Source organism: Aethalodelphis obliquidens, unplaced genomic scaffold (genome assembly GCF_003676395.1).
Source record: "Aethalodelphis obliquidens isolate GAN/ISIS:26980383/991018 unplaced genomic scaffold, ASM367639v1 scaffold79, whole genome shotgun sequence".
Classification (NCBI taxonomy): Eukaryota; Metazoa; Chordata; class Mammalia; order Artiodactyla; family Delphinidae; genus Aethalodelphis; species Aethalodelphis obliquidens.
In genome coordinates, this window is record NW_020838023.1 from 7,598,929 (window position 1) to 8,161,682 (window position 562,754).

At 39.8% G+C, this 562,754-nt stretch overlaps 4 protein-coding genes across 16 annotated transcripts in view; 2 read left to right on the forward strand and 2 right to left on the reverse strand.

Annotated features, from left to right (window-relative positions):
- The window catches only part of COL14A1 (collagen type XIV alpha 1 chain), a 257,518-nt gene extending 139,589 nt beyond the window's left edge, over positions 1–117,929 (forward strand). For 3 of the 4 annotated variants that reach the window (XM_027092562.1, XM_027092564.1, XM_027092563.1), the window contains exons 24-48: positions 6,881–7,027; positions 11,322–11,378; positions 21,770–21,909; positions 24,779–24,902; positions 25,094–25,237; positions 26,422–26,586; positions 27,173–27,211; positions 27,392–27,530; positions 38,023–38,165; positions 42,396–42,505; positions 44,662–44,820; positions 51,624–51,701; positions 54,424–54,510; positions 60,347–60,400; positions 62,017–62,112; positions 63,272–63,325; positions 63,702–63,755; positions 75,662–75,715; positions 76,453–76,524; positions 88,406–88,441; positions 89,444–89,510; positions 92,442–92,630; positions 113,551–113,628; positions 115,283–115,438; positions 117,069–117,929. In XM_027092562.1, the coding sequence (XP_026948363.1) occupies positions 6,881–7,027; positions 11,322–11,378; positions 21,770–21,909; positions 24,779–24,902; positions 25,094–25,237; positions 26,422–26,586; positions 27,173–27,211; positions 27,392–27,530; positions 38,023–38,165; positions 42,396–42,505; positions 44,662–44,820; positions 51,624–51,701; positions 54,424–54,510; positions 60,347–60,400; positions 62,017–62,112; positions 63,272–63,325; positions 63,702–63,755; positions 75,662–75,715; positions 76,453–76,524; positions 88,406–88,441; positions 89,444–89,510; positions 92,442–92,630; positions 113,551–113,628; positions 115,283–115,438; positions 117,069–117,148 (2,522 nt within the window). In that variant the 3' untranslated portion in view covers positions 117,149–117,929. Of the gene's footprint in view, positions 1–6,880; positions 7,028–11,321; positions 11,379–21,769; positions 21,910–24,778; positions 24,903–25,093; positions 25,238–26,421; positions 26,587–27,172; positions 27,212–27,391; positions 27,531–38,022; positions 38,166–42,395; positions 42,506–44,661; positions 44,821–51,623; positions 51,702–54,423; positions 54,511–60,346; positions 60,401–62,016; positions 62,113–63,271; positions 63,326–63,701; positions 63,756–75,661; positions 75,716–76,452; positions 76,525–88,405; positions 88,442–89,443; positions 89,511–92,441; positions 92,631–113,550; positions 113,629–115,282; positions 115,439–116,245 lie in introns of all 4 variants that reach the window. The other variant, XM_027092565.1, reaches the window with a different exon arrangement.
- Positions 117,930–131,255: 13,326 nt separating this feature from the next.
- MRPL13 (mitochondrial ribosomal protein L13) lies at positions 131,256–166,957 on the reverse strand. Of its 2 annotated transcripts, none has more exons than XM_027092583.1 (7): positions 166,833–166,957; positions 163,244–163,367; positions 157,990–158,083; positions 155,249–155,309; positions 149,533–149,619; positions 142,939–143,060; positions 131,256–131,542 (listed from the first exon to the last, which is right to left on the reverse strand). In XM_027092583.1, exons 1-7 carry the CDS (start codon positions 166,857–166,859, stop codon positions 131,521–131,523), a joined length of 537 nt encoding a protein of 178 aa, XP_026948384.1. In that variant the 5' UTR covers positions 166,860–166,957; the 3' UTR covers positions 131,256–131,520. The 2 variants fall into 2 exon arrangements, with proteins under 2 accessions (XP_026948384.1, XP_026948385.1); XM_027092584.1 differs by lacking the exon at positions 166,833–166,957 and adding an exon at positions 166,066–166,330.
- Positions 166,958–167,157: 200 nt separating this feature from the next.
- Positions 167,158–321,908, forward strand: MTBP (MDM2 binding protein). Of its 7 annotated transcripts, XR_003429893.1 has the most exons (24): positions 167,158–167,349; positions 168,390–168,470; positions 171,370–171,443; positions 171,539–171,690; positions 173,332–173,390; positions 175,337–175,481; positions 176,505–176,622; positions 178,492–178,626; positions 180,662–180,756; positions 181,585–181,657; positions 185,994–186,111; positions 201,489–201,662; positions 202,858–202,965; positions 211,882–212,037; positions 216,750–216,888; positions 223,551–223,706; positions 226,468–226,563; positions 232,514–232,780; positions 234,362–234,611; positions 235,341–235,454; positions 238,732–238,797; positions 296,474–296,532; positions 317,376–317,536; positions 321,561–321,908. XR_003429893.1 is itself a non-coding variant. In XM_027092575.1 (22 exons), exons 1-22 carry the CDS (start codon positions 167,232–167,234, stop codon positions 240,113–240,115), a joined length of 2,733 nt encoding a protein of 910 aa, XP_026948376.1. In that variant the 5' UTR covers positions 167,160–167,231; the 3' UTR covers positions 240,116–240,343. The 7 variants fall into 7 exon arrangements, 4 of the variants coding, with proteins under 4 accessions (XP_026948379.1, XP_026948380.1, XP_026948376.1 ...); XR_003429892.1 differs by lacking the exon at positions 321,561–321,908 and having other exon boundaries at positions 317,376–317,654; XR_003429894.1 differs by lacking the exons at positions 317,376–317,536; positions 321,561–321,908 and adding an exon at positions 298,266–299,039.
- SNTB1 (syntrophin beta 1) lies at positions 257,809–487,270 on the reverse strand. 3 transcript variants are annotated; one of them, XM_027092580.1, is made up of 7 exons: positions 486,282–487,268; positions 388,551–388,767; positions 346,573–346,780; positions 304,636–304,775; positions 269,215–269,411; positions 262,227–262,417; positions 257,809–259,313 (listed from the first exon to the last, which is right to left on the reverse strand). In XM_027092580.1, exons 1-7 carry the CDS (start codon positions 486,853–486,855, stop codon positions 259,221–259,223), a joined length of 1,620 nt encoding a protein of 539 aa, XP_026948381.1. In that variant the 5' UTR covers positions 486,856–487,268; the 3' UTR covers positions 257,809–259,220. The 3 variants fall into 3 exon arrangements, with proteins under 3 accessions (XP_026948381.1, XP_026948382.1, XP_026948383.1); XM_027092581.1 differs by lacking the exons at positions 257,809–259,313; positions 262,227–262,417 and adding an exon at positions 262,439–263,133 and having other exon boundaries at positions 486,282–487,270; XM_027092582.1 differs by lacking the exons at positions 257,809–259,313; positions 262,227–262,417 and adding an exon at positions 263,089–263,200 and having other exon boundaries at positions 486,282–487,270.
- Positions 487,271–562,754: the final 75,484 nt, after the last annotated feature.

Sequence of the window (562,754 nt, forward strand, 5' to 3'; positions counted from 1 at the left end):
AGGGACCATTAATCCTCTTTTCACATTATCAGCATGCGTAATATTCAGAAGATGAGATCCAATAATGAAAATTACTTTAATCAGATTTGTATTATCAGTAGAAGAGATGCGTCTTGTTATTTTGGGGGAGGACATAGACACTAGAGAATCCCAGATGATTTTTTTTAACCTTTCAAACTTGCTAATAAGATCGTTAAATATTTTTTCTTTCTGGGTAAATGATCATGGTTTCCCCATTTGAAAAAGCAGAAAGAGCTAATTTTTCGGGTCTGGATAGGACTGAGTTTAGTTTGTAGCCCACATCCCTGGCTATAACTACATTCAACATGCAGAAATCCCACTTTTGATCCAATCCAGAAAGTGGAAAACACAGTTTAGTAGAGTGCTGAGAGTGTTTGGAAATATGCTGAAAATACGAGAATAGGAGATGAGAACAGGAGAAGAGATTCCTGCCAACACCAGCCAAGGCATTGTCTCCGCAGGCGTGCTTAAGCTATTAATTCCTTGATTCCCTGCATGTGATCCCATAAGGGTCTCTTTAGCCAGACACTGGCTAAGCTTACGGGAGTGGCTTTAATCTGGAATAAACATTGAATAAGGGAAAGTCAGGACAAACCATATGGGTTTTATGGTGGTTTTATGTGATTTATGGGATGCTTAAGCAGAATTAGATGAAAGATATGCAAGTGTTTGAGAAACAACTATAAATCTTGAGGAGTTATGTTTCATTTATCTTTTTAAGGCTAGCTAAGTCGCACTTTAATATAGAACGGTTGACATTTATCACATTTTGGTGGTATTTGTTAAGCTTTAACAAAATAGTAGCTATAAAAATCACACTTCCAAACTACTCCAGAATATTTTTATCTTTTATATCATTTAAGAAGTTGGCATTGAGACATAGGTTCCTGTAGATATTCACTGGCTTTCATTAATAATTATAATTATATAGATTGACATAAAGATATCAAAACTGTCTATCATGGGATTAGTGAAATCCATCAGTTTATTATTATTTTTTTTTAATGATTTTACTTTGGCATATTTGCAAAATGGCACTGGGATTTTTATCAGAGGATGTGATTGACGGGTCTGATAACATTGATCTGGCAATTTAAAACCTCAGTATGCTCTTTCTGATGCCAAGATTTTTACTAGCAAAAAATGCAAGTCCCTATTTCCTTCTTCCAGTTAAGTTAATTTGTACTCTCCCAGGATTGTTTTCAGGCTGCCAAAAACCTCTTTGACTGAGCCTCAACAGTCTCAATTCAATAGGAATGGACAAAAGTGTTGCTCAGTTTATTTTTCATCAGCACTTATAGCTGAGAGATTTATAAGCCCAGTTAGCCTACATCTTATTCACTCAGGTGTCCAACTGAATATTATTAACCAACTAGACAGCAACAGATTCTAATGGATGTTTGGGGTGGGGAGTTAATGTGGGGAGAGCAGTAGGGAATATGTTTAGACATTTTAACTTACACAATTTAGGTCAGGGAATAGTCTTTCCACACTGGAGTGGAGAAGAATTAGGTTGAGTTTCTTTATCTCACAGAGAAATGTGATCATTATCCTGATCACTGCCTTCGAAGGACTTGTGATCAGATGCCCCTTCTTCCATGGGCACAGAAGTCCCAGGGCTCCCGCTGTTTTAACTCTGTAATATCTCCCACTGGCTACATATGCTACCTCTGCAGAAATTTTAGCCCTTCCCCCTCAATCAGAGGAGAAACTAGAGAGAAATGGGACCCAATTCCTCCATGTGATGGAGAAAAGCCTCATCCCAGGCTGGCTTGTTTATGAATATCTCTGCCAAACTCCTACTGTTTGACAGGTAGTTTTCTCAGTGTGTGTGTGTGTATTTCCCATGGTCTGATCAGTGCACTTTTATCCTGAGGTGAAGTCGGTGGGTTTGCGTCTGCTCTGACCACAGCTGCTGGTCAACTTTTTTCTCTGGGCTTCAGTTTCTCCTAAATGACTTCTTTTGAGGCTTTCACCTGAGGTAATACCTGTAAATTTCCAAGGTTTTGTGAATAAAGCAGCAAGGCCGTATCATTCAGGTTTGCTTGTTTTGTTTGGGAATGGTAGAAACACGAATAAAAGGGACTTAAGCGAAAGGGTCAATTTCTTGGCTAACATACTGAGAAGTTCAACAGTATCTGGCTTTAGGCATGTCTAAATCTAGGTGTTCAAACAATTTCATCGAGATGAAGCCTTGCTCCATGCTTCTGCTCTGCTCTCCTCTGCCTTCGTTCTCAGCCAGATTGTGAGTTGGCCCCAGTCTAATCCAAATTACGTACTCCTAGCTTCCAGCTTAATAGTTTTACTGAAAAAAGAACTCCTCTTTCTCAATTATTCCTACAAAAGTCCAGGAACTGAGTTGTATTGGCCTGGTTTGGGGTCACATGCTCCTAAATCTGTCATTCAGTTCAAGGGCATGAAATAAAATTATGGGTGAAACCTGGTTACTTCCCAGCCCTGTGTCTGGAGGGGGAGGTGGGTGTTCTTATTCAGTCCTTTCCAAATCAAAAAAACTCAGAGCGGGGAGGAATGGATTCAAAGAAAGAAAGATTAGATGCAAGACAGGCAAAAACAACAGCTGCCCTCTACCCGTGTAAATATTTTGACTTTTTTTTTTTTTTTTTTTTTTTTTTTGCGGTACAAGGACTTCTCACTGCTATGGCCTCTCCCGTTGCGGGGCACAGGCTCCGGACGCGCAGGCTCAGCCGCCATGGCTCATGGGCCCAGCCGCTCCGCGGCATGTGGGATTTTCCCGGACTGGGGCACGAACCCGTGTCCCCTGCATCGGCAGGCGGACTCTCAACCACTGCGCCACCAGGGAAGCCCTTGACATTTTTTAATTGCCAATAAGGAGAAAAAGAAAGGTTACCAAAAGAATCAAGTCCTCTTAAGAGAGACTGAATTCAGATCTGCTTTTGAGTCAGTCATCCACTTTCCAAATTAAATTGTAGGCTTTTGGTTAATCGTAGGACAGACCAAAGTCAGAGACTTTGGGGTGGTTTTGAATAATTCAGGACCCCATGAGAACCTCCGTTTGTTCTGCAGATGCTCAAGAGTTCTGTCTCTCTGTCCAGCTGTTTCTGAGTTGAAGTGACACCCGAGGATGGATGTAGTTTTTCCCTTCAAGTTCATGTATTTATACACCACATGGACCACGATACTGTATTCCCTCCCTAATCGCATTAACTTGGTGACTTTCTTTTTAGCCTGATTTTTTTACGTTTCAAAGGATGCTCAACTTGTCTTCTATCTTTAGGTACCAAAATGTCAATTTTGCTGTGTCATCCATTAACAAGAATAGAGAATTGCAGCATAGTGGAGAGCTTACCTTATCAGGGAACAGATCCCCCCCAAAATGATCATATGAAACAAAAACCTATTCTCAAGATTAAACTTTTTTTGAAGCAGTGATATTATGCTTGGGGGTCAGGGTATTTGAAAGACCTGGAGAGTGGAAACATATATCATCAAATTCCAGCTGACTATCCTGGATCCTGGATATTACTTGCTTGTGGATCTCAGTAACCACTCATAGGACATTTTGGGGAGTCAATTTGGTGTCATGATGATCACTATGACAGTAACTCAGAGAATATATTTAGCCTTGCTTCATAAGAATGAATGCACAATGACAGATTTTTTCCCCCATTCCAAAAAAATAAATTTAACTCCTGGCTTTTGGCACAAGGTGTTGAGGAAATTAATCATCATTTGATTGCGTTAAATGTTTTTCTTTAAGGCAAAGCCATTAGACCTGAATCACACATGCCAAAAGCAACATGGATGCATCCCCATTCATGTAACCCTTCATTAGCACTGGGATCAAACTGATACTGTTTCCCATTAATTTTCCTGTATCTGTTCCAGTTTTCCAATGATTTGTAGATTTTTTGTTTTTCGTTTTGTAGTAGTAGTGAAGCCCATTTATATTCTATTGTCAAGGGTCTGTGACATGGGTATTCATGAGAAATAGAGGAAATGACAGAAAAGTGCATTTCTAGGATTGATTCCTGGAGAGTCCTGGAAGCTTTTGTGGAGATAGATAAAGATGATCTATGCATGGATTTGGGAAATGTTTGTATTACAGGTGGCTCACAGAAGCTTGCAGGAGGCTCCAAAGAGTGGTTAATGGTCAGAAAGAAGCAGCTATTATGGGGTTCTGAGCCTGGGAACCACAGACTGAACTTGGACATCAGCAAAGCAGAGGGCAGGCTTTACTAATACTTTCTTACTATTAAACTCCTTTCACAGCAGTACATAATCTCACAAACACCTTAACAATTTTTGTATTTCATTATTTTGAATAATATATGATAAAATATTGAAGTAGACCTTAAGTCATTCCACATAAATATATTACTAGAGATTACATTATGTTCACTTTTGAAACTCTTTAATATTCACAATTATAAAAATACATTTCAAATTGCTTTCAACAAATGGCCTTAATTTCATTATATTTAAAAAAATCAGGATTTGTCCATAGACAAAATTTTAAATGACATATATCATGTTTGTTCTGACATGTATGTTATAATAAATATATTTTTGTTCATATATGTATTTGAGATATGGATTGAAATTTACTAGGTATTATACTTTCAAAATAGACCAAAATCACTTTTTAGCATTTTCGTGTTTTATGCTTAAAAAAGCAATTTTTTTTTTGCTCTTTTTTAAAATTTATTTATTTTTTATTGAAGTATAGTTGATTTATACTGTTGTGTTAGTTTCAGGTGTACAGCAAAGTGATTCATTTATATATATGTGTGTATACATATGTATACACACATATATACATATGTTTATATGTTCTTTTTCAGATTCTTTTCCCATATAGGTTATTACAAAATATTGAATATAGTTCCCTGCAACTGGTATTTTTAAATATTTTCTATATTTTCATATTTAATAAACTATAACATTTTACAGGAGTTCTCAGAAATATGTATAATATTTAATCAATGTAGTTTTTAAACACTGGTTTTTAAATTCCTAGAAATAAAACTATATAAGGCTTTGACTAGCATGCAATTTGTGGATCAGATGAAAATCAATCTAGAGGGAAATTTGCATGGTAGTTTTTTTCATGGTAGCAGGGATTCTTCTTCTTAACCAGTTATCCATGGTTTATTTATAAAAAATAAATAATGGTTAAAAAATAAATAAATAAACACTCTATGCCTACGAGAAATACCAATTTTAAATTCTTCAGTAATGGAATCCACCAAGGTAGGTAGCTGTGTCCAATGGAGCTATAAAGCCCTGAGCCACAAGGACTCATGTGATCTCCCTACTATCATGCTTACTAATTTCATATGTACTCAGCAGCTCTCCAACTCTTTCATTTTGAAAAAAATTGTATATTTAACTTATATTATTTTATGATATATTAATGGAAATTAAAGCAACATCCTCTGAGACTGGGCTTCAAGTTCTGAATTTACATTTCACTTCTGCTATTTAGTGTATGGACTTGGGTAAGCTACTAACTTTCCTAGCCTTCAGTTTCTTGTCTTTAAATTGGGGATAATTATAAATATTGTAAGGATCCAATGAATTAATACACATAAAATAGTGCCCGGTACGTGGTACGTACTCACTAAATGTTGGCCATTACTACCTTTGCTCTTATTTTTATCATTAAATACCAAGCACTGAACCAGGTACCATAGTAAGCTCTCAGGAAGTGACTAATATAATTAATCCAACTTCTCCCAGTCTCCAAACCTGAGGGCAAGCACTAATTCTTCTAAGAAGGCAAAGATATTTTGCTGTGGATATGGGAATGAAGAAATTAGCCAACAGTTAATCAGGCCTCCTAAATTCTTTGTCATGCCTCTGCCATGGTAGAGCCAGGACAGAGAAGGTGGCAGTGGACATGGCTGTGTGTGGCATGTCTCCTTGGTAGAACAAAAAGAATATCGGAACCAGGAGTTGGGAGACCAAGATGTATGGGATGATTTATGGTCGTAAGCCACTTAAGCGCCATGTCCTATTTCCTCAATTATGATTTTAAAAGAATAAAAAAGGATCTTTAAAGTGAATCCAAGGAATTTGGAGAGCCTCCTCCTAGCTTCCTAGCAGTCTCCTTTGCTATCGAAAGAAATCCTGAGTGTCAGTGAAAAATCAAGACTGAGAGGTATGAATTGGACAGTCCGGGGACACCCTGGCTGTCCTAGTGCTGTTCCAAGCTCTCGCCTGCATTTGTGGCAACTATGCAAACCGCCTGGACCCATAGATGAACCTTCTGAGACCCTGGAAGCCCACTTCTTAGCCCACAGGCATGAGACCTGCTTAACACCCGACAATTTCTAACTCCATACTTATATCTTTAGGCCATTGGCAAGAAGGGCATCCTATTGTATGGTAATAAGTTGTATGGGGCCAAAAGGATGTATCTTTTTATGTCAAGTTTTAATTGTTCGACTGTGTTCTGAAGAATCATACTGAATAAAAGGGAATTCTAATTTTTAGAATTATATAAATAAATATATATATATAAATATACTCACCTTGACACCTGTTCAAAAGGTCAATTAAGATGTGTACATATAATTATAAACATGAACAGTTCTCCATTTGTTAAAGGATTGACCTCAGCAGCCTTTTACTAGTCAGTCTCATTTCTAAACATATAAAATGTGAGTTTCAATTATGTAAAAAAAAACAGTGGAAATGTTAACTCTTTAAAAAAAAGATACACCCCTTCAAACAGGTTTAATTCATTCTGGAGTTATCTGAATAGGCCATGCGTATTAAGCATTTTAGAAGCAAATCATCTACTGATGGCTGTTTTTAAAAAAAGTTCATGTATGTATGTTTTGTTCATGTATGTTTTGTTTTGTTTTTATTATAGATACACAAAAGCAAGAATCCACTCTGGGTGGAGGGACAAACAGACATTGCTTCTATGGACTTCAGCCAGATTCAGAATATAAAATCAGTGTTTACACAAAGCTCCACGAGATTGAGGGACCCAGTGTGAGCATAACGGAAAAAACACGTAAGTCAGGGCTTCCCTGGTGGTGCAGTGGTTGAGAGTCCACCTGCCGATGCAGGGGACACGGGTTCATGCCCTGGTCCGGGAGGATCCCACATGCCGCGGAGCAGCTGGGACCGTGAGCCATGGCAGCTGAGCCTGCGCGTCCGGAGCCTGTGCTCCGCAACGGGGGAGGCCACAGCAGTGGCCCGCGTACCGGGAAAAAAAAAAAAAACAACACGTAAGTCAAGTGTGTTCTCTCCTGATCCCTGTCTTCATGAACAAATGGTATTTTAGGCGTCCTGTTTTGGTTCAAAAATCTTATTCCATTTAGAAAAATATTAGCCATTGCTGTGTGGGAATATCTGTAATACAATTTTGTGTGTCTTATTCAATCCCAGAATTCCCTGCTTGTGGCCCACTAATGTCATCTGTATGGTTTTTTTCCATCCTCCATATGTTGTCACAGGGACTATAAGGCCATAGGATGGCAAAGTGCTTGAAACAATGACCTATATTGTGATCTATTTCCATTAGGAACATCTGTGGAATGTGGAGTGTGAAATGAAGTGTAAGGACTGGGTCCCGACATTAAAACAATGGCACATTACTACAGCCATGAGGGTGGGAATGGAGCCAAGACGTTCCAACTGGCTGACCCTAGACTTGCCTACTTAAGAGGCTCTCGCTCTTTTTCCAAGCTGGCTGGAAATCTGATGCACTGAAGGGAAAGGCAAACTATAAAATGAAAACAAGGCACTTTTTACATGTTCTAAACAGCAAGGAGGGTATCAGCTTCTTGGTATGTCCACTTCTTGGTATCCTTTTAATCAAGGATTCCAGACCTAGAGGCCACAAACATTAAAATGGTTTGAATGGTAGTGAATTCCAGGGGACATATGTGTGTCCCCAACTCAGTATCTTGAACTTAAACTTGAAATCCCCAAAGATTGGTATCGGAATAGGTGGTGGGTGATGGGCTTTCTTCGTAGCCCCTCTATCATGCATTTGATGTTTAGAAAGTTCTACTACCCGTGTATATAGGCCTTTCAGTTGCTCTGAACATGCAGAAAGAAATCATCATCAATATATAATCTTCCAACAGATAAGGTGAAAGTATAGTTAATGGAATCGTCTACTTTCCAACACAGAGACTTTATTTCATAACACTGAAATATTCAACAGTTTACAGGACACATGTATTTTTGAGGTATAGTTTACATTCCATAAAATTTACCCATTTTAAGCATACAATTCAGTGATCTTTTTTTTTTTTTTATTTTTTTTTTCCGTACGCGGGCCTCTCACTGTTGTGGCCTCTCCCGTGGCAGAGCACAGGCTCCGGACGCGCAGGCTCAGCGGCCATGGCTCACGGGCCCAGCCGCTCTGCAGCATGTGGGATCTTTCCGGACCGGGGCACGAACCCGTGTCCCCTGCATCGGCAGGCGGACTCTCAACCACTGCGCCACCAGGAAAGCCCCAATTCAGTGATCTTTGGTACATGTAAAAGGTGGTGCAGCCATCACTACCATCCAATGTTAGGACATTCCCATCAATCCAGAGGGCTTTCAAGCTCATCCCCAGTGAGTCTTCTTTCCTACTGTCTGCCCCAGGCAGTCTACTTTGTTTTCTTGTACATTTCTAGACATTTCATAGAAATGGAAATATGTAATATGTAGTCTTTTGCATCTGACGTCTTTCACTTAGCATGTTTTTGAGGTTTATCCACACTGGAGAATACATCAGTTGTTTGTTGCTTTTGATTGCTCATTAGAATTTGTTTTATGGATAGAGGATTATATAATTTCAAAATTATTAGAGGCCTGGTAGTGCACGAGATTTAGAGTCCAATAGGCTTGGTTGGGGTCCTTTTTAGCATTGTGGCCTTGGGCAGTTTAACATCTCTGAGCTGCTTTTTGCTTACCAATAAAATTAAATACCTACTCTCTTACCTCCTTTGGTGCTGGTAAAGATCCAATAAAAAGAGCCTGCTGAGGAACTTCTCAACCTGTATCTTATTGAACGAGTACTTTTGTTATCACCATTGCTGTCTTCCTGGAAGTCACAAACTGATGGCCATGGGATTAGATCTCACTGTCAGCTATGTTTTTCTCTGGGCTATTTTTTTTTTAAGTTTTAAAGTATTCTTGAAAATGCGAAAGATCTGACAACACAGGGCACACAAATCCTCATTGTGCTAAATCTGCAGAAACTCAGTAACTGCTGTCTCTTTTAGACAGCGTTATGTGCTCTTAAGTTTGTTATTCCTTAATGTTTAGGCTATGTTCTTTGCTCCCACTCATTACTTGCCTGACCTCTAAAACTATTTGAGTTTGGGGACTCTGGTCTCCTTCAAATTCCCCTAACCTTAACCTCACAACTATTAACTGCCAGTCCAGGGTTATTTTGGAAAGCTCTGTTTGGTGTAAATGTTGTCCTTCTGTTGGGGACATGTGTCATCTTATAGCTTCTACCCACTGGCTCTAGTTCAACCTTCTGAAGCAAATGCAGATTGAGACTGTTCCCTCTTCTATGTGACAGCTTCTCACAAACTTGAACACAGGGACCATCTGTGTGCCACACAGAGTATATAAACACATGTTCCCAGTTCACTGTGGTTCTTCTTACCCAAGAGACTCTTAGGCCAGATGTTCTGACCAAACATATTGATCTGGCTTCCAGAACCACTCACTGATTTTCTTCTTGATTTATTGACTAAAGTTAGGATATGCCTCAGTTTTTCACATTAAAGAAAATGCACCATTGTAAAGATGACCCAGTGCTTCCACAGATTTTAAGATAAATACATCTGGCTCTAGAAGGATTTTATGGTGCTTTCAAAAAAGTTTTGCAGTCCTAGTTTTAATATTAAAATGTCTGAAATGTTTTTACTTTTGAAACTTTTTAGTTTCCAAAAAATTGCCTTTTAAAGAAAAAAGTGATATTCTATATCTGTAATAATGCAACAGAAGGTATATATTGTGTTGTCACCTTCCCTCTTTCCTCATTCTTTCTTCCCAGAAATACCCATTTGTACCATCTTGGTCTCCTTCAAGAAATTCTACCTGTTACCTGTTTGTGTGTGTGTGTGTGTGTGTGTGTGTGTGTGTGTGTGTTTATAACCATATAGACGTGTATAGATAAATCAATATTATATTTATCAGTTAAATAGGATTTTTTCACAGATGGGATCATACCATGGTTTTCTGCTTCATTTCACATAAGGATTAATCTCAAACGCTTTTCCATTTTTCCATATCAGTAATATACCTCATTCCTTTAAATGTTGAATCACTTTACTCAAATAATATTATTTTATTGGCTCCTAGAATTGGAAGAGACCTTAAAATTTGTCTCTTCCAACCTTCCTGGCAGTGAAGGAATTCCTTTTACAACGTTCCCAGCAAACAGTCTGCTTGAGCTCAAATCCTTCCAGCTAGTTGGCGCTTACTGTCTGCAGAGGCTAGACATTTGTCTGTGTGAATGACTATGATTCTTTGAGGGTTTTCCCTCATATTAAACTGGAATAATAAAAATAATTTTCTCAATTTTTCTTAAGTCTTTAGCGTCAAATAAGAATTAAAAAAATAATATAAAAAATAATATTAGGATGTTTACCTAATGACGCCATAGCTTCCTGGTGCTTTAACATGTGAATTGGTAAGAAAGTCACTGCTCTGATGTGACTATATCTGTGACCTTTAACCAAACCACACCTCCACGTATTACACAGATTTCTCATCCCTCATCATCCAGGTTAAACTGATCAGGACACACCATAGCCTCCCAAGGTCCTGCCATTTTGTTCTCAAAACTGAAAGTTTCCCAGACACAGTCTGAATGTAGTAGAGAGTAAATCAGATTCCCTTGGCGACCACATCCTGGGGATGCAGGGTCAAAAGGGAGAAAGTGCTATTGAACATGGATTGATGGTCAATCCTTAGGCAGAATGGAAATAAAGTTTATTATATGTGTGAAAGCAACCAGAGACTAATCTGAAATAGGTTGGCAGGGTTCCAGCCTTAAATCAGCATTAAAACCACTTTGTAGTTGACAGTTTGATTGCATCGACTCCCACTGGGTAAACTGAATTGGGGCAAAATGACATTTCAAGCCTTCAGTCTGATGTTGAGGGGATGGTTGGAACCAGTTTGCACAGACTTTGGCTGATTTGTAGTGGGTACTAAATTCACTAAATTCTCAAAGAAGACAGTTGTCAAAATCACTGACTCCCCTGAAGAATTATGACTCCATGACCTCCCTCTCTTCGCCACAGATGAGATGCTTAATTGATGTTGTTTCTCCCTCTCCTTTACAGAATCACTTCCTACTCGGCCACCTACTTTTCCTCCAACTATTCCACCAGCAAAAGAAGGTAAAAGAATTATACAATCATGATGTAATTTTAGGTTTTGGATTTCTGTTGGTATTGTTTGCTTGTTCATTTAAAAACCAAGGTATTAATGGAAGATATTTTCTCCTTAATACAAATGCTTATCAAACCCTTATGGGGTACAACTTTGCAATGAGTAGTAAATAAGACATAGAGATCTAATATGCAGTGTAATGAATAGAGGCAGCAATATTTTACTATAATTATGTGATGCGATAGAGATGCTAAATGTCACTATATCAACAATATTGCAATATATAAATGTATCAAATTAATATGTTGTACACTTTAACTTTATGCAGTGTATATGTCAAATATATTCAACAAAAAATCATCTAATATAGACTCTGTACACACAGAATAAATTTTCTAATAGAATTTCTTCATATTTATTTCATCAAAAATAGAGTAGTACATGTTTACCAAGGAAGAGTAGTTACATAATTTATGAGTGAGAATGTAGTTTATAATTCTGTAGACAAGGGTAGCAGTGTTCCAGCTTACCTCCAAATGTCTCTCCCAGTTGTTTCTTTCTATCTTCATCACAAGAGTTTCTCATCACCTCTTACTTGAGCCATTAAGGTAACTTTCTAAAAACCTTTCAAACACAGTAGTGATCATTAATTTTTTTATTCCATTAATGAACATTTATAAACCCTACTATTCATTCTCAAAGCTCTTATGCCAGGTACTTGGAATACAATAACAATCTATGATTACTGCTCTCTGCTTATTTTCAGTATTACAAGAGAGATAGGTATTTGCCTAGGTAATTACCAGCCAAGGAAATGAGTTAAAAAGTGGAGATTATACTATGGTAGCCCAGAAATGAGAAGAGTTTATGCTGCTGCAGGTTAATTACCTGTAAAGGAAGAGGAGGAATTTGATTTACATTTTGAAGAATGAGTTTTACAAGTAAATAATGGAGAGACAAGCACTCGAAGTCATGGAGTGATCTAAGCACGTAATGTGTTTGGGGAACCATAAGCACTTTAGTGTGACCCATAGAGAAAGGTGAAGATAGAGTTATGAAGTGGTTTGTGTGCCTGAATAAGGAGGCTGTGCTTTATCCTATAGGACATGGTATGCCATGAGGAGTTTTATGAAGGGAGGGTGACCTGCAGAAATCTATGTTTAAGAAAGATAACCTTGGTGAAATGGGGAGGAGGGATTAGGGCAGGAGAAGATAAAGCTAGAACACATAGTTGGAAGGTTGTTTTGGAAGACTTCTTCCATTTACCATGCATTTTAAAGTACCTATTACGTACCAGAGATACAACGAAAAATAAGTTGTTCCCACCTTTCAGAGTGTTAGCAGACATATGGTCCGTGCCAAAAGTTCCTTAATATTTGGTTCTGTCCAAAACAATTTGGCATGGGCCAAATATGCTCATAACATTTTGGATAGGATCAAATTTCAAGAACCTGTTGGTGTAGACCAAATGTCTTATCAACGTTTTGGACAGGACCAAATGTCCTGCAAGGGGCAGGAGCATAGTCAGAGGGGTCTGATGCTGGAGAGTGTAAGGATCAAGGAAACAAAGAGGTAATGAGAAACTGTACAAAAATAAAGCTCAACATCCTTCCTAGCATACCAGGCAAAGTCTTCAATGATCAACCTATGTTGTGGTATCATGTCCCAGACTATATTAGTTAACAGCACAATTGTATAACTCCGGGTTCTGCATACATGCCTTATGCTATCCTGCATCTTTTAATGCTATTGGTTCTACCTGGAATGCCAGACTCTTTCTTCTTCCATCTTCATATCTAGCTTTTGCTAGTCTAACTATTTATGATGACTTTCACTATTGGAACTGGAAACAGAATCCTAATTGATGAATTTATCAGACATTTCTGATACAGATATTACAGGGCTCTCTGAAGTCAGAATATTTTTATTTATAGCAGAACATGAGTATCATGCAGTCAACATTCATGAATGCTCATGGGAGGCATGTGATTTGGAAGGGTCTATGAGGGTGAGGATTGACAATGTAGGAACATTTTTCCTGTAGTTTTCATCATGATGGTTTTAGAGAGTGGGGCTTCTGCAACTTTAATGCATTATTCATCTTAGTTTCTATTTGTCCTGGCTGTATTTAATTTAAAAGCTTGTAAATTTTTATTATTCAAGTGATATTGAGTATTTATTAAACAAACATTAAGAAACAGAAAAGAGAATGAGATTGCTGGTGGGGGTTGAGGAAAGAGAAACCGAGGGAGAGAGTGTAAGCCAGAGAGGGGAGAGGGAGAGAGCAGGGGAGAGAAAGAGAGAGAGAGGGAGAGAGAGAGAGAAGTGCTGCACGCTTCATATTGGAGAGGAGGGGAAAAAAAAAAACCTCAGTGGCAGTTTTGTGTTACTGTGTCTGGCTTAAAGAAAAAAATTCTGGACATCCAGGCTGAAAAAAATCAAAGCTCAGTGGGGACTACTTCTATCAAGAGAATTCTATGATCTGAGTATGGGCTGGATCAGGTGGTTTGAGAAGACACTGATGAGGACCATGGAAATGTGGGAGAAGACGTGTGGCTTCTCTGCTTCCTTTGAACAGAGCTCTAGGCACCACAGGGCCACATAAGGAGGGTGAGGTTCCTGGAGTGGACTATATTTTCATCACTGTTGAAGATTTTACGGAATTGGACAAAAGTGGTGCTCTCCTACAAAGTGGGACTTATGAAGACAGACCTTCAAGATGGCGGAGGAATAAGATGTGGAGATCAACTTCCTCCCCACAAATACATCAGAAATACATCTACATGTGGAACAACTCCTACAGAACACCTACTGAATGCTGGCAGAAGGCCTCAGATTTCCCAAAAGGGAACAGACGCCCTCAGGAGACCTACACACAGAAGTGGGGCCAAATCCAAAGCTGAACACCGGGAGCTGTGCAAACAAAGAAGAGAAAGGGAAATCTCTCCCAGCAGCCTCAGGAGCAACGGATTAAATCTCCACGATGAACTTGATGTACCCTGCATCTCTGGAATACCTGAATAGTCAATGAATCATCCCAAAATTGAAGCAGTGAACTATGGGAGCAACTGTAGACTTGGGGTTTGCTTTCTGCATCTAATTTGTTTCTGGTTTTCTGTTTAACTTCAGTTAGTATTTAGAGTTTATTATCACTGGTAGATTTTTTTTATTGATTTGGTAGCTCTCTTCCTTTTTTAAAAAAAAATAAGTGTATATTTTTTCCTTTTTCCCTTTTTGTGAGTGTGTATGTGTATACTTCTTTCTGTGATTTTGTCTGTATAGCATTGCTTATACCATTTGTCCTAGGGTTCTGTCTGGTTTTTTTTGTTTTGTTTGTTTTGTTTTTTAGTATACTTTTTAGCACTTGTTGTCATTGGTGGATTTGTTTTTTGGTTTGGTTGCTCGCTTCTTTCTTTTTTTGTTTAATACTTTTTGATTTTTATTTAAATAACTTTATTTTATTTTATTTTATTGTTTTTTTCTCCCTTTTCTTCTGAGTCGTGTGGCTGACAGGATCTTGATGCTCTGGCCAGGTGTCAAGCCTGTGCCTCTGAGGTAGGAAACCTGAGTGGAGGACATTGATCCACCAGAGACCTCCCAACTCCACATAATATCAAATGGAGAAAGCTCTCCCAGAGATCTCCATCTCAACACTAAGACCCAGCTCCCCTCAATGGACAGCAAGCTACAATTCTGGACACCCTATGCAAACAACTAGCAAAACAGGAAAACAACCCCACCATTAGCAGAGAGCTGCCTAAAATCATAATAAGGCCACAGACATGCCAAAACACACCACCAGACGTGGACCTGCCCAACAGAAAAACAAGATCCAACCTCATCCACCAGAACACAGGCACTAGTCCCATCCACCAGGAAGCCTACAAAACCCACTGAACCAACTTTAACCACTGGGGACAAACAGCAAAAACAATGGGAACTACGAACCTACAGCCTGAGAAAAGGAGACCCCAAACACAGTAAGTTAAGCAAAATGAGAAGACAGAAAAACTAACAGCAGATGAAGGAGCAAGGTAAAAACCCACCAGACCTAATAAATGAAGAGAAAATAGACAGTCTACCTGAAAAAGAATTCAGAACGATGATAGTAAAGATGATCCAAAATCTTGGAAAAAGAATAGAGAAAATACAAGAAACATTTCACAAGGACCTACAAGAACTAAAGAGAAAACAAACAATGATGAACAACACAATAAATGAAATTAAAAATTCTCTAGAAGGGATCAATAACAGAATAACTGAGGCAGAAGAACGGGTAAGTGACCTGAAAGATAAAATAGTGGAAATAACTACTGCAGAGCAGAATAAAGAAAAAAGAATGAAAAGAACTGAGGACAATCTCAGAGACCTCTGGGACAAAATTAAACACACCAACATTCGAATTATAGGGGTCCCAGAAGAAGAGAACAGAAAGGGACTGAGAAAATATTTGAAGAGACTATAGTTCAAAACTTCCCTAATATGGGAAAGGAAATAGTTAATCAAGTCCAGGAAGCACAGAGAGTCCCATACAGGATAAATCCAAGAAGAAACATGCCAAGACACATATTAATCAAACTATAAAAAATTAAATACAAAGAAAAAATATTAAAAGCAGCAAGGGAAAAACAACAAGTAACATACAAGGGAATCCCTATAAGGTTAACGGTTAATATTTCAGCAGAAACTCTGCAAGCCAGAGGGAGTGGCAGGAGATACTTAAAGTGATGGAAGGGAAAAACCTACAGCCAAGATTACTCTACCCAGCAAGGATCTCATTCAGATTCAACGGAGAAATTAAAACCTTTACAGACAAGCAAAAGCTAAGATAATTCAGCACCACCAAACCAGCTTTACTACAAATGCTAAAGGAACTTCTCTAGGCAGGAAACACAAGAGAAGGAAAAGACCTACAAAAACAAACCCAAAACAATTAAGAAAATGGTAATAGGAATATACATATCAATAATTACCTTAAACATAAATGAATTAAATGCTCCAACCAAAAGACATAGACTGGCTGAATGGAAACACAAACAAGACCTGTATATCTGTCTACAAGAGAGCCATTTCAGACCTAGGGACACATACAGACTGAAAGTGAGGGGATGGAAAAAGATGTTCCATGCAAATGGGAATCAAGAGAAAGCTGGAGTGGCAATTCTCACATCAGAGAAAATAGACTTTTAAAAAAAGACTATTACAAGAGAAAAGGAAGGACAATACATAATGATCAAGGGATCAATCCAAGTTGAAAATAAAACAATAGTAAGTATTTATGCACCCAACACAGGATCACCTCAATACATAAGGCAAATGCTAACCGCCATAAAAGGGGAAATTGACAGTAACACAATAATAGTAGGGAACTTAAACATCCCACTTTCACCAATGGACAAATAATCCAAAATGAAAATAAATAAGGAAACAAGCATTAAATGATACATAAAACAAGATGGACTTAACTGATATTTATAGGATATTCCATTCTCACATTCCATCCCAAAACAGCAGAATACACTTTCTTCTCAAGTGCTCATGGAACATTCTCCATGATAGATCATATCTTGGGTCACAAATCAAGCCTTGGTAAATTTAAGAAAATTGAAATCATATCAAGTATCTTTTCTGACCATAATGCTGTGAGGCTGGGTATCAATTACAGGAAAATAATCTGTTAAAAATACAAACACATGGAGGCTAAACAATACACTACTGAATAAGCAAGAGATCACTGAAGAAATCAAACAGGAAATTAAAAAAACACCTAGAAACAAAGACAATGAAATCACGACACCCCAAAACCTATGGGATGCTGCAAAATAGTTCTGAGGTAAGTTTACAGCAATACAATCCTACCTCAAGAAACATCTCAAATAAACAACCTAACCTTACACCTAAAGCAGTTAGAGAACGAAGAACAAAAAAACCCCAAAGTTAGCAGAAGGAGAGAAATCATAAAGATCAGATCAGAAATAAATGAAAAAGAAATGAAGGAAACAATAGCAAAGATCAATAAAACTAAAAGCTGGTTTTTTGAGAAGATAAACAAAATTGATAAACCATTAGCCAGACTCATCAAGAAAAAAAGGGAGAAGACTCAAATTAACAGAATTACAAATGAAAAGGAAGTAAAAACTGACACTGCAGAAGTACAAAGGATCATGAGAGATTACTACAAACAACTCTATGCCAATAAAATGGACAACCTGCAAGAAATGGAAAATTCTCAGAAAAGCACAACCTTCTGAGACTGAACCAGGAAGAAATAGAAAATATAAACAGAGCAATCACAAGCAGTGAAATTGAAACTGTGATTAAAAATCTTCCAACAAACAAAAGCCCAGGACCAGATGGCTTCCTAGGTGAATTCTATCAAACATTTAGAGAAGAGCTAAAACCCATCCTTCCCAAACTCTTCCAAAATATAGCAGAGGGAAGAGCACTCCCAAACTCATTCTACAAGGGCACAATCACCCTGATGCCAAAACCAGACAAAGATGTCACAAAGAAAGAAAACTACAGGCCAATATCACTGATGAACATAGCTGCAAAAATCCTCAGCAAAATACTAGCAAACAGAATCCAACAGCACATACACCATGATCAAGTGGGGTTTAATCCAGGAATGCAGGAATTCTTCAATATAAGGAAATCAATCAATGTGATAAACCATATTAACAAAATAAAGGAGAGAAACCATATGATCATCTCAGTAGATGCAGAAAAAGCTTTCATCAAAATTCAACTCCCATTTATGATAAAAACCCTCCAGAAAGTAGGCATAGCGGGAGCTTACCTCAACATAATAAAGGCCATATATGACAAACCCACAGCCAACATTGTCCTCAGTGGTGAAAAACTGAAACCATTTCCTCTAAGATCAGGAACAAGACAAGGTTGTCCACCCTCTCCACTATTATTCAACATATTTTTGGAAGTTTGAGTCACAGCAATCAGAGAAGAAAAAGAAATAAAAGGAATCCAAATCAGAAAAGAAGAAGTAAAGCTGCCACTGTTTGCAGATGACATGATGCTATACATAGAGAATCCTAAAGATGCTACCAGAAAACTACCAGAGCTAATCAATGAATTTGGTAAAGTAGCAGGATACAAAATTAATGCACAGAAATCTCTTGCATTCCTATACACTAATGATGAAAACTCTGAAAGAGAAATTAAGGAAACACTCCCATTTACCACTGCAACAAAAAGAATAAAATACCTAGAAATAAACCTACCCAAGGAGACAAAAACCTGTGTGTAGAAAACTATAAGACACTGATGAAAGAAATTAAAGATGGTACAAACGGATAGAGAGATATACCATGTTCTTGGACTGGAAGAATCAACATTGTAAAAATGCCTCTACTACCCAAAGCAATCTACAGATTGCATGCAATACCTATCAAACTACCAGTGGCATTTTTCACAGAACTAGAACAAAAAATTTCACAATTTGTACGGAAACACAAAAGACCCCGAATAGCCAAAGCAATCTTGAGAAAGAAAAACAGAGCTGGAGGAATCAGGCTCCCAGACTTCAGACTCAACTACAAAGCTACAGTAATCAAGACAGTACAGCACTGGCCAAAAACAGAAATATAGATCAATGGAACAGGATAGAAAGGTCAGAGATAAACCCGTGCACATATGGTCACATTATTTTTGATAAAGGAGGCAAGAATATACAATGGAGAAAAGACAGCCTCTTCAGTAAGTGGTGCTCAGAAAACTGGACACCTACATGTAAAACAATGAAGTTAGAAGACTCCCTAACACCATACACAAAAATAAACTCACAGTGGATTAAAGACCTAAATATAAGACCAAACACTATAAAACTGTTAGAAGAAAGCATAGGCAGAACACTCTATGATGTAAATCACAGCAAGATTCTTTTTGACCCACCTCCTAGAGAAATGGAAATAAAAAGAAAAATCAACAAATGGGACCTAATGAAACTTCAAAGCTTTTGCACAGCAAAGGAAACCATAAACAAGACGAAAAGACAGCTCTCAGAATGGGAGAAAATATTTGCAAATGAATCATCAGACAAAGGATTAATCTCCAAAATTTACAAGCAGCTCATGCAGCTCAATATCAAAAAAACAAACAACCCAATCGAAAAATGGGCAGAAGACCTAAATAGACATTTCTCAAAGAAGATATACAGATTGCCAACAAACACATGAAAGGATGCTCAACATCACTAATCATTAGAGAAATGCACATCAAAACTACAATGAGGTATCACCTGACACCAGTCAGAATGGCCATCATCAAAAAATCTACAAACAATAAATGCTGGAGAGGGTGTGGAGAAAAGGGAACCCTCTTGCACTGTTGGTGGGAATGTAAATTGATACAGCTACTATGGAGAACAGTATGGAGATTCCTTAAAAAACTAAAAATAGAACTACCATACAACCCAGCAATCCCACTACTGGGCATATATCCTGAGAAAACCATAATTCAAATATCCTCATGTACCACAATGTTCTTTGCAGCTCTGTTTACAATAGCCAGGACATGGAAGCAACCTAAGTGTCCATCAGCAGATGAATGTATAAAGAAGATGTGGCACATATATACAATGGAATATTTCTCAGCCTTAAGAAGAAATGAAATTGAGTTATTTGTAGTGAGGTGGATGGACCTAGAGTCTGTCATACAGAGTGAAGTAAGTCAGAAAGAGAAGAATAAATATCGTATGCTAACCCATATATATGGAATCTAAAAAAAGAAAATTGGTTCTGAAGAACATAGACCCAAGACAGGAATAAAGACGCAGACGTAGAGAATGGACTTGAGGACATGGGGAGGGGGAAGGGTAAGGTGGTATGAAGTGAGAGAGTGGCACGGACTTATATATACTACCAAATGTAAAATAGATAGCTAGTGGGAAGCAGCTGCATAGCACAGGGAGATCAGCTCTGTGCTTTGTGACCACCTAGAGGGGTGGGATAGGGAGGGTGGGAGGCAGATGCCAGGGGGAGGAGATATGGGGATATATTCATATGTATAGCTGATTCAGTTTGTTATAAAGCAGAAACTAACACACCATTGTAAAGCAATTATACTCCAATAAAGATGTTTAAAAAAAAAAGAAACAGAAAAGAGCACACAGAAGATAATTAAAAACACAATTTCATATTCCAGGCGTAATTCCTTCCTGTATTTTGATGTATATTCTTTTTTTTTCTTTGTTGTATTAAGTTTTTCAATTTTAGTATGTTTTCAAATAGATTTTGCTCCCATTTCGAAGGTAAAACCTAATCTAGATTTTGTCTTTCCTTGAAAACAGAACACCCGGTTTTCTTTTATAAGCTATAATTATAGATCTTGTGGTCCCCTTCAGCTTCAAATTCAAACCATAAATATGTAAAATGTTATACATCGTGGAACTCATGAGAACAACCTCACCAAATCCTTATTGTCCCTCGAGTACTAACTCAGAGATGATTTATTTTACATCGTAAATAGCTTTAAGGGAATAAAGTTCCACTTAATAAAATAAAAGTCAAGTAAATTTTTTTTTCTAAAGAAAGGTGAAAGGTACATTAGCTCACAGAATATTTGTGTGCAAATGGCCTAAGATAAAAAGGTTCAGATTATTAAAGACTAAATTGTTTGTTTCATCATAAAACAGAGCTAACCACCGTGGTCTACACTAATGAAGGGGAAGAGAGGCATAGATAATCTGAAACAGCATGTGATACAAGACTATTAAAAAATGCTTTCAGTGGAATAGGTTTTTGTTAATGTGATTTTTGCCTGTTTTTCAACATTGATATCAGTATTACCTGCTGATAAAAGTTTCCCTGAGCTGGCATAATGTGCAATTCTTGATATGCATGACTGGGTGTCAGAAGGGCATAGACAGGATTTCTGAGCAAGGCTGGAATTAAAGTTTGCTTATGGCCTCCGTCCAAATGCATATCAAGTTTTAGATTAATCTGCTTCCATTGTGTGGTATGCCTTCCTCCAGGAAGCTGAATCTCTCCCACATTGTTAATTCAATCAGCAGAGGGCAGGGTGCACAGAGTGGTAGCTTGGATTTCCTTCTAATCAGTAGGCAGTAGAGTGTTTGCTGATGCTTCTGTCTCTAAATCACTTTAGTTCTACACTTTTCATTCTTCCCATTTCTGTTCTTTGGGGCTGAGATTGGTAGATTTTTTTCTCTTTAATTCCACACATTTGATTGAAGCTTCTTTGTCATGACTAGGAAACTTGGGTGTAGGAGAGCCATGATGGTCATGAGCGAGAGGTTGGAGTAAGATGTATATCTTTCCTTCGGGCTGTAGCTACCAGAGGGAAACCATTATCTGCTTTGTTGGTGTCATAACTACTGTGTTTTCCCCTTTTCCCTGATTCAAAATTAATTCTTGGTCTCCAGTATGTAAAGCTGCCAAAGCCGACCTGGTGTTTATGGTGGATGGATCCTGGAGTATTGGTGATGAAAATTTCAATAAGATCATTAACTTCCTGTATAGCACTGTTGGAGCTCTGGACAAGATAGGTGCAGATGGAACTCAAGTAAGGCTGATAGATCAATCATTAATTCATTCTATGCATGAAAAAATTATTCCAAGCTCTTATTATGGCTACTTGTCAGGGAATATGGGTAAAGAACTATCCTGATTGGATCCAACCCTAAATGAGAGTATAGACAAGTCTGAGTTTAGAAGCAGCTTACTGGTGTGTGACAGAGCTTGAGAAGAGGCTAATCCTTAAAAGCGCTTGAGTTCAGCAAACTAAGACAGATTAGAATGACCATGTCAGCAGATGTGTCTTCTATATACTAGGATAGAGTATCTCTCTAAAGGAACATCCAATGTTTTCTTTGCCCTCGAGGATGTTAAAATCTTGAAAGAGAGAGGTCATCATCACAAATTACTACAGAACAAGTAGAACATAGAAAACTAATTTATTCATTCAACAAGTATTTATTGAGAACTTATTTTGGTTAGTACAGTACTGTCATAATGGGTATGACAGACATGTCCCTAATTTCATGTTGCTCATATTCTTTTTTTTTTTAAAATCTCAAGACGATAGTATATTTTATTTATTTATTTATTTATTTATTTATTTTTGGCTGAGTTGGGTCTTTGTTGCTGTGCGCGGGCTTTCTCTAGTTACGTCGAGCGGGGGCTACTCTTTGTTGTGGTGCGCGGGCTTCTCATTGCAGTGGCTTCTCTTGTTGTGGAGTACCGGCTCTAGGCATGCGGGCTTCAGTAGTTGAGGCACGGGGGCTCAGTAGTTGTGGCTCACAGGCTCTAGAGCGCAGGCTCAGTAGTTGTGGCGCACGGGCTCCGCGTCATGTGGGATCTTCCTGGACCAGGGCTCGAACCTGTGTCCCCTGCATTGGCAGGCGGATTCTTAACCACTGCACCACCAGGGAAGCCCGCTCATATTCTTAAAGGTAGGGAGAGGAGGAGGATGAGAGACAGATACAAATTGGCAAACAAATAAATTCACAAGGTAGGGATGCGAGCTTTCGACCTGAGATTTGAATTTACCAAAGTTTATTTTAAGCTGAGTGATCCACAGTCTTCTTTGAGGAGGTGGCGTCTGAACTGAGATGTGAATGATGCTGAGAAGATTTGAAAGTAGAATTTCTAGACAGGGAAAGTAGTAAGTGCAGAGGGCCTAAGTCAAGAATGAGTTTCGAGGCTTCAGGTGCTAAAACTTGGGGCTGGAATATAATGGATGAGCATGTGGGGGGCTGGGGGGAGAAGAAGAGGTGGAAGAAGGAGACAGAGCTAGATCACCTTGAGTCTTATGACCCACTGAAGAAGTTGGGTATCATCCTAAATACAATGGGAAGCCACTGGGAAGTTTTAAGGAGAGAAGATCTGATATGCTTTTTTTTTTTTTTTTGCGGTACGCGGGCCTCTCACTGTTGTGGCATCTCCCGCTGCGGAGCACAGGCTCCGGACGCGCAGGCTCAGCGGCCATGGCTCACGGGCCCAGCCGCTCCGCGGCATGTGGGATCTTCCCAGACCGGGGCACGAACCCGTGTCCCCTGCATCGGCAGGCAGACTCTCAACCACTGCGCCACCAGGGAAGCCCCTGATGTGCTTTTTAAAAAAGATCATTCTGACTGCTTCGTGGAGTGTGAGTACTAATAAAGGTGAGAGTGGAAGTGGAGAGACCACGTGGGATGCTGCTCTTATGGTCCAACACAGAGATGATGGAGGCCTGGGCTAGAGTGGTAGCAGTGAGATGCACCAAAGTGAACAGATTGAAAATATGTCTTGGAAGAATGGCCGAGAAAACTTGGATGTAAGGGGAACCAGAAGAGAAGAATAGATAAAATGCTCAGGCATTTCAGGGAGGGCGAAATTTGTTTTGAACAGAGGTTTCCTAAAGATGATGACATTTGCAATAGACCTTGATAGGCTGGTAGAAATTGAAGGCTCACAAAGCCAAAAAGAAGCCCTTTCATAATTCTGAAAAACAAACAAAAAATACAATAAATTTAAAATGTCCCCAAAGTTGCACAGGAATAGAAGCAAATTGTAGGAAATGAAGCCAGGATGGTTTATACTGCAGTGATTCAGAACACAGATTTTAAAGTAGAATTACCTGGCTTCAGCTGTTGGTTCTGCCAGTGGCTACTCTGGTAATCTTGGGTACATTACTTGGCTTTCTATCCCTCAGTTTCCTGATCTGTAAAATGGTAGAATAGTAGTAATTATTTCATAGGTTTGTTTCATAAAGAAATCCTTGGAAATAGTCCAGCTTCAATTCTTTCTCTGAACTTTGTCAAGTTAGAAGATCTAGGCTGCCATTTTCCCATCTGTCAAATGAGATGGTAAAAGGTCTTCATGCTTTAGAGAGAGATTTTTAAAATAAAGTACTTCCTGAAAAGTACTTTGTTAAGACGTCGTCAGATTTGGTATGTAACTTGTATGGTTTAAACCAAGGAAATTGTGGACTGGGTTAAAAAAGAAATTAAAACTGTAGTTGTAGGACTTCCTGGTGGTGCAGTGGTTAAGAATCCACCTGCCAATGCAGGGGACACGGGTTTGAGCCCTGGTCTAGGAAGATCCCACGTATCACAGAGCAACTAAGCCTGTGTGCCACAACTACTGAGCCTGCGCTCTAGAGCCCTCAAGCCACAACAACTGAAGCCCACGTGCCTAGAGCCCATGCTCCGCAATAAGAGAAGCCACTGCAGTGAGAAGCCCACACACCATAACAAAGAGAAGCCCCCGCTCACCGCAACTAGAGAAAGCCTGCATGCAGCAACAAAGACCCAACACAGCCAAAAATTAAAAATATAAATAAATTAATTAATTTAAAAAAAACTGTAGTTGTAATCATTCTATAGTGTGTGCTCTCTGGCAGAGAGGAAGTCTACAATATACATAAAAATGAACACACCTTCTCTCTCTAGGTTGCAATGGTCCAGTTCACTGATGACCCCAGGACAGAATTTAAACTTAACTCTTACAAAACCAAAGAGACTGTTCTTGATGCAATTAAACATATCTCGTACAAAGGAGGAAATACAAAAACAGGTAAGACCACAAGAAGCCCAGGTAAGACCCGAAATAATTATTACTAATTACTGAAATGACTTCTTTTTGAAGCATAGTAATATAGATTTTTTTAAAAATAGGTTTTTCATTGACTTAAGAACTTCATTCCCACTCTTCCATCTCTAGCAAGGGAGGAAATGAAATTGAATTATTGCCTTCCTTTGTTTCAGGAAAAGCAATTAAGCATGTCCGAGATACCTTGTTTACTGCAGAGTCAGGAACCAGAAGAGGCATCCCGAAGGTCATCGTGGTTATAACTGATGGAAGATCACAAGATGATGTGAGCAAAATCTCCAGGGAGATGCAATCAGATGGTAAGTTTTACACAGATAAGCAACAGTGGCTACCAATAATACCGTTAGCCTTGTTTTCTGCATAGACATTTATAGGCTACATCAGCATGACTAAAGTGTTTCTAAATCTTTCTTAATATTAACTGGACAAAGTGATTTTTAAAAGTTTCCAGGTTACAAATCTATGATTTTGCTGTATTTTCTCCAGTACTTTTGTTACATACAGGATGCCCTATATAAGCAACTCCATCAATTAAGTGCACTATAGGACTTCCTTGGCAATCCGTTTGTTTAAGATTCCATGCTTCCACTGCAGGGGGCACAGGTTCGATCCCTGTCATGCTGTGTGGTCAAAAAGAAAAAAAAGGAAAAGAAAAGAAAATTAAGTGCAATACTATGAAAAGGACCAGGGGAGGGAAACTGATCACAGAAACTCCTCAGCCTTTGTTCTCCATTTGTAAAATGGAGAACACAAAATGTGAAGATTGCATTCTATAAGATCTGTATGTGCAAAGACTAGCTTAATATGTATTTGCCAAGCATTGAACTGTGACCCACCTCAGGCTTCTAAGCCTGTAATATCTCAGTTTCTACTTCTGAAAATGAAACAAAACAAAACCAAAAAAACCCAAAACTTTTTTTGTTTCAATTGCACTTTTTCCCATAAATACTAAAATCATTATTAAAAATATGCAAAAATAAAGATGTTACTCAAATGGTAACTATTTTGTCTCAAACACTGACTCTCTTAAGCTTCTTTAAAGTGGAAACTTTCGGGGCTTCCCTGGTGGCGCAGTGGTTGAGAGTCTGCCTGCCGATGCAGGGGACACAGGGTCGTGTCCCTGTTGGGGAAGATCCCACATGCCACAGAGCGGCTGGGCCCGTGAGCCGTGGCCACTGAGCCTGCGCGTCCGGAGCCTGTGCTCCGCAACGGGAGAGGCCGCAACAGTGAGAGGCCCGCATACTGTGAAAATAAATAAATAAATAAAAATAAAGTGGAAACTTTCTTTAGGGGATGATGGGTTAATTATCATAGAGTAAATTATGTGCATGCAGAATTCTGAAGAACTGTAAAGAGTGCATTATCCACCCCCACTGGCCCTCCTAAATAAACATGTTTTAAATATTTGGACGTGTCTCATATTGCATTGTTTGTTTTTGCTGCGATTTAAAGTCATCAGAAATCTGTTCCCCTTTTACCACAGGCTACAGCATTTTTGCAGTCGGCGTGGCTGATGCAGATTACTCAGAGTTGGTTAGCATTGGCAGTAAGCCCAGCGCCCGGCATGTCTTCTTTGTGGATGACTTTGACGCCTTTAAGAAAATTGAAGATGAATTGATTACTTTTGTCTGTGAAACCGCGTCAGCAAGTTAGTTCTTTGGAATTTGCACTTACATTGCTTAAATGCTGAGATATTTATACCAGTTACATAATGAATACCATCCTGATCCGAAGGGAGAAAATTGACTTGGAGAAGCTATTTGTTATGCAGACATTAAGTTTTGTGGTTTCAAGCATATGGGAAGTAAACCTTACCTCTCCTTGGTTCAGGGTTTTAGGTTGATAAAGACTTTCCCTAAAAAGACGAGGGTCTGTATTTAAAAGCAACTCTCTTGAACAGCTATAGCAGATAGTTTTCAAAAATGTGTTAAGTCTGCTCATCAGGGTAACACATTAGAAGTGGGACTTCTCCCAAGACATACTATCAAGTGACCACCATCGATTTTAATGGACCCAGGAGAGGAGAAGGAAGTTGGGACCCTTTGGTTTTAAAACGAAAAGTGAGAGTGTTTCAGTCTTTACGAATCCACAGAAAGCTGTAGCCACATGTGGTGTGGATTCCCTCCACAACTGACTTCCGTCAAGATTGTTAGCTTCCTGTTCTCAGGACAAGGAAAGAATATGTTTGGAAAATATCTGAATTAGGGTTTTATCTTGTTTGTTTTGTCTTCCAGCCTGCCCACTGGTGCATAAGGATGACATTGATCTTGCAGGTATGCCATTTCACAAATTTTCCAAATACAAATATATTAAATAACTCCCATTTTGGGTCCAGATTTTTTCATCCTTAATAGACTAATTTTGAAATTTAAAATCCTAAAGTGCCTGTTTATTCTTTTTCTCTATCCCTGTTTTTTTTCTTTTTCTTTCTTTCTTTCTTTTTTTTTTTTAAGGATTTAAGATGATGGAAATGTTTGGTTTGGTTGAAAAGGAATTTTCATCGGTGGAAGGGGTTTCTATGGAGCCTGGTACCTTCAATGTGTATCCTTGTTATCAACTTCATAAAGATGCCCTGGTTTCCCAGCCAACCAAGTATGTTTCCATTGCAAGATACTAAAGTCAATTATTGTTTATTATATCGCACTGTGGAAATGATATCAACTAGAAATATGCTGTAATAATTCCCAGCAGGATTTTCCATGATGGATAGAGCAGATGATGTTTAGATTTCTTTAAAAATGTTAGACCTACACATAATGCTGCTTGAACTTTCATATTTGTTCATCTCAGAAAAATATAAAGATAGTTAGTACTTACATAGCACTACCACAGACCAGGCATTGTTCTAAATGCTAGTAACTCACTCAAACCTCCCAATAACTCTATGAAGTAGAGTCATTTATTATCTTGGTTTTATAAATAACAAAACTAAAGCATAAAGAAGCTAAATGACTTGAGTGAGATCACATATTTTGTTGAAGACCATGCTGGGATTTGCACCTGCAGATCCCAGAATCCACACCCTGAACCATTTTAAGATAGTGCCATGAATTCAGATGGTTTTTATCCTGGAGAAGTCACAATAGCAACTCCATATAGTTGATGTAAAAATCACATTATTGGGGGGACCTTCAAGATAGTGGAGGAGTAAGACAAGGAGATCACCTTCCTCCCCACAAATACATCAGAAATACATTTACCTGTGGAACAACTCCTGCAGGACACCTACTGAATGCTGCAGAAGACCTCAGACTTCCCAAAAAGCAAGAAAATCCCCATGTACCTGGGAAGTGCAAAAGAAAAAAGAAAAAACAGACACAAAAGAGTAGGGATGGGACCTGCCCCTCTGGGAGGCAGCTGTGAAGGAGGAAAAATTTCCACACACTAGGAAGCCCCTTCACTGGTGGAGACGGGAGGTGGGTGGCGGGGAAGCTTTGGAGCCACGGAGGAGAGCACGGCAACAGGGCTGCAAGGGGCAAAGCGGAGAGATTCCCGCACAGAGGATCTGTGCCAACCAACACTTACCAGCCTGAGAAGCTTGTCTGCTCACCCGCCGGGGTGGGCGGGGCTGGGAGCTGAGGCTTGGGCTTCAGTCGGAGCGCAGGGAGAGGACTGGGGTTGGCTGTGTGAACACAGCTTGAAGGGGGCTAGTGCGCCACAGCTAGCCAGGAGGGCATCTGGGAAAAAGTCTGGACCTGCCAAAGAGGCAAGAGACCATTGTTTCAGGGTGTGCGAGGGGAGGGGTTTCAGAGCACTGCCTAAACGAGCTCCAGAGATGGGCACGAGCTGTGGTTATCAGCGCGGACAACAGAGCCGGGCATGAAATGCTAAAGCTGCTGCTGCCACCACCAAGAATCCTGTGTGCGAGCACAGGTCACTATCCACAGCTCTCCTCCTGGGAGCCTGTGCAGCCCGCCACTGCCGGTCCCGTGATCCAGGGACAACTTCCCCGGGATAACACACAGCCCGCCTCAGGCTTTTGCAACGTTACACTGGCCTGTGCCACCGCAGGCTTGCCCCACATTCTGTACCCCTCCCAACCCTGGCCTGAGTGAGCCAGAGCCCCCTAATCAGCCGCTGTTTTACCCCCTCCTGTCTGTGTGGGAACAGATGCCCTCAGATGACCTACGTGCAGAGGTGGGTCCAAATCCAAAGCTGAACCCCAGGAGCTATGCAAACAAAGAAGAGAAAGGGAAATCTCTCCCAGCAGCCTTAGGAGCAGTGGATTAAATCCCCACAGTCAACTTAATGTACCCTGCATCTCTGGAACACCTGAATAGACAACAAATCATCCCAAAATTGAGGCAGTAGACATTGGGAGCAACTGTAGACTTGGGGTTTGCTGTCTGCGGCTGATTTGTTTCTGATTTCTAGGTTTATCTTAGTATAGTTTTTAGCGCTTGTTATCATTGGTGGATTTGTTTATTGGTTTGGTTGCCCTCTTCTTTTTAAATTATTATTATTATTTTTAATTTATTATTATTTTTTCTTTCTCTTTTTCTCCCTTTTCTTCTGAGCTTTGTGGCTGACAGGGTCTTGGTGCTCTGGCCTGGTGTCAGGCCTGAGCCTATGAGGTGGGAGAGCCGAGTTCAGGACGTTAGACCATCAGAGAGCCCCTGGCCCCATGTAATATCAATCGGCGAGAGCTCTCCCAGAGATCTCTGTCTTAACGCTAAGACCCAGCTCCACTCAACGACCAGCAAGCTTCAGTGCTGGATGCCCCATGCCAATCAACAAGCAAGACAGGAACACAACCCCACACATTAGCAGAGAGGCTGCCTAAAATCATAGTAAGGTTTTACTATGTGAGTTTTGTTTACCCCAAAACACACCACCAGATGAGGTCCTGCCTCCCAGAAAGACAAGATCCAGCCCCACCCACCAGGACACAGGCACCAGTCCCCTCCATCAGGAAGCCTACACTAGCCACTGAACAAACCTCACCCACTGGGGCAGACATCAAAAAAATGGGAACTATGAACCTGCAGCCTGCGAAAAGGATCCCAAACACAGTAAGTTAAACATAATGAGAAGACAAAGAAATATTCAGCAGATGAAGAAGCAAAGTAGAAACCCACCAGATGAAATAACTGAAGAGGAAATAGACAGTCTACCTGAAAAAGAATTCAGAATAATAATAGTAAAGATGATCCAAAAACTTGGAAATAGAAGGGAGAAAATAGATGAAACATTTAACAAGGGCCTAGAAGAACTAAAAGAGAAAAACAGTGATGAACAATACAAAAAATGAAATTAAAAATTCTCTAGAAGGAATCTATAGCAGAATAACTGAGGCAAAAAAACAGATAAGTGACCTGGAAGGTAAAATAGTGGAAATAACTACCGCAGAGCAGAATAAAGAAAAAAAAAATGAAAAGAATTGAGGACAGTCTCTGAGACCTCTGGGACAACATTAAACGCACCAACATTCAAATTATATGAGTCCCAGAAGAAGAAGAGAAAAAGAAAGGGGTTGAGAATATATTTGAAGAGATTATAGTTGAAAACTTCCCTAATATGGGAAAGGAAATAGTCAATCAAGTCCAGGAAGCACAGAGAGTCCCATACAGGATAAAGCCAAGGAGAAACATGCCAAGACACATATTAATCAAACTATCAAAAATTAAATACAAAGAAAAAATATTAAAAGCAGCAAGGGAAAAACAACAAGTAACACACAAGGGAATCCCCATAAGGTTAACAGCTGACCTTTCGGCAGAAAGTCTGCAAGCCAGAAGGGAGTGGCAGGATATGTTTAAAGTGATGAAAGGGAAAAACCTACAACCAAGATTACTCTACCGAGCAAGGATCTCATTCAGATTTGACGGAGAAATTAAAACCTTTACAGACAAGCAAAAGCTAAGAGAATTCAGCACCACCAAAACAGCTTTACAACAAATGATAAAGGAACTTCTCTAGGAAGGAAACACAAGAGAAGGAAAAGACCTACAATAACAAATCCAAAACAATTAAGAAAATGGTAATAGGAACGTACATACTGATAATTACCCTAAACGTAAATGGATTAAATGCTCAACCAAAGGACATGGACTGACTGAATGGATACAAAAACTATACCTATATATATGCTGCCTACAAGAGACCCACTTCCGACCTAGGGACACATACAGACTGAAAGTGAAGGGACAGAAAAAGATATTCCATGCACATGGAAATCAAAAGAAAGCTGGAGTAGCAATTCTTATATCAGACAAAATAGACTTTAAAATAAAGGCTATTACAAGAGACAAAGAAGGACAATACGTAATAATCAAGGGATCAATCCAAGACGAAGATAAAACAATTATAAATATTTATGCACCCGACCTAGGAACCCCTCAATACCTAAGGCAAGGGCTAACAGCCATAAAAGGGGAAATTGACAGTAATGCAATAATAGTAGGGGACTTAAACACCTCATTTTCACCAATGGACAGATCATCCAAAATGAAAATAAATAAGAAAACAAAAGCATTAAATGATACATAAAACAAGATGGACTTAACTGTTATTTATAGGACATTCCATCCCAAAACAACAAGAAAGAATACACTTTCTTCTCAAGTGCCATGGAACATTCTCCATGATACATCATATCTTGGCTCACAAATCAAGCCTTGGTAACTTTAAGAAAATTGAAATAGTATCAAGTATCTTTTCCAACAACAACGCTATAAGACTAGATATCAATAACAGGAAAAAAAACTGTAAAAAATACAAACACATGGAGGCTAATCAATAGGCTACTAAATAACCAAGAGATTGATGAAGAAATCAAAGAGGAAATCAAAAAATACCTAGACAAAGGACAGTGAAAACACGATGAACCAAAACCTATGGGATGCAGCAAAAACAGTTCTAAGAGGGAAGTTTATAGCAATACAATCCTACCTCAAGAAACAAGAAACATGAAACATCTCAAATAAACAACCTAACCTTACATGTAAAGCAATTAGAGAAAGGAGAACAGAAAAACCCCAAAGTTAGCAGAAGTAAAGAAATCATAAAGATCAGATTAGAAATAAATGAAAAAGAAATGAAGGAAATGATAGCAAAGATCAATAAAACTAAAAGCTGGTTCTTTGAGAAGATAAACAAAATTGATAACCATTAGCCAGACTCATCAAGAAAAAAAAGCAGAAAACTCAAATCAACGGAATTAGAAAAGGAAAAGGAGAAGAAACAACTGACATTGCAGAAATACAAAGGAGTGTGAGAGATTACTACAAGCAACTATATGCCAATAAACTGGACAACCTGGAAGAAATGGACAAATTCTCAGAAAAGCACAACCTTCCGAGACTGAACTAGGAAGAAATAGTAAATATGAACAGACCAATCACAAGCACTGAAATTGAAACTGTGATTAAAAGTCTTCCAACAAACAAAAGCCCAGGACCAGATAGCTTCACAGGCGAATTCTATCAAACATTTACAGAAGACCTAACACTTATCCTTCTCAAATTCTTCCAAATATATAGCAGGGGGAGGAACACTCCCAAACTCATTCTACGAGGCCACCATCACCCTAGTACCAAAACCAGACAAAGATTTCATAAAAAAAAACTACAGGCCAATATCACTGATGAACACAGATGCAAAAATCCTCAACAAAATATTAGCAAACAGAATCCAACAGCACATTAAAAGGATCATACACCATGATCATGTGGGGTTTATCCCAGGAATGCAAGGGTTCTTCAGTATATGCAAATCAATCAATGTGATACATCATATTAACAAATTGAAGGATAAAACCCATATGATAATCTCAATGGATGCAGAAAAAGCTTTTGACCAAATTCAACACCCATTTAGGATAAAAACTCTCCAGAAAGTAGGCATAGAGAGAACCTACCTCAATATAATAAAGGCCATATATGACAAACCCACAGCCAACATCATTCTCAATGGTGAAAAACTGAAACCATTTCCTCTAAGATTAGGAACAAGACAAGGTTGCCCACTCTCACCGCTATTATTCAGCATAGTTTTGGAAGTTTTAACCAAAGCAATCAGAGAAGAAAAAGAAATAAAAGGAATCCAGATCGGAAAAGAAGAAGTAAAAGTGTCACTGTGCGCAGATGACATGATACTACAGAGTATCCTAAAGATGCCACCAGAAAACTACTAGAGCTAATAAATGAATTTGGTAGAGTAGCAGAATACAAAATTAATGCACAGAAATCTCTTGCATTCCTATACACTAATGATGAAAACTCTGAAAGAGAAATTAAGGAAACACTCCCATTTACCACTGCAACAAAAAGAATAAAATACTTAGGAGTAAACCTACCTAAGGAGACAAAAACTTGTATGCAGAAAACTATAAGACAGGGATTAAAGAAATTAAAGATGATACAAACAGATGGAGAGATATACCATGTTCTTGGATTGGAAGAATCAACATTGTGAAAATAACTATACTACCCACAGCTATCTACAGATTCAATGCAATCCCTATCAAACTACCAATGGCATTTTCCACAGAACTAGAACAAAAAATTTCACAGTTTGTATGAAAACACAGAAGACCCCGAATAGCCAAAGCAATCTTGAGGAAGAAAAACAGAGCTGGAGGAATCAGGTGACCTGACTTCAGAGTATACTAAAAAACTACAGTAATCAAGACAGTATGGTACTGGGTAAAAACAGAAATACAGATCAATGGAATGTTATAGAAAGCCCAGAGATAAACCCACACACATATGGTTACCTTATCTTTGATAAAGGAGGCAAGAATATACAATGGAGAAAAGACAGCCTCTTCAGTAAGTGGTACTCAGAAAACTGGACAACTACATGTAAAACAATGAAGTTAGAAGACTCCCTAACACCATACACAAAAATAAACTCACAGTGGATTAAAGACCTAAATATAAGACCAAACACTGTAAAACTCTTAGAGGAAAACATAGGCAGAACACTATGATGTAAATCACAGCAAGATCCTTTTTGACCCACCTCCTAGAGAAATGGAAATAAAAACAAAAATAAACAAATGGGACCTAATGAAACTTAAAAGCTTTTGCACAGCAAAGGAAACCATAAACAAGACGAAAAGACAACCCTCAGAATGGGAGAAAATATTTGCAAATGAATCATCAGACAAAGGATTAATCTCCAAAATTTACAAGCAGCTCATGCAGCTCAATATCAAAAAAACAAACAACCCAATCGAAAAATGGGCAGAAGACCTAAATAGACATTTCTCAAAGAAGATATACAGATTGCCAACAAACACATGAAAGGATCCTCAACATCAATAATCATTAGAGAAATGCAAATCAAAACTACAATGCGGTATCACCTGACACCAGTCAGAATGGCCATCATCAAAAAATCTACAAACAATAAATGCTGGAGAGGGTGTGGAGAAGAGGGAACCCTCCTGCACTGTTCGTGGGAATGTAAATTGATACAGCCACTATGGAGAACAGTATGGAGGTTCCTTTAAAACTAAAAATAGAAGTACTGTATGACCCAGGAATCCCACTACTGGGCATATACCCTGAGAAACCATAATTCAAAAAGAGTCATGTACCACAATATTCACTGCGGCACTATTTACAATAGCCAGGACATGGAAGCAACCAATTTGTTTGTCAACAGATGAATGGATAAAGAAGATGTGGCACATATGTACAATGGAATATTACTCAGCCATAAAAAGAAACGACATTGAGTTATTTGTAATGAGGTGGATGGACCTAGAGTCTGTCATACAGAGTGAAGTTAGAAAGCGAAAAACAAATACCGTATGCTAACACATATATATGGAATCTAAAGGAAAAAAAAGAAGTTCTGATGAACCTAACACAGGACAGGAATAAAGACGCAGATGTAGAGAATGGGCTTGTAGACACGGGGAGGGGGAAGAGTAAGCTTGGATGAAGTGAGAGAGTAGCATGGACATATATACACTACCAAATGTTAAATAGACAGCTAGTGGGAAGCAGCTCCATAGCACAGGGGGATCAGCTCGGTGCTCTGTGACCACCTAGAGGGGTGGGGTAGGGAGGGTGGAGGGAGACTCAAGAGAGCGAGGCTATGGTGATATATGTATACATATAGCTGACTTGCTTTGTTATACAGCAGAAATTAATGCAACATTGTAAAGCAATTATATTCCCATTAAGGTGTTAAAAAATTAATTATCTAGTTATTCTACAGTCTATGATGCACCTAGGGATTCCTGGCGCTATTTCAACAGTTCTGAAATCTCCAGATTTACTTGAAATTACAAATTAGGAGTTCCTGGTTTAAGGGGTTATCTCTCAAGATGTCACCTGCAACTTTACATTCCAAATATTCATTTTTTTGTCTCAGAATGCCTTCAGTATTTTAATGTGAAACTTTTTCTGTGCCCACGTTTTGATATAGTGTGCACATATGCATGAAAAGGTGGAGGAGATCATTTTCGAGTATTAAATTAATCTGTCCAATTTGTAAACAAGTTGCATTTCTAACTTCTTCCAAAATACTGTTTATTGAATTCAGTACTAATTACAGTACTATCTGTAGTTTTAGATAAATCCAACATCTGACGTTACCTTTTGACAGGTTTTTTTACACTGTCTAGTGATGACCATTAAAATGGATATTTGAAAATCATTCCTGGAGGCCTAGACAAAAATGAGAATTGCCGAAGGAAAATCTTCTACCACTCCACTGAAATTGTTCATCCGGCCAGCAATGCCCTCACCCCCCACCTTGCTAAATCCATTCATTTGTTGTTCCCAGCCTTTATCTCACTCGACCTGTCACCAGCATTTTATACAGTTGATCATATCTTCCTCCTGGATTCACTCTCCTCCTTGGGCCTCTGGGATACACACTGCTTCTAGTTTCTGTCTACCAGGCTGTTCCTTTTCAGTGCTGGCTCTTCTTTTCTCTTCCACCTCTTCATGTTGGAGGGACCAGGACTTGCTCAGAACCTCCTTGTTTTCTCTGTCTGTCCCTGCTTCCCAGTGATCTTTTCAGTATCGTAGTGTTGAACCCCATCTATATGCCAAGGACTCCTAAATTTTATACTTCCAGTCCAGATCTACTTCCCCAAATTTAGCCCTACATATTTAATTGCTTACTAGATATCTCTACTTGGATGTCTCGTAGGTATTTCATACTTTATAGGTTCAATACCACATCCCTGATCTTACCTCCAGAACCAGCTTCCCCTATGACCTTTTTCATCTTAATGTTAACTACATTTAACGAGTTTCTTAGGCAAAGAAGCTGGACTCCTCTGTTTGTCTTATGCCCCACATCAATCCACCAAGGAATCCTAATTGTCTGTTCCTTCTCACTGCCTCTATTGTCATCACCCTGATATGAGGTACCATCATCTATTCTCTACATCATTACAGCAGCCTCCTAACTGGTCTTCCTGCTGCTACCCTTGCCTTCTTGGAGTCTGTTCTCCAAGTAGCTGTCAGAATGATTTTTTTTTTTTTAATGTATAAATCAGATCATGTCACTCCAAAATCTGCCAGTGATTCCTCATTCCCCTTGGCATAAAAGTCAAAGCTCTTGATTGGCCAAAGAGCCCTACATTATCTGGGTAGCTATTACCTCTTTGACTTTACCTCTTGTGTCTTTTAGTCCGTTCTCAAAATATACGAGGCACACCCCACTTTAGTATCCTTGCACTGGCTGGATGTCTTCATCTCCTATGAGTTTTTCTTCAAGTGTGACCTTCTCAGTGAACCTTTGCTCAAATGCAGTCTTCCCAATGAACCTTCTAAGTGAAGCCAATGCTGATGACTTTAACTAAAATGGCAAAATAATGCATTCTAGCATTCCCAGTCCCCATTATGCTGCTTTTTGTTGTTGTTTTTGATAGCGCTTATTACCTTCTAATAAACTGTATAATTCACCCTGCTCAAATTCAAGTGCTCATACAAAGGTTCCTTGCCAGTTTGATTCACTGATGTATCTTAATGCGTATGACCATGTCTGGTACATCGTAGGCACTCAACAACTATTGAATGAATGAATACATACATATTTAATGTATGCAAATCAAACATTCACTTTTACATTTATGCTAAATTCCAACCTGTTCACCAATCTGTCAATTTGATTAATAAATATTATGGGTCTATATATCTAAAAGCCTGTATCTGTTGTTTGAGGAAAAAATTTTAAAGTACGTAAGTGATCCAGTTAACTGTTAGAGAGGTAAGATGGTGTAGCAGGTTGGGTTCCCCAGGAAGCAGATCCGAAGGTGGAGATCAGTGTGTGGGGAGTCGATGAGGCTGTGCTCTTCTGGAAGGGAACAGAGGGAAGCAGGGTAGAGGGCAAAGGAGAGAAGTCAAGCTATGAAGCAGTTTCAGTAGAAGCCTCAGTTGACCCCCACACAGCAGTTCTTAGAATGGAGTTATCTCCTTTGGAATGAGAGGCTCTGGTCCTTATATTCCCTCAAAGACTAGTCATTAAAAAGAGGCACCATAATAAAGTTGGCATGACCTTGGGAGAGGCACCCCTCATCTGCTGAGGCCATTCCCGAGGGAACTGGTATCTGAGAGCTGTCTGCAGACATCACTCCCAGAAGCAGGATTAGTCGTTCTCAGTTCTTAAAGGTGGATTTAGATGGTACATCAGAGCACGTAGCACAGACAGGAATGCAACTAACTACAACATGTGGTAGAAAGTGACAGTGTCTTAAGTTTTATAAAAGGACTGTAGATAAACATTATTTATAATACTAAAACTTGAAACTACTTAAATGTTTAATAAGATAAATTATGGAATAGCCAAACACGAGAAGGTTGTGCAGATATTAAATATCATGCCCTTAAAAATATTTAAGGAATGTGAAATATGTAGTAAATGGTGCTAAGAAAAGAAAGGGGCAAAATTATATAAATTGGACAAATACTTACAGACGTTCTTTAAAGGCTGGAGGGAAATGCACAGCACCAAAAGAGTGATCACTTCCGAATGGGATAATGGTGATCTGTTATTTTCTTCTTTTCTGTTTTTTCACAGCTTGTATAATGAAAGTGTATTTGCTTTTATAACCATATAGATAACTTCTTAAAGAGGGATACAATAAAATATACTATTTTCTTTCTATTTTCAGATATTTACATCCAGAAGGATTGCCCTCTGACTATACAATCAGTTTTCTATTCCGGATTCTTCCTGATACTCCAGAGGAGCCATTTGCTCTTTGGGAGATTTTAAATAAAAATTCTGACCCATTGGTTGGAGTCATTTTAGATAGTAAGTATATTTATTTATAAAACATTTGCACACACATGTATGAGTAATGTATGTGGCCTGTCATCTTGCCTGGTTTGTGTGTATTGTAGAGTAACTCACTTATTTTAAGCTGTTTGTAAATACTAATGATGAACTATGTGATAGTTGATTCATTCATTTATCTACTCATTCTTTCAACAAATATTCATCGAGTTCCTACTATTTGCCAACACCAGGCTCTGGGATTCAGTAGTGAGCAGGGTGAGACATGCCGACTGCAGGAAGAGCATGCAACTTGATGCAGAAGAGGATCAGTGTGAGGGGTGGAATCAGAAGTCATTTTTCCTATATGGATAGGATAAGTGTAAGATGCCTCTTTTGGGTTCCTGGGCCCAATTCCAACATGTGTGTTGGGCGTGGCGGGTGGAGGAGAGGCTCCCACACAACACCAAGCGATTCTTGGACACCAGCAGAGTATGTGAGAATTCAACTCCAATCTGACACTGTGTACCAGAGGTAGCATCAGATTCCACAGGTTGAGGGCTTGTTCCTATACGACTGCCCTCCTCCCCCTCCATTTCAGCCACCAGTGGCAAGCTCAGGCTGCTACCAGCTACGCATTGGAGGTTCCAATGACCCGCTCCAGCTCAGGATGTCAACTGAAAGTCCAGAGTTTTACCTGTACTTCTGACCCACAGTCTAAATCAGAGGTTCCCACAACTTCCTCCTCGGGTTCAATTAATTTGCTAGAGTGGCTCACGGAACTCAGAGAAGCATTTTGCATACTAGATTACCAGTCTATCATGAAAGGATATAACTTAGGAGAAAGGCATGGGGAAGGAGGGCGGGAGCTTCCATGCCCTCTCCACCTGCACCACTGTCCCGGCACCTCCATATGTTTACCAACCTGGAAATTCTCTGAACCCCATCCTTTTGGGTTTTTATGGATGCTTCATTACATAGGAATGATTGATAAACTCACTGGCCATTGGCAATTGAACTCAGTCTCCACCCCCTCTCCCCTCCATAGAAGTTGGAGGGGGTAGGGGGACTGAAAGTTCTAACCCTCTCGTCACATGACTGGTTCTCCAGGCAACCAGCCCTTATCCTTAGGTTACCTAAGGGCTTTCCAAAAGCCACTGTATTAACATAACAAAAGGCACATTTTTTTGTTCTGACCACAGGAAATTCCAACGGTTTTAGGAGCTGTGAGGCAGGAACCCTAGACAAAGACCAAGTATATATGAGAAATATATTTTGGTCATCTGAATAACAAATATATATTTCTTTTAAGTCACAATGTTGCAATGCCTCTTTCATATCCTAGAAAAGAATGTCAGATTGGCAGCGGCATATTCTGGGAAGAATTCTGGGGTGGAGATATAAAATTGAAAGTTGCATATGTGAGATCATCTAGAGAGTTAGTCCAGAAAGAAAAGAGAATAGTTGTGAATGAGAAATTCCATTGTTTGGAGATTGGAAAGTTGAGGAGGAAACAATAAAGGAAAGTTCTTAACCTTTACTCTTGGATGTCACAAATGATTATCACTTAAGAGAATTATCAAGTTTTTGGTTAATGTCCCTGAGTTTTCTAAATATATTTTTAGTTTAGGATCCCAGTCAATCTGGGAATGAAATTTTGGTGGTTATTGTTGGGTATTAACTCGAACATTTGGATAAGAAAAGTATTTTAAGCTATTTCCAACTAGTATTTGTTAAAGGACATTTCAGTACATGGAAATAAATCAACAACTAAACATTGTGAAAGCATTTTGTATTGATTTTGAAACTAAGGGAAAGCTGTAGATTAAAAAGGTGTAAATTGCTAACTCTATATCCAACCAGGACTCGAAAACAAAGAAGTCTCTTGAAATGATTAATACTTACTTGCTCCTATAGAAAACAGAATGAAAAATTTAATTGTAACGGGGGAATGAATTAGTGAGAAAAATGTTCCTCTCTTTTTGTAATAAAATATTCCTTGTAACATGAAGTACTCAAGAATAGGAAGGTTTTTTTTTTTACTTGTTTGTTTGTTCATAATAAAAGACATGCTGAAATATCACTATTTTGGGGCAGTGTAAGTTACATGTCCTGGGAAAACTGGTTGTTTCAGTGGTTAAATAAGGCAAAGAATCTGGTTTTTATTTCTTAAGATTTTGTTACCGAATTAAGTTGTATGAACCCTGCTCAGGGCCTAGCCTGGCCCATGCTCTCTGCCTTGGAGGGGGAGGGTTCTTTTTCCTTTCCGGTTTAAGTAGGTGAATAGCAAAACCGAAGCCGAGATTGACACAGCACAAGCTTTATTCAGTGGCTAAAGAAAGGAGAAGTGGAAACTAAGTTCACAGATCAACTTCTCACCCACCTGAAGAGAGAGATTTAAATTTTTTTTAAACATCTTTATTGGAGTATAATTGCTTTACAATGGTGTGTTAGTTTTTGCTTTATAACAAAGTGAATCTGTTATACATATACATATATCCCCATATCGCCTCCCTCTTGCATCTCCCTCCTACCCTCCCTGTCCCACCCCTCTAGGTGGTCACAAATCACTGAGCTGATCTCCCTGTGTTATGCGGCTGCTTCCCACTAGCTATCTATTTTACATTTGGTAGTGTATATATTTCCATGTCACTCTCTCACTTCATCTCAGCTTACCCTTCCCCCTCCCTGTGTCCTCAAGTCCATTCTCTACGTCTGCGTCTTTATTCCTGTCCTGGCCTTAGGTTCTTCAGAACCACTTTTGTGTTTTTTTTTTTTTTAGATTCCATATATATGTGTTAGCATACGGTATTTGTTTTTCTCTTTCTGACTTACTTCATTCTGTATGACAGACTCTAGGTCCATCCACCTCACTACAAATAACTCAATTTCGTTTCTTTTTATGGCTGAGTAATATTCCATTGTATATATGTGCCACATCTTCTTTATCCATTCATCTGTTGATGGACACTTAGGTTGCTTCCATGTCCTGGCTATTGTAAATAGTGATGCAATGAACATTGTGGTACACAGCTCTTTTTGAATTATGGTTTTCTTAGGGTATATGCCCAGTAGTGGGATTGCTGGGTCATATGGTAGTTCTATTTTTAGTTTTTTAAGGAACCTCCATACTGTTCTCCATAGTGGCTGTATCAATTTACATTCCTGCCAACAGTGCAAGAGGGTTCCCTTTTCTCCACACCCTCTCCAGCATTTATTGTTTGTAGATTTTTTGATGATAGCCATTCTGATTGATGTGAGGTGATTCAATTTTAAAAAGTAAAGACAAAGAGAGGAGGAGGAGTGAGGCTGATGCTGGGGAAGCATATGCATTAGTCTACCAGGGAAGGGGCAGGGCTTTTTCCAAGAGGCTGGGTGCTACCTCCTTTTTATCCTTTTTTAGTCCTTAATGGCTGCCAGTAAGTAGGTGTAGGTAACATGCTGAAGTAGTAAATCACCGTATAACGGGACTCAAGGTCTGTTGGAGGTCAGATTCATCATCATCTTGGTCCCAGCTGGTTCCATCTGTTTTTTTTGTGGTTTTTGTACCTTCCTTTCTTACCTCTGGACTTTTTTTTTTTTTTTTTGGTGGTACGCGGGCCTCTCACTGTCGTGGCCTCTCCCGTTGCGGAGCACAGGCTCTGGATGCGCAGGCTCAGCGGCCATGGATCACGGGCCCAGCCGCTCCGCAGCATGTGGGATCTTCCCGGACTGGGGCACGAACCCGTGTCCCCTGCATCGGCAGGCGGACTCTCAACCACTGCGCCACCAGGGAAGCCCACCTCTGGACCTTTTAACTTAAAAATTTATGTTCACTCCTGCTAAAGATGGGGGGTTGGCAGCTTTTGAGCACAGGCATTTCTGCCAAAGGTGCGGGTTAGACGGTTGATGGGTTTTGAACAAAGATCTGGAGCAGCTCTGGCAACAATTTGACTAACTTCATTTTTCCTTTTTGTCTGCCTCTACTTCCAACGTCAGACAACCATCTCCCAAAAGGGTAGTGGGAATGGGAGTATAGGCAAGGAACTACAGAGGAACAATATATGTCAGGGTCCTTGCCTCATCATCACACTACATGGTTAAGTTAGTTAATCTGGCCAGTTGAAAGCCTGGGGCAACCCAAGGACTATAGGTCATTTCCTTACCTACTCGTCACTTTGCCCTAAACACAGCCTGAAAACAAAGGTTACATTATTTTGAGTTGACTTTTTAAAATATTACTCCTTTTAATATTTTCTCAAATGTTTATCTTTTCCTTTCTTTGATTAGATGGTGGGAAAACCCTAACATATTTCAACCATGACTACAGTGGGGATTTTCAAACTGTTACTTTTGAAGGACCTGAAATTAGGAAAATTTTCTACGGAAGCTTTCACAAGGTGAGTAATGCCTTGTATACATATATTCTTTATTCTATTTGCTGTGGGCAAAGCAACAGAAGATAGTAAAACAAAAAATCTGTAGAGCTTTGGATCTCATACTTCACCTGAAGTAAGAATTACCTGTGGGGCTTGTGAACAATGCCCTGACCTTCTGATTTGGTAGTTCAGGGATGGGATTCTAAAATGTGCTCTTTTTTTTTTTTTGTGGTACGCGGGCCTCTCACTGCTGTGGCCTCTCCCATTGCGGAGCACAGGCTCCGGACACGCAGGCTCAGCGGCCATGGCTCACGGGCCCAGCCGCTCCGCGGCATGTGGGATTTTCCCGGACCGGGGCACAAACCCGTGTCCCCTGCATCGGCAGGCGGACTCTCAACCACTGCGCCACCAGGGAAGCCCTAAAATGTACATTTTTATGCAGTACCGCAGGGGATATTGATAGTGTCGGAAGGAAGATATTTTCCTCTATCCTTCTAGGTTCCTCTAGCTGGCCTAAGAATTAAATTGACATGAGACGGATTAACGGGAAAAACTCAAACAAAAGTTTAATAACATGTATACATGGGAGAGACCCAGGAAAAACTGAGTGTCTCACCAAAATAGCCGAAAGCTTCACCTTCTTCAGCTAAAGACAAAAGAGGATTTTGGGGGTGGTAGTTTGGGACTTCAAAGGGAAGGAAGGTAATTCACATGGAGATGGAAAAGCCAATGTTTGGTAAATAAATATTTGCTGGGCCTGCAGAGACAATGGGACACAGATTTCCCCCCACCATACCTAGCCTGTATTCTTTGCAGATGTCTGTGGTGATAGGTCTGTTCTGGGAACAGGACTTCTGTCTAAATCCTTTTAGGCAGTTAGAAGGAAGGTCAAAGTTTCTTCCTGAGTCTTTTGGGCCTTGATTGTTTTCAGCTTGAAACAATCCACATACCAAAGAGACATTTTGAGATGGCAAATTTTGGTGCCTTACCACAGAAGTGGTCCAGGTTCTTACTTTGAGGAACCATGTAGTAGAAGATACTGTAGTATTTAGCAGATAGTTGTTAGTTCACTACATTATGTATGATGTAGGAAGGATTGCTGGTCTACCTGGCCACCAATATAGATAAATACCAGCAGCCAACTCATGTTGAAATATGTAGACAGATTGCACTGAGCCATATATATATATATACACACACACATACAGACAACCCATTACTGCCATTATATAAGTTACCTGGAGGAAACTGGTAAAACCTGACTTTAGTTGTTCTTATTTTAACCTGGCGCTTGTGATAGAACTCTGTTCATTCACATTTCACATCTCTGAAACACTTTGTTTTGGTGATCACTGGAGTAGACATGCTTCCTTCCAAACTTTACCGTTTCCTTTGTGTTTAGTGAATAAGCCCGCTGATCTCTGGGCTGTTAAGGAATGCAACACCAAGAGTGCCGGAGAGCAGAGAGTTTACTAAGTGGTACTGCAAAAAGCTTTGCCTCTTAACCGTGCCCTTCTTGTACTGTCAGAGGGAGGGAAGGGGTGTTGCAAAGCAGTCTTCATCTTGCCTCTGTCTCCTGATGTAGAATGTGGTCAGATCTATCTAATCTACACAACTTTGCTACTTTCTGGGGTTTTGAATACCATAACTGTATAAGAACAATTGCATAACAAAAGTCTGACTCTTTTTTGCCTAAGAAAAGTTGCATAAAAATGGTTTTTTTTTTTTTTCTGGTTTAATCGGACTGTGCAACCAGAAGTACAGGTATCTTAAAAACACGTGAGATGCAGATGATTTATTACTTCATGGTTCAAAATAGTCCCATTAGCATTTCTTTGGAATTATTGTCATTTATTTACCAACTTCCTCTAGACATGATTCTTTTCTTGGTTAGGCAGAGTCAGTCACAAAGTAGCCAAGAAATATTACAGGGGAAATGAAAAGCTTGTGAGATTTCCTTAGTGTTTAAAAAAACACAACAACATAGAGATGGTACCTGAATGTGGGACAAGCATGGAAATGGTAAAAGTAGAACCTTTTTCCTTAAGCAAAACACATAGTGACAGAATTCCTTCTTTTCTCTTCCATACTTTTTGGTGAGGGGTCATGCAATTATGTAAGTTTGGTTGATATTTTCTCCTGCTTCTTACCTTCTAAAACATCTTTACTTTTATCAGCTGCATGTTGTTATCAGCAAGACTTTGGCCAAAGTGGTTATTGACTGCAAGCAAGTGGGTGAGAAGGCAGTAAATGCATCGTCTAATATCACATTAGATGGTGTCGAAGTCCTAGGGAGAATGGTTAGATCAAGAGGACCAAATGGAAACTCTGCCCCAGTAAGTGGATAAATAAGTGAATCTGTGTTATTGTTAAAGAAAAAAATCCTCTTGAAATATAATTATCTATCTTCCAGGGGAAAAATTTGGTAAAGGGATGGATGGAGGGAGGGCTGGATGAATGATGGATTGATGAATGGATAAACAAGTAGATAATGGCCTCTTCAGATGAATTAAAACATGAACGTTCAAAGCTCTGGCAATATGCTTCTGCTGTATTATAAGGAGAATGCTCTGAGAATTAGACTAGTTTGTTTTCTAAATGGATTTTAAAATTCAAATAGTAAAATATTCATATTTTAAAATTCAAATAAAATAGTGTGGCATAAATGGTTTGTTAATGAGAATCAAAACTGTAAATGAAACTCATTTATATAAGCAGATACAAATCCGAATAAAATGTTATTATTATACACAGTAAATTGACATAAGTCTCTCATTTGAGTTAGATTTGGGCATTTTAAAACTAGATTCTTGCTATTGCTAATGTAAAATTAACCCTTTAATTGTTAATAGTTATTTAAATAACAAATCATTCTAAGATATATTTTTCATCATACAACATGGAGTTTTAGACGAGGAGACTTCAAATTGACAAAGAAATCACATTGCCTTCAGTCACTACCCGCAAAAAAGAGCAGTGTACACAAGCTTTTGTTTTCACACCACACATTCACAGCTAATTAGCAACTTCTCTAATTTGAGTCATTCTATAATTAGAACCAATTAGCCTGGAGGGAATTTTATTCTTGTAAGCAATTCCAAATATTCAAATCTACACTTCTCTTCTGTGTAGCAGAATAATCAGGTTAATTATTATTTACTCTTATTGTCTTATGCTTTCAGAGATCTGTAGAACTAGCCAGCAAATAGGAAGTCATCTATTTGAATTATATCATGTCTTTTCTTAAAATGTTTTGCATGTATAGTATTCCATGTGTGGTATTGACAACAGTCCACTAATATATATCATACCATCTCCTAATTATAATTCATACTTTACAACTACAATTTTATAATCACAGTTACAAATTAATTGTATTTCAAATGATACTCTACATAGTAATTTTACTCCAGTTGTGTGATGAATTAAATATTAAAGAATTTATTTCTGAAAGCAAAAATGACTGTAGGTGTCAGGTCTACTGGTGATAAATCTTTACTTTTGACCATGACAGAAAATCAATTAAACAGAGCACCCTCTGTGGTAACTTCCACCCAGTAGGAGACAAAGGGGAATTTATAGAAGTCAATCATTAAAGAGTTCTTTGTAAGCCTAGTAGGAAAAAAGTTGTAGCTTTTGCTAGAATCTAGAAGTCTACAAAGGATTACTAAATAGATTTTTAGTCTACCCACTTATTGAGGAATTTGATTATGTTGAAATGGATGATATTAGAGTAGATCTCAAGAATGTGATTGAAAACTCACTTGCTTTTTTGGTTTATTACTTAACTGTTTCAGGGCAAGGCAAGAGAGAAGCTTCAGTCTTCAATTCTCAATTTAGAAATCATACATTGCTAATATAATCTTGATATACATATGCAAAAGGGAATGTGTAATGTACACGTTTTGGGTCATTCCAGGAGGGGTAATTATCATCTAAGAGGGATGAGTAGTTTATAGGTAAGCATTCCCTGGCAAATTCAGCAATGATTCAAAAACTGTCAAGTGATGGAAGAACTCTAAATTACCAGTCTTTAAGACTACAGATTTTTTAAACCAAAGTTGAGTGGAGGAGAGATTAATGGATTTAGGGATATAGTAACTACTGTATTGAAATTACTCATATTCATAATAAAAACAACTTGCGTTCAGCAATGCAAGATTTTACATGCAGCAAAAGTCCCTAGTGGGACTAAACTAATAGGCAGGTTTAATTTAGCCGTCAAAACACACATGGGAAGAAACTTAACAACTGTGCTTCTCCTTTCCAATCTTCTTTTTCCTGAGAAGTTTCTTCTACCTTTTCTGATACCTAATGAAATTATCATGCTGCCAATCAGAGATAATTCAAGAAAAAATTTGAGCTTCTGGCATTGATTATGTTTGTTAGTGTCTTTTTTCCACCTTTTCAAATCTAACTCTTATATAATTATACAACTGACATTTATTTGGCCCTCTGATGTGTAAATAAAGACAAATACAAGTTATGTTATGGAGTTTTTAGTAATTTTATTTAGAGTTAAACTTTTATGTAGGAATCAATAGTAGACTAGTCAATGATCCTCTAGAAACAAGTGTTTTTAAATTGCAAGGACATGGTTGTGTTTTCACTGGATTGTATCTTTTACTCCTTAAAATGATGATAGTGGCTAACATTTATTGCCTGCTATGGACTAGGCAGTGTGAACATTTCTGATATTATCTCATTTAATCCTCCAATAACCCTAGGAAGAGATACTTATTATTATCCCCATTTTACAGATGCAGAAACTGAGACTTGAATAAGTTAGGGAGGAATCCCCTTTCAAAAGTGAGGAAAGTGAGATATGAGCTTGTATCTGAGTTGCATGTGGTTACCCAATTTCCATTCTGAGCTCTTTTCCCTTGGTTCAGACTGATTATGATAGACCTTAAGGCAGAGGAGGGAATCTGGTCTGTAACAGTGACCATACGCCTTGTCTATTCAGGGGCAGGTTCAAAAACTCACCATTATTTGAATTACAGCCTTGAAATAAACGTGATCAAAATGTTCCCCCCAAGCATGTCTACACCTAAACATTCTCGTTACTACCAACAACTACAACAGCTGTTCCTTTTCATCTCCTAATTGAATAGTACCATCATGGTTTCCCTTAAATTCAGCAAGCTGATGGCGAGCAAGTAAAAACACCCTGTTCAATAGGTGACAAGTGATAAAGGCTTAATAAATCTTAGTTTGGAGGTGGAATCAATCAAATTTACACACCAATTTAAAAGCAGGACATGGCCTAGGTCCTCAGGACTCTTTCTTCTATGTTCTTGGGCAATGTAAAGCTCTCTAAATATTTGTATAAGTTCAGGTACAGCTTGACTTCAAATTATAAGCTTAAAAATGTTATACTAGGAAAAAAATCAACAGATGAAAACTGGTACTGAGTGGAAAGTTGAGCCAGGGGTACATTTTAATTTCCATTCACAGATCACAGTGACTCAACTGCCAAGAAATATTTTAATCTTATTTTCATGCTAACATCTGACCCCAAATGACTTGCCTTTTGTGCTACACCCAAACAAAAATGTCCAGTAATGAAAAAGTGTTTGTAATTGTCTAAGTATTCCCGTGAAAGAGATTATAAAAAGTGAAAGTGGGAGGGTACTTTTTTTTTATTTGGCCAGATATTTTTTTTCATAATGTTCAGTCAGTTACAAAGGGAAAAAGTTGCAGAAGTGAAAAGGGGCTGCCTCTTAGTCACTTGAAGTATGATTTATTTTGAACCATATTGTCTTGCACTTTTAGGCACTCAAATATAAGATCTTTGGACATGTCATCTCTGTAATGTTTCCTCCATAATTTGTATAAATGTGTGTGTAATTGCTTCTGGAATAAAAGCCAGATTTTTAAAGAATAATCCCCAGAAATGTGCCTTGGAAAAGAAGTCTCTAAATAAAGGCTGAGGAATCTAAACTATTACGAATGCAAAACAATTATGAATAAATTTGTTGTACTCACACAAAAAAGGCTGCTGACTTCATCTAACTTGAAAAAGAAAAGACAGCCCACAAGCATTCTTCAAATGATAGTATCAGCCTCATTCAGCATTTAGTAGGTATTTGACCTCTTGAATAAATAAAATGAACTCAGAAGAATCTCAGTGACTCAATAGGGTAGGGGAATTTTAGCCAAAGGTTTGTATGGAGACATTATACTGTTATAGGTGATTGGGCAGTGAATTCGAAAAACTTCAAGAAAGCCTGGTATATCCTGGGACTAATAAAAAGACTTTGCTTTAAATAAATCTTTCCATTCACTAAAATGTGTTCACACTGAGGGCTCTATTCAGAAATGGAAAATTTCTTAATGGATGAATGACTTACAGAATTGACTGAATCTATCTAATGCTGTCATAATGGGACCCATTTAATAAATGTTCCCAGACAAATGGCATTGTCAAGTTAGGCTGGGGTATCTACATTTTAAACATTAGACTAATGATCTGTTTACTGCAGAATAAACCCCAAGAAAATGAGGTGTGCTGTTCAAATCCCGGCCAGAATTCAGCTTTCAACATGTGCTTAAATTACTTTGACTTTTTCGTCCCAAGTCCTAATTTACAGAATGGGGTTGACATTACTATTATCACACCTCATAGTGGTGATTGAAAGATTAAATGATATAAGCAAAGTCCTTAGGGTAATGCCTGGCACATAGTAAGTTTTTCAACAAGTGTTTGCTGCTATTGTTATTTGCCAAGACTTTTCTCAACCAAAACGTTGATTATTGGGGACACAAACTACTGTTATATTTCTGCTCTCAATACTGCATCACTTTCATTTTCATTCTACTATTTTGGCCTCTGTATTATATACTCCTACAGCTTAAAGATCAATTATAAAAGGGCTTTTGTACATGTTACATTAAAATAATATTTATTAAAAAAATAATTAAAGAAAAAAGAAATAATATTTATTATTTATAACTGTATTCTGGGAACTGTTCTAAATATTTCCCTTTATGAGTTCATTTTATTGTTATGGCTACTATTATTACTCTAATGAATAGCTACTATTATTATCCTAATTTTATAGGTAAGGAAAATTGAGACTTCAACACATTAAATAATTTGTTTCAAGTGACTTAGCTTGTGAGTGGATTACACCCAGGCAGCCTAGCTCCATAGCCTCCTAATCTCTATGCTCCTTGAAATATCTTTGTTGCTATTGTTGTTTATGAAAATCAGCAGCCGTGTTCTTTAAAAATGCTTTAATTTTAAAAACCTAATTTTTTAATGGTCATAATTTTGTTGTATGGTTTCCCTGAGCAGACTTAAATATCATGCCCTTTGGGAAAAAAATTTTTTTTAATACAGAAAAAAAAAGAATAGTGAATCATGCAATATTTCTTCAAATAACACAACAGTTTTATATTGAAAAAAGAAAACAGGATGTCTTGATTTATGGATCTGCTTTCAAAATTTGTGTCATTTTATGAATCTTGCAAAACTCACTTAGGGAAGGATGTTTGCAGCAAGGCACAATTCTTCCTGGGTATAACAAGAGAAAGCCTGACTTCATTTTCTTTACTGTGAGATAGGGCAGGCTCTTTTGTGATGCTGGAAGCATTGTTAGTAACCTATTTCAGTCATACCAACTACTTGAGTATTCTCGTCTTCATCCAGGGGACCCTTGACAGGGATGAGAGAAAATACGGCACCAAGAGTTTCCAGCTTTTGCTGAAAACACCACTTGCTGAAGGAAAGTTACAGATTTAAAATGCAAAGAATTTCATCCTTCTCCTAGCTCTGTAATTGATGATACATTTTTCTTTTTTGTTTTTTTAAATGGAAGTATGGTTGATTTACAATGTTGTGTTAGTTTCAGGCATACAGCAAAGTGATTCAGTTATAGATAGCTAGATAGCTAGATAGAGAATGTCTATTCTTTTTCAGATTCTTTTCCATTATAGGTTATTATAAGATACTGAATACAGTTCCCTGTGCTATACAGTAGATCCTTGTTGTTCATTTTATATATAGTAGTGTGTATCTATTAATACCAAACTCATGATGATATTCGATATTTGAAAATAATATAGGAAGAAATATAGTATTAGAAATGGTCACATCATGAAGCTAGTGTGAGCCCTTAATGATATTATAATGATGTTTCTAAATGTTTCAAAATATACATTAACTTGTTGTCAACATAAATGAGTAGAACAAGACTGTCTAAATATTTATGGTGTGATTGATGCCTTAAATAAAAATACGCTTAGCACAGATTCTCACAATACCGTATGAGAGCCTGTCATGACACCACATTGTAAACAGTATTTATGTGTCTGTCTCTTACTCCCTATAAATTCTTTGAGGGCAGAACTCTGGTTTTGTTCATTTTCATATCCTAAAGGAGGTCTACATGGTATCTGTCTGGCATTATGCACTAAAAAAAAGTAGCCAAATATATACATGAATGATGAAAGTCAGAATTAATTCAACAAGTCTTCATCATGAATACCTACTACATGCCACATGTTTTCACAAGTTTTTGTCTTTGTTTTTGTTTTTTTGGCCACACGGCATGACATGTGGAATCTTAGTTCCCAGACCAGGGATAGAACCCATGCCCCCTGCAGTGGAAGCATGGAGTCCTAACCATTGGACCACCAGGGAATTCTCTACATGCCACATGTTATGATAGGGGGCACAAAGATGAATAAGTGGTTCTATGTTCTTTGATGACCTCCCAGTCTGAGGAGAAGAAAATATAAATAATTGTACTGTATGGTGGGACATACGCTATAAAAGATGTATGGAGCATTGTGGGATTACAGAGGCACTTGGAGTAACTGTGATGGACAGGACAGGGAGGATTTCAACAGAGGCACTAAGCTTTTTTAGGTAGAGACGGAAGGAGGAATTGTGCTAAATAAGGGGGTTTAGATGGTGGATGGAGTAACTACTGACAAAAATCTTAAATCACTGTATGTTTGAGGAACAAAGATTGATATTATTAGAATGACTTTTTAATTTATTCACTGTAATATTATGTTATAAATGTATTGGTGTTCTATTATGTAATACATACTATGAAATCATTACAATTATAAACACAATGTATCTATATATCTTTTATTGAATGACAATTTTCTTTTTAAATTGAAGTTCCAGTTACAGATGTTTGATATTATTTGTTCCACATCATGGGCCAGTAAAGACAAATGCTGTGAACTTCCTGGCCTGGTAAGAATTCTTCTTTCGTTATTTGATCTGTTCTTTACCGAAGTTTTCTAAAGTTATATTTAATTTTCCCTGAAAATGAAATGCTGTTTCACAAAACTCATGTCACAGATAATTCATTGTGATGATGATGATGAAAATTAGAAAGAGATTAAGAAGGAGGTGTGTCTGAAATCAGCAGGACATACTGACATACGCGGTGGGGAGCGACACAGCTCCACAGAGTGCCTTCTACAGAGTCCGGATGTTCCCAAATTTCAGGTTCACTGAAGCCTTTGGTGTCACAATAATGTTTTTCATGGCACCCCGAGCCCAAAGAAATACCTAACAATTCCATACATAAGGTCATTAGGTCCAAACATCTTCATAAGTCTTTACATCCTAACAACTCAGTAGCTGTATGAAAAAATGATAAACATAAATCGAAAATTTTAAATGATGAACTTTTTTTTTTTTTTTTTTTGCGGTACGCGGGCCTCTCACTGCTGTGGCCTCTCCCGTTGCGGAGCACAGGCTCCGGACGCGCAGGCTCAGTGGCCACGGCTCACGGGCCCAGCCGCTCCGCGGCATGTGGGATCTTCCTGGACCGGGGCACAAACCCATGTTCCCTGCATCGGCAGGCGGACTCTCAACCACTGCACCACCAGGGAAGCCCAAACTTATTTTTAAATAACCACAACTACTTACTAATGGGATGTGTGTGCCTGTGGAGAATGCACTATTTCTCATGTCTTGGAATCTGATCAGACATCACCATTCTCACTTCTTTTTCCACATTGATTTTCCCCATGGTACTTGCCTGCCTTCATAGCTACTGCTGAAAAACCAGATTTGCAAATATATGACGTCAAAAATCTAGTGTTGAAGCTGTGAACTCCCTTGAGCTAGTCATTCATACGAAGTCCAATGGGTGCCGAATACTGCTGTTTCTCTTAATTCTTTTAAACACTCAGAGTGCCCCTGTGAGTTTGCTGTAATGCCCCAGGCCATCTTTCCACACAGTTTGGGAATCATAGTCATGATCTATATAACCTATGCAAGGCTGCTAGAAAAATAAACTTTTCCTCATTATTAATACCAAGTGTAATTCACAGGGAGGGGGTACCTGTATATATAAAGACAGATTGTTCATAACTAAGGGTCTTTAGGACCAGTGAGCTGAAATGTTGACCCTGTTATGGTTGGACAGACATCATATCTTAAGAATTCAACTGGGAGAATGGGCATGGGGAAGACTTTATCAAGTCTAAAAGATTTGCTTTTTTTAAGACCTTCCACCAGATCACATCATCTGTTGCAGGCAGTAAATTCATGGTGACTATGTTTAAGAAGGAAATAACTTTTTTTTTCATCAAAATAAGTTTCCATTAAACTGTGGTGAGGAATTACATCAGAGACACTGTGATGTTATGCTTATGGGCAGGTGGATTGGAAACTGTAAAGGGAAACACTCAGAATCTTATGGAAAATGTGATCACCACATCTCCTAGGAAGGACCCAGCCCTTCTCAAAACTTTCCTTTTCATTTCTATCACTGAAGATGTGTAAATCCCGCGGTAGAAATACATGGATGGAGACACAGTCAACAGCCATGGTGAAACCATTCCCGAGTCTGTGGTCATAGGAGGTCTGCTGTCAGCCTAATGTGGGGGGATCTTTCAGGATACTTAAGTTTGTATTTCACTCAAGCTGCCCAAGATATCAGGCCAGATATGTTAGCAGGATTTTTATCCTGTAATGAGCTGAAACTTTTAACTATCGTCCAACATTTAGCGAGAAGCATATAAAGGCTCTTTGCTCAAAATTTTTGGGTTTCTGTTGTGAATATTTCAGAGACTGAGATCATTTTCATCTTGATAATTTAATTATCATCTGTGCTCTATTCAGCTCTAACGTTACATTTCCCCAAGGTCTTAGAAAATGAAGCTCACTTTCTCTCTATCCAAAGGGACAGATGAACCCTTCAAAGTTCTGTAGTTTCTTATCCCAGGAAAGACTTCTTTTTAGCTGCGACTCCAAATGTGACATTCACAAATCATTCAATAGCCCTTAGCAAGTGCTCTGTCTTGGTTTACACTCCAGTAACTCATTCAGATACATTCAGCCTGGTATTCATCATCTATCTTGTAGTGTTACCTGGCAGCAAAATTCTCCAAGAGGAAATGACCTCCTATCCCAAAGCTTTAGATTGATGCTGTGATGTTTTCTTACTTTCAGTCACAGAAGGTGAGCAGTAGTTAAAATTGTTACAGGGATGATGTGTTTAAACACTGTTTTTGTTTTCTTTTGTTTCTTTGTTTTAGTGTAGATGCAGTTGTTTTGACGGAACATTCCACAAGTTTTCTTTTATCCTTTGAAATGGAAAAAAATGTTGTAACACAAAGGAAGTGTTCAGGACCTTTAGTCCATAGAGTACTACTCCTCCAACCGAATTAAATAGTAACCAGAATTTTTTTTTTTTGCACCCACTTCTGCCTTTCTTTCTTCACCTGGATTCCCAAGCTCGTTTTATCAACATCCTTTGATAATAATGATGATCTAGAGAGCCATTCATTGTTTCTTTCAAGAAAAGATTTTGTGGTCAGAAGAGAATATTCTCTGCCTTTCTAGACTAATGCTCACTTACTAATTTTTTTGAAGTGTCTTAAAGTGTTTTCTTTGAGTCCATAAAGCCATTTGTATAGACCATCTTGTTAATAGTTATGCTATTTCTTTTTCTCCTCAGAGGGATGAAGAGACCTGCCCAGAGCTTCCACATTCCTGCTCCTGTTCTGAAATCAATAAAGGGGCTCTGGGACCAGCAGGCCCACCGGTAAGTATTGCCTAGTTTGAACTTAAATTGTTCTTCAATAATATTTATAACTATCACTTGTTGCGTGTCTGTGCCCATCACTGTGCTAAATACTTACTCACTTAATCCTACAAGGAAACACAGAGAGGTCAAGTAACTTGCCTAAAGAACACAGCTTGGAGGAGCTGCTCTTCAAATCCAGGTCTCCGGGACTCCTATAGATGATGCTCTTAACTGCTGCAGCACACTGTGTCTCACAGTGCTATCTATTCAGAATCTTCCCTTTGAAGTCCTGTGGCTTATTTTCAGTGTGAATGTTGCCAACATTGGCCCCCTGCTTGTTGCTGTAAGATTTGCATACATTCCCTCTGCCCATTCTATATCAACATTGATAGTGAAGGGAGGTTTTTCAAAATCACTGGGAAAAGTATCCCATGTGAGCATGAAGTTCTCCATTACTGACTGGAACTTCATACAGGAAAGAAGGGGGCAGGGAAAGGGGAGAGGAAGGAAAGGGGAGAGGAAGAGAGGAAAGGAGAGAGAGAGGGAAAGAGAGAGAGAAAGAAAACATTTTTTTCTTATAAACATTATATATATATATAGATTCATACATGTAAACATACATGTAAAAAGTAAACATAACCTTTTCTCATTTGGTCAAATACTACAAAAGGAAGGGTTTTTATCGTTGGTGTTGATGTTAATTTGCAAAATCATGCTAATTTATATCATATTTCACTCAAAGAATACATTTAAAAATTCTTAGCATAGGTTGGTAACTGTCTATATATCTCTACAAATAGGTCTTTAAAAATTTTTTTATACAATTTTAAAGGTTACTTTCCATTTACAGTTATTATAAAATATTGGCTGTATTCCCTGCGTTGTACAATATATCCTTGAGTCTATCTTACACCCAATAGGCAAGAAAATATTTTTAAAAAATATAAAATGTATATAATTGCACTCTCTGGGTCTTTGAATTGACTGTGATAGATCTTTTGTAATAAGTCGAAATACTTATGTCTAACCTGCTAACCTGGGGTTATCAGCGTTTCTTTAAGATAAGTATGATATAGCTGGTCTTTGGTTAGGAAGTGGCAAATAGATCAAGGCAGAAAGACAAAGGAAACAGGGAGAAGATGCAGGAGCACATGAAATCCAGACCTTGCAGGAGGAATGTTCTGAGGCGGACCTGTGTTTACACGTGGCTTGCTGTTGGCAACCGGTGCGGTCAGTACGCATGCATAGACACCCCTCGCTGACAGCTGGCGTGCAGCATGGACATTTGCTCCAGGTCGGCCCCACCAACATAGTTTGTCTTCATTTGTGTAGCACACTTACAGAACTGAACAAAAAGGAAGAGAACCTGCTGAATGTATCTGGAATATATCCCATCAGTCTCTCCTTTATCTTTGGCACATAGAACACTCTTTCAAACTCTGGCCGTAGACCCGAATATTGATACTTTTTTTTTTTTTAACAAAAGACTCTTTATCCCAAAGAAGCAAATGTGGAGTTAATGGTAAAAGCATTAAATTTAAATAAGACTAGGTAATACATGGAGCCACTATGAACCTCCATTTCCTCATGTATAAACAACACCCACCTCTTGAACTGGTATTGTGAGGAATACACAGAAAAATATATATCAATGTATTTTGTGTATTATAACCCATTGATCAGATGTAAGGAGTTGTCTTTAGTTTAATCTGAGAATTGAAAACAAAGATTTATTTTCGACTGTGTGTGGCTTGCTTTTTTTCATCCCAAAAACTTTATCAAGGTTAATCACATTGTTTAGTTTATTCGTTGTACCTTCTGTAAGGAATTCCACTATAAAAACAAGAGTTTATTGACCCATTACTGTGGAGTATTTTCCTACTACAGTATCATTACAGTGAATGTTCTTTGTATGTCTCTTTGCAAGCTTGAGTAAGTGCTCTTGCAATAACACTTAGAATTAGATTTGTTGGAGAAAAAAGAAGGTGCATGTTCAACTTCACGAAAAAACCCCAAATTACTCTTCAAGGTGGTGGTCCAATATCCTCTCCCACACACTCTGTATGAGAGGTCTAGTTGCCCTGCCTCTCACCAGCACTGTCTGATGTTGCCAGGTGTGAGAGCTTTCACTTATGATGACTGTAAAACTGTGTCCTTGTTCTTTTTTTCTTTTTTTTGGTACGTGGGCCTCTCACCGTTGTGGCCTCTCCTGTTGCGGAGCACAGGCTCCGGATGCTCCGCGGCATGTGGGATCTTCCCGGACTAGGGCGCGAACCCGCGTCCTCTGCATCGGCAGGCGGACTCTCAACCACTGCGCCACCAGGGAAGCCCCTGGGTAATATTTCTTAGTGAGACATTTACTACCCCTCCCATAGCTAAAGTGGAAAAAACGTCTTGATCCTCCATCTGCTACTGAGACTTTTTGTTGTTATTCTAGCTCATTCAGAGGGCAGCCTTTCAAGTTCCTCAGCTTTAAAGGATGTTTCATATTCTATGCTTCCTCCACTTCTCATAGGTCCCAGTTCACATTTCATTGCCTTGTGTGGGCTATAAAATACACATTTTCCAGCAAACCCACAAGCATCTTCCCCTTCCTCCCCCAAGGCAGCCTCAGTGTATGTGCCTGCTGCTCTGGTGTTTTGTTTCTTCTTCATTCCTGGTATTTAAGGTTTCAGTTCTCTTAATTAGAATAATGTTTATTTTATTTTAAGTAGCATTAATAAGCTTTTTTAGCTGGAGGGTTATCAAGTTTTTTCATCTGCAGTGCTGCTGGAACAAGTTACAAAATATTTACATATGACCTAAGAGTCAAACTTCATAATGAGAAAAAAAGCAGCAGAGAAGTGAAAGAGAAGGGTTGAGTTCTGACTTGGAGAGAAAGAGAGGTAAAACAGAAAAGCTACTGACATTTTCAAATATTTAAAGTATAATAAACCATTGAAGAAATAGTATCCCAAACAATATGCAATAAACCCCGTCTGATGATTTAACATAGTCGTGATTATTTTCTCACTCAAGAATTTACACAGTGGTATTACGTGCCAATAAAACTCTAGTAAAGCCATAGGAAGCCATGGGTGAAAGAACCATATTTCTTTTGCCTAGACTAACCCTTTCTTATTAAAAGGATAGAAGTTTATATCCACAAACATTTGTTGGATTCTTGTCATCTACTCCATGATAAGGTTTAGGGGTAAGGTGGAAAATAAGTATAAAAAGGTTCCTGGATTTATAGACATGGTACATCATGTGTGGATATCTGTGAGCCACATTGCCACATTTGGACAAAACCTTCAGTTAAAAACCAATCATTTGGGGCTTCCCTGGTGGCGCAGTGGTTGAGAGTCCGCCTGCCGATGCAGGGCACGCGGGTTCGTGCCCCGGTCCGGGAGGATCCCACATGCGCGCGGAGCGGCTGGGCTCGTGAGCCATGGCCGCACAACAGGGAGAGGCCCGCATACCGCAACAAGACAAAAAAAACAATCATTTAAGATGAGCAAACAAAATTAAAGAGGTGTGCCAGAATGGGTATGTTAATTGGGATGCATTGGGCTTGTTGCAAGAAACAGAAAATTTGACTAACACAGTGTAAATCATTGGGGCATTGGGACATTTATTGTTTGCTCAACAAAAGACCTAAAGGTAGACGATCCCAAGCAAATACGGCGCTCAGCAACTTTATCAAGACCCAAGCTTGTTCCAGTTTCCAAATATGCTTTCCTTAGGCTTGCGGCTTCTTGATCAAATTGGCGCAAACCAGTTAACGTGACCATTCCTGGTTTCAAAGGAGGCTGAGCAAGCAAATCTCTGTCTTTATAGCTGGAAAAATGAAAGGAGTCAGAGAAGACTCTTTGATAGTCAACCAACAGTGTCTGCCACAGTTGGGAAAAACATTTGCATCATCTATAACAGTTAAAGATGTAGCATCCAAATATATGAAGAATTCTGTACATTACAGAGAAAAAGACTTGTAACCCAATAGAAGACTGGGTGAAGTATATAAATTGTTAGTTGTATTGAAATAAAATGTAAATGGACAAATGTTATGAAAAGATGCTCAATCACAGTAGCTTTAAGGGAAATAAAAATTAAAATAGGAGTAAGGTATTGTTTTTACGAGTCAGGTTCATAAAAATGCAAAGTTTAACAATATCAAGTGCTAATAAGGTTTAGAGAAGCAGAGACCCTCAAACTCCTAACAGATGAATAAATTGGCACAGTTTTTTTGGAGCACAATTTGGCAATATATCTGCCTATCCATTAAATTTCATTGAAAATTCTACTTGATGTTATGTTAAATATTAACATTTGTACTTAAATCTTAAAGTTTGTACTCAGGGCATGTATGAGGATGTTAATTGTAGTATCGTTTAGACAGCAACAAATTGTGGGCAAAACTCCTCCATTTCCAATAACGAAAGAATGGTTAAACAAACTATCCACTGTACAGATAACTATGCAACTCATTTAGAATAAGTTAGTCATGTTATGGAAAAACATATTAACTCAAAAATATATGTAAAGTGTTATATCACATATGCAATCTATATATATCAAAGAATACCACAAAAACACTAATAATAGGTAATATTTTCTATAGATACACATACATAAAACACAATTTTTTAATTGTATTTTAAAAGTCTGGAAGGTAAGCAACCAACTAATATTGATGGGAGCGGGGGAGTGAATTTAATTGCTAAACTGGAAGAAGCCTTAGCTATCACCTGATCCAGTCTTTTCCCAAGTGATGCAAGTGTTTTGCTGATGGTACACAAAATGATTTTCAGTAGTCATAGACATAGCAGGAAATCAACTGGACTCACATAGTGAGAAAGCTATTCCATTTTCAATGATCTTTTCATCCTTCTGCTCAAGTGAAAGCAATATTCTCAGACTGGTGCCCATATGACCCTTCTAATACTTACCCATGCCCCTTTTTGACAAAGAGCAAACCAATTGCTCACAGACTTCACTAGGAACAAAATCTAGCTAAATTTACCAACATTATTTATAGCATATTTTTAGGTTTATCTTACATTCTTAGTAAGTATATAAGAATACTTATATACTTACTAAGTATTATATAATACTTATATACTTAAGTATATATATGTTTTTCCATCTACTATAGTACATAATATTTGCTTTCAAAATAGATTTAAGTGAAATATGAGTCAATTAAAAAATATTCAGAGTATATTTGCATATATGTATGTACACATATACAAAGCGTATGTTTACAAAGAATGCATATACACATATATACATATATACATATTTATTATGTATGTACATATGTATGTATGTATATAAAGAAAATGCTATTAAATAATAGTACAGGCAGTGCATTAATATGACAAAAATTTTGAGGGGAAAATGCAAATACCTGAAGTTTCAGAAACACTAATGTAATTAGCTTTTTATGGTATAAATAAAGAAAGTTAAATTGTTACTGTTTTATATGCTTTTTACAATTTAATTAAATAATTTAATCTCAAAGTCTTGGTATAGGACATGCATAATTTTAGATTAACAGTATATTTTTATTATTTGCGTCATCAATAGCTGTACTCTTACACACTCAATTAAAAGATCCTGTAGCTTTTTTTTTTTTTTTAATTTAAAGGGATTTTGCATAGAACGTTTGCTCCAATTGTGTAATCATCAGCAGGAAAAGGTGAATCTGGGGGGTAGATTTCCCGTTCAGGATCATGATGCACATACACCATTACACAATGTGTTGGCCTTTATACAAAATGAGAATTACATAATCCATATTATTAAGTAAAATGAATGAAATATATTGCTTTCAGATTTGTCTTTGTGCTAATACTTAACATCTGTTTGCCAGGGTGGTCCAGGACTCCGAGGACCAAAGGGCCAACAAGGTGACCTGGGCCCAAAGGTAACGTTCTTTCTCCCTCTCACATCGCTAGCCATAATGTAATTTTGGAGTTAAGTAATATTCACCCTTCGCAGTTTAAAGCTCCTTATGTTTTTATGAAAGTTGTGTTGAAGCCTTTTCCCTTATTCTTAAAAGCTTGTGTTTTTTCATCAAAAAAAAATTTAGTAACTTAAGTGAAAAGAAAGGTTTCTGGGTCAGAAATAGAGTGTCAGTGTTCCAAGTGGTTTAGTTGCTTAGGCAGTTCTTGCTCATATATAGTCTTCTTTTCCTCTATCTGCAAAAAAGATGTATCGAGGGAGCACTGAATCACAACTAGGCAGCAGTCCTCCAGGTAATTTCTTAGGTTTCAGCTTCCTCCTTCTCCCCTCCCACTATGTACTGTATAATGAAACACACAGCTCTATTTTCCATTCTCACTGCCCAAGGCCGTCAAATGTGGTGGTTCAGGTTGTACACTGTACAAAGGCACCAACTAAGAGGACCAAGTTGGTGCCAATCCATGTCAAGGCACACATTTTTCTACTTTGCACGAAGGTGCCCTAAGGGATGGCAGAAGCCCAGCCACTAATTGAGTTCAGGCCCCATCATCCTGTACCTGGCTTTTGGCAAATCTTCTAATTGTTTTTCTGGCTCCAGTGGGTTGATTTTTTGATTGGTTCTTCACATCTGCCCCCAGATTCATTTCTTTAAAGTTATACTGGATCACATCATACTCTTAAAACCTGCAGTCATGTGTGATTGCTTTGAGAATACAATTCACCCTCCTTAGCATGACCTTCAAGGCCCTTTATAATTTACTATCTCATTTTCACCATGTTGCTCCGAATCATCGCTCCAACCACCTTGCTTGACTTACTGCTTCAGTGTGGTGACTTATTAAATTTGCATAGTATTTATTCATGGAGAAGAGAACATTGCAATGTTGTTTTACTAGAAAATTGGAAACAAGTAGAGCAAGGTAAGAGCGAATGTGGAGGGTGGGGGCAGGCTTACAGGGGAGAAGTCAGTGAAAGAAGGCTGAAGATAATTAATCAGGTAGTACGCAGCTCAAAACTCAGACCATAAGATATCTTCTTTTTTTGTTTTGTTTTATTTTTTGAGATTGTGACACATTTTCTTAGGCAGATACTTGATGTCTTGGCTCCATCTCATACACTACAAGGGAGGCAATGTCTTCAGTAAACGCAGACGAGTGCCCCAGAGATAGATAGTTCACAGTAGTGAAGGGGGAGAGACTATAGTTCGGCTGGATGGTGTGAACCTTCACAAGCCAAGAGGGTAGTCTGTATCACTTACATCTTTTGGGTTTGTTGTGGAGTGTGGGCATCTAGTTACTCACATAATGGGCACAATGTTCCTATTTATGTAAGCAAAAATAAATAAATGAAGTTGCAGCAACTACTGTGTGTTTACTCTTTTCTTTACTGATGACACTTTGCCTGGGAGGTGGATCATCTGAGGCTTGGTGTCTTGTTATCCTATGAGTGTTTTATGTCTTAGGAAAAATTAGTTAATGAAATAAATTATAAACGCCGTAAGTAGAAATATCTGGGTAGCAGATATTTCTGGGTACCAGAGGGTTTAACTTACCTTTGGGATGACTTCTTGCCTTCCAGGGACCAGATGGCCCTCGGGGTGAAACAGGCCCTCCGGGACCTCAGGGTCCTCCTGGACCCCAAGGACCAAGTGGTCTGTCCATTCAAGGAATGCCTGTGAGTCGTGTGTAAACATTCAGATGGGTTTTATTGTTATTACTTCTCCATGAGTTATATAGAATGAACTTTTGTCTTCTGTGCCTTGATAATGATCCTCAGCCTCTTCCAACCCCTAAAAATAAGAACTGAGAACTGAAAGTAATAATTGAGACTTCATTCATTAGCCAATTTTTTGTTCAACGAAGGGGGTCTTTTACAAACAGATATGTGCCTAGGGAGTAGGTAATTTGTCTATAGAAAAGAAAGCAGGGCTTGACATGTATGGCCCTTTTTCTTGTTTGACTAAGTCCTTAGGGGGTATGATAAAATCTAGAAAGTGACAAATGTTATACAAATTTAAGTTATTCATTTTGCATTTGTAGTAATTGTGGAAATAGCTTCATGAAAGCCTTTTAATTATGATCTTTATCTCAACAGGCCTCAAAGTGTGGTGCTCTGAGTTTTAGATTATAGACAGTATACTCTCTACAGCCACATTTTTTTTGTATAAGTTGTACCAATGAAAACAAATTCAATCCCACTCACTGATTTTCAGTGATCTTACTAGACGGATCTAGATTTAAGGAATAAAAGCCAATCTCTGTCATTAGTATTTGAAGCATGATGCTGTTAAGCACATTTTTAGCAATCTTTCTGTGCATATGATTGTGTCTCCCTAGCTAAGAAGTCTTTTCCAGAGTTATTTTCACATCTTAGAAAGCATTAACATGCCAGTTTGTATAATTACTACCACTATTACTACTACTAACTATTTGTTGAGGTCCTGCTACTTGTCAGGTACTGTGTTTGCTTTTCCATTCTTATAAATTTCTGGCCAAAACAAAACAAAAATATAGAGAGATATAAGCTTTAAAATCTAAACTATAAATAATACTGAAATATTCAACTCCCCTCACGTATTTACAGTATGAGCTTAGCCATATCAGACTGTATACACTGTGTTTAAACTATTCTGCTATATAAACGTTCTGGTCTGTAGGCATGCTTACCTAGGTGGTGTAGCTTATGTGAAAAGTGAAATACGCTGTATTTGGATGTTAGTGTGAAAGCAATTTAATGTTGGAAATGTTAAAAGAGTCAGTGGAGAAAAAGAAAAGACTGAGAATTTACCTATTTACCTATGTGAACTTAACCCCACGTCCTTTTGGTTGTTCAGGGAATGCCAGGCGAAAAAGGAGAGAAAGGAGCGACTGGACTTCCTGGCCCACAGGTATTACTTTTATTCTTTTATTCCGTTGCTCTCAGCTCTAGAGCTTTGCCAAGAAGAAAGAAGACTGTAGCTTCTGAAGTCAGTTGTGATCTTGGCAATGAGTGGTTTCTACACTGAGGACCATTAGCGTGTATTCGTTTACTTCAGCCCCCTCTTAGGTCCTACTGATGCTCCCCTGGGTGAGCCCTGGTGGGGGACACTTCTTTTCCTTCTGGTGAATAACTTCTGGGTTCTGAATGCTCAGTCAGGAAGGCCTCACCTTTATGCTATCAGGTTTGTTTGGAGGCCTTGATTTATTTCAGGGAAGCTGGGTGAGAGGGTAATTGGTTTCGATAACTTGATAACTCTGCCATTTTCCTGTCCTTGCTGTATCTAGGGCATCCCAGGAGGTGTTGGTTCACCAGGACGTGATGGCTCACCAGGCCAAAGGGTAAGGACTTGCCCAAGGTTGCTCGTTAGCACAGTAGATTTCTCACCAAGTCACTCTTGCTGTTGGCAAGTTCTATGCAAGGAAGGCAAACCAGGTGTTTTGTTTTTTTTTTCTTTATTTTTTCCTCCCATCTATCTGCATTCTACCAATCCTGCATCTGTTTCCCTTAACTGGTATTCTTCCATGTCTATAACTTTCCTCAAAATCTAGAAACTTTCATCAAACCTTCCCAAATTAACCACACCTCTTTCTGAATGTTCCCGTAACCTGAATATAGTTTGCACTGAATAGTGTGCTTTGGTCTAACAGATTTTCCAGTTGTTTCAAATTCTCAGGGAGCAAACCTAAAGGAAATCAAGAATCATATGAATTGGAATTTAGTAATTATGACTCTCTGTAATATTCTCCATTTATTTAATATGCATCAATTATCAATTCCTGTTCAAGTGGACAGCAATAAAAGAAAGTATAAGGATGGTTGAGGGACGAGTTAACAACTAGAGTTTGTTTACTCAACATGTCTTCACTGAGCCAGGGTTGAGGTTCTTGTCCTCAAAGAGTTTATAGCTTTTGGGGGGAAATAGAACCAAATAAGAAACATATGCTATAATGGGAGTATTGACAGAGCCCTGTGGGAGCGCAAAGAATAGATAACTAAGCCAGACTTGGAGGGTGAGGGAAAGCTTCCCAGAGGGGGCACCATACAGACTGGATTTCAACTGAGAGATAGAAATTAGCCAGATACATGAGGAAAGGAAAGCTATTGCAAGTAGAGAGGACAGCCTATATGGCATATAAAGGAGTGGAGTTGAAGAGAAGGTGGGGCATTTCCATTTCTGAACCTAGTTCCGTATGGCTGGAGATTAGACTGCAGTGTGTGTGTGTGTGTGTGTATACGTGCACGAGTGTACACGTGTGTGCACACAGGTGTGGAGAGATTGTCAAGAGATGAAACTGAAGTGGTAAAAACAAACTCACAACAGCTATCTTTTTTTCAGACCAAGGATTTTGAGCTTTAACAGGAAGGCAATAGGAAGTCATTACATGTTCAGCAAGGGAGAGAGGCTGGTCTTCCTTAAAAGGACACTGATGTAGACATGTGGGCAGCTGCACAGTTTCTCTCAAGACTGAATTATATATAGTGTCCACCACTTAGATCCAATCCAGTAAAGGACAACACATTTGGTGACATTCCCTGGTATTTCTGGGGACAACTAACCCACTAGGTTAGCAAACGATTGGCTGGAAGACACACTTCTCTACTCAAACAAGGCTGCCTTTAGCTATACTGCTCAAGAATAAGGAAATCATTTTTTCTATAGGAGTGTAGGCGTGTGAATTTAAATTCCTTCCATGTTGGGTTGTTTTTTTTTTTTTGGTTTCACATCCAGCTTTCATTTGCTTAAAATCTCAGTTTAGTCTCTATCTATCAAATGGAATTAGTTTGTAAAGCATGTCCAGGTGAAGGTATCTAAAAGAGGCATTCTCTAAAAGTTAGATTTATGTAGGTTTCTTGTACATGTGGAAGGAGTGTCTAAAAGTATTTGTATGTTTTGGCAAAGGGCTTAGGCTAAAATCCTGTGTGGTTACACACCTAGATTCCTTCATGATTTCTGAAGCTCTGAAAACAGCAATTCTAAAGATTTGGTTCAGTGAATTTACTTGATTTATCCATGCGTAGAGGCTAGTCTTGGCAAGGAACTCCCAAATCAAACATATTGGATTAGTGTCTAGATCGTTTGGGTTTGGAATTTTTTTTAAAACCAATATACCAATGCAGACTTTTTATAAATATTTTGCCATTCTTCCAAACATGTTTTATTCTATAGGATAAAAAGTCTTAGCGTGTAATAAAGCGTTAATATATATGTACATGGATTTTATTTCCCTCTCTCGCTCAATCTGGAGGTAAAACTTTCAAGTGTCTCTAATTCCTATTTTGAAAAATTCTTGGATGGGAATGGAATTGCTTTTTAAAACTGGTTTCCAGAGGATACTCTTTCTTTATAGGGCCATGTTAAAAAAAAGATTGTGCAAATCCTGTGACAACTGCTTTAGAAAAGATATTGAGGGCAATACTATTCCAGAGTACAACCTGAGGGGGTGCCGAAAACACAGAATAAAATATAGTGGTGCCGCCTAGAATTGTGTAGTGTGAGGAGGGGCTGCCCTGCTTGAGGAAGGGACCACTTATATATTGGGTTGGCCAAAATTTTGTTCGGGAATGAACTTTTTGGCCAACCCAATATTCTTTTCAATATCGTAACATCTTATTTAATAAGATATTAGTTGAGCACGTATCTTAACTGAGTACATACTATGTGCCATGTTCTATGCTCAGCCTAGAGAGAGTTGTTCATTACTACCTCCAGAAGGAAAATATCCAGAACAGGAGAGACTTTCAATAACTAAAGGAGGCAATTTGTACATCATCTACCAGGAAGAAATAGAAGGAGGAAGTGGAATCAAGACCATGACTCTTCCCTGGGGCCAGGAAAACCAATGGGTCTTCATCGGAAACAGTCAAGCTGGGAGGAAAGATGGGTGAAAACAGAGTTATTTAGGAGGCTCTGATCTGTTTAGTCAAGTATCTGGGGTCTTAATGAAAGTAAAGGGTCTAAAACAATTAGATAGTTATTTAGCAGGATTGTACAGTTGGAGGTCCAGGACCAACTTTCATAGTGGTAGGAACAGATCTCAGACGTGGAGCTCCTTCTTTCTGGTTGGGCTGTGGGAGAGGGTGTTGCTGAAAGAGAGCTAAGGACAGACACTTAAGATTATTCCTGCTCTGCCTTAGGCTATCCTAAAAGGCAAAGTTGCATTCAGAAAGGAAATAATAATAGTAGTAGTAATAATCATAATAAATTATAAGTAATAATAGTGACAGTAACAACCATGGCATAGAACAGACTGAGAGCAAACACACTGGATGATGAAACTTACTGCTGAAATGCCTGAGAAACTAATTCCAGAAAACTGGGGAATCAGGAAGACAAGGTTATTTTGTCTTTTCTTTACTCGAAGCCCTGAAATGACTTCCCATTACTGTGCCTCATTTCCTCTGATCTTGAGTGAGTAAAGACCACTCAAGGCAAAGAAGGAGGAAGCTGGGGTAAATATTCATGGTGATGTCCAATCAGTGCTTCTAGCTCCTTGGAGAGCTGCAGAGAGTAGGTGAGTGAGGTGTGCTGTAGGAGTGAGGGGCTCTTCCTTACTGGTCATTCTTCCTTTTTAATCATTGTCTTTTCTTATAGACTGTTAAGAATTCATAGCCCAAAGCTAGAGCCATCACCTTGACTATTAGCTTAGGGAAAGGTTAGCATCCCTTACCCAGAGCCAGTGCCAATGTCACTTATTCATTTAGTCTACAAGGAAGGAGGGTTTAGCAGAGACTGAAAAAAAGATTAAGCATCTCCTCTTTAAACAGGAAACATGTTTTCTAATGTTTCTAGCTTATTCTGGCTTTTCCCAAGGGGAATCTTTGACTTGTAGAGGCAATCCTGGGCCTCAGGCTATAAGCAAGTCCAGCAAAAGTTGGACTTCTTCATTGAACCAGTCTCAGCCTCTTGCTGGGAAGCCAGTAGAGCACAATGCAGGACCACACCATATAAAGCAACAGTGCAAGTGCAGAGTTAACAGCCAAATGTATTCAGGCATCAGTTTTCATTCTGAGTCATTGCAGCCAACAGCATCCTTATCTCACCTTTCTTTTCCACTGTCAATCTTGCCATCTCCCTTTTTGCCTCCTTCCTCTTCTTTTCTTGGTGTCTCTGACCCCAGGGTCCACCCTGTGATCTTTGGGTTCCTCTGATGTAGGGTGGATCTCTCATCCCCCACCCTAGACACCCAGGTGGTCCTTAGAGAAACCAGGAAAAACGGGCAAGACATGGATGATAAGTATAAGCAGTGAAAGAAAGAACTGAAAAGGAAAGGAAAGACTACCTCTTTTCTAGTTCTGAGGCTCCCTCATATCCAAGACCACCAGCTTTCTGTCAAGCATTCCAAATAGAAACTTTTAAAATTATTTTTATTTTCCAATTCTTACTATGGTTTTCTAAAAAGTCAGAGAGACAAGAAATAAAAATGACCAGGAGATATATATGGTATGGCATCTGGAAGGTAGCAATTCCTCCTTTGTACCAAGGGTGTTAGTTTTAAAATTCCAAGTAAACTGAAATTGGAATGCTTCCTTCCCCCCAAGTTACTGCTCCCTGCCTCTCCTGTCTTCATGCCATAACCACAGCCTTCCTTTTTCATCTCTAAAAGGTGAAATACTGTTAAAAAAGTTCTACATATGAATTCTGCTGAACTTGTGTGGTTACGAGAAGCAGGATGGTCCAGTGGTAAATATCAGAGACTTGGCCAGTTAGCCAGACCTCAGTTTGAACCCCAGCCATGTGACACTGAACCAGTTACTTAAAAAGCCCAAGCCTCACTTTCCTCATCTGTGAAGTGGAAAAAATAATATTCGACTCCATAGAGCTATTGTGGGAATTAATTCATATAAAGAATTTCTATATAAAATTTCAACTTTAGCTGATACAAGTATCCACTATTTTCAGTGTAGACCTAATGAGTCAGGACAGTGCAATATTTTATAATGCCTGTCCTTAACATTATTAAGGCACCTTAGAAGATTTTAATGAACTATGAAAAAAGTCTAAAGAAAAAGCAAGTGGCTTGTCGTTTAATTTTCTTGGAGTCCACATTGAAAGGACGTTTGGAACACGCTTCCTTTTTATGTGGGTTTGATGTAAACAAAGGCCATACTTGTGATGAATGTCCCACTTCATCAAAGCGAGTTGGACTTAAAATATACTTGAAAAATTGAACTTGAGTCAACGATCTGGATTTAATTCCTATCATAAATGTCAAGCTATGATGAGCGATTCATCTAAGGACTGTTTTATTAAATACTAAGATTCATGATAATTATCCCCTTGAGTATCTTCCTTCCTCCAGAAGAGGAAATGTAAAACTCATCACAAAGCCAGTGGAGAGAACGATACGATTTTCCTTTTCAGGGATCTAAACGGGTTTTTATAAAATCCCAGGAAAACATTCTCCCAGTCAACCACAGTGATGACAGTATATGCAATTGGGATTTGGCAGATTATTTTAATAAAAAGGGCAGCGGCCACTGTCATTGATTCTTGACTAAGTGCAGTGCTTTACAAATGTTATGTTCTCCGATCCTCAGAATAATCACGAATGCTAGGCACTGTGACCCCATTATATAGACAAAGGATCTGAAGCTCAGAAAGTTGAAGTCACTCAAACAATGCCACACAGCAAGCCAGCATTGCAGCCAGGATTAGAATCCACTCTCAGGCGCCAACACTGCACTCTTTCCTTCCACAAAGTTATGTTAAAGGGTAAAGTGGGATTTTGTTAATATGGGCAACTCTTCCAGTAAAAATATGAATAAGAAGGACTCCGTCACTGAAGATATCTCACCCAGCATTTTTTTGTGGAGAAGGAACCCAGTTTGGGTGACTTTCTTGAGGAAGTAGAAATTGATTGTTCACACATAAGAATATGTTTCTGTGATTACTTTTCACTTTTACTTGGATAGTGGCCCATCCGAGGAGGGAACTGTTACTTAGGAAATTAGTATCATGTTATTACTGGCTTTAAAGATGCTTCTATTGGGGCATAGGGTACAAATGCTATCTGTCTTGCACTCTGGTTCTAACGCTGTCCCTTGGGGTCAGGCGAGACATTTTTATATTTGTAAACCAGCAGTTCCACAATTTAAATGACCAAATTGTTGTTTTGTGTTTTGTTTTGTTTTTTTAAATATGCAGATTCCTGAGCTTCTGCCTCAGAGATTCAGATACAAAAGGTCTTGGGTATGACTTAGGCACGTATAGTTTTAAAAAAGCTTAATGAGGGCTTCCCTGCTTAATGAGGGCTTCCCTGGTGGTGCAGTGGTTGAGAGTCCGCCTGCCGATGCAGGGGACACGGGTTCATGCCCCGGTCCAGAAAGGTCCCACATGCCGCGGAGCGGCTAGGCTTGTGAGCCATGGCCGCTGAGCCTGCGCGTCCGGAGCCTGTGCTCCACAACGGGAGAGGCCACTGCAGGGAGAGGCCCGCATACCGAAAAAAAAAAAAAAAAAAAAAAAAAGCTTAATGATTCTAATAATCAGCTAGGTTTTAGAATCATTGGATAGTATATTATGTTAAGCCCTTTGTGTGTCAAAGTAGTTTCTTGGGTAGAATATTGCTGTGGTTGTAATTCACTGAAGTCACCGTTGCAGGTTACTAAAACTATACACATGTTTATATTTCTATATATACATTTAACTTATATATGTAATATATATATATTTGTACATTAAAAAAGTAGTGTATTGTGTACATATATAAAATATATGTATATATAAACATATATATACACGCATACGTGCTGTGTGTGTGTGTGTGTGTGTGAGAGAAACTGAAAATTCCCCAGTGTGACTCAACATAGTATCACACTCAGGATTGATCTTGGATCTCTAACCTGGGCCAGTGTTTACAGAGTCTGCGGCGTTTTACCCCTTGGCCTCTTCATCTGGTGGTTGGTCTTAATCCTTAGTTGCAAGTAAAGCCTTATTTCCTATGGCTGACTGCCACGCTGGTCTCTTGCCGTTGCTCTCAGGGTTGAAATTGTGCAGATGGGGTTTCTTCAAGTGTGTCTTTAGTCTTCATTGCTTGAGTTTGTTCCGCTTCAACAAACTCATCAGATGCCAGCTGCTTACAGATCCCACCCTACCTGAGAGTGTGGTGTCCGTCAAAGGACCTTAACAATTGGCTGTGTTACTGCCAATTACGGTTCGTGTCCGTGGTCCACCCTTGCAGGCTTCAAAGAAGGCATGGATGGTGAATATCATAACTGAGTCACTAGCTCTGAGTGCTATTTCTGTTATCTACATAAACATAAATATTCTAGCTTCTAACTTTAGTTACAACACACTTTGTGGGCACATCTGTTTCATCCTTTAGATGCCATAGACAGTACCTTGAAACTACAAACTTTTTAAGAGCCTACGAAAAGTGCTTGCCACCTGAAAAAAGCATATGTGTTTGCTCTCGTGTATGGAAAAGAAAAATGAAAATTAATAAATTAGTTAAATGTCTGTAAAACATTACACTTTGCTAACTTCAACCATGGTTAAATTTAGTATTTATTCCAACATCAGTGATTTTTGAAGACACATTTTGGATAGATTTCCTTTTGCTGACAAATCATAGCCCACCATAACTTAATAAGTTGCTCAGAGCCAGATGTTTTCCAAAAAAATTATAAAAAGCCTTTCAAGTTTTTATAGCAAAAATTATTTTTAATGTGGGTTGTTGGTGCGTATTAATATTTTGAGGTGGGAATCTCAAAAAGGAAAAATGATTGGAGCTACTCATGTTATAAAACACCCCTGTTTGTAAGTGGCTGATTTTATGCGCTTTAAAAAATAAACGTATCGGTTTAAGTGAATTCTTACATTATGCTTATTGTTTAATCTTCTATCCCCTAATATACATTCTTCATTGCTTAATTAAAGTTTTCTGTTTTTTATGAGGGTGCTTAATCCGCAAACACACATGTACTGAGATTGGCTTCCTGATATGAAATGGATAATTTATAGATCTAGAAATGTTTGGGGAAGTGCAAACCCATTTCTAGCTGTTTAGGGCTGAAAACCATTCAGCTGGCTTTGATTAAAGTGAAGCTGAATCACAAAGCTAGAATTTGCCGATGATTTTGCCATGTAAAATGCAGACATTTTACGTGGTTTTTCTTTTCATCAAGTTTATTGCTTTGATATAAAGAGCTGACTGGCATGTGAGGATGGGCTATAATGTGGGTGCTGCAGTGGTACCTGAGCAGGGAGAGTGATGCAGTGTCCCAACCATCCTGGATCCCTTGACTTAAAATCCACCTCTCCTGTGAAACCCCACACCTGGATTAGGTGCCCTTCCTGCATGTTCCCATGGAATCTTCTAGTCCATCATCATAGCTCATTGTCATTTACTTTGAATTGTTGACTTTTCTCAAAACCGTCACCTCCTTGAAAAGAAACTGTCTTGTTCATCATTGTCTACCCCAAACCTAGCAAAATGCCCAGCACATAGTAGTTCTGCAAATATGTTTCAGTAATGTGACAAATGTGAGGCTTACAAGTAAAACAAATCTTTCAAAGATACATTTAAAGCGTGATTCCAAAGTTATAAAATAAAACTATGTGATGAAATTGTGAACTTTTTTAGGGTTAGGAAGAGATTTGGGGGAAAAAGGGCTTTGCTAATGTTTCTAAAATAATACTGAGCCTAACATCCTTTTAATTATAACCAGGTATAGCAAGTAAATTTTAATTTGGAATGAGAGAAACAGGAAACTCACAGTACCCTGAAGAACGCCTTTATTCTTGAACTGTTATATGTAAAAATGTGCAGTCGTTCATGACATTCCATGAACGAAAGAGCTAGAGTAAAATGCACTGGAATGGATGCTACTGGTGCCCCGGTCAGAGCCCCTTTACCTGGCAGGTGTACTCCATCCCCCGGCTGCTGCGGGTTTGACTGCTAACAACTCAGTTACCTCTTCTACAGAGAACTACCCTTGGAACTGCCACCTTGGCTCCAGTCAATGACTAACTGATGTGGGTATATAAAACCTTGTGGTAGGTCCACTCTGAGGTGTAACTCACACTCCAGAGCTCCCCATGGGGTCAGACTGAAGCCAGTCTTAGCTAAATCCAATTCTAACCTAACCTCTCTGCCTGCACTCTCCTGCCTCCTTCATACCTAAAAGCTTTCTCCCAAGAACACTCCCGCTATAAATCAAAGGAACAACAACCCAGTCTGCTTCTAGGAAACCACCTCTCAGATAGTCACTGAAATGAAATTTCAGCTTCCGATCCCTTTCCTCCAGGCTTGTGGAGGGTTCAAGAGCAAAGACGGATAAGATTGGCATCCCCCACCCCTCAGCCCACCCTATGCTTTTCCGGACTAATTATACCTGCAAATCATATTTATTTATTTTATAAATGATAAATGTATTTTATACATGATAACCAGAACACTTCTTCCAGGTGCCTCAATTTTATTCAAATTTAACTTTTTATTAGTACCTATTTTGTGCCAACCATGTGCTAGGGAGGAATTAGGAAAGGAACGGTGAATAAGACATGATTTCTGCCCTCAAAAAAAAAAAAAAAGAAATCTCAGCTTCTGAGGATGTGCTTTCGGTGGAAGAACACAGAGTGAACAAACATGTAGTCTCTTCTTTTGATTTGATCGCACAGAAGCAATAGCCTCTCGGCCCAATTTAGCGCCTGTATAAGAACGACATTTCATCCTCTTCGCTTCCAGATGATACACGCATGGTGTCTGTAAATCAACTGAATTCAAAACTGTTCTCTAGAGCATCCTTCCAGAGCCACGATGAAGGAGAGCGCTGACAGATCATTGCTTTGTAAACGTGACTGGGAGAGGGGAGTCAATGTATTATTTCCTGCAGGTCTTCCTTGGAATAATACAGTTTTCTTTTCAGAAAGTATGACATGGCTTGCCTCCCTCTGAATAAAATTGCCCTTGCTTGTTTTTGAGATTTTTTTTCTCTCTGGGCACAGCCTGGAAAAGAGTCAGGGAGGGCTTCCTGCAGCAATGCTATCCTTTTGACTGCTGGGCCATGTGTGTCATATGTGGCCTTACACACGAGTGTGTGTTTGCTTCCCCTCCAGTGCTGGAAGAGTTTTAAGGCAGGAAGCAAATGATGTCCTTTGAAAAATGTCTTCTTAAATTATTGACTGTGTGCTCAGAGTCCCTTTTCTTCGTATGTGAACTTCATCTAGAAAATAATAGTAGATTAAAAAAATTTTTTTTTAATGGTAAGGCCTCCTAAGTTTTCTCACTGACCAGATGAGGGAGTTGGGCTGGAGGAGTTCTAAGGTTCTGTTTTTCTTTTACAAATTCTGATTTTTTTACACCCTCTTCCTGGATATGCTGTATTTAAACTCCATGTAAAATAATTTCTTTCAGCCTATGTCAGTATTAATTTTTGTTGTTTAGCTAGCAGATCCAAAGAAGGATGTATGTGTGTGTATGTATGTATGTATGTGTGTGTGTGTGTGTGTGTGTGTAATTTAATCTGTATCAGGGCCTATCACTGAAGCTTTCTGACTTAATAATATTTTTGAATGAATAACTAAAGTGAATGAATAGGAGTAGTAGAGAAAAAAACCACTAGCCTTTATATTAGTATAGGATAACTGTTATAACAAAGACCCTAAAATCTCAGTGGTTTCAAGCAATTAAAAAAAATAAATGAAATGAAATGAAAAGTCTGTTGTTTGGTCACAGCCAGTGCTGTCGACAGAATAGGTAGAGGAGTGGGGCTGTGGGGTGGAGCTAGTCTATAATCCATACAGTCACTTAGGGACTCAAGGTCTTTCCGTCTTGGGACACTTTGATCTTCAACATGTGGGCCCTAAAGTTGTTAAAGAAGGGGAAAAGAAAGTGGAGGATTACCCATAGGAAATTGTTATGAACCAGAAGTGGAATTGGCCCCTTTCCACAGGCCAGAACTCAGCCCCATGGCTCTAACAGAATTGCTGGAACAGGAGGCTGGGAGATGTTACCTCATAATGTGCCCAGGCAGAAAAGGAAAACCATCAAGATTGCTGGGTTCTAGAATCCTCTGCCTTAGCTGGTTTAAAGACTTGCTAGTATTCGAGCTTGAGAGCATGATGAAAGGGCCTTGCTGACCATTGCTTTTCCTATCCTACTCCCTCTTCATGCCAACTTTCATTTCGTACCTTTTCTCCCAACTCACACCATTTCCTTTCATCCAGCCTCATCTTGACTCTCTTTTATTTGATACCTTGACATAAGGAGACATAATGTGAATGTGGATGGGCACCCCTAAGGAGAAGGATTTTCATGAGCCAGATAAATGGAAAAGACAGCTCACTGGAAAAGTGGCACACATTTCAGAAAGGGAATTGGGAGAGGCAGCAAGGAAGCCAGGAGATGTTGGTTTGAGTTGACTTGAGATGAGAATGGGTTATTCTAGTAGGGGACAAATCCCAAGATGAAAAGTCCATTTCTCCATGTAGTAGAATGTAATGTCTTGAACAAAATTTTATAAACTTATTATAAAATTCAGATGGAAGATCCTCTCTCATGTTTTTAACTGCATTGGAAGGACCAGCACCCACAATTAAGAACTACAACCTTTTGAGAGTAAGTCACCCCAGCTGTTCTATTTTTTTTTAACATTCACATAAAAATAACATGCACATACACACATTCAATAATTGAGGAAGATACTTTTATAAAGAACATCGTTTGCTTTCTGCCTTAAACTCTTCCATCATGGAATGGGAAGCAAACATGTACACACATTCAGTAAACCTGCTCAGCAGTCAAAACTGTATCATTACAGCAGGAAATCCCCCCACATTTCCCCCAGGCAGCTCCTGAAGAGCTGTAGAGTTGCAGATATTGTAATACTCCTAATTTGTAATATAGATTCCTGTGATAGGGATTCCCTGCCCCCGACTCCCTTAGGTCCAGAAAGACACTAATTCGTCTTTTTGGCTGGTCATTAATGACCAGAATTGATCTCCCTTCTCACTTGTTATGCTTAGTTTAATAAAAAACACTTTCTGGAAACAAGTTCCTGTTTATGTTTGTAAGTGGTATCTCTTACACCTAAAATTCTTACATCGGACAATTTCATAGAGCCAACAGACACAAAGTCTTTGCCAAGAACAATTCCCATGAAGGGTATAAAAGCAGTGAATCCTTGGAAGTCCAGAGTAAGTGACAGGACTTGCCCCCGGATATTGAATGGGATTAAGTGCACCTTTTCTGAAAGCCATGTAAAGCAACTGCATAGTTGACACACCATGTTTTTCTTCCCCCAGGGCTTTCCTGGAAAGGATGGATCCTCTGGCCCTCCGGGACCACCAGGGCCAATTGTAAGTATTTCCAGGAACTACTGGGATGTAGTACTGCTTTAAAGCAATTCATCTCTTTTGTGAGATTTTCTTCTGCCAAACCTTTCACCTTGGCGGCCATCTTTGCTATAGTATAACAACTCGTCCCTTGGTACAGAGCTCTTCCTAAAACATCCTTAAAAAATAATGTATCCATGTGGCTTGATTATTCTACCTCTGAGCCACTTTGCCATAAGATCACCTGCATTGATTTACTTTTATTAGACACAGATAAGACTTGAATTATTTTTTCTTTTTAAATTTTTATTGGAGTATAGTTAATTTACAATGTTGTGTTAGTTTCAGGTGTACAGCAAAGTGAATCAGTTATACGTATACATATATCCCCTCTTCTTTAGATTATTTTCCCATATAGGCCATTACAGAGTATTGAGTAGCATTCCCTGTGCTCTACAGTAGGTCCTTGTTGATTATCTATTTTCTATATAGTAGTGTGTATATGTCACTACGATATATAAAAAAGGCTTGAATTTGAAAGAACTACATCTAACCGACAGAGTGGAGACTTTTCCAAAACTGTCTTCCTTACTTCTGTGGTACGTTAGTTGGAAACAGGAATGAGCAGTGAATCCGGAAGACTTGGTGTTGGGCGGGGAGGTGAGGTTAACTGTGCATGTTTGCTGCTCTCTCTTGAGAGCTAGCTGTTTTCGATGAGAATGAGTGAGTCCTCACCTTTGCTCCGTATTCCTGTCTATTAGGGCATTCCCGGAGCCCCTGGAGTCCCAGGAATCACAGGAAGCATGGGACCCCAAGGCGCCCTCGGACCACCTGTGAGTATGTGGCTGTAGCCAGTCAGGATGGTTGCCCAGTTATCCCTCTGGTTTATTTATGTGTTTAAATTTACAGCATCTTCTTTGGTCAAAATGTTTTTTTCAGGACTGGATTCTGTGGGAATCCATGAGGAAAACAGAGAATCTCCTATAGGATAAAGATTAAGATCAGACTGTGCATGTATCATGGCTAAAGACAAATGGTCCCAACAGGGAATCATCTGCAGCTAAGCTTCTGCTTATATATATTTCCATTGTTTGTTATTCTGTATTTGGCTAAGTCAACTCAATGCCATCTTTACAGGGACTGGGTACAATACTATCTGTTAATTAGGCCTGTCTCCTGGGTGAGAAATACAAGGCTGGAGAAAGTCCAGGATTAGTGAAAATGGGAAGAGATTTTTCTTTTCTAAACTCTGCAAGAAAGACAGACTTTGCCATTAAAACACACACTCACACATTCGCGAATAGTGGTGTAAATGAAGGCCCAGTGAATGGAACTAATTACCTCCCATTTTTGTGCTTCTAATCTCTTAAGTTGGTGCTTAAATGTGATCAGTGGAGGGGGTAGGGGTAGGATGGGGGAGAAACAGATGAGCTTATCTGGGCCTGTTTCCTCGTCTGTAAAATAAGGTTGTTGAAGTACAGCCTCCAGAGGCACACTTGGCATCTTCTGCGACTTGCAAATTGTTCCTTCTGGGTTTAATTATTAGTCAGCCTTCTGATATTATCTGCGAGGTACCAAATCTGTATCCATAAACTAAAGCAATTGAGAAGTGTCAATGTATATACATTGCAGATGTGCTAAGGATTCGTGGAACAGTGAAATCTGAAGGGTGAGGGTAGGAGAAGTTAATGAAGTAGATTTCTACTCCCTGCTATAACAATGACCACAATCTCAGGGGCTTAAAACAACAAAAATTTATTATCTTACAGTTCTGTAGGTCAGAAGCCTGATATAGTCTCACTGGGTTTTAAAATCAAGGTGTCAGCTTTTCCTTTCTGGAAGTTCTAGGGGAGAATCTGTTACCTTGCCTTCTCTAGCTTCTAAAGACTTCCCACCGTCCTTGGTTTGTGGCCCACTTTGAAGTCAGCAGTGTCACATCTCTCTGACCATTTTTCCATAAGCATATCTCCCCCAAACATAGCCCAGAAAGTTTCTTTGCTTTGAGTGATGTATGTGATTACAGTTGGGCCACCCAGATAATCCTAGATAATCTCCCTACATTACTTCAAGATCCTAACTAAATCACACTTCAAAGTCCTTTTGCCACATAAAGTAATATATTCATAGGTTCTGGGGATTAGGGCATGAACACTTCAGGGACCTTTTTCTGCCTACCACACTGAAGAAGGCATAACAGAAACATTGGTTCTCATTCAGAAAGAAACTCTCTCCCTCTAGCTACTCAGATAGTCGCTCTTTATTCTTGAAACCCATTTCAATAAACTGATTTTGCCCTCAGGGTCCTATTCTAGGCTGTGATTCACATGACACATATGCAGGTACACAAACACACATAAGACATGAACATAAAAAATGCCTCCAGATTTTAGCAAACACATCCTAATTTGCACACTCAAAGCTCTCCTTAGTTGTCATTTTACAAAGCCATATACTTATTTAAGATAGCTACATTATCATGGTGCAAAACCTTTTAGATCTCCTCTTTTCATATCAAATTGCTAACGGGTCACAGAAGAAAATTTGATTGCTTTATCCTCACACATCTTTTTCTGTTATCTCTGCTACCAGGCTTCAGTCCACTTCCCAAAACGTGCTCCAGGAAACAAGAGTTCCAGCATATGTCAGCAGGGCTCAGAGAGCAAGGCGTTCTGGGAAAGAAGTCTCAGAGGCAGTGTATACTAAATCTGTTTCTCAGAAAGTCATGACAAGTCTTAGGATAGCAAAGACTTTGAGGCACCTTAAGGTGAAACAAAAAACCAAAACACTGGTTTAACTAGGTTAGACAATAAACAAATGTATTTGTGCAGTTTCCCTTAACCCAAGCTGGGTTGACCCTAACTGCAGAGGGATGGAATGCGATAGGAAAGGACAGGCTCTAGGAGTACTTGGGAGAGAACAGTGGGGTGTGGGAGGAGTAGAGTGAGATATGAAATACATTAGGTAAGTAGGACCCCACCCTGCTTATCCATCTGGCCTTTTGTAGCTCTAGAATAGACTTTAAATATGGGGCATAGAAAAATAGCAATACATTTTTTCCTGGAAATAAAACACTCGTTAATAATATTATCTTCTATTGTTATAAATCAACAGAAAAGGTCCAATGATGGTGGCATTTATATCAGAGACAGCACTGGGTATTCTCTCAAAAGCCAGTTGTTCTCTGAACCGTCCAGCCCAGACTTTTCCCTGTGTTTTGGGCTGGGAGGAGCCATATGCCTACTGGCTGCCAGACTGGCGTGTCTAGTAAAGTAGGCTCAGTGTCACGGTGTAAAGGCCTTGATTGATTTCCCATGGATGTCTGTCTAGGAAGGCGGGAGGGAAAGAGACCAAGAAAGACACACCGCCCCACTGAAAATAGCAGTGTGTTTCCTATAGTCGGTGCCAGGAAAATGTTTGCTTTCATGAACCCTGCTTTTAGCTGCTGACTTCCCAGGACAGAATGGGCATTAATGCTGTTGCGGTCATAATTCCTACCTGAGGCTTAAGCATAAGCTAAAATATGGTATCTCCCCTCGCAGAAGAACTGCAGGAGGAATGTTGTGTCATTTCCTGGCTTGAATCTCCTCAGTGGATCCCTGTCACCAGGGGATAGGGCCCAAATATTCAGCCACGTATACCTAGCCCTTGACGATGAGCCCTTACTTTACCCTCCAACTTGATCTGGCATCGTCCTTTCTCTTGGAGGTATGACAACATCCCTTGGAGTTGTCACCCCAAATTATTTAAAGCTCCCCCAATATATGCCATCCTGTTTCACACTTTTTTTTTTTGCCTTTTGGGGATGCTCTTCCATTTGTCTGGGTTGCTTTCTCCTCCTTTCTCTACCTGGTGAGCTTCTGGCTATTATCTCTCTTAAACTGTGCACTTCCAGTGTGAGGCCACCCTCATGTCCTCAGGCTGAGAGACTTCATTTCAACTATTGATGTCCATCTCTCCACGAAAGGAGAGTTCCTTGAGGGCAGAAATTTTATCATACTCATGTTCTGATTCCTAGACCCCAGCTCAGTATCATAGAGGGTACTTAATAAGTGTTTGTTAAAAGAAAGAATGAAGGTATGATTGCCTTCCAGTTAGGCTGATGTGCAGGTGAGTATGAGAAGGTTATTCTTACAGATTGGGGTCAGATGTGGGAGACATTTAGAGCCGAATGAGGGATGTTTTGATTTTGGTTAGCAGACATCTAATATTTGGAGCTTGGACCATGAGATCATTCTTCTTGCCTTCAGGACTAAAATTCTGTGAATCTATGAATGTAGCTACTGTATTTTCTTTTCTTTACATTTCAAGGTTCCTGAAATTAAAGGAAAATGTGCCACTTTTTCTCACCTACATGTACAGGGAATGTGTGTTTTCCCTCAAAGCATACTTTGGTGGAGTTATGAACCTTAACTCACTCAGGAATTTTTAGTTTGTTTTTGTTTTACTTTGCAAAAATCAAAGAAAAAATGTCAGAGAAGTTGGAATAAAAAATAATTTCTTGCCATTCAGATATAGTCACTAAATGGATGGTTCTTGGAGACTGCCTAGCTATGTCCTGCAGCTACTTAGTAACAAGCATTGTGAGGCTGAGTTTGAGGAATTTCAGGCCCAGTTAAATACATCCATCCCTATATACCAGAAGGTGCCCACAGCTGATGCTGTCCATTTACCTTATCACTCAGGTTTGCATTGTAGTTTTTTTTCTTTTTACTTCTTCTTCTTTTGTTTTTTTGGCTGCGCAGCATGGCATGCAGGACCATAGTTCCCCAACCAGGGGTCGAAACTGCATCCCCTGCCGTGGAAGCGTGGAGTCTTAACCACTGGACTGCCAGGGAAGTCCCTGTAGTTTCTTTTTCTAAGTTTCAAGCATTTCAGACAAGACAACTTAATAAATGATAGCTAGCAGTGGAAATATCAAAGAACACATTGGTTCAGAAACAAAAATATTCAAGATAAAATAGATTATAAGAAACGACTCAAACAAAATGATAAGTCACTCGAAAAAAACAAACAAAATGAAACAAAACAAAAATCTAATTCTGAATGACTGCTGTGAGGTTTGGGAGATATATATTTGCTTTTTAAATTATTATTTAATTAGGCAAAATATTATCTTCACTGAAAAAGATGATTCTGGCTAGCAGATTTGTTGAGCAGTGTTCTCTTTCATGGCAGCAGTAGTGTGTTCTGGGGAGAGTGCAGATTCTGGAGCTTAGCTGATTGGGTTCAGGTCCCAGCTTTTCCATTTTCTTATTGTATGACCTTGGGCAAGTTATTTGTCTTCTCAGTACATCACTTCCCTTATATGTAAAATGGAAGTAATATCTCATAGGGTTCTTATAAAGAATAAATATATTTATCTCATAGGAATCTTACAAGGATTAAATGAGTTCATTTTATAGGGCTGTTATAAGAGTTAAATGAGTTAATACACCGAGGACAGTGCTTGGAACATGGTAAAATCAGCTTGAGAATTAAACTACTAGTACTTACAAACAGTTTCTTAATATATTAAAAATGTGGGGCTTCCCTGGTGGCACAGTGGTTGGGAGTCCGCCTGCTGATGCAGGGGATGCGGGTTCGTGCCCCAGTCCAGGAGGATCCCACGTGCCGCGGAGTGGCTGGGCCCATGAGCCATGGCCAATGGGCCTGCACGTCTGGAGCCTGTGCTCCGTGACGGGAGAGGCCACAGCAGTGAGAGGCCCACGTACCACACACACACACACAAAAAATGTGAAAGAGTTACTTATTCTTGTTTGCTGATTTTTGTTTTTGCTTTGTGTCAAATACTTGCAAAGGAAGTAGGCAGCAGTCCTAGATATATAATAAATATATAAATTTAATATTGGACTTAGTTGAATGTTCGAGTGACTCTTTTATGCAAAAAATGGGCTAGGTGGTTTTGGAAACATAAAGTAATATAAGTTATGGTCCCCAGTATTAGAGGTCTTACCATCTGCACAGAGAGAAGAGAAATCCATGCAATGACTTGTAGCTATACTACAATGAAAATTTAGTGTCAGATAGGTGATACTTGAACTAAGTATTGCATTAGAATATTCCTATTGTTGATACCTAATTTATAAGGTATATGCTTAATACCTTTCTCACATTTCAAATGTTTTTATACACTGACTAGACCAGGTCTGTGAGAATGAGAAGTTGTAATTTTGATGAGCAGGAGGTGGGGAAGATGGGGCTAAATAACGAGACATTGAATTTGAGGACTTTGACTGTGTCACATGGATGTCTAAGAATCACTGAATGATTTCTGAATAGAGGAAGAGCTGCCATCAATCAACAGTCACTGAGCTTTCTAAGTTGTATGCTGGTAGTATCTGAGGAGGATGAGACTAGTGGTTTTGTAGAGGATGAACTGGAAGGGAGGGTTTTTAGTTAGAGAAGCCAGCTAGAAGGAAGTTGCAAATGCACTGGTGTGAGATGGGTAGGGTAGCACCTTGGTGGTGGAGTGGAAGAGATAGATATGAGAGGAATTGCAATGCAAAAAGTGTGCATGTACGTGTGTGTATGTGTGTGTAATAGACATGCAAGAGGCAAGGGAATGGACATTCACAGAAAGATAGACAAGATGAAAAGGTAGAGGGCTATGTACCAGATGAAGGAACAAGATAAAACCCCAGAAAAACAACTAAATGAAGTGGAGATAGGCAACCTTCCAGAAAAACAATTCAGAATAATGATAGTGAAGATGATCCAGGACTTTGGAAAAAGAATGGAGGCAAAGATAGAGAAGATGCAAGAAGTTTTTAACAAACACCTAGAAGAATTAAAGAACAAACAGAGATGAACAATACAATAACTGAAATGAAAAATACACTAGAAGAAATCAATACCAGAATAACTGAGGCAGAAGAACGGATAAGTGACCTGGAAGACAGAATGGTGGAATCCATTGCTGCAGAACAGAATAAAGAAAAAAGAATGAAAAGAAAAGAAGACAGCCTAAGAGACCTCTGGGACAACATTAAATGCACCAACATTCGTATTATAGGGGTCCCAGAAGGAGAAGAGAGAGAGAGAAAGGACCCAAGAAAATATTTGAAGAGATTATAGATGAAAACTTCCCTAACATGGGAAAGGAAATAGCCACCCAAGTCCAGGAAGCGCAGAGAGTCCTAGGCAGGATAAACCCAAGGAGAAACATGCCAAGACACATAGTAAGCAAATACACAAAAATTAAAGACAAAGAAAAAAAATTAAAGACAAAAATTATTGAAAGCAGAAAGGGGAAAACGACAAATAACATACAAGGGAACTCCCATAAGGTTAACAGCTAATTTCTCAGCAGAAACTCTACAAGCCAGAAGGGAGTGGCATGACATATTTAAAGTGATGAAAGGGAAGAACCTGCAACCAATATTACTGTACCCGGCAAGGATCTCATTCAGATTCGATGGAGAAATCAAAAGCTTTACAGACAAATGAAAGCTAAGGGAATTCAGCACCACCAAACCAGCTCTACAACAAATGCTAAAGGAACTTCTCTAAGTGGGGAACACAAGAGAAGAAAAGGACCTACAAAGACAAACCCAAAACAATTAAGAAAATGGTAATAGGAACATACGTATCAATAATTACCTTAAATGTGAATGGATTAAATGCTCCAACCAAAAGACACAGACTCACTGAATGGATACAGTGAAAGGAGGGAAAAAGATATTCCATGCAAACGGAAATCAAAAGAGAGCTGCAGTAGCAATTCTTATATCAGACAAAATAGACTATAAAATAAAGACTATTACAAGAGACAAAGAAGAACACTACATAATGATCAACAGATCAATCCAAGAAGAAGATATAACAATTGTAAATATTCATGCACCCAACCCAGGAACCCCTCAATGCATACGGCAAATGCTAACAGCCATAAAAAGGGAAATTGACAGTAACGCAATAATAGTAGGGGACTTAAACACCTCACTTTCACCAATGGACAGATCATCCAAAATGAAAATAAATAAGGAAACAGAAGTGTTAAATGATACATAAAACAAGATGGACTTAGCTGATATTTATAGGACATTCCTTCCAAAAACAGCAGAATGTACTTTTTTCTCAAGGGCTCATGGAACATTCTCCAGGATACATCATATCGTGGGTGACAAATCAAGCCTTGGTAATTTTAAGAAAATTGAAATCATATCAAGGATCTTTGCCAACCACAACGCTATGAGACTAGATATCAATTACAGAAAAATGTGTTTGTATCTGTAAGAGATACAAACACATGGAAGCTAAACAACACACTACCTAATAACCAAGAGATCACTGAAGAAATCAAAGAGGAAATCAAAAAATACCTAGAAACAAATCACAATGAAAACACAACGACCCAAAACCTATGGGATGCAGCAAAAGCAGTTCTAAGAGGGAAGTTTATAGCTATACAAGCCTACCTTAAGAAACAAGAAACATCTCAAATAAATAACCTAACCTTACACCTAAAGCAATTAGAGAAAGAAGAACAAAAAAACCTCAAAGTTAGGAGACAGAAAGAAATCATAAAGATCATGTCAGAAATAAATTTAAAAAATGAAGCAAATGATAGCAAAGATCAATAAAACTAAAAGCTGGCTCTTTGAGAAGATAAACAAAATTGATAAACCATTAGCCAGACTTATCAAGAAAAAAAGGGAGAAGACTCAAATCAATAGAATTAGAAATGAAAAAGGAGAAGTAACAACTGACACTGCAGAAATACAAAGGATCATGAGAGATTACTATAAGCAACTATATGCCAATAAAATTAACGACCTGAAAGAAATGGACAAATTCTTAGAAAAGCACAACCTTCTGAGACTGAACCAGGAAGAAATAGAAAATATGAACAGACCAATCACAAGCACCAAAATTGAAACTGTGATTAAAAGTCTTCCAACAAACAAAAGCCCAGGACCTGATGGCTTCACAGATGAAATCTATCAAACATTTAGAGAAGAGGTAACACCTATCCTTCTCAAACTCTTCCAAAATATGACAGAGGGAGGAACACTCCCAAACTCATTCTATGAGGTCACCATCACTCTGATACCAAAACCAGACAAAGATGTCACAAAGAAAGAAAACTACAGGCCAATATCACTGATGAACATAGCTGCAAAAATTCTCAACAAAATATTAGCAAACAGAATCCAACAGCACATGAAAAGGATCATACATTATGATCAAGTGGGGTTTATCCCAGGAATGCAAAGATTCATCAATATATGCAAATCAATCAACATGATACACCATATTAACAAATTGAAGGTGAAAAGCCATATGATCATCTCAGTAGATGCAGAGAAAGCTTTCGACAAAATTTAACACCCATTTATGATAAAAACCCTCCAGAAAGTAGGCATAGAGGGAACATTCCTCAACATAATAAAGGCCATATATGACAAACCCACAGCAAACATCATTCTCAATGGTGAAAAACTGAAAGCATTTCCTCTAAGATCAGGAACAAGCCTAGGATGTCCACTATCACCACCATTATTCATCATACTTTTGGAAGTCTTACCCATGGCAATTAGAGAAGAAAAAGAAATAGAAGAAATCCGAATTGGAAAGAAGAAGTAAAACTGTCACTGTTTGCAGATTACATGATACTATACATAAAGAATCCTAAATATGCCACCAGAAAACTGCTAGAGCTAATCCATGTATTTGGTAAAGTTGCAGGATACAAAATGAATGCACAGAAATCTCTTGCATTCCTATACACTAATGATGAAAAATCTGAATGAGAAATTAAGGAAACACTCCAATTTACCACTGCAACAAAAAGATTAAAATACTTAGGAATAAACCTAACTAGTGAGACAAAAGACCTGTATGCAGAAAACTATAAGACACTGATGAAAGAAATCAAAGATGACACAAACAGATGGAGAGATATACCATGTTCTTGGATTGGAAGAATCAATATTGTGAAAATGACTATACTACCCAAAACAATCTATAGATTCAATGCAATCCCTATCAAATTACCAATGGCATTTTTTTTATAGAACTAGAACAAAAAAACCTTAAAATTTGTGTGGAGACACAAAAGACCCCAGATAGCCACAACAGTCTTGAGGGAAAAAAAACGGAGCTGGAGGAATCAGACTCCCTGACTTCAGACTATACTACAAAGCTACAGTAATCAAGACAATATGGTACTGGCACAGAAACAGAAACATAGATCAATGGCACAGGATAGAAAGCCCAGAGATAAATCCATGCACCTATGGTCAACTAATCTATGACAAAGGAGGCAAGGATATACAATGGGAAAAAGACAGTCTCTTCAATAAGTGGTGCTGGGAAAACTGGACAGCTACATGGAAAAGAATGAAATTAGAACACTCCCTAACACAAAAATAAACTCAAAATGAATTAGAGACCTAAATGTAAGACCTGACATTATAAAACTCTTAGAGGAAAACATAGGAAGAGCACTCTTTGACATAAATCACAGGAAGATCTTTTTCATCCACCTCCCAGAGTAATGGAAGTAAAAACAAAAATAAACAAATGGGGCCTAAGGAAACTTAAAAGCTTTTGCAAAGCAAAGGAAAGTACAAACAAGACGAAAAGACAACCCTCAAAATGGGAGAAAATACTTGCAAACAAATCAATGGGCAAAGGATTAATCTCCAAAATGTATAAACAGCTCGTGCAGCTCAATATTAAAAAAAACAAACAAACCAATCCAAAAATGGGCAGAAGACCTAAACAGACATTTCTCCAAAGAAGACATACAGATGGCCAAGAAGCACATGAAAAGCTGCTCAACATCACTAATCATTAGAGAAATGCAAATCAAAACTACAATGAGGTATCACCTCACACCAGTTAGAATGGGCATCATCAGAACATCTACAAACAGCAAATGCTGGAGAGGGTGTGGAGAAAAAGGAACCCTCTTGCACTGTTGGTGGGAATGTAAATTGATACAGCCACTATGGAGAAGAGCATGGAGGTTCCTTAAAAAACTAAAAATAGAACTACCATACGACCCAGGAATCCCACTACTGGGCATATACCCAGAGAAAACCATAATTCAAAAAGACACACACACCCCAATGTTCATTGCAGCACTATTTACAATAGCCAGGTCATGGAAGCAACCTAAATGCCCATCGAGAGACGAATGGATAAAGAAGGTGTGGTACATATATAGAATGGAATATTACTCAGCCATATAAAGGAACGAAATTGGGTCATTTGTAGAGATGTGGATGAATCTAGAGACTGTCATACAGAGTGAAGTAAGTCAGAAAGAGAAAAACAAATATCGTATGTTAACGCATGTATGTGGAACCTAGAAAAATGGTACAGATGAACCAGTTTGCAGGGCAGAAATTGAGACACAGATGTAGAGAACAAACGTATGGACACCAAGAGGCGAAAGTGGCAGGGGCGGTGGTGGTGTAATGAATTGGGAGACTGGGATTGACGTATATACACTAATATGTATAAAATGGATAACTAGTAAGAACCTGCTGCATAAAAAATTAAATAAAATAAAATTCAAAAAGAAAAAAAGGAGGCAAGGGAAGGAAGGGTAAAAGATATAACCAGTGATGGGCTTGGACTGGCTTGTACGTGCTTGGGAGAGTAGATTTTGTGCTTCTCTTCCCTTTGAAACTCCATCTTCAGTGACAGCACATTTGTCACTTGAAATCAGCCATAGTACAAGCATTTACACCTCTGAAAACAGTACAAGTGAGGGCTTTTCATTTTTCCAGAAAGCCAGTTTACCTGCACACCGTGGAGTGAACCCAGAATTTTGAATTTGGATGACTAACTGAATAGAGATTTTGAAGATGATATGAGTTTGATTTGGGACCTGTTGAGATTATAGTAACAACTGGGAACAGTCTGACAATGTGGCAAATTCCATCTCTAAATGGCACTCACTATCCTTTTGATAGAGAGGATAAAATGTTGTTCAGTAAATCTATTACGCTGCCTTGGAGTTGAAACAAAAAGATGAAATTATTCTGAAGACACATGTTTTGCATTATACATGTAATTTCATTGCAGAAACACGAAAAACGCCATTGTTTTATCAGTAAAAGTTTTTACAGATATGGTAAAGTTTCCTATGGATCAAAGAGTAGCTAAGCCACAAAACAAAATGATTCAGCTGACAATTCGTGTTAACACAAGCTCGTATCATCAGGGAGACTCAGGGAGAAAGAATTGTTTGCTGTTATTCTGGATGGAAAGCAGAGTGAGGATGTGGGATTTCACAGATTTCGTCTTTTACTTGAACTCTTAAGTTGGAAGATCTTTTCCTTTCTGTGAGAGATATTCTTTCAAAAATTAAAACAGTTTATCTTTTCAGCAGAGATTTGTGAAATCAATTATGCAGCATCGGTAAAGTACAATTCAGAGGGTGGTGTTTTGTGTGAAAAGATGTGAATGACTTATTCAGTGACACTATGTTGCAAAGCAGTATTGCTGCATGATCCCAATTTTGTATTCAAACCTATCGTGTCTGTGCATTCAAAGGCTGGAGGAGTAAAATGTTTAAAACAGCTATCTCTGCTTGATGCGTTTACAGGTTGCTGTTTGTTTAACCCTGTTGCTGTGTATCTATTTTTGCTGTAGAATTATGAGAGCTAATAAAAAATGTTGATACAATAAGAAAAGATACACTGTCATGCTTGGCCGAGTGCAGTGTCACAAGTAACTTGACAATTTAAAATTTTACAGGGTGTCCCTGGAGCAAAGGGAGAAAGAGGAGAAAGAGTAAGTATCCTCTGGAGTGTTGACCAGCGGCAGCTGACTGCACACCTTTTGTTGCATAAGCGTGATAAAGGATAACCATTTACTCTCATGATTACTCATTGCTCTAATACCACTCCTCTTCCCCCTCTCCTCAACTCGCTTGGCTCTGAGCACATTTTCAAGGGAAAACCACCCTGTGGGCTAGAAATCAGGAGTGCTGACTTCTAGTTGCAGATCTGCTACTATCCAGCTAGATGACCTTAGGCCATTTCTTTCAGGCTAACATGGAGAGAATCAAATTCATCTAACTCACAAAGTGGATTTAATGAAGACATAATATAATGGATGTGAAAAGGCTTCAGAAAAGTAAAAGCTCTATTCAAAATGCCAAGCGGTAGATTGAGGCTTGTGTATTTCCAATATGGGAACCAAGGAAGACAAAGGCAGCATGGAATCAAAGAACTGGCCGCGAAACTTAGATCAGTTTATTTTAGGGGCCTTCTATATCCTTTGAGAAATTGTGCCACTGCTCATATAATTGTGCTGTCGGCTCTAGTAGAAACAGCAGTGACCTTGGGCTCATCCAGTTACCTCTGTGAAAAACTTGGGCAGTATGTTTAACTCTGTTCATCTGTAAGATGGATTTAACATCTTTCCTCTGAGTTGCTATTAGTATTAAGTAAGCCACTGGTTGAGAAATTGCTGTATTTTCAAACTCTAAAGAGCGATAAATAAGACATTAAATATGTATGGGTTTATTACAAAACTAGTAAATTTTTTAGAATCTGGGGCCAGAAGCACTTGAACTTTTTAATTTCATAAAGGCTCTCAGGAACCTTGTACCACGAGTGCCAGATTGCTTACACCTTCTCCGTGTGCACCATGGTGGTCAATCCTACCTGTTGCTAGGAGACAAAGAGCCCAGGTTGGGAACAACGAGTCAAGTCCCATTTCCATCCTGGAAGTCCTGCCATTGGCTGGGTTTGTGGCTGAGAGTCAGCAGTCTGCTTTTTTCTCATCCAGGGTGACCTACAGTCTCAAGCCATGGTGAGGGCAGTGGCACATCAGGTGTGCGAACAGCTCATCCAAAGTAAGTGCGTTATAGTTACAGATGTTTTTTTATTACACGTCCAAATGGGAATTTGCCTTTCACACAAGCGTAAAGACTAAGCTTTGTCTTGTTGCAGAAACATAAGCTTTACAGATGGCCATCACTAACCCATCTAAGTGATCATTACATATTACCCTAGAGTTCTGCATCGATAGTGCAGAGACCAAATTCCTCTCTGTTGTTTGTCCAAAAACTCTCTGTTTGCCCATATAGGTTTAACTTGACTGTCCATATCAAATCTTTTATTTCTTCTTCATCTCTCCAAATAGATAGATTTTTTTCTCAAGTCCTCAGCACTTGAAAGCTGCCAAACTAAGGCATCAGAAGCTACCTTCAAGCTTTTCATCCACCTTTTAATTTCATAAAGGCTCTCAGGAACCTAAGACATCAGAAGCTACCTTCAAGCCCCTAGATTTAAATCCATATCTCTTTCTTACCCATTGCTTTTGGTTAGCCCAAGGCCCTTCCCTTTATTCTTTAAGATTTATACCAGAAAAAATGCAGACACACAAACATACATGCACACATGGGGACAGGCTTCATGTGAACATTTGACATGATACTTGGGCTCCGTGCCAAAAATTACACTGGAACACACTTTATATCACACCTGTCCCATTTCTTCATTTTAAACTTGAACTTTCCCACAGGCCAGTATTTCAGTTACTGATTCATGCTCATTCACTTCCATACCCACGCATCTGTGCATTTCTCCCCTGCCCACTGACTTTGTATTTTGTCTCAGTAATCTAACCAGAGGGTTACTAGAGTGGGCCCTTCTCTCTGCCAGTCATTTGTTTAGTTCCACAAAGATCTGAGGCCACAAGGAGATGAAATATTCCTCTCAAACCCAGACAGCTCTGGCCTAGCTCTGCTGCCAAGCCCCCTGGTTCTGTAGCATCCACCATCTCCAAGGCCAACATTACCTAAGCGGCTGCCTTAACAGCTTTGAGGTTATATTTTTTTAACCTGGGAAGTTTGGGAATCCTGTAAGTGTCCAAGAAGGTGCTATTGGCTGGGTCCAAAATTCCATCTGCAGTAGATAAACCCAGATCTCATCCTGCAGAAAGCATGGAGTGAAGGTCTACAGGGGTTTGGAAGAGTTTTCATTAAGACGTAAATCTTAGGGCAAACTGAATACAAAGCTACTCTCTTCAGATGTAGTAGTAATGCTCCCTATATTTTAACTTTATTTCATTTTGTATTATATTGCCCAAACTAGTGGTTGTGAAAGAATTTATCAGTTAAATGAAACTACTTAAGTTTAATGCCAAAATAGGATCTCTGAAGATACAATTAATTATAAAAGGGAAACAACATTAAGTAGAATATGTCCAAAGCTAACCTGTACCTTGGATTATTTTGTAAGTTTCTCATTTCAAGTATACACTGTAAATGGGTGGGTAATGATTTTAAGGAAACCTAAGGGTTAAATCCTAACATGACTCACTGACTATAATATAAGGAAGATTTCACAATAGTTGCTATCTTATTCCACTGTAGAATAAAAATCTTATATAAATAGGTGATTATTTGAAACATGCCCTAAAAATTGAGAGTCCAAAATGCAGTTTTTCCCATCAGCAATTCTCAGATTCTTGTGAATAACTTCTAGGAAATAGAAACCAACAGGGGTTATACAAGAGCTGAAATATGTCAGTAAAATAGGGAGGCCCTGCCTGTCAATGTCCTTGTCAGAGGAAAAAAATAGAAGAGATTTTATGCCAGTCTATGAGCAAAACCCAACCCACCCAGAAGCTTTATTTCTGGTACCTCAATCATCTGCCCACACACCCCTTCACGTTTCTCTGGGCTTCTTATTTCCTTCCTTAGGCTTCACCTCAGAACTTGATTATCATTTAGCATAGAATTCCTCACATGCTCAGTTACCTGGTTTTTAGTCCAGATCTGAATTATGCTAGGAAAGTTTATGTGGGAAGCTGTGTGAGGCTGAGGTGATGACAGCTAGAGAAGTATCAATAATAAAGGATGGCCCTTTTATCAAAGGAGGAAGCTGAAAAAGCAGATGTGGAAATGTCTGATCCCACCCAAACATTCATGGACATGCCTACTAATGGCTCCTGGGTCATTAGGAGGCCAATCCTACTTACAGTCATGGTCCTATGCTTAAGAACGCATTGACTATATCTTAGAAATCATCCCTCTAAAAATGGTTACTATTCTTTATTTAGGGTTCAGTGTTTACAAAGGAATAAATGACAGTCATCTGGAAAGTTCACTTCTTTGGGAAAATGTTATCTCCTGATGATGCTGAAAAATGGGGCATTATGGTATCAAATACTTTCTCAATCTATACTTCTAATTATTAAAATACATTCTTCCAGGCACAGCTGAGTTAAGGGATTCTGGGAGAGAGCGCCAGATTTTTTTTAAAAATAAAGCTATTCAGAGTTTCTGCAGCTGGGACCCAAGTAAAGGTTTCTGCAAAAAGCCTTGGCAATGAAGAAATGAGTTGAAACAGAGCACTTGTCTGGGGATTACTGAGCAAGAGGGTGGGACAGGCTTTGTGGGTTGGAAGAAAGACATATTACTTGGGTGGAAATCGCTGGGGAAAAGGGGCAGCTGGGTGAGGATTTAGGGGTCAGATAAATGTTGGGGGTGAAGATAAAATTTATGATTTCTGGTCAGTGATGTTTACTGAGATGCTGACGTGAGCTGTGGAATTCCAAACACATGAGATGCGACTTGAATACAGTCCAGCTGTTAATATCATCCGAAGTAAAATGCAAAAAGTTTTCAGTTGGAAATCAACTTATTTCAGAGGGATGTGCTTCTTCCTGTTGGTGGGTGTCTAACAGAATTGTTTGGAACCTTGACAGATAATACCTTCAGTTCTCCCTTTCTAAGTGTGACAGTTCATCGAATGCTTCTTTGTCCTTCGTGTCTCAGGTCATATGGCCAGGTACACAGCCATCCTCAACCAGATTCCCAGCCAGTCAACATCAATTCGGACCATCCAAGGGCCTCCTGGAGAGCCTGGGAGACCAGGCTCCCCTGGAACCCCTGGTGAACAAGGACCCCCAGGTGCCCCAGGCTTCCCAGGAAATGCGGGTGTGCCAGGGACCCCAGGAGAACGAGGTAAGCTGGACCACTCCTCTCGCTGAGTGCGCCGAAACAAGAGTGTAACGGTGGTGCTTATGCAATGATAAAGTTCCAAATAATGGACCTAAATTAATTCTATTCCAGCTATTCTTCAGCTTCTTGTTTATTAATTCCCAATATTGAGAAAATTGAATAATCTACAAAACATTTATTAAGAGCCACGTCTGCTTGTATGCAAAGGGAGGATCAGAAACCCCAATTCACCTCTAAAAGGCTTTTGAGCTCATGAGAGAAAGAGGTCCCCACTAGATGGATGAATTAAAAAAAATATGCCCATCCAGGTAGAATTACAACATGATACCCCACTCTGGACAGATGTAGCATCAAACATATGTGTCAACTGAAAAAAAAACACACACACAACCTAAAAGTTGAGAATTATGTTTTATTTGGCGGACTCACTGAGGACTTAAACCTGGGATGCAGCCTCTCAGATGGGTCTGAGGAGCTGCTCCGAAGAGATGAAGGAGGACCTGGATTTCTAGGAGTTTTGCAACAAAAACCAGGTAGTGGGAACATCAAAAGAGAACTGTTAATTAAGGAAAAACAGGCATCTCAAATTAATGAATTTAGCACTTTCCTATGAATGGGAAGATGCAAGAGTCTGGGCTCATTGAAATCATTCCTTTGATACGAACCTTAACTACCTAGAGCCAGTATTCTGTTCCTTTCCATCCTGAATCTCCTCAGGGTGCACTGGTGGGGGCAGCCGTAGTGGCTGCTGGCTTGATGGACACAACATCTTTTGTTTGCTCGTATGGCAAGCAGCATTCTTTGTCCACATGTGTCATGGCAAGTAGAGAGCTCACTTCCTAGGTCTGGTACATTTTTTTGTGCAGTGCCCATACCAGGCAACGGTCAGCCTTGAGGTAAGGCATGAGTCATATCAACATATGATTTACATGTGCTTATGTAGACCATGCCAGTTCTAAACTTCAAATTAAATACTGTTTGTGGCTCATCTTCCTATAACATGAGGCAGTATTTTATTTAACAGTTCCATGGGCCAATGTTTAATCTTTCCTACTAAAGTTTCTTTCGAATAGAGATCCTACTTAGCCTTTTCTTCTACCCTTTACAGGTCTTAGCAGTGTTGTGTAATACAATAATGGACTCTTTCGATTGAATTTAACCCTATCCTGTAATTGGCCAAGATCTCCCACTCCAGAAGCAGATCAGATGAGAGAGAAGTGGGAAAAGGGTTTACATATCAGACACAAAGAAAGTGACAGGAAAAGAGATAACCAGTAAAAGTATTTTCTAGGACACAATTTTATGGAATGTAGATTGGGAGAAAAGCTAACTAGTACCTATCTGCTCTTGTGAGTCATATTGCTTTAATGAGATGGGTAGGATATACTTCTTTGATCAAATTTGAGATGTAAAATGCAGATTACCAAGATAATATCTCATGTTTATTCTTGATCCATGCCAACAGGCCATGTGCATTTCTGCCTTTGCACTTTGGGACACTTTGTTCTTCCCCCTTTGGAAATGTCCTTTCCTTTCCCTGCCTTATGTGAATCTCACTCTTAGTTCAAGGCTCAGCTTAACCCCTGTCTCATGCATGAAGTTTTTGTTGATTGTTCTGGACCAACAGATGTCTCCACCCCCTGAATACCTAATGCTCTGACCATCTCTCCCACCCATTTTAGCAGTCATCACATGTTAATGAACAGCACGATGGCAGAAAGCAGGGCTCAGGTCTGAATTGCTTTGCAATAATAGGTCCTCATCAGATAATTGTTGCTTTGATTGCAACCCAGTTCTGATTTTCCTTTCTAAAGGGTTTTCCTGTGCCAGGGCACTAAATCAGCAGATGTAGAGAAGGACATAATTTCCTCGCAGTGTACCAGCGATCTGGCAGCCAGGAAGGTGGCCACCTCTGTCAACAGGACACCCTCTAATGGGGTTGGTGATGGATCAGCTGTGACTCAGGGAGCACAGAGCCAGCGCCTGAGTCACTCTCGGCAAGTCACAAGTTGTCTTTGTTCTTTTTGGAAGTCCTGTCCTCGTTCCTGCCAGACTGAGTCTTTCCTGCTCTGCAAGAACACTTGAATGCTTAGATCAGAGAAAAGTCAGCCAAGGATCCTCAAACAGTGGTCCAGACAGCCCTCGAAATATGAATTTCCATGATATAATTTTCTGACATACATGTATGTATGTATTCCGAAAGAGTAGAGTAGATAAGCAAAATCCTGTATTTCACAAACACAGGTAGGATGACAGTAAGAGAAAGTGAGAAATGCCCTCTGAGCATGAGGGAAGGTGATTTCGGTTGATCACCAACTGGGAGGGTGCGCTTTGGGGTTTAAGGTAGGGGTTTATAGGCCAGCGCCCAGGGCACTTTTCATTCCCAGCAAAGTATTTCAGTCCTGTTGCAATTGGGATTCATGGTTGCAAGGAGAACAATAATTTTTTTAAAAAAGTATTTATTGAAGTATAGTTGATTTACCATGCTGTGTTAGTTTCAGGTATACAGCAAAGTGATTCATGTTTTGATATTAGCCTTGTGGTCCAAAAACCCAGAAAAGATTGATGCAGAAAAATGTCTGCCTTTCCACGAAATCAAAACAATAGAATTTTAAAACTGAAGAAACTTCAGCCATCTTTTCTCCTGACCCTCTCATTTTATATAAAAAAGAAACTTATAAAGATATCAAGGCCCAAAGAGGCTAGAAGTCAGCCAATGTCAGGACTGGAAATAAAAACCAGAGATCAGTTTGATTTTTTTTCTGTATAAAATATGATTATCACTATAGTGTAGAATACAATTTTAAAAGGACACTTTATTATAATGAGTAAAAATAAGTGCTATTACTAGGCGGTGCACTTAGACAGATAATAAGCTACAAAAGTAAGACTGAAAGAAATATGGGTGTTGAGATTCTGACATAGCATTGAGGGGAACCTCACTTTCTGCTGAGTCTTCATAAAAAAAAAATTCATGACTCTATTGATATGGCTAATTTTTCACCAGAAGTACTCCATCTGATTTCTCTATTCTAATTTTTCAAAAGTTTTTCAAACTTCTTAAAACATAATGAACAAGAAGAAATACACTTTACATCATGATGCTGTATGCATGTGCATGTGTGTGCATTCAAACTTATATAACTGAGGCAAATAGAAATAATACTTTCCCTTACTATTGTTTCCTGTTTTCTTTTGTTAAAAGGCTGAGGGGCAGCATGGGGAATTCTGTTCAATACTCTGTAATAACCTATACGGGAAAAGAATCTGAAAAAGAAGAGATATATGTATATGTATAACTAAGTCACTTTGCTTTGCACCTGAAACTAATACAACATTGTATATCAACTATATTCCAATATAAAAATTTAAAAAAAATGGCTAAGGGGCACCTTTGGGTTTTATGACCTCAGTTTGAAATACACTGTTCTAGTTCAAGATCTTTGATTAACGCCATTCTTTTTTTTTTTTTTTTTTTTTGCGGTACGCGGGCCTCTCACTGTTGTGGCCTCTCCCGTTGCGGAGCACAGGCTCCGGACGCGCAGGCTCAGTGGCCATGGCTCACGGGCCCAGCCGCTCCACGGCATGTGGGATCCTCCCCGACCGGGGCACGAACCCGTGTCCCCTGCATCGGCAAGGCGGACTCTCAACCACTGCGCCACCAGGGAAGCCCCTGATTAACGCCATTCTTATCATTGAAATATCCAAAGAATATGCATTTTTAGAGAATAGAAATTGCAAACATTCCTTCCACATCAGCTCGGCGAAGTAGACGACCATTCACGACTTGCCTTATTTCCTAACAGAAGACTGTATTTTCACTCCATCTGATTGTCTTTCTCGCTCTCATTAACCCTTTGTCTCCTTTAACTTAAAGTATTTTTCATAAGATTGTGTGGAACAGTCTCTTAGCTGTCTTCTCCCATAGGTTGTAGTAGAAAGAGAATCCTCAGACCTTAATGATTCAGAGAGATCCTGCAGCCCACATTGTTCCTCCAAAGCTTAAACTCCAGCTGAGACTTGGCTCATTATTGGCACCCAGAATTGAAGGGGTTCCACGTGCATCACAGAAGCAAAATGTGACGCGCCTGCTTTCTCTCCTCACTGTTAACTTATGTCAGAGAAAAGCGATTCCTCCATGGACTAGGCTACATTTTCGCTGCCTTTCCCCATTAAACCCTGAACCATCTTCAGGTAAATGGCTCTGTAGCCTGGCTTCCAAAATTTAGAAAAATGGGTGGGATCAGCTCTGAGGTTCCTCTGTTGTTCCCTGAACCTGGACAATTGAGTCCTAACTATTCTGACTTAAACTCACTCTCCAGTTAGCCTTGTGTGATTCTAACGAGATCGTCTTGACAACTCAATTTCTAATTGTGATCTCTGCATGTCATTCCCAGATGATCAATCTGTTGATTTCCTTTTTCCATTTATTTAAATGTTCATTATCCACACTGATATCTTGGACCGTCTATGAACCCAGACAACAGTAGCTTAGTTGGTCTAGAGTCCACAAAATTCAGTTTACTTATTTATCTGAAAAGAACTGGGAAATTTCCCTGATTTCAGTCTTCATGCAACTCCTTCAGCTTCCATGATTCTCCAAAATATACTGGATCAGAGGAACCATCCAACTAAAGATTTTCACGTTTAGATTGTATATCCATAACAGCTGGAATTCATAGCTGGTTTATTTTCTATAATAAATCAACAAATATTTATGAAATTCAAGGTTTATGTAAGGCTCTTGGCTGGGCAGTGTGTGAGATAATACTATGATTTATGGCTTTTGCTTGTTATGTTAGGTGCCAGATGCATCTGGCAATATTGTGCTTGGTCCCATATATACAATCTCATTTGGATAAAATAGAAGACACGGTTTGGATAAGGAAAGAATATGATATATTAACTGAATGTACAAGTAGGGAGATGGCAACTGCTAAGCAAGTTATATGGAAAGTACATGCTGTCAGAATTTACAGGAAGACAGCACTGTGGTCTTTGATAAGAAATGGTGCTATCGTTTATTAAGCAATTACTTAATAAACCAGCAGTTGCTTAGTATATTTTTAATGTTCATAAAACTTTTATGAGATCCGTATTAGCTCCATTTTTAGGTGAGGAAACTGAGGCTCAGCCAGATGGTCAGTTGTCACAAAGGCCACACAGCTGAACAGCAGGGGACCAGAATTCGAATCCAGATGTGTATGATTCCAGAATATCTGTGCTTGCTTTCCTCTGCCCTGTTGTCACCTTTAAATTCATTGCTTGGCGGGGGTTTCACAGAGGAGGCCAGCACTGTGCAGGGTTTGGTGAACCCTGTTTCATTATGGCTCCTAATATCCACAGTTAATAGCATGTGAACTGCTACACTAACCAGTGTTTTAGTGGGTTATAGTTGTACTATTTGCAAGCTTCTTAATGCACTCTGTTCTGCTGTGTTTGGATAGCCTTGGGGCATCCGTGACCTGGCAGATGACCAGCTTTGAGAAGTCAGGTGACCTGTTTTGGGTACCTATGAACATGATAAAGACACTTTTTAAAAAATTTATTATTTTTGGCTGCGCTGGGTCTTCGTTGCTGCACGTGGGCTTTCTCTAGTTGCGGCGAGTAGGGGCGACTCTTCGTTGCCGTGCGCGGGCTTCTCATTGCAGTGGCTTCTCTTGTTGCGGAGCACGGGCTCTAGGCGCGCAGACTTCAGTAGTTGTGGCACGTGGGCTCAGTCGTTGTGGCTCATGGGCTTAGTTGCTCCATGGCATGTGGGATCTTCCCGGACCAGAGCTCAAACCTGTGTCCCCTGCACTGGCAGGTGGATTCTTAACCACTGGGACATGAGGGAAGTCCCTGATAAAAGCATTTTTTACGGTTATATATTTTGGCACTTGACAGTTCTTCTGGATTTTAGCATAGGCCCAGTAGGGCGGTAACCTATAGGGAAATTGGTCATGGGTCTGGCCATAGAAGTTATACTTCTATTATAGTGTCTCAGCCTGGGGGCAAATAGGGAGAAACCTGGAACAAAGTAATTTAATCTTGTTTCACTTCTGATATTTTAGAAGAGAAACCGTTTTCACCTTACTATGCGTGATGCTGCTTTAGCTGGAAACAGCATGATGGGAGGGAAAGAATGCAGTTTGGGGCATCAATCACATATGGGTTAGGATCCTAACTTTGCCACATACTAGCTATGTAATCTTGGCTGCTTAATCTTTCTGAATCTTCATTCATTCATTTAACCAGCACTTACTGAGCATCTACTACATGTCAGGCCTGGTGCTGGGTGTTAACAGCACAGTGGTAAACAGGGGATACAGCTCTTGCCTTTTATGTACTTTGCATAGAGACAGATATTAAACAAAAAAATACATGAATAGCTTAATTTCAGTTTTTATGTGTTATGAAAAAATGTAGGTTGCTCTATGAACATGGAAGAGGGGACTCTGACTTACTCTGTTGAGTCAGTGCTGTTTTAACCGAGACCTGAAAGTTTAGGAGTTTGCCATATCAGTAAGAAAGAAAGTCAGAAGAGGGCATTCTAGGCAAAGACAGCAATAGCATGTGCAAAGGTCCTGAGGTGGGAAGGGACTTGAAACCTATAAAGCCATGATTCTCAGCCCTAGCAAACATATTGTCTCCTATTTATAACAAATAATTTGCAACATTTCTGTTACTGTTCTAAACTGAAACTTATAGATAATAAATATTACCTGCCTTCACACATAATTTTAAAAAAATAGAATGTCGTACTATGTAATATAAAGAAGTAAAAGGAGAGTAATTTATGGTCAAATACTTTATTCCAATATACAGATTTCCAGCATAACTACAATGGAAACATAAAGAATAAATCAAAATGTACTTGTATTTAAGAATTATTAAAATGCAACAGTTCCAAATTCAAGGTGATATAGTTGAGCTTTATCAATTACTTATGTCTCTGCATTTGTCTCTATTGTGTTCACAGTGAAGATCTATTAAGATAGCAAGTACATCACTGGCATTATGCAAATAAATGTAAATTACCTTCTCCTACTTTTTCAGGCACATGTTTTTTGGTTAACACATCTCTTGATTTTTCATTATGTCCTTTTTCCTACTAGACGGGGTCATGTCTTTCCCTATGCCAGCACCTGAAAAAAAGTTTACTGGAAATGACTGGAAGTTATCATTGCAAAGACTTTCCCTTTGCTGGACTTCATTAGTTTCTGTAAATTTCATGAGCACTTTACGTCTACTCTGTGGGATCAAATCTTTTGGATGTAAGAGCTCTAGTCACTCCAATATTATTATTGAGGATTAAAAAATATTAATATTGGAATGTCATTTTTTTTTTTTTTTTTTTTTGCGGTACGCCGGCCTCTCACTTTTGTGGCCTCTCCCGTTGCGGAGCAGAGGCTCCAGACGCACAGGTTCAGTGGCCATGGCTCACGGGCCCAGCCGCTCCGCGGCATGTGGGATCTTCCCGGACCAGGGCACAAACCCGTGTCCCCTGCATCGGCAGGTGGACTCTCAACCACTGCGCCACCAGGGAAGCCCTGGAATGTCATTTTAATCAAGAGAAAATATCATGTTTGTCTAAAAGCTTGACGCTAGGGCAGTTTCTAACCTCTGTTGGCTCTCAGGATTAATTTGTTATTGTTCTTTGAGGATAAAATCCCTGAGTGACTCTTGAAGTTGGAAAATGTCTCTCCTTGAGCTTTCCCTGCCACCGAAGACCAAATTTCTAATGACTGGATGTAAAGAAAGACAATCTTTAGAGATCAATTTTTATCAGTCAGGTTCTGTGGTTAACTTGAAAAAGATTGTCTTCGTTTCAGAAAATGAGAAAAGGGGCATGGGAGAAGGATAAGATGAAACACAACTGAACTCCCCTAAGCAAACACAGATAGAAAAGGAATCGGCCATCTTCTGGTTGCCGTTAAGTCAGTGACACCACCTTTCAGAGACAGAGAAGTGGCTGTCAGGGCAGCAGATGACACACTAAAGCTAACACTGAGTCCCTTATGCTCGTGCCACAGTTTACTGTGAATCCACAGGGCTGAGAAGTCTAGAGAAAAAGCTAGGTCCCCAATGGATTCAAAGCTGGGTGAGAGAAGTAGGGTTCTTATGTTCAATTCCTGTGGCTGAAAAGAGCTGTTGGCATAGACGATACATTTGGCAGAAAACTTGGGTCACAAATTCAGAAGTGAAGCATAGTAGTTGTGAGCCAGGAATGCCTCAATGGTAAGCATCTGTGAAACTTCTTAATGTCCCTTGTATCCTGGTTTATTCCTGGAAAAATTCTCTTTATGGGACAGATCAACGTGATGAAAGATAGAGGGCCAGTAGAGCTCTCATAATAAGTTACTGGTTGATGCTTAAATATTTACAAGTCTTCCCTGTGATGTTGTGTTATGGTTGATACTCAGCTGCATGAGACATCGTCTTTTCATTGCTGATAAAAATCTGCTGAAATACATGTTTGTCTTCTTCCTCTCTTGCTTTCCTATCCCCTCCCTCTCATATCCTGAGAGATGAATTCCAGAGAAATAGTTTTCTCTTTTCACACCCATTAATTATCCGGTAAAGTCCAGTTTGAATGTCCTTTGGAATAAGACCTTTCTCTGAAGGTTTGATGGATTGTGTTTTCCTAATGTATAGTGACCTTAAGGCATTGACAATGAATGCTCTATCACTTTATCTCTTTGTACCATCTTTTATTTTGTAGATTGTTGTGTTTTTTTTCCTGTTACAGAATGACCCTTTGCATTTACCATGGCTGCAGAAAGAAGCCCTATGTATTGATCTATTACTATGAACAAATTACTCTAAAACTTAGAAGCTTAAAACAACAAAACATATATAATCGTGGATTTTATGGGTCTGGGATTCAGGAATAGTTTAGCTGGGTGCTTCTGGCTCAGGGTCTCTCATGAGGTTGCAGTTAAGATGTCAGTCAGGGCTACAGTTAGCTGGAGGCTCAAATGGGGCTGGCAGAGCTACTTCCAGGATGGCTGGCTCACTCACTATCAGGAATGATTAGCAGGGTCTCAGGCCCTCCCTGACTACTCTGCTTATATTTGCATGGGAAGGACAAGTCTCTCCATAGGGATGCTTGGATGTTCTCACAGCATGGCTGCTGCTTTCCTCAGAGCCAGTAATCCCTGCAAGAGAGCAGGGATGAGTCCACAGTACCTTTTGTAACTAGTCCTAGAAGTCACAGCTTTGCTTTCATCATATTCTCTTTATTAGGAGGGAGTCACTAAGCCCTGCCCATGCTCAAGTAGAGGGGGGCTAAGCTGTACATTTGAAGGGAGGAGCATAGAATTTGTGAGTATGTATTTAATCACATTGTTCTAAATTCAACCAAGGTTTTCTGCCCTTGCCATGTAACCACGGTGATGCTTTCATCTGTAAGAATGATTTCCACGCAGTCTGACTTCTAGTGCACTTGTGAAGGGTTGGCTCATGCTGTGTCTGCCTGTTTTTGCCATTTAAATGGGTGTCTTTCTCCCCCTCCTCCTTTAAAGTATTCAAATGCCAGATGCAGCTTTTTAGAGGGAAATATAAGATGTAGATTTAAGCACCTTGAAAGAGTAGCACCTATTGGAAAAGGCTTTTTGTAGACGAACACTTTTCGTGTCCCTATTTCTGGAATTCATTGTAATCAGGATAAAATCATTTGCCAGTCAAACACAAAGAATTATTTTAAAAAGTCATTGACAAATTAAAATTATCATTAAATTGTGTCCCCACTCTTCGTACTACTGTAATATGACTATTACAATAACAAAAGACTGTAACTGTTGTTTTGTTTACTTTTTGCCATGAAAACTGATATCGTTTCTGTAGCTTAAATTTTTTTTGAAATCCTTAATTGGAATGTCTGTGTAGTAGGCTGTAGCAGATTTTTTGCATTGGATTTCAGTCCTTGTCTTAGGTGATGGGTAATATGCTAGAAATACTGCCCAACGTTAATGCCATCTCAGGAAGATATCTTTGTGTAGTCCCAGGTTATGTCTTCCAGTCAGCTTCACTTCAAGTCTGTACCCTTTGCTCTAGCCAAACTGAACTACTCAGGGCTCTCAGTATGAGTCAGCTTTTGCTGCATAACAAACCACAAAAATCTCAGTAACATACAGCAATAGATATTGTTTCTCACCACATGTCTGTGGAAGGCAAGGGCAGCTCTGCTCTGCTGGGGCCCTGGCTGGGGGGGCAGTAGCTCCCTAGACTATGTTCTCCTTATGGCATTGGCAGAAATAAACAGGGCAACCCACCCACCAGTCATATTTCAAACCTCGGTTCACATCATTGCCCACTGATATCCCATTGGTTGAAGCAAGTCACACGGCCAAGTCAAAATCCAAGGGCTAGGGAGATGCATGAGCCTGTTGCAAGAGAACAGATGCATAATTCTATCGCAGAATAGTGAAGCATTCAGACCACTATTTCGGTTTACCACATCTTCATACATGACTTTTCCTTTCCATACTCAGGGCTAATTCCTGTTGTGCCCTGTTCTTTTAGCCTTTCATGGATTTTCACATGTTATTCTGACTCCCCAGAGCTCTCTTTCCTCCTCTGGCTCAACCAGACTCAAATTTTGAAACTCATCTCAAGAGTCAACTCTGCCAGACCACTCATCCCTCACTGTGGTTTATTTGTTTGGCCAGTGTGTTTGTTGTTGCTACACTACATTATTCCAACTGGATGAACAGGTGGAAGATCTGAGTAACATCTCTCTCGTTTGTACTCCCTGGTCCCCAAACACATGCCTCCATCATAGCAGTTTCCCGTTATATTGTAATTGTTGGTGTACTTGTCTGTCTTCCCACTGGACTGTGAGTTCCTTGAATGGGACTGTGCCTTTCATCTCTGCATCCTCCACAAAGGAGCTGAACACATATTTGACAAATGAATGGATGGCCGATCCCTACCTCATTACCGTGTAAAACATGTTGTTTAGCGCCAAGGTAGAATATACTTTCTTGAATTGTCCTTTATTGGTTTCACCTCTGTTAATCCTGTTTCACCAATGAGACTACATGCTCCCCACAAACCAAATTTAATGTCTGTTTTCCTTTTATTCCTCATAATACCTGTTATCTGATAGCTATTTCATGACTCATAAGTGATTTATGGTGTTAACTACCACTTGGCTAGCTTTTTGGCTGCCATTTCTCATTCAGCCCTAGAGCCATGATAAAAGCAGAAGCCCATGTGGTTTAGTTCATCAATCTAAAGACATCCTGTTAATAGCCAATGACTGCCAAGTTGACAGCGTCAGCATTTTCTTCAAATCATCATCATATAATTTTAGCCGGAAAAGCAGGGTGAAATTTTTAAATAGAAGTTTTGGTTATACTGGATATATTTTATATGCATTTCCTAAATGCATAGAAAAAGCATTGGATTTTTCAGTGCCCAGATTTAAGTGTGTCTAATTTAGATGTCTGTGGTAAAAAGGTCAAAGGATCTTCTGCCTATATTGCCTCTGTGTGTGTGTGTGTGTGTGTGTGCGCGCACGTGTACACACACAAATCTGGAAATAGAGAAAGAGAGAGACTCCCTTTACTTTATTTTTTATCATTTTTTCTTCCAGTTTTATTGAGATATAGTTAACATACACTGTATAAGCTTAAGGCATATAGCGTAATGATTTGGCTTACATACGCCATGAAATGGTTACCACAGTAAGTTTAGTGAATATCCATTATCTGGTATATATACAAAATTAAAGAAATTGGAAAAAAATGATTTTTTCTTGAGAAAATATTTTTCTCTTAGGATTTACTCTCTTGACAATTTACATATATAAGCACAGCAGTATTAATTATTTTTATCATGTCATACTTTCCATCCCTAGTACTTATTTATCTTATAAGTGGAAGTTTGTACATTTTGACGTCCTTCATCCAATTCTCTTTTCCCCACTCCCTATCTTTTAAATGTAGAAATGTGTTTTGTCATTTTCTAAATTTCTGGCCTTGAACATAAACAAGTGAAATGGAAGTATACCATGTACTAGTTTATAGGATAAAACTAAAGCTGTTTATATTAGCTATGATAAACCATTTTCAGTGAATTTTTTGACATGGCTTTTAAAGCAATAAATACATTATAATAAATAAATATACCAAATGCATTTGTGTAGATGGGTGAAAACATACATAGAGAAGATATATCCATTAACCCTTTCCATTTTCATTGGTTCTAGATTTAACTTAGACATTAAATTATTATGTGAATATAGCAAAGTAATTTGACTTTTCTGGACTTTTTACTAGCTCAGAAAAACATGATGAGGATCCTAGATATAGGATGTATTTACCTTAATAGTGATTCTTCATGCTTATTATGAAGGGCTGTTGGCCATAACACATTTTGTTTTAAACTCCATAGACCCTGGCCTTGTCCCAATGCCCTGACAAAACTCCCTTCTTTTCCGAGAGTGGAGAGCATCACATCACTTTTCAGTTCTGTAAAGAATAAAGACCAGACTAAGCTCTAATTTAAATATCTATTTAAATACCATCAAATGGCTGAATATGCATGCTGAACCTACAATACTCATTTTTTAAGCTATAGCAATTGGCTCATTTTCCTGCTAACTTTGTATCATTTATAATTTTCCCAGCAGTCAGTGCTGGAAATGATATGGCATTTGAGGAAGAGCAATCAGAACTTTGGAGCTGAAAGTGATAGATTGGCGTTTGGTCTGACCTTCTTATTATGTACCTATGAGGTCATAATATCAGTGGCAAAACTAGATGGACAAAACACCAGGATTCCTGGTGCCCTATTTAATCCCTGTTCTCTTTTGCTCCACCTCTGCAGCTGTGAACTGTCAACCTGCAAACAACGAGATAGGGTTAGTGTGTGATGATGAGCTGGGTACCTCATCATCTTCTCTCCTCTGTCCTCCCTTCTCCCTCCTTCACTGCCTCCTCCCTCTGTGCTTCCCCCTGCCCTCCACTGCCCAAATGTAAGTGTGTCTAATTTAGATGTCTGTGGTCAAAAGACCTGAGGACCTCCTGCCTATACTATCATGTCTCTGAGCGATAGAAAACATTGAAGTGCAAACTATCCTGTTGTCTTGCTCTTGATCTGGTGAGTGGGTTCCTTTGGCTACTGGGTAGCACTACTTAATGATTCAGTGCATTTTCCTCAACTTTTCAGTGGGACTACCACAGTGGTTTTTTTTGGTTTTGTTTTGTTTTTTGTGTGTGTGCAGTACGCGGGCCTCTCACTGTTGTGGCCTCTCCCGTTGTGGAGCACAGACTCTGGACGCGCAGGCTCAGCGGCCATGGCTCACGGGCCCAGCCGCTCCGCGGCATGTGGGATCTTCCCGGACCTGGGCACGAACCGGTGTCCCCTGCATCGGTAGGCGGACTCTCAACCACTGCGCCACCAGGGAAGCCCGCACAGTGTTTGTTGGTGGGGTTGTGCTCTGTGGGATTCTGGTCCATCTCAGCTAGTTGTATTGCTTTGTAGCATCCAGCAGAGGCAGACCCATGTTTTGTGGGTCCCGAAGCTTAAACAGTTTGAGTTCCTCTTTAAGAAAAATAGTATGACTTACTACAAACAAAAAAAAAGGGGGGAAAAAGGGTAGGTAGAAAGTATTGAAGGAGTTCTCTGCACGTAAGGGCCCATATTCAAATTCAGTCTGATACACAAAATTTGTCCTGACGTGACCTAGACCACTCCCCAGCCAGCAGCCACCAAAGCTCTTCCAAACCATTTCTAGCTCCCCAGGCGCTCCCTGTTCTCTCTCATCAGCAAGCCTTTTCATGTGCATTTCCATCCATCCCTTCTTTCCTTGCCTAATGCCTGCTGTTCAAGACTTAACTCCGATGGTCAGCTCTATTGGAAAGCGTTCTGAGATCCCCCACAGATGCCTCAGTTTGATGCCCTCATATTTTGTTGTTGCAATTCTCATACCGCATTATAGCTACTCGTTTGTCTCTTTACTGCATGGTGACCTGTGACAGGCAGGAAGGATGCTTTTGACTCTGAATTCTCAGTACCTGATATTAGGACTGGACTGGGAGTTTGCTTTCGGTTTGCTCCTCTCCCTCCTTTAGCTGTGCATCACTGTGTTTCCAGGCTTCTTTGCCCTCTGCTCCTGAGCAGGTTCAGCCAGTGGGAGGCACCGCGGAGGATTAGAGGGTAAGAGGAGGAGAAAAGTCAGACTATTTCTCCTCTTAGCCCCACCCCTGCCTCCTCTGCCACTCCAGCTGTGGCTACAGCCCCTGTGTGGCTCCTGCTTCCACTGGAGCATCTCTTACTCTCATTCTAGATCCTACCAGAAAGCTCCAGGCACACCATTTCCTCTCTTTGTCCCTGCACACCTAGGGGTGATAGTTGCTTCCTGCTGTTGCTAATGTTATGGGTTGCCTCATCATTTCTGTTTGGTTTCTCAGTCCTTCTGTCACCCATGTAACCAAATCCCTGTATTAAATTCCCTCTGCCTGAAAGATCTAGAGTGGTTTACCATTCCCTGGCTGAGCCCTGAATTATAGAGGCATACTAGATGACTAGTTGTTTTATGAAAAAGGCAATAGGGAGAGGGACCCATAGCAGTGGTTTGCAAAGATTCTTTTACATTTAAAACCAATATGTAGGGGCTTCCCTGGTGGCGCAGTGGTTGAGAGTCCGCCTGCCGATGCAGGGGACACCGGTTCGTGCCCCGGTCCGGGAAGATCCCACATGCTGCGGAGCGGCTGGGCACGTGAGCCATGGCCGCTGAGCCTGCGCGTCCGGAGCCTGTGCCCCGCAACGGAAGAGGCCACAACAGTGAGAGGCCCGTATACCGCAAAAAAAAACAAACAAACCAATATGTATTTTCCAGTCTTGGCCACCATAGCACAAAATGTGGAGCTCCACATGCTGGTACTAATCCTATGGGCCAAGCATGTAAAAATAGCAGAGGCTGGAAAAGGACATTAAATACTTGTTGGATTGAGTCCAATTAATCTGCCACCTTGTAGCTAGGTACTTGATCCAGTACCTTGTACCTAGCAGGCATTCAAGCATACATTGAATGAAAAACAAACTATACTTGGAATTTATCACCAGCCATTTCCCAGGCAACAGACAATATAATAACATAGCTGAAGCCTTGTCTCACATTTTCTGTGGCTTCTTGGTAGAATTACAATGAAAACATTACCCAGGCCTTGCATATCTGCCTGGGCATAAATTCTGAGAGTTGCTCAGAATGTCTGGAATAAAGAGGGAATGTCTCTGCTCCTCGGAGTAGCATGAGACTCCAGCCTGAGTGCTTGGTGTGGTCATGGGACCATAGGAATGGGTAAAATCTTCCCACTCAGAGGCCAACAGGCCAAGGAAAATAGGAAACTGATAACCAAACGCCAGATCCTGGGCAAGTCATCCGTGTGAGCAGGATAAATCCTATTAAAATCAACCCCAAGTATTGCTCTGAGCAGAGGGCAAGTGTGTGAACCAAGGGAAGTAAGCTGAAGAAATATGATAACCACAGGGCTGATTTCTGAGTGTGGGACCAGAGAAAATGTGCAGATTGATTGGACAGGCAGTTCAGGAAGCCATGACTACAGCAAACAAGACAAACTCAGCCTCTAGGTCCAGCTTGGGACGGAGAGGCCGGGAGTGTTGTGGTTAAGTGTATAGGCCTCAGAATCAACCTGCCTATGTTGAAATCGTGGCTCTGTTACTTACTAGCTAAGGACAAATGACTTAACCTCTCTGAATCACAGGCCTCTTTTAGGGTTAACAGTAGTGGCTGCCATCTTGGTTCTTGTGAAGACTAAGTGAGTTTGTTCATGTAAAGCATCTAGCATTCAAAACCTGGTGAGGCCATTTATAGGGGTAGCTGACACACCGACTGTTCACATCCTTGGTTTGTCAAAATCTGTAATCAGACCTTGTATTTCATTCATTCATCATATTTCTTGAGTGACTAATATGTGCCTGGTACTAGGAATATAACGATGAACTAGAACAAACATGTCTCTGCCTTAGTAGATCTGTAAGAGAAAATAGTGGAGGGTCAGTGTTAGATTAGTAGTAAGGGAGAATCAGGTAGCCCTGATGTGGTTTCTCATGAGACTTTTAAAAAAGAAAGAATATGACAAATATACCACTCTACTGAGGGATGTTGATAATGGCGGAGGCCATGCAAGTGTAGGGGGTGGGGATATTCGGGAACTCTCTACATTCTATTCAGTATTGCTGTGAACCTCAAAAAGTAAAGTCTATTTTAAAAGTTTCAAAAAAGAAAGAAAGAAGAGAGCAAGATCTTAAAATTCTAATGAGAGTAAGATCTAAGAGAGTAGATCATAAAAATTCTCATTAAAAAAAGAAAAAAAGAATGAACGAATAAATAATAGAAAAGATTTTATTCTATTCTAAATATTTTTGGTAACTCCACAGAAAACTAAGGATATTTTAATCTTAGCTAAATCATATTTTTAGTAAGTTAGATCTTCATTTATGTCATCTATGCTCAATTTTTTAAAAAATTTTATTTATTTATTTTTGGCTGCGTTGGGTCTTCGTTGCTGCGTGCGGGCTTTCTCTAGTTGCAGCGACCAGGGGCTACTCTTCGTTGTGGTGCGTGGGCTTCTCGTTGCAGTGGCTTCTCTTGTTGTGAACACGGGTTCTGGGCACACGGGCTTCAGTAGTTGTAGCGCATGGGCTCAGCAGTTGTGGCTCGCGGGCTCTAGAGCGCAGGCTCAGTAGTTGTGGAGCACGGGCTTAGTTGCTCCACAGCATGTGGGATCTTCCTGGACCAGGGCTCAAACCTGTGTCCCCTGCATTGGCAGGTGTACTCTCAGCCACTGCGCCGCCTGGGAAGTCCCTATGCTCATTTTTTTAAAAATGACAGAAACTTAAATTTAATTGGAGTCCATGATAGTCATCTCTAAATAACGCTAGTAGTTAATATTGCCACATAAGGAGCTTGTCAGAAAAAAACAGTTTTCACAAAAGCCAGACATGTGAAAGTAAAAGCAGAGTTCCAGCCTAAGGAATTTTTTTTTTGATCCTTCAAAGGTCATGCTTGCTTTTTAACAGTCAGCTGCGTTTTGGTGTAGACCATCAGTCATTCAGTTAGCCTTCCAGTATTTACTGGACACCTACTATGTGTGAGATTGTGCTTGGATCTGACACCAGAGCAATAAATAAGGCATGGTCCCTGCAGTCATCAGGCTCATGGTGCCGGGCGAGGTGAACATGAGAACAAGCAGTGCAACGGGATAAGTGCCAAAGGAGGCACAGGTAATACGGAAGCAAATTATTCATTCATTCATTCATTTGTTCATTCAGTAAATATTTGTGGGTTAGGTACTATGTGGAAGGCACCATGGAAATGTAGGGGATATAGCCATGATTGAGATAGATAATCCTTGAATTTGTTGTGCTTCTGCCTGTTGTGGTTGTAAAGAAGCTTTGAGTTGAGTCTTTAAGAATGAGGAGTATTTACGGAGACACCCAAGGTGGAAAGGGTATTTCAGGAGGGAATATCCTGTGAACTCAGGAGTTCCCATGTCTTTGCTCTGGTGACCCCATCTCAGCACCAAATGGCCCCACCTTGGACCCTCACAAAAGAGATGTATGAGGGAGCCCTTATTATGGGCGATGACTGCATTTTGTCTGTAAAGAATGACTATGCCCAGACTTTATTGTCATTTCATGGACAGTCACAGGCTGACATTTTAGAACATTTGATTTCCTTTCTTTTAATCACAGCCTACAAGGCTTATCAAAAGTATATCCAGTTCTATTCTTAGAGATCTGAGGCCTCTAAGCTTAGCTTTCAATTTCAGTCCTCATCTTAGGTACTTAAATAGTGGTTGTTTGGTTTTTTTTTTAACTCTATGTATGTATGTATGTATGTATGTATTTATTGTTGGCTGCGTTGGGTCTTCGTTGCTGTGCGGGCTTTCTCTAGTTGGAGCAAGCGGGGGCTACTCTTTGTTGCGGTGCGCAGGCTTCTCATTGTAGTGGCTTCTCTTGTTGTAGAGCACGGGCTCTAGGCTTGCGGGCTTCAGTAGTTGTGGCACACGGGCTCAGTAGTTGTGGCTCACAGGCTCTGGAGCACAGGCTCAGTAGTTGTGGCGCACGGGCTTAGTTGCTCTGTGGCATGTGGGATCTTCCCGGACCAGGGCTCGAACCCATGTCCCCTGCATTGGCAGGCGGATTCTCAACCACTGGGCCACCAGGGAAGTCCCTTAAATGGTGTTTTTTAACATGTTTTTTTCATTCCAAAAGAAAGATTTATCGGTTGTCATGGACCTGAGTATTCCTTCAGTCTGAGAAACACAAGTGAAGACATAGACAAATATTGATATATTAGCCTACATGTAGTTGGAACATTTCATAACTTCAAGGATAAGGAAATCTAAAATTCTCTGTTAATATATAACTACATCCTTAAAAGCTTTCTTTTTTTTCTTTTTTTCTTTTAAGGCATCTTGAGGGGCTGGACTATTCTTTTGAGGACCTTCCTCTCTTACTTTGACTTGTATTGCAGATAATAACAAATGCCACTTGCTTTTCTCTACATAATTAGAAAATTAAAGCAACCAGACGTTCTACTCCCCAGTCTTCCCCACCTTTTGCATTCTTTGTGAATAAGCAAAGGATAGGTCAGGAAACTCTTATCAGGGGCTTATTCCCAAGGATACTGTCCTGGATGTTGTCTTCAGCCTATGTCTTCCACTTGTGGGGAATCCCCGAGAAGCCATGTCCTTACCATTAATCCTTAGGTACTGTAAGGTCACGGGAGGCCTCTGAATCACCGTGCATTTAATCATGCAGCCTGCTGTTAGTCATTTTCTTGTGTTCTAATTCTTTAAAAATCAGTGGTTCCCTGTGGGGAAAGCAACTCCAACTCTCACAGAAGAAGAGGCTATTTCTGCTAAATTTCCAGATGCACGTTAGGGCACAATTGTTCGCAAGTGAGGGAGCATCTACCTCCTATTAAAAATAGTACTCACAGGACTTCTCTGGTGGCACAGTGGTTAAGAATCTGCCTGCCAATGCAGGGGACACAGGTTTGAGCCCTGGTTTGGGAAGATCCCACATGCTGCGGAGCAACGAAGCCCAGGCACCACAACTACTGAGCCCACGTGCCACAACTACTGAAGCCCACACGCCTAGAGCCTGTGCTCCGCAACAAGAGAAGCCACTGCAATGAGAATCCCACGCACCCCAACGAAGCGTAGCCTCTGCTCGCCGCAACTAGAGAAAGCCCGCATGCAGCAACGAAGACCCAACACAGCCAAAAATAAAACAAAAAAATAAAAAGCAAAAAAACAGAAGTACTCACTCCAGTTATTACCCAGTTAGCTAAACCAGTAGCTATTTGGGTAACGCCCAGTAGACGTACTCGTGGTGATTTGCTGTCTGAACAACTCGGTTTAGCAATTGAGCATTAGATGTTGGCTTGTCTATGTGATTTTTAAACTCAGATATGATTGTAGTTTTACTTCTGAGAAATAACTCTCTTCCTGTCAGTTCCTAGGAGAAGAGTGAGTCTCAGAACAGGAGGTCAGAGGCTTGGTGGTCAGTGCCCTGCCCTCTTCCTGCAGTACTGGTCTTTCCTGAGTTCAGAAAACACCACCAAGGCCACGTGCAATAGGCATGGATATTAGGGAAGCATTGAGGTGGATCGAGCAGCCCTGAGGACCGCTAACAAGGAAGAAGGGCTTTTTTAAAGGTGACAGGTATACCACCTTGACCCCAAGAGGTGGTCAACAAGGAACACAGCAGGCATCAAAACGTCAAACGAAAGGACCATCAGTATATGTGCAGTGTAGAAAAACACTGCTATTCCCAGAGCAAATACTACATCAATACCTTTCTTTCTGGAAGTTACAAACCAAGATGTTAAAAGTGATTCTTTTCTAGGACTGGAGTCCTTGCTTTTTGTATCTTCTAATTTGCCTACAGTGAACATGCCTTGCACTTAGAAGGGAAAAAAAAGCTATTTGTAACTATAAACACTTTAGATCACTTGCATGCCTGCTGCCTATCAAATTATTTTCCTTTATTTATGTTCCCTCCTAGGCTTTGCCAGTTCACACATAATTTCTTTGTAATTATGAAGAGATGTATATCTGCATTCTATTATTTCGAAGTATTATTGTACATGAAAAACAGATACTAGAGACTTTCTGTGATGCGAGCCAGGGTAACCCAGACCCCAGTCTGATTCTTCTCTCTGTCTGACGAAGCGGGCCTCAATATAGCATGCTGTCACCTGTTCAGCAGTCTTGTGATAGGACCCATTTGGACGATGAGGTGTCAGAGCCTGTATTTCTCTGTTTTTCTGCCTGTAAAAATCTATAGTTTGTTAACACCAGCGTAAATTATTTGGAATAAGAAGTTTGTTCAGTGGAAAAGAAACATGAATAGGTTTAGATTTTTATGGGGCTGAATCAGCCAAATCAAACACAGGCCGTCCTGAAGCTTCCAAGTTTTTAATGGAAACTCACGCTCTTTAGAACTTTGCTGCCTAATTATAATTCATGCCTTTTGCAGATACATTACAGGGTGGACCAAAAGGAAAATGTTAGATATGTCCACTTGTGATTTCTATTGTGTTACTCGTGGGGTGCCAACTGCATGCGTCCAATGGCCTGGTGCGTGCAAAGACACAGGCCAGATCCCTGCAGGCTGAGCCACTTCAGTGGGAGGGAGAACGATAAACTTGCAGTATTACAAATACAGAAGACAACTCAGATACAGAGCCAGCCTTCTGTATGTGGTTGTGCAGAAGTCACCAGTGTCAGGATTCAATTTAAAAGTCCCATGACAACCGTAACCCTAAATCAACCCTCATCATTGCCTTCATCAGCGATATCCTTTCGAAACCCAGAAAAACAGAACCACCCAGATGTCATTTTAAGGAGAACTTTCTTTTCTTTCTTTCTTTCTTTTTTCTTCTTTTTTTGAATAGGTTTAACTGGTGTGAAGGGAGATAAAGGAAATCCAGGCATTGGAACTCAAGGTCCAAGAGGCCCCCCTGGGCCAGCAGGTAACTGTTCCTACCTAACAGGAAACTGTAAGGTGGAAATCCTAAATCTCTATATTCACTTGACATTGCAGGTGAGGCAAATGGCCATATTACATCCTTGTGTCCAACTGGAATGGCTATATTTCTCGTTCCTTTCATTGGAAGGCTAGTTTGTTAGTAACGAACCTCCCAATACACAAACCCCCAAAGACACAGCATATTCTGGGATCTTATTGGTTGCGTGAGTTAGGCTGGGCTAGGCTATGCTGTAGTAACAAATCAATCCCCAGTGCTTAGTGGATTGATACTTACCCAAAGTTTGATGTGGGTACGGTAACTTTCCCCCCATTTTGGAACAAAAGGCCTTGGGAGAAAGATAAAGGAGGCACATCAGCTTCCTGAATGCAGGATGAAAAATGTCATTTCCAGTCATATTTCACTGGCTGAAACTAGCCGTATGGCCCCAGCCGACCTGTAAGGGAGTCTCAAAATCTAGGGGAACGCATGGATATTGGATGAACACTCGTAGTTTCTGCCACCATGGTCACCTTACTGAATGAGTTTTGTGTATTCTACTATGTGCTTTTAGAATGGCTTCCAGATGATCATACTCTGTTATTAAAGTTATAAGGTTACAATCCAACTGTATATTTACAATCCCCGTCTTAGCCATATTGAATCAAATGACTTACCGATTTTTCTTTCCAACCTAATGATGATTTTGGAAAATACCTTCTGTAGGAGAGATTCCTAATGCAATGGATTCACCTTGAGTATAAATACTCCTGTTATTAGAGATTCTATGAGGAACTGATCTAGCTCATGCCTTACACAGAATGAGTGGTTGGTGAATGTTGATTGAATGAAACGGAATGCATCTGAGAGTCACAACGCTTTTCAAATATAAGGTGATACGTGTTCCTAATTTTCATTGTGGTTCTAGTTGAAGAGTTTCATTTCTAGTTGAAAAAGGCCTTCTAAGCACTGTTGGAATCCAGGCCTAAAGCAAAACAAAGCAAACGCATAAACCAGAAAAATTCCAGACTGACATACTTCTTAAATTCACAAAAATTTTAATCCCCGTCTCACTTTCACTCAGTGTAAGTTCTCAATTGATTCAAGCTAGCCTAAAGAAATTTTGGATTCGTATATTGGGTCCAATTTCAGAATTCTCATTTTTCTCCTCCAGTATAATTTCTTTCAAATTTAGACTAATTTATTCCAATTATCTGGGGCCATAAACCAGGATAAGTTATAAGGTTGAGATCGAGTGTGTTCATGTGTGTGTGCGTGTGTGTGCATGGCCATACATTGAATTCATAAGGAACCTGCATTGGGAAACAGAAGCTACGTAAAGAAAACAAGGTTGACAGTGGTATGCTCCTTTCCCTTTCATATCCAGGAGGTGATTAAAAAAAAGACTACATTTTGCTTTCTGGTTTCCTGAGCTGATTGAAAGTATTGACCTCCAGGAGAACATGTGATTGCAGTATGATCCTCTGTCCAGGAAATCCAGTTCAGGAATAGAACTCAATGAGTAGAGAGAGGCAGATCATCCCAGTTGTTAAGATGTGTAATATGGCTTCTTGTAAGAGTTAGTTTACTTCTTGGTAGTCTGAAAACTCACCCTGCGATAATAAAAGACCAACTGTTTTCATTGGTGGGTACTTCGTAGGACCTTCTGGGGAAAGTCGGCCAGGAAGCCCTGGACCCCCTGGCTCTCCTGGACCAAGGGGTCCACCAGGTCACTTGGGGGTGCCTGGACCACAAGGTCCTTCTGGCCAGCCTGGATACTGCGACCCCTCTTCATGTTCTGCCTACAGCGTAGGAGGTAAGTGTCAGCCCTTGTGGGCTTTGAGCAATGTCTTGCTATGCTTAGTATCATAATGGTGAGGGTGCTATAAAAGCAGACCTATTATGCACAGGAAGCAGAGCTTGAATTGCTCACAACCTTTTAAATTATCCAGAGGCATCTTCTGTAAAGTACAAATTAATATAGAGGTTACCCCTGAGGAGGAAATTTAAAATAATACCACATTTAAGTCTTCCTTGCTTCCAAATGGCGATCCACACAGATTTGGCCTCTGACCTCATATCTGATCATTGAGGGACATGTTTGAACATTCTTTGGGGCCTCTCATTCTGTGTTATTTCTGTGGTGTGGCCATGAAGTCCTCTAAAGTTTTACTCTTGTTTTGGGGAAACCTCAAACTTAGAACTTTCCCCGTAATTAGGAGGGCCCTGGAGATACTGTTGGGTGACATCCTGCCCACCGCATGCATTTTAGGTCACCAAGGATTATTTTAAGAAACAAAAGTGGCCATGCTGTCCTTGCCTCTTCCTAACCACTAGACTGAGATTCTGAAAAGATTATGCTTCCTGAAAACATCTGTGGTCTGCATGCTGGAGGGTTGTGTAATGGGACATTTTCTAACATAGTCACACTTGGAAGCATCAAGAGAGAGGTTCAAAGACTGCTTTGGGGCAATGAGCTTATTAGCCAATGAATTTAAATTTTCTGCTTTAGAAGAAATTTAACCTTATTTGCCAGAGGGACTGGTCAAAGTTTTGCTGATGTGTTTTTCTCTGTTCATCTCTTCCCTCCCCGTTCTCTCAAATATCCCTGTCCCTTATTAAGATCTGATCCCTTACAATGATTACCAGCACTGATGTGGAACTCCTCCACTGATTACGTTGGCCTGGGCAATTGGCTGCAGATACAGAACTGTCCTGTTGACCACCACCACCCATCCCCTGCCCCTAACAATGGGCACTCTGTTTCCCTGCCTCACCTGCTTCCCTACCTGCCCACTGTCACATTTCTTGCCCTCCCTGCTCCAAGCACATACAATGATAAGACTGGAACTTAACCAAATCACATGTGTCGGTTGTTATAGAAACTGACTGCTGCATATCAGCCTGAGCGTAGGTATAAGATTGTCTACCAAGAATTATCCCAAGCTTCCCTAGGTGAAGGCCCAGGAATAGTTACTTAAATGTGTCTTCTCCTCTTTCCTGTAGCCACACAAATTGCTGGGCACCTTTCTCCCTGACCACCCTACTATCCATTCTTCCTCTGATCACCTCCCCTCCCTACTGCCCCCTGGTGTTGGACTTCTAACATGAGATGGGTTTTTAAAATTTATTTTTCTTTCATCATTCTGCTGAGATTTCAGGGTTTCTTTTGTAAATAAAACATGTAATATTTAAGCAGTTGGCTGTGATTCTAGTTTCCTAACAATTTCTGCGGTATATCTGTACCTTCCTTCTTTCGCTAACCATCTGAAACCTCCTGGCAAAGGTGCAAGCACTGTGGTGGATAAAGGTAGCTACTACTTTCTACCCGAGCAGGATATCTCTGTACTTTAGAGACTATGTCTCTATGGACCCATATAAGGGGAGGATATCAATTTATGGTTCCTGGGTTCTATCACGTCCCCACCCCCACTCTTCCTCTCTAGTTCCCCATCCTGATGAGCCAGAGTTCACCCCTGTCCAAGATGAGCTGGAAGCCATGGAGCTGTGGGGCTCTGGGATCTGATAGTCTCAGGAGAACTTGGAGGACCAACCGCAAAAGCTCCTAAGGCAACTTATTCAAGAAGAATGTCATTATGTGGTTTGTATGCTGCCTTTGGGAGGGGACTCATTTCACCAGCCTACATCTCCTCCTTGGATATTGTTAATAATATTGTTATATTAACAAAAAGTATGTTTAAAACAATTCCCCTAATCCATGACACCATAGGATTGATTTCTCTTTGTTGTTTTAATGGCATGCTCAAAGAAAAATTGGCCAAGAAGTTTGAACTCTGGAATCTTTTCTGTGGTAGATGATCTCAAGTCCTAAAATGCAACAAGACAGATATGACTGTCTTTGAGGAAAATGGGGTCCCAGCAGAACAGGAATTCAAAGGGACTCGAAGATTATGCTGTTTATCCTTATCCCCTCTAGGAATGACCTTGCTGAAAAGAAAGGAGGGACATGATTGGAGAAACTACCTCTTGCTAAATTGATCTGTCCAACTCTGAGATCACTTGGTAACTAGCTCCACTGGTATCCAAGAATATGTGTTAGAATATAACCTTTCCGAATTTGGTGATTGTAAAAATAGATTTAGTTTTTTCAGTGGCTTTTGACATGTAAAATAATGACTTCCCACTGATTCTGATGGAAAAAGATCCAATTTTGTTGAATAATTTATCCAGCAGTATGTTCCAGAGCTTGCGCTCCTTAACCACATGGATTACTTTGTACATGCAGATATATTTTTGCAAACCTATTTCCATTCTTTTTTTAAGCAAATAAAAATTTTAAACAATGTATGTGGATTGTTTTTATTTTATTCCATTTCTATATGTCACCTTAAACTTTTGTAGTTGGCTTAGGTTTAACCAGAAAAATGACAGCTGCCTACCTTTAGACACTCATTCAAACATTCATTCATTCATTCATTCATTCTGAGTGTGGTAGGATACTTAACAGGAAAAGGCAGCTGACTTGAGCCTAACAGACTGACAGAATTCTATTATTCCTATATAACCTACCAGACAGACTTGACTGTGAAAATGTAAGACTGATGCTAAGTAAATGTTTGCCTAAAGAACTTATCTTTCAGTTTTAAGAAAAACTCTAGAAGACAAAGAAGAAATGAGGTTGAATCTAATAGATTCTAATTTCTAAACTATAATTTGTCTTTTGCTCATAAAGGAAAACACTAGGTGTTTGAAAAAGATTTGGGTTCTATTAATTGTTTGTTGAAAATAGAAATGAAAGAGAACCATAAACTGAACGTATATTCCTTTTCCTCTGTAACATCTCCGTGATAACAGGTAATTGTCAGAAGTAGGGATGGGGTCATTTATCACCAGAAGCTGGAGTCTTCCTGGATCAGGAAGGTCTCTTGAGATTCTTTGGGTCCCCTCACCACACAGATTGGTTTAAGACCTTCCCATCCAAAGTATTCAAACAAAAGGGTCTATGTGTGCCTTTGGGGATCCAGGTAAACATAAATATATTTTTTGCTGCCTTTGCAAGAAATGAAAGAAGACAGTGAGCAGATAACCAACAGTGGTTCCCTTGTAGTTATGGCGCATGCTTCCACATGTAGAAAGCAGGACTAATGAGGAGGAAAGCTTGCACAAGATTGAATGGCACAGAATCACCTGAGAGAACTCTTTAAATGACTGGGGTGTGTCACTAGTCATAGCATTCCCGTGTATCTCAGATTTCTTGGTCTTCAACAAGTGAGTAGAGAGGATATTCTGTATACGTTAGTGTTTGGCCCTTGGAAATGCAAAGACTTCTTATGTCACTCAGAAGACCTTCAAAGTTTGATATAAATGGCGAAGTATAAACACTAGAGGTTCTAGTCCATTCGTATCATTCTTTTTTTAAAATAAATTTATTTATTTTTGGCTGCGTTGGGTCTTCATTGCTGCGCACTGACTTTCTTTAGTTGCGGCGAGCGGGGGGCTATCTTTGTTGTGGTGCGCGGGCTTCTCATTGTGGTGGCTTCTCTTGTTGTGGAGCACGGGCTCTACGCGCATGGGATTCAGTTGCTGTGGCACACGGGCTCAGTAGTTGTGGCTCACGGGCTCTAGAGTGCAGGCTCAGTAGTTGTGGCTCATGGGCTTAATTGCTCTGTGGCATGTGGGATCTTCCCGGACCAGGGATGGAACCCGTGTCCCCTGCATTGGCAGGCGGATTCTTAACCACTGCAACACCAGTGAAGTCCCCATATCATTCTTGAGTTGTGCAAATACACTTGGCTTTGATTTTACTTGGTGATCTAAATTTGTTTATTTAAGCTGTGGGAACACTTCATTAGTTTGGAATTTGTCATCACTTGGACCCAGTTCATGAGATTTTTATTGAGTGAAATGTTCATAATAAAAGGTGTAATCCAAATTCAAGGTTTTTATGTTTACAGTACATTGCCTTGTCATAAAAGCTTATTTTGAAGTACATTTTTATTGACTTACCTATTTTGGCAGGAATATACTTACATTTTAATTTATACTTTATATCATTTCTGAAAGTAATAAAGTGTAATTTCATAAAAGGACATTACTCCTCAGAATTTTCATCACTTTGGTTAAAAACTCTTGATTCCTAGAATTACAGACTCGGGGCAGAGTGGTTGAAAAGTTTAGTTTAGGAGAAAACTGAGCATAAGTCGGAGTTTGGGAGAGTAACCAGGGCTAGAGATATAAATTTAGGAGTCAGGTGCACGTAGGTAGTATTTAAAGGCTATGCAAATGGATGCGATCACCTGGAACATTTCCCTACCTTCTACTATCCCTTTTTCATTTTTGTTTCCACAAGCTCTCCAACCTGGTTTTTCTTATTTTATTTTGAAATGTATCTCCCAGCTAAATATTCTCCAGACTACAGCCACAGTGAACTAGTTGCAAAAACCCTTGATGTGTGCTCTCTCTTACTTATCTTTGGCATGCTTTTTCTTCCACTTGGGAAACCTTCATCTTTGTCCCACCCCAGTTTAAAGGACCTATTTATTTTTGTTTGTTTGTTTTCACTTTTATTATGAAACATGTTAAACATATTGAAAAGTAGAGAGACTAGCAAATAAACGTATACCATCTCCTTTAAAAAATAATTTTTACCATTTGGGCATATTTGTTTCATAAATTTAAAGTATTTTGATACAAGTTATGGACATCATGACACGTCACCCTTAAACGCTTCAACATGCATCTAGGATATTTTCCTCAAATCCACAATTTCATTATCACACCTTATGAAAGTAACAGTTATTCCATAATAACATTTAATTTCCAACTTCCCTCAGTTGTCCCGAAGAAGTAAAGGACCTACTTTTATTCGTATTCACCATTTGAAACTAAGCCAGGCTCCTCCTCCTGTGTGAAGCCTTCTCTGAACCCCACCATCACCACCTGGACAACCTCCATAACCATGACACCATAGTCCCCTTTTCTAGTGAGTTCTTTAACCTCTGAGCTCCCATTTTACTTGTGTGCATACTTTAAGCGGTCTCAGACTGTCCACAGTGTGCTTAGCACTTAACAGCTGCTCAGTAAATGTTTGTAGAATCATCTCACCCTAGCACAGTTTGATTTATAATCCGAGTCAAATCATATACTCAGTCTACAGTGGGAAGAGTTTCCTCTAGCTATAAGCCAGAACATTTGGGAGACAGCAATAATGCCTAGGAATGAATGATCAGCTTCTTAGAAAGATCTATTAAGTATTTCAGAATGTGAGGAAGAGGTATTTAAATCTTGTCTTTCTATACATGTATTCATCCATCTCTTTGTGCATGCATCCATCCATCTATCAAACTTTTAATTAGTATCTGCCACGGGTTCAGCCACGTATTAGGGTGCAGGGAAAGAAAAGGTGGATATGATGGTGTAGGAGCTTCCTAACTTCTTGCTCTAAGTTGAAGCAGGTAAGGTAATTTGGACAAGATTGTGGAAGATCTATCCCATGAAAAAATGTTCAGATTTCTGCCTGAAAGCAATAGGAAGTCAGTAGGGGTCTTTAAGTAGGTAAGTGACCTGATTGGGCCTATTATTTGCAGACACAATTTTTATATAGTGTAAATTTAAGATTGACTGGTGTGGGGAAAGATCAAGAAAAGAAAAAGACATTTAATGAAGACCTCCCACGTATTAGCCTCTATTCCGGATTCCTTATATTAAGTTGATTTCTACAAGTTAGGTAAGTATTCCCTTTTTACAAACGATCAGACATGTAAGTAACATGACACACATACAGAGAAGAGGAAAAGAAGGAATTCTAACTCTAATTGGTTTGCTCTCGTAGCTCATGACCCCTTCCCTGTATGTACCACGCTGCCTGGTGCAGTAGTTCAGATGACAAGGGCCTGGACCACAGTGGTGCAGTGAGGAATAAGAAGAGGAGAGAGATTTGAGAGCTGATGAAGAAGTATGTACTATGGGCAGAACTTGACTGATGGGATAAGGTTGGGAAATGACAGGCAGAAGGTAAGAATGACTTCAAGATTGCAAGTTTGGGAGGTTGAGTGAGTGGGAATTTCACTGAGTTAGAAACTTGAGGAGGAAGAGAGAATGATTTTAGAATGGCATGCTGGTTTTGAGGCTTTTCTGCTTTTTTCAGAGTAAGTACGATATTAACGGCAGATAACAACTCAAGAAGGTTGAGACAGTGAAGAATGATTTTGGATGACTAATTTAGTCTGTGACAACCACCAGAACTTAATCCCTTTGGGCCTGTCCCCCCAAAGAAGGGCTGTTCAAATGCAGAATGGAAGTTTCCAAGGTATGAACCAAAATATTTGGTTTAAAAAAATCATAACTTTTGGTTCTGATTTGCTGTGGCATTGGAAACACTGATGTAAATGGTCCATTTGTGCTAGACAAGCTCAGAGTTCAGAGAATTCTTTTGTCACGAAGTCCTGGTTATTCTGTACTCTCTAGAATAACTCTATCCTTAACAAAAATTAACTACACGAATATACTTGCAACAGTTTTACGTTATTTATCAGACTGAATAATTTGATTAGAAATTCGGCTGACACGAGATGCTTAAATCTAATTGATAAATGAAAAAAGCAAGTAGCAGAACAATATGTACAATATTTATCTATTATTCTGTTCATCTATATTGAAAAATTGGGATGAATAAACTCCAGACACTTAACCAGGCTTACTTCCTGGTTATGGGATTGTGCAAAGTGTTCATTTCACTTAACTGTTCATGTTTAACATTTCTGTATTGTTTGAAAAATATTTTGCAACAAGCGTGTGCTCTCAGAAATTTTACAGGAAAATCACAGGAGATTTCAGAGCAAAATTCTACTTTACAAAAATAATCTATTACCTTTTTAATAGTCTCATCCTAATGAATGATGTGAATGAATGAAGAAATATGAGTCACTGATGTTTAGGAAAGTGGAGGCAGGGCTACTTTTAAAAGCAGAATAAAAGAGGCAGGAGGAGGGCTGGGATAATTTGCTTGTTTTGGCAGCATATCTGAATGCACAGATGTTAGTAATGATTTACTTTTTTCTCTGTATCTTGCTAAGTAATAAAAAAACATACACTGGCATAAATAACCATATTTCATTGTTTGTTTCTAGAATGTTTAATTGCATTTTATCTCATTGATTAAAAACATTACCATGACCAACGTAGTGAAAATCAACTTTTCTAACCTAACTTAAAAGAAGTTTTATAATGGAATCCAAAGAAGTAAAAATATCTTTTCTTCAGCTCTAAAATGAATTTTGTATGGTAACAAAACAAAACTGAGTCAGACAGAAAAGATATGTATAATTACCGGAGACATTTCATCTCCATTTTTCCCTGTCCTGTCATCTGGCCCACATTCAGTGACTCCTGATAAAACCGTATCCCTGTTATGCCCTAAAACTCATGTCACAAAATCGTTAACAAGCTGGGCTTTCCCTCTGAGAAATCACTGTTATTTGAATGTCCTCAGTTATTGAATAGATGTATTGAAGAGGATTTGGTTATTAGAAAATTCATGTGCTTGCACTTTACCTGTCCTTTCTCATGTATATGGTTATATTATGCTTCTGAGCTGACAAGTTTGCAGGCTGAAAGGATCAAACTTCACAAATAGAGTTCTTTTTACAAACATTCCAGTTATCAGATTTGGACACCACAAGTAGAAGCCTTGCTAACTAAATCTCCACTGTTACTGGCCACCTGCTCTTGTTCTTGGAGTGTTGCCAACAAGTTCTATCTCTGATTCCACTCTCAAGTGTGAGCATGTTTTATCAAATCGGGAGCAAGCCACAACTTGAAGGACCAAGGCCACAGAAAAGCTAGAAAAATGGATACAATTCAAAAGCTGATTGTACAGGTAGCAATAACAGTCTGTCTAGAGCATTGGGAAAGTTTACTTTTCTTCTCCTGAAATATCTACAGTCCACATGTGGAGTGCTTTCTGAAGGAACTGGGTCTATACCTGCATGGCTAAAGACAGCTTTGAAGAATGGAGAGTAATTAAAAAGACTACGAACCCGGTCACGCATCTACCCAGCAGCCTGGCAGTGTGCGAATGTCCTGATGATTTCTGCTGTCAGATTTCTAGACAGCTGAACAACGACATTTGTGGTCACCAGAAAGATTATGGCTTGGACACCATTTCTGAACCCTAACATTTACTTGTTTTTTTGTTTTTTTTTTTGAATTTTTGTGCCTATCAAAGCAGGCTCTGACTGCAGCAATATCAGGTGTGTTTGGAATCAATCACTTGCTTTGTCACTCATTAGGGACCTATATTAGCTTGGAGTTGTTGACCATACATTCTTCCCTTAACTGATTAAAGACTGGCCTTCTCATCTCCCTAAATCTGGTATCACTAAAGAGACACTCTGTACGGTCAGGCAACTCAAGGTGACTGTTCTCTTGCTCTCTGTACGTCCCCTGATCGACCGGTGCCTGCTTCACCCACACCCCACTCACATGACTGACCTTCCTACATGCTTGCCCCAGGCCCCAGCTAGTGATTGTTCTTATCCAGGGGGTGGTGAGGGGCGTGCCCCTCTGCAAATTTCCCTGGTAACCGATGAGCCAACCTGAGGTCAATTCCCCCTGTAACTGGCAATCTCCACGTTCCCCCTGGGAGTGAAAACTGCGCCCTGTCCTGCCCGTGGTCTGCTGCACATGGTGGGGTGTTGCTCCAGGACCTTGCTTCAGAGAGGTAGGCTCCCCCATCCATTAAACCACTGATGTCTCTGTCGCTGACTCTGGGCTCTTCTGTCTTGAAGCTGGGTGAGTAGAGGCCTTGCAGGCCTGCAGGGTGCAGCCCAACACCAGTGCCAGATAATTCATATTGGTTGCTGTGTTAGAGACAGGCTAGCTTCAACTAAAATTATATTCTCTTCTTCTTGAGCACAAATTATTTTCTCATTTCCAGACTCCCTCAGTATGGCCACGTGACGTGTTCTCAACCTATGAAATATGTTTGTGGCTTCCGAGTCAAGGGAGTTAAGAAGTATGTGTGTGTTGTCTACCTGTTTCTTTCCCATTTACCACCTGAATGCAGGGGACTCCAAGGTCTTCTAGGAGGCTGGAGTTATAAGACGGAGGGTGTTTGGGTTCCAGAACTGACTTGGTGGGAGGCCATGCTAACTTCTTGCTGTTCCTGGAATATGCCAGGTAATGTCCTATCACATCTTGCCATTCCCACTGCCTGGAATGCTCTTCCTCCAGATATAACCTCATGGATCACTCCCTCTCCGTGGAAGCTCTCCAGGTGTCCCACAGGTTTAACTCAATTCTGACACTAGCATCAGAATTGGACTAGCGTCAGATGCCACAGGTTAAGGGCTCAGTCCCACAAGAAGGCCCTCATTTCAGATGACAGTCACAGGGCCAAGTTATCACCTGTGCTTCTGACTGACTGCTATAAATCAAAGGTTTTCATGATCCCCTCCTTGGGTTCGATTACTTTGCAAGAGCGGCTCACAGAACTCAGTAAACTTCAGTTTACTTACTTGATTATTGGTTTATTACAAAGAATATGAAAGGATACGAATCAACAGCCAGGTGAAGAGATACAGAGGGCGAGGCCTGAGCAAAGGATCCTCTGTCCCCATGGAGTTTGGGGCTCAGCACGTTGACATGTGGATGTGTTTTGGTTCCCCAGCCTGGAAGCTCTCAGAAACCTGACCTTTGGGTTTTTATGGAGGCTTCATTACATAGGCATGACTGAGTAAATCATTGGCTGTCGTTGATTATTTCAAACTCCATCTCCTCTCCCCTCCCTGTCATCCTTAGATGTGGTCCAAAAGCACCTCATTAACATAATAAACGACACCTTTATGGCTCTCATCACTTAGGAAATGCCGAGGATTTTAAGAGCTCTGTGCCAGAAAGAGGGACGAAGACCAAGTATCTATCTATATATAGATATATATCAGGTATATATATATATATATATATATATATACACACATCAAGTATATATATACATCAAGTATATATATATCAAGTATATATATCAAATATATGTATATATATCAAGTATATATATATATACATCAAGTATAAATATATATCAAATATATATACATATCAAGTATATATATTAAATATATGTATATATCAAGTATCTATATCAAATATATATAGAGTATATATATATCATTTTTTTTATTATAAATCACAACGGGACACCATGATAGCAGGAAACTTTTATTCACGTATGCATCTCAAACACCTAGAACAGTTTCTGGAGCATAAATATTGGTTGAGTGACTGTGCAACAGAGCAGCTGATTCCTTGTTAATATAGACTAGAGAGCTGGCTGATGAATCACTGCTTCCATGGTTTAGACTTCCAGATTAGATTTTCTGAAGGACACACATACGCATATTTCTCCATGATTTATTGGCTCTGCATATCCACCGTGCCGGTAACAGTGCATAATAATAAAGTAACTGATAATATTTTTCTAACAAGTTATAAAAATATTTTATTTGGACTTTGTGAATTTGCCCAAAAGTAAAAGAAGGATAGGCTTTATGCTCAGAATTTCCTCTAAATATTAAAAACCCTAATATGTATAAAATAGATAACTAATAAGAACCTGCTGTAAAAGAAGTAAATAAAATTCAAAAAAAGTAAAATAAAAACCCTTTTTAGTTTCACGATTGGTAAAGAAGATGCCAGATGGCATCATCATTTTAAAGTGTTGATTCTCGATGGTTTAATACAGGTTGACGAGTTGGAGCTCCATAACCCCAACAGATAAAGCACAGGTGTGCCACGAGCAGCAGTTGCTCTTCTGACAGCCACTGTTTGCAAGACTTTAATAGGTATTAACTTTGGAATTGAAAAGTGAAGGCAGTGAAAGCAAAGTCAAGACTTGAAATAAAGACTTTGTTGAAAATCGAAGAGCTTCTCATGGACCAAATGGCACTGGCAAAAATGTGTGTCTCCTTCAGTGGTCCTGTTTATGCCATCTTCATGTGGAAAATGTATCCTAAACCTTCCTGGCAGCTACAGCCTAATAAAAATTGGCCTCAGGTGGAGTGACTGGCCGTTTTACTGGTAGCTGATCTCAGGTTAACATTCATCTAAGGTGAAGCCCTGAGCAGCAGTGATGCTGCAAAACTACTCAACTCTCTTATTTTAAGTTTTTGCGGAGAGACGGGGTTGGGGGGAGGGAGAGAGGCTATTTCTCTGCAAGAACCTATATTTAAGTTGATATGGAGTCTTAATGTCTGTCTTGGAAAGATCATACCTTCTTAAATAGGGTTCTATCCAATTCAAACTTAGCATTGTAGAGATAGGCAGCAAAATCCCTCCTGGGGCTTTTAGGCTTTGCAGACTCAGAACTTGCTACCGGTCTATGGGAGAATTTTCAGCCAGGAGACACCTGGACATTTAATGTTGTTCTTGGCCGACTGTGGTACTAAACCCCTTTTCCAGGAGAAGGTAGGGAAACAAATCATGCAGCATAGAAAAAAGATGGAGCACAGGCATAGTGACGGTGCCTGGATCTAGCAAGGAGGGAATTAGCAAGAAAGGAGAGGAAGGGACTCTAGTAAGAATCTGATAACTGCAATTTACATGCATTTTTTTAAAAAAACTTCCTTCGTTTGGGTTACACCTGACAAGTAAAACAAAATTCTGCTCTTCAGTCACTTTTAAAGATGGCAGCATTACTTCATCACTACGGCCCTAGCCTCTGGGCCAGCTTGTGGCCCAGTTTATCTAAACAAAGAGACATTATTTATCAATCTCAGTGCCCATAGTTCTTAGTATTCGTTTTGTAAATTTAGAGTAAGAAGTAGGATGAGAAAAGAAAGGATTGCATTCCGGGTAAAGGATGGCTTTAAAGACCTGCTTTAGAAGTTAGCTCTAACTTGGCCCACCTGCTAGGTCCTAATGGAACCCTGGGGATACCCCAGGCCTGGAGATGAGGGCAGGCTGTGGCAATGACGTCACTAGTAGGTGGGCCCTACTCCAACCCAGACGTGATAAAGGGATGGCAGCAGACTTTTGTACAGTATATCCTAGGTGGTGACTTCTGCTGGGGTTGAGCCAGTGTGACCTCGTAGGACCCTGGATGAAGAGTCCGCCTGATGGAAGAATGAGCTAAACCAGGATTTACAGTGAGTACACCTGTCTGTCCTATAATGCGGCATATGCATTCCTAAAAAATAATCCCTGCATGATGGATTATGGGTTTATGGGAAAAATGGAGTTGAGGCAGAAAAGCTCAAACCTTATACCGTCTTGTAAGTGATACAAGGAAACTATCACAGTTTTAAATATCACAAGTTCCTAATAAGGAAACATTGTATTAAATATAGTATGCTATTGTGACAAGACATGAAGTTTGCTCGGCAGAGGTGTTGATGGTGAAGAGTTGTGGTTTTTGAACCATGGAGAATAGCTGGGAGGAAGGTTATATTTTTTTAAATGAAACAGGAAATCAGAGGTAGATGGCTGTGGTTTATTGTTGCTTTTCGTTCCGCTGAATGGGCTTAAGACAGAAAAGGGACCTGGAAAGTGGCAATTCAGAAACTTGATAGGGGACTAAAGCGTCATAGAAGGGCCCACCCTCCTCTACCCCAAACTCTGTGTATGGTGAGTTGGATCCAGGAAGCCCCAGGTAGACCCTCCCCAACTGAGCCTGTTTGGTTCCTCCTATTCCTCATTGGCCTGAATATGTTTTTTATCTCTCCTTCAGGAGAGAAAATATTGGGTTGCTGTTTTAAAGAAACAATAGTTCTTTTATTGTTTTGTTAATTGACCCCTCTCAAAAGGAAGCCATTTGTGGGAACCCAAATGAGATCAGATGACACAAAGTGCTCTCCTGCTGCAGGAGGTTTGCAGTTATCCTTACCGACTGCAAATGAGTGCTTTTCGGTTTTCAGTGCCCCAGGAAGCAGGTGATTATTGGGAGGTTAAGATTAAGCTCTTGTCTTTTTTTTTTAGTGTTGTTTCTGTATTCATTCATGTGATTACTTTATGCGCCGCCCCCCACCCGCTGGCTACTGCAAAATCACATTTTCTATGTTTCAAAACTCTGCAATATTTAAGGCTTTTCCTTTGCTATTAGAATCAGGACACTTATGTTTTACTGAGCAGACAAAGCAGGCAATGCATGTAGGTAAAATGGAGAGACAGGTGTTGTGTATTATTCTTTCACAGGTCATTATGCTCAACTGGATGGTGTTTTTCTCATTTACCTGGTGTTAATAGCATAACACATAGCACCTGGTGAAAAACTGCATGTGGACAAATATAACTTTGGTTTTAGTGACTTCATTCCTTATCTGCGCTAATTTGCACGTTACAGGCACACATCGCAACAGAATATATATATATATATATATATATATATATGCTTTCTTTTCCTTCCCATGTGATGTTGGAATAACTAGGGTTTCCTTCTTTTTCTGTAAGTGTTCGTATTTTTTAAAGTTCTCTTCTGTTTCTTCTGTTCATTCTACTTTAATTGGAGCTACAATTCTAGCGGTTCAGCTTGTCTTCCCCGCCTCAAGTTCCTGGGTCCTATACAGCGAGTTGTTTGTTTGTTTGTTTGTTTTTTGCGGTACGCGGGCCTCTCACTGTTGGGGCCCCTCCCGCTGCGGAGCACAGGCTCCGGACGCGCAGGCTCAGTGGCCATGGCTTATGGGCCTAGCCGCTCTGCGGCATGTGGGATCTTCCCGGACTGGGGCACGAACCCGTGTCCCCTGCATCGGCAGGCGGACTCTCAACCACTGCGCTACCAGGGAAGCCCGCGAGTTTTGATTTTTATTTGGCTACTGTGTTTGTGTTCTCCTAGGAAACGCACAGATCTGGCTGTTAAACTCTCAAGCAATGGCAAATGGGCAGGATTGGGAAGTCTGATAGCTTCTGCTTCTCAAGGCCACTTGGTGCAAAAGCCTCTTTGCTCTGGTTCTCTCCGAATGCAAAATGGAGCTAACTCCCAACAGCAGGAGGGGCAGTTCAGTCCAACAATATAGCCCGTTTAGGTCTACTTGGGTCTGTAGTTCAGGCAACCCCTCCCCCTACAAAAGGACTCTCGCACAGCAAGTGAGAATGAGGGTTATGGTGATCAGTCTCTATTCTTCCTGAATATTCAGTACAGTCGTCCCTCAGTATGTACGGGGAAATGGTTCCCAGGACTCCCTGCAGATACCAAAATCCAAGGATCTCAAGTCCCATCCATACAATGGTGTGATACAATAGGCCCCCTGAATCCGTGGGTTCTGCATCCATGGATGTGGAGGGCTGACGGTATGATGACTGGGCTCAATATTATTATAAAGCATGTCGCTATGATCTCACCTTTTCAAATCCTGCAGCTGTGTTAGAAACAAGGGCTTCCTTCAGTGAGCCCTTCTCAATCAAGAAATATGTGCCAGGCATTGTTCTAGGTGCTTGGGATATACCAGACAAGAATTCCTCCCTACTAAAGCTGCTGCACTGGGAGCTGGGGGCTCACACCCAAGAGCACCACATCAAAAGGGATGGGGCTTCTTTTTGGTCCAATAGTTTAAACTGTAACTGCCACTTCCTTGAATGGTAGCTGTTGACCTGTACCAGGTCATGCTTGCTTTATTACAGAATTTGTGATACATAAATACTTTTTCTCGCCTAGTGGCGACTAAGTCCATGGACTTCTGAGGCAGACTGCCTGGATCCAAACCTCATTTTGCCACTTAGCAGTTCTGTGACCTTGGCCAAGTTACTTATTGCTGCCTCAGCGTGCCCAGTTTTAAATGGGGAGGTAACATTATGTACATTATAGGGTGATATAGGGATTAAATGAATTTTAATGTATATAAAGCAGTTGTTTTTGGCATATTATCAGGTGCTTACTATCAGTACTTTATATTTAATGTTATACTGCTTTCCCCTAAATGTACTTATATCACAGCTCATACATAGTTTTATCAGCATGTCTGACACCCAGGTGCACTTATTTACAAATCTATCTACAGCTCCTTTCCGCCCTGCAATAGACACTCTGCTCTTTGGTGGGGCATGGAGGTGTTGCGGGAAGACATGTGTGATTTCTGTTTCCCCAACACCTGGCATATAGCAGGCACTTAGTACATGTTTGCTGCATGAACGGGAGAAGGGGTCAGAGACTCCTTGATTGGCTAGGGCAAGAGAAGAAAACTACCGTAAAAATGCCCAAACGCAGTGTCTCAGCACTTTAATTCCCAGGGAGGAGATTTTGCTGGACACATTGATCCCGGCGGTCCAACCTCAGTGCCCAGCACAGAGGTGAATAGGAGCCAACAGGAGAGATATGGACACACAGTGCAGGGGTCTGCAAACAGCATCACAGGTGGGGCAGTGAGATTTCTAGGGAGCAGATAGGCATTACTTTGTTATTTTGGTGTCATGGAAACCAAGAGGCTCTATGGGACACAGAAAAAAGTGAAGCAGTTTGAAAATACCTCAGGACAAACCTTACCCTACTGAGCTGGAGGGATGAACTCAGATGATGCGAGGTTAGATAAAATAGTCACTGAAAAGAAAAGTGAAGGTGGGCCTTGTTTTCCCAGGTGTCAGAAACAGGGAGCTGGAACGTGAGGAAATCTGCATGAATGGGCACTTGGCAATTTTAACTGCAGTGCTACCTAGGTTTTGGTTTTTTTCATTAAGTGAGAAATTGAATAGTTAACCAAGTAAGCAGTTTTATTCTTATCATTATAACATTCAAATCAGATTACATAATAAAACAATTCTATAAAAGAATGTATTTTATTGCAATTTCCTATTGAAGGAATATCCCTTCCTGACCTTTCCTCACAAACATTCAGCGCCCAAAACAGGTTTCTTGTCAAAAGGCAGCAATTGTTTCACCCTGCCCTGTAGGAAGGAGAAACTCATCAGGAAGAAGTTTCAATCACCGCACTGTTATTTTCTGAAATTTTCCTTCTCTTACAGCCGATAATCTTCAGGTCTGAAAGACAAAAATCAACATTTATTTTTTCACAAATCAGTTTCATTTTCTCCCGCATGATGCAAGAAGATTATTTTCCAATTTAAAATGAAAGTAACTGTTCATCAAGAAATATCTACAAATATCATATCTAAATTTTTGGTGAAAAACATTAAGGCCAAATCATCGCAAAGTAGACAGTTAAGGGACAATTCTCAAGTTCTTTGCAGAGTATAAATATAGGCCCCCGTGTGCCTATGCATGAATGTGTGTAGTGACTTAAAAGCTTGAATTCAATTTCCCAAAAGCCCTTTTAATAGAAAGGATTATATATAAAGATATGGATTTGCCTAATAATGGCAAATTCTGAATGAGCAGTTTCCCTATTTGTATTATTTTATCATATGCTAAATTTAATTTTCATTACAGGAGCATACAAAACACATGTATAAACACCAGCCCTTTGATATTTTAATTACACACACATTTATTATATACATATATGGTCTTTTAATTTACTATATACATATATAGTCTTTTCTTTGTTTATATATTTATAGGATTAATCACACCTGAAAGTTCCTTCCAGTAGTAAATTAAAACAAAGAACATTTTCAGAGAAATGTTAAATTTTAACAATGGAGAAAATGAGGAATAGGAAATTATGGAATGCGAAAACTGTTAGTGTCCTGTTACCTTTTACAGAGTAGTGTAATTGTAGGTATTGAGCTCCTACAGAATTTTCAGAAGGAATTTAGTGATTAGTAAACTAAATAGATATTTTTGAAACAGCTGTAAAAATATTCAACAGTTTGAATTCCTTTTAAAAAAAGGAAACAGGTGAACTCTGTTTGCCCTGAAACAACTTATATCATCCCTTTCTACATTTAAATCATGTTTTTCTTAAAAAAAAAAAAAAAAAAAAAAAGAAGACAAAGAGACCAGATAGCCCAGATAGGAAGACCAACAGTCTGGTAACTAAGTAAATGAACTATATTACAATTTAAAATTATTATTTAACTATGAGGAACACAGGCACTGATCTGGGAAACTAACCAAATATGCTTCACCATATCGTCATTCTGTAACAACAAGAAGAGAAACTGCAGCATTTTGTCACTGTTTCTGAAATCTCTTTTCAAATGTAAAAACTGAATCCAAAGTCTGGGAAATGACAGTTTGATACAATAGCTGGAAGTGCACCCTTTGAATCTTGGGTATGTGACTCAATACAATCAAAGCTCCTAGTCAAGAGACACCAGTGCATTTTAAGAAACAATTTATTCTCTTGTCCAGCTGGTTCATATAATTACAAAAGGGTGGCGGTGATGCCACTGGAAAGAAATCTTCTAAGATTTCTAACAAGTAGCCCTAACAAGAAGTCTCTGCAATTCCACTCAATGAAATTAAACGTGCTTAGTCACAGTCTGGTTGTTTCCACACCAAAAGTTAATTTATTAACAATGAGATGAGGAAAGTACCCTTTAGTGGAATTTACAAGTAAAATAGGAAACATGTACGAAGGGTGTAATCTGTCACGTAAATAATGTTGACAGTGACCTGAAGGCAATCGGGGGCTAATGAAGCCCAATTTTGTTTCAAGACATTTTGGAGGAAGTGAGGAGGGTTAAGATGATGGCTCTGTTAGGGCTGGGGCAGTGATGAGTAAGAAGAAAGGATGGATTCAGGATTCAAGAAGCAGAAAATTAACTTGTCCAGGGCAGGGAGGGGAAGAGGGAAGAGACCAGGCGCATGACAGAGGAAGGAGCTACTGGAAAATGACAATTCAAGGATGACTGTTAATTTTCACCTTGAAGAACTCAGGAAATGGCAACGCTATCTATTTGTTCAGGAGAGGGTATACAGGCAGGAGAACAGATTCTGAAGGGAAGGATTTTGTTTTGAATATGATGAAATCTGGCCATGGCAGGCAGCTAGTAAGTAGGATTTGGAGTTTAGGAGAAATGGGGCAAAGGGAAAGACATCTGAGAGTCTCTAACATAGATTCTTTCTTATCCCACTTCCATAGAGTGGAAGAACTTTCACTAGCTCTCCACTGCTTTGTCAAATTCAAACACAGAAATCAACACATAGCCCTCCAGGACATGGTCCCAGTTAACCTTTCTGAGTCATTCTTTCCACACCCTGTCCGTTCTGGTCCCATTATACTACTTGCTATTGCCCAGATAGAAACTTTCAGACCTCTGGACTTGGGTACTTGATATTTTCTGCACTTGGAGTATCTCCTATCTCTTCTCTGCCTGGTGGACTTGACTAATCCTTCAAAATCCACCCCCCAAGTCACATGTTCTGGGAAACCCTACACAACTCTTCCTTTCCTAACTTAGGCACGGCTCTTTTCCCTGAGATTGCCAGAGAACTTCATGCATACTTCTATTACGGTGTTTCTCAAATTACACTTGCCCTAAGTAAGTGAATAAGTGTTGTTACGTATGTAAATAACAGTGCTGTGTGCTTATTAGATGCCATGAAATATACTAACTACCTCACATGCACTATCTCATTTTACCCTCCTAACTATATAGTGAGAAAGACACTGTTATCAACCCCATTTTACAGTTGACAAAACTGATGCTCAGAGGGGCTGAGTAACTTGTCTAAGGATACACAGCTAGGAAGTGGATGGTAGTGATCTAGTGCAGACCTTCTGACTCCAGTGTTTGCAAACACCATTTTATTCTACACAACTCCTATCCTTTGAAGGCACAGTCCCAATTTAATTGATCTTATACTACCAGCAATTAGCACAGTATCTTGCACGTAGTGGAGGCTTGTAAGATACTTGTAATTATAGTGACCGCCTTGAAAATGCCACTTTGTTTGCAGACTCATCCTTTCCGCTTTTGGAATCTTTTGCAGATGGTTAATTTGCTTCTAATGGGCGGAGGGGGAACAGTATCATAGCCAAGAGACTAGGTACATTGGATGTTCGCAGAGCTAGAAATATCAACTCATGTGCGAGACAATCAAACATATTACATGGCTACAGGAGGTACCCCTGTGGGGAAAAGTGATGTTTTTACACTAAATATGGTTCTATTTCTCTCTCCACCTACACAAATGAAAGCAGGTACACATACAACACATTTGTATTGCTTACTCCCACTAAAAGAAGGCAATCCAAGATAATATAAGAAAGGGGAGGGGAGGGCTATTTAGCTGAGTGGGTCTCAAACTTCAGTGGGCATACAAATTGCTTGGGCTCTTGTAAAAATGCAGATTTTGATTCAGTTAGTCTGTAGAGGGTCTCATGATTCTGCATTTCTAACAAACTCCCATGTGATGCAGTGCTGGTCCGTGGACCGCACACTGACAAGCAAGCCCAGACCTCCGACAGAGCTGTTCATAAGACGGAGGGGGCGACTATTTGAAGATGCTGAAGAAGCAAAAGAAACACTTTCAGTAGGAAGTTTCTAAAGCTGTGCTGTGCCTAATAGAAGGTAACACACTTCCTCATTAGCTAGACATGATTCTAATAGATACATAGTATCCTTCTGGCTCTTTACCCACCAGAGGACTTTATTAACAGGCAGTTTTATGGTCTTCTGATACAACAATAACTAATTGTAAATTATGATAACATCAACAGAGGCTGGGTACTAAAATTCCTTTAGCATCTATCATGAAAGAAAGATTAACTTGGACTTCCCTGGTGGTGCAGTGGATAAGACTCGGCGCTCCTAATGCAGGAGGCCCAGCTTCGATCCCTGGTCAGAGAACTAGATCCCACATGTGTACCGCAACTAAGAGTTTGCATGCCATAACTAAGGAGCCCGCCTGCCGCAACTAAGACCCGGAGCAACCAAATAAATAAATAAATATTAAAAAAAAAAGATTAACTGTATCTTTAGTAACTGAGCAAATGTCATTGTAGTTAGGTTCTTAAAAAGTTGCTAGTCTATGTACAGCAACATTACATTAATCAGAATTGAATTCTCAGGGACTTCCCTGGCGGTCCAGTGGTTAAGACTCCGCGCTTCCAAGGCAGGGGGCACGGGTTCAGTCCCTGGTTGGGGAACTAAGATCCCACACGTGGCGTGGCCAAAAAATTTTTAAAAATTAAAAAATAGAAATAAAAAGTCCTGGGGATGTAATGTACAGCATGATGACTATAGTTAACAACACTATATTGTATATCAAAAAAAAAAAGAAATACAAAAGGTCAGTCTGATTGAGTTTTAAGTCACTTCCACTGTAAGAATGGAACTATTTAGAATAAACCATTCCAGGAAATCTGGTCACATCACATACTCCTTGAACTAAAGATGTTAGCTGTACAGGTAATAGAGCAATGGTGCTGCTACACTCATTTCCCCAGACACTGTACCACTAGCCTGATCAGAAAAAGTTCAACAGTGATTTTTTAAAAACTAAACTCACTTCTAGGTACAATGGAATATTCCTCAGCCATAAAAAAGAATGAAATAATGCCATTTGCAGCAACATGGATGGATCTGGAGATTATCATACTAAGTGAAGTAAAGCAGACAGAGAAAGACAAATATCATATGACATCACTTATATGTGGAATCTAAAAAAATGATACAAATGAACTTATTTACAAAACAGAAATAGACTCACAGACATAGAAAACAAACTAATGGTTACCAAGGGTAAAGGTGGCAGGGGGGAGGGATAAATGAGGAGGTCAGGATTAACATATACACATTACTATATATAAAATAATCAACAAGGACCTACTGTATATAGCATAGGGAACTCTATTTGTACTCTGTAATAACCAATATGGGAAAAGAATCTGAAAAAGAATAGATACATGTATAACTGAATCACTTTGCTGTACACCTGAAACTAACACAACATTGTAAATCAACTATACTCCAATATAAAATAAAAATTAAAAAATAAACTCAAAAGATTGTTAAAATTTTTTAAAAATCAAAAAATTTTTCCAATTAAAATTAATAGGAATTACTGTTACATTCAATTACCACTTTTAAGTCATAAGCTCTATTGGCTAGGAGATGTAAATGATTTGGTTTTGGTTGTTTATATAAAGATTGCTTTTTATTTTAACAACCAGTCCTAATGTGTTCATATCCAAAAGAACAGTATAGTTTAGAAGGCTTAATATGAGCAAAATTCAGGACTGGAAATACTGAGGTCTATGGTTTAAGCCAACGCTGTGCTGGTTGAAATGATGGAAAAGCTGGAACGTAAGCTTTCTCCCCAGGTCCAGCTAATAACTTCTGACTGTGAAGAGTAGCAAATTAAGTTAAATCTTGTACGAAAATGCCACATGACTAGACTAGCACACAATTATGGAAAATCTTGAAGATGTCCAGGTCCCTGATCTTTATGGGTTTTGAAAAGGTAAAAATCCTTCTCCACCGTCTTTAACTAAGTCTCTGATCTGAAGCACATTTTATAAAGCCATAGGTAAAATTATTTTTCTCTGGGCATTCATTTAACTAAAACTGAAAATCTGTACATTTTTGGGATGGGTAGCTTTTATATCGAAGGGCAAGCCGAAAGCTGAAATCCTTGCTGACTTCCAGAGCTATAGACTGGACAGGATGCTCACCAAGTCCCTTCTGCAGTGCTATCATTCCTGGCACCCGTTTTCTTTTACAGAGCTGCATGGATTACCTATTAAACTCCCTAAATCTAATCCTACTTTCAGCAAAGACAATTCCAAGGCCAATCACGGTTGTCCTCAAGCCTTCTCACTGTCATCCTCATATTCTCTCTCTCTCGCAGGCACACTTCTAACAGCACACTCTGTAAAGAGAGTTAGACCAGGAACGTAGGTTTTCATCATAAACGTCTGTTTTCAAGCGTTTACTGATGTTGAAACTTTCCACACTTAGTTTCTCTACAAAGGTGAGGGTTATGCTTAAAATAAAGCATTACTGATTTAACAAGTGAGGAGTAAAAAACGTATTTCTTTTTTGATTTTGTTTCATCAATCTGTGGATAATGTGAAGCAACTCTAAGTTGGAATTTTCTACATACCTAGTTTTTCCTAAGAAAAGCTCTCCTACAGAGTTTTGTAGAAATGAAAATTAAAAGTTTCAAATGAACTGTTTTATTTTTACCCTACATAATGAAAAATTTCCATTACAGTGACAGCATTATAATTTCCATGATTATTGTGGTTTTGTAATGTGTTGGCAAAACTGCAATGACCATGGAAATAATTATTGACAGAATGAAAATAAGTTGACCATTTGAAAGCTACAATCTCAGGCAACTGAACTGTGAAAAAGAGATAAGTGCTACTGTTTTATCTTTGAGAAACAAATTCTAAGTGTGTACCCTACAATCACCACTTGCCCATGGCAAATGCACATTTACTCTGTACCATCAAGAAACACAAGATAAAACCTTATAACATATTCTGACACAATTTACATATCCATGAGATGTAAAAACTACTAATACACCAAGTATACACACTAGTTTAAGAAGTGAGGTGTATAGGCAATACTTCTCATATGAGAAAGTGGCTTTTAGTTATAAAACAATATTTATAGTTTCCTCATAAATATTAGTTTCTTTCCTTCTGGTCTACCATGGTTTTAAAAATAAATAAACAACTAGCCTAACAAAATCTAGAGTATGCTGAAGTTAGCCCTGAGGGAATATAACTTTTTAAGTGATTGAAAATAACTTAAATGAAATCCCAACAATGGTAGCTGTTAACTGAGATTAAAATAATTTTATTAATCAGCTACTGGTTTCAAAGCTTAGTTTGTCAATTGTTACTGTTGCTCAGAAGCTTTTTGTCTCTAACAGAAATGGTAAAGAACTTACATTGAACCAAAAGCTAGTAACAGTTGCAACTAAAAAATGTACATTTTTATAACATAAACATATGTTAGGTTTTATTGCTAGGGAAACAAAAACCAAAGCAAGCTATCTTTGTTTGTATTTATTTATGGTGCAATCCAGGTACATCTGCTTCAGTCAAGTCTCTGCAGGTTCACCATCAGATCTATCTTGAATAATTTCCAATTACTACATTCCAAAGGAAGGTTCTATTCTTGGCTTAGCTATTTTGAGTGGAACAAAAAGTATATTTTAAGTAGGTTCCTTCTCCAAAAGGAGAAAAAAAATTTTTTTCTCATAAAAGCAAATCTATCAGTAATGAGGAATCTCACTTTCAAGGGATTGCACTGCATGGTGTATCAAATATTTTAATTGTAGTTCTAATGTATATACTATTTTACACTTGAACTTTATTAACACATAATATTAACAGATATAAGTTAACATAAGTTAACAGATATTGTGTGGCCACTAGTGAGGAAGGATCACAACTTTAATAAAGCATAAAGGAAAGCCTGTGTCTAATGTATATTCCTGCCAGAGGGAAATTTGGAATGAAAAGAAGGGGCAGGAAAATCCATTTCAAAACAGTAACTCCATAATGCATCAAGTGGCTCTAAGTTTCACTAAAAGTCTCCTTAAAAATAATTATAGAAAAACCCTTTCTAATTCCATTAATATAATGAAGGCATTCAGTCACCTTCTGATTTGTTTTAAATGAACCAGTAATCCCTTAGTAAAATGAACAGTTTGATGAGTACTCTTTGACTATAATAACATTAAATATAATTTGTTGTGAATGGTTGTTTCATTATTATACTGCCTGGATTAACTGATTTAGAATACACTTTAGAATATTCATGATATATAATTCTACATGAATAATATGTGTTTGGTCACATAACTAACTAAATAGCACCTTTGGTATTTCCAGTTTAAAAAAAAAAAAAGTACCACATCCATCTTGGTTAGGAATATAAGTTCAATTATGACACAGTTTCTATAAGAAAATCAGATATGACATATTTAGATTTACAGAATAAAACTGATGTCATATCCTGCAGCCATTGAAGATCATGCTTGTGGGGAAAAAAATCTTGTAAATTGGGAAAATGTGCAGTGAGACCATATTTAGAGAAAAATCATAATTTCCGAAATTTGTAAAACACACAAACGTACATACAACATAAAAACTAACACAAAGAAGCAGGAAGTTAGCACACCAAAATGTTAAGTATGGTGAAATTATTTACTTACCTATATATCTTATTCTTATTTTCTACAATGAACGGTTAGTAGTTTTTTTGTTGTTGTTGTTGTTTTTTGCGGTACGCGGGCCTCTCACTGCTGTGGCCTCTCCCGTTGCGGAGCACAGGCTCTGGATGCGCAGGCTCAGCGGCCATGGCTCACGGGCCTAGCCGCTCCGTGGCATGTGGGATCTTCCCAGACCGGGGCACGAACCCGTGTCCCCTGCATCGGCAGGCGGACTCTCAACCACTGTGCCACCAGGGAAGCCCAAACATTTAGTAGTTTTTAAAAACCCCCAGATTAAAATATTTTTCAACTGAATGCCTGAGTTTACTTTCCAAAGAGTATTATGTTTCAAGTAAATGTTGTCTATTTTATGTACAGTCTATATTATTGTGAATTTTTAGTAAAGAAAAGGTTCCAGGGTGGTAAATTGAAGCTAATAAATGATTTCTATAAGTTAGGGATTAATTTCAATTTGTGGCAAATCCCACGTCTCTTTTAAGGAACTTGTAAAAATGTTAACATCTTCCTAGAAAAATGTTCTATGTTTATATGGACTGAGTTTTAAGGATAAATGTAAGTTCTATGTAGTTTAAGTAGGAAAAGGTACATTGGATATGTCTTGACTAAATGACCATGTAAATCTCTAAGAACAAGTTAAACTAAAATGATTTTTCCTAAAGTTTAAACATCATCAAAGTAGTTCAGAAGCTTCATTTCTCAGATGCCAAAGGAGGGAATAATTGTAACTATCATAGCATGTGGAACAAACTTTAAAACCTTTTATTTACTGATTTATCTAAATAAACCACTATATGATCTGGAGGAAAAAAAAGAATTTAAATAAAAAGAATTAAAAATAGAATCTTAGGTTTTGACAAGAAGGCAAACTATTAAACAGGTATCTAAAAATTAGCCAAGGAAAAGAGAAAAGCACTCCACACTTAATTCAGTTGTTAGAATCAAATCAGGTCACATAATGTATAGTTTCTCGTCCATAAGTATGTCAATGTCAAGCAATCAAAACCAGAACATAAGGGAATAATAGAAAACGTACTTCCTTATTTTAGAGAGAAGTACTTAACATGAGAATGTATCCTAATAACTAGCTGATAAAAATATCAGACATCATAAAGCCAATTTTTTCAATTTTTCACATAGTTTGTTAATCACTTGTTTGATATCAACTGAAAAGCAGCCGGATAATTCAGATGATACAGTGAACAGGAACAAAAACAATAAAACAAAGGGTTTTATAAGTTGGTCAATTTCACTGATTCTGACATGAAGAATTAGTATTAAATTGGAGCATTTTACTACCTTCATACGTTCTAAAAATTATTTCTAACCTCATTTATAAAAGCTGATAAAAGGATACTCTATTTCTTCATTTATTCATTCAGTAAATATTTGCTGAGTGCCCACTTAATGAGCCAGTCACTGTGCTCAGTGCTAAGCAAGACAACATACACGTCCCTCATGGAGTCTCGTAAGGGAATGACGTTAAACAGGTAATCATGCATATATTTAATTACATTAGAATAAATACAGTAAAAGAAAAGGAACATGTACAATGAGACCCTATAAAGGGGGCCTAACCCAGCTCAAGGATTATAGGAAGGACTTTTGGAGGAAGTTTCATTTAAATGCTTCATCATCTGCATTTCCTTGGCATTTGTCAAAAGGTATAGCATGTAGTATAAACTCAATAAAAGTTTGTAAAATGGAATTAAATAATTGCTTTAATGGTAATTTTTCAAATGTGTGTCCTAGTGCTTATTATAGTGTCTTGCACATAAGAGTGTCTTGCACATAATACATATTTGTTGAATAAATAAATTAATTAATGCAGCAGTTTACTTTTGTGGAAGGAACACAGGTTTTGGAATCAGCTACAATTAGTTTCAAATTCAGGCTGTACTACAAACCAGTCAACCTTTGGCTTAGTCTTAAAAACAGGAATAATGTATTTTATCTTATTGGTAAGAGAATTAGGTACAATGTATGCAAACCACCTAGCACAGTGCGGACCAGCTGGAAAGTGTAAATGATCACTAATAATATTATTTTGCTCATTATATGCAGATTTAGTTAAAGGTGAACTTTATACAAGTCAGCAAAGTCAAAAAGATTTAAACAGAATACCCTAAAGACCTCTGTGTGCAAAGAGTGAAGTTATATACACACACAATGAAAGTCAAGGATTAGATTCCTGGACATACTGGTAATCCTGGGAAAACTTAGGTTTTCACAAACCTATCTGGCCAAACAGCCCATCAAGAGAGATGGATTTTCAGAGTACAATGGTTAAGTATCCTGTGGGAAGATTAGCTGTCTTTTGTAGATCAAGTAATGAGGATGCGTGGCTCTCTCTAAACCTACTGTGTAAATTCTGTAAACATTTCTGAGGCCCTATCAGGTGAGGTACGGTTCTATGCACTGGGGATGTAACAATGAACAAAATGCAGCCCTTGCTTTTAAGGAGGTAAATGTGGTAATGACAGAGCTACACGGCAGGTGCTACAGCAGAAGATGGTTGAGCACTTAGTCTGCTCTTGATGTTTAGGTGAGGCTTCTTAAAGGAGACTGACATCTGAACTAAGGCCTAAAGAATGAGTAAGAGTTATTCCAGAGGAGGAGGAGGAGGAGGAGGTGAGGGACGTGTTGTTTTAGGCAGAGGTAACAGCAGAACAAAGTCATGGAAAAGTTAAATTGCATGAAAAGGGTGCCAAGCTTACACAGTCTGCTATGCTAGACCAGCACAGTGGAGTGAGAAGAATTGAAGCTGATGAGGTTACAAAGAGCCTGGTAGGCCAGGCAAAACAGCCTGGAAACAATTAGATAGGACAGTATGTCAAAGCTAAGCAGCTTTCTGGCTCATAGGTAGAGGAAATTGTAATAGAGGAGAGCAAAAGTGTTTTTTTATTTTGTTTTTCTATTTGGATTGACTCTAAGTATCCAGAACTAATGACTTTCATTAGATCATATTCTTGGCTTAGTGAAGCAATCTGAAAAAACAGAGAATCACTTTGTTTTAGGTAAGAACAATTCATTTATTATCCCAAGAGACTACAATCGATCCAAGTTGTGTCATCCCAAACAAAATATCTGATAATTTATAGGCATATATGAACATCTTTGCACTTACCTAGCAAGGTCTTAAGACTCCGAGACTTTTGGTTCTACCATCTACATCTAGAGCTTATTTGTAGGTAGAAGCTGCAAAGAGTATCCGAGAGAGTGAAAAGAAGTTCATTCTTCCTACCCTCAAGGATCTTATCATTTGGATATGAAAACAGGAGAAACTAAACTCAGGTTAAAAAACAAAAATAGGAAGGAAAAGAAAGACTTACGGAGACCAAACTCTTGGGAAAGCCTCTATTTCTTCTTGTGTGTACTCATCTAGACGTCTGGGCACTTTTCGTGGTTGAGGAAGCTCTTCCACTAAATTCTTAAGAATATCTTCTGGTATATCCTAGAGTAAATAAAAACTTAGGCTTAATCTTCTTAAAATATATTCCCTACTAATAAATTAGTAATTCTTAGTATTAAAAAATAATAAAAGAATGTTTATAAAATGAGAACAACACAATCTTCAAATTAAAACTTTGTAAAAATCCCTGAAAAATACATTAAATCCGTGACATAAGTAATCTCATTATAGTAATACATTCTATATTTTAATCTTGACAAACCTATTCCTAATGATACATTAGATGTCTTCAATTTTGACAAGTATCTGGTCAATAAATTCTACTTTTTCTGAATATTGTTACATTTCCCCCCTCCTTTCAACTGCAAAAAAGGCACTGCTTTGGCTCATTCTCACAATGTTTCATCTGATGAGTGTATGCACAAGGTCTGTTGCTTCCAGTGCCACAACCTTTTTCAATTAATGCTCCATGTTGTTGCCAAAAAAAACTTTCGAAAATGAAAATCTGCTGGATCTTTGCGTCATTTAGCCAACAAGCATTTACTGAACTCCTTCTATGAACTAGAAATTGTGCTAGGTGCTGAGTATATAAAGGAAAATAAAAAGATCATGGCTTCTAAAGGCTTGCAGTTTTAAAGAAGTCACCCCTTAGCTAAAAATCTCTCAGGATGAAGTTCTAACTCCTTAGCTAAACCAGGAAGCGCACCTCTCCGACTTCACCCCTCCGCAAATGCCCATGGCTTCTGAGTAAACAACCTCCTCACCTTTCAGGCGTTGGTCTACACTCAAATCCCGGTGCCTTTATTAATGGCACTTGCCCAGAACTACCTTCCCCTGGAAATATATCCAAATGTTCAGAAAAATAAAAGGAAAGGTAAAATATGAGAAAGTCTGAACTTGGGTAACGAAAAGCAAGCTGAAGAGTAAAGCATACATTTGAGAGGTATCTTAAAAGAACAGGAAGTGGACTAAATAAAGGGAATGATAAGATGAAGAGCATGAATAACCAGAAGAATTAACATTTATACTGTGCTCATGGAACAAAAATAAGGGAAAGAGAATTATATTGTGGATCTGAATGATCAGTTAATTTTGGAGAGTCTATCAAAAAAATAGTAAGGTATCAATATGGAAGTGTCCTATGGGCATTTCCCCAGGGATCGTAGACAGAATTCCCTCTTTTCATTTTAGTGTGTTCCTAAACATTTTCAGAAAAGAAGGATGATGATACAGTAAATTACAGTTGTCTGCAGAGAGCAACAGTATAATTGGGAATCAAATATCTGGGCGAGGACATGGCATCAAATAAGTTATTCAAGATGTCAAGAATCAAATACAATTTAAAAATAATTTTAGAGAATCACAGAGCTCTACTGCACTATAAACTCATTCTAAAACCTAATATGGCAAAACTTAAAAAATATTTTTTAAAATTTAAAATGACTTTAAAATTATGGTTTGGATAGGCTGGGTCACTATCAACATATACAAAACACAATAAATACTACTGAGAAGTGTTTCTTCACTGAAAAGTATTTGAAAAATATTTAAATTCCCTTCCCCAGCATATTCAAATATGCAAGTGTAAGCACACAGAATCAGAACAAGCAGAGAAAGCCTGGACACGTGAAATACTGTTAAGGGGTCCTTATTTTTTTACTTACTAAAGAAGTCTATCTGCCAGTTTGGTATTCACGAAAATTTATGACTATTTCACACTTCTTTGGGAAGCCATTAAAAAAAATCCTTAGCTTGTATTTGCAAAGACAATTTTAAAAGTTGCCAACTGCTCACTCAGCATAGAGAGTTTGGGACATAGTGGGTTCCTGGTAAATGTTTGCTGAATTGAATAGACTTTTCACTGAAATGAGCTTAGCAAATTTCACCACTATTAAAGGAATCCACTGAAAGAATGGACAAAATCAATGCAAAGTTAGGAATTAAAGATGCTGATTAGGCATTACACATGAAACCAGAAAAACTTTCTTTTTATGCGTTTATGTCCTCTGCACAGAGCAGGTGGTGAACCTAAGAGGGAAATAAGGAAAAGAATAAAAGTAGAAAAAAGAAACACAGGGGTGAGGTGATCATTTACTTTTTTGAAATTTTTCCTCTTTATACTTTTTTTTTTTTTTTGACCGTGCCACGCAGCTTAAAGGATCTTAGTTCCCTGACCAGGGATCAAACCCAGGCCCTAGGCAGTGGAAGCGTGGAGGCCTAACCACTGGACCACCAGGGAACTCCCACTTTTTTGCAATTTCTAAAGGAATTTCAAATCTACCGAAAAGTTGCCAAAATGAGTGAACACTCATCTAACCTTCACCTAAATTCACTGACTGTTCAAATTGGACATGATTGCTTTCTCTCTTTTTATCTATTCATAAACACATACACCAAAAACATTCTTTTTGACTGCACCATTTGAGAGTAGTCTGCAAATATTTCATCCCTAAATATTTCAGCATATATATTTCCTAAATATAAGAATTGTCTCCGATGTAACCGCATTACAAATTCATGTTCAGGAAAACTAACATTGATGAAACACCTTTTACTCTAATATACAGTGTATATTCAAATTTCCCAAATTGAATTTTTCCAATCCAAGGTCAAGGATCACATGCTACAGCTATTATGTTATTATGTTGGTTAACATACATAATATATTTAGTCTAGCTTCCTTTAATCTGAAGAGTTTCCTTGTTTTATCTCTTTTATGAAATTAACATTTTTGAAGAGGTCAGGCCAATTATGTTGCAGAATGTCCTTTTTTGGGATGTGTAGGACTCTCTCCTCATCGTTAGATTTAGGTTAAACAGTTCTGACAGGACACTATATAGTTTATGCTGGGTCTTCAGTGCTTCATTCATAGCAGGAGGCACGTGATGTCAGTTTGTCCCATATTGATGATATATTTAATATCTTGGTTATGAGTGGTGGTTCACCAGATGGCTTTAACGTAAAAGTATCTTTTCTCTTTTTAAATAGTAAGTACTTGGTGACATGATGTTTTGAAACTGTGTGAATACCCTGTTCTATAATGCTTTACTCAATAGATACAGAATATGCTGATAATGGTGGCTTTTCTAATTCAGTATTATTTCTACATTTTTTAGATGACATTCTTCTCTAAAGAAGAGCTTTTCCTTCTCCAGAAAGAAGGGAAATTATAATCAGTTAAAAATAATTTTGGGACTATCATTGTGGGCTCATAGATTTTTGTTTTCTATTCAAGGTAATCCACCATTATGACCATTCAAGGCTCACACAGTCCATATTTGGTCAGTGGGCACCACTTCAAGCTGCCTCCTCTGTTCTCTTGATATTTCTCCGTCGGGTTTTGATCACTGTCTTACTTTCTGTTACTTATTGTTTTACTATTATAAACAATGCAGAAATAATAATCTTGTGCATGTGTGCACTCCAAAATAACCTTCTTCTTTGTTCCGGACCTAGAAACAACATTTCTAAGAAGAACCACATTCCTTTAATAGGGAATAGCACTTAGAAAACACAATCTGTGCACTACTTCTGCTTACTTCTATTGGTATTGTCCTTTTATTTTTTGAATATATAAAACCTCAACATGATAAAAAAGTTAAAGTAAAAAAAAAAAAATCTAAAAGGTATTCTCCAAAAATCTCATTCTCTTCCCTACTCCTTTCATCTTTTTGTGTCCATCATCTAGTAAGTAACCAACTTCATTTTCTCATTTATTCTTCCTGTGTTTCTTCACGCAAAAAGAAGAGAGATAAATATATATGTGTGTGTGTAAACATACATATGTATAAATGCATATAAAAGGTAGTATGCTATCTATATTCTTTTCCACTTTGCTTTTTTAAACTTAGCAGTACATCCTGGAAAGCATTACTTATCATTACAATGATATCTGTCATTCCTTTTTTATAATTGCATAGTACTCAACTGAATAGATATAGCATAATTTAGCCAATTTCCTATGAATAAGCATTTATTTATTTCTATTACTTTACTATTGTAGATAATGTGGAAACAATAATCTTGTATATGTGTATCTTCAGGGTAAATTGCTATAAATAAGATAGCCGGATCAAGCATGAATCTCCTTATGTATGTATTTTTGTTAAATGTTACCTAATTCCCCGATTCCTTGTGGGTTGCACCATTTTGTACTGCTACCAGCAATGTCTGAGTGCCTGTTTCCCCATGGTCATGACAATAAAAAATCTAGCAATCCATTTTTGGAGAAATGGGCTCATTTATTTTATAGTCTGAAATTATTTAAGTAATTTATGCTGAAATGTATCTACCTTATAACTGGTAAAAATAACATTACTATTTTTTTGTTCCTTGTAGAAATTATGGTTCCTAAAAGCATGTGAAAGTATAATCAGAAACAGGAGTTTTAAAATTCTTGTGATTTCATGCCCAAAGTCATTTATCCTTATATAATGATACTGCTCCCATACTTGTTACCTCAGAGGTAAAGTGAATAGTGGGAAATTATTCTACTCATTCATGCAAAGTAAAGGTAATAAATTAGCCACTTTGATAAAAGCCTGAATAATTTACTCATGCATTATTTAAACTAACAACAGAACATAAAAGTGTCTTGAACAGTTGAATAACTTTATAGCCTGGAATGAATTCTACCTTATTCCTCTAGTAGGAACTATAAGGACAACAATTATAACCCATAATATTGATAGCAACTAGAACTTACTGTTCCAGGGCCTGGTCTAAGTACTCTACGAATGTTATCTCATCTAACCCTTACAGCAATCTTATGAAGTAGGTACTATTATTATGCCCATTTCACAGATAAGAAAACAGAGATAATAATGGCCATGAAGTCAGTAGATGGTGGGGGCATGTATTCAAACTCAGGCAGTCCGATTCCATGGCCTGGACTCAACTGTTTTATTATAGAACCTCTATAGTGTTTCATTATATTATACCAGAGAGAAAAACCAAGTACTTATACCAGTACAACAGTTATGGATAAAAATGTCTATTTTTATTTTCAAGTACTTTTTAGCTGAACAAATTCTGAGTAGGAATAAGTATTCTCAAGTTAAATCATGGGAAATAATTAGCAACCAAAGCCGAGCTATTAATCTATGATTCATAGAAGCTACAGGTCACAAAAAAAGTAAACTAAATTCATACTTTTTTGTAGTTCATGAAATTATCTATGAGTACCCTCAATTTAACAGGGGCTCTAATTATAATTTCTTATTCCAAACAAAGTAGACCATAGTTCCTTCTTCCAAAGAAAGCAGTTATTAAAATGAAAATATAGAACTTACAGACTTTTGGTTTTTAGTCCAATGATGGCTCACTTTATGATTTAAGATAGAAGCAATTGTTATTATAGTGCATTCACTATAAAATGCAAAAAATATTTCAGAAGTTGACATAAAATTACTGAAAATACAACAATTTTTAAAATGAGAAAACATTTAATTAAAAATTTAAGAAAGCAGCTCAATATCAAAAAAACAAACAACCCAATCCAAAAATGGGCAGAAAACCAAAAAAGACATTTCTCCAAAGAAGATATACAGACTGCCAACACACACATGAAAGAATGCTCAACATCATTAATCATTAGAGAAATGCAAATCAAAACTGCAATGAGATATCATCTCACACCGGTCAGAATGGCCATCATCAAAGAATCTACAAACAATAAATGCTGGAGAGGGTGTGGAGAAAAGGGAACCCTCTTGCATTGTTGGTGGGAATGTAAATTGATACAGCCACTATGGAGAACAGCATGCAGGTTCCTTAAAAAACTAAAAATAGAACTACCATACAACCCAGCAATCCCACTACTGGGAATATACCCTGAGAAAACCATAATTCATGTGGTACAAAAGAGTCATGTACCACAATGTTCACTGCAGCTCTATTTACAATAGCCAGGACATGGCAGCAACCTAACTGTCCATCAACAGATGAATGGATAAAGAAGATGTGGTGCATATATACAATGGAATATTACTCAGCCATAAAAAGAAACGAAATTGAGTTATTTGTAGTGAGGTGGATGGAACTAGAGTCTGTCATACAGAGTGAAGTAAGTCAAAGAGAAAAACAAATACCATATGCTAACACATATATACAGAATCTAAAAAAAAAAAAAGTCATGAAGAACCTAGGGGCAAGACGGGAATAAAGACGCAGACCTACTAGAGAATGGACTTGAGGACACAGGGAGGGGGAAGGGTAAGCTGGGACGAAGTGAGAGAGTGGCATAGACATATATACACTACCAAATGTAAAACAGATAGCTAGTGGGAAGCAGCCGCACAGCACGGGGAGATCAGCTCGGTGCTTTGACCACCTAGAGGGGTGGGACAGGGAGGGTGGGAGGGAGGGAGATGCAAGAGGGAAGAGATATGGTATATATGTATATGTATAACAGATTCACTTTTTTATAAAGCAGAAACTAACACACTATTGTAAAGCAATTATACGCCAATAAAGATGTTAAAAAAAATTTAAGAAAGTATCATCAGTGACTTACTTCATCTGGGAAAAGATGCAACCTCTGCATCAGAGTTCTTCGGTGAAGGTTTTTTGGCAGCATGCCATAAATAGCTAGTTTAACAATCTGAAAAACAGATACACGGGGGACTCAATAAGAAAAATGTGCTGGGGATATAAACACAATAAGAGATAGTGATGAAAACGAGTGGGCTAAGATTCAATGTGAATACGAAAGAAATGAAACTGAGACCTAAGCATATATGTGGCAGTAACAGAAAAGTAACTTTTATTGTTTTGTACATTACTATTTTCTTTCAAATCTGTTTATTTTTATTTAGAAAAGGGACAAAAGGAAGAGATAACAGATAACTTGTTTGTGTGTCAATTTTAGATAGAATAAGAAAAAATTCTTTAAGCTTATACAAGAACCTGTGGCTCAAATAATCTATTACAGGGCTTCCCTGGTGGCGCAGTGGTTACGAATCCGCCTGCCAGTGCAGGGGAGCAGGGGACACGGGTTCCATCCGTGGCCCAGGAAGGTCCCACATGTTGTGGAGCAACTAAGCCCGTGTGCCACAACTACCGAGCCTGCTCTCTAGAACCTGCGAGCCACAACTATTGAAGCCCACGTGCTGCAACTACTGAAGCCTGCGTGCCTAGAGCCCGTGCTCCGCAACAAGAGAAGCCACCGCAGTGAGCAGTCCGCGCACCGCAACGAAGGCCCAAGGCAGCAAAAATAAATAATTTAAAAAATTTATTAAAAAAATAATAACCTATTACATACAGATTAGAGCAGATCCTAGGGAGGCTTAATCTCGTTTCCTCCAGGTGGGAGATCAGGAGGTTTCCAATTCATAAACTGTGCCTGACCATACAGTCACGCGACTGACTCTGTAAGTCACCAATCTGTAACAATGGTAATGGCTAGCATTCACTGAAAACTTACTGTGTGTACAGCGGTCACTGCACTACATTCGTTATCTTGTTTACGATACTAAGGCCAACTTCACAGATGAGGAAACAAATTTAGTGAGGTTACAGAACCGCACCCCGTAATTTCATGTATCTATTAACTGGTGGTGCTGGATTCAATCCAGGTAGGTTTACTCCCAGAACAGACATACAGGACTTGCAAACACACACTATAATGTGTTTCTCTCTGTAACTTTTCAAGAAGACAAAGTCCCTTCTCCCTGTTATACCCACTCCCAAGACGGCAAACTAACCTTTTCATGATTTACTTTTCCCCTTGTTAAGGTTATCCTCACTGTTGGCCTGAATGTGATTTTATGTATGTTTTGTCAAGAGAAAGGCACGCAGTGTCACCTTGTGCTCCATAATTTCCTGGGGGCCTCCTGGTATACAGTGTATACAAATATACTGCAAAAGCTTCATAAAACTAAGAGACATTTGGAGAGTCAAACTGATTTTTTCCATCTGTACTCATATTTCAAGGATATCATTTGGCATGTATGAAACTAAACCCATTAAAACAATACACATTGGAATAGGATTGCACTATAAGAGGATTTCCTGATCTTTTTATTTTCTCATCACATCAGACTACCTCACTATGTACTAAAGCTAATGGCATCCCATATATATTTTCCATCTATTTTCTGTGTTAGTGCTGTTGAGACTTTATGTTCTGGAGACTATTTAAATACAGACTTACATTGTTAAAATTAAGAGCAATTAGAAATTCAGTTCCTGAATCACATAAGCCACATTTCAAGTGGTCAGACAAAGAACATTTCCATCATAGCAGAAATTTCTCTTGGGCAGCACTGATATTAGTCTTTAAAATTTTTAATGTTTTAAAAGTCTTTAGTAGAAAGTGACAATGTTAAGACTACTCAGCATCTTGTCTGGATAAGCAAGTCATTGTATCTTCTGTCATTATATCATCCTAACAGCAATTTTGTTGCATTAGCAGGGTTACTTGGCATTTGGTTTTCATGTTCTTAAAAACATTTAGTTGTATTTACTTGAATTAACAAGTTGGTATTTTTAAAATATGCCCTATTAAAAAATGCAAACATAACACTCAAATTAGAGAAAGCTGGAAAGTATGAAAGGGTTACAAGCTGCCAGGTGAGCGAAAAAGGGGATGACAGACATACAAATATACATACCCCAAAAAATAAATGTGACACAACTTGCATATGCAATGAAGTAATTCTAGCTGTATAGACTTAAGCATAAACTCTAAGGAATTCAGAAAGTGAGAAAGATAGAACAAGGTAAGGTTAATAAGTATTAAATACTTTCCTCATCTAATGTGTAACCCAGGCATGTGACATTTGTTTCACATAAAGTATCTTTATAAACTATAGGAGAGGGAATAAACATAAGAAAGGAACCATATTAGAAGAAAAATACAAGAACACAGAGACTCCTAAGGAAACTAAAATGTATGACAGAGGGAGAAAGGATATAAGGAAAGGGCTGAATCAATATATTTATTTGAGTTTAGAATTAGTGATCTTCTATGTAATTATAAAAATATATTGAAATATTTAAAAGCCTACTATTTAAATATGTTAATCAATGTACTTTACAAGTAATATTCCAAGATCGTACTAATAATCAGAAAGATGCTTCATGAAACAAATTCTCCTAAAAGCCACATATACCAAGTACTGATAAGCAAATTATGTCTGCTGGAAGAAGACCTACTGTTCCAGAAAAACACTGAGTGTTTCAATTGGAAGTAAAATAACTGACCTCTTCGTTAACGTGTCAGTCTTTTTAGAAACACAATCAAAATTAAGACTTAAAAAAAAAATTAAGATCTTTTAATGAGGTAAAAATTCAAATGGATTTAACTCTAAATATTTTCCAAGCCGTCATCAAACATTTTGCAATGCATTTCAATCTTTGTTCATAAAAAATAATTTGAAACAATTTCTACAAATGTTATCCAAAGCCAAATTCTTAACATCAAAAGTTGGACTATACTGCCTCCTAGTGTATAGTTGGCATACCTGAATAAACTAGAAACTAATTTTAAAAACATTGAAACATATTTATAAGTATTAAAACTATAATTTGTTGTAAAAGTTGTAGTATATATTACCAGTAGCCCTAACAACTTTTTACTATTATATGCAATCCATATTAATAGTCAAAATAGGATATTTTATTTTGACCCGTGATAATCTAAAGACACATGAATTATAAAGCAGAACATTAAATATTTCTTAAGAAGCAATTTCTGAGCATGTTTTTATAATTATGAAAAGTAAAAATAAACAGTAAAGCACGTAACGTCTAAATGCCATGTCAGACCTTATAATAATAAACATGCCCTTCCCCACCACCACCTTAGCCAAGAAAATTATAGGCAGTACAACACCAAACAAATGGTTGCATCCTGACAATAGACATTTTTATTCACCATTTTAGGGAAGTAAAAAGGAGTGTCTTCACAGTCTAACACTTTGCTCATTTAAGTAAAAAACTAAAACAGGTCCCAATGGGGAAAATGCTACCAAATCTAGGAGTACAGTTTAAAGACTAGGTTATCAAGAGTTAAGGAAGAAAAAATAAAACTGTGAAATGGCAAAAGGAGGATCTGCTTTTAGCAATACTGAGGACAAGCATTTGGTTTAGAAATTTCTCCCAGTATATAACTCTAATGATAACATAATAAACATCAGTGAAGTTAACAGTATTGCTTTTTAAATCCTTTAAAAGCATGGGACTGACTAGAGGCCAAAAGTAAAAGAAAGGACAAAAGAGTCCTAGGGCTGGCATTGGCCTTGAGGGCATCAGTTTAGTGCAGGGCTTGGGTTTTACAGGACTATGACTTTGGGGTTAGGAGGTAGGATCAAGATGACCTCATAAACCCAGCTTCTCAACAGAAAGGCAATACTCAGGGTGCTGAGTGAGGAAATGAAAAAACAAAAGTCTTTCCTGACAGATAACTGCTAAACTATGAACCTGACCTTACAAGGCCCCAAATTCACCCTTTTTATGGGGACCAAAATCCAGGGGTCGAAAGTATAGCTTAAAGAGGTCTTAGGATGCCATATATATACATATATATATATAGGTATATATATAGGTATATACGTATATATGGCCCCATGTACCTGCCAGAAGCTAAGTAAATCTTTTTTGAAGAAATTCATTTTTAACGTAGGTCTCAAAAATTCCCAGAGATGAAGTTCCAAGGTACATATACTTTCCAAGTATCCTGAACAGAAACAATAAATTGCAAACCCACAAAGACCACAAATATCAGAATCAGACATAAATGCTAAGAATTACGTTTAATATCTTTAAAGAAATATAAGAGGGAACCAAAGTATGACAAAGGGAACAGAAGACTGTCAAAACCGACCAGCAAATTTGAAAAAGAAACAAACAGTAAAAGCTTCAAGAAAAGAAAAAAATACAATAATTGAAGTTATTTGTATATGTATGTATAATCTGATTTCCAAAGGGAAAGGACAGAGAATAAAGGGAGCCGATATTAGAAGATACATAGAAGAGCTGACGAATTTTCGGAAGACACCAATCCGCAAGCAAAACAATGACAAAGCTCAAAAAGAAACATATAAAAACCAAAGTCGACGAAAAGATCTTAAAAGTATTCAGAAAGAAAAGACAGAATACACACAAAGAAACAATTAAAGTGACATCTGATATCAACAGTAATAACGGACACTAAAATCTATGTGAATCATAGTTTCAAAAAGCTGAGAGAAAAAAATCGGTTATCCTAGAATTGCATATAAAAGCAAAACTATCTTTCAAGAATGAAGGCAAAAATATAGCTTCAGACAGAAAAGGAGAGTTCACTATTCAGAATGTTATGATAGGAATGTCAACAAGAAGTTCTTCGAGGAGAAGGACATTGATCCCAGTTACAAGAATTGATCGTAAGCAAAGAAGACCATAAAGAATCAGTAACAGTGTAAGACAATAACAAGAATGCTGAATTTTAAGAGTTTTTAAAAATCTTGAACAGAGAAAACATACAGGTTGAAAGGGAGAATAGGTATTAATAATCTTCTAGGGGCCTTGATTTGATTTTGAGGAAAGTAAAGATATTGATTAATCCTAGACTTCTAATAAGCAAACTCAGTCAATCCAAAAGAAGGCAAGAAAGAAGGGGATAAAAAAGAAAATAAAATCTAGCTCAGTAAATTAAACTGTAAAATGAAATATGAGGCAAACAAAATTTAAAAACTGGTTGATATAGCTATATTAATATATAAAAAGAACAGACCTCAAGTTGAAAAGCATTATTGGAGATAAAGAGAGTCAGTATATACCTTGATCAATTCCTTAAGAAGATTATAATCCCAAACTTAAGTTAATTCATCTAACACTAAATCTTCAAAACATACAGAACAAAAAACTGACAGAACTACAAGGAAAAATTAATAAATCCACAACTGAGATTTTAACATAACTCGGGTAATCAGTAAATCAAGTGAACAACAACAACGAAAAAGTCAGTGAGAATATAAGATTGGAACAACATACCTAGCATATTTGATATAATGGAAATATAAACATATATACACACATACAAACATACATCTGTCTCCCCCAAACATTTTCAGCAGTCATATCATATTCTAGGTGATCATGCAGATGTTAAGAAATTAAAAAGAAAAGCATCAAAATTCTTTGATTAAATGCAAAACATACTAATTAGAAAACATATAGAATTGAATGATAACGAAATAATACCTATCAAAACTTGTGTGATATAATAAAAAATACTATAAACTTACTGCCACTGGATCCTTCTGGTGAAGCTGAGCAGCTGTTACTTGTCTAAATCCACCTGGGTAGCTATTAAAAGAAACAAAGACATTAAAATTGGGAGTAGGCTATGGTATAGTATTCTTGAAATGAACATTCTTTTATAATATGAAAACTATTTTTATTATGAAATTATACTTGTTTCTCGAAACTATGCTGTTCATCAATGTCTTAAAAATTAAGCAGTAACCTATGCTATTTGAAATGCTATTCTCTTAAGTGGTCAAATTAGCAATCATTATTTCATAAAAAGTTCCACATCTTAGAAAATTTCTTGGCTAACTATTTATATTTCTACTGGAAGTTAAAGTTATTCATCATTCATTCATTCACTCATTCAGTCAAACATTTTTATCACTGCTTAGTTTATCACTGCTTGAATTAAAAAAAAAAAGCAAAGTGCCAGAATGTTTCACATTCCCTGACAAATCAGACAAAGTGAATAAGCTAGGGGTCAGGTTTGGAGAAAACAGTGGTAGACTACTTGGTTCTGAAGGCAAGTTAATACTCTAAACAAGTCGTGCTCCTGTTTCCTATTAACAGGAAGTCATATGTTGGTTCTAAGTAATAAAATATTTCATTGTGTTCGGATCAAAATTATATATAAAATGTAGATTAAAAAAAATATTTGGGATAGTACTGGAGGCATCTTGGTAACTTGAATACCCCAGATCCAGGTCTGGAATCTAGGTTTTGCCAGTGGCTACCAGTATAATATTAGGCAACTCATTTCATCTCTTTATATATGAGTTTGCTCATATAAGGAAAATGATAATATCTGCCCCATCTACCTCTCAAGATTTTTATCAGAGTCAAGTGACAGTGCTTAAGAAATTTAAAACAAAAACAACATACAGATGCAAGGTTTTATTACACTGAATGGTAATGATTTTTGAGGAAGGGAAAAATAAAATGTAAAGGCAATAGACTCTGCAAGAAAAATGTAAGGTTACCTAAATATGATTCCTTTTATAAGTTTCTTTCAACAAGACTTGAAAACATTTTAAAGATGATTTAGAGAACCACGTTTTAGGAATAAAACTTAAGAAAGCAAATTTAGAAATTTGCTGAGAAAGATGGATAATTTTCAAACTGATGCTCTTTCATTTGCTTCATGGAATTTCAGCCTCAAAAAAAGAAATACCTGTCTAGACTTCTATTCCTGTATTCTTTCTCTCCAGGAAAAAAATACTTTATGTTTTATCACATTGTTATCTTGTATTTTCATATTTCTTTCCCAATTACCTGTAAATTTTATAAAACTTGGTTTGTATATAGAGATTTACCAACAGTAAAAATTACTAAAGATGGATGTGAATTCATTTTTGTTACATTAAATAAAGAGTTCACGAAAGTGTTTAAGTGTAGGAATGGGCAAAGGCTGGCTAATGGAAGCAAAAAAGTTATCCCAAGCATTTAAGACCTACTTGGGCAAGAGAGGAAAAGAAACAGATGGGAATATCAAAAGTCTGCCTGTCTAAGATGAAGGTGCACTTGGAAATAAAAAATAATAATTTTGATCAAGAATGAAAAGCCAACATTTTTAATCATATCTTGCATGATACTGAAGAAGGTATGCTTAATTAAATTTGTACATGACCTGAAACTGAGGGGTTAACTGACACATTACATGACATAATCAACATCTCAAAAGATCTTAGAAGGCCAGAGATACAATTTACATGGAGTAAACTTAAGGTACTACAGTTGATTAGAATGCAACTAAAATACACAGGAAGGAGGATACATGGTTGAACAGCAGCATGTTTGAAAAAGACCTATAAGTTTTAGCTGATGGTGAACTCAATGTAGCACATAGTGATATGGCCTTGAAGAAAAGTTCTACTACAATAGAAGATTGCATAACTGAAAGATGGAGTCACATTATACCACAAAACCACTAAAACGCAGCCAGGTGAGTGTATTTAGTTAAGAAAGATACTGATAAGCAGTGATTGCACCCAGAGAACAGTGACCAAGGTATAATGGAGATAAGACATCTGAATGGAAGCCATAAAAAGAACTTTGAAGGAACTACAGGTGTTTAGTCTAGAGAAAAGACAGATCAGTGGGTACTTGCTGATCATTGTCTCAAAACTATCTGAAGGATGTCATGTGGAAGATATAATTTTACACTGTCCAAAAAAGGACTAAGACCATTCTGAAAGCTAGAGGAAAACAGATGATGACTCAAGAGCATTGAGATCTTTCTAAAGTTTAGACCACATCAAAGGCAGAATGAATGGGCTGCCTCATGAGCTAGGAGATAGCTACTATTCAGATAGGCAGACCTATAACTTGAAAGGCATGTTGTGGAGATTTTAGGTATCTTCCAAACTTGGGATTTCACTCACCATTCTTTCAACATCTCATGTGCTTTTAGAAGTTCAAGATGGTTCTGGAAACAGCAGCAAGATGAATTATAGGAAACAGAAAGAAAGAAGTGAGAAGACTGACTAAAAAATGAGAAGAATCTAGATCAGAGAGGTTATATGAAAAGCTTCCAGGAAAAACGAATGTTCTCAGGTAATCATGAGTATTTGGTACAGTATTGCAGTTTTTTTGACTGAGTAAATCATACATGTGGCATGAACAAAATTGGTATTTTCTTAAATTTCGAAAAAACCTTTTTTCTTTTAAATAAGACCAATAATATTCTTAAAGTAATATATTCAACTGCCTATCTTCCCTGACAAAAGCATTATCTTACCCAGTATGTGAGGAGTATACTTTTTGTTCCCATTTGTTTCCAGAAAATGCAATGTGCCTTGTGTTCATTATGACAACATGATCTCCACAGTCACCTAGATTTAAAAAGAACAAAGAAAAAAAAAAGATTTTATATGAAAATTCTTGACTTTAAGAAAAAGTGAGCTTGGTTTTTTATAAAGCTTATCAAAGTCCAAAAAACACATCAAAAAATATAAAGCAAGTCACAGTGCAACATCAAAATCATTGAATAGATTTATGTTTCTCTTTCACATAACATCTAAGCATTGAAAGAGTTGGCTGGACAGTTGGAAAATCTCAACACTGGAAGGTAAAAGAGAATTCAATAAAGATGCCAGTAACAATGACACATCTTTTAAAGGCAAACTACTGTTACTCCTATTTTCTCTGCCGATCAATAATTACATTTCATTAAAATGTACTATTAATTACACTTCACCACTTTTAAATATCTCATACAAATTTTCCCTTAAAAATAAAAGAGAAAATGAAAACCATATGCATATAGATGAAAAATGGTTTGTTTTACCAACAGGTAAATTGGAAACAAATGTAAAACATCATAATTTATTATTCTTTTCAAATTCAGAGAAAAGAATACTAGGGTCTTATGCTTAACTACTAACCCAAGGTTTTTTTCCAAACACATTTAACTAGCTAAATTTAAACCGCGACTAGCAACTATGAGTACACATATACTTGATGCAACAGATGATCTGAAAATCAAAATATATGTTTTGGATTAATTTTCCAGTGAAAAGTACCCCTAGGCCTGGCTGTTCATCTAAAAAAAAAAAACCTAAGAAGTCAACGTGTAAGTTTTCACCAGTCACTGTACATGACAAAATCAAGTAGTCAGAAACATTTATTAAGTGCCTATTCTAGTAATAGAAAAACAAACTTCAAAAGATTCTTGAAGGTTATCTATTTGAAAAAAATCACCGCTGAAAAAATAAGTATAAATAAGTACAGTATCTCAAAACTGAAGATTACATTATAAGAGTCTACGCAGAGCTTGAATTTGAGTGACAGAATTTTCAGTGAGAAGTTCCTAGTTTATATAAGGCAAGGGTAAAGGAAAGAGGATAAAGCAGGTGCGTTTTCTTCATTAGCGTGTAAGGGAATCCAGGGGTGGGAAGGAAAGATCTGGGAATGGGAAGCTTGCTGTTAGCTGGTTGAAAAGGAAAGTTTGACTATTTGGCAAATTAAGTGACTAAAGTTCCCAAAAGTGACCCATGGTGGGCTACTAAGGCAGTTGGGCAAATGAACCTGAAGAACAAATGAAGAGGGTGAGAAGATACCTACACAGTCCCAAATAATGCTGAAATTACATTAGCTTTCAACCGGACACTTAGAGTTGAAGAAGCTAAGGCTTGTTAAGATTAAGTGATTTGTCAAAGCTCACAACAAGGTATTTAACTCCCTGTTCAGGCTCTTTCTGTGACGCCTATTTGGAGGAAAAATGGAATCTTTAACTTTCTAATAAACCTGAATTTATTTTTTAAATGTTGTTTAAGCTTTAAATATGCAAAAAGCATTTTGCGCCATTCAAAACACATTTTTACTTCAAAAAGGATCTTTCAAGGGACATTAGAAAGAATACCACAAATCAGGTGACAATCGTGTTCTTTCAGCTCTAAGGTATGAACATCTAATCTGGGAAAAATTATTCTCCCTTAATAACTTATGCCAAATCTCTACTGTATTTAATAATTCTTAGAAGCACTTCTTCACTGTCTCTAATTAAAACCAACCAGCAATTAAATCTTTTTTAACTGCACTAGGTATTAAAACAAAAGCCAATATTATGATTAAAGCCTAAAATCCTGGATACAGTGCAATCATTTCTATCTAAATTTCTGTTAAAATCCAAATAAATAGATATATGTCATTTTAAAATTTTAATTGAAACATTTTACATTTTACAATATGCACCAAATACATATAAATTGGAACTCTACTGCCTGATCAAGAGATGGTAGACGTTAATTAATATCTTTCAAACTTAAAAACTTTTTTTAAAAGTTAAAGTTTAGTAATAAGCAATTTTTAGAAAAAGGAATTGAGTTTATTTACAAAAATTTATCAGCTTAGATTTCTGACCCTATTTGATTTCTTTTTATAATATTAGGTGCTAAATTAAATGGCCAAATAAAAATTCAAACTAATACAATCAAAGGGAAAACTCAAAGGTTTATGTCAGGGAATCTAAGGTCTCCTTCATCCAGTGCAACACTGCTTTTACATATTGGGTCTCCTTACAAGATTTGGTTTGAGAAACGTTTGAAAAATAGCTGTTCCAATTTAGTAAGCAACAAAGGTTGGCTTTGGCCTTTATGTTTGTTTCCAGCCTTGAAGGACAAATGTCCAAATGCCTACTTCAACGTTTTTTTAGCATCCCTGAAATTCTGCAGGGCTAATGTGACAGAGGATCATGTAAGTTACCACAAAATCTACTGAGTGTAAAGACGTTGTGAGAGGAACAAGGTGTGTTGTTCAAATTTATGATAATATGTAAATATTCCTTTTAAAAGAGGCATGTATTCTAGATATAACCTGGAGCAAAAGCTTCAGTGCTTTGTACAATGATATTCTAGGAGCGAGATGAAGAATAAATGTGCGATTAAGACTGTAAAATTTAAACGATGCAGAGTTAACATTTGAAATAGACTGACACAACTGAATAGTAAGAGAGAAACATACATTAGCTGTGTAACTTTAAGAAGAGCATTCTAAACTTTTTTTTTCTAACAAATCCTTAAAAGATTTAAATAAATAATGCAAGGCAGAATACTAGTGAATACTAGACTAGTGAATCGTTAGAATTGTTTGGTGTGCTAACATTCATAACATTAACCTTTAAGAACTGTGTGAAACTTTCGTTTGATTTCATTCCATGTGCACCAGAAGTATTTTAAGATGATCTAATAACTTTAGATAATGCTTAAGAAAGGTTTCCCTTTGCTTCTTTTAAATGCTCATATGGTTCTCCTTAACTGATTAATTTGTAGGCAGTGAAAAGAATGGAATCCTCAAGAAGAATAAGGCACAATCCAAAAATCACCAAGTGGCCTTCCTTTTCCTGTATCAGTGAAAAGCAAACATGTTCAAAGAGCTCCCAAGTCTCCCATTCAGGAGGGCAGCTCTAATCAGAAGGAGAAGGGAGTGCCTATAAAATAGTTCAAATATTGTATACATTATGTATCTGAACATACATACAGGTCCATGGACTTTGTGAGATGCTGTGGCAAACCAACGTTCTACTTATAAGGTTATTTTTTTATGGAAACTGTGGTCTGGGTCAAGATCGAGATGATCTGGAGTTAGGAGAAGAATGCCCTCCTTTCACAAAATTTGGGAGAAGGTGGAATCAGTAGTAGCCACCTAATTCTTCTTAAAGTGTAGCACTTATCTGTCCACTGAATTAAAGTTCTGCTTCCTTACAAGCACGTCATTACTGCAAAAGTATTCCTTAAGTACTGATGAATAAGCGTGCTGCTAGAACACCAGAGGAGCTTTTGGGGCTGCCTGTCGGGCCATCCTTCCCTGGTAATGGAGAACAGCTTTTCTATGAAATTAGAAATTTACTTCTTAAAGAATGAATTGCATTTTTGTTTCACTATATTTAATATTTGGTTTTTATCAGCAAAACTTTGGACTTTTCATGCTATAAGATGTCACTAAAATCAAAACAAACTGCACGCAATTTTCAATTTACAAATATGTTGTTTTAAGTTTTTTCTAACATATACTGGGTATGTTTCATGTGTTCATAATCACTGTAAACATGTTTATTTGAAAACTGGCATACAATTTCCCAGAAAAACAATATGACAAACGATGGCCATATATACAGGAAGGGCTATAAAAGTTAATATTTAGGTGTGATAATGGCATTTGGGTTACATAGGAGAATATCTTTGTTCTTGGGTGACATATGCTGAAATATTTAGGGGGAGGTATAATGATATCTGTAATTTATTTTCAAATCATTGAGTAAAATATATGATAAAATATTAATAATTGGGTAATCTAGGTGGCTGGTATAGAGAAATTCACTGTACTACTCTTTGAACTTTTCTGAAAATGTGAACATTTTTATAATAAAAGTTAGAAAGAAGTAAAGGACAAACAACTCAGTGGAAAAATGGGAAAAAGAAATGCATAGACCTTTTACAAAATGGGAAATGACAAAAGGCCAATAAACAAATGAAAAGATTCTCAGCTCCATGTGCAATCAGGAAAATGCAAATTTAAACCACAAAGAAAGAGCATCTCCCATTTACTAGAGTAGTCAGAACTAAAAAGAACGACAACATCAACGTTACTGAGATGAGGAATAATGAAAACACCTGCATATAAAGACTAACTAGGTTCCCATTTTCAACCCAGTAATTCCTGTCCTGCAGACAGACCTCAGAGAAACTCTTCCACATGTGCCCTGGGAAAAAGGTACAAGAATACTGATAGCAATGTTGTTTGTAACGGCAAAAAAGAGGAAAACAACCCAAATGCTGAGTGTATGGGTATTCATTTCACCACCATTATTATTAATTTTCTTTAAAATATTATCTATATTCATATATAGGTAGAGGAATACATCTCTATCTATCTAAATATATCTTTGTATATTTCATGTTTCAAAATAAAGTTTAAACTATGATCAACTACAAAAAATGCTGTTGACAGGTCAGGCAAGATGAAGAGTAAGAACTGATACTTGGATCTTACAGGGAAGTCCTGCCCCCAACAGGTTTTTAACAAGAATGGAATAAGGGATCCTCAGTAAAAAACAGATCCTTAAAACAGCCCAGGGCTTCCCTGGTGGCGCAGTGGTTTAGAATCTGCCTGCCAATGCAGGGCACACAGGTTCGAGCCCTGGTCCCGGAAGATCCCACATGCCGTGGAGCAACTAAGCCCGTGCGCCACAACTATTGAGCCTGTGCTCTAGAACCCGTGAGCCACAACTACTGAGCCCACGTGCCACAACTACTGAAGCCCACGTGCCTAGGGCCTGTGCTCCGCAGCAAGAGAAGCCACCGCAATGAGAAGCCCACGCACCGCAAGAAAGAGTAGCCCCCGTTCGCCACAGCTAGAGAAAGCCTGCGCGCAGCAACAAAGACCCAACACAACCAAAAATAAAAAAAAATAAAAAAAACAGCCCAAACATCTTCAAAATTCTATCCTGACATGAAAACTGTGATTACCAATAACAGGTCTAAAATGATACTCACTCAGTTGATGGTACACAGGCTTATGCAATCCTTGAAGTTTAACTGATGCCAGGGCAGCAAGTTTGCCAGGGGGCTGCATTTTCCCATCTAAGAGATACCAAACTCGAGCAAAAGTGGCCCATTGCTTGAAAAGACAGAAGAGGAAACAAAGAAAATGCTAATTAAATGGAAACAGCTGAGTTTGCTATTATATACCATCACACATAATCTACAGTTAACATCAATAATTATTATGGGGCTTCTCTGGTGGCGCAGTGGTTGGGAGTCCGCCTGCCGACGCAGGGGAAACGGGTTCGTGTCCCGGTCCGGGAAGATCCCACATGCCGCGGAGCGGCTGGGCCCGTGAGCCATGGCCGCTGAGCCTGCGCGTCCGGAGCCTGTGCTCCGCGACGGGAGAGGCCGCGGCGGTGAGAGGCCCGCGTACCGCAAAAAAATATATATATATTATGAAAAAAGATCCTATCACTAAATAATTTTTTTGTTTTGTTCTCATTTCTATTTCTGTAAAAGGGGGATCTGTTCTCATTACTCTGCAAAGATTAACATAGTGATCTTTCCTGCTTGCTTTTCTATTAGCAATATGGGTTATGCTCTTTTAAAAACATTCCAAAGATATTATTTCCCTTTACATTATGACTTATATTTTTTGTACCGCATAGAATAGAATCTGGAGGGGTCACGAAAAGCTCTTATGAAAGTAGAAGTTGTTTATGAAGGTCTTCAAAAATATTTTGAGATTGGAAGGTACATTAACATTGAAAGATGAGTGGCCAATTATGAACTGAAGACTATTCAGGAGTTTAATTCCAAGGGAGAGTTAAATAGCAGAATGTAGCTGGAAAAGCATAGATGGATGATGTTGAATAAACTTAAATTTTAAAACACTGCCTTAGATAGACATCTTAGGCTGGCTCAGGCCTAAACCGCTGTCTTTGTGTCCATCACTGCCTTCAAACTCTTAAGAAAAGCACAGGCCAGAAAGATCTTGATCAGATGCTTTCTCTATGGATATACACAAGCAGCCAAACAGTGCTGGAAAAAGTACAACTAGGCTCTCTGGTTTTATCTTAAATTTAATTATCACAAATCTCAAATCAGCTTATAAAACTGCTTACCAATCTGCTGTTTTCCTGTTCTCATTCTTCTAGTCTCTACCCCATTCCCCTTTTATATCTTTTGTCAAGTTTATTTCATATATTTTGATGCCATTGTAAATGGTATTGTATTTTTAATTTAAATTTCTGATTGTTGCTAGTATATAGAAATGCACTACATTTTTGTATTTTGGTCTTGTATCCTGCAACCTTGCTAAACTCATTTATCAGTTCTAGTAACTTTTTGTAAATTCCAGTTTTTACATAGATGATCATGTCCTTTGCAAATAAAGAGCTTCTAGCCCATATACTTTCCATACCTCTCTCAGCTTATGAACTAAAAAAAAAAAAAAAAAAAAATTCAATTCAATTGTCTACAGGACAATCTTGTTTCTTCAATAAACTGTAAGAAAAAAAGACAGGAAAAGGAACCTATTATTAAGAGAGACATAAAAAAAATAGCAACTTATTGCTACTTTGGATCCTAATCCAAAGGAAGAAACCGTAAAAATATTACATATTTATATAATATACATGATATGTGTAAGAAAATTGGAAACGTGAACACATACTGGATATTTGATGATACTAAGGAATTGCTGTTAAATTTCCATTTAGCTTTGATAAATGGTAATGGGATTTTTTAAAAAATCCTTATCTTGTAAAGAACATATTGAAATATTTACTGATGAAATAATATGAGTCTGAGATTTACCTCAAATTCATAAGTAAGAGAAATAAATGAATGGGGGTACAGATTAAATGATATTGGCTGTGAGATTTTTGAAATTGGGTGATATCTACTTTTATGTATGATTAAAATTATCCAAAAAAAAAAACAAACTCCTGACCTCCCTTCCCTACCAGCGACTGCCTCATTTCTTTCCTCTTCTTTGTAGCAAACTCTTGCAAAGAGTTGTCTTTACTTTAATTTGTCTCTCCTCATTCTCTCTTCAACCTACTCCACCCTGGCTTTTATCTTCCCACACCATCACCAGCACACTACTGCCTGCCAAGTTTACCATGACCTTCACATTACTAAATCCACTGGTCAATTCTAAGTCTTTGACACAGTTGATCATTCCCCTCTCCCGGGTATTCTTTCTTCACTTGATTTCCAGGACACCACCCTCTATTGCTTTGTTTTGTTTTGTTTTCCTGTCATGCTAGTTCTCTCTTTCTCTTGCCTCTGAAATGTTGAAATGTTCCAGAACTGTTCTTGGTCCTCCTCTCTTCTCTTTACACATTTCCACACAGGCTTCATCCAGACCCATAACTTTAAATGCCATTTGTATGTTTATGATTCCCTAATTTACATCTCCAGCCTGGACCTCTTTCCTGAACTCTACACTTGCATTCAATTGCCCACCTGGCATATACACTACAGTGCTTCTTAAACCATATGCAGCAGAAGACTAGTTTTTCCCCAATCCACTGCAGACCAATACCTGATAGAAAAAACAAAACAAAAAACAAAACCTTTGATAAAACAATTAAAATACTGCCACAATGTCAAATTGCTACAGTTTTGTTGCGGAGCACTAGCTCCAGACGCGCAGGCTCAGCGGCCATGGCTCACGGGCCCAGCCGCTCCGCGGCATGTGGGATCTTCCCGGACCGGGGCACGAACCCGTGTCCCCTGCATCGATAGGCGGACTCTCAACCACTGCGCCACCAGGGAAGCCCTGCTACAGTTTTTTAATGTTTAATTTTACTTCCTGTATTTACCTCATTAGGGACAGGTAACAAACAGTCCAAGGAAGGAATCACACTTGGAGCAGGACTAGACTAAGAGGCGGCTTAGACCAACTCCTGCTCTTCCTCCTGAAACCTGCTTCAATCTCAGCCTTGCCTATCTCAGTTGATGGAACGTTCTTCCGGTTGTTGAAACAAAAAACCCTGGAATAATCCTTGTTTTTTCTTTTGCTGTCGGCGCACATACAGTCCTGCAGGAAATCCTGTTGGCTCCACCTTCAAACGGAACGTGACCACTTTTCAATACTACACAGTTACTAAGTCTGGTTTGTGCCACCATCATGTCTAGCCGGGATTATTTCAATAGCCTCCAAACAGATTCTTTGGTTCTCTTCTCCACCAATCCCCATCTCTGTACAGTCTATTCTCAACTCAGCAGTTGGAATGCTCCTTTTAACACTTAAGCGAGATCATGTTACTCCCCTTATTTTGCTCAGTAAATCAAACTCTTACAATAGTCTACAATGCCCTATATGATCCAGCTTATTACCTCTCTGACCTTCCCTCCTTCTTCCCGAGGGGGGAGGGGGAAAGAAACAAGAGAGGGGTTGACTGAAAAGGGGAGGGTAGGAGTACCAAGAAAACGACAGCAAGTGGTGGTCAGAATCACCACCCTTTGTGCTTCACCGAAGCATCTCCTGGCCCAAGGACCCGGCTTCCCATCCTACTCAGCTTCACTAAATCCGACCTCCTTCTGTCAGCGTAATGAATGCCATCGAGCTACAAGAGTCCGATCTCACCTGGGGCGCCCTAGAAAAACTCGACATGTTTCCTCAGTAGCAAGACAGTCCTTTTTCCAGGATCCAAGACCTGTCCCGCAGCATCAAGGGCCCGGCGGGAAACGCATGTAGCCGAACATGTCAGACCCTAGACAAGCCAGCACTCGTCTGCTTCTCTGCTTTTCCTGCATCTCCTCCAATCTTGCCACCGTAGCAGCTTCGTCATGAAGGGAGGAAATGATCTAGCTATTGAGAGAATAACCCCCGAAAGTAACTCGCTTGCTGGAAAAGCTGCGGAAAACCAATGGAGGGCACACAGTTTCCAGCCGACCTAAGTAGAAGGAACCGGAAGTGCGTCAGTAGCGCGGGCCTGTTTGGATGTGGAAGCAGAGACCTGAAACGGGGCCTCAGCCCTGAGAGATGGATCGGTACCTACTCCTAGTGATCTGGGAGGAAGAAAAAGTCCCGTCGGCGGCGGGTGCGGTGGCGGAGCATGGGCCAGGGGCTTCGTCCTCCGAGGGTACCGAGAAACAGCCAGGTAAGCGCTGGGCTGAGAAAGAGCGGGAACGGCTTGCAGGGAGGAGAAAAAAAATGTGATCAAGTTCTGCTGGAGTGACCTGTATGGAGTTGTCCCAGGAAGCTGTGACTCTATCTGGGATCGACCTGGTAAGGGCTGATAAAAGTATTTTCTCCGTAGAAAAAATAGGGACAAAATTGTGGATGTAAGATTCATAAGTTTCCGACACAGTAAATATTTAACTGTATAAATTCCCTACGCCTTGGAAATGGAATTTCTGTTCTTTGGACATATATGCATTCAATAGGTCGTTCTGCCTCCTGTGTTCCAAATGCAGGTAATACAGAAAGGAACAAGATGGAAAAGGATCTTACTCTCTTAGAGTTTACATCCTAACGGGAGGAGACGTTCCACACATAAACTAAGTTAAAAAAACAAATTATAGGGCTTCCCTGGTGGCGCAGTGGTTGGGGGTCCGCCTGCCGTTGCAGGGGACGCGGGTTCGTGCCCCGGTGCGGGAGGGTCCCGCATGCCGTGGAGCGGCTGGGCCCGTGAGCCATGGCCGCTGGGCCTGCGCGTCCGGAGCCTGTGCTCCGCGGCGGGAGTGGGCCGCAGCGGTGAGAGGCCCGCGTACCGCAAAAAAACAAACAAAACAAATTATAAATTTAAGACAATTACGACCGTTTGAGAATGCACAGCTTTTTGGTGCTCCTGTCTAGAATCTGTATTGCATTTTATTTAGCTTGTTTTGATAAAGCGGCGCTTTGAGGAGGAAGTGTATGGGGTTGTGTACAGAGTATTGTAACAGGATTTTCCTTCTCCGTTTAAAATTATTCTTTTGGGGGAATTTTGGATTTGTGTTAACTGGCAGGCATGTGCAAACCGGGAGCTTTACCTATTTTCTCTGCTTGCTTTAGATTATTATATCAAAACTTGTACAGAGTGTAGTTCTTTTATGTACAATATAGTGTACTTGAGAATCTCTGATGGTGAAACTGGAATAGGTCTACATTGTGTAACTCTTGAGCCCAGTTGACTTAGTTTGTTTTTTTCTTTTTCAGACTTAAGAGCAGCAAATGTTTATCACCTCCTGAAAAGAAGCATTAATGCTTCAATTAATCCAGAAGATAGTACCTTCCCTGGTAAGTAAAACATAAACCTCTCTTTTCACTGGCACAGCATTTGCATTGGAAATAAATTTAATTAATCTCATCACATGGGAGTCCAAGAAACACTTGTTGACTGTGTACAAGTCACTGGGATAGGGAAGCAATGAAAGAAATACAAAATGGAAAAGACACTATCCCTCTCTTCCTGATGCTTGGATGTCATAAAGTTGTTATGAAAATTATTTTAGGGTCTCAGTTTGAGTTTTGTTCCCTTTATGAGATTTTCTTGCCCATCTTCAGCTCCATATAAGATAGAGTAATGTGGCATTATAAGGAGGATTTGTGATTTTGTCGTGAGTACAAATACATCATTAATCTTATACCCATTTCCTTACCTTTTATTTTTCCATCCTTACCTCTTACTGATTCTTTTAAAAGCACTTCATAATTGTTAAACTCAGTAATCTTTTCTCCATTCTTATCTGCTTTAACTTTTTCAAAGTATTTGACTTTTTTGAAAATAAAATACTCTTTACTTTGTAAAAATCTTTTCTCCTTTGGTTTCTACTGGCATTATACAGATCCATGTATTTACATCTTTGTTAGTTATCCTCTTTTTTTCTTCCTTTTCTTGGCCTCTATCTGAGAGTGTCTTTCAGAGGCTCAGAAAAAAGGAGATATCAAAACAGGTCTAAAAGCTGAAGGAAGTTTCTGGAGATGTCAGGGAGAGTGTGCTTGTTTTGATACCTTTATAGTTCTCATGACTGTACAATCTGTTCCTTTCTCTTTCATCAGAGAACCTGTCTCTTGGATTTCAACTGTCACCTTTGGGAAATTATTTCTAATATCTATATGCTACCTTAGCCAGTTTGCCAAGTGCTGATAATACTCATTAATTTTTCAAGTTGGTATAATTTAAGTCAGTACTAGTATTGCAAGAAAGATTTTGATGGACTATGACATGTTCAATTAAGAACATGTGATTAGTTGCCTGTAAGATTGCAAAGTGAAAATATTTTGTAAAAGTTGGATACATGTGTCTGGAACTCCAAAGGAGAGTGAAGCTGGAGAAACAGATTATAGAATCATCAACATATAGATGTCAGTTCAAGCCATGAGAAAGGATGGGATTGTTTTGGATAGTGAGAATAGCAGAAAATCTTGAAATGAATCCCAGTATTTAAAGGAGCTGAACACCAGTTTTTAAAGGAATGAGAAGGAGCAGTGGGAAAGATAGGTTCCACAGAAAGCAAGTGTTTTCGGGAGAAAGTAGTCAAATGTGTCATTTTCGATTCCTTTCTTAGTCTTACGTTGAGAGGTCAAGTACCAACAGGACTAAAAACTGTTAAATTTAGAAACACATTAGTCATTGGTGACTTTGGTAAGTGTAGTTTCAGTGGCATGTTGGAGACAGAAGAACAGATTAAATTGGATTAGAAGGGGAATAGAAAAGGTAAACAGGAAATAGAGACAGTCAAGTGTAGATAGTGCTTTTAGAAAGTTTATCTTCCTGAAGAGTAAAGAAAGAGATATAGTAGTAACTGGAAAAGGGAGGTGAATTTAAAAGTGATTAAAAAAAATAATTTGAAAAATACTTGTGCATACTTAAATGCTAATGGGAAGGAAATGGCAGAGAAGGAGAGATTGAAGATGCAGGAAAGTCAGTGGCCTGGGGTCCCGGCAGAAGTCTGAGTGATAACCTTGATCAGAAGGGTAGTGCCTCTTACATGTAACAGGGAAGAATGAGGAAAGACCTAATGGGAATGCAGGAAGGGCAATATGTTTGCTGACAGGATGTTATGGGAGTTATAATGGCTTCTGTTTTCTTTATTTTTAATTTTTTAAATAAATTTATTTATCTATTTTTGGCTATGTCGGGTCTTCGTTGCTGTGCATGCGCTTTCTCTAGTTGTGGTGAGCAGGGGCTACTCTTTGTTGTCGTGCGCGGGCTTCTCATTGCAGTGGCTTCTCTTGTTGCAGAGCACGGGCTCTAGGCCCATAGGCTTCAGTAGTTGCAGCACGTGGGCTCAGTGGTTGCAGCACAGGGGCCCTAGATTTCGCGGGCTTCAGTGGTTATGGCACGTGGGCTCAGTAGCTGTGGCTCGTGGGCTCTAGAGTGCAGGCTCAGTAGTTGTGGTGCATGGGCTTAGTTGCTCTGCAGCATGTGGGAACTTCCCAGACCAGGGCTCGAACCCGTGTCCCCTGCATTGACAGGCATATTCTTAACCACTGCACCAGCAGGAAAGCCCGGCTTCTCTTTTCTTAAGGAAGTAGGAGGTAAAGTCTTCTGAGATTTTGGCAGTAACTGGTAATAGGCACTTAGCATCATTCTTAGCTTCCAAAGGTTCGGCTCAGTTATCACATTTCTCCTTCTCCCTCCTTTGAATACAATTTCTGTAGCTCTAAATTCTTCATTGCTCTTTTGATTCACACCCTGGGGTGACCCTTAATTTTGTATCTTCATGTAATATTCCAGCCTGCAAGAAGAGCATCTTCTTTATCTCTAGGCTGAAGTTACTCTTTAACTCCTTTCTCTTTGGCAAGGCTGAACCAAACCTTCATGGTCTTTGAGGAGGGAACCATTTTCCTTAAAATGACTTGCACGGTTTTGTATTACTCAAGAGTAATCGAGTGGGTGTATTTTTCAACATCTTTATAGTAGATTTTAGTGTTTGACATGATGATTAATATAATGATGTAGATTTTGAATTGTGATGAACTAAAGCAGAGTATTCATAGCGAGTGAATAATTTTGCTCTTTAGGCAGCTTCTCCTGTTTGAATTTTTAGCAGAGATTTTTAAAGATCCATATTTTATATATATGTATATATATATATATATTAAAATTACATAACTCTCTAAGTATGTATGCTATAACATCTGCTTATTTGTGGTATGCCTTTCTTCTAATAAGTATGATTTTGTTTTCAAGGCTGTTTGGTAGGCGGTATACCAGGTTCCAGGAAGTGGTTCTTTGCAGTGCAGGCAATATGTGGATTTTATCAGGTAATATAAATAAGAAAATAGTCACTAGTGAATGTCTTTGTTAATATAAATAATTCCATGAACCCATTATTTAATGCAATCTTTTGCTATATTAGTTTTGTAGTTCTGACTGGGAAGAGATACATTTTGGTGTGGAAAAAGATGAAATTGAAGATGTTCTTCAAAGAAATATCGAAGAATGTTTGAGTGCTGTTGAGTGTTTTGAGGAAGAAGATAGCAATAGCAGGGAATCATTATCCTTGGCTGAGTATGCTTATGTACTTTCTATCATGTCTTTAAAATATTTGACATTAGATAGTATTTTAGCCGTGAGAGTGAAGATTTGATATGTTAGCAGCTATCGTGAGGGAATTTTACATAATTCAAATTTTCAACTCTTTGTTTTGGAAGACAGGCAATTTGGGCCTTTTATTTGAATAAAATTCTTTAAAATGCACAAACTGGTATCTGAAAATGTTTAGCTTCTTAAGCTTGCATAATTGCAGGAATCATAAAAATTGATATTTTTATTAATATGTCACTTTCTTGAAGCAAACTTCTGCCTGATGTTATATTTCAAGAGCTTGAATAGAAACTTTATTTAAGGTTAATAACTGGCATTCAAACCACAGTATCATTTTCATTTTGCTGTTTGAGACTGAAATATATGATTTCTTCAATTTATATGTATCTTCAGCATTTCAGGCACCTTTAAAATCCATAGTTTCTGAGGTGTATGTAGATGATTGAATTCACTTTTAGGTTTTTTGAATTGTGGTACAGTATATAAGATGATCCGGGTGATGTGAGTTTTGATAATTTTTTTTTCTTCATGAAATATACCATCTCTGAACCATAATTCATTCTTGTCATTTCAGTCTTCTGTAATACTTCATTACAAAAAACTCCTTTGTTTATTTTAATATTCAAATATTATACTTCTATAAATTGCTGCAGATTTTCAAATTGTGTTTTCCTGTTTTCAAATCATATTTGTTTATACTGATTAATGAAGGGAGACATTGTAGAACCATAGAAAGGGCATTTTAACAGAGGCTAATAGAAGTGGTCTCTAATTATATAATCTTGGGCCAGTCACTTAACTTCTCTGGTGCTTTATTTTCTCATCTGTAAAGTGTTGAGATCCTTTTAGATGATTTCTAAGATGCCTTCTAGCCTTAGGGCTCTTACCATTCCATATGTTTTCTCACCACTATTAGAAGATGACAAGTATAAAAGTGATTATTTCTAGTAAGTGACCTAATAATTATTTCCACAAGAGGGAGCTTGAAAACTATACTTTACCGTAAGGCACCTTAAGTTTTTTAGACAATGGTGAGTTTATAATAAAGGATTTAAATACCTTTATGTTATATAATAAACTATCTTGAGAAAAAAAATTCATCATATGGGTAAAATGAATAGATTTTAAAGAATTGGAGGAGAGTATCATATTTTCCTGTCAGGGCTGTTATGTGCCATTCAGAGAAAAGCAGTAGCCTTCTTTATTAAATACTTAGTAATACCTTACTTTTAAGGTTCAGAAAAATGGTCTATTAGTTATGATTTATATTTAGTATACTAGATATAATTTAGGGAGGGCTTTTTTCCCCTTTTTTGTTAATGCTGTTTGTTTGTTTTGGGGGTGTGGCTAAGAACTTGGACTCAGGGTAATCCTAGCTTCCACAGCTACAGCTTATGTGGACTTTAGGTGAATCATTTAAAGTGAGGATAAAAATCGTATTATAGTAGTGCCTCTTGGGATTGTCATGAGGATCAAATGAGATAATGCTGAATGCTAAGTATTTAATAGTGTATGGCACATAGATCCATTTAATTAATATTACCTATTATGATTATATGTAATGTGTGTATATATATTTTTTCCTAACCTACTGTTTTATTTTAGCCTATATGAAGAATCTGCAGAAAATTTGCATCAGTTATCAGACAAACTTCCTGCTCCTGGTAATATTTTATGACTACTTTCAATAATTTGTACCTTATCTTACACTTTCTGTGAATGAGTGATAAATTCATTCTTTATGCTAACTTTGAAATGAAAAATGAAAAATAATTTTCTATATGAAGTTGTTAAAAAACATACTCTACTACTTTAATAAAGTACCTTGTTGAGACATCACAATTTTCTTAATTGTTTTCATTTACTTAGACAAAAATTAGAACTTAAGAAATTACTCATCTGTTTCCTTCTTCAGTTATTACTGAAGAAGCAGCTTTGCACTGTATATACCATTGTTTTCCACAATGTTCTATAGAACTCTACTTCCATGAGCAAATCCTGGAAAAAGAAGTTCTTTAACCTAGATCATTTGGATAACATACTTTTATGGTGTGAAGTCACTATACATATTATCAAATAGAAAGTCATGCAGTAAAAGAAGCCCTTGACTCAGCATTTTTTTACACAATCCATTTTTTTCCTATAATAGAAAGCATATTTTATGAAATACTGCATCATACTATTCTTAAAACTGTATTTTGTCTTAAATTAATCTTCCTTTGTGTGAATCAAGTAGCTGATTCATCTAAAGCTTGGTACGCTTTGGCATCCACAAATACTTTTGAATACTTTTCTGAATATTTTCATTATTGGAGGTCATTTATTAGGCAGATAGTTATTGTGTCTGTTAACATGTCAGGCGTTGTACTAGGAGCTGAGTATATAATGATGAGTAAAGCATATGTGATTATCATAAAGGACTTTATAGCTCACAGTCTAATCCTTATATTCAAGATTATATTTTAGTATAAAAGATCCTATATGGAAGATAACTGAATATATTGATAAACAAACATGTCAGATTTTTATATGAAGTTCAAAGAATGTACAGTTGCTATTTTGGCAAATTGGAATGCTTTCATTATCAAACTTTTATTTGGTTTCTGTTTCATTTTGATTTTTCTGGTCCTTCAGTAAAATTTATCATTTTATAAAATTTAAAGTTTCATGAAGTTAACCTTCTTTCTCAGGAACGAATGATGTTGTCAGTATAATTGAGTTTTCTGAGTGCTTTATTGTTCTTTAAAAAGAGAAATAATTTATATGAACATTACAGTTTTATACTAATTCATTCCCTTTTATATAACAAAATAAAGTATAGAACATAATGAATTGCACAGGTTTTTTTCCCTCTGTTCAGTACAACAATAGCATTGATGATCTCAAGAGCAATGTATAATTAACCACTGGCACATAATTGGCAAGTAATTATGATATAGTTCATTGTTTTTCTGACATATGCTAGCTATTTCAAGGTAACATGGCTTTAAATCAAATGTGAACATTTAAAAATTTTGAACTCCTGAAGATGTATATTGTTTTGAAGAATTTCAGCAATTAAAGTTAAAATCCTTCTTCATCTTCTAAATAAACGTAAAATTCAGTTGTTCAAGGTACTGTTTTGAGACATTTCAGATCTAACATCTTTTTTTTTAATTTATTTTTATTTATTTATTTTTTGAACTTACTTATTTTATGTATGTATTTTTTTGGCTGCACTGGGTCTTCATTGCTGTGCACGGGCTTTCTCTAGTTGTGGCTAGTGGGGGCTACTCTTGGTTGCGGTGTGCGGACTTCTCACTGCGGTGGCCTCTCGTTGCGGAGCACGGGCTCCAGGCGCGTGGGCTTCAGTAGTTGTGGCTCACGGGCTCTAGAATGCAGGCTCAGTAGTTGTGGCATACGGGCCTAGCTGCTCCATGGCATGTGGGATCTTCCCAGACCTGGGCTCGAACCCGCGTCCCCTGCATCGGCAGGCGGACTCCCAACCACTGCGCCACCAGGGAAGCCCCCAGATCTAACATCTTTAAAAAATTATAGTTAATCAACTATGCTCCAATATAAAATAAAAATGTTTTTAAAAAATTACAAAAATGCCTTTATCTCTTTCTAGGTAGAGCAATGATAGATGTAATACTGTTGCCTTCTGACAAAGATCCACCTAAATTGAGAGACTGTTTGCCTACTGTAGGAGCATTAAAACATTTGAAGGAATGGTATTCAGCAAAAATTACCATAGCAGGAAATCATTGTGAAACGTAAGCTTCTTTGTTCATATTTGACCACTATCTGTGTTGTCCGCTTTTACAATTAACTTGCTACCCTGTTTTTAATAGACCCGGCCTTCGAAGATTTTTAAAAATGTGACAAGATAGTTTTATGTCATACTGTGATTAGAGATTTATCTGTTGAGAAGAACCTACATTTTTCTTATTTCATACTTTATATTTCTGAGAAGTTTTAAGTTTTTAGTAACTGTTGTTGATGTTTTCTTACAACTATTATTGAGCATTAATTCTCCAAACACATTATGTGTTTTTAAATAGGTTTGTATTGTCCAGTGAACACCGTGATAAATACCATGGATACATGGATACACCAGATTTATAATGTCATATTTGTTTTTTGTTTTATGTGCAGTGTAGAAATAAATATATACTGTTGTGTTTTATGACATTTTAGTAAGGATCAACTGTGTATTACAGTTTTGATCCTTAAATGAGTATTAGATTTGTTAACTTCATGATTTTCTTCACTCAGCAGTTGTTTATTGAGCACTATCTTTATGCCAAGCACAGCAATATATACTGATAATAAGAAAGTGAGATTTGATCTTTTTCATTGAAATACAGGGAGGAACAGGAATGCAAATAGTCATGATAGTCTGTGATAAGTGCTATTATGAAATTCCATACAGAACTGTGTGGGAACAACTGAGGAGAGCAGTTCTCCTTTTGAAGATAAGAATTCATTCAATCTGTGTATATGTGTGTACATATGTGTATATCTGACGTTAAAATTAATAAATAATAATAGGAAAATCTGTTCATCTGTAGTATTAAGGGTAATTACTCATAATTCAAGGGGATGTTGAGATTAAATGAACACACGATAGCAACTTCTTCAGAGACTGACTTAATGAATGTTCTATAATATTAGTTGATAAAAGCAGCAATATAAACTTTGCATTTTTGCCTGTTTGGCTTGTAGCTAACTATAACCATTAAACCTAAGTCAAATTTAAAACCCTATATTTAATTATCATAAACTTTTATTTATAGAAATTGTCAGAAAATTGCCGAATACCTTTCTGCTAATATTGTGTCTTTACAAGATCTCAGAAATGCTATTGATTCAAAGGAGTTATGGAGGGGAAAGATTCAGATATGGGAAAGGAAGGTAAGTGGATTTCTGTTATCACAGTTTGCAAAGCAGGCCTTTCGACCTTATTTACAACACAGATAGTTTAAATGAATCCTAATGAAAAGGTACCATATAAAGATGTTCCAGAAAAGCACTATCTAAGTAGAACTTTCTTCATTAATGGAAATGTTCTGAATTTATCCTTATACAATAGTCCACTGGCTTCATGTTGCTACTAGCACTTTATACTTGACTACTTCAAACACAGAACTGAATCTTTTACTATATTTTACTTTAATTAATTTAAATTTAAATAGTGACTGTGATTGTTTTGGGCACTGCAGTTCTAGAATGTAACATTCTTTTAAAGCAGAATTTAGCATTAGTTGAGTTCATGTTTATCCAAGCTGCTTTAGTTCATTGCATATGTAAACTCCTGGAAAACTGCTTAGAACATGTTTTCTTACCTATGATACCACCTTAAGTGATCAGTGCTTTCTGCTAACCAGCTGATTTTGAACAATTTTTTTTTAACCTTACTAGACCCCAGATTTCTCAACTATAAGATGAGAATATTAGATTAAACCCCGCTAATGTTAAATTTCTATGAGGCTCCAATTCTATTTTGCGATCCCTTACCGTGAATGAATATGTTTGGTGGTTTTTATAAGCTGTGTCCATGTTGAAATCAGTGTTCCTGGTATTTTATGTGTTTCTGTCTATAGGCAAAACTAAAAGAAAGTTTCTTAATGTTTGTTTAGTATGGGAGCACGAGTAGATCGTTGTGTTCCTATAAAGATTTATTGTACTAATTACTAGACTTTTTTTTTCCTTTTCAATTCACTCTTAATTATAGTTTAATAAAACTTCTAATAAGACAACAGGAATTAACGTGGCTGGGCCCTTCTTGTTGATTTGCACGCCAGCTCTTCTTTATCTCGGGGAAGTTAAATCTGCAGATAAATCTTCTTTGCAAGTGGTTTTAGTGTAAACAAGTCGTATAGCCTACAAGAAGAATGCAGGATACAATTAGCTGGGAGAATTACTTTTGTATACATTTTTTGAAATTGCATGTCTACATACAGACAGATAATGGCAGGGTTCTGTGATTCTTTTATTCTTTTATGGATAAGAAATTAAATGTCCATATCTCCCCAGGCTGCATTTAAAACTTGAAATCACTTTTTTTGGTGGAGAATAGCTTTTAGCCTAGGGGCATTATAGTGATTAAGGACATAGATTCTAGAGTTAAGATTGCCTGCATTCAAATCCTAATTCTGTTTCTTGCTAGTTTTATGTGAAATGTTAGATAACATTTAGCCTCTTGGTGCCACAGTTATCTTTATCTGTAAGACAGGTATAATAGTAATTCCTAACTCAGATTTTTATGAGGTTTAAATTATTTAAAGCACAAAGTAACCATTCAGTAAGTGTTACCTATCATTGTCATTACCATTACTGTTAGTACCCCTATTATTACTACTTCTGCAGGAATTGATCTTTTTATCAACAACTTATATTGAAAGCAAACTATGTGTGAGGCACTAAGGATCTAGTGGTGAATGAGATAAGCAAGTTCTATTTTTGCAGAACTTAAGACAGTAGGAAGCAGGTACTGAACAACTATACGTAAAGGGGGTTGCTTTGTTCTCTGGTTGCGGAGAATGGGCTTAGTATCCTCTTGTGGGCTAGTGAAAGGCCAAGGAGAGCTTTTCATGAAAAATTCATGTGAAAGTTGAAATACGAATGATATGTACATAAATGGAAGAACTGCATTTTGAACTGAGGATCAAAAATAAATTTACATATGGTTTTCCTCTCAACTTTTGCATTGCAATAAGATGTATTAATCTTTGTAACTTAATTCATGATGCCTGTAACTGTGTTCTCTTCATTTCTTTTCAGTTTGGATGTGAAATTAGTTTTCCTGAATTTTGTTTAAAGGGAGTCACACCTAAGAATTTTAGTACATCTAATTTAAAAACTTGCTTTCTTGACAAAAAGATAATACCATCAAAGGATAAGAGTATTTTGCCAAAGGTAATCTATGTTTAATTGTTTTTGCCATCATCTATTCATGAATATTTTATAAGATATGTTTGAATCTTTAATTAACATTACTAATATATGTGCTTAAGTGTGCTCACTTGCATAACTTTTACTATAATTATAATTAAGTGCTTAAATTATACTGTATTATCAGTATTGAATGTTGGCAAAACTATCATTGTTTTAAATTGTTTTCAAAATGGAACGATCCTAACTTTAGATCAGTATAGGCCTGAAACCACTTATTTTTTTATTTTATTTTTTGGCGGTACGTGGGCCTCTCACTGTTGTGGCCTCTCTCGTCGCGGAGCACAGGCTCTGGACGCACAGGCTCAGCGGCCATGGCTCACGGGCCCAGCCGCTCCGCGGCATGTGGGATCTTCCCAGACCGGGTCACGAACCCCTGTCCCCTGCATTGGCAGGCGGACTCTCAACCACTGCGCCACCAGGGAAGCCCCTGAAACCACTTTTGATTTGAACTTTACCATGTGACCTTTCTAAGACTCAGTTTGAAGGGCGTATGATACAGTGGAAAGAGAACAGGCTTTGATGTTAGGTAGACCTCGGTTTGAAACCTGACTTTGTCACCTATGAGGTATTGTCACCTTGGGTAGATTGATTAATTCATTTATGAAATGGAGATAGTAATAAACACTATCTTACAAAATTATGAGGGTTAAATGAAGTAAGAGATTAGCATCTGATATAGTACCTGACATTTGCTTCATTTACAGTTTAAGAGGTATTGATTCTTGTCCCGTGTCTCCATAGATTTATTCTTAAAATGCAATTATAAAGTATAATAATTAAGAGGGGTTTGGTTCACTTTTTTTTTCACATTGGACAAATAATATAAGAAGAAGTATTTATATAGAAGCACTTTAGAAATTCACTTTGAAGGATGCATTTCAAGAATGCACAAAACATAGTGGTCATGAAGTTGCAAGGATGTCAGAGTGATGGGTAATATTTTCTGATCAAAGGGTGGTACAAAAGACATATTTCTGATGTTGACACATTTCCTAATAGTTCAGAATTACTTACTTTAAGTAACTTATCATGACCATCTTTCACAGGAATATTAAATTCTTTTCTAAAGATTATAATCATAAGATTGATGACCTCAACTTTTCTTCTTTGGTAGTACACCATTCAAGTATGAATAATGTGTCTGATATTTGCTGCTATTGAGAGAAATTTAGGGTTCAACGTCTTAAATAAATGTAAGCCTCTCTATGCATAAACAAATACATGCATACATACATATATATACACACTAGGTGTGTTGTGTATTTATGTGTACATACACATACATACACATAATCATATATGATGAAATTACTCAGCTTTCTGCAAGTTTAAAACTTTGTGTGTTTGAAGATGTGTCTGCTTTTCTTTGCCCTTCTTGTGAAGCACTCTAGCCCCAACTCTTGAATTACTTTCTTCACTAGCTCACTCTTAGTTTAGTTTTAGACTCTGTCCAAAGAAATACTGAATTTTATTTCTCTGAGTGGAGCTTTCTTTGTTAATTAGTATTCTTGTTTTACTAGTTCTCTCTTTAATTACTTTAGTATTTCCTCCAAGGACTTTGTTTTGTTTTTTGTTTTTTTTTTTAATCTCAGCATACCAAAGTTCATCCTGGAGTGTCTTTTCTTTCTCTTTCTCAGTTTCGCAGACGCTCTTCAACATCCTAGCCTCCTGGCTTATCTGTCTGTCTTCCTAGAGATAAACAGGAAAAGTTGAGAACTCTTGTCCTCTGTTGCTTGCCTCTTTCTATACTCATTTTCCTCCTGTTAAAACTCTTTCCAGTTAGTAAGAAATCTCCATATCTCTCCACTCGTAAAGGTAGAATTGATATGGAAGAAATTCTTATCTTTGATAGAGAATTAAGTGTTTGTCTTGCATAATATGTAAATATGTGCTTTTTAAGACCCATTTTAAAGATTTAAACCCTGATCACTAATTTGTTCACTTTCGTTTTATTTATAGTATTTAAAGTCTTACATAATTTTCATTTCTTTTTTAGGTTTTTCATTATTATGGCCCTGCTTTAGAATTTGTGCAGATGATAAAATTATCAGACCTACCTTCCTGCTATATGTCAGACATTGAATTTGAGTTGTATCCTTTTCATTTACATGTTCATTATAGATCACAATTTTTCTGTGTCAAGTAAGACTGTTTCCTGGTACCACCACATTTAAATATTTGCCCATACTTTTGTTGTTGTTTTTCTTTTTTATAATATCAGTATACTTTTCATTGCCATTGCTTTAAGAGAAATTCTACAACTTGCAAAAAAAGAATACTCCTTCAGGCACGATATTTATGCCTCTAGAATAGGCAGAAGACTTCCTGAAATTATTACTCATTGCTTATGGGGTAGGTAAGAGGGAGAAATGTTAGGGATCTGTGAAGAAAAACAAAATAATTTATATACTATTGGAATGTTCAGATGTTTCTCTTGCCATTGGCAGGATAGATACAAGTGCCAGTCCACTGTATCTTTTTAAATACTTAAGTAAATAAGAATGCTATCACATATGTCTGTAAATATTCAAAATATTTTAGACTCTTTTTTAAGAAAATATATCTAAGAAGTTTTAGGAACAGATCTAAGAACAATATTTTATATAAAAAGAATTTGTTGTTGGCCAGAAATGAAACCCTAGTACAGTGTTCTTGAATTTTTATTCAGAAGCTCCAGTTTGTACAAATCTCTGGTTCTAATAGTTTAGAGTAATGCTATTTATAGTATCACTATTTCTTGATGTATTTTTAGAATCAGAAAAATAATTGTCCTTGGAAAGGAGTAATTGTGAGTTCCCACAGTTAAAAATGTTGATCAGTGAATTTAAGCACCTTGTGAATTGGAGAATCAAACTTATTTTAGGGAGTTGAATTATTTGACAATTACCATTTCATCATTTCTTTAACTCCTTAGTGCAGAGGACTGACAGAAAACAATACCAAACAGAATTCCAAGCTGCTGTTGGAGCAGGTTTCTTCCCTGTGTGGCAAGGTATAGAGGGTGTTTTTTTGTTTTTGTTTTGTTTTTGACTTAACATTTACAGATGTGTGAGAAAAGGGAATGTATTTTTTAAAATCTGTTTCTGTGTGATGATTTGGTTTCTTTAACTTAACATAAGGTTTTGGTCCTAATTCATGTTAAGATACTTTGGACTTTTCCTAATAACCCCAAAGTCTTCTGCAGACATGAAGTGATGTTTTTTTTTTTAGAAGAGATTTTCAAAAATAAGCTTCATGATGATAATTGCTTTTAGAACACATTAGATTATTGTTAACCTACCCCTTTCACATCTGATTTCAGTTCCGTGGCAAGATATGTATATGCTTGCATTATCTTTTTCATGGTAGGATGGGTAGGTGGAGGTGAGGAAAATGCCTCAAACTTCACTAAATTATCATTTGTAAGTTTTCAGTTCTTCTTTTTTAATTTTGGTGATGTTTAGAAGATTTTCAGCTATTTGACTAGTTTATATATATATATAAAACATATATAATGATATGTAGTTAAAAATTTTTAACTACAACATAAAGAATTTTATGTGGAATCATATAAAGTCAAGTACAGTTTTCAATAGGAAAAACTAAAATTTTCTTTCTGGTTATTTGCTCAACTACCTTGTTTCTATGAAAACAATTTTTAATGCACAAAATGTTCATTGGCAATATTTGCATAACATTTTCTTATTATTTTAACAACAAGTACTCAATTATCAAATAGTCCTGCAGGGAGAAAAATGATTGTTATAATTATGGTTTCCCCATGGCACTATTAATCAAATCTTGGTTATAGTTCCCTTAGAAAATTGATGTAGTAAAGAAAATATGATTTTGGCCTTAAGATGCTTGGCTATATAATAACTTAAAATCTTGACTTGCAGCCTCAAAATTTTGACTTGCAGCAGTGTATCAGAGTATTTATTTGATGAAATGGCCTTTAAAGGAACAGTCTGAAGATAATGTTAGCCTGTTTTTTCACCTCTGAAGTACTCAATGTACTACATTTTGAAATTTAAAATTTCTTTTTTTGTTTATTCAACATTAGTTCTACTTTATGCATTGTATTAGATATTAGGGCTCCAATGATGGATTGTACAGATGAAGACTCTGCCCTCATGGAACTTACATTTTGGTAGGAAAAATAGAAAATAAGAGCTATGAAGAAAACAAGCAGGCTGAGATAGGGTAGTAGGGTGGATGGTGTACTTTAAACAGGCTAATAAGATCGTACATCTCTACAGAAATTTGCACACAGAAGTCTTGTGAAGTGGTATAGTTAAAAAAAAAAAACAGAAGAAGAAAAGGCACTAAGAATAAAAACAAACAAACAAACAACGCTGTTCATATTTTAACCCAAGTAGCTAAATAGTTCACTATGTAACCCTATCCAGGAAATGAGAATGTCATTTATCATTAATCATCTCACCTATATTATCAAATAAGGGAGGGAGGGAATATGATATAGTAGAAAGTCTCAAGTAAAAGAACATGTACTTTAGAAAACTTTGATTTAAGTCCTAGCTCTGCCACTCACTGGTTTATAGCTTTTTAAATTGTGAACTGGAAATAATAATTCCTGTTTTGCCTATTTCAAAAAGTTGTAATGAAAACCAAATTGGAATATATTTTATAAACTGTACAGTATGATACAAATGATGGTTGCTATCTAATTCTTGTCTTTGAAGTTTATGTGGCCCAAATGATAGACACACTTAAGTGAAACATTTTCCTGAAATTTATAAAGCACTAGATATCCTCTAGATATTTTGAAGTTATGATGAAATTTTTAGGAATTAGTTTTATAGGTAATGTTTCAAGTCAAAATCAGACATATACCTATAATTTAACTCGGTTATAAAATAATTCTTAACCCATCTAGATATTGAAAATAGGCAACTCTAATCCTAGAAGAAAGCTAAACTATTGATATCTATTAATATAGTATTTTCAATTGTTTTATTTTAAATTTGTTGTATTAGATTGTCATTTTTATTGCTTCTCGGACAATGACTGAAATATTGGACTACACTTTATCAGTCGGGGACAAATAAATAGAACTTTAAATATATGTTCCTACTTTAATTCAGCAAAGGGATAACTTTTAGAAACATACATTATGTAATTTGGCTAAATCTCTAAATGTGAAGCAGTTCACTGTCCTTTTACACTGTGTCATAGTTAGTCTTTTACATTTTTGAAAAAAAAAAATTGAATTCCACACTCATTCCTTGAAATAATCCCAGTGCTTTATAACATGGTTTTCATTTATTTATTCAACTTTTCTTTTTGTTTTTTGGACTGCCTGCCAGTTGCTTGTTGCAACTGGAGAGAATACTGGAGAGAATAAAGTGGACAAGTTCCCTCCTTGGGAAGCTGTCAAAGTGCTTAAATTCTAGTGCTTTATGTGATCCTAAGTCAACTTTTGAGCTTAAAAAAGATGTTTGATTAGCCTCAGAATAAAAATAAAAGCCTTTTAGAGGAAAACTTATTTTATTAGATTAGAAAAGGCAAGATAGGGTTGTTAGGGAATCATGACGTCTATTAATCACATGGACAGGGAATATTTTTATTAAAGAGGAGAATTTATAAGGCTAAAAACATGATTGCCATAGTGCCTGCTTGTTTGGGGGTTTGCCTGCTGAAAAGACTGAATCAAAGTTTTGAAACTTGGGTTTGAAATGTTATTTGGCTGTTAAATTTTGGAATAGAATGTTAACATAAAAGGATCATCCTCAAGTCTCTCAAAGTATATCTAATGATTCGTGTATAAGTGAGAACAAGTTATCAGGATCCAAGTTTGTTGTGAATGTAGTGTAAACTATTGACATAAATTTATTTTGTAGGGAATTATAGCTTATGGGATTTAGAAAAGTTTATTTTCATATTTGTAGCAAATGTTTAATCAAAAATAGGCTGTCTCAGAAATGTGGTCACTTCCTTTGCTGATGGGTCAGGACACATTTATGTCAGGCTATAAATTATGCAATGAACTGCATTTAGTATCTTTACATTGTTAAGCTGTAACTATAATTGTAACAGTTTTATAATTGTTAAGCTGTAATTGGGCCCTGATCTGGCATACTCACATTACAGCTTTGTCACCCTTTGGGCCAGACAGTTTTGTTATGCATTTTGGTCTAAGAAGTCTTACTCAAGCAAGAACTAGGACTTAGTGTTTAGGAAATTAAATATATATCTTTTATAGTTAATGATTATTTTCCATTCCTAAATATTTTTATTTTTAATATCTAATGCTTGACTATGTAAAATACATTTGACTTAAAATAAAAAGGTTATGGCTATAATAATCAAGAAAAATAAGCATATTTAATTTTACCTTCCTTGTTTTACTCCCGATAGACTTATTTTCATATTCGTTAGTTAAGAATACGTAAGTAAAAATAATAAATAGCAACTAAAAGTATTAATTAACTTTGTGTCACATATCTCATGTAACCCTTCTATCTACATAGGACAGTTAAAAGTGATTTTGCATTAGATTTGAGATTGATAGCAAATGCCTTGCCTAAATTTCCCCAAAAGTAAAAAAAAAAAAAAAAAAGTATTTATTGGGATGTGCTGATTTTGTAGCTTACATTTCTAAAATAATAACAGGCAAAATACAGCTTTCAAGGTTGCAGTTTGTTTTATTCAGTGCTTAACCAAACTGAGAATTTACCTAAATATATTATGGTGGGTTTGGGGGGACAAATATTTAACAAACATCTGTGTGCCCAGCACTGGGAATACAAAGATGAATAAGTTGAGTTTGCTCATCAATCAGTTAGAAGCTGCTGTATGTTTTCTGGCATATGATTCATGGTTTCTCTAAATTTTTATACCTACTAGCATTAAATCTCTGATATCTAGCAACAAAAGTTTTGAAATTGCCTTTAGATTCTAATTTTGAAGCCAGACCAATAATCCATCCAGTCAGAAGTTTATAAAAATATAACTCGGTATGACAAAATCTTTTGAGGATAGAATTCGTGACCTCTCATTGATTTGCAAATATATGAAGAAATTATACCCACAACCTAAACTTAAACATTGTGAATACGGTTTTCAGAGATACATGACTCAGTGGAAGTAAAACGGATACCTGTAACTTTGAATCCTTTCTCTGTTTTCTGGCTTTTTTTTTTTTTTGGTGGAGGTAGGGCAGTGTTCTTGTTTTTTTCTTTTTTTAGTTTTTATAGTGGAATTCTTGGGAAAGAATGTGATTAAATACGTGTTACGTAGGTGAAATATGAGTGGAAAATTGTCAGATGACGCTATTTTAGAGTTGATTTCATTGTGCACTCACTAAAAATATGTTCTGTTTTATCCAGGTTGGTGCTCTTTTTGTATTGCCATGTACCATTAGTAGCATACTTACTCCTCCTCCCAGCCAGCTCAGTTCAAGAAAATGGAAGGAATATATAGCTAGAAAGCCTAAGACAATCAGTGGTAAGTAGTAAATTTTTAAGTTTTAATGGTGCCACATAAATAATGTATTTATCAACTTTGAAATGGAGATAACATTTCTTTATGAGAAAATATATTATTACTACTGATTAAGAGGACCCGTATCATTTTAAGATGTTTTTCTTATCTAACAACCTACTGCAACAGAAAGTATATACAACGTTATTCATTCATAAAATATCAGTGTTCTAAAGGCAGAAATTTTGGTTAATTAGATAGTTAATTATATTAAACATGGGTTTCTTAGAGACATTTCAGGAATAAAATTTATGGAAATAGATTAATTTATTATATAGTATATTAAAAAAACAAACTTGTGATTACAATTTTCTGTAGAATTTATTTAACAGCTTTTTATATGCTATGCAGTATTCTAAGTACTTTAGAAATCTTGATTCATTTAATTTTTATAATAACGTTATAAACTTAAAATAACCTTATAAACATTTAACAGATGAGGAAATTGGGACTTGGAGAAGTTACAGAGCTATTAACTGGCAGAAACAGGATGTGAACCAAGATTCTGCCAATTAATAGCTCTAACATCTCCAAGGATTTGAACCCAGGAACTCTGCTCTTAACCCCTGCACTGTGTTGCCTCTCTAATAATCTATTACATTCAAGATGTCATTAATTTCTATTATAAAATCAGATTATTTAAATCCAATCTCTAATACTTCATTAAGTACTTGCAGGTCAAAATGTTAGTTACTTGTCCAAAGTCACATAGCTAAAGTGTGTTCCTTCGTACTTTGTTTCAGTGTTTTCTGTTTTAATTGGACGATGATTTGTTTAGTTTAATTCTGACCTTATACTTAGTTTTTGTGACCTGTGATATTATGGGACTAAGAACTGGAATTGAAACGTATCTACCCAGATTGTAATCTCTAGAAGTACTCTAGAACCTTAGAATTCTGAGGAATACAATTTTAAAATCAGCGGTTTACACAGTACTTTATAGGAAATAGGTAAGATACTAAAATTCATTTTAGCAAGTGTTGAATTTAAAATGTAGATAATATCTATGTGGAAATTTAAAGTTAGTGTTTGAAGTTTAGATGTATATCTCTAGAGAGTGGTCAGGGCAGGAGATTTAGATTTTTAGTTTACCAGCTCTTTTGTTTATCTGTTTTACAGCAAATTACCCTAACACTAAGTGGCTTAAAAGAACAAACACTTTATTTGCTCATACTTCTGTGTTTGAGCTAGGTTCAGCTGGGCAGTTCTTCTGCCAGTCTTACCAGTGGTCACTGATATGTGACTGCGCTGAACTTGTGGATTGTTTGGAGGATGGGCTCAGATGGGATGCAGGGACAGCTGTCTTTCTCTCTCCATGTAGTCTCAATGCCTTTTCCTTGCCACGTGCTTTTTTCTTGTAATCTCTGGAGCAGGTGAGCTGGAATTTTTTACATGGCTACTCAAGATTCCAAAATGAAGAAAAATTGAGGTGACAAGGACTTTTTAAGGCTTATTCCCAAAACTGGCCAAGTGTCACTTCTGCTGTATTCTTATTTAAAGCTACTCACAAGAATGGGCCAGATTCAAGAGGGAGGTGACTATACAAGGGTCTGAATACTGGGAAGCCCCCAGTGTAAAAGTCCACCGCGGGTGTATAAAGGTGATAGTGGAAACAGGAGTGGTTGGGAAAAAACACATAGACAACATGGCTAAAGAAGAGAGCCAAGGACAGGACCTTTAGAAATACCTGAATTTAAGGTAAAGTGGAGGAAAAGTTAGAAAATGGTTTAGTAAATGGTAGTTGGAAGACGCTAAAGAGTTATAATCATTAACATCAATATCAAAATATCACCATTTATTGCATAATATAGAGTATTGTGCAAAATGTGGGAAATAAAGGGAAGTCAAACTGGGTTCTTACACTTGAGGAATTAGAGGCATGGTCCTTTTCTTTGTAAAGTTTATAGTCAAGTGAAGAAGGCACTTTGAAAAATCATTATAAATCTCTTTATCCATCAGGGTGAAAGTAAAGTGGAGGATACTTTCAGAGTGTATGACCTAATGTAGCCTTAAGAATTCAGGAAGGCTTCCTGGAGGAAGAGACATAGTTAATGTAGTTTATTGCACTGCACTAATTCGTGAAGAAATGTGGCTTTAACCCTTCTCAGCTCACAGGGAATAAGTGTATACCTGGTGATTTTGGCAGATGCTAAAACAAAATCAGAAGTAGACTTACTGGGTGGCAGTAGAGTCAGTTTCACTATACTACGTGAAATCACAGGATAATATCCATTTCTCAATATTACATAGGTTTACAACTTATTAACATGAATAGTAACATCTCTTAACTAAACTTGAGTGTATTCTGGACAACTCTTTATTTGTTTTTCCTCTTGTAACTTTTTCTAAGGTAATTTATTGATTTAGAATTTACTCTTAGTTTTTTTTTTTCATGACTTTCATTGCAACTTTAAGAAAATACCTTATCATGATGCTTGATTTGATTTTTTTAAATTATCACCTCTTAAAATTTGGGGATTAGTATTAGTAACTTCTGAATAATAATTAGACATATATCACATGACCATCTTCGAAGCCAAGTTGTTGATTAGGCCGTATCATTAAGGGCTGATTAAGCTGACACTTTACAATCTTTTTTTTTTTTATCTCAGATGTAGAAACAATCAAATTGAACAGTTGATTATTAAGTTCTATTTTACCCATAGCCCTTTCTGTAGGGGAAATTATTTATCCCATTGACAGAACTTCTTTTGTAAAGAGTAGTCAAGTTTTAGCTAGTGTAAGTTTTGATGCCTCTTACATAAAAAACGTCTTATCCCATTCATAGTGCCACTACTAATGGCCTCTCTCACTACAAAATAAGGTATTAACTATCAGCCTCCTAAATCAAAACTCTGTTTCCCCATAACCTACTGAATCATGCCCAACTGTTCTTGGCTGTCGCCTTCCTTGTCCCCTATCCTCCAGACTAAACTTTGTACTGTTTCCTAAAACTATTCCCTGGTTTTACACCTTTATCATGTTGTTATTCATGCATTCAGTCGGTCACGTTTCTATTCATGCTTTATAGATACTATGAATCAGGTATGTTACTGCAATCTGGGGGTTGCTGGTGAGCAAGACAGACTTGGCTCATCCTCTTCTATGTTACATTATGTTACATTATCCTGTAACATAGAAAAGAGGCACTGAGGGGGGGCTGAAACAATCCCTAAGAGATATTACATAAATAAAACAAGGTGTGCAAATGTTATTATGCTACCTTTTGTGGTACAGATAACAGTTCAGATGTGTGAAGTAAGCATTTATATGTTTGTATATGCATGAAATACTCAGTTTTTCAACAGATATTTTTATTGAGCACCTACAGTATACTAGGCAGTGTTTTACATGCTGGACCAGCAGTAAATTGAACAAAGAACTTGCTCTTGGGGAGCTTACATGTTAGTGGAGGTAACAGGTTTAGTTCTTGCCCCAGATAGGCATATGGCTGGGTCTCTCAGTTTCAGAAAACCTTTACTCCAAAGTCATTTTCTCATTCAGGACCTAATTTTTGCCATCCCATCTAAAATTGCAAATCGACTCTTTTCCTGACATCATCTCCATCTTCCCAGCTCTAATTTTTCTCCTTAGTGCTGATTACCATCTAATATACTAAATGTGTGTCCGTTTCTCTCACTAGAAGTGAGAAGAGACAAAGTGAAGTTTTTTTACTTTTATTCATTGCTTTATTCTCAGTGCCTGGAACAGTGCCTGACACTTAATAGGTACTCAAAAATATTTGTAAAATAATAAGTGGAATATGTAGTGTATCTCTAGTTAGTAATAACTGCTGTCTGGAAAAGTAAAGAAAGACTGAATGGACTGCAATGTGAACCAAGATTTGTGCTCCAGTTTTTATCAGTTGCTTAAGTTTAATGTATCATCCCTTGATGAAATAAAGGGATGTATCAATGTATTATACATAGGACATATGTATTAGTTTGAACCTCTCTTTGTATATCAAAAATTGTTAAAATATCAGCAATTCATATGGTTTGACCTAAAATAGAAGAACAATGGCCAATTTTAAAGAATGATTTTTAAAAGTGTTTTGCAGTGAAATACCCAGAAAGTATTATGGTACTGGGAAAAGCGTAAAAGAACTATATGAACAAATGCAATTAACTAAACCTTATTACATTTCTGAAGAAAGGCTTCTATATTTAAAACTATATTGAAAAGCCAGTTGTATAATGAAAAGAGCCTGGCTCACCATATGTTCACAGAGATGTTTTATGAAATTGTCAAAAAATTGGATGTTGATCATTGCCTAATTTTATATAACAAATGAAGAAGCTAAGGTACAGAGAAATCAACAAATTTGTCTAAGGTCACAGGGTGAGATCAGAATTTCCACTCAAGTTTTTCTACCGGTCATCCATGATCATTTCATAATCCTGAGTTCTATTGTTGCCTCATTTTTTAAAAAATTGGAATTCTTTTGAAAGGAAACATTTTAAAGGTACTCGGCAAAAATATTATTAGCAAGGACTAATGAAGCATTTTGAATTGAGGAAGCAAGTGCCTTCCTCATACTCAAGTCAGTGTGATCGAAGTGTTTCAAAATAGTGAGCTGAAACTAAGGTTAAAATGACTCAGTGTAACTGATTTATAAATAATTTTGATCTTGAGAAAAGGTAAAGGACTTAGATAAAGATTTTGAAAGAGATTTCAGTGGCAGAGTCAAAGTGTTCTTTCAGTCAGCAAATATTTATATTTATCGTGTGCCCGTCGTGTTCAGGGCATTATTCTAGGTGCTAGGAATTCAGTAGTGAAAACAATCAGCCAACTTTACTGTATTAACTTTTATTAAACACACCACTCAAGAACATACTGGTTCTCTTCAAGCACATATGGAACATTCTTCGGGATAGACCATATATCTGTCAGGCTATTAAATGAGGCTCAATAAATTGAAAAGAATAGATATAATACACAGTATGTTCTCCAGTTACAGTGGAATTAAATTAGAAATAACAGAAAGAAATCTGAGAACTACTTTAAGTACTTGGAAATTAAATTTTAAACACACTTCTAAATAGCACATAGGTGAAATTAAAAACAGTTTTAACTGAATGAAAATAGAAACATATCAAATTTATGGAAAGCAGCTAATACAGCACTAAGAGTATTCTAAATGCTTATCTTAGAATGGAAGAAAGATCTAAAATCAGTAATTTAAACATCAACCTCAAGAAGCTAGAAGACTAAATCCAAGTGAAGTAGAAGGAAGGAAATTAGACCAGACACCAATGAATAAAATACTGAGGACTATATCTAACAAGAAGTGCAAAACCTGTACACTGAAAACTACAAAACATTGCTGAGAGTAGTTGAAGAAGATATAAGTAAATGGGGAAATATACTGTGTTCATAGATTAGAAAACTCAGTATTATTAAGATGGTCCTTCTCTCCAAACTGACCTATAGATTCAATCTAATCTCTAACAAAATTCAGGAGGACTTTTCATAGAAATTGACAAACGGATACTAGATTTACATGAAATTGCAAAGGATCTAGAATGGCCAAAACAATTTTGAAAAGGAAGAACAACTTTTGAGAACTTACACTGCCTGATTCACAACTTGCTATGAAGCCATAGTAATTAAGACAGTGTGGTGTTGGAGAATACACATATGTCAGTGGAACAGAATAGAGACAAAGATGCCAATGGGAAAAGGATAGTCCTTTTAACACAGTACTGGAATAATTGGATGTCTGTATGTAAAAACTCAAAAATTACATATATATGTATATAAAATATGTAATTTTTAGAGTTTTATCTTATATAAAAATGATCTCAAAATGAGCCATATACCCAAATGTAAGCACTAAAACTACAAAACCTCTATTAAAAAACATATATACCAAAAGGATGATCTGTAAAAAGAAAAAAAAAATGTATAAATTCACCAAAATTGAAAAATACCTCCATTTTGAAATCTAAAGAAAAAAATGGTTTTGATGAACCTGGGGCAGGACAGGAATAAAGACACAGACGTTGAGAATGGACTTGAGGACATGGGGAGGGGGAAGTGTAAGATGGGATGAAGTGAGAGCGTTGCATTGACATACATGCACTACCAAATGTAAAATAGGTAGCTAGTGGGAAGCAGCTGCATAGCACAGGGAGATCAGCTCAGTGCTTTGTGACCACCTAGATGGGTGGGATAGGGAGGGTGGGAGGGAGAGGCAAGAGGGAGGGGTTATGGGAATATATGTATACGTATAGCTGATTCACTTTGTTATACAGCAGAAACTAACACACCATTGTAAAGCAATTATACTCCAATAAAGATGTTAAAAAAAATCTCCTTTTTGAAGAACTATTAAGAAAAAACTTTTAAAGGCTACTAAGAGAAAATAGTTTCAATCATATGTCTTACAATAGGCAGGTATATAAAAAAAAATTCTTACAACTCAGTAATAAGGAGAAATTGCAATTAATAAGTGGGTAAGAGACTTGAATACACATTTCTCTAAAGATACATGAAGAGCTAAAAAAACACATGAAAGATACCCAACATCATTAATCTTTTGGGAAATGAAAATGAAAACCACAATGTGATTCTATAATAACTGTCTAGAATGGATATTATTATTACTATTTTTTGCTGTACGCGGGCCTCTCACTGTTGTGGCCTCTCCCGTTGCGGAGCACAGGCTCTGGACACGCAGGCTCAGCGGCCATGGCTCACGGGCCCAGCCGCTCCGCAGCATGTGGGATCTTCCCGGACCGGGGCACGAACCCTGCATTGGCAGGCAGACTCTCAACCACTGTGCCACCAGGGAAGCCCTAGAATGGTTATTATTAAAAACAGTGACTATCATATTTTGATGAGGATGCAGAGAAACTGCAAGTCTCACACGTTGGTGGGGATGTAAAACGGTACAGCTACTATGGAAAACAGTCGGGCCGTTAAACTTACACTTAACTCTGCAGCTCAGTTCTTCCATTCCTAGGTATTTATCCAGGAGAAATGAGAGCATATGTTCACACATGCTTGCAAGCAGCTGTTTATAAAAGCAATATTCATAATAACTAAGAATTGGAAACTATGCACATATCCGTCAACTGGTGAACAGATGAACATGGTTTGTTTTGTCCATATAATGGAATCCTCAGCAGTAAAAAGACATGAAAAGTTTTGAGTATACCTAAATATTACTGAGTTTATAAAGTCAGGCTTAGAAGACTAGTACATGATTTTACTTATATGAAATTTCTAAAAAAGGCAGAAGGACCAGAAAGCAGATCAATAGATGCCTGAGGCCATGAGCAGGAAAGGAGATTGACTACAAAGAGATAATGGAAGCTTTCGAGACTGAATTATAATCATGGATAAACAATTGTATAATTTCCTTAAACTAATCAAACTTAGACTCTGACATGTGTATGTAAATTATACCTCATTAAAACTTTTTTTTTTTTTGGCAAAAATCACCTGAAGGCTCTTAGACCTGAATGCAGAGTTTTGTTTCTATCCTAGTTCAGTAATTCTTAATACCAGCTCACATTAGAATAACCTTGGCAGTTATCAAAAAAGAAAAAGTCAAGCTGGGCCCTACCTGAAAACAATTAAATGCAAGTCTCTGGGGAGGATCAGGGCACAGTAGTTTGTAAAAGCACCCAAGTGTTTCAAATGTGCATCCAGTATTGAGAGCCTCTGCACTAGGCGTGCTCTCTTCAACTCTAGGCTGGAGAGCCACTGTTTCTGAAAGTCCTTCAGATGCTTTGAGGCAGAAAAAGGTTTAAGGATAACTACTTTAGACCTTTAATTCCTTGGCTAGAAAATGAGGATAATATACTTGTTTAGTATATCTTGCAAACTTGTTAGACACTATTGGTAATGAAGGTAAACACTTTGTAAACTCTGCAATAGCTTTTTGTTATTCTGTCCTATCTTAAATCCTTTCTATGTCTTTGAAACAATAAAGGATCATTGTTGTTCATGATGGTGAGTAAGATCTTGAAATATCTTCTGAATAACTTCTTTATTCACTGTAGCTTTCATATTGTGTATTTTACTGTGTTTCAACTAAGAAGAAATGTATACAGTTTATGATCCTAATGTTATTTAATTGGTTGAAATAGTCATAGTGGAATCTATAAATCCTTCTACATTTTTGGAATCTTCTCAGTAGGAGGCTTCCAACACCTATTCCACAATACTATTATTTCTTAAACCATGTTAGATTCTTTCTAAAATTGAGCCCCAGGGCATTTTCTTGGAGAGTCTCAGTGGCAGTTTACGATTTATTTTTAAATTTACGATAAATTGTTCAAAGCTTAGTCTGATGAATAAGGTAGGGGATCAAGCTAGGCAATACATTTTTTGGAATTGCTTTATCAATGTAAAGTAATTAACATTTTTTTCTTGTTATTCCCTAGCTGACCTAAGGACCATTTCAAAAGTTGAGTCTAGAATTTACAGTGATGTAACTGTTGGAAAGTGTATAGCTTCCTAAAATGCCTACATTGAATGCTAGATTTTATTTTATTGTTTAATTTTTGGCATAATTATCAAAATAATTGGGTATATTATTTAGTCGCTTCTTAAGAAATATATATAATACTCATCAATAATTTAGACTATTCACTTAACCAGAATATCCTGTTCCCCTAATCATCCTGGGATATTTTTCATTTTATAATATGGAATATTATTTCCTCTGTACATTAATATGATTTTGTTTTTATATTGTTGAGCTGTTATTTTTTAACATCTTTATTGGTGTATAATTGCTTTACAATGTTGTGTTAGTTTCTGCTGTATAACAAAGTGAATCAGCTATACATATACATATATCCCCATATCCCCTCCCTCCTGCGCCTCCCTCCCACCCTCCCTATCTCACCCCTCTAGGTGGTCACAAAGCACCGAGCTGATATCCCTGTGCTATGCAGCTGCTTCCCACTAGCTATCTATTTTACATTTGGTAGTGTATATACGTCAATGCTACTCTCTCACTTTGTCCCAGCTTACCTCACATCCATTCTCTGCATCTGTGTCTTTATTCCTGTCCTGCCCCTAGGTTCATCAGAACCATTTTGTTTAATTCCATATATCTGCATTAGCATATGGTATTTGTTTTTCTCTTTCTGACTTACTTCACTCTGTATGACAGACTCTATGTCCATCCACCTCACTACAAATAACTCAATTTTGTTCCTTTTTATGGCTGAGTAATATTCCGTTGTATATATGTGGCACATCTTCTTTATCCATTCATCTGTTGGTAGACACTTAGGTTGCTTCCATGTTCTGGCCATTGTAAATAGAGCTGCAATGAACGTTGTGGTACATGACTCTTTTTGAATTATGGTTTTCTCAGAGTATATGCCCAGTAGTGGTATTTTCTGGGTGGTATGGTAGTTCTATTTGTAGTTTTTTAAGGAACCTCCATACTGTTCTCCATAGTGGCTGTATTAATTTACATTCCCACTAACAGTGCAAGAAAAGAAAGGGTGTTACTGGCTTTTAAGAACCACTGAGAAACTTATTGATATAAAATATGACTTGATTTTTATTATACTAGAATTTTGTTTGCTAATGAAACTAATAGTGGTACATCTCATTATAGTTCATATGTTATTCGTAAAATTTGATACAACTAAAGGACACTTGGAATTTCTGCTTCTCCCATTTTACCTATATAGTAGATCAAAAGTGGATGTTTTTTTAGTGGGAGAGGGGCATGCAAGCCAATCAATCTCTTATAAGTTGATAGTATAAAAATAACAGATGAAAATAGAAATGTTTTGTTGTAATCATTTTCCCTTATTTCTTTAGGAAGAGCTATGGGAATTGAATAACTATGCTAATTGTAAATCTGTTAGTCTCTGTGGTATTTACATAAAAGTTATCTGATAAGTCTTCAGTTAACACCTGCCAAATCTGGAGCAAAGTTTTTTAAATGACTGCATGGTCGTTATGGTTAGGGGAGTTCTTTAAAATAAACATTTTTCTCTTGAGGAAAATAAGATTGTTGTAACTACAGGCTTCAGTGATTAAAGTGCTTTATAGTACCTTCATTGGGTGACAGGATTTAAAATAAATGTGGAAAGAATGCCATGGATTGAAGAGGCATATAACTTGAATTGGCAAGGTGCTAAATTGGTAAATGAATTAAGGTCACTATAACTCTTGGCAAATCTTAGTTTCAAATACAACTGGTAACAGTGTTGTTCCTTTCTGATAACCTTTATTTAAATTCCTTTTCTAGGACTGATGTTTAAGAACAGGATTACTGTTTCTATTGCTAGTTAATTGCAAAAAATTTTTTTGTACTTCATGGTTTTTTGGGGGGATAGTCTTTAACCCACAGTGTGTTCATATCTGTGAAATAAACTGTTGTAATAAAGTTACAGTAGATTTTTTCTTAGCATATATATATATGTACCCACACATACTATATATATACTGTATATAAATACACACATATATATTATGTATATATCTCAAAACGCTAAGAACTTTTTTAGTGAGCAGAACCTTACATTCCTAAAATCATTATAAATTTTAAAACCTCAGCTTTATTGAGTTATAATTCACACACCATACAATTGAACCATTTAAAATACAATTGCATGGTTTTTAGTCTATTACAGGATGGATTACGAGTGTGCAACCATCACCACAATCAATTTGAGGACATTTTCTTCTCCCCAGAAAGCAGCCCCACGCCCATTAGCAGTTACTCCTGATTCCCATCACCTGCTTCTCTTCCCAGCCCATAGGCAGCACTAATCTATTTCTGTCTGTGTAGATTGCCTGGACACTTGATCTAAGCATAGTCATACGGTATGTCGTCTTTCATGACTGCCTTCTTTCAAGGATAGCATAATGTTTTCAAGGTTCATCCATGTTGTAGTATAGTACTTCATGTCTTTCTATTGCTGAATAATATTTCAGTCATTTGGATATATCACATTTTATTTATTCACACATCAGTTGAAGTGTTTGACAGTTTGGGGCTATTATAAATAATGCTGCTATAAATACTTGTGTATATATTTTTGTGTGAACATATGCTTAAAATTATTTTAGATATAAACCTAGGAATGGGATTTTTGGATTGTATATTAACTATATGTTAAACTTTTTGAAGAATTGCCTGAATGTTTTCTAAAGTGGCAGTACCATTTTATATTCCCAGCAGCAATTTACGGGGGTTCCAGTTTCTGTACATCCTCATCAACACCTGTTATTGTCTGTATTTTTGATTATAGTCATCCAAGGGATGTGAAGTGGTATCTCTTTGTGGTCTGGATTTACGTGACTGTATTGGCCAATGATGTTAAGAATCTTTCCACTCTTTCCACATGCTCATTGGCCATTTGTATATTCTATGGAGGAATGCCTATTCAGACTCCTTACCCACTTTTTGAGTTGTCTCTTTGTTATGAGTTGTAGGAGTTATTTATATATTCTAGATACAAATCCCTTATAAAATACGTGATTTACAAAAATTTTCCCTTATTTCATGGGTTGACTTTTTTTTAATTGGTACTATTGAGCAATTAGAATACTTTAGGCAGTGATCTAAGCACTTTCCATGCAACGTCTCACATTTAATCCTAACAGCAGCCTTGTCATATGGATACTTTTTTTTAAATTAATAAACTTTATTTTTTTAGAGCAGTTTTAGGTGCACAGCAAAACTGAGTGGAAAGTACAGAGAATTTCCATATAGCCCATGTCCCCACACACGTATAACCTCCCCCCTTATCAACATCACACATCAGAGTGGTACATTTGTTACAATTGATGAGCCTACATTGACACATTTATCACCCAAACTCCATAGTGGATTGACTTTTCATTCTCTTGATGATGTGCTTTGAAGCACAAAGATGCTTAATTTTCATGAAATCCAATTTTCTATTTCTTTTTTTTGCTGTTGTTGCTTGTACTTCGGGTCTCATATTTAATAGATGATTGCCTAATCTAGGGTCACGAAGACTTATGCCTTTGTCTGTTTTCTTCCAAGAATTTTAAAGTTTTACCTCTTACATTTACATCTATGATCCATTTTGAATTATTTTTTTTTACATATTGGGAGGTAGGGGGTAAGAGTCCAACTTCATTCTTTTGCATATGGATGTCCCGTTATTCCAAGACCATTTTTGAAAAGACTGTTCTTTCTCCATCAAATTTTCTTGGCACCTTTATTGAAAACCATTTGACTGTAAATGTGAGGGCATATTTCTGGACTCTCAGTTCTATTCTATTAATCTGTATGTCTGTCCTTATACCAGTGCCTCCCTGTCTTGATTACTGTAGCTTTATAGTAAGTTCCCACACTGAGAAGTATGAATCCTTTTTCACTTTGCCCTTACTACACACTGACATTCTTCTCATTTCCTTTACATTCTTCCTCATTTCACATTTTCTTCTCAGTCCTCCCAGAATGATCATATAGTAATTTTAGATTAATGTTCATTGTTTTAATTATTATGATCTAATCATTATTCACAGTTGAGCCATGTACTATATTTTATTTTTCTTTCCTGTACAATAGTTTGTTTTACCTAGAGTTAATGATTTTTTTAAAAAATTCAATCACAAAACCTTCCCCTAGTTGTGAAACTCCTTTCAGTACATTAAAGCATATTAACCATCCTATCAATCATGTATATGTAAGAAATCTCTTCTGGATCTTTATGACCTGCCTAATCTAGACTGGTTGGTTTTACTTTCCAGATTTGTTCCATAGCTTTTGGATCTAAGACTCTTTTCATCATAGAAATTTTGTTTGCTTTCTTTGTTGGTTCCTGGGATCCTTTAATCTTCCTGTTTTTTTCATTTTCCCATTTTGGTGGAGCACATTCTCTAAAATCATCCTGAGAAAAGGTGCATAGGAGGGAAGGTGCATAGGAGGGAAATTTTTGAGACCCTCTATGCCTGGAAAAGTTTTTATTCTACCGTCTCATTTGAATATAGCATTCTAGGTTGGAGAATATTTTTCCAGTGGAATTTTGAAGGCATTGTTCCCATTGTTCCCAGTTGTCCCATTGTTTTCCAGCTTTTAGTGAGGCTACTTAGAAGTCTTGTGCCATTCTCATTTTTAATTTTTTAAATAAGAAACCTAAGTTTTCTCTGGTATTTTGTAGAATATACTTGTTCTTCTTAGTCTTCTGAATTTTCATGATGATGCACCTTGGTGGGTCTATTTTTATTTTTGGTGTGTCTATTTTATTCTAGCATGCCTGGAAGCTTGTCTTTTTATTGGGAAAAAAATTATTATTATTATTATTTTTGGCTGTGCTGCACAGCTTGCAGAATCTTAGTTCCCTGACCAGGGATTGAACCCTGGCCCCCAGCAGTGAAAGTGCCGAGTCCTAACCACTGGACTGCCAGGGTATTCCCAGGAAAAATGTTCTTATCATTATTTTATTGATAATTTCCTTCCCTCCATTTTTTTATGTTCTCTCTTCTAATATTCCTGGTAGAATGTTGTTCCTCATGGTTTGTGTGTGTCTCTCTTCCTATTTTCCATTTCTTTGACTTTTTACTCTACTTTCTGATAGATTCACTGAACTTTATATGCTAACCTTTTAGTTGAAATATATATTTCTGCTTTCTTAATTTCCATGAGCTCTTTCTTATTTAGTGTTCTTTTCTTACAATTTCCTGTTCTTATTTAATGGATGCAATATAGTCTCTTCTCTGAGGATTTTAGTGCCTGATTTATCTGTTGTTTGCTTTTGTTTTATGATTTCTTTTTACTGTATATTCTTTGCTTCCCTACAAGTCACTTTGTTTCTGTTTGCTTGCTTTGCCATATGGTTTTCATACTAGAGACTTTCCCTGACGTCCCATAGTGTTTGGCTGCCTGGTCCTATTTAAGAGGGGGTATGAGAAAGCTGATTGGAAAATCTGAGCGCATGTTTGGAGCTTGTTGACTTCGATCTTCATTTTAGGGTGATCTCACTGAGACATTAGGCAATCCCAAGGTTGGAATTCTTTGGTCCTTCCCCTAGTACTGACCGTATTTCTAAAAGAAGGCTCAATTCTGCTATCTGGCTTCCAGAATGGTGGAAGTTATGTAGGTGAAGAAAGGTAAAGGGCCTCAATATTCACTATACAAGCATTCACTTAATGCAGTGATATTCAACTCCAACCCTAAACTCTGTCCTGTATCTCCCAGGCCAGAGGCATTTTGTTTTACCTTCTCCAGAGAATAACCACTAGTCTTCTGGGCTGGGGAGAGGACAATCTTTTGCCTGAATAGAATAAGAAGAGGTCAGGAGCCAAACTGCTTCTCAGGTAGACTTTCAACCTCCTTTCCTATTTCACCTTCATTTTGTTTGCAGTGCCATCCCAGAGTCTCTTGTCAGGGGCTATAGTATAAATTTTGCTGCTTCCAAGCTTTCCCTATTGTTTTTCTCAGCTTCCTTAACAATTGAGAGACTGAGGTCTGTTACCATTTGTTCATCTGCTTTCCTGCTTTCAAGGTTTAGTTGCTATTGTCTCTTCTCTCAGACATTGGTTCTTGTAGTTTTATGCTATTTTAAAATTTATTCTCATTTCATGGAATTTCAGGAGATAATGAAAATAAATGCTTATGTCCAATTCACCATCTTCAACAAAAGGGATTCTACTTCTATCTTTAGTCTCAAAGGCTTCACAGTTTTTCCTCAACCTTCACTGTAACCCTCACTTGATTTGTTTTTAAAATGCACTGCACTGTCTTAACTGACCTTCACGTTTCTGGCAAGCCAGATTAATGAATGCTCTCCAGTCCTCCTGTAAAATACATTATGGATGCACACTGCAGGGACCAAAAAGCTACCCTTAAGTATATCTGTACACTTCTGCTCCCACAGTTGAGCTGTGTGTGCTTGCAGGCGTCAGTTTGTTCCACTTTAAAGAAGGAGAGGCTGGAAATAGTAGTTGATATGTTACGGGTGTGGATATATAGGAAAGACATATGGAATGCTAATAAGCCACATCAAAAGTTAATGAATGAGTACACATAGTTTTAATTTAAAGTAAATATGTAAATTTTAAAAGTAAATATGTAAATTTTAAAGTAAATATGTAAATTTTAAAGTAAATATGTAAATTTTAATTTAAAGTAAATATGTAAATTTTACTTTACATTAATGTAAAGTAAAACGTATATGCTTTGTGAGTATCATTTTTGTTATGATTCTCTGGTTTAACAGCTTCCTCAGTTAAATGAACAACTACTGCCCCCAATGTATTGGGTAACACCTTGTTTTGAAATAACATAGACATGTCATTATATCCTATGGATCAAATGTATGATTCTGCTATGTTGTCTGCTGAATTTTCACATACTTAACAAAATAATTGTTTTTGTTTAGTTCCAGATGTTGAAGTGAAAGGAGAGAGTTCTAGCTATTATCTCTTGTTACAAGGTAATGGCAACAGAAAGTGTAAAGCCACATTGATTCACTCAGCCAACCAAATCAATGGCTCATTTGCACTCAGTTTAATTCATGGAAAGATGAAAGCAAAGACAGAAGAGACCAAACTGAGTAAGTGTTAACTTTAGGTGGAAAACAAAACATTTTTACATTTCTTTGTGTACATACTTAACTTTTAATGAACTTATTGTCTCCAAACTCCATTTCACTTTCAGTAAATTTACTTTTATTTTAAATATTTTATAACATATTTGGACAGTTTAGAGTGCAGAGAATTAACCCCTTATACATTGTACTTAGTAAAATTTAGTAGGCCAGCCTTCAATTCCAAATAGGAAAATTTTTAGTGTTTTCCACTTTAAACAAGTATTATTTTTCTAGAATTTATTTCTTATTTTCACTTACTTTCTCTCAAGCGTCTCGTTCTATTTTATTGCCCATCTTTTTATTTTTCTCTCCAAGCTCCATGCTTTGGTTACGTATCACTGTATGACGAACTACCCCAAATGCAGCTTAATAATGACGATTTACTATAATGTCTCATAGTCCTGTAGGTTGACTGGGCTCAGCTGGATGTTTCTGTTTTGAAGATCCACATATGACTGCAGTCACACACAGCTGGGGCTTCAATCATTTTGAAGACTTAACAGGGCTTGGTGTGTAAGATGGCTCTTAACCCGCACGCGTGGTGCCTGGGTTAGGATGGCTGGAACAGATGCGAGCCTACTTCCTCTTCACGTGACCTGTCCTCCTGGCCAACTTGGGCTTCCTCATAACATCATGGTCTCTGGGGAGTCTGATTCCTTCTATGGTTGCTAACTGCTCTTAGAGCAGTTGTTCTAAGAAGCTATAAGGCTTCCTGTGACCTAGCCATTCATTGTCACTTTTACTACACCTTATTAGTTACGTGAGGCCAACCTAGATTCACTGTGGAAGGACTGCACGGCGAATGAGTGGCAGGAAGTGTGATTCACTGGGAAGCCATCTTTGGAGACCAGCTCCCATACTCTGTCTGTGTTTTGTGTAAGAGTTTCAAGAGCCAAGCAGGTAGAAGAAAAGGTGGTGGAAGGAATTCTATTCTGCTACCTAAATTCTCTCAATTTAAGAAGGAGGTCAAAGTTTAAAATGCAAAATAATTTAGTACACTTATTTTCTGCTGCTCAATTATTATTATTTACTTTGAAATATGCAAGGTCAAGAAAGATGAGTAATTGACTTTTAATTATGTTATAACACATTTCTTGAGGACTGAATATTGATTTTTGTTACAAATCGTCTTAAATACTGACTTTTTTCTGTTTTTCAGGCTTTCCTCTTGACCTTTTGTCACTTCCAAATTTCTCTGGGGAGCAGCTTATACAGAGAGAGAAACAGTTAGCTAATGTTCAGGCTTTGGCTTTGAAAGAATGTCTGAGTAAGTAATGATTGGTGCATTTGATTCTGGTGTAGGAATATTGACTTGTTCAGACCTAAGGCATTGTTATTTTGTCACTTTTTCTTATACACTTTGTCTTTTAGATATGATATTCATTTGTAGAACTATTTATTTGTTACACTGAGTCTTAGTTGCGGCTTGCCGGCTCCTTAGTTGTGGCACGTGGGTTCCTTAGTTGCAGCACACAGGCTCCTTAGTTGCAGCATGCAGGCTCCTTAGTTGTGGCATGTGGACTCTTAGTTGCAGCATGCATGCGGGAATCTAGTTGCCTGGCCAGGGATCGAACCTGGGCCCCCTGCATTGGGAGTGTGGAGTCTTAACCACTGCACCACCAGGGAAGTCCCTGTAGAGCTGTTCTTGATAGAGGTGAGGTAGGGTAGAAAAGGTCTGTAACTTTTTCCCCACCAGATTCAGTATATTGCTATTGTACATTGCTTTTAACATTTATAATAATATTTGTCCAGGAAAATTTTGTTTCTCATTATTTTTAACTGTATGCTAGAAAAGACACCTAAGTTTTATTATTCTGGTTAATGTAGTAATTTTTACAAAATTTCTCTTTATATCTTTTTGGCTATACTGGAGGATAGAGACTGCAAATAGAAGAAAATACAAATCTAGAGAAATTAATATGTTAACGTGAGCATTGATCCTTAGACTTTAATCATAACTAAGCACATTTCACATACTGAGTGAAGTTGGCACTATGGATTTTTCTTTATTCAAGAAATTGACACTTTTTTAAGGGTCGTTATTTAAGGTTTTTCCTCTATTACTAAATGTTAACTTGGTTATCAGTCTTAACATTGTTTTTATAAATAATCATTCATTAGTACCTAATCTGGACTTATTTTAAGCTAATTGATATAGAATTTCTAAGAAACTAATTCAAATTGTGAGGCCTCATTAGTTACATATAGAAAAAATGATTATTAAGTAGATACATTATAAAATGAAAAATAGATCACTTTTTTTTTTTTTTGGCGGTACACGGGCCTCTCGCTGTTGTGGCCTCTCCTGTTGCGGAGCACAGGCTCCGGACGTGCAGGCCCAGTGGCCATGGCTCACGGGCCCAGCCGCTCCGTGGCATGTGGGATCTTCCTGTACCAGGGCACGAGCCCACGTCCCCTGCATCGGCAGGCGGACTCTCAACCATTGAGCCACCAGGGAAGCCCCACTCTTTTCTTTAAAAGCATTTAAAAAATACCTTGGATTCAGTATTTTGTTTTATTCAATGGAAAATAATTTTAGAATACTTGGTCTTGATTATTCATATAAGAATTATCTACTTTTTCAATTGTACAAAGGTAATTGTGTAGTCTTAAACTCCTTGAACCACTTTTTTTTAACTATGAAAATGATATTAGCTCAAGGAACGTATAATTAGGAAAGGCAAATTAGTTTCAATAAAAGGTACTACATATTAACCCAAGGGAAAAAAAGTAAAAATAAAGTTACCATATCATCCAGCAATCTGACTCTTGAGCATGTATCTGGAAAAGGTGGAAACTGAAGGGGGAGAGGGAGGTCCAAGAGGGAGGGGATATAGTTATACATATAGCTGATTCACTTCATTGTACAGCAGAAACTAACACAACACTGTAAAGCTATTTTACTAGAATAAGAAAAAAAAAAAGATACATGTACCCCAACGTTCATAGCAGCACTATTTACAATAGCTAAGACATGGAAGCAACCTAAATGTCCATCAGCAGATGAATAGATAAAGAGGATGTGGACTATTACTCAACAATAAAAAAGAATTAAATAACGCCATTTGCAGCAACATGGATGGACCTAGAGATTACCACAATAAATGAAGTAAGTCAGACAGGGACAGATAAATACCATATGATATAACTTACATGTGGAATCTAAAAGAATGATACAAGTGAACTTATTTCCAAAACAGAAAGACTCACTGACATAGAAAACAAACTTACGGTTACTAAAGAAGACCGTGGGGTGGGAGGTGGGGGCGGTGGGGGGTGGATAAGTTAGGAGTGTGGGTTAGCAAATATAGACTACGCTACATAAAACAGGTAAGCAACAAGGCCCTGCTGTAGAGCACAGGGAGCTATATTGAGTACCTTGTAATAACCTGTAATGGAAAAGAATCTGAAAAAGAATATATATATTTATATTTATATTTATATGTATATATCTGAATCACTTTGCTGTACACCTGAAACTAACACAACAGTGTAAATCAACTATACTTCAATTAAAAAGAAAAAGGAAAAAAATGCTGAAATACTAGTATTTTTGTGGATAAAACTCCTTTATTTCTAACATCTGCTAGCTTAGTGTTATTCACTTCTTGACTTTGTTCTAGCCCTGCTAAACCCCCTTTAGGCTTTGATTCTTTGCCGTAAGCCTCTGTCAGCTCTTTAAACTGAGTTCCTTCAACATCTCCCCTCTCTTTCATCTTCACCTCTCTTCCTTACCCTTCCAACCAGAAAAACTGTGAGAGTGGAAGAATGGGCAGCTATCTGAAGTTGGTGTATCTCTCCTTTGGGTAAGAAGAGTTAAGCCCAGTAAGGCCATCCCTCCTGCTTGGTTGGGAAGGGAAATATAATTATAATTAGGTTGTTGCCTAGTAGTTGTGATTGGAAGCTCTGCTGGGGGTGGGGAGGGGGAAGAAAGTGCTAAATAAATGCTGAAAATGTAGAAGTTACCAGCATCTGAGCTGTAAAACAGGCAGCAGCTGTAAGGATGCCACAGCACTGGGCAAGGGCAAGTAGGGGGCCTGAAGTTGAAGGAAGCCTCAGAGCTAGTAGCTGCTGGAGACATCAGCTCTGGGGGTATCCATGTACTAGCCAGTTTGTAATCTAGAGCATTAAATCTTGATTAAGATTAATGATCCAGTTAATCTATTTATGATGCAATTATTTGCTTAACCAATCTCTCCTCTACCCAGAGAGTTAATAATGAATTGAAAATCTGGGGACAAAGATGCATCTGTTTAGATTTCAAATATCTCTAAAGACAGAGGAGAATGACAACAAAATGAAGTTTCCAACGTAAGACTATCTTAGTGTCTATTTCAGTGATTTTCAAAGAAGTGAATATAAATATAAAAATATTTAAATCGATACAGTTAATTTATACATGATGAAAACTGATATAATAGGAAAAGTTTTCTTTGGGAAAAAAATTAACAGTTCAGTATCAATACAGATTGTAGTCTTTGCTGGAAAACAAAAAGTTGTTCAAATTTTTTTTGAAAATTATCAATAAGACATGGAGTAAACTTATTCTTATCTCCCCCACTGTTTATCTGAGTATACTGCATCAGAACAAGCAACTGGAAAAATCTGCATGAAAATTTACTCACATTAATGAGGTACTCTGTGTTTTAAAATAACACAAAAATCAAATAAAATTTCTGTTAGGGTTTAATTTTTTAGAATAATTTATTTTTATTCTATTCTTAAAATTTATATCTAATTTTTATTTATTTGTTTATATTTTTCATTGTAGTATAGTTGCTTTACAATGTTGTGTTAATTTATACTGTACAGTAAAGTGAATCAGCTATATGTATACATATATACCCTCTTTTTTGGATTTCTTTCTCATTTAGGTCATGACAGAACACTGAGTAGAGTTCCCTGTGCTGTACAGTAGGTTCTCATTAGTTACCTGTTTTATACATAGTATCAGTAGTGTATATATGTCAATCCCAATCTCCCAATTCATCCCCCCACACTTCCCCCTTGGTATCCATACGTTTGTTCTCTTCTTCTGTGTCACTGTTTCTGCTTTGTAAATAAGATCGTCTATACCAGTTTTTTCAGATTCCACATGTGTGCATTAATATACGATATTTGTTTTTCTCTTTCTGACTTACTTCACTCTGTATGACAGTCTCTAGGTCCATCCATGTCTCTACAGATAACCCAATTTCGTTCCTTTTTATGGCTGAGTAATATTCCATTGTATATGTACCACATCTTCTTTATCCATTCCTCTGTTGATGGATATGCAGGTTGCTTTCATGTCCTGGCTATTGTAATAGTGCTGTAATGAACATTGGGGTCCATGTGTCTTTTCAAATTGTTTTTCTCTGGATATATGCTGAGGAGTGGGATTGCTAGATCATATGATAACTCTATTTTTAGTTTTCTAAGGAACCTCCATACTATATCTAGATATAGATGTATAGATATTTAGATATAAACATTTAGAATGATATATAAATTTTATAATTTATGTTTTACCTGATCTTTATAATTTATAAATTTTGTATTTAGAAATATTAAGTATCTTGTTTCACTGATTTTTAAAGAAAAGGTTTAAGAATGCTGAACAATTTTTAAATAAAAAACTGTTCAGTGTGATACAAAACAAATACCAAAATAGCAGTATTGACATTTTGCTCCAGGATTGTGGTCACTACTCTGAGTTTCCCACATCTTTTTTAAATCTATAGAACCCCGTGCAGCCCTGATTGGTGGTCCATCTACTGATACTTTTAGATATTTTACACTCTATTTTTCTTAGTTAAGTCCTGAGTTATTACTAGCTTTCTTAGGAAAAGCATTCTTTTGCTAATTCGTTTTTAGACTTTAGTCCAGTATTTTTCTCCCAAATCTTTATCTGCCACTTGTGTTGCAAACTCACTTGTGTAGAGATTATTTTTCACCTAGGTAAATTATCCTGCTCATAACCCTATTAAACCTTATCTGTTTTCTCTCTCTATTGCCCAGTCATCAAGGTCAGTAGGAAGTCATATCCTGCTCTTCAGATTGCCCGTTATTGTAATATAATTGACAGTTTTAATAAGCATAGGTCAGGTTCATTATTTAAGTATATTTTTAGCATTAATAAAAATTTGGGGCTAATTTCTGTAGCACATTACTTACTGTGCATCTTTCAGATGAAAGCAAATCTTTGACAACTTTTCATTTTAGATGGCTCCCAGAAGATGGTAAGAAAATAAAAAGCTTCAACTGAAGCTTCATCTTCACTAAGAAAATGTAATAAAAGCAGCATTTATTACAACTCTTACTTTACCATTACTAATGTTCTTGACTGCAGAAATCATGTGTTACTTATTTTGGATCAGAACTGGATTGAGCCTGGCAACATCCAGGTTGGTGAGGTGGGCTTTTACAGAGGCGTCCAGCTATTCCCTTGTATTATTTATGTGCCAGCCTTACACAGTGTGATGGAATATGCTTTACTCCTCTGTATCTAAGGGCACAGCACAGTGCTTTGCAGACAGTACATACTCAATAAATATTTGTTGAATTGAATTCTCTACGAATTTATAGTTCACTATTTTATTATAGAAGAAAATGTTATTAGTTCAGAAGTGTTTTAAAAATGAAATATTTTTATAAAAGTAGTACATGGGTATAGTTAAAAATTTCAAATGCTATTGAAAAACCTAAAATGGAAAACAGCAGTGCCCTGCCTTCTCCCCATCTTTCTGTCTCTGTCCACAGGCAGCTGCCCTCAGCTCTTCCGGCTGGTTTTCCTTGACCTTTCCTCCAGCTTTATGAATAACATATGTATGCTGTTATTTCTTGATTTACCAGTTTTAGACATTATCTTAATGCCTAACTATGGAACTGAATACTTAGCTTTCTCACATCAACTTCCCTTTCCCTTTCCATCCTTTACAGTGAAATCATGAATTGGGGTTAAACTAATGGTTAGTTTTAACATTTCCTCCTCCCTCTGTCCCTCCCTCTTCCTTCCTTCCCTCCTTCCTCCCTCCCTCCCTTCCTCCTTCCCTCCCTCCCTCCCTCCTTCTCTCCCTCTCTTTCTTTCTTTCTTTCTTTGTTTCCCTCTCTCTCTCTCCCTCCCTCCCTTCCTTTGTCTCTTCCTGTCTAGCTATCCATCTACCTACCTACCTATGTACCTATGTATAAGTTTACTGCTGAGTCATGCAGTATATGATGATGGTCAACTCTCCTTTCTTGTATAATCTTTTTTTTTTTTAAGGTTGATAATCACCTTATTTTTAATTTGCCCATTCTTCTGTACAGGCAAAATACTGTTATGTTTTCCCAGAGCCTCCAACATTTCTGCCACACATCTATCAGTAAATTTATTGCATGTTCAAACTCAGTAGTTCCTTTTTATTTCTCATAGTTTTTTTTTTCTGGAGTGTTTCATATTTTACTGTATTTTAGACAAAATGCTTCCTTAGACCTACTGACATCTTAAGAGACTCCTGTTTCCTCTTCTCTTCTTTTGGAATCTCCTGTTTTCTAGACCCCTTGTCCTCTCTTTTTCTTTGAATTCCCCTCTTGTTTGGTTGGAGCATATCTTGCAGTAGCTTCCTGAGTAAAAGTTCATTCATGGGGTATACATTTTTCAAGCTCTTGCATGTCTGAAAATATCTTCACTAGATTGATAATCCATATAGACTTCCAGGTTAAAAATTGTTTACCCTTAGAATTTTGAAGACATTGTCCCATTGTCTTTTTTTTTTTTTCTTTGGCCACGTGGCACGGCATGCGGGAGCCCTGACCAAGGATCACACCTGTGTCCCCTGCAGTGGAAAAGCAGAGTCTTAACCACTGGACCACCAGGGAAGTCCCTATCCCATTGTGTTTTATGTTGCTGTGTTCCTGTTGACAAATCTCATACTAGTCTTATCCTTTGAAGTGGCCTATTTTTGGTTTGTTTTTACCCCTTCTAGAACTTTTACCTCCAGAAGCTTTGTCTCTGAAAGCTTTACTCTGAATCATAATGTGCGTGTTCCCCTTTCCCCCCCTCTCCAATGTATTGAGCTGTGTATTTTTTTTTTTCTTTTTTTTTGGCGGTACGCGGGCCTCTCACTGCTGTGGCCTCTCCCATTGCGGAGCACAGGCTCCGGATGCGCAGGCCCAGAGGCCATGGCTCACGGGCCCAGCCACTCCGCGGCATGTGGGATCCTCCCAGACCGGGGCACGAACCTGTGTCCCCTGCATCGGCAGGTGGACTCTCAACCACTGCGCCACCAGGGAAGCCCTGAGCTGTGTACTTGATGAGCCATATCAACAGAAGATTCACGTTCTTAAGTCTGAAAATTTTTACGTCTGTAATAATTTTTTCTCCCATTTTCTTTTTTTCTTTCTAGAACTCTAATTAGTTATATGTCAGCTTTTTTTGGACAGAATGCCTGCTTTTCCTTCCTGTTTCCATATTATTATCTCTTCGTTCTAGTTTCTGGGAGATGTCTTGCAGCTTTTAAAAATTTGAGCTCTCATGTGATTAATTTTAAAAAATATTTTCTTGTTCATTGACTTCCTTTATCAGAGCATCCTGTATTTGTTTCATGAGTATAGTATCTTCTCTTATTTCGACGAGAGTATTAATTATGGCAAGTTTTCTTTTGTTCCCTGGAATGTTTTTATTTCTGCTGGGCTCCTGTTTTCTTTTTGCTTGCTTTAGCCTCTCCTTTTCATCCTGGACTTTTTTTTAGCTTGGAGGGGCCTAGTAAATAATACCTGTTTTCTCTCCCAAATTTGGAACCAATTGAGAAATAAACTTAAGAAACACACTGATGGAGATAAATTACAGATAAATTACTGAGTTGAAGGATGTGACTTTTTAGATCTATGGTGGGTTTTCTTCTACATATACCCAGAATTGAATTTAGCCCCTGAATGATAGCCAGAGCGGGACACCTGCAGATCAACCCTGACCGGGCAGGGCCCTCACTGCATTGCAGAGTGTGTATCCTAAGAACTTGCTAGCTCAGATGAAAGTTGGAGAGGAAAGGTTTAATCAGAACGTGCCTAGTTTCTTCTCCAGACTAGCTCAGTGAGTGATGGGAGGGAAAGGGGAGCTGGGAGCATTACTGAATCAAAGTCCTTACACGTCTAAACATAAGACCATGGAAATGCAGAGTCCCTTCTCCCCTCAGTACCTTTCTTTAGATGTCTAGTGATTTTTTTTCTGTCTGTCCTAAGTGGGAAATTTTATGTCTCACTATAATGTAATATCTGGGAAGCTTCAAGAGTGGTGGAGTAGCTACTTAACATTTTGGTTGTGAGCTCCTATCCTTAATTCCACTGTAATGTCAGTATCAAGCTCTTTTCTATGGGGGCATTCAGTTTTTGAAAAGGAGAATCCTTTAGTCTTTTCAGTGGGGCATTTGTAGCTGCTAGCTTTCTGGCCCCAGGGTTGGAGTCTGACCTTTCAGGATGTAGACTCTTACTTAATCTCTTAGTTGTAACTCCAGCATCAGTACCACCTTTTAATGTTCCTGACATTCTGCAGTCTGAGACTCCTTTTCTGTTTCTACCCAAAAAAATGAGAGCAGAGTCATCTGGCTTGAGGGCTGGAGGCTAGATACAGAACGTCCATGTGTGTCTAGTCTTGTTTTAGCTCAGGACCTTCCTGATACCTCTGCAGGCACCCAAGTTAACACTTCCTCTGCTCTGCAAACTCTCAGTTACCACTCCAGCATTATCTTATCTTCCAAAATTTGTTGAAAACTGTCACTATTTATTGTCTTCTTTTGTTGTCCTCTTTTATTCCTCTGTTGTGATTTTAAGTTTTGGGTGGGAGAAGAAATAGATGGAAATGGCCAAACCACCACATTTAACTGAAAGTCTTACAGGTTTTATTTTCACATAAACACCAACATAAGGCTGTTCTTCATGCTCTGCAGTGTATTCCTGAAAAGTTCCGTAAACTTGCCTTTACCGTTGGTCACCTTTTAGTGTTAACAAGTCACTGTATTTCTGTTTATCTCACAAAACTGGAAATTCTACCGTTACCTTCAAATGGGACTAAATTGAAAACAGGCCTACCCAGGAACGTTGATTTGCTGGAGAGATTCATTTGTTTTATTTTTGAAAATATTTCCCATAAAAGACTAGTAGATGAGCTTGCAAGGCTTTAAAATGACAGTTATATTGTTAATCATATTGATTTGTTGTCTTACAGAAAGGAGAAAGTTAGCAAAGCAGCCAGAAGTACTTTCTGTGGATGAACTCAAAAGTCTATTAATACTCACAAGGGAATGCTTTTTCAATCATTTTGATGCTATTATCCCTAAAACAAGTCTAATAAAGACAGACAACACCTCCAATAGGTTAAATGGTAAGTTTTCTGTTACTTTAAACATTAGTTCTTTTTTGTGTGTAGCATTTATGATGGTTATTTATTATTAAAACTAATAAAATATATCAATCAAATAAAAATCTATCATAAATTTTAATAGTGATATATACTTGTATATACAAGTATGTATGTATATATAATAAGCTGTATTTTTCATCATTTAAACAGTAGAAATTCTCTGATAATTTCTTTCTTGAAGCATGTTCAATATAATTGTTTCTGAGCAGAGGGAGAAACACTTTAAGGTGATTCCCCTTAAAACTGTTACTAAGCTACTAGAATGGATGGATTTCCATTAAGCTATGTTTTCATAAGATAAAAAAAGTAGAACCTACTCAGTAAATTTAATATAGTTAAAAGTACATATAATAAGATGCTCCACATTTGCCATTTATTATAGCAGGAACAGTACCAAGCTTCTACTGAGGGAGCAGGAAATAATTTCTATATTAACTTGCATTTCTTTCTGTTTTCCTGGTTTCCATTCTTGTGATGAATTTGAATAGAGTGAAGCTTTTCAAGATCTAACAAAGAAGCATTTGAAGATTGCCTGGCATTTTAAAAGTACAGGATAATTTTTTTGTTTTTATTCTGTGAGAATCATTTTTATTCGTACATTAATAAGAAAATGACCAAAGAATCAAGTTAATAATAATGTTTGTTGAGTGCCTTTTCTCTGTTTGATGCCATGAAGGCACACAAAGAAGTAAAAATTTGGGTCCTTGGCTTTCTACAGGCTTATGATCTGTTTGGAAAACAAAATATAAATACAGCATCTAGTGCCACATTTAAGGGCCCAGGCTTCTGGAGATAGACTGCCAGGGTTTAAATCTCAGCTTTGTCACTTGTTAGCCGTATGTCTTTGGGCAGGTTATTTAATCTCTCCATATCTCTGTTTCCTCATGTTTCAAATGGGGATGATAATATTACCCAGTTACTAGGGTTATTATGAGGATTAACTGAGTTGATACATGTAAAACACTTAGAACACAATCAGTGCCAAAAAATTGTTACCTGTTGTTTGTATTTTCATTATCACTATTGTTAATATCAGTACCAAAGTTAAATAGTGCGTAGTAATCTGAAAGATGTTGGAGACAGTATAAGGTTACTTGTAAGTGCAAGATATGTTCAGTAAGTGAGAGAGCATGGCTTCTTGGTTATAGCATGGGCTCTGGAGCAATACTAACAAGGCTGAATCCCAGCTCTGTACCTTACTCCTGTCTTTTAAATCATCTCTAGATTACTTATAATACCTAATACAATGTAAATAGTTATAAATACAATGTCAATGCCATGTAAATAGTTGCCAGCAAACACCAAATTCAACTTTTGCTTTTTGGAACTTTCTGGAATTTTTTTTCGCCCAAATATTTTTTATCTATGGTTGCTTGAATCTGTGGATGCGGAACTCGTGGATACAGAGGGTCAACTGTACACCTACATGCAAATTACAGCAAAAGAAGCAGCAAGGTCAATTATATTTCATATTCTGACCCATTATTTGCAACCATGCACACTAGGAGTTATTAGGAATTGTTAGGGTTATTGATCCGTTTTTTTTTTCTTTTTTTTGTGAAAACTCTAGCATGTGTAACAAATGAGAGTATAGACATACCATTTTATTTACTCATTGCCATAACTTGCTAAAGACTTTCATAATGCCAAATGTGATATCTGAACTCAAAAAACAGTGTCCTTTACCTGGGACTGTTGGGGCACATAAACACTGCATAAATGACTTTTCTGGATAATGCTATAAGATCACAATTTTCTGATTTCAAATACTTTAATAAGAATCTTCTCGTGTATGTTTATAATTCTTGCCCTATTAATAAACACAATCTACCAATTATAACCTTTTTTTGGTGATTCATTCATATTTTGAAATGTAAGGCTATCATGGCCTGTATTCATTAGCCACATATTGTTATCTGAAATATTACTTTCCTTTTTGTTAGCTGTGATTTATGATTTTGTAGGGCAGTTTTTGTTTGTTTGTTTGTTTGTTTTTTGTGGTACGCGGGCCTCTCACTGTTGTGGCCTCTCCCGTTGCGGAGCACAGGCTCCGGACGCGCAGGCTCAGCGGCCATGGCTCACGGGCCCAGCTGCTCCCCGGCACGTGGGATCTTCCCGGACCAGGGCACGAACCCGTGTCCCCTGCATCGGCAGGCGGACTCTCAACCACTGAGCCACCAGGGAAGCCCTGTAGGGCAGTTTTGAGTCCTTACTTACCTTTTGTATCACTTCCATTTCTTTGTTTCTCCTGTAAAGTAAAGCACTTTTTTTTTTGTGGTACGCGGGCCTCTCACTGCTGTGGCTTCTCCCGTTGCGGAGCACAGACTCCGGACGCGCAAGCCCAGCGGCCATGGCTCACGTGCCCAGCCGCTCCGCGGCACGTGGGATCCTCCCGGACCCGGGCACGAACCCGCGTCTCCTGCATTGGCAGGCAGGTTCTCAACCACTGCGCCACCAGGGAAGCCCCTAAAACACTGTTTTAAAATGAAGTGGTAGGGCTTCCCCAGTGGTCCAGTGGCTAAGACTCTGTGCTCCCAATGCACGGGGCCTGGATTCGATTCCAGGTCAGGGATCTAGATCCCACATGCAACAACTAAGAGTTTGCATGCTGCAAATAAAGATCCCGCATGCTGCAACTAAGACCCAGTACAGCCAAATAAATAGATATTTTTTAAAAATAAATAAATAAAATGAAGCAGCGTATTTGGTTTCTCAGAGGCTCCTTTTTGATTGTCAGCATGGCTCCGTGTCCTGCTTGCCACATAAATAAAATATTGTATTTCATTTTATTGTAAGAATTAAGTTATTCCCCAAAAGACATGATACATATGAATGTTTGCCTATCCATTCCTTAATATTTAGCCTGTGTCACTTATATTTATGTAGATTGTATAGTCAAAGTTAATAATTAATTATATTGTAATATTTAGGAATAATTAATGTTAACTTTTATTTAAAATGGCTTGTATTCTTTGTGAACACAGCCTGTAACTGTTCAGAACTGCTAATGATTTTTTTCTCTATACTTTTTTCGAAAAGCCATGCCAACATTATAAAGTAGATTATTTCATCATAAAGCTCATTATTCTATAAAATAGTATTTCACCACCCTTATTAAAAAATGGGAAGTGCTATATTTGGATGGTCTTTGGTTGGGGCAGTCCAGTATAGGCATTAAAAATATTTTAAGCTATTTGACTAAATAGTTTAATAAGTAAAGGAAAAATACTATGCAGTTGGCTTCTGTTTTCATTTATGATTAATTTTTTTCTTTTTTGTTGAAAAATTTCTTACCAAATCATTATCACTTTGTAAGACCCCAAACTATAAAATGGGTGTTTTTGTCAGGGTTGATGGTTAGTCAAATAGCTAATGTCCAGTAATTTTCAGTCAGTTTATTAGTGTGTAATAGTTCAAACAATTTAAAACACCAGATAGTTTTTGAATCCAAAATGTAGTACAGTTAGTTATTTTGCCAGTGTTAAAACAATTGGGATGTACTCATAATTTATAATGAGAATGGAAGGTGTCCCTGTATGTTTTTGATGAGAATTGCAGTGTTATCAACAATCTCAGTGTTAGTTCATTGAAGCATACTGGCTGGAAAGATAAGCACACCCTTACATATAATATTTTATTAGTGGTAGAATAGTATTTAACGTTAGCGATTTACTTGAAAATGTGTGTTAAGGCATCTTACACTAATACATAGTGAGAATTATTTCTAAAGTAACCTTTACCTGCAAACATCGTAAGTTATTTATGGTATTACTGTACTTTTGAGAATGAGGTAATCTCTCTTTTTTTTTTTTAATGATTCTCACTTTTTTTTAATATAAATTTATTTATTTATTTATTTTTGGGCGCTTTTGATTTTCGTTGCTGTGCGCAGGCTTTCTCTAGTTGCAGCGAGCGGGGGCTACTCTTCGTTGCGGTGCGTGGGCTTCTCATTGCAGTGGCTTCTCTTGTTGCGGAGCACAGTCTCTAGGCACACGGGCTTCAGTAGTTGTGGCACGCGGGCTTAGTAGTTGTGGCTCGCGGGCTCAAGAGCACAGGCTCCGTAGTTGTGGCGCACGGGCTCTAGAGCGCAGGCTCAGTAGTTGTGGCTCACAGGCTTAGTTGCTCTGCAGCATGTGGGATCTTCCTGGACCAGGGCTCGAACCTGTGTTCCCTGCATTGGCAGGCGTATTCTTAACCACTGCGCCACAAGGGAAGTCCGATAATCTCTTTTAAAGATATGAATTTCTCAGGATACTGGTGATAATTCCTCTTTGTAGTATGGAAATCACATAATATATCCAGTATATTCTCCACAGAGTTGTCTCCTTTCCATTTAAAACTAATTTCACAAAAATAACAAAGTTATGCTTTCATTCCATATGAGTTTTTACAGTGCTAATTTATCTTCTGAATTCTAGCTCATAACTTTTATTATGAGGAGATAGTAAAATAAAGCTTAATACTGATTTTTTTTTTCATTTCCAAAAAACTTTTCTATGGTATTTTGCACAGTTCAGGCCATCAGAGATATCCTTAATAAATGCCCGAGGTAAGTACTGTACAATTAATCGAATTTGCCTTTATACACATGCACATGTGCACACACACACAATGTATGTATGTATCTACATACATTTTTATATAGCAAAATTCAGTATGTTAACACCTTTCAGTACTTACATATTTCTCTTCAGATTCTAATCCAGTGGAACGTATTTCTTCAAGTCTAGTGGAAACCAATCCTCTGGAGTGGCCAGAAAGGCATGTTCTTCAAAACTTGGAAACTTTTGAAAAAGCTAAACAAAAAATGAGGTAATATTTAAATAGCTCAGTATTTTTTAATGACTTTTTAAATCTTAATCCTTGTATTTATGAGATATTAGTAGTTTATGGTTTTATTATAAAAGAAATATATGCTTACTATAAATCCATAGATAGATAGATAGAGCACTACAGAGTAGTGTGTCCACGAAATGCTCTTTTTCTACTACCTTCTACTTGTACTTTCTAGGTGTACATAATCACAGTTAACATTTTAGTGGATGTCTTTCCAGACCATCTTCTATAGATATACACAGGTATATGAATATGAAAGAAAAATTTAAACAATACAGGAACATGTAAAATGAAGAAAGAGTACTCTTCTTCTTTGAGCTATTTTAAACTCTTCCTGTTTTACATTTTTATGTTTGTATAGTATCTATTAACTATCTCTAAGAGGCAGAGTTTATTTTTGTTTTGTTTTTGGTTCAATACATAGTCGGCACTCAGTACATAATTGTTGAGTGGTAGAATAATGGAATAAAGAGAAGGGATTTGGCTCTCTTGCATTGCCCTCCTCCAACTCACTTCCCCCAAATCACATTTTTATCTTTAGATCCTCTGCTGATAACATTTATGACTTGCTATAATATTTGTGACTTGCTATAACAACATTTTGTTCATAGATGTCAACAGATTTATTGAGTACCAACTACGTGTCAGGCTCTCCTCTTAGAGGAGTAACCAGACAAGTAAATGTAATACTTATAAATTACTCTATGTGTAATGACTGAAACAAAGGGACTGAAGGAGAGTAATTTTACTTGCTGTGGGCGTGGAGAGATGAGGTGGATGGTCAGGGATGGCTCCCTGAGGAGGTTACATTGGAGCTGAGACCTAATGGATAAATGGGTGAAGCACATTCAGTCACACAGGACCTTATAGGTTTTCATACAGACTCTGGATTATATTGTAAGTGCATTGGTAAACTTTTGATGGATTTTATACCAAAGAGTGACGTGATCTGATTTTGCAAAATAACTTTTACTCTTTCGTGGCGAATAGATTGTAGGAGGAAGATACTAGGAACAGACAGATCAGTTGGGTGGCTTTTTCTGTAGGCTGAGAGATAACTTTGATTTCTAACTAGAGTAGTAGTGGAGAACAAGTTTGGGATATATTTTGGTGCTTATTAGCTGGGGAAAAAACCTTCCTGTGATGGACTGGATGTGGAGGACAGGGAAAGAGAGGCATCCAAGACAGTTTAGATTTCTGGCTTGAACAGCATGTGAGTGGTGTTCTCACTTATGGTTTGGGGAAGATTGGAGAGAAGTTGGAGTAAGGACAGATTTGGGGAGAAAAATCAAGAGTTCTGCTTTAAGGATGCTAAGTTTGCTCTATGGCTTATGCAAGTGGACATGTTAGGTGGATCAGAGGAGAAATCTGGAAGTCAGTTTGCAGTTGTCATTAAAAGGGTTTTTCTAAATACATGCTAGTGCATGAGATCACTTGGTGAGACGATGTAGAAAAAGGAAAGAGGGCTTAAGACCATTCCTTGAAGGTTTCTAACATTTATAGGTCAGGAGGGAAATGACAATCTAGAAAGAAGGTTGAGAAAAGGACAGGTTACCCGTAAAAGAACTTGCATTTCTTGCCCGTGATTATTTATTTTTTTCTAAATGTCTATTTATTTGTTTTTATTTTTGTTTGTATTGGGTCTTTGTTGCTGTGTGCGGGCTTTCTCTAGTTGTGGTGAGCGGGGGCTACTCTTCACTGTGGTGCACGGGCTTCTCATAGTCGTGGCTTCTCTTGATGCAGAGCACACGCTCTGGGTGCAGGGGCTTCAGTAGTCGCGGCATGTGGGTTCTAGGGCACAAGCTCAGTAGTTGTAGCGCACGGGCTCAGTAGTTGTGGCTCGTGGGCTCCAGAGCACAGGCTCAGTAGTTGTGGCGCACGGGCTTAGTAGCTCCGTGACATGTGGGCTCTTCTGGGACCAGGCCTTGAACCTGTGTCCCCTGCATTGGCAGGCAGATTCTTAACCACTGCACCACCAGGAAAGCCCACCCGTGAATTTTAGATTGTATATTTTAACTTCCCATTGTGAAAGGGGAGGAAATTAACATCTCTACTTCTCTTCACCATTTATCCTTCTTCCTTCTCTGGCACCTTATGTTATTTGCAATAGGCAATTTTTTTTTTTTCTTGAAGTCATTTTTCTTGCACCTCTCTGACTTGCTACTCTGATTTGGACTGACCCTTTCTACCTGCACAACTGTTATCCTGGTATTTCTTTTGAATACATTTCTAGATTAGAACTGCATTTTCTTGGATCTTGTATCTTAATGAGAAGTCTGATGCAACATGGATTTTTGTTCCTTAATAGGTATTTTACCCTGTCTGGGACTTTTAGAATTTTCTATTTTCCATAATGTTCTGAAATTACATGAGGCCATCATGGTGTGAACTATTCTGGTCTCAAGCCTTTTGTCTTTTTTTCAGCTCTGGGTGAAGCGAGAATTCTACCATTGAACCACCAATGCCTTACGGCTCCGGGAGATGTTTTTCTATTATTTCTTTAATAGTAGTCTTCCTTCTGTTTTCTTTTTTCTTCTCTCTTCTCTGTAATATCTGTTTTAACTAATTTTAGATGTCCTGGATTGATTTTTCATTCAAATTTGATTCTTCTCTCAATAATCCATCTCTTCATCTTTTCTGCTCTACATTCTAGGGTATTTCCTTGACCTTCACTTTCATCGTTTCTATTAAATATTTGGCAGCCATTTTTAAAATTCCTAATAATTCTTTTTTGTTATCTACCCTATTTTTTTCATAGCTACCTGTTCTTTTAATAATGAGAATTGAGAAGATACTATAAGGATATTAATTGGAGTTTTCTTTTAACTTGTTTTATCTGTTCCTTAAATGATCCTTTCGATCTGTTTTATTTGCTCCTCTGGTGTTTTTCTCTTAGGTGTAGTTCTTTAGTGTCTGGTGGCCCTTGATTCTTCATAGCTAAGAATTTAGTACTAGGCTATGTTATATTGGTAGTTGCATACATTTTCTCTCTATATGTGTAGTTCTGTTCCCTACCTGCTCACACCTGAATTAATGTTGGGGGAGGGGAGATATAGGGCCCCTGGGGGTATCAAAAGGCAGGTAGCCTTGGTCCTTTACCCATAACTAAAATAATGGGGCTATATTCTGGGGGCTCCACCACCAACAGTAGGACAGGCACATAGTTCTGGATTTCATAGTTTCGGTTTTTGACTTGGAGGTAAAAGCATGGGGATAAGATTGGTGTGGGAGGGTCGTACTAGAACAAGAGTTCTAGTAGAGTTCTGAAAATATGTCACCTGATTTCTGCCCGTTGCCACTCCAAGCTCAAGTTTAGAGTCCCTCTGTGGCTTTGTGGGGTGGAAAAAAGAAGACATGTTCTACCTTTTTTGTAGGTTTCTCTCTAATTCTTGTTGAGGCTCTTGTTCTAGTTTATTCCTGAAATTCATTGAACTCTTTGGTCCACTGTTTTTCCTTCTTCCTTTTTTCAATCCTTTTATAGACTTAGTGCCCAGTACTTCGATTTTTATTTGTTTGAGTGGAAAGGTTAATGTGTATGTTTAATCCACCATCTTGAACTAGAAGAAGCTTGCTTGTCATTTAAGTCTAGCTCAAATAGCACCTTTCTCTTAAGACTTTTATAAATGATGCAGTTAAAAAACTGTGTTATTACTTCTTCCATGGAACTTATTTTATTGTACCTTTTCTACCTCATTCTACATTGGTGTATTTATCTCTTTTCACTCTCCTCACCTTCTTTCTCCTACTTCAAGTCATACCTCTACACAGTTGAGAGCCGTGATTATGAGTCTGTAAATTATCATCAGTGAACTCTTTTTTCAGTACCTTACAATGATAATTGCAGAGTAAATGCTCAATCAATATTTGTGGACACTTCAAAATATGGGAAGATACCATCAAATTCTTGGCTGGGGACAAAAGTTATGTCATATATTTTCATAATTTGTTTTGTGTTAAAGCAGGTTCAGCTGGAATACAGGACCATTACATAGTGAAATTTAAAAGTCATAAGAATTTGGTTTTAGACAAACTCAGTCACCTGTTGTGTGACTTTGTTGCCTCATCTTTAAGCTGGGGATAACAATCCCAGTTCTACTCCAAAGTTGTGAAAATTTAATGAGATAATGTATGAAAAAATACTTTGTAAGCTTGAAAACAATAAACAAAGTGTTGTCAGTAATTTTTGTTTTGTTTTTAACCTAAGACATATCTTGATAGTATAATTCATCACAAACTGGGCTTTTAAATTGCTCTGATATTCTTGTGTCCTGGGTTCTATGTAAATGCAAAGTATACATTTCCCCATTGCAACTGGCTTATAAAATGATTGAGAGTAATATTCATTAAGATTTTGTGAGTCACTATTAAAGAATGGCCACACAGAAATTAAATTAAACTCATAATGTAGTTCCTGCCCTCCTGGAGTATAAAGTTCAGAGAAAATATTTAAGTGTTTGACTATTTTTATTAGATTTATATTTTCAATTTAAAAATAAAGGGAGGGCTTCCCTGGTTGCACAGTCATTGGGAGTCCACTTGCCAATGCAAGGGACACGGGTTCCAGCCCTGGTCTGGGAAGATCCCACATGCCATGGAGCAGCTAAACCTGTGCGCCACAACTACTGAGCCTGCGCTCTAAAGCCTGCAAGCCACAACTACTGAGCCCGTGTGCCACTACTGAAGCCCATGCGCCTAGAGCCCGTGCTCCACAACAAGAGAAGCCACTGCAATGGGAAGCCCGTGAACTGCAACGAAGAGTAGCCCCCACTCACTGCAACTGGAGAAAACCCACGCACAGCAACAAAGACCCAGTGCAGCCAAGAATGAATAATAAATAAATAAATAAATAAATAAATAAGGGAATAGGAAGAGGAAAGAGGCACTGTCATGTTTAGAAATATGTCTAAAGCCATAATGTCAACATTTTAATCATAAAATTATCAGTAAAAATGCTTGATTTGAGTGATTAAATAATCAGGAAATAGTTGAATTAATATAAAGTCAGGAAATTAATGTTCTGTGTAGGTATTGAAAGATTTTATTTTTGCTTTGGTGACAGAGTAATGTCATGATCTGTGACTCAGTGCTTGATAAAACCTTTAGCATTCTCTGAAACTATTTTCCTCTTTACCGTTTTTAAAACTTTCTGGAACTTTTTGGGTTCATAGAGTTATAGAATAGAACTAGTATCTAATTCAGAATCAGTCTAGTTCTGACTCTGTCTGTTTATTGATTGATTGATTGATTGATTGTACGCGGGCCTCTCACTGTTGTGGCCTCTCCCGCTGCGGAGCACAGGCTCCGGACGCGCAGGCTCAGCGGCCATGGCTCACGGGCCCAGCCGCTCCGCGGCATGTGGGATCTTCCCGGACTGGGGCACGAACCCATGTACCCTGCATCGGCAGGCAGACTCTCAACCACTGCGCCACCAGGGAAGCCCTGACTCTGTCATTTTAAATAGCTTGTCACCCTGGGTCTGTAAGGCACTATTGTGTGTTAGTGTCTTTATATGAAAAGTAGGAACAATGATTCTTTTTTAGGCTTAGTATGATAAGAATTTTACAAAGTTCTTATTTTCAGGTGTTAATTTCATTTTGAGATAAGACCAATCTTTTTTCAAGGAAATTTGTAGTAAGAATATATTGTATGTAAAGTAGTTTGAAAAGTATAAAGTCCTGCATATATTTCAGGTATAATGATTCAGTGCTTATTCAAAATGCCATAATCATGGCTAGAAGAGACCTTGGAGAAATTTCGGATTACCATCTCATTTCATGGTGTGCTTCAAGTAATCTTTCAAGTTCATAGATAATTGCAACATTCAGTTTCTGCCCTCAAAATTTACAGTATTGTGAGGTTTTGGAACATACAAGAGAGTTTAGATTTAAATTTTATAGAATTGATGACTTTGCACTACTAAATAATTAATCATCATTTATAAAGAATATAATTATGGGGCTTCCCTGGTGGCGCAGTGGTTGAGAGTCCGCCTGCCGATGCAGGGGACACGGGTTTGCGCCCCGGTCCGGGAAGATCCCACATGCTGCGGAGTAGCTGGGCCCGTGAGCCATGGCCGCTGGGCCTGCGCATCCGGAGCCTGTGCTCCGCAACGGGAGAGGCCACAATAGTGAGAGGCCCGCGTACCGCAAAAAAAAAAAAAAGAGAAAATATAATTATGTTTATTTTAGTTAAGTAGTAGCATTGTTGATATGGTAACTGCAAGTTTTACTGTGACCTACAGATTTTTAAAAATATACTTTGATACTAAGTGATTTGCAATGACTTTATTTTCTTTCTTAAATGTGTAGATCTTCAATTTTTTTGTGTGTATTTTTCTGGTTTCTGCTCATAGCAGCTTTTCCTGACCATGGTGAATTCTAATCCACTTTTTTTTTTTTTTTTTTTGCTGTGCGCGGGCCTCTCACTGTTGTGGTCTCTCCCGTTTCGGAGCACAGGCTCCGGACGCGCAGGCTCAGCGGCCATGGCTCACGGGCCCAGCCGCCCCGCGGCATGTGGGATCTTCCCGGACCGGGGCACGAACCCGTGTCCCCTGCATCGGCAGGCGGACTCTCAACCACTGCGCCACCAGGGAAGCCCTAATCCACTTTTAATAAATCTACATAACATTTTTTTCTCAGAACTGGTTCATTACCTCGTTCATCTGAACAGTTACTGGGCCACAAAGAGAGTCCACGGGATTCAGTCACATTATTGGATGCTAAAGAATTGCTGAAATTCTTTACCTCAGATGGATTACCAATAGGAGATCTTCAACCTTTACAGATTCAGAAAGGGTAAGTTATAAACTTACAATTTCAACTAATTTTTAAGCAATCATTTAAAAAACACATTGCATCTCATTTCTCCAGTTAACTAATGCTCTGTGACACTTTGACAAATTCTACAAGTTTGAGCCCAGCATTTATCAATTGGCCTTAATCCTCACATTTTACCTTAGCCAAATGTCCTACTGTTTTGTAGTATTGACTATAAGGGAAACAGGAATAATAAAAGCAACCTCAGCATATTTCTCTTAGAAATCAGCTTCTACTTTGTATACAGATGGCAATACTTTTTAAGAAAAAATTGTAATTTGACTTGCAAATATTTTTAAAAATTCTCTTTTCTGTATCACTCTCTAGTTTTGATTTTGCCACTACTTACCGTGACACTGTCAGTTATGTCTCATAGCAAAAAGGACAGCCTTTCAACTGAAGAGATTGGGGAAGTGTAATAAAAATGCTTTCAAAGCTATACCATTACCAAGGAAGAACTCAGTGTCTACATGAATAATTTACAACTAATTTGACTTCCAAGAAAACTTCCACTAAGTTACTAATTAATTCTGGATATTACTGAAGTTTACTTAATTACAGATAAAATTATGGCATCATACACTTGTGAGATTTGAATAATTTGTTCACTACCCCAATTTCTTTTTTCTATTCCATTATTCTGAGAACCTTCCAAAGGACCTTAAGAATTATAGAACATTTTGATTACTTTTTCAAAGCTCGTTTTGGCAAATATCGAATTTAAGGGTTAATTTTGGAAAGGATTTATTTGAAAATAGTTAGCTCTCAAAAGTAATGTTAGAGCATATTGCCTTCATGTGTGTGTTCACTAAAGAGAGAGAGACGGGGAGCAACTGTGAAAACACGAGGATCTTAATAATTTGGAGTCTTAATGACTTAATGATCTTAATGACATAAAAATAGTGTGATTTTAGAGTAATTTTCTTTTTCTCATAGCTTTGAGAGATTGATAGTCTTTTTCGTGGGAGTCAAGAAAGGGAAGAACTATGTACACATTTTCATCTGTTTAGTTATTGGATTACTGTCCTTCCAAATCATTAAGCGTGAACTGGCAGAGTCAGATGGGTTTGCCAAAACTGATTATGTAGGTTGTACTCTTTTTGACCAGAATGTCTTTCTGGCTGCAATGTCTAGGGGAGATGCTATTAATTCTTTCTGTAGTTTACCAGTGATTTATTTAGGGAAGTTTGCTATAATTCCTTGATGTTAGTAAAGAACTGTGTCATTATCAAATATATCTTCTATTAAAATTAAAGTTGAAGGATGAGCTTTCATGGTAATGAATCAAGGACCTGCAGACTTTTATTAAATGTCTACCCATGCAAGGAACCACCGAAATGCAATACTAAGTTAAACAAAGTACAGGAGTGACTCCTATATATACACCAGAGGAATATTAAACATTGACAAAATACATATGTATTACAGTGTTACCTTTAGAAAGAACAAGGTGTGAGTAAAATTAAACAAAAATAGATAGAGCTGCTTAGAGAGATTAAAATAAGAAATGGAAGACAACATGGCAAAGGAAAGAAGTGAAATGCTAGGTACCTAAATAGTTCTATATTACAAAATTATTCACTTTAATAATTAGTCATCAAAATACTGGGATCATTGCAATTTATTCATGTTATTTATTCAGAACTGTTTAAATGGATGCATTGAATATAAATTCTGGTTTTTGGGATTCATTAACTTGCATATGTCTTACATTTTAATGTAATAATTTCAAGCGCTTATCTTAGTACTCAGAGATAATTTTTAATTTTCAGTGGCATATGGGCAGTTTTCATTACTAAAGCCAAGGGGGGAAAATGTGATAGCCAATTTATTCATGGTACTCTACTATCTACTTGTTTTTATGTATACCATTTCTAAGTCTTCTGAATTCAAGCCCCTGGTATTTCATTCTGCCTCTTAACTGTGTAAAGACCACTTGTATAATTCTCCCATTCCCATCTAACCTGTTCTGAACTCTAGGAACATGATTCAGTTCATTAGAACAGTACCTCCCAACTCAGGAAGAGAAGGAGAGCACTTATTAGAACAACTAGGAGAGTTTAACCTAATTACAGCAGGCTTCTTCCTGAGATTTTGATGTACCCCTGCAGGTCTAGGTGTGGAGGGGTAGAACATGAATATTTTATGTAAGCTCACCACATGATTAGTTCCAACATAACTGCTGATTGGAAACTTACTTCAGAAGAAGAACTGAAATCAGCAGTTCGTCTTTTTATCCTCTGATATTTAAAAGGTCACTGATTCTTAAAGTAGGTGTCAAAATGACTTCATTCCCAGGCAAAGAAAAATCTGCATTCCCCATGTGGTTATAGGAGGAAGTAAATACTTCTTTTGTCACTAAAGATTGGAGTTTGACTTTATTCCCCTAGAAAAAAGAATTTAGCTAAATTCATAAACATTTTCCGACACCAAGAAAAAAATATTCTTCAGGAATAATGCTGTTTCTTGAACTTCCACTAGAAACCATTTTCTATTCTTGATTTAACCATTTCTCAGAATAGTTTTGTGAAGCAAGTAGCATGGTAACTTCCGAAACTTGGGACACAGAAAATGTAAGTGACAAAACCCATAGGCTTAACCTCACTTCATTTCCTTCTTTGTCCCATATGAGATCCAGTTATAGAGAAGGAAGTCAGATTTCCTTCTTTAGACAGTTTCTGGAACTTTCTCTTCATCACTAAATAAACTTTAAATACAAATGAAAAACTTTTTGTTTCAGGGAAAAGACTTTTGTCCTGACGCCAGAACTTAGTCCTCGGAAACTTCAGGGTTTACCTTTTGAAAAAGCTTCAGTATGTCATTATCATGGAATTGAGTGAGTTTTTTATTTTCACTTTACTCTTCTGTGTGTTGTTGATGTAGCTTATCTTAGGTGAGTGTGAAGAGTGACTGTAATAAAATGATATAAATTGGGACAGAGGAGCAAAGAGAAAGTATGTCAAAAAAACCTCAAAAAACTAAGCAGTACGTACACAAATAATTTGTCTTCTGTTGGAAAAAAGTTATTTGATGATTAATCAGTTTTACATTTAAACATCCTATTATTAGTTACTAGATATTTTAGTCAAAATTATTTTAGTCCCTACATTGTAAATGTGTATTTATACTACTGGTCACATTAATATTCCCTGGTCATTGTAATTGCTCAGAAACTGTTAGATAAAATGCATTCTCATTTGCAACATGTTAATTATGTGTACATTTTTATGGAATTCTAATTGACCAGATGAATGAAATTTCCAAGGATTCTTTTGCTTAGAGGTATTAGGAGTTCCGGAGGTCATGTGCACATCTACCATTTTCACCAGGACAAGAAATGGAATGATAGAGATAATGTATTTTAGGTTAAATTTTCAAGACCTTAGTGACAACAGGTCATTCTAGGAATGGTTAGGTTTCTTGTTATGCTTAAATAAGATTTATTTTATTTAAAGAATATGTAAAGTTATGTCAAATTTGATACTAGAAGCAAAAATTTTTGGTTATTTTTGAGCATCAAAATTAAACTCTCCGTTAAAGTCAGGGGCAAGAAAAAGATACCTGCTCTGACCAATTTTTTCTTTTTAATCATTTTTCTATATGTTCTAGCCAATCAGTTAAAATAAGAAAAACTAAAGAGTTTAAAAGAGTTACATGTAGTAAAACGGATACCAAAAGGTTTTTTTGTATTAGCTTTTTATTTTGCAGAGAAGAGACCTGAAAGACTTACAAGTAGTAGAATTTGGTAAGGTAGCCAGTTATAAAATACATATAAAAGACACAAGTTTTCCTTTAAACTAGCCATGTCCAGTTTTTAACAGGATGAAAATGATCCCATTCAAAATAGCAGATAAAATCATAAATATCAGAAGTATTCTTGTAAGAAATGTAGAATGGAAAAATTTACAAATAATATGTATTAGGGGACATAAAAGCAATGTTGATTACTTAGGGGAAGCATGCCTTGTTTCTCTGTGGGAAGATCCTGTGTTATAAAGGTGTTAATTCTCCTGACATCAATGCAAACATTTAATACAGTTCTTGTCAATTTTGAACCTTTTGATGAAATAATTCTATAATTTATCTGGTAAGAAGTCTCCTCTCTCTTGTTTAAAGAATGAGACAAATTGTATCATATTACTAGAAAATTTTATTATAAAGCTATTGTAATTACAGCGTGGGGCTGGACCTAAGTAGAAATTCCAAGGAAAAAGCAAGAATACATGATAATTTGATCTGATAGAAAAAGAATTTCAAATCAGAGGGCAAAAGAAAACTGTTCCGTAGATAGTAGTGAGAATGTTAATTAAGTATTCAAATAAAAATAAATCTGTTTGAAATGATTCTTTGTTCACGCCGAATATCAAAATAAATCGCAGATGTATTAAGAATTAAAAGTGGGAAAACTGTGAAAGTAAAGAACTAGCATAAAATGTAGGGGAAAATCCGTTCTAGCAGAGGAAGAAATCAAAAAAGAGTGATAGATTTGTCCTAATTTTTAAAACAGTAATGTCAGTTATCAACAGAAACAAGATTAAAAGTGTGGATTAAACTGAGGAAAATATTTTTTGAACATAAATGAGAAGGTAAATTTTCTTCGTAATGCTTACAAATCAATAAGAAAATGAGATAAAGGCCCCTATGGAAGAGTTTGCAACATCTTAAACCATTTGTTTTTGAAACAGGAAATAAATATGGCCAATACACGTGAAGAGTTGTTTTCTTCACCAGTCAGCTTTTTAAATTTACATTAAGAATGTAAATTGAAACAACAGTGAGAATCCTTTTCACCCATAAAATCATGGTGGAGGTAAAGGGACATGAATAAGCCAGCTTGGAATATAAATTGTTACAACCTGTCTGGGGGGCTGCTTGGTAATCTACCAAAAGCCATGCAGTTGTTTATAATATCAGATTGATTAACTTCACTTAATGATAAAATTAGCGTTTACATTGAAAGTTATTAGGCAAGGGTATTTTTCACAGTGTTATTTAAAATAAGAAACATTGGAAATAATGTCTAACTGTAGGAGGTTGGTTAAATAAATTATAGTGCATCCATAAAATAAAATACTGTGCAGCCACCAGAATGGTTAAAATAGAAGACCGATGAGTGTTGACAAGCGTATGGAACAATCAGAACCCTGGAACATTTTTGGTGGAAGTGTAACGTGATTTATCTACTTCAGAAAAGGATGTGGCAGGTTCTTATAAAACTGAACGTACTCAGACTCCCTGGCTCAGCATTTCTAATAGTCATTTTCCTAAGAGAAATGAAAACCTAACACCACAAAAAGACTGGTAAAAGAACCCACAGAGCAGTTTTATTCATAATACCCACAACCTGGAAATAGCCTTAGGTGTACATCAATGGGAGAATAGATAAATTAACTGGTATTAAAGCAGTACTACTCAATAATAACAAGGAACAATGTATGTATACATGCAACAACATTGAACTTCTGTCTGTCTGAGTATGAAAAAAAACAGTTGAAATTAGAATTTGAGGACTTTAAAAAGTGAAAGTTGCCTGCCCTTATAAGCGAATAAACAAATTTGTGACTCCATTTTCCTTGCTGTAAATTTAATCTGGGGCCATTGAGGTCAAACTAAGAAAGTTGCAGGAGGTGAGCACAGTGAGTCCAGAAACATGCTTTTTTTCAGGATTTGGGTTTATAGTGTGAGGGCCTATTCACATTAAATGTAGATTATGTTTCTACTCAAACCAAAGTTCAAGTGAAATTTCAAAGTAAATATGACACTGCAAAGAAAGTTCTCTCTTCTTACATTGCCATGAGCCTTTGGAATCCTTGAGCTTTTCCTCTACTCAAACATGAGAAATATTTGGAAGAAATATATAAACTGCTCAAGTACAGATCAATGTTTACTTAAGCCAAAATGAAATCTATCCACAGTTGACTTGTTTTTCACTTCTCTCTCCTATCCTGGAGTGTAAGATACCATTGATTGTAAGATGCACCATTTTCTTTAACAACAAATTGAATTCCACTGTCAAACTGAGAGTCAGTTGGCCACACCAGCCTCCTGTTGCTCTGAACTTTCTTTCATGTATTCCAAGAGATTTGGCAGTTTTTCCGGCTTTCATCGGCATTGCTTGGTGTGTGCTAGGCAGTATCTTGCCTATTTTGTAGTTACAGGACAATGATAGCTTCATCTTCTGATAGGTATTTTTCTTTCTTTGGACACATAAAGCATTTGGTTATTGTTCTGCAAGAAAATGTGGACGTTTACTCATTCATCCAACAGTGAATATTTTTCTTCACTATTATCACATACGCACCCTGCTACTCTGTTTCTGTTCCTTTCTTATTTACAAAGTCACTTTTTGTTTTGATGCCAAATCATAGTAAAATCACTTTGAAGACATTTTAAATGACAATTGAAGTCAATATGCACAGTGCACATAATTCAGTTGGAGGCATGACATTATGAACAGCTGTGATTAAGAGATGTTAAAACTGGAAGGAAAAAATCTGCATCTTAGAATCAAAATCTTAGAGTAGAAAAAAGTATGCATGTGGAGTCAAACTATGCATTATTTTTCTCTGAAAAATTTCCTGTAAGCCAATCAGGAATTACATTTCCTCTCTCCTAGAACTTTTCCTTAACATTCATGGTTCTTAGTGGTTTTCTAGATTCTGTCAATCGCCCAGGATAGAAATAGGACTCATCAGTAATCCTTAGGGTTGGGGCTGATTTTTAATGAAATGTGTTTTATTAAACAACAGACTAGAGAAAGAATGTTAGAGAATTGAGAGACCTAGGTTCTAGTCACTCTTCTGCCACCAGTTAACAGTATAACTTAGGAGCTCATTTTTCCCACCTGTTAAATTAAACTGTTGGTTTATATCAGAGATTTTTCAGTCCTAGCTGCACTTTAGAATCACCTAGGTAGCTTTCTAAAAAAATGTCCAAGACTGATTCCAACCCCAGACCAATTAAATCAGAAACTCTGGGCATCAGTATTTCATAAAAACTCTTCAGATGATTCTAATGTTCAGCCGTGGGTTGACCCCTAAGTAAGATGACCCTTACACTTTACGTGAGAGATAGCATACTAAATTGGTTAAAGTCAGACTCTGAAGTCACCAACCTGGGTCTGAATCCTGGCTGAGCTACATATCAGCAGCATAGCATAAGATTTGCTGTGGTAGAAAATGAAACCACTGATGATGATGATGGTGATGATAAGAGCAGCAGCATACATTTATTGACAGCTTTGCTTGCATGTTCCAGGCACTGTTTCTGAGTGCGTACGTGTACCATTCATGATCCTCACCATAGCTCTTTGAGATAACTGCTACGAATCTCATCTTGCAGAAGAGGCAGCAGTAGCATAGATAAAATTAAGTAGTTTGGCCATGTTCACACGGTGGTAGAGCTGGATTTAAATCCAGGGAGTCTGGCTCTCTAGTCTGTACTCTTAGAAATCAAATATGTATCACAAGAGAAAGAGAAAACCTCTGTCAGGCAATCAGGTTGGGGTAATGATACACTCCTTGAGTGTTGAACTAAAAGCTTATAGACCCAAAGTTCTGACTCTAAGGAACTTCTTAGAATCTTACAAGTAAAGAGGACAGATAACAGAAAAAGGTTTTAATGTTTAAAGTCCTGTCATCGTATATGTGAAACTGTTTCCTTGATGTAGAAGGGGAGAATGTGAAGGGTATTCCAAGGTCACACATCTCATTGGTGATTTTCTTGATACGCTTATTTGTTGTACTTAACAACATGGGATTTCTTTGTTTTTTTAAGCCTTATCAAAGCATTTATTTATTTATTATTTTAATTTATTTTTTGGCTGCGTTAGGTCTTAGTTGTGGCACGTGGGATCTCCATTGAGGCACGCGGGATCTTCCCTTGCAGTGCAGGCTCTTCGTTGCGGCGCACGGCCTTCTCCCTAGTTGCTGCGTGCAGGCTCTAGGGTGCGTGGGCTCTGTAGTTTGCGACACGCGGGCTCTCTAGTTGAGGTGCGAGCTCAATAGTTGTGGCTCGCGGGCTTAGTTGCCCTGCAGCATGTGGGATCTTAGTTCCCTTACCAGGGATAGAACCTGCATCCCCTGCATTGTAAGGCGGATTCTTTACTACTGGACCACCAGGGAAGTCCCTAAGATGGGATTTCTTTAAGTCCAGAAGCATTCACTGAGCAAACATCTCATTGATGTTAAATCACTGAGCAAACATCTCATTGTTGTTAAATCAGATTTAGCTAGAAACCAAATGCACACACAGCTGAAGTGTTTGAAGGAAAATTTGTCAATCAGTCAGTAAGGTGGAAGTGAGTTTCAAAGGGAAATTTCAAAATGTTCTGAGCTGTGTTTGGTGAGCCAGTTTAGAATGCCTTTATACCCTGTTAATCTTTGTGTTGAAAATAAACTTGTTCTTTCTAACAGAAGTTAGCATTTCACGTCATTACATATCAGCCATGCTGAAGTATCAGAGGTTGGTAGAGATTTAAAAAGTATCAAAACAGCAACTGTATTATTTTGAAAATAAGCCAGAGGATTAACTTAATCTGTTGCCCAGAAACAGTCAAAGAGGAATCAGATTGTACTTCAAATTTTTTTAATCTTTTGCCATGTTGTGTAGCAGGCTGGAAAAAACTGAACTTGTGAGGGAAGTTGGCCGTTCACTCAACCTTCCAACAATTATTAGGAAGTTTAGTAAGAACTTTTTAAGCACATGTTTTGCTTTTCCCTAATTGGCAGGGAAAAGCCCATGGCTGCCTTGGAGTCTTTGATTTTAAAGATCTTTCTCTTGTTTAGATATTGCTTGGATGACCGAAAAGCATTAGAAAGAGATGGGGGATTTTCAGAACTTCAGTCTCGTCTTATTCGTTATGAAACTCAAACTACATGCACCAGAGAAAGTTTTCCAGTACCTACCGTACTGAGCCCTCTTCCGTCTCCAGCAGTTTTGTCAGAGCCCGGAAGTGTCCCTGATGGAGAAGCTTTACAAAGTGAACTCCGGACTGAAGTCTCCCGAGGAAAAAGGAGATCAAAAGATCTGAACTGCCTTTATCCCCCCAAAAGGTGGTATATTAAGTACATAAAGATAGTATCTTGACAGAAAGTATTTTAGTCCGAGGGTAATTGAATTAATCTTTCAGATTTTTAAGCTGCTTTCTGTGCAGATTTTAATGTAACTCATTCATACCAGGAATTTTGTTTGTATTGTGAGCAGTTGATGATTATGCTTATAAGTTATACAAAGAAATGACTTGGAAAAAACACATTGTTTCTTGCTTTATATGCTAATGTACAGCCCATCAGCACAATGGGTTGTAAAGCTTTTAAGCCATGGAACACTGGCGATCTTATCCAATAGATTAAGCAGCTGAGCTGCTCTGTTGAAGGGGATGTTTAGGGATACAGTTTTTCTGTTAGCTCTCTTCTCACTGTTTCCTACCTACACTGGCCCCTTAAACAAGGGGTTTCATGAGGTACCATTTTTGATTGAACCTGGGCTATGGCAGTGAAAGCGAGGAGTCCTAACCACTGGACCACCAGGAAGTTCCCATGAGGTACCGTTTTAAAACAACTTGTTTCATATAAAATACAGCTTTAAAGCCTACATAATAATATATGAAAAATGAGATCTTTCTAGCTAATTTATTTGCTAGCTAAATAAAATATCCAAATACCTGAACAGAAATTAGAAGCTTATGAGATAAACACTCTAATTTCTATTGAATTTATATATCTTTAGAACCTTTGTCAAATTTAGGTCTTTGACACCTAAAACAAACCTTAAATTCTTATTATATGTAAATCTTTCAAAAAGTATCAAATATCTTAAAGTGAAACTTTCAAATCTTCTTTTAAACAGTGAAAATTATTAGAATACTTTTTCCCTGATGGGGAATAACTAAATTATTTTCATGAGGACTTTACAAGTTCATGGTACTATTTACATGCGATAAAGCTAAAAAGCAAATCCATTAACATTTAGGATACTGTATTTTGTAATAATATTTTTTATTTCTGACTGTGACTGATAGATATGTGTTCCAGACAAGAAAGTACACTGTGGCCTCTAGGTTAACAGAATTGAAAAATATGAGACCCTATCTTGTAACAGGAAATTTAAACATTCTAGAAAGATTGAAACAAGAGCTACTTTTATAGTTTTATTTCTGTTTGTTTTAACACTGTTATTTATTTTGCTCAGGTAGTTGCATAGCTACAACAAGCATGATTATTATGGTTTCTTCATCAAAATTATCTTAATAGAAAAGTATAAGTAGTTGGCAGATGAGTACTGGATCTATAAATAGCATGGCCTGGAGTGCCATCCCTGATTTCTGTGAGAAATTGTAAATTAACGGGGAGGGTGACAGTAATGTTGCTAGTTTTTCCTATTAGCTTTTAATACTAGCTGAAATCCTAGAATGTTATTCATTGCCTTCTGTGTTCTAGTCACTCATTTGAAGAACTAAGGGAGCAACTGTATAATATGATGTTGACTGCTTATTTAAGGCAGTAGTAGCAAGAAATTGTGTTTGCTTTTCTTGGGTTTATATGTCAATGGTTATGGTTGTAACATTTAAGACAGAAAATGGACTTCATTGTTGATTCACTTAATCTGCATTTTTATATTTTCCCCCCCATTAGACTTGTGAAATCTGAAAGTTCAGATTCTCTTCTTTCTCAGAGAAGTGGCATTACTAATCATCATCATCATGCAGTGACATCCAGGAAGCCACGGGCAGAGAGATCATTACCTGTGACTTGTCCATCTCTTCCAGTTCTTAGCAATGAAACTCCCAAAGTCACTACAAATGCCAGTTCAGGTCAAAAAAGTGTGCCTGAATCAAAAACATCAAGGCCCAGTAAGGAATCAAGATCACAGAAACACACACGGGTAAAGATTTACTTCCTGACTCTCTTAGTTCTGCACGGGAAGAAATTTCTTCATTTGATTCGTTTTAAACGTTTGTCTAAAAATTTTATGAATGAAATGAAATGGTATCCTTAATTTACTTTAAAATAATTCAGGGGAGTTCCCTGGTGGCCTAGTGGTTAGGATTCTGGGCTTTCACTGCCTTGCCCGGCTTCAATCCCTGGTCCAGGAACTGAGATCCTGCAAGCTGTGCGGTATGGCCAAAAAAATGGAGGAAAAAAAAAATTCAGTGCAAGAAGGATAATGGAAAAGTGAGTGGGGGCGTATAAGTGAAACAGAAAGAGCCACAAATTGATCCTTCTTGAAACTGGTAGTAGATATATCGAGATGAGGATTTGTTACAAATATTCTCTTCACAGTGTTTGACATTTTCCATAATAAAAAATAAGTACACACCTGTATATCCCTGCTGTGTGTACCTTTTACACTTAGATTTTGATTCAGAACTCAGGATATGAATTCCTCTCTTCAGACACTCTAGTCCTCTCTTCCTGACAGATAGCCTGCGACACGTGTGATCGTGTCACTGTTTCAGATCTCCTTTCTTCTAGATGCTTTTGTCTTAATGAGCTTATCTATCTTTAGCATAGCTACATGGTTCTGTGATTCACAGAACTTAACTCTAAAGCTGAAATAATATGTTTGTACCTTTTCCAAGACATATTAGTTGTATACTATGTTCTGTTCAAGATATTGAAAGAAGTAGTTACTGAAACCCTGAAGAAACACAGGATTACTGAGGCTCACGAATGTTTCACGGCTTGCAGCCAACGTCTCTTTGAGATCTCGAAGTTCTATCTAAAGGTACAGTGTCTTCTCTACTGATGGCAAAATCGAGGTCAAGTTCTAATGTTCCTATTTGACACAAGATAATATTGACTGAGTATTTTTTACACTGATAGCTTATTGCCAATTTTTTTTAATGGAGGTAGAAAAATTGGAGTCAAAAAGTTTATATTTGATTTATTTGATTTTAGTTCTTAGATGTAGAAAACTACACTTTAACTGGTATCCTCAGTGTTTCCCTAACAAGCCTTTGACTTAAGTTGATAATAAGCTTCCACTTACTTTATTCAACTTATTCAAGTAATTTTAGTATATAGTGAAACTACTGAAGGGAGTATCGAAGCACCCAGCTTCTAATTTTGGATCCATTATCTTCTTGTTGTAAGACATTGGACAGATCGGCCATTCAGATGACAATTTTGTAAAACTTAGATGGTGAAAAAAAAAAAAAAAAACTTAGATGGTGTTAGATTAGTTCCAGTTTTCAGAGTTTCTGACTTGAATCACAATTTTATATGGGTTCCTGATTAAAACTGCAGATGGACCGCATGCATTCGATTCCCTTCCTTTCTAAAATCTCTCAAGAAAGACAGTATTGAAAGTACAAAAACTAAGAAAAGAGGAAAGGAGAAATGTAGAAATGTTTTCATACGTTGTTGAACCAAAAAAAACACATGGAAGCATGGTATAACAGAGTAGAAGAAGTGACAGCCTAAATGTCTGCCTGGGGACACCTGTGAGAGGCAAGCCAGTTCAACAGACATGGTCTCTGACCTGCTCAGGTCTTGGAGACACCAAGTATCATGGAAAGCAGGGGCAAGGTGCCGGGTGAAAAAAAAGAGGAGTTAAATAGAGATCTACAGAGTGAACTGGGGAGCCTTCAGTTTGCTCTGCACGCTTTTCCCCCGCAATGTTAACTACAGATAAGTATATTATACATAGTTTTATCCTCACCACCCCCCACCCCACCCCTGCGACAATGCAGGAAATAGTCTCTGGAGAAAAAAGAATTGGAGGCCACGGTAAAAAGTCCAGCTGGCCCCTTATTCCCCTACCTTGTAAAGATACCAATGAACAAGCTCTGTACAGACAGAGCTTCCAGTAAGATTTTTACTATCTCATTTTAAAATATGACTGGACAGCCAAGAGTTAGCATACTTTTGAGAAAATCTTCTAATACAGCAGATGCCAAAACATGAAGGAACAAAGGGAACTATGAAGGAGCAGAAAGCTGAAGAAAACTTCATAAAAAACTATATTGTCGGGCTTCCCTGGTGGCGCAGTGGTTGAGAGTCCGCCTGCCGATGCAGGGGACACGGGTTCGTGCCCCGGTCTGGGAAGATCCCACATGCCGCAGAGCGGCTGGGCCCGTGAGCCATGGCCGCTGAGCCTGCGCGTCCGGAGCCTGTGCTCCGCAACGGGAGAGGCCACAACAGTGAGAGGCCCGCGTAATGCAAAAAAAAAAAAAAAAAAAAAACCTATATTGTCTCAGAGAGAAGATAATTGGGTGCACAAAACCGGAATGGGATGCTGTTTCCAAAAACTATAGAACATGAAAGCTCCTTAAAATTAGAAATATGATAAAATCAGTACAATAGAAAGGCTGAACAGTTGAGATTAAGAAATTTACCAGAAATTAGTATTAATGACAAAATTAAGGATAAAATCATTAAACACAGGATAAGAAAATGGGGGAATTAATCCAAAAGATCCAATATGCTAATAATAGGAGTTTCAAAAATAGAGACTAGAGGAGAGAAAACTCAAAAATATAACAGAATGTTTTCTAGACCTGAAGGACGCACTCCTCCTGCTGGAAAGGGCACACAGCTTGTCCAGCCTAGTGGATGACAGTTCTACAAGCCACATCACTGTGGAATGTCACATCTCCTGGGACAGAGAGAATATTTCCTAAAAGCTTCCCAGGAGAGAAAGTAGTTTACATACAAAGAATCAATAAGAGTGGCATTGGATTTTTCTGTGTGCCAGAAGAAGGTAGAACAGTATCTTCAAATTCTGAAGGAAAGTGATTTACCTAGTATTTTATACCTGGTCTAGAAGTCAGTCAGGTATGAAAATTCAGTACAGATACTTTCAGTCATGGAAGGTCTGAAAAATTCTGTCATTTTTTTACCCTTTTGACAAATCTGTGAGAAGATGAAATTCAATAGAACAAGGGACTGAATCAAGAAATAAAAGAAAAACTAACCTAGACTGGGGAAGATAAGTCCCAATGGGACCAGGCTGAGGGAGCAATTGGACCAAATTGGAGCAGGCTATGGGAGAAGGATCTCCAGTTTAAAAAAATACAATTAAGAAAACAAAAGCAAAAACGAAAAGCTGAAGTGAGAGATTATCCAGGATCCCTGAGTGTTTGAAGAACTTTGCTGTACATTTAATCAGTCTTTCACAGCATTGTGGGGTGGGGGTAGGATTATACACGTGGAAAACTAAGCAAACGTAGTTCAACTACAGGATAAACAAAACAGATGAAAGAGAAATTATAACCGTTATACATTACTTAGCTCAGGATTGAACTATATTTGCTTAGGTATAAAATGCAAACATTGACTATTTACTAATCAAAAATTTGTGGTGCAGCTGTTACTGAGAGGAAGAGAAGGGAGGTGGGAGGATTCAGAGACCTGAATCTGGGATAACAGCAATCACTGTCTAGAACTGTTAAATCACGAAATAAAGTATAAGCTTATTATTTAGTAACATGAAGGTATAAATAAGAGAAAGAGCTTAAAGAATTCAAAGTGACCACTTCAATGGAACATAGCTTGGAAGTGCAGCGGAGGATTACTTTTTTTTTTAAATACAATTGGATTTTAAAATTTTTATAATATAATTTGATATAGTCATTACCTTTTTACAAGTCAGAGATTTCAGTTTTATTTCCTATGTCATTCCCTCTTTGTGGTGGAATGAAATAGCCAAAAAGAAGAGAGAGAAAAAAAGTTATTTTATCTGAAAAATAAATATGAACTGTATATTCATTTCCTGAGTAATGAAGTTAATGTGGCTACTCATGTTGAGGATGGGGCTTAGGTTTGGTCAGTGCCATTGAGTATTTGAGATTAGAGTGGCATGGATTTATGTATATATGGATGTATTTTGGTTAGAGTACTTTGACAGGAACTAAATTATAATCTGTTACTTTGATTTTTTTGTAGTATCTCCCTCTTCATGTTGATACTTACAGAATTAGGATCATCTCAAGTTTTTAATAATGACTTGTTCTCTGTAATTTAATGTGCAGATTTAAGCTGCTGTATTTTATTATGTTTAGGATCTTAAAACTTCAAGGGGTCTATTTGAAGAAATGAAGAAAACAGCAAGCAACAATGTTGTACAGGTAAATAAATTATTCCCAAGAAACGACATTCAATTAAATTGCTATTTTATTGCAGGTTAGTACCTATGATGCTGTAATATATGCAGTAAGAATTAGTGAGTGGTCTTTTCAACTTTGTCCCTATGACCACTCTTTAAAATAGTTAATAATAGACTTATGCAAGCAGAATCTTTAGTAGTATTTAAGAGATTTCTCTGTTAACAAAAGAGCTTCTAAAATGATGTTAAGAAACAGAAAAAAAAAAATCCAAAGAGCTGGAAAAATTAATCCATTTCTATTAGCTATTTTCAAAGTTTAGTTAATTTCTTTTTAGTGATGCTTTGAAAGTACATTTTTCAAATAAAGGTGGGAAAATAGAGTAGAAGCTTCATCTTGTCCAGTGAGAACACTACTGTATTCCGCAGCGGAAGTTCAGCAAAAAGTGTTCTTGTGCAAGAAAATAAAATGTGGGTTTTTTTTTCCATTTAAAAATTCATGATCTAACATGTAATATGTATACACATATGCAAAGAAACACATACAATTTATTTTTATTTATTTATTTTTTTAACATCTTTATTGGGGTATAATTGCTTTACAATGGTGTGTTAGTTTCTGCTTCATAACAAAGTGAATCAGTTATACATATACATGTGTTCCCATATCTCTTCCCTCTTGCGTCTCCCTCCCTCCCACCCTCCCTAACACATACAATTTAAAAACATAATTTTAAAAGAGAATATCCTTGGGATCACTCACTGTGCAACCTGGGAAATAAAATATTGTGGGGACCTTGGAAACCGCCAAAGAATCCCTTCCCCACCATATCCCACTGCATCACCTCTGGAGGTAACCGCTCTACTGATTTTTTTGTGTGTGTGATAATCATTTCCTTAGTTTTTTTTTTAATAGAAGTATAGTTGATGTATAATATTATGTAAGTTACAGGTGTACAATATAGTGATTCACAATTTTTAAAGGTTATACTCCATTTATAGTTATTATAAAATCTTGGCTCTATTCCCTGTGTTGTACAATATTATCCTTGTAGCTTATTTTATACATAATAGTTTGTACTTCTTAATCTCATACTCCTATATTGCCCCTTCCCCTTTCCCTGTCCCCACTGGTAACTGCTAGTAAAATGTATTTTCAAGATAATATATATTTTAAGATTTTGACAGGTTATTTTTTGCTTTAAATTTTCTACCATACTCTTTTGAAATTTTAACAATATCTTTTTCTATCACTTGTGTTTCCAATAGAAATGTACCATAATCATATTTTTTTCTCTCCCTAGGTGATTGAATGGGTATTAGAAAAGACAAGCAAGAAATAGCACAAAATCATTCTCTTTGGATAATTATAAATTGGACAGAGCTATTTACTTTTTCCTTCCATAGTTTGAAAATTACAAACAAATTTCAAACTTTATTCAAAGAATAGATGTTACATCTCTAAAGAATTTCATAAATATCCTATATTTATATAGTTTTGAGGTTGCTCAGTTAATGTATTTATAATTGTATACTTATTTTATAGTTTTACTATATTTTAATTTTTTAATATTTTATATATGTTTACAAATTTTACTCTTGGTTATTTAATTATTCCAATAAATAGAAAAAGATATTTCTTTACTTCTTGGTAAATGTCTTTGTTGTTAGGCCTATTTAAATTAATAAGTCTTAAGTAAGACATTGCCAGTGGTTTTTCTCATGTGTTCCAATAGCATGATTTATTGGACGGCCCCTGATTTAGAAAATATTGGCAAGAAAATTCACACAGTTAGCCATGTTCCCTTACCCCTGCCCTAGAGCCACCACTGTTGAGCTATTCATGTTTATTTGGGATCAAAAATGAAGAAAGAGCAAAACTTATGAAAATAAGACACAGTGAAAATGACTAAGTACAGACTCCCAGAAAAAAAAATACCTTTTCCCATGGCAGAAAATCTGGAAAATGCAAAAAAGCGTGGAAAAAAATTCTAACATTGTTTCTGTCTATAGGTAACCACTGTTAATATTTTTAAACATTATGTTTAAAATATTTTCAGAATTGGTGTCATATGTGTGTGTATGTTTGTTGTACGTGTGTTTATATGTGTGATGTGTGTGTATATGTATATTAATTTATAGCCTGCTTTTCACTTAACAATGTGATTTAACTTAATGATATATGATATAAAATGATTTTTATATCATATATCATCATTTTAATAACTGCATGGTACAAATGAACCACAATTTGTTAAATCAGTCCCTCATTGTTGGACATATGAGTTCAATTTTTCCTTACTAAAAATAAAACTTTAATGAATATTCCTGGTACATCACTGATTATTCCTTAGTATAAGTTTTTCGGAGTGGAATTTGTGATTTTTGGTAAATTTTTCCAAATCGCCTTTCTGAGAGATCAGTTTGTACACCCACCAGCAGAGTCCCCGTTTCCTTTTCTGATGGCTGAAAATAGTGAGGGTGAACATTTTTAAAAATATGTTGGCCGCTTTTTCAGTAAATTTAATTGGTCAAAGAAATTAATTTCTAAATTTCTAGATGCCTTCCTGGAATTCCAAAGCTGATCTCCCCATTATCCACGTCAGGGCCTAGACTCCCACAGGGTCAGAGGTTTGGGCTGCAGCCTCCCTTATTTGGGCTTCTGGAGAAGGGGAGTTACAAGCCTTCCCTATACCTGCACGCTTTCCATACTCGGATACTACTTTAACTAAACTTCCATGCAGTGCTCCTACTTCATACCTTTTGTGAACTTCCCATAAAAAATATTTCAAAGTAAAAAGTGACAAGATATTTCAGATAAATTTGAAAGCAGGTACAAAGGAGAGATCTAAAAGGCCCAAAGACTTCAGGTCAATTTTTGGAATAGACTAAAAGTCATGGAAGAAAAGGCAGGCTGAACTGAGGTTCAGCTGTACATACTTTGGGCTGTGTTCCAGGAGAGGAACCCTGCTGACCAGTTGTTCTGTCTATATATACGATAAGTATGAGCGGGACCTCATGTGGGAGGGAGAATATAGGCTGAGCTTAGATATCAGATGTTCTGAGGAGTTATTTCCCAGTGCTGGGAATAATGCCTAAAGCTCCCACTCTTTATAAGGACTCTTTTTTAGAGAAAGAGGGAGCCACAGGGCTGGACTAGCTCAGCTCCGTTATATAGTGATGGTACATTTGGCAAAATTGTTGCCTACATAACCTGGAAAAGAGAATTTGTACCAAATGAACTCATGGATCTAGTTAAGGTTATTTCCAGACAGAATGCTAGAAGTGTCAATGAGCCATTTGTTTGTTTATTTGGCTGAATACAATAAGGTGCAGGACAAGATAGATGAACAAGAGGAGGGACTGTTCAGTTTTCTAGCAGCATTTTGAGGAGATACAGAGGGCTTAGAACATTCTGGATTGGAAAATGAAATGTTTTCCCGCTTCTAGTATCTCTAATGGCAAAATATTCTCCAAGTAAGTAATAGCCTCAAGAAAAAGATCAAACCAAAGGTCTAGCAATATAATTCTTTATTAAGACCTTAGAAATATTTAAAGTAAACTCTCGTAGCAAGGCAAAAGGGCTTTTAAGAATCTTCAGGGTGTTGCCCCATGGCAATCTGACACCCAAAGTAAAGAGGACCTGTCCTGAAAAGAATTGTGGGTGTGGTTTTCATCTAATAGACTAGACTATAACTTGATACATAGAGAGCCCACACATTTTATTTTTATTGGAGATGTAATTTACATATTATGGAATTCACCCTTTAGGGTGTATAATCTAACAGGTTTTAGTATATCCACAAAGTTGTGTAATCATCACCACTGTCTAATTGCATAACATTTTCCTCACCCCAGTAGAAATTCCATATCTACTAGCAGTCATTTTCTGTTCACCACTGGCAACCACTAATCTGCTTTCGGTTCTCTGGATTTGCCTATTCTGGACATTTGATGCACGTGGACTAATACAATTTATGGTCTTTTGTGTCTGGTTTCTTTTAATTAGCATGAGGTTTTCACGGTTCATCCCTGTTGTAGCATGTATCAGCATTTCACTGTATGAATCTGCCACATTTTGTTTATCTGTTCATCAGCTGATGCACATTTGGGCTGATTCCACTTTTTGGCTATCATGAATAATGCTACCATGGAGGTTTATATACAAGTTTTGGCATAGACATATATTTCCATTTATCTTGGGTATATGCCTAGGAGTGGAATTGTTGGACTATATATTCAACAGTAACTGTTTAATTTTTTGAGAAAAGGCAGACTGTTTTCCAAAGCAGCTGCACCACTTGACATTTCCACCAGCAGTTCCAATTTCTCCACATCCTTGCTAATACTTGTTATTATTTTTCTTTTGACAAATGATAGGAAATATGAGGTAATATCTCATAGTGGTTTTGATTTGCATTTCTCTGATAAATAATGTTGTTGAGCATCTTTTCACATGCTTATTGGCCATTTGCATATTTTCTTTCCGCAAATGTCCACCAAATCCTTTTTTAAGGACTTTTAGGTGGGATTATTTCTCTTTTTATTGTTGAGTTATAAGAATTCTTTATATTTTCTGGATTCTAGTCCCTTATCTATGATTTACAAATATTTTCTTCGATTCTGTCCTTCCACTTTACGGTTTTATCTCTTACATTTAAGTCTATGATCCACTTTGAGTTAATTTTTGTGTATGGTGTGAAGAAGGGATCCACCATCATTCTTTGACATACGGGTATCCAGTTTTACCAGCATAATCTGTTGAAAAGACAGTTCTTTCTCCATTGAATTTTCTTAGCAACAGAAAGTCCATAAAATTTTAAGGAATTTGTATCAAAATGAAAAGAGACTTCTGAGCCACCAAATTTCAGTGGGCATGAAGCAGGGTGAGAAAAGTGTTCAGTTGCAAATATGGACTATTTTTTTTATGGAAAAGAAAGACTTTTCAGAAAGTCAAAGCCAAGAGGCCAAAGGGCAGAGCCAATAATAATGGATTAGAGTACCACTCCCAGGTAGCAGAAATGAACCCTGGGTCACATCCCCTGCCCCGGCAAGGGATAAATGGTGACATGTGCCCAGCTGGATTTCAGAATTACTATGAACTAGTGATTAGTCCCTTAACAAAGGAAGTGTCTGCTGCAGTTACCCTGTCCCTGCCTCACCATTGTATGTTGGACGTACAGATGGCAGTTAACTTAGGTTTCTTAGGTCACAATATTCTGGATTTTTAAAAGCCACACCCTGAGTCTCATCCCTATCTGGACTGATGAAAATCATGAAATATTGGACTTTATCCCATATTGGGAGGAAATGAGCATATTTTGTATGTAAGAGAAATGAAAATAATTGTGGCCAGAGAGTGGAATGCACTCTCAAAGCTCAAAGCTTTGAGCTCCTCCCATCAAGAGATGGAGTCTATCTCCCTCGTCCTTGCATCTGGGCTGGCAGTATGACTTGCTTTGACTGGTAGAATATGGTATAAATGACATGGTGTGAGCTAGAACCTAGGCTTTGACCATCTTGCAGCTTCCGGTTTGCTCTTGTAGAACCTTGCCTGAATGTAAGGTAGGCACATAAGGGAACTGGTCTAGCCTACTAGATGTTGAGAGGCCATACAGAAGAGAACTGAGGTGACCCAGTAGACAGCCAGACCGGCTGCAAGACAGTGAGTGAGGCATCTTGGACCTCAGTCCAACAGAATGCTCCAGCTACATACAGCCATATTCTGTGAGTGAACCCAGGCAACCCACAGAATAGTGAGATAATATGGCACTGTGTTCTAAGCCACTAGGTTGTGAAGTGGTTTGTTTTGTGTAAACATTATGTTCTGTTCATGTTGAAGAATTCATTGAGAGGCCAGGTGCAAGAAGGAAAGTTGCAAAAACTTCACTGATTAAGGTCTTAGTTCGAAGGCCTGACTTGAAGAAGAAAGAAGTCGCTTCTTTCTGGACTCTGTTTGCCTTTCTTGTGAGACCCAGAAAACTTGCAGAGGAAGCATTTCCTTCACCCCTTGTGCAGGTGAAAATTACAAAGCAGAGACACTGCAATTAATGAGGGGTTGTGAAGGTCTTTCCTGGACTTTCCTTTGCGTTCTTGGGAAGAAATAGACTATATTCATCCAAAGAATTACAGTTGAAAGTTGCTGAAAATATAACTGGCTTTATTTCTTGAAAAGAACAAAGTGTTTTTTTCAACATTCCCAGGCGCTGCTCCAAGCTAAGGCAGAATCACAGCCATCAGGCCAAGTGTGAGAGCAGGATGGGCTCTGCCCGAGGCTAGAGTTAGGGTTAGAGGCCTTGCCCGCGTGCTGCCTGTGCCTTGGGGGATAGGCTGCGTGTGCATCAGCTCCCACTTGTGCGCACTGGTCATCCTTAGTTTTCACCGTCCTCCGCCTCTGCCCTACTCTTTGCTGTAACAATGTCTGAGCAATGTTCTCAGTGTCGAGTCTTATACTCTTGCAATAAACTGCTTTTTTTTATGTCGAAGGAAAAAAACAATGGAGGATAAAAGGCCAAAATACAGTTTCCTACTGCTTTTCTGTTATCAGACAAATGTGTTTCCATCCCTTACTTGGACATGGTTTAGTTATTTTAATGAGGTATTAGACTTGCTTCCCCTAGTGAAATCCAATGTAGTGTAATTTAGAGGACTGGGTGACATGATAATCAATTTCCAGTCCTATATTCAAATAGTTCTGTTATGTAAGATTTTATAAACAAGTTAAAAATATTATTCACTACTCTCAGAACATTACTTACCCATAAACAGAAAACCTTATTTATTTATTTATTTTAAACATCTTTATTGGAGTTTAATTGCTTTACAATGGTGTGTTAGTTTCTGCTTTACAACAAAATGTATCAGTTATATATATACATATGTTCCCATATCTCTTCCCTCCTGCGTCTCCCTCCCTCCCACCCTCCCTGTCCCATCCCTCCAGGCGATCACAAAGCACGGAGCTGATTTCCCTGTGCTATGCGGCTGCTTCCCACTAGCTATCTATTTTATGTTTGGTAGTGTATATATGTCCATGCCACGCTCTCACTTTCTCCCAGCTTACTCTTCCCCCTCCCGATATCCTCAACTCCATTCTCTAGTAGGTCTGTGTCTTTATTCCCGTCTTACCCCTAGGTTCTTCATGACATTTTTTTTTTCTTAAATTCCATATATATGTGTTAGCATACGGTATTTGTCTTTCTCTTTCTGACTTACTTCACTCTGTATGACAGACTCTAGGTCTATCCACCTCATTACAAATAGCTCAATTTCCTTTCTTTTTATGGCTGAGTAATATTCCATTGTATATATGTGCCACATCTTCTTTATCCATTCATCCGATGGACATTTAGGTTGTTTCCAGCTCCGGGCTATTGTAGATAGAGCTGCAATGAACATTTTGGTACATGACTCTTTTTGAATTATGGTTTTCTCAGGGTATGTGCCCAGTAGTGGGATTGCTGGGTCATATGATAGTTCTATTTGTAGTTTTTTAAGGAACCTCCATACTGTTCTCCATAGTGGCTGTATCAATTTACATTCCCACCAACAGTGCAAGAGGGTTCCCTTTTCTCCCCACCCTCTCCAGCATTTATTGTTTCTAGATTTTTTGATGATGGCCATTCTGACTGGTGTGAGATGATATCTCATTGTAGTTTTGATTTGCATTTCTCTAATGATTAGTAATGTTGAGCATTCTTTCATGTGTTTGTTGGCACTCTGTATATCTTCTTTGGAGAAATATCTATTTAGGTCTTCTGCCCATTTTTGGATTGGGTTGTTTGTTGTTTTGATATTAAGCTGCATGAGCTGCTTATAAATTTTGGAGATTAATCCTTTGTCAGTTGCTTCATTGGCAAATATTTTCTCCCATGCTGAGGGTTGTCTTTTGGTCTTGTTTATGGTTTCCTTTGCTGTGCAAAAGGTTTGAAGTTTCATTAGGTCCCATTTGTTTATTTTTGTTTTTATTTCCATTTATCTAGGAGGTGGGTCAAAAAGGATCTTGCTGTGATTTATGTCATAGAGTGTCCTGCCTATGTTTTCCTCTAAGAGTTTGATAGTTTCTGGCCTTACATTTAGGTCTTTAGTCCATTTTGAGCTTATTTTTGTGTATGGTGTTAGGGAATGATCTAATCTCGTACTTTTATATGTACCTGTCCAGTTTTCCCAGCACCACTTGTTGAAGAGGCTGTCCTTTCTCCACTGTACATTCCTGCCTCCTTTATCAAAGATAAGGTGACCATATTTGCGTGGGTTTATCTCTGGGCTTTCTATCCTCTTCCATTGATCTATATTTCTGTTTTTGTGCCAGTACCATACTGTCTTGATTACTGTAACTTTGTAGTATAGTCTGAAGTCAGGGAACCTGATTCCTACAGCTCCGTTTTTCATTCTCAGGATTGCTTTGGCTATTCGGGGTCTTTTGTGTTTCCATACAAATTGTGAAATTTTTTGTTCTAGTTCTGTGAAAAATGCCAGTGGTAGTTTGATAGGGATTGCATTGAATCTATAGATCGCTTTGGGTAGTAGAGTCATTTTCACAATGTTGATTCTTCCAATCCAAGAACATGGTATATCTCTCCATCTATTTATATCATCTTTAATTTCTTTCATCAGTGTCTTATAATTTTCTGCATACAGGTCTTTTGTCTCCTTAGGTAGGTTTATTCCTAGATATTTTATTCTTTTTGTTGTAATGGTAAATGGGAGTGTTTTCTTGATTTCAACTCAGATTTTTCATCATTAGTGTATAGAAATGCCAGAGATTTCTGTGCATTAATTTTGTATCCTGCTACTTTACCAAATTCATTGATTAGCTCTAGTAGTTTTCTGGTAGCATCTTTAGGATTCTCTATGTATAGTATCATGTCATCTACAAACAGTGACAGCTTTACTTCTTCTTTTCCAATTTGGATTCCTTTTATTTCCTTTTCTTCTCTGATTGCTGTGGCTAAAACTTCCAAAACTATGTTGAATAAGAGTGGTGAGAGTGGGTAACCTTGTCTTATTCCTGATCTTAGTGGAAATGCTTCCAGTTTTTCACCATTGAGGACAATGTTGGCTGTGGGTTTGTAATATATGGCCTTTATTATGTTGAGGAAAGTTCCCTCTATGCCTACTTTCGCAGGGTTTTTATCATAAATGGGTGTTGAATTTTGTCGAATGCTTTGTCTGCATCTATTGAGATGATCATATGTTTTTTCTGCTTCAATTTGTTAATATGGTATATCACGTTGATTGATTTGCGTATATTGAAGAACCTTTGCATTCCTGGAATAAACCCCACTTGATCATGCTATATGATCCGTTTAATGTGCTGTTGGATTCTGTTTGCTAGTATTTTGTTGAGGATTTTTGCAGCTATGTTCATCAGTGATATTGGCCTGTAGTTTTCTTTTTTTGTGACATCCTTGTCTGGTTTTGGTATCAGGGTGACGGTGGCCTCGTAGAATGAGTTTGGGAGCGTTCCTCCCTCTGCTATATTTTGGAAGAGTTTGAGAAGGATAGGTGTTAGCTCTTCTCTAAATGTTTGATAGAATTCGCCTGTGAAGCCATCTGGTCCTGGGCTTTTGTTTGTTGGAAGATTTTTAATCACAGTTTCAATTTCAGTGCTTGTGATTGGTCTGTTCATATTTTCTATTTCTTCCTGGTTCAGTCTCAGAAGGCTGTGCATTTCTAAGAATTTGTCCATTTCTTCCAGGTTTTCCATTTTATTGGCATAGAATTGCTTGTAGTAACCTCTCATGATCTTTTGTATTTCTGCAGTGTCAGTTGTTACTTCTCCTTTTTCATTTCTAATTCTATTGATTTGAGTCTTCTCCCTTTTTTTCTTGATGAGTCTGGTAATGGTTTATCAATTTTGTTTATCTTCTCAAAGAACCAGCTTTTAGTTTTATTGATCTTTGCTATCATTTCCTTCATTTCTTTTTCATTTATTTCTGATCTGATTTTTATGATTTCTTTCCGTCTGCTAAGTTTGGTTTTTTTTTTTTTCTTCTTTCTTTGATTGCTTTAGGTGCAAGGTTAGGTTGTTTATTCGAGATGTTTCCTGTTTCTTAAGGTAGGATTGTATTGCTATAAACCTCCCTCTTAGAATTGCTTTTGCTGCATCCCGTAGATTTTGGGTCGTCATGTCTCCATTGTCATTTGTTTCTAGGTATTTTTAGATTTCCTCTTTGATTTCTTCAGTGATCACTTCGTTATTAAGTAGTGTATTGTTTAGCCTCCATGTGTTTGTATTTTTTACAGATCTTTTCCTGTAATTGATATCTAGTCTCATAGTTGTGGTCGGAAAAGATACTTGATAGAATTTCAATTTTCTTAAATTTACCAAGGCTTGATTTGTGACCCAAGATATCTATCCTGGAGAATGTTCCATGAGCACTAGAGAAAAATGTGTATTCTGTTGTTTTTGGATGGAATGTCCTATAAATATCAATTAAGTCCATCTTGTTTAATGTATCATTTAAAGCTTGTGTTTCCTTATTTATTTGCATTTTGGATGATCTGTCCATTGGTGAAAGTGGGGTGTTAAAGTCCCCTACTATTATTGTGTTACTGTCGATTTCCCCTTTTATGGCTGTTAGCATTTGCCTTATGTATTGAGGTGCTCCTATATTGGGTGCATAAATATTTACAATTGTTATATCTTCTTGGATCGATCCCTTGATCATTATGTAGTGTCCTTCTTTGTCTCCTCTAATAGTCTTTGTTTTAAAGTCTATTTTGTCTGATATGAGAATTGCTACTCCAGCTTTCTTTTGGTTTCCTTTTGCATGAAATATCTTTTTCCATCCCCTTACTTTCAGTCTGTATGTGTCTCTAGGTCTGACGTGGGTCTCTTGTAGACAGCAAATATATGGGTCTTGTGTTTGTATCCATTCAGCCAATCTGTGTCTTTTGGTGGGAGCATTTAGTCCATTTACATTTAAGGTAATTATCGATATGTATGTTCCCATTCCCATTTTCTTAATTGTTTTGGGTTCGTTATTGTAGGTCTTTTCCTTCTCTTGTGTTTCTTGCCTTTAGCAGTTGTTGTAGAGCTGGTTTGGTGGTGCTGAACTCTCTCAGCTTTTGCTTGTCTGTAAAGGTTTTAATTTCTCCATCAAATCTGAATGAGATCCTTGCTGGGTAGAGTAATCTTGGTTGCAGGTTTTTCTCCTTCATCACTTTAAATATGTCCTGCCACTCCCTTCTGGCTTGCAGAGTTTCTGCTGAAAGATCAGCTGTTAACCTTATGGGGATTCCCTTGTGTGTCATTTGTTGTTTTTCCCTTGCTGCTTTTAATATGTTTTCTTTGTATTTAATTTTTTACAGTTTGATTAATATGTGTCTTGGCGTATTTCTCCTTGGATTTATCTTGTATGGGACTGTCTTTGCTTCCTGGACTTGAATAACTATTTCCTTTCCCATATTAGGGAAGTTTTCAACTATAATCTCTTCAAATATTTTCTCAGGTCCTTTCATTTTCTCTTCTTCTGGAACCCCTATAATTTGACTGTTGGTGCATTTAATGTTGTCCCAGAGGTCTCTGAGATTGTCCCCAGTTCTTTTCATTCTTTTTTCTTTATTCTGCTCTGCAGTAGTTATTTCCACTATTTTATCTTCCAGGTCACTTATCCATTCTTCTGCCTCAGTTATTCTGCTGTTGATCCCTTCTAGATAATTTTTAATTTCATATATTGTGTTGTTCCTTGTTGTTTCATCTTTAGTTCTTCTAGGTCCTTGTTAAATGTTTCTTGCATTTTGTCTATTCTATTTCCAAGATTTTGGATCATCTTTACTATCATTATTCTGAATTCTTTTTCAGGTAGACTGCCTATTTCCTCTTCATTTGTTAGGTCTGGTGGGTTTTTATCTTGCTCCTTCATCTGCTGTGTGTTTTTCTGTCTTCTCATTTTGCTTGTCTTACTGTGTTTGGGGTCTCCTTTTCGCAGGCTGCAGGTTTGTAGTTCCTGTTGTTTTTGGTGTCTGTCCCCAGTGGCTAAGGTTGGTTCAGTGGGTTGTGTAGGCTTCCTGGTGGAGGGGACTAGTGCCTGTGTTCTGGTGGATGAGGCTGGATCTTGTCTTTCTGGTGGGCAGGTCCACGTCTGGTGGTGTGTTTTGGGGTGTCTGTGGACTTATTATGATTTTAGGCAGCCTCTCTGCTAATGGGTGGGGTTGTGTTCCTGTCTTGCTAGTTGTTTGGCATAGGATGTTCAGCACTATAGCTTGCTGGTCGTTGAGTGAAGCTGGGTGCTGGTGTTGAGATGGAGATCTCTGGGAGATTTTCGCCGTTTGATATTATGTGCAGCTGGGAGGTCTCTTGTGAACCAGTGTCCTGAAGTTGGCTCTCTCACCTCAGAGGCACAGCACTGACTCCTGGCTGCAGCACCAAGAGCCTTTCATCCACTCGGCTCAGAATAAAAGGGAGAAAAAGTAGAAAGAAAGAATTAGTAGAAGAAAGAAAGAAAGAAAGGAGGGAGGGAGGGAGGGAGGGAGGAAAGCAGGAGGGAAGGAAGGAAAAAAAGAAGATAAAGTAGGGCTTTCCTGGTGGCGCAGTGGTTGAGAGTCCACCTGCCGATGCAGGGGACACGGGTTCGTGCCCCGGTCTGGGAAGATCCCACATGCCGCGGAGCGGCTGGGCCCGTGAGCCATGGCCGCTGAGCCTGCGCGTCCGGAGCCTGTGCTCCGCAACGGGAGAGGCCACAACAGTGAGAGGCCCGCGTAATGCAAAAAAAAAAAAAAAAAAACGATAAAGTAAAATAAAATAAAGTAAGATAAAATATAAAAGTTATTAAAATAAAAAAATAATTATTAAGAGAAAATAAAAACAAAAGCAAAAAAAACCGGACGGATAGAGCCTTAGGACAAATGGTGGAAGCAAAGCTATACAGACAAAATCTCACACAGAAGCAAAACATACACACTCACAAAAAGAGGAAAGGGGAAAAAATCGTTAATCTTGCTCTCAAGCCCACCTCCTTAATTCGGGATGATTCGTTGTCTCTTCAGGTATTCCACAGATGCAGGGTACATCAAGTTGATTGTGGAGCTTTAATCCGCTGCTCCTGAGGCTGCTGGGAGGGATTTCCCTTTCTCTTCTTTGTTCTCACAGCTCCCAGGGACTCAGCTTTGGATTTGGCCCCGCCTCTGCGTGTAGGTCGCCGGAGGGCGTCTGTTCTTTCCTCAGACAGGGCGGGGTTAAAGGAGCAGCTGATGCGGGGGCTCTGGCTCACTCAGGCCGGGGGAGGGAGGGGCATGGAGTGCGGGGCGGGCCTGCGCCGGCAGACGCCGGCAGACGCCGGCAGACGCCGGCAGACGCCGGCAGACGCCGGCAGACGCCGGCAGACGCCGGCAGACGCCGGCAGACGCCGGCAGACGCCGGCAGACGTTGCAGTAGTCTGAGGCGCGCCGTGTGTTCTCCCGGGGAAGTTGTCCGTGGATCCCAGGACCCTGGCAGTGGCGGGCTACACAGGCTCTCCGGGAGGGAGGTGTGGATAGTGACCTGTGCTCGCACACTGGCTTCTTGGTGGCGGCAGCAGCAGCCTTGGCGTCTCCCGCCCGTCTCTGGAGCTCCTTTAAGCAGCGTTCTTAATCCCCTCTCCTCGCACACCAGGTACGTGGGGGGGTTTCTTGCCTTTGGGGAGGTCTGAGGTCTTCTGCCAGCGTTCAGTAGGTGTTCTGTAGGAGTTGTTCCACGTGTAGATGTATTTCTGGTGTATCTGTGGGGAGGAAGGTGATCTCCGCGTCTTACTCTTCCGCCATCTTCCCGGAAGCCCCAGAAAACCTTTTTTAAAAGAGGATTTTTAAATGCACATTTAAGAAGTTCATGTAATATAGTGGGTATTACAGTCATATGATCCCTGGCCCCATTTCTCAGCAGTAACTGATAGTAAGAGGCCTTTTTAAAAAAATGTATCCTTGTGGACATTGTTATACAAGTACAAGCGTATTATACACACGTGCATCTCTCCTCAACTGAGCAGACCCAACACCCCTTCTAATGTGCCCTTTGCTGTCTTCAGGTGAAATTCATAAATACTGGTCTTAGGCCAAGTTCCCTAGAAAATGAAACATGTGGCAAGGATTAGGTGCTGATGCTTTATTTAGGAGGCCCAATTCCAAGGCCTTCACTGAGAGTGAAGACAAGAAGCGGGCAGGAGGCAGGGAAGCAAGGCAGGTGATGCATGATGACACCGGCTGCTGCTTCATGAAGCCCAGAGAGACACGGCCAGTCACCTAGCAGGTGTGCAGTCACATGGGATGCCTCTCAGGATATACGGTGCATGGCGGGTCCACAGGAAGGAGGCAGAGGAAGGTTATCTGCCCAGCTCCTTCCTGTGATCATCTCCCGTTTGGCTCCACAAAGGTTTCAATAACTCGCCTACAGATCCGGGTTGCTCAACTCATCACCTTTAGCAGCTGCTCAGGACACCTATGCCCTACAGAGCGGCTTTTCATCCAAGTCTGGCATTGATGAGAGAACCCAGAAATGCAAGTATGTCTCTCCTTAGCCTGGCTGCCTGGCAGCAGCCCAGGGGAGAGGTCGGGGAAGCAGCGTTTCCAGGCAAGCAATGGATTGGCTCTAAGTGGCAGAAACACTTAGGTCAAGCAGAGCTGTCTGTGGTGATGCCTGAAGTTGAATAAGCGGGTGAAAAGTCTGGGAGACCAGCCAATCGCATTGAGGGAATCTGAGGAGATACACAGGATGTGCCTAGTAGAGTAATCTAACTTACATGCACTCAGAAATTTGTTTTAATTGATATCCTCTAATTGTAAAGAAGTTTTGGAAAAGATTAATGATGATAAAATAATATGCATTTCAATATGGAGAAGCTGGAGTACTACTACACTGAAAGACAAAATGAAGTAGTCGAATATTTGACTTTTAGTTGGATTCAGCATGAATGAGGCACATATAATAGCCGTCATGTGTTTGACTCAAGTACCACAAACACACTCGCTACCAGTGACTTGTTTTTATAAAATGTTTTATAAAATGCCCTGAGCAAAACAAAAACACAGCCTTTCTTCCATATGCATGGTAGTTGTATACCTAGAAAATTCAGAATATATTGAATCAGTCAAAAAATGTTTTCATTTGTAAAATGTAGTCAGGTCTAGGCTCAGATCATTATACGTGTTTTTCACCTAACTCAGCAGGCACAATAATTGTGTGGGAAATGGTTCTATTGGATGTGAGGACTGTCGTCACATTGCAGGGAATCTAACCACCCTGGCTCTTGTTCATCAAACTGATAGCGTCATACTCCTGCACCCCTTCCCCCGCCCCAGCCCCATCATTGTGACAACAACACTAGCACAGACTTCCAAATGCCCCGCAGTACCATTCTTCTTGAGAACCACTTCTTTTTAAAGAACAAATGGACTATGTATCTACATATCTATATCTGCATTTTTCAGAACTTGCATTTAGAAATCTTGTCCATATTAGATGGACCATGCTTTGTAACAGCTGCAGAATATTCTGATGCATTGGTGAGCCATGATTTATTTCGCTCTATCGACGGTCACGTGGACCTTTTCAGCTTCTTGTTACGAATGTTGCTGCAAAGATGATCTTTATACATTAGCCTTTGTGCACTTCTGTAATATATCTGTAGGACAAATTCCCATAAGTCAAAAGGTACATGTATTTGTAAATTTTATAGATATTGCAAAATTGCCCTCCAAATTATTGCCAAGTATATACCTACTAATGGGTGTATAAATGCCTGTTTTCCCGTCACTTCCCACCACTAAGTATTATGGAAGCTTTAATCTCGGCCAATTGGTTCTTTTAAGATAAAAACGAGAAAGTTTAAATATCCTATTTAAAGCCATTTTCAGATCATTTTATATTACCTAGGAGCCCCCAGCCTTGATTTGTCTTTTATACAGGACACTCACGTGGAAAAGAGATTGGACTTTCAGTGTTTTCTAGAGTAGAACAGGGTGATGACTAAAATTGACACAGACGTTAAGTTTTGGCTCTACGAGTGTAAGAATTTTCTAACAACTCTAGCCATCCGGCAATGGGATGGCTGGCCTCAGGAGATAAGGAGCCTCCTCTGTATAGCTGAAAATTTTCAATTTCAGGTGGAATGAACAAGTACAAGGGATGTTCAGAAAGAGATTCCTGAATTTAGTGGCATATGCTACAAGGTCAATGTTTGTCAAAATGTAGTACTTGGATTATAGTGTATGTGGTGGTGGTACAGATTTTTCCAAAAATTATAATTGGTGTACATTCATTTTTTTAAAATTAATTTTATTTATTTATTTATGGCTGTGTTGGGTGTTCGTTTCTGTGCGAGGGCTTTCTCTAGTTGTGGCAAGCGGCGGCCACTCTTCATCGCAGTGCGCGGGCCTCTCACTATCGCGGCCTCTCTTGTTGCGGAGCATAGGCTCCAGACGCGTAGGCTCAGTAATTGTGGTTCACGGGCCCAGTTGCTCCGTGGCATGTGGGATCTTCCCAGACCAGGGCTCGAACCCTTGTCCCCTGCATCGGCAGGCAGATTCTCAACCACTGCGCCACCAGGGAAGCCCTACATTCATTTTTATATGTATACACCATGTTGCTATATTACTAGCAAATTCCATATCCTAAAATATCAATACTAAGGTAGTATTGCTAAAATTATAGGTAAACTTTGAGCAATAATGCGCTTGATGACCTCTGAAGTCTCTTCAAAACAGATTCTACAGTTCTAAATCTCAATACTACTAAATTTTCAAATAGTAAAAGACTTCTCAACCCCAGCGTGTTACATTTATTACAAGTAACTTAGACACGAACCAAGTTCTATGAGAATTTGAGTTTTTGGAGCTTGGTGTACAGGTAAAATCCCATGAAAATTTAGTTAAAATAAGAGTTGAAAGCCCTAAGCCCCAGGTGAAGACCCATCCTGGAACTATACACACAAAAACACACAAAAAAATTGCTAGTGGCATCATCCCCTCACCTCCACCCACTAGCACCTTTCAAGGCCAGTCTTGGAGGCACAGACTAACAGGATGTGTCTTTACACACCCATATCCCTCTGTGGCTATTAGGAAACCACCAGCCAGCCCACCATATTCAGAGATGAATATTTATTTAATTCATATATCAATTTTACATGATAGCCATAGTGCTATAAACATAGGCACATTTTTTTTTTTAACTCATGGTACATTCAAAAATTACTCCCTTACCCCAGTCTACTCCAATCCCGTCAAGATAGAGTATCCAGTATTTGTAACAGGGGCCAGAAAGGCCCTGCTCATTAATTTCAGAAGAATCCTTCTGCCCGTTAAGACCTCCTTCTGACTTCAACCAAGCAGGGTCAACAAGCATTTGGATAAAGAAACATGCATTTTTCAGCATTTTAATGCATCAATTGATAGAATTAATGAAATGTCTCTGCCTGAGTGTTTTTTTGAATAGGTTTATAGTTTTGTTCCTCCTACTTAATTCAAGTCAGAAAAAAAAACTGATAGCAATCTTCCTGTTGGCTTTCTTTAAATTCCAACGGGATGGTTTAAAGATATGTCACCACACCAAAGGGCTCACCTAATCACATCTAACAAATGGGCAGCTTCCCACAAAATATAGATTAAGACATCATTCATTGGTGTTGGTTTGCCCCTAAAAGGACAGACATTGTGAGTTTAATAATTCATCAATTCAAATAAGAAACAGATCGAGCACAGAGGGAACTGGACAAAAACAAACCCCCCAAAATCACTCAGTGGATTTGCTAAGCATACCCACGCACGATCCAGATGTATGAGTTTGTGTTATTCACAACATTCATAACACACATCAACAAGATTAAATCTACAGTGTAAACTTATAACCTGTTGAATTCAGAATGAGAAAAAATGAGTATTTAAATTGATTCATCATAGCCACTCTGATATGATACAATTTAACTTTGAGGAAGAAAAATGATTTATCTACACAATTCTGTTAGTAAAATTTTCTATTTCTTGCTAATAACACATTTTAATTCAGAAAATGCATTAACTTTATTCAAATATATTTTTCTAAAATATAAATATTTAAATTAAACTTTTATAAACACAGAGAATGTAGTTTCTGTTGACCCGCATCCAGATATTAATCAGTCCAAAACTCAAGTGATGAAGAAATAATATTTGTAATTATGATCATTTTGTCTATAAATATATAATAGGATCTCTGCAACTAAATTATGAGTAATTAACTCACACTTCATGTAGTACTGAGCACCTTAGATTACACATTGTTGAATTAAGCTATTGGCATTAATATATATATTTTAATATGTTATTTACAATACACAAGTATAATTCTCTCGTATAACAACAATCCAGTGATTTTGAAAATATATAATGAAAGAGTACGTTACAATTTACAATTCATCAAAGATTTCCTACAATATTCAGGCTGGGACTTCACTCTTTAGCATTTTAAAATAGGAAACAAAACAAAATCAGTGTCCTAAAGCTGTGTTTTCCAAAATGTATTTTTCGTTTTGTTTTGTTTTGTGTGTGTGTGTTTTAACACTAGCTCCTTTAGAGAGGAGTTCTGTAGGTAAGCTTTAGGAATGGCACACAGGATGCCCCCCTTGCAGAATCGCAATGTGCAATAAAGTCTTTGAGGAGGCCTGCAATCATGAAATCTGTTTAACATTTTTTAACTCAGTATTGAACAAACTTTTTTTTTTTTTGCGGTATGCGGGCCTCTCACTGTTGTGGCCTCTCCCATTGCGGAGCAACAGGCTCCGGACGCGCAGGCTCAGCGGCCATGGCTCACGGGCCCAGCTGCTCCGCGACATGTGGGATCTTCCCAGACCAGGGCACGAACCCGTATCCCCTGCATCAGCAGGCGGACTCTCAACCGCTGCGCCACCAGGGAAGCCCTGAACAAACATTTTTGATGACCAATCCCTTTAATTGCCCCCCGACAAAACACCAGTCAATCAATGCCCCTTGGAACTTGTATTACATGTTACTTGTATTACTTTGGGGAAACACTGATCTAAAATAAAATGCTGATCTAAAGTAAAACTCAAGAAACACATGTATCTGAGTGAACAAAATCACATTCTTTTAAAACAGTTTTACTTTTTAAAGCTCTTTGCATAGGTATTTGCTAAAATACGGTTCTGAAAAATAACACACAAACCTAACCTGAAACATTTGTCTATGTAAAACTATAGGGGAGAGAACGGTTACAAATACAGAAATTCTAGAGCTAATTTTCAAGATTTGAGAAAAGTGACTTTAAAATCAAATAATAGGTGTGTTTTCAGTGAATTTGTTTTGAAAGGTAAAAGCAAAAGTGTTAAATCAGTAATATGCTATACGATGTCTGAAAATATTCTTGTAGAAAAATATCAGGTCATTATATTACTTCCCTGGAATTCCAAAAGAGCTGTTGATGGGTTTGATTATAACATTGGCTCTCTATGTAAAACCCAGCATTAACCAGAATCATATAAGGCTGCTCTATTACTTGCTTGAAAATGCATGCATACAAGCACAGGCAGAAACAAGAGCCAATAAATTGCTGAGTACTTCCACTGAAAACCACAAAATGGGGAAAATTAGTTAACCCCGCATGAATTATTTTATATATATATATATATATATCCATTGACAATCTTTTTAAAAAATCCATAATTTGCTTTTATAAATAAAGCTATAAGTCATGGCTCTAAGATAGCAGACTTTGGGTATGAGTGTAGTCCCAGAATTAATCATCTTTCACGCACACCACTCTTCAGCAAAGCTTTGCAATTTAAGCAGTCTACTTTGGCTCAGAATCCACCAGCTTACAGCTCAGATCAGTATCTGATGCTTTATTTAATTCCCACTCATCATATGCTAATAAGAACACTTCAGAATCATTCTACATCATTGAAAGATAATTCATTAAGAAAAAGTAACAGCTGTTTCACACTTAAATAAAAGGTGGGTTTCCATTTGAAGTACTTTTCTTTCCTTACCAGCAAAAGTCAACTCAATTAGAAATAGGAAATAAAGCACAATAAAACAAGGGGTCCTTATTACTGGGGTGGGGAGGGGAGAGGTGAAAAATGTCCATTTCTCATCTATACAGCCCTTGCTTACCTGGGTGAACCAGTTGCCTAGAAACTGGTATGATTAAGATCTGCACATGCTGTTCTAATGTTCATGTCCTTGATTGTCATTATTTAAAAGCTATGCTGTGTATTTCCAATCAGCCTCACCTCTTTACCCTTTTACTGTTCTAAAAAAAACAGTTTCATTCTGATAGTCCTTGTGGAATTTTTCTGAAGGTACCCTTTATAGTTGCTGAAATTGACGGAGGAGTCTGGGACTGTTACACAGGACTCTTGGGATCTAAAGCTGACAGTGGCATGCTACATCTGGTGCATCACTGCAAATGGTGTCTGATACGACACTTTTCGGTGGCATCGCAGCCCTCCTTTTCTCAAAGGCAATTCGCTCCTCTGTTCAGGCCACCAACCCCAGCCTTGTAATCTTAGCTGACAGGAAGGAATGAATGATGAAAACAATCGGCTTGGGGCAGGAATGAAGGTCCAGTTGCTGAAATTCAAAAAGAAGAGAATATGCAAGATTTTAAACTAATGCTTGATACAAAATAGTCATTTACACATCAAACAGATCTATGCACTTCCTACTTTTAAGTGTTAACTGGAGCAATTGTGTTTTTAAATCCTTGCCCCCCAGTGAGATAAAAAAATAACTCTTTGAACTTATTCCTTACATCTCGTATATCTTTTTTTCCAAAATAAGTTCTGTGAAATTTATACATACCCATAGCATAAATATCAGTGTTGCCCTTCTTGACTGTCTAAACCATTTATTTTTGGTATCACGATAGTGATATTATTTATGTCGGATTAGGTACAGTATGAAGCGGTACTAAATTTCACATCATAGGTTTCAGTCGTGGTTCTAATACTTTTTAGATGTGTACATCATCTCGGACAAGTCACTGAAAATTTTTCCCAGGCCTATCTAACTCACAGCGGGTAGAGTATTAAAATGAGATACTGTATGTGAAAATTCCTTATAAACCATAAAATGCAGAACCCAGGTTTTGAAGCAGCTGTGTCCTCACTGTCCTATACTCATAGATTGTTGTAATCACGTACATCACTTGTCTGTTAAGACCCCCTCTAAAGTTTTATCCTTCTCCGTGTGTTCCTACTGGGCTGGCGCGTGGTCAGAGCCTAATAGGCTGAATTTTTATCACCTGACCTAATTCAGGAGCATTGAGTGTGTTGCTCCCAATTCTCATCCACTGTCCCCAATTCTGTTCTGATGATGACACTGTTGGGGAATAACAACCTGATCATAAAATAACATCCAGCAAAGTTAAGTTGTATTTAGCATGAACCAGGTGCTGTGTTAAATATTTTCTATATACTATCTTATTTAATTTTCACAAAATCACTGTGAGGTAGCTGTCGTTACTATCTCTATGTTTTATAAGGGAAACTAAGATTTGGAGAAGTTATAAAACTTTCTGGGATCATAGATCTTGCAGTAAAGAGAAAGCATGGACTCAAACGCAGGTCTGTCTGATGCCAGAGTCTGGGCTTAATCACCATATTCTATTTCACTAACACAGAATGCAACTTTTAGAAGTAACCTTAAAGATTATCTACTTCAGTCACTGTATTTTATGGATAAAGACTCAGATCCAAAGAAATAAAAGGACTTGCGCAAGACAATTGGTGAGTTAGTTCCACACTCAGAAAGAGAGCAAGGGTCTCCTGACCCTCCATTTTATTGCATTTTGTACAGCTCACCTCTGTTCCTTTCCTCCTCCCTGGCACCTGCCTCTGGGGGTTGCATAGCTAGACCCTGGGGGAGCTGTGTCTGAACTTGAGCTTATCAGCCTAATATATTGGCAGCAAAAAATCAGTCCTTCCTAAGTCTTTCAAGTCAGGTTGTAATTACAGGCAGAAAGGCTGAAATTTAGATACAAGTGATTTTTTTCCTCATGGGCAAAAATAGCCTTGAATTTTCAAGCCATGGATAAAACAGGAGACTGCTTCTTGTTCTTTTCCCTGCTGCTAGGGAGCAGTCACCCTTAGGAAAAAGTGCACAGCTGGGTGATGGATAGAGCAGCAACTGAACCAGAAGCATTCTCAGCAAAATGGACTTTCCAACCACTTTCTTCTTTCCAAACTGGTGCCTTCAGGCTGAATTTACTGATTGAACACACAAATAAACAACAAAACTCTGTAAAATTCTGCGGATCTATTTTAAAGGTTAGAAAAATGACTGGCTGGAAATTGTTCTCAGAAAGTGAGTTCAGATCACCTGTCAGCCACGGGGCACTGACTTCGTCATGACTCCTGTGACACCCATAGGAAGAAACCTGGTACTGCACTGGGGCTAGTAGTATTGCATGATCTAGGACAGTGGTGCTGAAACTTTGAGATTTCAGGCTCCTATGCTCTTTCAAGTGTGGCCCTGGCCCTTTCCTTCAGAGAGACGGGAGTAGAGAGGGAGAATTGTGCAAGGCTAGTAGCTGAGTTAAAATGACTAGATCTTTAAAATTGAGGTTTATCTCTGCATTTTATATCTCCCCTGTCCCCGTTATCAAGTGTGAGTCAACAGATATTTGTTGACTAGGAAGGACCTAGACAGAGACTAGTTGTTCCAAATCAAGGTCCTGTTTGAAGTTCTACATTCCACAGCTTAAATGAGATGCTATGTCTTCTTGAGAACTATACTTGCTAGAAAGCAGAGGAATGTGCCACTTTCACCCTTCAGTGGAACTAGAGTAACATATTTTTTCACTATGGTAGGCGGTAACGATCACAGGAAATCATGATTTTAAATACATGGGCAATTTGCAATGATATGAGAAGTGTAAATGTTATGTTAACTGACAAACTTGCTGAGCTTGTTGGACACTTTTTGATATGAGCTCAAAACTTCTGGGTCCTTGTCTGGCCCTCTCTCCATTCAGGTAGAGTTGACCACTTTTGCTGGGTTTCCTCACTGCCCCCTCCACTCTGCCCCTTCCCACCCCCTCCCCGTCTGCACTCTTCATGCTCTCTGCTCCTTTGAGACCCCCCAGGTTGCCAGGACTGGTGTTTTACATCCCTACATCCCTGACACCTGGCGCAATGCCCAGGTTAGATCAGATGCTTGATACTTTTAAACAATGAATGGTATATCTTAAAGCTGGTGGGACCCTCTTTGAAAAGAATTTAATGCTGACTTTGTAAAGGATCCTTTCCTTGATTCAAATATTTCTGTAATATTCCCATGGAAAATGAGACCAAAGTAAAGAACTGTGAAAAAATTGGATCCCCTCACTGTTTTTAAAGGTTCAATTAAGACATGAACCTATAAGTACTTTGTAAATAGTCAAACGCTAAATAAATACAGGCAGCGTTATGTTTGCAGGCCATAATGGGTGTACTGCAAGACAAAATATACGAAACCACACTGTCTAAAGAAAAGTGCACTTACAAGCTCTCCATCTTTGCCTCCAAAGTCTAAATACAGCATTCTGATTCCATCATCTGAAGACATTTTCAGCTTTTCATAAGGAGCCTGTATGATTGTCTTGGGAAAGACACCCTCCTGTGGTTCAGTGGTAATAGAAAATCCATTCTCATAATGTACGGTCAACCGGCACTCCTGGTTTTTATAGGTGCAAGCTGAGAGAGACAGATGGAGACAGAAGTATGAACAATGGAAGTCCATCCATTTTCCCAGGCACTTAAGCTTCTAGTCTCCCCAAACCCAGGGCCCAGCCACCAACTTCTTTCTAAAGTTAAAAATTAATAATCATTCATGAAAATATTCTCCTCAGATTGATTGTGATATTGTAATGTAACTTGCCCTGTGAAACTAAGGGAAATGAACTGAAAGAAATTCCTTTTGCTGGATTTTGTCTGGGCTCTAGCCCTTATATGACCATCTGACAACGTGTATGTAGGGAGACGGGTGTTCCAATGGCCTTGTATCAAGCTGGAAAAAACTGACATTTGATTTAGAGTAAGCTACCTCTGCTCATTGTCAACACACACACAGTCAATCAATCGATCAATCAATGCCATGTCTACCACCTGGTGAAAGAAGCAAGCAATCCCCCAGTGACATTACCCAAGGTAACAAAAACACATGTAAGAAGTCAGGAGTGAGTAGTGAAAAAATAACCTGATTTTTAATTTTAAAAAAGCTGAATAAAGCTCATTTTATAAACAGAAAGAAGTGCTTTTTGAGTTTCCCTGATGATCTGATCATCTTGGGTCCTGGAAAAGCTGCTGCTGTAGATCGATGTCAGGTGTGGCACCTTCGGTGAAGGATGCTGTTTCCTCCCTGTGTCCAGTGTGGTATTCAGGAACCTCAGCTGGTGTCCACAAGGTGCCCTCTGATCCAACGGAACAAAAGTAAAACCTTCTGATCAGGTTAGGTGCCAGCATTTATCTGTGGTCCACCTTGCATTTAGGAAAAGAGACCAGCGCTCTCAGATTATGAGCTGGACAGGGGGACTGCCACCTGATTCCAAGTTCCCATTAGGAAGACTTGTGAGTGTTTAAAACCCTTAATCAAAAAGTTCTGGAGGGAATTCCCTGGCGGTCCAGTGGTTAGGACTTGGCACTTTCACTGCCGGCCCCCGGTTCGATCCCTGGTCGGGGAAGTAAGATCTCGCAAGCCGCTCGGCCAAAAAAAAAAAAAGCAAAAGCATCAGATTGGATATTTTTGCCTCACAAAACACCACATTTAACCGGCCCTGGCAAGTCAATTGGCTCTGGCCTTCATATACATCTGAAAGCTCTTTGGGGCTAGGAGGACATAGGCAGTACTGATTACTCTGTACCAACTTCAGCTCAGCTCGGCTTTATATACCAAACTGAATTTCACCTCAGCACACTTTAGAAGCAGGACCTTAGCTTAATACCATAGGTGATAAAAGCAAAGCTCAGAGAGGTGAACATGTCACAACCCAGTGGTTTAGATTTCAAAATTCAAGTTCTTTGCTTCCAGTCTGTCTTGTACAGCCTTCTCACACGCTGGTGCTCAGGACACGGAGGCGTGTGGGGAGGGATCTTGGCAAAGAGGCTCTCAGACTAATAACTGGGGTGGGGGGAGCCCCTCAGAGTTTGGGGGAAGGAACAGAGTGTCTATCTGCCCACAGAATGAGGTGGCTTTTAATTGGTTAAAACATATACCCCTTCCTTCGACTGACCGCAGCCATCTTTCAACTTGTAACAAAGGGTTGGTATTTTCCAAAGGTGCATTCTCTAATGAGTCCTGGGAAGAGCCCCTTGGCAAGTCTTAAGTTATCCTCTCAGAAGGGCCCTAGACCCCTGCCACCCGTCCAGTTCAAGGATGACCAAAACATAACATAGACACGGCACAGATGTAGTTATGACTTCCCATCTCGAATCCTCGTTTTTGAAAGTTTTCACTTCTAACATCTGCAGAATATGTGGGTGCCTGAGCTCTAAACATGTTTTTTCCCCTTTCCTCTATGTTTGAATTTGAAAGCTGTGCCACTGGATGGTTTGAATTAATTGACTCTGGTTACTTTTAATTTTAATTGACCTAAAGTGGTATTTGTGGCCTTTATATATAATGTAATCAGTTATCTGAAGACGTTCTTAATCTACACAGGATAAATTGAACCCATTATCAAGTTAATTGAAGCTCTGATTAAAACAAAGCCCCTCCCCCCCAACTCTCTGCAGGCATCTTTCCATTTGAAACTTGGCTGCACCTTTGGCCATTTCCATAATTTCTTCTCTCCCACCACCCAGCTAGCTCAGTCCACACAATTCTTTGTTATTCTCCTTTGGCTAGTCTATTAACAGCCTCATTGTTTTCCTGTCAAAGTAGAGTTCAGCTTACTGAGAGAAGGATTTTATGAAATTTGTGGAATGTAAACTAAACCAAACCCCTTTGGGCATCTTCATTCTTTTCTAGAACACCCCAGAAGTTGTTGCAAGGAGTCTGGACTTCTCTGCAATTACACGTATAACTTCATTAAATTTAGTTTTCAGGTGACCAACTCTCAGGTTTGAAACTCTAGTTTTTCGTGCCATACAGAGTGGCTTAAAAAATAAAAACGTCAGTGACACTCCGAGAGACATTTTCAACAATGTTGGAAAATATTGGGGGGTACTAACTAGTTTCAGGATAATTTTTAAAAGACAGTGATTATCTCAGAGATGCTGCAGCAGAAATTCTACAAAACATCTGGTTTTTCATGTTTGCACCAGTAAAGGAAATGTGGAGAAACCCTACTACACGTTGACGTGGGTCCCATCTTTTAGAATCCTCCTGGGTGCTGGAGGAAGTTGCACCCTAGTGCAGTACTGCACAGAGTGGTCCACGGACCAGCAGCACCAGCACTGCCTGGTATTGTACTAGATGCAAATTCTCAGGCCCTGCCCCAGAACTGCTGCATCACAATCTCTAGGGATAGGCATCAGCAATCGGAGGCTTCTGAGGGTACAACTAAAAAACTTTGTTTTTGTTGTTCTTGTTTTCAGTGTGACTAAAGTTTGGAAACACTGTACCTAAGAGGTCTTTTTTTTTTTTTTTTTTTAAGGCCAACTTAATTTATTTTAACCTAAAGTAAACACAAAATGTCTTGTTTTTATATGGCATCCCTCCCTGGATGAAACACCTAATTCAGGAACCTCAAGAGACAGATACTCGTTTAGGATAGAGGAATAGTTCTGCTTCAGAGCAGAGATGGAGAAAGGATTTATATTCCACTTAATTCTTTTTAAAAGAATTTTTTTTATTGTGGTAAAAGTTACATAATGTAAAATGCACTATTTTAACCATATTTAACCATATATACTATTTTAACCATATTTAACCAGTTCAGTGGCACTAAGCACATTCACATTGTTGTGCAATTCTCACCATCATCCATCTCCCAAATTTTTCACCTTCCTAAATGGAAACTCTGTCCCCATTAAACACTAACTCCCCATTCCCCCTCCCCTGCCCACCTCCCAGCCCCTGGCATCTACCAGTGTACTTATGACTCTATGAATTTGGCTGTTCTACGTACCTCGTGTAAGTGGAGTCAAACAGTATTTGTCTGCATCTAATGTATATTGCAGTGCATTTTTAAGGTTAACTTAATATATGTCCTTCAAACAGATTTTACCGTCTTTCTCCCCGCCCTGTGCTATACAGTAGGCCCTCACCAGCCATCTACTTCATACACACTAGTGTACATACGTCAGTCGCAATCTCCCAATCCATCCCACCCCCGAACGTGGTGTCCATACGTTTGTTCTCTATGTCTGTGTCTCTATTTCTGCTTTGCAAATAGGTTCATCTGAACCATTATTCTAAATTCCACATACATGCATTAATATACAATATTTGTTATTCTCTTTCTGACTTACTTCACTCTGTATGACAGTTTCTAGGTCCATCCATGTCTCTGTAAATGGCACAATTTCGTTCCCTTTTATGGCTGAGTAATAGTCCATTGTATACATGTGGCAAAACTTCTTTATCCATACCTCTGTTGATGGACGTTTAGGTTGCGTCTATGTCCTGGCTATTGTAAATAGTGCGGCTGTGAACATTGGGGTGCATATATCTTTTGGAATTACAATTTTCTCAGGGTACATGCCCAGGAATGGGATTGCTGAGTCATGTGGTAGTTCTATTTTTAGTTTTTTAAGGAACCTCCATACTGTTCTCCATAGTGGCTGTATCAATTTGCGTTCCTACCAACAGTGCAAGTGGGTTCCCTTTTCTCCACACCCTCTCCAGCATTTACTGCTTGTAGATTTTTCGATGATGGCCATTCTGACTGGTGTGAGGTGATAACTCATTGTAGTTTTGATTTGCATTTCTCTTATAATTAGTGATGTTGAGCATCTTTTCATGTGCCTCTTGGCCATCTGTATGTCTTATTTGGAGAAAAGTCTATTTAGGTCTGCCACCCATTGTTTGATTGGGTTCTTTGTTTTTTTGGTATTGAGCTGCATGAGATGTTTGTATATATTGGAGATTAATCCCTTGTCAGTTGCTTCATTAGCAAATATTTTCTCCCATTCTGAGGGTTGTCATCTCGTCTTGCTTATGGTTTCCTTTGCTGTGCAAAAGCTTTTAAGTTTAATTAGGTCTCATTTGTTTGTTTTTGTTTTTATTTCCATTACTCTAGGAGGTGGATCAAAAAAGATCTTGCTGCGATTTATGTCAAAGAGTATTCTGCCTATGTTTTCCTCTAAGAGTTTTATAGTGTCTGGCCTTACATTTAGGTCTTTAATCCATTTTAAGTTCATTTTTGTGTATGGTGTTAGGGAGTGTTCTAATTTCATTCCTTTACATGTAGCTGTCCAGTTGTCCCAGCACCACTTATTGAAGAGGCTCTCTTTTCTCCATTGTATATTCTTGCCTTCTTTATCAAAGGAAAGGTGACCATATGCGTGTGGGTTTATCTCTGGGCATTCTATCTTGTACCATTGATCTATATTTCTGGTTTTGTGCCAGTACCATATTGTCTTGATTACTGTAGCTTTGTAGTGGAGTCTGAAGTCAGGGAGCCTGATTCCTACAGCTTCGTTTTTCTTTCTCAAGATTGCTTTGGCTATTCGGGGTCTTTTGTGTTTCCATACAAATTGTGAAATTTTTTGTTCTAGTTCTGTGAAAAATGCCATTGGTAGTTTGATAGGGATTGCACTGAATCTGTAGATTGCTTTGGGTAGTATAGTCATTTTCACAATGTTGATTCTCCAGTCCAAGAACATGGTATATCTCTCCATCTATTTGTATCATCTTTAATTTGTTTCATCAGTGTCTTATAGTTTTCTGCAAACAGATCTTTTGTCTCCTTAGGTAGATTTATTCCTTGGTATTTTCTTCTTTTTGTTGCAATGGTAAATGGGAATGTTTCCTTAATTTCTCTTTCTGATCTTTCTTGCTAGTGTATAGGAATGCAAGAGATTTCTGTGCATTAATCTTGTATCCTGCAACTTTACCAAATTCATTGATCAGCTCTAGTAGTTTTCTGGTGGCATCTTTAGGATTCTCTATGTATAGTATCATGTCATCTGCAAACAGTGACAGTTTTACTTCTTCTTTTCCAATTTGTATTCCTTTTATTTCTTTTTCTTCTCTGATTGCCGTGGCTAAAACTTCCAAAACTATGTTGAATAAGAGTGGTGAGAGTGGACATCCTTGTCTTTTCCTGATCTTAGTGGAAATGGTTTCAGTTTTTCACCATTGAGAATGATGTTTGCTATGGGTTTGTCATATTGGCCTTTGAGGCCATATGTTGAGGTAAGTTCTCCCTATGCCCACTTTCTGGAGAGTTTTTATCATCAATGGGTGTTGAATTTTGTCAGAAGTTTTTCTCCATCTATTAAGATGATCATATGGTTTTTATTCTTCATTTTGTTAATATGGTGTATCGCATTGATTGATTTGCATATATTGAAGAATCCTTGCGTCTCTGGGATAAATCCCATTTGATCATGGTGTATGATCCTTTTAATGTGTTCCTGGATTCTGTTTGCTAGTATTTTGTTGAGGATATTTGTGTCTATGTTCAACAGTGATATTGGTGTGTAGTTTTCTTTTATTGTAGTATCTTTGTCTGGTTTCAGGGTGGTGGTGGCCTTGTAGAATAAGCTTGGGAGTGTTCAATTTGAGAAGGATAGGTGTTAGCTCTTCTCTACATGTTTGAAAGAATTTGCCTGTGAACTTATCTGGTCCTGGACTTTTGTTTGTTGGAAGATTTTTAATCACAGTTTCAATTTCATTACTTGTGACTGGGCTGTTCATATTTTCTCTTTCTTCTTGGTTCAGTCCTGGAAGTTGTACCTTTCTAAGAATTTATCCATTTCTTCCAGGTTCTCCATTTTATTAGCATATAGTTGTTTGTAGTAGTGTCTTATGATCCTTTGTATTTCTGCGGTGTCAGTTGTAAATTCTCCTTTTTCATTTCTAATTTTATCGATATGAGTCCTCTCCCTTTTTTTCTTGATGAGTCTGGCTAAAGGTTGATCAATTTTGTTTATCTTTTCAAAGAACCAGCTTTTAATGTCATTGATTTCACTTGGTATTGTTTTCTTGGTGTCTATTTCATTTATTTCATAACCTTAGAGGTCTTGTGGGAAAATCCTGTTCATCCAGAGCAGATACCATCAGGGCTTTCTACCATGATGGAAATGTTCTAGATTTGCACTGTTTACCATGGTAGAAATGACATCTGACTATCCAAGTTACCCACTTTTCCTGAATGACGATGAGATATTTTCACAATCAGACCCCTAGGTTCCATTTTAGTAGGGCATTCAGTGCCTTAATTTAGAAGAATTTTAAATTTACCTCTGGAATTTAAGTTTATCTCTGGAATTTTAAGTACCCTAAATGGCCAGTAATGGAAACAATTTTGAGGCTGTGGTGGAGTAGACAGTGCATTCTTTCCATAAGGATGTGACATCACAAAACCAAAGCCAACAATGCTCACCTGTGGTGACTTCAATAGTGAGTTCAGCTGAGTTATGGCACCCCTGTACTATGCTCCTTGTCCAATGTGAGAGGTCCCTGCTGATCTCAGCCCTGAAGAGATGCGTTTCAATACCCTGCCTGGTACCAGTTCGTGTTGCAAAGGACAGATCTACACCAGCCTGGGGTGAGCCTTTCCCTGGACCTGAATGGACCAGCCTGTTGAGAAAAACAGAGAGAGAGAAATTATCAAAATGGAAACTACTGTATTCACCTGATACACCTGTGAAAAGCCCCAAATTGGTGATTTGCTCTCAATTTTCTGATCTGGAACCAAAAGGTCCACTATACCCTAATGTTCACCATGGTTTTCTGCCATCTCCTCACCCAGTGCCTGGCCAATGGTAGAGTGAGATTAGCATAGTGGCCAAGAACTGTGCATCTGGTTGACTATGCAGAGGAATTGAATATTGTGACTTTAACTTTATTTAGACAAATACAGCTATACTCACTCAACCAGAAAGGAAGATAATTAAGTAAATGATTGAGAGAACAATTTAAATAATGTGGAAAATCCCATCTCCCCCATTCCATTCCTGGGCATATGTATGACCCAGTGAGAGCATGAGACAAGAAAGGAAATCTGTTGTTTCCTGGGTTAGACTTAGTTACCCCCTGTGTTTCTTGTACTTTGGATTATCTGGCTGCACTTCTGCATGCATTTCTCATGCTCACAGCCTCCAAATGCAAGCAGACCACCAGGGGACTCAGCTGAAGAAGTAGCAATCAGTGTATCAGTGTTAAAGCTTGAAAAAGAACAGCAATGCTGGACTTCTTGAGACATGGAGGAGAACTGCATTTTATGGGAGATTAAAGGGATTTTCAAGAGTGATTTTTTTTTAACATCTTTATTGGACTACAATTGCTTTACAATGGTGTGTTAGTTTCTGCTGTATAAAAAAGTGAATCAGCTATATGTATACATATATCCCCATATCCCCTGCCTCTTGGGTCTCCCTCCCACCCTCCCTATCCCACCCCTCTAGGTGGTCACAAAGCACCGAGCTGATCTCCCTGTGCCATGCGGCTGCTTCCCACTACCTACATATTTTACATTTGGTAGTGTATATATCTTCATGCCACTCTCTCACTTCATCCCAGCTTACCCTTTCCCCCTCCCTGTGTCCTCAACTCCATTCCCTACATCTGCACCTTTATTCCTGTCCTGTGCCTAGGTCCTTCAGAACCTTTTTTTTTTTTAAATTCCATATGTATGTGTTAGCATATGGTATTTGTCTTTCTCCTTCTGACTTACTTCACTCTGTATGACACACTCTAGGTCCATCCATCTCACTATAAATAACTAAATTTCATTTCTTTTTATGGCTGATTAATATTCCATTCTATATATGTGCCACATCTTCTTTATCCATTCATCTGTTGATGGACACTTAGGTTGCTTCCATGTTTTGGCTATTGTAAATAGTGCTGCAATGAACATTGTGGTTTATATCTTTTTGAATTATGGTTTTCTCAGAGTATATGCCCAGTAGTGGGATTGCTAGGTCATATGGTAGTTCTATTTTTAGTTTTTTAAGGAACCTCCATACTGTTCTCCATAGTGGCTGTATCAATTTACATTCCCACCAGAAGTTCAAGAGGGTTCCCTTTTCTTCACACTCTCTCCAGCATTTATTGTTTGTAGACTTTTTGATGATGGCCATTCTGACTGCTGTGAGGTAATGCCTCATTGTAGTTTTGATTTGCATTTCTCTAATAATTATTGATGTTGAGCATCCTTTCATGTGTTTGTTGGAAATCTGTATATCTTCTTTGGAGAAATGTCTATTTAGGTCCTCTGCCCATTTTTGGATTGGGTTGTTTGGGTTTTCTGATATTGAGCTGCATGAGCTGCTTGTATATTTTTTTTTTTTTTTTTTTTTGCTGTACGCGGGCCTCTCACTGTCGTGGCCTCCCCCGTTGCGGAGCACAGGCTCTGGACATGCAGGCTCAGCGGCCATGGCCCATGGGCCCAGCCGCTCCGCAGCACGTGGGATCCTCCCAGACCGGGGCACGAACCCGCGTCCCCCGCATCGGCAGGCGGACCCCCAACCACTGTGCCACCAGGGAAGCCCTGCTTGTATATTTTTGACATTAATCCTTTGTCAGTGGCTTTGTTTGCAAATATTTTCTCCCATTCTGAGGGTTGTCTTTTCGTCTTGTTTATGGTTTCCTTCGCTGTGCAAAAGCTTTTAAGTTTCATCAGGTCCCATTTGTTTATTTTTGTTTATTTTTGTTTTTATTTCCATTTCTCTAAGAGGTGGGTCAAAAAGGATCTTGCTGTGATTTATGTCATAGAGTGTTCTGCCTATGTTTTCCTCTAAGAGTTTTATAGTGTCTGGACTTAAATTTGTCTTTAATCCATTTCAAGTTTATTTTTGTGTATGGTGTTAGGGAGTGTTCTAATTTCATTATTTTACATGTAGCTGTCCAGTTTGTATATTCTTGCCTTCTTTATCAAAGGAAACGTGACCGTGTGCCTGTGGGTTTATCTCTGGGCTTTCTATCCTGTTCCATTGATTGATATTTCTGTTGTTGTGCCAGTACCATACTGTCTTGATTACTGTAGCTTTGTAGTGGAGTCTGAACTCAGGGAGCCTGATTCCTACAGCTTCGTTTTTCTTTCTCAAGATTGCTTTGGCTATTCGGGGTTTTTTGTGTTTCCATACAAATTGTGAAATTTTTTGTTCTAGTTCTGTGAAAAATGCCATTGGTAGTTTGATAGGGATTGCATTGAATCTGTAGATTGCTTTGGGTAGTATAGTCATTTTTACAATGTTGATTCTCCAGTCCAAGAACATGGTATATCTCTCCATCTATTTGTATCATCTTTAATTTGTTCCATCAGCGTCTTATAGTTTTCTGCATACAGGTCTTTTGTCTCCTTAGGTAGATTTATTCCTTGGTATTTTATTCTTTTTGTTGCAGTGGTGAATGGGAATGTTTCCTTAATTTCTCTCTCAGATTTTTCATCATTAGTGTATAGGAGTGCAAAAGATTTCTGTGCATTAATTTTGTATCCTGCTACTTTACCAAATTCATTGATTAGCTCTAGTAGTTTTCTGGTAGCATCTTTAGGATTCTCTGTGTATAGTATCATGTCATCTGCAAACAGTAACAGCTTTACTTCTTCTTTCCCGATTTGTATTCCTTTTCTTTCTTTTTCTTCTCTGACTGCTGTGGCTAAAACTTCCAAAACTATGTTGAATAATAGTGGTGAGAGTGGGCAACCTTGTCTTGCTCCTGATCTTAGTGGAAATGGTTTCAGTTTTTCACCACTGAGAATGATGTTGGCTGTGGGTTTTTCATATATGGACTTTATTATGTTGAGGTAAGTTCCCTCTATGCCTATTTCCTAGAGGGTTTTTATCATAAATTGGTGTTGAATTTTGTCAAAAGCTTTTTCTGCATCCATTGAGATTATCATATGAGTTTTATCCTTCAGTTTGTTAATATGGTGTATCACATTGATTGATTTGCATATATTGAAGAATCCTTGAATTCCTGGGATAAATCCCACTTGATCATTGGTGTATGACCCTTTTAATGTGCTGTTGTATTCTGTTTGCTAGTATTTTGTTGAGGATTTTTGCATCTATGTTCATCAGTGATACTGGCCTGTAGTTTTGTTTTTTTGTGACATCTTTGTCTGTTTTTGGTATCAAGGTGATGGTGGCCTCGTAGGATGAGTTTGGGAGTGTTCCTCCCTCTGCTATATTTTGGAAGAGTTGAGAAGGATTGGTGTTGGCTTTTCTCTAAATGTTTGATAGAATTTGCCTGTGAAGCCATCTGGTCCTGTACTTTTGTGTGTTGGAAGATTTTTAATCACAGTTTCAATTTCAGTGTTTGTGATTGGTCTGTTTATATTTGCTATTTCTCCTGGTTCAGTCTTAGAAGGTTGTGCTGTTCTAAGAATTTTTCCATTTCTTTCAGGTTTTCCATTTTGTTGGCATATAGTTCCTTGTAGTAATCTCTCATGATGCTTTGTATTTCTGCAGTGTCAGTTGTTACTTCTTCTTTTTCATTTCTAATTCTATTGATTTGAGTCTTCTCCCTTTTTTTCTTGATGAGTCTGGCTAATGGTTTATCATTTTGTTTATCTTCTCAAAGAACCAGCTTTTAGTTTTATTGATCTTTGCTACTGTTTCCTTCATTTCTTTTTCATTTATTTCTGATCTGATCTTTATGATTTCTTTCCTTCTGCTAACTTTGGGACTTTTTTGTTCTTTCTCTAATTGCTTTAGGTGTAAGGTTAGGTTGTTTATTTGAAATTTTTCTTGTACTTGAGGTAGGATTGTATTGCTATAAACTTCCCTCTTAGAACTGCTTTTGCTGCATCCCATAGGTTTTGGATCGTCATGTTTTCATTGGCATTTGTCTCTAGGTGTTTTTTGATTTCCGCTTTGATTTCTTTAGTGATATCTTGGTTATTTAGTAACGTATTGTTTAGCCTCCATGTGTTTGCGTTTTTTATGTTTTTTTTCCCCTGTAATTGCTAATCTCATAGCATTGTGGCAAGAAAAGATGTCTGATATGATTTCAATTTTCTTAAATTTACTGAGGCTTGATTTGTGACCCAAGATGTGATCTATCCTGGAGAATGTTCCATGAGCTCTTGAGAAGAAAGTGTGTTCTGCTGTTTTTGGATGGTATGTCCTATAAATATTAATTAAGTCCATCTTGTTTAATGTGTCATGTAAAGCTTGTGTTTCCTTATTTCTTTTCATTTTGGATGATATGTCCACTGGTTAAAGTGGGGTGTTAAAGTCTCCTACTATGATTGCGTTACTGTTGATTTCCCCTTTTATGGCTGTAGCATTTGCCTTATGTACTAAAGTGCTCCTATGTTGAGTGCACAGATATTTACAATTGTTGTATCTTCTTCTTGGATTGATCCCTAGATCATTATGTAGTGTCCTTCTTTTTCTCTTGTAATAGTCTTTACTTTAAAGTCTATTTTGTCTGATATAAGAATTGCTAATCCAGCTTTCTTTTGATTTCCATTTGTATGGAATATCTTTTTCCATCCCCTCACTTTCAGTCTGTATGTGTCCCTAGGTCAGAAGTGGGTCTCTTGTAGACAGCATATATATGGGTCTTGTTTTAGTATCCATTCAGCCAGTCTATGTCTTTTGGCTGGAGCATTTAATCCATTTACATTTAAGGTAATTATCAATATGTATATTCCTATTACCATTTTCTTGTTTTGGGTTTGTTATTGTAGGTCTTTTCCTTCTCTTGTGTGTCCTGCCTAGAGAAGTTCCTTTAGCATTTGTTGTGAAGCTGGTTTGGTGTTGCTGAATTCTCTTAGCTTTTGCTTGTCTGTAAAGGTTTTAATTTCTCCGTCGAATCTGAATGAGATCCTTGCTGGGTAGAGTAATCTTGGTTGCAGGTTTTTCCCTTTCATCACTTTAAATATGTCCTTCCACTCCCTCTGGCTTGCAGCTTCTGCTGAAAGATCAGCTGTTAATCTTATGGGGATTCCCTTGTTTGTTATTTGTTGCTTTTCCCTTGCTGCTTTTAATATTTTTTCTTTGCATTTAATTTTTGATAGTTTGATTAATATGTGTCTTGGCATGTTTCTCCTTGCATTTATCCTGTATGGGACTCTGCACTTCCTGGATTTGATTGTCTATTTTCTTTCCCATATTAGGGAAGTTTTCAACCATAGTCTCTTCAAATATTTTCTCAGTCTTTTTCTCTTCTTCTTCTGGGACCCCTATAATTCGAATGTTGGTGTGTTTAATGTTGTCCCAGAGGTCTATGAGACTGTCCTCAATTCTTTTCATTCTTTTTTCTTTATTCTGCTCTGTGGTAGTTATTTCCACTATTTTATCTTCCCAGTCACTTATCCGTTCTTCAGCCTCAGTTATTCTGATTACTTCTAGAGAATTTTTAATTTCATTTATTGTGTTGTTCATCATTGTTTGTTTTCTCTTTAGTTCTTTTAGGTCCTTGTTAAACATTTCTTGTATTTTCTCTATTTCCAAGATTTTGGATCATCTTTACTATCATTACTCTGAATTCTTTTTCAGGTAGACTGCCTATTTCCTCTTCATTTGTTTGGTCTGGTGGGGTTTTACCTTGCTCCTTCATCTGCTGTGTGTTTCTCTGTCTTCTCATTTTGCTTAACTTACTGTGTTTGGGGTCTCCTTTTCACAGGCTGCAGGTTCGTAGTTCACGTTGTTTTTGGTGTCTGCCCCCAATGGGCAAGGTTGGTTCAGTGGGTTTTGTAGGCTTCCTGGTGGAAGGGACCAGTGCCTGTGTTTTGGTGAATGAGGCTGGATCTTGTCTTTCTGGTGGGCAGGACTGCGTCCAGTGGCATGTTTTAGGTGTGTCTGTGAACGTGTTATGATTTTAGGCAGCCTCTCTGCTAATGGGTGGGGTTGTGTTTCTGTTTTGCTAGTTGTTTGGCATGGGCTGTCCAGCACTGTAGCTTGCTGGTCGTTGAGTGGAGCTGGGTCTTAGTGTTGAGACGGAGGTCTCTGGCAGAGCTCTCATCGATTGTTATTACAAGGGGCTGGGAGGTCTCTGGTGGACCAATGTCCTGAACTCGGCTCTCCCACCTTAGAAGCTCAGGCCTGACACCCGGCTGGAGCACCAAGACCCTGTGAGCCACACGGCTGGCAGGAGGGGTCTCGGTAAAAGGCAGATTCTGGGGAATTCCCTGGCAGTCCAGTGGTTAAGACTGTGCGCTTCCACTGCAGGGGGCTTGGGTTTGACCCCTGGTCGGGGGACTGTGGCAGGCACCCAACACTTGAGAGACAGAAGGGTTTAAAGTTGGAAGAACTGGATGAAGGGGTGCCTCAGTCACTTGCCGGTTGTGGAACCCAGGCACAGCCTAAAATCCGTGAGCCTGTTTTCTCACCTCCACTCAGCCTCAGGGCTGTTGCAACGTCGTCGTGGCTCTGCCTGTCACCTGGGTCTGATGCACCTCCAAGGGTGATTTTTACTGTACATGATTTCACACTGACTTTAGGACATACATTCACAGCATAAAATGTGACTCTCATGGTAAATATTTTCTAAAAGAGCAGAGGAAACGTGAGGAATCAAAGGCTGTGAGTGCTGCCTTCTGAGCAGGCACTGGCTCCTACTTCTCACTTGCCCCCTGTAAACACTCAAATCTCTCATGCTCTCTCCTTCTCCTCCATACCCCAACCTCCTTCTGGGAGAGACTCTCATATCAATAATTTGCAGGAGAGAATGAGTATAATTTAGTAAATATTACTTCTCTCCAGGGTATTTGCATATTCAGCCTTATCTTTTAATACGGAAAGAAACACTTCAGTATTGGCTAGAGAAATTCCAGGTGTCTATTCACTTGGTGGATGAGAGAGTTATTTTCTTAGGCAAAGGGCTTGTTACCTCTAGATTAAAAATTGTACAGAGGAAATCCAAAAGCTTATTTTCTCTTGCAAGCTTAAATACTGTAGACCAAAATGATCACTGAAATAAAACATACTGTAGCCCACTGAATTTCTAGCGACAGCCTCGTTTAACTCTGAGGAGCTTTCTTTTACACAAAGTTGAAACTCAGTGGGAGATGTGGACTGCAATGCTGACTTGAAGCAAAAGGTTAATTGAAAAAGGCTTTTGGCTGTACAATTCTTTGAAGATAGAGACATTACAAATGATAACAAATGTTGGCAAGAATGTGGAGAAAAGGGAACCCTTGTACATGTTGGTGGTTATGTAACTTGGTGCAGCCACTATGGAACACAGTGTAGAGGTTCCTCAAAATATTAATATTAGCACTACCATATGATTCAGCAATGCCACTTCTGAGGAAATATCTGAAGGAAGCAAAATCAGCATCTGAAAGAGATACCTACACTCCCAAGTTCACTGCAGCATCATTCACAATAGCCAAGATATGGAAACAACCTAAGAGTCCATCGATGGACAAATGGATAAAGATGATGTGGTGCATATATACATAATGGAATATTATTCAGCCTTAAAAAAAGGGAAATCCTGCCATTTGCAACAACATGGATGAACCTGGAAGCATTATGCTAAGTGAAATAAGCCAGACAGAGAAAGAGAGATTCTGTATGACGTCACTTATACATGAAATCTTTTATTAAAAAAAGGCAAACTTATAGAAGCAGAGTGTAGAATGATGATTGCTGAGGCTGGGGGAAATGGGGTGATGTTGGTCAAAGGGTATAGATTTTTAGTTGTAAGATGAATACATTCTGAGGATCTAATGAGCAGCCTGGTGATATAGTTAATAGTATTATATTGTAGACTTGAAATCTGCTAATTAAAATTTGTGAAAAAAGAGGTAACTATGTGAGATGATCAATGTATTAACTTGATTGGTAACCAGTTCACAATATACATGGACATGAAAGCATCGCGTGTATACTTTTATTTGTCAATTATACCCCAGTAAAAAGATAATGCAAGACAGAAGTTCCATGAATCTCATTGAGAGGAGCGTCCAGGACAGCGTGAAGGAAAATGTCTGCTGACATGGGTGCCGCCACCCAGGGATTTAACATGTAGAGACTGAGTCGAGTTTGTCGGGAGGGAGGAGGGTGTTTTGTAATAAGAAGGGAACAGGAGTAACTGAGAAGCTTCTGGGAGGTCTCAAAATCTGGGTGAGAGTAGAGAAAATGGAAAGCACTTCTCAAAAGCCTAAGAATTTAAAGGGATTGAGGGTCAGATAAAACTTCATTAAGAAGAAGTATGTACAGAAAGCACAAATTCCTATTGAGTTTTCTTAGTTGCTCAAAAGTGTTCTTCTCCTCAAAGGTGTTTACGTTTTAGTTGCTTCAAGAAATATATCTAGCTCTTCCTTTTTAAAATCTTAAAATCTGTGTCAGTTGGGCACAGGTGGCAGGCTGCATGGTAAACCGAAAAGGGACATAGGTTTGGGAGGCATTAACAAACTGCATTAGAACCCTCTTCTACCATTAGTGAAATGTTCTAAGAGTCACCACCTCATAAAGTAGTGTTATAAAGATCCAATGAAATGATCTGTGTACCGTACTTGTACAGAACCTAGATATGGTTTGTAATCAATAAGTATTATTCCATCCCTTGCCCCTACCCTCTGTTTCCTTACTTTAAAAATATAATTCTTGCCTCATATGATTAGGATTAAATATAAGAAAATATATAAAAAAATATGTTGTGATGATCTGGAACCAAACCCACAGTATCTCCAAGGTCAGCCTGTGACGGATTTGTATGAGTCTGTCATTAAGGCAATCTGAAATGTTGTCCTTAAAATATTTTTTAAATGCTCCTTTTATAGAGAAATATAAGGAGACTGAACCTACCAGACATAAAAAATATATTTGAAGGCTGTATTATTCAAAACAGGTTAGTACTCATTCAGGTAGAAATGGGAAGATCAGTGGAACTAAACAGAAGATGGCTGGCTAATCAAAATAACAATGAGATGCTAATGTTAACCAAAGAGAAATGAAGAGGTCAAAAAGTTTGGTAACAGATTTGGGGTATACATTGGGGCAGCTTCTACATAAATTAAAAAGTATGTGAAGGAATGTATGTATATTCAAGGATTTTCAATGCCACGTTGTTTATAAAAGCAAAAGACTAGGAATACCTGGTTAAATGTCATCATATATATATACTCATAGTATATATACTCAGTTATAATATATATGCTGTGGAAAGAATGGGCTGTATTGATGTTTACAGAAATGAAACATCTATAGTAAACAAAAGTGAATAGACCAGGCTCCCATTTGTTTAAGAAAAGAAGGTGGGGAAGGAGTAATACACACACTTACATAGTTATATATGCTTTTGTGTGTTTATAAAATATTTATGTAAGAACATATAAGAAAAGACTAATAGTGGTTGCCCTGGGAAACAGATCTGAAGTAGAAAATTTGACTTCTCCTTATATATCTTTTTCTGCTCTTATTTGCTTTTAACTGGGTACTTTTTTTTTTTAGTTAAAATTACTTTTTTTTAAGGAAAGAAAAAACAAACCTGATTCTTTATGTTCCTAAGGGTACATAAATGTTAGATGCATTAAATGTCATGTTTATACACACACACAAAAAGAAAATACATAAAGGACTTGATCCAGTATTTAGTGCATCATAGTAAGCATTCAGTAAAAATTATTTTCCTGATGCCTTCCCTGTTCACGTTCTCACTTTCTATCCGCTAAATTTCCACCCAGAGGACATCAACTTTGTCACAGTCCAGGGATAGTGTAAATGTAACACAGAGGCACAAGTGAAGCAAAAAAGAAGTTACACCACCCTCTGAAGAATGTCACATGTTTGTGAATTTCTTACCAATATTTCTTTTTCTCTAGAGAGACTATAAAATTAAAGCCAATAATAACTGGAAAATGCAATTTGTTAGGAATTTTGCATTTGGTAAGTCTGGATATAAAGGAGTGAAATTACTAACAGAGTGTAACAAGGTATGAGGAAGCCCTGTATCTAGCTGACCAATACCAGGCACAGGGAGTCCTTGATGGGGAAATTCACCGTGTTACAGGAAATAATGATTAAAAAAAAAAAGCCCTTTGTGGGGAGGACTGTTGGTGTACTTTGTTTCATCACCAAATTCTCACTGAAGAAGAAAAGGGAAGAGGCAAAATGGATTTTTCACCTACCCAAGTGTGAATTATCTAACATTTGTGTCAAAGAACAAGTTGATTTGCAATCTGAAGAACATGCTGAATTATGTGTTCTTTTGAATATACCAGTATTGGTTAATGAAACGTACAGTACTGTATGTAAACTGTGAGACAGAGCAAATTGTCTTTTCTGCTACCTAGTATGCATACTGGTAACAAAAGGATACTTTTTCCAGATGAAAATCAAATGAACTACGTCACATATCCACACAATGCACTTGGGTACACATCTTCTGGATGGGGTACTACACAGTCCCAACAAATTATTTTAGAAACACATATGTGAATGTGGAGAAGTGCACCTGTACTCATTGAAAGGCTCCAAATATGCAGTTGAACTCTGTAAAATAAAAGCTTAGAAACAAATCCATTAAACTGTCAAGCAATTTCATGCTTGATTTTATTTCTACTTTATTAATTCTTAAATTTTTCTCTAAGCAACATATACTGCACAAGGTAAAGATTAGCTTTACAAGGCTGTGGGACTAAAATGAAACCAAATATTTCACCTTTAATTTCTAGAATCAGGACTTCCATTGCACTGAAAAATATATGCATTCTGACTCAGTGTGGAATACATGTTTTGTTTGTTTAATGTTAGCAGCAGTTCAGGGCTGGAATACTAGATGAACTCATCTGTGTCCTCTTGCATTCGTTTGTGTCTGCGTTAGTCTAAGTTGTCCATGTCTAGCTCCTATTACCTGACACCTGCAGCCTGTGGCTGTGGAATAGCCTTTCTCAGAATGAAGTTAACTGATCCATGTGGGATGAAACCTACACTCATGGCCTCATTAATCCCTTACATGAACCTACTGGCCTCCAGCAAGTGAGTCACGAGTGCTGCTGAGACCTGCCAGTTGAAGTTACACGATCCTTTTGGATTCAGGGGTGCACTGGGGGGCCTTCGACGAGCTTCTTGCTCTGTTCAAGCCTCTTCTTCCATCCTTTCAACTGAGCACCAGAAATCACTCAGAACATAATTTGGCGATGAGAGACCGTGTGAGGAACGGGAAGGAGGAAGGGGGCAAGCATACATGTCTGCAGTTATCTGTGGAAGTGTTCAAGCATGGGCTGGTCAGCGACTCCCCAGGGATGGTAGAGTTCTCACCTTGAGAGTCTATGGTTAGATCAAAGCCGTCCCTGGACTTTGGGCCCTCTTGGGAGAACCACACTTGGAGTAGATGATTTGCTTCTTGGGATCTAAGGTGAGGTAGCGACATTTCCAGCAAGGCTCAGACTGCCTAGGCTGGCAGCCAGCAGGAGTTCTTGGGTGCCCTCTCTGTATGTAAGGTTTGTTGCTCGTGCGTCAGTTGACAGCTCCTGGGTAGGAAGATGTTGGGGGAAGCAGACTTGCTGTTGACAGCACAGTGATCGGCTGGTGCTCAAGACCAAGCATAGCATGGATCTCCTCGAGGTAGGCGTCCCTCCTCTGGACGCCACACATCATTATCAATTCATTTACCCCACTGCTTAAGATCACCACGTCATCTCCCCTAATGTCCTTCAAGGTAGGAGCCTTGTCCATCTCTCATTGATTCCTCAGTGTGTAGTATCTTACCTGATTCATAGTCGGTGTTCAATACATGTTGGCTGAGTAACGGCATCAATGGAAGTTTTTCAAAAGTTTTTGAAATGTGAGTTCAATTTTACAAAGGGAAGTGCACACACACACAAACACACACACTCATACACAATTGACCTATTTTGAAATCCTTTGAAATTTGGGGCCAGTGAAAAGCTCCTACTGGGCTCTTCATTTGCAGACTGCATTTGAGAACACATTACAGTAGTCAGATTCTGGATACAATGTACCAAGTAAATGTCAGCTGGACAGTAAGATTTTAAAAGTCATCATCTGGACTTCTGAAAGGGTAGGGCTAAGGACAGAATCTGTCTGCGTGAGTTTTTCCCATCCTGCCAGCAACAGCCTTTTTACATTCCTCTCAAGATTCTTGCCAAAGATCTTTCCTGATCTGCAGTCTCGGTGGGGTGGGGGGCAGGGGACTCTGAAACAGCTATTATTTATCTTTCAATTAGTTTACATTTTTAAGCAAGTGTATCCTTAAAAATATGACCATCTGTCTCTTATCTGCAGTGGGGACTACACTACAGAAACCAAGGAAATGCTATCTCCCTAGAGAAGATAACTTTCTTACCCAGCTAGAAAAAATACTGGCGCCCAGGGACAGGGTTTCAAGGTGCAATTCACACCCAATTTCCTTTTTTTTTTTAAATGTTTATTTATTTATTCTCTTATTAGTCATCCATTTTATACACATCAGTGTATATATGTCAATCCCAATTGCCCAATTCATCAAACCACCACCCCCAACCCCCGTGGCTTTCCCCCCTTGGTGTTCATACATTTGTTCTCTACATCTGTGTCTCAATTTCTGCTCTGCAAACCGAATAATCCGTACCATTTTTCTAGGTTCCACATATATGTGTTAATATACGATATTTATTTTTCTCTTTCTGACTTACTTCACTCTGTATGACAGTCTCTAGATCCATCCACGTCTCTACAAATGACCCAATTTTGTTCCTTTTTATGGCTGAGTAATATTCCATTGTATATATGTACCACACCTTCTTTATCCATTTGTCTGTCAATGGGCATTTAGGTTGCTTCCATGACCTGGCTGTTGTAAATAGTGCTGCAATGAACACTGGGATGCATGTGTCTTTTTGAATTATGGTATTCTCAGGGTATATGCCCAGTAGTGGGATTGCTGGGTCATATGGTAGTTCTATTTTTAGTTTTTTAAGGAACCTCCATACTGTTCTCCTTAGTGGCTGTATCAATTTACATTCCCACCAAGAGTGCAAGAGGGTTCCCTTTTCTCCACACCCTCTCCAGCATTTCTTGTTTGTAGATGTTCTGATGATGCCCATTCTAACTGGTGTGAGGTGATACCTCATTGTAGTTTTGATTTGCATTTCTCTAATGATTAGTGATGTTGAGCAGCTTTTCATGTGCTTCTTGGCCATCTGTATGTCTTCTTTAGAGAAATATCTATTTAGGTCTTCTGCCCATTTTTGGATTGGGTTGTTTTTTTTAATATTGAGCTGCATGACCTGTTTAATATTTTGGAGATTAATCCTTTGATGATTCATTTGCAAATAATTTCTCCCATTCGGAGGGTTGTCTTTTTGTCTTGTTTATGGTTTCCTTTGTTGTGCAAAAGCTCTTAAGTTTCATTAGGTCCCATTTGTTTATTTTTGTTTTTAATTTCATTACTCTAGGAGGTGGATGAAAAAAGATCTTGCTGTGATTTATGTCAAAGAGTGTTCTTCCTGTGTTTTCCTCTAAGAGTTTCATAGTGCCTGGTCTTACATTTAGGTCTATAATCCATTTTGAGTTTATTTTTGTGTATGGTGTTAGGGAGTGTTCTAATTTCGTTCTTTTATATGTAGCTGTCCAGTTTTCCAAGCACCACTTACTGAAGAGGCTGTCTTTTCTCCATTGTATATCCTTGCCTCCTTTGTCAAAGATTAATTGACCATAGGTGCGTGGGTTTATCTCTGGGCTTTCTATCATGTTCCACTGATCTATATTTCTGTTTTTGTGCCAGTACCATTTTGTCTTGATTACTGTAGCTTTGTAGTATAGTCTGAAGTCAGGGAGTCTGATGCCTCCAGCTCTGTTTTTTTCCCCCAAGACTGCTTTGGCTATTTGGGGTCTTTTGTGTCAACATACAAATTTTAAGATTTTTTGTTGTAGTTCTGTAAAAAATGCCACTGGTAATTTGATAGGGATTGCATTGAATCTGTAGATTGCTTTGAGTAGTATAGTCATTTTCACAATATTGATTCTTCTAATCCAAGAACATGGTATATCTCTCCATCTGTTGGTATCATCTTTAATTTCTTTCATCAGTGTCTTATAGTTTTCTGCATACAGGTCTTTTGTCTCCCTAGGTAGGTTTATTCCTAGGTATTTTATTCTTTTTTGTTGCAATAGTAAATGGGAGTGTTTCCTTAATTTCTCTTTCAGATTTTTCATCATTAGTGTATAGGAATGCAAGAGATTTCTGTGCATTAATTTTGTATCCTGAAACTTTACCAAATTCATTTTTTTAAAATTTTTTTTATTTTTTATATTTTTTTTCATTTTAACATCTTTATTGGAGTATAATTGCTTTACAATGGTATGTTAGTTTCAGCTTCACAACAAAATGAATCAGTTATATATATACATATGTTCCCATATCTCTTCCCGCTTGCGTCTCCCTCCCTCCCACCCTCCCTATCCCACCCCTCTAGTTCACACAAAGCACCGAGCTGATCTCCCTGTGCTATGCGGCTGCTTCCCACTAGCTATCTACCTTACGTTTGGTAGTGTATATATGTCCATGCCTCTCTCTCGCATTGTCACCGTTTACCCTTCCCCCTCCCCATAGCCTCAAGTCCATTCTCTAGTAGTAAGTCTGTGTCTTTATTCCTGTTTCACCCCTAGGTTTTTCATGACATTTTTTTTTCTTAAATTCCATATATATGTGTTAGCATACGGTATTTGTCTCTCTCTTTCTGCCTTACTTCACTCTGTATGACAGACTCCAGGTCTATCCACCACATTACAAATAGCTCAATTTCATTTCTTTTTATGGCTGAGTAATATTCCATTGTATATATGTGCCACATCTTCTTTATCCATTCATCTGATGATGGACAGTTAGGTTGTTTCCATCTCTGGGCTATTGTAAATAGAGCTGCAATGAACATTTTGGTACATGACTCTTTTTGAATTATGGTATTCTCAGGGTATATGCCCAGTAGTGGGATTGCTGGGTCATATGGTAGTTCTCTTTTTAGATTTTTAAGGAACCTCCATACTGTTCTCCACAGTGGCTGTATCAATTTACATTCCCACCAACAGTGTAAGAGGGTTCCCTTTTCTCCACACCCTCTCCAGCATTTATTGTTTCTAGATTTTTTGATGATGGCCATTCTGACTGGTGTGAGATGATATCTCATTATAGTTTTGATTTGCATTTCTCTAATGATTAGTGATGTTGAGCATTCTTTCATGTGTTTGTTGGCACTCTGTATATCTTCTTTGGAGAAATGTCTATTTAGGTCTTCTGCCCATTTTTGGATTGGGTTATTTGTTTTTTTGTTATTAAGCTGCATAAGCTGCTTATAAATTTTGGAGATTAATCCTTTGTCAGTTGCTTCATTGGCAAATATTTTCTCCCATGCTGAGGGTTGTCTTTTGTTCTTCTTTATGGTTTCCTTTGCTGCGCAAAAGCTTTTAAGTTTCATTAGGTCCCATTTGTTTACTTTTGTTTTTATTTCCATTTCTCTAGGAGGTGGGTCAAAAAGGACCTTGCTGTGATTTATGTCATAGAGTGTCCTGCCTATGTTTTCCTCTAAGAGTTTGATAGTTTCTGGCCTTACATTTAGGTCTTTAATCCATTTTGAGCTTATTTTTGTGTATGGTGTTAGGGAGTGATCTAATCTCATACTTTTACATGTAGCTGTCCAGTTTTCCCAGCACCACTTATTGAAGAGGCTGTCCTTTCTCCACTGTACATTCCTGCCTCCTTTGTCAAAGATAAGGTGACCATATGTGCATGGGTTTATCTCTGGGCTTTCTATCCTGTTCCATTGATCTATATTTCTGTTTTTGTGCCAGTACCATACTGTCTTGATTACTGTAGCTTTGTAGTATAGTCTGAAGTCAGGAAGCCTAATTCCTCCAGCTCCGTTTTTCATTCTCAAGATTGCTTTGGCTATTCGGGGTCTTTTGTGTTTCCATACAAATTGTGAAATTTTTTGTTCTAGTTCTGTGAAAAATGCCATTGGTAGTTTGATAGGGATTGCATTGAATCTGTAGATTGCTTTGGGTAGTAGAGTCATTTTCACAATGTTGATTCTTCCAATCCAAGAACATGGTATATCTCTCCATCTATTTGTATCATCTTTAATTTCTTTCATCAGTGTCTTATAATTTTCTGCATACAGGTCTTTTGTCTCCTTAGGTAGGTTTATTCCTAGATATTTTATTCTTTTTGTTGCAATGGTAAATGGGAGTGTTTTCTTGATTTCACTTTCAGATTTTTCATCCTTAGTGTATAGGAATGCCAGAGATTTCTGTGCATTAATTTTGTATCCTGCTACTTTACCAAATTCATTGATTAGCTCTATTAGTTTTCTGGTAGCATCTTTAGGGTTCTCTATGTATAGTAACATGTCATCTGCAAACAGTGACAGCTTTACTTCTTCTTTTCTGATTTGGATTCCTTTTATTTCCTTTTCTTCTCTGACTGCTGTGGCTAAAACTTCCAAAACTATGTTGAATAAGAGTGGTGAGAGTGGGCAACCTTGTCTTGTTCCTGATATTAGTGGAAATGCTTTCAGTTTTTCACCATTGAGGACGATGTTGGCTGTGGTTTTGTCATATATGGCCTTTATTATGTTGAGGAAAGTTCCCTCTATGCCTACTTTCTGCAGGGTTTTTATCATAAATGGGTGTTGAATTTTGTCAAAAGCTTTCTCTGCATCTATTGAGATGATCATATGGTTTTTCTCCTTCAATTTGTTAATATGGTGTTTCACATTGATTGATTTGCGTATATTGAAGAACCCTTGCATTCCTGGAATAAACCCCACTTGATCATGGTGTATGATCCTTTTAATGTGCTGTTGGATTCTGTTTGCTAGTATTTTGTTGAGGATTTTTGCATCTATGTTCATCAGTGATATTGGCCTGTAGTTTTCTTTCTTTGTGACATCCTTGTCTGGTTTTGGTATCAGGGTGATGGTGGCCTCATAGAATGAGTTGGGGAGTGTTCCTCCCTCTGCTATATTTTGGAAGATTTTGAGAAGGATAGGTGATAGCTCTTCTCTAAATGTTTGATAGAATTCGCCTGTGAAGCCATCTGGTCCTGGGCTTTTGTTTGTTGGAAGATTTTTAATCACAGTTTCAATTTCAGTGCTTGTGATTGGTCTGTTCATATTTTCTATTTCTTCCTGGTTCAGTCTCAGAAGGCTGTGCATTTCTAAGAATTTGTCCATTTCTTCCAGGTTTTCCATTTTATTGGCATAGAGTTGCTTGTAGTAACCTCTCATGATCTTTTGTATTTCTGCAGTGTCAGTTGTTACTTCTCCTTTTTCATTTCTAATTCTATTGATTTGAGTCTTCTCCCATTGATGAGTCTGGCTAATGGTTTATCAATTTTGTTTATCCTTTCAAAGAACCAGCTTTTAGTTTTACTGATCTTTGCTATCATTTCCTTCATTTCTTTTTCATTTATTTCTGATCTGATTTTTATGATTTCTTTCCTTCTGCTAACTTTGGGGTTTTTTTGTTCTTCTTTCTCTAATTGCTTTAGGTGCAAGGTTAGGTTGTTTATTCGAGATGTTTCCTGTTTCTTAAGGTAGGATTGTATTGCTATAAACTGCCCTCTGAGAACTGCTTTTGCTGCATCCCATAGATTTTGAGTCGTCGTGTCTCCATTGTCATTTGTTTCTAGGTGATTTCCTTTTTGATTTCTTCAGTGATCACTTCGTTATTAAGTAGTGTATTGTTTAGCCTCCATGTGTTTTTATTTTTTACAGATCTTTTCCTGTAATTGATATCTAGTCTCATAGCATTGTGTTTGGAAAAGATACTTGATACAATTTCAATTTTCTTAAATTTACCAAGGCTTGATTTGTGAACCAAGATATGATATACTGGAGAATGTTCCATGAGCACTTGAGAAAAATGTGTATTCTGTTGTTTTTGGATGGAATGTCCTATAAATATCAATTAAGTCCATCTCGTTTAATGTATCATTTAAAGCTTGTGTTTCCTTATTTATTTTCATTTTGGATGATCTGTCCATTGGTGAAAGTGGGGTGTTAAAGTCCCCTACTATGAATGTTTTACTGTCGATATCCCCTTTTATGGCTGTTAGTATTTGCCTTATGTATTGAGGTGCTCCTATGTTGGTTGCATAAATATTTACAATTGTTATATCTTCTTGGATCGATCCCTTGATCATTATGTAGTGTCCTTCTTTGTCTCTTCTAATAGTCTTTGTTTTAAAGTCTATTTTGTCTGATATGAGAATTGCTACTCCAGCTTTCTTTTGGTTTCCTTTTGCATGAAATACCTTTTTCCATCCCCTTACTTTCAGTCTGTATGTGTCTCTAGGTCTGAAGTGGGTCTCTTGTAGACAGCAAATATATAGGTCTTGTTTTAGTATCCATTCAGCCAGTCTATGTCTTTTGGCTGGAGCATTTAGTCCATTTACATTTAAGGTAATTATCGATATGTATGTTCCCATTCCCATTTTCTTAATTGTTTTGGGTTCGTTATTGTAGGTCTTTTCCTTGTTTTGTGTTTCTTGCCTAGAGAAGTTCCTTTAGCAGTTGTTGTAGAGCTGGTTTGGTGGTGCTGAACTCTCTCAGCTTTTGCTTGTCTGTAAAGGTTTTAATTTCTCCATCAAATCTGAATGAGATCCTTGCTGGGTAGAGTAATCTTGGTTGCAGGTTTTTCTCCTTCAACACTTTCAATATGTCCTGCCACTCCCTTCTGGCTTGCAGAGTTTCTGCTGAAAGATCAGCTGTTAACCTTATGGGGATTCCCTTGTGTGTTATTTGTTGTTTTTCCCTTGCTGCTTTTAATATGTTTTCTTTGTATTTAATTTTTGACAGTTTGATTAATATGTGTCTTGGCGTATTTCTCCTTGGATTCATCCTGTATGGGACTCTCTGTGCTTCCTGGACTTGAATAACTATTTCCTTTCCCATATTAGGGAAGTTTTCAACTATAATCTCTTCAAATATTTTCTCAGTCCCTTTCTTTTTCTCTTCTTCTTCTGGAACCCCTGTAATTCGAATGTTGGTGCGTTTAATGTTGTCCCAGAGGTCTCTTAGACTGTCCTCAGTTCTTTTCATTCTTTTTTCTTTATTCTGCTCTGCAGTAGTTATTTCCACTATTTTATCTTCCAGGTCACTTATCCGTTTTTCGGCCTCAGTTATTCTGCTATTGATCCCATCTAGAGTATTTTTCATTTCATTCATTGTGTTGTTCATCATTGTTTGTTTCATCTTTAGTTCTTCTAGGTCCTTGTTAACTGATTCTTGCATTTTGTCTATTCTGTTTCCAAGATTTTGGATCATCTTTACTATCATTATTCTGAATTCTTTTTCAGGTAGACTGCCTATTTCCTCTTCATTTGTTAGGTCTGGTGGGTTTTTATCTTGCTCCTTCGTCTGCTGTGTGTTTTTCTGTCCTCTCATTTTGCTTATCTTACTGTGTTTGGGGTCTCCTTTTTGCAGGCTGAAGGTTCGTAGTTCCTGTTGTTTTTTGTGTCTGTCCCCAGTGGCTAAGGTTGGTTCAGTGGGTTGTGTAGGCTTCCTGGTGGAGGCGACTAGTGCCTGTGTTCTGGTGGATGAGGCTGGATCTTGTCTTTCTGGTGGGCAGGTCCACGTCTGGTGGTGTGTTTTGGGGTGTCTGTAGACTTATTATGATTTTGGGCAGCCTCTCTGCTAATGGGTGGGGTTGTGTTCCTGTCTTGCTAGTTGTTTGGCATAGGATGTCCAGCACTGTAGCTTGCTGGTCATTGAGTGAAGCTGGGTGCTGGCGTTGAGATGGAGATCTCTGGGAGATTTTTCGCCGTTTGATATTATGTGCAGCTGGGAGGCCTCTTGTGGACCAGTGTCCTGAAGTTGGCTCTCCCACCTCAGAGGCACAGCACTAACGCCTGGCTGCAGCACCAAGAGCCTTTCATCCACACCGCTCCTTAATTTGGGATGATTTGTTGTCTATTCATGTATTCCACAGATGCATGGTACATCAAGTTGATTGTGGAGCTTTAATCCGCTGCTTCTGAGGCTGCTGGGAGAGATTTCCCTTTCTCTTCTTTGTTCTCACAGCTCCCAGGGGCTCAGCTTTGGATTTGGCCCCGCCTGTGCGTGTAAGTTGCTGGAGGGCGTCTGTTCTTTGCTCAGACAGGACGGGGTTAAAGGAGCCGCTGATTCGGAGGCTCTGGCTCACTCAGGCCGGGGCAGGGTTCGGGGGGGGGTGGGTAGGGAGGGTCACGGAGTGTGGGGCGGGCCTGCGGCTGGAGGCCGGCGTGACGTTGCTAGCCTGAGGCTCACCGTGCGTTCTGTTCTCCCGGGGGAGTTGTCCCTGGATCCCGGGACCCTGGCAGTGGCGGGCTGCTCAGGCTCCCCGGAAGGGAGTGTGGATAGTGACCTGTGTTCGCACACAGGCTTCTTGGTGGCGGCAGCAGCGGCCTTAGCGTCTCATGTCTGTCTCTGGGCTCCGCACTTTTAGCCGCGGCTCGCGCCCGTCTCTGGAGCTCTCTTAAGCAGCGTTCTTAATCCCCTCTCCTCGTGCACCAGGAAACAAAGAGGGAAGAAAATGTCTCTTGCCTCTTCGGCAGGTCCAGACTTTTCCCCGGACTCCCTCCTGGCTAGCCGCGGTGCACTAACGCCCTGCAGGCTGTGTTCATGCTGCCAACCTCAGTCCTCTCCCAGCGCTCCGACAGAAGCCGGAGCCTCAGCTCCCAGCCCCGCCCGCCCCGTCGGGCGAGCAGACAAGCCTCTCGGCTGGTGAGTGCCGGTTGGCCCCGATCCTCTGCGCTGGAATCTCTCCGCTTTGCCCTCCGCACCCCTGTTGCTGTGCTCTCCTCCGCGGCTCCGAAGCTCCCCCACTCTGCCACCCGCAGTCTCCGCCCGCGAAGGGGCTTCCTAGTGTGTGGACACTTTTCCTCCTTCACAGCTCCCTCCCGCTGGTGCAGGACCCGTCCCTATCCTTTTGTCTCTGTTTATTTTTTTCTTTTGCCCTAACCAGGTACGTGGGGGGTTCCTTGCCTTTTGGGAGGTCTGAGGTCTTCTGCCAGCGTTCAGTAGGTGCTACGTAGGAGTTGTTCCACGCGTAGATGTATTTCTGGTGTATAGTTCTGGAGGTTGTAAGTCCAAGATCAGGGTGCCAGCATAATTGGGTGAGAGCTCTCTACCAGGTTGCAGACCTCTCCTTGCAGCCTCACAGGTGGAAGGCTACCAAATTCATTGATTAGTTCTAGTAGTTTTCTGGTGGCATCTTTAGAATTCTCTATGTATAGTATCATAGTGACAGTTTTAATTCTTCTTTTCCAATTTCTATTCCTTTTATTTCTTTTTCTTCTCTGATTGCCATGGCTAGGACTTCCAAAACTAGGTTGAATAATAGTGGTGAGAGTGGACATCCTTGTCTTGTTCCTGATCTTAGAAGAAATGCTTTCTAGTTTTTCACCATTGAGAATGACGTTTGCTGTGGGTTTGTCGTATACGGCCTTTATTATGTTGAAGTAGGTTCCCTCTATGCTCACTTTCTGGAGAGTTTTTATCATAAACCAGTGTTGAATTTTGTCAAAAGCTTTTTCTGCATCTATTGAGATGACCATATGGTTTTTATTTTTCAATTTGTTAATATGTGTATCAGATTGATTGATTTGCGTATATTGAAAAATCCTTGCATCTCTGGGATAAATCCCACTTCATCATGGTGTATGATCCTTTTAATGTGTTGTTGGATTCTGTTTGCTAATATTTTGTTGAGGAGTTTTACATCTATATTCATCAGTGATATTGGTATGTAATTTTCTTTTTTTGTAGTATCTTTGTCTGGTTTTGGTATCAGGGTGATGGTGGCCTCATAGAATGAGTTTGGGAGTTTTCCTTCCTCTGCAATTTTTTGGAAGAGTTTGAGAAGGATAGCTGTTTGCTCTTCTCTAAATGTTTCATAGAATTCACCTGTGAAGCCATCTGGTCCTGGGCTTTTGTTTGTTGGAAGATTTTTAATCACAGTTTCAATTTCATTACTAGTGATTGGTCTGTTCATATTTTCTATTTCTTTCTGGTTCAGTCTTGGAAGGTTATACCTTTCTAAGAATTTGTCCATTTCGTTCAGGTTTTCCATTTTATTGGCATAGACTTGCTTGTACTAGTCTCTTAGGATGCTTTGTATTTCTGTGGTGTCTGCTGTAACTTCTTTTTCATTTCTAATTTTATTGATTTGAGTCCTCTCTCTCTTTTTCTTGATGAGTCTAATGGTTTTATCAATTTTATCTTCTCGAAGAACCAGCTTTTAGCTTTATTGATCTTTGCTATTGTTTTCTTTGTTTCTATTTCATTTATTTCTGCTCTGATCTTTATGATTTCTTTCCTTCTGCTAACTTTGGGTTTTGTTTGTTCTTCTTTCTCTAGTTCTGTTAGGTGTAACGTTAGATTGTTTACATGAGATTTTTCTTGTTTCTTGAGGTAGGCTTGTAGAGCTATAAACTTCCCTCTTAGAACTCCTTTTGCTGCATCCCATAGGTTTTGGATCATCGCGTTTTCATTGTCATTTGTCTCCAAGTATTTTTTGATTTCTTCTTTGATTTCTTTAGTGATATCTTGGTTATTTAGTAACGTATTGTTTAGCCTCCATGTGTTTGTGGTTTTTCCGTTTTTTTCCCTATAATTCATTTCTAATCTCATAGTGCTGTGGTGAGAAAAGATGCTTGATATGATTTCAATTTTCTTAAATTTACTGAGGCTTGATTTGTGACCCAAGATGTGATCTATCCTGGAGAATGTTCCATGTGCACTTGAGAATAAAGTGCAATCTGCTGTTTTTGGATGGAATGTCCTATAACTGTCAATTAAATCTATCTGGTCTATTGTGTCATTTAAAGCTTGTGTTTCCTTATTAATTTTCTGTTTGGATGATCTGTCCATTGGTGTAAGTGAGGTGTTAAAGTCCCACACTATTATTTTGTTATTGTTGATTTCCTCTTTTATAGCTGTTAGCAGTTGCCTTATGTATTGAGGTACTCCTATGTTGGGAGCATATATATTTGTAATTGTTGTATCTTCTTCTTGGATTGATCCCTTGACCATTATGTAGTGTCCTTCCTTGTCTCTTATAACATTCTTTATTTTAAAGTCTATTTTATCTGATATAAGTCTTGCTACTCCAGCTTTCTTTGATTTCCATTTGCATGGACTATCTTTTTCCATCCCCTCACTTTCAGTCTGTATATGTCCCTAGGTCTGAAGTGGGTCTCTTGTAGACAGCATACAGATGGGTCTTGTTTTTGTATCCATTCAGCAAGCCTGTGTCTTTTGTTTGGAGCATTTAATCCATTCACAATTAAGGTAATTATTGACATGTATGTTCCTATTACCATTTTCTTGATTTTGGGGTGTTTGTTTTTGTAGATCCTTTTCTTCTCTTGTGTTTCACACTTAGAGAAGTTCCTTTAGCACTTGTTGTAGAGCTGGTTTGGTGGTGCTGAATTCTCTTAGCTTTTGCTTTTGATTTCTCCATCGAATCTGAATGAGATCCTTGCCGGGTAGAATAATCTTGGTTGTAGTTTCTTCCATTTCATCACTTTAAGTATATCATGCCACTCCCTTCTGACTTGTAGAGTTTCTGCTGAGAAATGAGCTGTTAACCTTATGGGAGTTCCCTTGTATGTTATTTGTCATTTTTCCCTTTCTGCTTTCAATAATTTTTCTTTGTCTTTAATTTTTGCCAATTTGATTACGTGTCTTGGCGTGTTTCTCCTTGGGTTTATTCTGTATGGGATTCTATGCGCTTCCTGGACTTGGGTGGCTATCTCCTTTCCCATGTTAGGAAAGTTTTCAACTATAATCTCTTCACCTTCTGCAACCCCTATAATACGAATGTTGGTGCGTTTAATGTTGTCCCAGAGGTCTCTTAGGCTGTCTTCTTTTCTTTTCATTCTTTATTCTGTTCTGCAGCAGTGAATTCCACCATTGTGTCTTCCAGGTCACTTATCCGTTCTTCTGCCTCAGTTATTCTGCTATTGATTCCTTCTAGTATATTTTTCATTTCAGTTATTGTATTATTCATCACTGTTTGTTTGTTCTTTAATTCTTCTAGGTCTTTGTTAAACATTTCTTGCATCTTCTTGATCTTTGCCTCCATTGTTTTTCTGAGGTCCTGGATCATCTTCACTATCATTATTCTGAATTCTTTTTCTGGAAGGTTGCCTATCTCCATTTCATTTAGTTGTTTTTCTGGGGTTTTACCTTGTTCCTTCATCTGGTACATAGCCCTCTGCCTTTTCATCTTGTCTGTCTTTCTGTGAATGTGGTTTTTGTTCCACAGGCTGCAGGATTGTAGTTCTTCTTGCTTTTGCTGTCTGCCCTCTGGTCTCACACCCAGTTTCTAAGTTTTATCTGAAACTGCTTGGGAAGCCGAAGGACATGTTTTGTTCCGGTACAAAATTCAGATACACATTTCCATGTTTGGAAGCAAAGCCACAGACTCTAGCAAGATTTTACACTCCCTGTTAGCAAGGAGTGTAGATAATTGAAGAAGTGAATAGGACCATATAACATGAGAAGAGTGGAGCAAGAGAATAAAGCCATAGGTAGGAGGGGACATAGCAGAGAGGCAGATACCCCAATGGCTCTTTGCCAATGGTATGACCTTGACAAGTTTCTTAAACTCTTCATGCCTTGGGTTCATCAAATGGAAACTGGGGTTAGCAACATGTCAGGATGAAATGAGTTACAGGAATACTGTATGGAACAGCACCTGGCACAGAATATACAGTAATAGTCATTATTATAATTAATTTGATCTGCGCAGGACTTATTATTTGATTATCCCCTGCTGTACGCTTAGCACCTAGAACAACTCCAAGCACATGGCAGGCGCTCAGTAAATATTTTTTAAATGAATGACTAAATGAACAGCTAGACTACAAAGAGGACTCTTTTCCAAGAAGTTTGTGATTAATTACTGCTATGAGATATTGACTTCTCTCCCACCCTCCATCCCTCAACCACACCAAACAGTAGTTATGGCTAAATCCAAAGAATTTGGTTTGCATCCACTAAAATGCTAATTTCCAGATTAATTCAGTCCTAAAAAAAAAGTGATCTTGAAAGGTATCTGGGATTGGATGTTCTACGAGATTAGTCTAACATCCATTTCCTGTTTCTTCTTTTAAATCCATCTTTAGCAACTGGTGTTTTCAGTAGTAGCTTGGTTGCTTAGGGAGTCTGAGTGTTTTGGGGGTGTTTTTGGTCTGGGAGTAGAAGGTAATTATCTTATCAAAAAAATGAAAGTCATTAAGATTTTACCTTCATGGCTAGCATGGATCCAGTGTACATTTAAAGAATTATATATAATTGGGTCCCTAACCCATTTATCTTTCTATAAGATAGAAAGGGCGAAACATTTTAAAATTACTTCCAATTCCCAAAGTGGTGGATTCCATGAGGCTCAGAAGGGCTGTGTGATAAGCCCACTTTCAAGTCAAATTCTTTGTCCAAGATTTGGGGGAACAAGACAGTAGAAATACTCATTCCTGTGGGAGGCCAGGCCACCTGTTTCTCTATCAATAACTGAGGTATGACATAAGGCTGCATATTGTTTCTTGATCCTCAGATATGCCCCTTTTGTCTGACTGGTTTTGAGATAAACAGAAACAAAAAAATCTATCTCACAAGGGATGCTTATGCACTAATTTAATTCTGGATAGGTGTTCACATAAAATGTTCCATAAAAAAAATTATTATTAATATCCTTAATTAAAACAAAAACAGTTGCAGCACACAGATTCAGCCAAATTAGTAAAATTACAGATTAGGTAACTGGGTTGCTAAGCAATATTACATCCTCATTTTACTTAATTGCTGTAATTAGCATCTCCCTGCATACCACAATGCAAGACACACAAAAATAAGTAAAGAAAAGGAAAGAAAGAAAGGAAGGAAGGAAGAAGAAAGAAAGAGAGAGAGAGAAAGAAAGGGAGGATGGAAGGAAGGGAGGGAAGAAGGAAAAGCAGCCGGTTAGATCCCTTCAGTGGTTCTGGTGCTCCTTTTGAATACTTTCATCAACTGGTCACCCCTAATGGGGCTCAGCAGTCAACAGACTCTTCAGGAAAGAAGTGAGGGGAAATAATCTCTAATAAACCCCAAACTATCAGACAGGAAGGGCTGCCCAAGAACAAGCGTGCTGTCCCTCGGCCAAGAATAACTGAACACTTACCTCATTTCTACCTTCTAAACTTCTTTCATCTGGATATGGTGGTAAAAGACTTAGGCAAGTTCCCATCTCTGAGAAAGTTGATATCATTGAGGGATACTGAGTATAAGCAAAGACCCACTGAACATAGGAGAATGAGCAGCAAAACAGATTGGAGCCCAGTTTTGACTAGTTAATGGTATTACCCAGGTGCATTTCCAGGGACACGTGATCATCCTCCACACATTCCCCATGGCCTCACAATCATTCAGAGCCAGCTTCCGGCAGTTATAAAGAGGGAGGAAAGTAGATGTGAAAAGTTGCACTGATAAACTATCTCGTCTATCCTCCACAATGACTCTTCACAGTGTATTATGAGCTCCATTTTCCAAACAAGGAATCCATGGTTCTCTGTGGTAAAGTAGCTGCCCAGGACCACATATTGAGTGTCCAGCATTTGAGCCCAGGTCCACAAGACTCTTTCCATCATACCAGGAAAAGGGGCCAAGCTCCACCTGGTCAACTTTAGGTGGGAAGGAAATTAAAGTGAGAGAGTATAATGAAGACTTCAGGTCATCCATGGGCTTAACTCATCCATGTACTTTCCTTCTCCAGGGATAAACAAGACTCACAGTCTGATGGATGCTGTCACATCATGATCATCCAATGTCTTGGTAAGTTTTTCCTTTCAAGTTAATAGCCTTTTAATTATTTAGCAGTTTTAGAACTCTAATTTTTAGATATATTCTTTGAATTGTCTGATTATCTTTACATATTCTTCTATCCCATCTATGCTTTAATTACTTCAACGTATATCACAATGGGTACAGAATACATATTATTAAAAGATCTTCAAGAACTTCTCCATGTAAGGTAATGACAATTAAAATCAGCCCTGGTTTACTGAGAAAATAAAGCCATGAGTGCATAAACTGAACAATTAGCTCTTACAACATTTGGCTTTTATCTCTCGCATTTTTTTTTTAATTCCCCTACTATCAGCCTCTAGTACCATGTTGGCTCCTAGCAGGAGCCTGTTAAAAGTTTCTTAAATTGAACTGAAATTCCTTCTCCAAGGATGCAGCCATCAATTAAGCCACCTACCTGCAATGCTGTTACAGGCAGCATTCAGAACTAACTGTGATGTGAGGTAAGGGGTTCCAGGTTCCCTATTTCCATCTCACACTTCCCTCTCCCTATAAACAAACCCACAACTGTTAATTAACCCAATCCTTACATCACAATGACTTTGGTTTAAGACACTACAAGTCCCTGATAAATACAGTATCACAGGTAGGATCAAATAGGTCCAGTTACTTCTCAGTCATTCATACATTAATGCCAATTATTAATATTTTCCCCAATAATAACAGTTGCTAGCATTTATCAATCACTTATTATATCTCAGTAATCTGCTAAACGTTTACATACACTGTCTCAGTTGGTCCTATTAATAACTATATGAAGCTGAAGATACCATTACCTCCTTCATATAGATGAGGAGACTTGTTTTCAGAGAGACTGATATTTTGCCCCAAATCACTTTGCAAGTAGAGGTCTCAGAATTTGACTCCTGGTTTGTCTGATTCCAAAGTCCATGAATCTCCTCACTCTGCTAATCTCCCACTCACCACCTCTGAAGAACTCCTGGATTGGTAAGAAGGAGGGCAGGATGCTGACAGTTAATATGTGTACTAGGTATATGGGAACAAATGGAATGGATGGGTGTGTAGGCAAACCCCACACTTTTCAGTTTGACAGAGTGCAGATTCTTGGGCATGTAGATCCTTTCATGCTACCCTAGGGAATGCCCATGGAATATGCCCACATTCGGTAAGAGTGAGGGTGGCTCCTAGGCTTAGCGTGAAAACCATGGGCTGATTATAATTTAATGTTTGACAAATGCAATTGGCCAGCCTTTTCCAGTGGAAAGCATTCTTAAAATGTCTGAGGCTGGCCTGAGGCAGCAGCTACTTTCAGCACTTAGAAACAGGTTAGTTCCTGAGGCACCAAAGATTCCCCCAAATGTTCCATGTCTCCGGTTCCCAAGTGATATCAAAGGAGAGGAGTGCATATCCGTCTGTTCCTTTTTTTGAGCTACTTCAAACCCACAGGTCAGGGAACTGGGCTCAGAGCAGCGTCATTCTTTTTACAAGCTCTGTGCTTCTGAATTTTTCACCAACCACTGGGACTGGGTGGGCAGAACTTCTGGGTTAAACTTCTTCTAGAATTCCAGAAATATTGCAACCTTACCCCTTGCTCTCTGTAGACCTATCTCACTTGCCATTTGTGACGACAGTGACAAAAAACCAACACACTTACTCCTTATGGGCAAGAATACCTTTCTTTTTTTTAATGCTCAGCAACATCAAATAAGCTTTTAGCTAAGGAAAAAATGTTTTCCCAGGGATGCATAAAAAGCTGAAGGATGAGAACAACTAAAATTATAACATGTTTGCAAACTTCCTGAGCACACTGCTATGAACTGCGCCATCAATGTACAGAGGCACCATGGAATTTTGTCAGTGGAAAAAGTGACTGCCTGTAACTTCTCTGCATGGAGGCTGACACCAAAAACATATTGTGAGCATTTCTAGGGCCTCTGCCTTGAAATACAATCAAATTTTCATCTCCCAGAAAAATATAAATTAGATGTGCCTGGGCCCCCCCAAAAAACCTCAAAACAAATCAGCAAATCAACTATGAACTGTCTGAGCTGAGGGATAACTTGATTTTAGAAGAAAACTGTTTCCTACTGGCTACAGTCCCAGCCAGTTCTTTCTGTGCAAAAGAAAAGACTGTCTCTGACCTGAACAATGCTTTCCAGAACTGCTAAGATGAAGGGAAGAGGACTGACAGCTGCCCAGTCCTGCTATGTGCCAGGCATCATGCTAAATAAGGCTGTAGTTAAGTCAGTGCAATGGATTGAATTCTGCTCCACCCCTACCCTATCAATTCATACAGATGAAGCCCTAATCCTCAATGTGACTATATTTAGAGATAGAACCAAGGTCATTAAGGTTAAATGAGATCTTAATGATGGGGCCATGCTCTGATGGGATTAGTGTCCTTGTAAGAAGAGGCCCTGGAGAGCTCAAGTTTTCTCTCTCTCTCCTCATGCATGCAAAGAAGTCATGTGAGCCTGTAGCAAGGTGGTAGCCATCTACAAAATCAAGAAGAGAGCTCTCACCAGAAACCAACCATGCTTGGACCCTGATCTTAGACTTCCAGCCACCAGAATTGTAAGAAAATAATTATCTGTTGCTTAAGCCACCCAGTCTATGGTATTTTGTTGTGGCAGCACAAGCTAATACAGTCAAATTTTAACTTTCATAATCACTCTGCAGTAGACATTTTTCAGACAAGGAAAATGTTTTCAGACAAGGAAAATGAGGATCAGAGAGGAGAAGTGATTTGCTCAAGATCATACAGCCTGTAAACTTGGGCTTAACTGGGCAAAACTGGAGTGTGAACCCAAGTCTGTCAAATCCAATACTGTGATCTTTCCTCTCTACCATTAAATTAAGTTGTTGTTCTTTTATTTTTTAAGGAGATAAGAGTAAAAATAACTAAATTTATGTAGCATTTACCATCATATCATATGCACGTTACACTGTCTAATGTGATCCTCTTTTTTTATTAATTTATTTTTGGCTGCATTGGGTTTTCATTGCTGCATGCAGGCTTTCCCTAGTTGCAGCGAGTGGGGGCTACTCTTCATTGTGGCGTGCGGGCTTCTCATTGCGGTGGCTTCTCTTGTTGCGGAGCACAGGCTCTAGGCACGTGGGCTTCAGTTGTGGCATGCTGGCTCCTTAGTTGTGGCTCATGGGCTCTAGAGCGCAGGCTCAGTGGTTGTGGTGCATGGGCTTAGTTGCTTCACGGCATGTGGGCTCTTCCCGGACTAGGGCTCGAACCCGTGTTCCCTGCATGGGCAGGCAGATTCTTAACCACGGTGCCCCCAGGGAAGCCCCTAATGTAATCCTTATAACAACCTTGTCAGGCAGGTACAAATATCATCCACATATTACAAATATGGGATATGAGGCAAAAAGAGATGGTATGATTTGCCCAAGTTTCCAAAGCTGGTAAGTAGCTGGGATTTGGAGCCATGTTGTACTGTCTGAGGGATAATTCAATCATAGAAGAAACCTGTTTCCTACTGGTGACACTCCCAGCCAGTTTCTCTCATGCAAGACTGTCTCTAACATTCCGAACAATGCTTCCCAGCACCGCTAAGCAAAGAGAAGAGGACTGACAGCTGCCCTGTCCTGCTATGTGCCAGGCATCATGCTAAATAAGGCTGTACTTAAGTCATCACTGTGCAGTGACATCCTGTGCACTGGAGGATCCATGCAGTGGGGCACTGCACAGTCATTCAAAGGAAGCTGAGGTAGAGGGCAAAGGACCCATGGAAAATGCCTATAAGATGAAAAAGCAGGGCAGCCATACTGTACATTCTAGGAGCTGCTGATGACTCTGTGAGCACCTGGATCCAGGACACCCTTTGAACTAATTCATCATTGGTCATCACAGCTTGAGGCAAAACAGTGCTTCCGAAGAACCACAGAGGAGAAAGCACCCAGTCCTTGCTATGGCATTTCCTTCCTACCATGAACCCTGGAAGGCAGCAGAGCCTTCCAGGAATCTTCTAAACCAGTGGTTCTTATTAGCCTGCATCAGAAACACCTGGAGGGCTTGTTTACTTACAGATGGGCTGGGCTCCACTTCAGAAGTTTCTGATTTAATTGGTCTGAAGTGGGATGGAGAATTTGCGGTCTGGGACCCTACTTTGAGAACCCTTGGTCTAAGTCCTGGGTAGAAACTCCAGGTCTCTGAGAGCATCCCCAGCTCCGTCCTCACTCTGTTGGGGGATCTGAGTGGCCATCTATTCATGATTAAGTTGTTAGGAGAGCTAAGGGAAGCTTTGAGCAGATTCAAAGAGCCACCAAAACTTCAGGGAATAAGAAACATGCTCCTGGGACGCTGCAGAGAATGGTGGTAAAGAAGGTGGGTTCAGAAGCAGAATCTCAGGTCTGATTCTCACCAGCTGTATGACTGTGGGTAGTTACTTAACCTCTTAGTTCCTCAGCTTACTTCTTTGTGAAATCGGAATAAAACTTAAACCTTGTAGGGTTGTGAGGGTTAAATGTGGTATCCCTGAGGACTACATGTGCTTGATGCTTGTTAAAAACACAGACTCCTGGGCTTCCCTGGTGGCGCAGTGGTTAAGAATCCGCCTGCCAATGCAGGAGACATGGGTTCGAGCCCTGGTCTGGGAAGATCCCACATGTCGCGGAGCAACTAAGCCCGTGCGCCACAACTACTGAGCCTATGCTCTAGAGCCCGAGAGCCGCAACTGCTGAAGCCCGTGCTCCGCAACAAGAGAAGCCACTGCAATGAGAAGCCCGTGCACCACAATGAAGAGTAGCCCCTGCTCGCCGCAACTAGAGAAAGCCTGCAAGCAACAATGAAGACCCAACGCTGCCAAAAATAAAATAAATAACTTTTTTAAAAAAGGAGCTGCTTTCTTAAACAACAACAAAACAGACTCCTGACTCGTAACCCTGGCCTGCTCAGCCTGAATCTCCAGGGCAGGGCCTTGGGGCCAGACTCCTTAATAAACAGCCAGGTGATTCTTAAATTGGATAAGTTTTGCAAACTCAGAATCCATGTAAAGCCCTTGGCGTTGATCTATGCTCCCTCCACAAAGGTCAGCCACTGGCTTATTACCAGCTGGGTCTAGCTATTTGCAAATGGTACTACCATGGCCTTTGTGATAACGTTACCCAGGATGATTAATTAGTAGACACCCTAACCTATAATAAAATTTTAGAAGACGTGGCTCTGTATCCACAAATAAAAATTAATTGAACCATACATTTAAGATTCATGTACAGTACTGTTTATAAATTTTACCTCAATAAAAGGTTTTCAAAAGAAATATTAAAAAGACATGACTCCCCTTCCTTAGAGAAATGCCCTCGAAGACAAATAACGCTACTAGACAGGCTATGTGCCCAAATGCTCATATATCAAGGGCACAGTGCCACATGTGACTGCCTGGAACACATGGAAAGTAAATGAAAGAGTCACCTGATGAACTTCAACATGCGGTCGGGGAAGAAGCCACTGGAAGTACTGGGGTAGCTTCTATAATGCAATGATCCAGAGTTTCCTTGGACTTCTACCGCTTCTAACGGTGGTTTCTCTAAACCATCCTCAGCCCAGCCTCCCACCTCAGAGAACCAGCTTTACCTGCAAGGACACAAAGAGTTTCAGTCCTCAGCTGAGATGAACGCTGCTTCACAGCCTGAAGCTACAAAGGGGCTACATCTCCCCCGCGTGATTACACAGGGGAAGGGAGGGGTCGTTTTCCTCGCTCTTTGCCAAAAGTCTTTTTCTAGACACATCCACAGGGTCGAGGAGGGGAGCTGACCATGACCAATGTGTGCAAACCACGGTAGCTGATGAACAAGCCAAAAGGTCAGTGAAAAACCCATTTCCCCAAAGCGCATCTCTCCTGGGTTTGGCAGAGGGCAGCATTCTGCATTAACAGATGAGGACTCAGAAGAGGGAGGTGAAGTGATCAGGCGGGGTAAGACTGTTTTCGCGGGAGCAAAACTAGGATGGGAAGTTCAGGTCCTGCATCTCCAGCCTGCTGCTCAAGGACAGACAGCTCCTTACCTACTAGCTCAAGGGGCTGAAGTAAGAATGGACTGCCAGCGCTGCCTTAACATCTTACCTCTGCCTCACAGGCTCCCAGCTTAAGATCAGGGTCCTGATTATGGGCCTAATTTTATCATGGCTCCTATGGCTAATATACGCACATCATAGTGAAGTTTTTTGCAGTGCAGAGGTCAGTAATTTGGGAGAGGGGTAGCGAGATGAGAGGTCAAGTATCCCCGCTACAGCTCCTTTATATTTAGGTGGCAGACATTGATTTTTTAAAACGTTGCATCTTCTGTTCTAAGTGAGCAGTTTGCACTGAATGGGGTTTCCATTTCCTATTTCCATACTGGACGCAGGCTTATGGTTTGAGGCTATTCATGTGTTTTGCTCATAATCCAGACCTGACATCCCTATGGCTCATGAGCCTATGACAGGCGCCCCACCCAAACCTACTCAGATACCCTTCACTGTGTCTGTGCACCCATCTCTCCTTCTGGGGGCTTTGCTTTTTTATGGGTTCATATCTATGATTTTCTTCAATGAGTGCCCTGAGCCACAGGTGCCCCAGGCTGGGAAGATCCCACATGCTGCGGAGGACCATGAGCCATGGCCGCTGAGCCTGCGCATCCGGAGCCTGTGCTCCGCAACGGGAGAGGCCGCGGCAGTGAGAGGCCCGCGTACCGCAAAAAAAAAAAAAAAAAAAAGAAAGTGATGGGGATTGTGCTGAATTTTAATGAACCCCAAGACATAGCCTGAATCTTCGCAGGAACATTTCAGGATGCTTGGATTCTGATCATTGAGGTTTTATTGTAAACATCAGTAGTACTTGAATAGCTAGCCTGCCGAAATTTCTGAGGCTGAGGAGACTCAAATTAAATTACTGTTTTATTTCATTTTATTTATTTGATTAATATCTAAGTGATCTAGGCCTGGTTCCTAGCCCCGGAAGGCTTCCTCTATTCACCTCTGGGGCCAATAGTTAGCATTTTCAGGTTACTTCTGCTGTTCTCCATAACCAACCATGAGTGGAAGTAAGAGGGATTTTAGGGAGTTTCAGCTCTATTCACTATTGCCATTTTGAGTTTGTGGTACTTTTGCTCTGCCACTGAGTCTCATCGTCTTCCCTGCACCTGAGCCTTGACTATGACCTGTCAGGCATCTCAATCCCTTCAGAACGGAGAACCCACCTTGATTCTACCTCTTGCTCAGAACAGATGCCCCCAAACCTCAGTCCACTCTGCTGCATCCACTGGACCAAACTCCTTCCAGAGTTTGCCCCACATTGTTCAATAATTCATTCAACAGACATTTAAGGGCCCCAAATTACCAGGCACTATGCCAGCGGGGGCCACAAACATTATGTTAACACACATAGCTTCTAGGTAGAGAAACAGAGGTAACAGGAGTAATGAAAACTGCACCCATTGTCATAAGGCACATACAGAAAGAGCTCGCAGCAGAAGCCAGGCGTGAAGGCAAGACTCTGGTTTGATGTGCTTTCATGCTCAGGATATAGGGTCATGCTCAGGACATAGGGCCTTAAAGAAGGGGGTAAGCATATGATGTATTAGGATAATGTCACATGAACATTAAGTATGCATTGAAGGTGCTAAGAAACAGACCCTGGCAGCCCCACTTCCACGGGCAGCATCACACAACTGCAGAAGAACTTGTTATGGGGTCTCCCGCTGAGTGAGCTTTAAAAAGCACAATGGGACATTCCCATGTGGCATTTTTTGTGCCACCAAGTGAAGTCCCTTTCTTAATTCTACCTGAACGTCAAGACTGTAAACACACTGGTATAGTTCATCTCAGAGGGAATGGGATGGAGACCCAGGAAGGTGACTAGGCTGGCACCATATCACAGATGGCACTGTTCCTTCCTGATGGAGAAGCAGTTTGTTCTCTGGCTTTGTGTTGCCCTGTGTTTGGTCATAAATAATAATCTATCAATAAATTGCTAAAAACGTGTGGCTATATCCTGGAGGAACTCTCAGCTCTTACTGCAAGAGGAAGCAGTAATATCATAAGATGCTGAAATAATTGTAATTGATTAAAATAGTTTCAAACAGACCACACATCATACCCGGACACAAAACCATGGCTACCTGGTGGCAAGAAGAGGGTACGTGTGAACTGGGCTGAACCAGGCTTCCTTCCTCCGTGGCATGTTGTCATAAATTAGAAGGTCCTTCTCAGTCAGCACAACCAGGGCTGGCTTCCACTGTTTCTCGCTGTCCCCGGGCACCTGAAACAGAAAGCAGAGACCCATCAAGCAACAGCCTGAGAAGAGAGTACCTGAAAAGAAGGTGGCATCCCCCCAGTCAGAAGACTCAACAATACAAGTGCCTTTTGGTTCAGGTTGTAAAAATCAAAATGAGAAGAAACTATTCATGGTTGCATGATTCTTTTTTTTGTGTGTGTGGTTCGCGGGCCTCTGTTGCGGCCTCTCCCGCTGCGGAGCACAGGCTCCGGACGCGCAGGCTCAGCGGCCATGGCTCACAGGCCCAGCCGCTCCGCGGCATGTGGGATCTTCCCGGACTGGGGCACGAACCCGTGTCTCCTGCATCGGCAGGCGGACTCCCAACCACTGTGCCACCAGGGGAGCCCCGGCTGCATGATTCTTGATCCTTGAAAATATGTTTTCTCAAGGGCCCTGGCATGTACAGCCAGTGCAGCCAAGAAGTAGCCCAGCAGCCAAACATCTGTCACTGTTTCTCACCTGCCAGTCAGCACTGAAATCTCTATTTCATAGTGGGACGCAAATGCGTAGGGGAATAAGCACTCCCAGCTGGTTCTCTGGTAGAGTGCATTGTTTTTATTATGAAATGGTAAGGTCTGAAGGCTTTTGAATAAATATCCAAAGGCTCCAAACCAGGAGGCAAATGTCTGTCTCCACAGGCAGAGACGTCACAGCTCTTCCCCCAGTCTTTCACTCTTAGATTGTTTCTGTGATTCAGGCACCATCTTAAAATTCTTTTGTTCAACTGAATGTTTATTTCCTTTCATGGAGAATACTTCTGTAACTCAAGGGCTGAGATGACCTGGCAGGGATACAAGAGGATTCAAACATCAGCTGGATGTTTGGACCAGATGACCTTTAAAGTTCCTTTCAATCCTGAGAGTCTGTGTAGCTCAGACCTTATCTCATGAGCCATCCCTCCTCTGCCCAGTGTTGATTTGACCAGACTCCCTAAGTGTTCTTCCACCCATGAAAATGCCCTCCTTCCCACTTGAACTCTGGGCCCTGGCATAAATCTTTCTGATCAGTTTGGAAAAGCTCAGTGCTCTAGCCTTGGTACTCCAAGCACAGATCATGTTCCAGTAGCATCAGCATCACCTGGAAGCTTGCTAGAAATGCAGAATCTCAGGTCCATCCCGGACCTATTGAATCAGAATCTGCATTTTACCAGATCTTCAGGTGATTCTTATCATCATGAAAGATAACAAACACTGCTGTGGATGAGATTAAGATTGTCTTTGATACTGGCAGTTAATCCAGTGATGATTCAACTCTCTCATAATGAACCACCATCTCCAATTTATTCAGAAATAAAAGAAACAGTAAACTAAATAAATAAACAGTAAGCTAAATAAATGATAAAGCAACTTCTTCCCTTTCTATGCTTATCATTATCTTTTCTAAGCACCACAGTGAGATCTGTATTGAGGTGGAAGCAAGTGTGTGTGGCTTTACAAATGACTGATCAAAGAGAAGGTGTGCAGGATGATATGAGGGTTGAGCTTTTGTAGGTTTATGTAGCTTATAGGCTGCCTGACCTGTGTAACTTGGAGCAAGTTATTATTCTCTGTCCTTCTGTTTCCTCACTGATAACATATACAACAGTATATTCTGGAGCTAGAATGCCTGAACATAAATCATAGCTCCACAATTTGCTACAACATCCCCACAAGACCGTGGGATCTTGGGCAAGTCAATTATTCTCTTTGTATCTCAGTTTTTATATCTGTAAAATGGGGAAATAATAGTACCTATATCAGAGGGTTGTTGTGAAGATTGAGTTAAAATGTCTAAAATGCAGATTAAACATCATTTAGAGCCTGTTTAGTAGCATGGACCTCATAATGCTGGAGAGGAGATTAAATGAGACAGTGCATGTTATGTGCTGAGCCTGGTACCTGGCAGATGGTGAAACTCAGGGTGGGAAAATTGTGGCAGGCTCACCAATTTTTAAACTTATCAAAAAAACGTATTCTTTGGAAACAGCAACAATATAACTACCTGCTTTCCCTGGGAAAAACTATAAGGCAAGACACGATTATCTTTGGTGCTGACAATTTCAACTCATTCTCCTCCCAGGAAGAATTCATTACACAATGATCACCTTTACTTTTGAATGCCCACCTTCCAACAATTCCAAATAAACATTTACTTTTTAGAATGAAGAAATCCCCTGTAGAGCTATTTATACTAGAATGTGAATGACTGCCTGGCTTATTTCCCCCTTTATGCATTTTATGCATACAAAAAAATTGAGCCTTAGCTTATTGCTTTTTCCAACAGTATCTTCAAGAGATCAAAATGAATTGTTAGAGAAGGCAATGTACCAGACCCTACAAGGTGAATAAGCTATGGTCTCAAGGCATAAAGTGTTTGGGGGGTTTAGAATAAATTTTTTCCAGCCTCTACATTAAACCTAGTAAATTACTTTTCCAGCTCATTAAATAGGACTGGAGAAGCTACAAACAATCCTCCCAAAGCGCCTGTCTTACTTACCTCGTCACATCTGATCCATTAACTCTGACTGGAACCAGTCACTTAAATGTGAACACAACTAAGCATCATTCTTCAAAAACAATATTAAGTTTGTAAAATAAATGTCAACAGTAAATACCATCAGTAAAGTGCAGACCTTTCTAATGGTGGAATCGTAAACTCACCCACATGTTAAGTGGCATATATAGGTATGAATAATCCCAAAGCCCTAAAACATTTTGTGGTTTATTAAAGACTTCTGTGTTGATAAGTTAATTCTGCTGCAAGAAGACTCAGAGTGGGCAATCCCCACCATCCTTGTGTACAGAATGTTCGTTTTGATACTATGTGGATGCTCAAAGGTAGAAGTCTGCTCATGAGGACCACCGACTTTCCAAGGAGAAAATATTCATGTTGAAGAACAGGTTTTTAAAACTATACTTTGGGCCACATGAGCTCCACATTGTAAAGCCTTTCAAGGACACTTTTCTTCAGGCTTGAATATTTAGGTTGTAGTTTGGTGACAACTTCTGTTACAAGTCCAAATTTCCTGGCACCCAAAGATTCTCCAGTGTCTATGCAACAGTTCTGGGGATGTGTCTGCATTTTACTGAAACGTGACTCCTGAAACGGATGTGAAACTTTCATCTCCACCCAGCTTCCCGCCATCAGATGCTGCATCGGTCAGAGACTCAAGAACCGATCATGTTTCTAATGAAGAAGGTGAAGCGAAAAAGCAGGAAAACAGACATTCAATTTTGAAATTATTCTGATGCGCAACTGAAGTGAGCTAAATCCCATAGGGGGATATTGCACAGTCACCTCTGCAGAGCATGAGAGAAAAGGTTTATGAAAAGACAAGCAGAATCTAAGAGAGTGGTAAGAAGTCAAGGTTGAAAACTGAGGGAAGTAGATTTAAATGTATGAAATCAACACGGTGTATACCTTAAACTTACACAATGTTCTATGTCAATTTTATCTCAATTTAAAAAAGAATTGAGGGAAGTAAGCATTGAATCCTCAATTTGAGGCAGGTCTCAACAGTCATCTAGTCATAAAACAAAATGTGAAACAACTGAAAGAGAGTTTGTATAGGGTTGCAGCCGGGTTGGGGTCCCAGACTTTATGGCTTTATCCTCCAACAACTCACATCTCTGAGCGGGGTTCCTAACAAACACTGAAATACAGTTTGAAAACTGCTGAACTCGTTTCCTCTAAAATACCTGGAATCTGCAGATTACTTTCAAAGAGATGGTTTTACCAAAGCAGAAACTAACATACCATTGTAAAGCAATTATACGCCAATAAAGATGTTAAAAAAAATTAAAGTTATAAGATAACGAAAAATACAAAAAAAAAAAACCAAAACTTTTCCGTGCCCTTTCTGTAGGTACTTACAAAGAAAAGAATGATGCTGTTGCCTCTTAGAGTTGTAAAGGTTAAATGAATAAATACACATAAAGAACTCAGAAATGTCTTGAGTACAGTAAACAGGCAAGTCTTAAACATGTTAGCTTTTCTCATGGTGATCATTTTGCAATGTGTAGAAATATCGAATCACTATGTTGTGCACCTGGAACTAATATAGTGTTGTAGGTCAATTATACTTCAAACATAAACTCACAGAAAAAGAGATCAGATCTGCGGTTCAGAGGTGGGGATGGGGGAGGGGGAATTGGAGGAAAATGGTCAAAAGGTACAAACTTGCAGTTATAAAATAAATAAGTACTAATGATGTACAATATGATTAATACAATTAACACTGCTGTGTGCTATATATGAAAGCTGTTGAGAGCAAATCTTCTCATCACAAGGAAAATATATATATATTTTCTTTTATTTTGTATCTTTATGAGATGGTGGATGTTCACTAAACTTATTGTGATAATCAGTCCATGATGTATGGTAAGTCAAATCATTATGCCGCATACCTTAAACTTATACAGTGCTATATGTCAGTTATATCTCAATAAGTAAATAAATAAATAAAATTTAAAATAGATAAAAATTAACAAACAATAAGTAAAGAGGTCTATGGAATTAAAAAACATTACCTCTTTCTACTAAGAATATCAAATTAAAGATCTGAGTGACCTTGGGCAAGAATTATTTGCCTTTGGAGCTCTAATGTCCTCATCTGTCAAAGGATAGGGTAAGACTAAATTATTGCTAACAGCCTCTCCAAATTCAAAATCAGATTTTTTTTTTTTTTTTTTATAGTTTAAAATTCCCTGCTATATAGGCTGGGACTGCTTTAGTTTCTAGACTCTTGCTTTATACCTCTTCTGTGTTCAGTGGACTTTGCTCACAGGGCAAAAAACAATGTGTGGGTCTCTTTCTCTCTCCTCATACCAACTCACTCTTCCCAACATACTTATTTTCTTTTTTTTAACATCTTTATTGGAGTATAATTGCTTTACAATGGTGTGTTAGTTTCTGCTGTATAACCAAGTGATCAGCTATATGTATACATATATCCCTATACCCCTCCCTCTTGCAGAGGTCTCCCTCCCACCCTCCCTATCCCACCCCTCTAGGTAGTCATAAAGCACCGAGCTGATCTCCCTGTGCTATGCAGCTGCTTCCCACTAGCTATCTATTTTACATTTGGTAGTGTATATACGTCCATGCCACTCTCTCACTTGGTCCCAGTTTACCCTTCCCCCTTCCCGTGTCCTCAAGTCCATTCTCTACATCTGTGTCTTTATGCCTGTCCTGCCCCTAGGTTCATCAGTACCATTTTTTTTAGATTCCATATATATGTGTTAGCATACGGTATTTGTTTTTCTCTTTCTGACTTACTTCACTCTGTATGACAGACTCTAGGTCCATCCACCTCATTACAAACAACATACTTATTTTCTCCTTCTACTTGAGCACAAGGTGAGGAAGAAGTGTTTGGAGCCAAACAACATCTTCAAAATCTGGCTTTACCAGTTCTTAGCAGAACTGCCATAAGCACTTGTTCACTGATGTGTAAGATGCTAATAATGACCTACTATGCATATTATATGAGGGTTGAATGAGACAATGTATATAAAGCTCTTCCCATACGGCAGGTACTGGCAGCTTAACTCTCTCCATTGCGTACCTCGAGTGCAGTCGTCTTCCATCCATCCTGCTCAGGAAGGAAGGTGTAGCATAAGCGGAGTGACTGACAGTAGAGTGAAAGCAGTTCATAAAAGAAGGTCAATCACAACCTTGGTTTTGGAGATCATGGTTATCTCGACCACTTTTTAATTTATGTCTTTTCACCTCGGGTTGCAAAGTATTTAGAACAAAGGACAAGATAGCAGGGTAAAATAATTAGCAGTTATCGACTTCCAAATGCGTTACAAACATTAGATAATCCCTGCACCAACTCTCTGAGAGGCAGATAAAGATCATCTCCAGTTTACCAAAGGGAGCACAGGGAAGCGCTAAGCAAGTCCCACGCAACCTGCAACTCTCTTCCAAGTGGTCCTGAACCACGCCGAGACCCAGCATTCAGGAGCCAGGGGGGTCATCCACAGCTTGACGCAGAGGAGAATGCAAAGAAAGAGAAAGCAAAGGAGAAAGGGGAAGAAGGCTAGAAAAAGAAGGTTCAGGACGGGGTTCTGGGGGAGCCTCAGCTTCACAGGACTAATTTCTCGCCTCTCACACAATTCCCAAATTGTTTGGCACCTGGATTCCACGGTGAATTCAAGGGTGGCTTAGAGTGAGCAGCAGACTGAGTGATCCCTTTTGTCTGCTGGATGTCAAGACAGTGATGAAAAATGCTGGAGAAAGCAGAGTGAAAACTATGGCATGAAAAATATAGTCCGACTGTGGGGCAATTAAAGAGGACATCATTTTTATCCGCCAACTCTCCCAACAACCAACAGCAGCAGTCCTCAGGTTCAAGCTTGCTCTCTTCTGCCAAACTGTGACACTGGGTCTGGACTCCTCTAAGCCATATATAGTAATGCCCCAGATTCTGGGCTTAGGGTTGGAATGCTCACCACAGTCAACATACAAGTTAGTGAGGTGAGACTCTGGCGCCTGGGTGATAGATAAATCAGTCACCTCAGGTGTCGACAGGACGATGTTCCCTCTGGAGACTCCAGGGAAGAATTCTTCCTTGCCTCTTCCTATCACGTGGTAGCTACCAGTACTCCTTGGTGTTTTGTGGCTTCTTACTGCACGTGTCCAATCTCTGCTTCCGTTGTCCCATGGACTGCTTTCTGTGTGTCTTCTTGTGGCTTTCTTATAAGCACACCCGTCATTGAATTTAGAGCCTACTGTATTCCAATATGAACTCAACTAATTACATCTGCAAAGACCCTATTTCCAAACCAGGTCACGTTCTGAATTGGGGGCGCAAGGTTAAGACAAGAAATTAATCATAAGAAAATGGTCTGAACCCACTATATTTTCAGTTTTCCAGTTTTGTCTTTTTTTCCCTTTGAACACTTGCAGACCCAGAGTAGATTTTTTTGAAAGTTATCTTATTTACTGAGTATGCAGAAGGTCAGATGCTAACGGACTCTCCCAGAGGCCTTGGTGGCTCTATTAAAAGTAATGCCTTGGTCCCCGGTATTTCATAATGAAGCCAACCTTAGGGCAGATCACACATATCCACGGAGGTAAGTGCACAGCCAGGTTTTTTGCTTGTTTGTTTGTTTGTTTTTGCAGTACGCAGGCCTCTCACTGTTGTGGCCTCTCCCGTTGCGGAGCACAGGCTCCGGACGCACAGGCTCAGCGGCCATGGCTCACGGGCCCAGCCGCCCCGCGGCATGTGGGATCTTCCCGGACCGGTGCACAAACCCGTGTCCCCTGCATCGGCAGGTGGACTCTCAACCACTGCGCCACCAGGGAAGCCCTATTTTCAGTTTTTTGAGGAACCTCCATACTGTTTTCCACAGTGGCTGCACCAATTTACATTCACACCAACAGTGCAAGAGGGTTTCCTTTTCTCCACACCCTCGTGAACACTTGTTATCTGTTGCTTTCTGATGACAGCCATTCTGACATGTGTGAGGCTTATTAGATTTTGAGTCATTTAAATCTGACAATTTAAAAATCTATATGACAAGGAAGAATTCTCTTTATCAAGGGAGGATACGGCTGAGAGAGTAAACACGTATTAAGAGCCTACTCTATGATGAGCACCGTTATGGGTTGTACTGTGTTGCCCCCTCCCCCAAATTCATATGTTGAAGTCTTAACTCCCATACTACAATATGTGACCATTTTTCGAAATATGGTCATTGCAGATGTAATTAATTAAGATGAGCTTATACCAGAATACAGGGGCCCCTAATCTGATTGGTGTGCTTATACCAGGGGACATCTGGACACAGACACACACACAAGGAGCACATCACATGAACACGCAGGCAGAGATCAGGGTGATGCTTCTAGAGGTCACAAAATGCCTAAGGTTGCCAGCAACCCAGCAGAAGCTAGGAGAGGAACAAGGAACAGATTCTCCCTCACAGCCCTCAGAGGGAACCAACCCTGCCAGCGCCTGAATCTTGGGTTTCTAGCTTCCGGAACTGTGAGGCAATACATTTCTGTTGTTTAACCCACCCAGTTTGCGGCAGTTTGTTATGGCAGCTCTAGGAAATAAGACAAGCACTGTGATATGTTTCACTTCTTTCAATCCTTCCAACACGATGAGGCATTTATTATTATCCCCATTTTATAGAAGAAACTGTGGTTCAGAGAGGTCACGTACAGCCAAGGTTACATTAGTTCCTGTCTTCAAAGCTGTGATACTTTCATATCACAAAGCTGTCTCCTACAAGAAAAGGGGGATGATGTGGGAAAATGAGGTAAAAGGTAGGAGGGAAGACGGCTGGGAACTCAGCCATGACGCTTCCTGCAGGCTGGAGAGCCGGGACCCTGTTCTGTGCACCCGCGCAGCAGGCTGTTTCCCACGGGTCCTTCCCTTTGCCCCTCTTTCCCACCTCCTGGCACGTAGGGCTTCACTCAGGCCAGACGTCAGTCTAATCCAAGCTCCTAACTTCCCTTCCCTTCATCAAAGCTCTTGACTCCCCCAGTCTCACATCTCATTAAAGTATTTCAAGACTAAGGTGTAAATGTCTCATAACCCATAATAGGTTGTTCCACTAAAGGGATATTTCTATTTAGAATGAAAATTAGTCTCTTATGTTTACTCTTCATTGAACAATTGAGGGGCTAGTAAATGAAACACAGTTTGTTTTCTAAAGGTGATGGAACATTCCATTACACTATAAATTTAATGTGCATGTTTTTGTTATTTTGGTTAACACATTTCCTCATGGGTGGTGTTCACCCCAGTACAAATGTTTGCAAGTTCTAAGAGGGTGAGGTCCAGTTTAATGTGCTGTGTAGTTTTAAATCATCCACATATCATATGTTTAGGGACATATAACAGATGAGTACAGTAGACTATGAAATAGTGTTTGAATATTTGTAACTACCAAACCTTTCTAGATATTGGAACCACTAGGAAGTTAAGTGGCTTCTGACCCTTCCAGCTCATGGCTTAAAATAACGGTCGATTCAAAACACATGCTTTCAGCAATGTTATGGAGGCTATATGAACTACAGAATCTTCTAGACAAGCAGTCACAAATTCAGAGACTACAGAGGACCAGATACAAGAAAAAAACAAGCTAACCACATCCCAGTTATAAGGTAGCTTCTTTTCAGCTTTAGCCTATCATTGCCAGGAAAGACTGTGGGCTCAGCATTGCCCAGTCTCTGATTTTTCAAAAGAAGCCCTAAATCTGTATTATGATGTGAGTTCTCCCTATTTTTAAAAGTTTGTGTATTAGTTTCCTATTGCTGCTCTAAGAAATTACTGCAAACATAGTGGTATTTATTATCCTACAGTTCTGGAGGTCAGAAGTTCTAAAATCAAGGTGTTGGCGGGGCTGCTTCCTTCCAGAGGCTAGAAGGGAAAATCCATTCCCTTGCCTTCCAAATGCTGCTGCCTACATCCCTAGGCTCATGACCCCACATGGCATTGCTCCTTCTGTTTCTGTCACCATATCCTTTGTCTTGATTCTGACCCTCCTGCCCCCCTTTGTAAGAACCCATGTGATGAAATTGGGGCCGCCTGGATAATCCAGGAAAATCTGACCACCTCAAGAGCTTTAACTCAATTACATCTGCAAAGTTCCTTTTCCCACCTAAAGCAGCATATCCACAGACTCTGAGGGTTAGGCTGTGGACACCTCTGGGAGACCATTACTCTGCCTACCTCAGGTGACAACTAGTTCAAGTTAGAAAAATAACGTATGGAATGAAGTGATATGAAGTTTGGCATTTGTTTTGAAATCTCCTGCCCCCTGTCCCCCAAAAGGAAACCAGTTGGACAAAATACTCACGGTTCCATACTGTATCTAGGTATGCATGGGGCCTACATAATGCCTAGGATACAGGGGGGCGTTCAGTAGATTCTGGCTGAATGCCGAAGGACTGAAGTCATACCTCGGTGTCTCAGGCCCCCGATAAACACCGTAAATAGGACCTAACTATTACTGCCACTGGAGCCCAGAGGCCTGTGATCACTGTACTCTCCCATGGGCATTCTTCACATACCCATGGCTCCAATTCCTTGTTCCCTTCACTAGGTATGAGCTGTCCATACTCAGCTTCTAGAAGTGAATGAAAGGCAGCTTCTAATCTGTGACACTCACAGATAATTAAATTAGACTCCTCTCGGTCTGCTGGGGAAAAGCTATTTCATACTTTCATTAATTCCAAAGGGCTATTTCAATTACAGTCCCTGTCTGGTAAACAAGTTATCTTTGACTTACAGCCTTTACTTCTCTAATGCCCAGGAAATTTGCCCTCTAAAGGGCTGCTAATAGGCAGCAGAAATTTATAAGTTTTTAAAAAGGTATCTTTTGAAAGACAGCTGACATTATCACTAAATCTAAAAGAGCAAGTTATTAAAAAAATAATCTATGCCTCAGCATCCTTTGTTTTGTTTTCACTGTATCTGCAGGCTTCCTTATCTATTTTCTTACTTTATTTATCCTTTAAAGGAGAAAACCAACAGCTCGTCAAAGGAATATGTCTCGAGGATGTAACATACAGCATAAGGAAGATAGTCAATAATATTGTAATAACTGTGCATAGTGACTGATGGTTACTAGATTTATCGTGGTGATAATTTCATACTATATGCAAATGTGAAATCATTACGTAATAAACCTGAAATTAAGATTATATTGTACATCAACTGTATTTCAATTTTAAAAAACACTATCAAAGGCAAAAAAATGTAGGGAGTGTCAGCCTCAAAAACACATCAGCATTTTCTAAAGTCATGGCCTAGTCCAACAGCTATTCAATAATGTCAGACACCATTCCACTATTTACTGTATGAAAAAAATATCAACACGCTTGCTTGCTTTCAGTTGGAGCTCTCAGAGTTTTATAACTAAACAAACAAAAGCAAAAAAGGCTTCATTTTAGAGACAGCTCAAACTTTATGTGTCCAAGGACCAAGCAACAAATTCCAAAGTCCCCTTATCCTACTTTTGTTTAAATACCTTCATAAAGCCTGCCTCAACTGGGAAGATTCTTTTTTTTTTTTTTTTCCTCTGACCTCCTGAAAGCAAGGAGGCAATCTAGTATTAAGATCATAAATCTTGCTGTCAGACAGTTCTAGTCTGCAAGTCCACTCAGCTATTTACAGTATGATCTTGACCCAGTTTTCTCCATGCTTCAGTTTCCACATCTGTAAAATGGGGGTAATAAAAGTCCCTCTCCCATATGATTATTTGAAGGATGGAGTCAGATACTGTGTATATATATGGTTTATAGCACAGTGCCTGGAAAATATCAAGTTCTTAAAAATCAGTGTTTCTCAACATTTGTCGTGCAGATCACCTGCTTTTGAATCAGCTGGGCTGCTAGTTACAAATTCAGATGTCTGCCCCTTCTAAGATCCAGTTCTTCAGAAGCACTGGGGGTGGCACCAGGACCCTGCATTTACAGCAAAGGCTCGGGAATTTTTGTGTCCACTATTGTTTGAAAACATCAACGTGTCAATTACCATGTGCACAATCATACTGTACAGAGCACTCATTTTCTACCCGTGATTTCCAAAGACCAGTGCCCTTGGATTCTCTGCCTCAGTATCACCAGGGGACTCCTTAAAAGTACAGATTCTAGAATCCCAAATCCACTGAATCGTAATATCTAGGTATTGACACTACACAGCTCTACTTTTTGCAACTTCGTCTGGAGATTCTGATGCACAGCTTGCTTTGGGATTCCCTGGCCCACATTACTCATTCTGACACTGGATCATAGCCTTCTTTTTTTAAATTTTATTTTTTTAATATTTATTTATTTGGCTGTGCTGGGTCTTAGTTGTGGCACTCGGGATCTTTTAGTTGTGGCATGCGAGATCTAGTTCCCTGACCAGGGATCGAACCTGGGCCCCTTGCACTGGGAGCGTGGAGTCTTAGCCACTGGACCACCAGGGAAGTCCCTTAGCCTTTTATTTTTTAACCATTTCATCAGTGTCTACAATAGTATGATAAATGTTGCTGAAATGAGTTGACCTGAGTAAAGATGTGTTGGCCCAAGGAAACCTCTAATCTAGAAAAGGCTCTGCTCAGGGATTTTCCCTCTTCGTTTCTTCCTAATGGGATATCCATGGACATTTGATTCCTGCACAGTAGTTTTTCCAAACTCTAGTCATTAATGTACCATTTTCATGATTTTTTTTGTATTTACTTAATATGGGAATAAATGCTGGCTGCCCACCCAAAGTCTGTTTTCTCCTTCTTTTTATTAAGAGAATTAGAATTACCAAAATTATTAGGAGTGACAATATGTCCAGTTAAAACACTCTACCTCCTAGCTTCAGCTTTCACATTCCTTCATATTCATCCCCTTCTGACAATTCCAACACAGGCATGTCCTCCATCTCCACCCTATTAGGATTGTCTAAATATCTAAGTTCATAGGCATTTGGCGGATCACACAGCCAGGCACCTCCTACTCTGAAAAGAGGTCTCTTTCATGTCTGTGGGTGCACTCTTTGTAGGTATCAAACAGGAAACAATATAAATGTCATTTCCAGATAGAAAAGTAACTGTGAAAACATAGGGTGACATGTGCTTTTCTTTCTCTCTCTAATAACGTTTTCTCTTTCAGCTTTCCCTTATGCAACGAACAATCTCTTTGTGGTCAACATGCTACTTTCAGGAGTAAAAGAATCATGAGGAAAATTCCAAGGTCATTTGAACATTCTACAATAGCTCAGCAGAATTAAATGAGACACTGTTAAGAAGGCACAGTTTCAAATGCAGTACCAGGTCAGAGCTGCAATCTCTCCAAAGGTGGACATTTTCTGGATGACCTTGAATCTCCCGGGAGGACTTTTAATGACAGGTTTCATATAAAATTACCCTCATACTAATTAAATCTGAGATCTAACTTCAAATTTATAAAACTGCTAATGTAGTACACTATTAAGAATCTAAAAAGAATGTTGTTTTCTGAAAAGAAATGTCATTCTTGTCATTTTTTTCTGCTTTCAGAACTCATTCATTCATTCAAGAAGTATTTATTTACCACAAATTGTGTGCTAGGTACTCTGCTCCCTGTCTCAGGCCACTTAATGGAAGTTAGACGAGGCAGCAAAGAGAGTAAATCAGCAACAAATATAAAAAAGTTAACTTGGCCAGTGTTGTAAAGAGACAAAATAGGCTAATATGGTTTCAATACGCTACAAACTATAGCTGAAATTTTCATTTAGGAATAGTTTTAACTGCTATCCAGTGACAGTTCAATGTGCTAACTCTGCAGAGAGTTTTGAAATCGAAATTTTTGCCTTCACGTTATTAGTCATCCCTTAGTGCAACTTGGCTTCTCCCTGCTCTTTTCCTCTGGTTTCTAACCAGTGCCTCATGCTGGTCTAATTCAAGGAAAAAACTGTATCTACTTCACAGGATAACTGAGAATCAAATGAGGTAACATATGAAAAGTAGGAAGTATTAGAAGTATTATACAGAGTGTCAATAGGAGTGTGTGTTGTAAAAGTGCACACTGTTAATAATGATGCTTCCTGGAATCCCCACAGTTTTTGTTGGCCTTACAGGGCTCATCACATGAAGTGATGCCCACTGTCATATCAGCACATCCTTAACAAGTCTGATCCTGGCTACCCCTGTGCTAATCATAGGTCTCAACTGAACATGACAACACGTTTGATTCTCTGGAATGAATTGTCTTTGAGGTGTTATACAGTCATCCCTAGGTATCTGCTGGGGATTGGTTCCTTAACCCCGTGGATACCAAGATCCTTATATAAAAGGATCCTTATATCAAGTCTCTTATATAAAGTGGCAATACAGTCAGCCCTCCATATCCACTGATGCAGAACACACAGACTGGGATGCAGAACACACTGACTGTACTTCTCTAAAGAAAGCATCTGCAGAAGTGGTTAACACACAAAACATACACTGTAACGCATCCGACACTCAGCATCATGGATTCTCAGACACTTGTCTCCTGGATTTTCCCTGGCCCTTGGATCATCAGTAAGTTCTGAAAATTAGCCATCTCCAACCCCACAAGAACACACGTCTTGTCTTTTCCTCTTTCGTTTCCCAAATTTACATTTTCCTATAGCATCTTCTTATGTGCTTTTCATTTACCAAACGCCGTTAGATTTAGTCCACTTCATCTTTGACCCCTAGAGAATTGGTGACCTTTTTCATTAGAGTCACTTTTTTCTCCCATCCATCTTAAGAACTGAGGATCAAAGGCTTACATGCTATTCTAGATAAGATTTGCCAGAGACGCATAACTCCAGGACCTCCTCGCTCACTGTCAGGAAGGAATGTCTAAGAATAACTCTGGCTTTAAACTCACAGTGTGGGGAGTGTAAGGTTTGGGATTGAAAACATATTAACCATGACAACGCAATGGGTTATAGAAGGACTGCAGCTGGTAGCAGCAATGGCCCTGTTTTATGAGTCTGTAAAGGCACTCATTCTGGTCTCTTCCCTTGCCTCATACCTCGCCTCCAACAAATTTTGGGGTCCTTTCCAGCCTCATCCCCCTGAGTGTCCTACACAGTCCAGTCTGCACCCTTTTCTCTCCCACCCTTGTAAAAACTCTTTCATCTTCATTGTGTGCAAAGGGGTGTGAGTTAGGTTAAAGGAAGTGATTTCCGTAATATGCAAGCGTTTGGTCTCTGGATGCAAAGAGCCATTCTCATTAAATTAAATTGAACATGAGATCGTTCAGTTGAAGATGATGATGATGAAACATGTAAAAAGAAGAACATAGACTACTTGAGTTTAATTTTACTACTTTCTCATTACGAGAATCTTCGGGGACAATCTCTTCCAACTGCTTCTATTATAACAGTCACTAATGATCCACAGTTAACACCATTCGTGAGAAAAGCTGAGTCATCTGTCAGCATAAATTTTTTTTTAAAGTGTGAATAAAGTCTGAAAGCTTTGCTAGAAAGCTACTCAGACAAAAATGATAAATGAACACTCCTATGTCAAACTAAGAAGCTGAACAATTTTTAAAAATCCATTCACACCACCAGTACTGGCCATCCTAACTGAATGAGGTAATAAGTATTCATTCACGGGACAAATATTTTTGAGCCCATGCTATATGCAAGCACTGGGCCAGGAGCTGGGCATGTTGTAAGAAGCAGAACCAGACTCCCCAGATGGAGCTTATAGGCTGGAAGAGGAGACAGATGTTACAGAAATCATCAAACAAACAATAAATATCCAATTTTAAACTGTGGTGGCTGCTACCACTCATCATGAGGCTTATATCAGAGTCCCATTGAGTCAAGTCTACTTTCTCCTATTCCGGAAGCGTTGTTATTCTTAGTTCCCCAATTCCCTGTGCACTGAACGCCATTCAAGGCAAGTGCTAACATGGTCAGTGAATTCGATGTGCACACCTGGAATAACAGGTGCGTGGAGGTTGCTACCTTTCTGTAAATATTTCTGCAAACAGCGGATTCCTTTGCAAATGATCCTTCACCCACACCCTGTTCTCATGGTTTTTTGTTTTTGCAAATGTTTATACAGCTGTTAAAAAGAAAAAGGGGGAAAAAACAGCTTTTGGGACTCAGAGAGAAAAAAACCCAATAAAACAGATACTCTTGCTTTGATTTTCTATCGTCTCAGACTTTAAAAAATCAGTTCCAGAGAGTTTTGATTTACAGGGTGGGTAATTAAGAAAACTGTGAGGTCAGTAAATTTTTATTATGGCATCAGGTGTGACATTCAACCTATTTAACCACAGCACAGCCCCACCAACGGAAGTGGGAGCCAAGAGGAAGGAAGCCCTAGATGCGGACGGGTACACATCAGCAGAAGAGCAGGCCTGGGAGGCAGCCCCACCCTCTCACACTGTGTTGCCCTGCCTTCCATAATGTTCCAGCACCCTTTGGTCTCATGTCTCATTCCATTATTTCAAGGTCTTCCATCCAATCACATCTTTATTGAGCACATCTGGTATCATCGTATCCCAGTAACTGGATAGTGACAAAGGCATAAGTAGTCCCTGACCTCATGAAATTTAAGAGTCTGTGGTGGTGACAGACAAAAAAGCACCGAAACACACAAATGATTCCAAACTGTGATAATAAACAAAGCAGGTGATGAGCTAAGGGAGGAGGGAGAGAGAAAGTCTTAATTTAAATAAACTCATTCTTATAAAGATCGTTAGGGCTTAAAGGGTTAGTCTTGTATGAGGTATCTGCATCTTAAGAAACCAAATCATTAAGCCAAAGAAATGAATTGCTAATGATGGAGTTTCAGCCATAAAATGGCATAATGAGAACATTATTTGGGGAGATGGCAAGTTGGACAGGGCTTTTTCCTAATCCCATAAATCACCTCATCTAGGAAGGCATCCGGGGAGTCTATTTTTAAAGCTGGCTCAAATTCACAAATACAAAAAGTCCTTGTCTTGAAGAAGGGAAATACTGAACTGCTCAAGGATAAGATCAGGCAGGAAGAGAGGAAGGACTTTCACTGTTTACTTCACCCAATTCTCTATTGTTTGAGTTTTTGATAAGCCTTTATTACTTTTGTCAATTACAAAGTGGGAGTCTCTTCTAACAAGCTCATGCCTTCATGTATAAACCTCAAATGATTTTGATATTTCTGAATCATTTCAAACTTTGAAGTTTGTGGTAATAGCAGCTGTAGAAAAGTAATACAACATCTGGTGGGCGTGAGGGGCATTAATCTGCCCCCCACAAGGGGTGTGATGGATTTTTATAAGCATGTGTGATTTGCACATGCCTGTTTCATAGCCAGGGTTCTTGCTAAATTGGCATTTTTACAGGATGGCGGTTTTCGGAAGTACCAGTGGAAAAATGAGTATCCTTCACAACAGAACCACAAGGAAGGATCCCAATTAGTGAGTTTGCTAATTAATCACCATTTTGACTGGTAAGCTCTTACTGAGGACGTAAGTCATCATTATACAAAACAAGAGTTTGGGAGCACCACCATCGGTGATCACCATTTGCTGATCTCTGCAGACTGGAAACGATCCACTGTTCTGAGCCACATGGGGCAGCGGCAGGACACAGCCCTGGCCAGGGATGAACCAGTGTTTTCTAGCCCATCTTGCAGCTTCAAAGGCTTAAGATCTGCGGAGGCTTAATGTCCTAAAAAGGTTGTGGATTTACTTATTTACATGTAATTCAAAATAAAACCAAGATTTAATTTTAAAACAGAACACACATTGTATGCTAAAATTAAAAGAATATCTCGGTAGATTTTCCAGTTGCAAAATTCTTCATTAATTCCTCAAAGATAAAGCTTTCTCTTTTGTTAAGGGAGGCTACTTTGTTGATGCTTATAACTGCCCACTGGGTAAACCATTTGCCCACCAGTCCAAAGCTATCCAGCTTTCACTGCATCCCTTTCTACTCCTATCATCTTTACTGGGTTTTCAAAGTCCTGCTTAATCTGCTCTCATGTCATCCCTCCAGGGGAGAGTGTTCTTGTTTCTCAATGAGAACTCAGAGTTTATTTGGCCATTTCTTTTTTCATTCATATCCCCAAACCCCATGTTAATTTATTTTCACCTTTGCACGTTTGCTCATAACAGCGCCCCCTGTCTGTAACGCTCTCCCCTACTTTACCCACTGTCTAATGTTCATGCATTCCTCCAAAAACCTTCTCCAACTTGTCATTAGCTTCAGTATCACTTTGTATACATTTACTCTATGCCAAGCACCCAACTGCGTACCGTGGATACAGCAGTAAAGACGAACAAAGTCCCTACTCCCAGGAGCTTAGTGTTCAGTGAGGGAGGAAAGAATAAAAAGAAGATAAGCCAACAAGTAAATCAAATTGTGATAGGTACGTATTAGTATCCTATGCCTGCTGTAACAAATTACCACAAACTGGGTGACTTAATACAACAGAAATTCATTCTCTTACAGTTCTGGAGGCTAGAAGTCCAAAATTAGTGATACAAGGCTAAAGTCAAAGTGTCCACAGATCAGCAATCGCTTCAGAGGCTCTAGAGAATTCTTTCTTTGCTTTTCTAGCATCTAGAGCTACATTCTTTGCATTTCTTGGCTCAGGGGCCCCTTCCTCCATCTTCAAAGCCAAAGGCATAGCATCTTCTCTCTTTGACTTCTCCTCTCCACTTCCATCGCATCACTTTCCCTCTTCTGTATGAAGCCTCCCCCTACCTCCCTCTTATAAAGACATTTGTGGTTACTGGTAGGGTCCACCAGGATAATCCAGGATTACCTCCTCATCACATGATTCTGAACTTGATTACATAATCAAAGACCCTTTTTCCATAGAAGATAACATTCACTGGTTCCAGGGCTTAGGACCTGGTTATATTTTGAGCCTATTATTGAAGGTATCACAGGGGTTAGGTAGATAACAAACAAGGTGGGAAGAAAGGGTCCTTCCTCTAAATAAGGTGGCCAGGGAAGGTGCATGCCATGAGGAGACTTTAAGTCAAGACTTAACGAATAAGAACAAGCCTTGGTTCTTGATCTTTTATCAGTGCCCATTTCAAAATATAAATGCACATTAATCAGAATTCTGTGTAATAGTCAGTTGTGTAATTGTGTGATTTCTAGCTCATGAGAATCTAGCTACTACCTCTGAAAATAGTAAAGTGGACAAAATGACACTATGTGCACATGCAGATTTTTTTGTGTGTGTTTCTGAAGCTAATTGCTGGATGATGCTTTTGCTAAAACCCCTAATTTTATATTTATTTATGCCTCATTTCAAAACACATTTGAAGAATTAAATACCGTTTTGACAATGATAAAAGCTTTGCTAAGAAATACAGGCCATTGGTCAATTCACTAAACATTCAGACTGGCCACTCAACTGTCAGGAAAATGCACTTCCATTCATTTGTTACAAATTGATGGATATTAGTCAATTGGGCCCTGAAATCTATAATTTAAATAATCATGAAGGGTTGGTGGTTATTTTGCAAATGTCAAAGATGTGGTTTTACCTGTAAAGGATAGAAGATTGGTAAGAATTGCTGTTTTTTATAATAGATCCTTCTTTTTCAACACTTTTTTGGTCACAGTAAGAAGCAATAGCTATTGAAGAAGCTCTCTCGGGTGCTGATAATGTTCTCTTTCTTGACCTGGATGCAAGTTGCATGGGTATGTTCAGTTTGTTAAAATTCATCAAGTTGTACTAATAACATATGCACATACATGCATGTATTATACTTATTAAAGTTAAAAAATAGCAATTTATGTATTTCAGAAAATATAGTGAAGCAACTATATTGAAGTACATAAAAACCACCATTACCTCCTCAAAACTTTAACTGGAATGTTTCAATTCACCTATTCTTTATTCATCTGTTGATCTGTCTTGATGTGGCAGATTAAAGATGGATACAAATGCATCAAGAAATGGAGTCTATTTCCCTTTCCTAGGCTGGCCCTGTGACTAATTTTGACTAACAGGATGCAGCACAAGTGATGCTGTTGTAGCTTCTGAGACTGGGTTTTGAAAGATCTGCAATTTCTGCTTCTGTACACTTGGAACTCCTGGGATCCAACTGCCATGCTTCAAGAAGTCCAAGCCCTACAGAGAAGGCACACAGAGGACCAAGGTGCTCCAGGTGACAATCCCAGCCAAGCTCCCAGCTGACAACCAGTATCACTGGACAGCCGTATGCGTGTGCCATTCTGGATGGGGCAGCTCAGTCAAGCCCCCAGACTGCAGCTCCAGCCGATAGCACATGGAGCAGAAGTACTTTCCAGATAACTCCAGTCAGCCCACAGAATTGCAAGAGATAATAAAATGGTGGTTGTTTTGAAGCCACTACCCCAATTAAAAAGGCATTTAATTGTTGTAGATATTACTTAGCAATAGATAGCTGAAATTCTCTACTTGTCTATTATTGTATCTATCAATTTATTATTTAATTGACCTACAGACTGTCTTGGTCAGCATGGTGTAGTGTCTCTACAGTCAGATTGCATGGTTTTGTAGTCCAGTTTCAGGCTGGCCATGAAATGGGGGGAAAACTGGGAAAACTGGGCTTGGTCACGGGGAAATGGATGGGCCGTCGCTGCAAGATGGGGAGTGAAGGAAGCAGAGGCATAAGTCACAGAGCAGGGCTGTCAAGGTTAATCTGACTGGTGGACAGAACAAGAGCCCGACACAGCTATGCACAGCCTGAGAAAAGGGGACTGGTTACACTAAAGCTGGAAGGAGAAGCCAGTAGTACAGAGAGAAGGAAAATCGTGCAAGCACATCCGCACACTCAAGTGGGTAAAAGAGCCTGATGCCCAAGGGACCCAGACAAAGGGGAAGAGGCACGGCAGTCAAGCTGCTTCCCTGTGGGGTTACATCAGGACCGGCTGTCTCCTAGCACTGCTGGGAATACAGCTGGGCCAGGCCAGCTGGGCACTCTCACTCTGGGGAATGATTCCAAATCTCAGCAAAGAACGGGGCCAGCTCTGGCTCTCACCATCAGACTGGTCTCAAGGGGTAGGGGGTGGCCACATCGGGGGCGGGGGTTCATTACCTACCTAGGGATGGTGAATGTCGATGTTAGAATTTAGATTTCACTAGTCTCATGAGGATGAAAGTATCTGAGATCCTGAGACAGCTTACTTGGATGAGACAATATGAAATTACCTTAAAAAAACCTTTAAATTGTAAATGTGTTACCAAAAATACCGCTCAGACATTCCATACCTCATACCGAGCCTGACCCCATCTCTAGTCCCACTGAGAGCCTCACCACATCCTTCGTGCTAAAAAAAAAAAAAGATCCTTAATTTCACAGCCCTTTACAAAATAAAAAATACATAGTAATGCGTATCACAGACAACTTCGTCCACTGCTGTGTCTCACCCCATCCACGACTCATACTGTGAGCCTTGCCTGGGGACGCAGTGGGAGCTCAGGGGCATCAGCTAAGCACGGAACTGCTTAAGAAACCACAGTGTTTTTATTTATTTGCTCTTTATTTTTAAATTTTACTGGAGTATAGTTGATTTACAATATTATGTTAGTTTCAGATGTACAGCAAAGTGACTCAGTTATATATGCACAAATATTCATTCTTTTTTAGATTCTTTTCTCATATAGGTTTTATAACCAACAAGAACCTACTGTATAGCACAGGGAACTCTACTCAATATTCTGTGATAACCTATATGAAATCACAGTGTTTTTACGCTTAGAAGCTGCCAGGTCAAAAGAGCCTCCTCAACGAGAACTGCTTTGGCTGCATGTTAATGATACAGGGAGCCTCTGTTTAATCATCTTGATGTGTCTGTGAGATGTGCCTGCCAGCCTACACGTGTTTTCCACTCGGTTCAATCATCCCAGGCTTGGCGTTACAATCCCGCAGACAGTCACAAACATATGGCTGTCTAGAGTAATGACGTTGACAGCCAGATGAGGCTCCTGGAGTCTGGAGACTGTGTTCTCCCCGCTGGGTCTTTAAATTGGAGGCAAATAAAGATTTCCTTGCATTCCATTTAGTGTGCCTTCACCAAAAGTAAGAAAGCAGGTTTTCTGTTTGTTTTGTTGACTTTATGAAGTTTTCTAAAGCAGAGGCTTTCGTACTTTTAAATCTGGGAATCACAGTCACGAAGACATTTTAAATCGCCAGCCAGTTCATCTGTGTGCAAATGGAAACAACAGTTTCACGGAGTGATATTTTTACTGTGTGGATGGTAAATTGTTTATGTCAGTTTTATATGTCTGGCTAGGCTATGGAGTGAAGTTGTTTGATTAAACAATCTAGGTGTTGCCATGAAAGTATTTTTTAGATGTGGTCAATATTTGAATCAGAGTACGTTTGAATAAAGCAGCTTATCCTCCATGATGTGGGCAGGGCTCATCCAATGAGGTGAAGACCTTAGTAGAAAACACTGAGGTCCCCCAGAGGGGAAAGAGTTCTGTCTCCAGACTTCCTTTGGACTCACGATTGCAACTGCAAATCCTGCCGCAACTGCCAGCCTGCCCTGCAGATTCTGTCTCTGTCTCTCTGTCTGTCTCTGTATATATCCTATTCCTCTGTTTCTTTGGAGAACCCTGACTAATACAACGTATAAAACACAAGCTGATATTTTCTGTTTCATTCCAATTAATTAAAAGAAAAATATTGCTTGCAACCCACTCTAATTAAAGTCATGACTCTTTGAAGAGCTTTATTATCATGTGATTTACATACCACAACATTCTCCCATTGAGAGTATACAATTGGATGATTCTTCATATATTTTTAGAGTTCTGTGGCCAGCCATCACCATAAGCTAATTTTAGAATATGTTCATCATCTCCAAAAGCAGCCCTGGACTCTTTAGTATTCACTCTCTAGTTATCACCTGTGTTTTGTTCTAAAGCTGTGTTTCTCGAAGCGTGATTTGGAACCAGCATCATCAGCATTATCTGTGAACTTGTCAACAGTGCAAATTCTTGGACCCCAATCCAGACCTAGTGAATCAGAAACTCTTGGGGTGGGGCCCACCCACCTGTGTCTCAGCAAACATTCCAGATGATTCTCATGCAAATAAACATTTGAGAACCGCAGTCCTGGAGGACAGGACAGGAAGACCATGTGCTCTCAAGTGTTCTCTGTGCTCCCAGGATGAGACAGGGCAACAGCTGAGTCTCCCAGAAGTTCTGTGGGATTCAAGTTTCATTCAGGGATCACGTCAAATGTTCAGACCTAAAATTCAGTTCAATAATCAATTCACTCATCACTTGGGGGATTAGTGGATTGATTGAGCTCTTAGTGAATTGTTGGAGCTCTTTCTAACAGAATAGAAAGTTTGAGTCAAGGCCTCATCTCCCCAGTGTGGATTCTAACCTGGACGGTGAAGAGGTGGCTGCAGCCCTTCTCAGCAGGATGAAGAGAGTCATGAGGTGAAGACTTTGGGCGAAAGGACCCCTGCTCCCCCAAAGGTTCCATGTCCAAGTGTCTGAGAGTGACAGCTGGCTTTGGTTCAGACACTGATTACAAAAAAGGAAAAATGACAAATATGGGACCAAATCAAGAGGGGGCGTAGAAAGTGAGGCTGGAGAGGTCTCACAGAACCAAAGACCAGGAGGGAAGGTGAGCCAGGCCCCCTGAGAAATGGAAAGGCAGATGAAGTGGAGGCAGCTTCTTCCTCTTCAGGTGTCACCTCTGCTTCTTCATGTGTGTGTTCAGCTGTCTTTGCAGATGGCATCCTCTGCTTTCTCATGGCGCAGGTGTTCTCAGGTTCTCAGTCTCAATCACCTGTCAGTTAGGCTTCCACATCTAGCAGCTCACTCTTGCAAGCTCCCAAAGTATCAGTTCTTCTTTTCTCGTGTGGTCATGTCATCAGCCACTGATTAGCCTAAGGATAGGTAGCCTGTGTCCCATATTCATACATCCAACTACTCCACCAATAGAAACATCAGATCTAAAGACTGAACTATAGAAATCATTCCCAGGTAAGACACATAGAAATCAGGATTCAAAGCCAGGCAACTGTCTCCAGTAAGATGTGCTTCCTTATTCAAGCCATTGCTATTCCAGAGACTATGAATGCATGTAGTGGGTGCATCGTAAGTTGTTACTGAAGGAATGAAAGTGCTTGAAATCTCACAAGGAGGGGCCTCTTGAATCCCAGAGTAGAGGTCCGTGCTGCATTTTAGTCTCTACTTTCCCATGACAAGCATGTGATCTTGGATTGGTAAAGAACCTTCCCACACTTACGTTCCTTCATGTGTGAGGAATGTAGAGCGGGCGATGTACACAATTCCCTGCCCCCCTGTATTCATTTGAATCGTCAGTGCTGACTCAGCAGTTCCCTTTCTCCGAAGCTTGGAGGAGCAGCAAGAGATGGGCTGAGTCCTCTGCTGCAGAAGAGCACGAAGACTTCCATCTGCTTTCAGGAGCCTTATGTGCTTCTCCCGCCTTTTGTAATTCACTCTGGAAAAAGATGTTACTTCCTCCAGCTCCCACAAAGACTGCCAACCTCCCAGGAAATAGCCGCAAGGCTAACAGATGGAAATATGTGGACCTTACCACGTCTGCTTGTGCTTCTTTAGAAATGTCGCTTCAAACAAAAGTAATACATCTACAAGACGATCCATGACACACACCTCTGGCTACTGCTTGTTAAGCAGACATGCTGAGTTCAACTCTTTTCCACCTAGTGCGTATTAGTGATCCCTGCTTAGTAAATACCCAGTAGATGCGTGTTGTTGACAGTGATGAAGACAGTATAATGTTTCAAAACTGAGAGATATAAAAGGGAACCCTCTGCAAAAATTATCTCACATTTGTAAAAACAAAGTCCAGATTAGGACAGGACTAAAGAAGCAGACGTACAGAATGGACTTGAGGACATGGGGAGGGGGAAGGGTAAGCTGGCACAAAGCGAGAGAGAGGTATGGACATATATACACTACCAAACGTAAAACAGACAGCTAGTGGGAAGCAGCCGCACAGCACAGGGAGATCAGCTCGGTGCTTTGTGACCACCTAGAGGGGTGGGATAGTGAGGGTGGGAGGGAGACGCAAGAGGGAGGGGATATGAGGATATATGTATACATATAGCTGACTCACTTTGTTATACAGCGGAAACTAACACACCATTGTAAAGCAATTATACTCCAATAAAGATGTCAAAATAAATAAACAAATAAGTTTTTAAAAGTCCAGATTAGGCAAAACCCCTGTAAAACACTAGCATGAATTTGCACCGTAACCCCCATGAGCTGTGTATGGACTTATGCTTTAGGGGAGAGGGTTTAATCCATGGCTTGTGGTATCAGCCTATGTCCTCTTTAAGAGAATTAGGAAAAGGCGCCCTCTTCTGGGAAGAAGCAGCCCTGCAGGTACACCATTTAGCTACAGACTGTCATTATGTTGAAAATAAAGGGCCCTTTCTTCTAGTGGGGTCAGGTTCCTGCTAACACCCAACGCAGGAGGCTTGGCAAGTGGAATGTCAGTTGGATTTTGCCCTATTACTCCCCACTGCTGGGCACCTTTGTGGGGTGCACGAACTGTACAAACTTACAGAGCAGCCTTAGTGAATATCAACAACTGTGTAAATACAAACAGAACAGATGAGGGTTTTTCAGCACTTTATACAAGCATCTCAAAGCAACAGCTATTATTCCCCTAAAAGTTTACACTGAGACATACCCATTCCAGTTCAAAACATTGCACTGCTTTTGGATTTTTCTCACTTGCTTTTTAGTTAAAGAGAAGACCCAATTTGGGTTTTCAATAAGAAATAAACAATAGGAAGTCTGAATAGGAAGGTCTTATTATTAAATCTGGTAACCAAAAGTGGATAAAACTTCCACCGGTATGTACCAGTTGAAGGTCACTGCCCACTCAGGTCCAATTTTCAATAAGTCGTCTTTAAAAGAAAATTAAGCAAATTGGGCATTTTTCTGTGTCTCACAAAACCAGGTGGTGGTGAGAATTCAAGATGACAATGTACAGAAAAGTGCTTTTAAATTCTGAAGACCTACAGAAATGTCAGTTACTTTAATCTGCGAACTAGCCAGTGTCAAGCTTAACAAGAAACCACAAGTGGCATTCCTGTTCAAGTTAGGGAAAAGAAAATATCAGAATGCTTTCTATCCTCACTATTATATAACACTGCTAAGAAAGTACTATCAATCCAGCAAAATAAATAAAATAGGGTCATAAAAAAATTGGAAGACAGAGGTAAAATGATCATATTTGGGGGTTGAGATGACTCTATAACTGGAAAACCCAGGAGAAGCAATGGGAAAACTTATAAGTAACAGAAGAATACAACAAGTTGGCTAGGTACAACGTTAATACATAGAAATCACAGACTTCATATATACAGTCTGTAAAAGTGAAAACTGAACAGATCCTATGTATAGTAGCTAAAAGTAAATAAAAATAAGTACAAATCCATGTAAAGAAAATTAAAAAGAATAGAATGGAGGGATTCAAAGAAAATCTAAACCAATACTCAGTTCTTGAAAGGGACTATTCATCATTATAAAGATGTTACTCTTCCCTAGAACCCATCATTTACATTTTCATTCTGGCAGTGGGAGACTAGCTATCTTGAAACACTTAAAAATGCTGGATAAAATCTAACACATATCCTTTTAAATGAATACCTCAAAATCTCAGGTGCAAGAAAAAAAGAGGGAACTCCAAAGCAATGGGTTGATGCTATGGCCAAGCTGGCGTAGAGAGGCTGGGGTAGACTGAAGGAGAGGTTATTGGTTTCCATAACCAAAACCAGGTTTCAGCACTCCTTGGGAATAGCGGGTTGCTGCCCAACGCCATGGCAGGCCATGCCTGCAAGGTGGGAAGTTGTAATTGCTGTCCATGAATAAATCTGAACCCTTGAAGGGCTTCACAGTTAGTGAAAGAATAGACAGAAAAAAATTTTCTTGACAACACCCTGTGATTTGAATCGGATAAAAGGCCTCCTCTGATCATTTATAACCACAGGCTATGGCCCATGAAGGTCTGGGGTCAGCACTTACACTGCCCACATGGTCCATGAAACCCCAAGCTGAGCAATTATCAAAAATGTTGACATGAGCCACTGAAACTCTGGCTGCGCCTGGCAGATCCTTCAAGATAAAGCTGTTCTGTAGGGACACAACTTTGACCCAGGCACTAAGTATTCCAATAATTAAGCCCCCGATGGAGATAAGTTTACAGTCCAAAATTTCACAACACATGATAAAAATCTTCCATGAGAATGGGTTAACAGACACATGATATAGGGTTAGTAGAACACTAAGAACTTATGCTATAAGCTTAATTGTGTCTCCTCTAGTCCCCAAATTCACAGTCGAAGTCCTAACCCCTAGTACCTAAGAATGTGACTGTATTTGGAGATGCAGTCTTTGGAGAAGTAATTAAGTTAAATGAGATCATAAGGGGGGCGCTTAATCCAACATGACTGTTATTCTTTTAAAAAGAGGAGATTAGGAGACAGACACAAACAGAGGGAAGACCAAGTGAAGACACAGAGAAGACAGCCCATGAAGACACAGGGAGAAGACGGCTGTCTACAAGCCAAGGAGAGAGGCTTCAAGAGAAAGAAACTAACACTGTCAACACCTTGATCTCAAACTTGGAGCCTCTAGAAGTGTGAGAAAATAAATTTTCTGTTGTTTAAGCCACTTAGTCCGTGGTACTTTGTTACGGCAGCCCTAGCCAACTAACACAACTAACTATATACAGTAAAAGGACAGACACTAACATAGAAGTCTGTTAAAAATATTAGAAACCATAAACATGGAATAAGATGCTGAAAATAAGAAAAGAACTCCTGCTGAAAAAAACAAAAACAAAAGTGAAAAGCACTAAAGAAGTACTTCATCAAGAAGGAAACTGAATTCCAAAGGAAGAAGTGGGGTGTAGAAAGCAATGATGAGCAAAGAGAGCAGTCAACTTGTATGCAAATCTAAGCAAGTGTCTGTTGTTGGATTTAAAAAGTGACCACTAATTTGGGGAATGTAAAACAAGATGGCAAATAAGACATTGAACAAAATAACATGTAAGACAGGAGTGGAGCAAAAGCTTCCTAAGATCCTTACATTTGGGGGAATGAGTTAGAGATATTAATTTTGTTTAGATTTTGTGAAGTCATATACACATATTGAAAATTAAAGGGAAACTACTAAAACAACAGATAAAGGCTATATAATTTCCAAAATAAGTAGAGAGGGAAAATAAAAGAACAAAATAAAAACAATAAATCCACTAGCAGGCAAGAAAAAAAAAAAGAAACAGAAAAAGCGAAGATCCTAACATAGGAAGAACTCAGTGTAGAATTGCCTGCTTCCCTCTCGTGTAGTTCATGACCCAGTGTTCCTTAACCCTCGGGAAATAATGGGGTAGACCATGTGTACAGCTCCATGCTGGAGCATTTCTCCCACCAGTGACTTCTATGGGCGATCCAATGACCACCTACCAGCAACAGTCCAGCCAGCAGGCATCAGATGGGAGCAGGATGCCCTGAGTCATCATAGGAGACTCTTGCTAAGATGTGAAGTTCCAACCCAACCTGCCTCCCCATCATCAAGGGAGTGTCTCTGGGGAGAGCTGCCCGCACTGCAGAGTCACCCTTGCAAAATCCATAATCAGATTAAAAGATGAATGGACAATAGTTTTTACAACAAGCACTTGTTAATTTTCAAAGAGAAAAATAAGTTTAAAAAAATCTCAAAAGCGAGTGAAAACGAATCATGTCACTCTCTCTCTCATTCTTCCTCTTTTTTCTGCTTGGAAGGGAGAGAAGAGAAACGTGTGTCACTTTATCTAATATTCAACATGTCTCTGCGCACAGATATTCCAGCAGCGCTGGGCCACAGTTCTGCCTGATGTTTTCCAGGCTTTGTAGGAAATACTTGACAAATTGGCTTGATATACTCTGGAATCATAGCACAGACCTGATGCCTCTTGTGAAAATATGTAATCCCTAAGGGTACTGAAGATGAGACTTACTAAATTCATATTTTCCACCCAAATCTTTCCTTAGGGGCTCTCCATGAGGCTGGACCAATGTTCCTAGCCCACCTGATCTCAGATGTACCTAATTAATCACAGGAAGACTTATACTGTTATTTAATCCAACAGGATTGGTTTTTGCCTTGCACATTTTCTCTGTGGATCATGGTTTGATTTTGAAACTTCTCACTTTGTTTCCTTTTTTGATCAGCTTATAAACTACCTGAGGACAGGGACTGTGTTTTGCATTTGTAGCCCACGTATGCCCTTGAGCAGGGCTGACCCTCCCGCAGGCAATTAACCTAACTTTGCTGAATTTTCTTGATAATGCTAAACAGAGCACTTAAGAAATTAATACTGGCTGTTATTAGTTTTATCCACCACTAAGCTTGGAAGTAATTAGACCTTGCTTCATGGTCACTCTTAGACACTTGCTGGCCAGTGACCAAAGAGTGGGGATGGGAGAGAAGCAGCAAAATCAAAAGTTATTAAATAGCAACTAGAAGCAGCAGGGGCAGGGGGGAGTCAATAAAGAAACTGGAATCATTATTTTAAATTATTTTTGAATATCTACAGGGTTTTTTTTTTTTTTAGTGCTTCCTATGGCAGTCTCTGCAGAAAATTAAATCAGAGAAAGAACAGTTACCTTTAGACATGAGGTGACAGGAAGCCAACTCACATAACTACCAAGAAGGCAGTGTCAGACATGTGGTGAATGTTCTGTGAGTTTGCTGGAAGTCCTATTAGGATTGGTTTTTTGTTTGTTTTTTTCTGTTTATTAGTGGGCTTGTTTGGCTGTCACCTAGAAGACATCTACTTCAAAGCTAGCTCAAATATTGTCTTTGTAGAGCCTTCCAGGTGTCCCTCCAAACAGTGAATCCCTGTTTTCATTTGACTTCATTCATATCCCCGCAGCATGTATCGTGGTGTCCATAGTCAACTGCTAAAATTTAACTCCAGCCCTGGACAGAGCACACTTGAGGAAAGCGATCACGTTTATATCTCCACCCTATATAGTGGTCCTAATAATAATAGCAACTTTTACTATTAATGAGATCTCATTATATCACAGGTTGCTATGGTGTGAATGTTTGTGTCCTCCTAAAAAATCATATGTTGAAATACTAATCCCCAAGGTGATGGAATGAAGAGGTCGAGACTCTGGCAGGTGATTCCACGGTAAGGGCAGAGGCCTCCTGAACGGGATTTTCCCTCCTATGAGAGCAACCCCACAGACATCCCTCTCCACTTCTGTCATGTGAAAATACAAGAAGTTTGGACCTGGAAGAGGGCCTCAAACTTGCACCCTTATCTTGGACTTCCAGCCTCCAGAACTGTGAGAAATACATTACTGCTGTTCATAGGCCAGCCCGTCTGTGGGCTCTGGTTAGAGCAGCCCGAACGGACTAGGGCAGATGTGATAAGCGCTTTGCATTTTTTACATCAGTTCATCTTCACAAAACCTTTGCCAAGTAGTTATTATACCCCTTTCACAGATAAGAAAACTGGGGCTTAGAAACATCAAAGTGGGCTTGTCCAGGCCACACAGCTGGAGGGTCATCGCACCAGGTGGGCTAACTGCATAGTCCATGCTCTTTTTCACGATGGTAGACAGTGGTGGTTATTAAACTCCAATGTGCATCAGAATCTCTGGGGAGCTCGCTGAGAATGCAGATTTCCAGGCTCCGCCTCCTGGGGTGATTCTGATTCAGTAGGTTTGGGGTAGGGCCCAAGAATCTGAATTTTTAACCATCAGCATCCTCTCTCTAGGTAATTCTGATGAAGTTGCTTACAAAATTCTCGAGAAACAATACAATACTGTTGTTTGCGCACCAGACACTCAGTGATGGTCAATAAGTGGATATAACATTTATAGACATTTATACAAGATAAGCACGTGACACTCTTTTTTTAAATTGAAGTATAGTTGATTTACAATGTTGTGCCTATCTCTGCTGTACAGCAAAGTGACTCAGTTATATACATATATACATTTTTTTTATATTCTTTTCCATTATGGTTTATCATAGGATATTGTATATAGTTCCCTGTGCTATACATTAGGACCTTGTTGTTTATCCATTCTAAATGTAATAATTTGCATCTACCAACCCCAAATTCCCAGTCCATCCCTCTCCCCCCCCCCACCTTCGCAACCACAAGTCTGTTCTCTACGGCATGTGACATTTTTGTATCTGTTTCTACAAGGGTAAAGATGAAGAATTACAATGGTGAGACAGATTCAGGGACCTCTATGTCAAACACAGTCAAATGGGTTTCTTTATATCAGGACCTCTCAGAGCTTTTAATATAGGCAAAATATTAAAGGCAAAATATAGCCTTTTTTCAAAGTTATTTGGTCATAGATCCCATTACTTCTTTTTCTCTTACATTACCTCTTTTAAAGTGTATTAACAGTTTGGAAAGCAGTGTCTTGGAAAATAAATTAATGATAATAGCTTGCATTTGTATGGAGCTCTAGTTTACAAAGAGCTTTCACATGCATCATTATTGCCTTTTTCAGGGTTGCATGTAAGAGTTCAGAGAAACTATCAGTGGTTTGCCCAAGATGAAGGAGCTTGTGTGAGCAGAGTGAGGGTCAAAACTGGGTCTTTTGGGCTTGGTGTCCACTGTTTATCCATGCCATCATAGCAGGTACTTTCTTATATAAACTTAATGCTTAATGGAAGCAGTGCAGTAAAGTGAAAAACCATTTACCTTTCTTTGCCTCAGTTTCCTCATCTGTAAAATAAGGCAGTTGGAACAAATTTAAGAGAGGTGCCTTGTCCAAAGTCAAATAACTGTCTTCTGTAGCATGGCTGAGTTTGTAATCAATTTTCTCAACTCCTTAACCAGTTCAATCCATTTACCCTGAACTATAAGCCAGCAACAGTGCTAGGCGCTCTGGGTGCCATACAGAACTAGGCACGATTCCTTCTTTGACATATTATGTCTCCCAGGATGTGCTGGTAGAAATTTTTGTGCACAACTGTCTTCTAAGGCCAGAGTGGCATGCCCTTTTGTACCTCTAACCTGCCATCTCCTGAAAAAACAAACAAAAAAAACCAGACAACACAGCACTGCCTTGAAATGTCACCAATGTCCTTGCGGTCAGTGCCACGTGGCCATGCCTGAAGGTCTTAAATCTACTGTTACTCAACAGCAAGGCTGGAAGTCACTCAGCTTCCCTTTGGTAATAAAAGCTATTACCTGACTTTAAACATTTCAACTTTCCTCCCTACTTCACAGGTCACGGAGCACCCCTCTGATGCAGAAGGATTTTTTATTTAAGAGGAGATATAAGACATGTTTTTCCACCTCTTGATGGCTTATTACTTCCTGTAAGCTACGAAATGGTGATTCTGCAACACAGCGTTGCTAATTGCTCACGTCTGTTAAGATGTCAGTGCACTGGGTGTCTCGCTGCCCTCCTCCCAACTCCATCTCATGGCTCGTCTGGCATTAGCACTGCCAGAGCCTGGGTTAATATGTACGCCATGCAACTCATTAGTTGCACATTAGTATCAGAGCCAGGAATCAATATGATGGAGCCAACAATGTGTTGGAACTTGGGTCAGAGTCTCAGCTGAGGACTCCTCAAATGCAGAGGCCAGCAGCCTGGCGTGGGCTCCACAGCCCACACCGAACACACTGTGCTCCCAGGAGCCATTGGGGAGGATGACAAATATGGGGCCTCATTAAAAATTGAGGGGAGGAAAAAAATCCCTTTGCAGGACCCACAAGACTTCATGGTTATTCATTTGCCCTTCCACTCACATGAAGAATTTACTAGGATTATCACCTAAATAAGACAGTGCTGAACTGTCAAGTGCTATTATCATAGTTCCAGGAATCAAATGCCATGCATCAGGGATCCAAGTGAAAGTTTTAAGCATGTCTCTTTAAATCCAAATGTTACTTTTATCCTCTGAATAACATAAGCTGGTTTCAATCTAACGGAGGTAAAATTATTAAAGCATGTGTTTCTCGCCCATTCCCTCCTTCCCTCCTTCCTTCCTTCCTTCCTTCACTCCCTCCCTCCCTCCCTCCTTCCTTCCTTCCTGTTTCCTTCTTTCCTTCCTACCAACTTCCTCCTTAAATGGATATAGTAATAAATAGCTCTTTAAAACCTGTTCTTCCAGACTGGGGCCTCTCAGGTCATCCCCGTAATGCATCATTTGGCACACAAATACTGCTCACACACCTCCTATCACCTTTTCCTGGAGGACAGCAAACCCCAGCAGGACCAGAAAAACTGTATCAGAAAAGAAAGGCTTCGTCAGATCTCCAAATCCGTCATGTTTCAAAGTAATTATTTAATAGGACATTTTTGGGTAGGACTGTCTTGCTATTACTAAACAGTTTCCCTTTCTTTACGAGTAGAACAAGGACGTAAAGACTCCCAGCAGTTGGTATTTTAGAGATGATTACCTGACCCTACATGGATATTTAAAATTAGCTTGATTTTTGTAGGTCTGGTTTGAAGAAGAAAAAAACCCCAACACTCCCTGTTTAAAATTACGGTGCATGCAGTGCTCATATTTTCATAAAGCCACTTAAAAACGAAAGGTCAAACTAATCATTCCAACACCGAGAATCGGCTTTCTTGTCAGCACGGTTCAAAGAGTAGCTTTTATTTTCAACGATCACACCTTTTTTGGGCAGAATCCCAATAAACACTTTTCACCATGACAACCACGAGGCGTGCACAACATCTCCGACTGTGCCTGTGTTCTTCCTGAAAGGGAATGTGTTCCTGCAGAGCAAGGATGTCCCCACCTCTAAACTGGGCACACAGCCTCATGCTCACTCACTGAGAGAACAGAACTCAACTCTGCTCTGGTAGTTAGATGGAGTAGAATCAGTGAGTTCTCAGGAATGTCAAAGGAAATGAAGATGAAATCACTATGAAGCACGAAGCAAATATTTAATTCTACATATGGTCTGAATGTTTCCCTGAAATTCATATGCTGAAAACTAACGGACAAGGTGATGGTATTATGGGGTTGGGCTTTGGGGGAAGTGATTAGGTTGTAAGGACATGGAATCTACATGAATGGAATCCATGCCTTACAAAAGACATTCCAGAGAGGTCCCTGACCCCTTGCCCTTTCCCCCATCTGAAGACACAACAAGAAGTCTGCAGTCCAGAAGACAGCCCTCACCTGACTATGCTGGCACCTTGATCTTGGACTTCCAGCCTCCAGAGCTGTGAGAAATAAATTTCTGTTGTTTACAAGCTACCCAGTCTATAGTGTTTTGTTAAAGCGGCCCAAACAAAACAATTGTTTATGTATTTATTTTGGTCTGTTTGGGTCTTTGTTGCTGTGCACGGGCTTTCTCTCACTGCGGTGAGTAGGGGCTGCTCTTCGTTGCTGTGCTCAGGCTTCTTATTGCGGTGGCTTCTCTTCTTGTGGAGCACGGGCTCTAGGCGCATGGGCTCAGTAGTTGTGGCTCACGGGCTCTAGAGTTCAGGCTCAGTAGTTGTGGCGCACGGGCTTAGTTGCTCCGCGGCATGTGGGATCTTCCCAGGCTAGGGCTCAAACCCGTGTCCCCTGCATTGGCAGGTGGATTCTTAACCACTGCACCACCAGGGAAGTCCAAGACAATTGTTTATTATAACTGGTGTGCTTCCTGGAGTTGGGACACCAAGGAAGAACACTTCTATGAGAGAGACAGTGGAGTGTTCACTTCTAAATCTATTTTGGTACAATACACAAAGCCCTAGGCTATATTTCATAAAAAGCAATATGCTACAGCACTCAAACTTTTTTTAAAAAAAAGATAGTCCTGAAACAAAACAGAGAAGATGGCAGCGTGGGAAGATGCAGAGTTAGCGTCTCCCTACAACTAGGGCGCCTGCCTGCCGCTGGTGGAGAACTCTGACACCCAAGGAGACGGAAGGAACCCCAAGGTGAACTGGTAGGATGTAGGGGGACTGAGGGGGAAGAAGTGGAGGCCAGACAGGCTCGGCGCCCCTGAGATGGGGAGATCAGGAGAGGCAGGCGGGAGAGACTCTCCGGGAGGAGAGGGAGAGGAGCGGAGGGCGATCACCTGGCCCACTTGGGCTGTGGAGCCTGCTGAGCTCCCAAGCCGCTCCCCTGCCCTCCAAGGTTCCCCCTTCCCCACCGGCTGTACTGGTCCTGGGGGCATAGGAGGGAGGCCAGGGAGATCTGGAGAGGCACGTGGGAGGGGCCCTCCCAGACCCCAGACCGGAGGAGCAGGAGAGGAGAGGAGGGCGTTTGCCCCGCCCACTCGAGCCCAGGAAGCCTACTGGGCTCCCAGGTGAGGTCCCCTATCCTCTGAGACCAGGGTGGGGGGCACGGCTGGGCCCCTTCTGTTCCTTCAGCCTAAGCCCCACCCCCCACAGGCCCCAGAGCCTTTCTAGCCCTGTGGGTCCTGAGCATGGGCCCCTCCCACTGCCCAAACCTCGCCACTGCTTAGGCCCCGCCCTCCACAGCCAAGGCCTCCCCATCCCACCTCTTTTTTTCTTTTCCCTCCTCTTTTTTTAATGTTGTGGTACTGATGTACGTTCCAGTTGCTGATTCATCTATATTTTTATATTCTTCCTAACATATCTGTTAGTTTCCTAGTCTAATTCTGTTTTTTACTTTGTTATTTTTGTTTGTTTGTTTATGCGGCCTCAGGCAGCTTGCGGGATCTTGGGTCACGAGCCTGGGGTCTGGCCAAAGCTCCTGTGGTGGGAGCTCCGAGTCTGAACCACTGGACTAACAGAGAACCTCAGACTCCAGAGAATATTCATCAGAGTGAGGTCTCATGGAGTCCCTCATCTCAGCACCAAGACCCAGCTCTACCCAATAGCCCACAAACCCCAGTGTTGGAAGCCTCAGGCCAAACAGCCAGTAAGACAGGAACACAATCCCACTCATAAAAACAAAAATGAGATGGGCTTCCCCGGTGGCGCAGTGGTTGAGAGTCTGCCTGCTAAAGCGGGGGACACGGGTTCGTGCCCCGGTCCGGGAAGGTCCCACATGCCGCGGAGCGGCTGGGCCCGTGGGCCATGGCCGCTGAGCCTGCGCGTCCGGAGCCTGTGCTCCGCAGTGGGAGGGGCCACAACGGTGAGAGGCCCGCGTACCGCAAAAAAAAAAAAACAAAAATGAGATGGCAAAAAAATATGTCACAGATGAAGGAGAAAGGTAAAAACAGATGAGACCAAATAACTGAAGAGGAAATAGGCAATCTACCTGAAAAAGAATTAGAGTAATGATAGTAGAGATGGTCCAGAATCTCGGAAACAGAATGGAGGCACGATTGAGAAAATACAAGAAATGTTTAACAAAGATCTAGAAGAACTAAAGAGCAAACAAACAGAGATGAACAACACACACAGCATCGGCCTTGCTTTGCATGTTTCCAACATCTATGAATTCCAATTATCATGGTTTAATTAAATAATCCCAGTCGCTCAACAACATGGTTCAGATTTCAGTTACCATGGTGTATTAGCCTCTGAGCCATACAGTAAGTCAATATTTTGCTGAAAGGACCAGTGCAAATCCTTTTTACTGCATTTAATAGACAACGTGTGTGTGTGTGTGTGTGTGTACACAAATTATATTTGTGTGTGTGTGTGTATTCTAGTGTTCCTCTAACCTATCCTATCAAAGATAATTTCAGTCTTTGTAGGACAGGAGAGAAAAGATTTTAGTAAGTGTTGCTCTGTCGTGGTATGTAAATTCCCTCTGCTGTGGAATGAATGTTTCTGTCCTCCTCAAATTTATATGTTGAAGCCCTAATGTGATGGTATCAGGAGGTGGGGCCTTTGTGAAGTGATTAAGTCATGAGGGTGGAGCCCCCAAGATAGGATTAGTGTCCTTATAAGAAGACAGCTAGCCCTTTCTCTCTCCCTGCCACTTGAGGATACAGAAGAGGACTGTCTATAAATCATGAAGAGGGTCTTCACTAGAACTCAACCATGCTGGTACCCTGATCTTGGACTTCCAGCCTCCAGAACTGTGAGAAATAAATACCTGTTGTTTATAAACCACCCAGTCTCTGGTACTTTGTGATAGCCCGAACTGACAAAGACACCCTTTATTTTCATAAAGGCAAACGAAGGATTTGAGTTATTTTGATACGTCTCTTAGTTCTGAAACTGTGCTTTTGGTATGTAGTGGTGCTCTGACACGGGGTTCTGGGGGGGTCTCACTCATATGGACACTTGTTCCCTGGGTCCCTTATTAGCTCAGCTTAGTGGAGAGTTCTGAGCTGTGGAGTTAGAAAGAGGGGTTCAAACTCTGGCTCTGCCACTTTCTAGAGGAGTGATCTTAGAAAAGTTTCTTAACTTCTCCAAGTTTGCCTCCTAGGATAGGGATTATTTCAAGCACATTGCCTGAGACAGACTAGGCACATAATAAATACTAATTACCAGCTTCATCTCTTCCAACAACACCCTGGGGAGGCACAGCTCTATAAAACTGCCCATTTGAAGGAAACTAGTGGAAATGAGGAAAGCTGAGAATTGAACTTGCATCTCAGAGCTACCAACGGGGTATTTTTTTTTTTAATTGTGTTGTGTTTTTAATCTGACAAGAAATGTTTGCAAACTGAGATAACAAGGTAAAGCAAAGACAGTAACCTACAAACTGAGCACAAAACAGAATTTAACAATTCTGCCACATCCCTGTTTATTATTGTTTTCTTAAGTAGTGAGAGAGTCACAACTTTATTTTTTTTCTATTTATTTTTTCTTTATTATTCCTTATTTTATTCTCTTTTTTTTTTTTTTGGCGGTACGCGGGCCTCTCACTGTTGTGGCCTCTCCCGTTGCAGAGCACAGACTCTGGACGCGCAGGCTCAGCGGCCATGGCTCATGGGCCCAGCCGCTCTGCGGCACGTGGGATCCTCCCGAACCGGGGCACGAACCCGTGTCCCCTGCATCGGCAGGGGGACTCTCAACCGCTGCGCCACCAGGGAAGCCCTATATTCTCTCTTTCTTTTTCTCTTGTCTGAAATTGGACCATTGAAAACACCTCAATAATGACTGTAAGAAGATTAACTGAAGAATGATTGAAAAAACTTGTTTGGAGCATAATGCATTTTATTGTTCAGGGTAGGGATGAGCATTTATGGGCCTTTTGGGGCAACTGGGGCTTTGCAAAGAGTTAAAAGGCTTGAGACTAATATGATCATAGGAAAGACTTTATATTGGTGCACCTGGCCCATCTACAGGTGAGGGCACTCACAGGGGAAAGCAGTCCAGGACCTGTCACTGTGGTGTCAGTTCACAGGACCTAGGACACCAAGGAGACAAGGAATACAGCCCCACTCAAAGGCGACTGCAGAGCTGACCTTGATTCTGTAGAGAGTTCAGGGCATGGCTGCCAGAATTCAAGGAAAGAATTAAATTGATCGCCATGAATGAGCTGCACTGGATTCTTTTAAAAATTATATCACAGCACTGTCCCATTCACTAATTATTCCTGTATCTTGACTTAAAGTGTGACCATAAATAAAACACCTTCCATTTTCTAGGTCCCAGAGTTCAGGCTACTGTAACACATTACCACAGACTGGGTGGCTTAAAGAACAAACATTTATTTCTCACGGTTCTGGAGCCTGGAAGCCCAAGATCAGGGTGTCAGCCTGGGGTTCTAGGGAGGGCTCTCTTCCTGGCTTAGAGAAGTCTACCTGCTTGCTGTATCTTCACGTGGTAGAGAGCGAGCGCTCTGGTGTCTTCATCCCTTATAAGGGCGCCAATCCCATCATGGAGCTCTCCATCCTCATGACTTCATCTAAACCTCATTACCTCTCAAAGCCTCCACCCCCAAATTCCATTACATTAGGGATTAGGGTTTCAACTTACGGATTCTGGGGAGACACGTTCCGTCCACAGAGGTCACTTCTAAGTTCCCTTCTCTCTGATTTTCTACATGAAGATTTCCTATTGCTGCCAAATCAAATTCAAACCATCTGTCCAGCTTTCAAGATCTTCCATAATTGGGTGCCATCCAAGGTACCAGATTTGCTTACCGCCTTCCTTCAGGATGACCCCACTTCCCTTTAGACCAGTCTCTGGTCTGCTCTCCCTACAAACTCCACTTTTTTCTCATTCTCATTCTCCTCTCTTGGAGTGTACTGAACTCTCCCCATTGACTCAAGACCTAAGCATTTCTTAGGAGACATTCTTCTAGTCCCTGGACCATCTCACAATGAAGAATAACATTAAATATAAAGTTTTCCTTCTGTGTAGTGTAGAGGAAGTTTTAGGGTTTGCACTGAATAGGATTTTAGAAGGGAAAATGTTGCTTCATATTGTTTTAGTTCATGTAAATGCGTTTTAAAAACTTGAAATTGAATATAATATGTACAGACCTTGTCCTAGAGCTACTGTTATTAATCCAAAAAAATCAAAGATCGACAGTATAGGAAAAGACAAAGGATATCAATTTAAGGTAAATTACAGCTGAATATATATAGGATCATACTTTATATCTTTACAAATACCAAGTGAATTCTCTGATATTTGTGATAATATAAGAAAGCCACAGTATTAAGGATTTGCCATTCATTCTAACATTTTGCTAAAAACCATTCATATGTCTACACACTAGGATTCAGTATTAAATATTTATTCAAAAAAATTCCAGTTTGCATTTGCTCCCTTGGACTTGATCTATGGTAATCTTTTAAGAAGTTCTGAAGATGAAAGCAATAAAAGACATCCTTGCCTCTGATAATTATCCATGATAACTCATTATTGATTGCTCTTACGGATAAAGCGCATACTACAATTTAAAGAAACATCTGTAATGATGATCTGAAATTACATCAAAAGAATAAGAATATTCTAAAAGCAGAAAGCTTTTTATGCACCTTTATGACTGCTCCACAGGAATGCTTAACGTGTCTACTGATAATCTGGGATAAGCAAAAGGCATAAGCAGACAATTTATAAGTGAGAAAATGGAACCTTTGGAAAAAATGTCAAGATCACTACTAATGACACAATATCATTTTTCAACTATCCAGATAGTAATGGTTTTAAATGTAGTTGGTATTAAAAGAGATGAGAGAAAAGTAGCTTCTAGAGTTGAGACCACCCCAGTTACTTGCAAGGTAGAGGGATGTGTGTTGGACAGCCTCCTTTTGCCTCTAGATCCACGCTCCATCCTTTTTCTGCCCTGGTCGGAGCCCTGGGAGTCTGACCCTAACAGAGCATCAGTGGGGCTCTCCTGCCTCTGGCTTCCGATCAGCCTCAGCCAATGGGAGACACCAGCAGGAGATCGGCAGGCAGGGATCAGCAGGGGTTGTGTTTCTCTCCCGAAGACCATAGCTCTTAATGGATGCCTTTTTCTATAGCTACAAGTCTCGCTGGTTTCAGGTAACTGCTCCCGTTCCTGGCCATTTCAGGTTAAAGGATGGCAGTGACCTCTAACTGTTGAGCTCTGGAGTGCTTCTCCATCCCTTACTGGTTTTCCTTGCCTCGGCCACACCTTATAAATTATTGCTATGTTAAATCCCTTCCAATCATCCCTTTTGAGTTTGCCATCCACCTCCTGCTGGATCCTAAATTATGCAGTACACTTCCACGTCCATTCCGGACCCTAACCGAGTGAGGACACTTTTCATCCCAATCAACTCCTCCCCTTTTCCTTCTATAGCGAATGTCTATTGTTTTCGCTTTCCCAGAACCCATTCAGTCTTTTCCTTGCACAGCGGCCTAACTTTCCATGGGAGAACCACCTCCCTTCAACAAACGGGGCACATGGTTTGGGTCTGGCTGATCTTAGGACTTCTGTGGGAACTAATGAGAGCAAAGAGGTTTCTATTCACTGAAATAGCCACAGCTACAAAAACAAATCAAAACAAAACCGCCCCCACGAGCCTGAAACTCTTAGGCCAAGTAAAGGGGGCTTGCTAGGGTATAAACCAACAAAGTGGACAGGGTACAAAGAGATGGAGAGGCAGGTCTATTATTACTATTTGAGTCCCTGGATCCCACCATGCCTGAAGCTTACCCTTGGACACTGTAGTTATCAGAAGTGGTAGGTCCCCTTTCATGCTCAAGCTGAGCTGAGCTTTCTGTCACTTGCAACTGAAAGATCCCTGACTAATGAGACTTCTCCTAATAAAAACACATACATTTGGAGAGTAAAAAGCGGAGAGGGTTAGAGAACGACTTCTGAAATGCTATCATCCAGATCTGCAGTGCTGTTTCCATCAGGAATCCCCACACACTGTGTCATGAGAGACTACCTGTGGTTTTTGTTTATTACGATCTTGGTGCCACCACAACCTGCACTGTCCCTTTAGTCCTTTGAAACCTGTGAGAGATGGGACAATACCAAACAGCCCACTTTGTGTTGAACTTTGTGGCTGAGACCCACACATGAACTGATGCGAACAAAGAACAATGGTGGAAAACTGCCGAATGCTGTGTTCAAGTATTATTTTCAGTTGCCATTGGACTGGGTCTTCTCAGATGACATGATTCACTGGCAGGAAAGCTGTTATTGCAACAATCATTATTCCCATTTACCACCTATTAGAATGTGAGTCACTGGGAGGTCAGACTGTCACCAAAGCCCAGTGTTCCTGAGCACTGAAGGTCAAGTTCAAGGGACAGCAATCAGATGTAAGGGCAATGGCAAAGGTTCAATCCTTTGAAATCAAGAGGAGGGTTAACTCCCAGGAGATTGCTGCAGTGAGTTTTACTATCTTCAACGTATCACACCACTTGGGAAAAGAAGTCAAAGTGACAGTGTTACCATGACCCTAGGTCCCTTCCACAGCAGCTGTCCTCCCTGGGGAAAGACATTAAGCATTTTTTCATCTTTATACACCCCTCCCCACTCCTGCCTAGCACAAAATAGGTGCTCATAAATGATGACACATTCAGAGCCTGCTGGCTTAAGAATACAACTTAAAGATAATATATAAGAGTCAGCATGGAGTAGCTGCTTAAGAAATCCTTGCTGTTATTATCATTGTTATTATTTGTAAATGCGTCGATGTTAACAAGCAGGTCCATCAGACCCCACACGAACCCTCTTTTAAGCAACAATTTCAACTTCCTTCCCTCCCAAGGAGACAGCTGTGTTGTGAGTCTGAGTTATTACCCCTGCCCTTCCTGTGTACATGTGAGAATCAGACTGTCCGGTCACTTTCTCACTCATTCATCCATGCAACAGACAATTAGTGACCACCTGCATTTTGCCACATATTGGACCGTCTGTGGGGAATCAAGGTTGCTGAAGACACAGCCCCTGCATAATGCAACAGAAAATCTGCTGGAGACAGACGAGAAATCCCAATGAGAGAATCAGCCTGTGGAATGAGGTACCTGACTTCAGTGGTTGCAGCAAGTGCTGGGAAAGCCTGGGGAAAATGCCTACGATGGGGGGAACGTTTTCCCTACCTTTTCTGCAAGCCAGCCAAGATGCCTGATTTCCCGGCTCCCAGCAATGCCCGTCTTCCCCAGCTGCTCTCGGACCTCGGTGATCACTCGGGTGAGCAGGTCACTGACGTTGCAATGGATGGCAGTGAACCAGGCCTGGGCAGTGGCTGAGTCCTTGCTTCTCAGGATCACCGTGTGCTTAGCATCTGGAGAGTGGATTTCAAGCTGCCTAGAGAAGCAAAGAGAGAAGCGTTGGAAGGTTCCCTGGCAGATCATGCTTCCTAAGTCCTGGGCCTCAAAGGTGAACTAATTCTTTGTTTTCTTTTCCTATTATACATTTTATTTTAATTTTTAGCTTTTCAATTAAGATTTTTTATTTTATTTTTCAATTGAATAAAAGATTCTTTATAGTGCTTTACAATTTTCAAAAGTTTCACACAGATGAGAGTTCATATAATTCCGTAATAACCTTTTTCCCCACCTCCTACCTCTATATTGCCTCTCTCCGCTAAGTTGAACTAATTCTTTACTCTTACTTTTAACTTGTTTCCCATGGTTTACCTTAATGCCCCCATCATTCATTCATTCATTCATTCACTCACTCATCCATTCATCTACAAACATTGACTGTACGCAGGCATTGGTTGAGGTACTGGGGGCCTAGCTATCCAACCATCCAATCACCTGAATTAAGGATGTCTGGTTTTCCTGTTACTCAGCTGAGTGGGTTTTTAGTAGTATTAAGACTTCCAAACTGTGAGCTGATATTAATTTACCTTACCTCTCAATCCACAGAGGATTTTAACAATATACTCACAACCTAGCTGCTGCTGGTGGGAAGTAGACTGAAATATCTACCCACTTGCTTAATCCTACTGCTAGGGTTAATTGTGAATGAGCATCAAAGACAACCAAACTGCACTCTTTAAGAATCCTGTCTGTGGCTCATTTCCCTACCACTTAATACTTGGACAAGCGTAGTGCAGGAGTGAGTTGGCCGAGGAAGGGGTAACAGTGGGGAGAGAGATGCACGAAAAGTGTTGTTTATTTATTTTTTTGGGCTGCATTAGGCAGCTTGCAGGATCTTAGTTCTCCGACCAGGGATCGAACCTGGGCTCCCGGCAGTAGAAGCACGGAGTCCTAACCACTGGACCACCAGGGAATTCCCAAAAGTGTTATATTTAAAGTCAAATACCAAAGTTTATGCCAGAACTCCAAAGGGATCACCTGAGATTCAGAGTGAGATCTACATACTGTAATTATGGTAAAAGGCAGAAATTCTAGACAAATCCTTTTAGGTTTTAAATTTTGTTTTGAAATACTTACAGATTTACATGGCATTGCAAAATTAAGACAGAGAGCTTCAGTATACCCTTTACCCAGTTTACTCCACGGTTTCTATTTTACATAACTCTCCCCCCACTCACCCCTCACAGTCACAAATGCTCCCCCCCCCACCATCCCAAGTCCCTGGCAACCATTAACCTGTTCTCCACATCTATAATTTTTAGACAGATAATTTTTATTGCAGAGAGAAAAGCATACATTTTATTTATTCATTCATGTATGTATACATGCAAATAAATAACATTTCTTCACTCATGTTTGCATTAGAAAGATACAGGGATTGGGAAATTCAAAACTAAATGAAATGATCCATGTATCAATTTCCCTTCATCCCTCAATAATTATGCTAACATTAACTGAGTATTTACTATGTGTCAGGCAAAAATTTAAACCCTTTTATATTATTTTTTATAATTTTTGTAATATCCCTATGACTGATATTATTTACCTCATTTAACAGGATAAAAAAAAAAAAAAAAAAACTAAAGTTTGGAGGGACAGAGAAAGAACTGACTCAAGGCCACAAAGTTGGTGATACTGGGATTCAACCCATGATGCTGAGGCTCAAAAGACCGTGAATTTAAATACTGACTTACAATGCCTCTCCTTTTAGACTGGATGGCATCCAATAAGGGAGCATCCATTGTCTTCTACAGCTGTCTCAAGGCATCAGCACCAACAAATATGCCCAACAGTGTCCTACTTAGCTCCTAAATTTAAAATAAGTTTTGCAGATCACCAGAAAATTAGAAGTCCCAGTGTAACCTGGCCTCATTTACATTTGAAACCAACATTTTAGAGTGAGTAAACCTTTTCTACCCATAAACTTAAATGATAGAAAAAGAATTATTTAAAAAGTAGAATATCTCTAGGGGAGATTTAGCAACAATTAGCGGATTTTTTTCGGTAAGAAATTTGCAAAACAAGTCTTCTCGCTAAGACTTCAAAGGTTTTATGTGATGAAACAGGGAATTTTTTAGGTGACATGTGTTCTTACCCAGAAGAAAATACTCTCATGCCTCTTAGGCACTTTTCAAAGAAATGGGTGGTCAATCTAGGGTGAGTTTTCCTTCCCTCCCAAAGTTCTCAGTAAAGTTGAGTAGCCAAACACAAACTAGGATTCTCCAAAAACATTCCTGAGAGCTCAACTTGCTTTTCAAATTATTCTATCAATATCCATTATTCTAGGAATTTAAAACATGCAAATATTTCTCTTAGAATATTTTCCTTTGAAGACCTGGATTTTTTTTTCTTAAAGACAGTTTGGGAAGCAGCCACTAGCCAGGTACCACACACACACACACACACACACACACGCGCGCGTACAAAAATGATGCCAGCAAGAAAGAAAGAAAGAATAATTTCTTTGTTGGGTTGCCAGCGTAACCAGAGGAAAGCTGGCCTATACACAGAGGTCCAGGCTAGTGAAGAGGAGGCCCATTTTCCCCAGATTTTGACAGCATTTATCATTACTATTAATTTTTAAGTAAGCTTTTAAAGCATAACATATAGAAAAGTGCACAGATGGTAAATATTTTCACAAAGGGAACACATTTCTGTAACCACCACTCAGATGAAGAAACAGAATATTACAAGTATCCCAGACGTCACCTCACACTCCCTTTCCAGTTATTTTCCCCTCAAATAACCACCAGCAGAATTTCTGTCACCGTGGATAACTTGTTTCAGGCAAAATGGGTGAGGTTTTGTTTGCCTGTTTTCATTTGTTGTTGTTGTTGCCTGCACTATAGGGGGGATATCTTGGACTGTTTTTGAGGCAAAGTTTAAATACCAGGTCCTATGCCTTTTTAGTGGTGGTTCTCAAAGTGTGACCACAGGCCAGCAGCAGCAGAATCAGCTGGGAACTTATTAGAAATATAAATTCTCAACTCGTACCTGGACCCACTGAATTAGGAATTCTGGGAGTGAGGCCCAGCGATCCCCCTCCAGGTAAATCTGACGCAATTTCAGTTTGAGAAGGGTGCTCTATGGGGTCCTAAGAAAAAAGCATTGAGCTTGGTTGTTTGCCAGGGTCCCCAGTGGCTGAAGTGAACATGCTGAAAAGTGAACTGACCTCACCCCGCCCCATCGGTCTCAAAGAAGGAACAGAGGGGATACAGAATAGAGAGGCTTGTGGCTTTTTATAGTCAAAAAAAGAAGGCAGCAGAAGTTCTCCATCAAAAGTATTCTTCAGGAATCCCTGAGTAGTTTTTTTTTTCTTTTTTAATCATTTAATTAAATACAGATGTTTGGGGCTTCCCTGGTGGTGCAGTGGTTGGGGGTCCGCCTGCCGATGCAGGGGACAAGGGTTCGTGCCCCGGTCCGGGAGGATCCCGCGTGCCGCGGGGTGGCTGGGCCCGTGGGCCATGGCTGCTGGGCCTGCGCGTCCGGAGCCTGTGCTCCGCGACGGGAGAGGCCACGGCGGTGAGAGGCCCACGTACCGCAAAAACAAAAACAAAACAAAACGAAACAAAAAAATACAGATGTTTGGACCCCATCCCAGACCTATTAAGAATTTCTAGAGGTTGAGGCCTGGGTAAATGCTTTACATGTTCCACAAATTATATAGATTAAGGATCATGGCAGGCCTTTCTGAGCTCAAGCTCAAACCACCCCCCAAAGAGCTATGCCCGTAGGGGATTGTCACCAGAAGGGCAACACAACAGAGGGCTCTTGGAAAGTGTATTAGTAATCCACTGCTGAGTAACAAATTCCCCCAGAATTAAGTGGCTTAAGACTCCAAACTTTTGGGACTTCCCTGGCAGTCCAGTGGTTAAGACTTTGCCTTCCAATGCAGGGGGTGTGGGTTTCATCCCTGGTCTGGGAGCTAAGATCCCACATGCCTCGGGGCCAAAAAACCAAAACATAAAACAGAAGCAATACTATAACAAATACAATAAAAGACTTTAAAAAATAGTCCACATCAAAAAAAAAAAAAAACTCCACACTTGTTATCTCACAAAAGTTGCTTGAGTGTCTTCATGACGTGGTAGCTGGTTTCCCCCAGAGAGCAAGAAGAAACTACTATTCCTTTTATCACCTGGTTTCCAAAGTCATATACCATCAGTTCTGTTTCATTCTTTCTTTTTTTTTCTTTTTGATTTGAATTTTATTTTATTTATTTATTTTTATACAGCAGGTTCTTATTAGTTATCTATTTTATACATATTAGTGTATATATGTCTGATTCATTCTTTGTGTTGGAAGTAAGGCACTAAGTCCAACGCACACTCACGAGGAAGAGTTAGGCTTCACTTCTTAAAGGGAAGAGAATCAAAGGATTTGGGGACATATCTTAAAACCACCACAGACAGGCCTTGGATGAAGTAAGGCTCTGGAGAGTCTGTCCTGAATGTAAAGGGCGAGTGTTCGGGGTTGTGAATCAACAGCCTAGGAAGGGCTTACAGATCTGAGTGAAGAGGGAGACCATTCTTTCTGACAAAGCTGCAGCTCTGTCAGCTTTATAGATTCTGTAAAGAGACAGAACGTGACTCAAGAGAGGGGTCAGTGTCAACAGGGCGATGAGAAAGAGCCTTTCACTGACAGCATACGGGAGCAGCATGAAATCACCAAAAAATGATAGTGGGTGAAGAATTGTTGGCTCGTCTGGCACAGAAATGATGTCAATTATTTGTGCAATGAATAAATGAAAGAATTCAGTGATCCACATTCACTCCTCCCTAAACCCAAAGGGGAAGGAGGAAGAAGAGTACAACCTTTCCTTTTAATACCAATGTACTCTACACGCTAAAGCAAACAAGTAGCTGGTAGCACGAAAGTCCCCAGAACTTCCGAGAGACAACTCAAGATTCTGGTCAAGGTCATGGAGTGACTATGCATATATATGGTTACTTGTCACACTACCTAGCACAAATCTCAAACACACACACTTTGGCTTAATTTGTCATTTAATATTATTTTGCCAAAATGTAAATGTACCAGGTGCAATGCATGTCTTGGAGTATAAGGAGAGAAAGAAATCCTATTCCTGGGCTGGCTGTGCAGTAGTTTTTTCAGTAGCCCATTTTTAAAGAAAACAATTCAAACCCACATGTGTCAGGAGGTAGTTGTTAAGCATATAGATTTTGGGGTTCAGGCTGACTTTAAACTTGTTGGCTGTGAGCCAAATTCCTTAACCTCCCTAAGCTTCAATTTTCTTATCCGTAAGATGGCTCAATCTTGCCTCTCAAGATCATTGAAAAGACAAAAATGAGATAACATATGCATGGGATATCACAGTGCCAAGCTAATCTTGATCAATTCTGGTTTGTATTCTGGTTTACAATGAAGAGTCTTCCCAATTTGTGTACAAGAGGATGGTAGTGGTCCCATGAGGCGAGGAAGAGTCCTCCAGGGGCCCTGAGACTCTTTTTCAGAGTACTTGGACTTGAAAAATGCAAGCCCCAGGAGAAACTAAAAAGTTATACAAGGGCTATTTCTAACATCTTGGGATGGAAAAAAAATAACTTTGGGGAGAGATGCATGAGTTTCCTGAGAGATACTGGAAGATTTGGGGCAAACCTGATTCTACATTATCCCTTATCCCAACTTCCTAATTTGTTCCACCTAAAAGGACTTTATGAGGTTTATGTTGAGTTTTAGCCATAACTAGAGCTACAACTATCTGTTGAAGTCCTTTTGCTTTCTGAACTGCCTGAGCTAACGAGTGACTCTGGGGGTGAAGAGATGTGGAATGGTTTCATCTTACTGAAGTATTTTGCTGACAACCTACCCCAAAAGAACCATTTTGTAGGGTCAAATATTTCAGGTAACTCATTCTTTAAAAAGGCACTTTCAATTCTGATAATTACCTCATCCATTTTTAAAGGAGAGATAAAGATGGGGAAATAAAGTAGGAAGAGGGGAGGTGGCCGGGGTGGGGGGAGAAAGAAAAGAAAAACTCAGGGGTGGAAAAATAACTAGGTGGTGTGTAAAAATGGCAATGTGGTTGGGTGGCTGAAGTCATGAGAGTCAGAGAACCAAAAAATGTCTGATACAATGGAAGTGAAAAATGCACAGGGCAGACAGTGAGAGCAGTATCATATCATTAATGTAAAAATGATCCATATAAATGTTTGTAAATGTGGAGACTATGCCTGGAGAGGTGTACAGGTAGGTTCAGTTAGGAGGGAAATGGAGTGACAGGACAAGATAAGAAGGGAAACTTTCTCTTTTTTAAAAAATATTTAAAAAATTTTATTTAAAAAAAAATAGTTCTATGCTAGACTTTACATATGGAGACATAAACATATACACATTTAATAACAGAAGAGGTACAATAGTCCCCCAAAGCCAGGTTCTGTAATCGAAGCCATATCTTCACAATAGAGATAGCACCAAACTATGCTTGCAAGCCACATAAAAACACAGCCACATTATAAAAACTGTCTTATTGGCCCGCCTGAATACAAATGCCAACAAGCAACTGAGAACACAATCAATCCTTGCAGAATGTTAGAACCAAAATGAATCAGCAAACCCACTCACTTAAGAAGGGAAACTTTCACAGTATAACTCTGTATTTTCTGAATTTTGTTCCATGTGTACCCACTGTGTATTCACTGTATTTGAACAGAAGAGGAGGAGGGGGGAGGGGAGGGGAGGGGGAGGAGCCGGACTGGCCTGTTGGTTAAAACAACATTGTCCCAAAGCCCAAGCTCTGTCATTTATAAACTATGCTTCCTATGGACATCTGTGGTTCTGTCTGCCCAGTTTCTACTCCCCCCCTTTCTGGTAACAGGCTTTACCTCCATTCTCAGTCTATGTGATTTGGGGGCTTGATGGGTTAAAGGTTGTAGGTGTGATGCAATTTGGCCAAGGAGAGCCAGGCCCAGGATTTCTTCAGGAGTCGTCCTTAAGATGATGTTTTTCTCTCATCATATATACAGAGGGAAAAGTTATAATCATGGATCTGCTGATGGCCATCTGGCCATCAAGAGGGGTGGTCTGCCTGCAGATGAAGCCAATACAGAGGAAAGCAGAGCTGAAAGATGAGAGACCTGGATCCAGCCGTACCTGACACTCAGCATATCCTTGTATTTTCTTCCATGTTCCCCTTCTGCAGAAGCCAGTTTGAGCTGTGTAATTTTCAAACACAACTACAAGTCCTGAATCATACACAGATCGCAAATAGGTCACAGTTTCTATGAGCCTTGAGTTTCTTTATTCCTATTAAACAGGGATGGTGATGATGATGATGAAAGTGATAATGATCATTATAATGAAAGTGATAATAATAGCCTTCATGGGGTTATTACTAAGGAACCAAATGAGATAATAACTGTGAATGTGCTTCGTGACTGGTAAATCCTGATGTTAGCAGTTGTCATTTAAGCTTTGGGCATTTTAAGACTGTGTTGTTGTCTCAGTTACTGGAAAAAGAAACTATATTAGTGGACGCAATGCTTTTATATTATCTGGACCCATGGGCACATATAAGCAAGTCAGCTCTCTCTTAGCTACACTATTAGTAAAGAGACAGTCATGCCTATTAAAACAGAAAATGCCAGTAAATCTCTTGGGTTACAAAATGGAGTTGGGAACATGCAGCGATGTCTTTACCCATGCACACAGAAAATATGCTGTGAGTACTGGTGAGTCTTCCAGACACTCAATGTGTGTTGGGTGCTGCAGAGAAAAGTAGAATGCATGGTCCCTGCACCCAAGAAGCTCACCATGTGTAGATGGTTGCATAGTATCTCCCCCAATTCATGCCTATCCAGAAACTCAAATGTGACTGATTTGAAAATAGAATCTTTGCAGAAGTAATGAAAGTAAGGATGATAATGAGATGCTTATTTTATTCATCTACCCACTGGATTAGGATGGGTCCTAAATCCAATGAGAGTCTCAGTAGAAGAGACAGAAAAGATACACAGAGACACAGAGACGAAGGCCTGGTGACGATGCAAGCAGAGACTGGAGTCAAGCATCGCAAGGCCAAGGAACGCCAAGGATGGCCTGGAACGGTTTCTCCCTCACAGCCTCGGGAAGGGACCAACCCTGCCAATTCCTTGATTTCACACTTCTGGCCTCCAAAACTGAGAGAGAATATATGAAATTCTTTTCTTTTAAGCTTTCAGTCTGTGCTCATTTTGTCACTGCAGTCCTAGAAAACTAATAAACCGTGGAACTATCTTCCTGTGCATAGCTGACCTGGGACTGCACTAATGTTTAAAATATATGATGCTTAGAGCCAAGACAGATTTTTCATGACATCATGTGAATCACTCCATCCACCCAGGCCTGTAGTTGGAGTCACCCCCTTGAACTTCCTGGTTTCCCTTTTTCATTTAAGTAGTTTGAGTTGAGTGTCTGTCACTTTCAAAGAAAAGAGTCCTTAACTACTTTTTCTTCCCGTCTTCAAGATGGTCTTCATAAAATATTTATTTTTCCTGGGTTTCTATTACTATTTATGTTTATGTTATTTACTTGCTACTTGTTACATTTATATACGTGCACATCTTCTTGTAAATGAATAATGTTTTGAAATTTAAGAAATTGAAATTATTATAGAGAAACTTGGAAAAATCAGCTGCTATCCTCTGTTCAGTTAAAACACAGTATTTTACCGTGGTTTTATCTTGTATAGCTCAGTGTTTTATTACAAAGCAAACACCCATTTAACCACTACCAGAACAAGAAACAGAATATCGCCAGCACCCTATATATATGTGAATGCTGAAAGGAACCTGTAAGATGCAGACCACTTAAAGCTGTGGCAATCCTGCTTCCATTCCAACACATGTTGGTATTAAAAAATCTTCTCCTTGGCAAAATAATCTTACTCCCTACTCACATTCAATTCTACAACCCGAAAAAAAAGGGAAGCCTTCTAAAATGAGACGCATAGGTAAAGCACCCGGAAGCATACTGGCTCACAGTAGGTCTACACGCAGTAAACAGACTGAGGGGCTTCCACTTCCTCCTTGGTGTAAAAAAAAAAAAACCTAGACAACTTCTTTGAGAGCTGATGATTTCTACATTTCTGGAACTGGGGGAGGAGGAGGGAGGGAGGGAGGGAAGGAGCAATAAAGTCAGGCTGGCTGATTGGAGCTATTTTCAGCAGGCCAGTCTTTTCTAACTCCTGTTTTGTTCCCCAGTTGAACTGACCACTGCTTGATGAATTGTGTTTATCTTTATTCAGCGATAAAGTTCTCTTTTAATTCCCTACTGAATAGAAATATTTAGGGCAATGCCACAGCTGTGTTTATTCTCACACTCCACCACAGTTATGTAAATACTGCCTATGGAAGTATTTCTGATAAAGGCCCATACCAACCCCGAGGAATTATATGCTCGCTCTAGATGTCTGCCAAGATGAGCCGTTTCCATGCAGCCTGGCAAGGCCTATGAATGATATCACAGCTTCTCAGAGATCATTTGGCAAACCTCACACCAAAAGAGTCATTTTCTTCCCCTCTCACTCTCTCAAAGGCTCTCACAGAGCCAGATAATATTTCCCAGCATCCTCTACTTCCCCTGTTTAGAAACACAAGGCTGACACACAAAACTGAAGCCTCCTAACACAGTATTAATAAATAAAACATAACTTGCAACCTGGCAACGAAGGTTTCAAGTGACCTTTCCCCTCCAATGTGAGGCTGGAGAAAACACAGACGAAGGTGGTGAGTAGGAAGGTGGCCCATGGACTTGCAGAACTACAGGGAATCAAGGGGAACGCAAACCACATGGTTGTTTACTGTTCCACAAATCGGTGACTCTGGTGGTTGATACAAAATTTCCCGACAAATACATGGCAGACCTTTAACAGTGGCTACCCCTAGATAGTGGAATTCCGAGGCATTTTTATTTCTACTTTTCTGCTTTTCTACAATTTCTCATCTTTTTGCAATGTAATCAGAAAAAAAATACTAGAAAAAAGTTGAAGACAGTGAATGCTTGCATACCTTCTGCGATATGTCGTTAGTGAAACAATTCACTAGAAAAAAGATAGTCTTCTGTGAAAAAGACAACACTAAAGAAAGAGGTAAAATATGGCAGTAATAATGTTCAAAATGAGGATGAGTATTTGTCCTGTGGGATGTAAACTCCACCACCAAACGAGTTCACTGTCCTCCTTTTATCCTTATCACCGTCCTATGAGGGGAATGGTATTAATGTGTCTACAGCACAGATGAGAAGATTGTGCCTCAGAGGGGCTAGGCTTGTCCAATCTCCCAGTTAGTAAGAGGCAAAGCTAGAACTGGAACCCAGGTTCACCTAACTGCAAGGCTTGTGTCTCAGTCATTACGTTCCATTTAGCAGGACGTTTGTAAAGCATGGTCTGTTGCTTAAAAGAGTAGAGAAGAATTTTCACGCTTTGCTCAATATCTTTTGAACACCCTTCCTGTGTATTTGGAAAGTTTTCCAAACTCTGAGTTGAGCTTCCCCAAAGTAGAAGCCAGAATTCCAGTTCTCAGCCCTCCTCACCGCTAGGGCACCGAGCCACTCACTCAAAATGGCAATTCTGAAGGAGGCAATGTGAGAAAGTAGGTGAGTACAGGGTCCATCCTTTGGCACGTATAGTGGTGGAGGCACCCTGCTCTTGATGGCAGTAGTGGTAGAGCTCGGCCAGTGCCAGCTGTCACAGGAGCAAGCTGAGGCAGCTGTGTGGGCTGTGGATGGTTGTTAAGCGATGGCAACGGTGGCATTTCTTCTAGAACAGCCTTCACCATGTGGTTGGATGGTGAACTTCCTAGCCTGGCTATCTGAACTCCGGGAGATATGCGAGCACCCTAATATCCTCAGCCAGAGTTGATTCTGTTGCTTAAAACTACACTCCCCAGCTAAGAATGGAGATTTGGGAATATGGTTGCCATGATGGGAGCTGACGAGATCATCTAAGGAATGTGTCAAGTGTGAGCAGAAGCCAGAAAAAGGTGTTCTGCTGTTTTTTCACAAAACCCCATTTCAAAAACAGGTCATGCATGATACAGTATTCTGCTCAGCTCTGAGGGAACCTGACAATATCTCTCACGTTGGCTCGTTTCAGTGTTTCACTAATACATAAATTTACACAATATGTGAAGAATTTCAGCACTTTGGTCTCTCCTACGGGAGCGATATCGTTATCAAAGTTTTGGAAGAGGAGACAGCTAATGTCAAACTAGAGAAAACATTTTGTTCTTCTACTCCACACTTCATCTGTACCTCACAAAATATTCTGTGGTTTGACCTTACTCAACTGGAGTTTTCTTTTTTTAAAGCCATGTAAATATACAAGGTGCAATGCAGGTCAGATAAATATACATTTGTCTCTAGAATCTTAGTACAATATACTGACGAAATAAACAATCCACCCCATGGTTCAATCCAGAGCATAGCATTTGAAGCCTGCTTCTGTGTAATTAGATTATTTGGGCTAAGGTTGCCAGATTTCACATATAACAATATAAGCTGCCCAGTCAAATTTGATTTTCAGATAAACAATGAATAATTTTTTACTCTAAGTATGTCCCGCACAATATCTAGTGGTGGAAATCGTATGAAGTACGTGGATTAGAAATGTATAGAAAACAAAACTGATAGGACTTCATGATGGATTAGCTATGAGGAGTGAGGAAAAGGGAAGAGTCTAGGATGCCTAGTTTTCTGGCTTATACAACTGAATGAATGACAGTGCCAATCACCAAGACAAAAAAAAAACGAAGTCCAGATTTGACAAGAAACATTATAAATGCTCCATCTTCATTTAGGTGTCCTGTAATAACTTCATACTTGTAGAATATACATATACCAGCTACTCTCCAAGAGTATTCTGTGGTTACTCTGTCTTCACAGCATCAGCATCCTCCCAATAATCCAGGTTGCATGACCCAGTCATCCTTGATGCCTCCTGTCTTTTTTTTCCTGGTGCTCATTCAGTCTCCAAGTGTTATCAATATTATCTCCCTTTCAGAAAAGCTAGCCAGACTGTAAGTTACCAAATTTTCATAGTGGAGCTGGAGCAATATCTAAGGTGGGATACAAGTTCTACTTTCTAGGTCAACTTTGATTAAAAAGTAGTGGTTTCCTGAAATGATGTCTTGTGAAGGAGCCAGAGGTCTCATTCTAGGCTCAATGAGGTGAAGTAACATAATCATACATTGCTGTCTGCCATGGGCATGGCGGTGAGGATTGACAGCACTCATGCTATCTGTTTGATATTTCTAGAAATATCTAGAAAGCATTTTGACATGTAGCTCTGACATGTAGCTCCTTATTGCCCTACCCTTGGAGAGAGTTCTCATTTTTAGTCATCTGATAATTTCTTTCAAGATTTATCCTTTTATAGTTTATCTCCCCCACCAGACTATAAATTCCTTGAGGGTATGACATATAGCAGAATTATCTTCATTTCACCCCCACTGTCTGGCACATGGAGGAGGGTATTCCATAAGTATTGGTTGGGCTAAGTGAATGGATGGCTCTGTCTACTAGTAAAAGATTGTCTCATCTCTGTAGTAACTCCCTTTCCAGATAAAGTTCTATCACTGCCTGCACTGACATTTTTATTTTTTCCCTTACTAGAAATTAACCTTTTTAGTCTTGAAGAATGGAATTTAATTCTATGGTACAAAGTGTCTTCAGTTCTAAGTCATAAGCTTGGTACATTAAATAAAGTCAAACATGTTTTAATGTCCCACGAGAAGGCTAGTTTACATGGGTGAAGTGCAACAGCATTCAGCTCAGAAATATTTATTGTATTTTATTTCATATTATAATGTTTATCACACAATTTGCCATAGATGATTTTCTTGGGCTAAAATAATCAATTTGTGATCTTGTGAGACTTACCCGGATTAGATGTAAAAGCAGGCAGCCTTGCAAACGTGTAAAACAGGGTAAAATGATGACACAGAATTGAAGCAACGAGGAATGCTAATTCAAAGTGCTTATCTCTGAGAGAGAAGAATAGAAGTGGATGTCATCTAACTCTTCTATGTCAGAGTTTCATGTGAAAAAGTAAGACTTATGGGTCTGCCTCATTTACAAAATTGTGAGATGCCTTTTTCATTTATTTCCTTATCAATTATTTTCTGAGTGTCTGGTACCTACTAGACATGGCATTAGGCACATGAGGAGAAGGGCAACTCAACACGGATATGGTTCCTGTAATCACTAAGATTACTGTCCAGCAATCTTGGACAAACATACACACTTTCTTAAGTTTTCAAATATCATACGAAATTCCTAACACAAGAGAAGAGTTTGTATCTGTTCAAGGAGCAGAGAATCTTTTGTTAAATTCTCTATAAATTACTTAAGCAATAATTAACCATGTGAAACTGGCAGCTGCTTACATAGAGAAGAGTACTTCACTAGCACCAAAATATCACTCATCCATTTAGTTTTAACTTTGACTAAGTCTTACAAGGAGGGAGGAGAAGAAAAGGGGAGAATATAAGGGCAAAAGCACTACTGTATATCTATGACCCCTATATAAATAAAGATGTGTTAGCTACGGAAGGCAGCACCTTAAACCATTAGTAGACGTGAGCCCTTCAACAAAGATTATTAATAGCCACCAGCCAGCAGAGAAGAGGGCCCCGAGAGAATGGCGAAGAGGAGACATAAACTGGATGGGGCAAGAAAAATTTGAACAAGTTCTACCACCTGAAAGGACTAGAGCTGCCAGGGAATTTGGATTCAGGAAGTGGAAAAGACCATTGGCAATTTTCTTTAGCATGAGAGAACTAGATAAAGATAAAGAAAGGCAGAAACCAAAATTTTCGTAGTTTAATGTATGAATGAATGAGTGATCAAAGACAGAATTAGCAATCCAGAAGGAAGTTAGAGGTCATTTAAGCCAACCACTAGTTTTAAAGATTAAAAAAACCCAACAAAACCCTAACTTCTGGAAGAGGAGAAGTGATTTAGCCAAGGTCACACTTACAGGCAGTAGTATCAATATTACTGAGCCTCGAATCCAACTTCTTTTTATTATAAAAATTTATTTATTTTTGGCCGCATTGGGTCTTCGTTGCTGCATGTGGGCCTTCTCTAGTTACGGCGAGCGGGTGCTACCCTTTGTTGCGGTGCGCGGGCTTCTCATTGCGGTGGCTTCTCTTGTTGTGGAGCACGGGCTCTAGGCACACGGGCTTCAGTAGTTGTGGCGCACGGGCTTAGTTGCTCTGTAGCATGTGGGCTCTTCCCCGACCAGGGCTCGAACCTGTGTCTCCTGCATTGGCAGGCAGGTTCTTAACCACTGCGCCACCAGGGAAGTCCCTAGAATCCAACTTCTTAACAACCATGTTAAGTTCCAAGTTCAGAGAATAGGGAAAGAATGGAGAACTCATGGTGTGCTGGAGCCAAACAACTTTCTCTACCATTTTCCAGAGGGTTGATCCTGAATTTGAGGCTAGTAGCTCTTTCTGTGTTTGAAACACTCACTATAGTATTTTGTAGATATTTCACTGTCAAGGTATTTATGGAAATGACAGCTTCATAATTATTTTCTCTGTGAAGGCTTTGCTCAAAGACACTTTCACCTCTTTTGTAGATAGCAATCATCATTTTCATTACATGAAGGATTTAAACAAGCACGAACAAATGAATCAGCTACCCACAAAATTGCTATTTAAAAAAATCTATATCTGAACTATCTAGACAAGTTTTAAATTGTCATGCAATTCTGTACTGGTTGCAAGAGAGGGTGAAAATCAGAATAATGCAAATGATCATCCTGAGTTTCAAAAGGTCACGCTACACGAAATTCAATCTTCCTCATTCTTATAGTAAATGCCAAGGTGTGAAACAAGTTGGAAAGAGACTCAGTTTCTCTGTGAAGCAGCAAGGCTGTGGGTTAGATTTGTTTGATTTTGTTTTGACTTCATTTGCTTTTTTTTTTTTTAAAGAAAATATATGTTAAAATAGTGGAACTGGAAAATTGTTACAAATGAAGGAATTAACTCAAAGCTCTCTACTTCTTGGCATGGGAGTGCATGGGGTAGGGGAGGTGCCGGGGACTGGGGTGGGTGACAGTGGGAGGGGGCAGGCCTTGGAGGGGAGAAAAGAATGCAGTGACTTCTATGGCTGCTGCCAGGGAGACTTGCCTCTGCCTCAAGGCATTCCAAACATTTGTTCCCTCCAGATGTTCAAGGCAACTGATCAAACTTTATATCCAGCTTTGTACCCTCGGGCAATCTGCATGAGGACTGCTTATCAATTAGCCCAGACTGCTTTTACCGAGACTTCAATATACTTCCTCCAAAAAAAGAAACCGAAAGAAGACAGATTTGAGGCTGGCGCAAGTACATATAACCTTAATCATGTTTGAATCATTCATTCAAAAAGATTTATTGAAGGTCTGCTCTCTGCCAGGTAGTCTGCTAGGTGCTAGGGACACTGAGTCTGACAATATGGCCATGGCTTTCGAGGAGCTTATTGTCTGCAGGGACTGAAAGGTGAGGGGGGAGTGGGTAGTGGCAGACAAAGAACTCAATGACTGGGCTTCCCTGGTGGCACAGTGGTTGGAGAATCTGCCTGCCAATGCGGGAGACACGGGTTCAATCCCTGGTCCAGGAAGATCCCACATGCTGGGGAACAACTAAGCCCGTGCGCCACAACTACTAAGGACGCGTGCTGCAACTACTGAAGCCTGCGCACCTACAGCCTGTGCTCTGCAGCAAGAGAAGCCACCACAATGAGAAGCCCGCGCACCGCAACAAAGAGTAACCCCCGCTGGCCGCAGCTAGAGAAAGCCCGCACGCAGCAAAGAAGACCCAACACAGCCAAAATAAATAAATAAATAAATTAATTAATTAATTAAAAAAAAAAAAAAAGAACTCAATGACTGCCCTCCAGGAAAGGCCACATAGCACACTGGTTAGAATATCGTTGATGGAGTCAGTTGGCTAGCCCAGGGAAGAGTATCCCAAGGAGAGGGGCAGCCTGAGCAAAGGACAGTAGAGGAAATCCACACTGCACGTTATGGAAACTCTGTGTGGGTCTTGGCTTAGACGAAGTGTAGGGGAAATGTGGGCAAGAAAGTGAAGGGACAAACAGGGGAGAGAGGCTGAAGGGGACCCACTGACAGAATTTCATTTCAGCAAGTGACATGACCAAGCTGTATTTTAGGGAGATCATGCTGGGGAGATGGGACTGGAGGGGAGAGACACCTGCTAGGACATCTCTGCAGTTATGGGGGTACCAGCAGTAGAAATGCAGAGGAGAGAACAATTTACATACTAAAGGTTAAACTACAGCAGAGTGGAAGAGCATTCTATCCTGACCATTTGATTTAGGAATTAATACTTGTATCTTTGGAGAAATGGGTCCACCAAACCATACATGGATACAGAAGTCTGCTAGGCATGGTGGGGCGTGGTGGGATACAAAGATAAGTTGGATGTAGTCCATTTACAGCCTAGTGAGGGTGGTGGCAGAGCATATGGCAGAACAGGTATGCCATTAAAGAAGCATAGGTTATCCAAGGAAAGCTGCTAGATGGCAAGGATCAGGAAATACTTCTGGAAGACAAAGGCATTTGAGATGGGGCTTATGGAGTAAGTGGATTTTGACAGGTGGAGAATGGATGGAGGGCATTCCAGTCTGCGGGACAGGGGGACCACGACCAGGGACAGAGAGGCGCAGAAGCGGAGGATATTCTCAAACAGCAAATAGTCCAGTTCATTGGAAACTCTTTCTATAACTGCATTTCTTTTTAAACAGCGTTACTGAGTTATAATTGACATACAATAAACTGCACATAATTTTTTTTTAATTTTTTTTTTGCGGTACGTGGGCCTCTCACTGTTGTGGCCTCTCCCGTTGTGGAGCACAGGCTCCGGACGCGCAGGCTCAGCGGCCATGGCTCATGGGCCCAGCCGCTCCGCGGCATGTGGGATCTTCCCGGACCGGGGCACGAACCCGTGTCCCCTGCATCAGCAGGCGGACTCTCAACCACTGCGCCACCAGGGAAGCCCCATAAACTGCACATAATTTTCAGTGTACAAGATTTAGACACATGTATACCCCCCATGGCTCTTCTTCCCTCCATTTCTCTTACTATAGCTTAGTTTGCATTATGTAGGATTTTAATAAATGGAATCATACAGTATATATTCCTTTTTATCTGACTTCTACACAGCACAATTATTTTGAGATTCATACAATGTTGTAGCATGTGTCAATAGTTCATTCCCTTTTATTGCCAAGCAGTAATCCATTGTATGAATAGACCACTGTTTGTTTATCCACCACCTTTTGATGGACATGTGGGTTGTTTGTAGTTTTTGGTTATTACAAATAATGCTGCTATGAACAACTGTGTTTTTTTATGGACACATGCTTTCATTTCTCTTGGGTAAACAGCTAGCAGTGAAATTGCTGGTTCATATGATAGACGTGTGTTTAACATTTTAAGAAATTGACAAACTGCATTTCAAAGTGCTTGTAACAATTTTTCATTTCCAATCAGCAGTGTATGGAGGTTCCAATTCCTTCAAAACCTTGTCAACACTTGGTATGATCAGTCTTTTCAATTTTAGCCAGATTAATGTGTGTAGTGTTATTTCGTTTGTGGTTTTAATTTGCGTGTCTGTAGTGCCTAATGATGTAGAACATCTTTTTATGTGCTTATTTCCTATCCATCTATCTTCTATGGTGAAGTGTCTGTATAAATTTTTGCTCTTAAAAAACGGCATTATTCCTTTTTTATTATTAAATTTAGAGAGTTTTTAATACATTGTTCTGGATACAAGTCCTTTATCAAGTATTACTCTGCAAATATTTTCTTGTGTTTTCATTCTCTTACGAATAGGTTTTTAATTTTAATGGAATCGATTTATCAATCTTTGTGGATTGCACTCTTGGTGCCATATATAGGACCTTTGCCCAACCCAAATTCACAAAAGTTTTCCCTTATTTTGTTAGAAGTTCTATAGTTTTAAGTTTTACATTTAAGTTGATGATACATTTGAACTAATTTTATATACTGTGTAAGGTACGGAGTGAAGGTTTTTTTCGCATTTGGACATGCCATTTTTACAGCACCACTCACTAAAAAGACTATCCTTTCTCCATTACTTTTGCATTTCTCTTGAAAATCAGTTGTTCGTCTATGTGTGAGTCTTTTTCTGGACCCCTATTATTTTCCATTGATCAAGTCATCTATCTTGAAGTTAGTACCCCACTGTTTTGATCATGTAACTTTATAAAAATGCTTGAAAGAGGTGGTGTTAGTCGTCTCACTTTGTTTCCTTTGAAACTGCTTGGCTATTCTGGGTCCTTTGCATTTCCATATGAATTTTTTAATCAGTTTGTCAATTTCTATAGAAAAACCTGCTGAGATTTTGATTAGTATGGTATTGTATGGTATACAGCAAGTAACTTTGAAAGGAACCAATTATAGGACTTGGGTATGACCCATGCTTTTAATACTCCCTCCTTTGTTCTCGTGCCTGCCAACACCATCACTCATTTTGCATCCTGGACAGCTGGAGGAAATAAGGAACTCAAGTCACATGATTTTACTAATTGTAAGCAGCCCTTAGGCTTAGACTTAGGGGCAGAAGTTGAAACTCTAGAGGGAAATATTTTATGCTAATGAGCTTCCCTGTTTCACACAGTTATTCTATTGCCATAACCATAACAGAAAGTTGGCTCTACTTCAGATGGCAGAAAACAAAGCCTCAAATGGTTCCACCTTAGATCCTGTGGGAACAAAGCAGGCTGGAGTAAGGGTACAAGGTTGATGACATTGAGGTGTTGGCTTACATATAACCATCTTCACAGTGCTTCCAATTTTGAGATGAGCATTTCTTTCCTTTTTTTTGAACAGCAACTGGCTTTTTTTTTTTTAATTAATTAATTTATTTTTGGCTGCGTTTGGCCTTCATTGCTGCACGCAGGCTTTCTCTAGTTGCGGCAAGCAGGGGCTACTCTGCCTTGCGACGCACGGGCTTCTCATTGCAGTGGCTTCTCTTGTTGTGGAGCATGGGCTCTAAGCGTGTGGGTTTCGGTAGTTGTGGCACTCTGGCTCAGTAGTTGTGGCGCACAGGCTTAGTTTAGCTGCTCCGTGGCATGTGGGATCTCCCTGGACCAGGGCTCGAACCCGTGTCCCCTGCATTGGCAGGCAGATTCTTTTTTTTTTTTTTTTTTTGCGGTATGCGGGCCTCTCACTGTTGTGGCCTCTCCCATTGCGGAGCACAGGCTCCAGACGCGCAGGCTCAGCGGCCATGGCTCACGGGCCCAGCCGCTCCGCAGCATGTGGGATCTTCCTGGACCGGGGCACGAACCCGTGTCCCCTGCATCGGCAGGTGGACTCTCAACCACTGCGCCACCAGGGAAGCCCGGCAGGCAGATTCTTAACCACTGAGTGGCAGGTGGATTCTTAACCACTGCACCACCAGGGAAGTCCAAGATGAGCATTTCATAAAAGTTGTTTGAAACAATATGTTGACCTTTCATGAGCTGGAGCAGCTGACATTTTGCCTGGATCTGAGCCAGGTTGGGTGCTGTTCTAAACGAGAAATCAGTCGTCCCATCTGCACTGAAGGAACTTTTTCTGATCATTTGTTAAAGCTTTATTTCCAAGGCACTGAGTGAATTTAATTAATTTCACCACCACCATCCCCTCCTTAATAAATTCCTCACATACGTGGATTCACTAGGAAATTGAATTTCATCTTTAGAAAACAAAAACAAGGACAGTCAACCAAAGGATGAGAGATTAATTTGGTGAAAGCTCAGTGATTGAGTCAAAATGAAAATGCCTCTCAAACTGTAGTGAGACGAATCATAGTAAAATGCAGGTTCTGGTATAACAGGTCTGGAGGGGGTGCCTGAGATGTGGCGTTTCTCACAAACCCACAGGTGATGCACTGCTGCTGGTGTCTCTGTATCGTACTTTGAACAGCAAGGAGCTCGAAGACATCAAGACATCATTCATGTCTTATTTTACCACTAAGTCACTGCTGTAACCTGGGAACCCTTCTCAGCTGGGCTTCAGTTTAGTATGAATTGTTCTCTAAAGTTCCTTCCAGCTCTTAAAAATGTACCGTGTTCTTGAAAGCATGGGTCTAGCTTCCCTGTCTTCATGAATTCACCCCTTCTATTGGCAGACATGTACTGAGCACCTACCAGGGGTCAGGCACTGAATAAGGTACTGGCTAGTTAAGTATGCACTAGATCAAACACCTGCACTAAGAGATCAGTTCACAGAGAGAATCAGGCAATGATAACAAGATGCCACACATGCTATAAAGCTGCTTAAGCAATGGTTGTTAAGAGTACACAGAGGGCTGAGAATCTGTGTTTTGGAGAGCAGGTAGGAGGGAGTGTGCATCTTCTCAGATGACTGTGCATCTGAGTCATCTGCAGGGCTTGTTAGAATAGAGTTGGCTTGATCCCACCCTCAGACTTCCAAGAATCTGCATTTCTAATACACTCCTAGGTGACGCTGATGTTGCTGATCTGGGACCATACTTTGACCTCTGCTCTATTATAAATCACGCATTGTGCTAGGACACAAAAATGAATGGAACATGGGGTTTTGCTCTGGAATGGATGACCAGAAGGTCAGAGCTCAGTGGAGGAAATAGGCTTTCCCCCCTTTCCCCCATCCAGAATGGTTAGGGCAACTTTTTTTTTTTTTTTACATTTTATTTTTAAATTTTTATTTATTTTTTCAGTTTTAATTTCTTATTTTTTTAAACATCTTTATTGGAGTATAATTGCTTTACAATGGTGTGTTAGTTTCTGCTTTATAATAAAGTGAATCAGCTATACATATACATATATCCCCATATCTCCTCCCTCTTGCATCTCCCTCCCACCCTCCCTATCCCATCCCTCTAGGTGGTCACAAAGCACCGAGCTGATCTCCCTGTGCTATGCGGCTGCTTCCCACTAGTTATCTATTTTACATTTGGTAGTGTATATATGTCCATGCCACTCTCACTTTGTCCCAGCTTACCCTTCCCCCTCCCCGTGTCCTCAAGTCCATTCTCTACGTCTGCGTAGGGTAACTTTAGAAGGGAGTTGAAGACAGAGAGAGAAAGAGTATGTGAAGTTATGGTTCTATGCCATATGAGCTTTGGAATAAAAGGGCTGGGCTCAAACCCAGTTCTGTCACTTACTGCCTTGGTCTTAATACAGTAAGTGCTGTAAAAATGATAGCCAGGGTTCCTCGGGATAATAATAGCAATGATTCTGTCTTGAGAGAGGGAGACAGCAAAGACTTCCCAGAGTAGGTGATATCTCCCCTGGTGTGATGACTAAAGAATGACCGGAGTTTATGAAGTCCATCTGTTAGGAGTCAGTGGGTAGGGAGGTGAATAGGTGGTTCTAGGTGGAAGACGTCAGCAAGGTGTCAAATAACACACTGCTCTATTCACTGAGTACTTTCTGCTAAGTAGGCATGTATTACAGCTTTGTGAATAGAATCAAATTTATAATTCTTTGGAGAAACCTAAGAAATTCTTTAAAGAATTCCGACGTAGACACCTCTGTGAAGTCAAAAAGAAGACAGATTTCAATGGAAAGTTCATGGTGAACACGGACTAGAAAGTTCTGGATTCAAGTCCCAGATCTGCCTCCTAGCAGCTCTGTCACATTCAGGGTTCATGTACATATGTTCTTTCCATTTTTAGAAACCCTACAATGTAGCTGACATCATTACTACCATTCTACAGATAGGGAGCCTGAGGCCCAAATATGCCCGAGGCTATGAACTAGTGAATCCCGGCACAACCAGTATTTGATCTCAAGTCTACTGGATCAAGTTTTATATTTGGGGATTTTTGCGTTTGTTTATTTCAAAAGAGGATTTTCTATACTTAACCAATGATTAGACATGCCAAGAAAATGTGTTAAAACTGCAGATTTGTATGCTCTTTTTCTGGAGGTTCCAGTTCTGTGGGTCTGGGGTAGGCCCAGGAATCTGTATGCTTAATCAGTGACTCTCTCCCTCCCCATACGAGTGGCCCTGTGCCCTGGATGCTGGTACACCCCCTCCCTACTTTGTCCCTTCAGTCTAAGAGAGCTTGCTCAGCTCTGGGTGGTCATATCACTCCTGTTGGCTTCTCAGCTCTTCCTTCACCAGTATAACCAATTCCCTGCCTTTCACTGCCTCTGTTTAAAATGCCCAGAGTAGTCTGTTTTCCTGGGTGGACCTTGAATGACATCTGTCTGCAGGCTGGATTTTGATTTCCTGTGGTTGGAAGCCATCCTCTCTGCCTGGGTTACGTAGGGCAATGGAGGGACAGCCGCACCACCTGGAGTGGCACAAACTCCATCTGATTCCCAGAATGCCTGGAGCTGGGGTCCTCTGGCTCCATTGGGACTGATTAGCTCCAGGACCTCCTGGAAGAGGAGGGACACTGACTTCCCAAGGCCAGTCTTTAGTCCAGTCCTTCCCCCCACCAGTCCTCTGGGCCCAAGTTCATGGCTCTTCGGGACAAGTAATTCTAAGCTGAAGGGTTACAACATACAATTAGAGCACTGGCTACATGGAAATAGGGAAGGTACAATATTAAAGCTATCCAACTCTTACAAAGAGGCCAACAGAGGTCAACCGAGGTTCCCTTGAAAAAAATGAATTCTCTGCCCTTTGGTCATAATTGGAGGGTAGTTTTCCTCTCATAACTGGTGCCTCCTGGTTTTTGCAATCTAACATACTGACTGAGGCAATCATTGTAAGGAAGAATTTTTCCATCTGGGAACCAGAAGTACCTTGGGGAACTTACAAGGTACCAGAAAGATCATAGTTGAAGAAATTCTAGACATCTGTTTGGCCCATTGATGGTAACCTGCAGACTACAGAAATGCTGGAGAGGAAAGTTGAGAAGCGCTTTCCTATCTCCTGGGTCTTTCTTGTGTTCTTTTTCTCTCTTCCGTTCATCAATCCATTCATCCATATATCCCTACATATATACACCCAATGACTATTTATTCAGTACCTGCCCTGAGCCAGTCACTGATGAGCAAAAGCAAACATGGCCAGTGAACTCAGGGAGCTAGGGGGAGAGTCAGATGTTAATCAAATAAAGACACAAATAAATGTAAAACCTTCACATTGTAACAGCTGTAAAAGGGTGATACATGGAGGCTCAAGTTGGGGAAGTTTGGGGTTTCTTTGGGCCTTGATGAAGGGGTGATGAGATACAGACATCTTCAGTGAGGTATGTTTTTCTCTTACATTCTTATATCTTTATAGATTGTGAACTACTTTAACATACATTATCTCACTTTATTTTCACATCAATTATGCAGTGACAAGATTAAAAAAAAGAAGCTTGAGAATTATTGTAGAGAAGCGAATATAGATGAAAACTTGAGAGAATGGGTAAAGGGGCAAAGGTAAATTAGAGAGGAAAGTGTTTTCAAGTCTGTTCTTCATTGACCAAACAGGTGTCCTCTAGCCCCTGAGGGAAAGAGCCTTGGCCACAAGTAATAACAGTCCCCAAAAGCAACAGCTATAATTGCAACAACAAAGGATGCTTTTCACATGTTCTGAGTGTGAAAAGGCCCGATGGTCCTTCATCTGGTAACTCTAAGTCATGCTCATTCACTTGCTAAGTCATGCTCATTCACTAAAAAAAAAAAAAAGCAATATGGTTGTTTTTGCATTCTAAATTAAAAACTATATAAAGTGGGAAAGAGAAAATTTCATTTACTGAAGACTCCTAGCTTCAGGAGAAACACGGGTGTCTTCCAGTAAATATTAATCAGCTTGACTGACTGGTTAGCGCATTTACAGGATGATCGCATTAGTCATGATGGGATAGGTTTAATGTGGTATCAAATGATCCTGGTATCGCAGTCATCCCACATAACCAAACTTTATGAAAATAACATGCTATATGTCCATAAAGGGTCCCAGGTGGGTAAGGTGGGGATCTGCTCATGGAGTCACTCAGGAAGCTCCCCCATTTTGTACTTGTATCTCCAAGAACACATGTGCCCATCACAGCCTCAGCCCAGAAGTGTGCACATCATGTCTGCTCATATTTCATTAGACAGAATTAGTCACAAGGCCCAACATAACTATAAGGAGGCCTGGAAATTCAGAGGAACAAATGGATGCGGTGAGCACTACTGTTCCCGCCACTATCATCTATTTCCAAAACTCTACAAAACTGATCCAGGAGAGGAGGTCCTATCTTTGCCACAATTCCCCAAACCATATCAAGGCACAGAATTTCCTTTAAGCTCTTGTTTTTGAGTCTTTACAGAAAAAGAGAGGAGAATGAGCTCCCACTATGTAGCCAACACTGTATGTAATGGATACTCTGAATTGGCTAACTCAGCCTCATTATACCCTCTCTATAACGTAGACTGCTTAGAAAAACCTATCCACCTTTCCCGATTCTGTTGCAGCTAGGGTTCTGGAGACATATAAGATTATGCCAGATATAGGTTTTACATATTCCCATGAGATTTGGGAGGTGGAAGTGAAGAGGAGGACAAACTTCTAATGTTTTAACTGCCACTGCTGGCAAACAAGGCTGGCAGCATCAAAAGGAAGAGGCAATGGCAGCTGGCTTGGAGCTGTGGTGTCCAATCACCAACTTTCTATGTGTCACAAGGCAGATGCAAGGTTCCAGCATCTTTATTCCAATTTCCTGACTCCTGGATCACTGCTCTGGTGCTATATAATTTCAACAGTTTCAGTGGCAACCTCCTGGTTCCCCACTTTCCTGATTATATCAGTATTATATAGTTCTGAGGGTCATTAAGGGAGACCCATTCCAAAGGCTTCCCATTTTTTCTAAGCAGTGAATTCCTTATATTAAATCCCTCTCTGTTTAAGTTACCTAGGCTGGTTACTATTGCTTCACTGTGATGTGACGGACAACATTTGCTAAATACTGTTATATATATATATAGGTTCTTCTAACAACTTTCTAAGAACTCTTAATTGTTGAAATGAGTAAACTTGTACTTTCAGGGAATCTAGGTTTGAGCTAAAATAACTCCAAGCATAAATTTGTTTGAAGTCCCATGTTTTGGCTTTAAAATTCATGTGAATGAACTCCATAATAAATTCTATTCTCCCAAAATTCAGAGAAGAATTCGTGCTCCTGGAAAGTACACTTCTTCATTTACTGGTCTTATATATTCCCTGATAAAACCTACTTTATCTAAGAGGCTATGCATACCTCATTTTGAGAGGTATTTAATCTGTGTAACAACTCTGAAAAGTAGGTCTTATAATGCCCATTTTATAGATGGATTAACTGAGGCTTAGAGGGATAACATAAGATGTCCAAGATCCAAAGAGCCAGGATGTAAACCTAGGTCCCTCTGTTTTCAAAGGCACAAGCTCTTTCCATTACAACACACAGACCTGGAGCAAAAACTCTCAGCTGCTCTGAACGTTGGTTTGTAATGGAGCTTTGGTTAGTTCATTCAGCTCAACGCCCGTATGTTTAGTTAGTTCTCCTCTCCTCCACAGACATCAAAAACTATAAGCATCTGCCTGAAAATGGTGCATTTCTCACCTTATAAACACTATCAAACTCTTAGAGGAAAACACAGGCAGAACATTCGATGACATAAATCACAGCAAGATCCTTTTTGACCCACCTCCTACAGAAATGGAAATAAAAACAGAAATAAACAAAGGGGACCTAATGAAACTTAAAAGCTTTTGCACAGCAAAGGAAACCATAAACAAGACGAAAAGACAACCCTTAGAATGGGGGGAAATATTTGCAAATGAAGCAACTGACAAAGGATTAATCTCCAAAATTTACAAGCAGCTCATGCAGCTCAATATCAAAAAAACAAACAACCCAATCTAAAAATGGGCAGAAGACCTAAACAGACATTTCTCCAAAGAAGATATACAGATTGCCAACAAACACATGAAAGGATGCTCAACATCATTAATCATTAGAGAAATGCAAATCAAAACTACAATGAGGTATCATCTCACACCCCTCAGAATGGCCATCATCAAAAAATCTACAAACAATAAATTCTGGAGAGGGTGTGGAGAAAAGGGAACCCTCTTGCACTGTTGGTGGGAATGTAAATTGATACAGCCACTATGGAGAACAGTATGGAGGTTCCTTAAAAAACTACAAATAGAACTACCATACGACCCAGCAATCCCACTACTGGGCATATACCCTGAGAAAACCATAATTCAAAAAGAGTCATGTACCACAATGTTCACTACAGCTCTATTTACAACAGCCAGGACATGGAAGCAACCTAAGTGTCCATCAACAGATGAATGGATAAAGAAGATGTGGCACATATATACAGTGGAATATTGTATATTCTACAGCCATAAAAAGGAACGAAATTGAGCTATTTGTGATGAGGTGGATGGACCTAGAGTCTGTCATACAGAGTGAAGTAAGTCAGAAAGAGAAAAACAAATACCGTATGCTAACACATATATATGGAATCTAAAAAAAAAAAAAAAAAAGGTCTTGAAGAACCTAGGGGCAAGACGGGAATAAAGACACAGACCTACTAGAGGATGGACTTGAGGATATGGGGAGGGGGAAGGGTAAGCTGGGACAAAGTGAGAGAGTGGCATGGACATATATACACTACCAAACGTAAAATAGATAGCTAGTGGGAAGCAGCCACATAACACAGGGAGATCAGCCCGGTGCTTTGTGACCACCTAGAGGGCTGGGATAGGGAGGGTGGGAGGGAGGGAGACGCAAGAGGGAAGAGATATGGGGATATATGTATATGTATAACTGATTCACTTTGTTATAAAGCAGAAACTAACACATCATTGTAAAGCAATTATACTCCAATAAAGATGTTTAAAAAGAAAATAAGAATTCAAAAAGAAAAGATGGATGGAACATAACAGAAGAATCTGCACATCCAGAAAGAAATGACTAAAATACACGTTCTATACTGCTGGTCGCCCATCAACAGCACTGCTATAACTCTGTACATAGACATAATGATAATAGATTTGTGAAGCCTGGAAAACTGATGCAAATTGAAGTCAATAGGATCCTGGGATTACTGTGGTATCCGCAGAAATATTTTGGTTTTAATTCCTACTCTGGCGCATGCATGCGCTTTTTTTTTTTTCTATCACTCTCCTTCTCTACATATCTGACAGCTGGCTAGAGAATTCTTCCATCAAGACTTATTGGAATATTTCTATAAAACTGTATGTGGCCTTGGTAGGAGTCTACCCCTTCTTAGTGATTCAAGTCCTGTCTCTTTCTTTCCTGGAGAAATCAATCTAAAGATACTATTTACAGACTGACCCAGTTCTTCAGACTGTCAACTACTACAGATGCGGTATCAGACAGAACTGTATAAAATCACGATGGGGTTTTCATCTACCTAAACAGGTATTTTATACTTTCGAACTCAATATTCTTCCCAGGGCTTTCCCAGCACTTAATAAAACTATCTAAAACATTCTTAACATATCTTCATGACACTAAAAGACTCTCTTGATAATCTTATTAGGGTTGGCTATTTCTGCACCAGAAAAAAAGCTAAATGGGAAGGGATTAAGTGCCTACTATGTGGCAGGTAACTAGGCACATACCAAGTTATTTAATTCCTAAAACAGCACATACATAGAAATGCTATCACCCTCATTTTATATATATATAAAAAAATTCAAAGAAGCTAAGTAAATTGACCAAAATCACCCAGATAATAAGTAGAAAAGCTAGCAATGGAACTCAGGTTATCCTGGCCTGAAAGTCAATCATCTTTTCAAGATGACACAACACATCCAGTAAAAAAATATTGCCAGAGAGCTTGAGAAAATAGCTCCGAGAATTCTAACTTCTGGATCTAGTGTTTCATTTCCAAGTAACATGAGGAAACATCTTCCAATTGCCTGAATATTTAATAATACAGGAAATGAAGCACATTGTACTCCTTGGCCTTTACTGTGTGTTTCATAACAGAGGTAGAGGAGAGGGTTTTATTCTAGGGGGAAAAAAAAAAGCACCATATTCCAAGTCAAAGCGTGTCTCTAAAGGGTCAGTGATGTGGCATTTTAGAGCAGAGCAAATGCATGTTAAAAAGAGTTTTCAGTTTTGATTCCCACTGACCAACGGGTACTGCTCAAATGTACCCCCGGCTCCTCACATCTCCATCTGTCTACCTGTTGCCTTTTTATGGAGACTTCACTGTCAAAAGCAGCTTGGTATAGTCACAGCATTGCTCTCACCTGCCCTTTCTCCAGCCCTCAGCTCTGTCATAATGGAAGAGGACACCCCCTCCAGACCTCTGCCACTTTCCGAAGAGATGACAACAATGATCATCAAGGCCATTTCTTAGCTATGCTGCCCTGTCCACTCCATTTCCCTGTCCTTCTGGCAGCTTCCAGCCTGCGTAAAATAAACTGTCTTTTTCTCTAAGCTTCTCAATTGTCATCTCTATATCCAGCTCGCATCACCGTGGTGAAAAGAAATCTTGATCAAAACTCTAGACGGGGGCTTCCCTGGTGGTGCAGTGGTTGAGAGTCCGCCTGCCGATGCAGGGGACATGGGTTCGTGCCCCGGTCCGGGAAGATCCCACATGCCGCGGAGCGGCTGGGCCCGTGAGCCATGGCCGCTGAGCCTTCGCGTCCGGAGCCTGTGCTCCGCAGCGGGAGAGGCCACAACAGTGTGAGGCCCAAAAAACTCTAGACGGGGCATAACACCATTTATTAAGCAAGAACCTACAAATATTGGCTTGGGACTGTCCAAGACGTTTTTATCCAACAAGATCAGGAAACGAAGTGTTGGGGTCAACCACATTTTTCTTATAACTAGTATATAACTTGTATATAACTTGTCATAAACATATCAGACCTATGTTCAAAAAGGCAGAATGTATATACACTTTTGTGATTTTTTTCTATGTTTGCCTCCAGATTCATTCTCTGCCCTTCTCTGCCTTGCTCTGTGCTCCAAGATGTCAAACTCTAACTAATCATTCAGGCTCCCTAGCTTCTGGCTCCCAGTTGCATGCAGCCAATTGGAAGCATCGACAGGAGATTCTAGGGCAGAAGAAGAGAAGGGTTGGGCTTCCCTGGTGGCACAGCGGTTAAGAGTCTGCCTGCCAATGCAGGGGACACGGGTTCGAGCCCTGGTCCAGGAAGATCCCACACACCACGGAGCAACTAAGCCCATGCGCCACAACTACTGAGCCCGCGATCTAGAGCCCGTGAGCCACAACTACTGAGCCCACGTGCCACAACTACTGAAGCCTGCATGCCTAGAGCCTGTGCTCCGCAACAGGAGACACCACCACAATGAGAAGCCCGCACACCGCAGCGAAAGGTAGACCCTGCTCGCCATAACTAGAGAAAGCCGTGTGCAGCAATGAAGACCCAAAGCAGCCAAAAATAAATGAAATAAAATAATTTATAAAAAAAAAAAACGAAGGGTTGAGGGTATTGACCTACCCCCAACCCTTCCTGGGCCACTGTGCATCTCCCAGGGTCCTCACTGGGCTGCAGAAACTTGTGCCCTCTGCCCCTCGGTCCCAGGAGGTAGGAATAGCTTCCTGCTGTTGCTAAATGCTGGGCGCCTCTCCATCCGTTGTTGGTTCCTTTAACCCAGCCCACTCTTCCATAAACAGTCCCTTCATTAAAAGCTCTTCAGTTAACCCTTCAAGACAGACACCTGCCAGGACCCTGAGTGGAATCACTGCAGTTGCCTTTCTATATTTAGCGAGTGATTTCTATGTGGTCTTCTAAGAAATGTGGCAAATGCGAAAGAAAGCCAAGCCATGCTACTGGTCCTCAGGATGCTTGTGAATCCAGGTAGGGACATAAAACCATCCAAAGGTGTCATACTCACACTCTCAATGGAGGCAGTATCTCCAAAGGCCTAAACTTGTTCTAAGCCTCTACCTACCCCCAACCCTGTACCAAAACATACGTGTCCTCAGTCCCGTTCACTCAGGGCCAGTGTAATCGTCTAGGAAACAGTGGCCAGGTGTGTGGCTCTGCTTCCATGGATTAGTTCTGGGCAGCTTCTTTCCCCTCATCCCTCCAAGTCCATTTTATCATGAACTCCTGCAGATTCTCTTTCTTAAAATCTCTCAAATTCGTCCAACTTCTCCTTAGTGCCTCTGTCCTACTCTGGTAGAAGCTGGGATTATTTCTCACCTCCATTTCTGCGAGAGCCATCTCACCGCTCCCCCAGCCTCCAGTCTTGCCTTCCGCTTCCAGCCCCTGCTTCACCGTGAGGCCCGAGGGATCTCTGTCCTGTTGTTCCACTGCTCCAGACCCTCCCAGGATGAAGTCTAACCATAAAATGGCTTAGCTCAGATTGTGACAACCTTTCCAGACTCTTTTTTTTTGGCTGCTCTGGGTCTCAGTTGTGGCACGCGGGATCTTTAGTTGCAGCACGTGAACTCTTAGTTGTGGCATGCACGCGGGATCTAGTTCCCCGACCAGGGATCGAACCCAGGCCCCATGCATTGGGAGCGCAGAGTCTTAACCACTGGGCCACCAGGGAAGCCCCCTTCCAGACTCTTGACACAGTCTTCTCATCGACTGCTCCAAAAAGACCGATTTCTTCCAGTTCTTTATCAGAACTATGTCTTTTCTTGCCTTGGTGCCTAGACTCATACTATTTCCTTTGCCAAGAATCCCTTCTCTGCCTCCCTGCAGTGACCTTTGGCCTGACTAACTTCTATTTTATGATTCAAGTCTCAGCATAGACATCACCGCCTCCGACAATCACCCCTTATTGCCTGCACCCACCCCCTCCAAAACCAGAACTTTGGATTAGGTAGTTGTCCCATGAGACAGCTTCTACAGCATCCTTTACTTCTCTCGTCACCCTTCCGTAGTATTGTTTTGTAATTGCCGGCATGCTTGTACCTATTTCCCACCTGACAGTAAGCTGTGTCAGGGCAAGAACTCTGTCACTGTTGCCGCTTCAACATCTAGCAAAGAATGATCAAAACTATCTATTTAAAAGTTGAAATTAAGAGAAGGAAGGAAATCTCAACCTGGTTTGAAGGACTGGCAATGTCAAAATTCCTATTATTTAGAAACAGAGTATCTCTCAACAGTCACAGGCTCTGTATATCCAAGTGGGTGTTGTTCTAAATGTGACTGCAGCTCTTTGTGCCCCAAACCCATCCTCTACTAAGGAGAATAAAATTCCACGCATGCGTCAAAGGACCAAAGGGCAGGGACTGCTCTGTGAACCTCCCTCTCTCCCCCTTGTCCCCATTGCCCGGTAGGTGATGCCTGCTTGAATAGAGAACGCCTGCATGAGAGCATTGGAGTTATTTTCAGAAGCTTCATTATCTCAGCTGGAAATCCTGGGGCAGCTTTTTGCAAACCAAATGGAGTTCAATTAATGAATCAAGAGCAAAGGATCAAGACCTAAATATTGAGAGTCAACATTAGCAAAAATCTCTCAGCATCCAGATGGTCAAGTTCAATGTCCCAAAGTGCTCTTAGAAGAGGGGAAACTGAGATTTTCCTGGAATGGTGTTTAGAGGCACAGGAATGGACTAAAATGAACTCATTTTACTGGTGTATTGATGAAATCACAGAACCATGCTTGGCAAGTCTTCTCCTCAACTCTTTTTCTCAAGGCTAACTAAGGATAGTTGGAATTCCCTTTTGTAACTTGCTTACCATTGCCAGGGAAGCCTTACTAATTCAGCTCCCACTGGTTAAAAATGGAATGATAATTAGGATGAATACAGTCCTGAAGTGTATCTATGGAGGAAACTGATTTTCTTAAAAATAACAAGGCTATGAAAATGTTTTTTAAGTTCATTAAAATGAACCTTTGGTGCACCCTGTTGTATACAAAGATGCAAATCGTGTAAGGGTTCTCACTGGGAAAAACATAGTGGCTTGGCCACCCATGTTCATCTCCCCTCCCTTAAAAGATCCCAGGAAAAAGACAGTAAAATAGGTATAAAACCCACAAGAAAATAAGAGAGGCAAGAGTTCAATGCATGTGTGAAGGACCGACGGCAGTGGAACCAGGTAACTGACTACAGAGTCAGAGGCAAGGAATTCCTCTTAATTCCTTACTAAGAGGCAAGGAATTTACAATTTGAAGGGCTGAAGACAGGATTTCAGTGAAGTGTGAGCCCCTTGGATCTGCAAACCTGCAGCGGCTTGGAACCTCCAGAGAGAGGACTGGGGATGATGCAGGGCTCAAAACAAGGGTCCTGTGTGAGGTCTGCAAGCTGAGTGGTGGGACAGTGAGAAAGCTGGCAGAGGGAGGTTCTCCACTCTTCCCACCACCCACACCCACAGAAAGACTAGATGGTTCTCCCCTAAGTAACTCAAACTTCCAAACACCAACATTTGCAGAATCAGAAGGGGCCTCTTAGGATGGCTGACTCAGCAGGCAGCAACTGTGCATGAATTCTCAACAATGATTAGGCCCCACTCCTCACACACGTAAGTTCCAACAGGCTTCTTAGTCTCTCCATGTAAAAAATGAACAGATAGCAATGGGTCACCAGCCATTTGAGGAAAACCTCCAGCAAGGAATATGAAATCGAAACAAGCAGAAATAAGGTAACTGGAGAAACAAAGAGCACAATGAAAAATAAACAAAACTAATTAATAGTCTACAAGAAGAGAAAATATGGGATCCATAAAACAAGAACAAAATTCTCTTAAAAAAGAACATTCAGAGAACAAAAAGAGCTAAAATATAATAGCTGAAATGTAAACAAGATATAGTCTTGAGAACGGTCAAAAAATAAAGTAAAAAAATATGGTGGAAATAGAGAAAGAAACAGACTTAGAAAATCAATCTAGGAGGTCCAATATCCTTCCAACACGGGAGGCAGAGAGAAAGAACAAAGAAAACAGAGGAGAATTTTATCAAATAAATAATATGAGGAAATTTCCCAGATCTCAGACATGAGTCTCTGGATTGGTTTACAAATGGGCTGCAGATTAATGGTAAGAATCCATTGCTTTTTTTGTAAAACAAATCTTTTAGATTTATTTGATTTTTAAACTATCTGCCTTTATTGTTTTTTGATAAAATTTAAACTTTCATTTAAAATAACTTTAAAAAGGGAGCATCTTACCTATTTTCTTAGGTCTGTTTTATGAATGCTGTGAGGCATGCCTCCTTTGTCTCACTATGTACACTTAAAAACAATACAACTGATTAGGACTTTATTTCCTATGTCAGATTTCTGACTAATTCAGCCCAATCTCCCTGAATTTCCCCTTCCCATTATCTTTAAACAAATTGTTGAAATAATAGTATATATTCCATTTCCTATATTTCCCAAATGCAGAATGTGAGCACAGTTGAAACAAACACCAAGGCCATCTCTTGTTTTATGTATATTCTTCCTACAGTAACAAAATAGTTCACTGGGCTTGTCTGAGTAAGAGACAAGAACAGAGAGCAAGATAGGTAGAAAGAAAGATAGATAGATAGATAGATAATGTGATTGATAAAGATGATAAATAAGTAGATGGATAGAGAGATGGCTAGATAGATAGATAGATAGATATAGATAGATATGTGATTGATGAAGATGATAAATAAGTAGATGGATACAGAGATAGATGGATAGATAGATAGATAGATAGAAGATAAACGGACAGGTATAGACAGATGAATAAGCATGACCAAAATTGTGCTCTTGGTGGTAGAGGGAAGCCCACATTTTCAAATGAAAGTGGTAGATCATCCAAAGGTTAATACTCAAATTGTTTGTTTTTAGTTTTCAACATGATGGTAAAGTTTAACTTGTTTTTCTAAATAAGTTGAAAAAATAGAACATTGACTTTTGTTCATGATACACATGGCCAGTTACAAGCAAGTCTGCAGTCATGAGAGGAGGCTTCCCGTTCCAGCACAATGGTGGTCTACACAGATTCAGAAACCCTTCTGCTATGAACACCTAGATATGCTGGATAAGATATAATAAGAAAAGTTTGCTTCTTTATGTTTTAATGTAATACTGAGCTTGCAAGAAAGAAAAGGAAACTCCGAGGTATAAAAAAAAGGGTACAAGGGCATTGAAAACCAGGAGGGTGAATATTCAGTCTGACCATGAGGCATCCCTGATGAAACGGGGTGGAGTGGGGTGGTGTCAGAGAGTGCATCAGGTAGTGGTGGGGGGCTGAGGACCGTCTTGATACATAAATGACAGCTAAGGCTTCGTGAGTCCAGGAGTTGGGAAACTGGAACTGAAGTTTCTGCAGAGAGCCAGACGTCTCAAAAGGCTAAATCCCTCTGTGAAAGAATGTCTTACAAAACAGCCTCTGCTCAACAGCTTGGGGAGATCACCTGGAAACTTCTCTGCTGGAAAAAACTCCCCCCACCCCTCTTGCACGCAGGAATAAGGATATTTTGATCGAAAGCTGCATTTATGCCATGGTTATGCTGCCAGGAATTAGAGAATATCTACATTAAGTCATCTAATCATCACAACAATCGTATGTGGTCAGTATTTTAAAGCATATTTTATAGATGAACCTGGGAATCAGAGAGATTAGATAATCTGTCTCAAGTTAAAGGGAATAAGTAACAGAATTGGGATTCAAACTCACATTTTCTAACTTCAATCTAGAGTTTTATTCATTGATATTAGTTAATCTGGGCCTCTGTTTTAGATATTTAAACTGTGTCCACTTACTACAGCACCAATATAATTGATTTTTCATTTTTCCTTTGTTTCCAAAATGTAACATCAATCATGATCTGCTGGTGGTATTTTCAGTTATGAGGCCACCATGATGTGTCCAACCAAGAGTGAAGAAAACCGAACCAAGAAAATACATGTTTTGTGAGACTCTGAACAGGAGATACACTTTTCATACGCAAGAACTTACTGTGGAAACAAGGTGGTTATAAGTACCTCATGAATCTTCTTTCTGGATGTACTACAGGAGAGGATTTTTCACTAGTATTCTAAGTTTAAAGAGTATAGTTTAGAATTCTACATAAGATATGGCGGGGGCGGGGGGGGGAACAACAATAATGTGTCCCCAGACAGTGGGAAAAGGAGAAAATAAGGTGAAACCAGTAAAATGATTACTGTTCCGCTGGGGGTCACTAAAAGACCATCTGTTTATAAATGTGTAACTGAAGTATTTGGGATCACCTAAAACTCTGAACGAGGGGATACTGGAGCAAATTCAGGGAGCCAGGGCTGGAAAATGATATAATTTGATCAGCAAAAATTCAGTCCACTGTTCTGATCCCCATCAGGTATAAGATCATGTGAAATTAAGGGGACAGTGGAGAGCCACTTGGGGGAACCCCGGGCCATTTACATACAGACCAAAGGAGATGGGAGTCTGAGTAGAGCAGAAATTAACATAACGGCCACGTGGCAAAGCTCTTCTGATGTAGGAAAGGACAGCTTCCAGCTTCCTCATGGAAAATATACTTCTTATGGTCGATTGGCATATCTTATACTGATAACCTTGGTGACAATCTAATTTCTCACATAGCTGGCCTACATGGAGAGAATGCATTGCTTAGGCTGCCTTGAAAGTCCACGGTGTTTTTGTTACTTGGAGTTCTGGTATTCTGCTTACTATTTACATTTGTCTTCTAATACGGCCTGCCCCTAACAGGGACACACAGATCCTCCCATGCAGGTGTTTACATCTGTTTGACAACTGCACTGCCCGTTACAAGTGAACCCTAGTTTGCTTGGTTAATATGAGTCCACCCCTTAGAGATGGATCCAACGTCACTGTGCCTCCAATTAGGTTTCTGATCCTCTGTGGCAGAAGCTTGGGCACTGGATTATGGGGATATCACCAAGGGCACTTTGTGGGAACAAATCCATGGGTCCTATAGGATTACGAGATCCCATCCCTCTGAATCATGGTGTGATGAGCGGAGCTTTTCCACTTGAAACCACAACGACGCTTTCTGTGCACTTTTCACTTACGTGCTGTAACTAGAGATGTGCACTGTTTTTCAAGAAAGATTGTGTGCTCTGTAATTTAACCATGAAGATCTACAGTGGGATCTGTTACTAGTACACAGAGTCATGCACAAAGCTTTGTATAACACCCACTGCATTGGTCCATCTGCTTTCAACGGGCTTGGTTAATGAATTGTCTTGGTTTAAATTTGCTGAGCGTGGCAGGATAGAACCGTGCTTTTTCTTTTATTTGCAAGAATATTTAGTAGAAGGTTTTTTTAAAAAGAAGTTTTTGAAAAGGTAAGAATAGCAAAACTGGGCAGATAAATATGCCATTTATCATTTATTAACATCGTATATTTTTGAATGCCTGCTTTATATCAAGCAATGTTCTAGAAAGCTGGGATTCTTATTTTTGGCAGTGTGTGGATTTTTCTTTAACTTTTTATTTGGAAATAATTTCAAGTTTAGAGAAAACTTGGAAAATTAGCAATTGTGCCAAGAATATATGAATACCCAGGTGCACCTACTGTTAATATTTCCCTCCATTTACTCTATCACTTGCTGCTTACCTCTCTTCATAATAATTTTTAGAAAGCTGGGATGTCAAAGTAAAAGCATGGGGAATCCCAGACCTCAAGGGTCCTCTGGCTTTAAGAACTGGGTAATCATGTTAGGAAAAAAAAATCACAAGTCATTATAAAGGATGCTATCATGAATGGATCTATACACAATGTTTAGCAGGACCTGTGCTACCCCTGTGTTGAGGCTTAAAGGGTGACTAGGAAGCTGTCAGGGTGGCAAGTGTAGGGTGTGCAGAAATTGTTTAAGGGTTCCTGGAGCATAACGGATGAGATGCAGAGGCGCTGGACAGTTAGGAAAGATCCAAAATCTCATGGGGATTTTATGCAATACTGAGGAGTTTCATGATTAGTGAAGGTGACGGAAGCCACGTTGACCAAATGGATAAATTTTGAGTGTTTCACACTCCCTTAACTAGCTGAGAGTAGGGTAGATGCTAGGGGATGGGGGGAGGGGCAAACTAGAACCTTGGAAGCATCCAGTAGAAAATATGTCCCAATGGTCCAGAGGACTTGGGATAGTCTGGGCCTGGACTAGGACAGTGCCCATGATGGCAAAGAGCTGACTGTGAAACACAGGAGATATTTACAAGGTGGCAAAAGAACTATTGTAATCATTGACAACCAACACTAGCAGTGACATATTCTTGTGTATTCAGTGCCTGCTGGGTGACCTTTTTTACACAAAGAGCAGCAATGCTACCTGCTGTTCTATGGCTGTTTCAATTTGAGAAATTGAACATTAGAGCTTTTTTTTTTTTTTTTTTTTTTGCTGTACGTGGGCCTCTCACTGCAGTGGCCTCTCCCGTTGTGGAGCACAGGCTCCGGAAGCACAGGCTCAGCGGTCATGGCTCACGGGCCCAGCCGCTCCGCGGCATGTGGGATCCTCCTGGACCTGGGCATGAACCCGTGTCCCCTGCATCGGCAGGCAGACTCTCAACCACTGCGCCACCAGGGAAGCCCGAACATTAGAGCTTTTAATGCAAACTATGAGTAGCTGTGTGTCACCAACCGAGGGGATTAGCCCCAAGATGCTGAGGTTTTAGCATCCAGAAGACTGTTAATTCCTGGTCATGGTGCTTATAGTTCAGGTGAGCTGTTCTGCCAGGCGCTAAAATCGGAAGCAATGGGGTGTCATGTTTAAGAAACTGAGCTTGGTGCCAGCCAGGCCTGGGTCTGAATCTCAGATTTCCCGTTGGCTTCAACTCTTGTTTCTGAACGAAGTTTCGTTGTCCATAAAATAGAGATTAGAGTACTTATGAGCTAGGGTTGTTATCGGGATTAAATGAGATACTTGCTTAAATTCACACATAAGTGGTGGAGCTAAGATTCCACCGTAGATCTAGCTGACAGCAGAGGCAACACTCTCCCTTTCAACTTCTTTCCCTTTTATATTTAATATTTGCATAATTTTCATTATTTTTAAAAATGGTACACTTTCAGTTTCTATTTCCCTTTTGACCCAAGAGTTATTTATTTCAGAGAGAGCTTTTGAAACTCCATGAAGAAAGGCTTTCTGTGCTTTGGTTTAGTTATTGATTTTCTAGTTTTATTCCACAATCATCAGAGGATGTTGTTTGTATTACTTCTACCTTATGGAACTTACTGCATTTTTTTGGTGACAATCTATGGTTAATTTGTGAATGTTCTATGTGGATTAGAAAAAAAAAAGTGTACTCTTTATTATCAGGGTACAAAGACTGTGATGTGTCCAGACATCCCTTAATTATGTCATTTGGGTCTTCTGTATCCTTGTTTATCTTTTGTCCAATTGCCTTGTCTTGGATTGAGAGTAACTACCTAATTTTAGTATGCTTCTATTTCTTCTTGCATTTTCTGCATATTTTGCTGTAAAGGTTGCTGCTGTGTCACCTGGTGTGCATGCATAACTGCTGAATTCTGTTCCTTGTGAACTCTGGCCTTTAACATAAACCAGTTCTTCTTTGTCTTGTTCTGTGCTTTTCAGTCTGCACTTTACCCTGTCACATATCAAGATCAAAACTGATGCTTTCTGTTTTTGCTGTTAGTTTGCATTTGCCTTATATAATCTGCCCAGCCTATATTTTTGGCCTTTTAAAATCACTTTGTGTTAGGTGTGTCTCATACTCAGCACAGAGTTGAATTTTGCAGAGTCCATATTTCTGACTGGTACATTATACTCTGCCCGGCATGTGACTGGAGTTCCATAAAATATGTTTCTTTTTTCTTTTCTTCTTTTATTCAACCAGGGTCAAGACTCAATTAAACCCCTAGTCTTTTGGGGTTTTTTTCTTTTTTTCAGTTTTAATGAGGTATAACGGACAAAATTGTAAGATATTTAAAGTTCACATCATGGTGATTTGATACACGGGCACATTGTGAAAGGTTAATTTACTGTCAGCAGTTTTGTATCTGTTTGGACCAAAATCCCCTCCTGGACCCTCTGGCTTAGCTGGATTCTCTTTTTCAGTCTTGCCCTACTGGTTCTCATACCCCAGCAGAACAGGCTTTCCCTTACCACCTAGGAGGCCCTACATACACTTATCAATGGTCAACTTGAAGAGCACCGATATAAAAGTTTAAAAATGGGAACTATATTCAATACCTTGTGATAAACCATAACGGAAAAGAATATGGAAAAGAATGTATATATATGTATAACTGAATCACTTTGCTGTGTAGCAGAAATTAACACAACATTGTAAATCAACGATACTTCAATCATATAAAATTTTTTAAAATGCATCCTCTCTACTGGCTTGACAAAATGAAGCTTCCAATATTTGAACTAAGGCCTGATATCTCCCCAAATATTCTTTACAATGTAATTAAATGACTGGGAGAAATATGATAGCATGTAAGTCCACCGTTGAAAGGAACCCTAGAAATCATCTACTCAAACTCTCTCCCTAATGTATTAACTACTTCTACAATATCCCGAGTTTTCTAGTCTCTGTATTTTTCTGGGAATGGTAAACTGACACTGTCACCCATTCTATAGGCATGACATTAAAGACCAGTTGTATCATACGTTAACTATATGACCATAGGAACTTACGTAAGCCCTGAGCCTCAGTTATTTTTATCTGTAGAGTGGGGATGATGTTAGAAACTCAGAGGACTAAACATGATTACAAATTCAAGGACAAGGCAGGAAATGTGAAGACCCAGGCAGGTAATTAACGGAATCCCCTAAGTGTAAGGCAAAAGGAGTGACTAGGAGAGTTCATTCCCTTTTCAAAGGATAAGACTCTTACTGGGCTCCTATAGATGGGAGGCCTGCCTGCAGCAATATAGGCCTAATGATATCATTAGATCTTCTTATTTTTCTAGAAAAGTAGAAATCTGGCTTTTTTTTTTTTAATAATTTCTTATAGCCCATGTGAAAGTTGCAGAAACCTTTTTTGTTTTCTTTTCTTTTTTTGGGGGGGTGCACCATGCAGCATGCGGGATCTTAGTTCCTTGACCAGGAATGGAACCTGTGCCCGCTGCGGTGGAACCACACAGTCTTAACCGCTGGACAACCAGGGAAGTCCAGAAATCTGGCTTTTTAATGTGTAATTTTCTGACTATTCAATGTGGCAACTAACTCAAATTTCTTTGCAACCCTAGACAGACCCTAAAAAATCACACCTGTGGGCTGGGGACACCTAAAGGCTGCCACTTTGCAGTCTCTGGGTTGAGGTAATTAGCATGCTGCCCAGCACAAGACAGCCACTGGATAAATTATGAATTCATCAGATCTGAAACCTTAGACCTCAGACCCTTGGGAGAAAGGACTTGTTTGACTGAGTGGGTAAAAGCCCAGGGAAGAGGAAACTCAGGAACCAGGATGTCAACTGGAGGCCCAGGAAAGTGGTAGAAATTGGGGGGAGGGGAAGCAAAACAGAGAACGGGTGGGAATGGACCATCTAAGAATTCTGCCTCCCAATCTGCCTTCTCAGATTCATCTTTTGCTAATTAATACCCCCTGGCTCGCTCATACAATGGCTGATCTCTGATCCCTATGCAGATAGAACTGACGGGCGGGGAGCAGGGCAGACCCTGCAGCTGACTGGGGTCAGAAGGGCTAGCAGCTTCCTTAGCATAAGTTTACTGGGAAGAGAACAAAAAAAGCACTCAGCTGTGAGCCAAGGAGGCCACTTTCTCCCTGCTCTTATTTCCTTTGGGTTTTCCCCATCAGCAGCTTGGAACCCAGCCAAATACTTCCTCGTTGGGTTGGGGTGGGGTTGCAGCTGTCCCACTCATTTGTAAATAAGGGCCAGTAGAGCTGTTTCTTTTTCTAGCATTTGAATGAGGATGCAAAGGTCACCACGATTCCCCCTTCTCTGGCTCAATTTCTCTCTCTTTTCTCTACATGTCTTTTATTTTCCTTCCAGATGTATGTTTTCTGTCAGCAGAGATAAAGGAAAACTTTTGGGGGAATAGGGACCCCAAATACTGGCTCATCTTGCCTGGATTCCTTCTAATTGCCATGGATTGGGTTATATATCTATCCTGTGGCAAAGATGTCATGTATAGGCTTTGGGAAATAGCACTCCAGGCTTGGATCGAGGCCACTCCTTTTTCTCTCTTGAGGATAAAGAGAGCTTCAGAGCCAAAAAGTGTTAAGGATGCTCTCATCAAACCCTCCAAGTACACAGTTGAGAACACCGAGGCCCAGAGAGGCCTAGTTGCTTATTGTTACCTAACATCAACAATACATAGTACTGGGGACTTCCCTGGTGGTCCAGTGGTTAAGACTCTGTGCTTCCAATGCAGGGGGCAGGGGTTCGAGCTCTGGTAAGGGAACTAAGATCCCATATGCTGCATGGTGTAGCCAAAAAAAAAAAAAACCAATAGGAATAATACATAGTATTATATAGCTTATATTCATGGAAGGTTTTCCTGGGCTAAGCAGTTCACATGGATTTCCTCATTTAATCTTCACAACTCAACGAGGCATTGATTTCAACTATTTCCATTTTACATACGACAAAACTGAGGTTCAGTGCTCCGAGAGACTTGCCCAAAGTTCCATACACTGGCAGAGGCAGACCCAGGGAAGACACATAAGATCCTGACTCCACTGATTCAACTCCTTCCAGAACCAGAGCTTAGTATACAGATTCTTCATGAGGATAAAAGGAAGAAAAAGAAGGATGGAGGAAGAAAGAGAGGGAGGCCTAGCTTGACATATACATTCCTGCATCGTGGTCCTTTCAGGCTATTCTTTGGAAACCGTCCAGTGTTTCCAGAACACAAGTACAACCTGGTAAAAGCTCTCTTTCAACCGCAGAGGCCAAAGAGCAGTGAGATACGGAGGAGGGCGTTAGCCATCCTTACCTGTTCTCAGGGTCAGCCAAGGCCATGCTCCGAGTGATGAAGCACATCTTGAGAGGGATGCTTTTCCGGTCTCTATGGAAGGAGAAGGACTGCGATGACAGAGGATCTGAGGACCCGCCGCCTAACCGAGGGGATTCTGGCGGAGGTGTTTCCCACCCGATCTCGGATACTGGGGAGCCTTTCTTCACGTAGGGTGTGGCTTCCCGCATATACTTCACTGCAAGCAAAAAGACAACAGTAAGCACTTTTCAGTACATCAGGGCTGAATTTCTGGAAAGTCTGATGGCATTTTTGAAACTTGTATTAGATAAGCTCTTAAACAGAGACTCTTAAAATCTGAACAAGATTCAGAATTTCTATTCCTTAAATTATGTACCAACGTGGTTTTTAGAACTTGCCATAAGGATAACCTGAACTTGAGAATTACTCTCAGCTTTTTTCAATTATGACAATTTCTATCTTTTCTGATTATGAGGTGCATTCTGGGAAAGAGGCTGAAAAACAAATGGGCAGAGTGAGAAAGCATATCTTAGGCTAAAAGACACACAGTTATTCAGTATAGATGTAGGGAATCTGGTGGCCACATTAACTATCCACGTCTCCATTATTCTGTTGAGACTCAGGGATAGGCTTTTCAATTTAATAGTATTAAGAACATATATGCAGGGACTTCCCTGGTGGCTTAGTGGTTAAGAATCGCCTGCCAAGGCAGGGGACACAGGTTCGATCCCCGGTCTGGGAAGATCCCACATGCCACACAGCAGCTACGCCCGTGCGCCACAACTACCAAGTCTGTGCTCTAGAGCCCTCAAGCCACAACTACTGAGCCCGCATGACACAACTACTGAAGCCCATGCATCTAGAGCCCATGCTCCGCCACCGCAATGAGAAGCCTGCGCACCGCAATGAAGAGTAGCCCCTGCTTGCTGCAACTAGAGAAAAGCCTGTGCACAGCAACGAAGACCCAACACAGCCAAAAATAAATAAATAAAATTTAAAAAAAATTTTTAAAAAGAACATATATGCAAAGAAATACATAGAAGAACACTTATTTTGTAATGGTAAAAATCTGTGATGGCAAAAATATTACTTGTATAAGCCAAAAACTAGAAACAACCTAAATGTCCACTAAAAAGAAAGAGGACAGGTTAAATAAATTGTAAGACGTTTATACATTCATTAAAAAAAAAATGAGATAGCTATAGAGGCGTTGATGTAGAAAAACCTCTAAGATCTATTAACAGTCTAAAAAAACTTTAGAGAACAGTGCATATACTGTACTCATTTTGTGTATAAAATCATAGATATTTATCCTCGTATAGCTACAACTATTTCTGGATAGAAATCCAAGAAAATGTTAACGGTAGTTAGCTCTAGGAGTGGAACTGCAAGTCAAGACGATGGAAAAATAGACCTTTACTATTCATTTATTACTCTTTTATACCATTCTCATGTTTAGCCATATGCATATATTACTTTATAAAATTTAAAGAAACAAAATCATTTAAAAGCTGAATGGAGCAGACTAAAATTCTGCTCTTTGATATGCTTACTAAGGTGGTATTTGCCAATTCTAAATTTAAGCATTTGGTCCTTAGACAGCTTTCAAGTGGACAGGGAAACTGGATTCTTGGAATATGCAATATAAGCTTCCATATCCTTCTCTCTGTCACTTACATGGTAAGTCCCTTAGAGGTATTTGTTATTACAAATGGCAGTGGATTGGAATGGGTGCAAACCAGGGGGCACTTCCTCCAGATCTCTGGTGATTCAATTCCACAAACTAGCGCCTTCCCTGTGTAAGACTTGGACTCAGGTTCATGGAGACTGCAGGAATAAACAATACATGGCTTCCATACTTAAGAGTTACAAAATCATGGCTGACTGTAGTGGATGCTGTTGGTGTCCCGGCAGATCCTTTTCAGCAGCTAGGGCACCTATATCCTAGCTGCTGTGTGTTGGCTGAGAACAATTCTTAGCTACTCTCCTGCTCTGGAAAACTGCTCTTGGACCATCAGAAGCCGTCAAACCTGGGAGACTATAGAGCTGCTGCCCGATTCCCCAGACAGAGGCTCTGCTTCTAGGGAACCCCACCTAAGACAGTCGCATAAAACAAGTACATAAGCTGTGGCATAAAGCAGAATGAGCTATAATAAGAATAAAGGACCTTGGAAGAATTCATCAGACAAATGGATCTAGGGGCTTGAGTGACAGGTTAGGTTTGCAACACTTTAATAAGCAGACCAAACATCCCCACATGCATGCAATATGGATCTATATACTGGAGGACTCAAACTAAATATCAAAACCAGCCACGTGAATTTAAGACAGAGGAGATGTCATTTAGCACCAACACATATTTACAAAGAAGATTTCAGAATTTTCACTGAATATAAGTGCAACTGGGAGAAAACAGCTCCATGGTTGCTGCAAACCTGTTAGCACAGGTTGCAGTAATAGAAGAAGAAAGGTGATTCATGGACAGTGTATTTCAAGGAATATTGTTTATTTCTGGGCAGTGTATTTAAAGAGGAGCACAGACATACCTATAAACAAATGCAGAAAATTTAGTGGGACAGAATTAAGCTGTCTAAAAACTGGAATAAATAAATTCTTTTGAAGGTACTGAATTTCCATCTCTAAAATGCTTTTGCAGAAGCTAGAACTCTGCTTAGCTTTGTATATTGTAGACTTATACTTATTGATATATGGGAAATTCAAGTATCAGCTGAGATTGAAGATTCTACTTTGATTGTATTATTATCCTTCTGGCTGGAGTAGTGGGTGAGCATTGTGGAGGTGAGAATCCAGGGATGCTTCATGGAGTAGGTGGCATTTGAACTTGGCCTTAAAGGGCAGCTAGGACTTTTAAAAGTAGAGGTAAGACTAACAGTCCTTCTTTTATATAATGTACTCTGATTTATAATTTCTATCACAATTCCATAGGAAAGGAAAATTGGACCTCAGTTTGGAAGGGGGATAAAGAAGAACATTTATCATACTCTTCATGATGTGCCAAGTATGAAATCAGGCACTCTTCCTTAGAACCTATGTTTCCTCTGAGAGCTTTAGATGTCATCTCTCCTTTTCACCAGTGTTGGGAAGATGGCTCAGCAAAATCCCTAAATGAGTCTTGAGATCTCTGGCACCGCCAGAAAATAAGATTCAATTTCAAGGAAATAAAGGAGACTAAGAGATTATCATCATTGCTCCTAAGCAAGATACACTAAGATCACTGAACTATTTCCATATCTATCCTGAGGAAGAACTAGCAACACCACCACAAACCTGCTTAAAGTTCCTTTGTTTAGGAGGCCTGCTTCTTTTTGATATTTATAGGAAGTGGAGAAACTTGTTCTTGGGTAGAGCAACAAGAGCAAAAGAAAATTGTCTTGGATTTGTCCGGAGGCTCACAATTTCTGGCCCAAGGGAAGCAATAAAATTGTCAGACTATCCCTTCTGAGGGATATTACAAGTAGTTTCTACAAGATTTGGCCATCAGTTATGAGCATAATTCTACTGTCAAGCGGTGCCCTCTCCAATCACCAACTGAGGCCTGAGGCTAAGTCCCCTCATTCAGACAGTAAAAGCACTGCAGCCACGTCTGGGTGTTGTAAAGCAGTGCCTCTAATAGGAAATTAAGTGTGAAAACTTTCCGTGGTTCTTTGTGCCTTCGTGTCCTGAAACTTCTACACACTGCAATCAAAATAATGAATGTGGTCTAATTCAGGGAGGGTAAGACGTTACCTAAGACTAGATTTGACAGCAATAGGTGCCCCAAATTACAGTGTATTAAATAATATAGAGGTTTGCTTTTACCAAAAGTCTAGTGTGAAAGAAAAGGGCTGCTAGGACAACTCTGCTCCCTGAAGTTTTTAGGTCCTCAGGCTTCTGCTCCTTTCCTGCTCTACATTGCTAACCTGCCATCTAATGACCCAGGAGGGCTGCTTGGGTTCCAGCCATCGTGACCAAATTCCCATCGTGAGGAAGAAGGAAAAAGTCAAAGACACACTACCCTTCCTTCAGGGTCACTTTTCAGAAGCTGACACACTATCTACTAACAACCCATCAGCCAGAATTTAGTCACATGGCCACTTCTACATGGAAAAGAAATTTACTCTTAACTCTGGACAATTCTATGCCAACCTGGCTAAAAGTTGGTGTGAGGGGAGGCTATTACTGTGGAAGAAAAAGAGAATAGACATTAGGGGACAATTCTTAGCTTTTGCCACAGCGAGATATCCCTAACCGTGCCAGCTTAACACAACTAGATTTTATAAGATATAACCACAAATAAATGTATTGGAGCAATCAGTAAAAAACACAAGAACTAGGTTTCATGAACTCTGATAAGTGTTTGTTGTGTACTAACTCACTTGAACCTCACAACAACCCTAGGATACAGACATTGCAATCATTCCCATTTTACTGAAGACTGTGCAATAGAGAGAGAGAGAAACTCATAAACTCAAGTTAGAGTGCAGGAAAGTGGCAGACACATGAGTCAAATCAAGGCAGCCTGGCTCCAGAGTCCTTACCTTTAACCGTGAAGCAATACTGTTTCTCGCACTTTTAAAAAAATTAACTGGATGAGTGTGTGTGTGTGTGTGTGTGTCTGTGTGTGTCTGTGTATTTAAGCCAACGTTTTCGTGTACTGGGAGAAAACATCCAATTAAGAGGCTATTTGCCTATAACATAAGAGAGCTGGATTTTGTAAGGCTGAACTAATAAACTGGCATTTCAACAAATGCCTTTTAAGGCACTGTCATATGTATAATACAGGGTTTAACCTGGCAGATCTGAACAGCTAGTGTCTGCATAATTAGACCGCCATGTGCTTACAGACAGTAATTTCAGGCAAAGAACTGTTGAAACTGATCAAGAAGCAGCCAGGCCCAGGCTCAGGGCACCTCATAATCAGGACTAATTAATAAACCATGCCCTTTCTGGGCATCATGAATTAAAAACCATGGCTGAGCAATTAAAATTCCAATCCTCCCTTACAAAATAGGGGTAGAAGAGAAATGAGAAGTGGTCTCCAAACCAATAATGCGCCAAGTCACTTTCAATATGTTTCCAGTTTTTCATCTGAAAGATGCACAGTTGTGAAGATTTCAAAAGAACATTCAGGAAACCCACGTTTGCAAAGGCCCCAAGTTGCCACAATTAAATCTTTGTTGAGGAGGCCAGGTGACATTTGAAAGGAAAAGCACACACAGGCTACTAATGAGGAAATGCTTTAGGCAAATCCAATCAACTCTCCTACCAGGCTGGTTTCTGAAGAACCAGCAAGTCCCTCTGTTATGTGCAAGTTTTCTTCTTAAAAATAACAACAAAACCACCAAAAAAGGGATTTCCAGATTACAGGAGGAAAAGAAATATTTCACTGCTCTAGGGGATGTGAACATGAAATGTACATTTTCTAATGTGATTAAGGGGAAAAGGCATCAGCTGGAGCCAAGAAACCCGAGTATTCGGACCTTCAGTGAAACTTGCAAATTGGGGACAAGTTGGTGACAATGGGGTTTGCTGACTCAATGAAATACGCAAGAGACTTCTCTTAATGCCATTTCCTGGGTCATTTTAGGAAAGATGCAGAGGGAGATCATCAATATTTCCAAAAAGACCAAGAAATGATGAAAGAGGTAATATAAGCTTCTCAGAAACTATAGCTAATCTCTCAGGAGGCTGAGCGGTGAACTGGAAAGAGAATTGACCCTGGGAGTCAGGGACCTGGTTCCAGTTCCAGCCCTGTCGCTAACTACCTCTCCAGCCCTGGGCAAGTTATTTCACCTTCTAGACCTCATTCTCCTCACATGTCAGGGGTGGGAAATAAGGCTCCTACCCTTCAAACATTCGATGATCCCTTGGGAAATCGCTGTTAAACATTTAACATCACTGTTAAAATGTGTGCCAAATCCTGAGGCCTCAGGCAGATGTGCCTTCTGACTTTTTACCAAGCCCTATGGGCACCTGACAAATGAAAACAAACCTATGTTGAGCTTATATACTTAGGTTACTTTTTCTTTACTTTGGCACAGTGGCCCAGAAGAATCATTGTTTTCATTCACTTTCCAATATTTTTTTCACTTATATTTTGCCAGGTGGGTCCTTGAGGGTAGGATTTCCAGACATTTGAAGGATGACCAAAGGTTCGCATGAGGTCACAAGGACATTGTGGGTGAGGATGCTGAATTTTCATATGTGGAGTCAGGACTAAAATAAACTGGTTATGAATTTGCTAAGCCTCTACTTTAAAAACTAACTCAAAAATTACCCTATTTTCTACAGCAGAGTCATCTGAGGTGACCTCCTGCCTTGACTCTTCAACAAAGCAAGCTCATTGTCACCAGGGATGACAGGTGGACCCAGGGAAAGTATCCTATTCCATGAGTCCTACAACTACCCAGAAGGACGCTGATTGGTTTAGTTATCCATTAACTGAACAAACATTTAATGAGCTCCTGCTATGGGCATGGCCTTTAGTGCTGGAGTTATTTCAGTGAACAAAACAGACTGGGTGCCTGCCCTTGAGGTGCTTACATTCCAGTGCCTATGAGCAGGATTGGGGTGTGTGTCTGACAATAAACAAACAGATATAGAACTCTGCTCTGAAAGAGACACCCACTAAAGGACTTGGGTCTGTCCCAATTCCTACAGAGCCATTCTGGCCCTGCCCACTTCCTATCAGTGACTACCTCTTGGTCCCCATGGTCTGCAGACCAGCCATAGAGAAATACTGTTTAATTCTCTGAACATGCCTCTGTTCTTTGCACATGTGTTTTTTCCTCTGCATGGAAAGCTTTCTGGCAAACTCCTCTTAATATCAAGTAAGTCTCAATTCAGGTAAGATTTCCTTCTTGAAGTCCTCCAGGCACGCCTCCCTTAAGCTCCAACCACGGTTTGTGGCAATCTCCACTGCTATTAACAGCATCAGGACCTAAACATTATGATGACGGCTTCTGCCACGCAAGGCACTGTGCTGGTTCATCTTATAAATATTTAAACACACATCACGTGCAGTTATCTGTTCACATATAGGTCTCTCTGGTGGAATCATAAGGTCCTCAGAGTTGAGTGACTACAGTAGAAGTGAAAACTCTACACTCTGGAACCACACTGCATAGTTTCAAATCTTGCCACTGCCACCTGCCAACTGTGTGAGCTTGGGACAATATTCTCAACCTTTCGGTGGCTCCATTTCTCCATCTGTAAAGTGGGGATAAAGAGTAGTGCCGGCCTCAAAGAGTTGCTGTGAGGATTAAATGAACTAACACATATAAAGGGCTTAGAACTGAGGTCCGCACATGCTAAGTATTCATTAGTGTTAGAAAAAATAAAAAATTGATATTCTCATCTATATCCACAGCAATTAACACAAAAGTCTGGCTGTAAAACACGGAAGTTTTGAGCAAATGAAAGACAAAGTTAGTAGGATCTCCAAGATACGATTTTTCAGAGATTTGTTCTTCAGGAGAAGGAGGCTTATAACAGAAGTAGCAGAGGCCAGAGAGTATCTGTCACTGATCCAAGGTTTCAAGACAAAGGAGTAACTGACGAGGCTCAGAAATCCTTGTCCTCTATCCTGAAGAATGAAGGTTGGCAAAAACTTTTTCTGTAAAGGGCCAGATATAAAATTTGTTGGACCTTAGGGTCTTGGTCACAACTACTTCCTTCCATTGTAGCATGAAAGACACACAGATGATATGTCAATAAATCAGCGTGGCTGCATTGCAACAGCATTTTGTTTACCCAAACAGGCAGTGGGCCTTGTCTGAACAAAGGGCTTTAGAATACTAACTAGCAGCTATTGACTACTCACTATGCATCCGGCCCTACTCTAAATGTCTGAAGTATACTAGCTTATTTAAGAGCAATTCTATGAAGTAGGACTATTATAATGCCTACCTCACAAGCTAGGGGAGTGTGGCATGGAGAGCTGAAGTGACTTGCCCAAGGTCACACAGCAGCAATTGGCAGAGCCAGATCTGAGCTGAGGGAGTCCGGCTCCAAAGCCCCCAGTCTGAACCCGTGTTCTTTCCTGTACTCTGGATGCTGCCTCTACACATGGCTAGATGCTTGTGCCTGAATGAATCCTGTTTGTCCAACCATGAAAATTTATAAGTCATGCTTTTAAAAAGACTTTTTTGTCTGGAATGTTTTTCTTATACTCCTTTTCTTATATGAATCCAAATCTTACTCCTATAATTTGTATTCTCTGATGGTGGCTTTATTCTGCAGAGTACACAAAGCATTTAGAGCACCTTATAAACAGATAAAATATACATATTTGGCTTTACAGAAAGAAAAAGACAAGCCTGGCAAAAAGGAGGCTGGAACCACTAGTACCTTCCTCATCTGATATCCAGTTGTTATCGGGTTCCTGGTCCACATTCTCTCAGGGCCTAAAGGAGTTAATGGATGACCTAATGTATGACAGGCATCATAGACGTTGCTTTTACTATTTTAGGTCCCTAAAGAGTTGCTGGAAGAGGGGCCTAGTGCCTTAGATAACAAAATAAGGATTTAAGAGTTTCACCCAAGCCCAAACTAAATAAATGAAATATAATAGGGATAAGATGGAAAGTTCTGTCATTGTGTATTCAAAATAAAAATCATTGTAACATGTAGGATAGGAGAACTGTATTATAAGCAGTTTTGTGTGTAGAAAGGTTCTAGGGATGGCCATGGTTATGACTGCATAATAAAGTAATAGGACATTAGGCTCCAATGATTCATGTATGGTGTTCAGAAGAGGATAGTTCCCCTCTTTGTCACCTTGATCAGCCCATACCTGAAGCTCTAATGGGTTAGACAATGTTCAAATGAGGGTAAAGAGGGTAATCGGCTTGTCAAAGATTCAAGAAATAAAGAAAACATAGGTTAAATGAGAGGCATTAGCTCATAGTAGTGAAGAGCATAAACTCTGGAGTCTGACTGCTGGGGTCCAACTCCTAGCTTTTCTATCACCAAGTTCTTGAGTAAATAACTTAGGTTCTTCATGTGTTATTTCTTTCACTCATCTCATAGGTATTGTGAGGATTTAATGAGTTAATATAAGTAAAAAAACTTCTAAGGAACTTGGCATAGCAAACACCATAAGGGTCAGTTACCATTATTAGAAGGTAACCTAGAAAAGCGAAGATTGATGGGGCCTGAAGAACAGAAAGCTGTGCCGAACTCACTCTGTGTATCTCTGCAGGGTAGAGCCACAGTCAGTGAAGACAAATTATAGACGTTATATTTGGGTTCAATGTAAGAAAACACTGTGAAGTAGTGAGTTCGCTATTGCTAGTAACATTCAAGCAGAAACTGGATGAGCTATCTCCCACGTTGCAGAAAAGATTCTTTTACTCTGCAGAAGAACAGATTGCTTCTAAAATCCCTTCAAGCTGTCATGTTCTATGTTCTTCCTGGAATGTGGTTCATTAAGATGCAGAATCCAATGACTCCAGTACAGTGAGGTCAGGTCATGGTTGTATACCATGCGAAGTCATGCTGTACATTTCTTTGTTATTATATGCTTATTAGCTACATATTAGTTATGTAACAATGGGACAGTTAGTTACAATATCTAAATCTTAGAATTCTCATTTAGAAAATGAGGAAAACAGTGTCTTCTTTAAAGAGACAATAAAATGAACTAGTTTAATAAATGGGCTCTAGAGTCACAGAATCTGGGTTCGAACCCCAAATCTTCTACTTTACAAGCTGGGCTTCTTTGAGCAAGGTATGTAACCTCTCTGAACCTCAGTTACCTCACCTGATAATAATATGACCTATCTTGTAGAACTGTCATGAGGGTTAAATAATTTTTAAAACGTATGCAAAGCCATTAGAACAGTGCCTGGCACATCCTTGGCACTCACATATAACTATTGCTATTATGTTGCTGTTACTGTTGTTAGGAAATTTAAATGAGAACATGTATTGCAAGAATACCAATCTCTTTTCTAACTCTAGGAACTGTCAAAATCAGCAGTGCATAAAGTATCATTTCATTCATGCATTTACTGCACATAAATTAAATCTGGGGTTTGCTACAGCATATAATTCAATACACACACACAATTGGACTGAAGCTTATTCATTAGGTATTAATAAGTACTTGAGAGAATATGGATTAACAATGTCTACAGACTTGATCCTCCAACAATTTGCCAGTAAGCTCTTCACCATCGCAAATAATCATAGTTTCTCTTCCTTCAGAAAATACAGTAACTGTTTTAACAGCTATACCCTAACATCTGAAGACAGGAAATGAGTAATGGGCAGAAAGGATGTCTGAATGCTCAAGCCCTAATATTGTTCTTACTCTTTCCTAGACAGAAGATCATGTGTGAATAGGACTTTACGTCAAAAGGCAGGAAGTCCTGCTCTCACTTCCTCCTGACAGGTATCTCTGGAAAATAAACTTCTATTATTCCAGATGTAGCTTGGTAATAACATCCTGCAAATCAGACTTGGGGCTCAGTAAACTTGCAGTTACTTTTCAGTGGCAGAAGCCCAGAGTCATCAAGCTTTTCCGAAAGAAACCACATTAAGTAAACAAAGTATCACGACCAACGGCAGACTCAGGCCGTGTCTGAGATTTTTTATTCACCCTAACCTGGATATGCTGCAGACCTAAAGCGACTGTAGAAGCATCCGAGAGTAAAGGAGATGGGGGTGCGGGCTTTGAAACATTAGGGTCCATTAAACTGGACAATGTTATGAATACCTGCCATTTTCAACAGGCTTTACCGTTTAAAACACTTCTAAGGGCACAATCTCATTTCATACTTATTGTCATCCCCGCTGAACCGTGCACGATCTCCAAGTCCTGTAAGAATCTGGCTGTGCATTTATTTGCTTGAGATTTCCATGGCCCAGGAGGCAAGAGCCTAACAACTTTCCCCACCAAATTCTACCCCCTCCCAAGCACACATACGTGCACACAGACACATCTTGCTCAACAGAACTAATGCCTATTGGTCACACCTGATGCACTGGATTTTGTCCCATAGGCCAAACTTAGCTTGACCTTGCTTACGAGTCTTTTGGGAGAGGAGTTGCCAAGAACTACAAGAACCGATCAGGATGGCAGAGGAGAGGCCTAAGCAAGCTTCTTGGATCTAAATGCCAGATCCAGGAGACTAAAACCTCGCAAGTTTTTCCTCTAAGCCTCCAGAAGCTTCTCTTGACCCTGAGCAGCCAAGATAGAAGGGCTTGTTTTGTTGTTTGGTTTGTTTTTTAAGGAGGCAAGGAAGGAGTGATGGTAAGCATCAGAAAAGAGATACAACTCTTTGTAATAAATAGACCCATAGGAAAATTTAACAATAAAAAAGGTGGACAAATTGGGGTTCAGAGGGCTTAATTATCTTACCTCAAGGAAGAAGCAGACCTGGAATCTGGTCTTTTATGTTCTAAATCTAATATCTAATCGAATAAACCTAATAACCCCAGCTGTAGCAATGCAAATGGTCCAAGTGACATGGAGACATAGGCTAGGTTATTGTGACTAATAACTAATGAGTTGCTATTGGTGCTGGAAAAACCTGTGGATATTGGGAAGATTAAATTAATAAACATATTCTGTAAAGATGATATCAGAATTCAAATTGTCAAACTATTCCACATCACAAGGGAAAGATCTAAAAGCAGCAAAGGAAAGACTGAAAAAATAGAGAGCCTCCTGGCATGTTTGATGAAATAAAAAGAGGTAACAGAAAACCAGTATTATAAATAAATGGAAGGGGAAATAACTACAGACACAAGAGAGACTAAAAAGATAATAAAATAAAACTTCGGACATATTTAGGATAATGAATTTGAAGACTTAAATGAAATGCACAAATTCCTGGGGCAGGGGGCGGGGGGATCCTTACTAAAACTAAGTAGAAATAGGAAGCATGGCTAGTCCTATAACTCTTAAAGGAATAGAAACACTGGTCAATATTCTTCCCACAAAGAAAAGAGAACCAGAGTTTATTAGTGAATTCTATCAAATTTTCAAAGAATAGATGATTCAAATCTTAATCAAATTATTTCAGAAAACAAAGAAAGAGCCTCCCCAATTTATTCTATGAAGCTAATATAACAAAACCAGACAAGAAAAATTTCAGAAAGGAAAACTGCCAACCCATTTCATTCATAAATTAAAGCAAAAATAGTAAACAAAGTATCAGCAATCCAAGCCAAATAGTATATTAGAAGACAGTACAAATTTGGATTATTTGGAGGCGAGATCGGTTAAATATAAGAAAATGTATAAATGTCATTCAGTATGTTAACAGAAGAAAAGGAGAAAAACATACGATTACTTCAATCAGAAAAATCATTTTATAATATAAACCAGCAAGCAGTTTTAATGAAACAAAAAAGCCCTTTGTAAACCAGAAATAGAAGGTAGTAGCTTCCTTAACTTGATAAAACAAAACACACACACATACACACACACACACACACGTAAAAACAAAAGAGAAAAAAAAAAAAACACTTGACATCAAACATTCTAAATGAGGAAATGCTGAAAGCATCTCCTTGAAAATCAGAACCAAAATAATGATACCCATTATTACCACTCTATTCAGTATAATACTTGAGGCCCTAGGCAATGTTAAAGGACGAGAAGCAATTAAAAGTATAGGATTGAAAGGTTTAAAAAAAATGAATGAATAAGTGAGAGAGTGAAGAAAGAAAGAAAGGAAAAAAGGAAAAAGATGTAAGGTAAAGTACTTAGAGCTCATTATACCTGGATTTCCATCCTGGCCGGGGTCCTAATTTTCTGTGTGGTCATTAGCAATCATTTAACCTCCAATGTTCTTAAGCTTCCTTATCTATAAAATCCAAGCTTTCAAATACCTTGGTTAATTAGGTAGACAGTGATGCCATTAAAAAGAACAGAAAATATGTGAAGAAGTACAGGTTTGGGACATGAGAGTAAACTATTTCGGTTTTGAAGATGTAAGGTTTGAGATGTAGACAGACCATCCATGAAGACAGAGATCAAAAGGCAGTAGAACTGTGAGTCTGAAGCTTTGGGAAGTGGTGAGAGCTTCACCTCAATCCCAGGGGGAGGAGGGAATATAACAGTCATAATGGTTAACACTTATTGAGTACTAACTAAAGGTCCAGAATTTTACATAGCTTACGTCTTTTAATTCTCACAACAACCTTGAAAGATAGGAACTCTTATTATTCACAGTTTACTGATGAAGACACAGAAGTCAAATAAATGACTCTAAGGCCTCACAGCCTCAAAGTCATGGTGTTTCACTCAAGCCTGGATCTAACTGCAAAGTCCTTCCTCTTCCCCACTGTGCTGTGCTAAGCTGCCTTTTGAAATCCAAACTAATGTACAATCTACTCTCCTGAATGAGCTCTGAGATCTTGAGCAAGTTGCTAAACCTCTCTAAGCCTGAGATTTCTCCTCTTCAAAATGAAGAAAATAATACTAATCACATGGGGCTGTTGTGTGTATTAAACCAGATACTATACGTATAGTGTCTGTTATTTTAAAAGGGGCACGTAGCTCCCTTTATCCTTTCCAACCAAGGCAAACTCCCAGAGACAGACATAGAGAACTAGAACACTAGGACAGAGGGAGCTGGCAGGTGTGTATCACCCTAGAGTCATTTTAGGGATTCCAACCTTAGTGATATTTTCTTATGTTCCAAGTAATCCACATCTCCACCACCGCCCCCTGCCCCACCTTCTTTGCAGACAGCTAAGGGCCAAGCAAAGGGCAAATGTAAAGATCAAAGCTTAAGAAGGAAGTAGCTGTTGAAATGAAGAGATGACTTAAACTCTTCCTCCTGTTCTAAAACACTATCTATGTTCCATGATCTAATCTGGGAGCAGGAAAGAAGAAGGAGGAGGTTGCGGGTGTTATGAAGGGAAAGCTCAAACTAAACAACAGGAAAATGATTGGGTTATTCAAGAACCAATATAGTTTAGGTAAAAGATTACAGATTGAGAGTCAGTCCAATCGGGCTTATGCTACTGATTCCTCCACAAATGGCTACATGGAACATTTCCTGACCTCCCTAAGCCTTAGTATCTGCACCTCTTAAATGAGGCTAATACATGTAACTCATATATTTACTATAAATCTTCAATTAGATCATGTTTAGCACATATTCAGAACACCCGGAAGAGACAGCTGGTCAACCTTGAAGGGCTATTTCCTGCACTTAGAGAAGAATGCAAACCGAAAATCCTTTTGGCTTGTGCAAGGGACAAACCATTACTTGTGGTGAAACACTGGAACCAGGTGTTCATTGGCAGAGGCTAAAACCAGAGTTTTAACAAGCCTGGGACAAGCAGCCTGAAAAATATCTCAAATCAATTTTGTGGTTCATAACATTACTTATAGGCAGTACTAATATGATGATATGGTTAACTGACTCTACGTATGAAACTCAATAGTTTTCTACAGGCTGAAAGAGTACTTGGACTATCTTAATGTAAATAACATCTATAAATATTGCATAGTTTTAAACAAATCATTTAAAAAAATCTTTATATACTCAAAATTTTGTTGCCCCAAGGCAAAATCTCCCCCAAATCCCTCTGAGGCAAGGTCCTACAAGCTCTGCCTCCAGCTGAAGGGTTGCAAAATGGAAAATCCTGGTTGTGACTTATAGACTAGACATTCTTATTGTCTATCGTCCTGGGTATCCAGGCTTTGCTCCATGCAAACATGCCATGGAAACAAAAGCTGCACATGTTGTCAGGCATCTTGAACCAGAAAGTTTAAAGTATTTCTTCATGAAAAATATATAAGTGCTTTATTTCCTATCAAGCTCCAAACTTTTCACTCCTTCTTTTTTGTTCAACAGATAGTGCTTATCTAAAATATATTACCTTGTTGGACAAGCCTACAAGTCATGCAGGATTTGTGACCTGAGCCAGCTAAAGAGGGCTCTGATATATAATAATCAAACATTTATAGTCTAATATGCTATCTATAATAATAGAAGTGAAGCTGGAAAAACAAACTTCACCATCAAAGCCGTCTATTCTGGGCTTCCCTGGTGGCGCAGTGTTTGAGAGTCCGCCTGCCGATGCAGGGGACACGGGTTCGTGCCCCGGTCCGGGAAGATCCCATATATGCCGCGGAGCGGCTGGGCCCGTGAGCCATGGCCGCTGAGCCTGCGCGTCCGGAGCCTGTGCTCTGCAACGGGAGAGGCCACAACAGTGAGAGGCCCGCGTATCGAAAAAAAAAAAAAAAAAAGCCATATATTCTGTTTATCATGTCTCAAAAAGACTTTTTTTTTAAATCATTGAGTAATACTCAAACACTTTTTAAATGGAATATCCTGCTTTAAGAAAGTCTACCTACATTAAACTATGTAATATACTAATTACTTGCAAAAGATGGTCCCTTCCAGTTCTACAATCATTTACAAACATTAAGACATTTCAGTGAATCATTCCCAGAGTTCATGGAATCATAGAGTTATAAGTGAATTGCACTCGGAATGAATTTTCTTCCAGAACTTGGAAAAATACATGACATTATACACACCGCATATGAAGTACATATAGTAATAAATTGTTCGACAATGCCTGTTGCCAAAACAAGGAAGTCAAGGAGAGAAGTACTGGAACTACTGACTCTTAGCTTTACATGCATTTCTTTAATATGATGATAAGTTAACTATGTAGCCACTTGGACAGGTATAGTAGAGACAAAGATTTCACATTATAATACATATAGGTAAATAATACAGTATAATACAGTAAACCTGTGAATAACACAAGGGCATTTATTCCTCCTTTAACCAAAATTGTGACTAATAATAGCAAACATTCATTGATAATTCATAGACACCTATGGACTGTCTATGAATGGTTATATTTATGCCTCACAGCAACGCATTTTACATATGAAGAAGATGAAGCTCAGACAGGTTTACCTGCCCAACGTCACATGCATAGTCAGTTGCAGAGTGAGAATTTTGATTCCAGCACTAGCTATTAACCATTACACATGCTGTGAATCTGTGATGCTGGCCCCCTTCTCTTTGCTCATTCCAGTACCCACTCATGTGCTTTTGGAAAGCCATCTCTATTCCCAGGAAGAAAAGTTCTGAAAACTCATTGACCTCATAGTGGAGTCATGTAAATATGACCATTCTTGGAAATTGTTTTAGAGTGGAAAAACCTGGACTTATGAGTTACATCATCTGGGTTGAGGCACAGTTCTCTCCACAGCTACATGACAATGGGCAACTCATTTGGTCTTTCTAAAACTCAGGCTCCTCATGTATATATACTAATAGAAATCATAATTTTTAAAATTTAGGTGTAATTCACATAAAGCAAAGGGCTCAGATCTTAAACACATCATTCAGTCAGATTAGAAGAGTGCATAGTAAGACACAGAACATTTCCATCCTCCTAGAAATTTCCCCCATGCTCTTTTTCAGTCAACCCTCCCTACTGCCCACTCCTAAAGCAACCTGATTTGCTTATTCTAGAATTGTCTATAAATAGAATTATACAGTATGTATATGTGTGTCTCTGGCTTCTTTGACTCAGCGTAATATTCTTGAGATGCACCCATGTTGTAGTGTGTGATAATAGTTCATGCCCAATAATAACAATTTGACAGAAGCATTAAAATAATGTACATTATTACCTATTAAAGGCTCTACCAAAAAATAGTTATTATTATTCAAAAGAGGAAACCCAGGAACATGAGAGTGCTAGAGCCAGGAAGAGAATATCTAAATCTATCACAGGTTGGAGTATATTTAGAGAAAGGAGTCCATTATTAGCATCTCTCATATCGCATTCTTTATATGTTTAAGGACGTCCCATGTCAGAAACACATATATTTGGAGTTTGGGTTGGAACTGGATTGAATTTAGCCTTCCAGACGAGAAATTAATTTTTTGCTATGCAGATATGCCAAGAGTATCTTCCCAGTGTATTTCTGAAACATTCCCTTTTGCCTACCACAGAGATAGTGGCCGACCTAAATCAGAAGATTACATTTGAAAGACCAGCATGTGAAAAGCCATCCATAACGCTCGCCTTCAGCAAAAGCCAAAGCTTATGCTGTCAGTTCTGGCCAGCTGTGTAATTCAATTTTTCCAAGGGAACTGGAGCCTGGCCCGCATAAGTATGACACCAATACTGCATTTCACAGAAGGCGATTTGGCCACAATAAATAAATACACACTAGAAAGAAACAGAATCATCGAGATGGATATTTTAAGTCCTTTCTGGCAGAGACATTCTTCACTAAAAGCATGGTCTTCAACCTAAATAGGAAGCAGATACTATTCCCAAAGAGTTTTTCCAAGAATCAGTCTTAGAGGATGAGGTGTCGGTATAAATTCCAAACCCTCAAGCAAAAAGTTCAGAAGCCTCTGTTAAGTGAACTAACAGAAGAGTTTTAGAAATGACCCCTTGTTCAGGTGGCAACTTGGGCAAGAATGATGGGAAGCAACAAGATACACAAAATTTATTAAAATACCAAGTCACATTTGGAGCGAGGTGTAGAAGAAAATCTCCTCAAAGTTGCTGCAAGCCTGTGGGTTTAAGTTTCTCTCCTGCAGAAACAAAATCTGCTCTTACATTCAACCCAAGCCACCTCTGATATTTATTGCATTTGCTGGATGCTGAAAGGATCTGAAATGTTACACCTCTTGATCTGTCAGCACTCTGGGATTTCTGTGAAAAGATGAGCTACATAATAGCACAAACTGGAGGAATTTCACGTACCCAGAAGACGTAAATCCCCATCACAGTGGAATTCTCTTTCAATACACAACTCTAGGAGTTGTAAAAAAATAGATCCAACCTCTATCTTGTAATTTTCTCTTCTTTTCATTTTTCCTCGACATGCATAGCTCCATTTCCTTTAATAAGTAAAGTACATTCAAGGTCATTCATTCTCAACTTAAGCCACTCACTTCTCCAAAACAAGTTTAGATTGAACGCATGAAAGTCAAAGCGTGTGTTTGGTCTCCTTAAGCTCACAATATCCTTAGGAGAGGAACAGGGAATTTGGTTCATTATCGTGTTAATGAAGGATAAGTTGCTGATATTTAAGTGAGGTTTACAGTGTATACCTACCCAATGCTCAGGTTTCCTGATTCTCAGCAAAATGTGAGGCTGGCAGTATTCAACAGAGTCCAGAAAACAACAGCAAACAAGCCTGCATCACATGAGCTGTGCATGGGGGGGGGGGAGAAAAGTAGTTAAAAAGAGAAAAGAATAGACTTGGGTTGTACTATTTAAAGATGTCCCCTTTAAAGAAGTGATAAACAAAAGAAGATGCCTAGAAGTACAATAAGCAAAGAAGATGGATAGGACTTGAGTACATTTCTATGCAAGATTTCAAGTGATGTCAAGTACTGAGACCAACTATTCGGCAGAGACCAGAGGGTCCCATTACCAGAGGTTGAAATAACAAGTAAGAAAGGTGGCATTCTTCTCCTTTCTTGCTTCTCTCCTCCTCGTTTCACATTTATTAAGCACTCCCTGTATTCATGATATCGTCCTGCTTGCAAGGCAGTGGGGGAAACATTTTGAGAAACTAACCAGAGTCTGGACTAATCAAAAAGCCAAATCTCTAACTCATCAAGGGACTAGGGTTTCTGAGAAAGCAACGAAGAGAACTAGCTGACATCAATATATGATGGTCCCATTTACCTTGGGAAATTCCTTCTGCTTTAATCCAGGTACATTTCCTCAGTCCTGGTAGAACCCCAGGAATCCTCTTCTCAGTGAGCCACAGTGAGTGATTTAAATCATCTTCTCTCTGACCAGATTCTGGGCTCCTTCATAGATGAAAAAATTTAAGTCTTTCTTCTGGCTATTTTAGGGCTGAGTTGGTACCAAATAAATGTTTTATGAATGTATAAATATATACATATATATGTATATATACATACATATATGTAAATATATACGTGTAACTAAATCACTTTCCTGTATACCTGAAACTAACACAACACTGTAAATCAACTATACTTCAATAAAAAAGTAAATATAAAATAAATGAATGAATGAATAAAGGAATACATTTTCTCACCTTAAGCATATCTGCCACAGACTAACTGCCCAAGGATAAAGTATATAGTCTGTGTGGAATTCTATTATTATTATTACTGACAATTTTCACTTGAAATATACGTCAAAGTATTGTCCCACATCAGTAACCTTAATTTTTTTATCCCTATTTAAGCTATTCACATTATATTCTGTTATTCTCTTCACACCGTCACACAGAACAAAACTGATTCCTTAGCCAGCATTCTAGGCAAACGACTCTATTTTGTGAAGGTCAATACTTATAGTTAATCATCTTTTCCAGCAGCTGACTTTGCAAATATGTGTGCTTCCTCACTCAGAGAGGATGCTAGAGATTAAAATATAGGTCTCTGTTTTGGGACAGTTGATGTTCCGGACTTCAGGGAATAAGAACTTTTAACAATCAGAAATGCCCTCAGCTACAAGCAGTTGGGTTCCCTGTCAGGGGAGGTTTCTCACAGAGGCTGGAAGTCCCCTGGGCAGCCCCTTGGAGAGGAACTGAGCATCACAGTTTAGATGTCCTTGACCTTCTCTTCAACCTGAAATTCTGCATCACACTTCTGTTTAGATGCCCTTACCTTCTCTTCCACCTGAAATTCTAAAATTTCATGATTTTGCACTGGAAATAGAAGTTGTTGCTAGCCCTACGAAGTAGTTCTGAGGACTGCTAAATAATTCACGCAAGGGCAAAAGCTCAAGAGGTCCAGAGCCTGGGTTTCTCTGAAAAGCAATTTTCTTACTGATCCCCTCACAGGAGTTCTCGCAGATTTTAATATTTTAGCCAAGAGAGCCGATCCTCTCTGCAGAAATCCTTAGGTTCCCCAGAAGTGGCCCTTTCGTTCGTAATACGAGGCCCTTTAACTTGTCACTAGCCTTCCCCTGGCTCAACACGCTTCAGGCTTTCTTGTGGATGACTTTTTCCCCTGTGAAAGGTGGTTCAGCCTTCCTGTGCCAACCAATCCTAGACCTGTAGGAGGCTGCCCAGGAAGACACTAGGCAGACTGATTAGAATGCTCTGATTCTGATCCACAGGCCACTCAGGACCTCGCTGATAATGGAAATGCAGTTTAATGTTCCTTTCAGTCCTGCCTAGATGATATGTAATATCACCGGCTACCACAGAGCCCGGGATGCAGTCCACTGAACCCCATTCAAACGGCCCACTCTATATTAAGACTGTTCTCCCACTGTACAAGTTTAGAGCTAAGTCACTGAGCCTTTGCAGAAAGGCGGCCCGAGACAAAGGAATGCTTGGGTGACTCCAGTGGCCCAGGGAATATGATTAAAACTCACCAGGTCACCAGCTGCCTTTTTGTTCCAACTTTGCCACGACACACTCTCTCTCTGATTTCAGTTTTACTGATGGAGATTCTCAGCTAGCAAATAATGCTAAGCCTCCAGAGCACGAAGTTTGCCTTCTCCACCTCTTGCTGCAGAGGCTGGACAGGAGTCTACCTAGTTGGCTTGCATTATCAGATGAGACCTGCCCGCAGCACTGATGGTAAATAGCCAAGAATAATGTCCAGGGTGGAGGGAAGCCAGGGAGAGTCAAGATGAACTTTCTGTTGTGTGCTCCAGACACAGAAATGGGGTCAGGGTTAGAAGCTGCTTATTCAATGCCCACACTTTTAGAGACAGGATCTTCAGGGTATTCTTAGAGAAAATAAAAATGAAATGAAAAACAGAGCCCTCTTTCCTCAAGTGGTTCAAACAAGAGAGCACTTCTAAGGGTACCTGAGGACAGGCTGAAGTTGGGAGAAAAGAGGTGTTAGATGTATCCACCCATCAGCTCTGAGAAGTCCTGCCCTTTGAACCAGGCAAGAGAGGACATTGCCCTGTGCTCTACTCTTAAAGAGGTCTGCTCTGGTCCTTCTCTGGCCACACCCTTCCCCATGGGGTGATGAATCCTGTAGGCCAAGGGGATTGCCCAGTTGGAGCTTGTGACTCCCTTCCTTTCAGTTCCCTGGAATTTGCTGTCTCATTGGCCCCTGTCTTTCTTTCTGAGGTTGATTGAGCCAGAGTATGCCAACCTCAGGCTCAAAGAGGAGCAAAAGTAATGCATCTTTGTAGAGGCAGAGCTTAGACAGAGCTTGTGTGGGCTTAGTTGTCCACTCACATGAGCACAAAGCATGTAGTGGCGTCTGTGAAGCCAAGGGTGGAGACAGAGAGGATGAAGGTGTCCCCAGGGCCACTTCTCTGCCTGCTCTCCCACCAGCTCTCCCCTACCAGTTTCTGGACTGGAACTCCAAGGGACCTGAGAATTTTAAATATGATCCAGCAAAGGAGATGGCCAAATAGATTTTATTTAATTTTTAAAATCTGTTTGAAAATGTTAAAATATTTAGGCCAATAGCATGTGGATCTCCACTTGCATTCATGCCCAGGGCTCTGAAAATATTAGGAACGGGCCTGCTTCTGACACATCCCTTGCTCACTAACTGCTCTTGGGAGGGAAAGGGAAAGAAAGACTAAGCATTATTTGGGAGGTGGGAAGTGAGGGTTTTGGAGGGCTGAGTACGAGGCACAACAGAGCTACCAGAACAGACGAAGAGGTTAAGGGAAATTAAAACCACCAAGAAGAAAGCAAAATAGAGCACATTTTCCCCCTGTGGGTCCTTAGAAACCCCAAATATTACAAGCATTGAGGCAAAAGAATGTCAATTCTCTACAAGAAAGGAAGAATAGAATACTTTCTTCTGCCTGGGCTTTTGTGACTCCAGAACTCCACTGATACCACGAGTAGGAAAGTGCAATGGAGGGCGTCGATCTGGACCTGCTTCCAACCCCAACTCTCTCACTGCGTCAGAAGCAAACAGCGGGGTATAAGAAAGACTTGTCCAACTGCCGAGGAATTGAACAGAGAAGCAACTCATTAACCTGGTTGTCCAAGTTGTCTACAACTGGATCCAAGCCACTGTTCCCAACCCTCTCTCACTACCCCCTGTGCAAGTTCCCTGCTCCAGGAACACCCCTGCTTTCTTGGATGCATGGATAATTGGCCTGGCCAAGTCTCCCTGGTTTGCTCAGGTCAAGATGCCTGTTTCGGCTGATGGGCCTGCCTTCGGTCATCACCCCACAGAATGTTCTCCCAAAGCTGCGGCACACTCAGTGGAAGAAGATGGTCTCATCGTCAAACTCACTTTCTTACTTTGGCTTCCTCCCAAGAGCAGAGCCCCAGATAAGGACTTGGGTGCAGGTGAATTATTTGGAGGGTAATTCCAAGAAGCACAAACAAGGATGTGGGGAGAGAGAGGGACCAAGAAGGGAGAAGAGCCAATATGGTGTGCTGGGGTCGAAACGTACTTATTCACCCAACCTTCACCTTTGCTCACACCATTCCTCCTATCACGGGATGTGCCTGACGTTTTTTCTCTCTCATGTAGGAACCCAATTACATGAATAGGGCCCAAGGCTCAGAAAACCCAAAGCTCTTGTTCTCCTGTTTGTAAAACAATTTCAAACTATCCATATATTTCAATAAAAATTTTATACTCACTATCAGGATTAGAACAGCTGCAAATTCTCTTAGAAGTCTGGGCTACCACCACACCTTCTGGTGATAGGTGATGTAGTGAATATATGGGCAAGGACAAAGGAGCAGAGAGCAAGATAAGGCAGTGCTCTCTAAATAATTTCAATCACCTCCTGGTGTGCCATGTCCAGAAGAACCCAGCTACCCCATAAGAGTGTGCGGACAAAGCCCCTATGCATGCCCTCTGGGGCTGCCCAATGCTAAGTGTATTAGAACTTGCCTGGCATCCAAACTCTGAAGCTTTGCTTTCTTCCCAGCTCCCTACTTGGCTTCTGTCCTAGGGGCCAGCACCCTGGTTCTCATACAAGCCCGCCATAAGCCAGCAAGGATAGATTTAAGCACCCTCAGCATAAGACACAGCCCATCCGTATCAAGTGCTCTTGACTCTCTGACCTTGTGACCCCAATCTGACAACTGGGTCTTTTCCTTATTCCTCAGATCTGCCTACCATTTCCTGTTCCTATCTGCTGCAGGTGAATCCAACTTCCCAAACAACTAGTTGGCTCAAGTGGACAGGTCAAGTTACGGGCTTTCCCATTCTGCCTGACTCACTGCAACCACCTGTATCCTGGACTGAGCTATGACAAGATGGATGAGAGACACACATAAGTGCTAGGAAGGGCATCAACCAGGATCTTTTCCAAACCCAAACTCTGAAAACATATCAAGTTAAATGTCTTCTCTGTTGAGGTGACTTAAAGAAGTCACTACTGCTTTGGCAGGATTTGGGGCTAATCAGAAAATGATGCTGCCGAATCCCGGGTACCCACGATGCTAAGTCAGGAGTGGTGAGAGAAGACATGTTTATTTGGTGAGAAGGAAGGTGACCAACTACCTTACCCCTCCACAGAAGCCTCAAGCTACCAGTCACCAAGGATTTCCTGAGAACCTCTATTTACTGTGCTGAATTCAGGGAGCAGCTTAAGAGACTTGAGCCAGGCAGGAGGAAAATTTTTCTGACCATAATGAGGGGATTTAAATACTTGGGTGTATTCCTGAAGCAGTCTTGGGTAGCCTCCCTGTCTTCCAGCTTTTATAAATTTATTAGACTTTGTGGGGGGATGCTCTATCAGTGGTTTCCTAGCTGAGTTCCAGAAAACTCTAGAGTGTCATGGAATCCTAGATTTCTACAATGCGTGCTTTAAGGGGTTACACAAATATTTAAGATTTTATATTTTAGTGAAAATTTACCTTCGACTATTTTTTAAAATGATAATAAAAAGCGGTACTCCCAGATTTAAATGTGTCTTATATGAAACTCTGACACATTGGCACACACCAAGGTGTGGGCTTCTGCTACGAGGTTAATTCATGTTTGTACAGACCTTGAACTCAAGCTTCTCCTGCCGCACATACTCAGCTAACTGCGGTGGTTACATATTGATGACCACTCACAGATACTTAGCTGTGTGGTCCATGATCTTCCCATCACAGTACAATCGAAACAGGATGCCAAGGCATGCATAAAACTTCAACTGCCATCCCTAACTTCCAACTAAAAAGGGCTGTCTAGACAAAACAGCCTTATTACTCTAGTTGGTTGCCTTCTCAATAAGTAAATGTGTAAAGCTGCAGTTATGAAATAAATTCATACAAATATAACCCTACTGCCATTTGTTGATATTCTTTATAGATTTATTTGGAAAAAAAAATAAGTCATGGTTAAAAATGAGTTTGAAACCACCGCTTTAGATGAAGGTGGGTGGTGACTTCAGAAAGTCCCTTCCAATCTGATTATTTTATCACAACACTTGTTTCCAGCTATATCAGAGAAATGATATTTTGATATGGAAGAATATTCATAGCGTTATGTTGTTACATGAACAAAGAAGGTTCAGATGAGCTATATACAGCACAATATTTTATATATATATAAATACACACACATATATACTACATATTATACACACTTAGAAAAGACTTAAAGTGTATATGCCAACGTTACAAACCATACAGAAAGCCAATTGGAATTATTTTCAGAAAGCAAGGCAAAGGCTCTTCCTCAGTGTAGAAGGATGGGTGTGATTGGCATTACTTCCAAATGCAGAGTGTAAATAAGTGTGTGAGACGAGCCTTGGGTTTGCTAAGCCTGCTCTGTGAATTCCTTCATTCACTCCTAGTTGGTTGCTTGACAAAGCGACACCATACAGCTCACTGGTCATACACTCTGGCTTAGACATAGAGGCTACTGGGTCCAAGTTCCAACTCTGCCCCCTCAAAAGCTGTATATCCTTGGGCAAACTTGACCTCCCTCAACTTCAAATTTTCCCACCTACAAAATGAAGATAATAATACCTTCCCAGCAGGACTACCGCAAAGAAAATGAAATATGCTTACAGCCGTAGAACCATGCCTAGCTCATACTGAATGTCCAACAAACGGCAGCTGTTATTCATCCTAGGATACGTTTCCTGCCACAAGGTGCTTCCAGTCTTACGGGAAGACAGCAGACATGCAAACAGATAAATGACACTACAACGCCATCATCGCTGCTGCAGAAGCATAAACAATATGTTTTGGGAACTCAAAGGAGGCATATGCTTGATGGAGCTCGAGCCAGGGAGTCCGAAATTCTTGCTCATTCCCCATGAAGGAAAGAGATTAGTTCAGTCTCTGCAAAAATCGTTTGGGTCCCTGTAGTTGGAAAGGAAACCGACAGACAACAGCAGAGAGAAAAAAGGCTTTGGACATTGATGAGCCTTTCTGCTGCAAAGGTTAATTCATGTTTCTACAGACCTTGAAACAGATCCCCGTTTCAGGGGGCACCAAACAACATGTGTGTGGGTAATTTGAGAGTCAGAACTCTTGGACACCTTGACAAGGTTCGGGTTTAGAGTGACAGCCATGGGCCTGGGCCTGTCCGCTCTAATGGGCTCTAGTTGGCGTCCATCGTACATTCCTTCACTGCTGCTATAGAACATGAAGTCCCATCAGCTTGGGCCACCTGTTAAGCAGTGTGTGCGTCTTCCTGCAGCTCTCAGAATAAAGCTCTCTCCCCACCAAGCCCAAATCCTCAAGCCACACCACATTCCGGCTTCCAAATGCTGAAAAGTTATTTTCAGTAGCGATTCCCTTCTAGGGAACATGGAGTAGGGAAAAGAGTAATTTGATGGAAAGAAAGCACTAGATTTTAAAGCGACAGCTGCAAATTAGCTCACAGTATTTTTACGATCACTAACCCAATGTAAGATTTGAGATTTGGAAACCCATCCCCACCCTTTTTGTTTTTTTGGTCTTTTTCCGTTTTGATGAAATGGAAAGCAGATTTAAAAAACGATAAGCCCCCAAACAAGGACGATATCACCAATAGAGGGAGAAAAGCAGGGGTGGCAGAATTGCACAGTTGAATGAAGATAGACATGGGGATGAGGGGAAAAGCAAGGAGACTTAGGGACCAGTGAAGGCAGTGGGTTGAAAAGTACAAGGCAGAGAGCAAATGAACAGTAGTGAAGTGGGCTGTGGGGTAGAGAAGAAGGGCTGGTGGGTAAAAGGAGTTAGAATATTTTGGGAGTTGCTAATGGGGGCTTCGTGCCCCCTCCCTATGGCCTCCTGTGACTTGAACCACGTCTGACTTCATTTAGCTCCGCCTGTGGTGGACGGGTCTTTAAATACTGAGAGCCTCCCATCTTAAGGCTTCTCAACCTCTCTGCCTCGGAACTTTCTCCAGAGCTGCGGAAGCCATTCATTCAGCGTGGAGGAGTTAATGAGAAGGCAGGGAAGGGGGAGGTGAAGAGAGGGAACAGGGGCAGGGGGAGGAGTTGGTGGATGATGTTGCAGCTTTCAAACCTATGGCGAGGGGGGATTATTCTGGGTGCATTCTGAACAATTTCTTAAAGGGTCCCCAATGAGATTAAGCCCCAGTTGCCCAAAGTGGTCACCAGCTCAATATTTCAATGTTATGCTCTTCCTGGACTTTCCATTTTTCCCTGTATCAATCTCTCTGCCCTCATTCCAGCTTCTTGAGATCACCTCCCAAATAAAGTACCTGTGCCTAAGTCCTTGCCTCAGACTCTGCTTTCAGAGGACCCCAAACTAAAAGAGGATTGGAGGAAGGAAGTTAGTGGCAGCAGCTGCAGCAGAGAAAGAACAGTTGTTATGCCTACAAAAAGGTCCGACCATACACAATATTAATCGTAGCAACATACGCTGAAAGGACTCTAAAGACATTATCTAGTCTGTCTTCTTACCTTAAGACAGGTGCTTCATCAATCCTAGGCAGGAGAGACTTTCTTAAAAGTTGCTATGTGGAAATCCTTTAATATCATTAACAAAATCTATGAAGTTAATCATTATCGTTAACACTAATAATGAATTAGACCCGTAGTACCAAAAGCCTAAAAAATGATATGACCGTTGACTTGCTATAAACCAATCTAATCAACCTGATCAATGATCCTTTGGGAGGTCAGCATCTCATTACACTGAAACTACTCTCCTCTCCCTTCCCACCACAAGAAGGCTTCTGTTTCCACCATATACTTAACTGGAACCAAAGTTTTCCCTGCTCACTGGTGCAGTACAACCAAAACTATTTTGCTCATCCTTACTTAAGGGCTCTGTGTTCATTTAGTTTAGAAAATCTATTTTTTAACCCTTACATTTCTTTTTAAAAAATGTTTATTTTATATTGGAGCATAGTTTATCAACAACGCCGTGTTAGTTTCAAGTGTACAGCAAAGTGATTCACTTATACATATACATGTACCTATCTTTTTTCAAATTCTTTTTCCATTTAGGTTATTGTGCTCAAAATTTACGTTTCTTTAAAAATCATCAGCTATCACTTAAAAACCCTGAATATTATTTTAGCCCTTAGATGCTCTCTTCCCTAGTTTCTCAGATGTCCTCAGAGACACTGTTGGCCACTGAGTATAAATTTTATTGGATAAGGAAGGATTCGATTTGTTGCTCTGTAAAGAACCATATATTCCAATAGCAAAGCTATTTTCTTGATTAAATCACCCTCTGTGGATTAAACTCCTCTTTCAACATCGATATTACAAATATGTAATTCCCAGAATTATCCAAATGGCGAAATACATTTATGAACAGATTTCTGTAAGATGAGGGTGGACATTTTGAAATAGACTCCTGTTTAAATAATCGTTACAAGGAAAATCACTCTTCTGCAGAAAGATAACAGTTTCATCCGATTTTTGTTTTCATGGTACATAAGGAAAAAAAATGAGTTCTAAGAGGGAAAACTGGAGCCGTTATCGGACTGTTTGTGACAGTGCTGTGGCGTTAAGAAAGCTATTAAAGATCCACAATGTAGAGTGTGAACGTAGCTGGTTGTAATTGACAATGAACTTCCATAGAGTTTGGAAGAGGCACTTGCGGGCAATGTGGGATAGCAGTGGTAATTAAACAGTCATAAAAATCTGAAACCGTAAGGCTGACAAGAAAGTGTCCGGGCATTCCTAGCACTAAGAGTCTAACAGTCAATCTGCAGCGCTCCTTTTCAGCTTAAATAACGTTTGCTAGAATTCTCAGTCAACACTTTTCTCCCTTTCTTTTTGCGTTACGCAGCAAGAGTTGTATGGCTCCTGCTGTGATCAAGAGCTGGAAGGGCTCCTGAATGGAGGGTTGGAAGATGAGAGTAGGAGAAATCAGAAAATGCACCTCAGTACAAGCCCTTACCTGCTGACCAACAAAGTAAAGAAGAACACTGACATGTGGGCTCAAGGTGTGACTCATCTTGTTACTTGTGTTTGCAACAACTTAACGAGGTGTGTAAAGCTGCATAAAACTTCAGGGATGTGTGTGGAGAACTAGACTGAGGTGGTAACAAGTTCATTCTTGCCTGTGATGTCCAAAGGCTGTGTCTACAGGTGTGAAACTATCAGATCCAGACAAGGAGCAGGTGAGTGTGTGAGAAGTATGCACGTTGGTTTCAGGCAGCTCAGAGTTCAAGTCCTGTAGTTGTCATTCACCCAAGGGGCGACTGTGAGAAAATTATTTTACTTTTCTGCTCAGTTTATGGTCTGAAAAATAATGGCAATAATCTTATAGGGTTTCGGTGAGTCTTAAACGTGATCATGTACGCAAAGTGCTTTGCACGGTGCCTGGCACAGAGTAACACTCAGTATATGCTGGCCACTGCTTTCAGAGACCAGAAAAACTACTGCCAGATTTTTTCCACAGTATGTAGAATATTGCAACAAGACCCAGGTTGAAGTAGAATGAAAATACTGCAGAGGAGATTCATGAAAGACCAGGAGTTTCTATCGTTCCTGCATCACATCCACCATGTACCGAGCACTGGGCTGGGTAGCTTCCTAAGAGAATTCTCAGTTTGCTGATCACTGGGAAAATCAATGGCTAACAAATTCAGTATGAGTTTGATTCCAAGCCCTGTGATCTTTTACCTACACCTCATAGCTTCCTACTGTAGCAAGAGGAACAAATGGAGATTAGAAGCCAGCTTCCTACAGACATCTTTCTGAGCTTTACTGGGGAATGGTATTACTAGCCACGCAAATATTCTTTCCCCCACCCCCTCCCTCTTGCTGTTGCCTTTGTGGATTAATTTGTTAAACAGAATATTTACTAAATGACCCTTCAATGCTAGACACTTTTTTAAAATCCTGTTTTCCAAGCAAGGTATAGGATTGTATAAAATGTATTACTCTTGGTGGAAAAAAAATACATAAATGCCTAAGTGCTTATATATGTCTAGAGTATCTCTGGAATATTCTGGAAGATGCCAGTTGCTTCTGGGAGGGGAATTGGGTGAATGAGAGGGAGGGCTGGAGGTAGGACTTTTGGTAGTTGTTGAATTATGTAGCCCATGCATGCATTAACTCTTGAAAATTGTTTTGAAAAATAAGATTTCCCTATGTAGGTACAGCTATAATCATTATCAATTATAGTTAAAAAATTCCACACTTTGCCTACATGCTCTATGCCTTTCAAAGATCCCCAAAGTGAAAGTCATGTCCCTTTCAGAACAGGCTAAAGGACCAGGGCAAGGACCATGTCTAACTTATCATCAACCTCCCACAAGAGCGAGACTATTGCAAAACATGTCTGGAGAGAAATCTGTTTATCAGACCTAATCTTTCCACCGACATATTTTAAACACAGAGTGTAGGTTAATGGGTTAATGTCCCAGTGTCCCCACAGGCACCGTGCCAATGACCACGGTATCAGGTCAAAGTGCAAACACGGAGACTGCCATCATCTCAACTCAACATCAACAAATGCACTGCCGATTCTATCACCGACCCCATACTGATGTCCCATACATAAATCCCATGTTTATAAATCCAAGCATCTGTTCAACCAAACTGAGAACCTACCCTATGCTAGGGGCTACTGCAATGAATTCTAAATCCTTGGGGGGTGAGTTTAAAATGAGTTTCATTTTGCAACAAACTGTTTTAGAAATGGAAGTGGAAACATTACCACTACCTACATCTCCTCAATATGTTTTATACATATTGATATATACATGTATAGGATATATATCTGTGTATATATACAGTACATTGTGGTTAGGATGACTGGGATGAACTGGAATCTCAGTTCCATCACAAACTGAGTGACTCTAGGCAACTTAATATCTTTGTACTTCAATTTCATCTTCTGTAACATGGGCATAATGACACCTATCTTTCATGATAATTTAAAGATTTTAAATAGTATGTCTAGAAAAAGAACTTAGCCCAGTGCCTGGCATGGGGTGGCTTAATAAATAATAGCTAAGAAAAAAAGAAGGTTAAAGAAAATAATAGCTAAGAAGAAAAAGTACAGTTGTTTTCCATTCAATGAATAAATCGCAGTTTTATAAATCCAGGTCAAATTATACCCTGTTATTTTAGTTTGTTCAAGAAAAAAAAAAGAAGAAGAAGAAGAAAAAAAGAATGCTTAGCTCTGTCTTTTTTTCTCTTTAAAAAAAAACTATACAATCACAATATTAAGGAACCACACACGTTCCATAAAATGAGGCAGTAGCAGCTCCTTGGTTTCAGACCCAGAGAGAGTGAAAAGGGGTCAATGGCAGAGCATTAGAAATGGACCAGGAGAACGAATATTATCTCTCTGGGCCAGTTTATGACATTCTGGATGGACGGGGCTTAGAAGAGATGACTTCTGAGACCTAAAATCTTGATTGCTTAATATTTCATTAGAAAAGTTTAGCTCCCTGGTCTTGCCAGGAGTCACAGAACATTGGTGCAGGAAAGGACATCGATGAGTATGCAGACATCAAGTCACGTCACGAAGGAGGAAGCTGGGGTTCACTGAGAGGCGACTTGTCCTGAATCGCTCAGGAAGGACCAAAACCCAGAACCAGAAGCCAAACCCGCAGATGTCCGTGGCAGAACTTCCCTATCATTCAGCACCCCAGCTGTTACTAGATACCATGGGTTTAATTCTGGGTAATTATTATGACTTGTTGAATTTTTAACTTCCCCTAATAAGAACTTCAACGGAAAACACTCAACATTCCCCAATGCTGTGTAATTTCTGCAAAGGCGACTAGAATGACAATTTTATTTCATGGAAATGGGAGGGCTGTATAAACAGTGAGCAGTGTCTCAAAACTCAAAAAGCCATAGGAAGCAATTTGGCTCTTTTGAAGATGCTTATCTTTCCACGAGGGTATGAAAATTAAAAGTTGGAAAGCTCAACACCTTTGTAAAGATTTTATTACCCACACTTTTCATAGGATGTAACAGCTGTGTTCTTTTCTTCAAAGCACTGATATGACTCGGTAAATCAGCTACTATTTTTTCAAGTCTCCCTTCGTTATTAAATAGCTTCCTATAATTTTTGGTTATCAAATACCTTAACTCTCCTCATTTCTGCAACTTTGAACCACTAAGAGGAAGACAGCATTATAGTTTATGATGGGGAAAAAAAAAAACAAAAGGAAGGACATTCAAAATGATGTTTGTTGTCTCTAGCAGAACTTATATTTAAGGTAGACTTTGCTGGTTATTCCTCACCATTAACCAGAAAAGCGGAAACCTAGCTCAGGGGATGTGGGTTCTGGGTTCTTGAGCATGAGAAGTTCTCCTTTTGCTTTCACATCATTTTGTCATTTCCCTCAGTGCAGAGTTGATCGTTTCTATTAAGAGCCCAGGAATATTTTATGAATAGAGAGCACATACACTATTTCTCTGAGACTCTTGCAGGCTGACAGATAGAAAGGGTGCAGAAGTTTATGTGATGGGCAAAAGTCAACCCTTGTTTGCCTATGCCTTCAGGAGTTTATATCATACTTTAGAGTAAAACACATCTTTGCAAGGGACAGTTAGAACTACAGCTATTAGGCAACGTCAGTAATGCTAGTTCATGTGACAAACATCACCGGGGTGACAAAGGAAACTAATTTCACCCAAGAGGCCCTGATTGGGAATAAAATTATATGTGTGCAAAGTATTAGGCAGGTAAATATCACCTCTGAGAAGTACTCACACAGTGGTTTAAAAAAAAGTACAATAGTTTATTTCAGAATCATTGGGTGGCCTGTTCCTTCTTCTTCCTGGAGTGAGTCATTGTACCTGAGGGATCACTTTGTGCAGACAAGAATGTCTACCCATATTGAAAATCTGGCTGTGGTTTATAATGGAGGGCTAGGAAGGGTAGCCATGGCTGGCAACTGGTGGTGTACACATAGGCGTCTGGTCTGTATCATTTTTCTCTCTAAAACATTATTTCTGTGTTCGGTATACTGCTCTGCAGAGTCGCATGGCCCAGGCAGGCTCAGTGAGTCTGGATCTCCAAGCAATAGGTTTGTTCTAAACTCCTATTCCACCAACCAAGTAACTGCCTTCTGTAAGGATGCTGGCTGGGAATTCCAAGCTCTTCGGTGCCTCCTGAAAGAAAGACTGGAGTTTGGGTCTGTGTGTCTTCTTTACCAGGTGATAATAAATAATCAGCTCTAATCTAACAAAATACAAATGACCATATGCTTTCCACTCTCTTCCTTCTCTAAGCTTTCCGGATTTTCACTAAGAGCCCTGAGGGATGCCAGAGGTTGGGGATATAATTTCACAACATGAAGCACTTAGCAATAGTAAGGCCAACTCTATTTAAACTCCAGGATCCCGTGATCACTAGAAGAAGTAGCCAACCACCTCTAGTAGAGGAGGCTGATGTGATGACTATTGTAGTCGAACATCTGACTTTCCCACTATGCTGCAATCTCTGGGAAGAGGCTACAACATCTGTCTTATTCAAGGCTATACTCCCAGGATTGTAAAGTTCTGTTCCTAATAATACCCACCACAAGGCTTACTGTGAGAAATCCAGTAAGATCAGTGAATGCAAAGACCTTAGCACAGTGCTTAAAACATACCACTTATTTAATAAATATTTTGTTGAATAAAAAGAGGAGCACAAAGAGGAAGAAGGAAGCTTCTAACGTAAAAAGATCAAGACTGCCACAACGTCTTATTGGCATAATGGTCATGAAAGCTAATATTGACTGAGTGCTTACTACGTGCCAGACTTTAAGCTACCGTATTTAATGCCTGACAGCAGCACTAAGAAATAGGTACTCTCATTATCACCACTTTAGAGATGAAGAAGCTTGAGACCTTTGGGAAATAATACTCCTTTAATGAGGGGCCATTATAGGGTTTAATTCTAGGCAATTCTAGGATTTACCCCAGGGCCAGAGGGATCAAGCCCATGCTGTATTCCCTAATACAGGTTGGTGTAACTTCCAATGAGATATGACTGAAGCATTTGGACATTCTGGCCAGCCCTAGACAGAACAATGGCTACCTTTGAATTGTCTAGGAAGTCCTGGAGGAGGAAAGAGAGCCCCCCCCCCAGCATAGAGATTCTGAGAGTTTGCAGATGATTCTAGGATGAACGGCTATAAGCTGACAAGGAAGCTTTGGCATTAAACACAATGCCAATTGTTTTTCAACCCAGCCCATGGAGTGGATGTGTGAAATTCCAAGAAGGAGGATATATAAAATAGAAAGAGTATGACAGGAAAAGCAGCCAAGATACTTAGGCGCATCTGAGAGAGAACACACACATCTGCCCATTTTATGTCTTAAGAAAAAGAGTCATCACTCTGGTGGAAGGGGGCCATAGTCCAACTCAGCAGTGGCCGCGGCCATGTTGACAACATGAGGTCAATGCAACAAAGTCTGTGCAAACCCGAGTCCGCCTGGAAGTCAGCAAATCTTCACAGGAGTCAGAACACAGGAGCGGGGCTGGCAGAGGAAGACAAGAGATCTCCATGAGACAACCCCTGGCAGGAGGTGAGGCCAGAAAAGGAACAAACAATGGAGGCAGCAAAGCATGAAGATGTGACAGCTGTCAAGGTGCTATGGGCTAAACTGGGTCCCACTCAAAATGTATGTGTTGAAGCCCTAACCCCAGGACCTCAGAATGTGACTGTATTTGGACAGAGGGCCGGTAAAGAGTGGATTTAGTTAAAATAAGGCTGTTAGGGTAGGCTCTAACTCAATGTGACTAGTGTCCTTCTAAGAAGAGGAGATGAGGACACACAAAAGGAGACTGGGGGTGCTTACAGAGGAAAGATATGGGAGGACCCAGTGAGGAGGTGGCCATGGGCAGCATCTGTGAGAAAAAGGAAAGAGGCCTCAGGAGAAACCAAACCTGCCACCACCTTGATCTTAGCCTTCTAGCCTCCAGCACCGTGAGAAAATAAGTTTCTGCTGTGGAAGCCATCCAGTCTGCATATTTTGTTATGGAAGCCCTAAGCAAACTACTACACGAGGCAACAAATGAGTCACCTGGGATTCTCCAAGGATGCCGGGGGAACGTGGGGGAGGCAGGAAGAGACTGGTTCAAACAGTTCCAGAGCTGTGTCACAATATCCCCCCAAGTCTCCTTATTGTTAACTGTGCTCTTTGGAAGGTAGCCCTTAGGCTGGTGGATTGTAGGGAATAACAGCTTAAGGCCCAGCACAAATGTTGGGATTCTGAAGAGACCTTAGGTGAGTTAAGACTTTGCAGCAGGCGGAAGTCAGAGATGCTGAATGATGGTAGGGGGGCCCCAAAGAAGAGCTGGGAACCAATGAACGTGAGTCTACTTCCCCTCAGATTCTATCAAGGTACCGAAACTTCTGTGGCTGGAAATGACATTTCCATGATGTTTGTTGGGAGGTCAAGAAACAAAGTAGATATAAAAAGACTTCACAAAATTTTCAGCTGAACCAGTTTGGATTTTATTAGAAGACCTCTCCCTCCCCTGGGGCCCTCCAAGGATTGCCATGCCAACCATCTATTAATATGCAAGGTCTGATGCAGCAGGGCTAAAACATGGAAGCCTAAGAAACTAGAAGCTGGAGGAAAATTCAATGCGCTCCATTCCCATAAGCCCTTTGGTTACATACCATACTAAAGCCACACAACCACACACACACACACACACACTTATTTTTTTACGATATCCTAACTGTGCCTAGATGAAGTACTTATTATCTCTCACCTATGTCTTAGCAAGTCAACATTTTAAAATCTCTCTTACGACTTCCCTGGTGGCGCAGTGGTTGAGAATCCGCCTGCCAATGCAGGGGACACGGGTTCGAGCCCTGGTCCGGGAAGATCCCACATGCCACAGAGCAACTAAGCCCGTGTGCCACAACTACTGAGCCTGTGCTCTAGAGCCTGCGAGCCACAACTACTGAGCCTGCGAGCCACAACTACTGAAGCCCACACACCTAGAGCCTGTGCTCCACAACAAGAGAAGCCACCGCACTGAGAAGCCCGTGCACCACAACGAAGAGTAGCCCCCGCTCGCCACAACTAGAGAAAGCCAGTGTGCAGCAACGAAGACCCAACACAGGCAAAAATAAAAAGCTCTCTTAGTCTGGTTGGGCTGTTCTAACAAAATACCACAGACTGGGTAGGTGATAACAACAGAAATTTATTTCTTACAGTCTGGAGTCTGGAAATCCAAGACCAGGGTGTCAGCAGGGTTGGGTGAAGGCCCTCTTCCAGGCTGCAGACTTCTCATTGTATCTGTGATGTGATGGAAGGGGCCAGGGAGCTCTGAGGGGTCTGTTTCATAAAAGTGCTAACCCCATTCAAAGGGGTCCCACCCTCATTAGCTAAGCACCTCACAAAGGCCCACCTCTTAGTACCATCACATTGCGCATTAGGATTTCAATATATGAATTTGGGGGGCACACATTCAGACCACAGCACATGCTTGTGTTCCCCCTCTCTTCTTTCTCTTTATGTCTCTTCCTTTTCCTCTTTTTGTCTCTGTTTGTTTCTCAACAGTTTGTGACATGGAATCCAAACTTAAATGTCACGTGGTTTGACTGTTCATTGCCATGTTAGCGTGGTGGAGAGGCAGTCGGACCTATGGATCCTTGTCCTGTAACCTTAAACATATCACATAACCTCTCTGAATTTGTTTCTTCATCCATAAACGAGGGGCATTAGAAATATGTGTTTTCTGTATGCCAGGGGGCTAAGCAGAGTGCTTGATAAACATTGTCTCATTTAATCCTATCAATCTTGGGTGGCAGGTATGTATTACTACCTTCCTTTTCCCCCCAATACTTAGGATACCTACCCACAGAGTCAATGCTCTAAATAAATTACATAATACTTGAAAAATACTTTGTCAACTACGAAGCATTAAAGAAAAGTTAGCTATAAATTTGTTTAAACAAATGTCATGACTTGTATAGCATATACTCCTTCTATTGATGTTTTCTAAGAGGGGAAAGAAGGGCAATTTGGGTCCAAACCTGACATTATCTCCTATAAACCGACAAGTTTTGATAGAAGAAATGAAAACCAAAACAAGCTCAGAACGACCTAACCATAGGACTACCCAGAGACTGGGGAGACGTAAGAGTTCTGAAGTTGCTTAAGGGGTCAGAGCAGTTGTTGAGTTTTAAGGCTGAAGGCAGTTCTAGGGCCAGCCTGGACGTCAAGGTCTGTCTTTGTTTAGTCTGGCTTCAACCTACCCCTGCAATACAGTCCTCATTTTCTCCTTGTTGTTCTCCATTTCAGAACTCTTGTCAACCCCTTCTTATTTATCAGAATATATAATCCCATTTTTCATCCCTACTAGGTCTCCCTAGAAGCTAACATGTAAGTGGCTAAACCAATCCAGTTACTGTGTTGATGAGTGCTATGGAGTTACTGTGTTACCCCTGAAACTGGGAATTTCACAGTGCAGGAGGCCAGTGAATGAAACAATTTTGGCTGGGCGGACTTTCCATGCATCATCATAATATAAGCAATAACACCCACTAGAACTTCTAAAGCACTTTTTGGATGAAGTAGGACTTTCATATAGAGGTTACTGCAGGGGATCGAAGACCTTGTGAGACAAACAGGGTAAGGATTACTATTATCTTCATTTTTCATGTAAGAAAAGCAAGTCTTGATGAGGTTAAGTAGCTGACTTCTCTCATTCCCTCCCTCCATGCATCCTTTCTTCCTTCCTTCTTAAATGTAAAAGAAATACCACCCCCAACTCCCAATCACTCATCACAGCTGTCTTCTAAAGCTGTCACTGAACATCATCACCCCAAACCCTCAATAATAGTACTTTAAAGCCGAGAAGCACGTGAAAGTACGAGTCCTATGCAAATTGCAAAGCACAATATAAATATAAGATATCTAGCCTCAGATGACTGCATGCATCACCATGAAGTTAAAGAAAAAAGCACGAGGTTTTATTGTTTTTTTCTTTTTTTCACCAAACACATGTCAGCCTCAAGTATTCCTGAATCTATGCTCTATTCTGTTCCAATAAAAAGTTATCAGAAGACTTCACTCATCAACCATTTCTGCAATTTAGGAATAAACTAAAACTGCAAAACAAATCATTGTTCATAAGAATTGCTCTTCTGTTGGGCAGCTGAGGTGGGTGTGACCTGGGCACAGCGACAAACACTAGAAGCAAAAGCTCTCCTCAGAGTGTGGCAAATCTCCCTTGCGAAACCGCATCCAGACAAGTGTTTACTGAAAAGCTCTTGTCATTTCAAAAGAACAGAGTTAATCTGGAAAAATCTCCATGCATTATTAAGTGTCATTTTTAAATAATCCCCCTGCCGCCTTCATTTACCTATACCCCTCCTAGCCTCAATCAGGAAACTTTGCTGACAGTAGCAGGCACTGGGTCTCATTAGTGACAAGGACCCAGTAGGGTTGTGAAGCTGGAAGGAAATGCCTTTAGCCTGTCCGTGGAATAAGCTAGCCTAACGAGAAGGGAGGACTTCCAACAATGGGGGCTGTTCTGGGATAAAGGCATTCAGTCCAGTTTGAACACAAAGGGATATTTCTGTCAAAAAAGGGAATTTCCTAGTGAAGCCTAAGTTCTTCTGTGACAGCATTTAGGAACTCAAGATGGACAGCAGGACATCGGGGCACCTCATAAGCTAAAATTATCCTTTGCTGAGGAATTAAAATGAACTGTGATTTGATGTTGGGTGGGAAATATTTGGGTATTGTGAAAGAAGAGAAATAAGAAAAGGAGAAAGGGGTCAGAAAAGTTCAGGGTCCACAGTGTTTGGACTGGGAAATTAAACACATCTAAAGAGCTGTCATAACAAAAAGATGAATGTTGTGTTCCATACTCCCCTGACATTTACCTCAACTACTAAGTATTAAATATTTACAAAGTATTTGGGCTTATAGAGTGCTTTCTAATTCTTCCTCACATTTTTGCCTTCTGCCCAGATATTACTCCTATTTTATTGGTGAAGAAGCAGAGGATCATAAACACAGAGCAACTTATTCAAAATTGCGAAGTTAACAGAGAAGTTGGGGGTTGGGATGAATGAAAATGACACAGTCATGCATGAACCCATATTCCTAGACTAACCCATGCACACCGAGGGGAAATCAGCCAATGGTCCTAAAAGAAATTTAACAGGAAAGCAGTTGTCTGCATCCTTCCCATAAAAAGGTTTCTGTGATCTGTGTTTGCACAGACAAGATACTGGATTCTTTAATTCTAGTGACATGAAGAGAGCTGGAAGGAAAGGGAAGTGATGGACCCCTTATAAATAGGGCTGAAGACAAGATTAGGAGAGAGGCTGCTGCCCTCATCACTTTCTCTGTCTTCTGAGTCACGAAGCTGTCATGGTCAAGAACTTGGCACATGCTCTATTTCATATTTTATACAGGAAAAAGCACCCAGGTTCAGGTTCTCCCATCACTTCCACATCTTTCTTTCCAGAGAGTGATCTCTTAAGAAGGCATCGTCCATTCCCTTTACTGGATTTACAGTAATAAAGCACCTACCATGTGCTACACACATTATAAGTAGTTTAAATCTATCGACTCAATCTTCCCAGCAGGACTATGAGGTGGTTACAGTTATGACTGTCATTTTACAGATGTGGAAACTGAGACCCAGGGAGTTTAAGACTGATGACATCACAGCTAGTCAGTGGCAGAGCAAGGATTTGAACCCACAGCTCATGCTCTTAATCTCTAGGCACAGTAATATCACATCAGTCTTCTGTCCTCACAAAACATTGGGCAGTGAGTTTGCACACAAGGATGCATTGCCTTCTTTTTTAAAAAATTGAAGTGTGGTTGATTTACAATGCTGTGTTAGTTTCTGGTGTACGGCAGTGACTCAGCTCCCTCTCGCTCTCTCTCGAGATATATATATATATATATATATATATGTATATACATACTTTTTCAGATTCTTTTCCATTACGTTATTATGAGGTATTGAATATAGTTCCCTGTGCTATACAGTAGGACCTTGTTGTTTATCTATTTTATGTACAGTGTGTACATGCTAACCCCAAACTCCTAATTTATCCTTCCCCCCTTCCCCCTTTGGTAACCACAAGTTTGCTTTCTATGTCAGTGAGTCTGTTTCTGTTTTGTAAATAAATTCATTTGTATAATTTTTTTTTAATTTATTCATTTATTTATTTATTTTTGTCAGCTTTGGGTCTTTGTTGCTGTGCGCAGGCTTTTTCTAGTTGTGGCCAGTGGGGGTTACTCTTCGTTGCGGTGGCTTCTCTTGTTGTGGAGCACAGGCTCTAGGCGCGCGGGCTCAGTAGTTGTGGCGCACAGGCTTAGTTGCCCCGCAGCATGTGGGATCTTCCCAGACCAGGGCTTGAACCAGTGTCCCCTGCATTGGCAGGCGGATTCTTAACCACTGTGCCACCAGGGAAGTGCCTGTATAATTTTTTAGATTCCACATATAAGTGATAGCATATGATATTTGTCTTTCTCTGCCTGACCTACTTCACCTAGTATGATAACGTCTAGGTCCAAGGATGCATGTTTTTGGTGTTCAGTGCATCCACCTCCACTTCTTATAGCGCTTTTCCTTTTGGATGAAGCATTATCCTAGGATGATTATATTCCAGACATATGACCAAGTCTACCAAGTCTCAGTGGCAACTACTCATTAATTTTATTTCCCTGCATTAAAAATCTCTAGGTAACTTTGCTTCATGTTCTTTCTGTGCATTGGTACTCAGAGAAAGATAGTTAGAATTAGGGTATTTGACCCCTTCTAATTAAAATATACATGAATCTGACCATCTTCCCATGTTTACTCTTTTATACCCTACAAGCTGTAGCCCACAGACCGATCTGACGGGCTCCTGACCTTACTTGTATGGCTGGCATGCTAAGAAGGAGTATGTGATAAAGACTGTATGTGACCTACAAAGCCTACAGTATTTACTATTTGGCTGTTTATAGGGGAAAAAAATTGCTGACCTCATGTTTGATATAATTCTAAAGTTCACCAGAGCAATATATTCTATATTTTCTTTGGGCATTTTGCTCTGTCCATTGCCACAGTCGGAGTAATGTCCTCTTCATCTGATTAGCTCAGAGTTGAGGAAATAAACCAGAAGAGACCATGGGTACGACTGCAGCAACAATGAGCAGTGTGCTGGGGCTGGCTTGCACAACTGATTTTGTGCATCTTTTCCCACATCAGCACTTGATGGTTTTGTATTGGCAGCCTGGAATCAGCCATGGTGGGAGGATTTATACCGTGGAAATTGGCAAATGCTACCAATTTACTAATGGGAGAGAAACCTTCTATATGGGAGAAAAACACATATTAACTCTTCATTCTCCAAAAACATCCTCGGGTTAGGACTGAAGTTTGGTATGTGTAGGAGATGCAGAGGTGACCGCGTTACTATTGTCTTTTATCAAGTTGAGAAAATAAGAGTTTAAATCAAGAGTCCTGAGCCCAAATACCCACAGGGGCTGGGCAGGTAGAACACACATGTGAATGGGCTGAAGGAAAAACAGTAGGAAATGGCAGGGTCTGTGGAAACAAGGGAACAAAATCAAAGACACTTAACTAAAAAAAAATGTCAAGCCATCTACCAGACAAGCAAAACACTGCCTGCCAATTTATGGCCCTTGGCTTAAGGGAAAGCATTTTGAGGTAGAAAACTGTGCCTTTAAAAACCCTCTTCCTGCCTCTCCTGGACATTATATTGTATTCGTTTGAAAAGCAATAAAAAAGATTTTCACGAGATATAAGGAAAAGTGTACCAACCTAGGATTATTGAGTAAGGGACACATTATTGAGAGAGGTGACCAGCTCGCCTGTTCTGAAGGAGGTTTCCAACTGAAAGCATCACATTCGTCTGAGGCCATTTATTTTCCTACAGAAGGCAAAGGTTTTGATTGACAGATGGCCCCTGAGCAGCCTGCCCCAGCTGTGTGACTCCCAGCCCAGCTTCCACCTCCATCTGGGGGTAGAAGTTCTCCATCTTTCCGGTATTTGTTAACTATTTCAAGCCACACTGGTGGCATTTCATTAGGCTGTCTCTTTCAGGAGCTTGAAGTGATCCCCATACAGGCTGAAATAATGGATTTCTCTTTCAGAGTAAAAACTTCCCTTTCTCTTTCTGGAAATTATCAGACTGATGGGTATTTTTTAGACGGGGAACCCCACACAAACATCAGAAGAGGTCCCAAAGGCAGCATGAATTTCTCAAAACTAAGCCAGGGCTCTCTTGTGGTTCTTGCCAAAGGGAGAGAGGAGGACAGATCAACTCACATCTTGCGGGTGGGAGACAAGTAAAACCGATAGTGATTCCCAGCAGATTTTTAATAATAATTGGGAAGAGAGAATGTATAGAGATTTCCAAGAGGGCAAAAATAAGACATTCCAAAGAAATGTAAAGTGAGGTGGGGTTACAATACAGGACTCTTCAGGTCCTGCAGAGGGTCCCCAGAAGGACTGCCTCTTCCCTAAAGGCAAATGCAAAACAATGCATTTAGGGAAAAGATGACAACTGCACAGAAAGGACACTGAACCAGCCTCTGCAGTCACAGAAAAGCATGGAGGAAGCAAGGAGGCTGCATCCTAAAGCCACCACACAAGGCTCCGCACAACAAATAATCCGTTCTGTCCTTTTTGTCCCCGGTCACGGACATTATACCTATTATCCGTTACAATCAGAAAATGCTGTAGCTAAAATGGCATAAAATAAAATGACTAAAAAGCCTTTTTTATTTGTTTGTTTTTACTATTGCTATGGACTGAATATCTGTGTCCCCCCTCCATCCTCCCAAATTCATTTGTTGAAATCCTAACCCCCAGGTTGATGATATTAGGAGGTAGGGCCTTTGGGAGGTGCTCTACCCTCAAGAATAAGATTAGTGTTCTTATAAAAGAGTTCCAAGAAAGTTCCCTTGTCCCTTTTGCCATGTGAGGACACAGTTCAGACACAGCCGACTATGAACCAGGAAGTGGGCTCTCACCAGATACAGAAAGTACCAACACTTCTATCTTGGACTTTGCAGCCTCTAGAACTATGAGAAATAACTGTTTGTTGTTTATAAACCACCCGGTTTATATGGGGGTTTTTTTTTGTTATAGTAGTATATGTTTTTGAATAGACTAAGAGAACAATCAATAGTTACTTATCAGGAGGCTGAAGACCCTTGACTATACGCACAACCAGGTTACAGACTTACTCTGCTGAACAGGGGTGACAGCTCATCTTCTGCAGAGAGTGGGGACTGGCTTTGGGTTCTTAAATGTAAGGCAAAAATTCTGAAGGGCCAAAATTACTGCTGAGAAATTTCTCAAAGTGCCCAACATGGTATTGTGTATACAAACTTTTAAAGTACTTCTTGTGCACAGTCAAAACCTGAGAGTCACAGAACTCCTAAAGGAAAGGTCAAAAGTTCTACAAGCAGATGTCGACCATATGAACCAGTCATCCTTTGGGATAACTATCAAAACTTCAGCTGTTCTTGGAAGATAGGTAACATCGAACATGTTCTTACTTGCTAGGTTTCTGGCCATTCCATTAATATAAGCCTAATACAAATGAATAGACTTGTTTTTCTCTTGTGAGTATTAAAGAGGGTTTGGAGTTGGCAACTTGCTCTGGCACCTTTGGGTTCTAAGTCAGTGACCGTACTATGGAAGCAAAAATGCTTCTTTCTAGGTCTTTCTGCTCAACAGTCCTGCAAGGAGACCTCTGATTAGTAGGGACAAAGTATGTGAGGACAAGCGCAATGAAGCTTAATCTTCAAAGGATACAGTTCTTAAAATGACACTGAGTGTCTGTGTTTCATTATCACTTGGAGTCCGGAAATTGCATGCAACACAGAGGTAATTACAAAAACACGCTCAGCACCCTTTCCTTGGCTTCTCAATCGATGTTCCCGATACCTGGCCAGCAGCACTGTAGTTAACTGAGACCTGTAATGTGAGCGGGAGTAATCAGCCCATATTAACAGAAAGCTGAGTGAAGGCTCACGCCAAGGTCTGTGTTTAAGGGGCTGTGCATCCGTGAAGGAAGTTGAAAATTTCATGGAGCTTGTTTTGCAGCAATGGTACAAGTGGTAATTCTCTATCTCCTGATAGAATAAGATCCTCTTGCAACCTATGAATAAAACATTCAACTAACAGCAGGTAGTCTAGCGACTGAGGGGCTTTGGGAGGGGTGGGCTTTTGTGGGTGTCATCATTACTATGTTGGCAGATGGTGCCGAAATAGCCTCAATCTGTTCCTAAACTGTGTGTCTCAGGCTAAAGCACAGAGCACACTACTGTTATCGTACTGGGCCAAGAAAAGAAAATGTTGTGCTTCTTTTTTGGTCCCGGAATCCCTCCGACAAGAAACTAATGTGCTGGGGAGACATGTCTTCACCTCCATTTATTTCCAGTTTCATTAGGAAGAGAATCTGATTCAATCAACCTTGAGAAGAAGGTGCATCTACATCTCTTACACTAAAAATTAACTAGTACCTCTCCCTTGCCTCTAAACGCCAACAGATCCACATAAGTGAAGATCAGTGTTAATGCAATTCCGTACAATAGAAAAATGTACAGATTCCTAGAGCTACACAAGATGATTATGACCTAACGTTTGTCTTGGCCCCTCTACCAGCCTCGGAGGCTGACTCTTCTGGAGAAGATGGATCATTCACACCAAATATAGATCATACAAAACCATCCTTTTCAGCTGCTCTTAATATGTTTGATGTAGCATAAGTTCGATGTTTTACCAGTAAATGTGACGTATTGCTATAATTATAACTGCTGTAATCAGCCATAACATTTTCCTTTTATTTTAATATTTTATTATTATTTTTTAGTGTTGGTAGAGTTTTCCCAGGACAAAAGAAACTTTGAATAGATGTCACACATCGATTAATTAGGGGCATATTTTAGCCTCCTAAAACCAGAACAAGAGCAAGCAGCCAGTACGAATCACAGATGTATCTGCTGTCCCCTCTTCCTCTCTCCGTCTAAAGCACCTAGCACTGTTGCCATGTTTAAAACAAAAAATATAAATAATAAAATATGGTTGTTCATTAAATAATTTGGCAGATTTATTAAAACCCAGATATCCCAAGGCCTTCAGTTTTCTGATATATCCTTTTTTATTATTATTATTATCCAAATAAAGTGAATAGTATTCTCGATTACAACTCTTTGCCCCCAGGTCATTCTGCTCCTCTTGGTGTACCGGGAGACTGACCTCTGGGAATTCCACTGCCCAGTCTCCTTGCCCTCTGACTTTTACTTATTTGGTCTGGCCACTGGGAACACAGGCAGGAGAACAAAGATGGGAAAAAGAGGTCTGAGTGATTATTTTAACAGGCCCAGCCACCTAGATGTCTACTCTGATCTAGGCTGCACACAGCTACAAGCAAAGGCAAGCAGGTCCCTCTTAGATGGCTCCAGCCCTCATCAGCCCCTGGTGACATGATTCTCTCCTGTACCTCCCCACACCTAGGGGTGCTGATGGCTCTCCACTCTTACTGGTCCCTGGGCCCGTCCCCATCTTGGCCGGTTCCCTTAGCCCTGCCCACGACTCTGCTCCAGCTTTGCATCTGTTTCCTGCCAGGATGCTGCCTGATACAGCCCCATCCCACAGATGGAGAGTAGAGTCCAGCATTCCGCCAGAACTTCTGAAGATTCTGAGGGAGAAGCAAGATCACATTCTCCTGTCACAATCTGCCTGGATCCCTTCTCTGGTTTAATTCTCAAACACTTCACTCACCACAGCCAATGTCACCTCTTCCCACCCCTGGAACTGGTCCTATTGCCCTCATTCTTCCAAAGCACACAACCACAATGTAGCAAGTGTAGCAAAATCTTACCAGAGGCTTGAGAAAGATGGAGGAGGCCTCCTGTTTGGAGCATAACAGGAAATAAGTTAAAATTAATCTTAGATGTGACGAAATTCCTCGGCCAAATTTATTCAGCCACCCCCACCAGAGGGAATTGCTCTCTGGCAAGCTTCTCCTTAAGCCTTGCTAACTGCCCTGATACTGGACTCGTCTGAGTTCTCTCCCACCTCCCCCAAACTTTCGCCCCCTCTAATTGCTGCCCCTCCTACCAAGAGTTTCCCAAGTACCAGTTACTCTATCCTGCAAGGCACTACTGTTCAGTCTTTGTCTCAATCTTATCCTTAAAGATCATGCTGAGGGTCTAGCCTAAAGGTTGGCAAACCATAGCGCCAGAAGTCAAATCCACCTGTGTTTGTACATCGTTGTGCTGGAACACAGCCATACCCATTACCCGGAGAGTTGAGTAGCTGCAACAGAGACCTGCTGGCCTACGAAGCCTAAAATATTTACTATCTGCCCCTTTACAGAAGAGAGTTTTCCACCCCCTGGTCTAGCCTTTCTCACCTAAAAAAGGTCAAGGAGGCATTCTCCTATATAAAAGTTGCAGTCTTAAGGCAATTTTTGCCAACCAAAATGAATAAGTCGCTGGCTTTTAAAATGATGATTTTCTTTTTATTACTCAGGACCATGGATATTCAGTATTAGTGAAGATTAGAGAAATAGTATTTCCTATATTCAGACTGTAGATCTTTCTGAGGACAGTTTAATCTTGAATATATGCAGAGCTTTTAGCCCAATAAATGCCACTTTTATTAATTCATCGTAAGGAAATTTGTATTGAATAAGGATTCGCCTACAAGAATGTCAACATGGATAGTTTATAATAGGTAGGTAGAAAGCAACATATATAGCCAACAACTCATATATCCACTCAAGGAATTCTCTGAAGCAATGAAAAACAATCACGTAAAAAAAAAAATTTTTTTTTCCTGGAGTTCACTGGTGGCTTAGTGGTTCGCATTTTGGGCTTTCACTGCTGTGGCCCAGGTTCAATCCCTGGTAGGGGAACTGAGATCCCATAAGCCTCACAGCACGGCCAAAAAAAAAAAAAGAAAGAAAAATAATATTTTTTTCAACCAGTGAAAGAGGTTCATGTTGTATTTTCAAGTAAAAAAAGGCAGGTGAAGATACAGAATATGTAGTACGGTCCTATTTTTGTTTAAAAAATATATATGTATATAAGCATACCCATACACACCTATGTACGTATACAAACAAATTAATCCAGAATAATACACCGATTTTTAAACATGTTTGTCTCCGAGTGGAGAGAAAAAAAGTGATTATTTTTTCCTTTTCCTTCCCTCTATTTTTCCCCCAAAAGATACATTTTACACATTGCTAGGCATTGTCTGTTTGATGAGATCTTGAATGGACTTCTTTGCCAGTGCTTAACTGTTTGATACCTGCCAAAGAGTAACTGTTGACTTCTCTAATTAACCCAAACCTTTCATCCCCCTTTCCGCTCTGAAGCAGGTGAGAGAAATTACATTCTCACTCTATTCAAACAAGTTCTGGGGACTTCCCTGGTGGCGCAGTGGCTAAGATTCCACCCTCCCAACGCAGGGGGCCTAGGTTCAATCCCTGGTCAGGGAACTAGATCCCACATGCATGCTGCAACTAAGGGCCCACATGCCGCAACTAAAGATGCCGTGTGCCACAACTAAGACCTGACCCGGCGCAGCCAAATGTTTAATAAATAAATAAATGTTAGAAAAAAACAACAAAGAAAAACAAGCTCTGTTGTAGCAACTGTTGACATCCTGTCCATTCCACTGAACGTAAGGACTCCTGCATTCTCTGTGTTAGATCAGGGAGTTGTTTGCTCGGGAGTGGGTTTTTTTCCCTCCTCCTTTTTAACTGACTCTAAAAATATATCTATCCACAAAAAATTGAGCTGATGGAATATAAAAATATTTTGGTCCTCATCCTTCCGCAATCTGGGAATTGTGGTCTGGAAATTCAATACAAAGGATCTGTTTTCTGAAGCATCTGGCACATGCAGGACTTGTAAAGACTCGAGAGGGAAAAGGAGGGTGAAGTGATTTGCTGTCTGGGAAAGTCAATTTCCTGCATCGGGGGCCACAGGAACTCTTTGGAGCTGCCCAGAGAAGGGGAGACATGTTAGTGCTTGAATTGACTATATAACTTCAAGGCAGTGGATTCCAAAGGAAAATAAAATATGAAAATTTCTTCCAGGGTAATGGTGTTAATACTTCAAAAAAAGTATTAGCAAAAGACTAGCATGGTGCTAATGACATATCCTTGTTCACTGCAAAGGGTGGTGTTCTGGTTTCATTAAGCCCAGTGCCGTGGAAATAGCCCAGGCTCTGGAGGAAGACAGACTCAAGCGTTTGAGTCCTCAGCCATGTTGACTTCACAGCTGTGGGACTTTAAGTCATTTGCATCCCTCTGGGACTCAATTTCCTCTTCTAAAAATAATAGAAACAATACTACCAACCCTGTACTGATTTTGTTATTGTTAGTAATTATATGTGCAGTGGGTAGTATGGTCCCTGGCACCCAGAAAGGAAATAATAAAGGCTAGCTATTTCACTAATAGTTTAAATATAAGTAATAAAAATATTATTTCAAACACTGGTCATATTAATAATAATCTTCTAGTTTGCCTGATTTTTCAAACTCGATATCAGAGGAAGGTCTGGAAAAAATTTAGAGGACAGCCTTCCAGGGATTAGTTAGAAAGTCTGGGTCAGAGCCTATTTCCAGCTAGTTTTTCCAACAACCTGTTTTCCTCAACTTTTAAAATTAACTGCTAGGGCAGACCTTCAACAGTTCACTGGTTGCAGGAGAAAATAAAAGAGAAAGGAAAAGCATTCTCTTTCCTCTTTACATGTTTGCAGAATCTTGTTGTGATGGAGGCTAAGTCTCAACTAATTCCTTTCATTATATGCTAGCAGTTGACCAGACTGCTTGCTGAGAAGCCAAAACTCTCTTTTCTTAAAGACTACTTAGGGGCTTCCCTGGTGGCGCAGTGGTTGAGAGTCCGCCTGCCGATGCAGGAGACACGGGTTTGTGCCCCGGTCCCGGAAGATCCCACATGCCGCGGAGCGGCTGGGCCCGTGAGCCATGGCTGCTGAGCCTGCGCGTCCGGAGCCTGTGCTCCGCAACGGGAGAGGCCACAACAGTGAGAGGCCCGCGTACCGCGCAAAAAAAAAAAAAAAAAAAAAAAGACTACTTAAATGTATTGGTTTCTCCATGTGTAGGGAATGGATCAAGATACTCTTTATAAACCACTACAGTCCCTCTCTGTATGTGCCTGGTGCATTTTATTCTACTTCCCTGGTAGTGTCTTGTGGTTGGCTGTCTGTACGTTGTGAAGAGGCCCCTGTCTTGTGGTTGCCTGTTGAGTGTTACGGCTGTTATGAAAGTCTTGTGAAAAATGCTGATAAAGGTTTGCAATGAAGAAAACTGAAACAGACTTATAGGAAGTTAGGAGCCAGCTATTTTTGTCATCTTTACATTTCCACCGAAAGCCTAGGTAGCTGGTACTCAGCAGCTGCAGTATTGAACTGTTAGTATGGAAAAGTCTGTGCTGGTCTTGGAATCCCTGTCTGCTAAAGTGCCCATTTTGAACTTACCTAACTCCTTAGGAGTCCAGATTCTGTTTCTTCTTTGGGCAAACAGACCGTTCAAGTCTTTGCATCAAAGCTGTTACCTGATTCTTTCCGAGCTTTAAAGCTTTCACTTTATAGAACTCTAGTAACCATGGGATGTGGATAGAAACTTTTTCAATTGAATCAATCATAACCATGATTATTTTCATTATTAAGAAGTATTAAGAAAGCTCATTGATCTTTCAAGGCCAGGCCTCTCTACTGCAGACAGATTATTCCATCACTTAGGCTAATAATTCTTCCTTCCTTCCCTCCTTCCTTTCTGCTCATCCTTTCCTGTCTCCTTCATTTATGCGCTCATCAATGGGCATACAAAGTCAGAGACTGCTCTATCCCTAACTCCTAAAACAATACTAGGCACATAATGCACCTCCAATATATACGGTTGGAATGAATGAATAAACCAGATTCCTTTGCCCACACAGCCTGTCACTGTCATTACTCCTCAGCAATAATATGGCAGTGATTATACACCACAGTATTATTACTATATGAAGCATTATTTTTTATAATTATTTTTATAAGTTTTACTCCACGGCGATAATGTGACTCATATGATGTGGTGGTTACTATGCTGCTACCTGCTTGGGGTTGGGACAGGTGATGGAGTGGGCAAGACAGACACAACCTACCCCTGCTCTCTTGGACCTTACAGCTGAATGATGGCGAGGGCCACTGCACACATAATTACACAAGCAATAAAATCGTTATATTTTCTGTGGTGGAGAAGCATAAGGATGTTTTGAGAACATACATAGGAAGACCATATCTTGTGCAAGAAGACAAAGGGAGCATGGCCAGGTCAAAACGAGGTACCCTGAGTTAGGATAATTAAGCTAGGACCTGAAGGGTGGGCCAGAGCTTGTCATAGGGAAACTAAGATCTAGGCAGAGAGACAGCATGTAGGAAGACCTGAGGTGAGAAGAAACACATCTAGGAACTGTGCAAAGGCTTGGAAGGAATGTAGTGAACAAGAGATGAAGCTGGAAAGGAATGGAAATCAAGGAATACTTAGAAGGTGGAATTAGCAGGGCTTGATAATAAATTCATGAAGGGGTAGAGACAGAAGAATCAAGGATGAACTCAGGATTCTGGCCTTAGTAACTAGGTGGCTTTATCTTGAACTCAATTTTTAGAAGCCATTGTATCGTCGTCTTTTTGAGTAGAAGGTGTTGCCGAGAGAAAGAGGCTGTAAACTTGCCCACATTTCTTAGCTCGCCAAGCAATGTCTCCCATGATCTGGCCTTGCCTTCTCACTCCAGGAAAAGATATCTTCTTGCTTCCGGCAAAACCTCACAGTTCCCCTAATGGCCATCCACCATTTACCACCTAATTAAAACTTCAGCTTTTAACAGCACTCAAGACTCACTTCCTCTCTGACACCTCTCGAAATAGGACTGACTCCTTGCTTCTTCGTTCCCCACTGCACCCTACAGCAGCCTTTTCAAACTTAAACGCTTAGGGTGGCAAGGACGCATATATACAAAAGAGGGTCACTTGTATATAACTGAACTTGTCTGTACCGTGCACGGGTGGGAGCGGGGAACCTGGGGCTAATCGGAGATGGACCACCGTCTCTAAAAGGCTACTCAGCATACACCAGATATCATAATGGGAATTAGGGGCTCATGTTGTCAGGTTTGAGAGATTCAAAAGAAGCTCAAAATCTGAGGGGTGCATGTGTGTATGGGTGGGTGGGTGTGTATGATCTCCCAATTTTTCAAAAGAACATTTACTTTTTAAACTCTGAACAGGTCATTGTAAATATGCCAGTTTTGTAACCTCTGCTATATAAATTTCATCTTCATTATTTGTTCTCTTGTGTCTTCTAATCATCTTTATTACATTGATTTGTCTCATGTGTCTTCATCTGAGCTTCCTAAAGGCCAGCACTATGGTATATTCATTCACTACTGCACCCTATGGCAGCATCCCCCCGCCTCTATAATCCCCAGGCTGAGCCCAGTGTCTGGCACCTAGCAGGAGCTCAACAAACATTTTGAATGAATGCATTTACATGATTAATCATTCAGCAGAGATTTACTAAGTATCCACAATGTGAAATAACTTGCTGCGTTCCTAACTTCCAGTACCAACTGGCTTGCCTGAAATTCCTTCATTTGGGATGCATTTGTTGAGCTGATTTCTCTAGGTGTTGCCTATGGAGATAGCACACGAAGAGCTTATCATCCATTGATCAAAATCAAATTTGTCTTTTCATATTCACTCTCTCCTAAATCACCGTCCTCAGATGCCGTTCACTGTGCTCTGACTTGTGATAATGTTGCCAGTATAGTTCGTAAAGTGCTCTCTGACCCTTGGAAGAAAGATGCTGCAGAAAAGGGAATTGATTATAAAATAACTGAATACACTGGGGTGTGTCTGGCCTTCTGTTTAAATGGAATTGACTTACTAAGGGTCACGAATGCTCATTTGCTTAGAGAAGAAGGATGCTGAGCGATAAGAAGGAGAAGCGGAAGAGACATTTCCATCTGTCATGAAGTCAGGTGGAAAATGAAGAGCTGGCTTCCATTTTACAATCAGAACCAGCTCTATGCACAAGCAAAGGGGACTGTGATTTAAGAATGTGGGAAGGGGGCTTCCCTGGTGGCGCAGTGGTTGAGAGTCCGCCTTGCTGATGCAGGGGACGCAGGTTCATGCCCCAGTCCGGGAAGATCCCACATGCTGCGGAGCGGCTGGGCCCGTGAGCCATGGCCGTTGAGCCTGCGCGTCCGGAGCCTGTGGTCCGCAACGGGAGAGGCCGCGGCAGTGAGAGGCCCAGGTACCACAAAAAAAAAAAAGAATGTGGAAAGGCTCCTGAAGAATTTAAAAGAACTCTGTCTCTTTCCTCCAGCCATCCCCCCCGACCTAGAATATTATGATTCAGATATTGAAAACTCAACAGAATTAGCCTGCTGCTTGAATATTACCACACTGTGTGCTAAGGAGGGGAATCATATTATCTATGGCTAAGAGATTCCACCTAATAACTGACCCTTTATCACCCACTGTCAGCTTTAGAGAACAAAGGAGTGAGGGACAGATTCACAGAGTGGAGAAGTGCTAATGGAGGGGATGAGGAAGTGAGATTCAGTGTAGAAACGAAAGGCCAAGTGAGGACACTAAGTTATCTCAGGGTAGGAAATAGGAGGCAGTGGATGTGAAAAGACAAACTCTGAATTTTGATGAAATCTGATAGGCTATGAATGTGTTGCCCACATGACGATGACATCTAGAAAAAACATGCAAGGACATTAGTCACTAATGAAGGAATTTCAGACGTGACAACAGGGTAGAAGAGAGAATTTGGGACGGAAGGGTTTACAAAGCCCCTCATGCCACTCCTTATATGTGTTTATTTCCATTTCTTTTTCATACAGCTCCTTCAGATATCCACACAAATTAAATCGTAAAGGCTAGATTTTATGTGCAAGAAGTCTGTCCCCGCTGATCGTACCTCTACCTGCAGTGGTGGCAATATTGTTGTTGGCACTGGAAGAAAACTCCTGCCTTTACAGCTGGTCCCGGTTTTTCTTTTCCCTTATGCGTTTGGCTCGTGATTAAAGCTTTCTTCCCTCGTGGGCCAAAGAATTATTTTATATTTTTTAAAAAACTTCTTAAGCCAGCAGCTCCATCACGTATTAGTTACAACCTCTTGAGCTGCCGACTTAAATTCTGTAAGCTTCCATTTCTTTTTCTGGAAGCTGGGGATAATAACTGTATGAGGATTAAAAGAGAAGCATCATGTAAGAGTTGAGTACAGTGTCTGCACACAGTGGTTACCCAATAAATGTCAGCTGTTACGACCGGGTAACTTTTCCAACCCATTCTCTTTCCTTCACCTTGTTCTAGCTTAAAGCAGTCAGACACAAACGGTGCCGCCCAGCACGCAGCTCACTGTGTCATTTGAGATGTTTCAGAGAATCTTGGCATTGTAACCTGCGACCCGTTGTTGGTGACGGTCTTGTTTTTTTTTTTTGCCTATAAACCTCCCCCAAACACTATGTCATGACACACAGCGTGAGAAAAGAAGAATATCCAATTTAAAGAGATAATTAACAAAAGCCAAGCCTTGGGACCTCCCTGGTGGCGCAGTGGTTAAGAATCCGCCTGCCAATGCAGGGGACACAGGTTCAAGCCCGGGAAGATACCACATGCCGTGGAGAAACTAAGCCCGTGCGCCACAACTACTGAGCCTGCAAGCCACAACTACTGAAGCCCACGTGCCTAGAGCCCATGCTCGCAGCAACAAAGACCCAACGCAGCCAAAAAATAAATAAATAAATACTAAATACATTTAAAAACAAAAAAAATCAAAAGCCAAGCCTAGTAGAAGGGCAGTTTTACTTGGTTCATTAGACAAAAGGGTAATGAAAAATCCAATCTGATCTCAGGTCAGGCAACTTGGCTAAGTTAAAGTTCCCAGAAACACAGGAGTTAGCGCGCGCGCACACACACACACGTACTATATAATTTAAAATAAATAAAATATATAATTAATTAATATTAAATATATATCATTTAAAAAATCTCCTCTCTGAGATGGCAGCAAGTGGTGACATGTGGCTGAGCTAGAATTCAAACACAGTTTAACCCAACTCCAAGGCCCATGCTCTTAAGAGCAATGGTGTATTGTCTCCATGGCTAGACATCTTTCAGAGAACGAGGTGGTATTCCGGACTACCTAAACTTCCACTTCCCATCCTCCAAATCATTGAGAGTCTAAGATTCACAATGAGTGTATCTAACAGCGTCACTCCCTGCCCTTCCCACCCTCAGCATCATTTGCTATGTCCTCACTGTGCTTTAGTTTTCAGTGCAACACTTAACACACCTGACATTAAAGCATCTCTTTATGTATTTGTTTTCTGTTTCTTTCACTAGAATATAAACTCCACGAGACCAGGAACTTGATGTTGGTCACATCTAGCACCTGGAACAGAACACTAATAACAGAATAGAACAAATATTATCTTATTCAATAGATGGACAGATGGGCATGGATGGATGAACGGATAAGGTGGTAAAGATGGATTTAGTTTGGTGCAGGACACCCACTTGGGTAATGATATAGGGAAATTTCAGAGGTACCTATTCACAGGGCGAGCTTTGGGGACAGTAAATTGACCTTTTCTGAATGGCAGAAGGTAAGTATTAGAAAGTAAAGGGAATTAAAGCTGGAAAATTAAACTAGAGTCAAAAGTTGGAGAGCTTCAAATGCCAAGACATTTACCCAGAGTAATAATATGAGAACCGTCTTTCTTCAACTGAGCTGAATGAGTTGGGCTGACACTTTCAAGAAAGCCCCAGAGAAGAATCATCTCTACCTTTAGGGTCTCTAATAGCTGACCTGGATGGAATTTGAATTCTGTCCAATTCCCTAGCTTGGGATAACAGAGGTTTTATTTCCCTCAAGACAATTGGCCTAAGACCTGAGGTAGAAAACAAGAGAAAATCAACTGCTACATTCCCAGAGGCACAGAGATTGAAATCTAATGCCTGCAGGGGAGAAAGAAATTGAAGTCCCAAGGTCCAACTTGTGCCTGCCAATTTTTTCCTTTTCCAGGTTAGGAAAAGTCTCATCTTTTTCTCCATGGACAAAGGCTAGAGGATCTGGTCTCTAGCCACATGCCCCTCACCTATGGGATGTCAGGAATTAAGGTAATCATCGTGATGACAATAACCACAGCTATCCTTTATTGGGTGCCTACTCAATGCCAGACCTTGGGCTAGGGACTATGTGTAGGTATTAGTCCGTAATCCTCATGACAACACTGCAAAAGGCTAAGTCAATTTCTCAAGGTCACACTTTTACTCAGTGGGAGAGGTGGAATCAAAACAGATCTATCAGGTTCCCAAACCTGTTTTCTAATGAAAGAACTGCATTCCTACATGATACTGGGTAACAGGCCCACAGCTGCCAAGGCCAGCCGAGCGATGATTAAGGGGAACTCTGGGGACTAAGGTGGAATGACAGGGTGAGTAAGGAGGCTAAAGGAAAAGAGTAAGTAGGGAGACATCCAAGAAGGTCCTATTGGAGCCGAAAGCGAAAGGAGAAGGTCACTCAGGACAGGAGACATAGGCCAGGAGATTGTTGTAAGAGGCCAAATGGTCATACGTGGAAGCTGTATTTACATATTTGAAAGGTCACAAAGAAAGGATTAATGCACTTTGTGTTTCAAGAGAAGGCAAAACTAGGAAGTGCAAGCACGCAGTTTTAATTCAGGAAAGCATTCCCAAGCACCCAGGATGTCTCTAATGTGCATCCCTAGATTCATCAGCCTAACACTCCTCCCTTCCTCTGTGAAAGGCTTTCCTTTATTCCAACCGTAACATTCCAATGGGGGTGTCCTTCCTTCCTGGCTACTTTGATTGCGTGAGTATAGACACCAGATGAAGGTAGGCTAATCAGATCTTTCCCCCCGACTGGGAACACGGGAATCAGAAAGAACAAACAGCAAACCCTTTCTAACTGTGAAGCAGGGATATATGAGCTTGGGAAGTTGCTGGTGGCCGTGTTGTTTTCCACTAAGTGGAGAAAGCCCATCTCTACTTAGAAAGATGGAAGAGAATAGAGAAAAATCAGAGAGGGAAAGAGGAAATGAGGAAAGTGAGGGAGGCAGGGAAAGAGATGGAGAAATTGATTGATTTCCAGTATTCAAACCTAGCTTCTACTCAACCCTGAAACCTGCCCTTCCCAAGTTTTGTCAAGAGAGCTAAAAAATGTTGCTTTTCCCTAAAACGAGTTTGAGTTTGGAGTCACTCGCAACCACAAGATCCCTATAACGTAATCATTAGTGATCCCTAATGCATATGGGTTGAGGTGAGGGCATGAGTTCCCCACCTCTGGACACATTCAGAAAGGACCTGGATGATGATAACAGAACACAGTTTTCATGAAAGTGATCTCTGCATTGAGTTGGAAGTCCTTGTCAAGTCTAAATTCTATGAGAGCTGCAAGACGGTCAAGAATATGCTCTTTACTTGTGCCTCAGTCACTTTCTTTTTTTTTTAAATTGGGGTATAGTTGTTTTACAATGTTGTGTTAGTTTCTACTGTACAGCAAAGTGAGGTAGAGTTCCCTGTGCTATACAGCAGGTTCTCACTAGTTATCTGTTTTTCACATGTTAGTGTATATATGTCAATCCCAATCTCCCAGTTCGTCCCACCTGCCCCCTTTCCCTCCTCGGTGTCCATACATTTGTTCTCTACGTCTGTGTCTCTATTTCTGCCTTGCAAACTGGTTCATCTGTACCATTTTTCTAGATTCCACATATATGCGTTAATATAAGATATTTGTTTTTCTCTTTCTGACTTACTTCACTCTGCATGACAGTCTCTAGGTCACTTCTGCATAGGTCATTTGCTTCATTATTTCTCCAGCTCCATTTACATGCAATGTCATCTGTTGATGGTTCACTTACAAGACTTCCTGAGGGGATTTCACAATCACTCCGATAAAGAATCTAAGAAGAAGGTAAGGGAATATACCTTTGTTCCCCTGCCAGACCACAGCATAGTATGCAATCAGACTGCAGTTTGGGGACACAGCCAGAAAGACTCAAAGCTACTATTAAATCAGGAACTCGGCTGACCTTAACACTTAACACAAAGAAGACCCAAGAGGCTAGTGTGGTCACCTCTCTTTCCTAAAGACTCCAGACCTCACTGAAGTTATCTTCAATGAATAAGGAAATCCAGACTGTATTATCTACGTGTTGCCTACACCCACCCTATCATATAAGCCCATCACAGACCTTCCTCAGCATCAACCCACTTAAGATCAGGAAGTGTTTCTGATATCTTTCAGCTGTTATACACATAACAACAAGGACTGAAAGAGTTTAAAACAGGTTATGGCCATGAGTTCTAAAGTTGCTATTCTCTATGGAGATCATAGTAGACTCACTCTGCATTATAGGATATATATGAGCTCAACAGTTAGTGGTTTAGCTTTTTTTCTGCAGGAAACCCAAAGCAAGCTTCAGAGGACAGAAAGAGAGCAGCAAATATGACCAACAGAGTGAAGACCAACCTGGAAATGTTCACATATTTCTACTTGTTTATAAACATTTAGGGAATTCTCCTGATTCACTGGTCATTAGGTTGGTAGTCCGCTTCAAATACTTTTTTGATAAATGAGCACACTCCCTCCCCAAAGCAGTATACTTCTTGGTAACATAAGAATTGAAAACCACACTGGACACTGTTATGCCTATTTGAATTACATTACATTACAATAGTGAGGTGGCCACAGCAGTCACGGGGCATCCACCACTGTTAGCGATCAACACTGAGTAAGGAAGTACAGCACACCAACGATCTCCTGACCTTGGCACTCTAAGAAGACCCAGCCCTTGGCCCATCACCAAGTACTTCCTATTCTCCCCGATAGGCTGGGCTCTAATGACGCTCTCTGGCAAGCTAACTCCAATGTCTTTCATTCTGAAACAATCCAGTAAATGCTTATCTGGTTGACCCTTAGTCTGCCCCACAAGCCTGTAAGCTCCCTGGAGGCAGGCCTATGTCTTCACTCATCTCTGAATATGATGATCCTGTCCCGTACTTGATAGGTGCTCAATGTTGATTTCCAACTCAAGCACAGTGTCAAAAAGGATTTGAACTTAATCAGGACCTGCACCCAGAATGTGCTAAACCAGGGGTCAGCAAGCTTTTTCCATAAAGGATCAGAGGGTAAATACGCTACGCTTTGCTGACCATAGAGTCCCTCTCGCAACTACTCGATTCTGCCGTAGATAATGTATCAATGGATAAGAGTAGCTATGCTCCAGCAGAATTTGATTTCTGGGTACTTAAGTTTGAATTTGATATAATTTCTACAAGTCACAAAATATTCTCTTTTAAATTTTTTTCAACGACTTAATTCTTAGCTCATGGGCTGTTCAAAAAAGGGTGGTTGTAACTCTCGCTTTCTGGTTTGACACGCGAAGAGCTAGGAAGTTGTCGCTCCCATCCTCACAACAGGAAAAAAAGATGGGAAACTACAAATCAACAACTTTTCTTAGGTCATTAGAGAGTTGAGGTCACAAATGTGTGAGAGCAAATCACCATGCTCCCACAAGTGGCCAGACAGGTAGCTACAGAGATTCACATCTTACCAGGAGCACAAACTCTGCTGGAGCCAGCATTGGGTAGGAATACCTAAACTGCAATTGGCTGATTAGCCTTTGATTACTAATTATTGGAGACTGGGTTTGGCCTAGCTTGAGAGATTAAAACTCCTGGAGGCCTAGACTTGAGGGACTCCCACACTTTCCTGAGTTTTATCTCCGAGAGCTCCATCAGGTTCTCAACGTGAAGACTGGAAAATGAGCCCTTCATGCCTCCAGCAGGAGGAGAGGAAAAGTAACCATTCTGAAATACAGTTGACCCTTGAACAATGTGAGAGTTAAGGGTGCCAACCCCCCACCCCATCCCACCGCCCCACTCCCCACAGTCAGAAATCTGCATATAACTTTACAGTCCGCCCTCTGTATCCATGGTGCCACATCCACCAACCAACCACCTGAAGGTTTGACCAACTTCAGATCGTGCTGTACTGTAGAACGTATTTATTGAAAACAATCCACGTATAAGTGAACCCATCCAGTTCAAACCTGTTTTGTTTAAGGGTCAACTGTATACCCAGACTCTTCTGTTCTCCTTAACAAGGCCTGTCTTCAAGGGAAACTATTTTACCGGAGGCTAAACTACTGGGGTTTGATTAGAACCCAAACGAGCTAAGGGAAGGGAAATACCCAACTGCAGCCCTTCCTCGTCTTCCTGCTTCATCTAAGGGGTGAAAAAAACTTCTGAGAACCACTTGTGAAGAACTGTATATAGTCAAATGTATTCACCTTTTTGGGGGGTTTTCTCTGTGGATAAAAAAAGAGCATAAAGTCAAAAGAAAAATGGCAGGGCTTCCCTGGTGGCGCAGTGGTTGGGAGTCCGCCTGCCGATGCAGGGGACGCAGGTTCGTGCCCCGGTCCGGGAGGATCCCACGTAACGCGGAGCGGCTGGGCCCGTGAGCCATGGCCGCTGAGCCTGCGCGTCCGGAGCCTGTGCTCCACAGCGGGAGAGGCCACAACAGTGAGAGGCCCACGTACCACAAAAAAAAAAAAAAAAAAAAAAAAGACAAATGGGAAACTAATGTGAGGCTAATTTCCTTAAACGATAAAGAATGCCTACAAGAGTTAATCAACCCAACAGAAAAATGAGCAAAGAATATAAACAGGAAAAGAAATTAAAAGGCTCTTAAATCTGCAATGATGGAGACTAAGGACTGAGACCTAATCATAATCAAAGGTTAAAAGAGTGTTTCCCCTCGCACACATGCTGCCACCACATCAGTGTGGCTACTGTATAATAACAGGGGATTGCTGCTAACTGCAAGGCTCTGATCATAGTTCTAAAGGAGTCTCTAGGGAAACCCAAGACAACAGAGCAGACAAAACCAAGGACATCAGAAGAATTCAGCCTCTGACACCTACAGTTCCAGGAAACAATAAACACAGCCTAATTCCTAGGCAGATAACCCCCCAAAAAACGTGGTGAACTGGAATTGGCCCACAGGTCATAGTTAACCCACCCCTATGCTTGGTATAGAACACCCTGTGAGGCAACCAGAGACTTTTAATAGAAGTGTTTCTTTTTCTCAAAATGGTAACTCAGACCAGGATTTGCAGGATTCACGTAAATCCATGGGTTCCAGTTACCCATGTTGTTCTGGTCTGAGTGTGTCTCCCCCTGCCCCTCATTTCATATGTTGAAATCCTAATGCCCAGTGTGATGATATTAAAAGGTAGAGCCTTTGGGAGGTGCTTAGCTAATGAATGGTATTAGCACTCTTATAAAAGAGACCGCAGAGAAATCCCTCGCCCCTCCCTTCCACTATGTGAGGATACGATGAGAAGTCTGCAACCTGGAAGACGGCCCTTAACCCCACCATGCTGACACCCTGTTCTTGAACTTCTAGCCTCCAGACCTGTGAGAAATAAATTTCTGTTGTTTACAAGGTGCCTAGTCTATGGTATTCCTGCAACTCATGGATTGCTGGTTCTTAATAAAAATAAAACCACTGGAAAAGAACCCATATGATTCTTTACACAAATATCAACCTTTTTTTTCTCAACTTCTCAGAAGTTTTCAACTTCCAGTGAGACAATACCCGCGTTTAAAACCACCGCTACTATGGGTTCCAGAGAACTGAATTTGATTACTCATTATGCCTTGGCTTTACTTTCAGAATTGATTATAGTGAATTTCAAGAGTCACATAAAAGAGCACTAACAGCACCAGCTGGCATGCGGCATGAGACACACCAGCATTTTTATAAATGTCCCCCCTGTCACTACAGCTCTATTCACTGACAAAGGCCCTGCTGTTTTCCACCAACTGCAGGTCCAGCAAATTGCACTTAACTAGGGTGGCAGTTCTGTAAAGCAGGCAAAATGTTTACCAGGATGAGACCAGCCAGGAAACCCATTTTCTTTATCCTCTAATCAGGATGAAAAGAAGGACTGGGTTCATGAAAGCCTGTGCATTAGGACCTGATCCCGTGCTGTCATCTCTCGTTACGTGCATGAAAGAAGGGGACTGTTTGGGCTTGGAGGGTGCAGAGGAAGCTGCTACTTCATTTTCCTACCAGCTGTTGTGCACTCACAGGCTTGGTGCCAACATAAGGTACTTTGCTCTATGTGCCACTCCTTCTCTAGTTTGGATTATAATCTAGAATTTGTACAGTGCTTTTGGCTTTATTGATCTAATTAGTATTTTGTCCCCATACTTCTGTACAACCTAAGACTGTGGTCTTTCATGACAGGTACCTTGTTTAATCTTCTTTATGCCCCAGAATCCAGTACAGTGTTCAGTACCCGGTGGGCACTCAATAAATGCTTGCTGAAAGAAAAAAAAAAAATGCTAGGCAATGGAATTGTACCAAAACAGGATAGTAATAAAAATAGCTAGTATTTATCAATCGTTTAAACTTTCAGGAGTGCCTGACTACAATCCCTTGGTAGTATTACTATCCCTATTCTATAGATGAAGAAACTAAGGCTCAGAGGTATGTGTAGCCAGGCCCACAGGCCCTCTGACTCTGAAGCCCAGTCTCTTATCACTGCAATGGACTATCTCAGAAACGTCTACCTCCAGCACAAGGTATGTGATTCCCAGGAAATTCATTTTGTTATTTAGACAGTATGAGTTCTACATATCCCATTACTACATGTGCTTATTTCCCAAGAACTGCTTGGTTAATGATGCTCATTGTAAAGTGCAAAGTTCTTGAAAAGCAGACAGAGGAATGCAGGCTTCCTGGAATACTCAGAAAAATAGCTTACTAAGCCACAAAGAAACCTGCAAAAAGGAGGTGATGCCATTGTTGGTCTCTCTATTTGTTAAAATGTTCTTTCTTCCTGGAGGAGCGGAAATCAGTTTCCTTGTAACTAGTAGTTCACGGGTCTTTGTCCTAACAGCACTAACATATTTCTCTTCAACAACCACCTTGCTGGTATCTGGCACTGGTTGCCTGGTCTTATCTTATTTGTGTTAGACACCAAAAGGCATGGGATTATTAGTACAACTGGGTTTTAGTACATAAAATGTAGAGGTCATTTTAAAACAATACACCTTCAACAAAATAAATTACAGAAGGATCAAGACGTAAATTTAAACAATGGAACCAATAAATATTAGAAGAAAAATGACCTTTTAAAATAATCTAAGGTAAGGCAGGCCCTGCTACATATGACATAAACCCTGAATGTCATTTTTAAAAGATTAATAAATTTGACTATATAAACATTTTTTAAATGTCTTAATGAAAAAAATACTATTAAGCAAAGTCAAAAGATAAATGGGAAACATATTTTACAACTAACAAGAGGCTAATTTCCTTAAACTATAAAGAACACCAACAAGAAAATGGGCAAAGAATAGAAATAGGAAAAAAAAATTAAATCTACAATATGATGCTTGACCTCACTCAAAATAAGTGAAATGCAAATCAAAGTTTCAATGTTTTTTTTTCCACCAATTAGATAAGCAAAGATCAAAAAGTTGATAACACAATGTAATGGGCAAGAGTATGAGGAAAAATACATTCTCAGCACTTTGCTGGTGGAGAGTAGACTGGCACCATAGCTCTGGAGAGTAATCTGGCAATAGTCTCCAAGTCATAAGCACACATACCTTTTGACTCAGGATAAATTCTAATTCTTGGAGTACTTTCACACGTATGCAAAGTGACATATTTCTAGGAATATTCATTACAGTCTTGTTTCTGATAGCAAAATATTAGAAACTCTCTAATGGCCATCCAAAAAGATGTCATCAAGAGAACAAATAATGGTACATCCAAGCAGTGATATATTAAACAGAACAGGGCTCCTCTTCCCCTCCCTCCCTCCCTCTTCTCCTTCCCTTCCATTTTTTCCAAAAAATTAAGGGACCTGGTGGTGAGGGACAGCTGACTACTGTGGGTTAGTATTTGACCTACATTCCCTCGCTTAATCCTCACAACAATGAGGTTATTTCCATGTTTGCAGATGATGAAAATGAGGTTCCGAAAGGATAAATAATTGGTCCAAGCTAATAAACAGCGAAGCCATGATTCAAATCCAGGTACGACTGATTACAAAGCCCATACTCTTACCACCAATTTATCTTTGCATTTCTAACAGTTTTTGCTCCATATGTTTTATAGCAAAGCTCTTTGGCACATAAACTTTCAAATCTATTATGTCTTCATCATTGATTATATCACTTATCAATGTGAAACCACCCACTCTCTTGTGTATAACACTTTTTGATTAAATACTATCTTCCTCATATTGTTATCCACCTATTATCTTTTTATTATTAAATCATCTAACACATATTTGACAACAATATACCAGCTATACACTGGCAATACCAAAGTGAATAAGACTTAAAGTCTGTCTTCAAGGTAATTAGAGAAGATATTAACTAATAAAATACTGTACAATGTGACAATTGACTAGACCATTTTAATTCACCGGGTAATGAATGCAAATGACTGAATATTGCTTTTTAATCCACTTTGAAACATTTTATGTTTTAATAGAATTTAAACCTATGAACTTGCCATACTGCATACATTTGGGGGTTTACTGTTGTTCTTTTGTGTCCTTGCTTTTTCTTTTCCATTATTTTTTTTTTTCCTTTAGAGGCTCTTTTATGTCCCATATCCACTTAAAAGACAGGCGTCTTATTTTTAATTATATGAATGGTTATCACAGAGTTTTTTCACAAACACACAAAAAATCTTATTTACCTAACCAAAACAAATGAACAAACAAAAACGGGTTTGACCGTGGTTTATAGATGCCCAGGCATCTAGTGTCTATACTTCTCCCAACCCCACTCTCCTCCATTATCCAGCCTTTATTCATTGACTTGGGTTCCCAAATCTAGTCATTACTCTGTGTGTGTGTTTTATTCCCTTTTAAGAACCTTTTTTGTCATTTGTGTTCTAGTTTGTTTCCATGGTTACAGCAATTATTAACATCAGTTCTTATGCTGGTTGTTAGTATTTTTATTCACCTGACCTTAAAGTTGAAGCCAACCTGAAGGATGATTCCCTGGGGATCCCTGCATTGGGTGGGAAGCTGGAATAGACTGCTTCTAAAATCACTTCCCACTCCAGCGTACTTGATAACTGTGAGCAATGTCTATAAATTGTTTGCACACGCACCATGCTTATATAGTTGAAGAATACAAAGAGCTTACATCTTAGATGCATTCATTGACTTGCTTATACACTCTTTAGACCTTGAAAATGCTATCAACAAAAAAGCAAAAAAGGCAGTAGAAAGATCTAGTGGTATAGTTGTTTAGAACTCAGGCTCTACAGCTAAAGCATCTTGGTTCAAACCTGGGCTCTGACACATTACTGTGCGACTTTTGGGCCGATCACTTAGCATCTCTGTGCCTTAGGCTTCTCATCTGTTACACAGGGGTACTACTTCCTCAGAGGGTTGTTCAGAACCTCTGATGTGATAAAACACAGAAATCCCTTGCAAGATGCCTCAATAAAACGTTTCTTCTATTACTAGGTTTTTATCGGGCTTTGTTGTTTCTTGAGCATGGTGGCATTATTATTAATATACTATATATATATATTAATATATCCTTCTGCACTTTCCAACTCTAACCTCTCTCATTCTCGATAAATTGCAACTAATGACTCTGATGAATGAAAAGAGAGATGCTACTTCTCTATTCCCCACAAAAGACCTGCAGGCATCACTGGGGAAGATGGTCACGGCCCAGCCAAGCAGCTGGACCTTTCTGGGGTCTGCATTATTTCACTGCAACTGCATTCAATTGCTTTGTTGATCCACCCAAGAGCCGGACAATGGTTTTGATGTTCTGAGAGCTCTGCTAGAAAGAGAGGCAGTTGTTTCTGTCTGTGAAACTCACCGTAGAAAACAGCAGCAAAGTCCGGAAAAATTAACCTGAAACGGAGACTAACCCACCTGTACATGGTCACACCCCTGAGTCCCATGGAACACATCGTCCTCATGCCACTCAAGTTCTAGCAAAACAGCACCATTAGCCCCTCGGCTGTGTGCTGGCACCCTAAGGCCAGGAGTGATGGATACCCAGCAGCCCACATCCTCAGAACTTCATCATGGGGACATCCTAAAGTCATACCGAATACTACAGGGGACACAGTGGTACTTCCTGTGTGCAAATAACACTAGCTTGTACTTGTACCTCTTTTATACTCCAACCACATCATTTACATTTGACCACATTCTAGTGAGAGGGGCAGAACAACACTCACATGAAACAAGTATGCATGGACTATACCGGATGGTAATAAGGGTTCTGGAGAGAAACAAGCAAGGGGGGGGTTGCAGGAAGTAGTGTACATCAGAGGGGGGTGCTGGTAAGGTTTGCCAGATGTTCCATTTAAAAGATGCTGAAAGAGAGGGCATGACGCCCTGACAGCATGCTCTACTCTTTGTCGGCCTGTGACCCTGGCAAGTTGGTCAATCTATTCTGAGCCTCAGTTTTCCTCCACTGCAAACGATGACCATGGAATTGTAAGAGAGAACGATACATGGTTGACGTTACTAAGCATTAGATGGTTTGTTGCACAACAGATAACCAGTACATATAAAATGCCTAACAAAATGCTCCATATATTCAATACCTATGATGTTATTATTATTATGTGATTAACCCAAACTCACATAGCAAATTTGCTGTTGGGCAGGGCCTAGAACACAGGCAGGTCTGCACTCCTAGCCCAGGGCTCTCTCTGCTACACATAGTTGTTCTTGCTAATCACTGGACAGTCGGTTATCATCAGCCATGGTATTTTGTGAGAAACATTTCTATGCATCCTAGCTGTCTTTTCCATCATGAAATGCATCTCTTCCTACCAGTTTATGTCTATAACTACTGCAACATCTGACTCTATAGTAATCAGTCTTGTGATGCTGTCTTCTACTAATCCTACATTGCCAAGTGGCTTTTCCTTCCAACATACATTGATCCCAGTGAAGGGACTGACACAAAAAGGCAAGAAAAACAACCACCATTCACTTTGCAGAACGTCAAGTCAGTGTGGATCTTTTCCTTACTTTCCCTCACCTCATTCCCTATATCCACCCCGGCCTTCATGATAGGAACCATGCATAATAATTGGGCATTTCTTTGCCTGATTTCAAGTGCTTACTGAAAATTTGGACCTCAAACCAATTTAACCTTCAATATTAAAAGGGACACTATAAATCCTGTGTGCAAGATGTACCTCTTAAAATGCAAACTCATCTAATGTAAATGGATCATGCTTATTTTTTTAAGCAATTTATTTCTGGTACCAATCTTTACGTATGTTTACATTAAGCTGGGTTATGGGAAAGACAGACAGAGGTATGGAGTAATGATGTCAGAATTCTAACAGGAAGAGTCACTTTGGACCATCTATTTCCATTCACTCAATGGAAGGGTGAGAGAAGGTGTTAGGTGGGGAGATCAGGAATATTTGACAGCTGCTGTGATACCGGATTTGTGGCTGGACTAGAATGGAGCCAGGCGCCCAGGATCTCTGAGAAAGGAAACTTCTCGTCCCAGAGGGAGGTGAACAATGTTTTGGGAAAAGAGAAAGGTCCAGGGACTCAGTCAAAAATTAGAATCTCAGACTCCAGAGAATAAGATAAAAGGAAATCAGAATTTATGGAATTAAAGGAAACCCTGGGTGGCATTCTCTTTTAGTCTCTATTATTTCTGTTATGTGAAGAATGGAGAAACAATTATTCTTTAGGAAAATGCACCTGAAAATTTTGTTTCTGTACAAAAATAAAGAAAAGGACAGATTCAGGGGAAAATGTATAAGTAATTTCTGTTCCATTAGATCACAAGCATTTAGGTTTCTTTGCTAAGAAAGTGAATACAATGAAGATGATGTAAATGCAAGTGCTGTCTGCTTATGCTTCTTTTTAATAGTCAACCAGTTTGAACTGGAGAAGCCCTTGACTGGTTTGTGTCTTCTTCCCAAATAAGAATCATTTTCAACTCGAGGATCTGATTTGAAAACAATGGAAAAACATGTGTACAACAAATATAATCATGCCTTCTTTGAAACTTAACCCAAATCATACAGCTTTAATTTACATCAAGCTCTTTGAGCATCTTTAGAACAGAATTTAGCCCTTCTAATAGAAATCTTCCAAAATAAGCTTCTCTCAGGACTTCTGGTGGGTAACAATGTTACAATACATATTTTATCTCTGTCCTATATCTGTCCTGTCCAGAACCCTCTGGATTGCCTTTCACATATAAGGTTAGGGACACACTTTTTTTTTTTTTTTTTTTGCGGTACGAGGGCCTCTCACTGTTGTGGCCTCTCCCGTTGCGGAGCACAGGCTCTGGACGCGCAGGCTCAGCGGCCATGGCTCATGGGCCCAGCCGCTCCGCGGCATGTGGGATCTTCCCGGACCGGGGCACGAACCCGTGTCCCCTGCATCGGCAGGCGGACTCTCAACCACTTGAGCCACCAGGGAAGCCCAGGGACACACTTTTTTAAAAAATATAAAGTATAACAAAGGACGCAGATAAATGTCTCCAATACAACTGGGGTCTACTAAACTGAAATAAGGATAGGGAACACTAAAAATTGTGTGCCCACCACAGACAGGACAGAGGAGAGAAACTCCTTAAACTGACAGACTCTGGGTCCAGAGCAGGAATGGAAGCTCTCTAGTCAAAAGCAGTGATCAACCACATTCTTCAAAAGCTGGAAGAGCCCTTGGAGGGAACGGGAAGAGAAGGAAGGAAGGGGAAGAAAAGACGCTGCCATAAGAGGCAGCCTGAGAGGTAACACGTTTCATTAAAAGCACTGACAAGTGTGTCACTGTTGTTGGTACCAACAGCACTCACAGACCAGGGAAGAAGGCAGTCCCCTCTGTTGACAAGTCTCCAGTCCTACAGAGGATACACTTGCAAAATCATCATAATAATAATGGACTTTAAAAGTAATAAAACAACAGGAACTGAGATCTAAAGGAGAGATCTGAATGGACCTGGGGTAACATGGCGGGAGGCTTCCTAAAAGAGCCAATTTTGAATGGATCATAAAGGGTGATTGGCATGGATAGGAGAACGGGGCAATGTCCGGGAAGGAGCCCAGACTGTATTGTTAATTGTGGTGCAGAATGAAAACTTCGGATGAAATGCTCCTGGCTTTATCCATTTGAAGAAATACCTTCTGAATGCTTATTCCATGTTTCCTGGTAGTCGCTGAGGATACACGCACGAGTGTGGCATAGCCTGTTCCCTTTAGGAATCTTCAAGTTAACAGGAAAAGAAGAATGTAAACAAATAATTGTGATATAGCATGGCAAGTGCGGGGGAAAAATGATTACAGCCAACATCCATTGCATGACTACTGTGTGTCAAACACAATAACTTTACATTTATCTCATTTAATATTCCCAAGCAGCCTACAAAGTAGGTTCTATAATCACACAGATGAGGACACTGAAAGAAGAGTAATTTGCTCAAGGGAATGTCATTGCTCAAGGTCACTGATATGAGTAAGTGGTGGTGCTGGGCTTTATAAAAGCCACATGCGCTGGATTCAGGGCCATATTCTTTTAACCGCTGTGCTATATATCTCTACAGTTTTGTGAGAAAGAAACTGGTATTTATTGGAAACAGTGCCATTCTGTTTAATCCTATCAATGAGTCTACAAAGTTGGCACTGTGTCGATGCTCTGAATGAAACAACTGAGATTCAGGTTCCAGCGTTTTTCTGTCAATGGTTGTTCAGCAGTTAGCTGTGATTTTGATGTTTCCATAAGAAGGGGTGAGCCCACGTCCTTCTCCTCTGCCATCTTGAGCTCCCACTTTTGTAATTATCCGCTGAATGATAATAATTCTGTATTTATGATGCTAAGTCACACATAAGTATTCATCTAAGACAGTTTCTGTAAAGGGCTCACAACTGAGATTCAGAGTGAAACGCGTTCTCAAGATCTGTTTGGTCTAACTCTGAAGTTCATGTTCTTTCTAGTAAGCCACACTCCAGGTAAAAGGATGAAGCCACCAACTAATTGAGAGGCCTTAGAAGACTTGATAAAGAGTAGAGAAATGGGCTTCCCTGGTGGCGCAGAGGTTGAGAGTCCGTCTGCCAATGCAGGGGATGCAGGTTTGTGCCCCAGTCCTAGAAGATCCCACATGCCGCGGAGCGGCTGGGCCCGTGAGCCATGGCCACTGAGCCTGTGCGTCCGGAGCCTGTGCTCCACAGCGGGAGAGGCCACAACAGTGAGAGGCTTGTGTACCGCAAAAAAATAATAATAAAATAAAATAAAATAAAATAAAGAGTAGAGAGAGTTGAGCTGAATCTGAAAGAAAGAGCAGAACGTGACTAGCTGTAAAAGTATATTCCAGGTGATGCAACTAACTAGAGCAAAGATACAGGGGCATTTATGATCACACCCCGTGAAGGCCTGGTCGGACACTCAGTGTGGCTACAGGTAACCCCGACAGGGCTGCAGCGTGGCTCTACCATGCTTCCGGGTACAGACGTGATGCTCTGAGTCTGGGGGATGCTCAGAGCTTTTTAGAAAGGAGAATGGCACATTCGGCTTTGCATTTTGGACAGATCTTCCTGGAAGCCATGTGGAGTACAGGGTGGAGAGGTGGCAGTAATTGGATTCACAGACGTTTAGGCGGGAGAATTGACAGAACATGGTGTGTGAAAGGAGTGTAGGCTGAACCCAGTGTTTCTAGCTTGGGATCTTGGGGGCAGATTTGGAAAACTGAAGAGGATGAGCAGGTTTCTAGAGGAAAATGGTATGTGCAGTCTTGGCACGCTGAGTTTGAAAAGCCTTTGGCACACTGAGTGTGCTATCCACCAGGCAGCTCAAAGATAACTCTGGAACTCCAGGGAAAACACAGAGTTAAACTTTTGTCATATTGCACTTGTCTAAAACCCAAAGAAAGAGAAATAATAAGAACAGGACAGGCAGGTAAATAAGTCACTCTGGCCTAGTTTGTCTTCTCTGTGTTTTAGGCGGAGAAGGGGGTTGCTTGTTTGTGTGGGTTTTATTTTTTTTTAACTTTTTATTTTATATTGGAGTATAGCCGATCACCAATGTTGTGATAGTTTCAGGTGCACAGCAAAGGGACTCAGCCATGCATACACACGTATCCATTCTCCCCCAGACTCCCCTCCCATCCGGGCTGCCATACAACATTGAGCAGAGCTGCCTGTGCTATACAGTCAGTCTTTGTTGGTTATCCATTTTAAATATAGCAGTGTGTACATGTCAATCTCAAACTCCCTAACTATCCCTTCCTCCCACCCTTCCCCCCCGGTAACCATAAGTTCCTTCTCTTAAGTCTGTGAGTCTGTTTCTCTTTTGTAAATAAGTTCATTTGTATCATTTCTTTTTTAGATTCCACATATAAGCGATACCATACAGTATTTCTCTTTCTCTGACTTACTTCACTCAGTATGACAATCTCTAGGTCCATCCATGTTGGTGCTAATGACATTATTTCATTCTTTTTAATGGCTGAGTAATATTTGTGTGGGGTTTTTTTCTTTTCCTCCCTCTCTGCCTTACGTAGTTGGGACCTACTGAGAAAAACTGGTTGCAGGTTTTTAGTCCAAGTGATACTCACTCTGCAACAGGCTAACTGCATCCTGGCCATCCCAGCTCCAGGGAGGAGAACCCACAGCCTCAAGTTCACTGTTGTGATAAAGTCCTGCTCTGGCCCCAGGCAGGAGAGTCAAGCAAGATCAAAGCACATAACACAAATATTGTTCTGATAAAAACCAAGCTTTTGGCTTTTGATGTGGGCCAACCTCTATTGTTAGTAGAAACAATGGACTAGTGTAGTGAGAAGACACTGGCAATAAGTATAAAGCAGGATGTACTCAATTAAACAAGAAGGAGAGAAAGTGAGAGAGACAAAAAGAAAGAAAGAGGGAAGGAAGAAAGGAAGAGAGGGAGGAAGGAAGGGAGGGAGGGAGAGAAGGAGTGAGGGTGTGGGAGAGAGAGGAGGGCAAATTGAAGTCAACCTGTATCCTAAGGAGTGATGTAGGGGACCATGCAGCAAGGTAAAGCACAGTATCTTTCGTTGAAGGTCCCCTTCTATGGAGGAAAGAGAAGAGCACATCAGATTCGGAAACCTTCATTCTAGTCTCACTGTGCCATTAACTGCCCAGGGGGCTTTACGATGTCCCATACCTTTTCAGTTCTATTCCCCAGAGGCTGTCTCTTGCCCCTTCCATCTAACATTTATTTTCCACGGCTGCTGCCAGGAGATGCTCCTTCATCCCGGCAAACCACCTTCTTTCTTTCTTGGGGGAAAGGATGCCTGATCTTCTGGGGGGCAATGAGACACAGGAAGGGTGTCAGAGCCATTCCTAAAAACTCTCAGAGGTGGCACCTGGCCCAGGTCACTTCCTCTTTCGAAACTCCCAATATGCTATGGAATTAAGACCTGCCAAAGCAGGATTATCAGAACTCTCATACCGTCTAAAATGCTTATATTTCACAAATTACCCTTATTGACAGCCAAAATAAAACTTCATTTGGGAACAAGGTCAGGAGTCTTAATTTGAGGCCTTTTATGAACATGAGACCTAGAGCTAAATAGCCCACCTGCTCTTCCTCCTAAGCCTGGCCATCTCAGCACCCCCCAGGAGCTTAGCACATGTTGTCACATGGTGGGTAATAAAGAAGTACTTGCGAAATGAATAAATGCACACATGGATGAATCAACAGTCTGCATGTCCTTGGGCTCTGCATACTTCATTAGGAAAATAATAAGACGGCAATATGGTTATCTGAGAAGCACGTTGATTAAAATCAGGCCCTGTGACAGGGCAGATCCTCAGAAATCACCTTCAATTTATGGATCTAAGGGACAGAAATAACACTCTTACCTAGAAGTAGGAATAATATCCCAGCTTCAGCTATAAGCATTTAATCCCAATCTTCAACTAGGATGCATTTCTACTGCTCAGATTTAGAACGAAGAAAAGAACTCTCCAAAGCCAGAGACTGGGTCTCTTAAAAGAGCACCTGCCATGGTTTATTCATAAATATTTTTAAGGAGATTAGAAAACAGTTGGTTAAACTAACCCTTACCCCTTGGATAAACAGGAGCCTCAAAAAACTGATAAAACATGTTGAATTTGGAACAACCTCAAGGTCATGCGTCATGGTCCTGATGTTGTAAGTATCTCTTCCCCACCCCATCCAACAGTCGCTGTTGCTTCAAGTTTTATTTTTCAGCCCATGTCTCCTTGCTAGATTTACTCAATGAGGACTTTTGCTTGGTGGCTTTAAAGAGCCGTCTTGGAGTTACCAGAAAAAAAAGAATCAGCTGCTAAAATATGTTGATTTCACAAAGCTCAAAATGGTACGGTCACTTCCCAAGATTGGCCATACATGTGCTTATACAGCCTGTGCAAATCTGTGTTTCGAATTCACAACCCCTGGAAGGAAGAAAACACGACTTGACATCTACCTTCCTCACAGGGTTCATGGAGAAGATTAATGAGTTAATAAGCATTAAGTACTTTGCAAGCCACGGGTGACTGGCAAACATGATTAGGGCCACATTTTTCCTACCGAAGTGGTTCAGGCTTTGCACAGGAGGTTAAATCCCAGGAGGAATGTCTACTTTAGTACAGGGAACATGAAGCCAACTCTCAAGTAACAGGCTGCCTGTTAAAATGCCCTAGGTTTGGGGCTTCCCTGGTGGCACAGTGGTTGAGAGTCAGCCTGCCAATGCAGGGGACACGGGTTTGTGCCCCGGTCCGGGAGGATCCCACATGCCGCCGAGCGGCTGGGACTGTGAGCCATGGCCGCTGAGCCTGTGCGTCCATCCGCAACGGGAGAGGTCACAGCAGTGAGAGGCCTGCGTACTGCAAAAAAAATAAAAAATAAAAATGCCCTAGGTTTTCCAATCACTGGTGGCAGGAACAGACTTAGATAATACAAAGGCAATGGTATCCCCCAAAGCACTATGGAAAGTGACTGAAGTAATAAGCAATTCCAATTCACAGTGGCATCTGCAGTAGCAGCAGAAACGCTTTGGTGAGATGGATGTTTCTCAGAACTCTCCCTTTCTCAAGTCTCCAACTTATTTAGCTGTCCTGCAAACTTCAGCTCTGTTGACAAAGTCCAGTGATTTGCGTCAGTCCACACTCTATGTGCATGTGAACATAACCTCGTCAAGCTGCAATAACCGTATTTATATGCTACAACTCAGGTAATTTCCAAGACCCCTTAGCAGGGGAAATACACTTATTAGGCTCACTTTAGGCTTAGACATGTCTCCTTCCTGCTCCCAGGAACATTTCCTCTTAACTCTATATTTACTCTCAAAGTACAAATACTGCAAAATGGTTAGGCAGCTAAAATTTATTGAAAGATCTCCCATGCCCCACAAAATGACATTCTATTCATTTTGCAACCTAGGGTGCCTACATCTCTCAAACCATCAGAGTTACCAAAACAGGGAAAACTTCAGATGCTTTCAAAAGGGCAACAACCTCTAAATCAAGAATCCCGACCTCTGATTTCATCAGTGTTCTCACACTTTTGCAAACTTTTCATTTTTAGGTCAAAAGAATTAACCTAGCAGGGCTGTGAAGAGTAGATTTTAGGATGAGAGAGTGAAGACAGGGAAAACGCCTATGCAGTTATTATAGAACTTCAGGAGAGATATACTGAGAGTCTGAAAGAAATCAGTGGTGGTGGGAATTCAAATGAGGGATGATTTCCCATGTGCACCAAGCTTTGTGTTCGGGGTTGAGTCTTCATTGCCCTAAAAGGTCCAATTCTCGGTGAATACCCAGCACACACGTAAATAACCATGACGGATATTAACTGCTGTGACTGTGGTGTGAATAACACATCCCCCAGTCACAAACTGAGAGGAAACTGATCACGTCTGGATAGTCATGAAAAAGTGCACAGTGATGACACACTGGATACCATTTCATCCATTCTAGAAGGAGGGAAACAGCTTTCCTGGCAGCATGAGACGAGTGTATCTTTGGCGCTCAATACCTGTTGAGTCATTCATTTGGTCATTCTTTCATTCATTATTCATTTATTCATCAGGCGTCTACTGGGTGCCAGGTCCAGTGGGGACAGATGAAGAAATGGCGGATGTCAGGCTGTGAAGTTTCAGTTGTAGCCTGATAGTCACTAGGGATCTAGCCAAGGATTTCTGAGCAGGGAGATGACATGATCACAACACCTACTAAGTGAAACAGTTCTGGCAAAAAATAAAATTAAATAATGGAGGATTACGGAAGCTGATGACTGACAGCCCAACTATGAAGATGTTGCTACAGCCTAGAAACAGGATGATAAGACCTGACTAGGACAAGAACAGTGGGCACAGAAAGAAGCATCAGGATTTGCAAACTGTGTGGGTAGAATGAACTGAACTCTGAGAGATGGGCAGGGGCAGAGCCCAAGCCTCCGTTTCCTGGGTTGGATAAGTGGGCAAAGCATGAGTCTGTAACCCAACTGAAGGGCACTGGGAGGAGGTTAAGTTTGAACAGAAGAGTGAAAAATGACGATTTTGTTTGGGGCATGTCTCATTTGAGAAATTTCCGGGTCACTCATGCAGGAATGTCCAGCTGGCATGCCGGAAGTTCAGGATAGGAGCAGCAGCTAGAGAAAGGGATCTAAGAATTGTGTGCAAATAAATAACAGTTAGAACTATGGAAGAAGAAAAGAAGTAGATTACAGATGGACACTTGCCAAAGCCTATTAGGGACATATAGGGGATGATCTACCAAAAAAAAAGATAGGTGGTAGAACAGGAGAAGTCGGAAAGAGTGCTATTATGAAGTCAACAAGGCAAGACAGGAAATTCCCTGGTGGTCCAGTGGTTGGGACTCCATGCTTTCACTGCTGAGGGCCCAGGTTTGATCCCTGGCGGATGAACTAAGAGAGTTTCCAGAAAGAGGGTTGGTAAATAGAAAAAAGTGCTGAAAATCCAACGCTTCCTTCTACATTTCTTTTCACCTCATCACCAAATTTGTTTGTCTCATTTGTAGACACATCCTTTAATATCTCCCTTTAAGCTATGAGTTAGTATGTATCTATGTGGCTATGGTCTATGTGGCTTAATGTATATCTTAATATGTGGCTATGGTATATATGATAGTTAAATTCGAAACTCCATTAACATCAGTGTTTCCCGTCTCCACTTTGATGAGACATCTAACGTGATCAAGAGTTAGAAATGAACAGCAGACGCGTCAGATTATTTGAACAGGTTCAAAGAAACCCCAAGTTGTCAACATGACAACCTTTGTAAAATGTATTTTATTGCCATCATGGATGAAAAAGAGGTTTTCTAAATTATAAGCCAATGTCATTTACTTAATAGCATTTCCAGAAAAATCTGTATTGCAGAAATGCTGTGTTTCCAAGAAACAGTAATGGTTTCTTCAACTCCGTATCTTACTCTTTGGATAGCCAATTGCAATTTTCCAGAAAAGGGAAGTTGCAAAACCAAATCAAACTAGTGCCACAAATGAACACCAATTGACCCTTTCAGAGCAGCTGGGTTAGTATTTAAGAACCAAGCATCTAACCTGTCAAGTATCTCTTAATTTCTTTTTTAATCAATGATGAGCTATCAGGGTAGATACTTTTCCTTTTTATAAAAATAACACACAATATTTTGTTTTATTTTACTTCTTTTAAAATAAATATGTGCAGAAAAACAGAAAGGAGGGACTTCCCTGGTGGCGCAGTGGTTAAGAATCCGCCTCCCAATGCAGGGGACACGGGTTCTAGCCCTGATCCGGGAGGATCCCACATGCCGCAGAGCACATAAGCCCATGCGCCACAACTACTGAGCCCGCGCTCCTCGAGCCCGTGTGCCGCAAAGAGAGAAGCCACTGCTATAAGAATCCCGCACCGCAACGAAGAGCAGCCCCCGCTCGCCGCAACTAGAGAAAGCCCGCACGCAGCAACGAAGACCCAACACAGGCAAAAATAAAAAATAAATTTAAAAAATATTAAAAAAGAGAAAGGAGTAAAAACATAACAGTTCAGGCCCAATTTGAGGCTGAGTAATTAAACCAAACTCCTTCCCGACATCTTGTCTTATGCCCTGTGGAAATCATCTAATCCCTGGTTTCCCTTTGACTGAAGCTAGAGTTCTGTTCTCAAATTAGATCCACAGAGAGTGAGACTCTGTTGACCTACAGGCATTAGGAATGTCTGCTGAATCAGTGATTCTTCACTTTAAAACTAGTAAGCGTTGGGGAGTGAAGAGCTAATGTCTGGACCTGATCATCAAGGAAATGTAGCATAAACATATCATTAAAGATAGGGTGGTAACCACTAAAAGAGCTAAATATGGCAAGTGTTCAAAGTGGTTTCCTCTGGGAAGTGAGCTGGAAGTTAAGGAGGGTGGGGATTCTTCACTTTAAAACTAGTTAAAACTAGGCTGAAGCAGAAGGCTGTGATATTCATTATAAGGTGTTCTGTACTTTGCAATTTTTTTTTGTAACCAACGGCATTTTTATTTGGAGAATACGAAAGTGGAAAAAGGCTATTAAATGTTATGATTACGTGTATGCTTACTTTGTCTTATGTAGTCTAGATTTTTGAATTTACATTCACAGTCACAAAAAGATAGAGAAGATCTTCTGTTTTGCAAATCAAAAGACTGAGACTCAGAGAAGTGAGCTGTCCAAGGCCACACAGCTAACAGCTAGAGCCAAAGCAAGAATCCAGCCTCTCTACTAGTTCTGTACCTTATCAATGCCCTCTCAACCTGCCTCTTTTTATGAATTCTGCAACGCAGGGAAGGGATCCATTCTTATTTAGGAAGTTTCAGACTATACAATAGACTTCCCTGGAAAATTATTATATCACAACTCAGCCTCATCAGACATTATAAATGTCTGATGTTAAAGAGAAGAAGGGAAATACCAGGAGGTGGGGTATGGAACTGGAATTTCCAAAATGAAAGTCAGTTTCTAGCGAGGGGGGACCCACGGCACCCTGTATAGCCACCCCTGCTCATCAGATTACATAGCCAAGTGGATTCATTTGCTAGAGCTGCCGTAAGAAAGTATCAAAAACTGGGTGGCTTAAGCAACAAAAATTCATTGCCTCTCAGTTCTAGAGACCAGAAGTCCAAAATTATGGTGTCAGCAGAGTTGGTTCCCTCTAAGGGCTGTGAGGGAAGGATCTGTTCTGGGCCTCTCTCCCTGGCTTGTAGATAACTGTCCTCTCCCTGCGTCTCTTCCATGGTCTTCCTTCTATGCATGGCTGAGTGCGCAGATTTCCTCTTCTTATAAGGACACCAGTGACATTGGATGGGCTCACCCTACTCCAGTATGACCTCATCTTAACTAATTACACCTGCAACAACTCAATTTCCAACAAGGTCACCTTTTAAGGTACTGGGGGTTGGGATTTCAACATATGAATATTGGGGGAACACAATTCAATCCACAAAACCAGGCAATGACCAGGTCCTTGAAGCCTTCCTCCGAACAACATTTACAGAATTTACTGAATATTTTCTTTTTCTAGGAATGTCCCTTTAAAAATTAAAATCAATTGGAAAAAAAGATTTGAAAGAAGAAGTTCACTTTACATTTACCCACTGTTAACTCCTCTACTAAATAAAATGGAAAATGCTAACCATAACATTACCTCCTCTAAATGAATACATACTCTAGGATAATTTAGGATCAAAGGAAGTAATAATAATTTAAATTATAAATAAATATGCTTGCATTTATATATAAACATAACAAATGTTATACAACAAAGTCATCATCCAAAAGCATCCACCCGATAGCTATACTGGAAGGTTCAACCCTCGAGTGACTATGTCACATTTTAAGGGGTCTTGTCAATTTTAACTGTACAGCTGAATGAAGCCTGAGGACCTCAAACTGGGGAAACACACATAAAAATTTAAAATCCATTTACTTTTCCATTCGACCATGATGTTTACCTTTTGCTCTCCACCCAGAAAGAAAAGCAAGGATGACAAGTTTCGCTTTGATTTCTACGCAACTCTTCCTGGACAGGTCTTTACAGCAAGGGCACTTCACAGGAAGTTTACAAGGGGAGAATTTTCCTCTTATTTGGTTTATCTAATCAATAGTTCTCCTATAATATGCAATTGTACATTTGCCTAAAAAGCTTTTGCAAATCTGTCTATCTAACTTGAGACAACTAATCTGGGTTAATTTGAAAACAAGCTCTGGCAGCAAACCAACAGAGAGTAGCAAATATTTCTCAGAAGAGTCAATTATATAAAGCTGATAGTTTTCCAAACACACCCACTTCTCACTCTCAGTTTACGTTTTATACTAACTCACTCATTCACTCACTCACTTTTCACTGAGTCATTCAACAATCATGGGTAAATCCCAACCTAAAAGTGGGTTACTTCCCTTCAATTTGTAACACTACTGTTTGGAACTGGAATGCATCATTTAAAATAAAAGCAATGTTACCCATGCAGACTTGGTCTTATGTATTCAGTAAATGCATATCTGATCACAATGAGATAACGAGAAAAAAAAATGTCAATACCCATAATTAAGCATAAACTAAAATGAATTATGTTTACTTGTGAAAAAAGATTCTTTCTCCTTATCTTCAATCTTTTCTTAAACACTCCCTCCTCCTACTTGCCCTGACGGAAGCCTGGCTTTCCCCCTGAAAATACCACTTCCTTTGTAACTCTTTCCAATGCTGGCCATTCCTTCAACCTCTGTCCAACTACAAGGGCGAAGAAGGAAAATCAACAGACTCCTTGTTCCCTGCTGCTCCTTCCAGATACTTGATCCTCTACAATCTCTCAATAAATTCTGCTCCTTAAGCCCAGAAGTACAGCAGGTCATACTCATGACACCCTTCCCAGAGCAGATGCTCCAAACCCCTGCTGACTGACCACCTGGCCCTGGACACGATTTCCCGGACACAGCTATCTGGACAAAGGGGAGACACCTCACCCAAGCCATACCAGTCAGATTTCCTCTCTCTCTCAGAAATTTGGAATTGAAATGGAAGAGGAAATACCTACATTCATATTGATTTTTTCCCTCATTCTCCAAATATTGACTAATTACCTGCTGCTAGCCAAGTATTGTGGCAGATCCTACACTGTACAGTGTTTTTAGGAGGTAAGAAGAAGAGTTTAGCTAAAGCCTAGTGTTCATGAAGGAAGAAGAAAGTAGGTTGAGGCTAAAATTGTAGCAGGTTCCCACGGCTGACCAAAGATTGAGGGTTGTATCCTGCAGTTAAAATTAAAAGGTAGCTGGTTTTACAAAATGTTTCTTAACTGACTCACATCAAGAAGTCCTGTGCTTCTCCCTCACTTGCCTTTCAAGACTCATACTTTGAATGTGACCAAAATTGACTGAAATGCTATTCCAACCCACCCTTTTTATTACTAGGCTTGAGCTATCTGTTTACACCATGGTTCTCCCTGACGCAGCGCAAGACAAACTCTAACGGAAGAAAAGAGAAAAACATGGCTACTCTGTAGGTCTTTTCCCCCAGTGGATTGATTGGAAGCCCCTTGAGGACTTGCTTCTACCTCTGGAAGCTGCTATAATGCTCATTACACAGGAGATGCTCAGTCAAAATGTGTGGACTGAAACCAAATAAGAAACATGCATCATGAGCTTGGAAATGCAACTGGAATGGAATGAGTTAAAAAAAAAAAATCATCCGGGATTTCTGAAAGAACACCTTGCTGGGTGTGGAGAGTAAGTCTGGGAAATGTGCCTTCTTTGGCATAAAGAGGAGGTGGGAGGAAAAAGAGGTAGAAGGAGAGCCAAATACTTTCAAAGAACAACATTATGTCCTAAGGAGAGAGTGGTTTAACGGTATGCAACACACCTGTGCTTGCCCAGCAGTACGGTGATTAAGAAATACTGTTATCGCCTTCAAAAGGAAGTTTTCCGAAACATTAAATATGATAACCTCCTGCTGGATTTTTCCACTGCGACTGCAGTCGCCACTTCTAATCGTGCTGCTGAAAAGATAAGGCAAGATCTAAGAGAGAGGACACCGGGTGCCCATGAACAAATGCTGTCCCCAGAGGTAATCTCTCAGCATACAATCTATTAAGTGTTCCACTCAAGGGACCAACTCTAGTTCAAAAACATTTTTTTTTTCTTCCAGAGTCCTTGGCTTCTGATAACTGGAATTATGAAGATTTAGGCAGTGAGGGTCCGGGGAGTTGCGCAACTGCAACTCAGCCTGTTTAACTTCAAACCCCACTTTGTTTTAACTAGTCAAATACAGATTTTTTTAAGGGGATTTTTAAAAAATCCTATTTACAAGATTCTAGAACACATTAACAACCAAAGATTTAATCTGAATGTTAATCCTGCTGCCAAGGAACGAAAAAATTATTAGGTGTTTTTTCATCTTTACATATTTGCTATTTGAAGCACATGAAAGAACTTTCATAAGTGTGACTAGCTCACAGTGTCTTTCTCAATGATAAATATATGCTTCAACTTATTTTTAATATAGGTCAAGCATGATCATGTTTTTTAATGCCGCGGAAAAGAAAAAATCCTGCAACTGGTTAGTTATGGCAATAATAGGGTAAGATCCAGGCGATGAAACTTTTCTTCCCATATGCCTCTGTTCCCCTTCACGAAACCAACTGGAGGAACCAGGAAATGGCTGGTGAATTCAGTATTAAGGTGGTTAACTTCACCACTAGTTAGCAAGAAGCTGCAGAGACTTTGAGAAGTCCTTTAGACCATACAATGTCTTGCAGCCTGACACAACTCAAAAACTTGGAACGGAATGCTAGAAAGTTTTGAAAAAAGGATCTTTCCATCTCTAAATTTCTCCCACCATGCTCTCAGCCCCCACTAGCCCAAATTAATTCACAAGAGCAGAAAATTTTCAGACCTTCACATAGAAAGCTCAGAGTGTCAGCCTTTCTTTTAAATTGACTAACTAAAGGGTCTTCTGTAAAGCCTTGGGTTACTTAAAGAATGCCATTTACTCATTCATTCATTCAGTTTAACTAGTATTTACTGAGTGTCTATTGAATTCCAAGTAATCCTCTAGGCACTGGGAATAGAGCCTCCAACAGAAGGAATCTGACAAGAAACCAATAAACAATATACAGTATATGCACTATATATAAATATATACACGCACACATACATACATACATTTGGCCCTTGTATCCACGGATGTGGAACCTGCAGATACCAAAGGCTGCCTAGACTACCCCGTTTTATATAAAGGACTTGAGCATCAGTAGATTTTAGTATTCACAGGGGTCCTGGAATCAATCCCCCAGGGATACTGAAGGCCAGCTGTACTAAGGAATAGAAGTACTATGGGTATGACATGCTAGAAAGAAATCAGGGTAAAGATATAAAGGGGGGGTTGTTATTAATAACAATCTTGTTAATTAGTTTTACACCTACAGCATCAAGATGCCAATTCTTCAATTTTCAGATGAGAACTATTTCAGGTCACAGTGGTAATATTAGGTTTTATTAGTAATTCAGTCAGTGCTGCTTCTAGATTTACCGTTATCTAATGCCTTGCCCCTTACCCCCATTTCTTAGTCAGTGCTCCAAACTCTGGTCCCTCTGAAATTGCGGATAAGGAGCAAAGGCTTCAGAGAAAGAATCACATCCTCCATCTCCTGCTCTTGTCTTCTTCTGGAAAAGGCTTGAGAAAGGACACAGCCACACCTTCTGAGCAGCTTCTTGGTTTACTTGTATCTTTACAAAACCCTTTGTAAATGATCCACCCTCTGATTGGCTTACTCCAGTGACTCATGGTTTTGTCACTGGCTGGCTTGAAGGCTACAATGTTGAAAGCAATGTAAATTGGGTTCCCAGCTTTACCAAATCAAAATGCAGGATGCCCAGTTAAACTTGGCTTTCAGGTAAGCAGCCCAATTTTTTAGCCTAACTATGTCCCACACAGTATTTGGGACATACTTATACTTAAATTTTTTAAATCAAATAACTGTATTGCATCCAGCAACCGTATATGTGAACATTTTGGGAATGACATTAATGATTTATTCCAGTAGCGCGGATATCAGGTTTTGACACAGCCAGAAAGTAGAGAAATTGCTTCCAAGTAACAGTACTCACAGCAAGGCTAAGATGCATGGGAGCAAACTTTTGCAGTGCTGTATGCATCATAACAGAGAGCTAGTTCCCACCTATTTCATGAGCACAGATCAACCTGCAACAGCCTTTACCATTGCTCAGCCCTACTGGTGCTGACTTACACACCTAGAGGTGATGAGGAATTTATTTGAACACTTAGAAAAGACAGATGGTGTCATCAGACATTTGACAAAGAGAAAAAAATGTGCTAGAACTCAATGACTATGCACCCACTCCTTAAACTCCTTGCCAAATTTTAATGGAATTTATTCTAAAACCTCCTATAGGGGGTGCATTTGTTTGCTAGGGCTGCCATCACAAAGCACCACAAACGGGTGGCTTAAACGACAGAAACTTATTCTCTCACAGCTCTGGAGCCCAGAAGTCTGAAATCAAGGTGTTGGCCAGGTTGGTTCCTTCTGAGGGCCATGAGGGAGAATCAGTTCCATGCTAACAATCTTTGGAGTTTCTTGGCTTGTAGAAACATCACCCCAATCTATGCCTTCATGTTCACAAGGTATTGTGTGTGTGTGTGTGTGTGTCCATGTCCAAATTTCCCCTTTGCATGAGGATACAAGTCAGGGCCCACCTTGTTCCAGTATGACCTCATCTTAACTAACTGCATCTGCAAGGAGCCTATTTCCATATGTCACATTCTGAAGTATTGAGGGATAGAACCTCAACACAAGAATTTAGAGGGGACATATTTAACTTAAAACAAGGGGTGGAATCTGTAAATGTGTTAGAAAGACTGAAAGCCAAAGAAAGACTTAAAGAGGAAAGCCAAAGATGAAGGAGACCAGTCTGGATATGAAACCTGACAGAGAGAACTTGGGAAGTGGGAGGCTCCCAAGACCTGGGACCGGCCCCCAAAAGTCTAACTATTCCAGCCTGGGGGGAGGGGGCTGATGAGGAAAGAGATGAAGCCTGCTCTGCAAGCAAGCACCCTACTTTTACCCAGCGTGGAAGGACGCAGTGGCAGACAAGAATGAACCATCTGTGTCCACTTCAGGCTTTGGCGCTGTATAAGCATTCCATATTGTCCACAGCTTTCAGGATTCCTCCCTCATTACGTGTGTAGTAGCACTTGCTGTCCACAACACTCATTTAGCAAAGCTGTCATATAGTGTCATGTGTGTTTTCTAGGTATGTTCTTTCTCTACAACTGTATCAGGGAAACTTTCCATTTTCCCAAAATATATTTTATGTGCATATTTTACATTACATGCCCACACGTATATAAATATGAACATATATAAAAAAATTAAGCAGCTGAGAATGGAATTTTACAAATCAGTGGCTGAGATTCATTCTTTAAAACGTTTCTTCTTGGGGCTTCCCTGGTGGCGCAGTGGTTGAGAGTCTGCCTGCCAATGCAGGGGACGCGGGTTCATGCCCCGGTCCGGGAAGATCTCACATGCCGCGGAGCGGCTGGGCCCGTGAGCCATGGCGGCTGAGCCTGTGCGTCTGGAGCCTGTGCTCCACAATGGGAGAGGCCACAAAAGTGAGAGGCCCGTGTACCGCAAAAAAAAAAAAAAAAAAAAAAAGTTTCTTCCTTCAGATCATCCTTCCATGCCTTATGGACGTTTTCAAAGGATAGACAACTTAATTCAGTACTTGGAACAGTTGTAAAGTTATATTCATTTTTTTCCCTGACAAATATAGATTGATAAACATACCATACTGGAAATACAGTCTCCTGTCATTTCATAATTATTGAGGCAAAGATAAATTTGTGGAGAGTACATTTTCTGGCAGAATGAGAAATAATGATTCTGGGACATGAGGTATAATTTAAAATAAAATGTACCCACGTAAAAATTGTAAAGCGTTCAAAATATATTTAAACCAGCAAATCCATTTCAAAATTCTATTTTCCAGGTGTTAGAAGGATTGGGACAGAGCACCTGGTTTTGTTAATTTAGGCCCCTCTTTCAACCAGGTATTGATAAAGACCTACGACATGGAGACACTGTTAAATAATTGTTGATCCAACACCACGTACATTATTTAACCATCTGTAAATCTTACCAAATGAAGCTGCTTGTTTCTTAGTTTTGCCCAAATCCTGCTGTTTTAGGGCCATGGCTAATGACCAACAGACAACTACCGATGAGTCAATTCTGTTCAGTTCATTGAAGTTCTTAAAGTAGATAAGGCCTGATCCCTTCTCTTATGATCATATAATCTATGCAGGAAGACAAATCTATCATAATAGTAACCAACACACTTTGATACTTTGATACAATGCACAGTACTAGATATTGTACTAAGTTCTGTATTCACTCTTTCCATTCTCATATCAGCCCCACAAAGTACTATTGTTATCCCCACGTTAGCCATGAGAAAACTAAGTTCTAGACAGGTGAGGCTATTGTTCAAGGTCAGAAAGCTAGTTTGTCCATTCTGCTCATGCCTCATCTACACTTTTGACCGTCCCTCTGAGACTCAATAGTTCCTTTGTCCCTGGAACAGGAATCGTATTATCAAAAGAGGGGCTTGCTGTTCATGTATTTTGTGCACTCCAAAGCGTCAATAAAGGAAAATCGCAAGTTCCAGAGACAAAACAGAAAAGAGATCTTCTTCCACATGGCAGTAAGAGCCGAAGTTGCCCACCTTAAGATGACATTGGATTAACCCAGTCCACCACGGGCCCCACCACTCCTGATTGCCTTAGACTCTGTTTCACTACTTTACAGTTAATGAGCAGATCGATTTGGCCAGTGGTTCTCAGCCCTGAAGGTACATTAGAATCACCTGGGGAGCCTGTAAACCGACTAATACCCAGAATAAATCCCTGACTAGTTAAAATTAGGATCCCTCAGGTAGGGATCCAGTCATGAGGTTTTTTAAAGCTTCCTAGGTGTCTCTAACGCATGGCCAAGTCTGAGAACCGGTACTATAGGCTGTACACCAGTGCCTCTCAACCAGGGGCTATTTGCCCTCCTTGGGATATGTGGCAATGTCTGGAGACATTTTTTGTTATTATAAGTAGGGGCAGAGGACGCTACTTGCATCTAGTGGGTAGAGGCCAGGGATGCTGCTAAACATCCTACGTCACAGAAGACAGACCCTGCTCCCCAACAAAGAATTATCTAGTCCAAAATGTCAATAGCACTGAGGTTGAGAAACACAGTGCTCCCCTTTGGTTCAATTAATCTAACCTGTGCATAGCCTACTTGCAGGGACTGTGCAATCAACTAAGTGGAACTGCCAGCCTCTCTGCTAACCACACACTCAAAGAAATTAAAAATCAGGTAAAGGTGGGCAAAATTTTGCCTTACAAGGCTTCCCGAGGATAATATACTCCATCTTGATTGTGTCTGAACCAGCCTTTACAAAAGATTTTGGGACAGAAATGGGTCTGAGCACAGTACATCTTCCAACACGATTTCCTCTGAACACTTTTAAATCAGGAAATGAGGTTCTGATGAAGCCCAAGTTAGTATATCATGTCTCCTCTGCAGTCAATGTTACATGCAGAGAAGGCTGCTTAGAGTGAATACCTGCAGTTCTCTGCCTGGAGGGCATCTTTTTGGCAGGAGGGTACTTGTGACCCTCGCAGAGATGCCAGCAAGAGTATCAGAGAGGTAATACCCTCAGCAGTCAACCTTAACGAAATGATGATGGCGAGCTGGTGAATAAGTTTCACCCCCTTCCTCACCCCTCAGTTAGGATCTGATGCATTCCAGAGTGGCTTAGTGGCTCACGGTGGGGTCTTTATGGGTTTGTTCCAATCACCGTCTTACATTCCCACTCTACTACCAGTGTTTTCTGTGATTCTACCCCAAATAAACTTCTTACACTGAGATACTCTTATCAGGTTCTGCCTCTCGGGGAACACAAAAATGGAACAAATCTCAGAATACGTGACACTATCAGATATGCCTAAACACACTGAAAAATTAAGTGGACAGAAAGGTACATTGAGACATCTGAGCCAATATTAGTGCAAAAAAAAGTCTTCAGAAAACTGGGTTTTATTATTCATGGGTTCTTAGAGAGCAGCAAAGATATTGTATCCACAAAACAAGAGAATGCTATAAGAAAAGAATGAACAATGAGACCAAGAGAATGTTCTGGAGCTTAGAGATAGAACAGATAAAATTTTTTAAAGATTCAATACAACAGTTGTAGATACAAATCTAGTAATTGTTCATGAAAATGAACAAACATGAAAGAGAAGGACAACTGGAGAAAAAAAGGAAAAAAAGATAGCAACAAAAATTAGTTTCTTAGCGTGTCCATACAGAGGGTCCAACATCCAGCTATAAGATTTCCACACACAGAGAGCAAAAACGGCAAAGGAGAAGAACTGTCAAATAAATAATACTAGAAAACTGTTCCAGAACTGACGTGTAAGAGCCTTTGGACCACAGACCCCAATCTACTCGGTAAATGGCACCCTAAATGTCTTAGTTATTTTTTTCATGACACTCATAGGCCCAAAGAAACACCTACCAATTCAATTTATTAAGCAGTTAAGTCCAAACAATGTAGTACATCTTTAAGTCCTAAAAACTTAGCATTTGTTGGGCACTACACAACTTCTAAAACTTTGGAATCACATGGATACTGCCACCTTCATTTCATGTGGTACTTAATTTAATTTAATTTCTTATCACAGTAATCGCAGAAAACCCGGCTTTGCAAAGATATTCACATTATTGAAGGAATGCAGCAATCTAATGTTGAAACACCCTTTAACAGTTTGCCTGGTATCCAAGAGATGGTGCTGTTTTCCTTGAAACTTTAAAATATTCCATGGTACCCCTGTGAGTTCACTGGGGCACCCTAGGATATCTTGGCACACAGTTTGGGAACTATGGCTTCAGCCTACTGCTGTCCATTAAGTGCTTGGAAAATTGATTACCAAAAGCCTCACACCAAGGCAAGGCAGTCTATACACCTGAGAATTTCAGAGATAAAAAGAAGTATTAGGGCTTCCCTGGTGACGCAGTGGTTGAGTCCGCCTGCCTTTGCAGGGGACACGGGTTCATGCCCCGGTCCGGGAAGATCCCACATGCCTCGGAGCGGCTGGGCCCGTGAGCCATGGCCGCTGAGCCTGCGCGTCCGGAGCCTGTGCTCCGCAATGGGAGAGGCCACAACAGTGAGAGGCCCGCGTACCGCAAAAAAAAAAAAAAAAGTTTCCAGCAAAAAGAAATAGTTCACACATAAAAGAAAGCGAACGAGAATGGCCTAAGACTTCTCACTAGCAACCCTGAAAACTGCTGAGGGAAAATGACTGCTACCTCAGACCACCACAATCAAAGGACCAACCCAGTGAGAAAACAAATTAAAGATATTATCACATATTTACCTCCCAAACATTCTTTCTCAGAAAGCCACTGAAGAATGTGCTCCGGGGCTTCCCTGGTGGCGCAGTGGTTGACAGTCCCGCTGCGGATGCAGGGGACATAAGTTCGTGCCCCGGTCCGGGAAGATCCCACATGCCGCGGAGCGGCTGGGCCCGTGAGCCATGGCCGCTGAGCCTGCGCGTCTGGAGCCTGAGCGGCTGGGCCCGTGAGCCATGGCCGCTGAGCCTGCGCGTTAGGAGCCTGTGCTCCGCAACGGGAGAGGCCGCAGCTGTGAGAGGCCCGCGTACCGCAAAAAAAAAAAAAAAGTGCTCCAGCAAAACTAGGGAGTAAACAAGAAATGAAGGTGATAGTAGATTCAGGAAAACAGACACAGGATAAAGCCAAGGACAACCCGAGGAAGATGGCCATACACCAGGCCAAGACAGACCAGTCCAGAGCGGCAGGGCTCCAGGAGAAAAATAAACAGAATGGGTGGATTATTTGATATGTGTGAAAATCTGAAAAAAAATTATTGCTAGAAATTTGATACATTAGTGCTGCATTTGGGAAAAAAAAATTGAGCTAGGCATAAGAAAACTAAGCAAATGGAAAAAAAAGAAAAGCTGTTAGTAACTGCAAAAGACCTGATCATAGAATATTACTTGGCTGGAAAATGGAGCAATACTGACATTATCATAATTTTATAAACAGAGACTGATTTAGTCAATAATGGCTAAATCTGATATATCAAGAAATAGCAGTAATAGGCATATGATTCAGAATATTAGAATATATATTCTAGTATGTAAAAAAAGTATTCCAATATTCTAAATCATATGCCCATACTGCTATTAGAATATTCTAAATAATATGCCTATACTGCTATATATTCTAATATTCTGGGGAACAGGAGAGAAGATCTGGGGGAGGGTAGGTGAAGAAATGCTATAAACATGTAGTATTTTGATTTAGACAAATTCTAAGAAGTACAGAACAGAGGACAGTATATGGATATCGCAAGCAAAAAAGAAAAATCATTAACCTTGATTTTCATTGCAGATGAAGGACATTTCAGATGAAAGTATTTGAAATGCAGGGCCCCAGATAGCCATGTAATTACCTATATTTTAAATTCCACTTTGCTTATGTAATCCTACTCTCAAGTCACCTTTTCTGTGAAGCATTCCTTTCCACTTCATATATCCTTAGTACCTTCAGATATTCCATAAGTTCTGTTACAACATTTACTCCTTTATAACTTTTTATTATTATAGAACTTATTGTAATTTACATAAATGTAGTTTATTACTCTACACCTGTCTCCCCTCTGGGCTGTTCTATTTTAGAACAGGAATTTCATCTCATCCCTCTACAGATTTTTGCTTCAATCTACCAACAAGGTGCCACCTTACAAACATTAAAAGAAAAATTATTTTAATAAATAGTTGTGTAACAATTTTACACCATACCTCATCAATTCAAACTGCCCATTTCTTTTCATATTTTATCATCTTTGAATTGGGGGATGGGCCTTAAAATCTCTGAAGGTGGGGATGGAAACCAAGTTCTTGCAGAGAGTATTTATAATTTCTCCTATCATTCATCGGGGGCTCTCTCTATCTGAAAACACTTTAGATTATCTGCCTAAGTACTTTTTAAAACTCACACTGACATTGTATATTCAGACCTAAATATTTATTAGAACCAACCTGCAATTCAAAATTATTGGAGATATATTCTTCTTTCCTTCCACCAGTACCAAATTTGAAATGAGTGCCTTCGTTCTCCCTTTTTGTGTGATGGGTTTATTTTTCATTTATTCCTGCATTGAAGGCATAGCCCTTTGGTGTCCCAACTTTATGCAGGTAACCTATCAGACTTCCCATCTTAGACAGTTTTTTCTTTCTTCAGGGTACATAAACAATGACATATCTTCCACTGGATGGTCTCTTGGAGACCGTGAAACACAGTACTAAATAACAATAAAAAACTAAAGTATATTTCTGACTTAGTAATGATTATATAAATATTTTACATTTTTTGTAAAAGAAACATTTGGGTTTCTTTGGGTTAATAAGATCTCCACATTCCTATAATGACTAGAAAAAATTTTAGAGTTTTGAATTTTGCTGTGTAGGTTAAATCCCTACTTGCCTACTGTTCCTTCACAAAACACTCCTCTGCATGTTCCTGCATATCAGCATTTTAAGACACAGTTCACATTTGCCCACTAAAAGCCACAGCACCCTACACTGTGGTTTGGTTGATGGAAAGCACCTGATGCGACTAAAACTCATCAGTGAAATACACCCTTGTGGGATCATAATTCACACCTGCAAGGCAAACGAACTCTCCTAAGCCATCACTTGCATCATTTGGTTCCCTAACATGGCAAATCCCAAGCTGTCCCTTGTGCCCCCCAAAAGGCTTTATAGAACGTATGATTGAACCCTTCATTTTACTTATAGGATTGAACCCTCTATCCAAAAATAATACCTAGATAAGCATGAGACCTGACATATTACACAGTTACTAATTATTTAGTGCAGACTACGGTTCCAGGCAATGAGCTAACCACTTTACATACATAATCACTCTACTCCTTACAATGAACCCACTGATTAAGAAACTGAAGCTTGTAATTAAGTAACTTGCACAAGATCACACAGGGAGAAAGAGGTGGCTTGCAAATTCGAGCCCAGACAAAATAAATCCAAGGCCCACCCTCTGAACCATTGTCTTTTACCACTTTGAAAAAAAAAACAAAATTGCGAAAGGAAGAAACAAGAGCAGTTTGAACAGCAATGCAAACAAACTGGACATGTCAGCTGCAGTCATCCTCAGCAACCCGTTACGTTTTAGACAGAGCCTCCCACACTTATGAACATGCTAAGAACGACGCTTCAGTCCACAGGGAGGAGCAGTTTTTAAAAGTACTGAGCTAAAGTACGGGTCATCCTTTTAAGATCCATGATAATCATTATTAATCATGAACCTGTCCATCTTGTCTATTCTGCGCTGGGAATGCGGCTCATTTGTGCGGGTCTGTTAGGATATTTACTTTGTGGTGCACATTATATATTTTCTCTTAAGTCTCACTCTGCAGACCAGGGCTAAAGGCAAGCATTATTATAGATCAAAGCCAGTGAAGTGGGTAATGAGGTTTGGTACGTAAAACACCTGTTACAAATACGGGGGGAAATTCTGGCTTTTCTTTAACGTGAACTGCTTTGAAATGCATCATCTGAAGTAGAATTCTTAGTAGGCCACTAGCTGCCAGAGAATGATTTCCCTTCGCCAAACAGAACACTGGTAGCTTTGGTTAGATGTCTTTCACAAGCGTGGAGCCATGTGCAGCGAGTTATTTTTATACATACTTCATGGGGTGACGGCTAAAATGCACCACTGAACAAGAAGAACATCCCCTACCCCGGCAGAAAGAAGGAACTGAAGGGCCATTCCGATCAGCTTCACTTAAGGAACATGGTCTGAATTCTCAGGCTGATACATAAGCTTAAAAAAGAAACAATTAAAATATCTAAGCAGAGAGTTTTCATCTCCTTGGGTAGAAAGCGTTCTTACTTATTCAGATGTGTAGGTCCCTGTGCCACAGCGGGGCAAAGGCAAAGTGGTTATAAATATAACACGAAAAGGATAATTAATTACATTTTCGGATCACTGTTAAAATCATGCCTGGCTCCTCTTTTGGGAACTTTCAAGACTGGTGTATGTTAAGTAAGTGCTTCCTAGGTTTATAAAGTCCCTTCTTTATTCCTCTTCTCTACAGGAAAAGGTATAGTTTTCATTATCGGATGCCAGATGTTTATCACCATAGTCCAACAGCAGGAGTGCTGGAGGATGGGAGTCATAAAAAAAGAGTCACTGCTAAATCCCCCAATTTTTTCTCTCCCTCCCTCCCTCCCTTCCTTCCTTCCATCTGTCCTTCCATTTTTTCCTTTTCTAACACATTTTAACAGCCTGATGTCTGCCAGGTACTATGCTATATATGCTGGGGTCAAAATCACCCTATTTGTCTTACTAATCTCAAGTACTTCACAGTCAGCCTCAAATGCCCTACCTCCCTAATTGCTGTAAGGCTCCCCAAATCAGAGGCCAAGGCTTATTCCTCTGAGACTTCTTTTGGTCCCCACACGATGTCTTGAGTTTGTGTAGCGTGCAGCAGGAGAGCTGATGGGGTGTTAGATAATCTGATTTCCAGCTCTGTCACTGACAGGTAACCTGGGACCAGTCACCTAACCCTCCTGTGCAAAAGGCAGATTGTAACACCTGTCCAAGCATCCACAAAGGGGTGACCTGGTGACAAAATCGTAATGTGAGTAAAGCCCCTTTGCAAACCTAAGCCTTACTCATGGAGTTGCCCCCAAGTATAATTCAGGGTCAAGTGGCCGTGTCCTAGGGCAGCTGGGTGGAAACAGGGAGCCAGTCATTTCACTAAAGCCCTGCCAACCTCATGCTAGAAGCACCGCCCTAGAGAGCGAGCTTCTTGAAATGTGAAACCGAGCGTGACATTTCCCTGCCTAAAACACTTCACCCTCAGAATGAAATCCAACTCTGTAACAAGGCTTACCAGCCTTGCCCCCTGCTCAATTCTCTGGTCTTTTTTCAGTCTTGCCCTTCATCAAGGTCTGAAGGTCACATTCTACCCGCTCAGCCACACTGGGCTACAGCTGATGGCCAAGCTCTTTTTTAGGCTGCCCTGAGGCATTTGCCTTCCCTAGCCCTAGAGGGGCTCAGCTGCCCTTCCCGCGGGAACCCACAGCATCCCATAAAACCCCGCATGTTGCCCTTTTCACTCCATCCTGTAGTTGCCTGTACGGTGCTGATCCGGTGCTGATCTGTGTCTGTCACTCAAATGTTGCTTCTTGAGGGCAATCCCCTAGTGGCGTGTGGCACATAGAAGACACGGAATAAATAACTCGTTAGAGGCATAAATAAATGAATGAATGAAGAACTCTTTTGCAGTGAGACAGGAAGTGATTCTTTACTGTGGTTCCGTGTATTCATGAAGTCCTACCTGGGAACTCTGCACCATTATGACCTTAGCAAACCAGATGTGGTAGCAGAAAAATTATCCCTCTCCACCACCCCCTGAAAAGAAGATGCCTAGCCTCCAGATCCTGTGAATATGTTACCTTACACGGCAAAGGGGAATTAGGGTTGCAAATTGAATTAGGGTTGCTAAACATTAACTTTAAATGGGGAGATGATCCCGGATTATCTGGATGTGACCAATGTAATCACAAGGGGCCTTTAAAATGCAAGACGGAGGTATAATAGAGGTTGGAGTGATTAGAGGTGAGACGGACTCAAACTGCTACCCCAGGCTTAATGGAAGGGAGCCATGCGTCAAGGCAGGAGAGTGGTCTCTAGAAGCTTCTGGAAAAGAGCCTCCAGAAAGGAATGCAGCCCTGCAGATACGTTGATTTTAGCTCAGTGAGATCAGCATCGGGCTTCTGACTTTAACAGACTGTAAGATAGTAAACGTGTGTTTTAATTTACCAGGGTTTCTAGTTATTTGTTACAGCCATAGTAGAAAATGAATATTTCAAACAAGAAAGTAGAAGAAAGGCCTCATAAAGACAAATCATTCCACCTCTTGGAGCTTCACTTTCCTAATCAACAAGTTGAGGATAAGCATCCCTAGTCCGCTTATTTTATACAGCTGTTCATGAGGATGAAAGGCTTTAAGGCTTGTGCTTCAATCTCAGCCTCAGCATTTATTCACTGTGTTTCTTTGGCAAGTGGCTTAATTGATCTGGGCTTCAGTTTTCTCATCTGTAAAATAGACATACTGATAGCATCAGGGTATTGTGAGATACCACTGATTTGGTCCACGTAAAGTGCTAAGAACAGCATCTGGTACCAGGTAAATATTATATAAGTGTTAGGTACGATCACACGTGTAAAAAGAGTTTACAAAAGGTTAGGCATTATAAAGTAGAATTAGCATTCTTACAGAACACTGGTTCTTAAGAGGTTGGTTCTTGCCCTTCCCCAATAGCAGTTCATAAACTTATGGAGGCATTTTAGAGGTCAAGGTGGGTCATGCTGGCATACGACTAGCATTTAGTGATAGCCGCCAGGGATCCAAGACACCTTGCAACGTCTGAGCCAGTCCTTCACAGTGCAAGATTTTTCCAGATCCCAAGTGATACTACATACCCCTACCCATCTTCATTTGTAGCTATGCATCGATAGTAATTTTACATACAAGTCCTAGCATCTACCTCCTTCATTATGACCTCTGGTGTAGTTGTACCATGCAGTTATCTGTTGAAACATTATTTTTTATAATTCACTTCATTTTTTCATGTTAATAATAGGGCATTATTTTGATTTTAAATTTAAATTAGAGTTAGGTTATATTTATGAAATTCATTTCATGATAATAAAAGGGGTGTTAGAAAGATTTGTTAATAAAAGTGTGTTGGGTCTGAATTTATAAGTTATGAAGTGAAATAAGGTTTAGAGATGGCTTACTGCAGCTTTCTAGCTTTCCAATGAAGAAAATTAAGGTCCAAAGAAATAAAGTATATTGCAAAAAGTGTAATTATTAGTTAAAAGATAACTCAAGTTTCAAGATTCTAATTCCAGGGTTCTTGGGTATTCTTTAAGAATCTGTACATCCTAAATAAATTAATATTTTTTAAACTTCAAATTCTCATCCAATCCTGAGATTGAATGCCAGCAAAATCACTGCCCTTCCCTTGCACCCTGCCGTCTCCCTGCCCCATCATCCCTACCTCCACCACTGGAGAAAGTGATTATGAAAGTGACATTTTAGATGATCTCAGCAGACAAGCATTCCTGGGAGTAGTACTGAGGGAGGAACTCTGATGGAGAAGGTTAATGCCAACAACTGTCTCTGACTTTCTCCTTTGCGTTTCTATTTTTTCTAGTCTAGTTCCATAAGTGACCTCTGTACCCAAGGATAATTCTGTCCACCCCTCACCTCCACTTCCGGAACATTCTGCACTCCTTGATCTCAACAAAGTTCTGAAGAAACCAATTTTATTGTCGCTTCAGTTACAAAAAGGTTGATATAGGCCAAATTATGATTTTACTATTAATATAAGGGCAAAAACCTCTTCCCCCACCCCCCCTTCTGTACCCAAAGCTGCCAAAGACGTCTATGCAGGTACGCCCTGCCCAACTCCAGAGGGTGCACCCCTGGAGTTGTGAGGTTGAATATCTGCATGGCTGAATGCAGGGTCCCTGTTCCCACCTCCCTAAAATGGGAAAGGAGTTCACAGTGTGAAGATTTCTGATCTTAACTTTGATGCACGTTTGGTTTAACACTGACTTCACTGGCATAGTTTATTCACTCTTTAAGTCTGAATTGCAATTGAGTCTCTTTGCCCGCCATGTGTTTAATGATGGAGGCTCAGTCACATTGTAAATTTGGGCCATATCGCAGCCGCTCCCTCTTGATAGCCAGACACTTGGTGATGAGGGCTTTGAGACTCAATCCTCTTTCCTGTCTCTCCCTTTTGAGCGGTCCACACAATTGCTGTTTCCTGCTCAAAGCCGGCCCAAGCATGTCAGCACATTCGAGTAGTGGGGAAGGACATCTTGAGCCCAATAACTGATGAAGCTTCAACTGATTCAAGCACGCAGTTGAAGCAGAAGCTCAGAGTATCAATTTCACCTGGAGGTTTTAAGTATGAGCTTTTAAGTCTGATAGACCTGGATGCCTTCTAGCTCTGGTAGTTTATGCAAATAACCTGTAAACTTTAAACGTGTAAAGTCTGTAAACTTCAGTTTCCCATCAGTAAAGTAAGCAACAGTAGCACTAACCTCATGGGGTTACCAGAAGTGTACACGAACAAATATAAGTAAAACCTGGCACATATTAAGTGCTCAAGAGATATTAGCTGTTGCTGTGATTCTCTTTTCCCAGAGCAAAGGTCTCCTAACATTACAGTTCTATAGTACAAAAACAACAACAACAAAAAAACAATAAAAATTAAAAAATATAAACTCTAGTAAAGGAATAGGAAAGGTGTGTCCCTTAGAAGGGGCAATTTCATCTTCATATGAATTGTAAAAATAATCACAGCAGGCATTTAATACATTCTGTCCCGCCCCCCTCCCCAGGCCTTTTTAAATTCTCAGAGTGCTCTTCCATACAGCAGCCCAGTAAGTAAGCATTTCTTTATTCTCATTTTTCAGAAAACACTGAGGCTCAAGGAGGTTGACATCCTTCTGTGGCAGAATCTAAGACTAGAACGCTGGCATTGAAATTTGCTGGGCGGGGTTTCATTTCACAGGATGTACCATTAGTAGAGGCAGTCAGTCTCCACTAGGGGGCGCATGTCATGTAATGGGGGTCATATTGGCTGCGGTTGAGGGATGAAACTAGTCTCCAGCCGCTCCCTCAAAAATCATACAAACCAAAAAAAGCAATCTAAATAGAAAACAGTGTCTTTGCCATATAAATATATCTTTAATACATCTCCCTTAGCCCTCTGGTCCAACTAGAGTACATCAGCAAAGACTTTCCTATGTAGAAATTCTGAAATCAAGATGGCATTTCAGTGCAGTAGCAAGTAGATAGGTGATTTTATTTTATTAAATATTTTTCAAGATTTTTTTTTTTTGATGTGGACCATTTTTAGTCTTTATTGAAGTTGTTACAATATTGCTTCTGTTTTATGTTTTGGTTTTTTGGCTGTGAGGCATGTGGGATCTTAGCTCCTGGACCAGGGATTGAACCTACACCCCCTGCATTGGAAGGCGAAGTCTTAACCACTGGACCGCCAGGGAAGTCCCGATAGGTGATTTTAAAAAGCCCTTCCCGTGATTCTGAAAAGCACCTTCAGCTGGGAATCCCTGTACTAGGCCAAGCTACAAAAGAGAGGTTGTGTGCTGTTTGATTTGATGATACATGATCATTCCCACCTCATTTCGGACCAATACTCTCAGAAGAAGAGACAGTGTTTTTTTTTTTGGGGGGGGGGGAGGGTTTCTTGCTTATCTTAATAGCAGTCAATTTCTGAAAACTCAGGCTTGGAATAAGACTGCTGCCCAAAGCCCAGGTGGGTCGTGTCTAAGAAGCCCATAGGTCTGCCCCTGGAGGTCCTGCCTGGAACACACAACAATCCGTTGTAAGAATGTTACCTTCAGAGATTTTTACAAAGCTCACTTTTCAGTTGCTGCACCAATAAAGTCAGACAACTGCTTGACTTTTTTTCTTCGTCTAAGTTTATTTTAAACTGTAGCGAGTCACATTTTCTTCCTCTTTTGGGGTGAGAGAGTTGTTGTTGTTTTTTTTTTTTACTTCTTTGCTAAATCACTATTCATTAAAGTGAAACTGAGGAGAAGAGACATAATGAAGGGCAGTGCCTGAAATAGAAGCGACCTGCCTGTGTGCCCCGATATTTTGCAGTAAATATTACAAGCCAAACAGGTATTCAGCCGTTTATAGTCCAAACTACACTTGCTCCAGATTCCACCTGCCCCTTGTCACAGAAGCCGACACACACTTGAATCAAGAAAACTTTTTTTGTTTACTTATGTTAACCATAAAGCCAAAGCAAATAGCCTTCCACTTTCTGGATCCTGGGTAGCAATTAAATATGAAGACATCACAAATCCTCTAGACAAATAAGGGGGGGGGATGTGTATTCTAGGCCAGGATGTGGGCCATGTACCAGAGAGTTGCATCAGCTGTTACAGGGAACAGTTGGTTTCCCAACTTCGAACTTTCTGGGTTTCACACACCAGCACCACAACTGATGAGCAGGAAATTGACTTAAGTTCTTAATTTAGGCTTAAATCAACCACCTGGTTTACAAGGTCTCAGTTGAAACATTGTTTCAATGGCCATGGGTTCATTTATTCGTTGACTCAGCAAGCATGTCATGGAGCTCAAGGGAGATGACCCAAACTAAATCAAAGACCCCAGATAACTCAATCTACAGCAGGGGAAAAGCTGAATAAATAGATATTTCCATGACATTAGTGCTGAAAGAGCTATGTACAAAGCAAGCTAAGGGGCAGAGTGGCAGGCATCCAGTGAAAAATGCAGCTGTAGTGGGAAAGGAGAATGCGTCATCCCCTTACCACTGCCCTTCTGCGCCACGTAACGCCCCACGGTCACAAAAGCGCACAAAACGGTGCTACCTATTCTGCTCACATTCGGTAACTAGGAGAATGGGGACATAAGATCTCAAGAGAGTAGTTTCTAAGACACCTCACACGCAGGGGAAACTGTTTACAAATGCAAAGTTGTTTCCACATCACTCCGGGGGAACGGAGGGGAAACACCGGGGGAAGATGCAGGCAGAAACACCACTTCACCAGCCCTCCACCGGAGCAACCTGGAATCCAGAGGGACGGGCCAAACACCTGGCAGCAGAAGTGAACTTTTGCATACAGCTGCACCTCACTTCCCAGCCCTGGGCACAGCTCCCGAGCCAGAAGCCCAGTTTCCAATTTGAAAGGAGGAAATCGGGAAGGGTGGTGGGAGTTCTAGCATTCACACGTTGCCACCCCTCTCTGGCACCTTTGAGATTCAACCCTTTTTTTTAGCTGGGCAGCCCAGGCTCCTGAGAAGAAAATTGTGCCAAAGCAGAAAACTGTCAGAGTTGCTATTACTCAGTGAGCTCGCTTCGGAACGCGGGCGCGTACACTTCATTGCCAGTTTCACTTCCAGCCCCTACACTACACAAGGATTTTGCGCGGATAAAAAATGACAACATCACTACGCCTCCAACCCGGTGCTCGACACAGAAACCCTCTTCGCCTAGCCCTTTCCTACACCCCTGACGGGTCAACGCCTGGGACAACCCTAGGGAGGGAACAAGTTGCCCCCAGGTGGGCAAAAGTTGTCAAAACTCCGCCAGCAGCGCGCTGCGGCCCCCTGGTGGGTGACAGCAAGCGGGTGGGTGTGAGGATGCGGCTGCGGTGGGGCGGGAGGGGGGCGTACGCTGCGCATCCGAGCGGCCCGCCCGGCATTAACCCCTCACCTTCCAGCAGCACTTCCTTGCCAGCGCGCTTCAGCGCCTGCACCGCCTCGTCGTGGGTGGCGTCCCGCAGGTCGGCCCCGTTTACGGACAGGATGGCGTCCCCTACGTACAGGGCTTGCGTTTGGTCCGCCGCCAGCCCCTTGAAGATCTTGCTGATGAGGATGGGCATCTTGTTCTCCTTGCCCCCCTTGATGCTGATGCCCAGCCCGCCCAGCTCCTGCTTCAGCACCTTCACGCCGCGCTTCTGGTTCGAGATGGACTCGGGCACCTGCTCGGGCAGGTCGGTGAAGGCGGTGCGGACCCCGGCGGGCGAGTCCGGGGGCTGAGCGCCGCCCGCTCCCGGGTGCCCCGCGCCGGCGCCCCTGCAGAACGAGCCATTGGTGGCGGTCCCGATGCCGTTGTACCCCGCAGCGCCCTCCTCGCAGCTCAGAACCAGGGCGTCCTCGCTCAAGTTCACCAGAACTTTGTGCCAGCGATCCCGCACCAAAACTTCCAGCAGCCCGCTCCGCTGCGCTCGGCCGCCTCCCCCGCCGGCCGGCCCGGCCGCCGCTGCCGCCGCCGCCGCTACCGCCATCTTTCCGGCATTCTTAAAATGCCATGTGATTGCAAAAGGGGGGAAAAGTGGGGAAGGGTTGCGGGGGGGAGCAAGGAGAGCGCGCCCCGCAGGGAGGAGGCGGGACGCGGGACTCCACTCCGGGACTTCGCCAAAGCGCCCTGCGCGAGTTGGCAACCGCGGTGCGGCCGGTTCCCCCTGGCCTGATCCTGGGCGGGGTGGAGCAACCTAAAAGAAGAAGGAGAGACAGAAACAGGAAAGGGGAAAAAAACCAGCTGCCAGTGGCAAAACCCCAAACCGAGGGGAAGCCGCGTAACGGCTAAGCGCCGGCGAGGGTCGGTAAGGGGAGTCGCTCCCAGGGAAGGGCGGGGACCCAGCGCCCGGCGGCCGCTCACCTGTTCCAGCCGCCGCAGCCTCGGCGGTCACACGCCGCGCGCCCTCTCGACCCTCCCCGCCTCCCTCCTCCGAGCGCACGTCGCCGCAGGGACAGCTTCCCCTCCACCCCGCCCCAGGCGTCTCTTCTCCACCCGCCCTTCTCCGCGGGCGCCCACACCGCACGTTGGCGTGGTCTGTGTGTCCTGCGTTGGTCCCCTGCCTGATGCTCCCAAGCCCCCTCCCCTTTCACACCGTCTGTAGAATCGCCTCTCAGTCCTACCCCCCAGGGGTGTCTAGATTCAAATCTCCTCCCTCTGGCTTCCTCAAACCAAGTCTCGGCTTCTCCTGCTGAGTTCTTACCTGTCTCTCCTTTTCGAAGGGACTGTCAGGTAGACTCAGGCAGAGGCCCTGGGTTCCCTGAGAGTCACGAGGGAAGGCTGTCCCAAGACCCCAAAATGAAACGTCAGCATAACCCGAGTGCGGGAAACTTCTTTTTAAATGCAGGACGTCTTTCTGCCGGGTCTCTGGAGAGGTGTCTTTGCTGGCTGGGGTTTTTAGCAGGTCGCTGCCTGCCCCAGACACCAGAGACAGATGTTCTTCCATTTCTAGCACATTATATGCCCTCTGCTTCTGACCTATCTTTTTTTTTCCCCCAGTGCCACCCAAATGCTTCCTGTGACGTTCTCTTTCTTCCCGAGATCCAATATAGAAAGTCCACCATTTAAGAACTCAGTTGCAATGGACTCTCTCAAAAGTTCCTTTATGAGTGACATATGTGGAGCTCTAGCTGCATTTTTCCTGGGAAATGATATAATCATTGGTTACTTTCCCAGGCCAATGCGGAAATGCCAACATAACCCATGTCTTAGATGAACCTCCCAGAACCCTCCTGGTCCTTGAACCTGTCAAGTTCTCCCCGATCCTAAGCAGGTCTCATGGAACTCTGGAAGTGTTTCACACTTCTCCTTTCCCTCCTTTTCCCCCCTCTCTCTGCCCTCTCTCCAAAAACCAAAACAAAATCCACAAATCAGAATTCCTAAAGGTAAACCCAACCCAGCAAGGCGTCAGGAGGAAAGAAATCTATTGAACACATTCCCACTGATGTGTATTATCATTGGAAGCTCTCTGACCCTTCCAGAATGACTCACACATTTAATGGAGAATGTTTAAAAACCCAGACCAATCCCCAGAGATCGAGTGGTTGGTATTCCAGGCAGGGTCCCAGAATGAAATGGAAACATTTGAGTTTTGGGTTTTTTTGTTTTTGAGGAAAAGAAGTCACTGCAGGTAGGTCAAGGGGAATGCTTAGATTTATACTTCTGCTGGTAGCAACCTTATTTCCTATATTTCTAACCCACCAGTGTTCCAAAAGCTGTTTATTCTTTCATGTAAAGGTACTCACGGCCGGGACAGCACAGGCGGCTCCAGTGTTGGGTGGGAAAACCATCTGGGGGCCGCCCTCTGCTTTAGAGGCTGAGGACTCACACACGTCGCTCTTCAGGAGCCTGAGTGCTGCCAAACGCACTGAGGTGGAGATAGGCACCAGGATGCCAGTGTGATGATTTAGAAATCAAAACAGATCGCCCTTGGACTGAAATCCTCCATTCATATCACACCTGTATCTTGCCTCTGTGGTCAAGCGATGTCAGAGGCCCAGGCATAACTAGAAGTAATGTATCAATTTGCCATAAGAAATTGCAAGCTCCGGGATGAGAATTTCTCAGAATCTCTGTGATAAGCACATTTTTTTTCCGGGTAAGCAGCCCTACGTGGGAAGCAGTAGGTTGCTTGTTGAAAGTGGCATCAGAAGGAGAAGAGCAAATATTCGATGTCATTAGGCCTGAGGCATACATGTCAGCCAGAGATGCCTTCACCGATGGAATTAGAATAATAGCCCCTATTCTAAGTGCTTTATACATGTTCACTTAATCCTCCCAGTAATTCTTGGGGATACTTACTATCATCATCGCTCCTGTTTCACAGGTGGAAAGGCGGAGGTACAGATTGTAAAACTTGTTCTGGTCCTGTAGCTAATAAGTGGCAGAGTCAGGATACAAACCCAGGTGTGAAGCATTTGGACCTTAATCATTGTCCTACACTGTCCTAAAAATGCTCAGAACCTGTCAGCCCCAGCGTTCACCTTGGACTGAGGTCAGCCTTTCCACTGGGAGGAAAGCCCTGAGGGTTTAGACCCTTCCCCTAGATGTGTGTAGAAAGGGGCAGCCAGCCTTGTCTCTCTGGCCTCTCCTGCTTTCCAAAGTTAGAGCACACCCGGCCCTTCCAGAATTGACACATTCTTTTCTTTAGACATGTTAGTAAGTTGAAGCTGATGACTATTGTGGTCTTGCTGGCCTAAAAGCCCTTTCTTATCCCTCACACAGCTCTGCATATCTGGCCCCTGAGCAGTAAGGCTGACTCTCAAAGGTAAACTTTACTTACCTCATTTCTTGGTTCTAGATGGGACTACTGCACCGCAGCCCTGTAATACTTACAATTAGGACAGATTATGTTCTCTTAGGTCTCCCCTTTTGAAGAATGGTCACTGGACAGGTCTGAAAAGACTACTAGCTTCCTCACTTTATGCGTGTGGCCTTTGAAGCTCAGAGAAGAGCAGTGACAAATCCAAGGCCACGTGGTGGGTTTGTGACAAAGACACAACTGGGTTATCATGAATCCCAGTCCAACTTGAGCATTCCAGATATTACAGCTGAAGTCCCCTCCTCCTTTTTTTAAGCAGATTTCTTTTACTTAGCTCTGTCTCCAGTTCTGTTTCCTCCTTCTGTCCTAAACTTTTGACTTCCATTTCCACCCAGCCCAAAGTGGGATCTTCCCATGGGTGCCCCTTTGCTGTGGCAGGTGCATTTTCCTGCAGATGTTTGGGTGGACTTAGGCTTGCAAAAACAGACCACGAAATCCTCAGCAGCACAGAGCAGAGGATAGTGATGGAGCAGTAGCAAGAAGGGGCAGTGTTCCTCCCTCATTCCACAAAGTTTGGTGGTGCATCTGTCCTGTCCCAGGCACTGTTCTAGGTGCTGTGATATGCGAGCAGACAAATGGTAGGATGTACCCTATGAGGCTTACATCATAGTGGGCGGTAGGGTGGAGGTGGAGAAAGACTGCAAACTTAAGATACTTTCACGGAGAGGTAAATACCAGGAAGAAAATAAAACAGAGCAACAGGGTCTAGAGTGACGAGGGGCAAGGGACATCTGTGGGTGGCCATTGTTAAGGAAAGCCTTTGTGAGGAGGTGACTTTTGCCTGAGACATGGATGGTAAGAAGAGGGGAATCTTGCAGAGATCTAGGGAAGAGGGTCCCAGTGAGAGGGAAGAGCCAGAGCAAAGCACCTGAGATAGAACTAAGCTTGCCTGGTTCAAGGGACCAAAGGAGGCCAGCATGGCTGGAGCAGCCCCTGGGAGGAAGAGAGAGACCAGAGGGGAGATCAGAGAGATAGACTGGGCCAGACCACAAAGGAGGGCCTTGGAGGATTACAGCACAATCCATTCTCCTTGTCCTCTCTGAGCCTCAACCATCATACATTTTGGATTGTCAGGAACTGTCTTAATTACAGCTACAGTTGGCCCTCTGTATCAGCAGTTGGTTAAATCCGTGGATGCGGAACTTGCAGTATGGAAAGCCGACTGCTCTATGGCATTTGATATAAGGGACTTAAGCATCCTCAGATTTGGGTATCCTTTGGGGTTCTGAAACCAATCCCCCTCGGATAGCGAGAGACTGTATTACTTTCTAATACCTACTGAGTCAATTTTTACTGGTTAGAACACATGCTCCAGTGTTAACGTTTGGAAAATAGGATCATTGTACTTTTGATGCTGTTTCCTGAAGATAGGTTGAGCATCTTTAGGGGGATTTATCCAATTACAGAATGGAGTTTGGATATAAGGTATTTACCTTGTGAAGAAGAGGAGGCAGAAAGCTCCTTGACATCTGAGGGGAAATTAGAGAACAGAATGACAGAGGGGCAGGAGGGTGCTTGAAATGCAGAGCTCCTAAGCTGAGGCCTACCTGTGTACATACGTGTTGACCAAATGCTTACTGAGTACCTGCTCTTATAAAACACTGTGGAAGGTGCTGGAGACAGGCACACCCAAGGATACAAAGATAATTAAGACAGCAAGACAGACATGTACATAAAGAGCTCATGGGGAGAATGAGAGGGCTGCAGTACTGAGTGTGAAATGAATGGAAGCAGCCAGATTCCAGACTCTGAATCATAATTCTGGTTAGTGACTCTTATTTTATTTCTTCTTCTCACTATTGAAACTAAAACTGTGCAACTCAGATTGGGACTTGAACCCTCAGGCTGGGACTCAAAACCCAGACTGGGGCTTGAACCCACGCATCCAAGACTCAAAGTTGGCCAAAACCCTGATTGGGACTTGCATCCACGTAGCTGGGACTTGAACCCGGCCAAAACCCACAGTCTTTCAACTGAGATCACACACCTGGTCGCAGGACTTAATGAAGCTCAGGTTCTTGATGTCTCATCACAGAAAGAATTCAGTGAGAGACAAAGTGACAGGTAAGAAGTGGATTTATTTAGAGAGAAACACACTCCATGGACAGTGTGTGGGCCATCTCAGAAGGCGAGAGCAGCCCCAGGGTATGGGGTTGTCAGTTTTTATAGGGGTGGGTAAATTTGTAGGCTAATGAGTGGGAGGAGTATTCTAGCTATTTTGCATAATGGGTGGAGATTCCCAGGAATTGGGCCACCACCTACTTTTTGACCTTTATGGTCAGCCTTGGAACTGTCATGATGCCTGTGGATGTGTCATTTAGAGTGCTGATGTGTTACAGCGAGTGTATACTGGGGCTCAAGGTCTGGAGGAAGTTGACTCGTCCACCATCTTGGACCTATTTGGTTGTAATCAGTTTATGTCGTGTCCTCAGGATATGTCATTCCTTTAAAGGTTGTGCCCTGCCCCTTTCCCTACTGTTTCACTATTTTTTGCTTTATTTATTGCAATGTCTTTATTGCATTACTGGAGCAAGCTGGCCAGACTGTCCCCTCTTGGGGAAGGTAAAAAGCAAAAAGACCAAAAAAGTATCTCCCCTCCCCTTCCCTCCATCCTCCCCCACAACTGCACAGCAATGTCTGAGCGCGTCTGGCAACAAGAACGATTTGCAAAAGTCGTCTAGGAACTACATTTTGAACTGTCCCAACACAAGACATATAGTTGGCTTCCCTGTGAATCAGATATTTTTATGTAACTACATGAATTTTTTTGACCCCATCAAAGACAACAGAAGAATAGGTTTTTTACAAGTAACGACATGGCTGGAAAGTCACAGGCTGGAATTTGTAAGGAAACAAGGTTGTCATTAGTGGCTGCAGCTAGAGCAAGCTGAGATTGACAGCAGAGGGCTCAGTCAGGCCCCCATCTGGACCCTCTGCTTTGAGGCCACTGAAACCTCACAGAGACCTACTGAGGAGTCTTAACTGGCAACAGAGACCACCTTGAGAAACGAGGAATTGCCCAGATGCAATTCTTAGCCCAAGGGGACCCTTGAGGCTACTTGCTGCAAGAAGGGGAGACCCACGGAAGACTCCACGTTGGCTCTCAAAGTTTCTTCAAGGCACAGGAGGAGTGACTCTTATTTTAAAGATGAAGCACTGAGACTGGGGCACAGTGCTTGAACAGAAGGCTGAGCAGGTTCCTTCTTCTCTGGCGTGCCCCAGGAGGCCTACAGGCACATCATCCATTTCAAGTGCGTTGGCCAACACACTCTATTGCATAGACCTGGTGGATAGCTGGGTGGATCCTTGGTAAACTAGATAGACGACCACCCAGGCTCTCAGCCAGCCAGTAGGTCAGGTGAGTTATCTGATTGCTCACTGTGTTTAGAATGTTGTAGTGGTGACTTTGGGCAACAAGACTAGCTCGAGGCAGAATTGTAGTTATAGATGCTTATCCTCTCTCTTTTCTTATTGAGTTCCACTCTCTCTCGTTCTCTTCCATAACTACTTCTGCTGAAACCAACCATTCCCAGTCTTTTAATATCCATGCTGTAAATTTAAGTCACTTTTCCTAAGGGATATAAATTTGATTCTTTTTTAAAACTGTAGAAGGATAGGTGAGATCCCATACTGAAGACATGTTGAATAAAATGACTCTGAAATCCTAGTAGGCAAGGTGTATCCCACCACATACTAAAACTTTAGCAAGTTGGCCTAAGTAGGCATAGAAGACGTCCCGGTGCAAAGGTAAAGAGCAATAAGAAATCAAAATTTCTTCCATACACGTCTTTAAAATGTGGTAGCAAGGAAGTGAAAAGTCAAAGGATGATGCTTGAAAAATGTTGAAAGCAGAATTGATAGGGTCTAGCAATCGATTTGAATATGGGAGCAAAGGAAAAGTGTTTATGGGGAGAGAAATTCATAACTATATGCTAACTTTTGAATTGCTTCTCTGCATAATTAAACTAGAACTATGCAAAAGTAGTCCCAATTAATTGCAAAACTTGGAAACCCAGAGGCGGAAGACATATTTAAAGGCAAAGGGCTACTACCCTACTTCTGGAATGAAAATTCAAGCCCTCTGAGGCATCGCAAGGCACTGTATTTACACGCAGTGTCCGCTGGACTAAACTCGAAGTTGGCAGTCACTGCCTGAAAGCTCTGGTCTGCCTGGTGAAGGGACAAAAAAAAAAAAAAAAAAAATAGAGCAAGCAAGAGGCTGAGCCTGGAGGCAATCCCAGGCAGCTGCCTCCTTTTCCTGTCTCCATGGGTGATAAGACTTTGCACTGCAGGGGTAGGGGATTATGGAGAAAGTAAGCAGGACTTCTCCTAGGATCACGCTACAATAGAAAGGCAGGTTTCAGGAGTAGCCGGAATGACTGATATATTAAACAGCGAGGGAAAATACTTTCAGAAGTGTTTTGAAGGAGAAAACAAATTGTCACAGGTTCACTAGAATTTCTATTTTTCATATATTTCTATTAAGTATTAGGTTCTCCAGACCTGGGGCTATGTTTAAGATTCATGGCTATTATAAAATTGAACAGTGTCAAGGAGACACCTAGTAGTTGTTCCCAGTGGTTGGAGGGAATTAGAACCACCTGAGGAACATGTTAAAAAAGGAGGTATCAAATTCAATAATTTCTTCCACATTTATTATTGCTTCTGAAGCAAGGAACTTTTTTCTATATACAGTGATTTTTGTTGTTGATTTTGAATTTCACTGTGATATAGATTCTTATCTAATGCGCTCTAACTCATTACTATCATTTTTCTATTTTCTGCTTAAATATATCAAATATGGCCAGTATGAACCTCTTCAAGCTGCCTCTTGTGTTCTTTTGACAGGTCCTCATTATCAAGCACTTTTTTTTTTTGCTTTTTGCTTTCTGGCATAACAAGCTATTTCAGGATCAACTTGTATTTTATCTGCCTAGCCCTGGGATCAGCCATTCCTTAAGGACCCCTGGTTCCTTTCAGTGTGAAATGTGATTTAAAAATCAAAGTCTGGAGACTAGGTGTGCTGATTTAAACTATGACGATAGGTAGATAGAGTTCATACTCCTATTATCATTTCAAATTCTACACCATGAGATACTTTCTTACTTTTCCTTATTCCATATTTGTGTCTCCCAATATGTGAGAAATCTGGTTTTCATACATGTCAATAGAGTTATTCATTTTGGTGTGTCCTACATTACAAAAAGAAATTGTTTCAGAATTACTATTACTATCCTGATAGCAGTACCAAAAACAAACCTACTTAGTAAGTTCAAAATTTCTCTGCAGTTCATTTTGTCCTTAGAATATATTTCAGTAAAGGTGCGCAGATCACCATATAGATGCTTGACCCAATCTACCATCTAAATATCTAAATATGGGGAAACAGGCAGATCCAGATTGCAGGGATTCTATAAAATAAGTGGCCAGGGCTTCTCAAAAGTGTCAAGTGATGGAAGACAAAAAACAGGGTGGAATTTTCTAAAAGAAAGGAAGCTAAAGGGACATGAAACCCAAATAAATTGCAAGACCTTGGATTCAATAATAAAAGAAAAACTACAAGGAATTTTTTGTGTGTGGCAATTAAAGACATTTAAATACAGACTGTATATTTGATCATATAATTGTATCCATGTTAATTAAGTTTCTTTCAGGTGATAATCGTAGAAAGTTTTTCTTCTTAGAAGATACGTGCTGATGCCTGTAACTGACTTTCAGATGGAGAAAGGGAGGGATTACCAAGAAAATGTGGCAAAGTATCAACTGACTTTCAAACATAGAGACAGAGAACAAGAGAAAGAGAAGGAGATCTATGATGCAAAATTAATAATAAGTTAATTTAGTGAAAGATAAATGGGGATTCATTGTACGATTCTTTCAAATTATTGATAAGCTTAATACTTTTTTTTTTTTTTTTTTCAAAATAGAGTTGGGAATAATAATGCAGAAACGTAAGCCTCACTCCAAAGGATTCTGATGATTCTGGTCTTTGGTAGGGTCTGGAAATTTACATCTTATCAAGGGGGTTCTGATGCAGCAAACCATGGTCCCTGGTCCAGCTCTTTGGTTTTTTTGTAAATAAACTTTTATCGTAACACAGCCACAGACATTTGTTTATATGTTATCTGTGGCTGTTTTCATACTACAATAGCAGGTTTGAATAATCTGACAAACTATAGAGCCCTTTGACCTTTGAACCCTTTGACAGTAGAGATGGTCAAAAATATAAAAATATTTCTAACCTGGTCCTTTACAGAAAAAAAGAATGACTCCTGCTCTAGTGTATTCAAATTTAGGAAAGGGACTAGAGCAACTTTAAAAGCAGGAGAAAACTGGAATGTAGGTGAAGGGGCATCGGTCTGGCAGATAGTAAACATTTCAGTCCATGTTAGCTAACGTTATTATACATAAAGGAAACAAACATACAAAAGAATCAGAATCAACACTTGAATGTGCCTACAATGGGTCAATTTATGTTTTCTCTGTGAAGCAGAAGTTATCCATGTTTCATAAATAGGGAATTGAAACACAGAGAAAAAAGCCCATTCTAGGTCACATCAATTTTAGGTGGAAGAGTTGAAATTCAGACTGAGGCTTGACAAACTCCACATCCTGTCCCCTTTCCACTGGGTCACCCTGCCACCTTCACTATATTTTAAGCTTCAGTTGATAGAAACTCAGATTTTACATCTGCGGTCCTCTGAGTGAGGGCCTTTACAATTATTCTGAAAGGGAAACCCACAAGAGGATCAACCTCTCTTCCAAAGAATGAGTCTTTGGCAGCCCTAACACGGGTATGTTTTAAACTCTGTCTCACTGGCTTTCTGAAAGGCTAAAAAAACTATGGCTATTCTTTTCAATGTCACCAGCACCAATGCCCCCAAGTAAAGGCAGCTGTAGATTACAGTCAGAGCAAGGGAGTCTTATTTTTTTCACCAATGCAAAACACTTTATTGCCATTTATTTTCTTTCCAGAAACTCAAGTGACTGAAAAATGTGTTTCAGGCTGGTTGGGGATTTCTTTCTTTCCTTCTTCTATCTTCTTTTTTTTTTTTTCCTTTTAAGAGAGAATTTTGTTTTCCCCCAAAGAATCAACTTAGAGTGAACTTAGATTCTGTCACAAAAAGTCAATTATAATCAGTAAGCTCTGCAAGTTTTTCAAGGCTAAAGTGATTTTACCTTGGGGAAGAGAGAAGCTTATGACCATAGGATGATGATGATATATATATATATATATATATATATATATATATATATATATTTGATGAGGATGTTTCTTCTTTACCCCCAAAAGGAAATATGTCCTCTTTCAGTTTTCTTAAAATACTCTGCCCTCTAGTTTTCTATTAAATTTTCCAAATTTTGATAGAGACATAAGTATAGATGAGATATTTCTCTGCAAACACCATGATAAATGATCCCCGTGTTGGATAATAATCAGAGGTGAGAGATACGCAAACCTGGAGAGCACAAGCTCCCTGTCAAGAGCCAGTGTTGTTCAGGAACAGGCAGTGATTGCTGTCATTTGGGAAAAGCATAGGAGCCAGATGCTCTGATTTGCCAAAACAATCAAGAAATATACTTTTAAATGACTTTCTAAATTTGGCTCAACCTGTTAGAATGGCTGTTATCAAAAAGACAAGACCTGGGGCTTCCCTGGTGGCGCAGTGGTTGAGAGTCCACCTGGCGATGCAGGGGACACGTGTTCGTGCCCCAGTCCGGGAAGATCCCACATGCCGTGGAGCGGCTGGGCGCATGAGCTGTGGCTGCTGAGCCTGCGCGTCCGGAGCCTGTGCTCCGCAACAGGAGAGGCCACAACAGTGAGAGGCCCGTGTACCGCAAAAAAAAAAAAAAAGACAAGACCTAACAAGTTCTGGCGAGGATGTGGAGAAAAGGGAATGCTGTGCACTGTTGGTGGGAATATAAATTAGTGCACCCACAATGGAAAACAGTATGGAGGTTCCTCAAAAAATTAAATATAGAACTATCACATAATCCAGAAATCCCACTTCTGAATATATATCCAAAGGAAATGAAATCACTGTCTTGAAGAGATATCTGCACCCCCATGTTCATTGCAGCATTATTCACAATAGCCAAGATACACAAGCAACCTAAATGTCCATCAATGGATGACTGGAAAAAGAAAATGTGAGTTATATGTGTAATGGAATATTATTCAGCCATAAAAAAGAGAAATCCTGCCATTTGCAACAACATGAATGGACATTGAAAGCATGATGCTAAGTGAAATAAGCCAGACAGAGAAAGAAAGATATTCTATGATTTCATTTACATGTAGAATCTAAAAGAACCAAACTCATAGAAACAGAGGGTAGATTGGTGGATACCAGATGGTTGGGGAAGAATAGGTGAAGGAGGTTAAACGTAGAAACTTTCAGACATAAGATGAATAAGTTCTGGGGATCTAATGTATAGTATGTGGCTGTAGTTAACAATACTGTATTGCATACTTGAAAGCTGCTAAGAGAGTAGGTCTTTAAAGTTCTTACCATTAAAAAAAAGAGATAACTCTGTGAAGTGATGGATGTGCTAACTAACCTAACTGTGGTAATCATTTCACAATATAAATGTATATCAAATTATCATGTTTTACATCTTAAACTTGCCCAGTGTTTTATGTCAGTTATACCACAGTAAAGCTGGAAAAACCTTTGGCTCAAATTTGCATAAAATATTATTTAGCCCCAGAAATAAAATAAATGACAAGCAAAACAAAGACTGCTGCAGGCTGGATTTGAGCTTTGGGTCATGACCTGGTACCTCCCACTATACATAACCGAATTGGAGCTCTGGATGTTTGTATCAGTCTCTGGGAAGTTGGCATATGTTTGGTCTGTCTTCAGTCTTCAGTACATAATCTGTTACAATCTCATGTTCTCACAGCATAGAATGAAACCTCTGAGCTCCAAGGAGGTCCCATCCCTGCTCATACAGTAAGTGTAATGCTACAAGGTAGGTTTTATGGCAACTAGCCAGTTGGACTTTCTTCTGCTTCATGGTATGCGCCTTCGGCCTATACCACTGTCCAAACTAGTGACAGAAATAGGATGCTAGACCTTCTGTTTTCTACTGTATGGTTCAACACCAGACTCGATGTTTTTCTATTAGGTTCTCGCCCAAAAGGCATGCATGGTGTGGCTATCAGATTGTAATTTTCCACCTCTTTCCCAACTCCTACTTGTCAAGAAGCAAACACTTCCACAAGCTTGCAGCAAAAGCAAATGAAAAGAAACCAACCTGACCCAAAAAGTGCTAAAAATGGGACTTGTATAGAGATAAATTGGGGGTTTATTTGAATCTATAGGAGTCTCAGAATTCTCTGCACTGTACATTCTTTGTAAATGGAGTCAACCCAGAGAACATTTCTGGGTAAGTACCTGGATTTTGCTCCCCATAAAGTCTCCTAATATTTTAGAAATTAGCTTTTAGCCACTGCAGGGTTAACTTGGGCACAGGAGCAGAGTGGAAGGGGCTAGCAGATCTGGTTCTGAGCAGTCTTGGGAAGTACAGCCTGACCCTCTGTCATCCAGGGGAGGATCAGATTATGTACACATTTCAAGGCTACAAATCCTAACAATGTTCAGACACTAGGCAGTTTCCAGGAGAAACAGCCTACCCCTTTCTTCCTTTCCTAGGTAATCTTAAGGAGTCTAATTTACCCAGCCATTCTCAGCTCTTTCATTTTTATACTATATTTTACTGTTTGAAAATGTTTTCATATAGATGGTGGCAGTTGAACCTCAACATGTCCCAGAAAGGTAGGCAGGTTTTGTTAAGCATTATTTTCTGACGAGAACCCAAGGTTGTGTGACTTTACCAAGGTTGCCAAGGTTATTATAACTCAGCTTTTCTGAGTCAAACTTGAGCATTTTTCTTCATTATCTGGAGAATCATGCTCTGTACAGCACTGTACCAGTTCTGTTGAGGCCATCAACTCTTACACGTGATTCCCGTCTTTCTCACCTTTTACCATAATATTGTCTAAATATTCCAATAATTTCAGAAACAGTTATTGACTAATCCATAAACAGCCTGGGCTAGACACTTTTATGGGGTTTAAAAAAAACATAGGACTTGGTTTGTGATCTCAAAGGATAGACAATTTGGATTTGAAAGAAAAGGATTATGTGAAACTACCAAAAAAGAGAGGTCAAGCTAAGAATAATATTTAGATCTCATAGCATGAATCAAGCACAGAACTAAGCACTTTACATAATTATCTGATTTAATCATTGGAACAACTTTCCAGGGCAACTGTGATTATCCACCCGACGACGGAGGAAACTATTATGTACCTTGCCCAAGGTCATAGGTGGCAAATGCCAGAGCTGGGATTCAGCTGCACCTCTGCCGGATGTCAAAGTCCTGGAGAGTTTCACCGTGCCGTTCTGACTCTGTGAACACAAAGGAGCCCATCGCGATAGGGACCGAACCCTTCAGTGTCCAGGAAAATGTGGAAGGTGGGCACCCTCAGAGAAGGACAGGGTCAGAACAGTAAGTGTTGTGTTGGAACTTGAAAGAAACGGAGAGCAGGACTGGTGCAGACCCAGTGGTTTGAGGAGGGCACAGGGGGGTTGGAAAAGCATGAGTAATAAGTGGGTGATTGGTTCAAACTAAGTGATGCACGGTCTGTCTCAGAGGTCAGTGGTTTTCCTCGCTGGAGAGCGCTGTGGGTTAGTATGGCGTGTTCTCAGAACTGCATTTACAGCTGTGCCTCTTTGTTCTAAAGGGGACTTTGTTGCTTTTGCCAAGTGCCCCAGCTTCCTGAGTTCAGGTATTCTCTGAAGGGGATGAAAAGCAAGATTTTGCAGCATCCGTGGGAGAAGAGGGAAGGAGCTTCCCTGAATAAGGCAGAGTGGGTTGAACCATGCTGTTTCTTAGGGGACAGTGAAGGAGCCTATAAGAGGCCTCTGGAGGGTTTTATACATGCTTGCCTCACAACACCGGGCTTTGCATAGGTTCTTACAAACAAGTTCTTCAAATGGTGTACCTACCAAAATTATGGCCCACAGATGCACTTTGCAAAGCCAGAGCTTGGTTTCGTAGACTCCACTTTCTCTAGTATTTCCTTTGTATTCTGAGGCTTCAGTTGCTTCTGAGAGGTGCTTCCAGGAGCTCTAAGAAATGTATTAGCCAGAGTCAACCTTGTGAGCTAAAGACGGCCCCGGGCTGGGGAAACCTTATTGCCTGGAGGACCCTGCCCCTCTCAACCATTCCTAAAGGGATTCAACTCTGACATAGCATGACAGTAGGATGGTAGAGCTTGTTGGGCTTTCTGCAAAGTCTTCACTTAAGAGTAATGGTTTCTCACTAGGAAATGTGGTGCTGTTGGAGATCTTGGACTCTGGGTGAGGATTCACACCAGCTTGGAGAGGCCTAGGGTTATACAACCTATTCCTCTGACTCACAGAGGAGATATGACTTAGGAAAGAAGGGCTATAGTTTTTCATTCTGTCACTTAACCCTTTTGGATGAGTGTGTCCAAACCTGCCCACCAGAGCCCCTCTCCCATCTATGTACGAGGGCAGTTGGAACCAAGGCACTCAGGCCAAGATGCCAGCTGAGTGGCTGGTGTCAGAAGTCAGAAAGAGATTGAATTACAGCAGGAGTCCCTATGCATGGTGACCCAAGGCACACGGAGCCAGAGTCCTCGAGGAAACGGCAAGATTCAAATACTGGAAGGACATAAACAAAAAACATCACATTAAAAAAATTTTTTTAAAGAAAAAACAGATAAATGATAAATTTAGCAGAAGCTTCTCAGCTCCACTAACAATAAAAATTAAACAATAAAGCATTTTGTTTTTAATCTCTCAGGCTGGCAAAGATCTAAGACATTTGATAATAATCTTAAAGATAGTGTAGGGAGATTGAACTCCTTTCCCTATCAGTGGGCTATACATTGAAACAAAATTTTTGGAGAGCTTTTCAGCACTACTTATGATGCTTGTGGACTTTGACCCAGCTCTTTCTTTTCAGGAATTTTTTGACAGATATACTCACACAAATGCACAAAGGTACTGTGTTTTTTATAATAGTAAAAAACTGGAAACAACATATTTGTCCATGAATAGGGAATACAATGCAAACATTTTTAAGGATGTCAAGATCATATTAAGTCAAAAGGTATGAACTTCCAGTTTTAAGACAAAGTCCTGGGGATGTTATGTACAATATGGAGTATTGTATATTTGAAAGCTGCTAAGAAAGTAGATCTTTAAAGTTCTCATCAGAAGAAAATAAATTTGTAACTATGTGTAGTGGTGGATATTAACTAAAGTTATCATGGTAATAATCATTTCACAATATATTCATGTATCAAATCATTATGTTGTACACCTAAAGTGAATACAATGTTATATGTCAGTTACATCTCAATAAAATAATAATATTGTCAAAAAAGCAAATAATAGAATAGTAGCTATAGTAGGAGCTTTTTGTATAAAACAATAGGATATGCATATCCATATGTGTCTCTCTTTCTCTCTCTACATATGTGTCTCTCTTTCTCTCTCTACATATGTCTATGTATATTTTTCCATGCATGGAACATATCCGAAAAGATACATGTACAACCGTTAATAATGATTGAGGGCTTCCCTGGTGGCACAGTGGTTAAGAATCCATCTGCCATTGCAGGGGACGTGGGTTCAAGCCCTGGTGTGGGAAGATCCCACATGCCGTGGAGCAACTAAGCACATGCACTGCAACTACTGAGCCTGTGAGCCACAACTACTGAGCCTGCATGCTGCAGCTACTGAAACCCATGTGCCTAGGGCCCGTGCTCTGCAACAAGAGAAGCTACCGCAATGAGAAGCCCGCGCACCTCAAGGAAGAGTATCCCCCGCTCGCCGCCACTAGAGAAAGCCCACGCGCAGCAATGAAGACCCAACGCAGCAAAAAATAAAAATAAATAAAATAAATAAATTAAAAAAAATAATGATTGACCCTAGGAATCATAGTGAAACCAACATGTTAAGGAACATTTTGAGTTTTACTTTATTGACTTATGTGCAGTTTAACTGTTTTTAATAGAGAACGTTTATTTCTTTTATAATTAAACAATTTTTTTTTTCAGTACGCGGGCCTCTCACTGTTGTGGCCTCTCCCGTCGTGGAGCACAGGCTCCGGACGCGCAGGCTCAGCGGCCATGGCTCACGGGCCCAGCTGCTCCGCGGCATGTGGGATCTTCCCGGACAGGGGCACAAACCCGTGTCCCCTGCATCGGCAGGCGGACTCTCAACCACTGCGCCACCAGGGAAGCCCTAAACAATATTTTAAATGAACTTACAAAGGATAAAATAGTAACTCTATACTAGGAAGATCAAGTGCTATCAGCATCAAGTCCAAAGCATCAAAGATACTAATGATGATAATATTTATAATAACAGCACACAGATAGCACCTCTTTGTTTCAGACACTGTTTAGCCTACATTAACTCATTAAGCCTTACAATAATCCTATGAAGTAGTTACTATTTTAGTGATGAGGACCTGAAGCTTAAAGAGGTTAACCTACTTTTGGACACACGGTTAGTAAGAGGTTGAGCAGGTATGGGTGGGTCATGGGTTTCTGCTCTTGACCTCTATCCTACTCTGTGTCCCTATGTAAGATGGAAAACCGTGAAGTTCATAGCTGAGCTGAGAACTGATCTGACGAGTGGGAGCCAGGAAGTTGCCGTAACTGTCTCAGAGGTGCCCCTGATCATCTTTACTCACCGCTAAGTACTTGGTGGTCCATGATTTGAACTTCCTCAAAAAGTCAGAGATTCAATATTTCTGCCTGTATGAGTTTGGCTAACATGATGATTGTATCAATTGTAACAAATGATGATTGTTAGACTTCGGGGAGGGGCGTGTGTGTGTGTGTGGTCAGCTGTGTATAATAGTAACCCAATAAAGTGGTTGCTTAAGTAAGATAAAGATTTATTTTTTGCCCATGTATAAAAAATCCAGAGGTAGTCCAGAACTAATTTGATGACCAAATGAAATTAGGGACGAACGCTTCTTTCAGCTCTCCACCCAGCATCCCTTGTGTGTGGCTTTCATAGTCATTTTCAAAGTGGCTACTGGAGCAACAGGCATAGCATCTTTATTTCAAGAAGAAAGAGACAATAAGAAGGGAGAGCAGGGGTGCACACCAGATACCTAAGTATGCTTCTTGAAAGCTACTGAATACAGTTTGCCTTGTATATCATTGTTCAGAACACAGTCATTTCTTCACAAATGGCTGTAAGGAAGCTAGGAAAATTCATCTTTTTTCTAGACAGTCATTTGCCTGGGTAACAATTTTGGGTTCTATTACTAAGAAATAAAGGGAGAATGGACTTTAGGATAAGCGACTAGCAGTTCTGCCAAAAAGGATCCATTCCTGGGTGTCGGAAAAAACTGGAGTTCTCATCATTATAGTTTTGAAATACCAAAGGCCATTCTGCCAATGGCTTTGATCTGAGTAGTTGAGCAAGGGGCGTTTTGAGGACCCTGGGCACCTAAGTGTGCAGATAGGTAAGAGGGGCTGAGCAGGCACAACAGCCTCTAAGAAAGAATGGAAGCGCTCAGAAAGTAGGTTCTACCCCCTCACCATTATCACAAGTGTCAGACTTGAACTTTGACAATTTTACTTTATTTGGGCCTTTCCTACAAGGAGGCTTCCATACCACCTTGTCTACTAGAGCCTTTAACTTCTCCTCTTTGGAAAATGGAAGGAATGTTTTAGGGCTCACCCAACACCTCCATGAAGGGCCATTTTCTGAAGTCATCACTTTGCTTATTATCAGTCTCCCCGTCTGGACTTATAAAGGAATGAACTTATTGACTCAGAGGAATGTGCCTGGGAATAACAAGGTAGAAACAAAATGGGCTGGAAGAGCAAGAAGTAAAGTTCTGCCAAGTGTTTCAGAGTCACATCAGGGCAGAGAGACTGTGATGGGTTCTAACTGGCGCCAGCATCAGTCATGACTTTTAAAAAAATATTTTTATTTACTTATTTATTTGGTTGCACCAGGTCTTAGTGGTGGCAGGCGGGCTCCTTTGTTGTGGCACGTGAACTCTTAGTTGCGGCATGCACGTGGGATCTAGTTCCCTGATCAGAGATCGAACCTGGGCCCCCTGCGTTGGCAGCACAGAGTCTTATCCACTGCCCCACCAGGGAAGTCCCAGCCATGACATGCTTACTTTCAGCTATGGGGCACTTTGGGAAGGTGAGAAATTATTTTCTACCTTAGAAGACATCAAAGAAAATCCAGTAACTCACACTTTAATAAAAACCAACTAAAACCAACAAAGGTCCCCACCGTCACAAAGGAGAAGGAAAACTGCAAGCAAGCATCAGAGAGGAAGTCGGGTAGAAAATGATTTAAAGCGGGGATTGGCAATGGACGGTCCGAGGGCCAAATCTGGCCTATCACCTGTTTGAATATGGCCTGTATTTTTATGGCTAAGAATGGCTTTTACATTTTTAAATACCTGAAAAAATTCAGAATAAGAAGAAGAATTGATTTTAGTGCCACAGAAAAATTATATAAAACTCCAATTTCCATGTCCATAAATAAAGCTTAATTGAAACACAGCGATGCTCACTGATTTATGCAGGTTCTCTGGCTGTTTTCACACTATTCCAGCAGAGTTGAGAGTATCTGCAAAGTCTAAAATATTTGCTATCGGTCCCTTTACAGAAAAATTTTGCTGAATCCTGATTTAAGTACCAAAAAAAAAAGTGCATATGCCTCATCACTGACAAGATGTATGAGCTGGAAAAACATAATGTACTTTTTGAGTCTCAGTGTCCTCCGTGTTCAGATGGGAGTAATAATCTACTTCATAGATTGTCATGAGGATTAAATGAGATAATTCATGTAAAGCATGTGCCTAGAACATGGCACATTGTCAATAAATGGTAGTTTTTGTTGCTATTTATTGCCTTGATGCTAAATTTTAATTCTCATTGAAGACTCAGCTTGCTTCTTGAGCTTTCTTTGAACCCCTCAAGTTGGACGAGATGTCTTTTTCTGTGTTCCCCTAGTACCCAGTGCTTTTCTCAGTCACTCCTTACCACTTTACATTGTAATTGTTTATGTGCCTGGTCTCTCCTATGAGCCATGAGTTTCTTGAGTGAAGGGACCATGATTATTTGTTATGGGTATTTGTATTCCCAATAGCTCACAGTGAACATGACACAGTAGTGTTGGACTGTTAAGGGACCCCACAGCCAGGCTGGAAGATGTTGCTTCCTAATACTGAACTCTAGGATTAGACAGACGTACTCACTCAACCACAGAGTCTTTGGTCCAAGACAGCTTCTCCAATCCCCATCACAGAGGCAGGGCTAACCCAATAGTTATTAAGGAACGGAGTTGTCCTGTCTCTTCTCCCACGTTCCTCAGTTGCATAAATCATTTCTCTGCTGGGAAGGAGTGAGTAAAAGGGTAGGGAAGGAGGCCAGGGGTGTTACTTTAGTGGGACGACCTTTCTGTGGAAACATGAAGTCGTGGAGGATAATGTTTCTGTTTAGCAAGTGGCTGCTCCTTATATGAAAACCAAATAAATGACTCCGACGGAATGGGACTCTACATTACCTCATCGTCTTCACTGTGCTCTAGAAATTTGTCACACTTGCCATGTGAAAACCCACGGTGCCCTTTAGGCAGTCACGTAAACCATAGAGCTGTATGGGAAATATAGGGAAGGGCTTCTCAGCTGAAGAGGATCAAAGGAGAGAAGGCTAGAAATGGATACAAATACTTTTTTTAGTGGATGAAGCAAAAAATTGAGTTCTGTCAACATGGAGATGTGTTGAAGGCACCAGGGTCTCACCCCCACTCTGTCTTATCTTTGCATTTATTTTTCTTCAAATGGAAGCTGATTTTGCAGGCTTCGTGGGACGAGCAGAAATTTGCAGACTCTTTTCACATTAGAATTGGTAGGGAAATGAACAGTCTTGCCATCAAAATTCCTCATACAGAAGGGTAAAGAAAATAGGTGCACTGACTTTTTGTTTGATTAAAAGATGTTTGAAATGTCCTGGATTGCATTCTGCTTGTCTGATGCATGTACCATTGAAGGTTCAGACCATGACTACGAGGTCTGTTTGTTTGCTGTTGAGATAGTAGCCATGTTGATAGACAAATTTAGATGGGCAGCCTGAGAAAGTGACGGAGATAACTTAAATTTGGCAGACCTTGGGAAAGGTGGGGCCGATATAAATCTAACTGAATACTCTTCATTCATTAACTCATTTACATAATCTATATTTATTGAGCCACGTCCAATACTGGTTACTAGAGACAGATTAAAAAACAAAGGCGCCATTATTTAAATCCGTGGTTTTCACAGTGTTGGTCCCAGGTTAATTGGTTAAAATTTTAATTTTCTTTTTTTTCCTACTTGTTGTACCGCATCTTGCCTCCTGTGTCAGGTAGGAGCCAGAGCCTGAAGTCAATAATGCCTTCTGTCGTTTATAAAATACTGTGAGTATTTAAAAATATCGTGCCCCAGAGAAAGAGGTGAGATGATGAAGGTTTTTGAGGGCCAGGAAATGAAAAGAGATTCCCCTGAAAGTGGAAAAGGAGAAAGATTTGTGTGTCCCCAGACCAGTGGGCATCTGTATACCATACACTGCTCTGTGCCTGTCCCTAAAGAGGAGACAAGGACTTAGAAGTTAGGACTATGATGAGTGCATAAGGAGGTAGAAACTGTATTGTGAAGGTTCTCAGCTTTAGAAAGAGTTCCCAGACTCCATGAGTGGCACATTAAACTACAATAAACTTGAGCTCTGAGACTTCAGTGGTCCTCATATAGACTGGCGATTAGAAGACCTTCCCTGTATCTTTAGATCCCATACTGTGGTGCAAACCTGGGACGGAGGGGAGACCCCAATAATGCTTGAGATTGAATAGTCTGCCAACCTGGTGGGTTGGAGTAGAGAATCAAATTAAGTTGAATTTAAGAAAAACAAGGGAACTGATATTTCTTACAGTTCTTATTCTATGCATTCTGCATCATGTACATCTTCTTTCTCAGCATCCCACTCTCCTGACAAGTAATCTGAAGAACAGGTAACTTTTTAGATTCTCAATAACTTCCCAAAGCTCCCACCGCCATGGATTTTGGGGCAGAAAAATGTTCCTCTTCTTATAGGGAGTATGACAAGGTCATCTGCGGTATCAAGTGGACTATGGAAGCTGATGCTTTTTTCCTTAGGAATGATTCATCCTGTGGAAAGCAATAATGTCTCCTCAGTCTAACACCTTGTTTCTGTGGGTACAATTTAGAATTAGCTGGGAAGGCTAAGAGGCTAAAACTGAGCTATGATTCCTCCTGCCCAAGTCCAGAAAAGGACAGAACCAATATCTTTAGTAGCAACAAATGTCAAAGCTAGCAAAGGCAAATATTGACTTCTGTCCAAAGGGCAGAAGAGGATCCCAAACAAGACATGGTACTAAAGATCAGAAGCCAAAAGTAAACTGGACTTGAAAGAAGTTTGGAAATAAATTGCAAAGGAATCTGGAAAACTGTTTTCCAGGGAAGCTCTCAGTGTTTGCTGGATGGAGGCTCTTTTTCAGTTTTTTCCACTGATCACACTAACTTCTTATTTATTTTATAGCACAAAAGCAACAACTGGTAACAGAGATTTAAGAAAAATTCATGAACAAAATATACTAATGGGACTTCCCTGGTGGTGCAGTGGTTAGGAATCCGCCTGCCAATGCAGGGGACACGGGTTTGAGCCCTGGTCCAGGAAGATCCCACATGCCGCAGAGCAACTAATTTCGTGCACCACAACTACTGAGCCTGCACTCTAGAGCCTGCGAGCCACAACTACTGAGGCCACGTGCCACAACTACTGAAGTCCATGTGCCTAGAGCCCGTGCTCTGCAATAAGAGAAGCCACTGCAATGAGAAGCCCGCGCACCACAGGGAAGAGTAGCCCATGCTCGCCACAACTAGAGAAAGCCTGCGCGCAGCAACGAAGACCCAACACAGCCAATAAATAAATAAATAAATGAATAAAACAAAAACAAAGTAGTTAAAGAAAATTCTTTTATTTGACTTTCCCCCTCTGAAAATTGAGAAGAAACAATTATTTTATATATATATATTTTAGTGGTAGATCACCACTGCCTAGTTCCAAGAACAGCAGTGTTTAGAGAGAAATTTTGATAACAACTCTCCTTTACTTTGTTACACAGCCCCAGGTGGTCCCTCTCTCTCTGCTTTTACTGCTTCCTGATGGGTGTGGAGTAAACTATGTGACAGGCACCATCTTTGGCACAAAAGACATAGAAATGAGAAGTCCCTAGTCTAGAGCACTGTCCAGTAAAAATACAATGCAAGCCACACATGTAAGCCACATGAAAGGAAACAGATGAAAGTAATTTTAATAATATATTTTATGTATACATATATATTTATTTAATTCAATGCATAAATATTATTTTAACTTGTAATTGATATAAAAATTACTGAGATAGTTTATATATATATATATATATTTTTTTTTAGTAAATTTGTGAAATCCAATGTACATCTTAAGCTTATAGTTTAGTATAGTATATAATGATCTCAATCATTACTAGCCACATTTTACATGTTCAATAGCCACACGTGGTCAGTGGGTACCATACCAGGCAGGGCAAGTCTACAGGAGCTCACTTTATACCCACACACCACAAGGTCACGAGAACTCCTTGAGGACATGAACTGAGTCTGCCTTGTTTGCCATCATGTCTTCAGTGCCTTTTTCAATGCCTGGCATGTAGGAGGTGTCAATACTTGTTGAGTGAATAAGTGGAGTTTTCAAGTTTCTTGTCTCTGGTTTTAGTAAATAAGTCACTCCATGTAATCACTTGCTGCATTTGGAATTGCCACTTCTATTGCTTTGTTTTGTATCTCATTCAGTCATGATCACTCCCAGAGACCAAATAGTTTTCACAAAGCTCTGAATAGCTCTCAGCACCTGTTACCTCGCTGTGGACCACGGGAAGAGGGGTTGTGATGACCGAATCCAATGTGCCATTTTTGCTATCCTTTGGATATTTAGTTTGTTATATCAAATACAGAATTAATATTATTTGTAATATCTGAATTTTTATGAGCTATTTTGAGCACTGTTAGTTCATCAAAGCTTTATTTTCTATTATTTTGTTTTGAGAATGTTTGTTATGTTTCTGTGTGTTGTGTTGTTATATCTTAGGGCCGATCATTTTCCAAAGGAATTTACCTCCAATTTTCTAACATGAGTCATTGGAAAATTAGGAATTGAAAATGACATCAAAACAGTTTAGATACTCAGTTTCTATTTGATTCCATGAAGATTCCATCAAGCCCTCTGAGGTGGACACACCCTATGGTGACACCTCAATGAATGACACTCATGTAATTCCCTCCTCGTGAGTGTAGGAAGAAGTAGTGGTTTCCTTATAACCAATAGCATATGGTAAAGGTGATGGGATATCATACCTTTGATTAGGCTGCATCATATAAGACTTTGTCAGTGAGAGAGACTCTCTTCCTGACTCTGAAAAGCAAATCGCCATATTGTGAACTGCCTAAGGAGAGAGCCATATGGTGGGGAACTGTGGGCAGCCTCTAGGGTGTGAGGGTGACATCTAGCTACCAGCCAGCAAAGAGCTGGGACCCTTCCTCATACAACCACAAGGAAATTAGTTCTACCAATAACCTGCATGTGCTTGGAAGTGAATTCTTTTCCAGCTAAGCCTCCAGGTGAGCACATGGCAGTAGATGCCTTAACTGTATCCTTGTCAGACCTTGAGCAGAGGACCCAGCTAAGCCTTGGCCAGACTCCTGACCCATGTAAATTGTAAGATAATAAATATGTGTTGTTTTCAGCCATCAAGGTACATAATACACCCTTCTTATAATTTGATTCTAAGTCACCTTTTTTAAAAGGCTGAAATGTTAACGTGTAAATATATGTATGTGTGTATTTTGGGAACCTCAGTTCCCACTGTTCTCCCAGGTATATTTAATGCTCCAATCATACTGAACTTATACAGTTCTCCAAATCTGCAATCCTATTTCATACCTCTGCTGGGATGCCCCTTGTTCCCCTTGTCCACCTACATTACTCCTACTCAGCTTTCAATCTGACTGCAAATACCTCCTTCAGAAATCTTCTCTGAGCTTCCCAAGTAGAATTGATCGCTCGTTTTTTTCCTGCCATCACTGTTTTATAACTGCGGATCTACATGTCAGCCTCCCCTCTGAACTTCGGACCATTATCTTATATTCACCTCTTATGTACCCAACACCTAGTGCCATATGTAAAGGTAAACATCCAAATTTTGAATTTCAGACACACCTGCAGCCCCTAAAATGCATCTAACTAACTTCCTTGATGGTAGAGAGTTTCTTGGCCCAGCTATTTAACATTCCTTATTTAGGCACAGTGAAATTTATTATAGCACGGAACCTCATAAACCAACCTGATCGATTTTTGAAATTAAGAAATAAGACTTCTGTTTAGAAACCAGATTCTCAACATTATATATCATCAGATTTTTAAAAATTTCATTTAGATTTATGTTATATATGAACCATGTAGATTATCCTGGGATAGAACCTGATTGTTGACAATTATTTAGGTGTTTTTCATTGCTCTCTTAGTTTTTTGACTCTGGGGCACCATTTCATAAATGGGTACTTAGCCCATTCAAGGGCCTCTGGATCCACAAAAAAGTTAACCGAACACCCCCAAATGCCTACTTTACAGCTAGCAAATTGCTCATATACTAGGCTGTTTTATTATGGAACAACGACTTCAAAACTAATTCTTTTGAAAAGAGACATTTGGATTAAATTTATTTCTAGAATATTCTCTTAGAACAACCTTTTTTTTTTCAAACAAGTGTCATGAAAAGGTTTATTTTTAGATTCAAGGTTTATAAGAGCTGTAGTGTACTTGGCTCTCTATGCTAGATTTTTATAGCCCTCTCACTTTTCTCAGAAGAGAAGGCTATTAATGTTGCCTTCCAAATAGTTTTGATTCTGTAGGGAAGATTTATAAAAAAATCATTTTAGCCCTTGGGAAAAAATTAAGTCAGTTCAAATGCCATATCAAATATTTGATATCCAATGAAATACAGAGTGGATAAAAATATAATTTTGAAAAAAAATGCCAAAGAATCTTTGGATAACATTTTAGAGAGCATAATATTCTCTTTGCATGTTAGAAAAGAACCTGAGAAAAACTTTCTTGTTACTGCTAAGTTACTCGTTACTGTTATTTTCATTTAAATGCTGAAAAAAATCATTTAATAGTTCTTTCCCCTCTACAGACATAGAATAGGACTAGCTTAAAACCATATTCATAGGACAGTTGTTGGGAATGGACTACTTCAGTAAGGTCTAGTCTGCTGAGAAGTATGAAAATATTTTTCTTATGTATAGAAACAATGATATGGAAACAATGAGAATAATGGGTTTTCTCTTGTGGTTCCCACACAAGCAACTTTCTATTTTCAGGAGGTGCACAGCATTGCCAAAATGTTCACTTTCATTGCAGTGACTTTTCATCGCTGTTGTAACAGTAAAATTATATATATTTCTGCCTATGAAGTCTTTATTTATGAACTCATAAGTAGGATGCCTAGGTCATTTCCAGTCATTAATGCAAAGGTGAAATTGTTCTTTCATGGCAGGTGGGCCAATTAGCATCTTTAAAAGGAGCCATCATTATGTTAACAAAAAACTGGGTTTGCTGATGAATAATGGTTTCATCTCAAAAAGCACTTTGAAAACATTGCCTAATTAATATGACTCAGAAGACTCAAATAAAAATATGTTCTCTGCTCTTAGACTTTTAGTTCAACAGAAGCACTTTGGGAAGCAAAGAATGAGCAATAGGAAAATTACATTTCTCATTTGTCAGTTGTAAAGCCAGTTGCAATACAACTTTTTTACAACTGTTTGTGTCAGAATGAGGAAAATTTACATTTTACTATGGGAAAAATATTTTAAAATAATAGTCATACTTTTATATCTGGAAACATGGTGGAATATCAGAGAGCCTGAAGTGAGAGAGAGGCATGGACACATTGACACTACCAAATGTAAAATAGATAACTAGTGGGAAGCAGCCGCATAGCACAGGGAGATCAGTTCGGTGCTTTGTGACCACCTAGAGGGCTGGGATAGGGAGGGTGGGAGGGAGGCTCAAGAGGGAGGGGATGTGGGGATACATGTATACGTATAACTGATTCACTTTGTTATACAGCAGCAACTAGCACAACATTGTAAAGCAATTACATCCCAATAAAGATGTTAAAAAATATATAGACAACATCCTTTTGAGTTCATAGCTTAGGTTTTCAATGAGTAAGGGTAGACATGAGGTGTCAATGGAGCTGTAAAAAAGTGACTTGATATTATAGGACTGTGGAAGTCCTGAAGTTGGTGGTTGTCAGTCTTAGTAAACTAGGGTGTTAGGTGCACATACTGGGACAGGACAAAATGAACCTACATGAGAAAAAAGTTTATAACTGAGACCACTGTATTAAGTCTGACCCTTCAAGGGCTACCATTTTAGTGAAAGGGTAGATTAGGCACAAATGAACCATTGGCACGGTAAGATGAAAAGGAACCTTGTCTGTCATCCTGGACTCTGAGTGGGAACAAAGTTCCTTCTGATAAATTTAACCATTGGCATGTTCGCACTTGGATGAGAGATTGTACTTTTTACTGCCTGCATGGTTTGAGGATTCCATGATGACAAATTAACACAAAAATAGTTCTGGCATTTTTCAGAAGGCCAAATTTTTCTTCTGAAGGATGTACTCTCAACTGTGATGCATAAGATTTTTACTGAGAAATTTTTTCTGAAGAAAAACTTACAATGATAAATCATAAATCAATTTAAGAAAATAGTTATCCTGAGAATCAGCAGACACAACAAATAGCAGGAATTCAAATGATGAAATAAGAGCATTTAAGATAATTAAAGAACTACAAAAGAACTTTAGAAAAAACTAAAAATAAGAAGCTATAAAAAATAACAGGCAAATCTGAAAATGAATCAAATAGAAATTCTGGAAATGTAACCTGGAGTCATTTATATTAGAAACTCAATAGATAGGTTAAATTGTAGATTAGTTACATTGAAAGAGAGAATAGGGGAAAGTAGAAGGTAGAGCTGAGGAAATTATCAAAACGGAGGGGTAAGTAGATACTACAAAGAGAGGTTAAAGAGATGCAAGTTAGGATGAAGAGGCCTAATGTATGTCAAAAAGGAGTACAGAAGGAAAAGAGGGAGAATAAGAAAGAAGCAATGTTTGAAGAGAAAATGGGTGAGGATATTCCAGAATTGATGAAAGGCACGGATTCTCATATTTGAAAGTGCAAGAAGGACATAACAGTGCTACTGAAGCAAACTTGGGCCCACTAATCCAACATGCAGCAAAGCCAATCTACTGACACTGGGTTGTGATAAAGGAAAATATAGCATTTATTGCAGGGTGCCAAGCAAGATGAATAGGCAGCTTGTGCTCAAAAGACCTGAACTCCTCAATGGCTTTCAGGGAAGGGTTTTTAAAGACAGTGTGAGGGACAGGGTCACAGGGTGTGTGGTCAGCTTATGCACAGTTCTCTGATTGGTTGATCATGAGGTAACAGGGTGATGATTTGAGAATTTCAATCATTAACCTTCTAGTTTCAACCACTCTGAGGTCTATGTGCTGGTGATCAGCATGCAGTTAACTTCTTCCACTGGTGGGGGGTTTTGGTATCTGCAAAACAACTTAAGGATATTATCTATGGCCCTTGAGGAGGAACTAAATGTCCTTGACTTGCTTGATGGCTAAAGTATTATAATTTTGTCTTGCTTGACTGTTTTCTTTTGTTTCTGCGTTTTCTCACTTCTCTGATTAAGTTTGCTCTTTGGAACTGGTGGAAGGCCTAGGAGGCTAAAGTTTTTCTACAAATAAGAAGGGGGAGACACAGGGAGTCTGTCCCCAGGAAGGTCCCACAGGGACCTGCTTGGTTTCAACAGAAGTGGGGAGGGGCTAGATACGTCACTGTCAAACTGCCGAATAGCACAGACACAGAAATGATCTTAAAAGCAGCTAGAGGGCTTCTCTGGTGGCGCAGTGGTTGAGAGTCCGCCTGCCGATGCAGGGGACACAGGTTCATGCCCCGGTCCGGGAAGATCCCACATGCCGCGGAGCGGCTGAGCCATGGCTGCTGAGCCTGCGCGTCCGGAGCCTGTGCTCCCAAACGGGAGAGGCCACGGCAGTGAGAGGCCCGCGTACCGCAAAAAAAAAAAAAAAAAAAAAGCAGCTAGAATGACAATAAGAGAACATCCTCTAAACACTCCAGTATGCAGAGGCAAGCCACACGCATGCTACAGGTGGTGGCCAGGCATGCAGGTCTGCAGGACAGGTGGAGCGCTGGCGTGGGTGAGGGGTTACCATATATTGTTCCTGTCTGGAGGGCTGTGGCATCAGGAGGGCTGCTGGAGACAAACTTCTCAGAGCAGGGGCAAGCAGTGAGAGTCAGGATGCCAGAGTGTGTGAGAAGTCTGGTACATGGGCCACAGGTCATAGGAGACAAACCTCAGGGAGAGGGAGTATTGCAGAGGGAGTTAGGGTGCCAGTGTGGGCAGAACTCACAGTGTCCCTATTGAGACCATGACAAGTGATCACTAGGCTAGACCAAAAAGCCATATATGTTCTGGGTGTGTGGCTAGGGCCAAGCACCATTGAATGTCTTAATGCCTATACCCCTCACTGACAGTACATCCAGATAAAACAGGAGCTCTCCTCCCTACTGAAGTGCCCATCCATGCCCTCTATCCAGAAAGCTTAACTCATTGTAAAGAAGAAATATTGAAAGGAATTTCTTCCACTATTGCAGAGCCAATATTGAAGGGTGAATTTCGAGCTAGGAAGCAATAAATTGATAGCTGACATAATAAACTTTAGATAAAAGGAAGTTGAATATAGAAGAAAGAAGTGTGATCCAAGAAATTAGGTGTGTTTTCAAAAAACAACAGACAGTACTGTGGGCAAATCTAAATGGCAACGGCTGTATATAAAACAATAAAGAGAACCGTGATTCATTTGGTGGGTGTAAAGCAAGATGGAAGTAAAATACTGGAAAACGAATACATATAAAAAGGAGAGGCATGCTAAGAAAAGTTTGCAAAATCTCTTTAGTGTTATGGAAAGAAGGAGGAGATTAACTTTTTTTGGAGTCATGTTTTACTCCTTTCTTTATCTCATACTCCAAGTGTATTTAATCTGTTTGCAAATCTCGATAGCTATATCTTTAAGCCGTATTTGAATACATTCATCTTACTACCTTCTCTGATACCATTCTGGCCTGGGCTCCAATAGTTTTTTTGTTTTTTTTTTTACATCTTTATTGGAGTATAATTGCTTTACAATGGTGTGTTAGTTTCTGCTTTATAACAAAGTGAATCAGTTATACGTATACATATGTTCCCATATCTCTTCCCTCTTGCGTCTGCCTCCCTCCCACACTCCCTATCCCACCCCTCTAGTTCACACAAAGCACCGAGCTGATCTCCCTGTGCTATGTGGCTGCTTCCCACTAGCTATCTACCTTACGTTTGGTAGTGTATATATGTCCATGCCACTCTCTCGCCCTGTCACAGCTTACCCTTCCCCCTCCCCGTATCCTCAAGTCCATCCTCTAGTAGGTGTGTGTCTTTATTCCTGTCTTACCCCTAGGTTCTTCACGACATTTTGTTTTTCTTAAATTCCATATATATGTGTTAGCATACGGTATTTGTCTTTCTCTTTCTGACTTACTTCACTCTGTATGACAGACTCTAGGTCCATCCACCTCATTACAAATAGCTCAATTTCATTTCTTTTTATGGCTGAGTAATATTCCATTGTATATATGTGCCACATCCCATAGTTTTTTACATGTACATTTCAATTACCTTTTAAGTGTTCTCCCTGGTTCTGCCCTTTGCCTACTGTAGCTGTTCACTTTCCCTCCTGCCCCCCACCAAAAGATATCCAAATGACCTGTTTATGATTTTACTCATATTAATCACTCCACATGCATCCAATGACTTTCCATCTCACTTAGAATGAAAGCCAAAGCCCTGAAAATAGCTAAAAGTCCCCGTTCAGTCTCCCTCCTCACTGTAACCCAGCAGCCTTCCTTGCTGAAATCATCACGCCCTAGCCTCTCCCTTACTTATTCTGTGGTAGCTTCACTGGTCCGTCGTGTTCCTTGATCCTACCAAGTGTGCTCCCACTGTAGGACCTTTCTACTTGCTAATTTCTCTGACTTCAGAAATCTACTTGGCTCACACCCCCACTTTCTTGAGTCTTTTCTCAAGTGTATCTTTCTCAGTGGGCCCTTTCTTGTGAACCCCACATATAATCCAGACCACTTCCCTTTCCCATCCTTGCACTATTTATCTTTTTTCTTTATTTTTTCCATTGTTCCTATCACCACCTGTAATTCTCTGCAGCCATCCCTCAGTATCTGAGAGGGACTGATTCCAGAACCCCCAAGGGTACCAAAATCCACTGATGCTCAAGTCCCTTATCAAAAATGGCACTACAGTCAGCCCTCTGGATTTGTGGGTTCCACATCAGCAGCTGGGTGAATCGAACCCTCAGATACCATATACCTCTCCATTCTTCCTTTCATTCCTTCTTTCTTCCCTCTCTCTTAAATTATCAGGGTTTCCCCCATAGGAAGCCTTCTGATGACAGGAACTTTTGTTTTTATCGTTTCCACAGTATCTCAAGGTTCTAAAGTAGTGCCTGGCCGGTAGTAGTCACTCAGAGCATTGGTTGAGTAAGTGAATGAGTGAATGAATGAATCAAGCCAAAATAAAAATGAGGAGAAACATAGAAAAATTAAAAAACTCGACTAAGAAGCTTTATCTAATGGATTTACAACAAACTCTCTATTTAACGATTAGCAAATGTACATTTGCTAATTACACTGTGAATATATATTGATCATTTGCCAGAACCAATTATGTATCTACCTCCAAAGCATGCCTTAGTGAAAACCAAAGTTTCAGTAGTAATATATTGACTCTTTTCTATAACCCCAATGCAACTAGAAGACTACAACAAAAATAAAACTAAATAATTACCAGACATGATTGGAAAGCAAAATGAGCAAATAAAAAAATTAAACTTCATTTTTACCCATTGATTAAGTAGTAGTCATTATGGAGCTCAGAAAATACCTAGAACTGAAATGCATGAGTTTTTTCCTACCAAAAATCTAAAACTGTACTATAGGGAAATTTGTAGCCCTTGGAAAAAACCCAGCAATTTAAACATAAAACAAGTAGAGGGAAGAAAAACAATAAGTTTAAAAGCAGAAATAAGTGAAGTAGAAAACAAAAACTAGAGAGGATCAATAACTACCAAATTGATTCAATGTGAAGAGTAATAATAACATAGAAAAAACTGTGAGTCAATTGATTAAAAAAAGAGTGAATAAACAAGTATACATGACTGGAGAAAAGGGGTACATAAGTATACAGAGAGATTAAAAAAACTAATTACAATGAATATTTTTATGCTAATACATTTTTAAACTAAGAGAAAATGGACCATTCTAAAAATGATAATGAAATTATTTTTCCAAGTTAACAATTAAAAAAATTTTTTAAATATCTCTGAATATTAAGTTTCTAGCGAAGGCAAACATTAATTTTTTGAAATCCTTCTAATCATCTTTGGCAAAATGAGTAAAAGGATATATTTTTCAGTCTCTTTCTAGGGGTTAAGAATTCTAACGTGCATTAATCAAAATCCATTTAGTTACAATCTCAAATCAAACTTCTCTAGGAAAAAAGGATTTATTGGCTCATAAAACTAGAAATTCAGAAGTGTTTCTAGCTTCAGGAAGGCATCCAGTAGCTCAGATAATGCCACCAGTAAGTCACCTTGTTCTCTCTCTCTATCTTGGCCCTGCCTTCCCCAGTTTTGGGTTCATTCTCATGGAAGTAATGTGGCGGTTTTGGTCACCAAAATCTCTAGGCTTACATCATTCTCACAGCTAATGATCACAGAGAACAAAGAGCTCCTCTTTCCTGAGAGTTTCAGCAAAGTGCGAGGGTCAACACTAATTGACCCACTGACGTCATGTGCCCATCCCTCAATTGATCCCTTTGAACAACGGAGGGAGTTGTCTGGCCATGTGACATGCCCTGGATCAGGGGGATGAAATTCGTCCTTTCCATATGACATGTACCAAGAGTTGAGAGAAGCCATGTTCAAAAAATTTCCAACTCGCTCCTATAGATTCCATATTAGTAAAAATGACACAGAGATTACTAGATAATTATTTTTACCTGCTTTATCCAATCACCAGCAATGTCTACAATGTAAAGTGGCAGAAGACATACTTTTGTCTCCTTCCTTTGTCCAACAGCAGCAGTGAAGCTGGGATGTCAATCTAATTGGAATTTACCTTTATACATACAGCAACCTGATTTGCTGCTATTCTCTAGCATTTCCAAGTGCCAGAAACATGGGACAACCTCAGCATCACCAACTAGTAACTAATCATATGGTACGTACTCCACACCAGTTGAATTGATAACTAGTTGCACTCCTAGAACTCCCCTTCTTTTTAGGATCCTACTGGAAGAGAAGAAAGTGCTGGACCTTAGTGTCCAGGGGGAAGGAGGAGAGAACACTGGATGAAAAGAATGGGAGAAATTGGAGGGAGATGGAGAAAGAATTCTCCTTGTTTACAAGGGTCATGAGCTGCTTTAATCGAGGACCATATGGGATTAGGTAAAATTCAAGGGGACAGTGAGATCAAAACATCCTATGTTGAGATTATGTTAGTTAAGTGTTTGATAAACTGTAAGTTACTATGTGAATGTGAGAAATTCAACTATATCTTATCTGGAGTTCTTACCTCTTTCTTCTTCTTCTTTCTTTCTTTTTTTTTTTTTTTACAGGTATAACTGAGCAAAGTGTGTTCCACAGAACATTCTGTGTCATAGACTGTAAGAAAATTGTTTCCATGATCACATAAATCTGGTAAAACCAATGTATTCTGTACTCATCTTGTCTTACCACTTCCATTCCCATATTAAAGTCTACAAAATTTCAAATTTTATTTAGCCCAATAATGACTATAAGACTTCCTACCCCACCCCTCATTTTTTTTTTCTTTTTTTTGTGGTGAAGCCTATTAACATCATGTCTTTACACATACTCTGGGAAAGACTGATTTTTCTCCCTTCAAGGAAGACCTAAATGTGGAAATTGGTAATTGACTTACAAGTAGATTTTTGTAGTCTCCCATGCAACTGCTTCTTCTTTCTCTTTTATCTTTCCCTCTCCAGCTCCCGTTTCCATAGCTCACTGATCTCTGCTATTGACATTAATCATGAAATTGCTGATTGCCTCCAGGGAGTCTCCTTCAAACTTCACAGTGAAGCAATTGGTATGTTTCTTCACTTCATGAATGAAGGATGGAGGGGTCAGAAGCTGAGATCATGTGACTAAAGACAACAGTAATGACCCTGCATTATTGCTGGAAACAAGAAATAGCAGCTGCATTGTGAGGGTGTTTGTAAGAAATGTGGTCTTGCTGGAGACAAGGGGTGAAACTTCTCTTTCCTTCTTCCTTAATCTTCCAGTTGAGTCCTTCTCATATGTGGAAGTCTGCTCAGTTTTTTATTACCCCAAACTTTGTTGCTTAAATCATTGTTCTCAAGGATACTTGGAGACAAAAGAATATTCATGCGATCCCAACAGACACAGTTGTGCAAATTATGTGGACTGGTAAACAACAGACATGTTTATCCAAATTAGCCAACAAAAATACCTATGATAGCTAAGACGGAAGGAAAGTTCAGGATTTGGAAGACATGAAGGAGCCGCAATTTCAAATTTGACACTGGTCAGATTTGGGGTTTCTGCTTTTGGATGCCGGGAATGGGAGTATGGCCATGAATTTGCTAGTCAGTGACTGAACAGGATGTCTGCCTGGACTTCAAAGAGTTCAATAATTATTGACCCCTAGGAGAAAGGAAAGCAGGGAAGGATGGAGGAAGAGGGGGAAGGGACTGAGGGAGGGAGAAGGGGAAGGGACCGAGGGAGGGAGAAGGGAAGGAAAGCAGGTGGTAAATACTAGAGGTCTGTCTGCTCAGCTCCAGTGTCCTGTTCTTCCTGCAACACGACATTGAGTCTGTTAGCCTTTGCCAGGCGAGTCACTTAACTTCTTGGAGGCTTTGTTTTTTTAATCTGTAAAACGGGAGTGATGGTACCTTTTTCAGTTACTTTACAGGATTGTTTTAAGGCTAAGCAGAAAGAGACAGGACATGGAAGGGGTTTGCTATGAGTGAAAAGCAACCCAGATGTCTTTATACATTTCATGGAACAGTAATGAACACATTTATATCCAACTTTGTACTGTATGGCACGATAAACATAACACACAGGCGACATACGTGCGGGCGAAGTGAAGATTTGTGCTCAAGTGAGCATTCTCTCGGCAACTGGAGGATGGACTACACAAAGCACAGAAAAGATATCTTAAAAATATGAATTTTTTATAATGGCATAATTTAATGATTTTAATAAATTAATTAAAAGCCATTTTTAGGGCTTCCCTGGTGGCACAGTGGTTGAGAGTCCGCCTGCCGATGCAGGGGACATGGGTTCGTGCCCTGGTCTGGGAAGAGCCCACATGCCTCAGAGCGGCTGGGCCCCTGAGCCATGGCCGCTGAGTCTGCGCATCCGGAGCCTGTGCTCCGCAACGGGAGAGGCCACAGCAGTGAGAGGCCCGCGTACCGCAAAAAAAAAAAAAAAAAAAAAAAGCCATTTTTAGAGTTGAGAAAGAGTGATGTTAACATTGTTTTTGGACAGTTGTTTGGAATTGAGCCTTCAGCTTTGGTCTTTGCTGTTTTTTCTTTCCATTTGATATGTTCTTAATTTGAGGGATGTTTCAGGCACCCAGAGGAAGACAGGTGGCAGATGAGCACGTCTGATGAGTTGATTTTTCTCCGCTAACACACGTCTACCTAAAACATATATATATAACATTTCAAATTTGCCGTAGGTTAAGGTTTGGATTATTACATGGGAGCAGGGCTGTGGCTGCAAAGTTTCCAGGTAATGATGGAACTGTCTCCTTGATTTAAGTCAAGGCTGCCTGTGAAGTTGATTTCAATCCACTTTTGCACATAGAACCAAAATGACACCTTAAAGGAAAGATGAGAGCAGACCCACAGAAAATTTCTTTTCTAGGTAATTCTTCCTAGATGTTTAAATTTCTAATTAGAAATTTTTGTGGTCAGTTGTTCAGGCTTGTTTTTTCAGTTCATTTGTTTGATTTGGTTTTGATTTTGCTATTGATTTTTTTGCTTGTGGTTAAAAAAAAGAAAGAAAGAAAAAAGTGTCTAGGCCGGCAAAGGTCAGTTCCTGAAATTTGTATTTGTATGAACTCCAGGTAAACTTTATTTATCTGAGTTTATCGTCCTGAAATTGCCTGGGCCTAGATACAAAAAAACAAAAGTTTTTTTGACAGTGGTGACCACACATCTCTTGATTAAGCTGTCATATTTGAAGACTGATTGCCCTGGAGATATGATTTCGATTATTGCTTTTGATGGTTCTAGAATTTGTATCAAGAGATAAGACATCGGGGTCTGGGAGACATTTTCTGTTGCTGGGGGTAGGGGAAGTAGGTCACTGTATGTGCATAAAATTTTACAAACCAGTTTGGTTACTTTGCTCCAAGAGTTTTATAGCCATTTATGGTTCTTTCTTGCTAAATTGAAGTCAGTTCTGTTTTGTAGAAGTCACATATGCATGGCCTTCACTTCAGAACTTAACAAGTCACAGACATGGTTTGAATCCCAGATCCTCTACCTTCTGGCCTTGGGAACTTGGGCAAACATTTCACTTCACTGTGCCTCAGTTACGGCAGGTTGTAAGGAAATCATACTGCCTGTCTGGCAGGATGTTGGGATGATTAAAAGATGCTAGTACAGGAATTCGCACATTCTTGTTATTACTAGCATCCCTCACAAGGACTGTCTTTAAAATCGTTGTTTGCATTTGAAACGTGATTCACAGTTTATAAAGTGTTGATATTTCTTCTGTGTAAATCTCAAGGCAAATATTAAAACTTCTCATTTTAAAATGAGAAGACCAAGGCCGAGACATGTAAAACTGATTTTTCAAAGTTCATGTTGCAAATCATGACAGAGCGGGAAACCTGCCTTAGCTCAGCATCATCCCTTATAACCTATAACCAAGATTCTCTTCTTGACCAAACTACTCACGCTCTCCTAAACTCTTTTTCAGCTAGGCTTCAACTCTTGGATTTACATGTTTATTTCTGCATTGTCTAATTTTAGCAAGAATCCTGCTATGTCTGTTTAGCCAGAATCCTCAAACCTCAATATCTGATCACTCTTCTTTTTTCTTTTAACATCTTTATTGGAGTATAATTGTTTTACAATGTTGTTTTAGTTTCTGCTGTATAACAAAGTGAATCAGCTATACATATGCATATATTCCCATATCCCCTCCCTCTTGTGTTTCCCTCCTACCCTCCCTATCCCACCCCTCTAGGTGGTCACAAAGCACCGAGCTGATCCCCCTGTGCTATGCAGCTGCTTCCCACTAGCTATCTATTTTACATTTAGTAGTATATATATGTCCATGCCACTCTCTCACTTCATCCCAGCTTACCCTTCCCCCTCCCAGTGTCCTCAAGTCCATTCTATACGTCTGTATCTTTATTCCTGTCCTGCCCCTAGGTTCATCAGAACCAACTTTTTTTTTTTTTTTAGATTCCATATATATGTGTTAGCATACGGTATTTGTTTTTCTCTTTCTGACTTACTTCACTCTGTATGACAGACTCTAGGTCCATCCACCTCATTACAAATAACTCAATTTCGTTTCTTTTTATGGCTGAGTAATATTCCATTGAATATATGTGCCACATCTTCTTTACCCATTCATCTGTCGATGGACACTTAGGTTGCTTCCATGTCCTGGCTATTGTAAATAGAGCTGCAATGAACATTGTGGTACATGACTCTTTTTTGAATTATGGTTTTCTCCGAGTATATACCCAGTACTGGGATTGTTGGGTCATATGGTAGTTCTATTTTTAGTTTCTTAAGGAACCTCCATACTGTTCTCCATAGTGGTTGTATCAATTTACATTCTCACCAACAGTGCAAGAGGGTTCCCTTTTCTCCACACCCTCTCCAGCATTTGTTGTTTGTAGATTTTTTGATGATGGCCCTTCTGACCGGTGTGAGGCAATACCTCACTGTAGTTTTGATTTGCATTTCCCTAATTAGTGATGTTGAGCATCCTTTTATGTGGTTGTGGGAAATTTCCCTTTCTCTTTCTCTTCTTTGTTTGCACAGCTCCTGGGGATCAGCTTTGGTTTTGGCCCTGCCTCTGCTTGTAGGTCACCATCAGGCATCTGTTCCCTGCCCAGACAGGAGGAGGTTAAGTCAGCGGCTGATTAGGGCACTCTTGCTCACTCAGGCCAGGGAGAGGGTGGGGTACAGTAGTCATAATTGGAATGCGGGGTGAGCCTGTGGCGGCAGAGGCTGCCATGACATTGCAACAGCCTGAGGCATGCCATGTGTTCTCCCAGGGAAGCTGTCCCTGGATCACGGGACCCTGGCAGTGGCGGGCTGCACAAGCTTCTGGGGGGTGTGGGTGTGGTAGTGACCTGTGCTTGCACACAGGATTCTTGGTGGCAGGAGCAGCAGCCTTAGTGTTTCATGCCCGTCTCTGGGGTCCGAGCTGATAGCCGCTGCTTGCGCCCATCTCTGGAGCTTGCTTAGGTGGTACTCTGCCTTCTGTGGGCACACAGGAAAGGAATCCTCTCTCCTTGTGCACCCCGAAACAATGGTCTCTTGCCTCTTCAGCAGGTCCAGACATTTTCCTGGACTCCCTCCCGGCTCGCTGTGGCGCACTAGCCCCCTTCAGGCTGCGTTCATGCAGCAACCCCAGTCCTCTCCCTGGGATCTGACCTCAAAAGCCCAAGCCTCAGCTCTCAGCCCCCACCCACACGGTGAGTGAGCAGACGAGCCTCTCGGGCTGGTGAGTGCTGGTCGCCACCTATCCTCTGTACAGGAATCTCTCTGCTTTGCCCTCTGCACCCCTGTTGCTGTGCTCTCCTCCGTGGCTCCGAAGATTCCCCCACGCCCACTCCCTGTCTTCACTAGTGAAGGGGCTTCCTAGTGTGTGGAAACTTTTCCTCCTTTACAGCTCCCTCCCAGAGTTGCAGGTCCCGTCCCTATCCTTTTGTCTCTGTTTATTCTTTTTTCTTTTGCCCTACCCAGGTACGTGGTGGGTTTCTTGCCTTTTGGGAAGTCTGAGGTCTTCTGCCAGCATTCAGTAGGTGTTCTGTAGGAGCAGTTCCACATGTAGATGTATTTCTGATGTATCTGTGGGGAGGAAGGTGATCTCCACGTCTTACTCCTCCACCGTCTTGAAGGTCCCCCCACCCGATCACTCTTGATATCTAACTGGGTTCCTCACCTTCCAGCATCCCTCAAGTGATGTTTGATCACCCTGGCCTGCCTTCAGCAAGAATCCTGTTAGGTTGGTTAAGCAAGAATCTTCCCTCACCCCAGATGTTTCCTCTTAGTAATTTTCTATCTACTGACCCCCACCCCGCTCCTTGGCTATAAATTTCCACTTGCCCAGGTTGTGTTCAAAGTTGAGACCAATATCTCTTCTCCACTACAAGACCCTATTACAGTGGTCCCCATACTGATCTCAATAGCCCCCCTATGAATGAAGTCCGCCTTCCATCTTTTTATTTTCTTTTTTCTTTTTTTTTTAAAACACGAGTATTTAATGGGGATTGGCACGGGTGGGCATGGCAGTGGAGGCTTCAGGGAGACCCGGGACTGGGGGGCACAACAGAGGGTCACTTGGACAGACCAACCTGGAAGATGCGGCTTCCACGCTCCGAGCTCTGCCGTGTCATCTCCCAGGACGGGCTGGGCAGGAGGCTCGCCATCCCCGCCTCTCACCTTTAGCCTTAGGACCAAGCAACTTTATTCCACTAAGCCTCAGCCTCAGCCAGCCAGGAGTGGCAGCAGCTATGGACACGAGGAGGCCGGGCCTCCTCCCAGGAGCACAGCGTAGGTGCAGGACAGCCTCACACGGTGCCAGCTGCCTGAGGAGGGTCCAAGGGAGGTGTGTCCCTGATGGATGTGTGGGGAATTTTGTGTCATGAATAATTTTTTCTTTAACACCTAGAATAGGATTTGACTTTTCATAGGTCTTAAGAACATTTTTGTTGAATAGATGATTGAATGAAGTATCTAAAGCAAAAATTCTCTGAACTCCAAGTTCATTGCTATTTTTTTTGTGTGCTCAATCTGCATATCTAAACCAGGGTCATGTTTTCTTCTAATGACAGCAGAATAATGGGTATTCAGATAAAGCAGAGCTTTTTTGATGTAAGTGTGGACTGAATCACACTTATATGTTCCACAATATTAAAGGGACCCCTCTTTTTTTTCCAATGAGGCTCATTGAGTATGCAGTCTTCAGGGCACTGTATTGAGATGGCTGATGTACCCTCAGCTTCTGGAAAGAGTGATTTAACAGCAACAAACCATTGACCAGGACACCTAAAGGGGGTGGACGCTTTGTAGCTAATGTCCACACAAGCCACCAAACAGGCTGCATCAAGAAACATGCCTGTATCTGAAAGGACAACACATTCCTTTGATTCCCTGAGACTGTCCAGTGTACAAGGACTATTTTTCCTCGAGTGGAAAAGATAGCATTGATTCAATGAGAAGGCCATGAGAAATTTGACTGGACTCCATATTTGAGTAGTAAGAAAAAAATTGCTGGGAGAATATACTTACTTGGCAAGAAAATTTAATGGTGAATTACAGATCCCTCTAACAAAAATATTTCTGAAGGCACAGGCTGCTATAGTGAAAAGAATGCTGGATGGAGCACAGAGACTGGTTCTTAATTCCAAGTCTGTCATTAAGTAGTTGTTGCTTTAGCCAAGTACTCAGCTTTTCTGAGCTGCATTCTCTTCTTTAAGTGAGTTGGTTAAATAAATAATATTAGAGGTTCCTGAAATTCTGAATTTATATATTCATGAGAAATATTTCTGATCCACAACAATTTGTTTTTTTAAAAAAACTCTCCTGCATTTAAAAACAAAAGGAACTGAGTGACAATCAGCATTGAAACAGAAATTAATTCATTAACATTTTAAAATATCTCAATGGCAATATTTCCCACACAATGACTCCCATTGATGACATGAGTGGGCCATTGTGCCTTCTGCCAGTAGAACAGACACCACTTTATTCTTAGCAGCTGTGACCCCCAATTGGAAAGGGGACTGGTCCAAAAATGATAAAGGGAAATCACAGCACAGTGCTGAAAAACAGCATGGAGCTTAGGGGCGTCTACTGCCTTGGTCACTGTTCTTCCCTTGAGCTTCCTGTCAAGGAACTTGCCCTTTGGAGACTGAAGCCCTACAGTGGCTCAACTTTTGCTTTGGGGGTATTTGCCTGAAAAGGCTCTTTTTGCTCTCTTTATTGCTAAAAAGAGTATAAAAGGGTCTTATTCATAGAACCAATTCTTCACCAATGCAGTGTCCCCCATACTCAAGCTTTACTTAAACAGTTTCTCCTATTTTTCATTTCCAAATTATTTTGAAATAGGGCAGAGCAGAAGAGAATACATTGATTCTTGAGTCAAGTATTCAAGTTCTGAAGACAGATGATTCTCTAGATTTATTAAAGTAGCCATGAGTTCTTGCTACTCCCTTTGTTGGGGAAGCTCTTTAAGTGAATGCCCAAGGCTCTTCCCTCACCCACTTCAGAGCTTTGCTCAAATATATCTCCTGGGAGCCTTTCCCTGTCCAGACATGTGCACTACCTCCCACCCCATTTCATGTTCCCCATCCCTGATTTATTTTTCCTCACACCATGTTTTTTCCCCAGGATCTCATCAAGTATAGGATCTTTCTGGATATTGGCTGGATCTTAATACCTAGAACAGTGCTTGATACACAGTATGCAACCTGTATGTATTTGTTGAATGACTAAAGGTTGGATGGCATCCAAGAAAGTACTGTAATAAATATTTCATAAAGTGATAAATGAATCATTAAGAAAGGGAGTCCTTTGAATTCCCACTGGTCCTTTGATTTTCACTCTGGTGAAGCACCTAAGTAAATTGGCTTGCCATTTGGATGTAGCCTTTCTGAAAGTCACCTACTTCTACAGTGTTTCTTCACTGCTAGGAGTGATTTCACTCTCTCCAGGAGAGGAAGGCTATTGAACACCAAAGGGACATGTTGAAACTCGCTGTTATGTCCCTCTGGTTCTCTTTCATATCACTCAGTTTTGTCCTGGTTTCTCCTGGAGGTTTCTTTCCTCCTGTCCTCTCTGGGGATTTCTTATCCCACATTCAAACAGGTAATGGTATTAAAGTACGAGAATATAGAATGAAAGCATGTTAGATTCAGGAAGAACCACTTAGTCTAGTGGCTTCTAAGCTTCCCTGCAACCTATAAACATTTGGAGAGCTTTTGTAAGTACTGCTACTCAGACTTCACCCCAGACTATTAAACCAGAATCTCTGGAGCCAGCCCCACATCAGAATAATTTGAAAGCTCTCCTGCTGATGGTATCGTGCAGCAAGAGTTGAGAATTGCCTATCTATTCTGTCTCCCATCCCCAACTCAACAGATGAAAAACTTGGATTCAGATGTATTGAATTACTTTCCCATGGCTGCTGTAACAAATTATCATGGCTTAAACTTAATGGCTTAAAACAGTAGACGTATTCTCTCAGAGCTCTGGAGGCCAGAAGTGGGAAATTGGTATCACTGAGCCAAAATCGAAGGAGTTGGCAGAGCTGTGGTCTCTCCAGAACTTCATAATAGAACCTTATTTGGAAATAGAGTCATTGCAGTTGTAATTAGTTAAGATGAAGTCATCAAGATGTAGAGTGGGCTATGAGCTAGTATGACTGGTGTCCTTATAAAAAGGGGAAATGTGGACACAGACACATTCAGACAAGGAGAACACCATGTGAAGATCGGAGTTATGCTGCCACAATCCAAGGAACTACCAGAAGCTAAGAGAGAGGCCGCAACAGATCCTTCCCTAGTGCCATAAGAGGGAGCATGGTCCTATCAACTACTTCATCCTGGACTACCAGTCTCTAGAGATGTGACACAAAGAATTTCTGGTGTTTAGACCACTCAGGTTGTGGTACTTTGTGATGGCAGCCCTAGCAAACAAATATAATACCCCTAAAATGGTGTTCCTTTAATGAGGACTGCCTGGATGTACCATTTTTATAGTCCTCTCACTTGACAGATTCAACAATTCCATTAGAAGTCCGGACAGTACACAGAATAGCACGTTAGTGAAGATCGAGAAGATGGGTTCTGTTTTCCAATATGCAAACTTCTTGATTTAGAGATAAAACTGAATCCCAGGGAGGTGATGTAGTTTGTCAAGAGGTTCTCAGGACTACAGTTAAATGTGTCAAATTATTGGATCCCAAAGAGTGGCTGATTGCAAAGTCCCTCCTAGTGTTGGTGGGGGTGGTATATATGGATGTGGGCCTTACTGAGTCATTCAATCAATTATTACTTATTGCATGTTGGTTACACAAAGTTCTGATCTCCTCCCTCAGAACAGTGAACATTTTCATGCAAAGAAAGTTGTGGTCAGAAGCTGCTGACTACCATTTTTCTCCACATTTGGGCATCCTGAAGACAGAAAACAAGAAGGAGGGTGAGGATAAACCAATCTATGTGCCCTACTTTCTTTTCTCTTCTCCCCACCTCCTTTCTCAACCCAAGATTTTCCTTTTCACCCACATGCCTCATCCTAGATTTGGGTAAGAGGAGCCTTTGACCTAAGACTGTTTTAGAAAGTCTCACATAACACACACAACTCAGGCATCAACAAAACATTTTTCCACTCCCTCTCCTGGATGGGACAAGATAGTGGAGACAGACACTGTATCAGGGCGTGGAAATAATTTGAGTGACAGAACTCTTAATTAAGAGAAAGAAAAATTAATTAACAAGTTCTTTCTCTCAGGTAGCATGAAGCCAATTTTACATAAGGAGATAGGGTTTCCAGGTAGGGACAAGAAGGCATACATTAACGTGCCAAATGAGAAATATTTTTCAGTGTGAAAAATTCATATTACTTTTAAATTTGTTTATATGTAGGTCAAGATCTATGCTGTCCAATATGGTGGCTATTTAGATTTAAATAAACCAAAATTAAACGAAATTAAAAATCCAGGTCCTGGGACTTCCCTGGTGGCCCACTGGTTAAGACTCTGCGCCTCCAATGCAGGGGGCCAGGATTCGATCCCTGGTCAGGGAACTAGATACCGCATGCCGCAACTAAAAGATTCTGCGTGCTGCAACTAAAAGATCCCGCGTGCTGACACTAAGACCTGGTGTAGCCAAATAAATAAATAGATTTTTTTTTTAAAAAAGAGAGGTTATTTAAAAAAAAAAATCCAGGCCCTCTGTCCTACTCACCACATTTCAAGTGCTCGTTAGTCACACATGGAGCGTGGCTACCATACTGGACAGTTCAGATATAGAACATTTTCATCATTGCAGAAAATTCTATTGGACAGCATTGGTCTAGATGTAATGAATGTGGAGCATGATACTGATTTTTCACATTGACAATTAGATTGGTACCGAAGCTAGGATTGCAAAAGTTGTACTTTATAAAAATATTTAATATAATTTAACAAATTCTCAAAAAAACTATTCAGCTTATTTAAGTAATTAAAAGATCAATCAGGAAAGGCCTAAGATAATGGCACCAAACGGTGGGTAAGGTGATAAAGTGTGCAAAGTAGAATGTTGGCTGAAATACAGAAATATTTTGTGTGGCATGTAAGGTACATCATCTGAATTTGTTACTGGGAGAATGGTCTCGATGTTCATAGCAATGACACTGGGAACAAATCAGAGATTACATATGTTTTCTGGATCTAGGCAATGGAGGAACATGTTGATGAAACGTATCAAGTCTGACATCATAACTACTCTCAGACACATGCTGAGAATAATGACTAAATCATTCTTAGAGCAACAAAATTAAATTTAGATAACATATGAGATTCACTAGAAGAGAGAAATGAAACGCAGGTCTTATGAATTTGAATATTTCATAAAGAGATGCTAAATTTACAGTGCATTTGTGCCTTATATGATAAAATTATTTTATGACATTTTTGTGATCATAATTTATTATATGTGACCACATCAAAAATTTTTAAATGACATGTAAAATTATGATTAATTTCTGAATCTGTTTTGCTTAAAGAATTCATTGACAATGCTAATTGCTATTGTCTCGGAAGAGGGAAATTTCTCTACATTGAATTTAATTTAAAAAACTAAGAACTCTGATGACTCAAGAAAGTTTGTCTAATTTGGCTTTGCTGGCAGTAGATCCCAGATTATGTGACAAATCTTTAACAGTGTAATTAGTGATGTGCTGAAATAAAGGCAAGGCATATTTTTATGAAAAAATATAATAATTTATGAATGGCATGTCTTTAGAACTCATTCTGACATTGGCGGCTTACCAACAGAACACTGTAACTTGAATTAAATTCAGTTATCTTTGATATTATACTGACTTACAATCACTTAAACTTAACAGTATTAAAAATATTGTTCAATTTTGTCATTATGAAGGTGTACTTTTCAAGGAAGGTGGATAGAACATATTTTAACCAACAGTTTGTCAGCTTGATTTATACCTTTAAAATATATTGTTATATGGTATGTGGGCCTCCATTTGTCTCCTGGCCTTTGGTCTGGGAATAATAAGAGTGAGCCTGGCTGTCAGTCCTTCTGGAGGAAGTAAAAATGCCTTTTCCCACGGGTTAGTTAGAGCTTCCCGTTTCAGATCCCCAGGGAGTTTACAGAGACAAGTTCAGTGGGTTCTAGTTCAACTTCACGGTTCAACTTCATGGTTCACCTATACCAGTCGCGTAGTTTCAGACATTTGGGGCGAGAATATTTAGAGATTGTGCTTAAGTATTTGCAATGGGTCACACTTCAGTGGATTCTGACCAGTCTTATGGCACCTCTGCAATTACAGAACAAGAGGAAGGGGAAAGGATTAGGCTCCGGTGTGAGGGATTTCACTTATGCCCTAGGAAAAATGTATTTGAGAGCTGAGTATCCTTAAACCTTGGACTGGTTGATTGAGGGGAAAGGTGGGAAGCTCCACCCCGCTTCCCTTGGGCTCTGACTGGATTTCTCTGATTTGAATGTTACGGATCTTGTGGAGTCTTGTCTGAAAGCAGAGGAATGGGACATATGATTTTTTTTCCAGTTTTATTAAAATATAACTGACGACAATTGTAAATATTTAAGGTATACAACTTGATGTTTTTTGTGTTTTTTTTTTTTAATTTTTAAAAAAATTTTTTGTGTTATGCGGGCCTCTCACTGTTGTGGCCTCTCCCGTTGCAGCGGAGCACAGGCTCCGGACGCGCAGGCTGAGCGGCCATGGCTCACGGGCCCAGCCGCTCCGCGGCATGTGGGATCTTCCCGGACCGGGGCACAAACCCGTGTCCCCTGCATCGGCAGGTGGACTCTCAACCACTGCGCCACCAGGGAAGCCCCAACTTGATGTTTTGATATATGTACGCATTATGAAATAATCAATACAATCAAGCTAATTAACATATCCATCACCTCAATAGTTACCATTTTCTTTTTTCTTTTTTTTTGGTAGAGTCTTTACAGGTCTAAAAGATTAGGATTCTGTGGCCTGCTGTTTAAGCATTGCACAATCACATCACTGTAGCTCAAAACAGAAATGAATTTTACCCCAGTTTACAAGGAAGCAAATAATAGTCTCCATGAGCTGTAAAGGTACACCCTCTTGACGTTTTGCATTCTTGCTAAAGCCAAAGGGAGCCCTTCTACACTGGGGACCTTTGGGTTCTGTTTTACCAGTGACCTAATCCATTGTGAATGACCACCAAGAAAGTGGCCTGAATTATGCTCCCACTGTTCACGTAGCTGTGACATTTCGTAACAAAGACCGGCTTCTCAGACATGTGTCCTGTGTGAAAGTGAGCTCTAGCCTGGGCTGACTTTCTGTCCATCCCAGGCCCAGAGGGGAGGGGAGTTCCTGGAGCCACTGCTTGAAAGGGCTCTGGGCTCAGGTTTCCCAAGAGCAGCTGCTGGTCGTTTAGGCATCTGAAACCTTTGAATAGAACGCGTGAGGTGTCTGTCTGACTTGCAAGGAAAGCTCGGCAGCTCTGAACTCAGGGAATGAAATGGCTTTGGAAGGGAAAGATGAGAGGTAGCAGGAAAGGGGAGAGGCTGCCGGATGAAACAGGCAGGTGTCTGTGGGCTGAGTGGCAGAAAGAGGGGCATGCTTCCAAAAAGAAAAAGAAATGACTTCAAATTAGTTTTTGCTGTGTTTTGATATGTCAGAGGGAAATGCTTGCGTGACAACTGGCTAAAATGAAGGCCTGGGGCCCCTCAGAATGTAAGCTGATGAGGCAGAGATAAAATGAAGATAGAACCTGTTTAGCTCCCTGCTTCAGGGCCAGGCCTGAGATAGTGAGTGTGTAGGAGGTGATCAATAAATGCCTTCGAATTAACCAGTGAGTGAATGGCTCAGCAAACCTGTGAATTTCATGAGTGGCCACATGGCCTACTGGAAAGTGCTTGAAGGTTCGAACAGACATGTATGGATTTGAGAATAGTGGCTCCTCTTGTGTGATCTCAATGCTTTCAGCCTTGATTTTTCCATTTTTAAAATTTGCTTGGTGATAACCACTTTGCTCAGTTGCGTGAGAACTAAAAGTGCCACATGTAGGGACTTCCCTGGTGGCGCAGCGGTTGAGAGTCCGCCTGCTGATGCAGGGGACGCGGGTTCGTGCCCCGGCCCGGGAAGATCCCACATGCTGCGTAGCGGCTGGGCCCGTGATTCATGGCCGCTGAGACTACGCATCCGGAGCCTGTGCTCCGCAACGGGAGAGGCCACAACAGTGAAAGGCCCGCGTACTGCAAAAAAAAAAAAAAAAAAAAAAGTGCCACATGTAAGTTCTATATATATTTATTTATTCTGAGGACTTAATTCTCTTTAATCCTTTTATTTTTTCCTTTCTAGCAGCTGGGGAAGTATAGTTGTAATAGACCAGCCCATAGAATCTGCTTCTTGTTCTCAAAATTATCTGATACTTAGGAATAAGGCAAAGAGGACTGCGTGTCCTTTCAGTGTCATTCTGGAACATTGACTAATAGACCTACCCAATGACTACTTAATAATCAAGGAGAAAATGCCTGTATTTGATATTGTATTTTTTATGGATCAGGGCCCTAATTCTTTCATGTTACCTTTTAACTGGTAGATTTTTGTTTAATAGAGATGCAAATTTCTGTTTCGTAGAAAATTTAACTACAGAGGACAGTTTACTCGTTTTCTACCTAACCTAGCAATTTTACTCCAATATTCTTTCTTTAATCTCTATAAATTCTCAGTTCCTCAAATGCTCTTTGATACTATTTTACGATTCTGCTGATTCCCTTTGATTGTTCCTTATTAAATTAGTTAAATAAATTGATCATATGAGTCATGTTTTTAACTTTTTGAAAATCATACTTTGTAGTATTTAGAGATCTCCATCTTTTGCTAGCAATCCTAGAACATAGTGGGCACTCAACATAGGTTTTGTGAATAAATGAGTGAAGAATAAACTAAAGCATGAACTACTAAAGGAGGATAGAAGGAACCCTGAGTCCCACCAGTTTTTGAGAAAAATAAAATATTTAATGAGTTTTTCATAATGTTAAGTTTATAGCAGAATTTTAGAATTCTGAGATAATTTCCTTCTTACTGGGGTTAAAATGTTCTTTATATTATGGAATTATGGTAATAATAGTTTGAATTTATTTTTGAATTCTGTCATTGAAGACCAAAAATTGGAAATTTGCATCTCTGTGCTGGTTCATAGTTTTTAGAGATGTCTCTGGCCCTTGTAATCCACTTGATCTCTCAGATTTCCTCTTTCCCTGATATGATCATTATGGGAAGATGAAATCTCATTTACTTTAAACAAGTCATGTAGCTTTCAGCAAGATTTCCAAGACTTGCTATCATTAAGAGAAATGGCTGTTTTTGAAAGACATTGTGCATGCAAGCTCTTTTATTTTATTCCCACTAATTCCAGTTTTTAAGTAGCTTCTAGGATAAAGAAGAAAAAAACCACCTCCTTTTACCATAAAAAGAAATAAGACAGTATAGTCTATGTCAAAGTTTCATGTAATATTATTAAGCAGATACAGTGCCTGGAATATATTAGGTGATCACTTCATGTTTGTGGAATGCCTTTAGGCAAGGTTTCTTCTTGTTTCCTGTCTTTGATTGGTCAAGCCTCACCCCCTAGGGTTTTAACTTATCAGCATTTTACATGTTGGTAGAAAGAAAAATATAGGCATCTATAATATCTCTATATCATAAAACATAACCAGTAATAATCCTATGGGTATTACATGAAAAAATTATGGGAAGCATTAAAAAAAATCTTTTTATACTATTGTCATTATTAGGAAATGATAGGAGTGAACTGTAGCAATAACAAGTAAAGCTAACCTTCTAAAAGAGGAATCACACATGACTCACATTCCCTTAGGAGGATGAAGCAAAGATAAAAGTGCCAATGGAGGGTTTCCCTTGTGGTGCAGTGGTTGAGAGTCCGCCTGCCGATGCAGGGGACGCAGGTTCGTGCCCCGGTCCGGGAAGATCCCACGTGCCGCGGAGCGGCTGGGCCCGTGAGCCATGGCCACTGAGCCTGCACATCCGGAGCCTGTGCTCCGCAACGGGAGAGGCCACAACAGTGAGAGGCCCGCGTACCGCAAAACAAACAAACAAACCAAAACCCACACTTCATCCACTCCTTTGTAGTGTAATGTCAGTCAGTAAATACTTCAGTATATCACATCAGTGGTTCTCAAGCTTGACTGCATATTAGTAGAATCAACAAGGGGTCTTTGACATTTTTTAATGCCCAAATGACATCCCAGACCATCTAAATCAGAAACCCTTGGAGTGATATTCCAGGTTATTCCAAAGTGCAACCAAGTTTGAAAATCGGTGGACTAGATTAGATGCTTCTTATGATGAGATGTCCTTGGAATGCATTTACTTTCTAAAAATAAAATATTTTAATTTTTATAAATAGCCAAATTTCATACAGGCTTATTTCTGCTTCTGACTGTGATGGAGTAACTGTGATGGGACAGTAAACAATGAGAAAACTGCATGAAATATATGAGGTAACTGTTTCTGGACAGTAGACAACAGGCAGTGCAGGACTGTGATTCATGAGAGAAGAGAAATAAATAATGTGAACTTTATGTTCATCTGGGCTGTCTGTCCAGAGGCACTTCCCAGATTGCAGTGAAGGGAGGGGAAACTCAAGCAGAGCATAGGAGGAGATGGAGGCTGGAATTTTGGAAGAGTGAGGTGTCTGGAATTTAAGGGTCAGAGTACCAGAAAGGAGGGAGCTGCCTGGAAAAAAACTCTCCAAAATCTGCATAAAGGCCCCCTTGAATATAGTGTTGAATAGTAACCTACAGATGTGAAAGGTGAGCCTCCATGAGGCTGGGCAAAGAAACAACCAAGGAACTGTAAACTGAAGGGTTCCTAGAACACACACGGGGCTGGGAGATGTCTGAGTTTTGGTCAACCACAGTAAAGAGTTCGTGTTGAAGCCCTCAGGACACTGAAGGGTCCTGCCTCACGAAGGAGAATAAACTAGCTCTAGAGTTAAGGACACTTGAAACCTGCACTAAAAAGCTTGTAAGAAAACGTGGCAAATTTCAAGCTGAATAACAAGTACAGTAATTTAAGTGCCTGCCTGAATGAAGTCCAATGCCTTTTAAAGGAATGTATCTTAAAAGGAAATCCAGCACTCAACATTATAAAATGCACAGGGTCCAAGGTCTAATAGAAACAAAATACTAGACATGTGAAGAAGTAGAAAAAGTACAACTTACTACCAGGAGAAGCATCCATTATTATAAACAAAACAAAAGTGATAAAGGTAATGGAATTAGAAGATGTGGATCTTAAAACAGCTAATACGGGCTTCCCTGGTGGCGCAGTGGTTGAGAGTCCGCCTGCCGATGCAGGGGACACGGGTTCGTGCCCCGGTCCGGGAGGATCCCACATGCCGTGGAGCGGCTAGGCCCGTGAGCCATGGCCGCTGAGCCTGCGCGTCTGGAGCCTGTGCTCCGCTGCAACGGGAGAGGCCACAACAGTGAGAGGTCTGTGTACCGCCAAAAAAAAAAAAGAAAAAAAAAAAAAGCTAATATAAATACCTTCAAGGATTTAAAGAGAAATATAAGCTAAATGAGATATGTTACTCTCTCTTTTTAGTACTAAATCTTTGAAATCCATATGTGTTTTACACCTACATCACATTTCAACTATTGGACTAGCTACATTTTAAGTATTCAGTTGCCACATATGGCTAATGGTTACTCTATTGGGCAGCACAGCTCTGGTCCATCAGCCTGGTTTATTTGCTCAGTTATATTTGACCCTTGAACAACAGGGTTTGAACTGCTTGGGTCCACGTATACATGGGTTTTTTCAATAAAGCCGTACTCCAGTACTGCAGGATCTGCAGTTGGTTGAATCTGAGGATTCAGAACTGGATACAGAAGGCTGACTGTGAAGTTATACTCAGGTTTCCAACTGCACAGAGACTCAGCACCCCTAACTCCAACCTTGCACATGGGTCAACTGGATTTATTGCCATCTGAACATAATAACACTTCGGATTCATTTTTCTGTCTCACCCTACTAGACTATAAGCTCTAACAGAGAAAGGACATTGTCTGGTTCACTGCTGTATGCCCAGTGGCTAGAAGAGAGCTCAATACATGGTAGGTACTACTATTTATTTCTTGAATAAAAAATGTTTCAAGAGAAGACCTCAATACTATATACAGCAGATAGGGATTCTAAGAGATACATTCTAAGAACAAGGATGGCCCTTAGAGGAGGTTTAGTCAGTGAAGACTTTGAAATTTGATGGATATGGGTTTGAATCTCAGTTCCTCATCTGCAGTTCTATGACTTTGGGCAAGTTATTTAACCTCAAGGCAGGGCTGTCCAAGGTGGGTGTGGTCCAAGAACAGTTGGAGAGTATTTTATCTTCGATAGTGTTTTGAATTGTCAGGGCATTATGATAATAAAAAGTCTTATTTTTCTTATTAAAAAAATCCAGCATACAATGCATCCCCTCACTGTCTACACATGAGAGTGTGGCACTCTGCTCCATCTATGCTATTGCCACTGTGAGCTTGTGTTTTCTCATCTTTAAAATTATTTTTGTCATTTTTATTTATCAAATATGTTTATAGCCCTTCGTATGTGCCAGGCATATTTTCAATGCTTTATATATATAAATCTGCTTAATCCTAGCAACAGTCCTGGGAGGAATGTTTTTTTAATTCTCATTTTATAGATGAAGAGACTGAGGCCCACATTTACGGAGCTGGGAAGAAGCAGAGCCAGGGTTTTAACTCAGAATCTGACTCCAGAGAACACAGTCTTGTGCTGCTTCTCAATAATAAGACCCTGCACACAAGGCTGGAGATACTGTGTGCAAAGTGGAAGGCACAGTGTCCAGCTCGTAACAAATATTCAATAGACAGAAGCTGTTCTCATTATTGCTAGTAATAGTATTTTGGGAATCTGAAATCATAGGGAGGGTACCTGACTTGTCCAAGTGCACACTACTACTCAGAAGGCAGCAGGGGCTTAAAGTACAACCTGATGACTACCAATCAAGCCAGGTCGGTCCTCAACCCTTACAGGAAACTAAAAAGAAATAACCACTGGAAGAGTAAGGAAAGTGTTGACATTTTAAATAAATTGAGAGCTCACATTTTTCTCATATGGCTTGAAGGTTCATCTTATCTGATCCTGAGAATTCCCTAATATCTTCCAGAAGGATTTTTACATGGAGCATGTTCTAAAAGACTCTCAGTCTTTTAGACTGAGAATGTTCTCTCAGTCTCTTATCCACAGAACAAGAATAGTATTTAGTATTCTAAGGCTGTGATACATCATAATTATTTTATGTTTTTCATAATTTTTAAAAGCATGATTTAAACTTTGAAAAATGTTAAAATTATGGTATAATTTACACACAGTAAGGTGCAATGATTTTAAGTGTGCAATTCGATGGATTTTTACATGTGTATGTGTTACCACCACCCAGATCAAGACAGAATGTTTTCAGTGCCCCAGAAGTCTCCCTCATGCCCCGTCCCAGATACTACTACCCACTGAAGAAGCACCATTCTGACTTCTACCAACTTAGATTTGTTTTGCCTATTCTAACACAGTTGGAACGGAATTTGGGGTCTGGCTTTTTTTGTTCCACGTTGCCTATGAGATTTATCTGTATTGTTGTGGGTAACAGTAGTTCATTGTAAATTTCTCAATAGAATTCCTTGGTGAATATATCACAATTTATTTCTCCATAATAATTTTTGTGTTTGGACATTTCATGAATTTCCCATTTGGAGGTATTATGAATAAAGCATCTATGAAATTACTGTATATTTTATTTGATGGACATAAGACCTTATTTTTATCAGATACATACGTACACATAAAACTGCTGGGTCATAGGGTTAATCGTACAAAACAAGGTTAATAATGCAAAAGAATTTTCCGAAACAGTTGTACCAATTTACGCTCCCACAGCAGTGTAGGAGAGTTCTTGTTGCTCTCTATCCTCAGTGATACTTGGTATTGTTACCTTGGCTCTTTAGAATAATCTGTATTTTGAACCTTCTGTTTCATTACCATAGCATGTATCAGATTACATGCAACTTACTAATCAGCAAAATGCTACATTATTATAATTAAGGCAATTGTATTTATTGATAATTAAATTACAGCAACACAAAATTTCCACTGATGATTAAATCACTAGGGCCATAGGCGATTTTTTCCTGCACTCTATTTTTAAAAATAAACATTATTGAAGTGTAATTCACACATTATAAAAATCCACTAATTTAAGTGCAAAATTTGTTGAGTTTTGATAATTGTGTACAGTTGTGTAACCTCTACAGTAATCATGCTATTTTCATCATCCTATAAAGTTCCTTTATGTTTCTTTAAAGTCAATTTTCTCTTCCTGACGCCTGGTTCTTGGTAACTATAAATCTGCTGTCTTTTACTATAGTTTTGGCTTTCCTAGAGTTTTACTTGGATTAAATCATACAGTATGTAGTCTTTTGTATCTGGATGCTTTTACTTAACAAAAGTGTTCTTGAGATTTACTCATGTTATTGCTTTTATCAGTAATTCATTCCTTTTTATTGCTGAATTGTACTTCATTGTTTCTATATACACACCACAATTTGTTCAGTTATTCAGCTTTTGATGGAAACTTGAATTCTTTCCGATTTGGAGCTATTGTGAATAAATCTGCTTTTGAGTATAAGTGTAAACTAATGTTTCCATATCTCTTGAATAAACACCTAGGAATGGAATTTCTGTGTATTTTGTAAGATTATGCATAATTTTAAAGGAAATTCCCACTGTTTTCCAGTGTGTCTTTTCACTAATGATGTAGGAGAGCTTTGATTGTTCCACATACTTGTCAATAGTTGGTATTGTCAATCTTTTTGATTTTAGCCATTTAATAGGTATATAATGGTATCTCACTGTGATTTTATTAATAGTTTGCCTAATGATGAATGATAAGCATATTTTCGTGGGCTTATTTGCCACCTTATTTTGTGAAGTATAAGCTTTTGCATATACATATATTTTTTAAAGTCAGGTTATTTGTCTTCTGATTATTGTATTGTAAGAATTCTTTATGTATTCTGGATGAAAGTACTTTGTAAGATATATGCATTGTAAATATTTTATTCCAGTCTGTGACTGCCTTTTTAAGTCTTAAAAGTGTCTTTTGAAGAGCAAAACTTTAAATTTCAATGAAGTCAAATTTATCAATTTTATTTATTTATTTTTTTGCGGTACGCGGGCCTCTCACTGCTGTGGCCTCTGAGCCATTGCGGAGCACAGGCTCCGGACGCGCAGGCTCAGCGGCCATGGTTCACGGGCCCAGCCGCTCCGCGGCATGTGGGATCTTCTCGGACCGGGGCACGAACCCGTGTCCCCTGCATCGGCAGGCGGACCCTCAACCACTGTGCCACCAGGGAAGCCCAAGACATTTATTTTTATTGAATATATGTCTTAAAATGTATATATAGACATAATTTTATAATTCATAAATGTTGTCTTATTATATTTGTTGTTTTTCGTGTTGTTTTTGTCTTTTTGATTACCTTTTCCTCTTTTCTTTCTTCATATACCCACCAGATAATTCTCTTTTTAAACCTGATCTACACCTTTAATGTATTCTTTGTCCACGTTTATGTGATAATAATATATAGCAGTTATATGCATATTTTTAAGCTCAGACATATTGGACATTTACTAAATATTAAAGATTATGCTAAATCTTTATGTGAATTTTCACATTTCATTCTCATGAAAATGCCCTATGTGGTTACTATATATTATCCCAATTTTAAGGATGAAGACATTTAGTCACTGAGAAATTAAGCGATTTGGTCAAAGTTACTCAGCAAGCAAAAGAACTGGAACTTATACTTTAGTTGATAAGTGTATATTTTAAAATATTATATACTACACAATGCTCAAAAGCCTTATTTTTCATTTAATAATACATTGTAAATATTTATTTGGATAGATATTTGTTGTAATGCTACTATATGTCAGATACTGTTCCATTCAGTTTGACTTTCATTTCCATTAAATCAGATTGAAGGATGGGGTCTGAGAGTCCTTTCTCTCTTCGTTTTGAATAGCCCGAAAAGATAGCATCTACCCTTTCGTTGAACAAAAGGGAAAGCAGACTAAAGGTGGTCAGGCAACAGCTTGCCAGGGGGCCATTTGGAGGGGCTAAAAATTATGTCACACTTCTGTGAGGTGTTCACGGCTCTGGCCTTAAAACCCCATATCACATCAAGCCCTTTCCTTCCTCTGTAATGGCCAAATATATGCTCATAGTTAGACCCAATCAGCTCCCAAAGGGGACAGATTTTTTCTCTCACCCATTCGTATAGCTCCCCAACCCCAAGATGAGTAGAGTTGACCCCCAGACATTTGTTCCCATGGAAACCCAACAGGCGCTTAGAAGCAGAGTCCAAAATTATGCCTCTTTCAGGGGGCAGAATCCATTAGGCCTGGATATGTGGATATAAGTTCCTTTATATGGTTATTTTAAAGTAATGAACCTGAGCCTTTCCAGGGTCTGATTCATGCTTTTAAAAGGCAGTAAGAGAACACTTTCTCAAAAAGAGGTTATCCTCAGTCTATGTACATCAGTAAGGTAGCCTTTAAGATCATGCACTGGGTGATGAAGCCCTGTCATCCTGCTGTCATTTGGAAGCTGGCATCAGCTTAAAGCTTTGGCCTGACAGGATATGTGCAGAGACACTGCAAAGAGTTCTAGAAGCTTATTCGTTTTCTGCCTGATTTATTTCCCTTCCTGAGGTATTTCTCTATCCCTGATTGTATTCTTTTTTTTTTTTTTGCGATACGCGAGCCTCTCACTGTTGTGGCCTCTCCCATTGCGGAGCGCAGGCTCCGGATGCACAGGCTCAGCGGCCATGGCTCACGGGCACAGCCGCTCCGCGGCATGTGGGATCCTCCCGGACCGGGGCACGAACCCGTGTCCCCTGCATCGGCAGGCAGACTCTCAACCACTGCACCACCAGGGAAGCCCCCTGATTGTATTCTTGGAGCCAGATCATGTTAGGCATAGAATAGAGTGGGGTGAGTGCTACATAAGGAAAACATCGTAAAGGCAAGAAAGTAACTGGTGTTCTTTGAAGGTCTACTATTTCCCAGGCCCTCTGATAGGGAGATTGTGTGTGTGTGTGTATACACACACACACACACACACACACACACACACACACACACATGTATAATACACTAATTATATTATATATAATATTATATGTTTATATACAATATGATATATGAATGTAAAATATAAAAATAAACAAAATATTCGTTTTTTATGTGTGTATGTTCATTACAATTTTTACCAGTATAAAAGATACAGGATGCACAATTTACAAGTAATAATAAAATATGCAACACTCTTTACTGTAAATTCCATGTAGCCAATTAATTCTCAAAGAATGCTTTTGTTGAATTTTATCAAGCTCTTGTATCTGTAGCCAACCTATATACTTCTGCCATGAATGCTGACATTTTTATCTGTAGCCATTACATTGTGATTAGCTCAAAATTTGAGGAAATATCCTCCCATTATGTGAAAACTTTTATCCGATTTACCCAAGTGAGGCTTTGACATACAAGGAAGTTGTTTCACATCTGTATTACTCATTAATGTAAATAAAAACCTTTTATTTTATGTATGTCAATTATATATATATTTGTAATTGAATCTTGACAGCAACATTTTGAAGTTGATATCATCTCCAGGCAGACATAAGCTCTATAAATATTTTTGGTGCCTAAACTTCTAAAGTATTTGCATTTCTCTACTCATGTGTATGTGTATGTATGTGTGTACACAGCTGCATATACTTATATTATACAAAGCTTGTGAGAATTGGATTATACTATTGTAATATCTTTCTACCTTTTATAAAATGGCATATATAAAAAATGATATATCATACCGACATATTATTTGCCAATGTTTTATTCTTGGTTACTGAGGTCCGAAAATATTGTATCATATATGACATCACTGATTTATTTAATCACACTGTCTTTTTTGATATTTAGTAGTATCCTTTCTTTTCCCTACTATACATGATATTGTGATGAACATTCTTGTATTGTTTGATAATTTCCTTAGGGCAAATCACTAGAATTGGAATTACTGGATCAAAGGGCATAAATATTTCTTAAAGACTCTAAATACATATTGCCAAGTTGGACTGCAAAATGATTATAGTGCCTACACTTGCCCTAAAGTGTAGTGATTATACTTGCTCTAGAAGAATATGAGATTACCCCTTTCCCCACATTCTTGCTAAACTAGATACTTTCATTCTTAATCATTACCAACCTGACAGACAAAAATAGTATCTCACTTAAATTTGTATTTTCTGATTAGAATTTTAAGCCTCTTGATATTTTATCTTGAGCAGAAATGTATTGGTCAAAAAAACAGAACTTAATTTCTACTAAAATAAGAAAAGTTAAGGATGATTGTCTTAGTACCCAGGATATATTTTGAAACAATTTAAAATCAGTGAATTGATTAGAACTTTATTCTAGCTGTACATGGTATTTAAGGAATCTTTTTTTTCCATCTAATCATGCTGTGTATAATTGCATAAAGACACAGCAGGAGATAGACTTTTTTGAAAAAATTTCTGAAGCCAAGTTGGAAAGGTGTCCCTCACGATGCATGCCACTTTGATTTCATATGGTAATATTTTTGCAAGCATTTAGCACACAGTTTGAACCTTGGTGTTCATAGAAGCCATCTTTTTCTCTACATGTGACAGAATTATGCATTCGAAAATGTGGATAAAGGAGAACTTCTATTAAGACTTGTTGCATAAAATTAAAAAAAATTTTTTTGAATGATTAAGCCTGATAAATTCTCTTTTCAGTTGAAAATCACCTACTGTATTTGTTTCTACATTAAAAAAAAATCTTTCAATGTGAGGAACATGTACAAAATTTGAACAATAGAATATAATGGAAAAAGTACTACATTACCTGGAAGAAGAGGTCAGTTTCAACCTAGGATTCATTCAAGAAAAAGCTGCATAACGTTAGTCAGATAACTTCACTTTTCTGGTTTTCAACTCCATAATCTGCAAAATGATGCTGTTCTTTGTAAACCTTTTCTCCTAATTTCTTTCATTTCTTTTCATGGCGTGATTGAAGTATATACCTGGACACTTTTTACCCTTTATGGCTTACTAGTCCTAAAGTCCCAGCTGCTCTTTTCTTTAACTGATATATGTTGGTCTTTTTGCCTGTAAACTCTCAGAAACATTCCCTAACCTCCTTTTCTGCTTTGACATGTAGGAAAATATATTTTTCAAACTATCTTGGCCACTTGCCTTCTGTCTAGGTTCAACCAAAGGAACCACTAATGGGAGATTGAAGGAAGGAGAGACTATGATATTTTTTGTGTTCTTTCTCCATGAGTAGCATCACCAGTGGCAGATAGAGCTGCTGCATGGCTCCATGTTCTGATAAACAGCATCTATGTCCTGGCAGGCTGTCTTCATCTTCAGCTTCTGAGAGAGCCCCAGACCTAGACTCCAGTAAGACCCTATTTCCCAATTTTTGCCCCAACCTTGGTGGCGGTAACAGCTTCCAGATTTTGTTAATTCCTGGTTTGCCTCACTGTCCCTTGTTTTACTTCTCAGTTCTTATATCATCTGTGTAGCCAATTCTCTGCATTAAATACCTTCTGTTTAAAATGATTGGAGTGGCTTCTGTTTTCCTGAATGGACCCTTGTAACAGGGAAGAGCAAAATCTGACTCCATGTTGGATCTGTTTCTTTTATTTTAACCTTTGCTTTTCATTGTTTTTGTTATTAAAATCATACATAATTGCCTGCCTCAGGGAACTCTGCCCCTCTGCCTGAATGTCAAACTAAAGTGCCTTTGTTCAGCTCACAGGGAGACAATCTGACCCTGCCCACCTGTGAATAGCTGCAGAAAAGAAGAAATTAACACATCCCCTCCCCCTGATGCTGGCCAAGCCAGGAGATATTTTGCAAGACTAATGGCTTTTTTACTTTACTTCCTCATCTCCTCCCCCTCTCTGTTCTATAAAAGAAACTGGCATCCAGACCTCCATAAGATGTTTTTTGGGGACACTAGTCTGCCATCTCCTCCGTCTGCCGGCTTTCTGAATAAAGTCAATATTCCTTGACTCAACACCCGTTTCCCAGTTTATTGGCCTGCCTCGCAGCAAGCAGAGTGAGCTTGGACTCAGTAACACTCTGACAATACAATTAAACACTTTTCTTTTACTTCTGCTGCCAAGCACCTAGATAAGAACATTAGCTCTTTAAGAAGCCTCCCCTTTTCCAGCTTTTCTTTTTTTCTGTATTGGAAGACAATATTTTTTTCAGTTTTATTGAGATATAATTGACATACAGCTCTAAGAGTCAGGTGTACCTTGTAAGGACTCAACATACATATACTGCAAAATGATTACCGCGATAAGTTTAGTTAACATCCATCTCTCATATAGTTACAAAAAACAAAGAAAAAAATGTTTTTCCTTGTGATAAGAATTTTTAGGATTTACTTTCTCAGCAATTTTCAAATATACCATATAGCAACTGTAGTCACCATGTTGTACATTACAACCCCAGTACTTATTTATCTCATAACTTTTTCTAGCTTCTCTTTATGACAGTTCACCTATTCATAAACAACTTAAATTTCCTTAAATGCAGTTTTCATCATAAGCAATCTTTTCATGGTTTGTTCTTGTGTGGAGTATAAAATGCAGTCTCCTCAGCCCAGTATTTAAGGAATTCCAGCATGCCGACAGAATCCATCTTTCTAAATTTTCCCTGTCATGATCCACCAGCCATTTTGATTTCTCCACTATTTTTTTCTGATGCTTTGTGCTGACTCCTGTACTATTTACACTTTGTTCAAGCTGTGCTATCTGCATGGACTTACCATCCTTTTCTTCTCTACCTTCTGAATGTCCCGCATTCTTCAAGACTCAATGTAAGCCTCACATCTCCTATGAAGCCACTTCTGACCATTCTAATCTGTACCAATCCCAGTTTTCCCTGAGGTATGAGACCTGCACAGGCTATTTCTCATTGTTATTCATGTCTCACATCTGCAGATAAGGAAAGACAATAAAGTGCTATGGTTTGTTTTTCTAATTATATCTATCCCAGAGTTATTGGAGGAACTGCAAGAAATGACATAGATCCTGTAATATGTAAGAGATAAATAAATGTTGGTTTCCTTACTGCCTTCCAAGATTTTCTTATTGAATGAGGTATTTTGTTTGGTTATAAATGTAAAAGAGGTAATACTTAGGTTGAATATTTGTTGCCCACAGGATACATGCTGGAAATTTTTGTTTTGAATGTATCTCTTAATATAAACTTGTTTTATTTTTTCCTCATTTTCCTAAAATTGTAATGAGAGGGATGGGAATATGTTCATTTATTTATTCAGCGTTTATTTGTTTATCTCATGTCATGTGATAACTACTCTGCTAGCCCTGAGGATAAGATAAGGAGTCAAGTAGACCCTGCATCTGTCTTCATGGAGCTTGAATTGTAGTAAGAAAAAAAGAAAAAGCAAGAACATATACAAATAAGGATGGCATAAGGGAGGGAAAAAAGTTTCTTTCTATCCTTCTAGGTTCTGTAGCTGGTCTAAAAATTAAATTGACACAAGACAAATTAACAGGAGAAAAAGATTAATTTTAATTACATACCTACACAGGAGAGTTTTATAAAAATATAAGACTCAAGGAGGTGTCCAGCTGAGACATGTATACTATCCTGAGTTATGGAAAATAGAGGTTTGACACTTAGGTGGGGGAGTGAATTAGGGGAGGGGAGGGGAGGAAATATCTGGTAAATAAAGGCTGCCTTGTTATGCAATTAAGAGTCTCTTGGGTGAAAAAAAAACTGTCTCTGGGGGCTTCCCTGGTGGCGCAGTGGTTGAGAGTCCGCCTGCCGATGCAGGGGACACGGGTTCGTGCCCCGGTCCGGGAAGATCCCACATGCCGTGGAGAGGCTGGGCCCATGAGCCATGGCCGCTGAGCCTGTGCGTCCAGAGCCTGTGCTCCGCAACAGGAGAGGCCACAACAGTGAGAGGCCCGCGTACTGCTAAAAAAAACCCCAACTGTCTCTGGGAGTAGTTTTCTCCTCACACAGATGCCTTTACTAATGGAAAATTATTTTATAAATGCAAATTTCCTTTAGAAAAGGGGAAATTTATACTTTATTTTAGGCAGTTAAGGGGGAGATAAAGAGCTTTTCCTGCATCTGATTGTTCTGATTACCTTTACCTCAAAATACTTCATATGCTAAAGTGGCCTATTTTAAGGTGGCAGGTTCTGAACTCCTTCAGTACAAGTGATCAGAAGTGCTATGAAGACAAGCAAAGGATTGGACTGAGGGGAAAGGTCTACTGTGAATGGAGTGATTAGAGGGGTTTTGTCAGCGGTGGTAGCACTTAGGGTGAGGCCAGAGTTGGTCTCATTAGGGAGGTGCTGACTGAATGGTGGTGAGGCTAGAGCACAGCTAGGGGAAACAGGATGTTCAAAGGCCATGAGGCAGACAGGAGCTGGGTCTATTTAGGCAATGGGAAAAAGCCCAATATGGTCAGAGCATAAGAAGCATGGGTTGCAGGTGGTGGCGGGGGGGGGGGGGGGGGGGGGGGGGGGGGGGGGGTGGGGCCTGTGACAAGGGGATGCTGAAAGGATTGGCACAGATTATTAAACTGAAGTTTCCAGTAAACTGGACTCCATTCAGACAGCATTTTGTGAAACAACGCTCTATAGTACTTGTCTCATGAGATTTACCATCCAAACTGAACAGTTAGGTTTGAGGAGCGTTTAGGCCATTGGTCGTCAACTCTTTTGGAAGAGTTTAAAATGAACTCTCTGAAAGGTGCTTGGAGGTGGATGACAGGCACACAGGTTCAAGTAGGCTGGTTGTTAAGCCTTGTATTTATTTATTTATCCTTCATTTAGCCTTCACTCATTCATTCATTTGTCAATTTATATAACATGGGCCCTTCACCAAGATACCTTTAAACAGTCTTCCAGGGATAGAATTCTTGGTTGAATGGACTGCGACCCTGAAATAGTGTTTTATTTTTTGTTTTACTTTTTGTCAAAATATATAACACAAAAGAGTAGACTGTAGCTTTTGGGAACAGGAACTGAATTTTTCATTTTGTACCTGGATATTTGACATATATGTATATAGTACAGCCATCACAAGGCCCAGCAACTCAGAACCCCTTCTTTACTTCTTTTATCCATCACTGCAGCTCTGAGGCCTGTTGTGCCTTCTTTCGTCTTCCTAAAGAGAGCTCCCAGAGTCTGTGAAACTTCAGTGACTCTTTTGTCTTCCCTCCTCAGCAATGGGCTGAATGTTCTCTTGAATGGCAGGCATTATTTATGACAAAGGTTCCCTCAATGTCAACTTGTCCACAGAGGGAAGCACAGCTCCAAGGGCATGTTCTTCTCCGGATGCCAGATTCAACTCCCATTAGCAGTAACGAGCATTACGTGTGTGACTGCTGCCTTTTCTGGGCCATTGCAGCATGGAGAGAAGCCTTTTGTCATCCATCACATCACCAGAAACCCTTGCTCACTCATTTCCCCTTCTCTAAATAGCTTTCCAAACAAAAAAGTGGAAACGTTGTTTATCTCTGACCAAAATGTTCTTTCCAATAGCAGTAATGAGGTCTTCTGAAACCAAAAGGCAGAGTTTGCTCTCCCTGGACACAGGACAGCGCTAAAGGGATTAACCTTAGAGGAAGGTCAACTCTGGACCATTGTCGGAGTTGACTGTCATTTCTTGGAGCTCAGGAACCCTGACTTCTTTGGACCCATCATAGTACTTAGCCTTCTGCTAGGCAAGGAGCAGATGCTCTATAATTAAAGCCAGGAACTTGCTACACTCTTCACATTCATTATCAGAGATAATCCTCAAATCAATTGGCTTGATATGTCTGGTGGATATTCTCATTCATTTGGTCCACCCAGCTTTAGAAGTGTATCCTGTGTGTGAAGAATTTCCCACTCATGAGACTCAGAAAGATACTGGATAATCATTTCCCCAGCCTCTCATGCAGCTAAGAGGGGGATAGGTATAAACTCAGTCTCCTCTGGTCATATGTATGCTCTGCAGACTCGCAAAGGGAATTAGCAACCAGAAGAAATGGGGAGCACAACGAAGCTTTTAGTGGGGGCGGCAGCCATCGTTAGGGTTAGAGTTAGGGTTAGGGTTAGACTAACCCTGAACAGCAGAGGGAGTGGGACTCCGGGGCGGGGTGGGAGGGAGGTTCCGATGTCAAGGGTCAGTGGTGTCAGCCGTGCAGATTATAGTGGGCAGAGCCTAGAAGCAGCAATAGTAATTTTCTCTCTAGGAAATTTCTGTGGCATAATTTCTCACATTGTTCCTTGCTTTCTAGACGCAAACCTGGTTATCTACTGTTCCAGCAAGTCTGTGAGCTATTCAACATCTTTTTATAATGAATTCCCCTTAAAGGAAAAAAATGTATTCAATGACACTGTTAAATCACTGTAAGGAAGACTTTATTCAAGGAAGGGAGGCTACTGTGATAGGTTTAGGGACCACTGTGATGGAATTTTGCAGTAAATAAGAGAGATTGGACTTAACTCTAAATGTAGCATGAGCACATGGGAATTTACAACCAAGGACCAGGGTGGGGGTCAGTAGATGGAAAATTACTGAGAGGAAACATCAAGGGTAAAGGAGATTCTGGTTAAGCCAACCTAAAAGGATTCTTCTGACGACAGACCAGGTTGATCAGATATCACCTGGGTGATGGTGGTGAGTGAGGAACCTAATTAGATATTAAGGTTGGGGGATTTTGGCTAAACTGACTTAGCAGGGTTCTTACTAAAACTAGATTTTATAAGAAAGTACACAGATGGGGCTAGGAGAAGGTTCAGGAGCCTAAAGTTTGGCCAAGCAAAGAATCTTTGTCATTTCCTCTCTGCCTAAATCCACTCGACCAGTGGATCTCACCTGCAGGTGGCTCTGCCCTCCTCCCCCGGGGACACTGAGTAATGTCTGAAGTAAATTTGGCTGTCACTTTTGGGGAGGGGGCTGGCACATGGTGGGTAGAGGCCAGGGATGCTGGTAAACATTCTACAATGCTCAGGAGAGTCCCACATCACAAAGAATGATCTGGCAAAGATGTCAGTAGTGCTGAGGTTGAGAAATCCTGCGTCCGAATTAGTCTCTATGGTTTATAACTTAGAAACCTACTTAAAACGGGTGATACTACTAACCTCGTTTTATAATGAAGGAAGAAACTGAATGAGGTTAAATAAAATGCTTCTAAATAAATACTACCAAAGATAGCCCGGCAAAAGAGAGATTCCTCTGAGCTCAGATTTTCACAGTCTTGTTATGAAAACTGTTGGTGTTCTTGACAAAAAGCACAATTTGGCTTTGTGGTGGCCTTGTCAGGTTTCACCTTGGCTACAGTGACCTACATTTCCCCAAATTCCCATTTCTTGTATGTTCGTGGTTAGGGTTGAGCAAAAGAGATATTCTTGGGTGACATATAGATGGTGATGTGACGCAGATGCCATTTTGTAGCTCGCAGGTGCTGTCACTGATCTGCTGGCTCACCCGTTTGGGGTGATGCCGGGGTGAGCCTGCAACTACTTGTGCTTCTCCTGAAACTTCCTTTCATTACGCCAACTCTCAGGCCAGCTGTGTGTATTTAACTGTGAAGAAGGGCCTTGGATCCTACAGAACATCCATGCAGGTAAGAACTGATGGGTTTCAGCCTCTCCTTCTAGGCTCCAGCTTATGCTTGTGGATTCCAGCTGGATCTTGCTGGAACTCACTTTATATTCATCTTCTCTTCCTGATTGTCTGCCTTGTGGACTTCAAGTTCCAGCGTCAGACACAAAGACAACAGCCTTACAGTGACTATTTAACCGACTCCTAAAATTATATAAGGTCAAATTCTTGTAAAAAATGTATGTATATATGTGTGTATGTGCACACACATGTGTACACCCTAGTGGTTCTGCTTTCTAATAGTGCCCTAAGAGAACTGCCAACATTTTAGACAAAAGTATTATTATGAGAAAGTCACAAATGCAGAACTACATAAAAATTTTTAGAGAAAGGGAAAAAGACCCTTAAATTCCCCTTGCCTTAAAACAACTGCTTTTCACTTCTGTACGTCACTTTCTCATCCTTTCCACAAGTATACATTAAAACAAAAACACGAGTGCAAAAATTTGTGCATCCCTACGTATCAATTTCTTTTTTGCCCTGACTCTCCTACCTCTATGGTCACATCATATCTGATATTCTCTCTGCTGATTTTCCATTCCACGTGAGGTGACTTTTGGCCTCTCTATTTCTTGCTCGAATATTCATCACTGAAGTGGGAGAAATATTTTTTCCACGCTCTTGCAGTATGCACTGTGACACCTAAAACATAACTTGCCTTGTGATCTCAATTTACTAGAGACACAAATTTTTAATCTTTAATTTTAAAGTTAATGTGCTTGTGTAATACCCTCAACAGTTTAGGGGACAGAGTGAGGTGTAGGACTAAAACACAATTTGAGTAATCTACCTCATTTTGTGCTCAAAACTACCCCTTCCCTGCTCTAATGACCCACAATCATTGCCCAAACTATGGGACTCTTTACTTGGGGTAAAATTTCTTCCCATGAGAGGATGACCATAGAATTTCATGTGCCTTCTGGGAGCCTCTTGAGAATTGAAGGGAGAGTGTGATGAATAATTATGCACAGTAATAAGTAGGCACAGATATCATCTTACTTGTGAGGCTGCTTCTGCGTGTCAAGAAATCGACCCCTGTCCTATGCCAATCCCACCATAGCGGGGACAGAATTTTTTTACATGTTTGCAATCATACTATATATTTTGTTCTATCTGCTTATTCCATTTAACATTGTATCATATTTTCTATATCCTGCAGCCTTATGTCTATCACCTTTTAAATAGTTGCATTTAATTGCATTGGAAGACTTTTTAAGTCACTCTATCTCCCATTAGACTTTTTTTTTTTTTCTTTTCTGGCTGTGCAGTGCCACAGGCGGGATCTTAGCTCTCCGACCAGGGATCAAACCCGTGCACCCTGCAGTGGAAATGTGGAGTCCTAACCACTGGACCGCCAGGGAAGTCCCTCCCATCAGACTTTTGAGTTGATTATAGGTTTGGGTTTTTTGTTTTTTTTTTTGCATTTATAGTTAAATCTGAAGTAAACATTTTCACCCATAAAGTATCTTTCTTCTTTTGGATTATCTTTATGGCATAAATGATCAGAAATGGGATAATTGAATTAAAGGACAAATACATCTTTATTCTTCCTCCTAATGAATTTATGCAACTAATTATTCATGGAACAAGAAATGCAATGAGCTTTGTTTGGTCTCTGCCTGTTTTTTCATTTCCATCTCTCATCACTCTACTATATGTATTTTAGTCCTCCTGAGGTTGTTGCAGTTTCAAGAATTTAACATCTTGTTTCATGTTATTGTGTGTGTTGCCCATATATTTACTTTCTTCTGATTGTAGTGTTCTTTAACTTTTATTGTGTTCAGAGAAATCCAGCTCATCCCTCTAAATTCTGGTACCACTGCGTCTGTGAAGGTGCCTCTAATCACTGTTTAACCTATACTATCTCCCCAGCTAAGGTTAACTGAACTTTTCCCCACTCCAGTCCAACAGTACTTCTTATGGTCCTTTTGTATAGCATCAACCACAGTGTTCATTTATTTATTTTCCTATTAGACAGGGACTATCTTGAGGGCACGCCTTCTATGTTTTTCATCTTTAAGTCCTATTGTCTTTAGAGCCACTGAATAGATTAACAATACTCTTTTTGCCTCTTGCCATTATGGAATGCTGGTCTATATAATTCCTTCTTTCCCCATTGATTTTTTCCCCACTAATATATTTGTTAAATGAGAAACAATGCGAAATAGAAGTCATCAGAATTCCTGTGTTTATAGCGCACAAAACTAAAACACAGAAAGAGCTTACCGGGCTCTTTGGTGGGACTATTGGCGGACTCTGGGAGGGCTCATGGCAAGGAGTAATTCCCAGAACTTCTGCTGCCAGTGTCCTTGTTCCCACGGTGAGCCACAGCCAACCCCCGCTTCTGCAGGAGACCCTCCAACACTAGCAGATAGGTCTGGTTCAGTCTCCTATGGGGTCACTCCTCCTTCCCCTGGGTCCTTATGCACACACTAGTTTGTGTGTGCCCTCCAAGAGTGGAGTCTCTGTTTCCCCCAGTGCTGTCGAAGTCCTGCAATCAAATCCTGCTAGCCTTCAAAGTCTGATTCTCTAGGAATTCCTCCTCCCATTGCCACACTCCCCAGGTTGGGAAGCTTGATGTGGGGCTCAGAACCTTCACTCCAGTGGGTGGATTTCTGTGGTATAAGTGTTCTCCATTTTGTGAGTCACCCATCCAGCAGTTATGGGATTTGATTTTATTGTGATTGCACCCCTCCTACTGTCTCATTGCAGCTTCTCCTTTGTCTTTGGATGTAGGGTATCTTTTTTGGTGAGTTCCAGTGTCTCCCTGTCGATGATTGTTCAGTAGTTAGTTGTGATTCCGGTGCTCTTGCAAGAGGGAGTGAGTGCACCTCCTTCTTCTCCATCATCTTGAACCAATCTCCAGCATTTTGACTCTTAAATTTAGGTCTTTGATTCATTATTTGAATTAATTTCTGTATAAGGTGTGCAGTAGATGTCCAACTTTAATCTTTTGCATTCTTTCCCCATTGAATATCTTTGACGTGCTTGTCAAGAAGCAATTAACCATAGATGTATGGATTTATCCCTGGACTCTCAGTTCTTTTCCACGGATCTGTAAGTCTATTCTTATGCCAGTAATATGCTGTTTTGACTATCTTTGTAGTAAGTTTTGAAATTGGGAAGTGTGAGTCCTTCAACTTTTCTCTTTTCTTCAAGATTCTTTTGGAATTCAGGGTCCCTTGCAATTCCACATAAATTTTAAGTTCAGTTTGTCAATTTCTGCAAAAAGGCAGCTCGAATTTTAGTAGGAATTTCATTGACTCTGTAGATCATTTTTGGTGGTAATGACATCTTAACAATATTGTCTTTCAATTCATGAACACAGGATGTCTTTCTATTTATTTAGCCATTCTTTAATATCTTTCAACAATGTTTTGTAGCTTTCAATGTATAAGTATTGCACCTCCTTAGTATTTTACTGATTTTGATGCTATTATAAGTATCAATATAATTGTTTTCTTAATTTCATTTTTGCATTGTTCATTTTCTAGTGTGTAGAGATAAAACTGATTTTTGTATATTAATACTGTATCCTGAAACTTTGGTGAACCAGTTTACTGGCACTAATAGCTTCTTTGTGAATTCTTTAGGTTTTTCTATACGTAAGATCATGTCTTCTGCAGATAGTTTTACAGCTTTCTTTTCAATTTGGATACCCTTTCATTTCCTTCCTCCCTCCCTCCCTTCCTTCTTTTCTTCCATCTTCTCCCCCACCCCCCAACAATTGTCTTGTCTCAAACTTCTAGTAAAATGTTGATTACTTATCTTGTTACTGACTTTAGAGGTAAAGTTTTGTTTTTGTTTTTTTTTTGTGCGGTACGCGGGCCTCTCACTGTTGTGGCCTCTCCCGTTGCGGAGCAACAGGCTCCGGATGTGCAGGCTCAGCGGCCATGGCACACGGGCGCAGCCACTCCGCGGCACGTGGGATCTTCCCGGACCGGGGCACGAACCCGTGTCCTCTGCATCGGCAGGCGGACTCTCAACCACTGCGCCACCAGGGAAGCCCAGATGTAAAGTTTTAACATTAAGTATGATGGATGTGGATTTTTCATAAATGCCCTTTATTAGGTTGATAAAGTTTCCTTCTATTTCTATCTACTTGAAAGTTTTTATTATGAAATGATGTTGGATTTTGTCAAATGCTTTTTCTTCATCTTTTGAGATGATCATGTAGCTTTATTCTATTGGTATAACATATTAATTGAGTTTTGGATGTTAACCAACCTTGCATTCCCACTTGGTTATGGTGTACAGTTCTTTTAATATGCTGCTGGATTTGCTTTGCTAGCATTTTGTTGAGGATTTTTGCATCTATATTCATAGGGGGTATTAGTTTGTTATTTTCTTTTCTCATGGTGTCTTTGTCTGGCTTTGGTAATAGATTAATAGTAGCTGGCCTCCTACAATGAGTAAGAAAGTGTTTCTATGACTTCTACTTTTGGAAGGGTTTGTGAAAGGGTGATATTAATTCTTCCTTAAATATTTGGTAAAATTCACCAGTAGAACCATCTGGTCCTGGGATTTTCTTTGTTGGAAGGATTTCAATTACTGATTCAATCTCTTTGTTTGTTTTAGATCTACTCAGATTTTCTATTTATTTCTCTTTGAGTCTCTTTTGGCAGTTTGTATACTTCTAGGATTTGTCCATATCATTTGGATTATCTAATTTGTTGCTATCTTTTAATTTCTGTTAGGTCAGTTGTAATATCCCAACCTTCATTTCTGATTTTAGGAATTTGAGTATTATCTCTTTTTTTTTCTTGGTCAGTCTAGGTCAAGGTTTGTCAATTTTGTTGATTTTTTGAAAGAACCAAATTTTGGTTTTGTGTATTCTGTAGTTTGTTTATCTCTGCTCTAAAGCTACTATAAATGCTTCTGTTCTCAAAAGGGAGGAATTGAAGGTATATAGGAGTTGTAAATTCATAGCAATTCTGAAATTCAGCAGGGCAGGTTGGTAGTTGCGTGAGTAAGACTAAAGACTTGGAAACAATCCCTCATGACTCTTGGCTCCACTTTCTGGGCTATTGTTTCTACCTCTGAGTTATTTTTCTCTCTTTCATGAAAGGTAGCCATGTTTTCAAGTTTGTAGCCTTCTCAGTGGTTCTAAAGACCTCTTTTCATTTTGTCTCTATCTGTTCCTTTCAATCCAAGCTGCTGCTATTTCTGCCGATTCCTTTTTCTTAAAAGCTTTGTGAATCTCCTGGGAATCTTACTGGGGTTCACTTCATTAGACAGAGGCCACCTCTACAAATATCTTTATGATAACGTCTTCTTTCCTTTAGCCTTCTGCTGAGACAGCTGTGGGCTTTAAATTCCTTCAAAGCCCTATTGTTTTAATAAATGAGATTGTTTTAGATCTTTCTGGGGTCTTAATGAATTTAAAGAAGCATGCCCAAAATGCAGCATCTTACAGCCCAGTCTGAGGTTGGGGGTCAGGGAGGGTAAAGCATCTTTAGAATAAATCAGAATTATGGTGTCTCAAGTTCCTACCACACAGAACTTGGGAGGCTTAATGAGTTCTGCTCCTGACAAAATAGAGAGCTTCCTCAAGTCAAAAAGAGAAAGGCCCTCCTTGTTATCACCCACCTATCTCTGTCAAGTGTTGTGACTCACATGTCCAGGCATCGCTGAAAATCTGTTGAAATTCTAAAAATGAATAATGCATGATACAGTACTGTGTCCCAGAATTTGTTTCATTATCTAAGTTTTGCACACATTAATATGCCTCCCAATAAGGTGATTTGTTTCTTAAGTATCACAGGAAAATGAAAGAGAAACAAGAATTGCAGAGAAATAAAAGGGTTTTGCCAAATTATTTCAGTGCTTTGATAAGTGAATTTGAATTAGTAAGTGAATCTGTTTCAGTATAAATTTTATTTAGAGAAAAATCTGTTTCTCCCTGCCCAAATAAGTAACTATTGAACATTTCTTTGAAATAACACCAAATTATTATCTACAGAGAGCGCCTGCCTGTCTTGCTGTGTGCCTGCATGTCTTGCTGTGAACCTGTACAGAAATCTATCAAGTAAGCAGTGAAATGATAGAACAGGGCATTGTGGACTTGTTCCCATATATTGTTTGAATTGTAAATCATGCCTAGGGTTCTTAGGAGAAAAGGTATCACTCAAAACTTCACCTTAGAAAACTGTTTGCTATGGACTGAATGTTTGTGTCCACAAAATTCATATGTTGAAATCCTAACCTGCAATGCGATGGTATTAGGAGGGGGGAACTTTGGGAGGTAATTAGGTAATGAGTATGGAGCCCTCATGCATGGGATTAGTGCCCTTATAAGAAGAGACATCCACTCTCTGTTTTCTGCCACATGAGGATACAACGAGAAGATACCTGCTACAAACCAGGAAAAGTGCCTTCACAAGACACTGGATCTGCTGGCACCTTGATCTTGGTCTTTCCAGCCTCCAGAACTGTAAGAAACAAATGTTTACTGTTTAAGCCACCCAGTATGATATTCTGTTATAGCAGCATGAACTGACAATGAGACGTGATTTCACCTCTTCATGTAAATACACGGAGAGATTTTGTTGCTGTTTTGCTCCAAGAAGAATGTAACAGAAGGTTTCAAATAAAAGTATTCATCCACCTGTTTTGTCTTTTTATTAAAGTGATTTATTTTTATACCTCTGACATAAGTGATTTTCCTAACCAGTTGTGAATTTTACCTTTGAGAGAAAAATGAACTTGGTATTCATATATAGGCTTTGTCTTAACTGCTGAGTATACACAGATGAATAAGGAACATCTTCAGCCCTTAGAGGACATATAATGCAGGAGACTATTTCAATATAATTCAAAATTTGCTACTAGGTGTGATGAGTGCTGGGGTACGTGAAATCATGAATTTGGTGCCTGTTTCAACAGCTCAATTCAGAAAACTGCTAAGTGGAGTTGGTCATCAGTTCATGCCCCATCATGACCATCAATAGCTCCAAAAGTTCAATTTGTACACATTTGGTTACTTTAAAGACCATGTTGAATAAACAATTGGCTAACCCATCAGGTGACTAATAGCTTTTTACTTACTTTGGGATAAGCCCTGTGTGATTCTCAGAAAGAACTGTTTGATTATTTAACAAAAAGTTCTTGCCTGTTAAGGCTTCAAAACCTTCCAAAGTCCTAGTAAGAATTAGTTTGTCATGCTCTTAGTCATTGTGGGCTCATCTCCCCCTTGTTTCTGGGAAGGGTGAAGGTTTCTTCTCAAAGTAGCTCTTAATAAGCGAGATGGTGCCTGGTTTAACTGGACACTCACACTAAAGCAGGTCACTGTCCCCTTTCATCTGTGATCAGATTATTCCAAATAGGGTCACAGCAATTAGCTCAGTAGGTGATCAATGAAGGTTTGTGGAATGAGTGAGTGAGTCATTTACCGTGGGCCAATTTCCAAAGCCGATTCTCTGATTCTGTCACTTCTCTGATACCCAGCACTATAGCTGCACACCTTACTCTATGGACCATGCAGTTTAGTGAGTGCTATGCTTTTGTCCATGGCTCACCTTTGTGTGGTGACACAGAGCCTTCTGAAGGTAGGTATTATCTTGAAATGATGCAACTCTATATTCTATGAAGTCTGGTCTTAGGCAACACACTGTGAAGATAAACCTTCCACCTAAAGAATCAGGCATTGAAGTAAGCAGAAGACCTTGTCCCCCGAATGATACGCAGACGCTTGCACTTGTGGTTTATTTGGAAGCCAACTCAAATCCTTCTAACTCTGGCTATCACTAATCTCTTAGCAGCCACAATTTATATGCCTTGTCGATCACCTTTTTGTAGAAGCCCCAAGAACCGTATCTCTTTGCTTTTTACTTTCTGAGGAAATGGTTTAAACATCCTTCTGCTTACGTCTTAAAAGAAAATGACTGTAAAAGTCATATTAGTTCATCCACTTAAACCATTACAAGAAGTGGAGAAAGTTACTGGTACTTAAATCAAGTTGGAGACCTTATCATTGGCCAAAAATAGATGTATTTTTGCCTATTGTATTAAGAGATCAGTAGCTGCAGTGCCTAGTAGGGTTTGCAAGCCTCTACCTTGAATAATCAACTAAATTGTCAATCTCACTGCGTCCTAAAGCCAGTAAAAGAGGTATCTTGCCAATTGCAAACATGCTTGTTACTTCTACATTGTAATGGAGACCATTACTCTGGCTTGAGGTGCTTAAAGGGAAACTCTAGATTCTTGTCCAAAGCAAGGAAAGTTCTTTTTAAGAGCAAAAATATTGGAGTAGGAATGACTTGGGCTGGACTCCTACCTTTACGTTTTGGGTAATTGTTGCCGTTTCCCTGAACCCTAGTCCCTCATCTGATTGTGGAAATAAACATAACATAAATGAATAGCTCATTAAATAACTGATGTCTTCTCTCTCCCATCCTTACTTTAATCAAGAATTGGTTCACTCAACACTGATTCTCCTTTGCTTTGCTCTAACACAGAGACAAGAAAGCTAAGTATTCAATTTTCCGAGCTTCAATCCAGCTAGCGGTGGAGATATGACACAGTTCTGACCAATGGTACGTAAATTCAGTCTGACGGGAAGGGCTTCCCTTAGGTAGAAGACCTGTGGTCCTCCTACCTTCTTCTTGATTGGGAAGCAGGCATGATGGCTGAAGGTGCAACACATCTCCTGCCATCATGAGGATGAGAGTCATGTCATAAGGATGGTGGGACCAGAGGATAGAAAAAGCCTGGTCCCCAACAATACCATAGAATGGATATTCAATGATACCGGGCAGGCAGAAAGGTTCATTCAGAAAAAAAACTTTTATTATCCTTCATGAGAGATTAGTTTTCTTCCTACTACCATAACACAGAACCCATTTCGTATAAGCAAATCATCTGGTTTTGCTATGCTAAGAGAGAATGTGCCCCTCATTGCCTAGAGTTACATTTCAGAATGACTGAATGCTGGAACTATCGTGTGGCTCGACCTTAAATACCTGACAGAAGCAGGACTCAGACCCAAGTCTTTCTGATTCCGGGGCCCATGTTATTTATCACTGCACTCACGTGTTGCCCCGCTCCGGGTACTCAGCAAACTCTTAAAGAAAAGTTGCTGATTGATGATGAATTAAATAATTTCTCTCTATTTTTACATTAAAAAGTCTCTTCTTTCAGCACAATCTCATACTGACACTGAAACCAAAGGTCTCCATTAGCGGATTCTTCTCTCTGTAGAAGTGAGAACTGAGCTGGGAGACAGCTGAAATGAATTTCGCGTGGCGTTGGCCTTGAATGTACTGATGAAAGGCACGACCCGGAGTTCTTTGGTTGGGCCCTGCAGGATAGCACACTTGTGGCATTAGAGGCATGGGACTGGGGAACCACTCAGAGAAAACTGTCAAGTGCACGAACAGCAAGAATGAGCCTCCACCTCGGATGGCCTTGCTTGGCTCCGTAATCGTAGCCCTTTTAAGGGATCATAGCAGAGACAGCAAATTCCACATTAATCCACTTTTTAAGAACAGAAGAGATGTTCGGTATGAGCCAATAAGCTGTCGTGACTCAAAATGGGTCACAGACATTGCCTTTTGCCCAGGTCGAAGGCCAAAAACATACTGGGCATTGTGTCCAAGATGGGATTAAAGTAGTCTAAGTCCAGACAGCTTACATCCTTGGTTCTATGGCTTAGTCAAGCATTGTGTTCATTGGAAATAGAATCTAGATTTCCTCCTACTTATCCAAATCCTGAAGTATTTGTTTCAGACACAAAATGCTTGGGACAGTTATATATTTCCCTCTAAATGCTCTGTTGCTTCTTTCTAATAACACAATGAAAAAGCCTCAGTTAGACACTAACGATAGTAAATTTTTAGTCAGGAAGATAGTATATGCCGTGGTTGAATTTTCAAAAGGTCAAGAGGAGCATCTGCTCTGTACCTGCTGCTGGACCAGGACTTTTACCCGTTTGTGATGTTTTCTCATGGATGAAACAAACTCATCCCGTTGTAGGAGACGGGCTGGAGAGTGTGAGATGGAAGGTCTTTCTCTACCTCCAGGGACCTGGGAGACTAAGGAAGTCATGAGAAAGAATGGTTCTGTCACAGGGTGACGCTGTGTCAGAAATGCTTTCCAACTCAGCCACGCTGGGTGGGAGGTCTGTCTTGGGAAAGTGGCTGACAGTGTGTGTCACTAAACTTACATATCATTGGTCAGAACTGTGTCACATCACCACTGCTAGCTAGATTGCAGCTAGGAAAATTGAATACTTAGTGTTCTTGTCTCTATGCTAGAGTAAAGCAAAGGAGAATCAGTGCTGACTGAACCAATTCTTGGTTAAGGCAGGGATAGGGGAGAGAAGACATCAGTTATAACCTAAACATCAGCCAGGTAGCCTAAACGTCAGGAATATGAAAACTGACCCAAGAGATGGGATAGGCAAATGAAGCTTCCATAGCAGCATATGCCTCCAGGGGAGACAGGTCCCTCCTGTGTCATCCACAGAGGTTCTTTCTGCACCCATGCTGCACGCCTGCTGACCACAGCAGCTGCACTGAGCCGGGCCCCATCTTGGCCTTGCGGGTTTGGTGGTCAGGGGCATGTGGCAGCACAGTGGGATGCTTTGGTAGTGAATTAGCCAAGGGGGGCAGGCGGCTTTTACTCTGAAACAGTGGCAGCTGCAGCCTCGTTGAAAGTATGCAGCCACCTGTGGGACCGAGCGGTTTTTCTCTCTGTAAAACGAGGGCTAAATATTTGAACTGGGGAAAGCCCTGGGAGGAGTGGTAACCTGAAAGAGGCCAGAAGAAACTTCTTAAGATGATAAGGTGAGGGGGGTGGGGGTGGCTAGAGAGGTTTAATGTAATTCAAATTGCTGGGTTTGAAGTTATTTTATACCCTACCTGGGTAAAGAAGGAAGACACCCATCACTGCCTTTAATCCTCAAAATATTCACTGAGGTCCGTATTATTATCTACATTTTGTAGGTGAAGAAATTGAAGCTGAAAAAGATGAAGGGGCTCGGCCAAGGTCACGTGGTTGGCAGGTAGGTGGACACCAGTTTGGCCCGTAAGATGCGTTTTTACCACAAGCCGTAACATCTCAAGACTGAGACGTGCTACATGCTAGCCTGAACGTGCTAGTTTAGGGGCTAAGTGCCCAATTTTACCAGCATGAATATCCATTCCTCTGGGCCATCTGATAGCCAGGAGGAGCACATAGCTTGGCAAGGAGATCCTATTACTGTGTTTTGTAACAGGTATTATTAGGGCAGTGCGGGATGACCTAAGATGTGGAATGGAATTGGTCCAATGTCTAGGAGCCATTCCTCTATCCTTAACCTTTCTCAGAATCGTCAGGTCGAGTCTGGTTAGGCTATCACAGTAGAGTGAAGATTCACTTGCCTTATACGCAGCAGTTGGCAGGGACCCCAGTTAACTGCGTTCAGAGACTAT

Coding starts and splice junctions, on each gene's coding strand:
- SNTB1 (XM_027092580.1), bottom strand. CDS start 486,855: ATGGCGGTAGCGGCGGCGGCGGCAGCGGCGGCCGGGCCGGCCGGCGGG. Junction 304,776..346,572: donor TTGGCTGGCTTGCAGAAAAG/GTAGGGAAAACG, acceptor TTTCTGTTTCAG/GTGCCCGGGGACAGCGAGAA. Junction 259,314..262,226: donor GAGGCAAAGATGGAGAGCTT/GTAAGTGCACTT, acceptor TTTGAATTTCAG/CAACTGGACCTTCATTCCTG.
- MRPL13 (XM_027092583.1), bottom strand. CDS start 166,859: ATGTCGAGTTTTTCTAGGGCGCCCCAG. Junction 155,310..157,989: donor GTATACTCCTCACATACTGG/GTAAGATAATGC, acceptor TTCTTTTAATAG/CTACCCAGGTGGATTTAGAC. Junction 149,620..155,248: donor ACCAGAAGGATCCAGTGGCA/GTAAGTTTATAG, acceptor TCTGTTTTTCAG/ATTGTTAAACTAGCTATTTA.
- MTBP (XM_027092575.1), top strand. CDS start 167,232: ATGGATCGGTACCTACTCCTAGTGATCTGGGAGGAAGAAAAAGTCCCG. Junction 212,038..216,749: donor CACCTCCAATAGGTTAAATG/GTAAGTTTTCTG, acceptor AACACCTTTCAG/TACTTACATATTTCTCTTCA. Junction 234,612..235,340: donor GATCACAGAAACACACACGG/GTAAAGATTTAC, acceptor GTTCTGTTCAAG/ATATTGAAAGAAGTAGTTAC.